Source organism: Genypterus blacodes, unplaced genomic scaffold (assembly GCF_046128005.1).
Source record: "Genypterus blacodes isolate CSIRO-AG114 ecotype Tasmania unplaced genomic scaffold, CSIRO-AGI_Gbla_v1 ptg000348l_1, whole genome shotgun sequence".
In the NCBI taxonomy this organism is placed as follows: Eukaryota; Metazoa; Chordata; class Actinopteri; order Ophidiiformes; family Ophidiidae; genus Genypterus; species Genypterus blacodes.
In genome coordinates, this window is record NW_027467132.1 from 1 (window position 1) to 482,686 (window position 482,686).

Consider the following 482,686-nt stretch of genomic DNA (forward strand, 5'->3'; position numbering starts at 1 on the left):
CACACACACTCCGTCCTGCCTCTCATTAGTAGCTCTTTGTTCCCAGCCCTGAATGCAGGCTGTGTGTTTCTCCCTCCCTCAGACCCGGTCTACCTGTATCGGTTACACCTGAGGCGGGAAGGTGGAGGGGCTCGGGTTGCAGAATGAGGGCGCCCCTTTGATGAGAGCACAGAGTGGCTGGGGGTGCGGGTGCAGGGGGTGCGGGGGGGGGGGGGGGGGGCTGGGGGTGCGGGTGCAGGGGGTGCGGTGGGGGGGGGGGTCAACGGCGAGATGGGGGCCGACCCCAAAGAAAGGCTTTATTTGTGTCTGGAGTCAGGCTGCTGAGGGAACCTTAGGGTGCACCTCCACCTCCTCCACCTCCACCTCGCCTGGGTCCTGTTTCATTAATGGCTGCCTGTTTCTGTGCGTGTGTGTGTACACAGAAAGAGAGAGAACTTTCCGTCTGTGTGTGACTGTTTAGACGTACGATGCTTATTTCCACCTCGGCCCTCATATTTCTTGTTTCTGTGTCGTTTCACTCCGCCGGGAATTTATCGTCCTGTTATTTGCGTCTTCAGAAGTCGGAGTGTAAAATACAGGCTTGCGTTTGACCTTTGCCCCTTGTTATTTCTGTGTGTTGTGCATAAATCAGAGCCTGACCCCCTCTAACCTCCCCGTGTGTGTGTGTGTTTGTGTTTCAGGTGGCAGTGTATGGAAGATGTCTGGAAGGCGTGACTGGACTCCATGGATGAAAAAGAGAAAAGCTCCGCTGCTTTGCGCTTTCGCCGCAGTACTGCTGTGCTGCCTGCAGAGCGGCGCCAGCGTCTCTGGTGAGTAGACGGACGTGTTTGCCTCGGTCAAACATCCAATAATACACACCGACTGCGTTAACTTTCACTCCATAGTCACAACGTTTGTCTGCGATGGATTGATGGTCTCCGCCGCAGTGTAAACAAAGTGTTGATGTGAATGTAAATGCTCCGCCTGAAGCCACATCCTGAGGAGGAACACGCCAAATTAAAATGAAAACGTTTCCATTTTGCCGCCGTGTCAGCGTGTAATTGTGCTGTCGGCCTCGGCGCGGCTCATGAATGCTGTTTCTGTACGTTATTGGTTCCAAACACCAGGTGCAGGAGAAGTATTCAAGCTCACAAAGGCCGAGGTGTGTTTCCATCTCTGCCAGCAGCAACAGCAGTTTGTTTGGACGGAGCGGAGGAGAGAGTGAAGCACATGTGTGAAGGGCGTGTCTGTGTGTTTACGCCCGCGTGTCTTCTTCTTCTTCTCCCCCCCCTCTGCAGACGAGGTGCCCACGTTCACGGAGGAGCCGGCGTCGGTGGTGCAGAAGCTGGGCGGCAGCGTGACGCTCCACTGCAGCGCCCGGCCCGCCTCCGCCAACATCACCTGGCGCATGGACGGCGCGGGGGAGGGGTCGGCGGGGATCGACCCGGGCTCGGTGGTGCTGGGGCCCGGCACGCTCTTCATCCCCGCCCTCTCCAACGCCACCGTGGGCAGGTACCGGTGTGTGGTCAGCACCGGGGCGGGGTCCCTGGCCAGCGTCGCCGCCAACGTCACCGCTGCCAGTGAGTCGCCATGACAAACAAACACACACACACACACACACACACACTCACAGCAGCTTTCCTGTTGGCATAATATCCAGAAAACACCTTCGACTTCATTTCTCTTTGAGCAAAACAACTTTTCCAGCCGTACTTTTCCACACCGGCTCTCTGCTCCTCCTTCAAACCTCCGGCTGCCATTCTGCCGTTTTGTTGCTCGCCATTAATTTCTGATAGAAACGCTTAGTCCGGCTTTATTTGCTCTGTAAAGCTCTCGTGTTCCGTCATAAAGCATAAAGGCGCGTGTGTGTGTGTGTGTGTGTGTGTGTGTGTGTGTGTGTGTGTGTGTGTGTGTGTGTGTGTGTGTGTGTGTGTGTGTGTGTGTGTGTGTGTGTGTGTGTGTGTGTGTGTGTGTGTGTGTGTGTGTGTGTGTGTGTGTGTGTGTGTGTGTGTGTGTGAATCCAAAAACTAAATTATTCTCCACGGCGGCGTTGTGAGTGCGGTGAGTGTGCGGTGTTATATTTGATATGCATCATGGGACTGAGAGCGGCCTGGAGCGCTGTAACCTGAGCTGGAGGAATGGCGGGGGACCTTAGGGGGGAGGTGGGGGTCAGTACGGTGAGAAGGGACCTGCCCCTCCTCCTCCTCCTCCTCCTCCTCCTCCTCCTCTCCTTTGGCCCCTCTGCTCCCCACAGCTCCACATTCCTCTCCACAGGGCCCCGACAGCAGGACTCGCCAGAAATTATGGCCCCGTAATTGGGTAGACGGCTGTTATATGTGAAAGAAAGGGGGTGTGAGGGTGGGGGGGTTGGTTTGTTGGATAGTATACATACGGGTGTGTGATTGACACGAGAGCTGCCACTGACTGTACACACACACACACTCGCAGAGACATTAGTTTGCATGTGGCGTGATGCATGAGGCTGCTGTAGGTTGAGAAACTGAGGCCAGTCGAGACAAGAACCTCACGCAAGATGAGACGTGATGTCACATTCTGTCTCCTCCAAGCCCCACACACACACACAACACACACACACACACACATTCTCTTCCTTCACATTTCTCACTCCTCAGCTTGTCACTCTCTCTCTCTCTCTCCTCCCCACCTCTCATTATCGTTCACTTTCTCTCTCTCTCTCTCCCTCTCTTTTGTCTCTCCGTCTGGCCTTTCCCCCCCGGTCTCTATGCGTCTTCAGCTGCGTGGTTGAACTCTTTTGCTTGTCCTCGCACAGAGTCCCATCGCGTGTCACTGATGGGACCATGTTGAGACTCTGTGCCCCCCCTGAAGCTCCTCTAATTTAATAAGTCTGCCTGTGGAACGGCTCCATGGGGAGTGTGTACGTGCCTGACTCCCCGTGTACGTCCTCTTAGATGTATGCACGTGTTTCCCTGCGTGTGTGTGTGCCTGTGTGCCTGTGTGTGTGTGTGTGTGTGTGTGTGTGCGCCTGTGTGTGTGTGTGTACGTTGTTTCCAGCCGCTCCTCACTATCTGACTCTGAGCGATCTGTTTTGGCATTAGTTAAAACTCCTCACTTGAATTCCTGTCGAGACGATCTGCAGAGACGGGAGAGACGTGTATCTGCACAACACGCTGCCTAAACATCTTCACACACACACACACACACACACACACACACACACACACACACACACACACACACACACACACACACACACACACACACACACACACACACGGGCGTCCTCCCTCCACACATAAAGATGATGAATGCAGCGTCTCTCTAGAATTATTGAAGCCGACCTTGCCAAGCAGCCCTGATGCGGGAGGTCTGCTTCACTTTATGAATACCATCAATCCTCCATCCTGCTCCCCACCCGGGACCAGCAGCACACACACACACACACACACCTGAGGCACCCATGTGGGGGTTGTTCCTGTGAAGAATGCGGGGTGGGTTGTGAAGGTGGGGGGGGGGGGGGGGTTAAAAGGTGTAACTGGAGGAATTTGGGAGAAGCAGGAGGAGGAGGAGGAGGGTGGAGTGGGCAGATATGAGGGGAGCAGGCAGGAGGTGGAGGTAGGGGAGGGGGAGGGTTGCTGTAAAAACAGCACCTGATTGATTTAGCAAATGGAGCGCCACACGGCCTCTCTTCAACCAACGCTCCCCCTCCTCCTCCTCCTCCTCCTCAAACACACAGAGAGTATGACATGTCCTGGGATTCTCATCTATCAGAACAGAGTTGTTGGAGTGCTGTGTGTGTGTGTGTGTGTGTGTGTGTGTGTGTGTGTGTGTGTGTGTGTGTGTGTGTGTGTGTGTGTGTGTGTGTGTGTGTGTGTGTGTGTGTGTGTGTGTGTGTGTGTGTGTGTGTGTGTGTGTGTGTGTGTGTGTGTGTGTGTGTGTGTGTGTGTGTGGGCCCCTATTTCTCCCATCAAAGCCAGACACACAGGTTCAAATCTTGTGTGTGTGCGGTGTGAAGCCATCAGAGGAGTCGGAGGTTTGTGTTTGCTCTGAGCTCTGAGTAGATCAGCGTCTCTATCAGTCGACACTGCGACCCCGGCTCAACTCGGCTGATTGAATTGGAGGCGTTTACAAAGCCGCCGCGTCAGCTGATGCCAAAGAGAGCCGGCGGTCCAAGAACAACACTCCAGCTGTATAGCACCTCTGGAAAAGAGAGAGAGAGAGAGAGGCCATGTTTGTTAAGAATAAATCAACACAGGCTGGTAGACGTTTAATTTCACAGTTTTATTTATCTTTGATTTCACTGTTGGACTCATTGGTGACACATCTCTCCAGTTCTTAACGTTCTCCTCTCCCCTCTCCCCTCTCCCTCCCTCTCTCTCCTGCGCCGCTCCATTCTCTTGTTTCCTTTTCTCCCGTTTCTTCTTCTTCTCCCATTTTAGCTGCTTTTTCTCTGTCCAGGTTGTATAAAATGGCAGCGGCGTCTCTCTCTCTCTCTCTCTCTCTCTCGCTCTCTCTGTCCCCTCGCCGCGTTTCCGTGTCGTCGCACCGCCGTTTCCTCCTCCCAATCCAAACTGGTTATCTTTTCCCTGAAACTCAATAGGATGGTCTCCTCTCACCTTTGACACGGCGGCCAGGCCTCCAGGCCTCCAGGCCCCTTATACGGGGAGGGGGGCGGTTTAGGGGGGTCAGAGGTCAGATGGGTGTCTGTGGCGTGCAGACTGTGTGTCTGCGGGGCCGAGGCCCAGCACATGGCCCCAGTAATCCTACTCCACGCTTCCCAGAAGAACCTCCAACCAGCTTCAGGCACATTTACTTCATGGACTTATTTACAAATGAGTACAGCAGCTTCAGAGACAAACGGGCTGAAACAAACAGAGATCAGTCAGATCTTCCTCTCTGCCGTGGTCGTAAGCGGGTCCAGCGTGATGCGATACGCTTCAGGAAACAGAATCGCTGCCCTACAGTTTATTATTGCTCCGAATCAAAGCGTCCGCTGCGGTTTGCTACATCTAAAAGCCGAGGACGGAGTGTGTACATGTAGGTTTAGGTGTGATTTATGCGGCGCATTAGGTCGCTGAAAGAGCCGCGCTGACTCCAGTCTCTGCGTGTGTGTGTGTGTGTGTTTCAGAGCTGCGGGACTTCGAGCCGGACGACCAGCAGGAAATCGAAGTGGACGAAGGAAACACAGCCGTGATCGAGTGTCACGTCCCCGAGAGCCAACCCAAGGCTCAGGTCCGCTACAGCGTCAAACAGGAATGGCTGGAGACGTCCAAAGGTACGGCGCCGTGACCCCTGACCCTTCACCTCCCCCTCCTTCCCTTTCTCTCTCTTCCCATTCTATCTTTATAATTTACCGGAATGCTGCAATCCCGCTATCTGCTCCATCATAAACGTGCTGATAAGGGAACTATCTCCAGTATGTTGAAGCGCGGGAATGCCATTTGTTTATTTTGCAACCATTTATTCCTAAATCGGTATGCTGATGATGCCTGCGAGCTGTAGGCACTGATATCTGCAGCTTATCTGCCAGGAAATGAATACCACATTGAGGAGCGGCCCCGGCGTGGCCCTGCTCAGACTCCAGGGCGCCGCCATGTGGTCACGGCCCACGGTGCAGTCAGTCGAGTCCACAACTGTGCTGCAGCTGCGTCTAATATTCAATTAACGATTCTGGACTGAAGTTAAATAGGGTTGAAATGTTCGTGATGGAAGTGACGTCTTGAATCTCAATCTCCCGTGTGTTTGCGTCCGCAGAGAACTACCTCATCATGCCGTCAGGGAACCTCCAGATCGCCAACGCCACGCAGAAGGACGAGGGGTCCTACAAGTGTGCAGCCTACAACCCCGTCACCCAGGAAGTCAAGACCTCCACGTCCACAGACCGCCTGCGTATACGCCGTGAGTCACAGCCTTCATTAGGTTCACTACAACACGTATGGAAATGTAGACGATCCTTCAGTTGGACTCAAAGTGTGACTGAGTGCACATATGGAACACATGTGGCTCAGTGTTGCCACTTAGTGCGACTTTAAATCATCTGATCTTGAAAGCAGCAGCCTTCACTAACAGGTGTGGAGGTGCAGGGTTCATTTTCACACACGTTGCTTTTGCAGCTTCAAAGTCACAGATGAAAGTGTTTAGGCTCATTTTGTTGCAAATTCTGGATGCAATCTGGACTCGATCCAGCCGCAACACACAAACAAGTAATGTAACTAAATGGAAAACAGGCAGGAAGTGAATCTAATGCAGGCGCAGATTTGTAAACAGCCCAGAGGAGACGAGGAGACGTTTTCTCATGGTTGTCCTCCTCTCTTCTCTCTCACAGGTTCCACGTCTGAAGCGGCTCGTATCATTTACCCGCCAGCCTCTCGCTCCATCATGGTGACCAAAGGCCAGCGGCTGGTGCTGGAGTGTGTAGCCAGCGGGATCCCCGCCCCGCAGGTCACGTGGGCCAAAGACGGGCGAGACCTGCGCTCCCACAACAACACGCGCTTCCTGCTCAGCAACCTGCTGATCGACGGCGTGGACGAGGGCGACTCCGGCACGTACGTGTGCCGGGCCGACAACGGCATCGGCGCCGCCAGCTCAGCCACGGTGCTATACGACGTGCAAGTGTTCGGTGAGCAAACTGCAAACTGTTTCAGCCTTTGTTGCCTCGTCTGGGTTGTGTGAGTTTGTTCCCTTGGCTCCCTGCACAGATCCTCTTTATGAGACGGGTTTTGTCTGTGTCATGGATTTAATAATTACACCGACTCCTGCGTGGGGAACAGAGAAGACAGGGGGCTGTGTGTGTGTGTGTGTGTGTCTGTGTGTGTGCTCCAACTTGTGTGTTTGTGTTTGTGACGAGCATGTAAGACTGAGTGGTGTTGTGTAAGAATGATTCTGTGGAGACAGAGCAGTCTGTTCTCTACCAGCACTTGATTGAGTGTGTCTAGGTTATGGATGACTGTTTTTACAGTGATTTTCTCTGTGTGTGTGTGTGTGTGTGTGTGTGTGTGTGTGTGTGTGTGTGTGTGTGTGTGTGTGTGTGTGTGTGTGTGTGTGTGTGTGTGTGTGTGTGTGTGTGTGTGTGTGTGTGTGTGTGTGTGTGTGTGTGTGTGTGTTGTGGGCTTGTCGCTGCAGCTGGCTCTAATTAAAGCCAGAGCCCTGCAGTAGCTGTAATGAGCTCTGTCTCTCCCTGATTCACAAGCAGCCAACCATCAACTAGCTGGCCTGGCCTCCCCTGCCTGACTCTCCCCCTCCCTCACCCCCCACACACTCCTCATACTGCCTGCACACACGTGTACTCCCGGGCCTGCTCACATGCACACGTGACTCTCTGGCAGCCTTGTAACCCTGCCTGCCTCTCTCCCTCCCTGGCTCCCCCTCAGAGCCTCCTCAGGTGCTGGTGGAGCTGCAGCAGCAGGAAGTCTCGTGGGGCGAGTCTGTGCGCTTCACCTGCCAGGTCCGGGGCAAACCCGCACCCTCTGTGATGTGGCTCCACAACGCCCGGCCCCTATCCCCGTCTCCTCGCCACCGCGTGGCGGCCCGGATGCTGAGGGTCCTGAACGTGGGCCCGCAGGACGACGGACTGTACCAGTGTATGGCTGAGAACGGCGTGGGAAGCTCACAAGCTGCAGCTCGCCTCATCACCGTGCCAACGGGTGAGCAACTAACTCAGATGAGAGATGATCAGTATTGTGTATTGAGTGAAACATTCCAGAGTATTTGACCTGTGATGTGTGTTGTCCAGGTATTCCATCTCGAGGGAAGCTGCCCTCCATCTTGCGGCCCCTCAGTCCAGACAAGGTACTGAGAGAGCAGCCGCCTGTGAGGCCCGGAGCGACGGGGGCCATGTTGCCTCTGGACTGCTCTGAACTCCCCACTCAGACCATCCCTGCTGAAGCTCCCATCATCCTCAGCCAGCCGCGCACCGGGAAAGCCGACTACTACGAACTCACATGGAGGCCGCGGCACGAGAGAGGCGCCCCTGTACTGGAGTACATGGTCAAGTACAGAAAGGTACGGCAACAACATTTACGTTTACTGTCCCAGGTGTCGTTTTGAGGAGGTGTGAATACAAACAGCTGCACACACACGTCCCTAACCCTTCCCCTGACTCTGTGGTCTCATCAGGTCGGGGTCCCTCAGGGGGAGTGGACCTCCAGCAGCATCTCCGGCTCCCTCCACAAGCTCACCCTGGCCAAGCTGCAGCCAGACAGCCTGTATGAGGTGGAGATGACCGCTAAGAACTGTGCGGGCCTGGGCCAGCCCGCCATGATGACCTTCAGAACCGGCAAACGTACGCCGCCGCCGCCAAAGATGCACACACACTATAAGAAAGTTAATCGTACTTTAGCAGGGTTTTAAATGAGAGCCTATTATGTGTTTTGTTCTCCAGGTCGTAAGGATCTAGGAGGGCAGATCGACCCCCCAAAGACTCCTGCTGTCCCCTCGCCCAGCCTCTCCCGTAAGGCCACCGCCCCGTATCACAGCCTCCCCTTATTAACAACACTAACCTGCAGCTGACTAAACAATGTACTGCAAGTCAACTTCTAACCATTCTCTGACTAACATGGATGTTTCTTATTCTCTTCTCCACTGTTTAACACAAGGATGAGCTCTCAGTAAGTTATTAACCTGTTATCTGCTTGATCTTCAGTTATCTGTGCATCATTTCTTTTGGATTACGACTCTAATGTTCCCACCTGACATCGTCCCCCTCTCTCTCTCCTCAGCTCCTGAAGCCCCCGACAAGCCCACCGTCTCCACGGCGACGGAAACCTCCGCCTACGTGACGTGGATCCCGCGCGGCAACCGCGGCTTTCCCATCCAGTCGTTCCGGGTGGAGTACAAGAAGGTGAAGAAGGCCGGGGAGGACTGGGTGACGGCGGTGGAGAACATCCCTCCGCAGCGGCTCTCCGTGGAGATCACAGACCTGGAGAAAGGTTCGCCGTCCCGTCTTCACACGCACAATAACCACAGTGTTATTACTCCGACATGTCTGGGGCGGGGCGGGCGGAGGATGTTGTTGCCGTATAATTACAGCGCTGATGTCCCGGCGTAATTACATTCACATGCCTGCTAAATGAATCTGCATAATGAGTGTTGTTACAGTCGTTTCAGTAATCACCGCCATCAGTCAAAGCCATAACCCGATCGCAATCAACATTTAATTCACAAGAAAAACATAAAGAAACCCGGAAAACAAACATCATTAGTCCTCCTCTCAGAACACAGAGCCTCATTCTGCAGCGGCAGTTATTAACCAGGCTCATGTTCATGCGTCCGTCTCTAGGTACGTCCTATAAGTTCAGAGTGGTGGCGGTGAACGTGATCGGCCCCAGTCCACCCAGCGCCCCCTCCAAGGCCTACACGGTGGTGGGAGGGAGGACCCATGAGCGGCCCGTGGATGGACCCTACATCACCTACAACGAGGCCATCAACGAGACCACCGTCATTCTCAAATGGACGGTAAGTGACCCTGTTCAGTTGGAGTGTAAAAGTCAAATGTGCACAGAAACGCAATCTAACCTGAGTTCCCCGCCCTCTCCTACAGTACACTCCTGTCAACAACACGCCCATCTACGGCTTCTACATCTACTACCGCCCGACGGACAGCGACAATGACAGCGACTACAAGAAGGACGTGGTGGAGGGAGATCGGTACTGGCACTCCATCACCGACCTGCAGCCCGAGACCGCCTACGACATCAAGATGCAGAGCTTCAACGAGAAGGGAGAGAGCGAGTTCGGCAACGTGGTGATCCTAGAGACGAAAGGTGAGAGGTCATTATGAGTGGATTTTGCCAGGGAATGCTTAATATTCAGCAACCTTTGAACTGAATCCGTCCCCTCAGCTGATTTCTGTCCTCCTCCATGTCTCCGTTATCCTCAGCTCGTCCTAATTTCAAGCGTCCTGATCCGTCGGAGATGCCGATCGAAGGACCGGATCACTCTGGCGGGCTCGTGCATCGGCCAGGCGACCTCCCCTACCTCATAGTTTTTATAGCCCTGGGAGCCCTTGTCTCCATCATCTTAGCCTTCATCCCTTTCTGCCTTTGGAGGGCCTGGGCCAAACAAAGTGAGTAATGGCTTTGGTCCCTTATCGCTGTGAGACGACTAGGACGTGGCAGTAATGGTTTTGTAATCGCGGTTCCATCTTGTTTCCCCCCTTTAGAACAAACGTCTGACCTGTGCTTCACCGCCGTGGCCGCCCCCGTGTCCTCCTGCCAGTACACCATGGTTCCTCTTCAGGGTCTGGCACTGGTGGGCCACTGCCCCCTAGACCCCCACATGACAGCTCAGCACGTCGTCTACCCCCCCAACGGAGAATACACACCAAACGGCAAAGCCCACCACCCCACACACTGTCTGCCAGGGCAGCAGCAGGTACGTCAGACTTCATACGTGCCTCTGTAGTTTACTTACACATAGATCTCGGTTGTTGTTGAGCTCATACCTGGCGTTGAGTGTTTACTAAGTCTCACTTGTGTCTTACAGGAGGAGATGGACTGTGATATGGAGTGTGACACATTGTTGCCACAGGCGGTTTCAAATGGACACCTGCCCGTCTATCACTACTCCAGGTGCGTCTCATGTGATGTCATGTTGTCCAGTATGCAGACTTTTGATGGGGTGAAGCGTTTATCTAAGTCGATTCTTCCTCTCGTCTTCCTCAGCAGCCCCGATCATCACGGACAAGGATGCTGCACCGCCGATGATTCCACCCTTCAGCTGCTCGACACTTCACATCAGCACATGGGCTCACACCAGGGGGGACGCCACAGCCCCTTGTTTGGTGGGAACCGAACACAGGATGACATCACACGAGGTACGTCTGGATTCTTTCCCTTATAAGCCACTGCACGTTTTGGAGGGAATGTGAGGTTATTGGTATTAACGTTTGGTGTCTCCTCCTGGTGTCTCCACAGAACCAGTCTCCTTCCCTCTCCTGTCTCTCGAAGACGAGGGAATCTTCACCATGTCGTCATCGTCGACAGCTTCGACGCCAGAGTCCCAAGATACACCGATACAGGAAGTGAACATCCTACCGAACGAAGCGTCCCTCGAGGAGCTGGGGACGGCCAACGCAACAGAAGCATAGGAGACAAACACAAACACACAAACAGAAGAAAGCAAGAGAAAGTATTTATTTTTGTATCAGAGAGATATTTATATATTTATGTTTTTGTACATAAGTCTCAATATAATGTATATAAGGTTATTTTCATATGGAAAGACTCTTTTATTCACGCGCCCCCTCCCCCTCGCTACGTCACGGACAAAGGAACTCTTTCCACGCTGGTGTCTGCGTTTCCTGAGGAGGGGAAATTAGTCTGAGACGCTTTTTTTGTTATGTGAAGCCCAGTCGGGGGGATCTTCAGTCTGCTGTGGGACTCCTCTTGTCCAGCACTTCATGTCGAGACCCCTCCCAGCCCCCCCACAGACCTCCACCTTTAGCGTTCGGACCTGAAGTACTTAGCTTTACGGCCACATTAAAGGGACCACGTGAACCAGACCCATGCTGTAACTGTGAGGTGCTTTAGCTGTGTTCTTAAAGGTACAAACGTCAGTCTGTTGTATAGCAATAACACAAATGTATTACGCGTTGTTCATCATTAACAAACTATTAACTAAATGTATGCAACATAAATCATTCTGTGTCGGTAGTGTACAAGAGATTATATATTGTATAGTTATTTATTTTTATGATTTCATGTTTTGTTTTTTTTTGTTTTGTAATCACTGAATGGGAGAGATTCTGGAAAGTCTTTAACTCAGTCATTGATAAGCTGATCTTTATACTAGACTGCAACCACTTCTGTTTACTGTTTGCTGGTTACCAAATAAGGGGCTGATGACAGGCGTGTCAGTATTATTGTTCCCTCACAGGTTGGTGCATAAGTATTAGTCTTCCTCTTGAGACATCTGCAATCAAAATGAAGGAGATCCCGAATCGACACTCCCATTAGGTGTAGCCTTTGTTTTGTGGTTACACATGCTGGAGCACTATTTGCATGTAAATAAAAGCTTATGAAAGTGAAGGACTTCCGGGTTGATTTGTGATCGAAAATCAATGTGTTTAAGTTTAGCAGTTGTCTCTTCAATGTTCACCGGCGTCGCAACAGTTGCACAAGTGAGATATCCGGTTTGTTTTGCGTTTACCTGCCTGTCACTTGCTGCCCCCTGTTGGCGAAAGCGAGTAATTGTTTGGTAAAAGCACATGCACGGCCGGAATGTGCGAGTTTACGAGACAAACATTTCCACCTTGAGCAGCAACACGGTTCGACATGTTCAACAGGTCTGTACCCTCCTCTTCCTCCACCTTCTTCGTTGAATATCATGGTTTTTATGAAGGTCACAGGTGAAATTAGTCCTCTGGCTGTTTTGTCTATTGTGCTTGGATTTGTTGAAGTCAAAGCTGTGATTACTGAAGATCGACACGTGGTTACTTATTTACGTCACCGTATGTCATTTAAATAGACGCTAACATTGTGCTAATAATGTGTGTAGCTTTGTAGTTAAATGCCATGTTGGGCCGTGTGTGTAGATCCAGTGTGTTTGCACATCAAGCTCCTGGTTTCCTTGTGTGTGTAATTTGTTTGGACACCAATCAATACAAGGCAGCCTGATAGGAACTGAGGCCACTATTGCTTTCCTGACACAACGTCAACAAAAACAGAAGTTTGCAAATGTAGGATTAGAGCGCGCGTGTGAAACTGGGTCATATTGGTGTTTCTAATGAAGTGGAAATTTCTGGAACAAATGTGAGTGACATCTCCTCTTACCATCTCGTGGCTCAAAGAACAATGACGACATTTCCAGATTGCAGAAAATTCAAAGGTATCCTTATAAACTTTATTAATCAATTTGGTATTTACAAATACGTACATCATGTAATAACTTTCATATGAAACATTAGTATTTACAAAATAGCTCTTGAAAAATGTCTCCTGTACAGAACAACCTGATAAATTACATTTCTAAGATAACTGTGCAGAGGTTAAATGACCCAGTGTTCAGTCAGTCAACCTTCTTAACTTAATTTTGTTTAATTAGCAGTCAGACAAATCAACATAGCAAACAAAGAGCTTTAAGGGATGAAGTATTCACGTCCCAAATCAAGATTTCAGAAATAATACAAAACATAGCCTCAGACATAAAGGGAAGCAAACATCCACTGCACGTGTGTGAGCATGTAAACGATCAAAATCACCAGACGGACATGATTTCAGAAACTCTTCATCAGTATATCGCTACAACTGACAGCGTGTCACCTTTTAAAAACAACAACGTCACACTGCTGAGCCTCTGTTCACACTGCAGAGCTGCCGTCGTGGCCCAGGATGTGGCTGATGTTGTGGGCCGGCCGGTTGGGCTGCTTGCCAGAATCGGCAGAAGACGTGTTGGCGAGAGACAGCAGGGGAGACATGGCTGAGCCGTCTGTGGGCATGGCTGTGATCTCGGGGAACAGAGACGTAAGGCTGAAGTTTGAGATGTGAGGGGTGATGCCGGAGGAGTTGGTGATGGGCATGGGGGGCATGTCTGGGAGCAACGGGAAGCTCGCCTGACCGAAGCCCACCGGCCGAGGGGGGGAGAGGATGGAGCCAAAGCGGTTGTTGAGCGGGGCGGCGCTGCCCTTGTCGGCTCCCGGGCTGGTAAAGATCTGGTTGGGAAAGTACTGGAGGGGGATTTCACTGGGGAGGCTGGGATGAGCAGCTGGAGAATAGGAAGGATAGAAGGAGGGTAAGGAGTTCTGGGGCTCCACAGGGAGAAGAGCCGGCGTGCGCTGGCTGCTGGGCTGACTGACCGGGGGGATGAATGTGGAGTTGGCGTTGATAGGAGGAGGAGGATTCATACCTCCCTCAGGGATGAAGGGGAACCCAAAGTTCTGTGCCAAGTGTTGGTCTGGAACCAAGTTGTTGTCACTGGTAACCTGAGCACTGTCTGCCATAAAGCGAACAATACTGCTGCGCCGGGCGTCTCCTCCAGACTGCGGTCTGCCCACGAGGACCCCTCCTCCAGAGGACAGAGGCAGGTGTCCGTCAGGCTCAAAGGGATTGCTGGATCTCACGGTGCCAGAGCGGGGCCGGTCGGCAGGTCTCAGTTTGGTGCTCTGGGTATCCTGGGCGATGTGGCGAGAACGCTGGCTGACAGCTGTGGGCGGGCGAGAGGCGGCTGAGGAGTGGCCCGACTCAGAGCTGCTGTGAGGGGTCGGAGGGTGAGGCAGACCCCCGCGCACGCCCGGGCCTGCATGCATGTTATTGACCTGAGAAATATGGCCCTTGTTGCCGTCTCCAAGTCTCATGGGCGGGGCTTTCTGTGTCTGAGCCACACTGGAGCTGGAGGTCTTGGCCTGCATCTCTCCTGAGGAGCCTCCAGGCACACAGCTGTACTCCATGGGGGGCACAGGGGGGCAACACTGCACTGCTCGCTGATGGTTGCTCTGCTCAGGATGGTGTGGGGAGAGGAGGCTTTGCATGAAGCTCTGATGACACCCCTCCTGCTCCCGGGGCAGCGCCGGGCCCACCTGGACTCCCTGTGAGCCAGGATGAGCTCCGCTGTAGCCGCCACGATTCCTGCCGTCTGCTAGAGGACCGACGCCCATCCTGAAGCCCCCCTGTTGCTGCCGCTGAGGTCCTCTCTGGGAGGGTGGTGCAGACTTGGGGGCCATGTCCGTCCCACGCAACACCTGAACCTCAAAGACCCCCAGCTGATGTCCTGCAGCTCCTCCTCCCCCCATGCTCTTGAACGGGGGGCACTCTGACACGCGCTGAACGTCAGCAGATCCTGGATGATCCGGAGGCAAGCGACTGTGTGCGATGTTGGCCTTACCCCGAGACGTGTCCAGGTAACCCCGGAGGTCCGGTTGCTCCTGTGCGGCGCTGCGGCCGGCCTGATGGTGCAGACCCATGCGCTGCTGCTGCTGCTGCTCACTGCTGGAGCTTTTACCGATGAGCGCCTCAGCAGAGTAGTTGGAGACACGGTGGCGTTCCTGCCGCGACGGTGGACAGCTGAGGTCAGACGACCGAGACACAGGGTTGCTGGGAGGAGGGATGAGCTGCTGCTCCCTCATCATCCTCTGCATGGCGCTGTGGTCCTGACCAGACTGAGGGAGAGAAACAACAGAGATGTCATTATTTCCAAAAAAGCAAAGATTCATTGAACAAGCTGGTGTGAAAACATATTTAGTGTGTAGTTTGACTTAATACGACCTCACACCGACCTTGTGGTGGTCCTGCTGGGCCATGTGGCTGCTGTGGTGGGCTCTGGCCCCGGCAGCTTGGGCCTCACAGCTCTTCTCCTGGTGTCTGAAGTGCTGCTGCTGCTGCTGCTGCTGCTGCTGGATCTGCTGCTGCAGGTGCTGCTGGTGTCTGGAGTGTGAGTTCTGCTGCTGTAGCTGCTGCTGTTGTTGTTGTTGTTGTTGATGTGTTTGTGGCTGTTGTTGTTGTTGATGTGTCTGCTGTTGGTGCTGCTGGGGATGAGACTGTTGGTGTTGCGTTGGCTGTTGATGCTGTTGTGACTGTTGGTGCGACTGTTGTGGTTGTTGGTGTGATTGTTGTGTCTGTTGTTGAGGATGCTGCTGTGTGTGTTGCTGATGTTGCTGATGTGGGTGCTGCTGCTGCTGCTGAACTCCAGACTTATCCAGGTGATGCTTCTGTGGCAGGCCTGCAGGTGAACCGGTCTGACTGCCTCGAACAAGTCCTCGCTTCTTCTGTACGTGTTGCTGCTGTTCCTGTTGCTGCTGCTGTTGTTGCTGTTGCTGCTGCTGTTGCTGCTGTTGTTGTTGTTGTTGTTGTTGTTGTAGCGCCCTCTGGTGCAGAGAGTGGAGCTGTGCAGGGTCAGGCTGAGTCAGGTGATGTTGCAGCTGATACAGGTGGTGCCTCTGTTGCTCTTGTTGCTGCTGCTTCATGTAGAGGTTCCCTCCCAGGTGCTGTCCAGGCTGGGTTGCAGCGTGCTGAGGGTGACCCTGGGGCAGGTGGAGCACCCCGGGCTGGTTCTGCTCAGGGGGGCCCTGGGGGGGGCAATGGATATCTGTGGGTCGAAGCGCCGGGTTCATGAAGGCGTTAGTGGAGAAGGGGGGGCCTCCACTGTCAGGGTTGAGTCTGGTCATGACGGAGGCGGAGCCGGGGGGCAGCTGGCCCACCATCATCTGGCTGTGGTCCGGTGCCTTCACCTCCATGCGGCCCACGCTGGAGGCTGTGGGAGCGCAGGCCTTGGGTCGTTTTCCGGCGTTCAGCATCGCTTCATCCTGGGCCTGTCGCTTAGAGATGTTCTTCACGTGTCGCTCGCCCACACCGACCCCTGCCTGGGCCCTCATCAGGGCGCTCTTCAGGGGCGTGTACTCGTTGAGCTGGGGCGCCCCTGAGCAGGGGGAGAGGGTGCTGTTTGAGGACTGAGCATTGACTGAGGTCCCTGCGGGGGATGGGACTGAGCTCTGCTGGCCCGTCAGACTAGGGGAGCTGGAATACGGTTGCTGGCTGGAGCTGGGCCTGATCAGATTGTTGACGCTGAGGCTGGCCACACTGCCGCTCTGGGACACGCCCTGAGACTGAACCTGAGGGAGAGGCTGAGGCTGAGAGTATGAGATGTTCTGTGGGTGTCTGTTTCCTGCCGGCCCACTGATGGACCCCTCTGAGACCTGACCTCTGACTGAAACCTGGACGGGGGGCTTAACCGTCACTGCATCTATGTGTTTAGCCATCTTAGCCTGAGGCCCGGCTGAGCCTCGATCTTTACTGTTAGGCATGTTGGAGGCTTTAGGAGGCTCCCAGGCGGCGGCGGCGGTGGGGTTGGTTGAAGCGTTGTTGTCCCCGGTGCAGCCCCCGTTCCTCCTCCCAGGGCTGTCCTGCTCCAGCATGGCCAGGGCCAGCATCTCCGCCTGCTCAGACGTGAAGGTAAACGTTCCAAAGGAGCCGGATGAAGCGTTGATGTTGTGACCCTGGGGGAGCATCGAGGCCACGGAGAACCCTCTACCTCCCCCGGCCCCTGTGGACAGAGGAGAGTCTGTCTGTCTGCTAGACGTTATGGGATGCTCCATCGCTTCACTGTGCAGGTTTGTGTACACCTGAGGTAGAGCACAGTCTTTTCTGGGCGGAGCCTCAGAAGAACTCGTTACAACCAAAGCCTCTTTCCCGATTGCCGTGTGGTGTCTCTCTTCCTGGGCCTCCTTGTCCCTTCCAGGACCTTGCGGGGGTTGTAGGACCTCAGCAGGATGGCAGACAGGAGGGTTGCTCATGCTCATGTCAGTCTGCTCCGCCTGGGCTCGAGTGACGCTGACCCTCTTCCTGAACTCTGCACTAACGGGCGCTGTGACGGAGCTGTGGGCGGAGGGAAAGGTGGAGGCGGCTGAAGACGGTGGAACAGTGGTGGAGACGGGGGAGGAGGAGGGGGGGTTGGGCTGAGACTCCACCTTGGTACGGAGCAGAGAGTCCTGGGTGCTGGTGACCTGTGGGTGACACACAGACGCAGCCTGTGCAGTCTGATGTTGAGTCACAGACACACTCGTAGCAGCGCTGCTTGTGCAGGCCGGACTCAAACACGTACTCGTCACGCTGGTGGAAGCGTAGCGTGTCTCAGTGGGAGCTGCGGCGCCGACGGCGGATTTGCTTTGTCTAGAAACGGCGGCTGTTGCAGCTGATTTAGTTTGTGTTGTGCTCGCCGATGTGCTGGCGACCGCTTTCACCCCTGGAGCTGAGAGTTTGGTGGCAGCGATGCTCTCAGCCGCTACAGAGGATTTACTCTCCGTAACCACGGCTGCAGTGACCGTCGGCTCCGCTGCTGTGATACTAACGGCTGTAACTGCACTTGCTGTACAGTGACTGGATGAAACCTCACTCTGTGCTGTACTGAGTTTAGTCATCGTCGTGTGTTTGGGGACAGTAGCTGTGCCTTTGTCCTGAGGGAGCGGTTGAGCGACTCTAGGTGACTCAGTGGATGAACTACAAGCGACTGTACTCAGTGTGCTTTGTGCAGAGGTTGCGTTGCTTGCTGTAGCTTCTCTACAGTCGGTGGTTGTTGCCGTGGCAGCGGTGGAGGCTGTGTTGATAACTTTTACACTGGACGGTGAAACTTGAGATGATGTCACTTGAACCTTCGCACTTTCTCCCGCATCAGTCAGCGACTTGGCTGCGATGGCCGCAGGAGGGCCTTTCTCTTTCACCTCCTTCTTCTTCGTTGGTTTGGTCCTTTTGGCTGTTGTCCTTTTTGTATTCAAAGCTGTGCGAATCCTCCTCACCGGAGGCTTTGAGACGTTAACCACCAGCCCCGATTTCAACGGGCTCCCACAGGGGATGTGTAGCTGGCGTACAGGGACGGTGAGTGTGTTAGCAGGCACGCTCACTGTAGCTGGAGGCTGCTGGACCACTGATGGAGGGACAGAAGAGAGCGGGATGGTGTTCTGGCTGGAGATGGTGAGAGGGAGGCCCTGAGAGATGCTCTGATTCAGACTGCTGAGTGCTCCTAAGCTGTTGAGAGCCACGTTGGTGGTGGGTTCCTCAGCGGTGGTGGGCTGGACCAGCTGCAGGGTGCTGGGCCCGCTCTGGGTGCTGGATTTGTCCAAGGTTTTAATGGGCTGCAGGGCGAACACCTGGCCGTTCAGAGTGATGGTGTGTGGAGTCGGCGGCCCCGGCGTGGAGGAGGAAGCCTGGCTGACTGGCAGGGGTGTGTTTATCTGAGGCTGAACAGGACGTGGCAGAATGTGCACCAGCTGTTTGGTGGTGGTGGCTGAACAGCTGGTCATTGTGATCTGATTGGACACAGCAGGCACCGCAGTGGGCAAGGCAGTCGGCACCATTCCATTCTGAGGGGCCGTCGCAGTCTGATTGGGCGCTTGGATGATTACGATGTGCTGACAGGGGGGATGATTGGTTATTTCCTCCCTTACCACCGACTGGGAAGGGCAAGCGTTGGACTGCTGCAGGATGACCACACTGGGGTTGTTAGTGTTCTGTGGCGTCGTTACGGCCGAGGCTGCTGCTCCGCTCGAGTTCACCTGGAGCACCTGCATGGTTTGGAGCAGCGGCAGCACAGTGGCCTGTGGCTGAGGGAGAGGCTGCGGCTGAGGGAGGATGGTCGTCGGGGGGTGAGGGACCAACGAGGCGGGCTGAAGTACAGTAGGCTGGGGCTGCGACACCACAGCATGGTGAGCAACCAGAGCTGGCTGGGGGAGAACGGCACACTGGGGCTGAGGGGCTAAGACGGGCTGAGACTGTGTCTGGGTCAGGATGGCTGGCTGCAGCTGTGGGGGCTTCTGAATAGGCTGAGCTTGGATGTGGGCGGTGATGGGCGCCTGCTGCACCGGCACGTGAGGTTGCATCCGTATTTGAATGGGCTGAACAGACGACTTGGTGCCTATGGGACACACAGTTAGCTGCTGCACAGCCTGCGTAGTGTTGGTGGTCTCTGGCATGGGGAGGCTCTGGCAGACCGGTTGCACGGTGTTCCCCGCCATCTGTAGCGTCGTCCAGGTAGTTTGTGTGCTGCTCGTGGCTCCGGCCCTCAGGAGGGTTGAGCTGTTGGGGATAGCTGTGTAACTCAACGTCCTGTTGGCGGTGTCCTGTGTGACCCAAGAGCACGCCTCTGAAGCTGTCGGATTGGATGCGGCTACAGTTTGGGGGAGCGCGGTGAGGCTGGGAACGGGTCGGCCGGGGCTCTCGGCGAGGAGCTGCGAGGTCGGAGCGGCTGCTACAGTCAGGCTCCGGGACGGGGTGGCAGGCTGAGGTTGCTGCGGCAGCGACGTGGTCACAGTCGGGATCTGGAGCGTGATGTAAGACACAGACGGTGGCAGAGTCGAGGTCGGAGCCGCCGCCGCCTCCACTGAATGCTGCTCCACCACTCTCAGGCCTGGCACGGACTGCGTGGTGGCGACCGACGTCCCGGGAAGCAGTGACGGCACCGAAGAGGCGACTCCATTTACCCGTAACCTCTCACCGACCCCGGAGGGAGCCTGAAGAATTAAAGCTTCAGAGGGCAGCTTGGCTGGACTCGTCTCCTTCCCTGCTGGACACGTCACGTTCCCATTGGAGTAAACGATGATCCCCTTCTGGAGTTGGTGAGTAGGTGTCACCTTGGCCACCTTGGCACAGCACTGGCTCCCGTAGAGCGCACTGGGGTCCTCCAGGATGTTGATGCCGTGGGCTTTGAGGAGCTCGATGTAGTGAGCACACTCCTTCCTCATCTCATCCAGCTGGTGCTGCAAACGACGGATTTCCTCAGCTGCAAAGAGACAAAAAGCCCAAATGAGGTTTTATTAAGGCGATGGACGACTTCAGAAACACTGCAACAGGAAGAGGCGAACTGTTTACCTTGAACTTTGTCTCCTCGTTCTAGCAGCATGGTATCGTTTTGTTTCTTCAACTCAGTGATGTAACGGAACGCCTGCTCCAAGATCATGTTCTTACTCTGGAGAGGAGAAGACAAAGGCAGCATTTACACACTGTAGTAACTCTGACACCTGTTGAAGAGGAACGCATACAACGATTAACGGCATATACAACAACAGCAGCTTGTCTGTTACCTGTTTTAATGCCAGGGAGCAGGGCAGAAGACTTCCTATACGGTTAATCCCAGCATTGATCTTCTCTTTTCTGTGTCTCTCAACTACACAAAAGCAGAGACAAAGTTAAAACCAAAAGCGAGACAGTATTCACTAAATAACATCAGTATAACAAGAGACATGACTTCACCTGCATTGTGGGATTCTTTGTTTTTCCTCTTTCTGTAAAGAGGACAACACTGTTAGCCCCTTGTTCTGTTTGAACCACACAAACCTTGCACATGACAACAAACAAACAAACACATGAGTCCTTACTTTGGTTTACGACCTGGCGTCTGAGTCTCAGTCATCTCTGGCATCCTAACAGCCTGTGTGATCAGGTACCGGTCAACACATTCACCAGCTCGACCAGAACCCCCTTTCCTACAACCAAAACACACACATCCAGACAGAATATGAATTATGCATAAACACACTGGGAACAGAAAAGGGCTGTGTTTGTTTACCTTAGAGTCTGCGATTTGGTCAACTGCCTGTCACACACTTTAGATCCGAGATTAGACATAAATAAGTCAAGCAGCCAATAACCTTGCTTAGCTACAGTGAGCTACAAACTACTAGCTACTAACAGGCTGCTGTGAAGTCAACCTAGCTGCGCAGGTAAATCTCGTCAATTTGCGTTTAAACTAGAAACCCTGTACGATTCAAAACGCGCACGGGCACTCCTCGGTTGTGATCCGCGTTGTTAAATTTGTCCCGTCACATTAAAAGCAGCAACCTGAGCCAGTTAGGTTACCCAGTCAGCTAGCTTCCTCAGTTAGCATGCTAACAGACAGCTAACATAGCGACATAATCATCAGCACAAAACAGCTTTTCTCCTCCCGTCCGCGCTGACATAAGAGCTCTAATAACGGAAGCGTTGTACTGACCTGTAGCTTCGGCATTTTAGAGACTGTTTGTCTCTGCGGGAACTTTGAGTTTGGAGTGCTAACTGTTAGCTAGCAGAGCTTTACTCTCATCTCTCAAAACAATCCAGGAACGTCTAACCCTGTGCGGAAAGGGGGCGCGTTCTGACCGAGTGACAGCCAATAGCATTTTAGACGGGTTAAGTTTCAGCCAATCGCGTTGTCGATCGTGCCGGGGTGGATTTGCATTGTGCGCACCAACACATCTCTGCTTTGTATCGAAACAAGAGGATTCCTTCGACTGGTAAACGATATAGAATGAGTCAAACTGTACACACTTAATGCAAATAGTAATTCCTTTATTTAGAGGTTAAAAAGTTACAATATAGAGCTCCAGAAAAGATAAAATTCTTCAAAGAAAAGGAAACACATGCTTATACTACAGTGGAGAGAACGCGGCTCTCCCAGCATGCAGAGGGATCAGAGCTTCCCCGGGGCGGAAGAGATGGAAAACCCAAAACTATCAGCCCGGCTTCAATACTCAAAAGGTCTCAACCAAACAGAAGCTGCCAGATCGAACATGATGCGTCCATGCGTTTAGAGAGAAAGCTTCCTAAAGAACTGCTCTTTGCTCAAAATTGTACTGAAACCAAAGCTTGAATTGAATCATGATTTGTTGTGTCATCTCATTTGTAGCGCTTTAAGTTTTGTCCCCGTCCTGCTGTAAACCCAGGAGAACCTCTGAGCCATTTGCCATTTCAAGAAGTAAAGGATAAAACAGAAACAGTTGAAGGGGGAAATTAAATTAACAGGCTGGAAAATAAAAGTTGTTCAGAAAGTATGAGTGGTGACCCGCGTCTTCCCACCACCGCAGAACCGTTCAACCCGTCGTTACGCCCGCACAGAGGGGGGCGGGGGGCGACTTCCTGCTCTCCCCTCTGGACGACTCATTTTCCCGTAAGTCCCAGGGTTCAGGTGGTGAGGGAGCGGAGTCGTGAGCGCTCTGCACAGCTCCATGCATCACTGCTGGGACCGTGTGTGTGTGTGTGTGTGTGTGTGTGGTAAACCATGGACTCTCAACACTTTTACAGCTTCAAACCACACTTCTTCTGCTCAAACAGCACATACACACATATGTCCTCATCAGCTTCATAAAAACAACTCAAACACAAACAATATTATTTGCAAGCACCACACCCCTCTCCCCCCCTTCACCTAACGTCTAAAACTGTTTTGAAGTTGGCAACTTTTGTCAATAGGAGCACGTTTGAAACTGTTATCGCCAATCATCCTTATGAAGAAAGGGGAGCAATAAAAAATGCTAAATCAAGGGACCATTTTCAAAATAAACGCAGCCATTTTTGTACTTTTTGTTTTCTCTTTTTTAGCGTCCGTTGAAGAAAGTGTTGAACGTGTCGACCCGGGGCGGGGGGGCGTTTTGTCACAGTTCTGTTTCTGCGCCCCCTATTCGGCTTTCTGGAGCTCCCCGGTGGGAGGGACACACGGGCTGCGCAGGCTCTTCTGCAGCACGTGGGCGTCTGCCGGCTCTATCCTCTTGTAGTAATTCTTTTTCGTCTCGATGATCTCGAATCCAAACTTCTGGTAAAAGTCGATGGCCGACTCGTTGCTGATCTGAACGTGACTGCGGAAAAGGAAAAGATGAGAAACTAATTATTAATCATTTTACAGACTAATATCAAGCAGAGTTACAGTTTTATGATCAGTTGCATGGATCAAATCATTACAGAATCAGACACTCACAGGTAAATGTTGTCAAAAGTGCCGTCCTTCTCACAGATGTTTAACACGTGATTCAGCATCTTCGTGCCTGAAAGGAAAAAAGCCCAAAACAAATGAACACAACAATCTAAAGTGCGATACAGTGTGAGGTATCGATCTAAGAGATGAAGTGTTCCTTACCAATTCCAAGTCTACGGTAGGGTGCTAGACAGCCCAGTGTCATGATGTAAAGCCTCTTCTGGTTCTGGGAGTGGTCCACTCTGCAGCACACAGCACCCACTGCAATGTCATTGAAGTACGCTGAAAGACAAAGAACAGGCAGTCAGGGAATCTAGAGTTTATCATCAAGTGTGCTCAATCCTTAAACCTTGTCAAAGATTAAACATTGGTCTGTAAATACGAGGGCAAGATAAGGGAGTCCAAGAATACTGAGAGGAATGAAAGTTTGAGAGAGAACAAACTTTGTACGTTGTACAAAATGCATTCTGTAAAAACAAAGACTTGGGGTTTGTGAGGAAACGTGAACGCGGCATCTTACCGAGCTTGGCGAGTTCTCCAACTTCCAGTACATCTTTGTAGAACTTGTCATTGTAGCTGACGGGGAAGATGACCTGGTTCAGGCGCTTCAGCTGCATGATGTTGTGGGGCGTAACATCCCCGAGCTCTATCCGGCTACTGGAACAAGAGCAGATCGGTCAAAACAGCTGATAACAGACACAATGGGATGTACAGACAGGACCAATCAGTGGCACACACACGTGTAGCTGAGGTAAATGTTGTACGATTGATGCTGAGACAATGATTACACCTCCATTTCTTTCACGTTCCTCTGGATTAAACCCTTAATCAGAGCTCTGACATCACCCTTGGCTGAGGGATCACTGTGGTATTTATAGGGCGCATCTTCCTCCAAAAAACAGCTGTTGGTTGTGTTGTGCTGCTCATTAGGATGTAAGGTTACCAAGGTGACAGTGCCAGCATCCATCCACATGTCGAACCCTGACATCTCTTGAAGTCCGAACCGCACAATTAAAACACAATCCTACAATTAATCGCCATGATGTCACCCGAGCATGGAGGATTCAGGTCAGAAGTGACAGCAGAAACGTGTGTTTGGTGTGTCGGTGTGTTGCCCTGACAGCTCACGTTACACCGAGCATGCTGCCGCTAATTCTGAACTCGGGTGTAATGTTGGCGACATATGAACCCAAAGCTGAGCGACGGTAGCGGACTGTCAAGGTTTTAACTTCTTTGTTGCTGACTGGTTAACATGGCTGTAGCTTATTTAAGTCGCCATCTACGCTGAGCACACTTTATACAATGTGCAGCTCCAGCCTACTTAGCTTAGCTTCAGTAGCAGAACTGACTCAGCTCAGTCAGGTAGCTACTCGGCTCAGACTGGAAGCGACTCGCACAACAAACCCCGGCGAGTGACTATATAAAAAGGAGGAAACCCGAGAAGAGGCTGCTTGAATAACGACTGGATTTAGCAGCCCGGTCCTACACCCGATTAAAAATAGCTTAGCACGCTAGCTAACTAGCCTCGCAGTCTCCTCCCCGCCTCCTCTTGTCAAAAAAAATCAGACACGAAAACTTTACTCCTGCCTTACTACTTAATCGTGACTCTAAATCTTGTACTCACCCTTTCATTGTTAATCGTTGTAATCCTTTATTTTCGGTGAGGGTAAAGTTTGGGGTTTTTACAGCCAGAAAGAGGGGATTTAGACGGAGTTAGGGTCGGGGATGCCTCCCGTGTTACCCTCCACATGTAGCTAGTTGCGTTGGTCGCAGTTAGCTTAGCCGCCGCACTCCTTCTCCACGACTGTGTGGACTGTAAACCCTGACCTCCATGCGTATCTACGCATGCGCTCACCAAGGCTGGTATTCACATTTTAGCCCTAAAATGTGCCTTACAGGACAAACAAGCGCCAACATTCTCGCTAGTTTTACAACATTCCCAGTGTAAAAGAGGCGCAATAGCATATATGTCCACAATCCTAGTGTTTTATTTTGTTTATGTCGTCTAATTTGGAAATGTAAGCAGCGATGGTTCGTGTAGTGGAGGATGTAAGAGCAAACCCTGTGAGACAAACACCGGAGTAAAACTGTCCCACTAAACAACTAGCGACTTCTTTCGTTTTTGTGTCCATTTCTATACTCAATTGGTTTAAGTAATTTAAAAAACATATATGCTATAATTATAATCAAAAATGAGTTAATAATATACATCAAAAATATGTTTATATTTGTTTTGATGACATGGTGAATTTTTAAGCCGGTATTGTTTTTTTATAAAGCAAATCTATGCTCGCGCCTCCATTTTGGCTCCGACGTCAGTGCAAAGATATCTGCTGTATAGCTAAAGAACTTTTTTAATTTTCCGAGGATAGATCATCAACGATAATATCAATCATGCACCTACATATTTTTTGAAAGCAAAAATTAAACAAATTGCCATAACCCAAAAAAAGTCACTTTACAGATTTAAAGGAATCGGAATTAATATGTACATAGTAAAATGGGACTTTATCTATATTCGGATTGTCAGCGTATATAAAATCTAAATTTTCATTGTATACTTGAAAACACTTTGCAATGGCAATATCGCACTGAAACGCGTAATTCTGCTATTAATGCCTGAAAACGAAAGTACAACAACGAGTTACTGAGCACCATCATCATTCAAGATCTTTGCGGGAGCCCTGGCCGGAACCAAAATGGCGTCCGTTGCAGGACCCCCGCAGTAAAAACGCGCAGCAGTGAATGAAGTCAGCTGATCTCAGTCTGCTGTCACGCATCGCAGCACCTCCAGCTTCTTCTCACTCTCTCTCTAGGCACGACAGCAAACCAACACTTCGTAACCAAAGGTAAGCATTATATTTGCGATTAACTGTAGCGTTTAAGAGTCACGCATGTGTTTACTGTAAGATCACCATGAAACACTGTCTATTTGCAGCAAAAATGGCAGAAACAGCAATTTTCTACCAGGCCGAGAAACCAATGTAGCTTCTTGTGTATATTTTTCATAATATGGAAGGATATTTGAAACTAGTCAGCGCGTCTTATGGGGAAATCACAGACGAATGAAGCGGAAATGCATCTTCTTAATACCCAGATGACTAGCTTGTGGTTTATTGGCTTTAATCTGATCTAAACGTGATGCTGTCTGTTATCATAAATCATTTCCATCATGTAATCCCTCGTCGTGATTATTAAATCAGTCCTGTTCTAATTATTAGGCCCTGATACGCAATTAACACCAGTGTGCTGCTATGTGTTCTTGGTTATCTCACTTACATGTCATATTTTTGACACCATAACTAACTGCAGTGTCCTCCTGCTCACATATTTAAAAATGATGAAATACTGAGAACACGATTGTGGATAGCGGATATTTTCCAGTTTAAACGTTTGAATTAAAGCATACGCTAAATTACCACTGTCATGTCTGGGTAACAAGATGAACAAGAATGAGATTTAACTATTGATTTTTGTTTTATATGCACAAGGTGTTGTATCTCCCCTTTATCCAAGTGTTTCCACACTCAGTTATAATTTGTACTTCCCAGTTTAACTTCATGCTCTTTTTCCACTTCCTTAAAGAGTCTCAGAGTGTGGCCAGCCTGTCATGTGAACGGGTCATATGATCAGATGTCAAGTATGATTTTCTGACTTGGGACATGATCTGGAAAGCATTTATACACGCTGTGGCCTCAAGTTTAATCTCATTATGTGATCTTTAAGCATGGAAGAAAACTGCTGCTAGAATTGAAACCTTAATTCAGTGATTATTAGCATTAATCAGGCACAGAGAGAAAGTTTGTGTGCAGTTTGTTTAGGCTAACCTGCTGTTTGCCTTTGAGCTAAATCACAGACATGGCCACCAGTTAAAACCCACAAGAATGTATTTTAACAGAGACATGCGAGTGATTTTATTTGTCTTATTATTTTCATTTAAAACACAACACAACGTGCAAGAGGAAGTGCAGTCTTTTTAGGCGTCATTGCTGCAGTTCCTGTATTGGCCCGCTGGGGGGAGCTCGTGTTTCCTGCACAGATGGCACAAGCAGCCTGGCGTAAACACAGGAAGATGTGTGCAGCAGTGAGAAGGGCAGAATAAGGGCATAGGAAGATGCAGCATGGGCAATATAAGCGCCGGATAGACCGAATATAAGCACCATAATCATTTAGGCTGGAGTTATGGTAGATAGTATTTGTTGAAGGATCTTGTTACCCCTGGATGTTTGCAGAGTGTCCGATTTGGCTGCCTGCAGGGGTGTGTGTGTGTGTGTGTAGTTCAGTGTCTGTTTTTCTGAAAAATGTGTAGTCATGAGCTATTATGTTGCAGAAGTTTTTGCCGGAGGTTTCCATGGTTACACCAGCGCAAAACAGTGGATCTATGATTTCTCTGTGGATCTTTTACTATAATGTTTTCAATAAAATAAAAATTGCCCCCAAGTTTTCAGAATGAGTTCATGATTCTGTATTGTCATTATTTTATAGGCTGAAAGGTTTATTAGAAAAGTGTATCAGCCATGAAAATATGTTTTAGTCCTGCTAACTTGATTGACATTTGCTTGTTTTTGCTTACTGCTCTTGTCATCAATAATTAAGACGTGTAATCACCGACTTCTATCGCTTCCATTACCTCTCCTTGTCCTCCTCACATTTGTCTTCTCCTCTCCTCCTCTCCTAGTCAGACTCAGTCCTGCCAGGATGGACTTGTCCAAGCTGCCCAAGATCAGGGATGAGGAGAGAGAGAGCCAGTTTGGATATGTTCACGGCGTCTCTGGACCAGGTTACCACCACACAGACGCACACAAACTCTTAATATTAGCACATTATCTGGGAGATAACAATCTGATTGGGTCAAACCAGTTAGAATTTGATTGAATTGTCGTTTGACTGACTCACGTTTGATCCGTTCCTGTAGTGGTGACGGCTACAGCCATGGCCGGAGCTGCCATGTATGAACTGGTTCGCGTTGGCCACAGTGAGCTGGTGGGAGAGATCATCAGGCTGGAGGGAGACATGGCCACCATCCAGGTCTACGAGGAAACATGTATCCTTTTGGTCCCAGCACCCATGTTGGTCCTTTATTGGATCTGACATTAAGTAAACCCTGTGATAGTGTCTCTTATATTTCCATCCAAACGTTGCTGTCTTCCTGAGCTCCAGCCCAGCCGGTGTGTCTGTAGGAGATCCTGTCCTGCGTACCGGGAAGCCTCTCTCTGTGGAGTTGGGCCCGGGAATCATGGGCTCCATCTTTGACGGTATCCAACGACCCCTAAAGGACATCAATGACATGACACAGAGCATCTACATCCCCAGAGGCGTCAACATCGGAGCCCTCAACCGCGACAGCAAATGGGAGTTTACTCCGAGCAAGAGCCTGCGGGTGTGTGTCTGTGTCGGGAGTAGAGAAACTCACAAACCCTCTGTTCTACATTTTTAGATCTGAGCGACTCCATGTTTCTCCTCCTTCTCTCACTCTTAGGTTGGCAGTCACATCACAGGAGGCGACTTCTATGGCTCTGTGCTTGAGAACTCCCTCATTAAGCACATGATCATGCTGCCTCCCAAAAACAGAGGCACGGTCACGTATGTGGCCCCCCCCGGGAGCTACGACATCTCCGTGAGTTCACTGCACCTCCAGCTACATCTGTGCCCTTTAAAGTGACAGCGTCCTCATTGCTTTGTGTTGATGTCGCCCCTTTGTCTCCGTGTCAGGATGTGGTGATGGAGCTTGAGTTTGAAGGGGTAAAGGAGAAGTTCACCATGGTGCAGGTGTGGCCTGTCAGACAGATCCGCCCCGTCACAGAGAAGCTGCCTGCCAATCACCCACTGCTGACTGGACAGAGGGTACTGGATGCCCTCTTCCCGTGAGTCTCTGATCACTCTTTAGTCCTTTTGAGTTCTGTACGTGCATTTCCTTCACTCTCTCCTTTCCTCCTTGTGAAGTTGTGTGCAGGGAGGAACCACAGCCATCCCAGGAGCCTTTGGCTGTGGCAAGACGGTCATCTCCCAGTCCCTGTCCAAGTACTCCAACAGTGATGTCATCATCTACGTAGGTTGCGGGGAGCGCGGTAACGAGATGTCAGAAGTACTCAGAGACTTCCCTGAGGTGGGTAACCATGGCAATGACACTGTGTCTTGTCTTCCTGGTTGGTGATTGATTGATGTTCAAGATGGCTGACAGTGTTGTCCGTCCAACAGCTGACCATGGAGGTGAATGGGAAGACGGAGAGCATCATGAAGAGAACGGCGTTGGTGGCCAACACCTCCAACATGCCTGTGGCTGCCAGAGAAGCCTCCATCTACACAGGTATCTGTCTGATCACTTACTTATGTCAATGTGATCAGTCACTCAGAGTAACGTTTACATGAACACTAATACAAATGTCCCAACAGGCATCACGCTGTCCGAGTACTTCAGAGATATGGGCTACAACGTGAGCATGATGGCCGACTCCACCTCCCGTTGGGCCGAGGCTCTCAGGGAGATTTCCGGGCGTCTGGCTGAGATGCCTGCTGGTAAGTTTGAACCGACTCAGGCTTCATATCCTCCACTGTAAAGTAACATACACCGGTGGGTTGCGTCGGTATTCTGACCGGTCCGATCTCACGCCGTGTGTGTGTGCCCACAGACAGCGGCTATCCTGCCTACCTGGGCGCCCGTCTGGCCTCCTTCTACGAGCGAGCCGGCAGGGTGAAGTGTCTGGGAAACCCTGAGCGAGAGGGCAGCGTCAGTATCGTGGGAGCGTGAGTGAAGCTTCTGTCAATAGAGGGAGACATTGCTCTCCACATGTTGGATGGACCATAATTATAACATAGATTGAGTTGAAATGCTTGTTTTCCACAGTGTGTCGCCCCCTGGTGGTGACTTCTCTGACCCTGTCACTTCAGCCACACTTGGTATTGTGCAGGTAAGTGATTGAATTCAGTTTAGAGTATCATTCTTACTAGATAGATTGAGCAAAGGTGATGAGTTCCTGACGTATGTGCCTGCATGTTTGTGTTGTAGGTGTTCTGGGGTCTGGATAAGAAGCTGGCTCAGAGGAAGCACTTCCCCTCTGTGAACTGGCTCATCAGCTACAGCAAATACACTCGCCCTCTGGACGAGTACTACGACAAGCACTTCCCCGAGTTTGTGCCCCTGCGCACCAAGGCCAAGGAGATCCTGCAGGAGGAGGAGGACCTGGCTGAGATCGTGCAGCTCGTCGGAAAGGTAGTTTGGCTGAGACTCCTGGTGTCCGTGCGTTGGCCGGCGCCCTGATTGTTGGATGAACTCCCAAACACTAAATCTTCATCATTCTAACAGGCATCGCTGGCAGAATCGGATAAGATCACTTTGGAGGTGGCCAAGATGATCAAAGACGACTTCCTGCAGCAGAATGGTTACACTCCTTATGACAGGTAGACTTAGCTCCGCCCACATGCTGTCACATCATCCCTCATAAAGGCTTAAATGTTTGAAATGAAGGGGATCAGTTCTGTTTGATCAAACGAATGTGTACGTAACCTTTTTGCACTCCTCTCCAGATTCTGTCCCTTCTATAAGACGGTAGGCATCCTCTCCAACATGATCTCCTTCTACGACATGGCTCGGCACGCGGTGGAGACCACGGCTCAGAGCGACAACAAGGTGACCTGGGCCATGATCAAGGAGCACATGGGCGACATCCTCTACAAGATCACCTCCATGAAGTTCAAGGTGTGTTCATGTATTTATTGTAATGGCTTCGATGCGTTAAACCCCACCGGTCAGGTTGTGCCCCGGCGCATTAAAACAAGCGTTTGCGGTGACTGTTGCTGTGTTGCTTTAGGACCCAGTGAAGGAGGGAGAGCCCAAGATCAAGGCTGAGTACGCCCAGCTGCTGGAGGACATGCAGAACGCCTTCCGTACGTTGGAGGAGTAGACTTCCTCTCCTCAAACCTCTCCCTCGTCTCATCTCTGACCCTCCGCTCGGAATCACATTCCACTCCACCTCCTTGTGCTCCCAAAACGTGTGTGTGTGTGTGCTCCACCGTGCTCACCTGTGAGTGATTGTGTGTGTGTGTGTGTGTGTGCGTGTGGAGGGAAAAGAGAAAGATGTACTGTATTCATTACAATTAGTTGTTGCCTCACATAGGCTTCCTCTGGATCCTGTTCATGGTCACTGATGGTGTGTGTGCAAGTGTGTGGGTTTAATCTGTGTGTGTGTGTGTGTGCAAGAGGGACCTCTTAAACCTGTTTCTTTGTTGCTCTGTTAACATGATTTCTGTCCGTAGCCATGTGGCTCCTCCTGAAGAGGATTGTTCTGTTGGTGTAATCGTAATCCATGATCCATCTGTACAGAAGAGTATTGAATATAAATTTAATAAGATCAGTCTATTTATTGCCAGCGTTTTGATGTGGAAGCTTTGTTGTTCCTTTTTGTTTTTACGGTTTTTGCGTTGCGTGCTGTGTTGTGTATTCGCCGTGCGGACGCGAAGGAGTCGGACTCTGACCCTCAGCTGTCCACTTCTCTCATCATGATACTCTCAAAGAATAAAAATATGGGAAAATAATGATGCGTTTGTCTGTGTGTGTGTGTGCGTGTCTGTCTAACCTAATTGTTCAGACACACCTGTTAAACTGGTCTCACTGCATGTCACACATTCTATTCCTGCCTGCCTGCCTGCCTGCCTGCCTGCCTGCCTGCCTGTCTTCACTCCCTGTTAGGATCAGCAGCTCACAAGTTTATTTTAAGCTTTGCAGTTCATAAAGGAAGCAAGAAAGAATGAACTGCAAACCCTTTAAGTATCTTATAGCTTAAAAACAACTCCTTTCTCACACTGACTCATATATTGCACTGGAGTGGTTTGACCCAGACTATCAAAGTACAGGGAAGCAACTAATTACACTTAAGTGTCGTTGTATTTCCATTGAATCAGACTTTCTATGTGACTGAGTGAAGTAAAGTGCTTTTTAATCCACCTTTGTCATTGTTGTTGCTGCTGCTAGCTTGTAACGTCAACTTTTCAGATATTAGGAAACAGACAAACAGCTTTATGACAACAGATTGTAGATGTTTTTCAGATATTGGAGCATGTGATCATTGACGCAGGATTCTAAAGGGTCACAAAGTCTCCAGTTCCCCATTTTTTGGGAAATTCCATATTTTCCATTTGAACATGCACAGGAGTGAAACTTTCACAAGATCCATTCCTCAACAATGACTTCTTGATTTCCTTATTTCCACTCAGTTCCGTGGATTTACCGGTTTGGTGTCCCTGCTGCTTCTACTTAACTGATTTGGGGCACGGAGTTGCGCTCTGGGTGAGGGTGAGGTCACTAATAGCTCTTTACCAATAAGCGTCACCCATGAAGTGACAACTCCCTGCAGGTATGTTCCTGAGGCCGGATGAGATGCAGCTTTCCGCCGGCTGACATGAGACCAGGACGCTCCTCTCTCCCCTTCTCTGTCTTCTTCTCAGTCGGAGCTGTGTGCGGTAAACCGGCGGCACCCTTACGTTTGTCTCCCAGAGGCTCCTTGAGGAATATACGTGCCTGGTAAGTACAAACTTAACATCTTATAGATTCCACGCGTTTTTGGACGCGTTGCGCAACGTCTTGTCATCTGACTTTGCAGATCTTGATCGCGACGTTTTATCAGCTTGGAAACGGGAGATTTGCAACTTGACAGCCATGTGCACAGATGGCGCCGATCAGTCAACGCGATCTTTCTGCGCGTTCTGGCTGAATTTAATCACTTTTTCCGCGAAAACGCTGTAAATCCGGACACAAAGTCTGTATCTTTTACTTTCTACTTGAAGGTTTTTCTATTTGTGCACAGGAAGTTTGTGGACTTGAGTGTAAATGTTGCTTGCTGCTGTTGCACCAGCGTGGCTCTCTCTGCTCGACAAACCTGTTCTGTTGCAGGATAATGACTTCCCCCTGTGGTGCTGCTGGATATGTTTGATAACATTCACCAAACAAAACATCTTGTACTTCAACTCCCAACAGACCCACTAGTGTTTTACATCTCCCAGTAAATCCGCTGGAGACGTTTGACTTTAATTACTGCTGCTCTTCATCCGTTTGCATTATGTTCTGGTTGATTAGTGTTTAAAACGGATTACTGAGGAACGATCAGTGTATTATCTCATCTCATCTCATCAGTGCAGCAGCCCGGATGGACAAGGTATCCCGCCGGTCAGGTGTGGGCAGTGATTACGTCACGGATGAGACAACATCACAGGTGGAGGTGGAGTGGACCTCGGCCGAAGATGAGGTAAACACAAAGATACATTACATACTTTAATCATCCATGTCGAATTGAAAGGATCTGACTTAATTCGACTGCCCTCGAGTGGTCCAGCTGTGAGGTTAACTATTACGCAATCAGCTCCTAGAATCCATTTCATCACGCTGAGGTGGGATTGTTGTTGTGATCATCTGCTCAAACACACTGTGGCTGTTTCCTCATCATGTTTCTCTTAATCCCAGTACTGGTTTGACACAATGACAATAAAGGAAATGTGTGACCAGGATTGTGTATTTGTAACACTATCATTGCTATCCTCATGTTTGAGTGTCACTGATGATGTCGCTCCATCCCACAGGACTCTGATGCTGTGGGTCAGTGTCTCGCTGCCCCCCAAGCCCCTCTGCCCTCCTATAAACAGAGGTTTGAAGAATTTAAGAAGTTATTCAGAGAACTGCCCGAGACAGAGAAGCTCATAATGGGTAAGTGACAGTGTGACAGTGAGACACACACACACACACAGATAGGATTATTTGCATTGTTATTGTTTTCTTGTCATATTTGCTCTTGTGGAAGTTTCAAAGTCTTCCATGATGTCTCCCTCAGACTACACGTGTGCCCTCCAGCGGGACATCCTCCTGCAGGGACGCCTCTACCTCACAGAGAACTGGCTCTGTTTCTACAGCAACGTGTTTCGGGGTACCAAGGTAACAAGGAGGCTGGATGGGTCCACGTAGATGTTATTGCGTCATGTCATTGCATTTTGTGTGGCAACAACTCATGTCATCAGCGGCAAAATACTGTATATGTATTGCGAGACTGTACTGTGTGAGTGTATACATGTTTTTGGCCCTTAGAATGTGTGTTAACTGTCACATATTAAGGTTTGTACTTTGATTTTGACCTGTGACCTCGTCCCGTGTCATTTGGCAGATCACGCTGATCCTTAAAGACATCGTAGCCGTGACCAGAGAGAAAACGGCCCGGCTGATCCCCAACGCCATCCAGGTCCACACCAGCACAGAGAAGGTATCAGCCCCCGAGAGCGAGCTGTCACTCAGAAATGATGTCATCACGAGTGAAGTCCAGATCGCTGACTGTGCTTTAATTCGCCCACCCCACAGTTGTTCTTCACGTCGTTCTCTGCCAGAGAGAAAAGCTACCAGGGCGTTTTCCGCATGTGGCAGAACACACTGATGGACAAGGTGAGGCCCTCCCACACTCCACTCACTAAAGACACTTACACACACAGATTCAGTCCCAGGGACACTGAACTACTGGTGTTCTCCGGTGGATCCCTGGACTCCTGTACGCCTCCACAGCTCCAGCCGGTCTGTGACCTCTCCTCAGTTCTCTCTCCAGTCCAGAGTTCACATCGCACACGCTGGGTCATAAACTGGCTCCCTTGTATGTTATCGATCTGGAGGACAGAGCTTTGCACAGAGCAGAAGTGCTACTCACGGGGAGGAGCGATCAATAGCTCTCTGTAGGCACCAGTTTAATGTCATGATGATATTCTGGTGTAATAAGCAGAAATCGTGTTTGCAGTTATAAATAAAACTTCGTGATCGCTGCCTTTTATTATTATAATGACGTGGTTATTATGACAAACAAAAGCAGGCAGCACCTCTAATTTAATCTCTAAATGCGCCTCTTCTTTCTGTGGCGGGGCTATAAACTGACTCAGGCTGAGCACCCATGGGCCCGCGGGTCTCTTAGGATCCAGAACACAAACACCTGCGTGAAAACATCGCCATCTAAAGTTCATTGACCTCTTCAGGTGTGGCTACGAGGCTTCATTTACATAATCACACGAAACCCACAGAGCGCCTGAGTCGCTTTGAGTCTCTCACTGCAACGGAGCCAAGCGGGGATCGAACCGGTGATCCTCTCCGCTGATCCTTTCCCCCCCCCCCACCGAACCGGATTTTCCAGAACTTCCAGGACGTGTTGGTGTGTATTTTGTCGTGTTTTTTTTTTAAATCGCGTGTGTGGATCAGGGCGGTGCGTCATTATTCGGCTCCACCACTTCCTGAATGGTGTGTGCGTGAATGGTGTGTGTGTGTGAGTCCGCCGCTGCCACAGTCTGACGCGTGGTGCACAAGCTGCCAGAGTCCAAACAACAAGTAAGTTGACGCAACCGGATCTTTCTGTTTGTCTTTGTTTGAAAAAGCGTTTAAATGACAACATGCTCGTCTTTTTGTAACGATTACGGTAATATCTGTTTCTCTCGAGTGCGTTTGTCTGTATGGGACCAAAATAACTCCCCTGATTACGTTTACAAAACTAAATTAGCCTTCATCTGTTCCGCTCTGTAACACATTGAACACCTGTCTGCACCATTTTCACCGTTTCAGAGCTAAAAATGAAAGAATCGCCTTTAGTTTGAGTTGTTTTGCTTCATAAACGGATTATAAACCGTTTAATTTGAATTCCCTCCAATCCAACATCAACCAACAAGCAGATTTCAAGGCTTTTACATTTTAATTGCAACTGAATTGTCTGGTTTGATGAGTGTATTGTTGTTATTTAATATTATAATTGAGCATTTGCAGACTACAAAGCTACATTTGTGGTCGTCAGGGGTTACGTCAGAAAACCGGTACTGGAGACTTAACAATCCAGTCTGTTTGCTGTTTCTCACCCTTGGAGATCTGGACAGCAGATTCTAGTATCATAGGTGCATTGTTTCCAGGTTACCTGCAGATAAGAGCAGTGTTTTGTTTAATGCAGCCGCCTGCACCGAGAGAAGCAAAGGGCCTGAACACTCAGAGGCCACTTCACACGACACACCTGTACAAGCCAGCGTCCTTGCTTTAAAACCTCCCTTTGTGAAGCTGATAATGTTCTGTTTTTGTTGGCTTTCTGAGATTTTGTCCTGCCTGATCCTATACATGAGGGGAGCAAAGTAATAGGCTCTATAGTTGTATTGTTTAGATGTATGGAGTGTTGATTGTTGACCCAGATTCCCACCGTTAACGTTTCATTTTCTCCTCCAGCCTCTGACCTGCTCGGAGTTGTGGCAGATGGTCAAACAGCACTATGGCAACGATTTGGGCCTGAGCCATGAAGAGATGGATAGCTTACTGATATCAGCAGACTCAAGCATGCAGAACAGGTAAGGACACACACACGCGCACACCCGCTACCAACTATGCTCACCTGCAGCCAAAATGCGCACACACACACGCACACAGACTGGTGATAGTTTGATACTGTCTCCAGCCTGACAGCGAGACCTGGTGCGGAGGACGGCCTGGGCCAACTGGAGCGCTCCCCCTCCTTTCGCCTCCCCGGGGCGGATCAGGGACCCTTTGAGACTTCCACACCTCTGACGGAGGACGTGCCGTCAGCCGGTGGATCACAGAGCGTCAACTCCCTCCAGCTGGACGATGCCCGGCACATCCTGTCTCAGCGCCGCAGTCCCGTTCCCTCCTATCTTCCGCTCGACAGCGTCCCGGAGAGCAACTCCAAGCCTTCCTCGCTGTCTCTCGACCTCAACGCCAACTTGGACGGCGTGTCGGAACAGAGCGGTTCGGAGAGCGCAGAGGAAGGTGAGACCCCACACACACACACACACCTTGGCCTTTGCTTTTCATATTTGTGTTCGGTGGATTCTGTGCTTAGCTTCTTCCTCTCAATCCGTCCTCTTGGCTCTCTCAGCGGAGGACAGGGTGGGACTGACCCAGGTGCAGGGACGACTCTACCTCAACAAAGTCTTCCACATCAGCGCTGAGAAAATGTTCGAGCTGCTCTTCACCGACTCCTACTTCATCCGCCGCTTCATGAACGTCAGGAAAATAACCAGTGAGTCTCAGTCCCACAAACACTTTGGATAAATGCACGTTTGGTAGTGTTTGTGTTTCACAGCTGTCCTTTGTCTGTCCAGATGCCAGCTTTGATTCTTGGCAGAGAGATTCCACGGGACACATGAAGAGGACTCTGAATTACACCATCACCATCAGCAACCCTCTGATTGGGAAATTCTCCACAGCGACTGAGAACCAGGTGTGTTTCCATGGGCGTGAGTGCTGCGGACGTGTCTGACCGGATGAATCATGAATATGTGCTGTGAATTCTGGTTCTCTACTTATCTGCGCCCCCGTTCATCTCTCAGACGCTGTACAAAGAATCCAGGGAGGGTCAGTATTACCTGGTGGACTCTGAGGTGTACACACACGACGTCCCCTACCACGATTACTTCTACACTCAGAACCGTTATTACATCATACGCAACTCCAAGAGAAAGTGTCGACTGAGGTACAGCAACACTCTTTGACGTTCAACTTCTCATTCTCAGTTTTTGAAGTCCCTGTGTGTGTTTAAAGCTGTCACTTTGCTTCAGGGTCTACACGGATGTGAAGTATAAGAAGCAGCCGTGGGGTCTCATCAAGTCCTTCATCACCAAGAACTCCTGGAGCGGCATAGAAGATTATTTCAGACAGCTGGGTGAGTAGACAGACTTGTTCTTCCACTGCTTCAGCCTTCAGCTTCAGTCGTACAGGCTGATCAGATATGTGCAGTCACCAGTCCAGTTTCTGTAGAATGTTGTCACATAGCAGTCATATTTTTTACATATTTTTGATCTGATTGGCCCTTTGAACGTCAATTGCATTTCTCCTGTGTCGCCTTATCTGACACTGTCACGCATTTGTCTGCGTCCAAATCTTTGCTATAGAAGCGGAGCTGATGGAAGAGGAGGCGGAGCTTAACCAACAGGGAGGAGAGCCCGGGAAGGTGGGCGGGCTCCGGCGGAGGAGGCGGACCTACAGCCGGACCATGCAGGAGCACATGAAGCCCATGAAGCAGTACGGGCCGGACTCTGAACCGCTCAGAGATGGAAGCATAGGTACGTCTCACTTCTACATGAGGTCATACTGCTGCTAAACACGCAGGATTGAAGGTGTGGTTGCTGAGAATGGGCCGAGACATCACACGTCACCTGCTAGACCGGGACCAGACGGGGCTGTTGCAAATGTCGCAAGTCATTGGGGAGGAAGTTGAATGCAACACAGCAAGAGCCGAATGATTAAACATGGAGTCAGTCACATAAGATATGTTTACCAGCTTTTCCCTTCTTGTGTTATAGGCTCTCTAGAACTGAACAGCCCGTACAGGTGGAACCTCACCACTATTATAGCTGGGATGAGTGTAATGTAAGTAACCTGCAAACACACCCCTGCCAAACCACTGTGTGTGTGTACATTGTGAAGAATGTTGTCACACACTCTTTGTTTTCCGCATCTCAGCTTGCTGATTCTGACGGCGCTCAATCTGTGCCTGTTCTTCAAGCTGTGGGCCATGGAGGACGTGGCCCACCGCATGGCCTTGAGCACCAAGCATCGACTGAGGGAGAGGACTGAGTCCAGGTGAGAGGCCCCCTCCCCGCCGCCATTTTGTATCAACAAAGAGTTCTGATATGTGTGAAGGAGCGGTTTGTCTTCCTCTTTCTTCTCTATCTGTAGCGTTGAAGCAGCACTCATGTTCTAATGTCCCGCAGTGTTGAAACCGTTTATCAGCCTCAGTAAATGTTCTTATGCAAGCGACATTCTTGCATTAGAGCGTCTCCACTCGTGTTCCCCCCTCCCCCTCCCTCTGTCTCTGCTTCTGTCTTTTACCGTTGTAAATATTATACTTTTACCGTTCCTGTTGTCTGGCAGCACGGCCCCTGATTACGGCCCCAGACAGGGACCTGCACCCAGGACGGGAGAGGAGATGCATCTGCTGAAAACAGTCCTCCAAGACTCCATCAACCTTTTAGAACAGGTCTGTTTAAGCTGACGACACGTCTCATTGAAAGCCTGCTTAGATTCCCAGCTCTCCCATTTGTTCTTCAATCATTAATCCTTAAATGTTTCCTCAATTTCACTGTGTCGCAATGTTATCGCTCCTCTTGTGACCTTACAACCACAGCAGCTGACGATGACTCAGCACCTGTATGAACGCTGGTCCAGCTGATAGTTTTCGGCCCTGGTTGAACAGTTTTCCCATGAGGTCGTTGGTCCTCTGATAATGTTAATACCTGTTTGTCTGAATCTGGAAGGAGAAATTGACACAGAGTTAATTAAGGAAACCCTTTTGGCCTCTACTGAACACCGTAGCACAACTTTATTTCTGCATAGCAACAGAGAAGTATCGTGCAACAGGTAGAATTAATTCAGTATTCCTTAATTGTGGTAAAATAAAAAGTAGGATACAGCAACATGAAACGTTTTGTTGCCATCAGAAAGAACATTTTCACATTTGTCCCCCTGAGAAATGTTAACGGTGGGGCTTTAAGATGAAGCTCCAGGTGTGCTGCTTGCTGACTGGCTTCCTGTCGTCCTCACAGCTCCGCACTTCTCTGGCGCTGCTGCAGAGGAACTTTGCGATGGCCAATCGAACGGCGCCGCCGCACTGACGCTTCCACGCCAGGTGACAACAGACAGTTCTCGCCTTGTGGAAAAGGACCGAAGCAGCGAGCCGCCTCGGGGGAAATCTGAGTATTCAGCGACGTGTCTGTCGACGTCCCTCGACCCCCTGCCATGTTGTGTGTTGCCAAGGGTTACGCGTCCCAAAGCCTTTGGCGAGGCATCAGCTGCCTGGATGTTTTTTTAAAACTCTGTACTGACTGCTGGGAGGATGAAGTTGCATCATAGCGAGGAGCACAAGGAGCACATGGAGCACCGGGTTCAAATGCTGGCTCACTTATTTTTCACTCGTCTTAAATAGTGGCATTGGATTTCCAAAATCCTCTTATCTCTCTCCAGATGTGCCTTCCTGCATCCATCAGGACCCCAGTGCCTCAGCAAAGAACAAGTGTATATAATTAGATTTTTGTTTTATTCTCAGGAAGTGACTCGGATTGAACTATTCTCTTAATTTTTTTGCACATAATTTTATTTTTGCACTTGTACCTTAGGGTTAGATTCATGTTTTTCCACTTCTATTTGTAGAATCACTAACTATTCATTTGTAATCATTTTTCTGTATTTAAACCAAATGAATGACTGCACTATTGCACAGGGAACTTCAAACATTAGATGGACATTCTCTGAGTTGTATAATATGTGTACATATATATATGAAATTTAATATTGATTCAGTTTTGGCTCTCTTTTGATTCAATTGAGCCAGAAATATTATGATTTTCTGTCATTTTAATACTGTTGGTGTTGGGGCAGGCAGATTTTTGAAATGTTTTCTCAGTGCTGAAGTCTCATGAGTGATTTCCAAACGGATAAAGACACTAGTAATTTTATTTTGTTTTTATTTTATATATGTATATTTTTTGAAAAGTGCATTTGATATAATTTTATATCAAATCATGAGCATTATTTAAATTGTCAGTCTGCTTTTTGTACATTTGTTAGGCATATTGTAATGGCCTGTTTTAATAAACTATTTCCTAACAGTTTCCCCCGTTTACGCTGTCCAGCTTTAACTTGAATACAGGTGCATGTTAAGAAGATAAGCTGCTGAATTTACAGGATGTTCTCATGTCAACCGTAAGGCAGAATCAGCTCATTATCCCAGTTGCATTTGTCTACTTTCCTTTTTTTTTTATTCTGGGAAATAACGATGTATCATCACAAAGCCATGCTGCCTTCTGACAAAGCAAACATGAGTTTAATGTTCCTTTTTTGGAATCTGACAAGACGAAAAATTGGAATTCAGAATTCTGATGTCAGCAGTGTATTTTTTTACGCTTTGTACACAAAATCTGGCAAGCGGTGCAGTTATGCTGCTGTTATGTTGAGAAATGGAGGCAGTAGAGAGTGTGTGCGTGCGTGTGCATGTGTGTGTCTGTCATGGTGAAATACAACACTAATCAGACTCATTCATTATTGAATTGTTGCTACAACTAATTAGATGTAGGTTTTTCCGCTTCTATAGTACTATACGTACATAATAATAAAATAATGATTGATAGTTTATCTGCTCAGGATCATTTCTATGAGGGACACAGTATTTTATGGGCTATGGCTGTCATGGTAATGTCTTTATAGGCACTTTAGTCTGTATCTATGTAGCAGATCTAAGGTCCCAGGGCAGTCAGGCAGCAAACAAGAAGCTGGGAGAGCAGATATGATTCCTGCTTGACCTGGGGAATGGGCCACAGCAACAGAATAACACCACCAACCAACAATAACAATTACATTTAAAAAATGTGTTTAGTTTATTGGACTACTAAACCGAGTTATCTGGAACTAGACCACAAGGGGGCGCTTCAGGCACCACCAGGGAACATGTTTCACACTTTGACATCTCTTATTTTAGGATTATGATGACTTTCTTTTATTTCCAGCTTGCATCCTGTCCTTCTGTCCTGTCCTGTCCTGTCCTGTCTGTCCTCCTGGGCGGGGACAAGTCCAGCCAGGCTCCAGCTCACGTTTGACGTCAAAAAGGAAACAGTGAGCGCGGCGTGTTTGATGAACTGAGACACAAGACGGCTCGAATTTACCGGCAAACCTGAACTAGTCTCGGTTCGGGGCTCCCACTGGACCCGGACCCTTAATCCGGGACTCTCCCCGCTCCTTCTCTGTTCCAGTGACTTCCGTGGTTGATCGCGGAAACGCCGGATACGATAGCGAGGAGACTTCCGCCGTGAATCCGGCCGAGGACACACAATTTCGGGTTGCCGTTTCGTGCAAAGTACCGGCATGTAACCGCTCCGTGTTCAGGTACGTTACCGGCCTGATCAAAGGTGGCCGAGCTCCAATAAGTGCATTGATTTTAAACAAGTCCTCGTATTGAAAGCGACGTTTACACACCAAGTGGATGGAGAAACTATTGGATTTTAAGATAGAACAGTGAGGAAATAAACAAACCGGATTATTGGTGTCTAAACCGCACAAATAAGTAGTAAATAAGTTTTCATCACTGAGAAAAGAAACGCATTTTAAGTGGAAGATGCTGCATTTATTATCTTAATTCGTTTGCTGAACACAGGTTTGGTTCGTTATTTTGACTAACTTCATATGAAAACATTGGGAGAGAAGTAAACTAACTAACTCCCATGGTGCATTGCGGTGAGACGTACACACTCATGGAACATGTAGTTTGTTGATCTAATGAGGATGAAGTAAAGGCCAGTAGTTTTACAATTTATACAGTTCTTATTTTACTGCCAAAATATAAATATACTATAATTATAATTATTTGATCTTCTGATTTGGCTGCCAGGCTGTCGGCACGATGAAGAAGCGACCGGCCAAGGCGGTGCAGGAGGACGGGACTCTGTGCTGCTGTGAGTACGTGAACAGACTGGGAGAGCGGAGCCATGTGGCCGCCTGCTGCTGTGACTGTGAGGACCTGGATGAAGTCTGTGACAGGTGAGGGAGAGGACCTGGAGCCGATCAATAGGCTGATAATGGATCGATCAGTTGGTAACCTGATGTCATCTTTTCCCAGATTTCTCAACAGGGAGTCTCAGAAAACCGACTCCCTGTCCCAGGTGGCTGCCGTGGTGACGGACCGCCTTCGCGTTCCCTGGTTCTGGGGCGGAGCTCGGAAAGTGGACCTGTCCGTGCTCCCTCCTCTCCTCCTCCTTCCTGTCCTGCTGCACCTGGCAGCTCTGCATTTCCTGTTGGGCCTGGTGGTTCTGACAGCTCTGCCGGTCCTGGTACTGTGGTACTACTACATCACCCACAGGAAGAAGGGGAGGACCTTGTTCTTCCTCAGCCTGGCCCTCTTCTCCCTGGGGTACATGTACTTCTTGTTCATCACTGAGGTGTTCCCCCGCGGGGACGTGGGCCCGATCCAGCTTGGAGCGGTGACTGCTGGGGTCTTCCTCACTCTGGTAGCTCTCATCCGCACCAAGACAGAACCTGGCATTGTGCGTCCGAACCAGGCTGAGGTCCACAGCACGGTGACGTATTACAGCCCTCTGGCAGACAGAGATCCTGCTGTCAGCGGGGGACGATACGACAAGGTGATGACCGCAACCAACCGGGCGGGACCGTCCGAGCAGGCGGGGGCGGAGCTGAAGGAAGAGAGCCGACGGAACTGGTGTGCGGCGTGCAAGGCGGCGCAGCCCCCCAGAGCGGGACACTGCAGGATCTGTGGCGTCTGCGTGCTGCGTCTGGATCACCACTGTGTCTGGTGGGAGACATCAAGGACTCCTTCCTTATCTGTACTCTGGGTCTCAGTAGTGTGTGTTGTCTAACTGTGTGTGTATGTGTGTGTTTGTCCCCTCCGTCATGGCTGGTTGTAGGATAAACAGCTGCGTGGGACAGGCCAATCACCGCAACTTCCTGCTGACGCTCGTCTTCTTCCTGTCCACGTCCCTGTATGGAATCAGCCTGGTGCTGCAGAGTGTGTGTCCAGGCCAACGCCTCCTCACCGCACTGGTCTACTGCCCTGAGGTCTACAACCAGTACAGGTACAGAGACGTGGGCGCACACACACTTCACACACATGGGAGTATATCCACGCAGCCTCCTAACGGAAGCTTTTATTGCAGCTGTTGTGTTGACGTCTGAAGCTTATGAACCTCTGACCTTTCAAAATGCAATCTTTGGCCAGAACCCAAAACGTAACAGAATGGCTCCATCCTTCCACCTCTGTTCCACCATGTGTCCACTCTTGAGGTTTGCAGTGAAGTTGTGTAATCAAATATAAATGCGTCGACCCTCTGAAGTCCAAATTAAAACTAAGCAATTAAATTTTAAATTAGTTTTCATCTTAAATCCATATTTAAATGCAACCTATTAAAATATGGAAATGTTTCCCTCTTATTAGCTGTCATGTGGATAATTGCCGTCTCTGAAGGCGCAGTAGAATGTTCCTGTCTCTTCTGTGATATTCTGTGGGCCTCCTTCAGTGAGCTAATGAATCACTCCAGTGCCTCGCAGGGTTCCCTGTTGAGCTGCGGCGCTCAGAGCGGCGGGAGAGCCAATGTGAAGACGCTTAAATGAGCCGTATTGGCATTTCTCAGCCAATTTGGTGAGCGTGTGCGTGCAGCTGCAGGTGCAACACACTTCAAAGAGGCCTCAAGTACAACCTGAACTGCCTCAACCTCAAAGTACTGAACTGTAAACGTCTGAATTGCTGTCATGTCTGGAATAAATTTGAAAGTTTCTCTCGATTCCTTGGAAAGATTTAACTCAATAGTTGACTGAACACACAAGAGAATCCATGCTTTGATGATTGATATGAACCTAAATAACCTCCTCGTGTGTGTGTATTGCAGCGCTGCCCTGTGCTTCACCTGTGCCTGGTACAGCAGCATAGTGAGCGCCGGGCTGCTGCACCTGCTGCTGCTTCAGCTCATCAATGTGAGCCACAATGTGACAGAGCGAGAGGCACGCATGGCTCTGAGGGACAAAACCGCTCGCAGCTCCTACTGCGGACTCGTCGTGGACACCGGTGTCTACTCTCAAGGTTTCCGGGGCAACTGGGCAGAGTTCATGAGCATGGCAGGCAAACTGAATCCTGCCGTGACAGACTTGGTCTAATGTTTACTCTACCTGATGAAAGAAATGTAACGTAAACCAGGTGAGCAGGTTTTCCTGACTCGGAGCTGAAAAGTGCGATGTTGCTGCAGGGAATCTGGATTAAAGGCGCCGTCAGGGATTTACACATCGCAGCACATGGATCTTATGTCAAGCTGAATTGAACACAAGTGGACAATGGTCTCTGGACCTGCAGTACTGTCTGTGTCCATTGGATGGCAGCATTGCTCCTCTTACTCTAACCCTCACGTCTGGCTCTCTGCTGTGCTGTAACGCCCCTGGGTGCTACCAGGAGTCTTATCAGCGACGAGGCCATTAAAATCTGACAACTGACATCTCTATGCACTTGAAGATGGATAAATGAAGACGCTCAGCACAGACAGACAATCTGCTTCATTTGTATTTCACAGTGTGTTGTTATATGAAGTCAAATAAATCACTGGGTAGCTCTGAATAAAAACTTTTACTTCTTTCAACTGAATCAAAGAGCTCTGGAGATATGAAACTTAAAAGCAAATAAATCAATACGTATATTAAAGTCAGCTACATTAAAGTCTGTGTGTGTTTTCAAACTCCTTTCATTAGTCTTAGAGGGGAATAGGAGAATTGAAAACAAGAGTAATGTCTATAACAGCATGGTGTTTATGTTCTACTTTTCCCAGAAGCTTCCCTGTGGAGAGAAGCGGAAATCGTGCAGAACGTCGGCCACTTTCTGTCTCAGGTTCTCCCGCCGCGCCTCCCTCTGTTTCTCCTCTCGCAGCCATTGGGGAAACTCTCTCCATGCCAGGAAACATCTGAGCATCAGCCGGCTGAAACGCAGCACACACACCGACAGCGAGTGAGTGACAAACAGAATGCTCTGGACCGAGAAGACTTAATGAGATGATTTCCCATGTTATTAGTCAGGACTCTTTTTTTTGTAGAGATGCTGTTAAAATAATGTAGCGCTGATGTTTGTTCAAGACTACAGATGTTATTACACACAATCAAAACTCTGTGTTTGTAGTTTGGTATCTATTAAAGTGTCCATGTATAATCTCAGGACTCTACTTTGACCTTAAAATGACCCCCCAGCGGGTCCACATGTTGGGTTCCGGGGCAGCTGACCTGTAATGGTGGTCCTGAGCCCGCTCCTGCCGGTCCCAGTCTGCCAGCCTCTCCTGGGTCACGAGCTCCAGCAGAGCCAGGAGGAACCTCCTCAGAGTGCGTCTGCGATAGAGAGCGTCGGCCTGCTCCTCCTGAATCAGGCGCAAGACCTTCAGCTGAAACAGGGAAAGAGGCAGATGTGGACATTTGAACAGGTGCTGGGCTCGTATCCAGGGCAACACATCATTCTTACATTAGTATTGTAAAGTTCAGGCCTCTTGATGCCTTAATGCTAATTGGCGTTCAACCTAATGTGACCAATCTGTGTAGGTGTGTTTGTTCAATGTGATTAGGAAGTCCACAAGTTGTTGAGATGAATTTAATTGAAAACTAGTCATAATAATACTAATAGCTTGAAGTGATGACGATGGCACAGAATTCCAATCGTTCAAAAGTTTGTTGGAAAGTTTTTATTTCTCAATTTTGAAGACAGGAAAACGTGTCCTTGTTGAAAAAAGGAAGATTAAGAAATGTGGTGTGAAACGATGTTTTCATTCACTGGCAGGGGATGTGGAGTCTGCAGTCTTGAGTGTGTGTATGTGTGTCTGTCTGTCTGTGTGTGTGTGTGTGTGGAGGGGGGGTTGTGTACTTACGCTTTCCCAGCAGCTTAAGCTCCTCCGAAGCAGAAAGTGCCGGTGCAGTCGGTCAGCAGACTCTTCTTTCTGAGTCACGGACTCTCGTGCTGATTGGTGCCAGGCCAGCGTGCAGCGCCTCAGGAGGAGGAGGCTGTGATGGCGTGCAGCCAGCTGGCGGGGAGTGAAAGGAAACGTGCCAATGCAGGCTGATGAATTCATCCAGACTGAACCAGCGGTGCCAGGTACAAACAGAGTGATTGATATGAACTGTGCACACACACTCTACCTCGTATCTAAATGAAAAGCTTCTATTTGTTGTGGAGTGTGTGTGTGCACCAGATTATGCGAGTGTGTGGATGTGATGCTGTGATGAAGATAGGACATTTTGGAGGGAATCTGGGATCAAATCCAGATACTTTTCAGGGAATGTGAGTGAATATTGTGCGGTATTATCAATGTGTGGGGGGGAACTAACAGGTAAGTGATGCAGTAAGGATGAAGTGATCAAGTTAAAAGACTTTTGCCACACACACACACACACACACACACACACACACACACACACACACACACACACACACACACACACACACACACACACACACACACACACACTTTATGACCATACCCTAACCGAGGCACTTGATAAAGTATATTTATGAGTTACAAAGTTTTAATCGAGAAAGAAACGGCACCTGTATACTTATGATGATCAGTAATCTATACGGACTCTTCCCGCCTGTGTGCCGATTGCCCTCGAGCGAATCTGCTGATGCATCCCCTCCCCTCTTTAATCAAGTCTTTTAATATTAATATTCCCTCTCTGTACGTGAAGAGCATGTAGGGTAACTCAACTCCTGAAGTGCTCCATCAACAGTTTTCACAAAAGCCTTTTAAGTTTGCTCTTCAAAGTTAAAGCTTTAATCAAGGCGGCCTTCGGCTCACAGGAACGGGGCTTATTGTGTTGAGTTAGAGGGCCGAGGGTGAGCCGAGTGTGGCCGTGTGTGTGTGTGTTGCTTTGGTTGGAATAGATGTGATGTACCTGCATGTTAGTTTGGCTGAGTTGAAGGAGGCGTTTCCATGGCGCTAGGCCTCGGCGTTGTATGAGCTTCTTGCGGTAGTGTTGACAGGCCAGCATCATGAGTTCCTTTTCCCTTTTCAGTTGCTTCTGTTTTTCCTCTTTCATCTAGGGACACACACACACACACACACACACACACACACACACACACACACACACACACACACACACACACACACACACAGCGTAACCATGTGACAGTACTATTCTGGAAGTTGTCCCCTAGAGCAGCAGTCCCTACTCACAGGAGAACACTGCTCCTTGTATATTGACTTTTGTCTTTCATCATCTCTGTGAACTCTCCAAAACTATGAGCCTCCTCTCACCTCTTTCTCCTTCCTCTTCTCCTCCCTCCTCTTTCCCGCCGCCCTGCGTTTCTCCTCCTCCTCCTCCCTCTGCCTGTCCTCTTCGGCGGCTTTCATCTCGGCCTGCAAAGAGTTTCATTGTCACAGATAATTATGCCCTCCCGTCATGAGCGCACACATCCAAGGACGCAACCCCACTGAAAAAAAAAAAAAAAAAAAACAGACAGACAGAAAGCCTCCAGAAAATGACTCCACCATTTCTCACCAGCTTCTCATCTTCTTTCCTTCTTTTGTGCTCCTCGACCTCTCTCCTTCGCTCTGCGCGCCGACGTGCTCGCTCCTCCATGGCTTTAGAGAGACGGAGAGGAGGAGAGGAGGAGAGTTAGGTCCAAACTATCCTCCTGAGTTCCCCAGACTGTCAGCGGTGTAGATGCTGATGTTTATGCACCGTCAGGAAAGTCAGAAATGTATTTCCCCGTCAGTGACAACACAAGCGTTGTGTTCTGTCACCGCTTGTTTGCCTGCTGTGAATGTTTCTATGGATGTGTTGTGAATGATTTATACCGACCTGAGAAGACAGAATGGGGGGCGGAGGTCTGGGCTTTGACAGCTTTCCTCGGCGGTGTCGAGTGGTTCCTGTTTTCTCTGGAACGGAAAATAATCAAAACCACAAACGCCTCAGCCCGTCACAGGTCGTTCCCCCAACTTCAGACAGCCGCTTCATTTTTAATTTATGGTGCTGAAGGTTTTGTTTGTGCTGATAAAAACTTTTTGGGAACTATTATTTTCAGTATCAAACTTATGAGGAGTGAAGTTACTGTCAGCAGAGAATATGTGAGGTTTAATAACGCGTCGTTCCCCTGAAATCACTGCCGCTGCAAATTACTGTCAGTCAACACAGAGGTGACAGCTCGGGAGCAAAGGCAACCCATTTCAATTTGAATTACTTTAAGGGCGAGTTTTACAGCTGAGGGAGGGAATTCTGAATCCGTTTATCACTCAGGTGGGCAGCGATGAGCTCACCTCACTGCTGGGGTTGCTGGTTGGGTGTGCGGTGCTGCGTTCTGTGCTTCGGGCTCTGATCCCATCGTGCTCTGCTCCACCTTCAGCCATGTGATTTGCTGCTGCTGCTCCTTCAGTAGCCTCCTCTGCTCCGTGATGATCTGCTGCTGGGCGGCGTGTCTGTGCTCAAAGCGGCTGCCCGGGGACGAAGCGATTTGCAGAGGGTTAAAGCGGTTGACATCTTCATCCTCGCCTCTCTGCTGGGCCTGGCGGAGCTCGGCGGCGGTTGGAGCTGCGTGGCATCGTCTCACCTGCCATGGCTGAGCGGGCTGAGCCACAGCTCCTATAGGGATCCTGACCTGATGTACTATGGACGAGGCAGAGGCTGCAGCGGCTAACCTGTGATATTCCTACAGGGAATAAAAACAAACAGGAGAAGAACATATAGCAGATCATAGGTTACACACATAACGAGCTCCTACAACATTCTCAGGCCGATTCATTCTGGACACGGATCAGTTCCAGGCATGTAGATACAGAGTGCTGAAGGCAAGTACAGCCTCCTCCCTTAACTCTGCCACGCACTCCCAACTTCATCTCTGTTCTCCTTTCTTTTGTCCCTCCAGCTCTTCTACGCTCTCCTCTACCTCACACTCCTCCTTCAGATTCTTTCCATCTGCTTTCTGTCTTCATAATGTATATGTACGCCACTCATTCTTTCACTTTCTCCACTCTTGCAGGAAAGTCTCCGTGGATTCTGAGGCGAGCTCGGGCCGGCCGGGATCTGGAAAACCTCCTGTTTATTAATAAGACTAGTGCCTATCTTATTTGTCGCCTGAGTAATGAGGCCTTTAACAGTGAAGGTCTGATGTTTTATTCATGGTTTAGTCAGTGTGTGTAACATCTGGGTGCTATTTTGACAATTGGATGTGACAGTTTGCTCCCAGTGGATACAATTAATAAAGAAGGTAAATATTGGCGTTTACATCTGTCTTTGTTTTGGAGAATATATAGACTTGTGAATGTGGCCCTCACCTTCTCAGTGGCCGTTGCCTCATGTGGAGCCGTCATGCTGCTCAAAGTTCTGGCCACTGTGGCTGTGAGTTTGCCCGTTGATGCGGCGTTGATCAAGGCGGCCATCTTTTTCCGCGTTTCCTGCTGCTGGTCCAAAAGTTCACGTTGTTCCCGTTCCACCCGACACCACAGCTGCCACTCATTTAGACATTGCCTTAGCAACCGCCTGCGGTCACTCTCCATGGCCATGCAGCTCTGTCTGGAGGAGTAAAATGAGTTAGAGAGTAGGAAAAGGTTAACAGGACCCGACAACATGACGTCTCTTGGGTTCTTGCCTGTTTTCAGCCCGCAGTTCCTCCTCTGTCTTCTTCACCTCTCGCTGCTTCTTTCCTTCCCACACTAACACTCGCCATGCCCGCCACACTCGTAGCAGCCTCCTCCAATCACACAGGGCCATGGCCTTACCAAGACGAATCCTTTGGTTCAACAGCACTGAGTACCATCCAGAGAAGTGCCTCTGCAGACACTGAGATATAAAGGTTAACTTGACTTCTATAGCACACTGCAGGTCAAATGTGGTTAACAGTTAAATACCCAGTCAGGTACCTACCTTGAGGTTGCGCATGTCGGCCATAGTTTGAACCCTCTCTTCTCTTTGTTGACGCTCTGTAATCCGCTGCTGCTGTTTGGTGGACAGTGCGGGGACCAGCTGGAGCTCCCTGGTTGACCTCTGCTCTTCTTCCTTCTCCCTGTCCCTGTGAGACATGCATGATGCAACATAACCTAATAAGTAATTAATTGAAGAACACTTAATGAACAATTTCTGTTTGCTTCCAGTGTAAACACCACACCTTAGTCTGTTCAGCCGTTCCAGGCCTCTCTTCTCCTTCATCTCGCGACGCAGTCTCACCATCTCCTGCTGCACCATCTCCTCCTGCCTACGAGCGTCCTGCTTGCTCCTCCTGTCCCCCTCTCGCTCCCTCCGTTTGGCCTCCTCTCTGGCACCCCGCTGGGCCTCCCGCTCTTCCTGCAGCAGCCGCCTCTCAGCCTCCCGCTGTGCCTTTTTCTCACGCACCTTCAGTAACCGTCAGTACCCATCATGAGTGTCACTCACTATACGGTGTGTCAGTGATTAGTCCTAATATACTCTACCTGCTGGTGTCGTGCTTCCATGGTGATGGTGGGGTCTTTACGCTTGTCATCTAGTGCCAGTTCGTCCATAATTCCAGAGACTTCTCGTTCCATTAGGTCTTGCAGGAAGCCGTTCACAGTGCTGTGCTCCTCTTCCTCAGCCAGGTGTTTGTATAGGTCTGAGTATTTTTATATAAAAGAGCATGACAAAGATACATTTCAAATTATTTGGCAACTGCATACTCGCATTGGGTATCACAAGGTATTTGGAAAAATGTGAGCGACATCATTCTAGGATTCTATCAGGGTGAGTTAATGACTGAATCTCACTGTTGGGGTGAAGCATTTCAAGGGAATTCTGCATCAATCTTTCACATTTGTAATTACTGTATCTCTATGCCCCCTGCAGTTGTCCCATTTTCCACCAGGGCTGAGCTTAAATGATATATTCCAGTTCCCATAATGCTAAGAGAACTTCCTTTGATCCACCCCAGATTAGTGCCATACATGATACAATTCCATCCTCCGTACCATCAAAGTTGTTGTAGTCCAGAGCATTAGGATGAGCGGCAGCAGGGCTGGTCCTCTCAGCACCGTTCATCGGGTCATCATCTTCCTCCATCGCCAGTTCCGTTCGCAATTTAGTAGTCATCCAATCACTCAGAAGAGCCTGAGCTGGAAGACCAAACAAGCCGCAATTCATGATTCATCCTGCTCCTGCTTATATCTAGAGACGTAGCACTCCTCCAGATATTACAGACTGACCTACCTTCACTGTAGGCTTCATCATGATGACGTAGTTGCTCGGTGCTTTGCAACGGCAACACAAGGCTCGTTATCCCTGCATTGGGCTTCTTATGGGAGAGAACTTCAGACACAGTGAACTCCGAGGCCATGTCCACTCGCTGGGGAGGAAATTGAGTAGAAATGGACAAAAACAAAATCACAAAAATATGAAATGACACATAGGCACAAACATATGAAGTTAAGGTGATCATGCTACCTTCATCCACTGATCGATATCCCCCTTCTCCAAAGACATCTGTTGTTAAAGAAAATAATTTTAAGTGTAAATTGATGTCCACAAAGTCCTTGAGCTATAGACACTGGTGACACATCTCGCCTTCTATTCAGCGTACATGTGTTGTGTCGCTTGGGTGAGCCTGGCAAACACCACTCGTCACACAGCACAACAACACTCGGTCACTTAACTTTAAATGTTTAATTACAAAACACAAAATAACAAAGTCAAATGTTCGGTCAGAACAGTGTGTTGCTGCCATTGTCACTTACAACAGTGTCAGACTCTAAAGCTACTTAAAGCAACAGTAATGATGTCATCAAAGTAAAGTGACAGCAATGGTGTCATACATGTGCGTTACTAGATCGAGCTCATCTTTGCCTCTGACATTTGGGTGACATCTTGTCCACCTTCACTTTCAACTCGAGTCTGGGGCATTATGATGTTCTAGAGTGGAGCTTCTATTGATTTGGCCTTCAGAAGAGCACAATGTTGTCTGGCCTTGTTTGCTTTCTAGCAAATAATAGACAGGACACAGAGGCATAACCGCACTCTGAGGCATGTGAAATGTGATGTAACCGTGCTATGGCGGCGCATCTGAAGTCAGACGCTGATCGGCATGCCTTTCGCCGATGCTCTCATTCCAATCATGTTGCTAGAGTGCAAGGGGGCCAGTTTCTGTAGCCAAGGTCACTGCATCATGATCTGTATCTACACTCCTCAGGCAGCCATCTACGTAGAAGTTGCTGTGGACTGTTGCTGTGGACAGCCTCTAGGAATGGGGATGCCTTTTTGGTCCTCGGCGGTTCTTTTTGCTGCATATGAGACGACGCTCCATGGTGAAGTGACCCAGAAGAGGTGCACTGTCATTCTAAAATCTTCTATAGGCTGATTCATCTTAAACAAACTGTGAAACACCCTGTTGTTGTCGCAGTTCAGCTGTTCTGCCAGTAACCCAGGTGTTCAAATTGAATGCTTCATGTCTGGATTATTTCATTTCATTATATGATACTTTAAGTATTACGGTTTAATTCTAGAAATTTCTTAATCCAGGCAAAAAGATTGGAAAGTGAAGCCAGACTGGAAAAATGCACGTTTTCATTTCGAGAGGATTAAGTGTTAAAGTGAGCAGTACAGTTTAATGACTGATGGTTGTTATCTATAATAGGCAGCTTATTTCCTTTTTAAAACCTGGTGCAGATAAAGTCTGAGCCAATCTTGAGCCGCTCGGTGCATAGCAGAAGCCGAACTCACCTTGTGTGCAGATGCTTTACTCCTCCAGTTAAACAGGTGAGGATTGTGCCCTGAGAACGTCATTAGTTCGGCTACATTTGAGCTTTAGCTGCCAAAATAAAGACCGCAATGTTAGTTTTCTTTCACCAACAATTCACAGGTCACAAGTGTAAAATAATTATCATTTCTGCTGTCAAAATGTGTTCATAAGTTCGTACAAAGAATCCTCGCAGAGTGAAAACACGGTACTTCATAAAGCCTAGGTTCTAGGTTACAGTGCATTCTGGGTAATGTAGTAAAATAACAGCTCTATACGAAAATAGTAAAACCAAATGTAACATTTAAGGACTACCTTTCCCGACACACCAGATGCGTCTCTACAGTTACCATAGAAACACTGCTTTCCTGTTTCAATAAACTGAAAAAGCACCTTAAACACAAGCTAATACTAATAAATAAAATCTAAGTCCATTAACAATACTTTACTAAACTAAGCAGAATGTTGTTTTGGTTAAAATAATGCACAACCCAATTCGTTGTGATAACTTTATTTAAACAGAGAAATTAAAACAGAAATAAAACAATAACAATATTTTTTTTATTAGTACAATCGACCTAAATGTACATTAAACACGCCAGAAAGGTAAAATAAACACCAGTGGGTCATTGTTTGTGAAATTCATGACCACTGCCGATGACAGCCGATTTCCGCGACTTGTAGTTCCTGTCAGCCGGTGTGTTTACGTGGGTAAGTGACATTAAGAGGTTATTACCGCAATAAATGGGCCATACTACAAATGAACAAATTTAGGACAGCGTTGGATCATTTAGATGCGTTGGTATGTTTGGAAACGTGTTAATTTAAATCGCTGAAAACGCTAATAAGTCACCGTATGGCGTAACACGTGAGTGCAGGCTAGCTAAGTGGCTAACACACTTAGCTCTTGAAGCTCGGTTCGTATGGTTGTGTATCGTACCATGTGACTTTGTAAACATTGTAATGAGCGCTTACAATGAGCGTTTGTGTGCGCTTATTGAAGCTCCTTGGCGGCAGGATGAAGCTGGAACTGTCCCGTGTGGTGCAGGGGGGTAGCCGGCTGGGTGTCCTGAAGGGGCTCGGCAGGACGGGGCAGCACTCTCTGGATGTCCCAGGCTGCCTGCTGTACACACGCTGCGGCTCAGCGCCCCACCTCACCCAGGACACCCTGCACACCCTGAGCACCCTCCCCTCTGTCACCCAGGTCACCCTGTCCACGATGTAAGCGGAACACACACGTATGGATCCATCACATAGTTAACTCAAATGGATGTCAACATAAGTTTACCCATGCAGGAGATCAATGGAAACAACTTTATTTACTTATTCTTTTTGCTACAGTGAATGTCTTTAGTTTACATTGTTCTTTATGTTTCCTCCCAGAGCAGAGCACCAGGAGGTGTTGGAGGAGTGTAAGGATGGATTCAAGAAGTTTGCAGGTACAGCCAAGCAACATAAATCAGTCATACATTGTGATGACACCCTATATTACTCATGTTATGGAAATGTATAGATTGTTGAAATATGTATTTGCAGTGAACTGAACATCAGGAAGTGTTGTGTTACAGTATAATTTCATTTATAACGTAATTAGAAGACAGGTGACGCTAGATGAAATGGTTCGGTATTGGTGTTATGTTGCATTCTAACTTAATCAATTGGGATCTTCCATATCTACTGCACGCTCTGTCCATACGTGGCGTGGCCATGACACCAGGGTGAGAGTTCATTCATGTTAAGTGCTGTGATTTAATAATTTAGCAGAGAAATTCCTTTATTTAATAAGGGAACAGCCTCCCATTAAATATCAAGTTGTTCAAATCCAGAGGGATTTACAGAGGTCAGGTCTGAGCTCAGCGCTGGGTTAGGATGGATGGATGTTAGTGGAAGGCGGATTCCTCCAGATATGAATGTGTTATTGTTGGATTTGAGTGTTTATTTTGAGGCTATTTGGTTCCATGCTTTATATTTATAGGATCTGATTCAAAGTTGTGCAGCATTTAAGCTCTGATGTGAGTGTGTGGACAGAACCTCACACAGAACCACAGCAGAGGAACACAGAATGAAACAAACATGATGTTTCTGAATGTACTGTATGTTTACTTCCTAATTTAAAAGCTGATTCACGCCTCATGTAGACCTGTTTCTGTTTTTAAAAACATTTTTAAAAAATTCCCCTAGAGGTGTGACCTCATTTATACTGTAACTCTATGGCACTGAGCTTCATTCTGCCACTGGCAACCAACATTTTAAATTAGAAATGTAATCACAGCAGCCGTTGCGTGCTCGGAGGGATCAGGGACAGAAAGGGAGAGCTCTGATTTGAATAATTAGAGAGGAAGAACATTTGCTCTTTTGATCTTGTGCTGCAGCTGGGTTGCTTGTTGATGAGACCACACCTGGTTCATCTGCTGACTCAGAGCTGTCAGATGAAGATGAAGTAACGACCCGTCTGCCTCCATCGCCCTGCTTCACCCACCATAACCCTCTCTGTCTTGTTTTGACCGTCAAACTGTGGTTTTGATTTTCCTGCCAGGGCTTCATGAAACAGTATTGTACTGCTCGCTCCACGACCCCGCCGCCCCGTGTCCCACAGGTCATACCACTAACAAGGTGAGAGGTTTGGCCGTTTGTCGAGGTAGCAAAGTTTTAGCTCCTGCTTGTGTGTGTTTTTAAATCAAAGCACCCTCCCTCTGTGACTAGACCGTGTCGGTGTGGGGCAGCGGCGGGCGGATCGAGCTGAGCGTGGCCAAGTTCATGGCCCTGCAGAGGGCGGTGCGGCCCGACTGGTACCAGAGCATGGCGGACGGCGAGACCTGGCAGGAGAACACCTCTCGCAAGAGGGTCCGCAAGTCAGTGGATCGGACTCTGGCCCACCTGGATGAGTGTCTCCTAGTGCACCACAACACACAGGTACACACACATCTAGCAGTCTCTGAACACTCAGAGATCGTACAATGTTACACCGTAGACAAAACATTTCTCCTGTGCTCAATTTTCTTAACTGTTGTGTTGTTCTGGACCTGCATTGTTCTGTAGGTGGTTTCATATTATGCTGTGTGCTCTTATGGGCCTTTCGGTGCCTTTATGTCTTTGCTTCATATAGATTTTATTTGTTCTGCTGTTATGTTATTGCCCGGCTGCAAACCAAATGCCCCCGGGTTTAATAAAGGCAACATATTGAACGATTTTAACTACAGAGTGCGGTTAATGCTCGACAACAGAATTGCGCTGTGCTGTTTGATTGCGACTGCCTCCCCACACACACACACACACACACACACACACACACACACACACACCACCCACTCTACCTGTCCTTCCACGTTACTGCTGTGAAGTCCTTGTACATTATTGCCGTACCAGAAATGGAAAAAAAACAAACCTTGGTTCACATGAGGCGAGGTGACGGCGCTCTGACGGCCTCGTCTCTAATGCGCCCTCATGAAAAGAGCCATGAGGCCGCCGCCATCATGTTTCTGTTCATCTTTGATGTTCCTCTCTGGGTATTTCGTTGTCTGTCTCTCTAGTCAAGGAAGTTCTTTCAACCTGTTTGTTTGTACGCCTCTCTGTGTCTACACCAGGAGCTGGAGGGCGTGGAGGTGTTCGGGGTGGTGGAGGGAGGAGACATCCTGGAGGAGAGGGTGCGCTCGGCCAGGGAGACGGCCAAGAGACCCGTGTCTGGATTCTGTCTGGACGGCCTCCAGACGGGCTCCATGAACCAGAGCCTGAGGACGCAACTCATCACCGCTGTCACCCAGGAGCTGCCAGAAGACAAACCCCGGTCAGCGCCGCATAACTGTACATACATCACACTGATGAAAGCGTCCTTTATCTGTACCATCAATCAGCGCTTATGCCTCCGTCCAACAATTTATCTTCAGATCTTGATTTATGAATAGAAACTGCTTGATGCAAACCTCGCACAATCTTCAGAAGGTGCTCTAAAGTTTGTGTGCAGTATTTTATTCGCCGTACTTGCTGATGGGAACGTGCAGTTTTAGATTTTTCGCTTAAACCTGGATGGAAGCTAGTGAGACAATCCAGGTGTACTTCCTGTACCATCCATTGGAGGGCAGTCACAACTCCCCAATCAGTGCCAAACGCTCCATCACGACACCCAGAACATCTCTGTCAAACAGTGAACCAATCAAAGATGTCAATCAAATGTCCCTCAGCCCTCACACACATTTATTGATTACCCAAAAAGCAATTTACTCAATATATTCTTTGACTAATGACATAATCACTTTTTGGTGTTGGGCATTAGCTGCTTCATTTATCTTCATTTAAATCCTGACTCCCCTCATCACTTTGCCTGATACAGTGACGCCCATCTGTTCTCTCCTCACTGCAAGAGCTATGTGACCCCAGCCAGGACTGACTGAGCCCCTGCGCGTGTGTGTGTGTGCGTTTGTGTGTGTGTGTGCGTGTGTGGCTGGCTTAATTAATGAGTTATCACCCTGGATTGATTGTGTGTGAGATCCCAGCATGTGTGGCATCCTGCCCAGTCCCCCTCACAGTCAGCAGACACGCCCAGCCTTAATGGATCATATCACCATCAGTTCTTCTATTCTTCTCTGCTTTCTAACCTCGTCTGACATTCCTCCAATAGCTTTGCGGCGCAGGGAGAGTGCGGCTGGATTCCTGCTAATTAACTCGTGGCCGGGTGGCAAAGCTGTGTGTTTTGTGTGTGTGTGTGTGTGTCAGATTCGTGACAGCAACAAGAACACAACACAATATTACACTGATTATAAAGCACCAAACTCAGACACAGGAAAATAGTAATAATAGAGACTTGATGCGCTCTTTGATGAACTTTTCTAACTCTGCCAGTGCTTGAACTTGTTTGCCAAACTTTAGAATAATAACTAAATGAATAACTAAAGCAAATTCTCTGAGGATGAAAGAGAGACGGCCTACGCAGAAGGACCAGAGTCACTTTACGTCCGTAGTCTTTGAGGGACTCGTCACTGGAGACTCACCCGCTTGACTGCACCTCACCTGGAGCGGCTCAGAGTGTGTGTGTGTGTGTGTGTGTGTGTGTGTGTGTGTGTGTGAGCGGGAGAGAGAGAGGGACTGTCAGGAGTAGGAGTGCGTATCCAGGAGCTCCCTGTGGGCTTTGCTGGTCTTGCCTCTGCACAGACTCATCATGGATGCTGTGGGTCAACATCCCTGTGGGTTAGATTGTGGCCGGTGTGGAGCTCCGTGTTCCCCCCGGAGCGAGTGGAGTGGAGTCATTATCGCATGCTAAATTTGGGTTTGACCTTGCACCCCGCAGCCTCCAGGTGGCCTAGCGGGGCGCCACTTACCTGAGAGCCATGCAGGGAAAACAGAACAGCGCTGCTTGTACATGTATTATTCAAGGACATTGATATCTGGCATTTTTGGGGGAATTACATTATGTTAAATGTTGAATGTTGCATTGATGTGTTTGAGTTCCTCCATCCGGTCCTGCTTAGCTCCTTGCTGTGTGTGTTTGTGTGTGTGTGTGTTGCTGACTGTCTCTTCTCCGCACGGCGCCCCAGGTTGCTGCAGGGCGTGGGACGGCCCGACGAGGTGCTGGCCTGCGTGGAGGCAGGGGTGGACCTGTTCGAGAGCTTCTTCCCCTTCCAGGTGACGGAGCGAGGATGCGCCCTTTGCTTCAGCCTGGACGTCTCGCCCGACCCGGAGCTGGCAGGTACAGCGCCCCCTGCAGGTGTGGTACATCGCTTGCATTTCATGTTCTCCTCAGACACTGTTGTTGTTTCATTACACCAAAAATAAGGTTTGCAAATGAGACCTTTTGGAATTTTGGCGAGACTTTTTACAAGTCTGCGCTCCTCCACACCAATGACCTTTCATTTAAAGCAACCTTGCCTGAAGCAGCAGAATGGAAAAAGTCCATAATGAGGGGGGGAAAATTAATAACACTGGTGTGCCTCACGATCTGCCTGCAAGCTCTCCAGAAACATCACATGTCCCCCTGCGTTCATCTGAGGTTTGAGGATCCCTCAACCAAACCCAGAGAAGTAACTATGAAAGAATCTTATTATGAGCACAGCAGGCAGATCATAACTCTTAATGGGATCGAGTCGAGTCGCTGTGGCAGAGATAAGAGTCCTGCATGTCAGAAAGATGTAATGGAGCCACTCATCTCACCGCAGAGGGGATTTCATCTAATTACAACGTGTTTAACCGGCCGTTTAGGGAGCGGGTAAAATAAGCTGATATCTGCTGCGTGAACGACTCTCGCCGGCCTTTAGAGCAATTTTTGAAAGAGTGTGTGTGTGTGTGAGTGTGAGAGTGAGAGAGTTGGTCCTAGCTTTCTCAAAACGAGGGGAGTTAAGGTTTTCGGTGAAATTACAGCCATGTCTAAAAATGAATGTGTGTGTTTGTGGGGGCACGTTCAGCAGATGGTGTGTGTGTGTGTGTGTGTGTGTGTGTTCCGTAGCCCCAGGACTGTTGAAATAATTGGGCAGAAAGAAATACAGCTGGCGAAATGAAATCAATGGCTGAACGCTGTAGCAGCTTCCATTAGTGAGGTGGGATGAGGTGAGGCAAGGGGGCGGAGTCACGCCGAGCGGCCTGACTGTTGTCCCGAGCGACCAGATACAATCATGTCGTGACGGACTTTCTTCTTCATTAAAAAAAGTTGCTCGACAACTTGTGTGAGCGTGGATCGGTGTGTCCGGCGGCGTGGAGAGTCGGACGGCACCGATCGATTCGTCACAGGGGGCGTAATGGAGTTCAGGGGAGGTGAGAGTCGCAGCAGTGCCTCCTGGGAAATGTGGACAGAAACGTTCAATTCCTCTCTGCGTTTTTCTGCCTTTGCTTCCCTGTGACACACATGCAAATACACACGCACACACGCACACACACACACACACACAAACACACACACACACACACACACACACACACACACACACCTCCTCAGTTCATGCTACCCCTCGACTATTGATCCTCCTTGGACATCCTCAGCTCCATACAGACTGTAACTTCCGTGTGTGTGTGTGTGTGTGTGTGTGTGTGTGTGTGTGTGTGTGTGTGTGTGTGTGTGTGTGTGTGTGTGTGTGTGTGTGTGTGTGTGTGTGTGTTGTTGTCATCAGCTCCCCAGACACAAAGTGCATGACAGTTAAGCGGTTTAAGTTGGTAATTAAAGTATAGCCGCTGGTCAGACATGAAGGTCACAATTTTGCCAGCGATAATTATTTTACAATGATTCCAAACGTAAACACTGCAGTGTCCTAGATTCCCCCCGAGTTCTGCGGTGTTTAACGTACGACTTAGTTTAGGGACAAAGTTGTGACGTGATCGGCTAGGAGTGCGTTGGATTCACCAGATTGTTTTGTTTCAGCAGTGCTGCGAGACGATGAAGAGCGGGACACAGCAGGGGAGACGCAAGAAAACGGAGATCTTAATCACAGCGATCAAACACAGATGACGTCCTTTGAGATTGACTTGAACGAGAAGAGGTTTGTCATGGCCGGTTCTGTTTGGCTCCTCCCGCTCTCTCATAAGCTCTCTGACAACTCAACTTCGGTTCTCGCAAACTCTGCGCAGGTACCACGACGACTTCAGGCCCCTGGTGGAAGGGTGTGGCTGCTACTGCTGCAGGAACCACCAGAGGGCGTACCTGCACCACCTGCTGGTGACCAACGAGCTCCTGGCCGGGGTCCTGCTGATGATCCACAACGCCGCCCACTACCACGCGTTCTTCGCCGCCTTGAGAGAAGCGCTGGCCGACGGGAAACTGGACCTGCTCAAGAGACGGCTGCTCGGAGAGAGACGGGCGGAGACGGGAACGAAGGACTGAGAGGGACACGAGGTTAAACAGACGGAGGGGTTGATGTGGAGAAATTGCAAATGGGATCCGAGTAGATAAAGACAACATTTAGCTTTTAGTGGCCAGGGTTTATCTCCAAGTTGCTCATCATGCCACGCCCTTAAGCTGTTCTATCGATCCGAGCAGATGCCTGGGAGACAGATTCAGGGTCGGTGACTGAAGAGGACGAACTGGGACGGGACATCAAGATAGTGTGTGTGTTGGGGGGGGGGGGGGGGGGGAGGGTTGTGTGAAAGCAGTGAGAGGATGGATGGGAGTGGACTATTGACTGGGCCTCTATTCCTGTGTGTCATGGTGCTATCGCAACTTAGCGGATGACTAATGTCCCCGAGACTCATTGATTTATAGCAGCGCAAACCAGAGGGAAAACCAATTAACTCCAATGACCAGTTATGGCAGCGGGAAATGAGAAACGTGACGTCTTTCTGAAATATGTACATTTCCTTATGGATCAGTCTTTGTCCTGTGTGTGTCCCCTGTGATGTCACCTCACCTCGACCATGTCAGGAACCGTGTGTGTGTTCTAAATGCTCCAGAAGTATTTTTCAGGTTTCGATTCTTTCTAATAAAATTGACTATCATGATGTAATGGAAGTCTGTCATTTTGCCGTCAGTACGTCTCGTCCGTGTGACTGTGTGCGTCACACACACACGACCACCTTCCTCGGCGCATGCAGATGTTGCCGGTTGTCGTCCCTGGGGTTTTTGGGGAGGTTAACTGAAGGTTTGAGTTGACAGCTCGGCTGCTCTCGCCCCGCTGAGGAGCGATAAAGAGCAGATAAAGATACGGGTCTCCACTGCCTCTCCTGCTGAGACGGAGGGAGGCTTTTTGAAGGTGAGGGGACGTAATTGACTGCTAGACTGCGCAGATGTCTGTGGGGGATAGAAACAGACTGGGGAGAGGAGAAAGTGTGACAATCTCCTACGACGGCGATGAGGGTTTTTTTGTTGTGGGTTATCTTAAAAACACCCATCAATTATAAAGGAGGAGGTGGGGGGATCGCCGCAGCTTGAGAAAGTAGGCAAAAGCGTTTAAAATACCAACTTTTTAATGTCTGTGGGGGAAAAGGTAAAAGGCAAAACAAGCAGTGACCTTTTGACTTCATATTAATGTTTAATAGGGCTGCTATTAACTAAAGGTTTGAGAGGTGAGAGCTGCTGTTTTTTTTATTGCAGCAAAATATAGAATGTGAGGTGAATAAATGTATGATAGAGGAAAATACTTTAAAGTTTGACTCTGCTGAAGTATCCCTTCCCTTCCCTTCAGGTCAGTCGGCCCCTCCAGCTGATGGTTTGTCATTTTGTCAACCCGGTGTCAGAACAAACAGTCAGGATTCAGCCTAAGGCCAGGAAGAGCATCAACTAACGTGCAACCCCAAGGAACAAGTCGCTGGATTTACCTCTCAGGGCAATAAATGTGCTTTGTAAGTATTTTGGACAAAGTTGTCAAAAAGAAAAGTTGACATTGTGCGGACAGATTTCCCTTTTAAGTGTTAGAAAATCATCATAAAGCATAAAATACCAAACTTACAGACGTTATGAGTGTGTATCCTTGTTGGAGTGTGAGGTTTGTGGTCGTGCGTGTGTGTGTGTGTGTGTGTGTGTTCTTGTGTTCCTCATTCAACGGCTGCAGCTGGGCATCATTCTATGTAAACGAGGTCTGAATGACGGTCAGCAGGTGGCCCTCATCGCTCGTTTCAACCAATTATACCAAGCGACGGAGCTAAAGTTCACGGCCTGGTCTTAAAGGGGCACGCCACTGATTCTGGCCATGGGGAGCACTATTCGGCAAGTGAAAACAGCTGTAAATACACTGAAGAAAGGGCGTTAATTCTGCTATTACCTTGTCTGCATGTTCAATGGAGCTCATTCTGGCCATCAGCATCACAGATATTACTCTATGTTGTTACTAACAGGAATGAATCTGGAACATTCACGTTTCATTTAGCTGTTTTGTGCTTTCTGGTTGGATTTTTGGACTAAATTGGGTCACACATCCAGGGTAGAGCAGACCTCCTGCTCTGTTAACCGCTCTGTTCATGCAGGCTGTGAAGGTCAATGTCTGGGTAAGGGCTGCTTGATCGTCTCTCCACCAGGGAGGGGGGGGAGGCGTCATTCATGCGAGGGACTTCCTCTGGGTAAGTACAGTAACTCTCCCCCTCCTATCCCCAGGTGCCTGTTGCTACAGCGCCACCCAGTGGACAGGACAGTTATGGTCTGCATTTGTTTTTAGTAGGAAAGAAACGGTTGTCGCTTATGATAGAACTTATCAATGTGTCCCCTCATAGTGTATTTGATTTTCTCAAGTTCAAGAAGAAACTGTGTGTCTTTCAGCCATTGTTAGCAAGCAGAGACGTGACGCTGATCATTTGTTTCGTGTGGTGTTTAGATGACGTGATTTGAGTGGAGTTCCAAACATGGCGATATGTGGAGAAGGTTGAAACTGCATTCCCAGGTTGGTGGACATTGTGTTAAAGTAACAAGACCAGTAATTGTGTAACCTGGGGCAGAAGAAAAACATGTGGCTGAGATTGCAGTGTGGGTTTCAAAGTGGATTGTGTGTATAACCTTAAACTGCCACAAGCACAGGGCGTGATAGTGTGCAGTTTGCGTATTACTTCCTCCCACCAGTCCGTGTCTCGTAGGAGTCTGAGCTCACTCTCCTATACGCCCCTTATTTTAGAGTTAGATTGGTCCTCTAGGTCCAGGATGCAGTGATAAATCTCTCTTAGTCGTGTCCTGAACGTGAGCAAGTCTTCCCACTTCAGTTGAGGAGGAGGGGAAGCGAAGTGTCTTATTTGGAGGTGCTTAAATATTTGGTTTTGAAGGCAATCTGTGTTTTGTCGACAGCCGAGAGAATCTGTGAAAACTGTTAAAACACCCACTGAGAAATGAGCAGAACAACATAAATCGACACAGTCTTGATTCTCTTGACAGTTCCTGACCTGACGCTCCATCCCCATGGTAACCCTTGACCGCCGGCTGCTAACCAGCTCCGGAGAAGCAGCCGAGGTTGCTAAGCGTGGCTGCGTGTGATTGCTGTCTAAAAAAAGGAGGCCGCCACGCGTTATTACCTCCCCTGGGGTATTTTCAGGATTCATTTGTAGACATAAATCATCAGCTGACAATGTTTTAAATCAGTCGGGACCTTCCGCCCCTGTTGGATACCCCCAGTGAATATTTGATCAGGGCCGTGACTCACTGTATCATAATGTAGAAGTGTCGGTTCAAGTGCTGTTGAAATATAGAGAGAAGGTCAGAACACATTAACGCTCCAGACTGGCTGGTTAACACACGCCGTGGCCTTTTTGGACCGGTGTCTTGCCAGTACATCTTAATGGGATGTGATAGGAAACCTCTACGGCGTACCAGCCTACCTCTCCGTCTGAGAAGGTGCGTGGACCGCTTCTCTTTGGCGAGTCTCATTACAATTTGTCTGCTTTAATCACATCCTGTAAAACGTTTGGATGTCAGTGAAACGCTGCGGGATTAGAACTTTCTTACAATGGGGACCCCTTTATTTTCTGCTGGTTTGACAGGTTCCCCATATGAAACAGGCTTCTATTTTTTAATTAAACTGAATAATAAAAGGTTATAAAGTTAGAAACATTTTTACACACTGCAGACTTAGAGTGCAGAGGACAGACACGGACGATGTCATCATCTAATCTAATAATTCTTGGAAAAAAACGAGTTTATCAAATGTTTATTGAGTTTAAGAGTTTGTATTTGAAGGACACTGAGGTTTTCAGTGGAAGGTCAGGTACCATATTCTCTGCTTTTTGTTTTTTTTTATTGCTCTGCCGCCCTAGAGGTCACAGGAAGTTGAAGGAAAGGTCAGCTGTGTTTGGTTTAGTAGGACAGCAGACGGATGAAAAGGCCACGTATGTCTCGACCTTTACTGATGAGAACCACAGGTTAGATCTCTGAATAGGGCCGGACCAGGGATCATTCGGCCTAATTTCAGACCTCAGCCTCGCTTGTTGAAGAAAGAAAACCACCAACAGCACGAATCCTCCACGCGTCGCCTGCATAGGAGAACAGCGTGAAGCTAATGTCATTTCCAAGGATACGCTACTATTCCTGGAAAGGCAGGAGTTTGAAAATGCTCTTACACAATGAGTAATGATTGGGGAAATGCAGTGCCGCCTGCATGATAAACACACGGCACACAATCTCCAGGGATTTGTTCAGGCGCCCATATGGATTTGTAGAGGGGATCATTTGCAATGCAACCACCAAGTAGTTATGTTTGATTGCCGCATCGCTGCACAGGTTAATGTTTTCAGCACTATTTTGAAAGAGTAAATAATGAGGAGGGCCCAAATTATTATTATTATTATATGTATTTACTCCCAGGGATTTCCAATGCAAATTCCATGTATTTATTCACAGGTTTGAAGCCATAAATAAGGTGTTCTGTGTTGGTTGTTTGACAATAATGCGCTATTTCCTTTTGTATATTCCTCCTATACATTCAAGTGGATTCAATTACAGACGATGGTTTCATTCTGTAATTTGCTGGATTCAAATAGGAGGAAAATTGAATATCAAGGCAACACAGGCAACACAGGTAATCAAGCGTCATTAGAGTTGATTGGATTCACCTGCTGTGGTTTGAGTTTGAACACCGTTTGGATCGTACCATCGGCACGGTGACAGGGAGGCCTTCGCTCGACGCAGAGACGGATTGTAACAGTCAAATCACGACGAGCCGGAGTCAAATCCATACATAATTGATGACTTTTTGAACAGAACTTCAATATTCAATTAAGTCACAACAATGTCTCGCGGAGGATGAGGGGGGCAAACGAACAATCTGGCTCAAAACACACCCATTCACACTTGGTGGAGTTGGTTGATTTTAACTAGCAGCAGCTGCCTCAGTGTGCACATGATTACACTCTGCTCCAAGGAAAACCCCCCAAAATAAAACACGTAGTGAGTTTGGAAGCTAGTGACATGAATACAGAAGACATGAACCTTCTTTCCAGCTGTAAACCTGCATTAATGCATATATTTTTCTAATGAACATTGATTCAAATGACGTGTGTGTAATGGCTTCTGTCACTTGCTTTCAGCATTTTACTGGAGAAGCACCGACATCTGCCAAGTCCAGACAACATGTGCATTGTTCTAATAACAATCTGGCCTGCAGAGACAGAAACAACGACGTAAACATCAGACCTCTCTGGATCAATCTCCTTAACTATTACAGATACAGACATCAAAATCGTTTCCGTGCTACTTTGGTGTCTCTGTGCAGCAACGGCGTCCTCTGCTTTATCTATAGCTGCTGCACTTAAAGCTGCTATCAGGTGTGCATCAGAAGTGAGGACATGGAAAGTAACACTCATCGTCACTGACAACCATGTGCCTTGTTTTCAATAAATGCAGAGTGTAAATAATCCTCATTAAGTATCTGGGAAAAACAGGCATTCACAAGCCTTCCTTTCTTCTTTGTGCACAGGGTGTCACATGTGTCGGTGCCCGGGGGAGGCTGGGCATCATGTGACAATCAAGCCCAAATCAATTGAGTTTTGCGTGTAATGACAGCCTAAAGGGCGCCAATCTGCAGTGTGACTCCTCGTCTTGATGGGCTTACATGCCGAGCTCTGATTAAATGCAGCTCGCCTTCTCAGGGGGGTTGAATGTTCCGCCCGTGATGAAGTGGAACATCGGTTGAGTTTGCGTACAGGGACGATTACCCAATGTTGCACTGGCCTGTTTGTGGCAGCGACTATGTGCACCCCCCCCTCTACCCCAACCACTTTTGTCAGACACGCCTGGGACGACGAGGAGGCAGGGAGACCAAAGAGGGGAAGAGTAAAGACAGCAGCCTTTGGAGATATGAGCGGCCACGGCAGAAAGTGAATTCATAAGCAGTGTGGAGCAAAATCACTCTGATCTCAAACATGAGGGTTCTGCTGTGTGTGTGTGTGGGGCTTTCAGAGCAGAACAAGGAGTTCAACCAAAGAGAAGGAACATCAATAGGGTGGTTTTATCACGTATGTGTCACGTATGTTTTACCATATAGGTGTTACATATGTGGTAAAAGCCTTCCTATGTTGCAGGGTGCTATGCAGAGAATTTAGAGAAGCAGTTCTTGCTCCTTTTCAGATAGACGTTGACATTCATTAAAGCTGAAGGTAATTCCATCGTCCCTGGATCATTTGGAATGGTTGCTCGGGCGTCACGCTATCCCCAACGTTCCCCATCTGGGAATACCCGCATTCATCTGCGTCTACGCTGCCGGAATGGCTGTCAGACACTTATGCGAAGACACAAATCTCCCTTGTCGTCCAGCGCTCTTCAGGTTGTGTGAGAGCCTCACTTCCTCCCCACTGGAGCATTTCGCAGAGCTATGATGACGGCTGTGTGATCAGCCAGGCGGAGGATTCTGCATATCAGCAAACGTGGAATATTTGCCTCTTATTTTCCAGGTACATCGGTTTACACAAGCAGATTCATTTGAAATGCATAAGGTGGGGCCTCCATATACCCACATCCAATCTATTCCATCCAACCGGCTGAGGCACAGAGGTGATGCCCTTGATTCTGCATTGAATGCTATAGAAATGCAGTTTTATGCTATAATATACTGATATATATATATATACTCAAAATATTGGTGACCTGCCACAACAAAATTGTGGAATAACTAAAACCAGATTCAGATTGTTCTGATTTATTGTCTAAGTGAGAGAAAGAAACACAAAAAAGAGGAATTAAGCACAAAATACAATCATTTAAGAATCACAACAAAGGAATTGTCTTGGATACAAAAGAGAGAGTGAATGGCAGAAGAAGACGAGTAAACTTCATGTGTAACTTAAATAAAATGCACCTTTGTTTGTGGAGACATTTACAATCAACCAAATGTGACTGTTCTCACACCACCGCTTTCTCTGCAACTGTGTGTGTGTGTGTGTGTGTTTGTGTGCGCGCGTGGTTGCGGATGATGCCGCTGCTCTTTGGCTGAGCCGGATGCACACTCGTGGCCAGCTGGGTCGTGTTGTTGTTATGGTTGTTGTCGTGTTGTTGCTGGAAATGTGGAGGTCAGACACAAAGTTAGCTAGAGGGGCAGAAGAACAGCTGGGCAGCTCTGGATACGCCTGCAGCTGAGCTAGAGCAGAATCAAGGCGCTCTGTGTCTGATTACTAAAGTGTACTTGTGCACATGTGTTCATGCATGTACTTGTCTTCATTAGTTTCTATCCCATTCTGCATGAAACCTCTCCTCCTATACGACTTGCCAATGATGTTGATCCAGCTTTTGGAATCAGACGACAGCCAGTGGTTGAGGGAAACCTCTTCACTTCCACATCTGATCCTCATTAAAATCCCGCACACACACTTTCCTCCCTCTGATTTAACCTACATATCAACTGCCACGCCGCTCAGGGCCCAGGGGGAAGTGAGATGCAGGAAAAATGCAGATGCTCTGGAGATAAGATGGCACAGCAGACAAATAGACTCGCACCGCCTGCCAGAGAAGCTAAAAGGGAGGAAATGTGACGTTAAGGAGTGAAGAGATTTGCGAGGAGCGAAAGATTGTTATGTTTGGTGATTGAAATTGTTTTTGTAACACGGCGATGGCCTCTTTGTTATTGAGAGCGCACGCACGCACGCACGCACGCACGCACGCACGCACGCACGCACGCACGCACGCACGCACGCACGCACGCACGCACGCACGCACACACACACACACACACACACACACACACACACACACACACACACACACACACACACACACACACACACACACACACACACACATTTTCAATTGGGCAACTTTTATTAGACGAATTGTCTGGAATGAAAGTCATGTATTTGTGCTCATTGATTAAACATTACTCCCCAGGGCCGTTCCCTCAATTTACAGATTTAATTAACAAGTAGCAAAGGACTAACAGGCACAGCAGCCCTCAGCTGGGCCAGACAGAGTGATGTTGGAAGGTGTGAGAGACAGAAAAACAATTGGCGTAAGGAATAAACCGGGAAGCCTAAGGGAATGGAAGAGAACAGTTACGGAGATAAACAGGTTGATTCGTGAGAATAGGAGAGCAAATACAGGACAGAGCAGCACATCAGTCTGACTGGGTTTCCAGAGATACACACACGCCGCGGCTGAAACGTTCAATCCAGTCCCGTCTTATTAGTGAGACAGAGTCTGTGTGCAGAGGAAACGTCGCCACATGTGCATCAAATCATGCAATCAATAAGCAACAGCTTCACACACACACACACACACACACACACACACACACACGGGGACAAAGCAAATATGACCGCGAGGTGAAATGAGGTGGAGATAACACAATTCCAATGTGTTGACACAGGACATGAGGGGGGGAAATCATGGTTGAAAGACAATTTTGGGTGTGTTTGGGTGGCTCTAAGTCTGGAGTTGGCTGAGTCACATGCACTGAGAGAGAGAGAGGGGAGAGGCACAGAAAAACTGAAAATAACAGGGAGTGACACTGTCAAAGGGAGCCGGTGTGTGTTTCTGCTGATTAAGGCGCCTGCTTCCATCCAGGTGCGTGTGGGCCTGTGATAACTAAAGTGTCGACTCTCTGAATATGTAAAAGGAGGAAGGTGGTGAAGTAAGAGGAGGAAGGTGGTACAGAGGAGTTTTTTAACCCTTCCTGTCATTAGGGAATTGTCCTTTGCCAACGCCTGCTTACCATAATCTAGAGTGACGTGTGTAATTGTAGAATAATTAGGGCTGTTTAGTAACTGTAAGGTAATTATGTAACATTTCATGCTGCACAGGCTTTGACCCCTATAGGAGGAAAATTCCATTAAAACCAAACCCCCCGTACCTGGGCTTTGTTCTGACGCATGAGTGCACACTTTTCTCTTGAACCCCTCGCACGGCGCCTCCCTCCCCGTCATCCTCCTGGCGAGGCGGTGAGGAGGTCTCGCTTTAATTGCCCAACAGATTGACAGAATCAGGGGAGCCCAGGTGCCGTGGGCACAGAGTGAGAAAGGTGTGACCGTGCACAGAATGCATTAGTTGCCTATGCAGCGTCGCCTGATAAAATATTGAACACGTGCGGCCGCTGCTATCTGAGGAGCACAGCTTATCTGCAATTAAGTGCAAATTTGCAAGATATGTCCTCTTGTGGTAAAACAATTATGTCACAGCTTGCAATTAATGATTTTGCCTGAATCAGGTTCTCAGGGGAGGGGGGAGTAAATAAGCTTGGGTAGGAGATCCTGACACCAGTGGATTGTTAAATCTGGGTCCAGATAAATCTTGATAGGTGTGCTAGAGCTTCTGTGCCTCATCTTCTGCTTCCTCTGTGCTCATTAACTCCAAAAGAAGCTGCCCGCTGGAGACCCGGCCTTTAGATGATAATCACAAACCTGCAGTGTGATGCTAATCCTCCGCACAGGGGTATTTGCTCTTTAATCTCTTCCGCCGGAGAGGATCTGAGGAAACACTGAAACGAAGCACTCATCCTCCCCGAGGAGTGAGAGTACACTGGCTACCATGCAAGTACTGTACCTGAAAATGCAATGCCACGTGTCCTAGTTTGTGCCTGCATTTGCATAAGTGTGTGTGTGTGTGTGTGTGTGTGTGTGTGTGTGTGTAAGGGTTTATCAGTGACTGGATAAGTTGGAATCAATAAAAGCCAAAGATCAGACTTGGTTTGCATTTATAAGAGAGTAGATTTCCATCTTCATGTTTTAGCCTCTAGAAATGTCAGAATGTCATGAATATGTTTACATGGACATTACTTGTGTAATTGCAAATTGCCATAAACGGAAGTGCGCCTAGTCTAGGGAGCAGAATTTAGATTATGTGATTGCATTTCCTCCACTGGCGAACTTTCCTCATAACGCGGTGGTGCAACACGATTATACCCAGACAATGGAAGCATCTTCAGAATTGGATGTCGTACTACCAAAGTCAACCACATTTCAATAGTTTAAAAGGTCTTTGTTGAGTCAAATCCAGGTTAGAACATGTCCCAGACGTGCGTGCGCCAGACGAACATTGGGTACTTCTAAGCTGCGGACTAAATTATAAAAGAGAGACTGGCTTCTGTCTTGCGTTGAGCCCTCGGCTTTACTCGCAGTATTCAAGGCGTTTAAACCCCGTGACAGATATTGATGGTAGTACAACAGGCTTTCTTGTTCCATTTTTGATTTTCATGGCATCTTGCGTCACTTTGAGAAGTCCTCTGTAATCTCGCCCCCATGCATTAGCAACCATCTAGAACTAATTATATCTAATCACGCGAGATACTCACCTCAACTCTCCGTGCTACTCGTGAATGTCACGGACAACATGAGGAGCGTTCCCCTCGTGAGGCCTCCACTCCTCTGCTTCTGAGCGCCTTATCACAGGAGCGAGAGGCACATCTGGGGACACATGAATGAGGTGTCGGGGGCAACGCGGGCCCTTTCTCGGGCTGATTTACAAAAGCGTGTTCGGGCATCGCCTGCAATTGAGCGAGTAAGGATTTGCATATGATCAGACCGAGTGCCTGGCTTTCTTCTAGGGATGACGGCCGAGGATAAAAAAAACAAACCCAGAGTCTGCTCACGTTTGTGCTCAACTACACGGGCGAATCAATGCACCCGGAATAGATCAGGGTTAGAAACGACAGTGGCTGCTAGATTCTCAGACAATATCAAAACCTCTGTGCATGTCTAAAGGGGGCTGTGATTGTATTCATGCTCACATCTCAGATCACGTCCTCCAGCAGGAACATGAAGGTGCCGAGACGACGTATATTCTCACGCTCCTTTGATACGCACTGAACATATCACACGGCAACATCTGACAGAGGAATACACAAAGCAAACAATTAAAATGGGGCCGGAAGCGAAAATAAACAGGTGGATTTATTGCTGCTTGTGTTGTTTCCAGTCCCCGGTCGACTTGTACACCAATATCACCGCCAAGCTCCAGGGCCTTTCTCTCCTCCTGAAGGTCCATTGTTGTTGGTGGCACTGTGTCTTCTTGAAGCCGTATGGATCGCTCAACCGATACCGCCATTGTGGCATCCGTTTCGTATTCGCACGTCAAGGGAGAGAGAGATGGTGGGGAGAGTGAGAGTGTGTGGTTATCACGTTGCTGTGAGACTGCGGGGAAGAGAGAAGTGGGAGGCATCGGTGGGTGAAGAAAGGGACAGTTTGAACGTCACTCAAGGCGCACAGCAACCTCTCTCTGTAATCAACATCTTTGCTCATCAACATTAGCCGCTGCAACCCACTGCAACTGTCCGTCACTTGTGTTTTTACCGCCCACGGAAACACACAAAACCTCTGGTATCCCTTAAGACAAAAGGGAACAGACAGGAGCATAACTGGAAACGGCGGCAGTTTGAGTCATCAACTTTATTTTTGTCCTCAGTCCTGCAGCAGATGCTTCCTAAAGCGAAGGACGGCTGGTTGCTTGAAGGACTCTGGCTGGCTGTGGCGTAATTAGACAGCGAGGTGACAACATTCCGCGGGAGGCTCCTCTTCCTCCTGAGACTCCCTGATAAAACACCGGCACACTGCATCACATTCATCTTTCACTTTGATCCAGTGTGTCATCTTCTACCTTCCTCTCATGGACGGACTCCTTCACCTCACACCTCCCGTCACACACACCACCTGAGCACACACAGACGGAGCTTTGTTTTTCAGCTCGCCCAGACTTACACACCAAAGACTCTAGCATGTTGTGCAGCAAATAATGTAATCCCCTAAATCCCACACGTATCCAGCCGTTTAAGCAAACACAACAATGCACATGTCAGTCATGCTTAGGATGAGGATGAGGGTAAACCAATTTGAAATTAATTTGCCTCCTATTGAGGTCGGTGCAATGGAGAGGTCCATTTGTGTCTCTGCCCCTCTGAGCAGCACAACGACGCCTGATGTCTGTTGATTCTATTGAGGTTCAGACTCGGGTGTCTCAAGAAAAAAACAGCCGGATTATCATGAAATGTAATATTGCTCTTCATGGTCCCCAGAGGATGAATCCAAAGGGTTAGACGAAGGTATGAGACACAAAGGCGACACAGTAGTGCTCGTAGTAAATGTATTTTGGCACAGGGAAAGCTGCCACCAGGCCGAGCCCAGGGACGTCATTAAATACGCCGACGCCAAATTCCAGGACACAGAAGCCCGCCCCCTCTCACCCCCCCCACCGCCATTGACCTGGCGTATCTGGTTTTGGCTTGAGGATGGTGGCTGCATCCCCAAGGGTTCCTCACTCCATCTGGTTCTTTGTCCCCACAGTGGGAATTAAACAGCGTCTGCTTATTAAAACGTCTCTGTACACCAAAGGCATTGTTCCCTCGTCCAATTCATCCCTCCTGTCCTGTTCCTGCACAAGTTGGGTCTACTTTTCATCTGCTTTTATTATCTCAGCGGGAATTCTGTCCGACAGATAAAAGTAAATGTTTTTGGGTGGAAGTAATCTAACTTCATGGGGTGTATTTGCACATCAGCTGCATGTGTTTGATCTCAGCGGTTCCAGAGGTACAGAAGGTTCTGGGAGACCAACCAGACGAAGAAACTAGGCCAGTGATCAACTCATCGCTGGCTCTTTGCCATTATTTTGCCTTTGAAGTATTTCAGCACCCACCTTCATCACCTGATTTATTTTTTCAATTCCCCCTCTTCCCAGGATTTGTTCCAAGATTATTTTGAGTCTAGTCAAGCCGAACAGACCAGAATGCATCTGTACATATTTGGTGAGGGTCAAGAAAGCTGAAATGTGGTGTCAAAGATGCAGTTTTATGCTGATTGTCTGCTTTTGTCTGATGACCTGTTCTTGGCCCCATCATCAATCCCTTTGACCAATGACCGGTAAATAATGATTCCTGCTTTCTCATCATCTGGTGACTCCTTGGCCTTTTCTTCTCGCGCCACCAATGGACCGCAAAGTCCATACCAACAAGAAAGATTAAAATGTCAGGAAAGTTACAGAGCACAGTCATGCTCCCCAGAGGATGAACCCTTTCCATTCTAGATCTGAGGGTATTTGTCCTTATAGAATCAATACCCGTCAGTTTTCATGCAAGATGTAATCTAAGAGGCAGATTGGCATAAACATTGCTGATTATCCTCACGCTCGCAAGTCGATAAAATCTTTAATACGACCCCATTGACCTTTGTCTCTCAACCATTGTCAGGAGAATCACACACACACCTGGTGCGTCATCTCACCATCATCTTAAGCACTCTCAGTGGAACGAGTCGGCACAATGGCACAGAGTGTCGTGGGAGCAGGTGTTTATGTGTTTATGGCTCTCAGAGAAATAAGAGCGCTCCAAATGTCCCCCCCTCCTCCCCCTCCCCCCCCCCCTCAATGATCCATCTACTTACGTGTCCTCCTCATCTTTGATCCACGTTCTCTCGCTTCAATTTGCTCCATTTGGTTTTTTCCTTCCTCAAAACTCTGCTCTCCCATCCTCCCTTATCTCCTTTTGTGTTCTTCCCCCTGCAGATCCCATCCCTCTATTCATCCTCCATCTGTCTCACTGTTGTTCCTCTTTGGAATCATTTCTTCTTTCTCTCACGCTCACAATGTCCTCTTCACTCAGCTGGGTTCCTCTTGTGTGCTTCTTCTAAAAACCATCTAGCACTCTTACTATTCAATAATGATCTGTAATCACAGGAGTCTATACTTAATATGCTAAAAATAACAAATGCTGTGCACGTGTGTGTTTGCGTGTGTGTGTGTGTGTGTGTGCAAATGTATAGATCATAGCCAGCCTGGAAACACTCCATTTCATTTTATTTACAACACGCTGTAGTAAATGTTCAGCCAATGACAGACCTGCCAAGATCACAATGAGCGTCAGAAGAGCCAACACGGAGCTCTAAGTTACACCACAGTTTGCCAATAAACCAACAAGTCTCCTATAAAAAAAAAAACACTGAAAAATGTTCCACTGTTCATCACATTAAAATCTCATACTTTAATTCACACCGAGTGCAATGCCTCCACAATCAATATATAAGACACGATCCCCATTATGATGCAAAATCCTGCCGAGGACCTGGACGACATTTTCCTGCACGCTTCAAGTGAACAGCATTGAACTGCGGTTTGGCCCCGAGAGCCGGCGAGGAGCTGATAATGGTTATGGTGATGACGATGGAGGTGTTGGTAGGTGGAGGAGGTGAATAAACATCAATAAATCCACATTGTGTGACGGCAGGCAGAAGTGGCTTGTACACATGGCTGGAACATCCATTTATTGGCCTCAAAGCTTCCTCTCGGCTTTAAATTGCTTCCAAACTTGCATTGATCAGAAGAATTGCGATGCCGCTTCACAGTGCACATACTGTATAATACATATCCACAAAGAAAGTCCTCATCTTGTGCTACCAGACGACTCTATGCGTGTGAGAATGGAAGAATTACACAGAGTTCTCAGAGTAATACTGTTTGGATGGAGCCCAAGCCCTGTTTGGAAACAGAATGTGTCTTTTTGTTTGTGTTGTGAGTTAATTGCACAGTGCTGTGGAAGTTCATTTGCATGCTTCAAATCGTCACCGCCGTCACTGTAAATCTCCCGCACGGCGCCCAGCAGATACGGTTGTCTTGTCGATGATCGGGGTCCGCGTGTGGTCACAGTTCGCTAAAACGAGCGTGCCGCCTCATTTCCATTTTAATTTCCTGGCTTTCCGTCTTCGCTCAGCAGGTGAGGATCTTGATGAAGGCCCGTCTGAACTCGATGTTGAAGGTTGTGTAGATAACAGGGTTGAGGGCACTGTTGACGTAGCCCAGCCAGGTGAAAGCGCTGTAAAGAGCAGGAGGTATGTAGCATGTCCTACAGTGGGTGTTCAGAATGTGAGTCACAAAGAACGGGAGCCAGCAGATGAGAAAGACCCCTGAAGCACCAAGGGAGCAGAGAGACACATAAAGGGAGGACGACGGGGAGACGGAGGGTGGAAGAGTTTAAAAAAAAGGCAAAGACAAAATGATGAGGCGGCCAGAGAGAACATGAAGGGAAATGTAGTTCAGGCGGGGGAGGAAGGTAGAGTGTGAAGACGGGGGAGAGACAGAGAGGGAGAGGAGAGAGAGAGAGAAAAAAAGGAGAGTTTATGTTAATCGTTCATAAATATAACATCAAACGCTGCGGTTCCTAAGTAACGTGGACTTTGCAAGGTGTTCATCTGCAATTCTTCAGGCCACATAATCCGTCCAGCAGAAGCAAAGAAGCTAAGAAGCTAAGAGGCAGATAGTTTCTGAAGGCGGTGGAAAGTGAGTCCGTTCATTTAATCAAACAGATGTGTTTCCACGGCGACTACTGCTGCTACTACTTCACAAAATGCCTATTTAGGAGATTTGGGAAATTAATAGCTGAAAAAATGAGCAATAAGAAACAAAAGGAGAGAACATTTACACCTGTTTTGTTTTTACTTGAATAATTCTGACGGATATGACTTTAACTTCTTGTTGCGTATGTTTCCATCGTGACTTTTCCTCTTTAAACTCACGGCTCACAGCATTGCAGCAAACACACAGTCAGCAGCCAGAGCACAGGTGGGCAGTGGGCTGCGATGACATCATCTGCTGTGTATTTTTTTTTTCTGCTGACAACAATAAAATGCAATTAGAGATTTTTGGCTGCGACATCTGTTGTGCTAACTGGACCAGACCTCACCAGAGTGTGTGAGACGAGTGTGAGGACGAAGCTAGGGGCTCAGGGGTTGCAGTCTGTGTGTACGTGTATATGTGTGTGTAAGGATTCTTGACATATGAGTTTGATTAATTGTGACTCTGCAAAACATGGAGCTAATGCATATTGAGTAAGAGAATGCAGCGGTTGGATCAGAGCCAGGCGAGCGTGCACGGGCGCTGCTGCTCTCCTGTCTTATCTATTTCTGGAACATGTGGCAGAAAATCAAACAGCTGATATCTGAAAATGTTTAGGGAATTGAAGCAGAAAGTAAAAGGCACTCAGAAGGGACTTGGAGGAAGTGTTGGCGTCACGTTCACATTTCCTCAGATTATCCGTGTAAGGAGTCTCTACTCACCGAGCACAATGGCCAACATCTGAGTGGCCTTCTTCTCGCGGGCGTGCATGCTCCTGAATCGTTGACTGCTGTTATAAGAGTGAGGGAGAGGACGCAGGGCCGTGTGTGTGCGTCCATTAGACAGCTCCTTCACCTCACAGCCCCTCCTCGCAGGAGGCTGATCGTTGTGGTTATTCTCCTCGGCCTCCTCTTCCTCCTCCCCTCGTTCCGCTTCCATCTCGGTGCGACCGCAGGAGGCGTGGCTAATGCTGCAGTAGTTCTGAATGTCCACCGCGGGCAGCGCCGAGTTCTCCACGGGTCCCGTCTTTGGGCGTTTTCGCCACAGGCAACCCGACAGCAGGTTGGGCTTGGTGGGCCCCGGCGGGTCCACACTCTCCTGTCGGGACAAACCAGAGAGAAGTGAAACCCTGATGATGACAGAGAATCTTTCTGAGATTGTGAGGTGAGGAAGCTCTGTTTTGATGATGATCCTCCCGCCTCACAAAGACTCTAGTGGGTACATGACATCCTCTGTGCGAGCGAGCAATGAGGTGCCAGAAGCTCTGGTTTGACAAATTAATGCAATATTCCAACACCATTAGTGCCAGACTCTTGACTCCACAGAGCGAACAGCCAGCCCGCCTCCCAATAGATACATAAAAAAGTCTCTTATGCTGCCGGTGGAGGAAAAACTGCTGCATATGAGTGGAACCTGAGCGGTGACAAAGGCTGAGAGAACACAAGGGATTTGGCATAACAGGGGTTAACATTTAAAAAAGAGATGTATATCATGATTGTATTTGTTTTTTGCTATTTGGTGCTGAATATCAATTCCGTCTGCTATTCTCTGTTATGTCTACCATTGCTGTAAGTGAGGAATAACAATTGGAAGAGGAAGGAGGACTGTAGGTTGGAGCAGTTAGAGGTGATATTGGAGTTCTGTTCAACAATCTGGCATTGCAAAAAAAAAAGTCCAACCGGAGCTGCTGCCTCTGCACTTTGCATTAAAATTCAGCTCCAGCTCCCATGAGCTCTGTAGAAACCCTCATAGTAGTTTAACTAATTATGTTTCCCAGGGCACAATAAGTGAGTAAGCATGAGTCATTTGTTATTTTGGGGTATTTATGTGTGATTTATAGCTTCTTTCAGTAAACCCACCCTATTTCTGTAGACATGTATCTTGGACACCCATCACAGGTTTGTTTTCCCAGTGGAATATTACAGCTTGAGCTCTGTGTGGATTATGCAGGTGGATGCTGGAGCGGCAAGAGAGCGATTTTGCTCTCCTTACAAGTTGCCAGGTGACGGCAAGAAATGCAGTCGAGGCTCACAGTGATGGGTTCTGTGTCTGTGTCTCTGAGACGATACAGTGGAGCAACACATCGAAGCTGCAAACGCATTCAGGGACCCACGGGAAAACTAAAAACCGGAGCGTGTAATATGCCAGCACGGCGTAACACACCAATCCATCAATGTGCTTCAGTTAGTCAAGCGTCACACACCTCTGTACGTACAGCATTAAATAAAGAGAGTTGCAGTTAAAAATAACACCTACCACTTTGATTCTGATGGGCGACAGGTCTTGCCTCGCCTTGGGAGTCTGTTCCTGCAGACAGGTCTCCTAATAGATGACAAAGCAGGCAGCAGAAAGCTTTACTATTCCTTTAGTAATACAACTGATTCATCTCTGTTGTTGGATTTATTAAAATTCTAACAAATCCCTTTGCAAGTGCCGTGACAAATAAATCAAGGGAATTGTGTATCTCTCATGTTTGCAGCCGTCCTCTCTGAGCCAGACGCTGCGTGAGTCTTTTTCCGTGGTGAGTTTTAATTAAGATATACAAATCTAAAACAAAGGGCGGGGGGGCGGGGGGAAGGAAGTGTCCCTCTTTATATCAGTCGGTCCCTCGGTTGAAGGAGTTCTATTATGTGATTTCTAAACACTTTCCCATTATAAGTCTCTGGGCCTGAACATCTCCAGGACTCTAATATGTGTCTCCACTCATGGATGAGATTCCAAAACTGGGGCTCAACCACAACCAATTATCTGTAAGCTGCTGTTAAGATGATGAAGGTGACTGTGAGCGATTGGCGTGAACGCAGCCACGCGGAAACGGAGCGACACCGAGTGTGTGTGTGCTGCCGGTCATGTTATGAGAAGCTTCTTGTTTAAAAGCCAGAACTTCAAAATAGGTTCTAAACAGATGCAGAGAATTTGTCCTTTGCATGACAGATGGAACTGGGACGGGTATTAGAGTGATGGATGTGATCAAAGCACTGACGGCTGGTTGAGAGCAAGAGTGAGACGTGGTCCGCTATGAGATACGCACAATTTCAAAACGATGTCACCTTCCATAAATAGTGATTGATGGCACTAAACCGGAAGAAAATGATAGAACGCTCTCTTTTTTTAAGGACTAGGTCGGATCCCAAACTGAGCACAGAAGAGCAACACAGCACTCTGTTTGTTCTGGTTCTCTCCTTCACTCATTCATTCAGAAAAATTAATAAATAAATCCGATTACAGCTTTGGTTTTACGATAACAGCGATGCCAGGATCTTACGTACTTTTCTTCAAAGACCTGTGATCACTGCAAAAGGTCACAGTGACACAAGCTGCATTTGCATAATCGTGTAAATACAGCTTTTCTCTTTTCTTTTGTGTTTAGAGAAATTTCGCCTTTCACACCGGCAACCTTCATTTTACGAGGCAAACATCTTCTACCGTGGTAATTTTAGCCTCGTCCCTTCTATCACCGTGATTACACATCATGTTTATTATAATGGAGCCAGGCCACGAGGCTGCGCTGGCGGCACGTGGCCTTGGATTTGGTTGGGAAAGAGTTTTTGCTATGGAAACCTGTAAGTGACGAGCGTCTGAGTGAAAGTGTCCAAGAGGAAACGGTCAATACAAAGGTGAAGTGTAATTTGCAACTCATTACCGCCGTGCATAATGTGGGTGAAGGTATGGGTGATGCTGTGAGGGAGGGGGAGGGAGGGAGAGAGAGAGAGAGAGAGAGAGAGACACTGAGATACAGAGAGAGGGCCTGAGAGACAGACTGAGAATGAAAGAGAGACTGAGAGAGGCTGAGAGAGATTGAGAGAGAGAGGGAGAGAGAGAGAGAGACTGAGATACGGAAAGAGGGGCTGAGAGACGGACTGAGAATGAGAGAGAGACTGAGAGAGGCTGAGAGAGAGAAAGGGAGAGAGAGTGAGCTACAGAGAGAGATTGAGAGTGAGACTAATAACGATACAGATATGTTGTCAAGTAAAAATGGGCCCTAACGACGGGGTGCAGAGCAGATGGATCTATTCTCATATCCATCAGTGAAGATACAAGCGTGTGTTGATGAAAGTCTCACCACAGACGGCGGGGTCGAGCCGGGCGGCACCTTCTCGCTGGCGTGGCTGAAGGTGATCCTCTTCCTCCTCATCCTGAGGAAGACGTAGATGCGGATGTAGACCAGCAACGTGACGATGAAAGGCAGATAGAAGGACACGACGGAGGAGTAGATGACAAAGTCGGGGTTGGAGATGGAGCACACCATCGGGTCCTCTGAGGTCAAAACAACAAAATGTTGTCAGGCATAAGAAGGGTCAAAGTCCCATTCTGTGCACGTCTGACTCCACCATAGGAATAACTTCAAATATGTCTCCTCTGTCTCATTCTCTTTGTATAGAATGTATAGAATGAGTGTGTGAGATGGAAGTTTGATTGATTTGACAATAATTGCCAGCTGTAAAGACCAGGATCAAGATAAAAGAGCATTTGACATAATAATAATGGGGTATGGACCAATTTTCTCAATCAAATTTCCATTTTATACATGATAAGAATGAGTATCGACCGCAGTAGGAATATGCATAATACATGTAAGTGCCACGTCTAAATTAAAGTGACTGTGCCTGGATGTGACATGTGGATCAATAACACATGCCTGAATGCACAGGGAGAGAGGGAACACACACACAAACACACACACACGTGTTCTCCAAACGTGCCTCCGTCCTCATTCACTATTCAAAAAGTTCTATCAGACGCTTGATATTGTTGTTTGTTTTTATCCTGCTGCTCTGTTTCAGTCTGAATCTTTTCCAGGATTCCACCACGTGTTCTTTTGCATTGATTGTAATTCGGCTCAAACAGAATCCTTATTGTGTACATGTGTGAATAGCTTTACATTCTCGTCGACTTATTCAATTCACTGGGCAAATGCTATAGAAATGAGAGCCGTCATTTTTTTCTGTACATTTGATTGTTTGGTTTGCAAAAATACAGCAAGCATGAAATCGCTGATGCATTTACTTTTCAATAAACATACATAAGAAGCGAAGGGGCCAAAGGTCAAGGTCTTTGTTGCTGCACATCAATTATACCTGCAGAAATCCATTGTAGGAGACATAATGTAGCAAAATAGTGGGTAAATACTTTGCATCCCAGCTTACTAAAACTGCTTTGACCCTGACTTTCACAATGACAGATACAACTCCAGGCCTCGCATTCCATTTTGAATCCCTCATTAAGCGGATCATCATTAGGATGCAAAAAGGCGTAAAGAATAAAGTAATAACGTGACGTGATGTGAAAGTGTTTATCAGACCTGTGGTGTTGAAGCCGAACAGCAGCGGGCAGGAGACGGCGAAGGCCAGGACCCACACGGACGAGATCATTATAAGAACTCTCTTCCTGGAGTGTTGGGTGGTATTATATAAAACAGGCATCACCACCGCTGTGTACCTGCACACACACACATACACGTACACACACTTTATTTACAGCTTTAAAGATTTAAAGGACAGTGGCAGGGTGGTGACATTTATAGGAAAGTGTTAAAGGAAGGAAAAGGAAAAGATTTGGGCTTTGGACACACACACACACACACACACACACACACGAAGAGAGGAGTTAATCAACACAATACATGCCAAGATGTATAATGAGCTTGGGAAAAGAGGTTCAGCAGCAGTTCAGAGGATCCAGCAATCACACCGGACCCCGACCCAACATGGATGTGACATAACATTGTTTGGAGCCAGATAACTGCCACGAGTGTTTATCCTCATCAGACTAATTACGCTCGTTCTTCTCTGGGCGAAATTCAGGGCAGATTGCAACACCAAACAGAGACGTTTCACTAAAAATACCCTTTCTCTCCGCCGCCGTCCTTTCTCTCCTCTGCCAAAAAAACACAGCAGGCGTCTATGATCTATAGATTCAATGCCGGTTTGTGTTTCTGATAAGCTGTGATTATCAAAGCAAATCCATCCGGTTGTCCCCTGTTGTTTCTACAGTCATTTCATTTCTTTTATAAATGCAAAAAGAGCTCAACGTTGAGGCGTCGATCTGTAGAATTAGCACGACGAGGCAATAAATAAGCAATGCATTGATAAATAGTAATGCAAGGTAGAAAGGAAAGCCTCTGGTGCTGGGCTTTAATTTAGATCTTCAAAAAAAAAAAGGGACAGAAAGCATGATTGCGTGTGATGTTGGGTTGTATTATCAATCACTCAGAACCACAGGGGGTCACGGAACATCATCGCTCAGAAGGAAATTATGTATTTAAACACAGGCGCTGCAGCGTGAACATCTACGCCAACAGGCACACAACTGCGTGCAATTAAAGACACAAAGGCGCTCAGAGTACACGAGCAAGGCAGCGTCACTGGAGGGCGTGAAAAGGGCTTTTTGGTGTACCGCTTGTCTGAAGAGTTTCCTGATGTGGGAGATTTTGAAGATCTTCATCAGTAAATCTTCAAGCGGATTCTCTTTTTCCTACGCTTGAACGTCTCACCAGATTATGGAACATTCCCCCCCCCCCCGGTTGTATCAGGGGGATTTTTATTTTTTGTGTTTTTCATCTCGGGCTGTCATGTATTTTTTAATCATCCAGCAGGAGTTCATGAAGGTTTCAGAAGCTTGTAGAACTTCCTCAAATCCTCCTCTCGCCTCCAGCTGGGATGAAATAAGAAGAATCTGAGCCTTGGAATTAGAAACCTTATAATAAACTCTAAATAATGACACGCCTCCTCCCCCCCCTGAGCCCTGAGCGACACCCCCAAACTCATCACCGTGTGCTGGACTTGATTCATCCTTTATACCTACAGTCTTAGAGCCTGAAGGTTGTAAGTTCAAAGTCCCTATAGAGAGATTAAATATTTACTGTGACATGAAGAAGAAAACTAAAGCAAATAAATAATGTAAACACGAGAAGCACGTCTATAGTAAAGACTGAACGAATGCAAACCAAAGTGCCATAAACACAAACAAATGTGCTGTAATCATGGACAAAAACTACACCAGTCCTCTCTCTCTCTCGCTCTCTCTCTCACATGCACACACATGGATACACAAAGACGACACACACACCTATCCAGGGGATGGGAGCGTGATGGGAGAACATTGGCTTTCTACAGGAAGTTTGAAATATCGATGAGGAGAGAGAAAGAAAAAGGCCTTGAAGCACGAAACCCTCACATGGATGACATTTATACCGGATTGCAACAGCTCACACACACACACACACACACACACACACAGACACACACACTGCACAAATAACGTCAGCTCAGGGAGTATGGAATATTGTCCTTCATGCATGCACACACACATGCGCAGACACACACACACACACACACACACACACACACACACACACACACACACACACAGACACACTCCACACTCACCTGTCAATACTGATGGCGCACAGGTTGAGGATACTGGCGGTGCACATCATCACATCCAGCGTGACAAATATGTTACAGTAGACGCGACTGAAGAGCCAGGCGCCGCCGACCACCTGCACAACACACACACACACACAGGCACAGCAACATCGCACATGTCGTCTTTTCATTTTCACCGTGAAGTGTGAAGCTCTCAGCCCACGTGACAGAACGGCAATAAGTCACACATCAAGCAAATAAGCTCCTTTATTAGGATTATATAGCGTTTATTTTCTCAAGGTTTGAATCTCAGCCGCAGCTCCTGGTTTCCCCCGTTGAAGTGTGAGGCCATTAAAAAACATGAGGAGAAGATAAATGTTGTCCAGCCCCCTTGAACATGCAGACGGCACAATGCAGAGCGCGTACACATTGACCTGTTTGGATCTCTGCCCCGGTAACAAAAGGAAAGTCGGGTCAAGAGACTGTGTCATACCCACGGTTCAATTATCCTCAAGGCAGCTTCCATTTCTCACAGAGCACATTTACCTCCAGCCGTTCCCTCTGACAAACACTCACACACACTGGCACACACACAAACAGCCTTTTATTTAGCCTCTTCACTTGCTGGTAATTAATGTCTTAGATGGGAAGCACGCACCGACATTGAGACACAGGCTCATTACAAACACGGATGATGTCACATATACTGATTATATGTACGGAAGCAGAATAAGGTAAATCATTCACTGATCCCATTGATTTCCAATGTGCGACACCTCCCAGTAACAGTCCCAACAGAATAGCCTCATAGCCTCATAGCCTCATAGCCTCATAGCCTCATAGCCTTCATCCTAATCCAAACTAAATCTCACCTAAAGCTAGACTTAATCAACCTTAACCTGAAACTAACCTGAACCCAAAGCTAAACAGGTGACAGGGGAAAGAATCTTACTCTGAAGTTTTTCTCATTTGTTCATTCATTCCAAAGTACAGGGACACACACACACACAGACACACACACACACACACACACACACACACACACACACACACACACACACAGAGCACATACTGATAAAACACAAACAGCTCAGTCATGTATATATTGTGTGCACACAGCAGGATTGTAATGGGCTTCAGAGTGACTCAGTGAGTCTCTGCGGGCACAAAGTGCTGAACATGAACAGTGAACCTTAGAATCATCAAAGCTCGGAGATATTTCTCTTTGCAAAGGTCAGAGAATTGAAATGTTGGCTTGAGAATTAAGTGTGTGTGCCCAGGCCTCAGACAGAGTTTGTTAGTAGTAGTAGAGGATGTGGCTAAGAAACCATGGAGACACTTTGATGACCTTCTGTTTGACAGTTTGACCACTAGAAGATCAAGACATAGAATCAATACCTGACATATATTTATAACTACAGACCCAATGTAGGCTTCACTTTACTATTTATAGATTAAATAGATAGAAAACCAAGCTAACTTTCATATTAAACTATGTGAAAACAGCTAAAACTTAAGGGTTCTGAAACGTAAACATGTTTCTAGAGTCATTGAGATGATTGACAGATGTAACGCAGATTGGAACACAGCAATGGGAAACATTAATGAGGTAGATTTGGTTGTTGACTGAAGTCGCTCATATTAAAAGATCTGTCAATCAATTCGGTTTCTTATTTTGGTGGAGGAGAAACTAGTTTACAGGAACTCATGACCCCTTCATAAAGTTATCAACCAGCCACGATTAATGACCTCATCTATAAGCACGACTACTGCATTATGGATTAGTTACATCTTGACTTTGTGAAGTTGTTTTATTACAAAGTTCCTCTTGTGCGATCTCGCCTGAGCGGGAATGAAACCTCCGCCTTGTTTGGTTTTTCAATCTCCCGTTTTTATTGCCAGATTGCTTTTGTTTTGGGTGTAATAAAGAAGTGTTGTGCTATAAATGGAGCCGTTTCTGTTCTGCCGTGCCGAGACCAGACGGACGTTTGCCGGCTGAGGATGAATTACGGGGAAGAGAACGTTCAGTCTTTACTGCCAATACAACCACTGTTTTCAAATACAGGTCATAGATCAACAGGGACGTCCTGGGGCAGGGGGATACAGTGCCTTGGGTAGGTGAAGGGCAGGTGAAGATGACAGTCCATTTCCCTCTGACTCTTTCCTCACATAGTTTAGTTTCGCTCTCAGTCTCTGTCAAAATGAATCATTTCCTTTTGGAGTCGTGCACTGGTTGAACCGGCCTTTCCTCACGGGATTAAACATCAGATGAAATTATTGAGCGATTGCTGCTCGTGGTTGTTGGTTCTTAACTACCAGGAGTCACATTTATTTAATGTAAAGTCGCCTAAGTGGAGCGAATGAGTTGTGCTGACAGTGAGCGAGCGGCAGAATCTGAAAGTTTGGCGAACAAATCCCCCTGCCGACTCGTCCTTGAGCAATGCACTCGACCTCTCTCCGCACTTATAGGATGATCTCCTATAGCCTTGGGTCTCCCTTTGGAGGGGCGTATGGGGGTGCATGCAGTATTACATTATTATTTATTCTCTACACATATAGGCCCGCTTGCTCTCTCCACACGTTTGCAGTGTGCAGTGTGTTTCTCTGAAGTCCATGGAGCGTTAAGGCCTGAAGGTCACGGGTTCAAATTAACTGTGACAAAAATCAGCAGACCAATTTGATGTACATATACTTTATAGCTTCTTGGAGACAGATGGAGTCATTATTTTCTGTTATTAGATGTATCCTGGGGCAATTATTTATAAGACACGTGAATAATTGCACAATTCCTAAAGTACCTTTCATCATCATTACTCTGTCTGGTTGTGTGTCGCCCGCACGGTTGACACAATGTAATGAGACACAAATGACCCTCATCCTTTTTCCCATTTTTCACTCCATTTGTCTCCTAAAAACAAAGCCGCTCCTTCCCTTTCTCGCCCTTCTCTCTCCTTTCTTGTCTCCTCTGCGATGTCGTCAAAGTTCACACGCTGCCACTCGCCGCCCGACCTTGTGAACTCTCTCAATCTCTCACGTCTTCTGATTCCTCTAACACTTTGCTTTCACTTCTTCCCAAAGGACATTTCCTCTGATGTTCCATTAAAACAGCCGGTTGGATTTTGGCCAAACTCCTCCCACTTCCTCTGTGGCCTCCGTCTCACGAGTGTCACCATTCAAGCTCCAAAAAACGTCAATACTTTTCCTCAAAAACTCAAACAAAGACATGACTCAGAGACCAGAAGGTGGCTGGGGAAACGGGGGGTTTAATCTTGGGGGTCACCTCTACTCTGCACCAGCAAGACGCAAAGCTTGCAAAGTGCAAACCTCTAAAATCAGCAGTTTTACAGAGTCTACCAGCTTTTTTTGAACTGTTTAAGGTTCTACTTCCAAGATACGAGGACTAAGGAAGAAGTTTGAGAAGGGACTTTATAATTTCAGAAACTTTAGAAACAATAAAGACCACTTAACACAACTTTAGAACCTCCTCCATCCTCCAAACATCTCACCTCCAGGTAGACGGCCCAGGGCATGACCAGGGAGGCCACCAGCAGGTCGGCCACTGCCAGGCTCACCACCAGGTAGTTGGTGGTGGTCTGGAGGGAACGCTCCCTCAGCACCGCCAGGCAGACCAGCACGTTCCCAAACACGATGGCCAGGATCAGCACAGAGTATATCATGGCGTAGTAGTTGTGCTCATCCTGCCCCAACACCTTGATGCTTTCGTTCCTGTCATCCCATCCGAGGCGGTCTGAGTCATTCCAGAGCTGCACTGTGCTGCTAAACATCGCCATGGAGACTTCCCCGTGACATGGGAGATGCAATTTATGGCAGACCTAGCAGAGGAAGACAACAGGGCTTAGTGTTTATCGCAGAAAAACAAAGAGACAGTTTATCACACGAAATATTAACCAGATGATTGTGGCATCATTTCATGATCTGGGTTGCGTGTCAGCAGGGAGGAATCTCCTGACTCCCAGCAGCAGCGGTTAGAGGAAAGCGATAGATAAAATGCCCAATGTTGATGTTGGCGGCACACAGACGCAGGATTCTACTGGATGACAGCAAGGCGAATGTTGACGGCGCCTCACACTGTAACCACATGACTCTGAGAGATGCAATCATCACCGCAGAGACTCAGCAGAAAATCAGCCTCTCTACAGCAAAGTTCATCCACAGCATAATGCATTTGTGATCGTTCCAGTTAGCTCTCCCAATACATCCACTCGCAGTAAATGCTTTTAAGACGACTACCAAAGTACAACACAAAGCACAAAACCGGTATTATAATGAGGAGCTGCTGGCACTGTGCCTTTGAGCAGTGGCAGTGATCAAGAGCAGGGCTAAGGAGTCTGAGCTGCTGCTGTTGCTGCTCTGACTGGTCCCACCGTCTCCTCTCTCTGCTCTTTATCCCGTGTCTGATTTATTCCCCAGTGTGGCTGGTCTCCGGCTGCAGTCCAGGTAACGGCACTGTGGAAAAGCACCTGTGACGAGTTAGAGAGCGGTAAACAAACGGATCCATCCCGTCTGGTCCTCTCTCCTTTGGAGGCAGAAGGCCACATGTGTCATTTTTAATTTTTGGATCAAATCAAGACGCTCAGTTCCCTCAATGGCGGCGGTATTGTATGATCATCCACAGGAAAACCTAAAGAGGCGAACAGATCCTCGACCACCCTCAAGTCCCTCGATGAAGCCCCTTGGTTGAATTATACAACACGGAGCTGGAAATTAGAGATGAGAGGTCCAAATGTATGCAAACGCTCCTGCAATCGAGCTGCTGTGAGGATGGAGGACCACGTCAGCACACACACACACACACACACACACACACACACACTAACACACACACACACACACCAAACACACACACAGGAGACACGGATGGAAACATAACGCTCACTGTTCCACTGCGTCCATGCACACACACACACACACACACACACACACACACACACACACACACACACACACACACACACAAACACCTAGACCAGCTTTGGGGCACCCATGATGTAACCCTTCGTTGTCACACCGGGAAGACGTATTAGGTGCAGGCTGTAATTAGAATGTGATAATGTCTCCTCTGTGCTAAGATCCATATGTTACCAATGAATAAGCTGCTTGAGTGAATAGTGATTATATGTGTGTGTGTGTGTATTATAGAATGAGTGCTAATTGAAGCTGATACCCATCTTGAACTCGTTTATTTAGTGGCTGCCCTCTTTATTAAACACCAACTCATCTTGCAGCATGAGAGTCAGTGACCTCTCATAACTGTGTGTGACGCTCATAATTACACCCTCACACACACACACACACACACATACACACACAGTATCTGCTCTGACTGATTAACTGTATGTCTGTCTTCGTGTCCCAAAGCCATTAGCTGTAAAAAGGCGTCAACTGGTGAGTGTGTGTGTGTGTACATGTGTGTGTGTGTGTATATGTATTTGTGTGTGTGTGTGTGGATTTCTTGTCTATATTAGCTCCAACAGTTATAATTATAATTAACAGCAGACCAATTAAAAGAGGTAATTAGAGGTGACAACTTTATCTCTAAATTGATCAGAGCTGACAGGTGAAGCTTCATTTCCGGTTCCACGCTACCTTAATCGGACCTTCATCATAAATTCCTAATCATAAGATCACAATTCTGCGTAATTTAATAAAAAAGCGCCTTATCACGCTTTGGGATGAAATTGGGGTCAAATGTGGCACAGAAACGTAGAAGAAGAAGAAGACTGAGAGCAAATGATCACCAAGCAGGAGAATGAATATTGAATCAAACTGTTCTTAAACAGTTTAACACCACAGAGGAAGGATGGAAGGATGGAAACATGACAACATTCCCACGCAACATTCCCACTGGCGTCCCTCTCCACGCGGCCGGATCCACGTACCTGTCAGTGTTTCCCGGTGGAGGATTCATCAGATGCCGCCGTGAGAAGCGTCATTCCGCGAGAGAGTGGAAACTTGTCCGGGTTTCGTATCCAGAGCTGCTCGGAGCGGAGCAGCGCCGCTCTGTTCCCATTGCGCACAGACGCACGCACACACACGCACACACACACATATAAACTCACACACACTCAGACACACGCAGACAGGAGTGTTTGGACTGACTCGCTCGCTCTCGCTTACTTCACTTCTCTTCTCTGACACGTTTCACATTTCATTATTTTCCCACCTTCCTCCTCCTCCTCCTCCTCTTCTTCAGTGGAGGGGGCGCGTGTCTCTGTGTGTGTGTGTGTGTGTGTGTGGAGACGTCAGGTGTCTCCAGACGCGCCCGGGCGAATAAAAAAAAAAGAAAGGAGCGCAAAATAACCACCAGCACAAAAAACAAAGACTCCGTTGTTGCTTTAAAACAACGCTTCCTCTGATATCAGCTGCCACATCTTTAATCGGGATCAAATTCGGTACACACTTATATATGAAGCTTATATTCACACAAGTAGGTCACTGGTTTGTCGAGAGAATTCCTTTCCATGAATACAAATGGCCAGGATCCACATTGTGACCCTGGGCCAGTCGGGGGTCACGCTTTGCTGGGAGAGACGTTCAAAAATAGACAAATGTTGACCCAATAACGTGGAACCTACTCAGAGGGAATGAGGTCAGTTTGGGCCCCAGCATGGATCTATAGAGACGGACATATAGAACCTGTGTGAAGGTACCCAGAGCTTATGTGTGGACTAGATAAAGGCCGTTTAATTTGATTTAAAGCAGCTGTTGCATGAGATCCTATCTTAGATATGCAGGTGTAGAGGAATGGAAGGGACTGATGATGGATTTAAGGTGTTTAACCCCTCGGATGCCAAACACACTGCGGTGATAACACTGTGGGAATAAGTATGTGACTTTACTGAGCTATTATCAAATAAAGTGAGAGTGAAACTGACCTCTACTCCACACTACAAACAAACCAGAGATGTTGTTGTTGTTAAGGCGAAAAGCATTCAATAGATGGGAATGATATGATAATGCTCTTGTATTGTTATAAGGAGGCGAATAAAAGCAATACGGCTCCTATTTCCAATACAAGCACCCGTTGTAGATTGTATAACATAGTCCCTTTTTCAGGAGGCAGTGTGTGAAGTGTGGAGGCTGATGGGAGCTGCTCAGTGTAACCGTAACAACCTGTACTCATCATTTCTCACCGACGACCTGCATCACTTGTTTTAACTAATGTAAGTGTCCAAATGTCCTCGATTGGAAGTTTGACCCATTTTTCCTGCCGGCAAGCATTTGTCTTCAGTGCGGTGCAGAGCAGAGATGAATCCAAATGTGTGTGAGTGTGTGTGTGTGTGTGTGTGTGTGTGTGTGTGTGTGGATGCATATTATACACGTGGAATGTTTTTATGTATGATAGAACGGAAGCTGGTGCTGAACCCTGTCTTTAGAGAAAATCCCATTCACACACACACACACACACACACACACACACACACACACACAAACACACACACCTCCTGTACAGTTACTGTTTTAAAAATAGCTCTCTTGAGATGAAAGACAAAGCGATGAAGGGTGAAGTGGATCCTTCTTTCTTGCGATGTGAGGGATGTTTGGCCCTTGTGGGTATCGTGCTCTTGATGGCTGCGAGTAGAGCTAAGCTGTTACTCATAGGATCCGCGAGCTGTCTGGACTAATATCTGTGTGTGAAGGTCACGGCTGCAGGCATCACAACAATAATGATGATAATGGCCGGGGAAAAATAAGCTTTTTGGTTTACATTCTGCTGTCATCTACTGGCCAAAAGTTTCCTCTACGCTTGGAAAGTATCAGTAAAGTCCACCGTATACACACAGGTACAGTCAGAAACATTGACTTATTACATCACAGCTTTAAGAATCATGAAATATGAGAGAGAGAGGAGGCGTGTGTTGTTGTTGTGTAACATTCTGTTGTTTGTTTGTGTTCTAGGTTGATTGGAGATGTGTGTAACTAGACTCCAACTGGATTTTAGGCTGCAGATTCATTCTCCTTCTGACTCTGAATCCCCAGCGTTTCCATCCAGCCGGGTTGTTTATTCAGAAAAATAAATCTTTGATCTAACTGCATCTTATAAATTCATTACACTGTCCTATCAGGAACAATTTCCTCTATCTAAAACTCTTATCTCTTATCTTTTAATTGCTGTTCCAGGTTTTACACTCCACCCAACACACACTGGAGTCTTGAATCTGACCTATTTTGCAATCATCTCCCATGTCGATGACCATCCTGCTATGATTTATCCTCTTTCTGGGCTTTACAGTAAGAAACATCATTGCATGCTGCTGTTTCTTTGGCAGCTTCTCCGGCTTTGGCGTTGTACCGGTCAGTGCAAGCGGCTTTTCTATCATCACACAGTTTCAAATGGAGGACTATTGCATGCAGCTTCTCAGGAGGGGAGTTCTTTCCCATCTGCATTCCTTCCACTCTTCAGCTATTGTGGGGAAATACATTTGCTGCGCCCTTATTATGCTAAACTCAATCTTTTTCAGCACTCACTCTAATGACCCCAAACTGAACAAACTGCATCTACAGCCTGCACATTTTTTGCACATGCAGAGCTTTGGAATTGCTTCACACTCTTGCCATACAAAGTAGTATCAATCAAATTTGTTCTTCTTTCACACAAACACTATATTGCTTTCCCCTGAGTTTTCTCTGAACTGCTCCAGTGGAAGATTGACTAAACTACAAGCACGAGTGTTAGCATCATCTCTGATCTGATTAATCACATCACATCAAGTTAAGCGCCACAAATATGTGTGTGGAAATGAGTGTGTCGTTTCATCTGCTTCTCACTAATGATGTCTACCTTCTGGTTACTGATATCCGACCAATAGCAGACAGCTGCCAGCAGATGTCCTCATTGTGTTCCATATGGTTATTGTCTTACATAATCTACTGGTAATGTTCCCAAGTTGCAGGTTCTGCTTTGGATATAGAACGTTTACTAAATAGCTGGCCAACAGTTACTACTTTAATGTCGTTGCTGTTTTTGAGGCTGTCATTCCTTCATCTCTGACACACGCACACACACTCTGACACTCACACTCCTTTCAGACAACACCTCACCGACGCTGATAGCTTTTTAATTCTGTGGAGTATTGTTTGTAGGAGGGCTTTAGATTGGATCGTGGATCTGGCTGCTTCTGTGGTGTCTCTATGCCAATGTGGCACACACACACACACACACACACACACACACACACACGCACACACACACAATTCATTTCATTCCTTCACAGTTGGAAAACCAGGTTGTTTCGTGGGACCCGTACAGGTTCCAGACCGGGAAATTGAATGGCTGGATTAAATTGAACAATCAATAGATGAGCACATATAGGGCTATGACCCACATGTCAGGACCGATACAGGGCTGGGATTTAATGAACAGCTGGGATGAATGAAGGAGTGGAATTTTGGGAAAAGGCAGAAGGAGTCAATTTATCCATATTAGATTATTTTTGTCATTGTGTGAGATTCTTAACTGAAAGCCATAATAAGGTTGGTTGACTGTGACTGCTGCCCGTGCTGTGATATGGTGGAGAGGAAAGAGAGAATGTATTGAGAAAAGAAAGTCCTCACTGAAGATTGCATGAGATTGCAATCAGTTCAGTGGACATTCTGTATTGTCGATGTTATTTTGTAACCACAATAATGTCGTAGTTCTGTAAATGACCAGTAGATGACAGCAACGCATACAGTCAACGATGCCCATGAAAAATGGACACATACTGTACCCAAGGGCCCAGAAGCTCAAGTGCAAAGGCTTTGATTTACATATCAACAACAAAGGTGAGCAAATGATCTTTCTGTAAATGCAACTCATGGGTTTTGTTGAGGTCAGCAGACACCAACAGGATCAATAAGGAAGACTGGGTTCATCCTGGGGGTTAATCTTGATTCCTTTGAGCTGGTGACAGAGAGAAGGAGGAGGAGGAGGAGGAGGAGGAGGAGGAGGAGGAAAAGGATGCATAATTGACAATGACTCGCTCAGTGACCTCTGCCCTCAGCCCTGTTGTACAAGAATAAGATCTTAACAATAAGATCTTATCTCTTATCTTATCTTATCTGCATTTGTTTTTAAAAGGGAAAAGAGGTTTGTGGATGAGAAAAGTATACTTCACATGTATACTTCACATAATTATAGAATGATTTGAGGGCCACTCCATTTGTTCTGCAAATGTATCCTGTAAATCTTGCTGTAATGTTGACTTCCTGTCCTGTTTCCAGCTGTAACATTTTACAGCTATGTTGGCCTCCTTTTCCTCTGTTCTGGTGAATGATTCTCCAAATATTTGTAACAGCAGGGCAGATACATGAAAAGAAAAAATTGGACTCCTAAGCAAATTGTAACCAGTTCATGGTGTGACTCTGACTCATGTCTGGAACCTTCCCACATGGATGAAGAAATCTACAAAATCTCCGTGGAAAGTGATTCATGTCTCAGGGGAGTCATGTGACATACCGAAACAAATAAAAAGGCACTGAACTTCCGCGACTCACACAGTCTTTCTATCGTTGTCTCTGAACGTCTAAAGAAAGCATCAACATGTCAGAAAGCCCCCCCATGATGTGTGGCGGAACCCGTGCGCCAGAACCGGCGAACAAGGAAGTTCAGGACATCTGTGATGAGGTGGGTGGAATCATGGAATACTACTGCGCTTATCACATCATGTTCTTTCTGAGTGTGTTTCAGTTAGATTTACTGTCATCTCATTCACTCTCAGATGAAACCCAAAGTAGAAGACAGAACCGGCAAGACCTACAATGTTTTCAAAGCCAAGATCTACACCTCACAAGTTGTGGCTGGGACTAACTTCTTCATCAAGGTGAGACTGGAGAGATGCAACAACAACAATCAGATGTGAGCCACAGCTTGAACTTGGATGTCTAACTGTCTCATCTCTCCTCTCTTCACCCTGCAGGTCCATGTTGGTGGAGAAGATCACGTCCACCTGCGAGTCTTCAGAGCTCTCCCCTGTTACGGATCAGCTTTTGAACTGCATGGTGTGCTGGAGGGCATGAGCCGGGATGATCCGATCGTATACTTCGATCAGCAGCATGTCGCGTGCTGTGACAAATATCCAGTTTCCTAAACAGAAAGGGTAACCATGGTGAAGCATATGATCATTTGCACTGAATCAAGTGTTTTGGTGTGTTTTGTCCATCAGTAAATTCATTTTTCTTACTACGTCCATTCCTAAAACAGCTGCAGGTGTGGAAGGACTTCATCCTGTAATTATTTGAAAAAGAATCTAATTTGTATGTATTTGACAGAACAATTCTGAGCTTAACTAATAAAGTACCAGATGATTGCCTCCACCCGCGTGTCTTCAAAGGGCCGGATGGAGAATGTGTGGACCTGGACGGTGTGCTGGAAGGCAAGAAACTGGCTGACAAGCTTGAATGCTTTGATGCCACCAAAAACACAATGTACGATGAGGATGACTATGTACCAGCTGATGATGATCCCTGAAGCTTATGCTCAACTTACTCGGCCCTAAACAGAAATGGTTACCATGGTGACGCATATGATCATTTGCATTGAATTAAGTGTTTGGGTTTGATACTACTGTTGATTCAATCAAGAATAATCTCAATTGTATGTAGTTGATTGAAAAATTCTGATCTTACCTAATAAAGTCCCAATGGATACCTAAGATATGAATGGTGGCGAGGTCATTATTTGGGTAATTATAGAATTGATTAAGTGACATGGATGTGTAAAAGCAGACAGGTGTTAGCTGTAGGACTGGTTGTACAGGGTGATGGCACTGGGTGAGGGCCCAGGACAACACAGAGCACAGAGTTCAGCTTCCAGGATGATGGTATAGTTCTGTTCTAGTCTGTCCAGCTCAGCCATTATAACTTTGATGTTCCTGAAGCACTCAAAGCTTTGAGAGCTGGACGTGTTTCAGGTAGTGATGATGTTTGGGAATATGTATCAAGTCGCGTCATGTTTGGAACCTTCCCACATGTCTCACGCCCACGATGTCTCAGCGCCAAAATAACATTTGTATTTGTGAGAAAACTTCAGATTTCACTTTTTAATATACTCTTTTAAGATGCTTTTTTGTTTGAATTTTAACTTGTGTCGACAGGCATGAACTCGCCCACAGTCGCGCCTCAGACTGACCAAACTATCCCTATATTGAGGGGTGATGGCGGAGCAGTCTCACAATTAAATGTGTTTATCTACCTTTGTATTACTTTGTGAGATTGATAGTCAGGAATTGTTACATTTAGGACGCGTATTTGGGTCAGCGCCGACTTAATTTGTTGTTTTTACTGGATTGCTCCATAATTTGACGAAGACACCACCCCCCTGCCTTTCATTATGGTACGCTCCAAAACAGAGTCATGTGACATACCGAAACAAATAATAATGCACTGAACTTCCGCGACTCGCACAGTCTTTCTATCGTTGTCTCTGAGCGTCGCAAGAAAGCATCAACATGTCAGAAAGCCCCCCCATGATGTGTGGCGGAATCCGTGCGCCAGAACCGGCGAACAAGGAAGTTCAGGACATCTGTGATGAGGTGGGTGGAATCATGGAATACTACTGCTCTTATCACGTCATGTTCTTTCTGAGTGTGTTTCAGTTAGATTCACTGTCATCTCATTCACTCTCAGATGAAACCCAAAGTAGAGGACGAAACCGGCAAGACCTACAATGTTTTCAAAGCCAAGACCTACGCCTCACAGACTGTGGCTGGGACTAACTACTTCATCAAGGTGACACTGGAGAGATGCAACAACAACAATCAGATGTGAGCCACAGCTTGAACTTGGATGTCTAACTGTCTCATCTCTCCTCTCTTCACCCTGCAGGTCCATGTTGGTGGAGAAGATCACGTCCACCTGCGTGTCTACAGACCTCTCCCCCATCAAGGATCAGCTGTGAAACTGGTTGGTGTGCTGGAGGGCATGAGCCTCGATTCGCTGATCACATACTTTTAAAAGCAGCATGTTGCGTGCTGTAACTTAACACTGTGTCAACGTCCAGTTTCCTAAACAGAAATGGTAACCATGGTGAAGCATATGATCATTTGGGAGGCAGTGGCTCAGTGGGTAGTGCTTCCGCTTGGGAACCGGAGGGTCGCCGGTTCGAGCCCCTGCCGAGGTGCCCCTGGCACTGAACCCTCAATTGCTCCCCCCTCTGCGAAGGGTGGTAATGTAATGTAATTTGCACTGAATCAAGTGTTTTGGTGTGTTTTGGCCATCAGTAAATCCATTTTTTTTTACTACCGTCCATTCCTAAAACAGCTGCAGGTGTGGGAAGACTTCATCCTGTAATTATTTGAAAAAGAATCTAATTTGTATGTAGTGGACAGAACAATTCTGAGCTTAACTAATAAAGTACCAACGGATCACTAAGATTTGTATGGTGGTGATGTCATTACTATGGAAATCATTTGTTATAGCTGCAATCACGTCGTCGGGGTGGGTGGTGAGTGAGTTCATTGGTGAGTGCAACGGTGAGTGCATTGGTGAGTGTGCCGCTGAGTGCGCCGGCACACTATCGGCGCACCTGCCAGCAAATGGCAAGTGCCCAATAGTGTGAGTGATGGAAGGTCAAGTGGCTGGTGGGGGGGGGGGGCACTAGGGCGGCCAGCGATCCCTGCAGGTCCATGTTGGTGAAGATGATTACCTCCACCCGCGTGTCTTCAAAGGGCCGGATGGAGAATGTGTGGACCTGGACGGTGTGCTGGAAGGCAAGAAACTGGCTGACAAGCTTGAATGCTTTGATGCCACCAAAAACATCATGTACGATGAGGATGACTATGTACCAGCTGATGATGATCCCTGAAGCTTATGCTCAACTTACTCGGCCCTAAACAGAAATGGTTACCATGGTGACGCATATGATCATTTGCATTGAATTAAGTGTTTGGGTTTGATACTACTGTTGATTCAATCAAGAATAATCTCAATTGTATGTAGTTGATTGAAAAATTCTGATCTTACCTAATAAAGTCCCAATGGATACCTAAGATATGAATGGTGGCGAGGTCATTATTTGGGTAATTATAGAATTGATTAAGTGACATGGATGTGTAAAAGCAGACAGGTGTTAGTTGTAGGACTGGTTGTACAGGGTGATGGCACTGGGTGAGGGCCCAGGACAACACAGAGCACAGAGTTCAGCTTCCAGGATGATGGTATAGTTCTGTTCTAGTCTGTCCAGCTCAGCCATTATAACTTTGATGTTCCTGAAGCACTCAAAGCTTTGAGAGCTGGACGTGTTTCAGGTAGTGATGATGTTTGGGAATATGTATCAAGTCGCGTCATGTTTGGAACCTTCCCACATGTCTCACGCCCACGATGTCTCAGCGCCAAAATAACATTTGTATTTGTGAGAAAACTTCAGATTTCACTTTTTAATATACTCTTTTAAGATGCTTTTTTGTTTGAATTTTAACTTGTGTCGACAGGCATGAACTCGCCCACAGTCGCGCCTCAGACTGACCAAACTATCCCTATATTGAGGGGTGATGGCGGAGCAGTCTCACAATTAAATGTGTTTATCTACCTTTGTATTACTTTGTGAGATTGATAGTCAGGAATTGTTACATTTAGGACGCGTATTTGGGTCAGCGCCGACTTAATTTGTTGTTTTTACTGGATTGCTCCATAATTTGACGAAGACACCACCCCCCTGCCTTTCATTATGGTACGCTCCAAAACAGAGTCATGTGACATACCGAAACAAATAATAATGCACTGAACTTCCGCGACTCGCACAGTCTTTCTATCGTTGTCTCTGAGCGTCGCAAGAAAGCATCAACATGTCAGAAAGCCCCCCCATGATGTGTGGCGGAACCCGTGCGCCAGAACCGGCGAACAAGGAAGTTCAGGACATCTGTGATGAGGTGGGTGGAATCATGGAATACTACTGCGCTTATCACGTCATGTTCTTTCTGAGTGTGTTTCAGTTAGATTCACTGTCATCTCATTCACTCTATCAGATGAAACCCAAAGTAGAGGGCAGAACCGGCAAGACCTACAATGTTTTCAAAGCCAAGACCCACACCTCACAGGTTGTGGCTGGGACTAACTTCTTCATCAAGGTGACACTGGAGAGATGCAACAACAACAATCAGATGTGAGCCACAGCTTGAACTTGGATGTCTAACTGTCTCATCTCTCCTCTCTTCACCTTGCAGGTCCATGTTGGTGGAGAAGATCACGTCCACCTGCGAGTCTTCAGACCTCTCCCCCATCAAGGATCAGCTTTTGAACTGCATGGTGTGCTGGAGGGCATGAGCCGGGATGAGCCGATCGCATACTTCGATCAGCAGTATGTTGCGTGCTGTGACTTAACACAGTGTAAATATCCAGTTTCCTAAACAGAAAGGGTAACCATGGTGAAGCATATGATCATTTGCACTGAATCAAGTGTTTTGGTGTGTTTTGTCCATCAGTAAATCCATTTTTTTTACTACGTCCATTCCTAAAACAGCTGCAGGGAAGACTTCATCCTGTAATTATTTGAAAAAGAATCTAATTTGTATGTATTTGACAGAACAATTCTGAGCTTAACTAATAAAGTACCAATGGATAACTAAGATTTGTATGGTGGTGATGTCATTACTATGGAAATCATTTGTCATAGCTGCAATCATGTCCTGACAAACACAGGCAAAAGACTGCGTAAGCCACCGAAACTGGTTATGCAAGTGCCATAGATACTGACTGAGTGCAATAAACGCTACAAATAAAACAAAGATGCAATGTAGAAACACTTGATTAAGGGCCGTTTTTGTGTAAAAGCAGATAATTGTTACTTTTAGGACTGGTTGTTGAGGGTTATGGCACCGGGAATGACAGCTTTCCTGACGGTGGTTTAGCTCTGTGTTAGTTTGTTCAGCTCAGCCTTTGTAACTTAGAAGTTCCAGAGGTGCCCAAGCGTCTGACAGCTGGACAAAGCTGATTAATGAGGCAAATGAAGTGCATTGATTAAGTACTACTTGCTGATAGCTGTGGTTGTGTCATGGAGATGCTTCAGACTTGGACCTTTCCCCAAACAAACAACCAAAACGTCTTTAACTGTAACTTGTTTGGACGCTGATGAAGCTGACGTACCAGTTGTAGAGGACAGCCATTAAAAGGACTTCTGCACCCTTTTGTAATCCTGTGCCAACTGTCAATCAAAAGAAAAAAACAACTAGTTCTGTTCTAGTCTGTCCAGCTCAGCCATTATAACTTTGATGTTCCGGAAGCGCTCAAGGCTCTGAGAGCTTGATGTGTTTCAGGTAGTGATGATATTTGGGAATATGTATCACAAATGCACTGTATTTATAACACTTCAGGCAGGATTCACACTCAGCGTGAACGAGAACCAATCGCATCACCTTTTGATCTTGATAAACAGGAAATAATACATGGTGCCAAACTCACTGAACTCTCGCGACTCGCACAATCTTTCTATCGTTGTCTTTGAGTGTTGAAAGAAAGCATCAACATGTCTGGCTGGAGGGAGTATGGGGGAATCTCTGCGACAGAACCGGCGAACAAGGAAATTCAGGACATCTGTGATGAGGTGGGTGGAATCATGGAATACTACTGCTCTTATCACGTCATGTTCTTTCTGAGTGTGTTTCAGTTAGATTCACTGTCATCTCATTCACTCTCAGATGAAACCCAAAGTAGAGGACGAAACCGGCAAGACCTACAATGTTTTCAAAGCCAAGACCTACGCCTCACAGACTGTGGCTGGGACTAACTACTTCATCAAGGTGACACTGGAGAGATGCAACAACAACAATCAGATGTGAGCCACAGCTTGAACTTGGATGTCTAACTGTCTCATCTCTCCTCTCTTCACCCTGCAGGTCCATGTTGGTGGAGAAGATCACGTCCACCTGCGTGTCTACAGACCTCTCCCCCATCAAGGATCAGCTGTGAAACTGGTTGGTGTGCTGGAGGGCATGAGCCACGATGAGCCGATCACATACTTTTAAAAGCAGCAGGTCGCGTGCTGTAACTTAACACTGTGTCAACGTCCAGTTTCCTAAACAGAAATGGTAACCATGGTGAAGCATATGATCATTTGCACTGAATCAAGTGTTTTGGTGTGTTTTGGCCATCAGTAAATCCATTTTTTTTACTACCGTCCATTCCTAAAACAGCTGCAGGTGTGGAAGGACTTCATCCTGTAATTATTTGAAAAAGAATCTAATTTGTATGTAGTGGACAGAACAATTCTGAGCTTAACTAATAAAGTACCAACGGATCACTAAGATTTGTATGGTGGTGATGTCATTACTATGGAAATCATTTGTTATAGCTGCAATCACGTCGTCGGGGTGGGTGGTGAGTGAGTTCACTGGTGAGTGCAACGGTGAGCGCATCGCTGAGTGTGCCGCTGAGTGCGCCGGCACACTATCCGCGCACCCGCCAGCAAATGGCAAGTGCCCAATAGTGTGAGTGATGGAAGGTCAAGTGGCTGGTGGGGGGGGGGGGGGGGGGGGGGGGGGGCACTAGGGCGGCCAGCGATCCCTGCAGGTCCATGTTGGTGAAGATGATTACCTCCACCCGCGTGTCTTCAAAGGGCCGGATGGAGAATGTGTGGACCTGGACGGTGTGCTGGAAGGCAAGAAACTGGCTGACAAGCTTGAATGCTTTGATGCCACCAAAAACATCATGTACGATGAGGATGACTATGTACCAGCTGATGATGATCCCTGAAGCTTATGCTCAACTTACTCGGCCCTAAACAGAAATGGTTACCATGGTGACGCATATGATCATTTGCATTGAATTAAGTGTTTGGGTTTGATACTACTGTTGATTCAATCAAGAATAATCTCAATTGTATGTAGTTGATTGAAAAATTCTGATCTTACCTAATAAAGTCCCAATGGATACCTAAGATATGAATGGTGGCGAGGTCATTATTTGGGTAATTATAGAATTGATTAAGTGACATGGATGTGTAAAAGCAGACAGGTGTTAGTTGTAGGACTGGTTGTACAGGGTGATGGCACTGGGTGAGGGCCCAGGACAACACAGAGCACAGAGTTCAGCTTCCAGGATGATGGTATAGTTCTGTTCTAGTCTGTCCAGCTCAGCCATTATAACTTTGATGTTCCTGAAGCACTCAAAGCTTTGAGAGCTGGACGTGTTTCAGGTAGTGATGATGTTTGGGAATATGTATCAAGTCGCGCCATGTTTGGAACCTTCCCACATGGATGAAGAAATCTACAAAATCTCCCTGCAAAAGTGATTCATGTCTCATGCCCAAGATGTCTCAGCGCCAAAATAACATTTGTATTTGTGAGAAAACTTCAGATTTCACTTTTTAATATACTCTTTTAAGATGCTTTTTTGTTTGAATTTTGACTTGTGTCGACAGGCATGAACAGTCGCGCCTCAGATTGACCAAACTATCCCCATATTGAGGGGTGATGGCGGAACAGTCTCACAATTAAATGTGTTTATCTACCTTTGTATTACTTTGTGAGATTGATAGTCAGGAATTGTTACGTTTAGGACGCATATTTGGGTCAGCGCCGACTTAATTCGTTGTTTTTACTGGATTGTGGCATAATTTGAAGAAGAAACCACCCCCCTGCCTTTCTTGATGGTACGCTCCAAAACAGAGTCATGACATACAGAAACAAATAATAATGCACTGAACTTCCACGACTCGCACAGTCTTTCTATCGTTGTCTCTGAGCGTCGAAAGAAAGCATCAACATGTCAGAAAGCTCCCCCAGCATAATGTGTGGCGGAACCTGTGTGCCAGAACCGGCGAACAAGGAAATTCAGGACATCTGTGATGAGGTGGGTGGAATCATGGAATACTACTGCTCTTATCACGTCATGTTCTTTCTGAGTGTGTTTCAGTTAGATTCACTGTCATCTCATTCACTCTCAGATGAAACACACAGTAGAGGACAGAACCGGCAACACCTACAATGTTTTCACAGCCAAGATCTACACCTCACAGGTTGTGGCTGGGACTAACTTCTTCATCAAGGTCAGACTGGAGAGATGCAACAACAACAATCAGATGTGAGCCACAGCTTGAACTTGGATGTCTAACTGTCTCATCTCTCCTCTCTTCACCCTGCAGGTCCATGTTGGTGGAGAAGATCACGTCCACTTGAAAGTCTTCAGAACCCTCCCCCATCTAGGATCAGCTATGGTACTGGTTGGTGTGCTGGAGGGCATGAGCCTCGATTCGCTGATCACATACTTTTAAAAGCAGCAGGTCGCGTGCTGTAACTTAACACTGTGTCAACGTCCAGTTTCCTAAACAGAAATGGTAACCATGGTGATGCATATGATCATTTGCACTGAATCAAGTGTTTTGGTGTGTTTTGGCCATCAGTAAATCCATTTTTTTTACTACCGTCCATTCCTAAAACAGCTGCAGTTGTGGGAAGACTTCATCCTGTAATTATTTGACAAAGAGTCTAATTTGTGTGCAGTTGACAGAACGATACTGAGCTTAACTAATAAAGTACCAATGGATAAATAAGATTTGTATGGTGGTGATGTCATTACTATGGAAATCATTTGTTATAGCTGCAATCATGTCTTGACAAACACAGGCAAAAGACTGCGTAAGTCACAGAAACTGGTTATGCAAGTGCCATAGATACTGACTGAGTGCAATAAACGCTATAAAGATGCAATGTAGAAACACTTGATTAAGGGCCGTTTTTGTGTAAAAGCAGATAATTGTTACTTTTAGGACTGGTTGTCGAGGGTTATGTCACTGGGAATGACAGCTTTCCTGACGGTGGTTTAGCTCTGTGTTAGTTTGTTCAGCTCAGCCTTTGTAACTTAGAAGTTCCAGAGGTGCCCAAGCGTCTGACAGCTGGACAAAGCTGATTAATGAGGCAAATTAAGTGCATTGATTTAGTACTTGCTGGCTGATAGCTGTGATCGTGTCATGGAGATGCTTCAGACTTGGACCTTTCCCCAAACAAACAACCAAAACTTCTTTAACTGTAACTTGTTTGGACGCTGATGAATCTGACATACCAGCTGTATGTCAGAAGGCCACTAAAAAGACTTCTGCACCCATCTGCAATCCTTTGCCAACTTTCAATCAAAAGAAAAAAACAACCTGAAGTCGAATCTACGTATTCTTTTCCAATATTTGTTTTAATACTGACAATATTACTGCGACAGAACAAAGTCAAAGTACTTAATTTGTGTTGGATAAATGAAGAACACGACAGAAAGTAGGAGTCCTTGTGATTCTGGAAGCTACAGGCAGAGTCTTCAGCTAGGGAAGATGAAGGTAGAATAAATAAACAATGTCTCTAAGCCTAGATTACATTTATATTCGTGAGGAAAGATAGGAAACTAAAGACTTAACTTTTTAAGATACTCTTTCAAGATACTTATCTTATCTCTAGTTATCTCAAGGCACTTTACATTCATTACATTTGTAGCAGCAGAAGTATAAGAGCACATCATTCTTAGTCGCGGTGTTTTTAATGAATTTGCTTGTATAATGCAAACCGCAGAACAACGCCCCCCTCAGTGAGACAGAGGTACTGTCTTCCTCACCTTTCTGTCAGTGCAGGTTTCCGTCAGATCAGTACGACGAAATATGTCCCACACACACATACACGTGAAAAACCAAACCTAGATTATGGAGAGAGAAGGCATAAATAATGAATAAAGGTGTCTACAAACATTATATTGGTGACATACAGAGAGGTAGCAACAGGCACGCGCTCGATCCAGTTTGTGAGGGATTGCGCAATCGAGGTGAGCTCATTTGGTCGCTGCCTCACATTGGATTTGGACAAGAAATACGGAACTTCAACGATTTTGACCGGAAAACAATTGGAATCCTGCAGAAATCACATTTATAACACATATCAGTGGACAACTAGTTATATTATTTTATTTTATTATTATTATTATTTTTTTTAAATAATTAATTAGGGTTTTAATTGTCGACCCCTCGCCGCACGACCCTGATTATCGCACTGTCCCCACATTGGTTGATTCACATATAATCATGCGATTGCTCTATTATAAGTGAATCAAATACGGTTATTTACCTTTAAACTACTTTGTGAGATTGAAATTGGAACATATTTTAGACAGCGCCACATTAATTAGTTTATTTGGCAAAGAACCATCTCCCCTTTGCTTGATGGTACGCTCCAAACCAGAGTCATATTACGTCCTGGAGCATCTATTTGATTACCTGAACTTCCGTGACTCGCACATTGTTTCTACGAGTGTGTAACTTTGAGTGTATGTGACGTAAAAATGCTAGGTGAAGAAGAGTATGTGGCGAGTTGCGGGGAAATTTCCGCGACAGAGGATGCAACCGAGGAAACCAAAAACATCTGTGAAGAGGTGGATGGAAGAATGGAATGCTGCTGCTCTTCTTTCTTATGTTCCTTCTGAGTTGATTTGTGTTTCAGTAACTCATCTCATTCACATTCAGGTAAGACCCAGCGCAGAGGGCACAACAGGTAAATCCTATGAGGTTTTCACTGCCAAGAGCCAAGCAAATCAGCAAACTTCATTCGGAACATACCTCTACATCCAGGTAAGACAGGAAAGATGCAACCAAACAGATCTGAGTCACATTTTGAACTTGGATTTCTAGCTCCTGTCTGATCCCTGCAGGTCCAGGTTGGTGCAGATGATTTCCTCCACCTGCGTGTCTTCAAAGGGCCGGATGGAGAATGTGTGGACCTGGACGGTGTGCTGGAAGGCAAGAAAGTGGCTGACAAGCTTGAATGCTTTGATGCCACCAAAAACATCATGTACGATGAGGATGACTATGTTCCAGGTGATGATGATCCCTGAAGCTCTGCTGTTTTATACTCAACTTACTCGACCCTAAACAGAAATGGTAACCACGGTGACGCATATGATCATTTGCATTGAATTAAGTGTTTGGGTGTGTTACTACTGTTGATTCGTTCAATAGCTGTAAGTCTTAAGAATAATCTAAATTGTATGTAGTTGATTGAAAAATTCTGATCTTACCTAATAAAGTCTCAATGGATACCTAAGATATGAATGGTGGTGAGGTCATTATTTGGGTAATTATAGAATGGATTAAGTGACATGGATGTGTAAAAGCAGACAGGTGTTAGTTGTAGGACCGGTTGTACAGGGTGATGACACTGGGAATGACAGGTGTTCTGTTGGACGTTCTTCCCTCCACCGCATTCTCCAGAGGGCCCAGGACAACACAGAGCACAGAGTTCAGCTTCCTGTATGATGGTATAGTTCTGTTCTAGTCTGTCCAGCTCAGCCATTATAACTTTGATGTTCCAGAAGCGCTCAAGGCTCTGAGAGCTGGACGTGTTTCAGGTAGTGGTGATGTTTGGGAATATGTATCACAAATGCATCACTGTATTTGTGCATGTATTAGGCAAAACACTTCAGGCAGGATTCACACTCTGCGAGAGCGAAGCCAATCACATCACCGTTTGATCTTGATAAACAGGAAATATTACATGGCGCCAATCGTTTTACTTTATTGAGCGTTGTCGTCGAATTTTCAAACTGCCGATCTGAAATGAGAAGATGCTGCAGGCGGTGTGTGTGTTTGTGTGTGTGTGTGTCTGTGTGAGGCCGATCGATTGCTTCATTTACAGGCTCACCAAAGTCCTGCAGGTACTGGTTGGTGACGTGGATTCTCGTTGAGTTTGAGTTGACAGGGAGAAGAAGGAACCACCCAAGGGCCCCCTATCAGTGAATCGCCATGGTGATATTCTACATTCAGTGTGGTTTGTATGGGGTGGAGTTCTTTGTTTAACACGAATCCCAACTTTCTCTTTATTGTTTCATGTGATATTCCATCACGTTGTCATGATCATGTGTTGGTGTCAGCTGTATTCACTTCCTGTTTTATTCTGTAATCGTTTCCCGTTGTGTTTCGTGTGCCTGGACTTCCTGCCCTTGCGTTCCTTGATTGTCTCATTGGTTTCACCTGTGTCTGTTTACTTCCCCTTTATTCCATCTTCCCCTCACCTAATCCTCATTTCCTCCTCACTCCAGGTGTATTTATACTCCTTGTTTCTCAGCGCCCTGCTTGTCAGTCTGTGATGTTGCCCTGCCTGTTCCATGTCTCGTGTTCCCTGGTTCCCTTTTTGGTCACGTACTCCTTGTGACTGTGGTCCCGGTTGTGGTTTGTGTACGTGATCTATGTCACTATGTCTCTTTCACGCCCTGGTCTTGTCTGTGCCGTTTGTGTTCTCTGGTTATTCTAGTCAATTCAGCTGTTGTCACTATGGTGTTGATCTGTTTGTTCTGTTCTGTTTTTTTGTTCTTTTGCTGTTATCTTAACTGCCTTTGTTGGCTCCTGTGTGCCCCTCGCTGACACCAGTTTTACATTTTGTCCATTTGCTCTGGTCTTTAGTTTCCCCCTCATTTTTCCTCTTATTACCCTGAATCCTAATCTTGTTCCTGTATTTAGTTATCCCATCTTCTGTCCCATGACTGGTATGTTTGCGTTTCACAGATGGGTGTGGCCTGTCTGTTCTAGTCTCCTCCTGTGTGTTCTGTCATTTAACCAATAGTCAGTTATCTAGGTGTGACCCTTCTTGTTTTCATAGCGATCTGTCGGTACCTGTGGTGTTTTGAGTATTGCGTTGACATTGCATATCTACATACAGTCCAAAAGAGCATGTTTAAGCTCCATCTCATCAGCTGGCTGACTTTGCTCCTTTCTGTCAGTAACCCCATTATGATTACTATTGGATTCTTCTCTCCTGAACAAGTTGCTGATAAAGACGTGCAGAAGCTCTGTGATCAGGTAAGTGAGCAGAATAGACTTTTGGCAGTAGCTCAGTCTGCCGGGTGGACAGCTGGGAATCGGAGGGTCGCCGGTTCAAGTCCCCGGTGTGGACCAAGTAAGCAGACTGGTAGCTGGTGAGTTGTCAGTTTGCCTCCAGAGCACTGCCGAGGTGCACGTGAGCAAGGCACCGAACCCCCAACTGCTGCCCCCCTCTGTAATGTTTGTGTGTGTGTGTGATATGAGGGGGTGCAAGTTAAATGACAATTGCATGGGATTTGCTGTGAATTGCAAATCGCATGCATTGCAAAGTTACCTACTTTTCCATTTTCCCAGGTGAAGGCATCTGCAGAGCAAATAGCTGGAAGGTCCTATAAGGTTTTCACTGCCAAAAGCTTCAGGATTCAGACTGTGAATGGAACACTGCTCTTTATTAAGGTAATGTCTTCATGGAAGATGGAACGCAGATCCTTCTGAGCCAACAAGACCTTCAACATTCCATTTAAATCCATCTGTGCTCAAACGTTCCTCTTTATTCCTTGCAGGTCCATGTAGGAGGAAGACATTATGTTCATCTGTCTGTCTATAAAACGATGAGAGGACATGCGTTTCTGAGAGGTCTGAAAGAATCCATGAGCCGCGACGACCCCATTATGTTGTTCTAATGTAATACTCTGCTTCTATTCATACAACAGCCAATACATTATGATAAATCAATTCTTGACAAGATGAATTAAAACATGTATCCAATTTCACTTTTCCAGGTGTCATTCTTGTTCAGTGGGACTTGATTTTTAAAACGCAAAAGCCGTGAAAACAAACAAGTCTTCTTTGCTACCGTCAGATGACGAGCTCAAGGATCAGGATTGATTTTTGTGGAGGTTCAGATAACAAATACGTCTAAGATAGATTTGTGCCTATTGTACAGTAAGACATCCAGTCGCTCACTCGGTGTCCAACTCCTGAACTCTTTCACCTGATGACATCACTTTAAGTCAACAGACAAACTCAAGTGGGGTTTACCCTTAAACCCATAACACCCACAATGTCACTCTAAGGTGTTCAAGTGTAGTACAAAGTGAATTCATGTTTACCCAAACTTAATCATGCTTTTTGAATTAAAGAACACGGTAGATAATCACTTAATAACTTCCCTAAGCTTTGAAGAATGTTTTTTTCCTTCAAAAGCCCTCAGGCCATAATACCGTTGAACTCTTGCCCTGCAGCCATGCTGGAGGCCTGAGACTTCAGAATATTGACTGCTTTTGTAATTGCTGAGCATGTGACCTGAAACAAACTTGAATGTTGATAGGTGAAACTTGGCACTCGGTGTGATTGCAGAATGATTAACAGTTTTTTGACAAACATGCCTGTGTCTTCTTCTCTGCTGGTGCTTCAGATGTCAGGGTGCAGCTGAACCACAGACACACTGTTCATCAGGAGCTACAAGCAGTTTTGCATTATTTTCTATCCAGAAATGAGACCTGATGCTGAAGAAGCTTCCTCCCATCGTGGGTCTATATATATACATAATTATAATAACTGCACATTTCAATTAGAATAATTGTAAGCTAAGTATGCACGTTTGCTCTTCCACAGAACCACACCTTCACCTTTTGCACTGGCAGTGTATCAGGTGTTTGTGCCTACATGTGGTACAACATTCTGGTTCAACAGGTTTAGTTCACAAGCTGGATAATGATGACCAAGATTCTTAAGAAAATATACTAGTAAGCTCATGTTTTGTACGGTTTAGCTTGTGTGTGGTGCTCCTGTAGTTAAAAACAGAATCCAGGCAGAGAGTTGAAGTGGTGTTGTAGTTTCTGACTGTGCCAAACCATACTTGTTCATTCTTAAATGTAGTACAGAAACAGAAAAGCACACTGGCAGACAGAACTGAACTCTTCCTGGCTCTTAAGTACAGAAAGCTCAACTCACTGCAAACCTCAGCGACAAAGAGAGGTGAGCAGTGAACTCTGACCTCTCTGCTTGTCTTGCCTGTTCGTCTCACTGTCTTTGACGCCTTCTAGTGTTAAAACCGAACATTACCTTGGTCTGCACCTTCCTGAACCTTGCACGTTCACAATGTTCAGAGGAGGAATCAATTCTTGTTAAAAGTTTGGAAAGTTGCTGCTGCCGATTTCCAACCAGGAAACACCTTCTTGTCAACACTCGCCATCATCAGACTTCAGACTTGACGATCAATAACCAATCAAGACCTGAGACACTGATGGTTTGCCGGTTGAACTTGACCCTGTTGACCCGGTTATACACACGTGAGTTCTCCGATGCGGTGGATTAACCAGCGTGGCTCATATTGATTTACTTTGAATTCAAGTCGCAGCCAGTTGACTTTTATTTGAAAACATTTAATTGTATAGTTAAAAAATCCATTTTGTACATTTGTTTGTCATGAAAGAATCACACAAGTGTCTGGTTAACAAAGGTGGTAATGCATCATAATGGTCACAATGGAATCATGACGGCTTCAAGCTTCATTGGTGGCGAAGGATCGGCAGGTCACAGTTTCAGCTCCAGTCTGGATCTGGGCCCTCGGGTGGCGGCGTGGCCCCCCCGTCCCTCCCTCACTTCACCTTAGGGGGCGTGTAGTGGATCCTGCACCTTTCACTGAACACCTGAGCAGAGGGAGAAAGTAGAATAAGTGACGTAGACGCGGCGGCAGAGGCGACAACACGCTGAAAGTCGGCGTCGTACCTTCAGACTTCTATCGTTGACGACTTCTTCAACGTTCAACTCCGACTGCATGAGCTTTAGCTGGAAACAAGAACACAACGCAGCATTAAAGACTTTAAACTGAAGACCAAACATCAAGAAATCATTTTGTGCCGCATCATCATCATCTGGTATTAAACATTACATCATTACATTGGTCTGCTGCTTCCTGAGCTGTTTGATAAGCGCCAGATTGTCTCCGTCTTTCGCTCTTTCCTCCCGCAGACATCCCACCGCCGACGACGTTTGGGCTATGCAGGCCTTGATGGCTTTATCCCTGCTTAGGTGGGCCTCCATCATCTGGGCTCACGAGGAGAAGCGGAGAGAAGGTTTGTGAGTACACATGACAGGTTGTGTTGCTTTCAGTGGCTGCGTTTGGGGGTGGTGACACTCACTGACTCGTACAGCTGTTTGCATGTCTGTGTGGCGTCCACTTTGCCTGAGAAGGAGACAGTGGGCACGGTGGTGTTGAGGGAGTGAACGATGCGGTCATCTATGGTGCGCATCGCCTTCAGAACCTCCTGGGAAACCAACCAGAACCAGAACCAAAACACTTATACTTCTCCATACAAGAAAACAAGGCACATTTAACATTTGAGAGCTGAGAATTCTGGTGAAATGTGAGTGTTCTTGAAGGTCTCATCTGTTTCTAAACGTTTAAGTTTGTTGTCATGTGAATCCTTGTGAGTTATGTCAAGCTGATTGTTATCCAATCAGAGACGAGCTGTTCATTCGGAAGGTTACATGGAAGAAAAGCGGCGCATTCTGCTCCGGAAACGGGCTTGGGCTCCGTTTTTTCCGCTCCCGCACGTCCAGTGTCGCGTCAACGCCATTTACGTTACATTTACCTGAAACATTGAGAAGTCCTCACAGTTTAAAGTTCCACCGGTCGCCGCCATATTGGCTTGCGGGGTCCTCTACAGGGCAGGCAGGCAAGCAGGCAGGAGGTGACAGGTTAAGAGAGCGCCTGAGTGAAATGCTTTAATAATGATTTCAACCCCCACCCCTTGTCTTCCTGACGTGAAAGTCCCTCAAAATAAACGCTGCATTTGTCTATTTCTACTTTAATGTTCGTACTAGAAAAGGGGAGTTTTACTACTTGACAATAAGCAATTAAATGCAGAGCTACTATACAACTTAGTGGGGCAACGGGCAGGACAGTAATTTACTAATTGAAGTAGTTAATGGATGAAGGAGTGACCTGAGATGAGGCAATCTGTTCTGTATCGAAATTCCCCAAAACATATTTAAAAGAAAATCGATTATTATTGTTATTAGATAATGACAAAATGCCTCGAAAAACCTCAAAAAGCGAAACTGTAACATATCGATTCAATTTTGACGAGTAGTATAGTGATACGTGACTTAACAAGTCAGATATCTAACAATTTATTTCTTCGCTGTATTTTGATCAGGCACATCGTGCAACCTACTATGGTTACGCGACGGGTCCTGACAGGAACAGTTTAGCAGCCGCACACATTGTACCGCTGCAGCTTGTTGACTTTCACAGTTGACGGTGATTTGTGGTGTTGACTCGCCTTCACGATCCGATGAGAACAAAACATTAATTATCACCGATTTCATCTCCCAACATGAATTTCGTCAGATGTCGCGTTGGCAACTTAATAGGTTCGTATCGTACGTGTGTGTGTGAGTGAGTGTGTGGCTGTAGGTGACACCTGCTTGTTTACAGAATTTAGTGTCGCAAAAATGATTTAACCTGCAGTGCAAACAAGTGGCACAATCCGTTTAATTGTAACAAAAAGATGTGAAGGTTGTATGTAAAGTTTGTTCTCTCTGTTGTTGTTAACCAAATGTCAAAGAAAGAGTCCGAATCGAAACTAATCTTGTGTTCAGAGACAAAAAAATATCGTTTTTCCGTCTAAAAATAAGAAAATCTGGTTTGGCCCTTTTTTAAAACCTAATTGTTAAGTGAAACCAGTTATTTTGAACTGATCTGAAACATTTATACATCATATTGGCATCAAGGTGTGGTGGGAAGTTCTAAGTTTTATAGTCGAAGCTAAGTTAGAGCTCCACTTTTGATTATGAAAAGGACATATACCATCAATACTTAAGAAATGTGCGATAAGAAAAGTGTTCACGTGTTAGAAAACATTCTGCATGTGAGTCGAAACTAAAATGAGAAAGTTTGAGCAACCGTTTCTCTCACGAAAAGGCAGGAAGCAACATCTGAGATGACCTCAAGAACTTTGATTTCACTTTTTTATTATAGGATCATTTATGCTTTGTAAACCGGACACACCCTTGTGTTTCACTCAAAGCTGCTTTATGATGGTGTCACTGTGATGTGTATCCGTGTCTGTGCAGCTGAGTTTTGTCTCCACGTTTGGTAGCTGTGAGTTAAGTGTGAAGGATCTGTGGCCATTAAGGTGTGTGTTTACTTTTCATATCTGTGCAGGCCAGGTTCGCCGACAGGTCACACACGCACAGACCTGCAGGACCCTGTGCAGCAAACCACAGGAGGCCAAAGCAGAACCACAGCCCAGAGCTCCAGCACCGGGTAGAGTCTCTCACACACGACACGACACGACAGGACACAGCACTTAACTTGATATAATTTAGTTTAGATGATGCTTTTGTGAACCTCTTACAAGATAATTAACCAAAACAATTGACAAGGAATTCTGTAAGGTTGCAGGGTGCTCGTTGCCCTGGAAACAGTTCAGTCCCTAAGGAAAGAGGGACACAGGAAGTGGGGGGGTTCAAAGCATAGGGTGACAAAGTTAACTAAGGGGTCATGTGAAATCCAGCACATCTCTCCAAACCTTGTTTTTCTTGGAGACGCTTGTGTCTCTTTTCTGCTGTGCTTGGCCGTTTCCCATCACGCACGCTCTGTTGTTTGATGCAGCTCCTCACCTCGGGTTCAAACTCCCAGGCCACAGGCCATCGGACATGGATAAGAAGATACTGGTGTGGTCGGGACGCTATAAGACGGCAGAGGAGATACCAGAGCTCGTGTCGTAAGCATCCTCTTCCTGTTTATTCCACAACCTTCCTGCACGCTGGGTTACATTAACCAGTGGCGCTCCTGCAGGTAGATTTGTTTCAAACACAGCAGCAGTTCAAACAAGCGTCTGTTTGTCGCTCGGAAGTAATTGCTGACATGAGGAGGTTGGATTTGATCTGCTGTCTTGATGAGAGGCTGTGATTGTCACGCATACAAACTGCAGATCCTCCACCTCCTAAATCTACAGCAGCACGCCAACAAGGGCTGATAATTCATAACATGGAGCGTCTGGTTATACTGGTGTCTGTGCTCCTATGGCAGGTTTGAGAAGATTGATGCTGCCAGAGACAAAATGCGAGTGAAGATCTGCGTAATTATGATGGGGCTCTCAATAGCTGCCTGTATATTCATGGTCTTCCTTGGCAAAAAGGTGAGTCACAGAAGCTGAAGGCGTTTTGTTTGTGTGCATTATTCTGTATGATCAGCTTATTTACCTCAGCTGTCTTTAGAATATCACACAATTATAATGTTAGTATGTTTAAGCAGGTCATAGAAAGTGGAATCATATATGTTTGTCTGACACACCTGTCGTCTGTTATTTGTCTCCTCTTCAGGCTGCAGGCAGGCACGAGTCCCTGACCGGAATAAACATGGAGAAGAAAGCCAGATGGATGGAGGAAGTTCAAAGAGACAAGGAAGCTGCCGCTGCTGCCCTGGCTGCCAAGACCCAGTGACCAGGAACAAGTAAATGGTCACACACACCCCCTCCTCTGTGTGTCACGCATATTAAGCTCCTGGGGCGTTACCAAAACATTTAATACACATTATATTTTTAATGGATGGTTTCATTATTAAAGACTTATAAGAACAATCCAATCTACAGAACGTCCTTTTGAATCCTAGTTTTTAAAGTTGCAGGGTGTCTGCATGTCACACTGCAGCTTCAATGACCAGAACAATCAGATTTTCAAACAATTTTTTTCCCTTTTCTTTTGTTGCAGACTAAGTTTTGGTGACCCCATGCAGTAACTTTGCTCCACTTCCATGTTCTGTGGAAACCCCTCGTGTAAAAGGAGAGCGAGGCCTTTGGTCGTACGTCCCACATCGCCACTTTGTCGCCTAATATGTAATTAGAGTTTATCGCTATTTAAATTTTTGCTCAAACTCAAATGAATGCTATGGAGGAATCTGTCAGTGTTTATAGAATCAGTAAACTTTCAACATAAACCTCTCTCACATCTCTGTGTCAGTCACAACAATAAAGGAACACATCTTACTTCAAATAATGTCATCACATATTCCTTAATGTTTCCCATAAGGATGCATTCCAACACCAACATTATCTATGTATTCCACCTGTACAGAACTTCAATAAAAGTGATTCAGTGGCCACAGAGTTCATGAAACAGCATTTATGCAAATGGCATAACAGGACAGTTACAAACTCAATACAATAGCAGTAATGGACATGGATAGCTGGTCATCTCTTGCAGAGATTTTGACATAAGTAAGAAATGTAAGAGAACTTGGTAAACGAACATGAAGTCTTGCTAACTAAAGGTAATCACCAGTACTTTCAAGTTTAATCTGGATTTCTGATTTTGTTAACTGGAAGGATTTCTGAATAAGGATTTATGGCACCATCAGCAAAATGACAGATGCTACCCCCCCAATATAAACTTTCAATGGGTTAAAAACAAAGAATAATAAAAAGACCCAAGTTTTTCAAACTCTTGACCCAAACGTTGGTGTGTGAGTGAATGATTTGGCATGAGCAAACTAGAAAATACAACCTGAACATACATTGGTAAGCCAATGTTTTAGATTGCTCACAGCCGAATAGACAATTTTCTAAAGAGTCTCACTGGTGGAACATTTGTCAGGATACAATTCTCCGAGCTTTGCTGAGGCAGCAGGATCTACTGATTGTAATTAGTGTGCTAACAGTTTCAGTCCACAATGCGCTTGAGTCCAATGGTGGCAAGGGTAAACAGTGAGGTACCAAGTCATCCTCATCATACCTAAAGGGGGACTGAGGATCCAGACCTTTACGCCTCACTTCCTGAGGGGGGGAAGAGCCGTGTAGTCACCCATCGAATAGTTCAAACTACGGTATAGTCTCAAAGAGCGGGCATCAGTCCTCAACTAAAGTGCTGTAAATGAAATGTACTTATGGTAAGAAAAAAAAATTCCGTCGGTCTGCTGCTAGACAGACGCCAGGGTTAAATAGTCTGTTTTGTCTCGTCCAAGTCTGTCCAATTAGCTCAGTGTGAGGGAAGACTCCAGTTCCCATGATTCCATGGGGTTATGCACGTCACACCAGAGGCAGGAGGCAGCCGGGACTCTCGAGGATGGAGCTTGCGGTTGGAAAGCCCCATTGCTGGATGAAGGAATGCGTGATACTGGATCCAGGAGGGAACGCAAGCGGCCTGGGGTCTCACCGACAAGCTCCATCCCTCGGCAACCCTGTCAAGTTCCTATTTTGTCCATTTGTGGTCACGTGTTGATGGCGACCATTCAATGGCCGGAGAGCGGAGGTAAGGGAGGTCACCTCCATTTTTGAATCATTAAGTGCCTTCAGCAGAGGTCTGTTGAGTCCTCGGGGTGAGACTGGCCGTACGATGCCACTGTGGGCAATTCAGTCCAGTAACCACAGTCATTCATGTGGTCAAAGTGTCGTGGTCAGTCCAGTGTTTAGGTTAAATCATTCTCTAGAGGTGGGGCTTGGTATCACGTCCATGATCACCTGTCTCGTGAGTCATTAATGCTAATCACAGACAAAAGTGCGGTCCTATTAAATCCCACTAAGACAAAAAGGGATGAGGGGAGGGGGGGGGGGGTCTAAAAAAACTTGTCTGGGGCGGTTGGGGGGTTGAGTTAGAGGGGCGCAATCTGCTAGGTGCCTTCTGGGAAGCAGCAGGAGACGTTGGGGTGTGAGCAGGTGGGTGGGTTTAAGATGCTGAGGCGAGGGGGGAGGGGCTGAACTCAGAGCAGAGTGATGAGTGAAACCTTCAGAAACTGGCTGACAACACAGCAGGATTTGACCCACACTGGACGTACGCACACATGTGCTCCTGTAATATTACATTTGTATTAATCGTGATGATTAAATCGATCTCTCTGACAATGGCAAGGGAAAGAAAGGAATCTTAGGTTGTCTTCACCCTTTGTCATGTAGCGGGCAGAGAGAGAAATGACAGACTGGCTGAGGTGACGATGACGGTTCGGCATGGGAAAGGGAGGATTTAGCATTATAGCTGGAAGCCCTCCATCGGGGCCTCGCACTGCTGGAAGAGGAACTGCTGCTGCTGCAGGTCAACAGCCGGAGCCAGAGACGGGTCCTCGTCTTCGGGGCTGAAGTAGCGCTCGATCAGGTCAAAGGCCTTCTGGTAAATATCCTGGTTCTCATGGCCCTGCAAGTACTCCAGCTTGTCTAAACCTGGGGAGAAGAGACGTGGCGAGACAAATCAGACAATATGATCACTCTGACTCTGTGGATTGTTTGGGTGGAATTGGAAATCTGCCCGGTGAACGAACCATAAGCCTCCTCGATGAGTGCACAGTAAGGGTTGATTCCTCCTCCCCCTCTCTTGGCCTCCACCTCTCCCAGACGCAGGATGTTCTCCAGGCCATTTAGAGCCACCTGCACAATTTTGGAGTCCATAAGTGTGAGCAGGTCACACAGAGGCTTTATGCAGCCCAGCTCCACCAGGTGTCTGCAGGGGACAAAGACAAAACATCAGCACCTGATGCACGATGTATCCATTATGATGCATCTACAGTGTGTGTGTTTGTATGCACATCAGAGGCCTGACCTGATCTGCTCAGCTGAACCCCCAGAGGTGGCGTTTGTGATGGCCCAGGCTGCCTCCTTCCGTGTGCGGAACTCTGCCACTTGCAGGATGGTGATGAGAGGAGGCAGCAGACCTGCGTCTATCACCATCTACCAACAAAGAGAAACGTATGTAAAAATGATCCTATTGACTTCATATCAACGGGTTAACCCTTAAAGAAGAAGTAGCACCGCGTCACACACACACCTGTATTTGTGCCCGATTCCCTGCTGTGATGTTGGAGATGGTCCAGCAGGCTTCCTTCTTGATAGACTCCTTGGGGCTGCTGAGAAGGTGGAGTAGGGACTGCAGTGCTAAACAGTTCAGGATCACCTAGGCAACAAGCCACACCAAGTCAGAAATGTGGAGGTACACAATGTCACACAGTCTTTTCTCTAAACAACTAGTGTGTCTGAGTAGCAGCAGGACTGTTTTGGTCAAATTTCAAGAATGAAAGTATCAACAACGTGACTGTAAAACACCCTGTATAACATACAGGCTGGTTTACTGTGTGTGTGTGTGTGTGTGTGTGTGTGTGTGTGTGTGTGTGTGTGTGTGTGTGTGTGTGTGTGTGTGTGTGTGTGTGTGTGTGTGTGTGTGTGTGTGTGTGTGTGTGTGTGTGTGTGTGTGTGTGTGTGTGTGTGTGTGTGTGTGTGTGTGTGTGTGTGTGTGTCCATTACCTGTGTCTGTAGGTCATCTCCAGTGACGATGTTCCCCACAGCCCGTAGTGCAGGGGACACGACCTTATAATCAGAGTGCCTGAAACAACGCAGTAATCGGAGTATGTCACCACGCTGATGCTCTTTATAAAGCCTGAATCCACTTTATATGTCTCTCCAACAATACATTCAGAGTGTCGTATGTGTATATCTCTAAGGTCTTACATCAGCAGCTCTACCAGCCGGCGGCAGACTCCTGAATCAATGACGGCCTGGATTTTGTCATTGGGGCCGTCGGATAAGTACGAGAGCGCCCAGCATGCGTCTGCCAGAATATCCGTGTCATTGACAAACAGCAGCCAAGAGAGCACACTGAGGCACGGGGACACCTGGACAGGAGAGGACGCAGAGTGAGAAGGTTAGACAGGGAGCATGTGTGTCCTCTGGTTGATGTTCAGATCAGTGGGATCACATTTGTTATCCTGTTTTTAATATGAGACCTTGATATAGACAGTGACCCTGATGGACAGGATGTGATGTACTTCAGTAATGTGACTAATAGAACGTTGCCATAGCAATGGTGTTTATCTCTGTAAATTACTTTGCTGAAGTCTGGAGGAGGGTTCTTTCCTCTGCACAGGTTTGAGAGCGCCCACACAGCATTCCTCATCATCGTCAGACGGTTCTGTTTCGCCAATAACCTGTAAGAGGAGCGGAGCACAGCTCAGCATCGACACAGATCCACAGAGTGGGAGCTTCAACCATCTCTTAGCGCTTTTCAAGCATCAGCGACAGAAACAGTTGAGTGAATGCGAATTCCTACTTACTGGACCAGGGACGGCAGAATGTTGCAGTCTATGACAAAGTCTCTGCATTCTGTGCTGTCACCTGCTATGTTTCCCAAAGCCCAGACCGCCTGAGGAGGAAATACAGCGTGAAAACATTGACGAGCAACAGGGAAAACACCCTAGAGATTAATTTATTTGGCAGTCAAGAGTAGAGAATTGAGTCTTCTTACCTGTTCCTGTACGTCTTCAAAATCAGAGCTGAGCATCTCTATGAAAATGGGCACAGCGCCCGCCTGGATGACCACTCGCGTCTGATGGGACGTACCCGACGCAATGTTGGTCAACACCCACGCAGCCTCAAACTGAAACAGCGATACATTAAAGTTACAAATGTATTTAGTTACTTATACAAACATTTGAAGCTTGAAGAAAACCCTCTTAAAAAGGATAAACAGTACATATACAATGTGAGCTTCTAAGCGACTCATTGTTCTTGAGTCTGTAGATTGCCATGTTGCATTGTGTCCATCCTTGTACCAGCATAATTCAGTAAACGTACCTGCAGTGTGCAGTTTTCTCTCCGCTTTAGGAACTCCACAAAGCGCTCCACCACCCCTGCTGTAGCAATGACCTCATCGATGGGTGGGTTGGGTTCTGTTTGAGAGACGGAGGATATTCAGCTGAATCAAGCATGCAGACCGGCTGACTCGTTATGAATGAAGGCGGGTGGGTTGAGCTACGGCGCCCGTACCTTTAGACAAGAGCTTCCTAAAACGCTGAGTGCCTATCAGCTGCTGCTCAGGAGAACTGGAGAAAATCATCTGAGTCATGTCTTCAGAGATCACCGCACCCTGTATGACAGAGATTTCACAGAAAGAAGACTGCATGTAGAAAGCAGAATCTCTTGTTTACTGTATTAACTGTTGTTTTCCCTTTCCTCTCACCATGGTGGGGTCCATGTTATTAGCCTGGGACTCCAGGTATCCACTATCGGCCATTCCATCATCATCTGGGACGCCATCATCCTCCACTGTGGCAACATTCCTTCTCTTAAACAGCTGAAATAGAAAAGCATTCATATATATTAGGTAAGTTGTGTTATAGCATCACCCACATTGACATTTCACTGCAGGAACGCTGCTTTAAACATGTGGGTTAAACCAATGAGGTAGAAGTTTGTGTTGTTCTTTATAGGGGTCTTCGCCACAATCTTCATGAAATCCTTGTTATTTTGTTTTAGATGACACTGAATGCAGTAGACCCGTTAAAATCACTTATAATAGTGTATTTCCCTTCAGCAACAATTAATAGCAGGTTAACTTGGACCAATTAAGGTTTTAGACCATAAAATGATCTCCAGACACAGAAGAGTTAATCCATTCTCGTAACCCTTGAGGAAAGCTTGCCGTAAACACTCACCTGTTCATCCTTCTTCTGTTTGCGGAGCTGTAAGCCTTCCTCTTCCCTCCTCCTCCGCATCTCATCTGTGTTGAGGGACTTGTTCTTGTAGCTCTTGAGTCGTGCATTGTCCTTACCTTGACTCATTGTTTAGCCTGCGGTGAATTGAAGTAAACAAACACCATCACGCATCTACCATCACAACCTGCTACCTTAACATGACCTGTAATGGCGTCACCAGTGTGGAAGGCACTTTGACCAATTTGAGGGGGGAGTGCATTATATAGGATTTTCGTAATATTCACAAACTAATACTATACTCGCAGTATTGTTATCGAGCATAATACTGTAGTTAACACAAACGGGAGACACTTCAGTGCTCGAAGGGACCAGAGGGGGCATCTAAGGATACTAGCTAGCCTGTTAGCTTTGCGTATTGACATTTCTAATTTACCAAAAACAGGAATGTCTAACGTCAAGTGCTGCTCAGTTTTTGTCAGCAATCCGAAAACGCACAACATGTCCGCTGTACGGTCTCAGTACGCTACAATGTCAACGTTATTACCGGGTTAGTGCCAAAAACCGAGCTAGCTGGCTAACAGTGACTAGCTCCTCCGCTAGCTGACTTAGCTAAGCTTAGCTCTGAAATGCACCGACAGCAGCAAAACGGCCAAGTATTTCCCCCAACACGACAGGCGCCGAGAAGCAGACGGCCTCGGGGAATATATAATGTTACTATAAAGAAAATAAGAAATGAACTTAATTCAACCTGACCTGTCAAATTGGGCTCAGTAATCCCCTTATTCTCTAGGCCACCGTTCGTACAGCCAGCGCCGGTAAATAGTGCGCATGCGTAGTACAGAACTCTCCCCACTATTTACACCCCACCCAACACGACGGGACTGCGTAGTAAATACATTGAAAATATGCTGTTAACGTGTTAGAAATATGCCATTTTGTAAGCATTACGACACATTTGAAGTTTATAAACAGTTCGATACAGGCCTTTTTCGTTATTACACAGAGGAAATATGTTACGTACTTACATAAATTGCATGTATAAGGGGTTAAAAGGAAGCACGGATGTCGACCCAGTGTAACCTCGAGCGGTGTTTACATCCGTCGGTTCAGTTCTGTGAAGGAAGGAGAGCAGGTGTGTAATGAAGGTTAAAAGAGCCCGGATGCAGGTTTGAAGTTGATTAAAGCCCGATGGCAGGCGCCAGTGGACACGTGGGTCGTCTGAAAAGCGGCACTCCTCCAGACAACAACACACACGCACACACAAATGCAACAACCATGAACTAAACACACATCAGTGATGCAATAAAGACGAGGACAACAACAACAACAACAATAATGAAACAGTCAAAATCATAAACATTTTCGTAATCTTTGTCCCCATTGCCATCTCCATCAAGCATAGACTTACAAACGTGTCAGCAAAGGCAAAACATCAAAACAATGTCAAGGTTACTGTAGCTATAATATGTTAAAGCATTGATTCATCAATACACAAAAACTTTCAAAAATTAGGATTTGCTTCGGTTTTCTCTTTTATATTGAATCAAATAGGAGTTTCTGATCGCTATTAATGCTTTTCTATTGGTATGAAATTTAAATAGAACAATGTAGAAATGATGGGTTCAGGTGAGGGAGATCAGAGAGAGAGAGAGAGAGGTGATTTGCAATTACTGTCTGATGATAGTCTCCTTTAGACCTTGAAGTACAAACAGGTGTATCGTGACCTGTGTATAGAGAGAGACACCTTGTGGCCAGGCCTTGTGCAGTTTTCTTGATTTTGTAGTTGTTTTCTGTCACTGATGCTCTTTAAATTAGGACCAGAAGGGGATATAACCTAAATATCATCTATCAAAAATTATTGCAATTTAAATTTACTACTTTTTTATCCCCATACTCATAGATTACTGTTATGAATTTGAGTGTCTGTGCATGTTGACAAGTTACACAGTTTGTCTCAGTATTTGTATTGGATTCTAGATTTGATTTTACAAAATCTACCATTGTCCACAAAAGTAATACAACTTCAGTCATCATTGCCCCAAAGCAGCCAAACTGTCTGTGAGGTTTAGGAGATGATGAGCCTTAGAGATGAAAGACATCACCTGAAGTGTGCCAGGCTGGAATAATTAACACCTGAAAGCTGAAAGGACAACTGACGACTATCTGTCAAGCGCCGTTACACCTAAGCCATCGTCACAATCCTATAAGTATGAGACGCTCCAACAAAACCCGTAGACATCTCCAAAAGGACCACTATGCAGAGACACATCAAGCTCCAGCGCGCCCTGCTCAGAGACACGGACTTCTTTGACATGTGGCACGACTACATGAACCTGGGCGAGCTGGTGCAACAGCTGGGCGGGATGCGGGAGCAAGACACCGGACATGGCGAGTGGAGCCCGAGCCCGAGCCGGAGCCGCCCACCCCCGAGCGAGGACAGCGCAGAGTCCGGTTCAGTCAGCGGTACTTCTGACACCAGCAGTGGGAGTAAGGCCGACTACTGCCGCTTCTGCAAGCAAAACGGGGAATCCGTGGCGGTTTACGGCTCACACAAGCTGAAATCTGACGAGGGGAAAGTGCTGTGCCCCGTCCTGTGGAACTACACTTGCCCCATCTGCGAGGCCACCGGGGATGACGCGCACACACGCAGGTACTGTCCACAGGCGCAGCGTCAGCAGGAGGCGAATGGGACGCTGCTGCCCAAGACGCGCTTCTGGTAGGCTGACAACAACAAACGGTACATAACGAACCTAATAACCTGACAAGTTTGAGTCATGCGTTTTCTATTTACATTGCTCATTTAAAGATGTTAATAGTTAAAAAGTGACATGTTTAAAGTGTCACGTATGACTTTAAATGCCCTTTAATGACTTTGAAATGTTGCATTTTAAGCGTTGGACCTGTCATTAATGTTTTCTGACAGTAAAATAGTAATTCATCAGTAAAAACGAGATGCTACAACACGTTCTTGTAAGCAGATAAAAGTGAGTTCTCTCTTTGCAGCTCTTAATAAAAATGATTGCAAATCTTAATGTGTCTGTCTGCGTCATACCTTCATTTCCTGTTTGATTGCTAAACTCTTACTATGCGTGCATTTCTGAGCAGGTTCTTTTTTTTTCTATTGACCTCCCATAAAACACATTTTTGAACTGAATAACATTCCGTGCGAACTATTTAATTAATGACAGAATGTTGACGTTGACATCATAAGCGTAGAAATGCTTCAGACATACACGTGTAGCCATAACACTTCACGCTCACAATGAAGTGACGTCAGCATGAGAGCACCCCCCCACAATACTGCTTGTATCATAACACTCCCACTTGCTCTCATAATGTGCAACATGTGTGACCACCTGTAGTACAATTCCTGTTGTGGTTCATGTGTCATAACCTCTTTACTTTTGAGTTGATGTATTATCAAGTAAGCTGTCTGGGACAAAGTCTGCACCTTGTAATTGTTTACATCACAAATGCATTGTTGGACCTTATGTGTTGGTCCATGCGGCAACAATCATAGTTTTTTGTTTTTATTCTCCAATCACCCATTCAGATGACATGGGGGTCAGAGATGAAGCTCTAAAGGGGAAACATCTAAGTTGGGTTGTGTGAGTTTAAAATGTGTACACGTGCTGACATGCCATAAAGCCAAGCTGTTGCGCAACCACCTGTTTTTATAAAACATAAAGCCCCTCCTATACACAGTGTGTATAGTCTCTGTATTGCCCTTTACCCTGCACTGCTTTATAGAACTCTCAACAAATGCTACGATCAAGTTAGTTTATCACAGGATCATAAAAATGAGGCATTTCAAAATCTGGTGAGCACATTGATGACTTTAAAAAAAATCATAATTGCTGTAACATTCCTTCTCTATCTTATCCTCCCACTGTGTACCTTCATCGCCCTAGAAACTGCACTCCTCTCTCCTCTACTCTCCTCCTCTCTTTCCTAACTACCCCTCCCCCTTCCATTCACCAAGGACACTATGGCTTGTGTTATGTCCCCTCCCCCTCTTACCCTCATGACTAGACAGGCTCAAACTCTGTGTTAGTTTGGAAGAATCCAGACTCTGCATGCTGGTTGTTCCTCTCTGAGATCTTTCTTCTCCCATAAACAAGCACATCTGCGTAAGTCAAACTCTACCCCTGGTTTTAGATTTGCCTTTTTAAGAGTAAAATGGCAAAACATCAAATTAGCCTTGTGGTAGCCATTGTGGTGTCAGTGCTTGTGTTTGTCGGTGCGTTGGTCTTCAATGCGCTGGCTGGTCGTGGAACATGTAAGTCCCATGTTTCTCTTTTCTGTTTCCACCGAATGTCCAAATCATTCCACTATGTGTTTGTGTTATCTTGTTTCTTCTTATCCTATCTTCTGCTGTGATTTTTGTATTTTCTCCCACAGATCCATTTTTGGAGAGCACAGGTAACATTTCAAAGGCTTTCGAGACCCAGATCACTCCAGCGGGATGGACCTTTACCATCTGGTCTGTCATCTACATCTGGTTGATTGCGTTGCTGGTCTACATACTCTCTGGCCTGTGTAGGAAGTATGAACATGTCAAAATAGATGTTGATTTTGTGTTAATGCACATTGGCTGTTGTTCTTGAGATCTGGTGTGCTGACATGTTTTCCTCTTCTTCTTCTTCCTAGAAATGCATACGGCTATGTGTACTGCAGCCCTCCTGTTTTGCCACATGGGTTTTTTCTTATCTGGTGCTTCAATTTTGGTGTCAATGTGGGATGGTTGTTCCTTTGGGACAGAAGGTGAGGTGGCAGCATTTGCTTTATATTTATAATGCTTTATATTTTATTATATAGATGCATAGAGGAATAGAAGGATTTAGAGGCTGTTGGTCTGCCTGTTTTTACAGTGGGAGGAAGGTGAAGGACTCAAAATCTAGATAATGAAAACAGAAACAATGATATTCATGGTGGAATATAATTTGTGTGATTTGTTTTCCCTATCAAAGGTCGATGGCTGCCGCGTTGTCTCTCCTACTTCTCATCACCTTCCTTAACTATGCCATGATATCCTTCTCTTGCCATGGACTCCATATTTATGGAGCCTGGCTCAACAAATACCACAAAGTCGACCTGTGGCTCCACCGTGTTCTGGTTAGTATGACCTCCGTTAGCATTCCTGCGTGAGCTTGATTCTCAGAAGTCAAACCAGGCTGTGTGCTTGATTGTTTGATACGTTGTCCATCACAGATTCAGAATGGTTTGGCCATATACGCAACATGGACAACCATCGCGTCTCTCATCAACCTGACCATCGAATTGACCCTCGATGCAAACATGTCCCAAACAAACGCTGCCACTGTGGCACTGGGGGTTTTGGTTGCAGTTTTGTTTGTGTGGTAAGTGCAGAGGAGCAAACATCTTTATATGCAAACTTTAGATATGTTCACTGTTAAATAGAATTGTATACATTATGCTAGTTTCTGCATCAAATGTGTTGAATCTCTCTCAGGTTCATGCTGGAAAACACCGTCTTTGATAGACATGTGAGGTACATCCTCACTATCTACCCTGTGGTGATCTGGGCCCTGTGTGGGATCTTCACGAAAAACTACAATGCTGCAGCTCCTAGTCGCAACGACATCTGTACCGGTAAGGATCTTATCTCTCTCAACTGGATTCCTATAGATATTGCATCCACTATAATTCATTGAATAGATTTATGACTCCATGAGAGATGTGCAGTAAACAGAAATGCTTTACTCTGCTGTTTTCTCTCCACAATAGCGGCGCTGTTGGCTTTCGCCTGTGCCTTGTGTGTCGCACGGTTTGTTTTGTCCATTTGCCGGCATGTGACACGACCACTTTACCAAGATGTCAGCGCGGAACTCATGGAACCTTTAGAAATCAGTCAACACCAGAGGAAGATATTTAAGTGAGGACAATCGTGAATACTTTTCATCATATTGCTCTAAACTGCTCTGCATAGTGGAAAACTGATGCAGTGAAGTATATGAACGCCACTTTAAATTGAAATAATCTGCTCCATTCCTGAAATTGTACAAATATTGATAAATCTGATGCTTTTTTTTTGCTGTTGCGAGTGCTTTTTGATATGTGGATGTGTTTTATCACCAATAAATTGTTGTTGTTCTTGAGTGTTGTGTTTTTGTGCACTATTTGCTTTGGCGTTGTTCATGAGAAAACAAATATGAGCAGAGGCATAACGGTTACAATAAGGTGTTAAAACAAACCAGCTCGAGCTTGACAGTAGAAATGTGAGGCGTTAGAAGCACAAATGAGACTTTAACACCTGCAGCCCCCTTATATTGGCCCTGATTACCGATTTACATAACCCCAGATTATTGCACAAGTCATAACTTTGTCATTTAACCCAACATCATCGCCTTTTCCTTCTCTGCTTCTCTTGATGTTTAGCTTTTTTTAAACTGATTCTATTTTTTACGAATACCTATAGATTCCATTCTTTTCTTTTCTCTTCTGCCTTCTCTGTTTGCTTTCCCTATCTGGACACCATTTATTCACCTGAAGAAGCTTAAAAAAAGGTTTGTTCAAGTCCTTGGTTTAAAGGTCACCGAGGAGTCGTGGACATGAATCTGACCGAATCAATGATTCTGATGACCTTTGCAATCAGTTCTGCCTCCAGTAACACCCATCAATAACACACACATCCTCTGTGTATCAGAGGCCTTATTGTTACACCTTGTGCTTTGGCGTCAGTGAGATGTTGTCTTTTCTTCATCTAAATACACCTGTATGAAATCAACACACTAATCTTCTGCTCTTTCTTCCATTTTAGAGCTTTCGCGGACACATATCAACAACGGCGGACTTTGAATATCACCAGTAATCTTATCTCTTTAAAGCATTTCACCTATTTCAAGTCTAATCCATGTGTATTTATATTACATTTTGATAAAAATGGCTGCACAGTGTAATACAGTTACACAAAATATACTAACTTCATTTAAAGAGGCGACAGAATGAGTTATGTACTCATTCTGTAGTTGTAGAGCAGGTGTCAGGGTTGTTTGCATTGTATGACAAGGCGAGGTATGTAAATGTACATATGAGTTCCACGTGACGTGTTTGGTGTCCATAAACGTCATTGCATAACAAGCTGTTGTATAAGGTAAGCCGTCCCCACAGGGAGCACACATGCTGCTGCGCTTCATTCTGTTGACTGGACTCAGACGTGGAGGAGCACACAAAGGTAAAGGCTTATTCTGACAAGCTGCTACCACATTGTTTCGGGAGAAGAGTCAACATGCAGTTCCGGCATGTTATAGAACTTACTACTAACTAACTAACTAACTAACTAACTAACTAACTTGTTGTCAACCTTGGATAGATTGTGATAGGAATTATCAAAGGAATAGGAATCACAATTATTGGCTTGTAGATGTATGTATTATTAATTGGAGGCATAGAATTCAGAGTCATAGAAAAGCTGGAAGGTGACTGTTTAGGTTTTCATGGCAACTATCAGAAAAGAAAGCAGGAGAAATGTTCTGATTATAGCAGAAATGTGTATGTGTTGCATCATGACACTTAGATTGTTTGTTATCACTTGCCCTCCTCCACAGGGAGGTCAGAGGCTTAACTCCGGGTCACCATCTCCAGAGTTGGAGGTGATTAAATGTGTTGCTCAAGGACACTTCAGCACAACACATGAGGCCAAAGAACTAGTCAATAAAGAGAGAGGAGGCGTGTCTTTAGTTCTAATTCTTTCATTTGTCTTTCTAGCTTTTTTGAACACTTAAATTGACTAAATGAAATCTTTTTTATTGCAGCTGATCACGATGGGAGATCACGATTCTGGACGTCTCGCTGCGATCGTGGTGTCTGTACTCGGCTTTGTAATAAGTTTAATCTTCAACGGTCTATCTGTGGTTGGACTTGGTACGTGAAATATTTTAGCTTTTTGCTGGAATGTTTGGATTCCTGTTTAATATCTATAGGTTAATTCTCATTCACATTCCTCTCACTTCTATATCTTGACTGGTTGTTTGCATTGGAACTCCTTAGGTCCTTATTCCACCACCACAGCCAACGTGTCAGCTGAGTTTGACACACAGATCACACCTTCAGGATGGACCTTCAACATCTGGAGCGTCATCTACGTCTGGCTTACTGCCATGGTTGTCTACATCCTGAGTTTGCTTTGCAGAAAGTGAGGGGCTACTTTTTATTATTTACATTTTAAGGCAGTACATGGATATACGGTTGCTTAGTGTCCCTCTAGTGGAGACTGTACATACTGCCTGTGTATGTCCAGAATGTACCAGTAGCTCAGTGCACCTGGATTACCTGTATGATTCAAGTCAAGTTTCTAATCCACTGTGCTTCTTTTCCTCGTAGGAACGGCTATGGTTATGTTTACTGCAGCCCCTCAGTGCTGCCTTATGGATTCTTCATTTGTTGGTGCATCAATCTGTGCTTCAACATTGGATGGCTGCTGGTTTGGGACAGAGGGTGAGAGCAATTTAACTGCCTCATGCTTCTTTTTTCCCTAATGCAGCACGCAATAGGATATGGTACTGTCTCTGTTTCTGTAATAAAATCTGTGTTTGCTGTTTTGTGCCCCATCCTTTAAAGGCTGATGATCCCTGCACTGGTTTTCCTCATTCTGGTCATCTGCACAAACTACGCCATGATAGCCTTCACCTGCCATGGACTCCATATTTACGGACCCTGGCTGGAGAAATACCACAAAGCAGAGCTGTGGCTAATCCGTGTGCTGGTCAGTTATGCTCCTGACGTTGAATGTATTCAACTTCAGCTTTGAATAGATCTCAAAATTGAAACCAATATGAAATATGGATGTCAGTATTTAATGCCCCTTTTAACTTATTTGCAGGTTCAGAATGGTGTGACGATATACGCAACATGGACGACCATTGCAACTCTAATCAACCTGACCATTGTGTTGACTTACAATGCAAACATGTCTCCAACGGATGCTGCAACAATCGCCTACTCTGTGTTGTCTGTTGTGTTGCTGGTGTGGTAAGTGCTTCAATACACCCAAAGCTTTTCATGTAGAGAAAAAAGTGTATACCAGGAAGGTTCTCAAGCAGTGTGTCTTTACTCCTTCACAGGTTTATGCTGGAAAACTCTGTCCTTGACAAACATGTGCGGTACATCCTCACTGTCTACCCTGTTGTGATCTGGGCATTGACTGGAAACCTGGACAAAAACTTTGATGCTGAATCTCCCAGTCGCAACGGCATCTTCATCGGTAAGACACAGAAGAAAACTACATCATGACATCGCTGCCATAATGTAGTTCATATTTCAAATAAAATCCGTACTAACTGTATTTCTTCCCTCAGTTGCGCTGTTGGCTGTGGCCTCTTTGCTGTTTGTTGCACGGATCTTTCTCGTGATCTGGCGTCACATCAAACTGCCGCTCTACAAAGATGTCAATCCTGACGCCTTGGAACCTATGGAGACTGCTGCCAAGCAGAAAAAGTTATTTAGCTAAATGTTCTGCTCAATACTTTAAGTGATGTAACTACAATACTAAATTACAATACCTCATACTAGATTGAAGGAAATTATGTTATTTAATGCAGATTGTTTATTGAGAGAATTTGGTGTACATATTTGCTTTTGTATATTGTTTATACATTTTTGATCCCATTGTAATTAAAATGAATACAAATATTTAACTTCAGCTTTGTCTAACTCTGACCTGGGATTTCTTGTGGCTCTTCCAAAATGTAAATTGCACAGTTTGGTTGTCGATCAATGTTCAATTTAAGCGTAAAATTAAGATTTGATTTAGATAACTATGTTGCTTTTATTCTTCAAATTCACATGTGTACCTGTCACTAACCTCAGTAGTTACACCATATGTTTAAATTGTGGTACGTTTTTTTTTTTAAATTTGGCTTATTTGTTTTTTTTTAAATATTAGTTTGCTGTCGTGTTTTCTTTCACGCGCATTCTGATTATTAATGCTTACATCTGATCTCTAGAGGGCAGCAACGCACAGACGTAGCTGTAGATGCGAACTGCGATAACATAAGGTTGTAGAAGAAGAATCACAACTCAGTGAGACAATCATATGCCCTGAGTTTGGTCTTTCAGGATAAGTACGTTTATTCGCAATGACGATTATTGCACTTTTGAAGCCATTAGCAATCAAATGACTCGGGGTATGTTAAGGCTTAGCTTAAAGAGGCCAGTGTTTGCATTGAGAGCTGTCATTGGTACGGGCGGAAATGGATTTTCAAACAGCCACGGAAGTAGTGCTGCCTGGCAGGCTAAATTCGGGGACGATCAGCCACAATTTTTGAGCGTGCGCGGGCTATTTGCTATACGTCCACAGCCCATTTGTTTTGCTAACGCTAACATTGATCACCAATTATCAAATGAGCGACAAACCCGTTCCCCCGGGTGTTACATTGCCTTTCCCTTTTTTGTGCTCGTTAGGTTATTACACAGCGTGTTCATATAAATGCACAGCGAGGGCTAACTAAATACTTTTATTTATTAATGCTAGCGTTAGCTGCGCAAACCACGGCCCGCGGTCTGTCGGTAAACAAAGCTAACCGAGGGGACAAATGGACAGAGACTACCCCACTCTGGTGAGCCAATGTTCACATTTTTAACGCATATTTTTTTCTCTCTGACAACGGGGCGATAAATCCTGTTGGAGTAGAAGATATCTAGTCCGAAATCCATAGTAAACACATGGCTAACACTTGCTAACCGGCTTGTTTACAGAAGAGACCACAGAGGAAGCTTTGCTACGTAACAAACAATGAAAGGTTGGTGTGCTTCTTGGATAAACATGAAAAAGACGTTCGGTTTAATCCCTCTGATCGGACGCTTTCGTTCAGATGAGTATTTTGTTTGTTTCTCTTAGTCATAGTAGATTTGTTATTGCACCCTTAGAGCTCTTTAAGTGTCTCAGATCTGTTAGAGTTCTGATGTTTATGACATGATTTGTCTGTTTTCAGCTCAAAAAAGCGATGGGCCGGTGAACTTTCTCTGCAAGATGTTGATAAGATATTTGATGACTTGGGTGAGTGTGTGTGTGTGTGTTTATTGTTATTTTTATGTATTTACTTCCTTCTCCACAGCGTTAATAATGCTTATCTGTTCAGATTCAGGCTCAGATGGCGATGAACTACAGCCTTTAGGTAATACAGAGAATAAAGAAAGAGAGGTGTCGTTTCCCCCACAACAAAGCTGCCGAACAGAAAAACCTCCAGAACATCAAATGGTAACAAACTTTATAAAATAGCATTGTGACTTATATTGATAACAATTAAGTTGGAGGGAAACTTTGATGCTGCATTCTTAAAATACAGGAAGTTTCTGTTTGTAAAGCCCAACTTTCACGAGATTTTTATTTATTATGCTTTATTTTTTGTGCTTTTTGAGGACAAGCTTCCTAAAAGGAAACTCCCGCTTCCAGAAATCCCACCTGCCTGTCCAGAAAAGGAAATAGGTGAGAGACGGCCAGATATACCGCCTGTTATTATACTGCAGAAGGTTATTTTGTTGTTGATAGGTGTTGCTTTTCCTCACGGTAGTCATGGATACCCCCTTTAAAGGCCACAGACCGCTGAAGACATCCAGCCCCATTGAGGGAACCGTGGCTGTACAGGAGGCGACTGCATCTCCGATTGTGTTTGACAGCGACGAAGATGGGAAAGAAGCAGAGCTGGAACCTCAGCGTGTTCAGAAACCCAACGTAGAGACGTAAGAAACTCTTTGATTGTGTCGGATAAATGTCTCTCTGTGAGTTAAAGACGTTGTGTAACATTGATTTAGAAAATTTCTACAATTCTTAAACATTTCCCTCAAAATGATCAACTCATTTCTTTACTGCTTTCCTTTCCAAAGCAGAGACTCTATGTTGGATTCTCCTCCAAACCTTTTGTCCCTCAGAAAAGCCAAGATACCGGATCACAACATCAAAGTGGATCCATCCTGGTAAGAGCTTTTAAAGGCTTCATTTGATTCTATATCAAAAGTCTGTGTTCTAAATTTACTCTGAAGAATGTTTTACCTCCTTTTACTTACTACATTTTGTTTATGTTCTCCGTCTTCTGCAGCAAAGACGCTCCACCGCTCGCAGACAAAATACCTCAGAAACCTCAGCCAGCCGCCTCGGATTCCAAAACAGAAACGTCAAAGTAAGAAGTGACCATTATCTTTTCTTTCATTATTGATTCAGACAATTGAAGTGTTTGTGCTTGTTGGTAATTGCTAGGGAGGAGAACACAGACGCATCAGAGAGGCAGCAGCCTAAACACACGTCTCCTCCTGAGAGAGAAGCAGAACGTGTGCACAGGCAGCCAGAGGTGGAGACCGGCGGGCATGTGGGGAAATGCGTTCCTTCTTTCCTACAGAAGCTTAGAGAGGCCGGGCAGCCCAAACCTGCATGGTGAGATGAGATAACGCTGCTGTGATGTCTTCCTGATGAAAAGCAGCCACAGATGGAGGAACCACAGTGAATTAATCCGTCGATCCTTTTCTCTTTTAAGCTACAGGAAGTTCCCGTCACCGGCCAAAGCAGCCACGCCTCCACCTGAACCAGCCGACGACTTCCTGATTATGGAGGACGCCTCGCCTGTTTGGCTCTCCATCCCAAGAAAAGCCACCACCAGTAAGAGACGGAACAAAGACTCCAGCGCCGACAAAGAAAGTTCATCAGACAAGGAGACGAATGAGAGGCAACCGGAGACGGCAACCAAACCACAGACAAGCAGCAAAGCAGGAGCAGGAGGTCAGACTGGCAATCAGAAAACAAAGAAGAAGAAAGGGAAAGGGGACGATGCCAGCATTCCTCCTGAAACATCCACAGTTCAGAAGGAAACAGAGAGGATGAAAGTGGATGGACTTGGGAAAGATAAAGATGCAGACTTATTGTCGAAGCAAGACGTCTGTCCTGCAGGCGACACGAAGGAGGCAGAAAAAAAGAAAAAAGTCAAACAGCAGAAGCTGCAGAAGATCCCGTCTAAAGACTGCAAAGCTGTGGAGGAGCTGGAGGAGCTGGAGGAGCGGCCTGTAGGGGGCAGCAGCAGCATCGCTGACTCTGACAGAGAACAAGTGACAGAAAAGAAAAGTTTGAAGACCTCACAAGCAAAGAGATTAAAGTCTGATAAAGGAGATAAAAATGCCGACAAGTCGCAGCCGTTAAAGGGGAGGAGAGGAAGGAAGAAGAAGGAGATTCCAAAAGAGCAGAGCGATGAAGAGCACAGAGTGACTGAAGATCCATGTTCTCCTCAGCAGCAAGCGGAGGAGGATCCCCATGCAGGTAAAGACTTCCTAAAGTTCAATATTTTCCTTGTTTTAACATGGCAATGCAAAGTCCTCTCAGGCTTTCCGATCAAAATCAACACTATTCCTCCTCTCACCAATGTTTTTTTTTGTCTGTTGCACAGCCGAAGACGTCCTGACACCTGAGGCACGGAGACACGAGGCATCAAACGGAAAGGAGCAGCAGAAAGAAGTGTTAGGTTCTGATAAGGGAAGTTCATCTGAAGACTCCCAGCTGAAGAGGAAGAGGAAACAGACGGGGCAGTGGTGGCTCTCCTCCCCTGAACGTGCAGAGAAACCTGAGACCACACACCAGCAGCCTGTTATCAAGAAGTCCAGAGTGTCGCGCACCAAGCCCAGAGCAGCAGCAGCCACTTCACCTGCAAAGGCTAAGAATGTTGGAGATTTAAAGAAGAAGCAGAAGCCGTCTACGCCGCCACCGCCGCCACCGCCCAGGCAGACAGCAAAGCATAAAGCTAAAGAGAAGAAGAGCAAAAACAAACTAAAGGGTGCGGACGCCCCAGGAACAGATCTGGATCCGATGCTGCAGGACCCGGGTCTGGACTCTGGGCCGTGCAGCCCATTGGCTTTCCCACAAAGAGATGCTGGTGTTGGCTTGGGGATAAGTGAGTACAGATACTCTTCCTTTCTGCAAACATTCACAGGTAAGGCTTCAAACTAAGACGCTCTGTGTGATGTTTTACAGGGGACCAGGTTTTCCCCAAAGTTTACAATCCGGCCCATAATGGGACGCCCAGCAGGTCAGCTCTCCCTCACAGGGGAGCCGAGGAGCAGCCAAACCCGTCTGAAGCCGACAAACGCAAGAGGAAGCCTCCCAGTGCCTGGTGGCGGGTGGAGGACACACCCAAGCGTCCAGCCGCCGCCGCCGCCGCCTCGCTGCAGCCTCAGCAGTTCGACCCCAAGTGCCCCAAGGGAAGAAGGACGCCGCCTAAACAAAGCCGATCCCCCGCACTCGGGCCTCCGAAGAACGGCAATGTGGCGGTCCTGCCCAAACGACCCGAGCCCCTCCTGAAGGGGAAACTATTGTCGGCTCCAAGGACGGTGAAACGCTCTCTGGCCAAGTTTGATGACATCTTCACCTCAGAGAGCCCCTTTGCTCCCAGCAGACCAGGGACATCTCAGAATAACAAACACAACGTGGCCGTGGCTCCTGCTGAAGCCTTGGCCACATTCAGTGTGGATGCCGCTGAAGCCAGCAAGGAGCAGAACCATCAGTCCACCGGAGAAGTCCAACAGGAAAGCAGATGTTACTCAGAGAGCACGTAAGGAAACAAACGGGAAACTACACTTCTCTTCTTGCTGTCTCTGGATGAGTTGTGTTGTGATGTTCTCAGTGTTGTTCCGCAGGTCAACCTTCCTCCAAAGCGGGCCGCTGTACACCATCGATCTGGAGCAACATGAGGAAAACGAGGACGTGGGTAAGCGGCAGAACTCGCTTTAGTCGTCTTTCCTTGTCCCCAGCAGAGTGGAGAGACGAGCCTCCTTAAAGGGCAAACAGCACCATCTTGTGGACAATCATTACATCTTCTGTCAAATCCTTCCAGGTCTCCCGTCGTCCAGAGTGGCCTCGGTCCCGTCCCTGTCGGTGCTGTCCGTGTCCGAGCTGTGCGCCCCTCCTCTCCGGCCCTTCGTCTTAGAGGAGAAGGATAAAACCAATCTGACAAAGTGGCTGAAGAGTTTCTGGTCGGCCACCGGCGACAGTAAGAAACAGAGAAACGCAGCACAAACAAACAAACAAACATACTTAAACAAACTGATCTTTGCCCAACCACACTGTTCCTCCCTAACACAGTGTAACGAATGAATCGCCCCTCGTAGGTAAAGTGGACGTGACCTCAGACCATTACGACTGGTACTTCTACCAAGGACGAGCCATCGGCTTCCAGGAGGATCTTCAGGCTTCCTCCTTCTGCAGCGGCAAAATCCTGCTGGGCTCCTACATGAAGAAGCCTCTGTGGGTGGATCACAGCGCCACCACAGTGAGTAACAACGCCGCCACTCTTTTAACCTTTGACCCCACGCGTGTTTGGTTGACCGAGCCGAGGTTGATTTCCCTCTCTCTCTCTGTTTTAAAGGGTTTTCTAGTATTAACCAGCTCCGTGACCGTAACTATCAACGGCAGCGAGTCACAGTACAACCCCGGACAAGCCTTCATGGTGCAGTGCGGTAAGATTACAGGATGATAGAATGAAACATAACACTCCAATACTACAGCCAGTGCCTTTGTTTACGTTACAATTCTAACGCCCGTTTGTCTGTGGTGTTGCGTCACAGGACACGCCTACAGCATCCAGAACCGCACGGCCCACCCGGCAGTCCTGTCCTTTTACAGAATGCTGGCGGAAAGTTCAGACTGAGGCGGGGCCGCTCCGCTTTGCCTCGGGAACCATAAGAGTAGAGAAAAGAAAAGAATAGAAAAGAGAAGCTAGACTGGAGTTGTCGGATGTTCTTCTCTTTATTTGTGAAATTGTAAAGTGTAAATAGGTTGTACATTTTTTTTAACGCTATTTGGTCCCAGGATGAGCTTAAAATTGTGGATCAGATCCTGAAGAAACACAATAAAAATGATTTGTAAATTAAGTTTTTAGTGTGTTTTACCTTTTTTTTTTTTCAACGATTGGACGCCGTTCCCTGTCCCGCCTCTTGAGAGCAGTATAGAGCCGAGTGCAAACATGAAGAAATATCAATATAAACATCATCAAGAATATCTTCCAGCCACAGATTTACCGAGGCGGTGGAAGTTAATCCAAAGTGTTTGAACAATGGGGAAGCGTGTGTTTACTCCGTCCAGATTACATATTTGAGCGGCTGCATTGTTAAACCTCAGAGGGAGACGCGTCAGTCGTAACTCACACGTCGTAATCAGGGCGCATTAATTACACCGCATGCGGAGGCCGGCCCAGGTTTGCACGCCAGGAATTCATTCGATCCACACAAAGGCTATACAAGATCTCAGTAATCAGTCTGTGTTGGGCTCTCGCTGCAGATTTGCGAGCATTCACCACGATTTCCTCCTATTGTTGAGTTTAAACGTCGAAGCGTTTGTTTGAGGCCACACTCGTGCTAACTGGAACAAAAACTGCAGCGTCAACACCGTCGTACAATGAATGTGTTTAGCGTTTTGTGGCGCGGCGCTCTGTGAGTTATCCTCCAGTCGGCCGGGCGCTTGTTCAGGTTCCCCGGGAAATAACAGGAAATTTCAGTTTCTGTGATTACTTCCATTTTTGTTTACAAAATGATTTAAGAGGGGAATGGTTGACCTTCCGTGACTCCAGGGGGGCCGTAGGAATTCTATCGGAATGTCGACTGTAGCCCGGGTTTGCGTGTCAATTCATTGATGAGTTATTCTGATGATGTCATTAGCATGTAGACGGCTGATACAATATCATTCAGTCTGCTGGTCAAAGCAAATACATGATTGAGTTATTAACTTGATCTGTGACTTTGTTGACTACGAGACTATGAAATGGAACAGATTAGTTTAACCCTTTGTGCCACCTCAATTTCGATATTATGACAATTTACATTTACAACCTTTCCAGTATGGAATTTGAAATACAATATCGCTCAAATGAACCTCCGTCTCTGTTACCTTTTTATAGAAACGTCAGTATGATCCAAGAACCTCTCTGTGGTTTGTTATTAATCCATATCCATGCACGTTTCACCTCCTGACTCCTAGCAGCCTCACTTCTTAACCACCGACCTCAGCTTTGATCCCAGACATCCGCCCACCGTCCTCCCTGCTCGCTCTCTATTGGCCCTCTGATCCTCTGGTTCTTCTGATTACGCAGCAGAAATGCACACACACACGCACACATTTATGCATTTTTGCTGACCTGAGTTTACTTTAGACTTTATCGTCCCCGCAGGAGGAATTCTTTTCCACTGCACTGTCCATTACGAATCAGCCTTACACTTTATAGAACAATAACAAACAGTATTATGACATTAAGTACAACAAAATGGCAAATAACAACAGGCAAAGCAACACGACGCTGTGAGTGTGTGACATTATCTTCAATATTGGGGATTTCAAAATGAGAACCTGGCTGTAAACGTCTCCTATCTGCCACTTTACAATGACTGAATGAGAATAAAGATCAATAAATACAGCCCAAAAATGAGAAAAAGTAATGGTAGCGACCCAGTCCAAGTTAGATGTAAGATACAAGGTGTTTACTGGACAAAAGGAGGAGGTTAATAAAGTAGAGAAGCAGGTTTTTCCCACAGAAAACAAGTAAGAAACTCCCTCGGTTGCAGTTCACTACATTACCAAGATTACATTCATGCTCACACAGTTTCATTTAAGTCTGTCTGCCTTCTGCATGAATATAAACTCTACACATGCTCTCACCTCAGATAAAGGGAAACAAATTCAATTTCGATCGGCTCCCTGTCGGTAATTTACATTTCCTCCCTCCCTGCTCCCGGTTCAGACTTCTAATCTCATTCCCTCGTCCCTCTGTGGCTTCAACACCGCCGCCCCAATATCAACAAACTTTTCTCCACGCTCCCTCCGAGTCAAACCACAACGTTCCAGAAGCGTGTGTTTTATGACAGCATAGAGACAGAGAGTTCGATCTGTTTTGCGGCAGAGGGAGAAAGAGGGTCAACAGATTTAGAGCTTTGGACAGAATCGCTAAAGGTTCAGGGCCAGAAGCTTCACATCTCTCTGCAGCTGTGAAATACTGTATATTAGAAGTCCAACCTGGGTTACTAATCACAGAGAATAGTTAGTTTGGCTTGAATCAGGAGTAGATCTAACCTAGAGAGAGAGAGAGAGAGAGAGAGAGCAGCAGATCCACCGGAGGGCCCAGGGGAGAGCGGCTGACTCATCCCTTTGTGGAACGCCATGCATATTCTCCACAATGGATCCAAGGCCAGAACAGCAGCTATCCAAGGAATGCGTGCCCAAATAAGTGAATGACCGTCGTGTTTAATGAATCCCTTGATCGCCTCCATTCAGCCCTTTCATTCAACTGCTCTTCATCATTCAGTCTTCACTTTGTGTTGGATTCAGTGACATTGTACTTCAACGTCCCTGAAGCTATTTGGGATTCTTTCAGCCTCTAATATTGAATGATCACATCCACACACACACGTCATTGGATTTTTGGATACGACTCAACCAAATGTTTTACTCCTCTCCCCTGCAGTGTCACGTAGCACTTAATGTCTGGCAGGCGGCCCCCCTGTGGAGAGCGGCTCCGTCAGGAGGCTGTTAAAGGATGACCGTCTGTCCGCCCTAGCCGTTCATTTAGAGACTCGACCAATTAATGTAAGAGCTCCCCAGATCCTTGTGACTGTGACATTCCAGGACAGGTATAATGACGCTGAAAGAGCAGCAAATTGCCAGTTCTGTAATCTGTCGGCGGCCTGAGCGTGAGTATTAATCTGCCGAGTATTAATCTGCTGACTCAGCACGCTCGGGAGGCGTCGGAGTCCCGTCTATGCTTTCAAAACCCTGCATGTCGTGCAGATTTTATGGGTTTTTTCGCACTGATCCACTTCTGCTGTCCCTTTGCCGCAGCACCACGATGCACACTGAGTCAAAACAAGAGGGAATTTGGGGCAGGCTCCTTAATGCCATGTAGGTTCAGGTGTTTGTCTTAAGGATGGAGTAACACGAAGCCAAACATGTCCACTTTGAGGCTTTATCGATCATAAACAGAACAATTAATGCATTAAAGATAAAGAAGTTACATATTTACATTAAATCATTGGGATGTCCTGAGTGTCTGAAGCGTGTTGGTGCCTTGGTTACATGTCAGTCACATGTTCAGAGTGTTTCAAGTGCTTTTATATGATTTCCTGCTGCAATTTAGTCCCTGTTTCCCTCAATTGCGTCTTTCCTACATAAAATGACCTTTGACAGACTCCAATAAACGATGTCATCTTGTTGCCGTCAGCTGCATGCGACTGTTGCTTGTGATAACATCAGATAGCAACTGTTAATACTTCTTATCACTGAAAATACATCTCTCACAGGCAGGTGTGTGAGAACGGTAGGAGGTAAATGATACCGGCCATTACTGACTGAACCATGTGATCACTCATCTGTCATTCACTCACTGCCGCTCCTGTGTGTGTGGCGTAAGAGGTAAATGACTCTCTCAGCGGCGAGTGTGTGGGATTGTGCCCCTCTGGTGGCGTGTAGAGGGACAATAGAGGGACGAGCTGCTGCTGCTGCTGCTGCCTCGTCTTCCTCCTCTGTGTGTTGTTGCTATGGCATGATGTCATATTGTCTCCATTGTCTGTCCCAATTGCCGTCTTATCATCGGCGTCATCGAGCTTTTGTTGCTTGCTCCAATCCTCCAATAATTGTTTTAGGTATTTAACGATGCCACGCACAGATTAGAGCTCCCTGCTGGTTCTCTGCAGGGGGTCCAGGTGCTGCTCTCTGTGTGACTATCAGCTCTGATCACATGACTTTACATTGATCCCTGTCACATTGATTCTTGTTACCCTTTTGACCTTTATTTGGTGGTGTGGCACGCTGGCATTTAAGCTCTAATCATTCATTATGTAGGTGTTTTTCATCTTACAGCCGCTTTTGAGTCGGAGTCTCTTTGGGAGAAGGTTCAAGATTTTGGCGTCGTGAATGATTAGAGTTGAGTTAAATTCCATTAAAGGGAGACATTACATTCCTGCTTCACTGCTTCAACTCCTCTCCATGCATAGATTGAGAGCTCAGACTAACACTTCCAAAGAGAGAAACCAAACATGAGTGTGGGTAAATGTTGGAGTTGTGAGGAAAGGATTTCCCTCTTTAGTCTGCAAAAATACCTAATTAATGATTGACTCTACTGTCTACAAGTAGCTTGCCGATAGCATTGATTGAGGCCAGGCCACTTCAAATCTTTGCTTCCCCCACTTCAGCACCAATGATGAGGAAACACAAACGAGCTCAGCAGACAGGAGACTCTCTGTGTGCGCCGGTGTTCAGATTAGAGACGCAGACGATCAAAGTCTGGCAGCAGCAGCAGATTGTTGGTGTTGTCCCTCTGCAATGCTGAGGAAGCACAAGGACACACTGAGCTCTGTTGTAGATGAAGATGGACTTGTTGTCATAGCAATTAACAGTGCAAGGAACTGTGAAGTTACATGGACTGTTGTCAGGGCGATTGAAGTGACGAGTTGTTGGAGCCTATCGCCCTCCGGTTCAGCCCGTTAGCTCTCATCTGACCTACCAAAGTGTGTGTGTGTGTGTGTGTGTGTGTGTGTGTGTGTGTGTGTGTGTGTGTGTGTGTGTGTGTGTGTGTGTGTGTGTGTGTGTGCGTGTGCGCGCGCGCGCCTGTGTGTGTTTGTTCTTTACAGAGATGCGTCTTGTTTGAGATGCTGATTCTTGTCTTGTTCTCCAAGCAGGAGGTTGTCAATATCAGTTTGATGGAATTCATCTGGCAGCCTTTAAGATGCCGAACAGACTCTCAAGTTTCTATCCACACCCAACTCTGGATTTGATTGATAGCTGCCTCCTCGATGGCGCCGCTCATTCACATTCTGCGGCGCTCTGTCAATCTGTAAAAGTAATTAATGGAGATGGGGACAGTTAGCATTTTCATTTGAATAGAAGCTGTCACACATACAGTGTGTCCCCCTGCAGGCTTTAGGCTCATCTGCAGCACGATGCATATGTCTGTGTTGTGTTTAATTAGGGCTTTAATTGGAAACTAGATCCCTCTTTCCCTCGTTGTGGTCACATGCTGGCTCTTCCTCACCTGCTCCCCCCCTTCCCCGCCCCCCTCCTCTCCCCCTCCTTCTGAAGGAAAAGAACGAGCGGGTTGGAATCTCTCTCCTCTGAATTTCAATCAAATTAATTTGGCAGGCGGGGATGTGATGGAACTCTGAAAGGTCTGCTGGACGAAAACCAAATAGCAGACGAACCGCCCGGAGAATTCAAATGGATGCAACGTAATTAAAGAGTGCAATTGGAAAAAAATGAATAAAGAACGGCGCCGCTGCATGTGGAGAGAAAATCACCAACACAGTCAACAGCGTTTCTGTGTTTGGATCAAACCCAGCAGGGGGGGAGGGGAGGGGGTTGGATATTCAGGCAACTATTGATGGCGACGTAATTGGGATTAACACAATGTGTGATCAAATGGAGGAGCGACGTGTGCGATGACTAAAGCAAGATATGGCCACGTGTTTCATTCAGACGCTGTAATTAAGCTCTCACGTCTTGTTGATACAGTCGGTCACACGGCTCACAAAGTCTTAATGAAATCCACTTCACTGATATTAAAACTCTGACTTCATTAAAAGAATGTTACTCCTCTAATTGGTTAACTTCAGCAAAGTTTGTCCCAAATCCCGTGGAGCCAAATTTCAACCAATATCAGTTTCATGAATCTGAAACTGGCAGCAATTATATGAAGTGAAGGAACGCAGAATAGATCAACCAAACAAGTAGAAGCATATAAAGTAAAGGGACTCGTTTCAGAATGATGGAGACGGAGTGAAGGAAGTGCAAAGGGAAGAAAATAATGAGAGAAAACAATAATGGAAAGAAAGAAAGAAAGAAAGAAGGAGAGAAGGCAGGAAATGAGAATGTGCAGGGGGAAAGGGGAGAAGAAAAGGAGGAAGGAGAGAGGGAAAGAATTGAGGAGGGAATAGAGGAAGCCAATAAAGATAAATGGTTCTTATCTCATCCGAAATATAGAAGTAAGTGTAAGTTTGTTGACCGGACAAGTTTGTTATTCCTCCAAGTTGCAGTGAAACACTTGACTCTGATCCTGAAGCACTCAGGCCCACCAGAGCAGTGATGTCATTACCAAAACAGAGAAGAAGAATATGATGTGGTATAATGTAACACGCTCACACTCGCTGCTGCACTTATCAATGCGGATCTGACAGAAGCAGCAGTAATTCACTGTGCAGACGTCCTGTGTCCTCGCCGCCGCCACTCTCGTCCACCGCTTCGCCCACAACGCCATCCGTCTTTCATTACACAGTGGACGCCGACGCCTGCGGAGTCGGGAGACCGACGGGAAAACAAGAAACGGCGAGAGTTTTTAAGTAGCTGAGGATTGTGGTGCATTTTAATCGTATTTTTAAGGATTTAAGAATAAAGAACCGAATCGTCGACGGTGCAATTTGTAGCTGTTACATAATTAATACTACTTAATGTTCCGCGCCATATCGCCTCGACAACAAAGGCGCTCAGTCGTAGACGAGCTGAAATAGGCCGACGCCGATCGATGGAGACGTTCTGAAATCAGGCCGCTTCCTTTGTCTCTGAGATTTATGGCCCAAGTTCAGCGATAACCCTTTAAGTTTATAGTTTATGCTCGCTCTCTCTCCGCTCATTTGTCATTTCACAGCTCTGTCGACTCGCTTCTGTGTCATAGAGTCCATTTACCAGCTGCCAGATTTCATAACTGTGTATCCGGAACAATATCTGACCGTAACAAGTTTTGCGTTCTATTTCCGAACGCGCGGACACAGAAACATGTCGACCTTTGACCCCCCCTGGAGGAAAGCTGTCACTATTGATCTTTATTATGCAGTAAGCGATTCGGGGGCTGTTTAAGTTTCTAATTCATTCTGGGCTTTGGCAGGTGGCAGCTGGTCAAACGCTGCTCTCACAGATGTGACATAACGGGACTTTTTGGACAATAAGGGCACAATTTTACCTGTCAGGACCCAGAGCTGATTAGTGCTGTGAAAAAAATCGAAAAGTTGTTGAACAAAGACTCTGAAGTGGAGCATTCTCATGTCCCTGTTCCACTCTCAGCTCCGTCTGAACAAGTGAGAGCCATGGAGGTGCCATGTGTGAGGACTGTTTACGCTCATCCTGCATGGAGGTGCCATACAGGACAATTGGAGAATGGGACATAGTTACATATAGACTATAAAGTATCTTAGGCCTTAAGAGTCTTTGTGTCTCCTAAGGGGTTTTCTGGCACCTGTACACATGTGATCCCACCTCACTGGAGAAGTTCAATCAACAGTCAGAAGTTGTGGGTGTGATTTCCTGTCTGATTTTCAAGCTGCAGCAATTATTCCTGTTGTCAGCCCGGCCACCAACCACCTTACCTTCATCTCCTCTGGCTCTTATTTCCTGACATGAGCTCACTCCGGCTGCATTACTTTCACTTTAGGCCTCGTCACTGCCAACCGCTTTTGTCCGGCGTACTTTGATGCCAGTCGGCGTGAAACCTGAGGTCCTTTGAATGCATTGAATGGCTGTAACCCACTTTGCACTCCAGAATGTCATCTGTTCACTCCGGGTCTGAAAGGTGATGAAGGTCTCGGCGTAAAATGGGCATTTTGGGCAAACCAATTCCTCTCTGGTGGGTCAGAGTGGGACGCCGCTTTCACTTCACATACCTGGAGGCACGGAGGAGGTTTGGTGGAAGCGGATACAGTCACACTGACTTTCCAACAGTCACTTTGCTCTCCGTGAGCGGGTCACACACACTGTTAAGACTCAGTGCTCACCATCAGAAATCACAAAAAGGACGACGCGTTGATGGGAACCCCTACGCTGATTGCGAATCAATCTGTTGGTGTGTTTCTGAAGAGTCACTCCTGATGTCATACCTCCTTCTTTCCAGCCTCAGCAGTCTGCGTGTCATGGATGTATGAATGCCAAGCGCTGAACTGTGCACGCTTAGGCCAAATAAGAGATTAAAGGAGACATTGTGTTTGTCTTTGATGCAACACTGGGGGTGGGATGCAGTCCTCCCTCCAGCCAGGCTCAAATTGCTCATCAGTGGCCGCTGATTGTGCGTGCGTGCCTGTGTGTTTCTGACTTTTCTCGTCAAAGATGAGTCATGCCTGAAGCTTTGATGGGTTTGAGTCATGCCTGAAGCTTTGATGGGTTGGACAGGCAGCAGAGGGAGAAGTTGACAGGCAGACAGACGTAGATCAGAATATATGTATATATGTACGTGCGGTGATTAAAGGGGCTGAAGCACAGCTGGTGGGATCTTCCTCCTCATCTTGGTTAATCAAGTTGACTGTCAGTGTGACCGCCACTAAGCCACCGTTCCCTGCACACGTACGATCAGGCTGCAGAGCATGTTGAGTCCCCTCTGTGTCTGCAGCCACAGCAGCCAACCCAACCTGCAGTCCTCCATTGGAGCACAGAGAGCTTATCCTCAGCCACCAGGCCAGGCTGAGGGCTGGAGATTGAGCTTTGGCACCCGCTCATAAACACACAATGCCGTTACAGACACATAAAATGGTCTCTTTGGGTTAATAATTCAAATCATTCAGTTAGGCGCCCTGGCCAACGCTGCCGACATGGAAAACTCTGTGCCTTATTAAGTCAACAAAAGCTGAGAGGAGGAACAAAGATCATTCCTCACACCGGCATGATGGCTTTGCAATGGCCTAAGCGCGTTAGTGCAGCATCCCATAATGCACCAGGATGCTTCTTCTGACCATAAGCCTCACCCCGGGGGGGCATCATGGTCAGCGGAGCAAAATTACAGCCTCCTCTGCAAACCGCTGTGTAAATTGCTGTCATCATGTAAGTTTGCCTGAAGACGGCCTTTGGCTTGATCACTGACTGCAGGGGCCAGAGAATGCTGTATTGATTTAACACTTTCTGAGTAGGAAAAACGCTGAAGTTTTGATGAGGTGGAAAGAGCCTCACGAGATTCACGACCTCCAAATGTCACCGCCGCTCCAACTCTGATAGCTCTGCTACCGAGGAATAACAAACTCTTTCTTTAGACGTTTTATTCTTATATTCATTTTAACTTTAATTTAAAAAAAACAATTAGCTATCGCGTGTTTGATCTGCAGTGCCGACGCCTCACTCATCACGTCCGATTGTTCGCCGCTAATAAAGGGACGCAGCTAATGTGAAACATCTTTGTGTCGGCCCCAGAACGCAGGTGTAGAAATTCAATTTCCTCTCCTCTCTATTCACTCAGGCTCAGCTGGATTACAGCCCGTCTGCATTCTCTGTCTCTCTGTGTGTGTGTGTGTTTGTGTGTGAATTGCTGTCTGACAATGGACAATGACACATACACACACTCCTAATCCTCTGCCTTCATCAGAGGTCAAAGTTGTCCCCCCCTACATGAATGCAGGGCTGAAATGGAGCTTGATGCTTCACTAACAAGCAACTACACGGTGGGCGGACTGCAGGAAAGGTATTGTGTGTGTGTGTGTGTGTGTGTGTGTGTGTGTGTGTGTGTGTGTGTGTGTGTGTGTGTGTGTGTGTGTGTGTGTGTGTGTGTGTGTGTGTGTGTGTGTGTGTGTGTGTGTGTGTGTGTGTGTGGCCATAACAGTTGGGGTCATGGTGATCAGACTCATATAATGTGAATATGCTTTGATTAGATTACAAACCAGCAGCAGTGTTCGTTACGTCGCTACGCTTAGAAATCTCAAACGTCCTATGCAGAGCAAATATTTCTACAAGCTTGTGCTGTCTGTATTGTTTGCGTCTCGCCCTCTGTCTCTTATTAGCACCGGCTCTAATGGTCCCACTCCTGACCTTGCTGAGGTGTTGAATGCTTGAGGATCCTTGAGGAGTTTTCAGTCCCGGCGCAACCAGATAAGAAAAAAAGGATCTTTGTCATCTCACTTGAATTTTAATTGACTTTATGCTGCTTTTGCCTGAATTGCATGTGGATTCGTTTTTCTTCCCAGCTGATGCCACCGTTCACATGACAACCCGATCAATAATGGACATTTATTTGCTCTTTATTTGAGTATTTAGGTGCGAAAATATAGAATATTGGCTCTAGTTTGCCCTTTGACCTTACTTATCTCCATTCCTAAACCTCAAATCATCTTATTCAAGTCCCTTCAGTATCTATAAACACATTTCAAAGTGTGACAATGACAGTAAGCAATGACAATGTGCTTTATTGCCAATCTGAGGCCTGTGGCGACCCCTAATGTGGTTATCTGTCCCTCTACGTAATAACTTTGGCAGATCAGATGAGCAGATAACACAATTACATCCAATATCATCTGGTTAACCTGACTTCATTATGGTTTAACATATTCTAACCGAGGCTGGAATAATAATAAGAGCCGTTCCTCACCGTCAGGGTTGTAGAATTCATTGCATTCAAATGTCTTACTTACTACGGCTTATTTACAGAGCCCTTAGCTTACGTTTGGTAGGTTAGATCTCCGTATTTGCATTGGAGATTCTTCATGCTGTGCCCTTGATTCTCCATGCATTTAATCACGCTTCATGTCTGCACATACATACAATCTTCATTATAGTGGAAGCGGTCTGAAGTGGTGCTTCACGTGGATACAGAGCTGAACAGGAGAACAGGTGAGACAAAGAAACAAATCTGACGGCGTGCGAGTTGTGTGCGTCCTCTTTTATTATGTTGATGTACAGGGAAGCATGTGTTCTATCAATATGAATAGGTGGACTCGGACAAAAGGCCTGGCGGTGGTGAATTGAAGCTCTCGAGCTGTCGGCGGGGCAGAACACGCAGCGTGAAGACGGACCGGGCCGGCGGAGCAGCAGGGGGGGACGACGACGGCGGCGGCGTGACGTGATTGGGCGGCGTGACTCCAACGTGGCTGTGATGTGAGATTCATTTTCTTATCTTTATCTCATCTTATCTCGCGCCGAGACCGACTCACAATCTGGAAGCTTCTTTTCATGATTTATATAGACTTCCTGTTGACATTTAGCTTGTGATTACTCCTCTCCTGTCTGATTATAAAAGCGTACAGCCGCGCAATTTGGGTAATGGACTGTTAATCACGGAAAGCAAGCAGCTGCTGAGTTTCATCTCTCCATATTTCTTGCAGCTGGGCCAAGATGTCTCACCTTCTGTCCGCCTCTGAGTGTCATCGTCTCCGTATCTCCATAACGATGCACCTGTTTCAATTTCACCGTTCGGAGCTTTTTAGTAAAAAAGGTTCTGTGACATTTGTAAAGGAACTTCTCTGTTCGTCCTTACAATCAGAAGTGCAGTAAGCCGCGATCCAAGTCAGCAGAAACCAATCACGGCAATCATCAGCCTCCGGATGTGTCAGCCGAGGGTCGGACCGCCGCCTGGCCCACCCCTGACCCCCAACAGGGTCATTGTGTTACAGAGAATGGATGGACAAATAATGAACAAAAAGCTTAATTATATTTAATTGCAGGGACACCGGGAAACACGAGCTTCACCTTTCTTTTGTGTGGAGAACATCGATGTCAAACTTTGCTTATTTCAACTTTACCAGAACACACTTTTGTCACTGTACGGCTCCCTTGGCCCCTGTGTGTGTGTGTGTGTGTGTGTGTGTGTGTGTGTGTGTGTGTGTGTGTGTGTGTGTGTGTGTGTATGGCTTGTGAAGTGTCAATCAAGTTTGTTTGGTCTCACACCATCAGCTGCCACACAGAGACCCCATTATTGTCTCTTTGCCGCCCATGATTGTGTGCCTGACAGTTTGAGAACCACCACTTAAACTGATTTGTGTACGATTTGTGGAATTGAAAGGAGCGATTGATTGACGTCCTCCTCCTTTTACCTGCCGAACCCCGCCCCCACAACTCCTCCCACCTGAGAACAGGAGGACATGATGGACATGCGAGGCAGGGCTCCCTCCTGTGGTACATTGTGGTATTTATAGGACTTCATAGCGATTTAATGAGGAATTTAGCAATTTCTAGAAGCTACACACCAAAGTTTTAAGACATTTTAAGAATTGAATTGAACATTAGACTTGATACTTGACTTTATTTACACTTTACTGTAGGAATGAATGCTTGTGACACATTTGTGGGACCCTGCTAATCTGGGAATGGGTCAGTGACATGAACAAACAGTGAAGAAGCATTGGTGGGTTCAGTTCAAGCGCATCAGCGTCCAAAGTGCCTCCTGGGACAAACAGTGTGAGTTGTGATGGTGAAATGGGCGGATCGCTGCTGGAGAGACGCGCAGAGAAAAGCGCAGTCCGATGGAGCTGCAGCAGCGTTTCCCTTCACACACACACACACACACACACCTGAAGACACTCACACACTCACACTCACAGCTGCCTCTGCACGCGTATAGACGCTTTAAAACGGACGAGTTTTAGGAGAAACTTCCCCAAACTGAAGCATGATGATCGCCTCCCAGCTGCTTCTCCTTCTCCTGCTCCTCTGCCGGTGTCCTCCTGAAGTAAGTGTCTCTCACTCTGTCTCTGTCTCTGTCTCTGCACTTTAACGCGTCTTAAACAAGACATGAACGCGCCAGGTTTGCTTGCTCTCAGAATCGCGAGGAAACGGACACAAATGTGCATTTACGCGTGGAAGATCTTGCAGGATTGCGACCAAATAGACTTTGAGTTTAGAAGATTAATATGCTTGTTAGCGGCGCTGATGGTTGGTGTGTGTTTGCTGGTTTGTCATTCGTTGATTTTTGAGGACGACTTTCGTCTCTCCAAAAGAAAGAAAAGCTTTGGATTTGTCCTTGAACGCATCTATCTATCTATCTATCTGTCTATCTATCTATCTGTCTATCTGTCTATCTGTCTATCTGTCTGTCTATCTGTCTATCTATCTTTCTTAACTTGTGAAGTGTGTCAGATCAGCAGGACCTGTGTGTGTTGTGTTGTGTTGTGTTGTGTGTGTGTGTGTGTGTGTTGTGGAGGTGAAGCATTATAAAGCCCCATACTGCTGCAGTGAAAGTGAGCCACTGGTGTGACTCACAGTGGTTGAGCTCTTCCACAGTGTGTGTGTGTCTTGTCTTTCACACACCTCAAACTGCTGGGCGCTCGGTCTTTGAAGGCAGCAGAGGTGCGTTTAGGAGTTGTTGTTTGAGGGAACAACACAAATCCGGGGGAGGAGAGGGAGCGCTGAGTCTGCTGTGGTGGATAGAGTGACTGTATATGATTGAAGCTGGACTCTGACTTCTCTCTCACAGCACCTGGGGCTTCAATCTGTTCCATTTAAAGCCAGAAGTCCACCCTTTATAAGTGAGCAGGCTAAAACCACTCTAAAGGTACAAAACAACTTTAAAACATCTTCAGATTCAGACGGTGCATCACTGGTAGAATGTGTTTTTCACCCCAAGGAGTTTCATTTCTGTATTTTGAGCTTCCTGTTCCTGTTGTCCTATTCAAATAATTTATAGCATTTAGCGCTCATGCTGTTATTGGAGAATCGTTCTGATGTTCTTCTGCGTGTTCGTTTGTGGTGAATCAAGAGGAAAAGATGAGGCAAAGATGAACTGGAATCTTCAGAAGAGCTTTACTGGAATGAGACCTTGGACAGCGCTGGTTCCAACTCTCGCTTTCCTCCTCTAAGAAGTGACGCCGCTCAATCAAGCTGCATCCATGCTGTCATCACAACGCCTATTGATTAATTGATGTTTTTCATTCGGCCACTAGTATTGTGCTTTTAATACGGTCACTATCTGGAGGCGGCACGCTCCAATCTGTGCCAAATGATTACAAATCTGTCACTCATCATGCAGGAGGGATGAATAAAATAGAAGATTTCTCTGAGGAAAAGGACCGGAATGCAAATATGAAGCTTTATGATTATAAGGACCTCAATCGCCACCATGTAAGAGTCCATTTAAAGAGGAAGGAAGATGTTCAAGGGAGCTGGTATTTGTGTGAAGATGAAGGACGATGCTGCTGGGTAGATTATGTCATTACATCTGCTGATCTTCATCGTCATCATCATCGTCTGTCCTTCACAATTACTCACAAAGTTATTCTGCATTTTTGAAACATAGTAAAAAAAACTCGATATGTTAGTCCTTTCATGGTTACAGTGGTTCGTTTTCACTCGGCGTGCACGGTGGCGCTACAGCAGGGGAAAGTAGAAACGGATCAGCTCTGTCACATTAAATCCTAAAGCTTTGCCCGTGATGTCTCACTGCAGCGGCACAGCGGGTTTCCTCCGGGGGATTCTGTTGCCGCGGCGTCGGGATGCAGCCTCTCTCTCTCATCTGTAACCTTTCACTAACTCATAATTACTCTCTGCAAGTGTCCTGGGACTGAAATCATTTTTAAAGGCGCTTCAGTGCCCACAGACAGCTCAGGACTGCCAGATGAGTCGGCCTCCTCCCTCCCTCCCTCCCTCCCTCCCTCCCCTTCAACGACTCCAGCTCCTGCCTCTGATTTGTTTGGCTTTGGCTTGGAGTTGTTAGTTTTCTTCAGTACAGTTACACATCAACATCCACTTCCTCCCTCTCAGGGCTGACAGCTCTCAGATGTTTGGACCCACCGTGAGGCTGTGGCTCGTCCGCCCCATACGTCCTTTGCTTGACATGTTTTACGGGCTCTTGTAGGCACTTGTGTGGAGCCGCTGGGAGCTTTGCGTCCTTCCCGCCCTCCTCGCCGTCTCCTTACAATAACACAATCTGACGTGTTTCATCACGGTGTCGAGCGAGGACGTGCTGTTGAGAGAAAAGTCCTTTAAGTTGTTAAAAAGTGTGTGTGTGTGTGTCTTAGCAGCTGGATGTCATCTGTGTTACACAGTGCAGATGGAGGAGGAAGAGGACGGGGGGAATATTGAGGATGATGAGGATTTCTGCTTCCTTCCTATTGAAACCCAAAGCAACGTTCAAAGAGTAAATTAGAATTATACATATTATACATGCATGTAGGAGGAAGTCATGCTACTTTTTATATATATACAGTATTTTATATCACTTTCTTGCAAGTGTGTGTGTGTGTGTGTGTGTGTGTGTGTGTGTGTGTGTGTGTGTGTGTGTGTGTGTGTGTGTGTGTGTGTGTGTGTGTGTGTGTGTGTGTGTGTGTGTGTGTGTGTGTGTGTGTGTGTGTGTGTGTGTGTGTGTGTGTGTGTGTGAACAGTTTTGTGTACATTGTGACCCGAATACTCTCCTGCTCCAGTGCACTTTGCTTATTGGCTACTCGGCGCAAACGGCAACAACGTGAGCTGATTCATAGATAAGTTCTGTCCTGTGAATTGTGGGGCATACATAAACAAGATACGACCACACACAGACACACACACGTGCGTCAGCTTCTCTTTCCACTTCCCCGTCATGTCTCCTCATTTTTATTTGATCGTTATCTAACATTCACTCCCGGCGAGACCGCCGGCTGTTTGGAATGACGATAATCAGTTAAAACTTAAAGCAACAGTCTGGCAGCCTTTTGTAATGAATGATGTGCTAACCTCAGAGACACTGTTTGTGGAGTGTGTGTGCGTGTGTATCCCTCCTCTCTTATCATCTCTATACTCTGAGGTTGACATTTTGATCCATGATTGCACGTAACAATCACTGCGTCGTTACAGGAGCGATTTCAGCATCTGTGTGATGTCATGGTTCGTCTCAGTCTGTGTACTCTGGCTCTATTCACAACACACAAGCTTGTATGCAACCTAATAAAGTACCTCGGGGAAATAAGGGAACTTTGATCTCCTCCATGCAAACATTCCTTTATAAACAAACATTCCTGTTTTCCTCCTGATGTGGGGATTTGTTGCTTGTTTTAGTAGCTTTAGTGCCGTTTGGGAAGCTTCACGTTCAGCTTCACGGTTCCATCTTCCATCTTCTCCGCTCCCTTTTTGTTATACGGTGGAGCTTTTAAAGGTGTGTTGTGCGTTTGCATGTAGTCGTACTGGAGCTGCAGCAGGAAGCCATGATGTATTTTTGCAGGATTTCATCATTAAAAGCTTTTATTGCTCCTCTATTGGCAAATATGGCGCAGGTTCCACATGTTAAAGTGTCTGTACGGGATGTTGTTGCGTGTTCAGCTTCACAGTGAGCAGGTGTTGCCTTTGCCTACCTGAGGGGATTTGGGACTCAAATCCTCTTCCCAAGTCCCAACAATCAATTTCTTGCCTGTCAGAAATGAGGTCACAGAAAATCCAGATTTCTCCACGAAAAGATAACGCTAGTCGATTCATCTCTCGCCTCCAAGCCAATCACGTACTGGTTATTCTTATTTCAGGATGTGTTGGATTCTGCGCCTTAATCGGTCGTGGCAAAGTTCTGCTTTGCTTCTGATCGCATCACCTTGTACACCAGAGGGGAGAGGGGGGAGGGGAGGGGGGGATGCAGAGGTAAACAAGGTGGAAGGTTGACATGGATGCTTGGCTATGTCTGTGTCACAACTTCTGCTAATGCTGTTTACAGAGCCACTAAAGCACCTTATAGGTTACATAATGCACAATATGGCCCTTAATGCGTCACTATGGCGATGCTCATATGTCAACACAAACTCCCTTAGTGATTAATAAACTCAAGAGCCAGTTTGTTGTTCACCTGCCTGATTCCGCTGCCAGCTATTGTTTTTACTCATTCTCCCCCCCCCACGCACACACACACACCTGTCCACCAGCTGTCCCCTGGCCTCCCGCCTCTGCGTGTCACTTGACCCTCTCACCTGCTCCCCATCTCATCCATCTGATCATCACGGGGGCCCCTCTGTGTCCGCTCTGTAGCCGCTCTGTAGCAGCCTGGTTTCCCTCTGGTGTCAGTTTGAGTCGCTCCTTCCTGTCTCGTTCGTTGACCTTTCGCCTGCCGTTCTGTTGCCGTTTGCCCTTTGGATTTGTTTGTCCGTTACGCCGGCGTGAACGTTGCCGACTGCCAGACTGCTTGCCCCTGTCCTGTCTGCTCTCGTCTCCAGTCTTGGTCAAAGTTAAAGTAAAAGTCCTTTTTAAAGCTCCGGTCAAGTGATTTATTCATTTCTCATTATGTTTACAAAATGATTCGATTAAATGCAGGTAGTAAACTAGTAAACTGACATCGTCGTCTCCTCATCGGTGTCCTGTTATGTCCAATTATGATGAGGCCTCAGTATGAGTTTTATTACATCATTTGTTGACTCTCTGCTGAAATGGAGCTGAGTTGCCGATTCGCTATTCTGGGCTCATAACTTGTCAATCAATCACTCTAGACTTTAAGCATGTTTTCCTAACGGCGTCGTACCTGTTGTTGCCTGCAGATAGATGATCACAACACAACTCTTATCACAAAGCACAGCAGGTGCGGCCATATTGTGTCCCCGCCGCTTGTTAACGTGACGAATTCAAAACACTCTGCCTCATTCCATCCAGCCGTCTCTCTGCAACGGAGACGCCGAGAGGAAAAGCTGTGAAAAGTTATTTAGTTCCCTTTGGAGTTTGTTTTGTGGCGCTACACCTTCCCGGGAATGATCCTGGACTGATGAGGAGCGCTGCATGTTTGACAAGACGTTTCTGAGGACGTCGTAATCGGAGTGCGTGAGCTGTGCGCAGTTTGCACACACACACACACACACACACACACACACACACACACACACACACACACACACACACACACACACACACACACACACACACACACACACACACACACACACACACACACACACACACACACACACACACACACACACACACACACACACACCTATCTCTGTGACCTTTTACGGCTGTGTGTAGCTTCGGCAGCTCGGAGAATCTGGAGAAACCCAGTTCATCGTCCCGGAGTCCATCTCTCTCTCTCTCCCTCCCTCCGCCTGACCCTCTCTCGCCCGCGCTGCCCCTCTTACACATTGTCATTGACCCGCCGGCTCGCTGCCATGCGGCTGTCAGCTTGCATTTGTCAGCCTTTGTTTGTTGACGCAGATGAACAGTCGCAGCCAGATTACTCAGCCGCCCCCCCCCCCCACACACACACACACCCACGTCTCTACTTCCTTATCCATTTGCATGATAGCATCCATTTACAGGGCCAGTGGGATTTCACACATGCACAAGTATTCCTGGAATGTACTTTATCCGTCGGGTTGTAGTAATGGAGAAACCATAATGAGGGAGGTGATGAAGTGAAATGTAAACCAGAATAGGATGAAGCTCTCGGATTTCATGCCTTAACTGCCAGATGCGTTTCTCCCCTCTGCTCCAGGTGTTATCCATGCAGATGTGCGACGTGGTGAACGAGATCGAGCTGGAGAAGGAGCGCTGCGAGAACAGCACCAGCGGGAACGTCACCTCAGGTTATTATCAAGAATATATTTACCTGTCCGGCTCACACACACTGTTTGGAGAAAACGGGCAAACTTCTCCAAATCAATTACGTGATATTACAATTCCCTGTGTGTGTGTGTGTGTGTGTGTGTGTGTGTGTGTGTGTGTGTGTGTGTGTGTGTGTGTGTGTGTGTGTGTGTGTGTGTGTGTGTGTGTGTGTGTGTCTCAGTGCTGAGCAGTTTCGTCTCTCTCAGTTTCTAGGAACCAGAGATCAAAATGTTCTGAACCCCTTTTTTTCATGTCTGGCAGTGAAAGTCCCTTTCCCATTAGTGCTCTTATCACGCTCCACAGTGCAGGTCAGTGGCGTGCACACACACCTCTTGACACCTGATTGAAGCTTCAGGGGAGTGTGAAATGGCAAAGAACACAACCCACTAAATAAAGCAGTGCAGAGTGAATACATCTGAGGCACAAGGATGTCTCTCTCTCTGTGAACGCAAAACATCAACACCGCAAACGGTTCATACAAAATCCACAGATCAAGCCGGGGCGAATTTTTTAAAAATCTCTGTGTAGATGTCGTGTTTGTAAGCTGGCGGACCTGTCGAAAGTTGCACAACCGCTCGGCTGCTCGCGTACACACACACACACACACACACACACACACACACACACACACACACACACACACACACACACACACACACACACACACACACACACACACACACACACACACACACACACACATATTGCTAATTCATTTATTAGAGATGTGACCTTGGAAGGCATCGCGCTGTACCTTCCTGTGGAGGAAGCAGATAGGAAACTGGAGAAATGAGGGTGGCAAGGGAGATAAGGAGCAGCAGGCTGGTTATGTACGTATATATTCACTTCATGCACTATGTATGAATGTATGGTGGATGGTGTCAGTAGTGTCTCCTGTTCTTGGGTGGGAGTTGTTGTGTTGTGGAGTCTTCAGTCTTTTTCCGTTTCCAGAATCTGACAAAAATATTGGCAAATGCTTCCGACATAGCTAAATTAAATTCCAGTTCTAATCCATTCATCCTCCATCAAAACTTCTCCCCTCCCTCAGATCTACTCCTCACTAATGCCGTTACAGACGTCTCCTCTCCGGCGAGGTGGAGTGGAGTCGTTGAAAACATTGCAATAATGGATCAAATGAATATTCAGAAGGTTTTTCAGGGACAAAACCCTTTAGAAAGGCGGCAGGTTTTATGTTTTTGCAACATCAAAGCATCGCAAAGGTCTCCGGTTTGACCCTGACACTGGGAAAAGAATTGGAACGCCACTACAGCCCTCACCTTCATTGATCGAACCTCGCAATTATCACACACACACACTTAGACCCACGTCACCGCATTGATCGTGCCGTGTTGAGTATATTCAGTCATTTAGTTTATCAGAGGTGTGTGTGTGTGTGTGTGTGTGTGGGTGTGTGTTGCTGTGGTAATGGTGCGTTCCTCTCCCCGGCAGGTTGCCAGGGCATGTGGGACATCATCGCCTGTTGGCCTTCAGCCGCCGTGGGCCAGGTGGTGACAATAACCTGCCCCAATTACTTCAGCTATTTCAGTGACCAACATAAAGGTAAAACACACACACACATACACACGCACACACGCGCCATGCATGACAAATAGCTTCACTGCTGTGTGTTCACTCCTGATGTCTTTTTCTCCTGCTGTCACATTTCAGTCGATCGTATTTCTTAACCGGAGAAGAAGAAAAGCCTCGTCGTCGCATTTTTTCCAAAACTAATTCAAATCCATATGATTGTGTAGAATTGTTGTTATCCCAAATTGAATGTTCTTCTATTTACATACAATCAGGCCTGTGGGGGGAGACGAAGCGTGTTTGTGTGCGAAGGACGTTTCAACAAGAGGACAATGATTGGAAAACGCCGGCGAGAGTCCATAGCAACCAGCTGCCGGAGTCTCTCAGCTTGCAGTGATCCGGGTTCACGAGCCTCGTCAAAGGCCTCGCCGCAATCAGTCGGCGACGTTTGAAAACGCTCATATCGCTTCGAGTTCAGCGTTTCTGTCTCTGTAAGCAGCTTTGACTGCGTTGTAGTTTGGTGTAAAAATCCCCCGTCAGCAGGAATTTGTGGCATCAAAGCCGTGAGAGTTTATTCAGTCTTTCTAATCTCTTTCACGCCGCGGTTGGCGCTGAAGGTTTCACCTTCTCTCCCCGATAATATACAGGATCAGACAGAAAAGGTCCCTGATGAATTTTAATCTCCAGCGAGCAGCGTGCATCCATCAATCTGCAACCGCCGTGACAGCAATCCTCAGCTTCGTTTGTGCAGCGACGTCTATTTATATATTTAAATATGTCCCGACTGAACTTCATCCACAGTGGAACACAACCTCGCACGCCTGGGAAACAGAATGCAATGAATGTTTCATGCAATACTTTATCTTGGAACTGTTTCATACTCGGCCTGGAGGACGAGCTGATTGGCCCGTGTGTGTGTGTGTGTGTGTGTGTGTGTGTGTGTGTGTTTTCTTCCTCCAGTTCTGTTGGTTTCCACCGTGAGGCCAAAGAACTCAGCCGAATCTCTTAACTGCTTATAACCAAAGCTGCCAAACTGATGAATGTGTCGGGCCCCGCGGTGACGGCGTCGTGACTACGGCGGCACAGTGGGGCTTACTGCTATTTAACTTCATGTGAGAGTGCAAATGTGAGATGGATGATGGGAGCCTACGCCGGTGTTAGTCACTCATAAAAGCTTGCATAGGCAACGGTGGTGACGTTGTACTTAGGAAGAAACAAATGCTACGGTTTGCACTTTTTGGCGTGTTTGCAATCCATTACTGCTATTATTCTGGATGTAAAGCTGGGATTCTCTCCTCTGGTTTCCGTTACATGACCTATATGCCTGTAACTCAATATGTGTATCCTGTGTAATCAATTCACTCTTATTCTTTGGACCATCTTCTATTCGGCTTCTCAGGGTCCTTGGTACGTTTCTCTTTGAATCGCACAATAGCTGGATTTTCTATTTGCGTTCCGGGAAATGTTAGCCAGTCTTAAGGGATGACCATTGTGTCTAATGTGTTTCTGCTCTTCACTTCCTTTTGCTTTTTGCAATCTTGTGTCCTTGTTGGTCTCTCTCTCTCTCTCTCAGTGCATTAACCCCTTCACTGTGTTCAAATGTGTTCATAATAGACGCTGAAGATATGGAACACTAAACAAACACTGACTGATATCTGGTTTGGTATCTGGCGCCTTCCCGGTCGATAATGTCACAGTGATGAAAACACCAGCTGTGGCATCATCCATGTCAGGGTGTCTTGATTGGAGACCAAAGGTGCACGTACCTGCGTCTCTCCTCTGAGACGTCCCAAATCATACACACACCTCTGTGCATATCTCTTAAATCGAGTGAAATTTAATTCTACTTAGGAAGCAAAACCTCCACTGACCTCCCGCCCGGGCAAGTTCAATTGTTTCTGGCGTACATAGATGTCCCACCTTTTCCTTCTTTGGCTATTCAGGGACATAATGACTTGGCATGAATCCCTGATCTTCATCAAGCTGTTACGTGTGTGTGTGTGTGTCTGCTGACGTCACTGCGGGAGTTCTTTGCCTGGGGCTGTCTGTCTCGGTCCCCATCAGCCTCAGAAAAAAGCCCAATTACAGTCAAACTCAAGTCTCTCTCTTGTCTCTTGGCACAATCCATGTCTAAGGTAGGATGCTGGAAATGTCGCACTTTGCCAACGGCTACCTTCCTCCGACTGGGATCATATTTTGGACAGGTTTCTAATTAGGGTCCTGTTGAAAGGGACTAATGAGGCGCTCTTCACTGAGGCTTGTGTTGACCTTTGTGGATCTTTTGAACACTACAGGGAATAGATTGTTGGCGTCTGCAATGTGCTGCTGCTGCTTTATACAATGAGTGCTGCACAATATTGTCATTTCTTTGGATGTTGTCGCATGATAAGATCGCAATTGATGGAAAAGCTGTCATGTCGTATCCACCGAGTGATTTGCGATGCTTGGAAATGCTCTTCCTTTACTTTTTTCCTCTCCCGGTCGTTTGCATATCTGCGTTCGCTCGAGAGACAATGTTCGAGAGAGTGTTTCGTTCCCAGCGCAAAATATCCCATTAATTCTCCATCTCTCCCTGCTTTCATTCCCCCGCAGCTGTTGATATTGTTATTTCCCCCCAAATGTTGGTTATTGCAGTTTCCCCATTTCCATTCATTTCACTTTAGCCTTCCATCAAAAACAAAGCTGTAAAAATGGAAACCTGCATTTTTGTTTGGAATAATCTTAAATCTCCTGGAGTTATTGCTTCTCTGGTATATATTGATTGATTTATTGGTAGTATAAGAGATATATCCAGTCACTTTTCATGTTATTTATGGCAAAGTTTCTGAAGATGGCGTCCTCTTCCCCCACCTCCACTCCACTTCAGCCTTTTAACATGTTGTGACATTACCCCTGGAGTCCTTTATGCACGCTAAAGTGCAAAGTTTATTTTCCCTGGGAGCATCGCAGTGACAGGAGCACTCATCCAGGCATTTAGCACCTCAGAGAGTCGAGAAGCAAATTAATTTCGCCAGGGAAAAGTGACACTTCATAGGTGGAGGAGGATGCACTTTTAGACCCAGACGGGTTTGGCTGGAAGCAAAGAGGCTCGCTCTGGTTTAAAGTAGGACAAAAATCAAGTTATGCTGTGTGTGATAAAGGCTCATCATCATATATATTGTCTTCTTGGGGCCACTAATGTGCATTACTGCTAATTAAACTGCATATTCCCCCATTTCCAATTAAAATATTTAACATTATTTCTTCTGGAACCCTCGTCTCCTCCTTGGCCATTTGAACTATGGATGCAATTAACATTTCCACCCCAAGATGTTGTTTTCTTTTTGCATGAATGTTCAGTTTTGCTTCAATTAGACGCGGTCATTAGAGAGGTAGAGGTATTTTGTATGTATTTGGGAACAATGATGGCACAAAACAGTCCAAACTTTATTGAAATAATTTGTTGCCCTGAGAATGAAGACTTTTTCTTCATCACATCTACATAGAAGCCTTGACTTTGACTTTATTTTGCATAATTTCATGTCGAGTTATGCAATAATGGAGATTTCACAAGTCGAATTTAAAGGAATCATTTTTTAAGGGACACGTTTGCTGCATTTAGTTGATTGATAACATCATAAATGACTCAGCTGTCAGAGAGCCGTGCTTTGAATAAATAAATGATTACAACACATATCCTGTATAGAGCAAGAGGTGGCGTCTCTCTGAGGGAAGGTGGTTAAGCCCCAATGTGCAGCCTCGTAAGGAGAGAATGGTTGAAGTACCTGAGCCTGACGTGGGCCCCTGTGACTTATCGTCCACTATTTCCACGGGCTTCAACCAATATGAATCTATCCATCATTTGAATTTCATCCATAAAACCTTTGATTGATTTGAAACCCCAGCCTCCACGCGCTGCACATCCTGTTCCAGTTGTTCTCAAAGGCGCAGTAGCTCCTTAAGAAATTCCACTTTTACTCCCGTTAATTCTGCATTTCTGAAATAGCAAATCACAAAAATGGCCGTATTTTATTCATTGGAGCCAAAGTCAGTTTAGAGGGAATGAATAATGTAATGAAATATGTCTCTCCCCGGGGATTAGAGGCCAGCTGCCACAGAGCAGCAACCCTGCCTGGCCAGATTATCACAACCGCTGCAGCTCAGGAGGCTTCTTCCACGCCACTGATTCACTCAGCCAGCCGCCCACACACACACACACACACACACACACACACACACACGCACACGCACACGCACACACTGAACAGAGATGGGAGGGCAGGAGGGTTCGCACCTTTCATTCAAGCACAAAGATTCTCATCTAGAGTGACATATTTTGTGATGGACCCCCTTCTTTGTTCACATATGATGTCCTTGGCTGCATTCCATGTCAACAAATTGCAAAAAACGTACCAATTCACAACATTTCCTCAGTGCCGTACAACCAAAAGATACTGTATTTGTGTCCAGTACATCGGATGTGTATCTTTGATTCTTCCTATTCATGTTTCATGTGGCTGGAGTTGACCTTTTTCTTTGCCGTGGCTGCTTTGTGTCAGGCCGCTTCAATGAGCAGATACACAGCGAGTTCATCTTTCATTCTGAGAGCCGATCTCGGATCTAATACAAATGCCCGTGTAGCTTTCAGGGCATTCATGCCAGAGGAAGGGTCCTGGAAAGAAGAAATCATTAATGATGTAATCTCCTCTTCACTCTGGTTCTCATTATTTTGTAATGAAATATAAAATAGCACATTGGAACAACAGAGATGAGTCACCAGCTTTCATAAAGTTTGCTTTTAAAGGCTCAGCTGCAGGAGGGAAGATGCTATTTGCCACAGGTCGCCCTATTTTTGCTGCCTGCATTGCATATAGCGAAAGCCTCTCAAGTGATTCGGCTGAAATTGTCTTTATAAGTTGTGGAGTTTTCATTTAAAGTCAAATATTGGGGACGCTGGAAGAAGCTTTGGTTGACGTGCTTCCTCTCTGTGCACGCATGAGGACTCCAGGCCTAGAGGAGTTTGTTAAAGGGCACTGGAACTGTGAGACGGCACAATAAACCCAAACACACTGTGTGGACCTAAATGGAGCTGAAGACGGGAATCGATCAGAGCAATGAAGCGACTGGTTTTATGATATGATGTCATCTAATGGCAGCGGCGTTGTCAAGAATGAACCCTCAATACCTTCAAATGTCAAGGATAAGAAAGAGGAGGAGGAGGAGGAGGAGGAGGAGAAGACGTGAACTTCAGGCAGTAACGCAGACATGAACTTACTGAGTTCCTGTTGTTCAGGCGTGGAAAAGTAACGGTTCAAAAGCAAACGCTCCCCTCCCGTTTGCTCTGTCTGTCTCTGTCCTTGGTCCTACCTAATCCGGCCCTCTCCCGTCTCATCTGGTCCTCTCCTCCCGTTCCTTTCCCGGTCGTCCATTGTCCTCTCTCATCCGGGTCCTCCTCTCTCTCTCTTCGTCTAGTTTGAAATCTGGAATGTCTCGATCCCGCCGTCGCTCTGTGATATTGGCTGTATTTTTCTTTCTGAAGATGTGAAAAGATGTCATCATCATCTGAGGTGACCACGACCCAGCTTTGGTGGTTTCACATCAGGACGAGCTGTGCATGGGAAAGAAATGTCCGTCCCGCATGAGAATTCACAGCTCCCGGCTTGTTAAAGGCGATTAAAGGCTACCAGCTTCTCCTCCTACAGACCATTTACATGAAATCAGCCTGTGAGAGCAACAATCTGCTTGCCTTTTGCTCTTTTACTGTTGAAACAAGTCGCCCTCAAAGATAAGATCCTACTTTATTTATCCCGGGGGAAATTCTTGAGAAGCTAAACAAGCTGAAGGCGTCGAGTTCCCGGCCGTCTGTTTTGAGATGAGCAGTCGATGCTGTTTCGTGTTTGGACTGTTATGAATGTAATAAGTAATAAACACGGCAGGTTTTGGTCACTTGACACTCCTAGTAAATGGATAGCGTGAAGTGGAAGGCACCATGAGAGCCGCTGACCAATTTTCATCACGCAAAGGAAAGTTAAATTGATTTCCTCATCCTGCAATCATGACTCGAGGATATGGAATCTCTCTCTCTCTCTCTCTATCTCTCTCTCTCGCTCAGTTGTTCTCGTTTCATCGCTGCTTGTTTGGCTTAAAAATCAATCTGGAATCATTAGACCTTATCAGCCAAACCTAGTCAATTGTTTCTCAATACGAGGTCTTTTTCTCTTGCAGATTGTCTCTCTTGATTTAAGATTATAGTTACAGACGGCGGTCGGTGGTTTTTGTCAGGTTGTTATTGCAGTAAAAATCTACTCCAATGTGAAAAGCAAAAGTAGTCATTTTTGAGGAGGTGTGATTCTGTCGTGTTGGTGTGACCTGGAGTTAAACGGGAAATTGTATCAAACAGGGAAGATGATGACACGCCTGGCCTGGACGCTCCCGTGCTATTCTGGAAATAAAGCGGTTCCATATTTGTGCTTGAAAGGGCCAATTTAACATTATACAATCGGTGTAAAATTGGTAGTTGTCGCAAAATCCCGGCAAGATTGAGTCCATTTGAAACCCACTTTGGGAAAAAAGGTGACTTTTGATTTCTGGCGCTTTTATCTCGTTCCTGTTCCCGTGTCTGGTACCGTCCATTCTCATATGAACACGCCGTGCTTTAGTGCAGCAATCAATGTGTCTGAGGGTGAACACAAAGACTCCTCACACACATGCAGCCTTTCAATCCAGAATGCTCCAAAAGTTTCTTGACAAAAAAGGAAGAAGTTTTGTGTGTGTGTGTGTGTGTATAAAGGTCACACTCCTGATATTCAAAGTTGGCCACAGTACGTTTGACTAACACAGGAAGTTGTATTATGTTATGCTTTTATTTCGGAAACCTTACTACCCATCCTATCTCTCGCTCCGTGAATTAGATTTCCGGTTGGGTGTTTTTATTGATGCTGCCACCTGATCTCAATCAGCTGTTGATTAGCTTGTTAGGTTGTACCAACTGATGAGGAGAGATAGGGGGGGAGGAGGAGTTCATTCTGCAGTGAGCTTAACCTTTATGAGTCATTAAACACTTTAGTATTGATTAATATTGTTGAGGATAATAAGTAAATGTGTGGCTGAGATTGCATCATAAGTTTGCACCTCCCCCCTTCCCTGGAGAATGGCTTTAGTAAATCACACATGTTGTTTGAATAGGTAACTAAATGTATGGAAGAATCTGAAACCTGAACCCAGCTTGACACTAAAACACAGTTTAACAACAATGTAAAACCTGATGTGTCAATCACCTAAAGTGTGTGTGTGTGTCAGTGCAGTAAGAGGCTCCATTAAGAACCATGGAGTGATGGCCATCTGCCACATTTGGGGTACCTTACGAAATACATGATGTAAACAAGATTGACTTATAGCGTAAACATGGTCCTCTGTGATCAGCGTTTGTCATTTCAATGTGACAACTCCTACTTTATTTCCATTAAAGGGGAAAAGAAAGAAAGACAGGAAACTGCAATGTTCTTGACGTGGTTGGCGATCGAGCAAACAATAATCATTTCCCTCAGGGTTGATGTATTTTTTTTTCCATAATGCAATGGAAGGAAAGAAGGGAAAGGAAGACAAAGGTTCAAATCCCTTACTAACATAAATAATGTTGATGGTAACCAGGAGCTGCTACGTTCACATTCTAGGGCTTGAATTGTGTACACACACACACACACACACTTGTATTTGCTGCATCAACTTCCTTCCCCGACCCTGTCGCCTCAGATGAGGAGAGGTTTAAGACGAGGCGCTTTGCCCCTAATGCCTATTTCTTTGAGCGCGATGAACGTCAATAGCTGTGCCGTCCATGGTCTGGACACACTGATAATACACACATCAATAATGACACGTTAGTGGCTCAAACAGCGGCTGCAGCTTCTGATGTCTGGAGTATTGATTGCATTAAGGTCTGAGTCTATTCCTCTGTCTTCTTCTTCTTCTACAGGTAACCTTTCCAAAACCTGCACGGCAGACGGCTGGACCGAGATGCATCCCGTCGACATCGCCGTGAACTGCGGTTACAATCTCAACAGCACTAATGACGAAGTGAGTAAACCACCACCGCCGCCGCCGCCGCCACCCTGTGACAATCAACAATTCCCCCACAGCAGGGGGGCGGGGCAGGGCGGGGGGCATCCTGAAAACCAGGAGCTAGAACATCTCTTCTCTTCTCGGCGGGGTGGCTGTTGGATCCACCAGGATATCACTCAAATGTCTGTGGCGTCACGACTCCAGCGTTCGCTCCCCAGTGTGTTCCTCCACATGTTCACTCAGTCCTCTCCGTGCTGCGTTCACTGCTTACTTACAGCTAATGCAAGTGAACAAATACTACAAATGCGCTGTTAAACTGATTTTCCGGGACTTGTACCTCATTAACCGCGACGCAGGAAGTAAATTGTTTGTCCTTTGGTGGCATGAAACTCCACAGATTTCATATTTCCACAAATATCTCTTGTGCCCCTGTTGTGTTCTTAAGCTCTTATGAAACATTAATGAATACATCCAAAGCATCCGTCCTTGTTTTCCCCCGTCTTCCAAGCACAACACATTAGATTCTTTTATTGACAAGGCCGGGGGGTCACTTAGTCGGATTAGCCGCCGTCATCAGGGATTCCGGGGTCATTCGAATACGCTCGCCTTGTCCTCGGAGGGTGAGGATGGGTTATTAAACGGAAGGGTTGTTTGTTCTACTCCGGCTTGTGAGTTTAGTTTTAATACACGGGAGGCTTTCACGGCGCTCAGGGCTAATCTCCGCCGCACTGGTGGATGTAGAGTTGTGTAAACGGCGGGATGTGCACACAGAGCGGTAAAAGCTTTCTCGGTGGGCGCTCTCTCCCTCGCCGGCGGCTTCATTAGTATGCCACATATACGACTCAGAAGAGACCGGGAATGGAAAACTACTCCAAATGGAATGCAGTGTCCTTTTTTGTTGCATTTTTTTTGTACTCAGATGTGCCACGGGATTCAGTTTCTAATCTCCACGGCAACATAAATCTTCATAAAAGACACATAAGCCTGCTGAAACTGCTGCTGTCTCTTCATTTATCAATTTGTTTCCCACTTAACTCCCATTTGGGCGTCAATATGTGCAGCAATGCGACCGTGTCAATGAAGCCCCTGCAGAGAGACTTAGAGGAGATTAACATATTTACAGATTCCTTTCATTTACACAAAGAGTCGAATCTATTTATTACCGACAAGCAATTACAAACTGAAGCACAGCAGCAGCAGCAGACATTGTACACACTTTCTTTCTCTCTTTCTACCATCCAAACTCATTTCTCCTTTTGTGTATCAGCTGAAATTAACTTTCCTTTTCTCTCTCTCTCTCGTAGGAAAGGTTCTTTTCTCAAGTGATGATCGGCTACACCATCGGCCACAGCGTCTCCCTGGTGTCTCTGACCACAGCCATCGTGATCCTCTGCATCTTCAGGTAAGTGTACAACAAGAACTTTAAGAGGCGCGCGCGCACACACACACACACACACACACACACACACACACACACACACACACACACACACACACACACACACACACACACACACACACACACACACACACACACACACACACACACACACACGGACTCTTTGTTGACTAAAAAAAGAGAGGACTTAGAATAGACAATTTATGATTAAGGCCATGGAGCTTAAGGTCGATCTGATCTCTGCAGGATGTCAGTTTTATATCCCATTACATGTTTTGAAGGGTAAAGTCTGGAGCGTGATGTGTTTCCAATCAGTTCAGACACAGAGAGGGAATACGTTTGTGACGAGAGATGAAAGAGAAATTGTTTTTAAATCAAAGAAATTGTCGCTCAAACTAAACTCGAACCCCCTTTCATGCTGATCCTGACGCTGATGTCGTCATGTTACGCTCCACTGCAGCACATGGACGGACTCAGTGTGTGTGTGGATCATCTTTACATTCACCCATAAAGTATAACCTCACGTTTCTTCTCGTCCGTCTCTCGTCTTCGCCGGCTAATTGAGGCTCAAGGTCGCGACGTCTGGACTCCAGATTATTTCCTCTTTCTGTGGATTTGTTTTGCTTCCCCGCGTCACATCAGAACGCCGCGCAACAGGGGGGTGGGGGCGGAGCTCTGAAACACAGTAGCCTATCAAGCAAAGGGCGCTGAACCAGAAGGAGTGTTGTGACAGGGCAGTGTGGGCGCGCAGGGGGGCGAGGGAGGTCACGGCGAGGGGTGTTAGTGGGGGGGTCACACGGAGAGAGATGGAGAGAGGGACAGACCACACACCGGGTACAGAATACACTCACTGCCTTCAACCAGGAACTGAGAGGCTCAATTTACAGCAGCAAGGTAGTGAGGAAAGCAAGCATGCAGGTAATGAGATGAAGAGAGCAGGTAAGGAAGGAAGTGTAGAAGAAATGGAGCGCAGATTCTGTACCAACCTGTGGTTTAACCAGCTGTGACAGAATGTTAACAAGGTGGTCCGGCTGTGCGGGGAAACTTCAACCAATTAGATGGAGTCCATGCATCACAGCTGAGCGTTCTCCAGATTGGAGCTAAAGGCTGCAGATGTTTTCTTTTAACTCCTTTCACTCCCTCATGTTTAGATTTTTCTCCCGAGCTGAATGATGTAAGGTTGCAGAAGAAGAAGAAGAAGAAGCAGCAGCACTAATGAATGCTTTACACACTTTTAGGATTGGCCATTAGACTCGTCTTGGTTGCTGAGGAGCGAGCCAAAAAGTGTTGAATGTGCTCTGATCCCCTGTGACAAACTAGAGAACAAGAGAGCTCCATTAAGAGTTAATCCACTCTGTGTTTTGCTGCCATTTTTACCTATTAAGTCAAAGAACATTGGATAATTAGCACAGTGGCCCTTTATTAAATTTAAGTGTGTGTGTGTGTGTGGTTGCTCTGGCTGTTTGTCTTAATTTGTATTCTTGTATCTCTTCTCGTGTGTGTGTGTGTCCCAGGAAGCTCCACTGCACGAGAAACTACATCCACATGCATCTCTTTGTGTCGTTTATCCTGAAGGCCATCGCCGTCTTCATCAAGGACGTGGTTCTCTACGAGGTCGGCGAGGTGGACAACTGCTCGCCGGGATCCGTAGGTTCAATGTCCGTCTACGGTGTTTCAAAAACAAACTCCGCGTTGAGCTCAGCGGTGCCGACGTGACTCTGATCTGTATCAAAGCTGTTGATTATGTCACTCTGTGTGTGTGTGTGTGTGTGTGTGTGTGTGTGTGTGTGTGTGTGTGTGTCAGTCAGCACCCTCTCCTCCTGCTGTTTCTCCAGGAGCAAAGTATCCCATCGCTCTTCCACACGCCACGGATGGCAGCACTTTAAAAATGTAGTTCCGGCGGGCACTTTGTAGAGATTTACACACATTAAGAAGTAGCAGCAGAGAGGTGCGGGCGGCTCGTCCGGGTCCATTTGGTCTCCCCGCCGTGCCAAGAGGGAATCAATCGGCGACGTCGTCTACCCTATCTCTGTCACCACCTCACTGCCAGTTGCTCAGTGAGCCGTCTGAAACTTAACGTCCGTACACGAGGAGAAGTCATTCCCAAAGGCGAAGTCGGCGGGAGAAGTTACTTCGACTCACACACACACACACACACGCAACGCACACGTGACCTTCTGATGTTCTGTGCACACACGCTGGTGATTAATGAACACCTGTGTGTAAACTTTCCCAGCTTGTCTGTGATTTATGGCGTTTGGTAGTCTGGTAGTATGGCGGCGGCGGCGAGGGGGGGGGCGGGGTTTCCTCATCCTCCACTTTGCTGCAAAGTTCCCCAGCATCCCTAACACGCTCTTGGCCATTTTGAATCCCACGTTTTCAGCCTCTTTCACCCCCTCTTCCCAATGCAGCGATAACGCCCCAACATCTGGTACATCTACTAAAGTGCTGGCAGCGTTTCGTCTCCCCGGGTCGCGATTAAATGAGCACAATGCATTGTGGTTCCTTGGCTCGGCGCTGGCCTCCCCGCACATTTCCACGGAAGCTTCAGCACCAAATTGGCTCGCTGCTCGTGGGAGTGTGTATCTCTCGCCGCCTCCGGTGTGTGCGAATGTGTGTGTTCTCCATGAATCGAGCCGCCCGTGAAAGGGATGCACGGCACGCGTCGACTCAGAACACCCACACCATTAGGAGAATGAACTTTTTATGCACGTCATTGTTGTTCCAAGGTCAGCAACGGCAGCAGCAGCCTGTCCTCCGCTCAGCTTCACTCCAGAGTTCTGCATTAATCCTCTCATCCTGATGGAAATGATACGCTCCGGCTCTGTCAGCCAAGCAAAATGCAGCTCATCTTGTTGTCTGGCACGGTCGCTTAACATCTTGATGCTTCCACTCTTTTCTTCTGCCGTCTGACTGAAACATCAATCAAATTATTACTGCACTCTTCTGGCTGATCTGTCTCTTAGAGTGTTCCTCTAAGAGACAGATGCTTACATCTGCCCTCCTGTATGATATCTACATACGGAATCTATGGGAGTGTGTGTAGAAGGACACACGTTGTATGAATGGAAATGATTTTCTATACTGCTGTATTCCTCCCGACGCCTCCAGCTTCAGACCCGTGTGGCGGCGTCACTGTCTTTGTCCACACACAGACGAGTGTAAGACGGCTGATATCATACTCATCCATCTCTGCTCTGTTTAATTGATACCTTGGTGAGATGCTGAAGGAACCTGAGCCGCTCAGTTGCTCTGTAATTTACCACATTGGTGCTTTAATGTTGCAAACTAACCCGTGATTGGTTTTGATGAATTTAGTGTAGAGAGGCAAGTTGAATTGAATTAACCCGCTAACAAAATTAACCCGTCACCCTTTTCCTTAACTTCCTGTGAGCTGATGCAGTTGGCCAATCAGAACACAGCAACCATCAAGAGTCAGTCACTGGTTGTTTTCACTCACCTGTTTTCACTCAGTGTGCACAACAGCCTTTAGAAGTGAATGGAAGGGGCAGGTTCATTTTCAAAACTCAGTATTTACAGCATTATAGTCGAACTACGAAACAGTGTGTTTACAGTAACCTAGTGTGTATTTATGTGTGTATATCAGTGTGTGAGTCCGCTGGTGTGTTTCTGTCCTCTGCCAGCTGGGCTGTAAAGCAGTGATGGTGTTCTTCCAGTACTGTATAATGGCCAGTTTCTTCTGGCTCCTGGTTGAAGGCCTCTACCTTCACGCACTGTTAGCCGTCTCTTTCTTCTCGGAGAGGAAGTACTTCTGGGCTTACATTCTGATCGGCTGGGGTGAGGATGTCTTTCTTTTCATGCAGTTTTCATGTATTTATGCCTTTTATGTAAAGCGTTTTGCATGGACCTTGTGTCTGCACGGTGCTATGCACTGTGAGATACATGGCTTTGCCTTTACACGTCTGCTGGAGTGAGACTTCACACGCTGTCAGTTTGAGACGAATGATGCGTCCTGATGGGAGCTGACGCCTTTTTACGTTGTTTGCCTGCAGGAGGTCCCACACTCTTCATCACAGCTTGGACCGTTGCTAAATCGTACTACAATGACGTTGGGTAAGAGAGAAGAAAGACACCAACAAATGTGATCGTCCATCTGTTCAACAAAGCATTGATACAGTTCCGTGTCTTCACCAGGTGCTGGGACATCATTGAGAACACTGACATGTTCTGGTGGATCATCAAAACCCCCATTTTGGCATCAATCCTGGTACGTTTACGCATCCTTTTTCCTCACTCAGACGTCCTTACATCAACATTAAAACACCTCCAGCTGCTTTTCCAAATCCCCGATGTCACCATTATTTGTCAGCTCTTGTCGGTTCTCCTAACACGAGTCGATACAACCGGTTAGTCTGACCTCAGAGTTCCTATCTCACTCTGAGAAATTGTCTTATTAGTTCCCCAAAAGACTTTCACTGGAATCTATGTTTAAAAGTGTGTATTACTGCACTTTGGAGAGTAGAAAGGGTATCTCTCTGGAAGTGTGTGTGTGTGTGTGTGTGTGTGTGTGTGTGTGTGTGTGTGTGTGTGTGTGTGTGTGTGTGTGTGTGTGTGTGTGTGTGTGTGTGTGTGTGTGTGTGTGTGTGTGTGTGTGTGTGTGTGTGTGTGTGTGTGTGTGTGTGTGTGTGTGTGTGTGTGTGTGTGTGTGTGTGTGTGTGTGTGTCAGGTGTGAGATGTCAATATAAAAAAGGTACAAAAAATATACAAAAGGTGCGACACGTCAGCCGCCGCTCTCGCCCAAGGGCTCCACTGAGTGAGAGAACAACAATCTCAGTCGGCAGCAGACTTGTGTGTGTGTGTGTGTGCGTGCGTGTGGGGCGACAGAAATGACGATGTTCAGAGAGGTGTGAAAAAGAGAAGATAAAGTAAAGTTCAACAAGCATGGCTGGAAGAGAAAATACCTCGGGCGTATTTTCATGTGTTTGATGGAGAGGAAATTTGCTTATCAAGAGGGCAAATCCAACATTTCTGTCTACTTTCAACAGCCTGATATTTATCTCGTCTTTACCAAGGCCTGCTTCTGTCTCGCTCCGTCTATCTTTAATCATGACTCGGCAGCCGTTATGTACAAAGCTGTCTGATTTCATGTCAGCAGCATCTGGATCATCAAGGCAGCTTATGATTCCTGTAATAATTAGAATAAGAATAAGAATCATTAAACAGCAAGAATGTTTACATCAATATGAAATCGCCTATCTATAAACCGGGGTTTAACACACCCAGGAGTCACTAATATCCTCCTGGCATTACTCAAAGGAAGACTCTCCTTTAAATTCTACAGATGAACTTCATTCTCTTCATCTGCATCATTCGAATACTGCGCCAGAAGATCAACTGCCCGGATATTGGAAGGAACGAGTCCAACCAGTACTCGTGAGTATGAAGTAATGCATCATTTATGAGCGGAGACAGGACAAGATAAAATGCCTTTAATCCCCTTAAGAGCATCGGGGTGGAGCTGCAGTCTCCTGAGCCACATTTGTCACCGGTTGTGTTAAATGAAAGGCATTCATCAGGGTGCAGAGTTCAGCAAATCTGAAATGAGACAAGAAAGCATTTTTAAGTTCAAATGTTTAATACTGGGATGAAGATTTCCCCCCCTTTGTTGCCCGGATCTCAATTGTTAAAATGAAACCGCGGTGGAGTCGCGGTTTCCTCATTATAGTCAAAGATTGAACATTGTTGCTGTTTTTGTTGTGGTGTTTCCAGGAGACTGGCCAAATCAACGCTGCTCCTGATTCCTCTATTTGGGATCAATTACATCGTGTTCGCCTTCATCCCCGAGCAAGTGAAGACGGAGCTCCGCCTCATTTTTGATTTGATTCTGGGGTCGTTTCAGGTAGGACGTGCATAACAACGACGCCGCATCGTGAATAATCTGATGCAACCTTTCCTCTCCACCTGTGTTGTTATTTTTTCTAATTGAAGTTCATCCAAGGTCCAACGTTGAAATCATTCAACACCCACTGTCGGCTTTTAATGTGCCAATGTTTCTATTTGAGGAAACACGGTGGCAAGTTTCCAGGCACTTTAGACCCGGGTGTTACTTCAGTTCATCACATAATGAGGAATGATGGAGAAAGCAGCCAGACGGCACAGCTGCATTACAAACAGCCTGGAAACCATGGAACCCTTTCACCTCATCATTCTTTTCAGCCTCCTTTCTTATTAGTGTGAGGGAATTAGCCGTTTCGCTTTGTATTTTACATTGTGTGTGTGTATATACTGCATATACACAGCACTGTATGTCAGTCTGGCACTTGTGTAAGTCATCTGAATGGGAATGACCTCATGTGACGCTCACATGAACATCGCCAGCCTTTGTTTAAGCAAGTTAAACAAAGATTTAACAGCAGATTGGACTTTGACAATGACACAAACTATGATCTCGCTCTCTAAACTGTGTCTTTTCCCTGTAGGGCTTCGTGGTGGCGGTCCTCTACTGCTTCCTCAACGGCGAGGTGGGTGCTGCCCCGCCCGATGTAAACACTCCGTCTATAAACACACAATTCAAACATCTACGTTTCCAGATGGGGCACGGTGCTCTGGTGATCCTCAGACAAGCAGTTAATCTGTAGTTTGTCTGGTGCGCACACACACACACACACACACACACACACACACACACACACACACACACACACACACACACACACACACACACACACACACACACACACACACACACACACACACACACACACAGTCCGGAGTGTGTGTGCATGAGTCACCAGCGATGGGCATTCCAGTCTCTCTCCTCCTCCTTTGTGCCTCGTCTCTTCACATTCCCTGCGCTCTGCCTGGAGGGTGGGATACTCTGCGGGCAGCTTAGTGATGCTCTCACCGCAACGATGTGCTGTCATACTGCTCAGACTCGGGGCTATGCAAGCTGAATTTAAAGCGTAGATTTTACATTTTAGTTGCTTGGTGCTCAGCTTTTGGCTCGGTGATGAAACTCTTAGCTTTATGATCGACTCATCCACTCTTAGTGTCAAAGAGAAAATGCTCTTATATTGATAAAATGTAAACGTAGCGAATAAAACTAAACCATTCCAGTCATGGTGAGAGAGTTCAGGACAATTATGATCGATCACTTAGCCAGAGTGGCCAAACTTTAAAGCTTACAAGTTGTTATTCCTGAAATCATGTCCCATCAGTAGGAGGCGCTACAGAGGCATGATCGTTTGCCTCCTCCATGTTTGGATTCTTAGCGTTTAAAACCTGCAGAACTTAATAAATACATTTTTTTTCATCCCAACTTGATACAGATATTATAAATAAATATAATATTTCTCACCCTGTGAAATAAAAAAACCTTGACTCTCCAATTAAGTTCCATTGAAAGATTGAATTCTCTTCTACAAAAGAGTGAAGTCGTCATTCTGGTCATGTAGCTTGTCTGTGTTGCCTCTCTTATCTCTTCACCGCCTGCTGCCGTGCTTGGTGGCCATGCCAACCACCTAGTTCTTCTTCTGCTCAATGTTAAATGCATCACCTCACCTGCCCCGGGGAATTGTTCCTGGAACACACTGACCTCCCCGTCCCACGTCGTTTGAAACAGCGAGTGGCAAAGCGTTGTTGAACCCGTCGTGACTCACATCGTTACGGTGATTCACAGGTCGCCAGCTAACGTTTTGTTTTCATAAACCTGTCAGAGATTCTTCTACTTCAACCTGTTTCTTATATTGTATCTCAGGTCCAAGGGGAGATCAAGAGGAAGTGGCGGCGGTGGCACCTGCAGAGATACATGGGCTCCGACACCAAATACCAGCACCCGTCCATGGCCAGCAGCAGCAACAACTTCAGCACCCAGATCTCCATGCTGACGCGGTGCAGCCCCAAAACACGCAGAGGCTCTTCCTCCTGCAATGACGACTTGTCTTCCATTTGACAGTGAAATGCACAAACACACTCTCATGCGAATAATCGGGCAAAAAAAAATCACAGCGTATGTAAGCTCACATAAGGAAGGAAGGTGCTGGAGTGCGACACGGAGAGAGAGATCCAAGCGGAAATCCTCTTCGGGAATGAAATGATTCCATTAGATACCACATCTCCACGCTTTAGTAGGCAACCAGCACATCAGTGAAAAAGATGCACGTTCTTTCACAAGCTCATTTTCTCCAGCTGACCGTGATTCAGTGCACATTTACAGGTAAATTTGTGAGCGGCGGTGCAGTCATGGATCATTTGGTGGATGGATTATGGCTCATTTGGTCAATAGCCGGGTCTTTGGTCTCTGCTCAGACCCAAGGCAACACAAAATGTCACTTAATAACGCGAGAGACCGGGACGAAGCGAAATGCACCATCAGCTCGTGCAAATTGATGTAATTCTAAATGGATTAAAAATCACTTAGTGGATTCCTGAGGCTCCAAATGAACAATGCCGCCGCAAAGACACGGCCATTAAAAGAGAAGGAGCAGGAAATCCTTTAATTTGATCGGTGACATCAGAGAAGTACAAGAAATGCATCATGGGAGATTGTTTAAAGAACATTTGTAACCTACAGGAAATCTTGTTTCTATAAATGCCAAATGGATGCGGCTTCCGCAATCGGGTTCACAGTTCCAGGTTTGAAGTACAATTGCCCTTCTCTGCACTATCACTCTCCTAAGAGACCCGGACCCCACACACACACACACACACACACACACACACACACACACACACACACACACACACACACACACACACACACACACACACACACACACACACACACACACACACACACACACACACACACACACACACACACACACACACACACACACACACACACACACACCTTTTCCTTTCTGCAGCACAGCCGTTCCCTCTTGTTGTTGTGTGCTTTTGGGTTTGATGTTTATAATTTGGTGTGTGTGACTGCAGAGCTCCTGGTTGCAGCAGTCTGACCCTCACAGGCTGCCAGGCTCCACAGAGGCTGTGGGGAGGAAACGCCTCTGAGCAATTCAATCCCTCAGTGTTTACATTTACTCCACAGGACATTGTACAGACTGGTATACAGTGGATAAAACTGTATGATTCCATCCATCATTGTGCCATACTGATTGCACTAAGCGTAAATTTTGTAACTGTGCTGTGTGACTGTGCAGTGTTTGTTGGACTTATTGCTGTAGTTGTGATGTGAAGCCGCTGCTGCAGCAGCAACAGAAGTCTCTGGTGCAGACTAGTTTATCATATAGCAGTGTGATATAATGTTCAGCTCCAGGCCTGCATTACACGTGAGAGTAAATCATTATACATGCAGTAAAAAGAACAACATTTTGGGTTGCCAGATAGTGAGAATTCCCTCCGGCTGGCGTTTCTCCTCCCCCAGCGCAGCCTGCTTTAACTTTGTCCGGCCACAGTTTGACCCTCTGATCCGGCTCATAAACTATTTTCCCAAACTGTTTGTCTGAGTCATCCAGGTAGTAAGATAACTGGATCTATGATGACATCACCCTGTCTTCAATCAGAATGAGCCACTGGACCTATTGGAGAGCACGGCCGCCTCACAATGACTTAAACCAGTACTGTACCACACTCTACTTTGGGACTAAAGGCGTACCGGCTGTGTCACAATGATGCCTTCATCTGGCTTTCCAGCGTTTATATTTTCATTCAGACTTCAAAGTCACGTGTTGCAGAGAGAACACAGCGAGGGTTCAGCTTTGGTTCCCCTTCATCTCAATCCGCTGCTGATTGTTTGACGGGTGAGATGCCCCGAACACACCAGGCTAAGGTTGCACACGAGCTGATGGAGGTGAGGAAGAGTTAAAGGTGTCACGCCGAATGTTTGCCTCCGGGAGTTCAGTCCCCTCTCACTGTGTGTTATGGTCAGTAATGTGTGATGTAATCGTGAATCTGCCAAAGTACCTCTCATATTGCGTCACGATGGGAAATAGTTTTGTGTATAGAAACTATCTGTACTTCTGATGTCTTATTATTTTGTATATTTCAGTGATGTGCACTGTTTGTTGTGTATCAGTGAGGAGACAACAATCATTAACTGTCACTCAATCTATCTAGCATGCAGTTATGTGTAATATTGATTATTTGCAATATTCAACAGATGTTCAAACTGGATATTGTGTTATAAAGCAACTGTGACTGTGTACTGTGTTTGTTTGTTTGTTTTGCAATGCATTGTGGGGCTACAAATGTATTTTAACTTTATCACCTCAGCTTCACGTCCCTGTGCACATGAATCCACTTTTCCACTTCTGTCATATGTGTAAATTTGTGACATATACAGCTATTTGACTATGTGCCACGTAAACTGTATAAAATAAATTATTAAGAAATACCACAGAATGAAGGATGGAGCAGTTTTGTGTTTGAAGTGTGTGTGAATATTCAGAACATGGCTCGTTTCAGACACAAAGTCCTAGTTTGCTCATTTGGTGCTATGAATATGTAAATCCCCTTTGGTGTCACTATTAAGTAAAGTTATCTTTTCATTTTAATATTCATAGCTCCCGATCGGTGTCTTCTGAAATAACTCCTGTTCATGTTGAGGTTCTTGTTCAAATTTTCAGCCGTTTCTTAGTTTCTGAGTCAGAATAGTATAAAATTACAGTTTCAGTTCCAAAAATCTGATGAATCCAATAAATCCTTGGACATTATTTGTGTGCAAGCTTGACGTTGCAGCTCAGAGATCTCCTACAAAAAATGTAGCATCTTCTCTTTCCAAGCTCCAGATTGACAAATAGCCCTTTCACCAACAAAACTCAATAGAACCAATTTATATCTTTAGAGCTTTTCTTCTCTTAAAGTCCACACAGGAGTCAAGGCAGCTCTTTCAGTTTTACTTCACTTACACTTATTTGACAGCCATGACCGACCGCCTGACTTTGCCCGGCTGTGATTAACTGCAGCTGTTCGGGTTCATACGTGTGTACTGAACACTGGGGACGTCTCGCTGTGCTCGGCGCTGTCAGGAAGATAGATTTGAGCTGAGGCGAGGCGGTGGGCGCCATAAGATGATTAACAAACACACGCTTCCATGACGGCTTGACACAATCAGCGGTGTGTGGGTCTAATGTTTGACTAGCTGTCTGCAGGGGTGGGAATGAGGATGCATATAATACGATTAACTATTCAGAGGAATTCTAATGACTGTAAATAGAGGGATTTTAAAGGCGTAAAGAGTCTGGATGAAACTGTTAGGTATTAAAAAGTTCACTCCTCCAGGGCAAATACAGCATCATACACAATATTGACATTTCCTGCTGGACTGGCTGTAAACATAGGCGGTTGGGTGGCACACAAGGGACTAGTTGTTATTTTCAGAATCTTTGCGAAACTTTAAATGTGAGCCAGGTGTCTTGCCTTTAAGCGTGTTTCAATATTCATGGCAGTGGTTAAGAATTAATGTCGTGAAGATTGCAAAGCTGGCAGAGGCAAGATGATGACCAAACAAGAGCTGAGCTGCGGACAGGCATGTTTGATCATCGCTGCCGTACCCGAACCCAGCCCCTTGATTCAAACTGACGCTATCTGTCACATGGGATGATTTGTGGCCAATCAGGAGGGTTCCCGAGCTGTAGGAAGACATGATCATGTGTCACCGTGTTCTGGATGTGGCTTCCCTGAGGAGCAGATGAAGGTTGGGCTGTTTTTACCAGGTTGAACAGACGGTTTAATTCATTCATTCTTATCTAGGCGAAGCTCGGAGGGGAAACCTTGGCTCACCTGCTCTGATCTCTTTTTTAAAATGGAACACAGAATACAGAAACTGACGCTGCTGCCTTAAAGCATAAGAATGACTTCACAGAGCGTTATGCCAAACACTGCTGACACCAGGGGGGCCGACTGGCATTAGAAAATGGCCCCAGACTGATCTCACAAAGCTTAATAGTGTATAAATGATGCTATACCCCAATGCTACATTTGCCGATGCACGTGCAGAGAAACCCTTTTGCCCTTTTGTTCCTGCTGCTGCTTCTGAGTTCATAAAATGTCAAACTCACCTCATGACTACGGCGCTAAACCCCCAGACTGTTCATCAGCGAGCCGTAACATTTTCACTTACATGCAGAACGCAGCGTAATCCGTCAAGCGTTGACGCCGAGGCTGTTCCGAAACTATGCTCTTTGATTCATGTTTAACCAGGGTGTAAACAGGCTTAGGAAATAGTTCCACACATTAACACAAAGACAGGATGCTTGATCTCACTTTTGACATAAATACATAATTCACAGCCAACAGTTCTTTTCACTAAGGGAAAATGTGACTCATGCAGTATTTCAAGCATGCCGCCTTGTCTGAGTGAAGTGTTTGCATTGTGTTTAGGTCTGGTGTGCTTTGGCTGTGTGAGCGTGGGGGCGCTGGTGTGTATTACAGCAGTGTGGATACTGTCACATTACAGCCTTAAAGCCACAATGCTGGATATTTTTGATCCTGTCCACTTCAACTCACTTCACAGGCGTAATCGGAAAATTAGTTCTGATAATGGTTACATACACACGCCTGTTGTTTCTGATCATTGCTGAAATCAAACCTCCAACCCTGTCTGTGTATTGAAAGGTCTGACAATCTTTCCTTTATAAATCAATTACATTTGTGGGTTGTATCTTTTAATAAGGAGCTTGTTGTGTGCCAATTTGACTTTTTCAGCTGCTCTTCCTTCTTCTACTGTGGCAGTTCGGCATCTAGCATTGAGTTCTTATTCAATCAATATTACATCGCAGGTCAGAAGTGTTCACCCGCAGAACAACACACCATGGCTAGAACATAGTTAATTGCAAAAGAAATGTTGTATTATATATTCGGGGGTTCTGAAACTGGCGGTGGCGTGGCTCTTACTGTGATAAATTATTCAAGCATAAAATGAGTTTCCTTAGTCATACATTGTCTCAAAGTTCAGGCAAAGGTGGGAAGCGAAGAAAAGCACACAGGAAATGTTTCTCTCCTTTAGTTTGAGCAAAGTCAAACAAAAAGAACCATTATGTGTGATTTAACAGCTATTCATTGTGTGTTAAGCTCTTTCTGCTAATTGGAAATGAAGAAATTGATCCTTTTAAACTTCTAAGGGGAAGAAATATGACAGTGAATGATCACACTGATGTGATTTATGAAAAGAGCCTTGACTTTGCTTTGGGCTGATGGCGTCTGTAATATTCCTGTGCAGCAGCTTTATAGATCACTCTCACCGGAATGCTCAGCGGCCGGCTGATAGGAGACTCAATTCCAGGCTGCAGTATCTGTGTGGGTGTGTGTGTGAGTGTGTGCGGAATGAATACAAGTCCTGGAAACTCAATGATGGAAGTATTATTTTTACAGGGAACATTACGGATGGTAAACAGAGCAGAGAAATGAAATGACACAGTTGCAGAAAGCATAATGTTTTATGGAATATGTATTCATGCAGGTGCAGCACACCAAATACAACATATCTAAGTGAAAGAGTGGACAAAATCAACTTTATATATCATTATATTATACATTCTCAACAGCATAGACACCCCATTCATTTATTTAGGAAAATATCAAGTACTTTGTAGGTTTGAGCCTGTGGACGCCTCGTGTGTCTTCAGCCGTTTGCCTTTGCAGCTACAGGGTTAAGGTTGAATTACTAAGGGCCATGTTTAGCATTGGATTACTGGGCAGCCACGGAAAAAATTCATGAGGCCCCTTGCTTACAAATCCCCCTCGTCTCCTGGGTGGACAGGGAAGAAACTTCAGCTTCAGCAAAGAAATAAACAAATTCAAACTTACTTTGTGTCCTAAGGGGATTCTTTAATCCGGATAGTTTGTGGCATGGCTCTTATCCGATTTCATCAGATAAAGTTAAATAGTTTTTTGAGCCCTTTTGTCTTTCTGTGCATTGGTGTGATTGAGCCGTTAAGAATGAGGATAAACAGGAGAAAGGGACAAAAGCTCAAGATCTGGGAGTTCTTGAATAGACAGACAGAGACAGTTGCTCCTTTGATTGCTGAGTTTTAGCTGGAGGTGGTAGGAGAGAAAGCATTTTCTGATACGCAGCGGCAGTGCCAGGAAGATGAATGGAAGATGAATGAAAGATGAATGACGCTTTTGGAATGAGTGCGGGCGGGCCGGCGTGTGGGCCTGCAGGGGCACTGAACCTGAGGCGAAGACTGAACAGATATGAGTGGCCTGACGGTGCCACACTGACTCACCTTGACTGAATCCACCTCAGCTGCAGATGATCCCAATCCACAGAAGACTCACCGCCATTATGATGATACATCACCTGGCTTTGACCTCCTGAATATGCGTGGCTGGCGTGTGTGGTTTTGGCTCCAGGTGGTCATATTCAGGCGGGTGTGACCTCTTATTGTCATTGCATAGTAGCTTCAGCGAGAGTCATAAGTCAGCTTTACTGGCAGATGCCTCCCTGTGTGACAGACGGGCTGGAAGTGAACATGTCTGCCTGTCAGTCAGCATTGGTGGCGACGTCAACAAAGGCCTGTAAACTCTGCACTCTGCATAGTTACAGCTCTGAGCTCATCCTTCTGTTCTATTCGTCCATTTTGGGAGAGTTTCTATTTATATTCCACATTCACAGTGGTGGTGATTCTTTCTTATTTATCTCCCCCTTTTTTTCTTCCCTATTTCCTCCCTTGCTTTCTGGTCAAGCTTCATTTCCTCCTTCCTGCATCTTTCCTTCCTTCCTGTCTTCTTTGATTCTTTATATCTATTTCCTTCCTTCCTTCCATTTTTGCTTCTATATAATTTCTTCCTTTAATTTCTTCCTTCCATCTGTCATTCCCTATTTATTTTGTCATCCTTTCCTTATCAACCATTACTCCTTTCTTTACTCACGTCTTCTTTCCGCTAAGAATTTGAGTACATCCTCCACTACTGATGCTTTGAAAACTGTTTGTTGTTATGACTTCCCATGGCTGATAAGACAATTTATGAATAACATCAGCGATTCATAGCAGAGAAGGCGAGAAATGAGAGCCTTTAAGTCGGGATAGGACCACCAGCAGGACCACCCAAGCTGCTCAGCTAATTTGTTACAGGGGAGAAAGTAGCTTCCAAACAGCAGGAGCTTCTGCCAATTAGGATAATAGAAGTTAATCCCTGTAAATGAGGGACGAAGCTGAGGCTGAGCCCAATTTGTACCAGACTGATGCAAGTGCGACTTAATAATGAGCTTGGAAACAGGAACTGCAATTGGTTCAACCTCAAAGTCTCATTCAGTCAAACTGCAGACACAACACTTTGAATGCCTTGTAGAAAATAATAAAATGAAGTCAGTATCTGTGAGGTAATGGCGTTTGACAATGACTAATTAAGATTCAGCAGAAAGCCGGACTGCAGTTAGCGGCGCAAGAGCTCCACCTTGTGTCCGAATGGAAAATTACAGCTTTGAATTCCCATTTGAGATCCAGCTTCCTCATCTTTGATTGATTGAATCTGTGATCCGTATCGTCTTATCCCTGCTGAGTGACTGTAACACCAATGTACTCCAGACACACAGCAAAGATCTCCAAAAGGCTTTATTAATGAAATGTCAGTTTATCCACCACAGAAACAAAAAGCCCTGTAATCAGTATTTGGCAGTCACGTGTATCACAAAGTTACATTATATTTCCACTGAATCAACCTCATGTGACAAATGACCTCCTTCCTCCGACTGAACTAAAACGGACACGCCAGGTGAAATTGTTCAGGTTGACCTTCTGACCCTGAATGATCTCCAAACTCCTTCAGTAGAAACTTAAAGAGTTTAGATCCTGATAAAACTGAAGATGTGAATATTGATTACAGTGACATTCTACTCTATAATAAACCAGGTCAACATCCTTTATATGGCCTTAAGTCTTCATATCCCCTCCATTACATTTGGTTCTTCATCTATAGAGCATTAATGGCAACATTTACTTTTCGTTTGGTCGACAACATAATGATGCATTTCCTTGTACAGTGGTTACAGTCAGTTTGTCAAATCCCCTTTGTATCAAAAATATTAGAGCATCAAAGTCCATCGTCCTGATACAGGCAGAGTATCATGCAGCAGAAAAAAATCACTATTTTTATCTGAACAATTGTGAAATCACCCGTTTTAGGATTTAAGTGAACCCCTGTCACCACAAACCTCATTTAGACAAGATTCCATTCTCAGCAGTATGGATGAAAGCATAAACTGTGTAAGGTTTAAACTGACTGAGAGGAAAATAATGTTGACTGTGTCAGCAGATGTACTAGATGTGTGTTTTTGTTGTGTCAGTTGAAGTCCTATTCTTCCAATTATTTGCTACATTGCAACGTTGTTTGCCTATTATCACTAATGTCACGGTAAAGACAATTTACTATTCAATTCCAGTGGAAAACTGTGTAAACTACAGGCCAAAGGTGGATTTCTGAACATGCAGTGCCTTATAGTGAAGGATGTGTCTAACGTCTGGATTGTCTCATGAGATGGAGTCGCCTCATAAACAAATCCTTTACCTTTCTCTATAGAATAAGGGAATAGTTTGACCCCGCTGTTCTCTCCCATTTAAATGATATCCCACTCCTGCAATCAATCAAGTGCAACAATAACTTCATATTAAAGCAGCAAACTACACAATGTAAACTAAATTTCGCTTAAAGCTAAGATATTTAGCAGCACTATTGTGTGGATGTAGGGTATATTCAAGCATGGATTATAATAACCATCTGATTTATACGATCTGGAATCTATAATAAACCAATAGCAGGTTTAACATACAAATCACTCAAGCTGGGCCTGATATGTCCATATTCAACAACACTTGCAATACCCAAAACAAAAACATTCCAGGGCCAACAGTAGTGCAGTTATTCGAGGCGTTTCCTATTAATTACAACAAATCAGTGCTTCCATACGTTTAGCCACAGGATAAAGTCTGACAGTGCCCAGAATCAGTAGCAAACAAATGTAAAAAATAAATGTAAATACCTGCATCAAACATCAAGGCTTAAGAATTATAAAATGAACAAAAATCACTCTGGAAAAATAGCAAATGCTTAAAGATAATTACAAAACAAAGCTTAAGATGATGGAGCTGCTGGATTTGTGGTTATACTGTGTGTGAGACGATATCGTTACGCAATCAACTACTGTATATCTGCGTTGTCAACAAACTTGGCGACTACTTGACTGGCCTCCAATCAAAATGCCTCTAACTAGGATCAATACATACGTATCACCAATGAGCCACCGAGGATCAACTACCTAATCATCATCTAATCAGGGAAGTCCGTCTATTTTAAAAGTAGGATTCAGATTACAAACCCTAACCCAAACACTATCAAATCTACTTTATACAATCAGTGCTTGTAAAAAAAATAACACTGAGTTCAATGAGACAAATTCTTCTACCTTATAAAATAGTTCTTCAGAAATAATTTTCCTACATGAGAAACTTTGGTCAAGTTTGATCGTAAACAAAAAAATCCTTCAGCTTAATAAACAATTTTTTTTAATTGGACGGTAAAGTTTTTTTTCTCTGGGCCCTGATGAAATAAATGAAAATGACATTTAAATAATAACCTGACTGAGACGGATGAGTTTAAATACTTAAATAATAACCTTTGACCCTCACTCCAAACTACTCTACTACCAAATTTGCTTGTGTCAATTCAGTTTCCATGAAAACTCACGAAACTCCTCAATGTCTTTCATTTGAATCCTCAGGTTTTCTTCATGAAGCTTCCATTTGCTTCCCTTGTTGTTCGTACCTGCTCTGAAGACCACACATCCTCTCCTGTCTTCCTCAAACCCCGCAGTCATTTGTTCTGTCCTGGAGTTTCCGAGTGAGGATGAGGAAGGTGGAGAGGGAGGCAACAAAGATATGGAACATCAGCTGCCACACGTTCCTCAAACCGAACAGGTAGGAGTTGCATAGAAAGATCGCACTCAACAGAGTCAAGGACTTCAGCTTCTTGGAAGATGAATGGAACAGATAGAGGTGGCACTGTGGACAGACAGAGAGCAGGGTGAGATAAGAGATGTGTGTGTGTGTGTGTGTGTGTTTGTGTGTGTGTGTGTGTGTGTGTGTGCACGTGCTGTACCTGAGTCACACAGCAGACAAAGGCCAGAAGAAATGCCACAACGTTCCAAACTCCGTCATAATCATCCTGTGTACAGAGAAGAGTGTGTCAAATGTAGGATATGTCTAATGTAGTGAAGTCATGTCCGATTCTATACCATACCTGAAATGTGTACTCAATGAGGTGCACGCCGCGGATGACATTCAAAGCTGCACACATGATGTTAAGGACCAGAGAGAGGATCCCCGGTGCTGTCACTGGTTCCAGTCTCACATTCTGACCTTTTAAACAAAAGCACACATAGAACCAAAGTAATAAAAACACTGTTGACCTTCACCGTTTCTGCACTTCAGTATGAATCACTCAACCTACAGATACAAATCCAGCTATTGCTGTTTATGGTTGTTTATGTCCGACCTTACCAGAGCCAGGGTTCTGCTCCACGTGCCCATTGGCCATCCCATTGGTGAGCTCCATCTCCTCTAATGTGATTACTTTAGGGGGATGCCTTCTCAGATCCTCCTGCACCTCTGCCAACGTGACCTCCAGGGCCGGACCCCCACTCTGATTGTACTGCTGCTTCAACTTCTGAATGGTGCCATCTATCAATAGGCAGCAAGGAAATGTGTCGTTTACTGTATTGCAATGTGATTTACTGCAGTATTCCTACAAAAAACACATATATCAGTAAAACCAATTCTCTCTTATTTCTCTCCTTACTCACCAAATTCCAAAAATGGATACGGCCTGGCTGCCAGGGCGATGACCGTGCTATTGAAGCATGCTGTGAATTCCCAGCGCAGATCTTCCAGGAAGCAGAAGGCCTTAGCCGCAGGAAGGCTGCAGTGGCACACGGTCATGTAGGATACACCCTCCGACGAGATGAAGCTGAACAGGTGAGAGGAGAGAAGGTGTTTAGTAAACAAACAGTCGGACGCAGCTTGACCGCTGATCAAAGGGAGAGCATTCTGTTCATCCTCTGCATCGGAAATCTGTCACCACACACACATTAATGTGATATCAAAAGTACAAAATAGGTGTTTGTGCTGCTACTTGTTTACTGAATCCTTACTGAATGTTGAGCTCCTGGCCCTGGACTGTCCCTCTCTGGGGGAAGAGGGCCAGAGCCTTGCTGATGGTCCTGAGCTGCTGCTTCCTCTCCTGGAGCTCCTTCTTGTGTTCAAAGTCTGTGGAGGCTGACAGAGGGAGTCCATCCCTGACCCGGACCACAAAGGCAAACAGGATCAGAGACATGATCCACTGGGCCCATGGAGAACACACTGCCTAGAATAAGTCAAGAAACAACATTAGAAAGTGGATATCTATCAATCAGGATTTGTACTCTTGAAAACAGTGTGGCTGATGATTTCTCTTAGTGAGTGGGTGATCTTGTATATTACCAGTAATAATAAAATAATAACCCACAACATAGTTTATTACCTCATAATTATGCTTTTCATGCTGCCACTGTTTGGAACAACTTAGCTCCTCCAGGCTAACCAACAGACAACAGCATCATATTTAATAAACACAGTCCAGCGGGTAGCTAACGGCAACTTCTGATGCTAAGCACAGATGCGAAATATATACTTTCTAATGTTAACGATATATGCTGCAGATTAACTATACAGCCATCAGTAACGTTCGCGTTAGTTCAACATATGGATTAGCCCAAGCAGCTAACTTCCAATACTCTTCCTGGTACTACAAAACACAACAAATCCCGTACGGCAAGACGAGAGGGACAAAGGTTTCGTCAACGTACGAAGCAAGCGCTCCATCTCTCACGCTTGCTAAAAAGTGAGCTACTCGTCTGCCGCCAGTGATTAAGCTCATTTCGGGCTCCTGCAAAAACGTGAGTTGTGGCATTTATAACTTTTAATAACTTGAATTAAGATGACGTCATTGGTGGTTGAAAGTGTTTTGCGTTTCCGTGACATATTTGAATGTAATGGAGCTAGCTAGTTTACGTGCTAGCTCGACCATTTTGGGGAGCTAAAGCTAGATTCTGTCCTTTTTAGCTTTAAATATGTCTGCGGAATGTGTTTAAATCATTTAGTTAAGTTTATCAAGACTAAACTGAGCCTAGCGAGTTGATTGTGTTGCATGTTATTGTCCGTGCATGAAGATATTTCCTGGGTCAGTCCTAATCTCAGTCCCAGCTGAACATATTGACAACTTTTAATCACGAAATAATTCAGATTAATATTAAGGAAATGGCGTCTGCGTTGCTTTTAGTACTGCACGCAGCTATAACCCGACATGTCGCCTTTTAAACATCCAGCTTTTGTCATGAGTCGTAAGCATGCAGCCGGTTTGTTGTGATCTATGTTTAGAAGCTTTTTACAGTTTTTACAGGCTGACAATGTCAAACCAAAGTACAGTGAAGGTTTGTAATGTGATATGAGTTAGACAGAGCTGTCCTCACATGATGGGGCTCATAAACTGCACCTGACAGTTATTCAAGCAGTTTAGATTGTCTTTAAACTCTGTCAAACATGGTGGATAATGTCCTGGTTTCAAAAGCACAACAGTATTGTCATTTATGTCCACATGATGATATTAATGGAGGCTGTATCATCAAATATTAATAGCAGATTTATAAAATACTATAATAAAATGTAAGTAGATGTAGATGTAGGACTTCCCCGGTATAGCAAAATGTGTTAGATTACATTAAAAAAGCAGCAAATTGGTTAAATAAACTACATGTTCAATAGCTCAGATGATGACCTTCTTAAATCTCAACCCTAGACCGTAACTCCAAGAATCCCAAGATTGTAAAGCGGTAGTAAAGACCTGTGTCGTGTGTGTGTGTGTGTGTGTGTGTGTGTGTGTGTGTGTGTGTGTGTGTGTGTGTGTGTGTGTGTGTGTGTGTGTGTGTGTGTGTGTGTGTGTGTGTGTGTGTGTGTGCCACAGAGGGTGATCTGTGTGAGGAGCAGGGCGAGCTGTTCCGTAGCAGGTGCACACTGACAGCTGTTACTTAGATTTGCCTGAATCAACATAGTGGTTGTAGTCGTTCCACACGGCCTCACAGCTTACAAATATACATAAGTTAACCTTGTAAGTAATTAAATCATGAAATCCAACCCTGTGTGTCCTTTTGTTTTGTTTTTGTAGTATAATTGCTTATGTAATGCTAAGGTATCAACTCTAACATGTCAGCACAGGGAGCAGCATAGAACGTGAGGTAATAAAATGCCTTTCCTGATCTGGAATTTGATAAGAATCACTTTCATAACAACCCCCTGGCTCATTCTCATCTATTATGTCGTCAATGCCAAACTCAATTTGAGTGGTTTGCAGTTTGTGACCTTTCTGTCAGACACGATATCTCTTAAGTGGAGAGGAAGGAGAGTGAAACGTGCAGCAAAGAGGCTGTGGCAGTGCCCGGGCTCGGATTTGCATAGTCGGTATTTCCCCATGGACTATTTTCTCTCCTCCCCCCTCATTCTCTCTCTCTCTCTCTCCTCCCTCGCTGTCCTTTAGTCAGTGTTTTCCCAAGTCGCTCTCTTCCTAATATGCTCTTCCATGTCGGCATACGTTAAAGGGAACATAAAACAGGAATTGAACAGGGTTGGTTGGCACTGAAGAGACGACACAGACAGACAGAAGTTACCCTGCTTTGCTCAGTTTGTACTCTTCCTCTTCCTCTTCCTCTACCTTTTTAGAGTCACAGACTTTAGGATCAGGATGGGGGTGAAAGACGGCCCCCAGTGTTACTTTGATGTAGAGCTCAACCGGGATCCAGGTAAGAGATTTGGAGATAAGAACAACATTCCAACGTATACAGCTGTGCTTTAAACTCGAAACAAAAACATAAACAAAAACCCGTGCAGAACTTTGTGACTGTAGACTTTGAATGGCTTTCTTTTGCCTCCGTATAAATTAAAGTTAAAGTTGCACACACAGTTGCACAATGATTTAGTACTCTGCTTTAGCTGTTGTGAAATATTGTATTTGTGTTGTCATCCAGCCAAGAGAGGGCACTGATATCTGGCATTAACCCTTTACAGCTCATAGACCTCGTTGACAGCCGGGGCTACTTTTGTGGTTTCAAGTAAAAAAAAAACAAGTAATTACTTTATATTATGCAGGAAGAGATTACATGAAGCCCTCCGCTCGTTCCCAACACCTTTTCTGATTGGCTACTGGCTAAAGGTTTTATATGTCTGGGTTTCACCATAGGGTTCTTTTAATTATGTGTTGGAAAGCAGTTAATGGTCTGTGTGGGTGTGTGTGTGTAGAATAATAACATCAGCATTAGAGCAACTGGCATGTACTCGTCTTTAACTCTTAGTTGCATCCTTGACCTATCCACTCAAATGTACGTCTTTAGTCAATTTTGCTGATATTTGTTTGTTTCTTTTCTTCTTCTTCTTGCAGTTGGGCGAATAGTCTTTCAGCTTTTCTCGGATGTTTGTCCAAAGACGAGCAAAAACTTCCTCTGTCTGTGCACTGGTGAGTAAGAAGTCGTGTCTCTCTACACGTACACTAACAGCTGAGAGGTGTTTATGTCTTTATGAAAGCAAAACTGTTGGACATGTCCTTGGAGCTCACATGGCCCAAGTACGTAGCTAGATAACCTTATCGTGTTCTTAGGTATCAATCCTGCCTGGACACCTGGATACATTTCACATTCCTCTCTCTCTCTCTAATCCTTGGTGGGTCTTTCCTGTGAATTAAGAAAAGGGGGGAGAGAGTCTTCAGTTTAATGAAGTATATAAGAGCTGGAGCGGATCCTCTGTAGTGTAAAGGTCTGCTGACAGATGGAGTCCCTGGATAGATAGAGGATCCTGCCCCGTCTCCTCTAGCTCATTGCATTGGGCAGAACAGAGTGTCCTGTTAAAGGCGGTGGTTGGCCCAGGAAGACTCGTAAATCTGCGACCGGACAGCAAATCGATCCTCCTTCTCATTTTTCGCCCCACCTGGCTGATGAGAACGTGTCGCCTGCAAGGGCAGACACGGGAGCCGTCTGATTGATCTCTACCTCTTCATAAACATACACAAACGTACAGACGGAGACGCACAACATAACCTAACGCATACGGCATTCACCTGAGCGGCCCCGCAGTGGCTTCATCAAAGCTTCTAATGTGTTCTTCTGGGACGTGCTGGGCTCAGACCGTGGGGAAACCAAATCCTGCACAATGCTGGGGCCAGTGAAGCAAAACACGAGAAGATTAGCAACCTAAGACGCCCAGTTGCACAGCCCGTCCTCTGTCCTCTGAAAGCAGCCGGACACACAGCCACACATCGCATGAGATTCCACTTCTCACACACATATCTCAGGGTATCAGAGAGACGGAGGAACCCAGGTGGACACGACTCACTTACATGCGGTGGATCGGAATGTCGTGTATGTAGAGAAGGAAAGAGAGAGAAAGAGAGAGAGATTTGTAATCTGTAACCGTGTCATGAGCAGCATCAAAATATGCATTGTGATACACACACAGACACACACACACACACACACACACACACACACACACACACACACACACACACACACACACACACACACACACAGGCCCTTAAGTTCCGTTGCACCGACATGTAGAGGCAGTATATGTGTATGATGCCATGTTGTGTTGCCATGTTGTGTGTCACGCTGAGGTAACATGCTTGTGTTTGCAGGCGAAAGGGGCTCTGGCAAAATCACAGGGAAAAAACTTTGCTTCAAAGGCTCCACGTTTCACAGAGTGGTAAAGAACTTTATGATCCAGGGAGGCGACTTCACTGAAGGTAATCATGTCTCTGTCACTGTGAGTTTACTCTCTTCAGTCCAGTCAGTCAGTGTTCGCCTGAGTTTAAAAGTGTTTCACCAGAGACGGCTGATTTCCATCTTAGCAGTGTTGACGACGAAGATCAAGTGAAGAGAACATTCCTGTAATGATAGTTTGGCTTGTATTCCATAGTTTTGATGAGACACACACTTTCTACTTTTTCCAAACTGCTGGTCGTCTCTTTACTTGAATGCCAGCAGCGAGGGGCAACAGCAACATCAGCAGGCTTAGGAAACGTGCTGCACCTGCTGTGCTTCTAGGTGGAACAAAAATGCTCCTTTCAGCGGAAAATGAGTTGTTTTTTTTTCCACACACGGTGACTTCACAACGTGCAGCCAGGCAACAGTTAATAACAATGAGAATCTCCATAAGAATAGAAATGGGGGGGAAAGTTCTAACTAACTCACTTCTATTTCTGCATTCCTCAACTTGTTTCTGCAGAAGTAGTGACGAGGCAATGTTGTCGTGCAATCAAAACACTCTTTTCAGTCGTTTGTCCTCATTAACCTCTACAGGAAATGGACGAGGAGGAGAGTCCATTTACGGTGGCTACTTTGAAGGTAACTGGGAAATCCCATTCTCTTAATCCACAGTCAATAGTTAACGTCTCATTAAAGTATACCTGAGTACTTATGATCCTGCAGCTTTAGCTACTTTTGCATGACTGTAACATCGCATGTGCCTATTGTGGTTGTGTTGTGAATTGACTTGACGTATGACTCGGCTGACCTTCACTCTCCTATTTGATAGTCCTTGTCTTTCTTATTTAGTCACAGTAGTGGGCTTTTATCAAATCAGCATGGAGAGAGTAGGCTTTCTCTTTATTGAAACCCTCCAATCTTCCTGCCTAAAATTTTCAACATATTCTTTTATTTATAGAGTGGTCTTTTGCAAAATGAGAAGGTAAGAGATGTACACAGCTCAGTAACACCATGTCAACACTGTCCCCACAACCCTCCTCAGTCTGTTTCCCTCCAAAACAACAACAAAGAAACGGTGTGAATGTTTGCAAAGGTGCAGATGAATATTTTGGGGATTTTACAGGATTTTTTTCCCTTGGTTGGCCCGCCTGCCTGCCCGCCCGCCCGGTTAGATCCTTCCAGAAGCCCCCCGGGGCGTCTCATATTACTTTGTATGTTTTCTGTATGTTATTTATAGCTGCAGTATGCTTACATGACATGTGGGACATACTGTGGCACTTTCACACCTCGGTTTGAAGACTGCCTCGAGGGTCGGTGTGAAAATGGAAATATTTAGCCAAGTCACATGACCAGTTTGATACGGCTTCCACGTAAATCTCACCGCAGAACAGATTTGGGGATTTAGGAGCGTTTTCTTTATCGCGTTGAGGAATTTTGAGGTCTAATTTTCAGTGCATGACTCAAATCGGTTTAGATTGACCTTTTTTGTTTTGTTTATTTTAGTGTCTGAAGTATTTAAATGCATTATAATGTAGTTTGCTTTCTGTCTGATTGAAACATTTAAATCATCTTTCCTGTGATTTTGCACAATAGAGCTTTAACTAAAAATCACTTTGAAGCCGTAACTACAAAACAGAACGTTGAATGTTTGCAGTTAAATCCATCAAAGTTGCAAAGTTAAGCTTCAATTGATTTTCTATTTGAATGAAGTTTGATCTATTTTATACAGTCTAATCTCAAATGCGTGTGATTTGTAGTTAATGGCCTTAAAGATGCAAAACCACACGTCTGTTGCTATTCAAAGTGGACTAAAACAAAAATTGTAACCAAACAATCTTCACAAAAACATCGTGGTTGGATTGGCGAGGCGTTGGCGGCATTTTTTCCTTTCCTTGTCCACACCTGAACAATTTCCGTTTGCCGCTCACCAGAGGAGTCGCTCTGACGCTGCGCCCGCTCTCCCTCTGCCCCCCCGCAGACGAAAACTTCACTCTCAAGCACGACAAAGCCTTCCTGCTGTCGATGGCCAATCGCGGGAAGGACACCAACGGTTCGCAGTTCTTCATGTGAGTGAAATCAAAGCGCCCTCTGCACCGTCACCTTGCACTGTCCAACGCTTCACTCCAAAGCTCACCTGCATTCATTCTGTGTACTTATCTGCATGAGAGTCGATATCTGAAGGTTTGTTTTGTTGCTTTTTGTCCCGTTCTCTCTGTTCTTAACCTGTGTAGTAGCATTGACGGCTCACTGTGGGCGTCAGGAAGCCAAACCCTCTCTCTCTGTGTGTGCAGTTACATTTCAAAGTGCAGAGAAACTTGGATTCGTTCTTTTTTTACCTACAAATGTGTTACTTTCTTCTCTTGCCGTTTTTGTGTAAAATTTACAGAAACTCTAGCATCCTGCTCTTCCAAGGTAAAGTGTCTCCAAGGCTGTGTCTCTCTCTGTCTCTCTCTCTCTCTCTCTCTCTCTCTCTCTCTCTCTCCCCCCCTCCCCTCCTCTTTTCTTTATCATTCAGTGGTTTGGCAGATGATGGTGATTTATTATGGAGGAATGAACTTGATAGACTTCTTTTAGACACCTATCAGTCTAAGAATAGAAACATTGATAGATCCAGGCCCTTTTTATAATCCAGGGATGATGATGTAATCGCCCGTTGCCTGTTGTTGTTGTTGTTTGAAGGGATTCCCTGTTTGCTGCTGTATTTAATTATACATCAACAGTCAATTTCAAGTCTTTTAATGGGTTAGGTAATCATGTATGAGTGTGAATGGCGGCCTTACAGTTTCCCCTCTGCCTGTCTGGTAACGCCTGTCTGCTTATTCTCATTCTTTTCCTCCCTTTCTTCTGTTTCATGTCCCTCACCCTTGCCCTCGTTTGGATCCTTTCTCCTTTGGCTGATTTCTGGATTTTCCACAAACAGCACAACCAAGATGGCACCTCATCTGGACGGGTCAGTGGGCACAGATGACGCACCGACTGCTTGTCACAGTTGATCCCTGCTGACAGCCTTTCCCCCTCAATCCCTCAAATTGTTCTCCGCAGCGTCCATGTTGTCTTTGGTCTGGTCACATCCGGCTTCGAAGTCATAAAGAAGATCGAGGGGCTGAAGGCGGACTCGGCCAGCAGACCGTACGCTGACGTGAGGGTGGTGGACTGCGGGCAGCTCTTCACCAAGTCTGCAAATGACGGCAAGTTACATCAAGAAACGCCTCTACCTGTCCAAATCATTTAACTTCTACTGCCTCCCATAGATGTCTGTCCTTTTTCTGTATCCTCTCCTTTATTCTGGCCCCATGTGCGGGAGAACATGCCGGCTGTAACTGGGTCAGTTTTGTGTTCATTTTGGTAAGAGGTTGACATTTGGATGCCAGCGCCCCCCCCCCTGCTGGAATAGGACGGGGGCTTGTAACCTGATCTGTGGTTTAACCAGGATCAGCAATGCGATCTGTGTCAAGTTCAGTCGGCATCTGCCCGTCTGACTGTGCCAGGCTGGCTTTAATCGCCCCAAAATACCAAGAAGAGAACAAAACAAAGAGTTTGTCACAGCTATATAAGGGCAGGAAGCATTGGAACCTTATTTTATCTCTTACTTACGCTGCCTTCATCAGTATGGAGATCAATCATTTCTCTCTGACACCATGGGATGAGTGAGAATTCAGACAATCTGGGATAGAACAAATTCAGAAAGACATGAAATTTCACATCTTTGTTTTTCTGTTTCAGTGCTGGAAGGCAAGAGGAAGAGAACCTCACACTCTGCAGACTCCTCTCTCAATTCTCAAGAGTCCTTCTTCTCCTCTTCAATGGAATCCCAGAGTGAATCTGATCAAAAGGAGAAACATCGTACGCAGAGGAGACGGGCCAAAAGCAAACGCTCCAAAAAGAGGAGGAGGGAATCAAAGCGGGAGAAGAAGGCCGACGTTCTCCCTGACAACCAAAGGTGACTTCTTCTCTTCTGTAAATCTTCACGCTTACTCAAATGTGTGTGATCCCAGTGGCCTCGGTCCATTAAGTAGCAAAGTAACGTCCTCCATTGTGTTGTCGTTGCTGCTCTCACAGTCCGGTCAAACAAGAGAAGGTGGAGGGCGATGAGGACGTAGAGAAGGAGCAGGGCGGGAAGAGGGAGAAGCCTGTGGTGAGGCCGGAGGAGATCCCACCCGTGCCGGAGAACCGCTTCCTCCTGCGACGGGACGTACCATCGCAGGAAGATCAAACAGACATGTAAGAGCCGCGGTTCTGCTGCGGACACTTTCCTCATCACCAGCCGAGGATCGATGTCATGCCGTTGCTTATGTTGGGCTACATGCTCTTACGCCTTAACTAAGATGACGTTTTGTCTCTTCAGGGCTGAGAAAGAGGAATCAGCCGACCTGAAACCAGCAGTCACCAAGTCTGGAAGGAAAATGAAAGGCAGAGGAACGATGGTATGTAAAGATCTGTGCATAGGGACTTTGTGTTTATGTGAATCATAATAAGAACATTTAAACGTGTTTCTTCCCGTTCCCACAGAGATACCACACTCCCACTCGCTCTAAATCCCGCTCTGCGTCGCTGGAGCGCGGTAGCAGTGAAACCCCCCCGCACTGGAAAGAAGAGATGAAGAGAACCAAAGTCTATCAGCCTCCAAATGTAGAGAGATGGAGCAAAGGAGACAAGTAGGACCCATAGTTCCCCCCTCCTCACTTTGCATTCTAGATTTCTTTATTTCCTTCATGCGTCTTTTGACTTAACAGATTGAATGACCGTTCTTCAAGCAGATGGGAGGACAGAAGCGACTCGGCGTGGTCCCGTTCGGCGGAGCGCTCTTCCGACCGGAGCCCCGAGAGGTCGGGCCATCATCAGGAAGAGAAGAAAGAGAAGAAGAAAGCCAAACACAAGAAGAAGGCCAAAAAGCGCAAACACAGCAAGAAGAAGAGCTCCAAGAACAAGCAGCCGCCGCCGCCGCCGCCAGAGCCTTTGAAGTCAGATGCTGAAAGGTCACCGTCTGCAGGGAGAAGGTCCAAGTATAGAAGGTCCCATTCCCCATCACATTCCTCTTCCAGTCAGCGGTATTCCTCATCTAGGAAGAGGCAGCAGTCCTCACTGTCCTTCAGAGACTCGCGCTCCTACTCTAGATCCTACACGTCCACTCGCTCCAGATCCAGAGGGAGGTCCAGGTCTTATTCAGGTTCCAGGAGCCTGTCTAGGTCTCGAAGTCTGTCCGTGTCCAGGTCCAGATCTCGCTCCTTCTCTCGGTCCAGGTCTCGTTCCAGATCGAGAACAAGATCCAGGTACAGATCCAGGTCTTCGTCTAGAAAGAGGAGTTTGTCCAGATCCCCGAGGAAGAGACGAGTTGACAAGCTGAAGACAGAAACCTCCGTCCATATGCCAGAGAAAGTTCCAGACAACAAAGTCGTACCTCCTTTACACAGAGTCCCCGTTGCCCCGGTACCTGAGAGCGTCCCTGTGATCCCGCTCAGCGACAGCCCGCCGCCCTCACGCTGGAAGCCCGGACAGAAGCCCTGGAAGCCCTCGTACGTTCATATACAGGAAGTCAAGACAAAAGTAACTCCCAGCACGCTTTCCTCCGCTGGTCAAGCAGTCGATGCGGTCACAGAGAAGAATAAGACCTCGGCTACGGCAAAGTCTTTACAGGAAGACTCGGAAAGGGACAAAACTGACAAAACCCTCAAACCGTCACTTCGCTCCTGCAGTGTTTCCTCCAGGAGCAAGTCTGACAGTCGCTCCTACAGCCGATCCAGGAGCAGAAGCCTGACGAGGTCCAGATCCAGATCGCCTCATCAGTACCGCAGCAGGTCCTCCTCCTGTAGCAGGTCAGGTTCTGAAAGGCCCCCCAATAAAGGCAACAAGGAGAAGAACTCCTTTGGAAAGGAGTGGAAAGCGTATTATCGTTCTCTAAGGAGGATCAAAGATTTAGATAAGTACATCTCAGATCAAACCGCCGCTCTGGAATCAAAAGACAGTGCGGGCAGCGAGCCGAGTCCCGATGTCAGCGGCTCTCCCAGAAGTGGCTCCTGGGAGAAAATGAAAGAGAAGAGCGTCTCTCAGGATCAAGAGGAGATAAAGCCCAGGTCGGGGCCTGCGGAGGACTTCAACAGCAAGTCTGAGTGGGACAGTGACAGTGACAAAGTGAGCCTGAGCAAGAGGGCCGAGAACAAACCCCAAGCAGCCGCTCAGTCCTGTGAAGTCCTAGACAAGAGGTCAACCGGATGGAATTCCGAAAGCGATTGTGAAAAGGTGCCAGCCAGGACTTTGACCGTGTCTGAAAAAGAGGAAGGCGAGGCGAGTTCAGAATCGGATAACGACAGGGGCCGGAAGACATCGGAGGCGGTGAGTGCGCGGGCGCACAGGAGAGACGCCGCCGGTCACACTGAGGGCGATCCTGAGAAGTCCACTGAGCCGCAAGAGAGAGAGAAGCACAAGAGCAAGAAGAAGGCCAAACGGAAGCACAAACGTAAGAGGAGAGGTGAAACTAAAAGCAGCTCGCATCAAAGCAAGGACAAGGGGAAGAGATCTAAGAGGAAACATCAGAAGCTGAAGGAGACGTTCCACTGGCAGCCTCCTTTGGAGTTCGGGGAAGAGGAAGATGAAGACGAATCGAAAAAGGAGAGACGAATGGAACAGAAGCAAAGCCCTGCAGTTAAAGACAAACCGAACGCAAGGGACCACAAAGTATCCTCATCCAATAAGAATCCTCCAGAGCCTCCTAGGGGTAAAGGACACATAAGCAGTCGACACTCGATGGCGTGTGAGCCGCCGCGTCGGTCGCCCCACAACAACAACAACAGCAACATTGGTCAGGAGTCTTTAGACGATATGGACATCTGTACTCCAGAACACGAGGGAGGAACCATTGTCGATTCTGTCGTCACGCAGGATCCTCAGAACAAAGCACCAGAGTTAACCCTTAAAACTACCTCAGCTCCTTCAGGCGGGGGCGCGACGCCTCAGCTTCAGAGCAAAGAACAACCGTCTGCATTCTCGCTCGCCGCTGCCAAAACATCCTGCGAGCTGCGAGACGAAGGCGTCGGCGTCTCTACCAGCTCTGTAATTAATTTAAAATGGAAGCCTCTGAAAGGAATGTTGGCGGCCCAGAATGCTAATCTGCCACCTGTGACTACAAAGAACGTACAGGTGGAAGAGATCCCGGCCCCCAGCTCCCAGGCGGTGAGGATGGAGATCAAGAGCAAGAGCCGGGTCCGACCGGGTTCTCTGTTCGACGAGGTCCGCAAGACGGCGCGACTCAACCAGAGGCCGAGGAACCAGGACAGCAGCTCCAGTGAGGAAGAGTCAGAGACCAGGTCGCCCAAGAAGTCCCGCTCCGTGTCCAGCCACCGCTCGCACTCCAGAGGCTGGTCCCACTCCTCCAGCAGGTCCAGGAGTCGATCTCGCAGCTCCAGCTACTCGTCCAGGTGAGACAGACAGACACACAGACACACAGACAGACAGACAGCACTCTGATTGAAGGCGGAGGTTCGAGGTCACAGCCGCCGCGTCCTCCTGAAAGTTTGATAGGTTTCTGGGACGTAGATCAGGTTTGTTGTGTGCGGTGATAAAGTTGATGGATGCCAAAGCGTTTTAGTGCAGAAGCTAAATCTGTCCGTTTGATCCTGACCTTTGCTTTAGTGGAGTAGAATGCAATTTATAACCCGACGTAATTCTTTTAGGAGCCGCGGCAGGAGTCGGCGGAGACGCGGCAGAGGACGGTCACGCTCCCGTAGCAGCACATACCGCAGCTACAGGAGTCACAGGTACGGCCCCAAACATTGATTTAATTATCTGCTAGCACACTTAATTGATCCCAGCGGGGAATTGTTTTCAGATGATGGCAAGATCGCTCTCATAGATCAGAGCCGGCAGCTCGCAGGGATTCAGCATCTCAGCCAGGCAGAGGAGTGAGAGCAAAGGGGGCGGAGGCTGATAAACGTTAATCACAGTAGAACACCTTGACGTCCTGTAGAAAGTCTTAAGGCTGTGTGACTGTGGTGTGAGCGGTGTCAGAGGTGTGTCAGAGTCGTGACCCGGGCTTCTTGTTTTCCTCCATCAGTCGGACGTACAGCAGAAGCCATTCCAGAAGTCACTCGTACGATCGACGCAGGAGGTCCAGGTCTGTGAGCCTCATTAGAGTGGGATCATCCACAGCATCATTCAGAATAAAACTGATTCTGTGTAATTATCATAAGCTGGATTTTCTTTACTATAAAATCTGATCCCTCTTGTCCTCTGGCTGCTCGGTGCTACAGGTCAGACTCCTATGACAGCTATTCCAGCCGGAGTGTGAGCAGAAGACGCGGGCGAAGGAGAAGCCACAGCCACAGGAGCTCCGACCGTAGATCCAGGTAAGAGCTGAACCCAGCAGACCACAATAAGGGGACGGCGCCGGGCTCAGCACTCGCCTTCACTCCGCCGCAAGTCGGCTCAAACCCAGATTTAGGTCCCAAATACCTAAAAAGTCCCAATATGATCCCTCTGCAGGTCTTACCGCTCCTCCAGTCGCAGCACCTCCAGGCACAGGAGTCACAGCCGCAGCAGTCGGTACAGCTGAGAGAGGGAACACAACCGCAGTCTGCTGGTAAACAACGACGGTGCGTTCAAGGGACATCAGCAGGGTGCACACATCAGAGAGAAGCAGCTAGAACTCACAGGGGAAGGTGGCATTCCATCTTATATTTATCTTTAATATACAAACGCTCACAGGCTCATGTACACGAGTTACTGATTCAAAGAATGTTCCAGAATGTAACCACAACTTTCTAAACACAGAAAACTTAACAGGAATCACTCAGATGCTCCTGATGTAAATATTGTATGTTATATATTTGCGTTCAATTTCTTTTTTACTCCCTTTTTTATACACTGAAACCACTCGCCGCTTAATTGTTCCGAGTTGACGGACAGGTGGGTTAGAGTTTGTATTATGGCCACATCTGGATGTGAGCTGATGTCATGCAGGCCGGTTTGTTAAAGTGTCAACAGAATGATATAGAAAATAAGCTTTTGTCAGTTTATGTCGCTGTTTTAAGCAACAAAAACGATCTGATATCTTTCTTTCTTACTACATCATGAATGTTTAAAAGACTTTACAAAATATATTATGTTGAATTTAGATGTTATGAATGTCTAAACTTAATAAAAGCCACCTCATCTGAAGCACGCCTCGTTGCTGTTTCACATTAATAGGATTCTTTTATTAGTGTCACCATCTACCTTTCACCTCTAAACTGCACTTAAAGAGTGTGTGTGTGCTGTGTGTGTGTGTGTGTGTGTGTTGGTGAGGTCATGTGCTGTACATTCTTCATCTCCAGAGAGCTGCAGGGCTTTGCGTTCCTTCCTGACAGATGTGGGCGTATGTGTTTGTGACAAACGGCATAATTTGTTACACCGGTCAAAGAGTGAGTTTCAGTGTGTGATTAAATGATCGGCTGTTCATTTTCCTTATTAGTTTTCAGGCGTTAATCAATCATATTAATGCATGGCTATAATTCCACTCCCTGAGCTGGGGCACTTCATTACAATAAGAAAAGAGTGAGAGAACTCTGCTAAATTATTAATTGTACTTGGATCTAATTGAAAATTTGATTCTCTTCTTGCCAATATTTGCATACACTTAAAGTCTGTGCTGCTGTGTGGAGATTCCGTCTCTTGCGGTAGCTTTTCTGGGTTAAAAATTCAGCCACAGAGCATTTTATCTGTCTGAACACACGCACGGAGAATAAATCTACTGCACAGGGGCGACTTTATGTGGTCGGCTTCCAATACAAATCAACACACAGGGAGTCTGGGTGTGCAGGACTTCATAGCAGCAAAACTGGAAGGGAAACATAGCAACACGTGCAGCTTTGCACCTAAACGCATCACAGCCCACGCAAATGACAGCGTCCCCTCAAAGACACACTTGATTATAGTGAGAGGAGAGAGAGGGAAGTATGTCTGAGTGGAGAACCATCCTGTGGGCTTTGACACCACTCATCTCCTGCAAACAATGATGTGTGACTCATGACTCGTGACTGGTGTGACCCCAGACGTCTCCTGGTCCGAGGTGCAAATCACTCCAGGAGAGGAAAAGCCTGTTTATCATCGCCGTCTCTGCTTGGGTGAGTGGGGAAACATCTTCAAGACTCAAAGGTACGGACACCCTGCACTTTACTCCTGTTACATTAAAACAATATTGAACCAGCAGCCAGTCCGTCTTCTTGTTTTCATCTCAGCAGTTGTTTTCCTTGGAGCAGGATGGGATCTTTATGAAGCAGGATGAATGTCAGGATGTTCTCCTAAGGTTCACTTCGTTTGAGGTTTCATGAGGTAAAATCATCAGTCTGGAGGGTTCACGTTTCACTTGAGCCTCTGCTTCTCCTGTTTCTCTTCATTGTCTCACACTTTCTATCTTGTCTATCGAAAGACCTGAGCTGTGCTTGTCGGCCCGTTTACACTGCAGCACCTCATAACTTATTTGTTTGCGATTTCACCGTACTTCCTTCCTCTGTTAGTTTGTTATTGAGGGAAATGCAGATGTGAGCAATAGCAGCGGTTTCCAAGTTGAGGTCTGGAGGCCCCAATGGGCACTTGAGGGGCTACAGGAGGGTCACACAGGAAAATGATAGAGTGGTGCTTTTATTTTGTTGAGGAACAGGCCAGTGAGTAAATAGTTTCACCAAAGTTAACACCAATTAACGGATTTAAGATTTTTTTCCGTTAGAAAACAATTGAGAAAGAAACCGGATATGTTGAAAAAGGTGTAAAAGAATTAGTCTTACTTTTTTTATTGAACTATTGATACAAAATCAGGTAATTTTACATTGTTTCATTAAAAAAAAAAGAACAAGTGAGTGTTTTACAGTAAAAACAAGTAGGTGCCAGAATTCTGTATATTAAGGTGAAAAAATATGAATAATATTCTGTATATTAAGGCAGTTGTACAGATCCACGTATTTATCAGGATAAAGCGCGCTTCCTTTTGTTTTATTTGGGATATTTACGCGTCGGGCCTGGAATAACGAACCCCATGACCTCGCCTGTGACGTCACACTCTCTCCGGAGCGCACTGGTGGGACGAAGCGCACCCACTATTGCGCCGTGAGCTCGGGGGTCGCATAAAAAAACCACAACAACAAAAAAGAAATCCCCCCCCCAACTACAACACAAAGAAGAAGAAAAAAATCCCACCGAGTCACAAGTCCGAGTGAAACAGCAGCGTGTCCCTTTAAAGCGTCTGACAAAAAGCCCATATGATCCCTGAGCTCCAATCACCAAATCCTCCCGCAAAAGCAGCCTCTGCATTTTTGTCTGTCTGAACGCGGCTGTAACACGCTGGAAGCTCCGAGCCGAGGATCCGCTCAGGGGGGGGAGGTTGGACAAAAACTGAAGAAATGTGAGAGAATCCAACGCTCCTTTACATGGCGAGGGGGGAACAGATGCGAAAGGAGTTGATCCTGGACTCCTCCGAGCCTCGGACCGCGGGATCAAAATGGTAGGCTGCAGAGGAGCGCTGCATTTTGTTGTTTATTTTCCTCTCCTCTTCTTCATCTCTTGCAATTTTTTTTTCTGGGAAGCTACTTAAAAAAAACCCACAGGCCGATCAAACTTAGCCGCACACTTCTGCCCCTCGCCGGCCCCCGTCTCTTTGTGTTTCTTCTTTTTTTTTTGCTGCATGTGATTCCGCAGTTTAGTTTTTTAGTTTGTAACTTGCAACGCGGGGCACAAGTTGGGGGGGAAATTGGAAGCTGCTGGAAGAATGCAGAGGCTACAATAGCGACATTGATGCGGAGGAAGGAGTTAAAAAAAATCAATCTCTCTCTCCTGTCACGGTTCGGTTCGGTTCAGGTTCGTGACGGGTCCGGAGAGAGGGGCTCTGACCTGCCTGACCTCCCGCCCCTCCCCGCTTTAGCTGTCAGACAGGCGGGTTGTGCTTTGACATTCACGCGGGGATGAGAGGAGGAGGAGGCGGCCGCTGTCACTCCTCTGTGCCCCTGGAAGTTCACCTGTGTGTGTGTGTGTGTGTGTGTGTGTGTGTGTGTGTGTGTGTGGAGGAGTGACACACACTTGAGGTCACCGGCCCCCCTGCTGAGGTGTGGAAGTGTGTGTCACTGGTGTCACACACTTGCTCCTCTGTCCTTTGATGACTTCACTGGGACAAGCTCGTGTCTGGGTTGTGATGATGTCTTGATTGATAAGTTCCAAGCCCCTGCTGTCATTTGCTTCTGGAATGAATGGAAAGTTAAAGAATTCCGGAGATGCTTCTGCACGTCGGGGGGGCGGTGAGTTGTGCAAGATGTACAAACCGGGCAGGCGAGCCTCCTGGAGGACGGACGAGCATGGAAGAGGTCGATCGCCCGCATCCTGGAAGCGAGGCGATCCTATGGATGCTCAGAGCTGTGTGAGATGTGTTTCTCCTCTTCTGCTTAGAGGTCGGGTTACGGAGCATGTAGACGCTCATATTGGTACAAAACCGAAAAAAGGAAGGTGATATTTTGCTGTCATGTGATACCAACTGACCAATCAGAGCCTTCTTGTTGGAATACAGGGGGGTGGGCTTGTTGTCACCCTTGACTTTGAATGACTTCGGCGTCCGATTTTGCCCCCTCAGATTTTCATCTCATCCCAAACATGACTTCGCCTTGCCGGAGCTCGTCTTGTCTCCGGCCATGATGTCATTCACTGTGAAGTTATCCTATATAATGTGTGTTCCTACAAAATGAAACCCCCTCCAGCATTATTGTCAGAAATAGGTCAAACTGGAAAGAGGGCGGTCTATGCCGGGCTCAGAACTTCTCAATCACCCTTGATGCTGGCTGTGGTGTTTGATAAGGGAGCGGATGTTGCGTGGAGGAGTTTGGGGCGATGGCCGCAGACAGTCCGGGGTCGTATCAGGCTGCCTCATTAGGGAAGCGCGTGGAGGCCGATGCAGCGTTGGAGTAATCCGGCCCAGCGTTCACATCTGGAGGCTGGGGTTAGTATCTGGGTCAGGTCAGAGGGGTCAGCCCGGGTGCCTGCCTGCCTGCCGGGCGGCTTCTGGCAGCAGCAGAGAGCCAAAAGATGTTTGGGCATTGCTTTTTGTGGCGCACACGCGAGGGTAAGCCGCCGTAAACAAAGTGTGTTTGGCTCGTCTACAGAGAGAGGAACGGGCCAGTAGACATGACGGGAGAGAGCAGAGCCCGACTGACCCAGATCAGTCCTTCAGTTTTGTGAATATTTACGTGTTCATTCCTGTATTTTGCATTTTGACGTAACAGCGTTGCTTCTCCTCTCAGTCCTCCGTCCTCCTGCCTCTCCCCGGCTCTGAATCCTCACAGGGTGCTGCCACTTTTTACGTAACTGCCTATTCGGGACATTCCGGCCCACCCTTGACTTCTTCCGGGCTTCGTCAGTCTAGAAAAGCGTCTTTAGTTTCTTGTGACAGACGCAGCCGTTCCAGAGCCCAGCAACAAACTCCGGGCACACATCTTTCTTTCCAGCCCCCCGGTAGGAGTCGGCACTCCTTGGAAACTAAGACCATAGGTGCTGCTAATTTATGCCCCCGAGATTAAAAAACATCAGACGGGGCCGAGCAGACAGCAAGGTCAGCCTCTGCGGGCTTATGTAAGGATTCTTTCTGCTTGGTTTGAAGTGACCCCTGAGGTTTTTTTTTTTTTAGAAACTTAATGCACTGAGAAATTCAATTATTTCTTGCAGTCTAGCAACAGCAGTGGCAACAGTGGTGAATGTTCGTCTGGGAAAAAGAGTGAAATTTAACCCCTGTGGCGCTTTGTACAAATGACTCCGTTATCAAACAGGCCAAACTGCTTTCTGCTCTTTTACGAGTTTGGATCTTTGGAAGATTGGTTGTGTTCCTTCTTTCACGCTCCGATTCGTCCCCGAAATATGAAGAGTTTATACACAGGATGAGGAATTCTGACAGATTTTGAACAGAATTTGGGCCCGAGGCAGAGATTTAAAGCAGATTTCATGCAATTTCATCACAATTATTTCCAGTATTTGATATTTCACCCTCATTATTTTAGATTTATAATGGAATAATAACATTTCTTCATAATAAACACATAGAAATTCCCATCTCAAAGCCTCATCCTGATGTCTCCTATACCTCAAACTAATACATTCCTGCTGTAGTTTTCCTACATCCCTGCTGTTTGTGCTGTATAGTTTTAAGGTCATTGATTGGTCAGAGGAGTGTGGCTGTAGAGAGCCGACGCTCCTCCTTTCAGCCGCTCCTCTCTGTCCTCTCTGACCTTCTCATCAAACATATCATCTGGCTGCACACACAGTATTGCCACACACACACACACACACACACACAGAGCGATTCCCTGTGATAAGGAGGCTCTTCTGCAGCCTTGTGTTACCCTCTTCGCTCTTTGTGTCATGCTATGAAAGGGATAATGAAGATATCACAGTTTCATCCCGTGTAATACCCCCCGGGTCCGTCTGCGTCTGCACCTCCTCGCTGCACATCACAATTTTCTTTTGTCTCAAAGACCTGGTGTCTGCAGTTCACTCATTGAGCCCCGCATGAATGAGATTTTGTCACTTTCCCCACTCGTTTTGACACTAAAGTGACACTGTAGATGCGTTCCCGGTGATGTTTGCATGGTACAAATAGAGAAAAATCTTTATTTGCACAACCGGTTTGGTGCTTGTAGGCTTTTTTTTGGTGCCACAGGTATTTGGCTTCGCGTCCCCGTGTTTACTGATATTCGCATGCATGCACAGTAGGCGAGTGTGTGTCAGCGTCGGCGCACATGGGTGTAGCGCTCTGGCTCGGGAACACTGTGTTATGACTCCAGCAGAGCGGTGGTGTGTGAAGCGTTGTAGAGCGTGTGTGTGCGAGGAGGAGATGCCAGCACCACAGGCCCCTCTCTTGGCCCGGGCCTCCTGACTCAGCGCTTCCTCTCGCGGCTCATTGGCCCAGACGCAAACTTCCTGGCAGCGCCTCGGTGCGGACGCTCTGACCTCATCGCTGCCCCGCCAGGCAGCACCTTTGATTATCCAACCGCTTGTCAAAGTCACCTCAGGTCCAGGGCGACTGTTGATGTCTTCTTTCAACATCGTGTCTTGCTGGGACACACACACACCCCCACACACACACACATGCCGCCCCCAACTTTGTGCAAAGGACAAGCCGGCTCAAGCAAAGTCCTGCTTACACTGTCAGATTTGGATATACTGTACATCAGCCATGCCGGATGCCGCTCATGCTGTGTTCTCATCCTTATTTTTGTTTGTGCATCCCAATTTCATGCTCGGGTAAACACGTATCAGGTTAAATTGGCTTGTCACCTGTGGCTGCATTAACATATAGATGGAAATGTGTTTTAAGCCTCATGATGAAGCAGCAGCAGCAGCAGGAGGAGAAGGAGCAGGAGCAGGTCCGACCCCTCAGACCGCCAGAAAACAGCCCTCAACTTTGCCATAAATTAGGCCGATGGAGTGTGTTGGATTAGAGGAGGCGCTAATATGCTAATAAGTGCTAATATGCTGATCATATTGTCTTTATTATGCGTCGTGTTTGAACAAGCTGATGATCAAATATTTAGTTTGAAAGAGAAAACTTAATAACCGGCGGCGTCTACTTGGAAACCTTTGCAACGTTTTACTGTCCCTCGCAGCAGCACTGTGCACACTGAGTGAAATTGGAACATATTCTTTATCTTCAAAGAGCGCTGTGTCTGATTGGCCAGGTTTGTTGTGCCTTGGCTGGCAACAGAAGTCAGTTTCAGCATGTGAAGCTCAAACTCAAGCTGGTTGAATCGTTATGTCACAGTTATTAATTCATCAAAGGTGCAACTCTCCGCCTCCAAACTGATTTTAAAAAGTGAGAACAAAGCTGTGAATGTGGATTTCTCTGTCGCTGTGCCGTGTTTGACCTCAGTGGTGAGCACGCTGCCACCCACAGCTCCCTTTGACTCATCGAACATTGATTCTTATCAGCTTATTTTGCTATGGCAGCGCTCTAATGATCAGCATAGCGCTTGTTAAAAATCAGCCGCCGAAATCCTGTTGATCTGTCTTACAGGAGCAACACGTCTGCTGCCAGAACAAAGAGAGTCCTCACATGTTTAGATCCTCTCTTTCATCTGAGCCTCTGTGATTTGCACATTCTGTACCGTTTCTTTATCCTCCATCTGCAAATCAACGACTCTAATGCGGCTATGCTTGCATATGCATGTGTCTCTGTGTGTGTGTGTGTGTTCAGGCTTGCAGGTGCCTTTGAGTGCAAGTATGTGTGTGTGGGTGTGCTCTTGCATCTGCTACTGTATATGCTTCCTCTACCTCAAGGTCAATGCTGGGTCTCTGTGCTGATTGGATTTGGAGGAGAGGAGGGAGTGCAGACTGCAGACGGAGGAGAATTCTTCCGCTAGACACAAACACAGAGGGGAAGGGGGGAGACAACTTAGCAGACCGCTCCTCTCTCCGTTCCAGTCTGAGCCCAGCCCCGTATCCCAGGATAAACAGATCTGCCACTCTCGCCCCCTCCACACCCCTAAAGATCCAGAATCTACTTCCCTGACTCGGCATCTCGGGGACTAAACCTGTGTGTCGTTAAGCGGCGGCGGTGGCAGCGAAGGTCTAGTGATCGCTTGGCGGACACAGCGTCTGTCATTACCCTGATGACTTTTTAATGGCCCTCTGATTGGACTCTGCCTGAAATGACATGCCCGTGTCCCGTTGCAGATCCGTGTCCCCACAGTGTAAGAGGGCCCTGGTGTTAAAGAGACAGCCTGGTCCTGTCCGTCATATTTATGTGTTTGATCATATTTATCTGTTTCTTTGACTTTCAGCAGGATAAGTTGCATGATCGGGCTTGACCCTTTACATTTAGGTACAGATCGGCCTGATGGTGGCGCTGTAATCACCACTTTTACATTTTGAATCGTAAGTCATTGAATCCTGATTTGGTCTATCCGCTTCCATTCCTCATAGGCCACGCCCATTTTCACCTTACGCCGCTTTCTGCCACTTTGAACTTGCAGAGTCTTAATCAGCAGACTGTTCAACCTCGGCGAGGTATGAGGTATGTGCTTCCTCGTTCCCTTCCTGTGATGAGTCAGGGGTGTGTGTGTGTGTGTTTGTATGCCAGTGCGTGTGTGTATGTGGTGGAGATGGGCGCTGTGCGGTGCTGCATGCCAGTGAGTGAGATGAGGGCTGACACCGTGCCCACTCTCCTTCCTCGGTATGTCAGTCAGCGAGACCTCTGCCGGGCCCCTGGTCAGGGGGGCCGCACAGACCCTCACAGGGGACCAGGGCCTGTGCTCTTCACTGTCTCAGATGAAGAGGTGGAAGTGGCCTTGGCCGTGTGGCAAAAAGGGGCCGGGGGCACGAGCATGTAGACGGTGTGAGGGGTTAATGTCATAGTGACGTCATACAAAGCCAAAGATATGAGCGTTGATGCAGGATGACGTTCAGAGCACCGAAGTCCATCTCCCCCTGAACGCAGCACGGACCCCCACGCTCTGGTGTGTGTGTGTGTGTGTGTGTGTGTGTGTGTGTGTGTGTGTGTGTGTGTGTGTGTGTGTGTGTGTGTGTGTGTGTGTGTGTGTGTGTGTGTGTGTGTGTGTGTGTGTGTGTGTGTGTGTGTGTGTGTGTGTGTGTGTGTGGGGGCTCTGACACTGGCCCCTGCTAATGGCTCAGTCTGTTCCCTGGTCAGACATGACAGTTAGGATACTGTAGATGTTCCCTCGCTCTGCGCTCATAAATCTGCCGTGATACCAGGTGTGAACCAAAACAGCAGCTGACTCCCTTTTTTTAATAGAAACAACATATGGTCAACTTTATTTGATCTTCCCAGCAATGTGTCAATGTCAAACCCTAAGTGAGTGTACGCTGCATACTAACCAGGAGTATTTACGTGTGTTTTCACCCGGATTTGCTGGGATACAGATTAGATTAGAAGTGGGATGAAAGGATTCCAAAATATTCTGCTTATAACTCTCCTGTGCTTCCTCAAAGGGGCCCTGAGAGATAAAGCGTCCGTTAGATTCCACAGAACAGACACAGTAACGTTTAAAATGGCAGCTTTGCAGAGTTCACGCCCCCCTCAGTCCCCCTTCCCTGTCTAACAGTGTGTGGCGGCGCTGTCCTGCCATAGAAACGCAGACTTTACACAGTAGTAAATCTGCTCCTTCAGTCTGGGGCGAAGGTGTGGGAGAGAACGGGCATTTTCACCAGTGAAAGTCAAATTAGAAGAGAGATTTCATTCTTGCGTCTGGCTGGATTCACTCTGACTCGGGCTCTCGCCTGGCTCGTCTCCAGGAGTCGGGGGCCTCTGCCAAGTGCATACCAGCGGCCCGGGCACGGCTGAACTGTGCGAGGATTCACCAATTAACTGTGCTCGTAGGATCTACTGTTACAACTGTAGCGCTGACATCTTGACTCTGAGCCCGGCTTCTTCCTCCACTGGGTCCGATCCTTCACTTACACATAAAGAAAAGTGCAAACTATCCAACAACAATAAGTATAATAACAGTGAGACATGAATGATGCAGACTTTCCTCACTAAGCAATCAGGAAAGAGTTAAATGCCTGGATGTGATTGCAGCAAACTGTCATCCTCATCATTCTGTGCTGTCGGCTCCCCACTGGACCGGTTAAGGCGATTCTAATTATACGGATTTGTACTTTTTCTGTCAGCTGGGCTTACGCTGCGACAGTTTAAAGCTTTTAAAGGGGACATGTTGTGCTTTTTATTCTTCCTCTTGTTTTATAATGTTAGATAATTGCGTGTTTGTCTTGAATATTGTCAAATTTGTGGTGATCTCTACATCCGGGCCTCATGTTCTTAGTCCTGGCTGACCAATCGGCTTTGTTGAACCCTTAAATGATCTGTTCTCACTCAGTGTGCATGGCGTGAATGGCACTCAAGCGAGGAGGAGTGGATGTGAATCAACGGTGCTTAAAAAATGACTTCTCCAATCAATGTATTTACATGAAAACATGATCGCAGCACCTCCATCAGGCCAATTAGTGTCATTTATAAACGGAGTAGCTGCTTCATCCCTCAGTAGTCGTCAATTGGAGTAATTAGCGACACCACTGTGAAGATGTTACCTTTAATTACAGCTTTCAGCGACGTTTACACTGCGGTACTTGAACGCACCGATCCTGTGCCAAAGTGTTCAGTTATGTCCTTAAACACATAAACACAGACTCTGGGCCAAATGAAATTAAAATGGACAACAATGATAACAAAGCGATTTAAAAGGAGGATGATCTGGATTAAATGTCAGCGGATCAAAATAGGGAAAGGTGAAGAAAGTGTAAAGGTCCTCTGAGGTCAGGCCGATACCCTCACACACCGTGCTTGGCAGCAGATGAGATGATCCGGCTGGAAAGGGTGTGCAGAGCTGCGGATGTGATTGAAGTCTGTTTAAATGACTCCTCTTGTCGGGTGCGTCAGTAATCCCCCCGCTGTGTGTTTGTCATGGGTCAGGCCGGGCATGAATAATGTATCGGGAGACATCTGACTGAGAGACTGGTTAAAGGTGGCCGCTCCCTCTAATGACAGCAAACAAGCCCTCCGCCTGACATTTCCAAGGAGGGAGTGTGGGAGATAATGACAGGCAGGCAGGCGGGCGGGCATGCGGGAGGGCGAGCGAGATGAGGGCCTTTCACTCCGTTTGTTAGGCTTGGGTGTGCGATGAAATGTGACAAGATGCGTCTCCTCTTGATTCCAATTGCATATTGGGACAGACGGGATCGCTGTGCGCCCGTGAAATGAAATCGTCCTCCAGCGCCGGTGTGGAGGGAGATAATGCCATCACTCACCGATGGAATCATTTTGTCATTTGAGTGTGAGTTTGCTGCAGGAGAAGCACAATGTCCCATAAATACATTATATACTGTATATTATGATATCTGTGCCCCTCCAAACTCACACAACAACACACTTTAAGCATCACTTTAATCACATATGGAGCATTTTACTGTAAATACTTGAAATCTGATATCGTTCAGAATCACTCTTCTACATTTTTGAACAAGCCTCTGCGTGTACTTGTTTGTTCTCTGGATGTTGTGGATTCATGCCCCACCGAAACAATATGAAAATTCCCAACTGTCGCTTTAAATTTCCCACTTCCAGGACTGAAACTTCCAGTCAAAGCGGTTGTGTTGACGTTTTGTTGGTATCTAAGCTGGATACTGGCGAGTCGGAGTCGATCAGTATCGCTAAAGGAACATCACTTCCAGACTGCAACCTGGGCTTGATCTGATTATGGTCGTAGGATTTCGCCCTTGGGTGTGTGTGTGTGTGTGTGTGTGTGTGTGTGTGTGTGTGTGACGTCTGCGGCCTTGCACAGGGCGATAAACCGATCGGCGCTCCTCTCCGGCTCAGAGTGCAAATCAAGAAGCGGCCAAGTTATGAATAAATCTAATGCCGGATAATTGAATTCTTCAGACCCGGCGCCGGATTTTCAAGGTTACGGCCAAATGTAAATCCATCAACAATTAGAACAATTAAAGGTCGTTTTCATTGAACTTAATAAGATCATTTGTTGTGCAGGAGTCAGAGCTGAAGTGCTCGCTTGCGTTTGCTTGTCCTTTAAAGTCAAACTCATACAATTAAAACACATAATTAAAAGTCTTTGTGCTGTGATTCATCCTCATATTGGAGCCTCTGCTGTGTAGATGAGCGGAACGTCGACGCTCCCAAAAATAGCTGGATTATTATTTTTAATCTCTCATCCCCTTTGTCTTTTGTTATTCCTTCAATATTTCTCCCTCTAAACAGAACACTCAGGAAGAAGACATGCGGCAGATGCAGTTACGGCCTCCGTCTGCAACACGAGACCGATGTCAGCCGGGGGGAAAATCAATATTCTTTGTATTTTGTCCTCAACGTAGAGCCCCGGAATGATAAATTCCAATAATTGTTTGGAGGGTTACTTAGTATTTATTCTGCATGGTTTCTCTAATTATTTCTCCGGACGTGTTTTGTCTTGTGCATAATTCGCTGCTCCTCGGGGACGGCGTGTAGCGAGTGGGTGTGCTGAGAGAGCCGGCTAATGGGGGGGAGATGGTACAGAATACCAATGCACACACACACCAGTCGGTCCTTGTGTGTGTGTGTGTGTGTGTGTGTAGAGAGAGAGAGAGAGAGAGAGAGGCAGCGAGAGAGAGAAAGAGAGATGCTGTGTTTGTGTTTGTTCTCTAAGTTGTGTATCTGCATTTTTTGTGCATGGATGCACATCACATACGCTTGTGTGTGTGGGTGGGTGTGTGTGTGTGTGTGTGTTTGCTGCTCTGTCCCCACTCACATCCCGTCTGGATCGAAACCCTGCCCTTCCTGTGCTAAAATAAACCCACCTTGGGAAGTTGAGGACCTTGCACGGTGCGCTCAGCGTTATACTTTTGATTTCTCTGTGACTTCCACTGTGCAGCAGCACGTAAGCACACTGTGACTTTGTGCAGAACACTTAAGATTATTTATACATCATCGTTCAAAATCTGTTTATTCAGCAATTATTTCTCTGGAGGTCATATTTGAGTATCACTATATTTCATGACGGTGTCTAATGGAAATTGAATTGAATTCGACTGTGCATATTGATTAACTCCTCTGTCTCTGTCTTTGTCTCTGTTTCTCTCTGTCTCTGTCTCTGTCTCTCTCTCTCTCTCTCTCTGTCTCCAGCTCATAGTGGAGAAGACCACAGACTTCCCCTCTGCTGAGTTCTCTCTGGTGGAGGATGTGGCTCTGCACTTCACCTGTTTAATGGACAGGCTGAACGAACAGCGCCTCTTCCAGCCTGACCTGTGTGACGTTGACATTGTGCTGGTGCGTCAGCGCAGCACCTTTCCGGCCCACAAGGGTGTGCTGGCGGCCTACAGCCCCTTCTTCCACTCCCTTTTTGCCCAAAGCAAGCAGCTGCGACGGGTGGACCTGTCCCTGGAAGCTCTGACCTCTCAGGGTCTGCAGCAAATCCTCAACTTCATTTACACCTCCAAGCTGCTGGTGAGCAGCCGCACCGTCCGCGACGTGCTGAATGCCGCCACCCTGCTTCAGATGAATGACATTGCGGCCTCCTGCCGCGACCTCATCAGCAGCCACTCGCTGAGGACCTCCTCCGCCGCCATGGCCAATCAGGAAGGAATCGACAGCGACGACCCAGCTGTTGGCGTGATGCCCCCCAGCCAGCTGTACCGGGAGATCAAACAGGAGTCAGAGTTGGGGAGGGTGTACACGCGGGAGGGGAGCAGCCCGTTCTCCGTTCGGGTGGAGGAGGGCCCGGGCAAGATGGCCTCCACGCCGAAGCAGTACTACCAGAAGGAGGAGGGGTCAGGGCACGGTGCTGGCACAGGTGTGGCCTCTTTGTGCAAAGTGGAGGGCAGTGGGGAGGAGTCAAAGACCTCAGATGGCCACGCCTCCTTTAACAGAGACCAGATCATCGTGGAAGTCAACCTGAACAACCAGACCCTCAATGTGTCCAAGGGATCAGAGGGCAAATCTGCAATGGCTACAGAGACGGCTGCTATGTTTGGCCGCTGCCATGACAACGGGAGGGATTCAGAAGACGACGACGAGAGAGACGAGAATGACGGTTTGGAAGATGATGAGGACGACCTGAAACGTGAGGAAATGCTGATGCAGAGCAGCGAGGATGAGGAAGAAGACGAGGAAGAGGAGGAGGAGAACACACTAAACATTCCGGGCTTGGACGAACCGGCCATGATGGACCGGCCTCGTCGCGGCACCAGAGCTTTGACCATCGCTGCCGCCGCCGCCTCCATGCGGCAAACCCTCACCGAGGCCACGGTGACCAACCTGGGTCACGGCCGCAAGAGGACGCTGGACCCCGAAGGCCTGGGCCAGAAGGTGAGACTGGAGGAGAAGCAACACTTCCCCTGCAAGAAATGTCCTCGCATCTTCAACAACCGCTGGTACCTGGAGAAGCACATGAACGTCACACACAACCGCATGCAGATCTGCAACAACTGCGGGAAACGCTTCCTGCTGGAGAGCGAACTGCTGCTGCACCAACAGACCGACTGTGAGAAGAGCATCCAGGTAGGGATCAGACATGAGGAGGAGGAAGAGGAGGAGGAGGAGGAGGAGGAGATGATGATTTCTTTCTTTTAATAGATATTTTTGCACATTTTGTTAATTGGATCAGCTGCAGCCCTTCATTCAGCTCAGCAGAGACAGCATTTGTTAGACACGTGCATTTATCTGTAATTTAAACTATTTTCTTCGTATGATGGACGATTTCAGTAAGAACCGTCCCAGAAGCAGAGGCCGTTCCCTGGCACGCTTTTATTATGAAATGTCTGGAAGAAGTGTTACATTTTACATCAATTTTTAAATCGGCAAGTAGAAGCACTTTGAACTGGATAGTTGGCGGCCAGAAGTGTGATTCTGTTCAAGTAGAATCTCACATCATGAATGTGTTGCCGTGCCGACGTGCAGCACGCTCACGTCTCTCTCTGCGGCCCTGTCTGCACTTCAAACTGGACATTTCCAGTAAAGAGCGTTGACTTAAATTGATCACTGAGGTATTTAGTCACCTGGCAGTCAGACACACACACACACACACACACACACACACACACACACACACACACACACACACACACACACACACACACACACACACACACACACACACACACACACACACACACACACACACACACACATTAGTCCAGCGCCGGTGTGCAGTGAGCAGCTGGACCCCCGCTGAGGCTCTGAAGATCATTTGCTGCTTTAATCTGCTGACTCTAATTGCTTTTTTGGTACAGTGCATGTTTAAGTGTCTGTGTCAGCACACACACCTGGATTTTCATGGATATCTGTTAGAACTGTTCCACACACTGAACTAACAAATTGGCTTTCTCAACAGCACTCACACACACACACACACACAGACACACACAGAGAGAGAGAGAGAGAGACAGACAGCAGCAGTTTGTGCCTTTTTTCTTTGTCCCCCCCCCCCCCCTGCAGTGTGTCACGTGTGGGAAGGCGTTCAAGAAGCTTTGGTCTTTACACGAGCACAACAAGATCGTCCACGGTTACGCTGAGAAAAAGTTCTCCTGCGAGATCTGTGAGAAGAAATTCTACACCATGGCTCATGTCCGGAAGCACATGGTCGGTGAGTGACGTCATAGGGAGGGGGAGGGGGGCGGAGGGGTGGTTGTGTTGATGAAAGCTTCCTTTTCTACGTCCCACTGATTGTCATGTGCGGTTTGGTTTGGGCGTTTCTTTCCCCTTCCGCTTTTTGGGCAGATAAGCATCTTATTTCCCACACACATCTCAACAGTGTTTGTGTGTGTGTGTGTGTGTGTGTGTGTGTGTGTGTGTGTGTGTGTGTGTGATACTCCACTTATGCTCCATGGTGGGCAAAAGCAATCGGATACAAAGTTTTAATCTGCATGTAAACATACTGAGTGGGAATAATCACATAGCTCCAATTTAACAGTGGAAGTTCCAGAATGTCTTTATGAAAATCTGCCAAAAACTGAACTTTAATTCAGTTTTATTGTGCAAATATGATTGTAAGGAGGCAGTTTGCTTATTTGTCCTTTCTTGTTGTCCTGGTCTGTGTGTGTGTGTGTGTGTGTCTGTGTTCTGTGTGTGTGTGTAGCCCATACGAAGGACATGCCGTTCACCTGCGAGACGTGTGGGAAGTCGTTCAAGCGCAGCATGTCCCTGAAGGTTCACTCCCTGCAGCACTCGGGAGAGAAGCCCTTCAAGTGTGAGGTGTGTATGCATGTGTGTGTGTAAGGTGTGTGTGTGTGTGTGAACTCGACTCATCTCTTCTTCACAAAATGACTTCACAGAGAGAAGAAACAGAGTTTATCCGCAGAGCTCGGCTGCTCATCCGCTGTTCTTCTCTCACATTCTCTCACATTCTTCACACCTAAATGCAGTTATAATAAGCCGTGGTAAAGGTTGTCTTAATTATCACACCCTGGCAAAGTTACAGAGAAAGTCACGGAGTAGTTTCCAGAATTGAATTGCAAATTGAGTGAAGAAATCCTGCTCAGATGAATTGGACTCAAACTGATCTCGTCCTCCTCCTGCTGCCAGCGATGCGTGTACTTTGTGTACTTTGTGTAATGCTGTGATTTGTTGTGCACCTCAGAACTGCAGTGAGCGTTTCCAGTATAAGTACCAGCTGCGTTCCCACATGAGCATCCACATTGGGCACAAGCAGTTCATGTGCCAGTGGTGCGGAAAGGATTTCAATATGAAGCAGTACTTTGACGAACACATGAAGACACACACTGGTGAGTCGCGCTCGGATCAGTCTCAGGTGGTTGTGTATTGTCGGTGGCGTAACGAGGAGTGTGTGTGTGTTTTCTACTGTCGCCTCTGTGTTTCCCCGCCTGCAGGAGAGAAGCCATACATCTGCGAGATCTGCGGGAAAAGCTTCACGAGTCGGCCCAACATGAAGCGCCACCGCCGCACACACACGGGGGAGAAGCCGTACCCGTGCGAGGTGTGCGGCCAGCGCTTTCGCTTCTCCAACATGCTCAAGGCCCACAAGGAGAAGTGCTTCCGCGTCAGCAACCCCATGGTCGCCGATGGCAGCGACCCCCTGGGCCTGGACCGTCCTCTGGCCCCGCCCTCCGTGGACTCTACAGGTCAGGTGCAGCTGGGAGCGGCGACGCCCCCCGATTCGTCCGCCACCCCGCCCTCCTCCAACCCCCAGCCCCTCCCCCTCGCCCTCCACGGCTCTCAGCTCTCCCTCCCCATGCTGCACTCCATGGGGGGGCTGCCCCCCGCCTCACATTTACCCCCGCCGCCGCCCCTGTTCTCTGCCGGCAGGATGAACTCCAACAACTAACAAATCTCTGTAGCGTTGAAAAGCACTTTGTTCCGTTTTTTCGTTTTCCTTCGAGTTTGGTGAAGACTGGAGAAGGGATGATGCACCTCAGTGACATTTTGCACGGAGGGATCAGCTGCCGGGCGACGGCGGTCTCCGCTTGTGACATCTCCACACGTGCACCCACCACAATAACAAATAGTAATTTTCTACTCTGTTCAATACAATAGCAAACCTCAGAGTCCAGACGGACGCGTCACCGCCATCCTCATCACTTCCTCGTCTCTTCTGCTTTCATTTGGGATTCTCCAACGCCACACACACGTCGACAGAGAACCTTGCACAGTGCGTTGATTGTAGCATCTCTTCACAAGATAGCCGCGGATGAACGCTTTCCCCCTAAGATTGGGGGGAAGAACGGGAGCTGCTTTTGAGAACCGTGATTTCCTTTTTGATCGATTCTCTGCCCGAGATGTAGCGAGTGGTTCTGACGCGACCCAGCAATAACCAAATGCTGATTTTTGTCTTTGAGCATATATCTGTATATGGCATCGCCAATAACCAAATCTGTCCTGTTAGCTCACCTGCTATAGTTAGGAAACGTTATACAGCATTTATCTTCACTCCTGCACCTTACATTTAACCCTCCTGATATTTACAGATGTACTCCTGATTGTCTTCATTTCTACAGTCGTGATCGTGTGTAATTTTCGTGGCACGTTGCGTTACATTTGTGAGGACGTAGGCGAAGTTCAGAGTCAGCGGCGTGTGTGTGTGTGTGAGACGTGAAGCTGAGGAGAGTTATCGGAGAGGCACTCGGCCAATCACCGCTCGAAATTCCCTAAATCGGGAGACGGATTTATTGGTCAAAGCTCATCTGTTGCTTACATTAAGCACTTTTCGCTCCTGTAGTTCCAATATGGCACTTTTCCTGTGACGTAACGTATTCATGCCTATATTTGTAGGTTTAAATCCTAAATTTAGGGATACTTGTTGATCTTGCTCTAGTGTTACTCGATTACAGCTCATTGCCAACTAAAATCAAGAAGCCTGATCTGCACAATTAGCCTGCAGAGTAAGAGGATGTAGGGATATAGAATATGTGTTTATACCTGCTTGCGTAGCCGTGGTAACGTGCACATTTCATTACGACGTGACCCATCATGTTAAAGGATAATCACTACATAATCCTCTCTTATTGAATAGCACTGACGATGACGACTGTTGGCCGCGCCGCGAGCTCAACCGCCAAACCGGCGGCTTTGATGCTGAAAGTTTGGGGGGGACAAACGTAAACGTCCCCCGTCCAGAACATCCATCGTTGTCCTTACGTGCACTTTTGATCGACCAGAATAATAATCTCTCGAATCGGTTTCTTATCCAAAAAGAGTCTCCGTGCACTATCGACGCACTCCCGCTCACTTTATCTCTAGCTAGCCTACTTCTAGTGTAGCATTAACTTGTATATATTGTAAGATGTGTTCCCTGTGACTAATTCCTCATGTTTACATCTGGAGAGTCGGATTGAATGTCCCCCCCCCCACGCCCCCACACACACCGTGATGTGTGTCTCGGCCGGTACAAATGGTGGATAAGCTCTTGTAAATGTGATAAGCTGTTTTCATTTATTTAAACTAGCATAAAATTGAAGCACCTTAGTGTTGCCCGCGTCTTAGCTCACGCACCCGCAGCTGGCGTCCCCCCACCCCCCAGCGGCTGCCGTGGTTACATCCTGATAACGGTACAGGTTTATTTCGTCTTTCTTCACGGTGTCAAACACCTTTTTTTTTTTTGTTTTTGTACGTTTTTGATTTTGCTGCTTTTTGTACCGGGTCCAGTTTGATTCTGGCCTGTTGGAAAGTCCAGAGCTGAAGAAACTGTTCAATAAGCTCCATTGGTTAAATTCCCTATAAGCTCGTAAACTCTAACAGTTAAAGACGTTTTGGTGGATGTGAGGAAGGAAGCTGCCGACATCTCGAGGCCATTTAAGGCGTAATGAAGTGTTTGGCACACTGAGCGTTGACACAAGGTCAATGTCGTACAGGATGTGAAGCAGATACGAAGGTTCTGCTGCGCCCTTGTGGCAGCTTGGTGAAGTACACTCTCTTTGTAGTAATTCTAAAACAAGAGGAAAGGCGTGAAAACGACACGTGTGTGTGTCTCAGGGGAAACTGTGACCTCTATGACATCACCAGGGTTATATAATGACCTTTATGATGTCATTGGCGTTTCCCTGAATTTGCACTTTGCTTCTTATACGTTTGTTTTCACGTATTGAACAGGGCTGAATTCAATAGAAGAAACCCACAGTGCTTTATAATCAAATAAATAACCCATTTTGAGACACTTTGTAGTATTTGCCCAACTTAAAGCACTTAAACAAAAGAGGATATTGAGATACTGTGGTGTTTATTTGAGACGTAATTGTATTTGCCTTATAGTCGAAGAGGGAGACGGCAGGTTGTGGAGGTCTGATGTGGATCGTGATGATGGAGAAGGGAAAGTAGTTAATTGTACTGATATATGCACTTTGAATTTGTTTGCATACAAGGTGAACGGAGAACTTTGATGCCGGTTGCAGCAGTTTCTCTCTTTTCTTTTGGACACGGTTTGTGTTTACGTGTTCTCGTAGACGGATCCCCAACGGAGCGGCTTGATATGCGACTGTTAGCGTTTTCTGCTGTGAGAGAATGACAAGCAGGTGTCACAGCTGTTGCCAAATTGATAAAGATATCAACTAATGCAAGCACTTTATATTGCAAGTCACCCGTTTGGGGTTTGGAAGGCTGAAATCTGTTGGTTTAGAAATTTGGTTTGAAGCCGTCGACCCTGGAAATGAATCAAACACCTGCCTGGAATATTCTGTTCAAACAGGAGGTGAACAACTGACTGATCTGATGTTTTAGAAACCAAAATATCTCTCATATTCCACTTTATTTAGACGTTTCTATCCTGTCATGACAACGTGTTTAGAGGAAGCGTCAGCCTGCTAACAAAAAAGACTCAATCCACCCCAGAAAACAGAATTTGTGCGTTGATCCTCAGCAAACAAGTCTTCCTTCAATCAGATCCTGAGACGATGTAAGTGTGACTTAACTAAACGGACTGTTAAATCTGCAGTAAAGCTCAGATTCTAATGACTGAGAAGGGAAATTTTTGCACAGTGTGTGTTAGATGTCCTGTCGTCGAGGCAGGTAGGCTTTCCTGTCGTGTTTGAATCAGCCAAATTCTCCTTTTATTGAGGCTAGCAGCCAAAGGCGTGTAATAGAAGAGGAAAGGTGGACCCGCCCTTGTCCTTAAACCAGGGTTTTGTCAGTTATGAAGTGGGCGATTAGCCACCGTAGTGACTGTGCATTCTGCGTTGCACCTTAGGCGAACGTTCGATAATGACGCTTTGAGAATAGAAGTCCGTTCAAAGCCGGAGCACTCACGGGATTTCCAGGCCTGATTCCCCCCACACCCATCCCACCCAAGCTGGGATTTGGGAGTGTGTGAATCTGAAAAGGGCAGAAATCTGAGGCCTTCAGCTTCCAGAAAAGTGTTTGGAATGTCAACATTGCAGTCTTATTTTAGTAACGATTACTAATGTTCCACGAAGATTATGGTGAAAACACGACGTGGGCGTGCGTGTTTGTCAAGTGTTTCAAGAAATGCGTCGCTCTTTCACGAGTAAGATTTTGTTTTTTTTATAACGGAGGAGTCTGTTTGTTTTGTTTTTGTTTTGTAATCTGCCCTTATTTCAGGTGCAAATTAGAATAATAAGAAGTTGGAAAAATCGTTTTGGTTCTTTTGCATGTGAACGTTTCGGTTAACCGGTCTAACAATTTGTTCCCTTTATGGGCGAAGACGTATGTGGTGGTAACCCTAGGCAACAGACGCCACAGTCGATACAAAGACGTATTAGAATGATCCATATACCCTCTACGTTTGCCATACTTACTCATATTGCAGATGTGTTAACGAAATCATAACGTGTACTGTTACTTGCTGATTCTCTACTTTATAATGTAAACACTATGTCTTAGTTAACTCTGGTGTACAAAGACCATGTGTAGACAGTAGTCGTCAAGTTCAGCTATATTAAAATACTAAAACAATACAAGGACAATAGTGTCTAGAGGTGCTAATAACATTAGACTGTATTTTCTGTCTTTGACTGTATTATTGACTAGTTTACTGTCTGTAACACAGCAGAGCGTATTGAAATCATTTCAATATTAAACAGTATAGATATATTATTGCAAAGGGAGTTGTGTGCTGTGATTTTGTTTCTATTTTTAGGATTTTACAAGCTGTTTTTGTGACGTCATCCCCTCTGAGGGCGACTGTGTCATGATTGTGCTGCCACATATTGAGGAAATGCATGAATTCCTGTACATTCTGCATGATTATCCTGAGAAAAAACTGGATTTATTCCACACGGTGCAAAAAAAGGGCAGCAGACTTTTACATTCAGAAAAACACACATGTATATATATAAAAATTCCACCAATCCAGAAAATGTTTGTTGTCCACTGCAGCATCAAACACACCAGGCTCTTCCTTGAAGCCAATGGAGTGTGTGTAGGGGGGGGGAGGGGGGGCGTTTGCTTTACACGTTGTTACATCTTGGTGAGACGAAGCGTGTTGAGGCGGACCCCCAACACAGTGGCCCCCGCCGCGTACTGGATCTCTCTGAGGACCCCGTTCCACTTCTTCTCCTTCTCGTTGTACCTGAGGAGGTGAGCAGGAAATGTCAAACCGGGACGTTCAATCGTTCCAGCACTCGGCTTGTTCTAAACTATTGGTTTAAACGCAGTGGAGGATTGAGCGTGACAGTGACTTACCTCCACACGTCGTTCATCTCCTTGGGGAGCATCTCCTCGCTGTCCTCCAGAGGCATCATGGCGAAACCCCCCACGGCGAACAGCGAGCCCGCCAAGGACACCAAACTCACAGAGCTACGCTCCTGAAGGAACGCCACAAAGTCCGACCACCTTCAACGCACACAAACACACCGAGTTCCAACACATCACCTATCAAGAAGTAATTTTTTACATTGATTCCCTTATTGAGAGGAACTCACGTGTCGGTGGCGATGTCGTAGACCTCCACCGAGTCTGTCAGGCCAGAGTCCGTCACTCCTGCCATCACGTAGATCTTGTCCTCATGCACCGTGGCGCCACATAAAGAACGTGCCAGCTTCATAGGCGCAAGCTCCTCCCATTCGAAACGCTTGGCGTCGAACGCGCACACCGTCCTCAGGCAGCTCCTTCACACAGGAGACACGCCACATCAACGTCTGCTCTCTTAGATACGAAGGCCCTGCTCACACCGTATATACTGTATACTCACTTGTCGTCTGCCTTCCCTCCGATCACATACACGACCCCATTGTGGGACACAGTTGCATGTCCGTAGACTGGGTAGGGAAGCGGGGCTGATTCAGTCCATGTTTCAGCTCTATGAAGGAGACAAGTGACATCAAATGTGGCTCACCGTCTTTGAAAAGCTTCCACATCATTGCAGCGTGCAGGATTTAAACGTAAGCAGCTGAGAATGTGTTTGATTACTCATCAGTCTGTACTCACAGTCTGTCATACACCAAAACTGAATCCAGCGTCCTTTCCTGCTCCTTCAGTTCTTTCCCTCCCACTACAAAGATGGCGCTCTCTGCATCAGCCAGCCCAAACAGGAAGCGGGGCGACGGGATCGGCGGCATACCCACCCAGTCCGAGCTCGCCGGGTCGTACTGAAGTCACAGGGGGGAAACGTCCATTTCAATCACTTGTGTAATATTTGCGATGCTTTGCTTTGTTTTGAACCTGACCTACCTGCAGGAAGTAGGAGCACAGTGGATCCTCCTTGTTCTGCTCATCAAAGAACAGTCCCCCGGCAACAAAGATCTGGTTCTCCTTGGTGACCAGGCTGACGTGGTTCTTGGGAATCTGTGTGGAGAGTGAAGCTGCAAAGCAGTCGTTTCCTGAGGGGTCATAGGCCATCGCCCCCGAGTCGCTCACCATCAGCATCAAGTCCCTGGCGAACATGCCAAATCTCAGGTTGTCGTTCAGGATGCCTGGGAAAAGAGCTTCTTCCTCTTCCTCCTCCTCCTCTTTAACCTCATTTGCTCCATCTTTCTCTGCTCCACCTCCCTCCTCTGTCTTGCTTTTGGGTTTTTTCACCTCCGGTAATTTCCCTTCATAAGCGTCCCTGACGAGCTGGAGCTTCTGCTGAATGTCTGGATTATACGAGATGAGTTTGTGCGTCTCCACTTTATCTTTAAAATAATCCTCCGTGACCAGACGCAAGCGAACACAATCCAGCAGACCAGGCAGCTCCTGCTCTCTGCCCTCCGTGTCCTGGGACACCCAGTTCATCAAAGCCTCAAACACCATCTCCTCTGTGTCTACATTGAGATTGTCGTTTGCTAAAATGGCTGCCAGCTCACTGGGGAGCAAATGGAGGAAGTCGTGATCTCTGGAGATCAGCTGGAAGCGCTCGCAGGCGTAGTTTCTGGCAGAAATGGCCAACCTGGGACAGTCCAGCATCAGCCCCAGCCTGAAGACAGCCAGGCAGTTACTAAGGCTGAGGCGCTTCTGGAGGAAGGAGACACAGACGGTGAAAATGGAGGGGATCTGATACATGTTGGCCACAGCAAAGATATCTTGAACATTCTGCTCTGTCACGTTAATTTTGGAGGTGTACAGGTACTTAAGGATCAGGCCCATGACATCTGGCTCCACATCCTCTAAGATGATCTCCTTCTTTTTGCTCTCCTCCAGGTCAGACAGGAGGATGGTACGAAAATAGGAGCTGCAGGCGCACAGGACCAACCGGTGGCAGGGAAACTCCTTATCTTTGATTTTCAGCACACAATCCACCAGCTTGTCGTTCTCCAGCAGATCGTACAGGCCGTCCTGGAGCAGCGTCTGCTGGTAAACCCTGGGCTCGTCCATCGGGTTCATAGGTTGAGCCATTGTTCCTGGCGAAGGGGAGGGAGGCTGCGGTCACGACGCAACGTTTGAAGAGCCTTCCTGGAGCAGCGGGGAGTTCTCTGGTCCCTTTCAATCCTCCCTGCAGCAGAGTTCAGCTTGTATGAGACTGTAGCCTGCAGAGAAGAGGCAGAGGTGGAGTCTGTCTGCTATTAGCCCACACCAGCTGGACGCCCCTCAGCTGTCCTCAGCCTTCAACTGAGCTCCAACTGGTTGGTTATTTATAGGCCCGGGTGCTTGGTGAAGAGCTGTGGACTTTATTCTGGAACATGAAATGCAATCCCTGCCCCTCATCCCCTCTCCCTGCCTCTGTCTACCCACTCACTGACAGCTGACAGGGTGCTCCATGGGAAATCTGTCCTTCCTGAGTCATGACGGGCTCAGGTTGGGACAGTGCCCCCTTGGGGTCTTTGTGACTGAGTCATCATACCAAAGAGAAGCAGTGTCAAATCAACTAAAGATAATAATTAATTCAAAATATTTTCTGCTTACACACACACACACACACACACACACACACACACACACTTGTTGTCAATGAGTTCAGAGCTTTTTATGGCACTGATTCTCCACAGCCAGAAGTGTTCAGTGTGAAAGCTTCACACAGGAATTCATTTTTATTCCATGACAAGACACAAGATATTTATAGAGTAAAAAGCTCCTCATCCACACACAAATGTATCATCATTCACTCACCAAATACTCAAAGCAGCAGTAATGCAGGTATGATAAGCCACTGTGATACTTGTGTGTGTGTGTGTTATGATGAGAACTAATAACACAGAGAACACAACATTCAAACTGCCGTTTATTTTGACATTAACAATAGTTTTGACATCCCAGCGCAGTTGAAGAGGAACTTTAGGGTTTGGATTGCAAATTTTCGTTGAATTTCACTTCTACTTAGTTTAGTAAGTAAAGCTGCGATCGGCGATCACAAGGTTGTGAGTTTGAGGCCTGATGTTGCTGTAACATAGGTAAGTCTTGTCGTTTTTCATATCGACAGCCTTCAAACATCAAGTAATGACTCTCTAGTAATGCCGGTATGATAAGCTAATGTGATACTTGTGTGTATTTTATTATGCATTAGACAGAGAACAAAGCATTCAACTGCAGTTTATGTTTGCATTCACAGTATTTTTGACATCCCAGTGCAGTTGAAGAGGAACTTCAGGGTTTTGATTGTATCAAAGCCTCCTCTACAGATATAAATAAAATGAAATGGTGTAAAGCTTATTTACAGTTAAATCTGTTCATCAGTGTGTGGACAGCAGCCCTGGACATGCTTTGATCTTGTGCCGTGAACATCAAAACTCTACTCTGCTTTTTCCTTGCCAGGCTCTGCCACTGGCTGAGCAGGAGAGCTGTCCGGGCTGCTCACAGCAGCAGCAGGAGCAGCAGGAGCAGCAGGAGGAGCAACAGGAGCAGGGGGAGCAGGGGGGAGAGGATCAGGATCATCGATTAAGGCCTGCCTCCTTTCTCTCTCCTTTATCACTTGAATCAAACAGTAGGTAACAAACATGACGGTGATGGTTGTTATAGGGAAGCCTGGGCAAGGAGGGATACAAGCAAACGTCAGCGTTAATGTGGATCAGAAACAACTGTCCATTCTGTTCAAAATGATAAACTCCTCACCTTTGAGAAGGAGACGTTTGGCGACCAATTTGGCAAAGTCCAAACTGTTCAAGGCCACAACGTTGTACAACACAATCATCCAGAAGTTGAAAGTGTTGAAGATTCCTCTGATGCGTCGGGACATCGCCTGTGACATTTCACCCTGTAAAAAGAAAAAAACAACCCAGAAAATCAACAAAAAGCATTTCATGTCAATGCATAAAGGTGACTTCCTCTAACAAACCTCCAAAGATAGAAATGGCTCCATGGAGAACAACTTGGCTATCCACAGCTCCATGTTGAGGCCAAACCAGTTCAAGAAAGCCCAGACCAGCACCACCGGGCAGGGCCCCAGCCAGAGGGCGGTGATGCCAAATGTGCACAGTGAAGCCACCAGCTCCTTCAATACGTTCGCATGTGTTCCACCCAGGTGATTGTACACATACCTGTGGGACAAACAAACACGGTTCAGTGATGAAAACTATCCAAGTCTATCAGGATTATTCAGATGCCAGTTTAATGTTGTGGCTCACCTGCACAGCCAGTCATTGATCCCTCTGTCGAAATGGCTGTAAGAGGAGACAAAGTACAGATTTAGGTTTTAAGAATTTCACCATGATTACATAATAATATCACACTGTGTCGGTTAACTCACGTTTCGGAAAACATATAGAGCATAGTCATGCATTTTGGTGGCTTAGGTGGGTCCAGATGATCCAATCTGGCCACTATGCTGATGACTCCAAACATGACCGCAGCTTTTACCCAATCATAGATGAGGTTAAAGTAGGCGAGACCCACTGTGAGGAGCAACCACAACAGATACAGCGTGCAGTTCAAATGTGATCATAATAGCGATGCAATACTTTTCTGTTAATGTTCAACGCTTGAGGGAAGGAGGCACAGACCCAGAGCCCAGTCGGAGAGACGCCTCAGCAGCTTCATGTCGGTGGCGATGGTGTGGATGTACATGAAATGAAACAGGATGTCCACTACGACGATGACTCCCAGGTGGATCAGACCCTCCATGCTGATGTTCCACATTTCTTTCTCTTTCCTGGTCAAGTCTGATTTGTTTGCCTGCAGGGGTCGACAGACAACATTTATAAATAGTTTTCATCCTCGTCCTATAAATTTGAAGGTTTACAGATTAGCTCACTTGGACGTAGAATTGATCAAAGGTCATGATGGGTCCAAAGTAGAAGAAGGGGAGGTAGAAGTTGTACTTGAGCAGCTCCAGGATGCTGTAGTTTCCCTCTTTCCTCTCACAGTTTTCCAGGGCAAAACTCATGCAGCGCATAATGGTGAAGCCACAACCTCCATAGAAGAGAACCTGCCGCAGATCAAAGTCGCCCTCCACAAAACCAGCCTGAGGAGACAACAAGCAACCAATCAGGTGTTCTGTTCGTAGCAAAAATGTTGTCCATTAGATGAGACAAATGGTGACCCTGCTGACAAAATCACTATCGCTCCAGCACATAAATACTGACACATCATGTACATAATATTAGACTGTCTACTGTTTGAATTGGTCAATTTCTGCAGGCATAAAGTTTCATACCAACACTGTCATTCGATCACTTCATCTCTCTGATGCTGTGCTTTTGTTCGCTGACGCTTCCAAATGGACCGGAGCCATCATTGATTCACATCTGAGCTTCTATTTTCAGTGAGAAGCTTTGCGCAGAAACAATTGCAAAGCCAATTTTACGTAGAGAATTAACGTATAAGAGGGAGATTATAAGAAAAAGGAATTTACACTTAGGATGTCTGAACAAGGTAAGTTTTTCTGCTTCTGCTGGTTACAGACCTGTTTATTGATAGATTTCTGCTGTTCTGTACCTGTACAGTTGATCTGTTTCAGCTTGATTAGGCCTCTATGCATCTTTACGCACAGAAACGACCTGGCAATCCAGACCACATTTAAGTATTCAAATTTAATATATTAAATAAAAAAAAATTATATTAAATTAATATATAATAATAATAGTTCTGATAATTTTGTATCACTTTAGAACTGTTTCTTGTTCAGAAAAGAAACCCATTAATCTCATGACAGCGCTGACGTATATTTTAATTGTCACGGTATTATTCGAGTATCATTCGATGGGAATGTTTTATTTTAGTGGGGCGGAACGTTTAGCTCGTTTAGTTGCTTCGGGGAAGACGGACCGTTTCCTGACTCTTCCTGTTCACCTGCGTAATACAGGTCGGTAAATAGTCAATTTACTATGACAAATAACCTTATAAAGTAACGCCTTATTAATGTGACAGTCGGTTAAATGTTTTTAATGTTGTGAATGTTATGTTACTGGTTGACATGTGTGCGTGGAACCGACGTAAAGTGGGTTTGCTTGGTTCGTATTTTCGCGGGTTGCCGTCCATTTTGTTACTCCGACCCTAAACGGAAGCGGTGTTTCTAAAGCCTCCTGTACCCTGGAATTATTTTTATGTGAGGTGTAAATAATTCAAATGTGTTTGTAAAGTGATGGCTTAAAAAGTAAAACAAGTACTAATTATTAGTTTACTTTTAAGTCTGGTTCGGTATATTATAGTTCAAAGACTGTAACTTTCTAGTTAAAACCATGATTGAGAAAGTGGAAATACTGATATTAGTGCGGTACTCTAGTGAAATAAATGACTGAAATGTAAAGCAAATGTGTGATAAGGTGATTTGACTTGTCTATTTAAATGAGACGAGATTGATTTCTGACATACAAACCCATGTGTCTAGGACACAAAGACAGATAGATGGATAGATATGGAGGCTGCTTGTTACCTGCCAGGACAGGAAGGGTTCACACTTGAAAGTAGCGAGAGTACAAAGACCAGTAACGAAGCAAAGCCAGCGTGTCTTCACTAAGGCGATGCTGTAGAGGAGAATACAGTGGGACAGCATGAGGGTGACGTAGGTCCAGCCCATACTGGTCCATACAGCCAGAACCCCGTACACCAGGTTCACCAAGGACCTGTGCTGTGGGACAGAACAGTCCTGTCAGTCAACACAAATAGTAGTTTATACAAGAAGTAGTTATATCAATACAATTCCAGCAATTTACTCTACAGTCTTGCATAGTTGGGGCGGTCTGTATTGCTTCATCCAAACAAGATTTATATACAACAGCACAAGGATAAACTTCCAGTCTCACTAATTGTAATAAAGCAATAACTGATCTTGTCAAATATTTGTTTTTCGTTTACCGTCCCTCCTTCTCCCTTTCATTTGACCTCCCTAAAGTCTTTCTTTTCGCCTGATCTCATTCATCATTTTCTGTTTAGTTAATATCAAAAAGCCGCAGTGCGATGTCGTAAAAAATAAATTGCGGCGCAGAGGATTTAGAAGTATTCATAATAACACGCTGTGACATTTTCTCAGGGGAAAATCATCATAGCACTTACGTCACACTTCAGTAACGTATTTGACTGTGGTGCACCATTCAGCTCAGATCATTAAATCTAATCACAACAGCCCCCCCTGCGTGCATCCTGGGTTCACCTGTGGAGCCAGCATGGTGCAGAGCTTTGCAAACAGCACGTGACCAGAGAGAGCAAACATGATGTGTGCTCTGAATGTGGAAAACCACATCACCCACTCAAAATCTGCTGTGTCCTACGGATGAATACACAGAGACAAGATTTAGAAGCAGCATATGTGTGAATTGGTGGCAGAAGTCTCAGTGAAATCCCAGGCCGCCTCACCATTTTCTTCCCAAAATAGTGCCATCCTGGCGTCACACTGGACCTGAACGTCTTTCTTTCCGTATTGGCTGGAAAAGATAAAAGACAAAGAGATGAATGGGTTGTGGCTGAAAAATATATTCTCCTCAATGGAAAATGGGAATCTGCAGTTCAAGGGTGCGTTGTTAGGCATATAGTGGCTCATTGGCAAAGTACTGTTAAAGTAGTATGTTTAAGCCTTGATGTGTGTATGTGTGCGCGCGCGGCGTTTGGAGTACCGGATTTTACTGTCTACGGCGTAATGCTAAATCTCTCCAGCAGATGACAATGTAGGTACACTAAACTAAAGTGCAATCATGAGTCTCTCCAGCAGGCGCTGACCCTTTGTTCCACAGTGCATGACTTTAAACTCAGACATCATAATGAAAAGTACTGAAAAGGAAGCTAGTATGAATCTCAAAGTACTGATATTGACACAATAATTAAAAGTTTTGAGTGACACCTAGCTGGTGGTTTATTTAACATAATATTGCCTCGTGCTCTTGTTCTTCTCGAGTGCAGAAGGAAATGTCTTTTGTTTCTGGCAGTCACAATAAATAGAGGAGCAACTCGTGCTCCTATTTTCTCCCTCTGCTCTGTGATATTAATACAGACACCTGATCTCCTCTGCGTGGTCTGCATAGCTCCCAGTCTTTAACCTCACACAGTGCACCCCCCCACCCCCTAGCCCAAGACAATACTACATAGTATCTATATGTACAGCACATTGAGTTGTGTATGTGTGAAGTGTGATGTCTCCGCTCTTAAACTAATGCACTGTTGAGTCAAAGATATTTTGGTAATGAAATAGAAATCCAACGTGTGTGTGTGTGTGTGTGTGTGTGTGTGTGTGTGTGTGTGTGTGTGTGTGTGTGTGTGTGTGTGTGTGTGTGTGTGTGTGTGTGTGTGTGTGTGTGTGTCGTACTCACAACTGGAAACCTGAAAGATCCAGCTGGTGGCCCACACCATGGCCAGACACAGCATCGTGTTGTAGAAATACAGCTCATATCTCGGAAGGGCAGCTTTGATCCCCATGGTAACACAGACGGGGAGTTCAGAGGCACCTGAACAGACGGACAGACACAGACGAGTCAAACTTGTCCAACAGCTACAACAGCATCTGCGTGCCTGAAATAAGAAACATAATCCTGGCGGCTCACACCTCTTCACTCATCTAACTCTCATCACATGATGAGAGCGAGACGTTCCTCGCACTCAATATGTGTGTGTGATCAGTTCCCGATCAGATCCTGACTTCCCACACACTCACACACACACATTATAAAAAGAGAGAAACACTTTGTGATTCTCTACACAAATCAGCTGTAAGAGGATGTGTAATATTGGCAAGCATGTACTCTTTTGTCAGAAGTGGGAAGTAATGAAGTATTTTCCCCTTTGTAGTTAAGATGCACATTTATCTGACAGCTGTGTGTGTTTGTGTGTGAGAAGCTCATAGAATGTGTCACTTTGCGATGGATTAAACTACACAACCGAATATGGAACAAGAGCATGGACCAACTAATTCATAATATCACTAATAAAAATCATTAATACAATGCAAATCTATCTAATCACATTCAAGTGATCAAGGACAGAACAATGGAGGACAAAGGGGCAACATTGATTAGAATTCAAAGTGCAGCTGTTTGCTATTTTTAACCAAACAACTTCTCTCCGTTGACTTCCAGTGTGTACAAAACTCACACAAACAAAGCGGTATTCCCTCGTAATGTAGAAACCAACGTCTAACCAGTGTCTAGAGCAGACAGCACTTATAAGTGAAATAGGTTATCAGTGGTTTATTTGTTTAAACAAGGTGCAGGCTGCTGAAATGCCACCCGGCCGTGCGCTTCATTTCGTCCTCTGCACCACCTGTTGTGATACTGACCTTGAACGCAGCAGTTGGGAGCCCCGCAGAAGCTGTCAAACAAACCCAGTCAGTTAGTCCAGAAAGGGAGGAAACGGATCATTGGCCTGTCATGAAACACAGCAGGCAGGGGGAATGCAGTCCGGTGCGTCTGCTGGCTGCGTGAGGACAAAGTGCAGGTTCCCACTGTCTCCCTGAGTGGGAACTGCCAGCACTTAAAGGTGACAAGATGTATTTCTACCGAGACTACTGACACTCAGGGGGTGGGACAGCTCAAATTGGGTAACAGCCTTTAAGCCATGCAAAGTTCGCCGTCTTTTATAGCCTTATACTGCAGCATACCAGAAACAAAATGGGATTATCTGATAATTCCACTGTAAAGTTTGTGTGCAGACGAGAAGAAAAGTCTCATTTATCTTTCTGAAAGTATATTTAGAAAGATAAATGAAATGAAAGATTAGTAATTGTTAGTTATGTGAAAAATCCAGTAGACGTGATGAATCAGACCTGTGATTCTTCATCTCTCATTGATTTCTCTCCTGGCATTGTCCCTTTGTGTCGGCTACTTTCCATCGACCCAAACTGGTTTTAGTCTTCTGACAAGTTTGCTCTCCTTTGTTTGTCTTTTCGTTGAATACACAACAGTTTACGTCTTGTTTTGACAGGGGAGTGGGACATCCTGGAAGCACAGTGCTACTTTCCACAGATGGGACCTCACATTGGACCCTGTTGTGCATATCTGCTCACCTATTGTCACCATTTTGCCCACATAAACCCTTAATATTCGAAATGAATCAATGTGTTCTCTCTCTCTCTCTCTCGCTGCCCTATCCCCCCAATCATGGTTGCCAGATCTGTTTTCGGAAGGTCCAAGCCAAATGTCCGTGCCTCACATTCTGTGATGTAAACTGAGCTGTGGAAGAACATACCAGCGCCAACTAGGGACAGTACAAGGCAATACAAAAGCAGTGAAGCAGTGGCATCAACATCTGGAAACATCAAATAGTCAAACCAGCTCAGATAAAAAAGAAGAGACGGCTTTATTTGACAAGCTCAACCAAAACAAATAGGAGACGAGATGTTGCATGACAGCCAAACAGATCTGAACATACAGAACACTCCTTTATAAGGCCTGTATGTGCAGTATGTGTGTGTTTATCAGCTACACTACATATCCACTGGGAGTTGTTCAAGTTCTTTCTCTGAATATTATAAAAAATATCTAAAATGACCATGAGAGGAAGGCCGGATGCCTGGAATGTCTGGAGTGTCTGCAGTCATAAAAAAACTTTTTGAATTGCAGGACATAGCTTATTCTGTCAAGTCATTTTTTTAAATCCTATGGAAATTACAAATTGTATTGATCGGAGTGTTTAAATGAAACATCTTGTCCTCTTTGCTCATTCCTTCTTGGTGTTCTCCTGCCCTTCAAAGATGGGGTACTTCTCTTCCACCTCAGCCCAGGTCAAAGTGCCGTTGGCCAGATCTCGAACCACCGTTGGCAGCTCATCGACCTGCAGGGAGCATTTATTTTGAGTTTCAAGAAGGACGACAGTAATTGAACACAGCACACGCTTGCAGTGGACCTGGATGTTCTACCTGGGCCCTGATCTGCCTCATGGAGTCCCGGTCCCTCAGGGTCGCCGTGGGAGGGGTCTTCTTCGCCGTGTCAAAGTCCACGGTGATGCCGAAGGCCACGCCGATCTCATCCATCCTGGCGTAACGCCGCCCGATGGATCCCGAGGAGTCGTCCACTTTGTGCGACACACCGTTCTTTGTCATGGCCTCGGCTTCATGAGGAGGATAAGAAGGAGTCAGTTTGTAGAGCGGATCCCTGGAATGTCACGACCATAAACTTTACATAGAATGATCCAGGAGCTACTCACATAACTGACGGACAAATGGTGTAAACTCCTGATTTGGGCTCAAGGGTAGGATGGAGCATTTGTATGGAGCTACGGTGGCAGGGAAGCTGAAATACTGGAAAAGAGATCAATCATCCTCAATCAAAAAGAAACGGTGATTGCAGACATTTTGCAGAACATGAAGGATGAACAATAAGCTCTGATTGCTGTAAGTGTGTTGTCCTACCGTCCTCTGTTCATCACCCTGCCGGGCGTGGAAGGAATGCTCGAAGATGGAGTACATGATTCTGCCGATGCCAAAGGACGGCTCGATGACGTTGGGGACGATCTCCTCCACTGTGTGAAAACAGAGAGTCAAGCTTTCCCCCAAAACAACAACCCGGTGTGTGTTCACGTAGACGGTTTGGCGTCGCCTCTTACCATGCAGCGTTTTCTGGAACCTCTTCACGGTGACCATGTCTTTGGTGAGTTTGAAGGTTTTGCCGTCTGTTTGAATGCTGACCTCCCTGGGGAGAAGAAGCACCAACCCTGAATGAATGAACCCTGCGTACAGCTTCAAACAGACATCATGGATCTCATTGTTCTGGGTCTGTATTTACCCATTTTCATTGAGAAGCTTCTCCTGATCAGTAATGTAGCATTCATCACAGTTGGCCAGGAACTCCAGGGCCAGCTTGGCATCTTTCTTGTACGCTTGACCTATGGCTCCTTTGTTGGGCTCAAACTGGACAACATTCACAAGTTTGTGCAAAGGAATTAAGGTAAACAACAGAAGTACACAATAATAAGCTTCGAGACATCATCTTCAATGAGGTTGGAGAAGTGGTTCAATAGAAGGATATGGGTTCTTTCAGGGGCTTTTCGGCCACTAGAGGGACCTTGGTGGCTCTGCTGTGACATGAGAGATCATAGCAGGCACGATCGGCACAACCCACAATCTCAATCCAGCCCTGACGAGATGGAACAAACGTCAACATCGAGCAGGATTTAAGGGGCGGAGTTACCTTGGCTGTTCCAGACTGAGTCTTTAATACTGACATAGGAGGTTTTGGACTCTGCATCCCAGCAGTCGCAGGCGTAGTGAGCCATTTCGTTTTCCATGTGCTGACGGAAGCGCACTTTATCTTTGGACAGCCCCACCTTGGTCAGGTACAGGTAAATTCTTCCGATGAAGTAACCAAGCACCGAGTTGTTGATGACTCCCTGCAAGCAAAAACATGATTTAAAGACCTCACTGTCCAGCAATGATGTAATAACTTTTAACCTTTGAATGTACTGTATTATCTCTTACCTGCTCCACAGCATCTCCCAGCCTCACGATCTGTGCCGACTGGCCGCTGGTCTGAGCCTTAGAGGAGTACAGCAAGATCTCCAAATCAGCCACATTGGAGAATTTAGGATGAACCTTCTCATTTGGGTCGACGAAGTGCTCGATCTCAGCCATGGTGAACTCTCTGCAATAGAAAGAGTTGGGAGCGTCACAAATTCACAGCTGGGAAGAGAAGTTGAAGATGTAGACGTTCAAACTACCTAACACGGATGAGTCCAGAGCGAGGAGAGATCTCGTTCCTGAAGGAGTTTCCAATCTGAGCAGCACCAAAAGGAAGCTTCCCCTGGTTGAACTCCAACAGACGCTTGAAGTTGAGGAACATCCCCTGTGCGGTTTCAGGCCTCAGGTACCTGCGAGCCGAGGGACACTGCTTTCAGTACAACAAACGTTCTCCTTCTCCATATGAAACCCGTGTACACATGTATTGCGCTGATCTGTACCCAGGCATGTTTCCTGCAGGCCCGATGGAGGTCTGAAACATCAGGTTGAAGGAGACGGGAGGTGTGAGGTCATTTCCTGTGGGGGGCGACTTGACGCTGTATTTCACAAACAGATTGGCCAGCTCCTGCTGAGCGTAGTTGTCCATCTGAAACGGCGAGCACCACATGAGTACCAGGATGAGACTCCGGCCAACAGTATTTTGCTTGTGTGTGTTCATGTTTACCAAGCACACACCTGAGTGATCACATCGTCCATCTCAGCAGCCTTCTCCGCTGAGCATTTCTCATCAGACATCAGCTTCTTTAAGTGGGCTGTAAAGAAACAAGAGTCGTTGTTCCATCATTACATAACGTCTTCCTCTGCAGCAGCGTGGTTACAGCCTGAGGATGCTTTAGATCTGCTGAAGAATGTGTGACCTGAAAAACGAGTCACCTTTCACTCCTGAACTCCAGCCCCACCCTCGCCTAACCCCACGCTGCAGCACATGCAGCACACTGCAGGTAAATACTCGCCTGTAGACAGTCTCTATGTCACTCTGTAGAAACCTGCTCTGCACAAAGCCTGAGGTAAGACTGAACTAGAGGCTTTCATTTGAATTCTTTAAGTGACATAATGGAAAGTCACCTTTAAGGAGATGATCTGCTCTGAAACATTCTCCAGTTTGGGCATCTTTCACCATGTAGTCTGCAAACTTATCCACGTGCCCCGATGTCCTGAGAGGAGCAAACGGATTGAAGCAGAAGTTCATGAGCGGTTGGCTTCTAAGGTTAGTTCATATGTTTTGTTGTATGTTGATGACATTTACTTGAGGACAGGCTCAGGGGTCAGCATGGTGCAGTCGATCTCCAGGATCTGCTCCTCGTGGATGAAGTGCTGCCTCCACACCTGAAGGATGTTGTTCTTCAGCGCACAGCCCACAGGACCGAAGTCGTACAGGCCGCTCACACCTGAGGGTCAAGAGGTCACCAGGCATCATCGCTCTACTATGGGATTCTGACACATTTCTGCATATCTTCTACTCTGAGCAATAACTTTGATATTTTACCTCCATAAATAGCAAAAGCCTGATCATAGAAGAATCTCCTCTTTAAGGTATCCTCCATCTTTACTCTGTCCACCGTGTCATTCTTGGATTGCAAAGCCAGCTCCTGCAAGTGAGGACACATGATGGCTTTAAACCACAGAGCAGCTTTACCTGAGCAGCTTTACAGTAAACGTTCTGATAAGGAATCGTCAGGAAACGATGAAGCAAACACGTGTGGGCTCCTGACCTTTGCTTCAAGAATCTTCTTCCGGGCTTTCAGCTCTGCCACAGCTTTGCTCAGATCCTGGTCTGCAGCTCCCTGCTCCTTCATCTGGCGCACCACGTCACCCTGCCAAGAAACATGTCATCTTCTTCTTCTTCACACACACATGCCCTTTTGATCAATTTCCCTATGAATAATACAATTTGTCCAAATTTGACCAAAATAGTAAATGTATGTGTTTCCATACAAGTGAGTGTATTAATAAGTGTGTATTGATTAGTGTCTGGCCTATTGATCACAGACTTGTTGGACTTCATTTGCCTTTTCTATTTTGGAGCAGTTTAGAGCTACAGGGAGCGCAGTTAGCAGTTTGACGCACCTCATCTACAAACTGCACGCAAATGTACAGATTTGGCGCAAACTGCACCCGAAAGGTAAGATCCGTTTTAATTTGATCACTGCATTCTTTTTTCATGTCAAACTATTTGTTTAAAAGGTTCTTCATGATTTCAACATTTGTGCAAAAATACGAGTTTGCACTTCCTAAGCAGGAGTTTATGATTGTAAAGTGAAAGCGTCCCTATTGTCTCCACAAATCCAAGTCCACGTATTGACTCAGTCTGGCGTCTCCACCGCCACATCAGCTCCTTGACGGTGCGTGTCCAGGTTGTACGTGTGTGTGAGGCTCACCTGTACTCTCACAGCTTCCCTCAGCGGAGCGAGCACCTCTTCCATGTTGACGCGCGTTTAAATCCCAAACTGTGCACAGAGATCCGGGCAGCTCCAGCTGTGTGTTCGGTCTGGGCTGCTCTCGCCTTTTCTCCGTGCAGATGTCGGAGGGGAGGCGCCTCGGCTCACTTTACTACTCCACTACTTTGTGAAACCAGCGCTGCTGTTGCATCAGCCAGGAAGCTCAGGGCGCTCCCCTCCTTTCACGAGAGAGGGAGAGAATTCCCAACTCGATTTACAGGTGAAAGAGCAAACACTGATGCCGCAGAGCAGCTGGTCACCTTGGTCCCACCTGTGTGTGTATGTTTAGTTGCAGTTGTTTAGTCCAGTGATGACTGAGCATTACGTGGCTTCAGTACAGTAATACAGAGAACTGATGTGTGTAGTTAGTAATCAGGGTTCCTATGGAAGGACTTTGACAGGGGGAGAACCTCTGAGCCGTTATCATTAGTGTAATAGTAATGGCGTGTTGGTGTTGCTGTGTGTTCATGGAGCTTAAGATCAAAGAGCAGCTGTCATGTAGCCTTTTCATCAGGACACAGTAATTAACAATGATATCATTGCAATCCCTCCACATTTCCTTTTAATGAGGCAGGTAATTATGATTCATGCTCGAATGACAATTTAACCCTTGACGCACAGTTCATAGTCTCTTGCTTGTTAACATGATCATATCCGTGGAGTCGTTTGGAGACTGAGCTTATACATTAATCATTGAACTAACGTCACAATATGTTTACAGTCTTTGTTCACGGCCAAGATGCATTACACAGAACCACAGGAAGCTGGTGTGCTGGCATTTCAGACGCTGGTTTCCATGCTTGAAAACATGCCCCTGTCCAGTGACTGTTGGTTGCTTTCATGGATTTGAACCTGATTTTTTTGCCCAAAAAACTGGAATGGTGGTCGCCTCGTTCCACTGAAGTTACCTCCCTTTTAAAAACCTCATTAAGTGGATGAAATGTGTCTCTTCGGTGGAGTGCCGATCCTTTGTAAGGTTTCCCGAATTGAGATACGATAAAATACATTATTCAATTGGAGCTGAATTTGAGCGCTGTAGAACACGGGGAGGTGTCGCTGCACCACTGTAGCTTATCACATTACAGTTGCATTATTCTTCCTGGTGATGCGTGTGCAACAAGTCTGTGAGATTCCGCGGCGTGACTGACAGACGGGTGAGCTGACAGACAGGTGAGCTTTACTCTTCCACCCTCTTGCTGGTCTCCTGCCCTTCAAAGATGGGGTACTTGCTCTCCACCTCCGCCCACGTCAGTGTGCCGTTAGCCAAGTCCCGGATGATCACAGGCAACTCACTCACCTGGGGAGAGAAGAGATTGAAAACTGAATCGTTGCGGCCAAAGAGTGAGTAAGGTGACCCTAACCCAAAGATGGAGGAGAGGCTGAGTGTGTTCCGTACCTCGGCCCTGATCTGCCTCATGGAGTCACGATCTCTCAGAGTCGCCGTGTGTGGCGTCTTGTTGACTGTGTCGAAGTCGATGGTGATGCCAAAGGCCACTCCGATTTCATCCGTCCTGGCATAGCGCCTCCCGATGGATCCTGAAGAGTCGTCCACCTTGTGGGAGACGGCGTTTTTGGTCATCGCCTCAGCTGAGACAGAATGAGACAAAAACAGTTTGAGCAAAGACAAAAAGGACAACATTTCTACGCTGAAAACAAAAACAGGAAATGTGTGTTATCATTTGGTGGACACTCACATAGTTCCCTCACAAAGGGCACAAATTCCTGGTTTTGGCTTAGAGGAAGGATGGAGCATTTGTAAGGAGCTACAGTAGCAGGGAAGCTGAAGAACTGTGGAGAAGAAAATGGATCAAAACAAATCCAAGAACCTGAAAGTGCAGCATTTCCATAAAACAAGTGGGTGACAAAGCCCTTGGTGTGCCGATCAGAAACGTACCGTTCTTTGTTCGTCACCTTCTCTAACTTGGAATGTGTGCTCAAAGATGGTGTACATGATTCTGCCGATGCCAAAGGACGGCTCGATTACATTAGGAACAACTTCTTCCACTGCAGATAAAGAAGAAGAAATGTGTTACAGGAGTTCTCATGCCCGTTATTCTGTGGATATCTTTGTCCCTCTCCAGTGAATCTCACCGTGCTCAGTCTTCTGGAATCGCTTCACGCTCACCATGTCCTTTGTGAGTTTGAACGTCTTGCCTTCTGTCTTGATGGTGAACTCTCTGTGGAGGAAGAACGCAGATGGTGACTGTGCTGTACATTACACTCGCCGAGACGTTTCCCAGGTGCTTTTGCTGCGCCCTGTACTCGCCCCTCACCCGGTCTCGCTGAGCAGATCTCCCATCTCTGAGATGAAGCTTTCGTCACACACAGCCAGGTACTCCATGGCCAGCTTGGCATCCTTCTTGTACGCCTTTCCAATAGCTCCCTTATTGGGCTCAAACTGGACCACATTCACTACTCTGTGAGAAGAAGTTAAGGAGGACGACTGAGGAATAACAGGTCACAAAGTCACTATTCAGGATCTCTTTGTATAATGGATCAAGCTTGTAGGTAGCAGTGGAAGGATATGGGTTCTTTCAGAGGCTTCTCAGCCACCAGAGGGACCTTGGTTGCCCGTGAGTGGCATTTCAGATCAAAGCAAGAACGGTCAGCGCACCCAACAATCTCTATCCAACCCTGTAAAAGGGACAAAAGCACAGTGAGTAACACAAACAAACACACTCGAGACAGCAAAGCATCTGAGGTCACACAAAGGAACATACGTAGGAGGTTTTGGTTTCAGCGTCCCAGCAGTCGCAGGCATAATGAGCCATTTCGTTGTCCATGTGCTGTCGGAAGCGCAACTTTTCTTTGGCGATACCAACTTTAGTAAGGTAGAGGTAGATCCTCCCGATGAAATATCCCAGGACGGAGTTATTGATCACTCCCTAAGGAGGACAGAGAGGGAGAATCTGGTCTGAGCACTCATTCATTTAGGATAACAGTTATAAATGTACAGGCTTTCAGTGAGAGTTGTGTTGTAGTCTTACCTGCTCCACTGCATCCCCCAGCCTCATGATGTGGGCAGACTGCCCGCTGGTCTGAGCCTTGGAGGAATACAGAATGATGTCTAGATCAGCCACGCTAGAGAATTTAGGGTGGACCTTCTCACTCGGGTCCACAAAGTGCTCAATCTCTGCCATGGTGAACTCTCTGTGGGGGAAAACGCAGCCGGGTTAAATCTCTGTACAAACTCTCAAACCCAGCTACCGTTAAAGAAGACGAGATCCTAGCAGTGGAGAAGGCAGAGGAGCACTTGCCTAACACGGATGAGTCCAGAGCGAGGAGAGATTTCATTCCTGAAGGAGTTTCCTATCTGAGCAGCAGCGAAGGGCAGTTTGCCCTGGTTGAACTCCAGCAAACGCTTGAAGTTTAGAAAGATTCCCTGAGCAGTTTCAGGCCTCAGATAGCTGCAAAGTCAGAGCGGTTCAACTCAGAGGAGGTTGGCAACGAGAAAATACATCAAGTATAACATTTTTTGCTTAACTCTTACCCTGTCATGTTGCCCCCTGGTCCAATCGATGTCTGAAACATCAGGTTGAAGGAGATGGGAGGTGTGAGGTCATTTCCTGTAACAGGCGACTTGACGTTGTATTTTACAAAGAGATCAGCCAGTTCCTGCTGAGTAAAGTTGTCCATCTGGGAACAAACAGACAAAACATTTAGATCATTTACAGCCTGGATAAACAACCCAAAGTCTGATTTCCTCTCAACAGCACTGACCTGAGTGATGACCTCCTCCATCTCTGCCTTCTTCTCTGCAGGACACTTCTTCTCCGACATCAGCTTCTGGAGATGGGCTACAGGATACAGAGAGACAAAGAAAACAAAGGGTTTTTCTTTGCTGGTCCGCCCACCTTTACGCTGAGACTGACTGATCTTCAAAGCCTGCATGTTTACTCCTATGGTAAGATTCTTCTGCTTACCTTTGAGGAGGTGGTCGGCTCTGAAGCATTCACCATTCTTAACATCTTTCACCATGTAGTCTGCAAACTTGTCCACATGGCCTGATGTCCTTAGGAGTAAAGAATAAAAATCAGTCTAAGCTCAGCTCCTAAATGATGTTGTTGATGTTTGATCTAACTTTAACTATCATGTCTCTGCAACCGGGCTATGGAACGCTGCAATGTTGACAGCTTCCATGCATAGAATCGCAGAATTAATGTTTGCCTGTCTATTAAAACCCCGAGTTCAGCACTGAGGAGCTGACACTAGGAACCACCAGGCAACGCTTCTCCCTCTGACATCTCCCCTCAGCTGTCCCCACGAGCAGGAGGACCAGTGCACCTACTTGAGGACGGACTCGGGCGTCAGCATGGTGCAGTCGATCTCCAGGATCTGCTCCTCCTGGATGAAGTGCTGCCTCCAGGCCTGCACGATGTTGTTCTTCAGAGCACAGCCCACAGGGCCGAAGTCGTACAGGCCGCTCACACCTGAGGAGCATTACTGCATGTTAACAGAATGCTTCAAAGCCATGTGTGCAGCGGCTTTAAGGACCAACCAGAATCTATGCTCGCTAACATCAACAGTGTAAGTCTTACCTCCATAGATGGCAAAGGCCTGATCGTAGAAGAACCTCCTCTTGAGGGTATCTTCCATCTTGGTTCTGTCAACTATGTCATCTTTGGGTTGTAAAGACAGTTCCTGCATTGAGGGTTATAGGCAAGTTGCTGTGTTAAAACAATTGTTAATCGTTCAAATCTCAAACAAATCTTATGTCAGCGATAATGAGAATCTAATCTTATGTGAGGTTAAACTGGATTTAAAGTCCTCACCTTGGCCTCCAGGGTTCTCTTCCGTGCTTTGAGTTCAGCCACAGCTTTGGTAACGTCCACGTCCGGGGCGCCTTCTTGCTTCATTTGCCGAACAAGATCCCCCTAAAACACAAAGATGCGGGTTCATGACGGCAGACGGGCCTCTCGTAGTAACCCCACCCTGATCACACGTGTCTGCAGCATCAGCACGCCGAAACGTGGCAGCGGATCCCCGCACAGAGGCCGGCCGGCCGGCGAGGCGCTGACGTGACCGTCTAAAAAAAAAGTTAGCCGCTAACAGGCTAGCATGGCTTCCTCATCCACTGGCAAACACAAAACCAGCCGGGGGAGTTAGCCGGCTAGCACGGCGAGCTAACGCGTTTAATACTGTGCACGTTACAGAGATGATATATTTAGTCTGGAGATGATGAGACGGAGCAGAGACTTAGCCACGTTACCTGCTCTTTGACTGCAACCCTCAAAGGGGCGAGAATCTCCTCAAAGTTGCCGTCCATGGTTTGCCCTTCCGCGACCAGCAGCCAAGCACTCTTCTGCTTCTTCTTTTGCAGGCAGAGCGACGTTGAAAGCGGCCTGTCGTGATGCGGGGAACGGGGCGACGGGCGCACAAACGGGAGCCGCGACAACGCACAGACGGTGGAAATCTCTGCGCTGGTCCTGAGCAGTGCGGCGGCGCTGCGAAGCATCGAGGAGAGCAGAATGATGAAATCTCCAGGAACAAGTAAACAGCGCAGCCGCCCCGCACACGCACTTTCGCTACGTCCCTTACCGGCACTTAAATAACGGTCGACAGATTCGTCAAACCTCTCTTTCTAGATATCTATCAACTTTAAGACCATTTGAAACGTACCAAAAAATACACAAAAACTTTGTCTCTTTTAAAATAGATGAATCTTATTTGTATGCATTTTAAGTACTATTCTAATAAACCGGCGCCCATATTCCGTAAGGTTTTGTTTGACTCCGCAGCAGCAACTACGAAAGCAACAGCAGCAATAAACAATGCCAATTTGTATTAATATTTAGTCTACAGACTTTAGAGAATTAATTTACACTCTGATTACTTGCACTCCGTTTTTTAGCCACAGTGTGACTGCCTCATTCATCAAACATCAACATGACAAGTGTGGTGACGAGAGGGTTCAGCTGCTGCAATTCAGACTTCTGACAGTAGATGTCAACGTTGAGCCAGATATATCAATACGTAAAATAGTATTGAAAGTGTGGAAACGTTTCAAAGCCTCGAAATTGCCTCTCAACTGAGGGTGCTGTATAATTTCATCACCAACAATATTTGTTACACATGTAGTAAGTGCTAATTTGCTAAATACAGAAAATAAATTAAATGGATGAGCAACAAGGGACGTTCCCTCTCATGTCCAAAGCGGCTCTGCACTACGCAGCCGCAGTCACCCAAACGTCACCCGGAAACACTCCCCCCTGCGTTACTATTGGCTGCTTGCCCTGTCAGTCATGTACATACGGGTTAGGCAAAACTTCAAATCCATCAAACTAGCTCGTAAAAACTGACTTCTAGCTCGTAGTAATTGAAAATGTTTTACACAAACCAATTAAGTTGATTGACACGTTTAGATGCGTCACAGATGTTCAAAAGGTGTGTTCCTTATTATTTACTTCACATTAGTTGTTGTGGTAACACATATTAGTTTTTAAAGGAGTGGGAACTGCCCATTTTTAAATAGTACAAATGAAATGACTCTTAATTTTGGAAAAGTCCACAATATGATGGAAACGTACGTCTTTCCTTCTTTGCTTCAATCAGTCAAAGGCCTTTTATTGCATATTTAGTAGTCGAGGCTACCATCTTCCCCTTTCTGTACTGATCTGTCTATTTGTGTTTGTGTCAGAAGGAATTTGTTTCCTTGACAACTTATGGAAACATTAGTGATATTATTGCATTAGACGAGTACAAATAAGGCCACATCTTACAAACTAATGAATTATTTCTTCATTCTGGATTAATTTGGTCTCCACCTCCTTCCTGTTTCCCTTTAAAGGAACTATTCTCCTTATCTTTGTAATGTAATCATGCTGCTTTACACACAGATTCTGTGTGGTCGGATTTCGTGTGGCCATTCTTGACAGGCGGGGAAATCTGACACGGGCTGTCAAGTGACCAGACCAGATTGTAAAGTGGCTCAGAGACACTGGAGCTGTGTTGTGGTGTGGATTGTACGTACCTTAATGCACACTAACACACACTGAGAGCGCCGCTTAGGCCTGTAGATCACATGCTAATTATGATAAGCATCGATACATCGCAGCTTGTGTTTGGTTCCATCCCATATGCCACAGGACACTCGTCCCTCTGGTGGGGTCGCGTAGGGATGCTTGGGAATCATGTCCATTAACGTGACAGCTAAGGTGAAAAGGGACGACCATTCAGACTTCTCACTGCTGGCGTCAGGCCAGAAAACCACTCTATCCTGCCTGTTGTTATTTTACAATCCACTGGGATAGCATGAATAATGTGTGTTTCTCAGTCCAGGTGTGGAGGCGAGGGCTGTAGCTGAATAAATCAATGCTCGCAATTGCCTTAGACTGTCTGAGATACCATAAACTATAAACAACACACACCGTCTCTACCATCATCTCACTCCTATCCAACCTTAAATGTGGATACCATGTCATGTTCATGTATACTGGAGCAATTTAAAGAAACAGAATCAGCCTTTCATGTGTTTATCATCAGTGTAGAGGTTCCATCAGGTTTAAGTGGTTTGATTCCAAGCCTTTGTTTTGTGCCTCACACACACCTCACATTTGGTAGATCTCACATGTAAACAACCTTTGAACTCCTCAGGTACTGTAAATTATGATACACTTAATATTTCACAGCACATTAACATAATTATATGTAGAATGAAATACAGACCCACAAGCTTGTATAATAATAATAATAATGAAAAACTGTATTTCCAGTGTCCAAAATAATATAACAGTTTAACAATTTATAACAGTTTTGCATGCCTTGGAGCAGATTCAGAGATTTACTGTGTGTGGTGCGAATGATTGTAAATACATTTTGTGTTGTATGTGTGAACAGAATAGAAGAAGAAGAAGAAGAAGAAGAATGGACGCCGACAATCAGAGTGACTGATTCTTGTGCCGGCGAGTCTGTGGCAGCGGGGCGATCGCCATCTCTGGGTAAACACTGTAACCGTATCCCGCAACCGTGTGTGTGTGCGTGTGTGTTCGTGTGTGTGTGTACAGTAGCAGAAGGCGGGGGCTGTGCTGCTGCCTGCACCAGCCACAGCGGACGCGGACACACACACACGGCGTCAATGCAGGACTGACGCTTTGTTTGTCTCCCACACACACACTCGGACTCGGAGACGGACTCGGACTCTGTCACTTCACATGTTGGACCCGCTGCGCCCTTCCTCCTCTCCTCCTCCTCCTCTTCCTCCTCCTCCTCCTCTTCTCGTCTGTAACCTCCAGATGATCGGGGCTGCACGCTTGGACTAAAATGGGCTTCTAATGGTGCAAACAGCGGACGCTCTCGCCTGCGCACCGCCGGGGGACGCTTGGTTATGTTTGCCAGGGAATAAAACTGTGTAGCCGAAGGCGCAAGAAGACCGTTTCCATGGACAACACGTCCATAATAACACAGGTTGCAAATCCCAAAGAGGAGGAAAGTATCGCTTCAGACCAAGATAACAAAGGTAAGAGCTTCAGAGAGAGATATCCTGCATGTTTGCTCCTCTCGGTGTTTATTATTATTATTATTTATGTTGCACGGCGCGTATCGGATCTGCAGAGAGGAGGATAGTGGATCAAAGCGGAGGGGATCGACGGAAAACCTCCATTGTTTAGCTGAAGCAGAGAAACAAGAGCCGGATCCTCTGGTAGTCAGTGTGTTTCTGCATCATGTCGAGCTCAACTTTCTTGTCCAGATTCCTCTCATTCGGTAGCAGATTCTTTATTTGTCTTTACGCATCGGAGCATAAGATGTTCGCCAGTGTAAACGTGATATTTGGAGTGTTCTGGTTTACTACAGGGGGCGGGTACTCTCTCTCTCTCTCTCTCTCTCTCTCTCTCTCTCTCTCTCTCACACTCCTTCTCCCCCGGACTGCCGACATCCCTGTTTGCATCACATACACGTTGTAAGATGCCTGCTGGGTGACACAATAACCACAGATCAGCTCCAGATAAGCAAATGGACGAAATTGTAATATAAATTTTGTAGATATTTACTGCTGTTTTGTCCAAGGGTCTCTGCTTTGAGGAGTGAGGAGTGTTTCAGTTTTGATTCGATAACTTTAGGACGAGTTACATCGAAACATTCAAAGTTCTAAACGTGAGGAGCCTCTCTGTCCACACCACATGGAGTCCTGTGTGAGTGTGTGAGTCCTACATGTGGGGTACCAAGTGCATTTGGGAGATCACAGGCAGGAGGACATGGTTCATTGAGGGGGTCTTGACCTTCCTCCTTCTGAGCCACAGGGTGCCTGGAGGCCAGAGGGAGCAGAAGCACCCTTGTGGAAAAGGTCACCTGCCTGCTTCATCCTCTGCTGAGCACGACTGACTGACACTATATGATCTTAAAATGAAGCCAGACTTCAACAAAAACCTTTTATTGTTAATTAGAAGGTTGTGTCCCCCGAGGTGAGCCTGACCTCTGCTCTTGTAGCCTCTTAAGGAACGACCTGCACCATCATGGCCACCAGATCAATCGTGATTCATGTGGCACTTTGAATTTCATTAGATGTTTTCTTTATAGGACACTGTTTCCCCTTAGTTCTAAGTCTGTTAAAGCAGGCTGAGAAACAGGGCTAGAGCTTCTCTTTGACCTGCACCCAGGCCACCAATGATCACACACACACACCACACCACACCACCACACACACATTGAATATTTCAGTGCATGGTTAGGCTATTTTCAGAGTCCTATCAGTTTCATTCTAAGCAAAGTCATAGTAATTTGTTGGAGCCAAGTGTTTTGGACATGTGGGGAGGTGGAGTTGTATCTTTATGCATTATGGATTATGTTAAATGAGGTTGGGATTATGCTATGGGTTGACATATAATAGCTGCTGGCTCAAACTCAACACTGTCAGAACTTTGGAAGATATAAAAGCTATATCTGAATGTGTACCTCACTATGCAGATGTGTGTGTGTGTGCACCCATGGATACTGAATGCAGTATCATGTTATAGTTTTAGATTCAGATATTAAAAGACTCCTGTACTGATAAAAGACTTAATGTTTCACTGGAATCAGCCAGAAAACACTACAGTGATTTACATGCAAGGAACTGATACAGTGAAATGTCAAACAAACACACAGGACACACACACAGACCGGGCAGCTTCAGTCTATCCTCAGGAAGTCACTTAGCATTTGCTCTGATAACTTCTCAGTCAGGCAGGTATCACTGGGTGAGCTGCTCACTTTAATCAGATTAGGTCAAATCTGAGTTTAGTGCTTCTCTCCTGCTGGCTGAGTGACGGCAGCCACTTAGACCTGCACACACTCTTTCATCCGCAGGAAGAAGTGCAAGTGTTCTTAAGAATCCTTTCCCTTTTTTTTCTGTATTGTGAGATCGCTTGTTGCCTGTTTAACTTCAGCACGACCCGGCTTCTCCCACATTAGTCCACATTAGTTTATAGCAACGATTTCTAATTCGCAGTGCACTTCTAAGTAAGTGGTTTTCACAGCCTCGCTAGATCGCTCATCCTCATTAAGGAAGCCTCAGTCTGATGGAGTGTTGCACAGGGTCGATGCAAGCATGTGTTTGTGTGTGAAGTATCCTTTCAATGCCGCTCACGCCGCATTTGTCGTACACTAAACACCGTATCGTCTCTTTGACTGGTTTGTGTGTAAGTGTGTGTGTTCTCCTGTGTGTCTCCCCGAGTCCTCCCGGGATGTTCCGACTTAATTGGGAAGATGGAGTCGTGACAGAATGTTTGTTCAAGAGGCTTTGGACCGAACAACAAGGAGGTTGTTCTCACAGCAATGTCACAGGCAGGAAGTCTGCGTTCTCCTAAAGCCTTCGCCGCTCAGAACGACGATGACTTCCAGGGGACATTTGTGTGCCCTCCACTTGTAATAACGATATTTCCAATATGACTTGAAGGCACCATTTTTTCCTCTGTCGTTTCTCCCGTGTCAGCTCAAGGCTGTGGCAGGACAGGTCGGCACTAAATTTCCCACAGAGCCCATTAACTTTGAGCCTCATTCAACTGTCTGGTCAAGGAGCTTTACTTCACATAAACGTCTGTCGCAGTCATCAGATATATAATTTGAGAAGAGGACGAAGGGGCCACACTGGGATTTATAAATACATCCACACGTTGGAAAATCTTGATACCCTTCAGGCCTCCGTGAGAAAAGCTTCTTCCCGTCCCCTCCAAAGACAGAAAAACACAAAATCTGTCTACTTTTGTCCAAGGAAAGGTCTCTGAGTTAATGTGAATGTAGCTTCTGTGATTGTTCTTGGAACCCAGCGTTGGACAAAGTGTTTATGAAGTGTGGACCACACCTGCAGCACAGTTAGCTACTGTGAATTTTGGCTGCCGCGGAGTCCCTGGCACAACTCCGGACTCCCGGCTTCAGTAACACACTGCTGTCGTTACGGCCATCAACAAGCTCTCGGTACAGGAAGATGGCACTCTGTCAACCGGTTATACTCTGAAATCCCTTTGGTGTGGATGGTGTATGTCATGCTTTGGCCTTTTGCAGGACTGTGAGGGTTGAAGTCAATATTCTGTGCTCCATTTTGACAGAGAGAGGGAGAGAGAAAGAACGAGGGAGAGAGAGAGAGAAAGCTGAACTCGTTGCTCCGAAGCGCGAGTCCCTTTTACAGATTTATGAGCCTATTTCAGCTAAAGCTGCTCAGAAAAGCTGATTATCTGCACCTCTGGGGACGTGTTGGAGTGTTAGATGTTCCCCTGGACATGTTCCCTACTCCGGTCCAATCCCACATCGGTCAGCTGATTGGGAGCAGATGAAGGTTTTCATTCGAGTGTGAGCTTGTTGACTGATGAGCTTGTTAGCGGCGTGTGTGTGGGACCGGCCTGGTCTCATCACATCATTTGGGACCAACACGTTGTCTAAAGTGGAAATTGGTGTTTTGTGTGAATTTATGCATTCTAATAATTCACACGGTCCCTAAACAGACAGGCTTTTTTTTTAATGCGAGTAAGTAGCAAACAAAGGCGTTTTGTGTAGTTAGTTTGTGCTCTTGTTGCTCCGCTGTGGGTTTGTTTGGCATTGTGAGTAGCCACAGTGGAGTTATTGTTGCCAGCCCGAATTTCACATTATGTATGAGCCCATAAACAGTCAATCACAGATAGTGGCTCCCGTTGGTATTGTTGTAGCATCAATCACTTGCTTTCACTTACAAATGATCTCCAAAAAAATAATAAGGCACACACACACACACACACTCACACAGTCTATGTACATATCTCCCTGATGATGTCAGTTATGTGTTGGAGGGCAGAAAAAGCTTTGGCTGCTATCAATTATTCAATCATTCATCCATCCAAATGACTAGAAGTTGGATCTAAAACATTAGAATTTAAAGCTAAAGATTGTTGCTTTACATTTGAGCTCATTAGGTTCTCAAAATCCTTCAATTTTTTATATATAACTTGCATCCAACATATGGTACTTGAATGCATCATATTGAGCTTTGACACAGGAGTTATTTCTTTGCTATAAAAGTGAAAAATAGTCCAGCAAATGATTCAATTAATTTAATAAATGACAAATTAAGTTAACAAAATTTTCACGCGGACCATTTTTTTTCTTCTGTAGTAGCGGCTCAGGAACAACAAGGCCACTTTCCCACACGCGTTCCCCTTCTTTCCTCACCGTGGAAAGATAAGAGAGAAGTTAAACAGCTGTGAAGTGGCTGTTCATTATGAGGCGGCGTGTACATCTCTCCCCGACTTGTGAGACATTTTCAAGGAGTTGCAATCGCGCCGCAATCCGTCCTCGGGAGAAAGGCCACAGGGGGAAAACAGTGTGGGTTGACTCTTTCTTTCACTCCTACACTGGCTGCCTGTGAACGCTTCAGCCTTCACACAGGACGCAGCAGAGAAAGACAAGAGCTCACAATCTCTCCCGAGTGCCAGCTTTGACAATACACATCGCTTTAATCTGCTCACAGACTATATTGTTGATACCCTGCCAGAAATACTGCGTGTTCCCTTCTGACTCCGCATCTCAATGAACCCAAAATCCGTATTGTCCTGCCAGATACTGAACTTCTGGGGTTCTGGGACTCTTCTTTAATGTCTATAAGCTTCAGAGATGTGTACTGGACGACACTGTGGCATGTTTCAGATTTACATTTGGCCTCAAGCGTACCTCAGTGTGTTGTGGCTTCTTGTTTTGGGGCGAACGCTATTTCAGAATGGTTTGGCGTTGTCTTTGAAGAGGCATTTGCAGTTGTAGTTACAGTTGCTTGCACTTGAATTTGATAGCTTACACTGACTAGAATGGGGAATATATAAATAAAATGGTAGGAATTCCATCTGCACTCCATTCCAATTCATCTCAGTTGAAGACTTTGACCTTTAACTTTAACTTTAGTGCAGCTATCTGTGACTTTCAAGCTTTTCAGACTTCTTTCTCCTCATAGAAGCCAGAAGAAAAGGAACAAACGCTCCGCTTCTTCTCGTGCATGCTTGTCATGCTTCAGTTTAAATGCACAGTATTGTTGCTGGATTACATCACTTCTCCTTTCCCTGCCCATGTCCACACTTTGGCATTTGCTGGCTGTGAACGAACGAGCGAGCGAACGACCATTAATAATGCTCACTGAAGCCCCAATCCCCTCTGGAGCGACGGGCCGCCTGTGAGCTGCCGCTGCTCTGCAAAGTCCGTTTCTAATGGGACAGTGAAGCGTGGAGACCGACAGGCCAGAAGACGGGATTCATCCAGCATCCATTCAGCCCAACACACTGTGTCAAAGCAGATCGATACCCCTGAGAGCGAGGAGGGGGTCAAGGAAGAGTGGGGAGCAGGTGAGGTGTGGATGTGTGTGTGTGTGTTAGGAGACAGCCGTTGTGTGCAGCCTGGCCTTTCTGCACACCCTGGCCTGCGCTGAATGCCAGCGTTGACATTCATCAGCAGTAATTGGCTAACAGGGAGATGGTGTTTTGTCCAAAATGATTTTCCCTCATCGCTTCCAAACTGTTGGAGTGCCAGTTTGCAAACGTATCGGCCTGAGAGGTATGAAGTGTTTCTGCATATTTAAACAGATCACCAGGAATGCACAAATACATGGATATTAAGTTCCATTCAGGCTGTGTGGAGGATACAGAGAGGGATTACACACACACACACACACACACACCCTCTCTCTCTCTCTTTCTCTCTGGAGGTGTAGAAAGGTGAACAATTTAAGTGTGAATCCCAAGGGGCTCTAAGTAGGACATGCTGTGTGTGTTTAGAGATGAGAGCTGTGCTCTCACAGAGCAGACGCATGGGAAACTGTAGCAGCCATGCATCAGGCAGGGCACACACACACACACACACACACACACACACAGTATGACCTACTTGTTTGCTTCCTTTTCATTCATAGCGAGCTGCGATCTAAGGAGCGGGAATGGGACTTAGGTGCTGGTTGTTGTTGTTGTTGTTTTTCGAGGCGCCTGGCTGCTTCCGTCAAAGTCAAACTCCTCTGCAGACCGTGTGTTGAAGTCCAACAACCAATCAGTGACGTCAAGGCTCGATGTTCCAGCTGTTTGGACAGATGCTGGAGCTTTTGGGTCACACGTCCGCCTTGTTACTTAAGACTGAAGCTTAAACAGAGATCTGTGATCTAACGTGACAGTAATGCTTCATTTTCTTCCCAGTCAGTCACCGAGTCTCTGACTTTAACTGGCCTGTAAATCAGACTATAAAAGGTTGGAAACACATTTATTTATCTAATAAACACACACACACTCACTCTTAAAGGAACTTGTAGTTTACATGAGTATTTCTATTTTCTGCCGGTTTTTCTTATTATTCAAGTATAGAGGGAGATGTTTTCTGTTACATTGATCTGAAGGAAGTCTCATCACTTTTGCAGGGTAAAAACCTTCAAACCTTCTAAAAATACTTTACAAACCGTTACATCTGACAGCTTTGTATGACGTTAAGATCATGGATGTTCTGTATCGATCTAAATAAAGGATCTGAGAGCTTCAGTCAGCAGGGTCCATAAGTCGTGTGGGCCGTGTTGCTGCGTGTTGCGTAACTCCAGCAGAATATTCACATCTCCCTCATTATCTCTCCTCTGAGCTCTCAGTGGGTTAATTCCCTGCGCTTGTCATCCCCTTCATTTCGACGAGTGCACGAGAAGCAGCGCCTTCATCCCTGTGAGGAGGAGGGGGGGGGGGGTAGAAGAGAAGCCGGGGACGGACCCACCCACCCACGGCTCCATGTTAGGGTCCACAGCAGCAACAACATGGGTGCCAACAGAGTGATTTATTTGATCTAATCCCAGCGAGCCGTGCTGCCACTCATTCAAATATAACTGGGCTGTTAAGTGAATGTCATTTACATAAGGTCATGCTGTGTGTGTGTGTGTGTGTGTGTGTGTGTGTGTGTGTGTGTGTGTGTGTGTGTGTGTGTGTGTGTGTGTGTGTGTGTGTGTGTGTGTGTGTGTGTATGGTGTGTGTATGGTGTGTGTATGGTGTGTGTGTGTGTGTGTGTGTGTACAGTATAAAGCCTGGATAAATAGGGATAAGAAGCAAGAAGGGCAGCTGAGGGTCAGTGAGTGTGACTGAAGGCATCTGCTGGGACCGAGTGTACGACCCGGCCTGTGCCTCTCACCCGCCCGGGCCGCAGCTGTGTGTGTGTGGCAGCAGGGAGGCTTAATGGGAGTTTATTTCATCGTACCGAGCTATTATTGACACCGCGTCCTGACACTTAAACCCACCGAGGGCCTCGTCACGGCGAACACACACACAGACTGACTGTCAGCCTCGGCTCATCGGACACTGACTAACCCCGCGCAGCTGTTTGGGTTTTACCGTGTGTGTTGAAGCGGACACACACGAGTGGGAGAAGCCTTTTGGAAGCTGATCTAATTATCTGTTCTCTCTCGGTGGAAGACACACATCCTCTCAGAACAAAGCTTCTTCTTTTGTTAGTGTTGATGTCTGATGGAGTCGTTGTTGATTCTCTCGTCATGGCGGCTGAGGTTAGGAGTGAGATCAAAACATCTCCTCTCCTTTGCCAGGCTTGTGAGTGTGTGTGTGTCACAGCTGGTTGTGTTCTGTACTACAGCAGGGATCCCTTCCTCCGTGTCATTCTGCTGACACCACACACATCAGGTGGAGTTCCCTTCCCTTCCCCGCTCAGTCTCCGGAGCTGCAGGTGATAGTTGAGGACAGAAGCGGCCTCAGGTGGCAGGCGAAGAGTGGATTACGTGTGTGAGTGTGTGTGTGTGTGTGTGTGTGTGTGTGTGAGCGCGCCTGTGTGTTCCGTTCAGTTTGACTGCATCTGAAGCGTTTTATTTATAACTCGCAAACAGCTGATCACCCAGGATCTAATAGCTCAGGCAGTGATCTATAAACTGGGCACCGCTGCTGCCGTGTCTCTGTGGGACGTGAGCCCAGGGTGTCTCTTTACCATGACGTCACCGTTGTACAGTAACACGTCATCAGAGATGGAAACCGGCGCCGAATCCCACCAGCGACATCTGGCTTGAACCCGCCGCCGCCTCTGTTTTATGTTTGGGCTGTGTTAAGCACATGTCCTGCCATTTAATACCAAACCTGTTTTCCGTCTGAATTATTAAAGCTGCTGCTCCACGTGGACTGTTGTCACGGTTACCTGCATGCCTCCCAGACGCTTTAGCTGCCTGGCTGGTCAACTAACAGCTGAAGGCCCTCATCCGTGAACGCACTCTATATGGCTTCAAACAGGAATAAACTGTTCAATTTAAGCCTTAAGATCACATAAAACAAGAGATCTGGCCCCTTTTTGGCTCAGTGTGCATAGCAGTGCTGGCAGTGAGGGAGGGTAGAGGGCTATTGGGATGTTGTTTTTTTGCATATGTAGGCATTTCTAGTCTCTAATAGACCATCAAATGAAAATTAGAGCATGAAAATCTGCATGAAGTAACAACATCCTGCCGCGCCTTTAACTATCCATTGTTGCTTCCACAGCCAGTGAGCAGGGCATTCATTCATTCAGTCTGTAATTAATAAATTTGACATTCTGGAAGTTTCCTGGACCAATGTTGATCTCGCTGCGTTGATATTTTGTTTCTTTCTCACTCGTTTAGCTTAAATACAAACCCAAACATCACATTCTCTCCACCTTTTCCCGCTTTTCAGACTCGCTTCAAAGCTGAAACGCAGAGAAAGGAAGCGGTGATTTTGGGCCCTGCTGGATCCGTCTGGAGCGATGCGCGTCCTGAAGTAAACCCCGGCGAGCTTAATGCACCATAGAGGGAGGAGCCGGAGCTAAATTTAAACCTGCCGTCACATTATTGGAAATGTGGCATGTTGTGCTTTTGGACTGGTCTGCATAGTTTCTACTCTTTCCAAAGCTACAGTAACGGAGGCCGCCTCCCAAAAAAAAAACAACTCCAGCTAAGCCCCTCCGGATCATATTCCCTCTCGGAGCGCCTGGCATAATACCTCCCTGTGGGTCATGGGGTGATTATCTCTTCCTGTCAGGAATGTTGAGAATTTCCTGCGTTTTTCCCTCTCTTCCGGCCTTGTTAGTGGTCGTGCCTGTGAGCATTTGACCTCAGCCCGGCTCTGATTGACTAGCGAGGCTTCTTTTCAGCGTTTCTCCCGGTCCGCCGCTGCCTTAAAAGGGCCATTTTCACACTCAGGCGGTTTGGATTTGGGAGAATATGCTGAACAGAACTGCGACGTACCGCCTCGCCGGGGTAAATAGAGGGCACCTGCTCCGAGGAGGCCACAGCTTGGGCCTCATATCTCTCTCCAGGGAGCTTTTGTTGCATGCACCACCCTTCACCTAGATTTAATCGGGGTGTATCCTTTACTCCCACTAACGGCCCACTGCCAGCAGGTCTTTTTCCAGCCTCTGATCCGACTTAAACTCTTTAACCTTGTGGTTGATACTTTGTTGTGCAGTCGGAGTTAAAAGGGAAGAATGTTGCACTTTAACCTTTTTCTTAGAGATGTGTTGTGATCGGACAGAGGGGCTTGATTACATCGCCGGCTCCAGTCGCATTCCAGAGCGGGGACAGTGGAGGGGAAGAGTTGTCTCATGCGGTCATTGTACACGTGCATCCAAATATGTGAACATATGCTGCAAGATTGTGTGTGTGTGTGTGTGTGTGTGTTTGTGTGCGTGCGCAGTCGATGCTCAGCTATGTTGTTTGTGTCAGAGGCAGAGGGGGGGAAGCTGTGTTTGTGCAGGGTGGCGGCGGTGGCGTGGAGGGGGCGGAGTAAGGATCAGACCCGAGTATAGGCTCTAGGTCTCGCCACACACACACTCTCCCCACCCGTCTCCACTCTCTACTTGCCCCCTCTCTTCCCCTCTCTCTCTCTCTCTCTCTGTCTCTCCGTCTCTCGTGTGCCCACCTGGTCGACGTTGTCAAAATGGAGGTGTGTGTGTGTGTGTGTGTGGAGGACGGGTGCTGGGTTCAAACGGGGGGAAACTTTCCATGTAAAATGTCTCCCATTGCTGATTTTCTCTCAAACCTGAGGCGTAATTAAGCTTTTTTTCCTCTCAGTTCAGACCACACACACTTTGTCAGCTCTGTGTTTGTGTGTTTCTGTTTGCGTACGTGACTCTTATGCGGATAATGCTTTCCTACGTGTCGCTTTCCTTTTTCTCCAAGGAGATAAATCACAATCTGACTTCATCATCATGCTTCAACCATGAATGTGTCTCATTGATCACAGTTGTAATCCGACTTGGCTCATATGAGGTGAGGTGAGTTTGATAGGTTTGGGGGTCAGGACCTTCGCCTCATAGAGACACAGTGTAGCTTCTCGGGGATGAGGAAGAGCAACGGCAAGCTCTGAGACTACAAAGAAGGCGACAGGAAAGAGGAGAAGGTGCCCGCAGCCTGTCGTCTTCCCTCAGAGTCACCTCAGGATGCTTCCCGGGCGTCGCTGCCGAGCTAACTGGGCTGCCTGAGTCACACGGCTGTATGAACACATTAACAAGACGCTGTGACAGCTGCTCTGAGCAACAACAACAAAAGATTCCAGCAGAGACGCTCTGTTGATTGGGACAAAATCCTGAAAAACTTGGGGGATTCCAAACCCTAAAAACCACGCTGGAAGCCTCTAAACTGGCTGAAGCTGCTGTGTTCTTTATTTAAATCCACTCATCCTCGCCACAAAATCACAATCTGGGATGCAGCGTTCACAGAGGCTTAAAGAGCATTCCAGCCTGTTTGCTTCTCCACTGCTGTCAGAGTGAAAGTAGGCCAAGTTGTTCAGAGACAGTAAAGGAGGAATGATGTAACCACGGGACCTACATATACAGTATGTATATGTGTGTGTGTGTGTGTACGTGTGTTTACTCTGTGGAGCTCTGCAGCACTCGGCGATCCACAAATCGCCCGTGAGCTCCGGCTGCAGAATCTACTTTTATAATCTTTACAATTCTCACGCCTCTCTGCCAGCAATCAATGATTCATGAATATATGGAATGAAACTGAATATATTTTGAATGAAAGCTCCGCAGCAGAACCTCCCTCCTCCTCTCGTGTGTGTGTGTGTGTTTGCGACTGACTGCGCTTTAGTTTCCGCATGTTTAAACCGTCGTTTCCCTTTAGGTGGATGTTTATCCTTCATCTCTCCTCACAATCAGTCAGGAACACTAAACCAGCCACCATTCATTCCAAAAGAGAGACGCCGACTTGAAAAGGAGTTACAGATCATTTATAGTGTTTTTTGTGACATTAATCTGTCCAATCTGGCTCTGGCTTGATGTTAATTAACTGGACCACCTTCCCAGAGGGGCTCTGCCATGGCGACTATTTCTGTCCCTGCGCTCCCTTGCGTGAACCAACAGCCTGACTGTCCTGCATACACACACACATCTGAGGAAGTCCCAGAGAACACTCACACTTCCTTCATCCGTCTAGCAGAGGGTGAACGCATGGATCGGTGGTCTGATAGTACAGAATATTCTAACAGGAGTTAGGGTTCTCTTGTTTGCAGCGATGAAGCTGTAGCAGATGTGGAAATGAGCTGTGACATGATCATCATCGTCACTGCACTTGAAGTATGAAGGTGATCTGAGTCTGTGGGGGACAAAGAAGATGTTGAAATCCTAACCTCTGTCCCTCTATGTCTGTCTCTTTCTCTCTCTCTCTCTCTCTGTCTGTCTCTCTCTCTCTCTCTCTCTCTCTCTCTCTCTCCGTGTCTCTGCCCCTCTTTGTCTCTCTCTCTCTCCCTCTCCGTCCCTCTTTCTGTCTCTTTCTGTCTCTTTCTGTCTCTGTCCCTCTTTCTCCCCCTGTCTCCCGCTCTCTCTCTGTCTGTCCCCCTCACTCTCTTTCCCTCCCTCTCTCTCCCTCCCTGTCTCTGTCCCTCTCTCTCCCTCCCTGTCTCTCTGTCTGTCTCTCTCCTCTTCCAGTCTCTCAGTCCAACAGCAGCCTGAAGAAGAGCCGCAGCCGGAGCATATTCAGTCCCTTCTTCTGCTGCTTCCGTAACTACAATGACTACAACGCCGAGCCGCCGTCCGCCAACAACAAGACCCTCTCTCTGCCCGCGCCGCCGGAGGAGAACGGCAGCCCGCCCAAGGTGAGAGAGAGCTCATTTCACCTGGCCTCACCGGGCCCGCTGTCCGGATCTCAACCCCATTTCATCCACGGTGCCGAGTGAAAACCGCTGCTGGATGTTTGTTAATATTTTATGACAGGAATCGTACTTTGGCTGGAGAACTCCTGTAACGAGGAACACTTGTTTGGTTTTGTTGCAGACAGCTTGTTAGGGTTCGCCTCCTCCTGCAGAGCGCCGAGGCCCAGCCGAGCTCCCTCCGCAAATTTTTCCAGCTGCCTCAAACCCGCTGAACCCAGAGGTTGTTTACCATCCGCTCGCTGCTCGAAAACACGGGCTCACTTCCCATCTCACATTCCTCGATATCTGCCTACGCAAAAGCAGCACATGCGGACCACACACGCCAAAAACACACACACAGGCGCTCTGAGCAGCTCAGAAGAAACACACAAACACACCAGATTGCGCAAGTTCTTGACGCGCACCCATGACAACACACACACACACACACACACACACACACACACACACACACACACACACACACACACTAATACTGCCCGGCCTTTAATCCCCATGAAGTGGACCTTGTGTGTGTCCAGTGTGATGGATTGCCTGGCACCCACGCCTCCCCCTCTCCTCACACACAAACACACACACATACACACTCTGACCAGTGTAGTGAGGGTGTGTGAAGCGAAACATTCTGGCTCGTGGTGGAAAAAGGCGCCGAGCCCAAAGCCTCTCTACAAACACGGCGCTCGGCTGCCAAGGCAGGTACACGCCGCTAAAAAGGGAGCAGGAGTCGTATCGCGTTTCCACTCGTGTTTACCTGTAAGTGGCTCTGGACCTGGTGGGGAGGGGGGGAGGAATGTGTGTACCCCCCCTCCCTTCCTCCCCCCGTACAGATGCTGCACATGTGGTCAGCTGCTCTAACCTTCCGCGGACGTTCCTCCCCTAACAAACGAGTTCCCGTTAATTCAGGCTGAACCGAGTGAACCGGGCCATAAAAAGCTTTGTTTTTGAGGCCCTGGATCTGGATCAGGATCAGGCTCTGGATCCGGGCCCACAGTCCCTCCCTGAGCTGCGGCTCTCGCTGGATTTCTGGCCAGTCGTTATTTGTTACTATGGCAGCTCTGTTTGTTTTTTTTTTTCGGGCGAGTTGTTCTCACTTTCTGTCACCATGCTGTACTATACCTTCACCCCCCTCTTCCTCCTCCACTCTCTCCTTCTCTCTCTCTCTCTCTTTCTCTCGCTCTCTCTCTCTCTCTCTCTCTCTCTCTCTCTCTCTCTCTCTCTCTCTCTCTCTCTCTCTCTCTGATTACAGTATTGATGTTGTCGATTTCTTCTTGTTTTCCCGTCGCTTTCCGTCTTCTCCCTCTCACTCCCCCCCTCTTTTCTTTTATGTTCTCCAGTGTGACCAGGTCCAGGTCATCCCCGTTCCCAGTGTATGTATCATTATTACTCTCCTCTCTCTCTCTACCTCCCTCTCTCTCTCTCTGTCATTTGTCCCCCACAACCCCTCCTCCTCCTTCTTCTTCCTCTGCTTTTGCTGCGCTGCATGCTTGACCGTGAATGTCGATCCAGAGGTGATCCATCCCGCGACGCCCCCTCCCATCTGATAGCCGTAAAGCTTTCAAGGCATCGCTCCGTCCTTCTTTATCCTCCGCTCACACAATTGGTTGTCACGTAAAGGGGAAATGGTTTCAGCTCCACTTTCTGTTTAGACCACCAATCAATTTATTATCTTATTATTATAGTATTGTTTGTATTTTATTATTTATTTATCTTATGCAGATGATTGTGCTGCTGCAGTTTGAATCAGCAGATGCATGACTTTGCTCTTTAAAGACTTTACAGACTAATGTTTCCCCTAACATATTCCCATAATGCACTGAGAGATTCCTGATGTCTCTGAAGCTGCTGATTCCTCTCGTCATGTTGGAATCTGCTGCTTGCGTGTGGCTTTACTGTAATTTAAGTTGTTCACACTCGCAGCGTCATCTCTCGCAGCCAAGCTCTAAACTACGGCGCACAGCAGACACTTCTCCTTCGCCACAGGAAGTGCATGCGGCATTGAGGTCTGCTCACTCCACTCCCAGCCCTGAAACCCACTCAAGGACTCTGAGAGGCCGCTTTTAATAAAGACTCGACCTGAACGCCTCTCATCCAGTCACAGTTTGCTCTAACAGGACATTGAAAGCAGCGTCGGCTCACGTTTCCTAATCGTACTGCAGCTTTACAGCAACATCTATCATCACAGCACAAAGTGGAGCCAACAGGCAGACGTGTTGTTCCACATCTGTTTGCAGGCTCCGCGTGCGTCACGGTGATCAGGTGGAATTATTTCCTAATCAGTCTTTCAGAGAGCAGGGTGCCTCTGTGATTAGGTTCTGCAGGAGAGCGCCCCCTGGCTACTGCTCAGTGTGAAGGGCTTTTTATTGCTTTGCAGCTCTGTGTGTGTGTGTGTGTGTGTGTGTGTGTGTGTGTGTGTGTGTGTGTGTGTGTGTGTGTGTGTGTGTGTGTGTGTGTGTGTGTGTGTGTGTGTGTGTGTGTGTGTGTGTGTGTGTGTGTGTGTGTGTGTGTGTGTGTGTGTGTGTAAAGGTCAAGGGCCTGCTTGGGTTTTCTTTGCCCAAACTGCATGTGCAACTCGCATTCATCAAACCCCGTCAGGATGTCATTCTGTGTCCTTGATCGCGGGGAATTCTTCCCATGATGCATCAGCATGCAGTCCCATGATAAGACATGATAAATGCTGTCAGCCGGGCCAAAACACACAAAACAGCTACGAGCAGAAAAAAGGCTTTGATAGTAAGCAGAACAATTGTGTGTAAGAGCGTGTGTGTGTTTGCGTGTGTGCGTGTGTGTGTGCCCCCTACGGCTTCACCATCTGCACCGTGCCTGTCTGCCTCTCCAGGCCTGTTGGCAGAGGACACGAGCGTTTCTCCTCTTTTCTCCTCGGACCCTGGAGACAGTGAAGGCAGCACAGTCGCACACCTCAGCCAACACCAGGAGGAAGATCAGCCCAGCTTCATACAATCAAACGCACAACCACAAATAGATGAAGCAGATCAGAAGTGCTGCACTCTGGATATGTGATCTCCATGTTTGGCATATTTTACTGTTGAACGCAACGAGTCAGCGCCAAACAAATCCAGTGAATAGTGCAGAGATGATCCGGGCGACAATGACAGCTGCATAGTGTGTGTGTGTGTTTGTGTGTGTGTGTGTGTGTGTGTGTGTGTGTGTGTGTGTTTGATTCACTGCTTTAGTTTCAGTGATGGGACCATTCATGCCTCCTCCAAGTGTGTAAAACTGAGACCCAGAGAGGAAGACTGAGCGATTAGAGAGGGTCGTTGTTCAGACAAATACATATTTCACTGTAATTTAGCTTCTAAAGGTGAAATCTCGGATGGAAATGTAAACAAAAAGCATCTACAGGTTAAATATCACTATACTTAACTCAAATTAACTCCTGCTCAGTATTTGTGGTGATTCAGTGTGTATGTGCCCGAGTGTTCTGTATTTCTGTGTTTATAAGTGTGTGTGTGTGTGTGTGTGTGTCCGCAGCCTCCGGCAAAGTTCCTCCTGCCTGAGGTCAGCATATCAGACTACGGCAAGAACTGTGTGGTGATCGACTTGGACGAAACGCTCGTTCACAGCTCCTTCAAGGTATGTCGCTACACACACACACACACAGGTGCGCCATCACTGATAGGAACACACACTGAAACACTGCGTCCTGCTCATCGCTTCATCTGCGTTGTTCTTGTATTCCGTTGCCCTTGATGACATAATGCCGTTATACAACAGTAATTCACAAAGGTGTGTGTGTGTGTGTGTGAGGACAACGTAGCGTCAGCCTGAGTGGTGTGTAAGGATGAAGTTGCTCCAAACACAGCCTGTGACTGATCCACTGTTTTGCAACCGATTTCTCACAATCTGACAGCCGCAGCAACACACACACACACACACACACACACACACACACACGCCTACGGACCCGCACAGATGTTTGACACGTTTTCCACCGGCGCTGTGTTTTCCCGGCTGGGATCCATTGAGCGTTCGTTGCAACACTTGACATGCGTCACACTTGATTTAAGGCTGCAGGAGGCGTTACGCAACACAAGTGTGTATTCACAAAATGAAGAGTATCACAGTGTGACAACGGCTGTACATCACCTCGCCTTTTACTGCCATACCTGACACACACACACACACAGCTCGTTGTGTGTGTGTGTGTGTGTGTGTGTGTGTGTGTGTGTGTGTATTTGCGCCCCCAGCATGACTGCGGGCTCGAATTAGAATGTGAGAGAGGTGTGCAAACTATCTCAAGGTCACAGCAGAGAGTCTCTTTTATCTGTCAACAAAGGAAAAGTATTTGTAGTTTCACATCATCATAACAATGATAATGATAAAAAATATTCAGAGGTACATTTATTTATTTATAACGAGGTGTTCATTGATATTCTGTTGTGGAATATGAACACTCATTACTCACACACACACCCAGATACATGGCATAAGCACAGGGTGCCTCTCTCTCTCTCTCTCTCTCTCTCTCTCTCTCTCTCTCTCTCTCTGTTTTGATGCACAGGATGCTTAGTTCATCAAAATTCAGCCGAATAGTATGAAATGAACTCAGGAAGAGATGCAATAAATGAAACTGTCTCGGGAGAGGAAGAGATTGAAGCAGAAAGACACACACACTCACACACACACACACACACAGCATTTTCAGTTCCTTTTCGAGCGTTGCCGGATTTCCTGTGGAATATTTCTCTGTAAATGTGATGTTTAGATTTAGTATCAGGACAGAAACAAACACGGAACTGACTAAGCTCAGACCTGTAACATGTCACACTACAGACACACACACTGCGGAACACACACTTCATTCCAATTCAACCAATAATAATTTGGTCTCCTGGGAGTTTGGCTTCTGCAGCTCTTCACATTTCTCCTCTAGAGATCCATGAAGACGAGCAGGCGACCATTTCAGCCCCGAATCCTCCTGCTCCTTCTGTCACGTTCCTCCTCTCGCCCACCGCCTCCGTGTCGCCGTCTCTCTCGCTCGCCCGCCTCAGATCCGGGGCCCATTAGTTGAGCAGAGCGGCCAGCAGCTGTTCAGTGTTCAATCGTTACAAGACGGCGCTGATTCCGGTGGACGAGGATGAGACAGAAGCCTCTGATTTTGCATCTCTGCCTCCATCTGTGTCGCTCCTTCTGTTTCTCCCCTTTGTGAAAGTTTCCCATCTCTCTCTCTCCCTCCTCGTCACCCATTAGGCTTATTAGCGTCGTTTCTGTGGTCGAACTTGTGACATTAATTAGAATAAGGAGCTGAATCTGTCTTTAGGGCAACGGGAGAAATTCCAATCTCACTTTTGTGTCACATTAAGAGAGCAAACGAGTCAGACAGCTCCTCTCTGTCCTCAACCAGATGATGGGTGACATGTGGAAGGTCACAGGCTGGGATTCGTACAGCAAACACCCCCCCTGCTGGACGCCACCGAGCTGTACCAGATCCAACGCTCCAACTGAGGCCACTCGCTGTTTTTGACTTTGCACATCCGGAGCCGCAATAAGTGGAAGTGGCCAGGTTTATGTTCAAGGGCGTCGGGATGAGACTTCATTTAGAAAAATGTCCAAGCGGGTTTTATGGAAACGGCAACGTGTCCTTTTACCGACTTAAAGACGAGCGTCCATTAAAGGAGGCGGTTTAATTAACTTAAAAGCAGGAGACTTACAAATCTTACAAAGTATTTTACACCTTTAAAAAGGAAGTGAAAGTAGACGTTTGTGAGTGTAATGACTTTACATCCACAGAATGTATGGAGGCAAGGACCTGAGCACTCTGCGGAGGAATCTAATGAATAACTCAAGCACACACAAGTATCCACAGATGTTTCATTATACCCTAATCACGCTGTACTGTATGGATGTGTGTGTGTGTGTGTGTGTGTGTGTGGTCTATAGAGTCACTGCGACATTCACATCCTCCTATTCATGAGTGATGATTCATGGTGAGCTTTGAATTCCGTTTTTTCTTTGGCTTCTCCTGCTCGTCTCTCGCCAAAGAAGATGACTCAGAAACCTATCGATTCACCCGCTTTGCATGCAGATCAAGGTCAGCGTCCTTTATGGTGCCCATTGTTCCACTCCAGTTGAAGAAAAGTGCGTAGAAACTCTAAAACTCTAAAATTCCAGGTTGGAATATTCGAATATTCGTCTTTTTGAAATCGGGAATCAGTTCTCATGCGAGCTTCAGGAACCAGGATGTGACGCCAACAAGGAACTCCAACCCCCCCCTCCCCGATCACGACAAGGACACTAATGCATGAGGTCACACCTGCTGATAACGGATTAGAGTTTGGAGTTATGGAAACAAATCTGGATTCTGTCAGTGCAGAAGGACAAACAGCTGACAGGCAGGAAGAAGAAGAAGAAGAAGAAACCTCCTTTGACTCTGTAAATGCAGAAAAACTTTCTTCCTCCTGTCTCGTCTCACCGTGTCACTCATCTCCTCCCTCCCTCCCTCCCTCCCTGCCTCCTTGCCGTGCCTCCTCCTCACTGCTTTCATCCTCCTCTCGCCTTCCAAAGCCCCTCCAGCCTCCATCTCTCACTCCGCCCCCGCCGCGTCCTTTCCCCTCTCCTCTTGAAAAAAAGATGACACGAGTCGTGGCGTGAATGTGGCATCCTTCCGCCCGGGCCGCCTGCGCCCGCCTGTCATCTGCTTCCACTCACACACTTTCCTCCCCCTTGAGTCTCGCCTCTGGTTCTTATTCATCCCTGTGATAGAAAGCGAGAGGGAAACACCTCTCAACCAGTCACTTACTCTAAAGCCTTCGCCGTTTGGCCCGAGGCCTCTTCCTCTTCCTCTGCGTCTCGTGGTTAAGCTGTTACATCCTACAAAAGTTCTGAATCTGCTCCCTTTGTTTGTTTCCCCGCAGCCCATCAACAATGCAGACTTCATCGTTCCGGTGGAGATTGACGGGACGGTTCATCAGGTATCTATGCGTCGTTCATATGGAGGAATTCTGGGAAAGCACCAGAGGGGATTGTGGGTAACTGCGACCCCGTCAAGAGAGTGGCAGTAGAGTTCATGAATAAAGAATGTTTTATTAATTTCTAAGGCATCTGTTTGGAGGGGAGTCGTGTCGTTTCATTTCCATTGTGATGTTTTATTCTCTGTTATCCTACAGCTCCATTTCTCCTCCCGGGCTTTAAACGCTTTCTCTTTTATCCTTTGGGGGAAAATGGCAACGTGACACCAAGTAAACAAATGTCAAAAGGTGCTTTGAGAGAGCAGCGGCTGGCACGGAGGGGTGTGTTTGTGCGTGTGTGTGTGTGTGAGGGAGAGAGAGCGACAGAGGCAACAATAGGAAGAGACGGAGGCCATGTTTGCTCCCGTCCACATTGTGATGATATTGTCCGCCGGTGTTTGCACGGTGGAAGACTTCCCTTTGTCCTCCCCAGACTGTAGCTGTAACCTGGTTCAAGTAATCCAGGATAGGCTTTATGCCTCTGCCTCGGCCTATGCTTGATTACTTGCACTAGGGGGCAGCGATGAGTCCTCGGAAACAGAAGAAGACGACGTGCAGCTGTGACCATTCAAGTCTTTATGTATGAAAACATGTGATGTATTGAAATGCAATAATAAAGGGCAGATACGCTCAAAATATGCAGATATACGATATTTATGTCAGCAAATGTCTTAGTACTACTGCCTCTTGCCACACACACACACACACACACGCTGTCAGGTCCAGATCATCCGGATCAAGTTCTCCACATGTTGAAGTTTGTTTGTCGTCGTCACTCTCACCAATCATTAATATGTTTAACCAGTTAACCTCTAGCACAGAACAAAGCAGAAGTGCTGTTGCTATGGTTACCTTCAGTTTAATATACCGGCAGCTTGGGTTTGGAACAGGGGTCACATGTCCTGATGACATATTGGCTTCTAGTTTGATGAAGCCTTTTCCTATACACCTCTCTGTGTGTGTGTTTGTGTGTGTGTGTGTGTGTGTGTGTGTGTGTGTAGGTGTACGTTCTGAAGAGGCCCCATGTCGATGAGTTCCTGCAGAAGATGGGGGAGCTGTTTGAATGTGTCCTCTTCACAGCGAGCTTAGCCAAGGTTTGTCTGGGTGCTGTAGTGTAACGTAAGGCGGTCGCAGTAACGTGTAACTCTGCCGTGTGTAACAGCTGCCATGTGTTTCAGTACGCCGACCCCGTGGCCGACCTGCTGGACCAGTGGGGGGTCTTCCGAGCCCGGCTATTCAGGGAATCCTGCGTTTTCCACAGAGGGAACTACGTCAAAGACCTCAGCCGGCTGGGTCGAGAACTGAGCAAAGTCATCATTATAGACAACTCACCTGCCTCCTACATCTTCCACCCGGAGAACGCAGTGAGTGAACCTGCAGGGTGAAGCTCAGGCCGGCCTGGAAAAGGTTCAGATTAGAAAAAGAGCAAGAACATCTCAGAGTAACACAGATGAGTTTGATTTATAGACTTCAAAACTACTCAAAATTATGATTCAATGACAAAGTTTTAGGATTTCTAAATCAGAATTTTGAGATACTGAGCAAAGTTCACTATCTCATCGTTTTTTTTGCTCAAGTTTGGCTCAGTAAGTTATTTTTTTACTCTAGTATAAAATATACATGCAAAATATGTAATTTATTCATAGATTTGTAATCATCTTCTGCAGGTTCTGAGCCTTCATCATAAGGAAGCGTTCCTTAAGGTTTCAGGGGTTAAAGGGTCCACACACTCTGCTGTTCTGCTTTTAATGCCCTAAATACTGACTGAATGGATTCAAACACACATTCAGAAGAGCTGAAGTTGTAATGACTGTATCTGCAAGATCAGCGTTTTTTTCTGCAGCACAGTTTGAGAAACAGCCTGCAGAATCTCTGATGCTGTTTTCTCATCAATTATTTACACAAAACTCGTAAAAGTTGCTGACCCTTAATGAAGAACTTTAGCACCGCGGCTGAGTTGAACTCTCCGTCTGTCTCTCTCTCTGTGTGTCCCCCTCTCTCCGTCCCCCAGGTCCCGGTTCAGTCCTGGTTTGACGACATGGCGGACACGGAGCTGCTGGACCTGATTCCTCTGTTTGAGGGCTTCAGTAAGGAGGAGGACGTTTACAGTCTCCTACAGAGTCTGAGGAACAGGTAGCAGGCGGCGGCTCCGGCTCCGGCTCTGCCCCGGAGGCCCCTCCCCCTCCCTGCCTCGGCCCCGCTGCTGCACAGGGGTCCTCGCCTCGGTGCCACGAGGTCCCGCGGGCCCCGCTTCCGGCCCTCCGACCGCAGCAGAGGACTTCAGGCAAACTGTCAAGGTCATAATCAAAGCTAGAGAGGAATCTGGGACTCCCACTTTGTACAGGACTTCAGAAACACACCAGTGTACATACTATAGGTTTCTAAGAGGCCAAACGTACACAAAGTAATTTTTCTATCAGAGAAGGAGGTTTTACTATTCTACCGAGTGATATTTTAGTTACAAAATAATCAAACACGCAGAGTGAATAGACCTCTTGGTTTTGTGTTGAGCTGTGCTATGCAGGCTGCTGTCAGACCTTCTGTTCATACAACTGTGATCTATCTTACAGGATGAAGTGCCTTCATTACTGTGTTGGTTTTGCTTTGTTGGGTATGGGGGAGCACATTTACTGAAATCTCCGACAGTACAACAACTAAAAACTACAACCACAAGAGGAAACAAGTCTTTTAAATGTTGTTTAATCTGAGTACAACCCGGAGAATCGTATCTAGGAATCTCTTGAATCAGCCTGTTTAGATCCGGATGATTGTTTGCTTTTCAGTTTGGTAACGTTGGATTGTTCCCCTTCAGTGTGATTCGTGAGTGTAAACCAGTGATTCCTTTCAAGATGCCGGACAAAAATCCCGCTTTGTTATTGAAAAATCGATCTTAAAACCTTTGTGATGACATCATCGTCCACCAATAAATGTTCAAAGTTTTGAGGAAAATATAAAGATTAGCTTAGATTATATCAGATACTATTTATTGGGGGAACTGGGATTGGGGTGCATTGTAAAAGAACGCTGTTGAAATCGTACTGTACAACGTTATTAAAGTTGCAAATTTGCACACTGTCCTGATTTGTACCATGTTGTGATGAGGTTGAAGTATTCAGAAGTGTAAGTATTTAAAAATTCTGCAATATTGTGAGATTAGATGCTTTTCATTTACAGCTGTCAATCAAATCAATCTGCCATATTGATCCTGTGATAGTTTCAGTTTGATCCTGATCTGGATTCATTACGATCCACTGAAATCATGAGGAAAACACAAATCTGAGGTCAAACGTTATCATTTTCTTTCTGCTGCCTCAGACATTAGAGCAGGATAAGATGAAGGATTGTGTTTGAACTATTTAGGTGGATTCCATCTTGCAGAGATTCATTACGTCACATTGTAATCATTTATTAACTCTGTGTTCAGGCAGGATTCCTCTCCAGCAGGTACATTAATATGATGGATATAAACTGGTTAATGTGCAACTAAAGAGCAGCTTGAGATCATGTGATGTCTTCATGTGAACCTTCAGCTTCCGCTTACATTGCGGCCACCGCTTTAACTGCAGCAGTGGATTAGGCATTACTCAGGCTTTGGTCCAAACGTGGAGCATTCATGGATTTACCCACCTAACTTTTCCACATTTCTTCTCAGATATGAGGAGTCTGGAGTTCACTGCTCTAGTGACGTGATCATATTTTGAGGATGCAGTCAAGGATTGAAAGTAAAAATGAAAAGCCGTGGGCAAAGGTAAGACAAAGTTCAGTTTGTTACTTCAGGCTGGGAGTTAACGAGTAGGAACAGGGTCGGTTACAGAACAGGCTGCTCTTGGGAATCCCTTTGAGGGTTGAGGGTGGACAAAGAGGAGCACAATAAATGTCTGCCTGAATAGAAAACACAACAGGGAGCCTGTAAACATTTATCCATGATTCATGCCCCTACTGTTTGGGGTCCAGCAGGGCAAATTCTCAGGCTGTCTATGACCACAGCAGAGGGAGAGGTAATCAAACCATGACTTACTCGTGTTAAAGAAGAATTCAGGAGGGAACCTGACCTCTATGACATCACTGCAGCTTCCTGTCAGAGTGTAAACATTATGAAAATGTACAAAACTGGAGAATAATGAAGAAAATTATGCAAATTGATGCAACAGCAACATGTTATGATCTTAATCTGAAGGTTTTCCCATCAGATTCATTTAGAAAAGTACAATATTTCCCTTAGGAGTAACATTACAAAGTACAAGCACATCCAAACATTAGTGGTGTAAGATCCACGTCACCTGAAGCAACAAATCAGCTCCTGTACAAACAACAACAAAACTGTGCAAATCACTTTAGACACAGTGTGTTAATCCATCTCCATATTTAGCAAACACGTGTAAACACAAGCTGCCAGCGCTCTCCCCCCCCCTCCCCCAACAAAACATCAAAGCCCTGAGCTGCAAACATTCAATTTCACTGTGTGTGTGTGTGTGTGTGTGTGTGTGTGTGTGTGTGTGTGTGTTTGTGTGTGTGTATGTGTGTGTGTGTGTGTGTGTGTGTGTGTGTGTGTGTGTGTGAGTGAGAGAGAGAGAGAGAGAGAGAGACACACACACACAGAATGATGGATATAGCCACGGAAGCCCTCTGATTCCTTTCCAATAGCACTCTGAGCTCCTTCAGTCCAATTCCCCGTTTGGTAATTATATCATTTGGGAGATGAATAATTGGAGTCAAGTGTCTCTGTGATGCCTGCTGAGGGCCGCGTCAGATATAAACAAGGTTCAGTGTGGATACACAAAGTGCCATCTGGAGCTCGGCTGAGGCTGGAGTCCGTCTCAGCCCAACAACTGGACTTTGACTGGGTGATGCATTCAGGAATCGCTCTCCTCCTGGGAAATTTTCAACTTCATGCAGCCTGGAGCTTGAAGCAAACTCTCTAAAGTAATACAACGGAAAGAAACTAATGACGTCCTGTGTAATTTGGCTTTAATTCACCCCCTAAACTGCACAGTGACATCGTCTATGAGACAGGATGAGAGTGTTCCCCTTGGAAAATCTCATTATTTCTGCCTAACCTGCTCTTTTTCAGATTGCTCCTAGTCCTGATTAGAGAAAGAAATGATTTAATAAGGAAAGAAAGAAATGAGGAAATGGAGAGGTTGTTAGAAATGAGTGTCATCTTGTCTGATTTTACTGGGCAGAGTCCACAAAATCTGCACATTTCCAATTTTGGAGACTGTGGAACAAAATTGCAAAACGCTGGACTAAATAATAGAAACTAGATAGAAAAGCAAAAGTTTATTTTATTGTATGACATTTCACTAATCAGCATAGTTTCCACTTTAGGCAGTAACAGATTTAAGCAGAATTCTCAATTTAAATGGACATATAAGGCATTTCCATGACATCAGCCACTTTGAACTAACTCCTGCAAATCTGCAAAGTAACTCGTGTGAAGGCAAAATCAGAGGAGATATTAGTATTATATTTCCCTCTGAATACAGTGGAGTAGAATTACAAATCATACTTCCAAATAGAACTTCACGTATGTCATGCGAGTACTCGTCGCCTCCCACCGCAGCGCCTGTGAGGAGGAAACCTGATAAAAGCCACAGTGAGGTCGTGCTTTTGTAAAATGGAGACAGGAAATTGCAGGTGTGTTCCAACCTGGGTGTGGAGTCAAATACACCCAACCCTCTCTGACACACACACATACACACTCACTGCTGCTTATGGTTTATGACATAAAGGCTTCATCTCACTAATCCGCCTCCATAACTTGCAGGAGACATCGAGACCTTCAGTCCGTCACTCAGGACAACACAAGGTAAGATCCACACTGATATCACTTTATGGCGACAGATTGGAGTTGATGACTTTATTAACCATCTGTTTCATCGTTTGTGGACTTTTGAATGAATCTCTGCAGGTTATTAATTATGATAAATGCTGCAAAAGTATCTTCAGGTCGGTTTTTAAAGGATTTAACTTCATATTTGTTGGAGAAAAGTGTGTGAGGACATATTACATCTATTAAACATCACATATCAAACATAATAAAGCTCCTTGTGTGTGTGGTGACAGGGGACACCGCAGTGTAATTGGGTTGAAACCAGTCTGTCCTGTCCCAGTAATGGAAGCAATTCTGTCACCGATTCATCCGCTGCAGAGAAATGATTTGCCCAAGTTCTCTTTCATAGAATTCAGCAGGGATCAGATTGCAGAACACACTGATTCACACACACAGAGAGTCACGCCAGGGAGTTACCACCACAGGACTCTATGCAGCAAGTTGACAACTCCAGTAACGTGTTTAGGTGTTTTGCTGTACAGCAGACTGATCCTCCTCATCTTCATCTTCATCCGAGTGTTCCAGTCCAAATCAGTTCTTAATCTGATCCTGATTTGTCATTTGCAGTGATTTCAGCATCAGTAAATGTGTTGTTCTAATCATTTATCGGCCTAATATGAGGACAAACCTGACAATTCTCAATCCTCTTTTCATAGAAAAAGAAAGAAACAGTAAATGAAAATGTTTTTGATTCTTGAAAGTTGCTTGAAAAAGAGAATTGTCCCCATTGAAGCGATGAGATGCTTGTTTTGTCATTGTGTGTATGACTTATGAAGAAACTGGCACATTTTCATTTGTGTGATAAAGGTTCTGCTATTGTTCTTCCTCTCACACACACACACACGCTGTAAGATTTGGTTTTATTCCAATACTGAGTATTTAGTGTATTTGCTCTGTGTGTGTCTGCTCGTTATCTTGATTCTAACCGAGTGCCAGGGCATTGATAATGTTGAAGAAGGGTGTGGTTTACATCCTGGTTACAATGCAGCTGACCTCATTTCATTCACCTCACACCACCCACACATCATCATCAATCGCCTGCTGTGGCATTTCATCTCTATACATGAAGCTCAGAAAGAGCAGACCTCATTCTTTCCTCCTGTGGTGAATCATCAGAGCCACCGTCTCTCCCTCATGGCGTGTATAGATCCTGTGAGTCATGTCACCGCGGCCCACTGTGTGTGTTTTGCACGGCGCTACAGCGTGTTTGCTTATCAGTGCCGTTGTATCTGATAACCGATTCAAGACGCAGCCAAGCGCCTCTGATTGCACAACTTGTGTGTTGCCATGGTGGCAGGCTGACACTCATTTGTAGGATCTGAGGTGTCTCTCTGTCTTTTCAAACGGTTCAATGGTAGCCGAGCCATCTGTTTCTGTTTCCACTGACTCACCACCATGAGTGATGAGGAGGATCTGTGGAGGATTCGACTCTTCATCCACTTTGGAGGAGTTGATATTTAATATGTTTTCTACACGTATGTTGTGAACGATTAGTGACCTTTGACCCAGAGGTGACAGAAGCACTGAAATCCTGCTCTTAAGTAAAAGAAGCAATGCCAGAATAACATGTTTTATTAAAGGTTTCAAGGTAGAGAAGGAGGAAATGTAGAGAATGAGAAGTGAAGGAAGAAAGGAAGGTAGATAGGATGGACAGAAGGAAGGAAAAGATGAACAAAAGATGATTAAGGGAGAAGGAATGCACAAGGGAAGCAGGAAGAAGGAAATAAAGAAGAAGACATAATAGAAAAGAGGCAAATAAATATAGTATTAAAATAAATATATTAAAACTATTATTGATATTTGAGCTTTTGGAAATTTGACATTTTCATCACATATGGAATATCAAACCTGAAACCAATAACCACCGGTGAGTCAAAGCTGTAAACTTAAGCACTTGAGTCATGTTCTTACCTTGTGACTCAGTCCTGATGTATGTGTGTGTGATGTGTGCATGTTTACATGTTAAGTGCTTTCCTCACCGTCTCTGTTGTTGTTTGTTATTCAGCTCTTCTACCTTGAATGTAGAAGAGGATCGTTAATCAGAGAAACAAAATGTCACGCTGTCCTGTCACATCCTGTCTTTTATACGTATGTGTGTGTGTGTGTGTGTGTGTGTGTTTCAGTTCACCAGGATGATGAACGACGACAGCAAAGACGCATTTAGGAGCGTCAGCCGAAAACCCGGCCTGCAGATATGGACCATCAACGTGAGTTAGCTGCTAAAGCAAACACCATGAAAACGCCATTACTGCGTGTGTGAACAGTTTAACGGCTCACACACACACACTCGGGTATTATTTGTGTAAGATTTCCACTCAGATGTGTTTGTTTGCTTGTATTTAGAACATGGAGATGGTGCCTGTTCCCTCTCAGGCCTTTGGGAACTTCTTCGAGGGCGACTGCTACATTGTTCTGCATGTGAGTACGAGCCTGATTGATTTCCCAGGGGGCCGTGCTGGTGCTGGCGCCGAGGCTCAAAATGAACAAAGGCGTGTGATGTATGCGCATTCGTATGTTTACTGTTTGCCTGCAAGTGCTGGAAGTTGTTGACGTGTGTTTGTGTGTCTTCATTCTCACCTCCAGATAAGTCTGAACAAGAACTCTGGCCAGTCCTCTGACATCCATTACTGGATCGGGAACGCCTCCTCTCAGGACGAACAGGGAGCGGCGGCCATCTACGTCACGCAGCTGGACGAGCACCTGGGCGGGAGTCCGGTGCAGCACAGGGAGGTGCAGGGCAGCGAGTCGGCCCGCTTCAGGGGATACTTCAAAAACGGGATTATGTGAGTCCAAGAAAGAGAATTAGAGAGAGAGAGAGAGAGAGAAAAAAAGCAAACCCACTCACTCAGTTGCAGACTACCACTGTAATCCCACTGAGACACGACTTACTCCACTAATCCCTCCGTGCGGCATCATTATGACACAAACTCCACTTGTTTTCCTGAGTTTCTCGAGGCTTAGCAAAGGAAAATACTATTTTCTCACACTCTGGTCACTAACCCTCCACTTTTCATCGCCATGGTTACGCAACCTCGAGGCGGATTTCAATGCTGAGTTGATATTCGTCTGGCGTATTTATTTTATTTATCCCACTTGAACTTTGGCTCCCTACAGCTTCAAGAAGGGCGGAGTGGCGTCGGGTTTCCACCACGTCGATACAAACGCCTACAACATTTTGCGATTGCTGCACGTCAAAGGGAGGAAGCACGTCACCGCCACAGAGGTACGCAAGCCGTCAATCAATGGTGCTGTAAGAGGAAGTGGATCAATGTGGTTTCTTTGCATATTAAAGCTTACAATCAGTGTGTTTCTATCACTGCCCGGAATGCTGAAGGTGTGTTTGTGTCCAGGTGGAGGTCTCCTGGAACAGTTTTAACGCCGGGGATATTTTCTTGTTGGATATGGGAAAAGCCATCGTGCAGTGGAACGGCCCGCAGAGCAACAGGAGGGAAAAGCTGAAGGTAAACGCTGAACTCTGATTGGTTACAAAATGGACCAAACCATTAGAAGACTGCAAAAACAATCCTCAACCTCTCCTTCTCCTTCTCCTTCTCCTTGTCCTTGTCCTTCTCCCTCTCCCTCTCCCTCTCCTCTCCTCTCCTCTCCTCTCCTCTCACCCCCCTCTGCAGGCAGTTTTGTTGGCTCAGGACATCCGTGACAGAGAGAGAGGCGGCCGCGCTCAGATCGGGGTGGTAGAGGGAGGAGCTGAGAAAGACTCGCCGGAGCTGATGAAGATCATGACAGCCGTGCTCGGCCAGAGGACCGGGCAGCTGAATGAGGCCGTCCCTGATGACAAACCTGACCCGGTGCAAAACGGCAACGTCAGGCTCTATCAGTAAGTGACTTTACGATAAAAACACTTAGACTTTTTAACAACATCATTTATATGCATGTGTGTCTAATCTTGTTTTTTTCTGGTTCTTCTCTTCAGTGTCTTTGAAAATAGCGGGAATCTTGTGGTTCAGGAAGTTGCCACTCAGCCTCTGACTCAAGACCTGCTGTCCTCCTCTGTAATTTGCTCCTATCACTGCAGAATTTACATTTCCGTTTCATAATTGAACTTCTACTTCAGCGGTCCTCTGCTCTTTGTCTCTGGCTGTCAGGATTGCTACATTGTGGACAACAGAGGCTCTGCTGTGATGGTGTGGAAAGGCAAGAAGGCCTCAAAGGAAGAGCGGCATGCTGCTCTGAACAGGGCGGTGGTGAGTGACGATGATGATGCCAGACCAAATCAGAGAAATTAAGATGAAAATTGTCATTGATGCCTTATTTTGAGTTGGTCTTGTATTGGATTTCATGAAATGTATAAACTTGGAACAGTTCCTCACCACCATCCGTGTCTGCTCGTCTTCTCTGCCAGGGTTTCATCAAAGCCAAGAACTACCCACCCAGCACCAGCGTGGAGGTGATGGGCGAAGGAGGAGAGTCAGCAATGTTCAAGCACCTGTTCAAGTCCTGGAGGGAGAAAGGGCAAACACAGGGTCTGGGCTCCACCTACAGCCCGGGGAAGATAGGTGACCTTTACACAAGACTTCATCAATTCACATCCTGGCAGCTTTAAATGGATTGCCACTTGAGTTACTTGAGTTAATGTGGTGTTAAACTCTCTGTGCTCGCCTCCAGCTAAGGTGGACCAAGTGAAGTTTGATGTGATGGAACTCCACGCCCGGCCTGAAGTGGCGGCACAGCAGCGCATGGTGGACGACGCCACCGGAGATGTGAAGGTGAGGAACTAACACATATCAGCAGTCCAAAGATATGAACGGAATGTGTCTAAGTGTCTCTAAGTGTCTCTAAATGTGTCTGAAGGTGTGGCGCATTGAGGACCTGGAGCTGGCTGAAGTAAAACCAAGTACTTACGGGCAGTTCTATGGAGGAGACTGCTACTTGGTGCTGTACTCGTATCAAAGAGTGAATAAGCAGCAGTACATACTCTACATGTGGCAGGTACATGACTCTACAACTCCAAAGAAGAGTTCATCCACCTTGGTTTGATTGGAAGAGAAGAGAAGATAAGATAAGATGGAAGTTTATTATCCCGAGAGAAATTACTGAGCGGGTGTCTTCTTCCAGGGCCGCCATTCTACTGCAGATGAGATCACCGCCTGTGCCTACCAGGCGGTCAATGTGGATAACAAATACAACGGAGCCCCGGTCCAGGTCAGGGTGATCATGGGGAAGGAGCCTCGCCATTTCCTGGCTATTTTCAAAGGCAAACTCATCATCTTTGAGGTACGATTCATCCCACATCAGACACTCTCAAGTGTGTGAACTTTGACTTACAACTAAAAGAGAAGGAAACTGAAGAAAGTGCCCGAAACAACCTGTTTACACTCAGTGTGCACAGAAACATGGGTGAATTTAATTGGATGTGTGTTTTGGATATCAAAGAATTGCAAAGGATCAAATTAGATCCCTGAAATGAAAAGATGTGTCTGTGTGTGCGTGTGCGTGTGTGTGTGTGTGTGTGTGTGTGTGTGTGTGTGTGTGTGTGTGTGTCTGTCTGTCTGTCTGTCTGTCTGTCTGTCTGTCTGTCTGTCTGTCTGTCTGTCTGTCTGTCTGTCTGTCTGTCTGTCTGTCTGTGTGTGTGTGTGTGTGTGTGTGTGTGTGTGTGTGTGTGTGTGTGTGTACTCGTAGGGTGGCACAGGTCGAGCCGGGGTGGTGAACCCTGAGAGTGGCGCCCGGCTCTTCCAGGTCAGAGGCACCACTGAGCTGAACACAAAGGCCACTGAGGTCATGGCGAGGTCCTCGTCTCTCAACACCAACGACGTCTTCCTGCTAAAAACTGACCGCATGTGCTACCTGTGGTATGGAAAGGTAGGAGAAACAGCTGCAAAGATCTGAGCTGGACTGCTTTTGAGGAGTGAAAAGCTTTGTAAGTGTGTTTCCTGTCTGTTGCTGTCAGGGCTGCAGCGGGGATGAGAGGGTGGTGGGCAGAGCCGTGTCTGATGTGCTCTCCAGACAGGACAAGCAGGTGGTGATGGAGGGACAGGAGCCCGCTGAATTCTGGGTAGCGCTGGGAGGAAAGGCACCCTACGCCTGTGAGAAGAGGTAAACACATCTGGAGCTGGTTGGAACGTAGAAGTGAACAATTCTGCAGCCAGATGTTTTCTCAACCCAAGTCTTCCTCTTCTGTTCTCCGCCCTGCTCAGTCATGCTTCATATCATTGTTACTCTCCTCCTTCCCCTTTGTCTCCATCATACTTAAACAAACCGCTCCCTCTTTGGTTGACCATATGTTGACTCATCTCATATTTGTGTCAGGCTGCAGAAGGAGGAGCCTCCTCACAGTCCGCGGCTGTTTGAATGCTCCAATCAGACGGGTCGGTTTCGGATGACAGAGGTGGACGACTTTGCCCAGAGCGACCTGGATGAGGAGGATGTGATGCTGCTGGACACCTGGGAGGAGGTGAGAGGTCAAAGGGCACAATCAGCCAGATTTAGGACTTCATAATGTCTCATTCTTGTTCCAAATCCCCTCAGGTTTTCTTGTGGATTGGAAATTTAGCCAACCAGTATGAGACCAAGGAGGCCTGGAATTGTGCCATGGAATACCTGAGGACCCACCCAGCAGGCCGGGACCCTGACACACCCCTCATCTGTGTCAAAGAGGGCTACGAACCACCAACCTTCACCGGCTGGTTCAACGCCTGGGATCCCCATAAGTGGAGTGTGAGTTTAGGCGTGACGTTCAAATCGGCACGGTCAAAACAAAATCATCATTCGTAGTCGTCCGTGTTAATCGCCTGAGTAATGATGATGATGATGTGATGATGATTTCAATTGTAAACAGTGGAATGTTGCATGATTGTCTTTGCTGTCATTTTGGATTTTGCATGCTCACTAATTTTCAGATCTGACTTACAACAGGGAGGAAACTCTTATGAGGAGATGATAAAAAAGCTGGGTGATGCAGCCAGTCTGTCTGACATCACTTTAGTAAGTGATTGACCACTAATTCTACAAATAATTGACTAAACGCACTGATGTGACCAATAACTACAAATATCTGTAATCATTCAGTGTTTAAAATATTTCCTCTTGCCTCCACCAAAACATGACTTCACATCTCTGACTTTAGGATCTGAACAAGACTAATCTGAAAAAGAGTCCCGTTGTGACGGATGGCGGTGGTTATGGCGGTGGTTATGGCGCCCCCGGTGGCCCTGTGAGCTCCCCTCCTGTCTACAGGATCCATGGAGGTGATCCGTCCCAGAAGCCCACTTCTCCCCCCAGCCAGAGGCCTCGGTCCTCTGTGTCCACGACCCCCTCCCCTTCCTTTGGGGTCACTCTTTCCCCCAGAACCAGTGGCGTTGTGTCGCCCTCTGCTGGAGGCTCCGGGTCGCCCTCTGCTGGAGGCTCCGGGTCGCCCTCTGCTGGAGGCTCCGGGTCGCCCTCTGCTGGAGGCTCCGGGCCCTTTATCGACCCACAGCTCCTCCTCCACAAGACTCCCAGTGAGCTGCCCCAGGGAGTGGACCCTAGCCTGAGAGAGGTGGGTGCAGGAGTATGAATCAGGCACAGTGAGATGTGTGTGAGTGCTGGAGAGGCGGCTGTGATTGAGCCGGGGGGTGAGATGTACAGCGATGAAGCACATTCACACATCCAGATCAGGATGTTCTGTATCTCCTGAGGTAATAGTGCTGCATGTCCAGAAGAGGTCAGTGTAACTGTCTCTCCTCCTCTCTGCCCACTTTCAGGACTTCCTGTCTGATGTGGAATTTGAGAACCTGCTCGGCACAAACCGTGCAGACTTCAAGCGTCTGCCCAAGTGGAGGCAGAGCGACCTGAAGAAAAAAGCCGGACTGTTCTAAGAAAACTGTCAGGGAAATGAAATCTATCAAACTACTGCCACCAAACAAACTCAGCGATATTTACACTCTATTGATGAAACTGCCGCCTTTAATTATGATCACAAATGACGAATATAGATTAAGTTTATTTTCACTTGCTATGCTTTATATTTTTATCTGTTTGATACAATAATCATGCTTTAAACACATCATTTTAAATGCTTATATTATAAATAAAGACAGAAAAGCTTCCATTTGGATTGTTTTATTTGAGCTCTGATGCAAAATCATGTAAGAGACACGACCTCCACATTATTGCTGTAGTACATCTACTTGACAATACTAGTGTGATTTAGAATCATTATTTCTTTGACATCACATACTTACAAGATCAGACATTATATATTGCTTGGTATGCAGCTGACATCAAAAGTCAACATGTGAGTTATTTCAGTTTTAAAGGCTTATTAATGCACTCAAAGCAAACAGACACAGATGTCCTGTAGTTCTTCTGTAAGTCTGTAGTGATCAACAATGTTATGGAGTCAAACAATTCTCCAAATACAATTACAAAACATTACAAAGTTATGCTTGTTTTAGTTCAAAATACTTGAATAAAATCATATAATAATAAAACTCATATAGCACATTATGAAGCTTTCCATCACAAAAACCTTTTCGATCCTGATGTGAAAAGTGACGGGAAACCTGGAAAGATAAATACTCAGGAAGTCTTAAGGTGGAATTCACACTTCATTCTGTCTCCCCGAGATAGTAAATGTGAATTTAAACAATAAAATAAATTAAAAGGGCGCTCATAGGAGCTAAAACGTCTGCAACGGATAAACACAATTGTTCTAATGTTCTGACATCAACAACGCAACTTTTGGAGTAATTCTGTAAAAAAAAAACACAACAATCAAAATAAAAAATCTGTTCATTCACATTCTCTCATCTGTTGCCGGGTTACCGTTCAGGATCTCATAGCTCTTTTTTCTAAAAGGCTGAAAAAATAAAATGACAGGAAAAGTGGGTCATTAGGTTCAACTTGGCGGATGTCAAAAGGTTTTTCCATTAAAAAAAAAAAGCTTATTTTAAATTTGGTCAGAGTAATTTTACAAAAACGCAAAAATGCTGTTTTTGGAGATGAAGGTTTTCCACAGGCGGCGTCTGCTCGTGGTTCACTAGGCGTCCAGCAGCATCAGGTGCACAAACAGTCCGGCCGAGCAGATGACGTCGCCTCTCTTGGTGAGCAGAGGGACGTGGCGATATCCTGCAGAGAAAGGAAACCAGATTTCAGTGTCAGCGAAACCGGAGTGAAAAGGAAAAAGCTGAGGTCACATGCAGACATCAGCAACTTTGGAAGAGTAGGAATCTGAAGTGTGGGAGCTGAAAATAACGGGAAACTGGGTACAACCAGTGTGTGTGGTTCTCTATTTGCATGAACAGAGCCGTGTTTGAACATCGACCTGTCCCAAACTGATGAACCTGGTCCAGCTCCAGACTCGGAAGCAGTGACGAGTCAGATTTGTGACTTCTGCAACGTGGTGATTGCTGGAGTTCCTCACCGTTCTGCATGCTGGTGAGTGGGAGACAGTACTGTCCCACGAGGTCGTTCTGTGAAGTCGAGTCGTAATCCTCCACCACAAATCGCACCAAGGCCAGATCTGGGACTTGGATGTCAAATTGGAAGTTCTCATTCCACATGGGGTTGAAACCTGCACGGATGAATGATCGGTCAGATGATGATTGGCAATTTTTGCTCACCTTCACCCTCTTTTTTTGCTGTGTGTGTGTGTGTGTGTCGTACTCACCGTTGTTCTCAATGGAGTGCGTCTCCTTGCTCGCCATGTCAGCAGAGACGCCGTGAATCTCCACTCGCACCAGGGGATCCACGATGGATTTATTTTTGTCCTTGTTCAGTTTGGGTAACTGCTGGGCTGAGATCACCTGTTTGTATAAAGACACAAAAAGCACCAAGATCAGAGTCGGTGGGCCACATTCACATCATGTACTTGTTGAATTTGAATGATCTTCTCCAGTTTGAGCTCTGAAAGGTCTCACCATCACATGTAAGGTCTTCTTCTTCAGCCAGGGTCCATTGGTGAGCGTGTTGGGATCAAACTGGGAGGACAAACCTCTCTGGAACTCGGGTTTAAGGACGTAGCCGCTGAAGCCGTTTGGCAGGAAGCGTCCCTGATTGAGGTGCATCTCCTTGTGTGGCGTCTGGAAGTTCAGGGCCACTGAGAAGAGTGAGAGAAGGGAATCAAACCATTTTGTTCTTGTTTTTGTCTCTTTTTTTCGACTCAAGAATGTCTTTGAATGTCTTTGGTGTTTACCGATCTGACAGCCGGCGTTCCACATGGGCACAGGGTTGTAGTTGGAGGAGTCGGTTCTGGAGCCGGCTGGGTAGATCCTGCTGAGTTTGTCCATGTTATGATGAATGAAGGCAATAGCTATAAGAAAACATTAGATTAAGTTCCTAAACTAACCACACAATTATGTAAAAGAGAAGCAATGAAGGACTGAAGACTGTTGCTGTATTTTCTACCTGCGGTGTCGGCCAGGTTGAAGGCTTTGCTCTCCTTCAAAGAAGACATCTCATAGAAGGCCTGGTTGTCTTTGGCGTGTTCAAAGCCGCTGAAATGGACGCTCTTGCAGTAGATGACCAGGTTGGACAGTTCTTTGGCCAGCTTGATCTTTGACTTCTGTGAGAGGGTTTAGCACAGTTTTGTTTTTTTCTGCACTAGAGGTTAGATCTTGGCTAAAATCGGTACTGAACATGTGCACACACACACCTTGGCTTTGGCTTTCTGCCCGTTCTCCTTCTCTCCGTCTGCAGCCTCGTCCTCCTCAGACACACTGTCCTCCTCTAATGTGGGGCTGCCTGTGAAGACGGCGTTCAGTTTGTTCAGTCGCTTTCCCTTGATGAGGAATCGGCCTTTCAGCGCCTACACACACACACAAATACACAGATAAAGTGTGTTTACTTGTTGTTATGCAAATCACAAACACAGGAGTGACGCAGTGTGAAATCAGGCCGGTAAAGGCGTTGGAGATTTGTCTTATTTTGCAACAGAATGAAAACAATGTGAAGCGGTCACACCCTCTCTGCAGCCTGAGACAGAAAGGAAAATATTGTGTCATGCATAATTATGTTCCTCTCTGAGGCCTACGACACCACAGGCATCCATCCCACTGCCCAGCGGAGCCTTGGTCTCCCACAGGAAGACCATTTGATTGTACGGTGGCCTGGTGCTTGTAAAAAATTGTGATTTCTGTGAGAGTCGGTCAGCCATGGAGACCACAATTTCAGTGTGGCGCACTGCTGGATATTTCAAACAATGGGAATGGATGTGCGGCCATGGTAACGCAAACAAGCCGTAAATTATTGGGCGAGCAAACAGGCAGAGTAGGAAGAGGACGGGTGACCAACTGCAAACCATCGCAACCAAAAGACCTGCCAGAACACACACACACACACACACACACACACAAACACACACACACAGTTGTTCTCAGACGACCACATCCGTGTCCGTGTCTGTGCCGTGTTGCAAAAGAAGGAGAGGAAGTTAAAGAAAGAACATAAAGCCCTTTAGCTCTTGCAGGCGGCACCGCGAAGAAGATCTATTCCATGACGACAGCGATGAAGACATTCTATACCGCTGAGGGGGGAAGAATGAGCAGCAGATTTATTAAATGAGCACCAGCTGTAGCATTCCCTGCATGCTTGGCCTAAACAACGGCCTCAGCTCTGTGAAAAAAACGAGTTGTTGCCCCAACACACTGCACAGCCTCACAGGCCGATCATGGAGCAGCTTGTTCCTCCCTGAATGTGTCCCAGATCCAAGCCGGGAAAATCCAAACCAGAGCGCTAGTTGCTCGCTTGTTTAGATCGAGGAGGAGCAGTGTCTAAAGATTGATGAGGTTTTGATTGCCTGACAGTTTGTTTATTTGGACCTCAGTTTGATCTCATCAACTTCCTTTTCCCAGACAAATCTCGTTACCAGGTAAAGTCAACAGGAAATTACAAAATTTGGCACAGTTCATTAACTAGAGCTGCAATTTTTGGGATGGGTCTTCCTTTGCAATCTAGTTAATATGGGGCGGTTACATAAAAAGCCCCACACACAGATCAACATGCAGCATGTGTGTGTGAATGAGCTCAGGTGAAGTCTGACCTACCTCAGGGGAGGGGAAGTTGGTGGGCATGGCTTCCTCCAGAGGCTGGACGAGCAAAGCACCACCCAGGATGGAGATCATGTGGTGGGCCATGAGTTTCTGCTGCTCCACGCTGCAGTGGTTCTCCAGGGAGAGGATCACCGGGTACTCAGACGTCTGAGGAAAAAAAAACAAACAGTCTTGATAGTTCAGGTGGAACTCAAAACCCGAGTGTGATCAGGTGATAGAGAGCAGGAACATCTCAGGTACCTTGAAGGCGTACTCCTTGATGGCTTTGATGACGTCTCTGAAGAGGACTTTAGATGTGAACGTGTATCCGTGGTAGATCACCGGTTCTCCGTTGGCCCCGTCCCAACAGTCCAGCTCCACACAGCGGCAGCTCTTCATCAGAGCTCTGCAAAGAAACACCACCAAAGCTTATAGATTTGTTTTTGACTCATTCACAGCAAGGAATATTTGTGTTTCTTCTGTGTGGATGTTCTTGCCGTATGTAGGCCTCGATGCTGCTGGGCCCTTTGAGTTGGTCCTCCATCAGGTAGGTGTTGTGAGAGGAGGAGATGTAGTAGTGGTTGAGCGGCTGGCTCATGTCCTGATACACCTGCCTGTGGGCCGGGTTGAGAACAGAACCCTCCTCGTGGTTCAGGTACATCAGGAAGCCGTCTTTGGTCATGTGCTGCTTCTGCTTGGCTGAGGAGGGACGGGGAGACGGACATGAGACAGACAAGTGTGAAAGTGGATTCGTGGACTGGACAGAACTTAGATCAGATCAGTTCTCGGAAGTTATGTACCTGTTTCGTCCAGTTCGTATTTCTCGATCAGTTTGAGAGCCCTGTCCACGCTCGCATTCTCCCTCTGCTCGTTCAACAGGAAGGACTGCAGTTCCGGAACACTCATCTGACCCCCCGTCTGGGCATACTTAGCGTAGATCACGTCCACCTCCTCGCGGTGTGTCAGCAGGTCGTAGAAGTGCTTGATCTCCGAGCCTTCCAAAGAGCCCGAACGGGACTTGTCACATTTCTACAGCACATGATAATGAGAAGACATTAAATCTTAAACCTGACATGCTGCAGTACCGCTCAAACGATTCTATGGCTCGTGTTGATTGAGTCGTAGGATGAGACTCACGTTGAAAAGCTCCTCTGCGTAAGTGTCGTCCACGTCCACGTTTATCTGTCGCAGGAAGTGTTTCAGCTCCTTCAGGGTCATCTTGTTGTCCTCGTTCTTGTCTGCTTTCCTCATGCAGTTGATGATCCAGCTTTGATTTTCACATGTAAGGTTTTCCTTTACGGGGAGTGAATGACTCAAGCCAAACAAACATTACAAACATTACAAGCTAAAAGACAATCTTATCTTCTGTGCTTATCATTGTTTCCTCTCAGGACAAACCCCCCCCCCCCCTCTCCCTGTGTCTGAGGATACTGCTCGCTCTTCTGCTGGTAGTTGAGGTTGCGCATGTTGCCAATGATCTTCTCCAGGGCGCTCACCCATCGAGACGCATCCTCTGAAGTGGGTGCCATCAGGTCCAGGTTCTTCTTGCGACCTTTGAAGATGATGGAGAAGCATTGGTCTTCAACGCTTTGGTCCGTGTATTTGGTGAGACCCTCGGACTGACGACCTTTACGGACTGAATTGATGTCGTCGATGGAGACTGTTGGGAGAGAGGAGGGAGTGTGTTAGAAGTTCGGGCCATTGAGCGGTCCAGTATGGGTCCTGTAATATGGACTAAGCCCCTAAAACACATTTCTTGGTATATTTCCTTATTTCTTCTAGCTGGCAGCTCTTTTTCAGGACGCTGTGTGTATCTACTGGCAGCAGCTTGGTCGGAAAAGCCAAACAGGACCACAGGGGAGATATGGTGAGACAGGAACTGTTTTTTTACAACTTATCAACAGGAAAACCTTGTTTCTGTGTGGCAGCTGGCTTCTGTGGCCTTCAGCAGATACAGAAACGGGGAATTTCAAAGTGCCTGATATTCTAAAACGTTCTGGTGATGTTCCCCATGGATGTCTGTTTACCAAACTGCCTCAGCGTCTCTGCCTTTCTCATTTTGTTTCTGTCTACTAAACAGTTGAATTCTTTGGCAAACCAAACACATTCCTTCCAGATTTGATAACTGCACTTCGCAACAGTTTGATGCAATCTGACCTCCCCTGGTTCCCTCTCGCTCATAACTAACTCAGTGACGCACGAGGGCAACACGTGCCCTCCTCGTATTCGTCAGGCCGACGCATTCGCAGGCTCAGGCTCCCGTTTAAAGGCCGCACACACTCGCGTCACTTTAGCGAGGCGCTGCAGGTCGGCTCTATTGTTGCGCAGCTTAATGTACGGAAGGGCCCAGGGCAAACCTCGCCTGCAACAAAACACCAGAGATTAGCAGCTTAGCGAGCAGGCCTACACGCTGCGCCTGGGACGCCATCGCAATGTTTACACGCTTTACATTCACCGCCTCGCGATTCTGACCAAGAACCAAACATTGTTCCTGTGGGAATCCGAGAATGAATGTAAAGGTCAAGGGAAAAACACAACACTGTGGGGGCGGCGGCCAAGGCTGGGGTCATCTGATTCGCCGATGAACAGAATACCTTGGAAGCGTCAGGCAGAAGGGGAGAGGGGTTGTGTTGGTCCAATCCCTTCCTGATCCTCACCAAGCAGTCACACAGCGCTGCAGAGGAGCTGCTGGGTGATTGCAAACCTGGACCGATTTCAAAGAATTCAATCTGGAGAGAGACGGACCACAATGTCCAAGTCATCTCATCCGTGTCACGCAGACATTACTGAAATGCCACACGAACGTCTGGCACAAAGACGCCATTGTGCCCCGACTGATCTCTCCTCCAAACGGGCGGCAACGTTCATCAGCGGAGAGGAGATTTGCTCCCGAGGTGGAAGGTTATGTAGCCGTATGAAAACTTCCCCTCCGGGTTCATGTTGGAGCGGGAGGGCGATGGCGATAGCGGGTTCGGGGGGGAAACACACACACACACCCCAGGAGCTAAAATGAGCGAGATAGTGAGTGACGCCATGCGGAAGAAACAACACGCCTACTTCTCCTATCAGATTGAATACAAAAGGCTCTGACATCAACCTCCTATGACCCAAGCAGGTTGTACGTGAATGTGTGTGTGTGTGTGTGTGTGTGTGTGTGTGTGTGTGTGTGTGTGTGTGTGTGTGTGTGTGTGTGTGTGTGTGTGTGTGTGTGTGTGTGTGTGTGTGTGTGTGTGTGTGTGTGTGTGTGCGTGCGCGCGTGTATCCGCCCCCTGAGAAAGCCGGTGACAGCTGAGTGTGAGAATTGTAAACACACACACAGAAAAAGAGAGAGCAGTAGTTTATCTCTCAGGGTTTACAGGTGCAGCTTGTCAGATCTGATGTTTACTCACTGCCATAATAAGCCCAGTTCATATTTTAATAGCTTTTATAATAAGTTTTGCTTCAGTGGCTGTAAAACTCCATATCAGGGGAATCTAACGCTACATACCTGCGACACCTTTGAGCTGATTGACATTTGTGGTTCTCTAAAGCTCACAGGAAAGCAGGGTAATTTCCGTGAACAACAAAAAGCCCACAAAGTTTCTAGTTGTGTGTGGTCTACGCCTCTGCAGCCCCAGGTTAATGGATGCATTGCTTGGCCTCAGTTGCACGAGTGTGTGTGCATTGTGTGTGTTGTGGAAAGTGACGTCTGGGGGAATCGTGGGCCCGTCGCTCTGCCTCAGTGTTGTTCAAGGCTCAGAGGTTATCAGGCCCTGGGCAGGCAGACGTCGCTGGGCTGCGAGAGGAGAGCGCCGCTGCCAGCTGTGGCTCGGCCCCGAGGACACACACTCACACCTTGACAGTGGATCAGTGCCCAGACATGAGTTACCTCTTTCTCACACAAACAAATAGGAATCACACTGCAGTATCAAAGCGAGGGGATGCTTTTGTTTCCATTCCGCTGAGCTCAGGGTGAACTGAAGGGTTGTGTTGTTGTTGTGTATTTTTTGACAGCTGAGAGTAGAGGAGGCTTTAGCAGAAGTAGGATGAAGGAGCGAATCTCAACCTCCGCCCTGCTCATCCACATATAAATTTCAATGTATGCAAACACACACAGCGGCGGCGGCACACGACACTCACAGGTCTTGTGTTTCCTGAACAGTTTGTGGGACTCGTGCCATAAGGTCTTGCAGTCCTCCTCCAACTTGTAGAAGCGGTTCTTCTTCCAGGTGTCTGAGCGGACCTTGATCAGCTTGCTGCCCGCCAGCAGGAAGTGTAGGTCCGCGTCGCCCTCCAAGCCTAAGAGAGAGAGAGAGAGAGAGAGGGAGAGAGTTAATGAGATTGTTGGTGAAGCAAAAGCAGCTTCTCGTCTTTTACTAGAACAGGGTCACTCATTCCTCATTACCAGCTTGTACCTCCACCAAGGCCGACCAAGCCTAGAAGAAACTTGTCTTATTCTAATCATTCTGACCCAAAGAGAAACAAGTACAATAACAGAACGTAACTGCTTCATTTGTCTTGTTACAGTTTGAGTTTGACGGCGTGACATTCCACATCTGACTCGATCGCACAGTGCAGAGTTTAATGCAGCGCGTTTTACGACGGACGAACGCAGCGGTGGGCAGCTTATCGTTCAGGTGAAGCAACGGGCCGATTACGGCGTTCAGAGGAGGGTGTGCGACGTCTGCTGAGATGATTCATAATCCATGTGGTGCAGTGTGAGGACACGATCAAAGGCCACAGCTGGGCCCTGTGTGTAAAATATGACACAAGGCTACACTGGCCATTAAATGAAACAGAGGACAGCTGTGTAACTGCTGGGATCACTAAGTTAACGGCCACTCTGTCGTCAAAGGAGCATTTGAGGATGCTTACTTTTGCTACAACTCAGTCGGGGCTGTTGGCAGAGTGGGCAGGACCACAACATTACTCACATTTTTAGCAGATCTCACTAAAGGGCTCACAGAGGCTGTTTATGTTTCCCCCCCTCTGGCCACGCTGCAGGCAGGGAGGGGGGGAAGCCCGAGAGCGTCAGAGCCGCCTCTGCTTGGTGTCGCCGCCCCCCCAACTCCGAGTTTCAAGTGCGCCACGGAAATGGGAACAGCCTCAAAACCAAAGCTTGTTCCAGTTCCCCTTTACAACCCATGAGCTCATGAGCGTCCATTCCTGTTTAATGCTTAGAAATGAGTTTGAGCTCCGTGCCTGGATAAGAACGGAACCCTTGGGTCAAACAGATACAAACTGACAGCAGCTCATGAGACAAGCTTGGGCAGGATGAGGGACAAATCACGCCAAGGAGCTAATTATAAGGATCCACATACTTCCAGGCTGAGAGGGAGGGCGGTGTGTCGTCTATCCAGGCTGTAAAGCTGCATCGTGTTCTGCTTTGAGACACTTTTGTCTTTAATGTAACATCATGAGAGCCGTTTGATATCAGATAAGGCCCAGACAATCCTGCATAGTTACTGAGCAACAAGCTAGGGAGAAACAGGAATGGCTTGCGTTAGTTAATTGTTAACCAATCGTTCCTAAATGATCATATTGAAATGATCCTTACACCTTGGACTCACCAGTCTTTAATGATTAGCTCCCAGATGTCTATGAGTTTCGGTTCCGGCTTAAAAATGTAACAGTAGTTTGTAATATTATTTTATGTTTCCTGAAGTAAAGTAGTGTCTCATCAACATCATCCCACCTGATGTCACATACAAATGGCATGTATGGTGATGTCATCGTGGGTGTAAGGGAGTCCTAGTAGATTCTTAGGCAGCAATGATTACTTATCAAGTACTTATCGTTTGTTAGGCAGGAAGTACTCAGAGTCACAGAATCACGTCAAACTTTCCATTCCATACTGGCTCAATGACACAGGAACTAACAATCTGTACCTCCTGTCATTTAACATGATCATCTATAATCTATATGCTCATTGATCAGACTCACACACAAACAGATCATCATTGCTGCTTCATCAATCGTTTGCTGATTCTCCTTGTTATTGCAGCAGCACTCAACATGTACAAAAGTGAAGTCAAGTACAGTGACAGTGTATGTCAGCTGAAAGTCTAAATAAGAGCGCGAGGGGGTTTAAAAACAGGACGGGACAGGTAGCAAAACACACACCCCTGTCCCGAGAGAGGGAATACACTGCCGCAGGCGATGAGGAAGCCTCTGTGTAAACACAGTAGAATCCCATATGTGATGTATCCTGAGTGGGTAGATATGATCATGTTCCCCTGATGAACTGATTACGTTATGACAATGTGTGTGTGTGAAATGTGTGTGTGTGTGTTTTGGCAGAAGAATCACAGCTCAGTCAGTTCTGCTCCTGACTGACTGATCGTGCTCGTTCGCACCTGGACTGGCGAACTTACCCAGTCGTCTTCCATTCTCCTGCGCTACTCTCCTCACGTTCTCCTGAAACGCCAGCTCCTGTGACGGGCTCCTCTTCGGACGCTTACGTAAACAACTCATGTTGCATCAAACATATCTATATATATTTTTTTTTTTTACGTAAAACAGATCCTCGTCTGCTGAGACTGGAGGAGAGACAGACTCCACGTAGCTCTCCTCATGGGGCGGGTCTAGAGTGTGGAAAGTGCTGCCCTCCGTTATACAGTCAGACCTGTGTGTGTGTGTGTGTGTGTGTGTGTGTGTGTGTGTGTGTGTGTGTGTGTGCATGTGTGTGTCTCCACAGGCGCACCAGGAAATCAGCTCATCACGAGCTATTACTTAAATCATTTATCACTAAATGTTTGCGTTTAAAAAGTGTTTAAAAGTGTTTAAAACGACCTTAAATTACCTTAAAACTAAATTCAATAGGATTGGGACATTTGATAGATAAATTCTGAGCCTGACGCACAAGGAATTATTGTTTTTTTTGTTACATTTAGTGTATTTATTTGGCCTTTTTATCAGTAAAAGTGGTAGTGGTTTAGTAGTTTTGCTTGGTTCTGGTGTGTTTCATGCAATAATTTTGAAATTAAAAATGTTCCTGTCATAAAACGATGTTCCTTGGAGTTGTTTTGGCTTGGAAACGTTGATTGAGAAGTTCTGAGCCAACTGCTTTTTATTCTATTTATACCCTAGAATTATTTCAGATGTTTTAACTAGGAGAGCGTACAGTGATTATTTCTGAATCATTACTGAAATACTTGCCAGGCTCAGAACTTATCGATCAATTGCCCCTTGTTTGAACAGCAATTCTGAGATCCCACGTATGTTCCCATTTTGCAGCACTGGGCAGATCACAGCGAGCTCATTCAGATTCCAGCTCTGCAGACTTGTTGGGACATGGCAACATTTCACAGAAGAGAAATCCTTTCTCCTCCCACAATGCAACACGCAGTACAGTAATGTGGCGCGACTGTAGCACTTTATCTTCAACCTGCACTTTGATCGCGACTTCAAACGCAAAATCTCAAGTTGTACCTTTGAGTTTGTACCGTGCTAACGGAGGTATGATATAGAAAGATGACCGTGAATGACCCGTTGTCATTCCAAATAACCCTCATTTAACAGTCACAACATTAAAATGTAAGTCTTAAAAACTCCACAAACCCGCATGTTAACAACAACAATAATAATAAAGATGGTTGTCATAGTGACACTCTGACACCTGCATGCCTTTCCTCGTCATTCTGCTGTGTGAAACTGGATCTTGCCTTGTTGCTGGCAACAAAAATGTCAAACTATCTTCTCACAGTAGAGTAGTAAAGGCAAATAATAAGCAATTAACAAGGCCAATGAGTGCAGAGAAGGACGTGAAGGCACCCCAAGGCAGCATAAGAACACAGATCACCGGAGGACAATTGCCAGGACTACTTCATTTGAGACTTTACTTTTAAATCTTCCGCATTGTTGCTATTATTGTACAAGCGTGCGCACTCGAGAACTCGGTTTTGTTGTCTATCCCCGACTGCCAAACACTAAACCATGTGTGTGATGTTGGAAATTTAACTCACCGTGTTTACCAGCTGTGCCGTTTTGCTCCATTCTGCTCTCGCCCAGAATGAATCACCATACGCGGGCTACGAAATTCGTCAGATGGGTGGATGGATGGAAGAATGGGAACTTTCACTACCATTCAAGTCTTCCTGCTGGTCCCATTCAGGGAGAAATCCAAGCTGCGTGCCCCTCTGAGTCGACCCACACTGTGCGCTCTGAGTGCCAGCCCATCACGCTCTTATTGAGCCCGCAGTCCACACCCACGCAACACCGGTCAGACGAGTTCCTTGGAGTAATCAATGCTCTGTGTTAGGTAACTCCACCTCAAGATGGAATTTAATATAGACTATGTATGGAAACTTGAATCATATCTTATAAAGAGTTAAAGAAAGTTAGAGAAAAATTGAAAATACTCCTAATGTGCGTATTGTATTAATAGAATGCTTGTGCTTCCTGTGTTTTACAAAGTTTCCACCACTAATCTTTCCACGTGTCTTAGTTAATGTTTGTAGTATCATCAATCCACACAGCAAAGGGCCTATATGTCAGTGTTGTCATACAGTAAAGCTCCCAGTGTCTTTACAGCACTGACAGTAAAAATAAAGCCCCAGTCATTTCAACACAATGCTGAGATGAAGTGTTGACTCAAACACTAAAGTATGCACTTACACAACATTTCATAACTAAACAGACAAGGTGTGTGTAGAGACAGAGAATGCTTTTCCTCAACACTGGCAAATTAATGCAGATCATGAACTTTTTCCACGAGTTTCACTAATGTTTTTATTTTTGCGATGACAATGGCTGTTCAGCAGAGTCTGTGTATTGTGCCCAGAGGTTCCTGCTGTGTATTACAATGCAGTGTATGGAAGACTGGGACAGATCTGTCTTTGTGCCATGTATTATCTGTTCCAGTTCTGTCCTATGAACTTTGTTGCTTAAGAAGGCAGCTCTGTCTGGCGAAAGCATAAGGAGCTGCACAGAGATCTCAACAATTGCCTCTTTGAGTCCCACTGGAGCATGTGAGCGAGTCAGCAGAGTCAGGGATTTCCTTCCAAATACCTTTCCCATCCTGATTTACCAAACAAGGTGCAAACTCATTGACTTCCCTAGGTATTGCTGCTACTTGGGACAATTGGTTAAATCTACATAAATAGTTCCTATAGCTTCAGGTGACGATGTGGAGATTGACTCATAACTAAAAAAATTTAAATTTCCATGATCCTCATCCATTTATTATACTTTTTTATTTTTATCAGAACACTTTAAAAACCATAAATCGTCTTCATTGGAAAGATAGCGTACAGTGTCCCCCCAAAACTAAAATAACTATTGTGATTTGTGTCTTTCAGAGTATGGAGGGAGCGCCTGTACCTTTAAGAGGCCGCTCCTATGGTTACGACATGTAAACAAAGATGGCGGACGCGCAGCAAACAGGTGAGAATTCCGCCTACACTTAGTTAAATTTACACGTTTAACAACTTAAATTCAATAAGCACACATTAACACATTGGGCCAAACAGCGAACATGCCAGTTTTTTTTTATACCTACATTAAGTTACATTTACACGTTTAATAACTCCAATTCAATAAACTTATATATAAACATTTACACATGGCTACGCGGTCCGGACCCCGGTGACCTCACAGTATGACATATTACTATTAAAGTAGAGATAATGACCTCATACGACAAGGATATTTATGTGTGCATTTTGTTTTTAATCTGCTTCCTTTCTAAAAACGTTTGGTTTCTGTGTTAGAAATGCAGGAAGAATGCGAGGCGAGACGGACAATTCGATTCGACTTGTCCACGAACAGTCACAGACCTTCTTCAGCAAAATCACAGGTTAATAACAAAACAAACAACAGCAGACTTTTATTCCCCCAAAAAACATAATAAATCACTTTTAAAAGATCAAACTGACTCATACGAGGCTCCATTATCAATGACTAATGTAATGACGAATAGACAGACATTCTACCGTGTTATTGTTTGTTATGGCCCTTTGAAAATCGATCCTACACTGAATAAATGAAGGTTTGGTCACCACAGTTGGAAACTTTAAATCTTTGTCATTATTGGATTAATGTTTCCATTTGGAGTGGGAGCGTTGTTGGAAAATGGGGGAAAGAAATCCTCTTTCACTCCACAGTCAAATTCCAAGTGAAATTCCTGAAGCTGGTGAATAAGATGCAGGCTCTTCCTCTTCTTGCTCGTCTTCTTTCAATTTTAGGAAATTTCTCACATGTTATCCAGCCTTTTCAAGGATATCTACACAAGAGACAGCATCGGAAAAGACACTTTGTCCAATCTCAGCAAAACAAATAAAGGACGAAGCAGCTACCACGCTAAATATGTCAAAGAGCTTCAAGAGGTATTTCAAAATTACTTCCCCTTTAACACCAATGAGAAAATACTGTGATATATAAACAATACTGTGCTGCTTCTCTAGCTTCAGTTTCAGTGTGTGAATGTTCTTATAGTTTGTTGTTTGTGTGTATAGATTCACTCAGAGTACAGCCAGCGTACTAAAGAGACAGACATGCTGGAGTCTCATAATATGCGAGCCAGAGCTCAGGCTGAGGCTTGTGAGAGAATGCTGGCGGAGATGGAAGGTGAACACCACCAGGACCTCCATTCAGGTGACCAGGTTACAACTTCTTATACTTAATACCGTAATTCTGTGTTGACACGCTGTAATGAACTATACTGAGATAGGCTGAGCAGGACAGCTTTGTTGTATTCTTCTTTAATCATTGTCCTCTGTCTGTCTGTCCAGTCAGATCAGACAATATGTGGTGTGTGGACAAGGATTTTCTCAAAAGGAACAACCTGATTTGCCTGCAGGACTGTTTGCCCACAAAACATCCACTCATGAAAGCCCCAGCAGAAGGTATAATGTTTACATAGTGACATAAAGTGATTAATCATGCATTGTTTTGGTCTTTATGCTTTGACTCGCTGCTCCTCTCTTGTCAGTGAAGCCAAACGTTAACAGACCAACCATCGCCTCCAACATGCGTGTGTCAGGACAGGAGTGGGATATTGTCATCCCAGACATCCAAAGCAAGAAGCAAACACACTGTGGGGTGAGCATGTGGAGGGCAAAATACAAAAACTGCAATACTCGTATGACTCTACTAATACAGCCGTGTCAAAACAGTAATATTGCTGTCAGTCATAGCAATGGCGTTTTGTATGATCATAAAAGCATAAATAAATAATAAAATGATACCAATATATCAAAGCTGAGCTATTCTTGGAGCCCAGAGGTTAGGCTGGTTAATCTAATGAACCATAAATCTGACATTGTGTGTTTCAGAAGCCGAAGAAGGCCAAAACCAGACCAAAGTGGATGGATGAGCCGAGAGCGGAGGATCGATCTGAGGGCATGGCCAAACTTCAGATGCTGAGAGAGCCGCACAACTTCCTGCGTAATCCACGATTTATTCCCCCAGATGCACCTCAGGGGGTCAAATCCCTCATTCGGCCTCAGACCAAAGCTGGGAAGCCTGCGTCCAGGAAGAGAAGGACCAAGGGGCAACGGTACTCTTTGCTGTCCGTGTGACGGTTGCTTCATCCCGTGTTGTCATTATAATGCAGGATAATGATGTTGGTCATATATGAATAGAGAGTATAGAGTCAATCAAACACAATAGATTTGTAAACATGACCTCAGCACAAACAGCCGCTCACCTACTGTGCAAGGGACAGATGTGTAACCTGATCTGGCCGGTGTTGATGTCATTTCTATTTCATGAATCCAGCCAGGTTATGATAGCTTTGCTCATAATAATGCTTGCCTGTCAGGACTTATTGTGCAGTGGAGTAGAAATGATTTGTGCCACGCCTTGTGTAAGACTCAGACATAACAAACAGCGTGGCCTGGATTACGCCGCTCTAATGCAGTGTGACGCAGTGCTGATGCAGAGTGTGAAGTTGTAAACACAGATTATTTTAAGACTCAACAAGACACACCCTGTAGTGACACCTAATGTCTTTAAAAGGTCGGACTGACACATCTTGGCGGTAAATACAGACAACATCGGTTCCAGCTAACTGCGGGATGACAAACTATACATTTCCTGTTTTGGCAGTAAGATAGCCAGATCTCATTTCCAAGGTGGTTATGTCTGCATGTCCATAGGTGGGACTTGGGTCAAGGAACATTATGTGGCAGGTTCAGACAGGGATGCATATTTATTTAAGTCAACAGGTGCATTTGAGCCCAAATCCAGATTAACCTGAAGCCAAATATTGATATGGATCCAGATATTGCAGCAGCAGCATAAAACGGTTCAGGTGTCAGGGCCGTGACAGTTTAATGTATCCTCTGAATGTCCACTATTTTGCAATGGCATCCAAGAATAATGAGCTATTTCTTGTGACTGTTGCCCCCTTGACAGCCCCACTGATGTTGGTCCTGTCCCTATCTTCCTCCCTAATCCCTCAGTGGTGTTCTTCACTACTTACAGCGTGGGACATGTGTATGAGGTATGATACAGAAAGTTAATATGTCACCAGATTGTTTTGTGATTTTGTTTACTCAGAATAATCTCTAGAGAATTATGTGTTTAATTCAAAGCTCCCAAAAAAGCATCATGTCCCTCTTAAAACAAACTCTTATCAACTTTCCATTTGCTTCCAGACTACACTGGAACTTAAGAATGTGACTTCCTCCTGCCAACACGTCCGAGTCATCCCTCCTACCACTTCCTATTTTTCTATTGGCCTGGGTGAGCGTCTTTTTATTACTGAAACAATGTGTCAGCAGAGTGTTTTGGATTTGGAGAACAAAGTCCTTGGTTGGTGCTGGCAGAATTGTGTGAATACTGGCACCACCTGCTGGAACGAATGCTATACAAGCTGGAGACACAAATGAACAGGGAGTCGGTGTAAGAAGTCATTTAGATGGGATTTGATTTAACAGGGAGATTTCCCGGTGAAGGCGGCAGCGTCGCTCCGGGGATGGGTTGCAAGTACACCGTGCGCTTTGCTCCAGACTCCCTGGCAGACTATGCAGACTTCCTAGTGGTGGAGACGCTGGCTGAGCAACCTCTGGTGGTGCCCATCGAGGCCCGGAGACCCCCGCCGATACTCTCCTGTGAGTCTCAATGTCTATTACAACACCTTTTACTTCTCTCCTCTTATGTTGTATGGACAACTGTGTAATGCTTGATTGATCCCCCCCATGACTGATCAGTACCCAGACTTCTGGACTGTGGCTACTGTCTGGTGGGAGGAGTAAAGTTTGTTGAGATCCTGTGTCGAAATGTGGGCCTCAGCGTTGGAACCTTCTGCATCATCCCTAAGAACCAGTGGCCGGCTTCAAACCTCAGGGTAAAAACTGAGTCAACGCATTGCTTTGATTTCTCACCAGGAGAAGTTTGAGCATAACATTTAGTTTTTCTGATTTAGAAGAACAAGATTAATTGCAAACCTCTGTTTTTCTGTTTGTATAGTCTGCGTTGACGACTTGCTTTACAGAGCAGCCACCCTTTGCAGTGAGTCCCTCTTTCTTTGTGCTGCAGCCTGGAGAGACCACCGTCATGGAGGTGAGGAATGCACATCGTCATTGGTCAGAACTTTATCTTACACTTTACCACATGTTTGGACTTTTCAAATGCACACCATGAGTTCATTGCCAGTAAATAACAGAGACATTAGGTTTCATGTGTATCAAACATTTGTCATTTAACCGGCTGGTTGTGTTTTTGCAGGTGGTTTTCTTTCCCATCGCTGCTGACAGGAGCTGGCAGGTTTTCACTATTGTGTCTGACAACTGCCAGGTCAAAGACATCACCGTTAAAGGTGAACCATTACAGTTTCCAATAGCACTAGCTTTGCTCCATTGTACTGCAGGGACTCATATGTGTCTTTGGATGTTAACCCCTCTCTGTTAAAGGGGTCAAACACACAATAATTACGTCGGATGTGTGTGTGTGTCTTGTGTGTGTCCCAGGTGAGGGCCAGAGGATTGCTCTGGACTTTGTGTCCGTGTCTGGGGAGATGGAGCCTCCTGCTGTTGGGGAGGTGCATGACCTCACTGCAGAGCACTTTATCCGTTTCAGCCCATGTAACCCTTCCTCTACGCAACAGAAGACGATTGTCATTAGAAACAACGTGTAAGCTTCCATTATAAACAACTTTACAGAAATGACAGAAAACATCATTCTGCATTTCTGTTGCTGAAGAGGTTCAGTTCTTCAGGGACCACTGAGTATCACCTCACACTCTTTCTCTGCTTCTCTTTCTGGGGCTGAAGTCACTTGGAGCTGCCTTTCCACTGGCAGATCATGCATCCCAACCTGCTGCCTCTGCTTCCAGGTGAAGACCCTCTGCCCTCACATATCCAGTTCCACCTGGCCACAGATGAGGGCTTCTCTATCAGCCCCCTGTCAGGCACCCTGGCCCCCTGCCAGGACCAGGAATTCCTCCTCACCTTTTCTCCTAAGGAGGTGACGAGGACTCACACACACTGCGAGGATTCTGCATTCTCAGATATCTTACATGCCATGCCTGACTGACATTATGTTGTCTTAGTTAAAGGATTACCACAGCGTGTGTCACTTAGTCCTGAACGACGTCCCTCAGCTGCCACCAGAGCAGAGTGACAACGGGTAAACTTCAAATGACTTGTCATATGGACATTAGTGGATGTGTTCTTCACCATTACATCACAATCTGCACCTGCATCATTTTTCTGATGTTTGGGTTATGGTCTCTCTCTGTCTCTGTCTCTGTCTCTGTCTCTCTCTCTCTCTCTCTCTCTCTTTCTCTCTCTCTCTCTCTCTCTCTCTCGCTCTCTCTGTCTCTGTCTCTCTCTCTCTCTCTCTCTCTCTCTCTCTCTCGCTCTCTCTTTCTCTCTCTCTCTCTCTCTCTCTCTCTCTCTCTCTCTCTCTCTCTCTCTCTCTTTAGTGCCCCCCAGCCTCTGCGCTCAGCCTCCAAACTGACTGACATCATCACCATGGAAATAGAGGTTAAGGGGTCAACAGAGCCCTACCAGGTCCTGCTTGAACCCTATGCCATCATAATCCCCGGCGAGGTTCTGATGTGCACAACCATCCACAGACAGTTCAAGGTTCTTTCAGTCGCTCACTGAGTTTAGCGCCAAAACATACAGACAGGAATAATGATTGATGATTAATGAGGCTCTGTGTGTTTTTGTGTATGGAAGATGTGGAACCACAGCAAATCCTGTATCTGCTTTCAATGGGAGAGGTTGGACAGCAGACATCACATCATAGAGGTGGAGCCCTCTACGGGTAAAGTAGGTGTGTCCTAGTTCCTCTCTCCTCATTAAATGTATCTGAACCTGAGTTGATACAAAGATTTCTGGATATTCGATTGTTTACTTGTGTTTTGTGTGTGTGTTTGCAGAGGAGAATGAATGTTTGGACTTCGACTTGGTGGTGACAGGAGGCAAACCAGAGCGGGTGGCGACTACTCTCACATGCCGCATAGAAAACCACCACAAGCCCATCAGTCTGGCTGTGGAAGTCTCCTTCAGGGTAAGGAGGAGGAAGGAACCACGTGACGCTCTTTGTTTATAGCTGTTCAATCTCATCATACACTATATTTGGGCCGGTGGGGTTTTAGGGTCCTGTAGTGATCCTCAGCAAGCCCAACGTGGACTTTGGGCTCCTGAGACCCGGGGATCAGACCCAGACGTCGCTGCTCCTAACCAACACCACCCACCTGGAGGCCTGCTGGATGCTGGAGGAGAGGCTCAACAGCCAGCAGGACCCCCAACTCACACAGGTCCATCCATCTTCATTTCAAGCCTTTCATTCTCATCATTTGCCTCAGCCGACGCACTGCCGCTCTGTCATGCTCAGGATGGGGGAGTACAGCTGTCACATGAACCTGTCTTGCCTCTTAGATCTTTGCGGAGCCATGCAGAGGCGTGCTGCCCCCCATGGCCACCTGCAATGTGGATCTGCACTTCAGGCCACATACCTCTCAGCACCTGGAAACGGTGCTGGAGCTGACAGTGGAGGATGGAAGAGGATGGTGAGGATCCTAATGTCTCTGAAAACCTTCCTCACCTAACAAACCTCCCATAAAGGTGTCGCAGTCCAAACTGTTGTTGATGTTTTCCTATAATGGAAATGGGGTCAGATTAATGTAGCTACACAGTATTCTCTAAAAAATCTAAAGAATCTCTGCCAGCTGTTGGGTCAGTGAACGCATCTTAACACCCCCCCCCCCCCCGTGTGTGTTCAGTCACCTGTCTGTGCAGGCGCATGTTCAGACTCCTCAGGTGTGTCTGCTCAGCTGTCAGCTGCTCCTCTCTGATCTCTTCCTCGGAGTTCCTGCCCAATCTTCCGTCACCCTGTTCAACCAGACCCTGCTGTCCACCCACTTCAGCTGGACGGTACTTCTTCAGCTGTCTAGTGCCGCTCCTCTGATTCAAACCTTTACCTGGGCCTGTTGAAGCCCTATGACACATTGTATGTTGACCTGATTTAACATGTTTACCTCCCCAGGCTGAGCTTCTGGGTAAACAGGCTGAGCTGTGTTCTGCCAGTTTTGAGCCCTCATCTGGAACTGTGGGTCCTAATGCCAGCATGGAGGTCACGGTTACCTTCACCTCTCACACAGATGTAAGGAACAGCTCAGCACAGTGCAAAGCCATTCAAATGCCTGAAGCTGTATGACTTTTAAACACACAGGCAGGCAGATCTGACATGATTCCTGTTCTAACTGTCCTCCTGTCTGCCCTCCTGTCTGTCCTCCTGTCTGTCCAGATGGAGCTGACTGAGGTTGCAGCTGTCTGTGAGGTGCAGGGAATGGAGACTCCCCTCGTTCTTGGCATTGTGACTCGCGGGGCCAGCAAACTCTACGTGTCCTACTCCCTTCTCAGCGTCTGGTAGTAAACTTCCTGCATCACCTGTCGTGTTTAGTTCATCACCCTCACACCTCCACTCACACCTCTGCTCTCCTTCTCCTCTCCAGCTCTGCCTCAGGGGATAAAAGCTCCTCGTCGTCGCTGGTACTCGACTTTGGAGACGTGGTCGTGATGAAGACAGCGGTCACCAAGCAGTTAGAGATCACCAATCAAACTGCAATCACCGCCCCATTCACCATCGGGGCAGGGTACTTCACTGGCCTCGTTCCAGATCCAGATGACCAATCACAGACAAGGTACGAGGTGGAAACCATGCAGCAGGACTGTCTTTACTGTACAGCAGATGTGACATGAGCTGCTGCACCTTCATTCCAGATCCACCTATGTGAGGAAGCCACTTCACCCTGCACAAGCTGAGAAATTAGAGGAAAAAGCACGTCAGGGTGAGTTTGATGGAGAATGAGTCAGTACCGACCGCAGACGCTCCTAATTCTAAGATTCTCTGCGTTTCTTCCGTTGGCAGAGTTTGCGAGCAGCCTGCTGGCTCATGGAAAAGGAGCCGCGTTCTTTGTCCTGCCAGAAACGGGAACGCTGGGACCGTTTGAGACACAGACTGTGGACATCACCGCCTACGCAGACATGTGGGGGAAATACAGAGATCGGCTCATATGCAAAGTATGTTCTAAAGAATCTAACATCTCATTTTGCAGTAATCATTAGTTTGGACTTGTGAGGGAGAAATGACCGAGTGATGCTTTCTTTCCTCCTCTAAGGTGGGGGACCTTGAGCCCAGACTCATCCCCATACAGATGACGGTGACAGGCTGTCCACTCTACTTCCAGATGTCAGGTCCACATCCACATGACCAGACCCAAGGACCCACCGTGCGGTCCGTATCATGGCCTTCATCTCTCTTCATCTTAACAAGTAGATTTGACACAATCAAATAACAGACTTTCCTTTGTACCTCATTAGGTTCAGCTCTCACGTATCCGGGGGCGACACGGTGTCTCGTTCTGTTCGCATCAACAATCCCAGTCCGTGCGGTGAGTTTGATTGCACGACAAAACACCACACACTCACCTGGTTGGAGGTCAAACATCCTGTCTGACTTTCTTACCTGCTGGCAGATATCCGTCTGGACTGGGAGACGTACAACGTGGAGCCGGACGATGACCAGCTGCTGGACGTCGTGGTGATATACGGAGATGCTTTCCCGCTGAAGGACGCTGACGGGAATGTGGTGCTGGACGGAGCGGCGAGGCTTTCAGATGGAGCGACCTGGGACAGCAGTCACACCCCCACCCCTGAGAGAACCAGCTTCTCCCGCCAAAGCCCCACAGTGAGTACAAATACATTTAACAGAACGTTCACGCAGGCACGATGTCATCCAAATGTCTTTTTTACTTTCAGGACACCGACGAGGAGCAATACAGGACAGAGGACGAGTGTGAGGAAGAGGGAACCTGCATTTATCCTCATCACGAAGCAAAGAAACTCATCACCGTCCACCCCAGACCTCATAGGGGCAACCTCTCAGATTACCCATACTGCATCACACCACAGCAAGTAGTAGGTCAACACACCATTTCCACATTCTCTACTACATAACACACAACTTAAACACTGCTTTGAGGTGTGTGAATATGTCTCCAGGTGATTCCAGCTCGGGGCAGCGGCAGCATCCATGTCTCCTTCACCCCCTTGACTCTCTCCGGGGCCACATATGAGGCCAGCTGTGTGGGCGTGGCCCTGGGCTTCATGAGTCTGGACGACGAGGTAACAAAACAAACACATATTTCACTGTCAAGTCCTGGTGTCTGACCTATTTACAATGTATATCATCTCTGTATGAATTCTGTTTTAGTGCTGGCGTGTGTGTGTGTGTTTGTGTTTCACAGATGGCCGTGTGTGTCCCTGGTAAAGTTGGAAGGGTACAGGGTTTGGATTTGGAGCCTATCAGAGTGGATCTCCAGGCAGCTGTGAAACCTGCAGTGTAAGCGATCGCATTCCTAATATTTACGTCCCCCAGAAAATGTTCAATTGGATTTATGCTTCCAAATAAAATCAGCTGAGGGAGGGAGAGGCCGCCTCTGAGGCGGGCTGATGAAGTTGCTTTCTTTCTTCATGGTTCCCTCCCGCTGCAGCCTGGTGGTGAAGATGGAGGACGACGAGGGAGTGCTGGAGTTCCACGCCTCGGCCGGTGATTTACTGAGGGGAGAGCCGGAGGAGGTCAGACTGAAAAGCACTAATCAACGCTGCTGTGACTTGTTATATTTCACAGCGTGCAGTATTTCCGCCCAGTCGCGCTCATTTGTTGTTCTTTCTCAGCTGGATCTGCAAGATTTTGACGTGGCGCACTCCTTTCATCTGAAGAACACCACTGAGGTGCCCTTACACTTCAGGCTGGGCTCTCGCCCTCCATTCTCTGTGCTCCAGCCTCAGCCGCAGCCCCGAGCTCACACTGGCGCCTCCAGCAATCCCCCCACCAGTGAGGCTCAGCTCCTGGTGCTCCAGCCTCATCGCAGCATGCAGGTCTGACCAGGAAGCAGAGGAAACGCTTGCACACAGTCAGTGCTCACGTTTCCTCTTCACAGTAACCATTACTCCTCTTCCCGGTCTATCCCAGGTCAAGGTGGCCTTCCACTGCTCCATGTCCCTCCTGTACTACGTGGACCTGTCAGACGATGAGGTCCCACCTGGTATCAGCTTGGTCCAGACTAACAGTGGGCGGAGGAAGCTGCGGTTTCAACAGAACCTCGTGATTCACTACAGCAACAACACACAGCAGGTCAGAGACTGCAGTGACTCTCAGTGGCTGAAATAACAACTTACAGCACTGACCTCAGCTTGTGTTTCATTGGTTGCCTCCAGACAGTTCCTCTCTGTGCACATCTGGAAATTGCTAATGTCCATCTGTCCACTGAGTTCCTGGACTTTGGGACCTGCTACGTGGGCGACGAGAAGGTCCTAGAAGTAAACCTCTGTGGCCAGGGGGCACACACACACTGGACCGCAGCTATTGGTAACCACTGAGCCATCAACAATGTAGTCTGGAGTTTCTTGTTGCAGATTGACATCATAGCATCGCCCTGTGTTGTATATTAACGTAGATTTTGGCAGGGAAGCGGTGCAAACTTTGAGCCCTGTGACGTCACACTCTTATTGGTCTGAGCTGACTTTATGTGTTTCACTGTGTGTGTGTGTGTGTGTGTGTGTGTGTGTGTGTGTGTGTGTGTGTGTGTGTGTGTGTGTGTGTGTGTGTGTGTGTGTGTGTGTGTGTGTGTGTGTGTGTGTGTGTGTGTGTGTGTGTGTGTGTGTGTGTGTATAGAGGCCGACGTGAGAGACTCCCTCGTGTTCAGAGTGACACCTAGAAGTGGTCTCCTCAGGTCCACGGAGCCTCACGTGTTCAAGTTCAGACAGCTTCTACACGTCGGCTTCACTGCCAGGTAACAATGCAGGGACACACACACACACACACTACTAACGTATCTAGAACACACACAACACACTCAGATGTTTCCGCCCGGTGTGTTTCAGTGAGGACAGGGAGTTCATGGCCCTGCTCATAATCCAGCCGCTCCTGGTGAAGACGCCTCTCACTCTGCTGCTCCGGGGGCGAGGATCCTTTGATGAAGCGTACGACTCAAACTACCTCAAGTCATCGCCTCACTATTATTAATTATTACATCAATCTACTGAGCCGTTGTATTTTTCATCAAACAGAAACAGATATGGACATGGAGAGGTGTAAATGTAAATAAATAAATAGATGAATGTGTCAGGTTAAGGTTGCTTTATTGTGCAAAACAGTGAATTATGAGCTCATTAGTGGTTCTCTTATTTTGAAAATCCTTATCAAAGTTCTACTTCACAGCCAGTTTAGGAAAGATTAGAGCTATTAGAGCATCTGTAGCTGTCAGATGATGACAGGTCTCATCTCGCCTTGGTCCCCTGATCCTGTGACATGAAACATCATCAACCGATCAATCAAACTCCACATTTCTCCACATTCACACAGATTAGACATCAAAGCTGGGTGAGGCGCCACACGGAGGCCAAGGCACTTAATCACCTGCTGTTTGAAATGTAGAACCCCTAATCGTTCTTGCCACTCAAGGAACAGCAGCATTAGCTCAGAGGCACATCGAGAGAAAGATTAAACGCAGGAATTTAACACTGTTTCTCTGCAAATCGTTATCAACCGTTAAATCACTTCAGTTGCTTTAAAGTGCTTTGGAATCGATCTCTGTAATCACAAACAGCCGCTCTCTGTTCCTCCTCTCCTACGGCCCCGGGTATTCAAAGACGGCAGCGGCTCCCATTCCGGTTCCGATGCACATGGAGACGACACCGTAACCCCTGGAGACCACAGGTCACACGTGTGTTAGATCGTTCACTTTGCTCCAGGGTTTTATAAACAAACCGCTTTTGTATTTCACTACCAAATGAGTGCGACGGCGTTCAACAGTTCACACAAACCTCCTGCCTCTGCGTTTGAGCTCGTTGAGCAGAGTGACGACCTGCCGCGCCCCCGTGCAGCCCAGCGGGTGTCCCAGAGCGATGGCTCCTCCGTTAGGGTTCACCTTCTCCATCGGGATTCCCAGCTTCTCCACACAGTAAACAGCCTGGAGGAACAACAAAGGATTAAACAGGAAATAGGTCACAATTTATAGGTAGTTTGATCGGTTGAAGTCTCACCTGACTGGCAAAGGCCTCATTGATTTCAAAGACGTCGATATCAGCAACAGTTAAACCTGAGGAGGAAAGGTTTATGTTCTCAGAAGACCCAGAGAAGGAAGAACACAAGTTTTAGACAACGTTTTCTTCCGCACAAACACATCTTACCGGCTTGCTCAAGTGCTGCAGGGATGGCGAAGGCTGGACCGATCCCCATCACGTCTGGAGGAACCCCCACTACTGCACTGCCACGGAGGACCCCCAAGACCGGCAGACCAAGAGACTCCACGGTAGACCTGCGACCGACTAGCACCGCCGCCGCTCCATCACTCACCTGGCTGGAATTCCCTACAACACAATGGGTGTGTGTGTGTGTGTGTGTAAGCTGCTGAGACTCAATTATCTTTCATATCCCGAGGGCATGGCTGCAGGAGACTCACCTGCTGTGGTTGTGCCGTCGGGCTTGAACGCCGGACGGAGGCGACTCAGGCCTGCCAGAGTCGTGCCGGGTCTGATCCCATCGTCCTTGGTGACCGTCACCACGCGCTCTTTACCGTCATCGTCCACCAGCTTGGTGGTGACCGGAACAATCTCCTGAGCGAACAGCCCGGAGCTCTGAGCGCTGCTCGCCCTGCAGGGAGGCAAATATGGCAGACGGCGTAAACAAAAACACTTTGAAGCAGATACACACCACTGGATTCAATATTCAGGCTAATTAATGTGCTAATAAGATGTAAACAAACTAAATTCACATCTAACACACATGGACAAACATTTAACCAGAATGTTGATGCACCCAAAAACAGCTTGATTACTTTAGTTGAGAGCTGAGAGCGAAGGCGTCTTGCTTCTCTCTGGACACCCCGTATCTCTCTGCCACATTCTCTGAGGTGATGCTGCAAAGAGGAACACACACACACACACAAACACACACACACACACGCACACACACACACACACACACACACACACACACACACACACACACACACACACACACACACAGACAGTTATTGCTGCCCCGCTGTGTTCATCTATGACACAGTTCAGTGGCTCAGATATGTAGCAGCCTCGCAAATCCACAGAGAGATGCAAATGTCCAATTGATATTCGTGGCGGTGGAGCCGTGTTGTGCGAAGCGAGCGCGTGTCCGACCACAACCAAGCACGAATCTGTGGAGAGCAAATCCGGAGCCAAGGTCGCACGTGCATTTGTTATGGTGTTTGGTGGAGGAACACGCTGAGAAGAGGAGGAGGAGGAGGAGGAGGAGGAGGTTTGTGCCCCTGATCAATAATCATCACCTGTATGAAGGTTTGGCAGGCGGTGCAGAATACAGTGCAGACGTGTGGCGACTCCTGATTCATTTCATTCCATCCAGATTGTATTTAGCAAATTTGCATGGAGGAAAGAGTCTCACCCCATTGGAATGATGCAGTCTCTGGCCTTCTCGTTGTCCATCAGCCTGGAGCTCAAGTCTCCCGGGTTGCCCACTGAACGTAACGACATGCTCTCCACGCTGTCTCACACACACACACACACACACACACAGACACACACACAGGGACACGGTCACTGGGATCTTACTTGTTTTGCAGTTATTACACATTTACTGCTGTACTCACCCACAGGCGAGGCCCAGATCAATGGAGCCGCTTCTAATGGCTCCTGCAGACACAGAAAACAGGTTGAATACTTTTCCATCTACTTTGAATCACTTGTCATCACTTAACCATGCAGCTTTTCTTCTACCTGCTATGTTAAACAGCGCCTGTAGCCCAGAGGAGCACTGCCTGTTGACCGTATAGACGGGCACAGATTCAGGAAAGCCGCTGAAATGGAGACAGAGCGGTCAGAAACGCTGTGTTTGAGGTGAAGTCTTTGAGCGTCGGACATATTTAGAGCTCTAACCTGAGAAAGTGAGACACCCTGGCCATGAGAGCTCCTGCACCGGGCTGCAGTACGTTACCTACAAGACACAGCAGAGGGGATTGAACTATTCATACATTATACACAACATGGGACCTATTAGGAAATGCATTACTAGCCTTTTTAATGTTATTTATTTACACTCATTAGTACAATAAGCACTATAAAGTTACAACACCCTTTAGTCAAACTGTTGCTTGTTTCCAAACTGGTTTATCATCTGACTTAACTACTTATGTGTCTTTATTCCCTGTTGCGTAATTTCCCATCTTTCTTTTCATTCATTGGTTGCCATTAGTAACGAACTCCTGTGAGCTGAGGTAAGTGTGTGATGTGATGGCGTGATGGGGTGACAGATGAAGGCCTCCTCTCACCCACACACACGTCTCCCAGCTTGTCGGGTGACAGTCCCGCGTCTGTCAGCACCGCAGCCATCACGGCGCTCAGCAGCTCATCAGGCGCGGTGTCCTGCCAGCAGAGGAGCACCGATCACATCAACCTGTCACTCCAGTAGAGGCGTCACATGCTTTTATTCGATCGGGCAAACATTGAACCCTCTGTACCTTAAACGAGCCTCTCTTAGCTTTGCCGATGGCTGTCCTCCGCCCGTGAACGATCACGACGTCATCTGGGTTCTTCGCGTCTGCAGCCGCTGCGCACTCATTTATGAACAAATCGCGTTTGGGTACAAATGTACTCGAAGGCGACAAATGGCCAAAGATTACTTTTACTCTCTGCATTTTGGTTTACGCAACAATGTTTGTAACTTGCAGAGACGTTAAGGTTCCTTGTTGTGACTGTAAGGACGGCAAGTGTAGTGGGACAAATCTGTTTAAGCGATTGGTAAATGTTTGATTTTCACTCTCCTGTTCTTGAAGGCCCTCTAGTGGTGGAAATGAGATCGTCCACAATGTATTTACACAATAAGAGATTTGATCGAAACAATTGAGATTTATTTGTCTAAACTTTACCAACAACCCTTAAGAATTGTGTCGGATGTTGTCTAGTAATTAATACAGGTGAGATAAAGTCACAAGTAAGCGTAACGTTTTTTGTTTTATGTTTTCTGACGTCACAAAATCACATTCAGGCAGTTATCATGGACACCAGGCCCAAAACACCGAACCATTCTGTTTTTCAAATATCTAAAGGTATAATACGTGAGTCTATCACCACGTGGAGAGACTAAATCATATTTATAGAGCCTTAACTGCCTCTGCCACTGAGTCGAGGATCTTCTAAACAGACTCTGAACTTCACAATGGATACAGTTGGAGCCGCTGCTGTAGTTACACCACGTCTCCACATAGGGGCGGTATATCCCGCCCTTGCAACGCAGCGGCGGAGCGTCAGCTCTTCCTGAAACTGACGTTGGTGCTTGTTTGGGGCTCCAGGGAAAAGTCGCAGCTCCTCACCGACCGTGGAGCTCAGTCAGAGGCGTGCAAAGCGCAGCGGTAAACAGCCGAGAGAGAGAGAACAAACTTTACTGCCAAACACTTCGATCACTGCAGGAAATACGACCTCTGGATTATGCACCTGAGATGACAGAATAGATCGCGTATTTGGTCATTTTGTGCTCTTCATTCCTGAGCGCAGTTTCCGGATATTAGCGCACTGTTTTTGGGGGAAGCTTTGCCTCTCTGGGATTTTTTTTCTCCTTCTCCGCTCTTCCTCTCGTTTATCTCCAAGCTAAGAAATCCATGAGCAGAAATTGCGCAGCCATAACGAGTTCCTGAAGAATGAAGACACTTAGATAACAAGGTAAGACTCCCGTAAACGCCTCATCCACTTGTTTTATTGCAGTTATTGAGCTCACAGCCGTTCATCTTTGTTTTTGTTTATTCACAGCAAAAGATAAATAGCAGCAGAATATACGTATGTTGTGCAAATAATGTTAATTTATGTGTTTTAGATTCAAAATGTCCAGATGATACATTCAGGTGCAGCATGTTTACCGTTAAATTGTTACTTGGCTATTCTTATATGTTTTTGATTTGATGTTTAATTCTCTACAATCTCAGTTTCAGTGCAGTTTCAAGTATCAAAAGTTGTTAAACTGCAACCCAACAGTAAACACACTTTCATAGCAGCTCGTGTTTTGTTGTTTGAGGATCTGCTTTGTTGATGGCTCCATGTTTTGTGTATTGTCACTGGATGCAAATCAGGTCTTACTGGGCCTCTTGGTGGTTTTGCATGGACCGAGTGATGGAGTGTGCTTCAGTTTTCGTCAGTTAAATTTAAATTACGTACCCAGAGATGTGACCGATTGCTGGAAATTCATGGTCATCCCTTCTCTTGACTCATACTTGCTCCGTGAGAGAAACTCTCCCATTCTTCTCTGCTCTAACTCCTCCAGACCTCTAATTCAGAGCCTGTGGTCCATCAAAACCACTGTTTTCACAGGGAGAAGGAGTCCCCAGCTCCACTCCAGATGACTCCATTACGGGTTTAATTCTTTCCCCACTGGAAGCAGTCTTTTGTTAGTATTACTGATAAGCACAGAGGCCTTTTTTTTAGTGAAAAAGAGACTGGGATGGTGATAAACTTTACTCAAAGCTTATTCCTGCGACGGCACACCTCTGAGACGATCCCACCAAATTAGATTTTAATGAGGCCATCATGTTCATCAAATCAAATCAGCGTGAACTGCACTCGCAGGAGCCTGGCAGCGCACTGACAGATGAGTTTATCAGCACATTGGTGCATCCTGGGGTCTTAAAGTGAGAGTCAAGCTGTCAGGTGGAAGCCGCCCACAGATACGGCCGGCGTGCCTCAAAGTAAAACAACCCACCGCACTGATAACGCCGCCGAATCCCACAGCAAACACCAACCAGAGACGGAAGCAGAGGTTTCTAATTCTGTTTTGATTAGTTTGAAGAGAAAAAAAAGGGGGTCTGGAATCTTGACTTTCTAGTTGGGAATACTGGACATGGCCGGGATCCCAGGTATCTGTGGTTGAGGGAAAGTCGTGTTTGAAAGTCTGTCATGTTGCTGCGGCGTGAGGATGTTTCCTGGCACCGCACGTTATTAGCCCACACACACGACAAAGTGATGTTCATCTAATAACTCTCTTAAACACCCCGCTGTCAACTCTCTGCACTGTTTCACGTTGCCTTTCCGTGCAAGTTATTAGCCGAGTGTGTGATTTAGAGGGAACACGGCCTCCTCTTCTCCGTGCCGTCCGCTCCGCGAGGAAGGAGAAACCGAGAGAGGAGGGGGGTGGGGGGTAATCTTAAGGAGATGGTATCTATGGTAACAGCATTAGTCTCATGCTTGGTTTTTTTTTGTGTGCCGGATTTGCAGAAAGCAGACCGTTCAGTTTTTTGCCAGACGCCTACTTAGCAGAGGGCTGTGGGTCAAAGGTCACGGTGACTCATGTAGTAACACTGACTATCTTCTCTCACAGGCCTGTTTGAGAAGTTGCCTGGTTACTGTAGAAAACACATCAGTGTTGTCATTCAGTGTGAGAAAATGTGAAACCTTCCTGAAGAGATTTACACACAAGCGGAGACGTTACAGAGGTCGGAACGCACGCGGAACCCTTGACCCTGGACACGTTTTGTTCAGGCGTGTACATTCCTGGCAAGTTCCTTCATCGATAAACGGGTTTCCTTAACGATTTATGAAGCGATTAATCGTTAACAGCCCGCATAGTACAGTAGAGAGGAAGAGGAGGGGAAGTTAAAGACATGTTGAGTTTATGTGCGGAGTGTAATCGGCGCCTTTGCTGTGACGCCAAGTTGACCCCAGAGTGTCGTGATCCCTCTTCCTTCCTCTCGTCGTCCCACGAACGTCTGGTCAACGCGAGCCGAGCCCATCTGTGGCAGCTTCCCCGAAACATGCTTTAGAAAAACACACACACGGCCTATCACACACACACACACACACACACCAATTATGTTCAAGGAATCCTCCGTAGATAGACTCTGGCGTAGCGGCTCCGAGCCAGACGCCGGTATAAGAAATTGCTAAAGCGCTGGAAGTTGACAGGAACACGCTGTGCTCTGTTAGCGGGTAATGCTCCAAGACGTTTGGTGCAAATTGGAATCTTCCCAGAGCGAGTGTGCGTCTGGCCCGACTCCATAACAAAGCCAGAAAGTCGGGGAGGTGACCCAGAACCGGCAGAACTTCAGAGGTGACCTGCGGAGATACAGGAACCTCCTAGAAGGTTTGTCGTCTCCGTAGCGATGCTTCTCTTGTAGCGGGAACTAAGAAGGTACTGGGTTTTGAATCTGACTGAATCCTTTGTGTGTGGAGTGTGTGTGTGTGTGTGTGTGTGTGTGTGTGTGTGTGTGTGTGTGTGTGCAGTCAGGTTAAGTAGAAGCTGTGTGAATCCGCCTCGGTGACCTTTCGAATCCCAATCTCTCCCCCAAGGACCGCCGGCTATAGAGAACGGACGGAGGAATGAAATTGTCATCTTTTGTCAAAATTGTCTCTCAGAATAAAATCTGTGTTTTATAGCCCAACAAAATGGCTCTGAAGGCATTTCTAGGTTGCCTGTGTTTATCTGTCTGCGCCCTTGTGTGTGTGTGTGTGTGTGTGAGGCGAGATCCAGCCCCTCCTTTTCCACCAAGAAATAGGAAGCGGTCCTGATTGAGCTTTGTCTGCGCGGCTCGTCTGACCCCCGAGCACAATGCCATCGGCCGGCGGCGGCGGCGGCGGCGGCGGCAGGGCCAGAGGTTGAGATGGAGGGCAGGCAGAGCAGACAGAAGGAAGAGGCCAAGGAAAGTAGAGTTAGAGCTCAAGAATCCTGTTTTTCGGGGGGGTTATAAATAAAGAACCAAGGCTGTTGTGTGTACCAGAGACGCCCGTCACTGAGACACACACTTCACGGATAAACGGCTGGGTGGCAAAGCGAATACAAAACTCTCTCTCTCTCTCTCTCTCTCTCTCCCTGCTTCTCCTTCCCCAACCACACAGCTGTTTGACATTCTGCCTCGCGAAAAGAACGTGTTTGCATCCACGGGGCCGCCTCTGCATGGCTGCGTTTGGGTGGAGAAACACAATGAATGAATGTGCTTGTAATAGCATGTCGCCGCATAATGGAAAAGACAGCTTACTCTACAGATGGTGCTTAGATTCCTATCGGAGGGAAATATGCTCGCGTTGAGCCAGGGGGTTGATTTATCGCGGACAGCGGGGGGAATCGCTCCTTCTTTGCCTATTTTTAGTGAGCCTGGTTGCTGGTTGGAGGTAATGGCAGGCAGATCTACTTATCTGTGAGCTATAGAACCGTCGCTTCCACTCAAGAAGATCCTCTTACGCTGGAGTCGTCCCCCGGTTGTTGGGAGTAGATTGAGTTAACGTCGCTTATCTCTCTCTCTCTCTCTCTCCCCGCTCCGGCTCCGGCTCCCCCAACGGCTCTCAAACTGAAGCACCGGGAGCCTATAGAAGGTGCAAACATGTCCTAGCCTAACCTTCATTTCCTTTATTTGTGAATAAAGGCTAGATTGAGTGCGGCGTGCAGAGGAAGAACCCTCTTGTGGTGTTTAGTCAGAAGGTGCAGCTTGTGGTCGGGCGGCTTCTCTGTCATGCCTCCTGTGAGACGAAGCACAGGGGGGGAAGAGAGGCAAGGTTATGACAGATGAACGCTCAAAAGGCCCCGCGTGGGTTTGACGTCCTTCTGCCCACGACCATCTTCAAGTGATAGCGCCCCCCTGTGTAGCCCCGCCCCTCCCCCCGTCTCTCCACCCTCCCACCCACAGCAGACTGGCAGCGGAGGACATATTGTCTCACTTCCCAGAATCAGACTAAGTCTAACACTTCTGACTCATGCGGGGTGGCCTCAGCGGGGGCTTGGCGAGCGTTCAGCGGACAGGACGCCCGCCGCCGCCGCCGCCGATGACCTTTCTAATGGAGTAAGTCACCTAAATAGCCGCGGCACGCGAGATCACGCTCCGCTTCCTGTCCACGTTGCCGTTCAAGCAGCCGCCCGGGGTATTGTGACCAAGCTCGGCGTCTCCCTGCGATGACATCATCTGCCCTGTGATACATTACAGCACAGGAACGAAGAGCTGTGACCTTTGGATGGCGTGATCTTCGATTAATGATGATTATGTCAGCTATCAATCTGTGTTTATACTCTGAGGATGTGTCCAATCAGGGAGCAGGAGGAGTGTGTTAGTGTGAGCGGCTCTTACAGCCACACACACACACACACACATGCTTAATGAGCTGTTCTAATTCAAATCAATCATTCAGTATTTCTGCATTAAAACTCCATTAAAAGCTGAAAACGTTGATACTGATCTCATTCAGACAAACGAGTCTCATGTTTGTAAACACAGGCATCGGATTGAAATTGACGCAAATTGAAGTTTGTGTGTGTAAATGAGCTATAAGATTGAATTTGATGTCAGATTCCAGCTTCACTTGATGAACAGCACTTCAGTAAACATGTAGTAATGTAGTGTAGCCCTACATTCTGCTGCCTCAGTACTTATGAGCCTGAGCAGGAGCCGAACACCACATCACAGCTAACTGGACTTCAAACGGCTGAATGTGTTCACTTATCTACTTTAACTCCAGCGAGGGTTTATTAGATCCACGCTCTGTCTCCGCCTCTCAAAGTGCTGCAGCTCCTTACCCCCACTTTTATTTCTGGAACCCCGGCTGCCTAAAATAACCCCACCCACTTTGCGTCCCTATTGGTCGGAAGGAACCCTCGCACCCTTGTGGTCGGTGACGCAGCACCGTTGCTGTGATCCTTGGCGAGTCTTTCTGTCAATACGGCGCTTTGACTCACCCCGATCAAGCGCACAGCTGTCCTGTCGTCTCCACCTTACTGCTCTCTCTCTGTCTCTTTTGGCGTTGGGCGGACGGTGTTGGAGAATGGAAACTTCGCCGGGCTTCCAACAAGTAACGTTGCAGAACTTTAGAATCCTGACCCCCTGGAATAATGACTTCTTCAGGGCTCCGCTAGAGTGATGTCAAGCATGAGGTCATCTACTGTAACTCTGAGCCGAGAGGCAGCTGGGGAGCGTCCCTCCTCTTCTCCAGTCTGGCCCGGGAAGAGGGGGAATTACCCTGCGAGGCCTTCAGCCAGCATCGCACTGTTTACTTCACGGGAGAGTGATGTAAGAAGGGCCGAGAGAAGTTTGTGTATACAGTGTGCGTGCGTGTAACTGTGCGTGTAACTGTACGTGCTCGCTGCCCGCCCGCACAGTCCCGGCTCTGATAACTAATCTCGGTAAAAACTTGAAGGCACTGTGAGATCAGAGAGCACAAAGGCTGAGTGCTCCTTCAGTTAGTGTGTGTCTGTCAGCGGGGGGCATTTAACAGGTGGGTGAGCGAGTCCGTAAGTGTTTGTATCCTGCAGCCATCGGGTCAGGAGAGGTTGTCCACCCAGTTTGGCTACAGCAGACCGGATCATTGAGGAGTAACAGCACTTCTAATATGGATAAGCCACGCCCACTCAGCTTTGACTGATGGAGGCCAATCCGTCCCCACAGCGCCACCATCGGGCTGACTTGAACCAAACTTGAATGGATTCTTCTCTGGATGGAAGTTAGAAATTTGAGACATCCTGCTAACAAACAAACAACCAACCAAACAGAACCACATCATGGTCTCTTCCAGTAATGAAATGGCCGACTCTCGCTCTGTTTGCCTCATGACATCCCCTGTGACCCATGTTGTGAAATCCCATCCTCCTCTGCTCTGTTTTAACTCTCCTCCTCTGCCTTCAAAGGAGGAGCCTGCTGGTCCAAGTGGTGATGTCCATGTTTGACAGTAAAGTGCGTCACAGAGCTTGAAGTGCTTCAGGCTTCTCGTCCTCTTATACGTCCCACCTGCAGGGAAACAGTCCCACAAGAACGCAGGGCCTTTCTCTCCCTCGGAGGACGTGGCAGCATGGACGGCGGTGATTAGCATTTGATCTTCAACAGGCAGAGCTCTCCCTTTGCCCACCTGTCAAGAAATGTGTGCTGAGATCTGGGCTGGCGATCAGTGGGCATCAGCAGCCCGGCCTCACGCTGGGCTGGGGGGCTAAACAGATGGACCATCTGCCCACATAGCTGGCATAAGACAGGGGCTTGTGTGTGTGTGTGTGTGTGTGTGTGAGACATGGTGTTAGAGGACCACCTGTCCTTTATGTGTGGTCAGCAGCCTGATTCAGATTCTTCCTGTGCCACATATTAATTCTCACCAGGGCCGGCCCCAAACATTTCAGGGCCCTTAAGCAGATTTTGACATTGGCCCCCCCTGAAAGGACGACATCATTGTTACAGGCTATCTGGTAACATTGGATTAGACATTAGATTGGACAGACACACATACAAAAAGTGTTCCTACTGAGAGATGGAGTTTGTTTACATTGTTTACATCACAACAATAACACACAGATCTTGCGATTCATTCCAAACTGTTTCAGTACAGACCTGTGTTTGGAATTCTGAGGCTTATTCACCCTGACTAGCATGGGGTGTGTGTGTGTGTGTGTAACATTCACATTATGTATCTGGCACATTGAGTTTCTTCTTCTTCTCCTCCTGCACTCATTCTGTGACTTATTGAGGACGTTCTTATAAAGCGCTCACCAGCTGAACGCCGCGGCCCTGGACCGCATTGTAATTTGAATTTTAACTTTCCGTTCCTTTCCGATCTTGTGACTGGAGCTGTTAACAGTCGCGCGCTGTGTGTTCCCGTGTTTCCAAACTGTCGGCGCTCGCCGTCTCGGCCCCGCCGGCTGTAAATTGCTCTCTCGGCCTTCTTCTTTATTGCCTTTTATGAAAAGTTTTCTGGCTGAGACTAAGAGCTGAGAGCTAAGAGCTGAGAGCTAAGAGCTGAGAGCTAAGACCTAAGAGCGAGTCTCTTGTTGTCTCTGTAGACAGGCTGGAGTGTTTGTCTGTGCTGAGTGTTTGGGGGTAGAATACACACTGATGCAAGCTTTAAGAACACATCCACAGCAGAGACGGAAACCAAAAGCAAATGACACAAACTCTCTGGGAAGCATTCATCTCTCTGCAAAGACCTCAGTGCATCGCTCCAGAGTGCAACCACCCTCAACAGAATTCTGATTAAACCTTTATTATTGGCTTAACATTGGATGTTTGCCTTGTTGTTGACCTCCATTACTTCCCCCCGTACAGTTAGAAGAAGAGGAAGCCATTATTGTCTCTATACAACTCACCTCCCATCACCTCAGAGTTGTGATTACACCTTTTGAGCGGAGTTTAAAGAGGGAGCTTATTATTATTGAAGCCGATCCAGCGTGTAGTCGGAGCCACAAACATGTTTTCATGCTCTCATTGTTCCTCGCACCCTTTATTCATAGGGATCAGGAGTAGTTGTACAATATGCAAAACATAGCCTTCTTGTTTTCAGAGCGGCTGCTATTCGTAGCCTGGAACAGACTGGTGTCCCTGAATGATTTCCTCTGGTTTCTCTCGCACTTCCTGTTTATTGCTACCTCACTTTTGCAGATAGGCTGATTTGTGTGTTTGGTCTCCCGCCGTGTTTCTTGTTATTTTTCGAATTCCAAATGCAGTGAAGCTCCTCTGTGGCCTTATGTGACTCGGCGGCGGTCGTACGGCCTTGGTAACCCTGCGGCGTATTTAAAATGCTACCTCATGCTGCAGCTATTCCTCTAGTTCCTGTTTCCCTTTTTGCTTCGCCTTTATTCGGAGAACAAAACAATTGTTTGCCTGAGTAATCTATGACAGGATGTAACCAGCATCTTTATGAAAAGTCAACATCGGTCAATAGCCTGGGCTGCAGATTGTTTGGCTGAGATGCATTTGGAGTGTGTGTGTGTGTGTGTGTGTGTGTGTGTGTGTGTGTGTGTGTGTGTTTGTGTGTGTGTGTGTGTGTGTGTGTGTGAGGGGGGGGGGGGGGGGGGGTTAAATAATGTGAAATAGCTGCATTTTGTCTTCCAGTATTTACTCTCTGTCGTCAGTAGAACAAAAAAAACGCTGTCATTTCTGCTTTTGTGTGCCAGAAGTGGAAAGCTGTCTTCCGGATTGCTTCAGTTTTGGATGCTGCAAGCTTGTCTGTGCATAAGAAAACGCTCACAGTTTGGCTCTGGCTCTTTACCTGAGGCAGGCGAACGCCCACGCTGCCTCACAGCTGCGGCGTGGATGCAGAGGACGTGGAGTTGCATGTCTCTCACTGAATCATAACAGGGGGAGGACAAGGGGGTTAGCTCGAGTTTACCACCTGCACATGTTGCTGCGGTTCTCTGTTTTGCGTGTGTTTGTTTGCGTGTGTAAATTACGGGCCCCTGCCACTTTGTCCAGGACTGTGATACGTCAGGATACGTCAGGCTCGAGAGACGATCATAGTTAAATAAATAGCCGAAGCGGTGGCACTGTTGCAGGGGGGAAATCTGTGTTGAAACTACCACCTGCGTCCTGTTTTGTCACTGTTTTTGAGCAATCGCACAAATATTATGCACACCACACTGGAGGAAAATGGCTCAGGACTTGTTGGATGTTGTAACGTGATTGTTTTTTTTGCTTCTGCTCTCAGGGTGAAGGCTTTCATAGGAGAGAGAAGTTGAGCTCTGCGCTCGAGTTCAACAGGGCCACTTCCTGATGATGACAGTAAACATGGGTAAGTAGCATGAAGAGGCAGATTTCCGTGCAAGCGTTCAGTTTAGATGCAAGCTTGCTGGTAAACACACACTCCCACACACACACACACACACACACACACACACACACACCTACACACACACACCTCTCACACTTCCTCCGGCAGGAACAGCGTGCCGGCACGGCGCAGGAGTTGCTGAGAAAAATAACACTGCAAGCGGGGAAAAGTGTGAGCGAGCTGCTAACAACTGCAGATGGGCCTTTTGCTGCACACTTGTTTTGGTGTGTCTGTCTTTGTTTTGGCCTCATTTGTGTCAGATTCACATTCAAAAACTCGATTATTTACATTCACAAAGCACTCACTCCCCCCCAAACACACACACAGTTCTGCCACACGGTTCAGGTCCTGATACCTCCCAAACAATAGCCTCACCACATTACACTGACACATACACAGGAAGAATAATATTGGATCGATATCTTTGGTCCATTACAACAACACGGTCGGTGCCGTCTGTCTGAGCCGTGTCCTCTTGTCTCCCCAGATGAACCCGGTTTCCAAAATGGACCCGGCCAGCACAGGAACTCACAAGGTAAACCATGAGTGTGTCACATTAACCCTTTAGCGTCAGTGTGTCAGGCGAAACCTGACCATAGCCGCGTTTCCTTCCTATTCTAATGCCGATAACAACAGACTGAATGTTTGCAGACATTCTCCCAATGGGCGACTTTCATCACAGACCTTTTGCAAACATTGATTGTGCAACTGCAATCGCACACCCATACACCCTGGATTACATCACAGCCTTTATTGTTAGTGAAAGATTAATGTCCGAGGTTTAAACATTACACCCATTTGCTGCTAAATTAGCGCTGCCACAGTTTCGGTCGAGGAACAAGGTGTGTAGGGACGAGAGCTCGGAGTGTGTGCTTGTGTTTGCGTGCGTGCGTGCGTGCGTGTGTGTGCGTGCCGTGCGTCAGAGCCGTGGCAGCGAGCTTGGCCTGTGCGCCGCTGCTCGTGCTGTTGCAGTGTGAGAACACGTTTGGCTCCAGCTGCTAATCCAGCCGGATGCCTTTGCCATGATGCGTCTCTCGGCACCAGGAAATCCCCTCAATGTCTTCATTCAGGCCGGCCGCCTCTCACACAGTCGCTGCCTCTCCCCCGGCCCTCATACACACACACACGCACACAGACAAAGCACTCACACTTCACAGCTCTGGCCTCTTAAAGCCAGAGATAGCCTTTAAACGCTCCAGGGGCTGTAGCATGTGAGGCGTCAGCACCTCCCGCTCCGGTCCGGCCCAAAGGGACTCCAGAGTTCCAGTCCAGATTTCCAGCAACAACAGTAAATTCCCACCGAGCAAACTTTGAAAGGGAGCAGCTTCCAGACACTCTGAGGTGGTCCAAACTTTCGCCCTCTTCTCTCGGCCGGTGCCAAGCTAAAACTGGTTACAGGTCGTCAAAGTTGTTTTGGAGAATTTGTTTTTGGAAGTTGCGCTACCCGAGTTCCATTTGGGATAGATGCTGGAAACTCAAACTCCAGGCCAGTTTAACGGGACGCCTCACGAGATTTCGCGTCATTACCGTCTGCGTACGATCCCAGATGGTGCTGCAGCTGCACAGGATTGCTGCGTCCTCTGCTGCCTGTGGTGGTCAGAAAGCGACATTGCACGCCCTCGACGTTTCTGACATCAGTTACCGTGGAATTTAACCGACAACCACCTGAGGCCTTTCACTTCTTCGTTAAAGGAAAAATTTTAGCGTAAGATCATCAATGGTGCGACTTCCTCAGAAACGTCTTCAGGATCGTAGAGTAAACATGACCCTTCAAAATAAAGGTAGCAGAAGTGATTTTATACACAAAATTTGACCCAGAGGTGTCGTAGAGGGAAATTGTTGTGCCATATTCCAAAAGTCATACACTGAAAGGACTCATAAAGGCCTTTTTTTTGGGGTCAAGTGACGGCATCAGGCCCACAGGTGAGGATCGGACCATTTCTCAGACTAGTTAAGCAGGATTTTTGCTGGCTGACACTTTCACGCCGCCAGTGATTGCTGGGGGAGAAAAAAAGAAGAAGATGCAGAGTGATGATGCAACACTCAGCAATCACCCTCCATTGTGTAACGTTGCTCACTCTGCTCGCCTTCCTGGAACTCCCCCTTTTTCTTATGCCGGTCATATTTGACCCGAGGCACCGAGCAAAGGAAGGAGGTGAGACAGCGGCGTCCCAACCTGAATGTCCAGAATGTACACACACCATATGCCACCGCTTTACTCCATACGCTTTACATTGACGCCATCTCCCTTAAGTTTGGCTGTTTTTAGGCGAGCTGCTGCGCTGACGTTGCTGAGTGACTGTTGTGTGACTGTTGTGTACTGTAAGCTGGTTGGTTTCCACGGCGCTGGCGGTTAGGCCCCGGCTGGCCTCGACCCCGGTAACTACTGCCCCGGCCGGGCGCAGGCAGGCAGGGTGATGTCATACCTTAAATTACAAGCGTCCGTCACAGTCGAATCCTCGCACCACGCATTTCTCACAGTCAACCCCCCTCTCCCCCTCCCTCTCCTCATCCCTCCCTTTCTCCTTCCCGCCCTCCCTACCAACCGCCCACACACTCTCTTCCCTTTTTCCTAATATACATAGGTTACAGTGCATACATCAGACTCTCTCTTTTTCTCTTTGTCTCTCTCTCTCCCTCACACACACACACACACACACACACACACACACACAGAATGAGGCCTCTGTTGTTTGTTTTGTATCCTTGACTGCGAGTGCACATGGCAGTCCGGGGCTCTGGGCCTGTAGAGGCAGAGACTGAAACAACACTTGTCTCCAGACGGAGAGAGAGGCAGCAGTAAAGATGGAGAGAGTTGTTTGCACGTGTTGTTCTTGGCCTCGACCGTCTGATAACTTTAATGCAATCAGATTAAAGACGGACCAGATGACAGCGAGTGTGCGTACCATTCTTGGTGTGGCCTCAGACGGGCTGCGGAGACACGCTGCCTCCCCTAGTGTCCATACTTGACCCGTTCAATCAAAAAGCCATTAGTTTGTCCTGATGTGGAATAACGCTGTGTGCCCGAACGCCGTACACAAAGCAGAGACACTGACTCACTTCCTTCCTTTTTCGAGTGGTCAGGCCTGGTTCAACAGTTAGTCATCCGCCGCCGTTGACAGCTTATAACTAGCAGTCCTACTCTCCTACACTCTGTCTCCCAAAGGGGGAATTTCCCAGCGTGTTCTCTTACCTGCCCGCATGCAGGAATGCAGTAAATAAGTAACCGCAGCGCTAAGCGATAAGGACCTCTGTGGGGTTTCACCTGAGCGGGTATGCCACTGCTTCCCTTTCCCCGCCCGTACGCGGCGGTTTACTTTGAAGTGACTTTCTCGAACTTTCCCTCAGTCGTACCTGCATGTGAGGAGGCGTGCCCGGGGCCCCGCCCTCGTCAGAAAACATGACATCATATGTGGTTAGAGTCGATATAAAGGAAGGTGCTCATCCTCAGCCTGTCATCGTGTTTGATATGACATACTACTACATGTAATTAGACCTCATTCTCCCACATTTAGTAGTTTGTAAACAGATTTATTGTCATTAAGTTGTCTCTCTCTCTCTGTGTTTGTACTCTGGGGTGATATATCGTGGGTGTGACCGTCGTTGTCGCTTAGCTGCCCTCGTCGCTTGTGTGTGTGTGGGTGTGTGCTGTCAGGTGAGAAGGAGTAGCTCCCCCCCGTCACTCCCCGCTGCTTGATGGGGTCTGTCAGCGGAGTCGTTCAGCTCCTTTAGAAGACGTTGGCGTCGGTGTGTTTGTCAGGGGTGAAACTGTGTGGCTGCCAGGAGAGAGAGAGCTTGAATGAGTAAGTTTCCTTTGTACAGAAAACAAACAGCGCCGGGTCAAAAGCGGGATGTTGATAAAGGCTAAACCAGGATAAGTTCTGGAGTCGTGTCGGATATAAAGGAGAGACGGGGCGACGGGCCTTTCTGGGTTCATCCAGCTGTTTGCTCGTTCCATGTAGCGTCATCACTCTCAGACTAAAACAAACTGTAAGACATGTTTGCGTTTGTGAGGATTGATTTGCAGCTGAAGTCTCGCTGGAGCCTCACAGTTTGGCAAGATTCTCTAGATGGTTGTTGCAGGAATTGAAGTAGAATCAGACGGACTGTGCGGGCGTGCGGAGCGGGAAATATGCTTACATGTCTGAGAGTGTGAGCCAGGATGGAGACTGGTGTGTGTTTGTTTATACTTGTCTACGAGTGTGTGTGTGTGTGTGTGTGTGTGTGTGTGTGTGTGTGTGTGTGTGTGTGTGTGTGTGTGTGTGTGTGTGTGTGTGTGTGTGTGTGTGTGTGTGTGGTGAACCCTGGTTGAACTGAGTTGACGGGCCTGCAGTGGGTGAACAGCTGGCCACAAGAGCCAAACGGTGGAAACAAGATCAAATGGCATCACAGCCCCCATCTGCTCACACACACACACACACACACACACACACACACACAGATGCAGACACTATAGAGCCAGTTGCCGTGTAAAGGCCCTGTGGTCGTTGACAGACAGGGCCTGTGCGTGCAGCTGCTATTTGTAGTGAGCAGCACACACACACACACACACACACACACACACACACACACACACACACACACACACACACACACACACACACACACACACACACCTGGCCTGATTCCCTGCTGTACAGTGAGTAATTGAATAGAGGCAGGAGCTGAGGTCAACAGCCCTCTTCTTTATATTGTTATCGCAGTGCTCTGATAATTGGTGCTATTAACGTTTCTTGACTTGCGATTGCGTGACGCGCTCGTGTGTGTGATTGCCCTACTTACACGCCAGAGTATGAGTGTGTGTGTGTGTGTGTGTGTGTGTGGCAGAAAGTGTGAAGGGAAGTGAGAAATGCAGAAGGTTAGCTCCAGTTTCCTGAATGTAAAAATAAAAGCTAGAGGCCTAAAATTGTCTCACGTCCGTCCTCCCCTTCTGCAGCTCTGCTGTGCAAGCTGAGTGAAAACAAATATGTACGTTTTAGTTACTGTCTCTATGACTTTGATGACAGTGTTATGATTGGTACACCTAGATTCATTCTGTCAGTGGATACTCTACAGCTGGAACAGGAAGTAGAAGTCAGGATTGACATCAGATGATCTCCCGGCGCAGACACACACACCTCTCAAACGCCACACACCTGATAGACAGTCTGCCATTGTGTTTCTTAATTAGCACCTTGTCAGGATCGTCTGCGACACTCCCCGCGTCTGTGAATGACACCGGCGCGGGACGTTTCGTTTGACGGCGGTGGCGGTGCTTTCATGAGTAACTCTACTCTGCTTTCCTCCTCAGACGACGAGGAGGCGCTGAACTCCATCATGAAGGACCTGGCAGCTCTGGGACGCTGCTACACTCAGAACAACAGCCACAAGCCCAAGAGTAGAACTTTACTCTACAAACAGGTACACACACACACACACACACTCTACAAACAGGTACACACGCCACGTCCAGTCGTCACGCTTCCCCTTCAGATTAGGAACCACCGCCCTCAAAGCTGCACTTCCACCTTCGCTTCACCGCAGCTTTACTCCCTTTTCCAGTGTTTTGCTGAATTGACAGTTTTTGGGTGAGAAGGTGTTACATTCGTCCAAAATCAGGGTCGGGTGGAGACTTCTCTCGCCTGAATCATGGCGTTTAGCCTCAGGAGACCTCTTTTAGTATGAAGTGAACTTAAAGGGTCACTCTTCTTTACGCTCTCTGTCACCTTGCGTCTCATCTCAGTCATTTCCTCCTGCGTTCCTCCTCCTCGTCTGTGGAATGATAATTGTCAGCTCATCTCAAAGTAACAATGTTGAAGTTGAGACATAAACAAGTTGGGGCACTCGCCGAGGAGAGTTTCCCCCTCGGAGTCACGCTTCCTGTGATTTGCAGTTCCCCCCTCCCCTCGTGTTTTCACCGCTGATCCATGATGTCAGCGTTTGGCTTATCAGCACGACCTCATGCAGACTGACAGGCTCCTCCAGATTCCTCCTTTCTCGTCGTCTTCACGCGTCTTCTCTAGGCCCTGTTGTCTTTTTTACCCGTGTCAACACAGAACATGTCGCCCCCCGATCCTGTTATGACTTAAGTTCACACACTCGCCCGTCCGTAAACCCAAACACCAGCGCGAATCATTTCAACTTTCCACGGCTCTAACTCCTCTCTGTTGTGTTTCTTTCCCTCTCAACAGGATTTAAGAGTCAAGCTGGAGCATGAGAGAGAGAAACGGTATGTTGGAAGCTCCGTATTGTTTTTTCTACTCCTCTTTCCGAAGCCCCCCAAACTCCTCTGTCCGTTCGGATCCTTTCTGTTTTGCTTTGCCGTGCCTGGGATTCTGTCTCGGGAGGAAATCACAGCGACGTGCCAGAGTAACATGAAAAGGAGGAGGAAAATTCCTGCGTTGACATTTAGCCGAGGCCTCGCGTTTCAGGACTCGGGGATGAGAGAGGGAAAGAGAGAAAGAGCGCCAATGTTTCAGATCACACCCCCGCGTTAACCGCACCGTCTTCCTCTTTTCCGTCCTCTACCTCCGTCCCCGGCAGCCCCCGTCTGTCCTCTGGTCTTTTTTTGCACTCGCATCAAATTCCCAGACGAGACCGCGTCCGTCGTTATTCCCTCGTTTGACAACCCAGACAGGCACTGACTGGACGCCGCAACGCTGGAAGATGACAAACACTGAGCACTCCCTCGCAGTGGAAACACACCAGAGACAGACCAGACTGACCAGAAGCCTTTTTACTTTTACGAGAATAATTGCCTCGGAATCGCGGGGAAAGCCGAGCGAGGCCGCGATTAGAGAAGCGCAGGCTAGTAGGAGTGAGAACGGCGAGGAGGAGGAGGAGGAGGAGACGCGGCGAGCTTCCCGGCTTCACACTGAGCTTCTCCACTTCTCTCACAGCCCTAATTGGCGACTGCCGAGGAGGAGAGGAGTTTCTCGTGTTCCTGTCTCACTGCGTCTCTGCCTCCCTCTGGTCCTCTGTCTCATCGTCTCTCGCCGTCTCACCTTTGAAAGCAGCTTTTTTCTTTGGTTCCCCTTTTTTCCCTTCAGTCAGAACATTCCGAGATTCCGCGGCTGTGAATCGATTGATGACACCTCGGCACGTGTGAGGAGCTGTGATTAGAGAACGCGTCACACACACAGAATCCTGATTAGTTTACTGCTTCATGGTCTTTGTACTTCAGTCGCAGTAAAGCCGATGGAATATGACACAGTTTGATTTAGTAACCAGGAGGGGAATCACTTGTTTGTCATGTTAAATATTTGACTAATAGGCACAGAATTACAAGAGATACGAGTCCCTGAGTCAGGAGAACCGTCTCGTCTGTCCACAGTGGAATCTATTTGGCTGCGCTGTCTTTTCATTGGCAACCGTTGGATGTTTGAGGCAGGAAATTGGAGCCCTCTCTCTCTCTCTCTCTCTCTCTCTCTCTCTCTCTCTCTCTCTCTCTCTCTCTCTCTCTCTCTCTCTCTCTCTCTCTCTCTCTCCCTCCCTCTCTCTCCGCCCCTCTCTCTCTCCCCTCTGGCCCTGCGTCAGGGTCTCACACCAGAGAGAGTGGAGGAACAGAGCCAGAGATATTTCAGTGCGTGTGTGTGTGTGTGTGCGTTATTGCAATTGCGTCCGTGCGCATGAGAGCGAATGAGCCAGAGGGGGATGTGTGAAAGCATTCTCACACTGCAAAGCTAAGCGTGTGTGTGTGTGTGTGTGTGTGTGAGACAGACTGAGCGTGTGTCCACATGCTTGTGCAGAGGAAGGAAAGCCGTATCTTTTAGAGCAGCATCCTCATACATCCCCCCCCCCTTATCAGCCACATCATCACAGAGTATAAACAGAGACAGAGAGCGTTTAGCCGCGCTGCTGCTCGCCCTCTGATCTTGCAGCCTCCCCTCCCTCGTCCCCCTTTCCCAGAAACCTCTTCTCAAATGGGGGGGAGCCAATGAGAAGTCATTAAGATAGGCGACTTGGTCTCTGATGAGGAAAGGAGCGGATGAAAAACAAGCTCTTTTATCAGGATACTATAAAGAGATAGCTGGCTGCTGATTCTTCAAAAGCACAGCCAGGGCGGCTGCCGGGACGCCGGGATGTGTCGGCAGAAAAAGGGGAGAAGAAGAATTATTTGCCTGGCTCTCTCTCTCTCTCTCCCTCTCTCTCTCTCTCTCTCTCTCCCTCTCCCTCTCCCTCTCCCTCTCTGTCTCCTTCATTTTCTCCCTCAGTCCGTAAATATGCCGGCGTCTCTCTGTATCTTTCCCTCTGTCACTCTGTAAGGAGAGGAGGGAAAGACACACTTCCTGCTGCTTTTTCGCCGCTGTGTTCCAGATCCCCCCCCAGCCCCCCCTCCCCCTTTCCTCTCAGGAAGTTTCCCATCTGCCTTTGTGCTGGCTTCGCTGAGAGGCCCAGTGGTGTTGAAACAGTGGCCGATGCACACACTGATTGGGAAGCACGCTCACGCATGTGCGGCTTTACAGCTACGCACATACACACACTACAAACTCAGGCTGATAAGCTGAGATGCAGACAGACAGGGTGCACACACATACAGTACACACACACACACACATACACACTGGGTCATACACGTACACATGCAGAGATAAGCCCCAGCATACGTTTACATCTGGTGCCTCCTTTCCTCGCATTGATTAATGCCCGCCTCTGGCATCGTGGCGACTCAGCTCGCTCCTCTCCTCTCCTTGACCCGGCTGACCTGTACCATATGCACCTCGTTGCCATAGAAACGCTCTGAGGGAAGTGTTTTAGGCAGAGATTTAAAACCACGCGTGAAGGTCACATTGGTAACATCCGATGCCATGGCAACCCACTAGATTTGAAAAATTAATGAAATTCCAAAAACAATTCAATTGGAAAACTTCATATCATTATAACATAAATAAGCCTTCAACAACACCTGGAAGTAAACGGTTCTGTAATTGAGCCTAATCTGCATGGAATTAAATTAGTTTTGTTACAAAGCAAGAACATCTGCAAAACCAATGTATAGTTTCTGTTATCTGGGTTAGTTTGATTAAAGCCCAAAGATGTGGCCCCAATCTTCCTGTTGGTGGCGCTTTAGCTCCCGTATAAATGTGATTTACAGCTCTGTCCTCCATGACCTCTGACCCTCTTGGTGACCTCTGCTTCCCAGGATCATCCCGTTCCAGCGGCCCCTGAAGATCAAGGAGCTGCTGCTGAAGGTGACTGAGGCCTTTGGCCAGCAGATGGACATGTTCTATATGGAAAAGGAGGTAAGAGGACAACTAACACACACACACACACACACACACACACACACACACACACACACACACACACACACACACACACACACACACACACACACACACACACACACACACACACACACACACACACACACACACTTCAGCCCTATCTGTCAAAGCCTCTACCTGCTGTTGTGGCTCTGGCGGAGAACGTCTCATTAATCATTCTCCAGTCCAGCAGCATGTTTTTATTTTGACTTTTTCCATGAAAACGACCAAAGTTACAGTGATAATATTTTCACGTGCCAGCAGTTTCCAAGTCACACGTGTGCTGATGTACACAGAGTCACAGTGGAAGGATGTGGAGCAAAGGTTCATGTATGTTTCCTCGTCCCTTCAGTTGCTGGTGCCTCTGAAGACCCAGGAGGACCTGGACCAGGCGGTGCTGGTGCTGGGCTGCAGCTCGGGGACCAACGGGCTGCTCAGGATCCTGCTCAAAACCCCCAAGAACAACCATGTGAGCCCCCAACACACACACACACACACACACACACACACACACACACACACACAGACACACTGCTGGAAGAGCTGAAATCAATTAGTGAAGCAATTTTATGGCCGAGTAATGTTCTGCTGTGTCATGTTCTTTCTGCCACATTTACACACACACACACACGCACACACGCACAATGTACAATGGGGGTAATTTCAAAAACATGATCGCAAGGAGGCAGAGAGGAATTCTGATCTGTGAATCGTAACACCAACACCTTTACACCGTCAAGAAATCCAATTGGCCGAATTCATTGAGCTGTTTTCTGACCCGGATCTCTGTCCCCCCTCCATGTAGTACCTACAGGTGAACAGCAGGGACAAACAGACGGAGATGAGGTCGTCCCGGTCACTTGGCGACCTGAAGGGCTCGCTGCTCAAAGGCTCGGAGAGGGTCCGCAAACACTCCACAGGTGAGTCGATGTGTATTTTGTCCGATAAGTATTTTTGTCGTACAGTGTGAAGTGAATCTGGCTATCTGCAAACTTTAGACATCTTTCCAGCGCCCTTAAACTGTAGGAAGCTTGAAGAATTACACATCACAGTGTTATGGAGATGTCTTTACACATCCCGCATCTCTTCCCGTATCCTTTTCTGTCCGCACATGCCTTAAACGGCGGTAAGAGAGAGGATGCGGAAAAGCAAAAGGCCCAGAGTTTACAGTCGGGACGCTGCTGACATCAAGGTTTTGCGTCCAGGTGGGAAATCGCCCGCTAAGGCCTCAAGGGTGGCTTGTCAGTGTCAATTTACAACGCGGAGGGAGCGCTGCCATAGCCGTAGGAATGTTAATAACAGGATGAGGGACATGCCTCCTCCTCCGAAAGGGGAAAAAAAATGCAAATGGGGAGAACGTCCGAGGTGAAAGTGACAGCTTTAACAACGAGAGATGTTCGGTCAGAGCAAGGACGAGTTTCTGCTCTCATACCAAACAGCTCCCGGCCCCAACATCATCACCTTGATTGGTTAGAAGTGTGAGGAACTCTTAACGCTCCTATAAATCTCACTGGTGGATGTGTGTGTGTGTGTGTGTGTGTGTAGAGGTCTTTGTACGCGTTGGAAGTGTATAAACATGAGATGAATTCACAGAAAAGGTGATTTGGCGGTGGCACACTCGGGTCCCTGCCTCCCTCCCCCGGCCTGCCCGGTAACACAGCGTGAGGGTTTATTGTGCTCTCTGCTCCTTTCATCGCCCTTCTATCAGGCCCCAGCAGAAAGGTCAACGTTTCACTCGTCGCAGCGCCTCAGACACACAGAAATCCATCCAGCACGCACACTCGCCCTCGCCTCCGCCTCGGAAATTTGCATTTTTACGCGGAGCAGCTGAAAACACTTTATGATCGCTGTCAGCACCGATCTCGCTCACACGGCTCCATCAGCGCCAGTCACTGTCCACAGTCATATAACTTGTATAGAATTACCGGGCCTCTATATCAATTCCCCCGAGGAAGAAGAAGGAGGACGAGGGGCGAATGGAGCGGTGGCAGATGAGAGGTGACAGGGGAGCGGCGGCTGCGGCGACGACGGGGCGGTCGAGCGAAGATGAAGACGGCACCCGGGCCTCAGCCATGCGTAGCGGCGTGGGGGAGGGGGGCGGGGGGGGTGGGGGTGGGGAGACAGTAGAGAGGGATGAGAGTGCAGATAGAGTTTGAGCTTTCACTTTCACAAAAACGACACGCTCGGCTTTGATGCGTGTGCCGCTCCGTCCTCCATGTCCCTGTCAACACAGCAAAAGTCAGACGCTCAGTCCCAGACAGAGCGACTTCCCTCCGTGTCAAGGACGAACACACTCTCTCTCTCTCCCCCCCTCTCTCTCCCTCTCTCTCCCCCTCTCTCTCTCCCTCCCCGTCGCTTCTCAGCCGAGGGAGCGTTTGTCACAGTAATTGAGGTTAGAGGTGGCGGCGGCGCGCTTTACTAAATCATTTCTTGCAGACCTGGCACCATTGAACTTGTACCCATGAATAACACTGTGACGCCATTTTCTCCCCTCTGCCCCTCGTTGTCATCTCTTCATCCTCCCTCCCCCCTCCTCCTCCTCATTTTCTCCTTTTGTTTCATCCCCTGCTTCACAACTCTGCCTCCCAAATTTTGCTCTTCCATTACCCTCTGTCACTCCTCCTCCTCCTCCTCCTCCTCCTCCTCCTCCTCCTCCTCCTCCTCCACTCCGCCCCCCCTCTCTCCTCCTTCGCCAGGTTCCCTCCACACCGGCAGGACGTCTCCGCCTCCGGGCAGCGTGCCGGAGGAGCAGCAGCAAATCGCCCGCCAAGGCTCCTACACCAGCATCCACAGCGAAGGGGAGTTCATCCCCGAGACCCTGGACCAGAATGTAAGAGCCCGCCTGAGGGAACCAGACCGTATTTTGACCTCCATGTTTGCTTGGACTATTAAATAACCCGCTACACCACAGTCTGGGTAAACACTCTGGAACTGGAGGTTTATGGTGTATAACTCCACAGTTACTCTTCAGATCTGCTCGGCACATACACACTCTTCCTTTATGTCGCACTCAAACACACACACACACACACACACTCCCCTTACATCTGTGTTATCTGCACTGCACTCCGTGTGACTCTGTGTTATTCTATCTGTCAGATGCTGGAGCCCTTTGGGAGCGCGGACAACTCCCTGTCGAGCAGCTGTCAATCGATAGATCAAGCGTTGGACAGGTGAGACGTCATCCTACATGTGTGATTTATGAGCCTGCAGTGGGTTTAGATTCACACTAGAGGAACACGTTTAATACTGTTGGTTGTTGTTACTGGATGTTAACTCGTATGTTGCAAACACGGCGGGAGCAGCAGAGCCACCAGAGGCCGTCAAGTGTGTTTGTAAACAATGTTCCAGGGCAGCGTCGGCCCCTGACCCTTCCCGCCGCTGCCGACGAGGAAACCGAATCAGGTCACTTTGTTGTTACCATGGCAACTAAAAGTCTTATCTGGACGCCTGGATTCTGCCGTTATCACGAGAGAGAGGGAGAGAGAGGGAGAGAGAGAGAGAGAGAGAGAGACCTGAGAGAAATATTAAAATAGAGAATGAGAACTGGATAAGGAGCGAGAGCGAAAGTAGGAAAGGTGAAGAGTGAGTATAAATGGAAGGATCAGAGAGGAAGTGAAAGAGCGAGAGTGCGATAGAGAGCCAGCAAGAGAGAGAGGGAGAGAGCGAGAGAGCGAGAGAGCGAGAGAGGGACGGAAACTGCTCTACCTGCACGAGGCTTATCTGGGCTCCAGGCTGCAGAACAATGGCAGGAAACGAGTGCATGGAACTTTTCCCCCGCGAGCGGGCATGCGTGCCCCTTATCCAGGGTCTCGTGGCCCCGCGCCGCCCTGTGGTCAACAGAGACGTCACTCTCCGTGGGGTCATGGGGCAGGGCTGGCCAACGCACAAGCAGGGGAGGGCGGGGGGTGGAGGGAACAGACACACACACACACACACACACATTATTAAAGGAAAGATCATTAAAGCAGTTCAGCCATTCAGCCGCACCACACACACACACACATTGCACTTTCACTTTCTCACTGTTAAAGGAGTCAGAGAGTTTTAACAGGCGTCCCCACCCAGCTTGTCCTCTCTTATTCAGGACATTATAGAAGACAAAACGTTGCTGAAGTCATTCTGAAGCCTTTTGCGCTGCTTTATGGGGCCATTCTGCAGTTTTTTGGTCAGCAGCTTCTGTCTGCAGATAAGGGAATTACCTCCTGAAATAGCAAATCATTCTCACCTCCTTTGCTCTTCTTCTTGTCATTTCAGTCCTCCTTTCTCCCAGAACAACCGGGACAATAATTACCTGAACCTCACTTATGAATACAAAGGTAAGACAGGAGGAAGTGTGCGCTGCCCAGACGGCTCATTTGTCTCCTCTGCATGTTTAAGCTTCTTCCTGTTTGGGAATTCAAGGCAGCTATTGGCCTGAATTGATTCCCTCAAGAAAGATAGAGCCGCACAAAAGCCTGTCCATTAGTCAAACGCTCTGGCTTTTCAGGCGGTTTTTATTCCACGGTAATTGTCAAAAAGTGCTCAGTTACCGCACAGAAGAGAGTCTAAGTAAGTGGCAAATGTGTGTGTTTAGCAAACGCACCCTGGAGGTCACTAATGGGGGGAGAGATGATGGTGTTTAATGCTTTCACAGGGGGGTAATGTGCTTCAAATGAGGAATGTGTAATTGTGAGGACGTCTAATATCTGGTTTGTATTTCCTGTGGAGCCGAGCACCTCGAGCTGACGGGAGGATGGAGTGCGATCGTATCATCGCTCTCCCTCCTCTGTCTGTCTGTCCGTCCGTCCCTTTTGTCTCCAGACTAGATCCGTTTCCTTAAAGACATTGCTCTTTTCCTGTCTTTTTTAACGATGGGCCTCATCCTCGCTCGTCTCTGCCTACAGCGTTCCCCTTCTCCTCCCCGTCTGGTCTTTATTCCCCTGGGCTCCCTGTCTGTCCCTCTGTCTTTGTTGTCCGCTCTCTTTAGAAGACAGGATGACAGATAATGCCAAACTAATTCCCTAAGAACAGAGGGAACCGCCGCAGCTCTCCACAATCTGCTGATGTCTCGTTCTGTCGTGCCTGCGCTGTAAATTAGACGGAGAACGCTGCAGAATTGGCGCTGTACTTGAAGAATCATTCTCTCATGCACACACACACACACACGGACACACACACACGCTCTCCCTCCCTGATGTGGAGCTGTGTGGCCCTTCCTGCTGAGGGCTACAGTATTTGTTTACCATTCCCTGTGAGTAGATTTTTCCTCTCCATCCCGCTCTGCCAAACACAAAAAATAACTGGCGTCTCCATGGGATACGGCCACAAAAACAGTGCGAGGGGAGGCAGTCATCTGACACAACAGCTGCTTTCAATTGCAAGTGGCTCCGCTTCCCTCCATTTGGTGTGTTTGCATGTGTGTGTGTGTGTGTGTGTGTGTGTGTCTGTGTGTGTGTGTGTGTGAGAGAGTGTCAGCTCCTTGCCTGCGTCAGCACTGCTCCCCACCTGCCTTTAGTTACTGCTCCGCTGGGTCCGCGGCTAAAGGCTAAGCTAACGCACGTGAGCCGCCGTCAACTCTCTAAGGCCGCAGTAAAGCCTGGGGAGACTCCGCGGCTCCGTTGAGCGCACGGAAAAAAGCCGTCTTCCATTAGGCCGCGTTTGAACTTCTCCTTTCATTTGACACGGCACGGAGAGCTGAAGCAATGTGGAGTGAGCCAGATGTGAGCGGATAAAACACGCGAGGAAGCTAATGTTTTTCGCGGGGACCTAAAGTTAATCGAGTCCCTTTATAAGTTCTGTTTTTGTCGTCAAATGAACCCCCAGAGGTGAACCGGGGCTGAATAGACGAGGTGTAAAGGAGAAAATATGGAATTGATGTTTTTGGTCTGTTATAAACTGTATTTTACATTTGCTGTCCTGTTTTAATCACTGTGCCTCCCTGCGCCCCCTTCAGGTCGACACGGGAAGGGCGGGACTTTCCCTCGTCAGTTCCAGTTGCCCAATCGGAGCAAGGATTACGGAGACCGTAAGAAACCGGCTTTTCTTGAGCGATGACAAGCAGCACTGACACATAAAGCCGCAGATTAAACAGATATGTTACCATGGTTCTGCAGCACAACACACACACACACACACACACACACACACACACACACACACACACACACACACACACACACACACACACACACACACACACACACACACTCATACACACACACACACAGCACAAGCAGCCACTCCCAGCTGGTTAGCTTGGATACAGTTAGCTTTAGGTGGCTGATAGGATGCCTTGTTTACTCTACAGGGCTTCCTCCTCCTCCTCTTTCTCCTCACTTCTCTGCCTCAGATTGTTGACTGCTTTGGCGATTTGCCCTCCAAACACATCTCCAGTACATTACACCCCGGCTCGCTGTTCTGCCAGTAGTTGCTTACTCAGGCTAACCTTGGCTAGCAGTGATTTACGTCTCCCCTGTGCCAAACCCCAACTTGCTTAAAAACACAGCGCCTCGCTTCCTGTCTAAGAGGAAGCGGGACGGAATGGCAAGAGGCACTCTCCGCTCTGGCCGGCCCCCGTAATCTGGGCCGAGACCTCGCTTGTTGCCCAGCGCCTGTAAAGTAACTGTAAATCACCTGAGAACTGTAAAAACGCATCCGCAGCGTAAACACAAGTCTTCGGCTGGTAATCGCCCGTTTTTCTTCCCCCCCCCCCCCCCCCCCCCCCCCCCCCCCCCCCTGCACGTGTGCCCTCAGGTCGCAGGACGCTGCCAAGGAGCTTCATGCCACAAGAGAACCTGTTTCAGCTAGTTCCTTCCAGTCGGACCCGCAGCTACAACGGAGACAACAGCACTCTGCAGTACAGCGACCTGCGCACGCTGGGCCGCGCCGCTGACAAAGGCTGCACTCGTGGGACAGCCAAGTGTAAGTGAGAGACAGAGAGAGACACTCTAATGGAAAGAGATCCATTATTCCTGGTTCCTCTGTCCATCCCCAAACCCCAGATGTTGAGTTTTAAACCATTATAGATAGTTGACATTGGATTTTGTTTCTAGTAGCAGATAAAAGGAGCCAGTAGATGTAACGTAAAGTAATCTCAGTTTGTCACAGTTCACTAATCACAGTCATCTCTATGTCGCATTGCCCAGAAATTGCCTTTGTCGTCGAAATGAAAACCCAGCTTAACCGCCTGTGGTGGACGTGACGGCCTCCCGTGTTCTGCTCGCCCACGCACGACAAATCCATGTAGCCCGGCCACAAATAAACCCTGTCAAGTCCGGGACAGAGTCTCCCGGTCTGAGCCAGTGCGGATTAAAGTTACTTTGCGCCGAGATGATCCGTCTAGGTTTTGACAACTTTCTGTTCGCTTACGTTGTACAATCTGCCTCAGATGTCTTTTGTTTTGATGTGAGAGCGTCTGCGGTGGGAGTTATTCCAGGGCCATGCATTGGATTTGATGTGTGGTCTCGGGGAAGTTACAGAGCGAGTCGGAGTCTGGGTTCTGCTGTGGTTTCTGATGCATGCTTCAGGGTTTATATTGCTGAAATCAGTATATGACAGCGTGCTCGCTCTGCCTCTGGGGGCTCTGGGACAAAATCAATTACTAGTGGGTTTTCATCATGTGGTGTTATGTTTCTACAGCTCCGAGGGCGCCAGTGAACTGGCGACAGGGAAAGCTCTTGGGGCGCGGGGCGTTCGGGGAGGTCTACCTCTGCTATGACGCAGACACGGGCCGCGAGCTCGCCGCCAAGCAGGTGCCCTTTGATCCCGACTGTCAGGACACGAGCAAGGTGAGGGGATGAGGGACGAGCAAGGGAAACCTCACAACAGTTTGGAATCTTTTCCTAATTTACAGTTCTTTACTTTTCTCTCTTTGCCTGTAGGAAGTGAACGCTCTGGAGTGTGAGATTCAGCTGTTGAAGAATCTCCGCCACGACCGTATCGTTCAGTACTACGGCTGTCTGCGGGACCTGGAACAGAGGAGACTCACCATCTTTGTTGAGTTTATGCCTGGGGTGAGTATCTTGCATATGTCCGTATGTAGGGATTTTCGTACGGCTGCTAAATCTGAGTAGACCTCCAAGTCCCACCAGTCATTCAAGCAACAAATACATTTTCATGTCTGGTCACAAAGTCTGGACCGACATTGTATCGGTTCTCCCTTGGATCCAGACACAAACATGATGAAACCTCCATGGTGGAGGCACTTATTGCTCATATTCATGGTTGGTGTGGGAAGGTTTGGCAGCAGAGATGGTTACACAGAAAGATTTAAAGACCAACGTGAAATCAAGTCCATACTGGCCACATCTGCAGAAAAACAATATTGAAATATCACCAGCTGTCAACAAACATGTCCTCAGCCGTTGATGTCAGCAGAGTGGCTCAGTTTACGGGATTGTTTTCTCTCTAAATGAGCGCCTTAATGAGCTGCTGTCGCCCATCGGACCGCGTCTCCTCGGCCTGGTTTCAATATTTCCGGAGCTGTTTGTGAGTGTGAGTGGTGTTGAGTGTCTTAGTTACACATTGTCTGGAAATTGGAAATTGTTTGTTTTTTGGCTGGAAGTTGGCTGAGAGGACTGACTGGCATGGTGAGCTGGGATCGAGCCACAGCTGCACCACTGTGGCTGACCGATAACGCTTTAATGGCCGTGAGTGGGTGGGTGGGAGTGGAGGCCGCGGGGGGAGAGGAGGGGGGGCTAATGTCTTACCGAGAACCAGAGAACAGTGGAGGTGTCTTGTCGAGAGCTGGAAGTGTGGAGGGAGAAGTGGGATGGGCGGGTTTTGTTTGCTTTATGTGAATCCCAAAGTGCGTCACAGGTGTTACTGAGTCAGGTCTCTGCTGCTGCCATATCCTCACAAGGAACTGAGAACAGGAAATGAAAGGAAATGCAGCACGTTGGAGGTGTTTGGACGCCAAAATCTGACAGATTTGCCTGTTTAGACAGAATAATGGTTTAATATTTAGTTCTTGGCTCAGATGTGGACTGTTAAAGTTGTTCCTTTACAGTTAGAGCAAAACACCACATTTTCCTTATTTTTATTATTATTACTATTTTCCCTATTACGTAATCGGACATTTTAACATTTTTATTTCCATTACACACCTCATTTCAAAGCAGATCAATCTGTCATGAACTATTCAGTGTTCCAGGCTTGCAGAATCTTGGAAAATAATACAGATTCCTTTGTTATTGTGCTTGGTTCATTGGAGCGATTAACTATTTATAGGCTATAATTAGTTTAGAACACCACAATGGAAGTTTCAGTTTGGAAGTGTGGTTTAAAGTCATGGAAATTAACTGGTTAAATCTGTGCGTTGTCTCCCCAGGGCTCAATAAAAGACCAGCTGAAAGCCTACGGGGCCCTGACAGAGAAGGTGACGCGGCGCTACACCAGACAGATCCTCCAAGGAGTCTCCTACCTGCACAGCAACATGATCGTACACAGAGACATCAAAGGTAACACCAGACCTCCAACTCAAACACGGAACCTGTGTACAGCCACTGTGGCCTTAACTGACCAGCGTGTGTGTGTGTGTGTGTGTGTGTGTGGGAGAGACTTGTTGCTGCGTCAGACACAACTTCAGGCCCATTTATTTCACTCCAGTTGACATTTCCTCTTTGAGTCACCCGTCGTCTACAGCAGACTGGAAAAATGTGCTATTTAGAGCTCCAATTGGCTTCGGCGTGTATATTAGGCTTCACGCCGTCGAAATCACCAGGTCTAAAAATGTTCAGCACCGGATGTGAAGGCTTTGGTTTGGCCGCCCGCTGCTTTGGGACTCGTTTTACCGCGGCAAAGAAGCGGGAAATGTACCGTCTGGTGGGGAAAAAAGATAGTAGGTCTCACAGGACACAGGCGGCTCTGTAAGAGTATTTGTGGGTGGGATTTTCCATGTAATGTACCGTGCATGCTTATCCCCTGGTACAAGTCTTCTTCTGTACACCTTAAAAGAACTGTCAGCACATTTAGTATTCCATGACATGAGACCATTCCGTGTGTGAGATTGTAGGTGTGATTTATTCAAAGAGTCGTTCCCTTCCTCGGTGGGTGTGGAGGGCAAGTGGCTGGCGTGGATTAGTCACTGATCAAACAAGTGAACGGCCTCAAGGAAATAGGATAGAATCTGCTGCAAGATGGAAAATTACCAAGAAAGAAGGAGATGAGATGTATGGGGTCTATCTATCCCACGACACGGCCCCCTGGGGAAGAGTGTGTTTACTCTATGTTTCATTTTCTGTCATATGTTAGCCATGGAGGATGTTTCCCTAATGTAAATAGAGTGAAAACTACATGTCAGTGTTGGTAGAGTGCTTTATGTAAGAAGTCCTACAAGCTATACGTTGACATTTTGAAAGTCACTTAAGCGTATGATCTTCTCTCACGTCATAGAGAAAGTTTATACCTTTGCCCTTAGGTTGCTCAGTCATTCAAAGTGCTGGCACAGGCATTTTGCACCCAGATTGTAAGTGCTGACTAGATAAATTGCACCCCTGAAGCGCTGAATTATCCGTTTAAAGATACTAAAAGTCCTCGGGAGGCTCGTAAACAATTCTGAGCCCTGTTTCACTTCTTGCCACCAGGTGCTAACATCCTCAGAGACTCCTCGGGGAACGTCAAGCTGGGAGATTTTGGAGCCAGCAAACGGATCCAGACCATCTGCATGTCTGGTACAGGAATCAAGTCTGTCACTGGCACCCCCTACTGGATGAGCCCGGAAGTGATCAACGGGGAGGGCTACGGCAGGAAAGCTGATGTATGGTAAGAAGGAGATAAAACTAGAATGAGTCCCACCAGGTGGAGGAGTGTTGGAGGAGTGTTGTTGCAGCACAAAATGAACATTAGAGGCATAAATGGGGAAGTAAATGGGGTTTGTGCTGAAAATCCTATAAAGCACTTTAATTTTTATGTTTTCAAGGTTTTAGAAATGCTTAATTTTTGAATAAAGTGTCTGAAACAGCTTGAAATTAAATCTTAATTGCTTCCTATGTACGTACACAATATATGCATAAGCAATACAACTTTTAACAAAATATAACATAAATTCTATTATGTAATTCAATAATATATTTCACACAACTTCTTGTACGAACCCCAAAGCAATAAACTCTTGATAGATGTGTAGTAAAATAGAAAGTAAACACTGTGGCAGTATATCTAAAACAATGATAAAACAAATAAAACAATCCATTCGAACAGCCTGCAATACATTAAAGCATTGTGTGTAGATATGCAACAGTTGAACCACACAGTAAGTCATTTATGAAGCAAATATAATTCATTGATCTCTCCTGGATCTTTGTTTACAGGAGTGTTGCCTGCACTGTTGTGGAAATGCTGACTCAGAAACCCCCCTGGGCCGAATACGAGGCCATGGCAGCCATTTTTAAGATTGCCACGCAGCCCACCAAGCCCACGCTTCCCGAGGGCGTGTCCGACGCGTGCAGGGACTACCTGCGGCAGGTGTTTGTGGAGGAGAAGTGGCGGCCCACAGCAGAAGTTTTGCTCAGCCACCCATTTGTCCAAGGGTGCTTCTGAGGCCACCGGACCCCCGCCCCTCCCCTGCCTGTGAGGCCTCCGCGGCCCTAGCGCCTCCCCCCCCCCCCCCTCCCCCCACCCCCCATCACCAGGCTCCAGGGCTCAGCACCACTCCAAGTTCTGATCCTGTCATCCATCACAAGTGTCTGCCTTGGCAGGACGGAAGCCCCTGCATCTCTCCTCCACTAGCTCAACCCTGATTGTTCATCAGGGAGCCAGGTTGACTGCTTTCAGACCTCCAGAGTTCTTTAAAGCACTGTAGTGTATTTTCACAGGAGGAGACACCCAAGAAAGCACTTTGCAGTCCTTCAAGTGAGACTGAGTGCAGGTTACGTGACCCAAGCTAGAGGGAGTAATGGGTCTCACTTTAACACTCATCTACTGCCACAGAATAGAGTCTAGGATTAGACAGACAAGAAGAATTGTGATTGTCAAGCTGAGATTGCTCACGTCTGATAGAACTGTGAGCTACTCATCAGACCAAGTTAGCGATTAGTGGTAAAGTATTTTTATATGTCAGACAATATCAGGCACCAAGTCCTCTGACATGATGGCTTTTCTATTTCACCTGAAATACAGTATGTACATGTATTTTGTCAACGCCTTACAATAAGATTTGTAAGTAAGAATGTCTTTTTTAAACATCTTGGAGGGTTGTCATCGCCCTACTTTCTTAGCACTCAGCCCCATTTGGAAGGAGTTTATTGTCAAACCATTGCACTTATGATATCATGCATTGGAAACATTTCTGACATGCAGGATAATCAATTGAGGAGATATTTTTCTATTCATTTTTTCCACTAATTTCATAAGAAGAACTGTGTTGTTTGTTCCGATGTAAAGGAAAAAAAAGTACCAAACTGTTTTGAAGTAGTAGTGTGCAATGTTGATAATATCTGTTAAGCAATACCAACACCAAGTTGGACGGAGTCTGTCACATCCATTCCAGTGCCGTGTTTAAGCTTCCCAAGCAGCGAGCCTTGATCCATTCAGAAGTGGCCAAAGAGGAATTCAATGGGTTTGAATAAAAGAAGACGCAGAGATAGAAACTTTCCACAATTGTAGGCGCGGTTTAATGAAAGTGTTCCTCTGGTGTCGGGTGCTTGCGTCACCTCAAAGCCCTGTAGCCTTTTCTATTTTAATGGCAGCTTTGTGCAGACCAAATCAGATGCGTTGACGTCGAAACTTTGTTGCTACGGAAAGCATCGCAAGAGATTAGATGGAAGGAAATGTTGTTTTTTTTTGTTTTTTTCTTGTTGTAGCTTCAATATGACTCCAATCACCCCATTGCCTTTACTTGGCTTTGCTTTCCACACTTATATGAACGGCTCACTTAGTGACCACTCGACAGCACACCTCACTCTCTAAAAAAGGTCAAGGCAAGTTCGAGCTAAAACATAATCTGTCAGCGGCTGGAGGGTCATGTTATAGAGACGGGGGGCCAGATGCTGTATCCGAAGAAGCGGAGAGGAGGAAGGATGAAACTTTTAATGATCCGTGTTGGGAAAAAAGTGGAGATTGGTGACGGACGGAGCTGCGGCGTCGAGCTGTAACGTTGTGGCACTTAAAGGAGGAATGATCAAATGTTTTCGACCCTTGCCAGTGCCTTATCTGATTCTGCTTGCAAACACTTAACGTTCACCGCCAAAGTGGAAAGCGTTTTAATAAGGTGAACAGCTGTTTGGTAGAAAGCACACAGGATTTGCTGAACTTCTTTTATATTGCAAAAAAAAAAAAGTTTATGCTGTAAATACATATTGTTCTGCACTTTTTGTATGAAATTTCTCTACATTATATACAAATCTATTTGATGAAATGTCTATGTTATACAGTAGACTGTACTGTGATTTAGACAGGTGATTGATTGTCTCTTTGAGAGCTGATGGGCAGGATGAGAAGGCTGGCAGGCTTTTGATTGGGACAGAGAGATGGCTTTGTCTTTATGACAGAGCCTTGAAATATTAAATGTATCAAGTTGTTGATCTTTTGTACATTTAACTTAATAAATCAAAGGTCTAAGACTACTTTTTGTGTTTTTCATTGTGTTGTTTTGTGGTCTAAGCACATAACACCCTGGTTTTTGTCGCTGTTTTCTCCAACTTCATCTTTTCATTGAGTCCATGAGTGTGTTTAGCAATAAAATTAATAAAACAAAACAATTTAATACATTAAATACATAGTCTTCACAAAGAGGAGTGTGATGTTTTTCATTTTATACATCTAGCTTCCACGAATAACAGTTAGGAAGAATATCCTTGTGATCGATGTTATCATTGTTATCCTTAGTTACTCTATTGTATTTTTTGCAATGTTTATTTTACACACATTCCTCAATCAGCCTCTCGTGTTTGCTCTGTGTGATCATCCTGCGGGAGTTCAGACGCGTTATAAAACCGGCTGTTTTGTAACTTCCAGTCAGCTGTTACCAAACACGACAGAGCCGCAGAAGGGAAGGAGAGAAGAAAGGAGAAGCGATACACCGGAGTACGGACACGTGTGTTTACGTTTTAGTTACAAATATCTGCTGCATCGACCGAACAGTATGTCTGCCTCACGCACCGTGATCTGTCTACTAAGGAACGATTTGCGTCTCCACGACAATGAGGTAAGAAATCGAATCTACTTGCAAAACATGCAAATTTGATCAGCTAAAGATCGAGGGTGTAAATGGATCAGTAAAGAGTCTACAGACGTCAAACCACTTAAAATGTATCTGCTGTATCTATATCGTTGCTACATCGTATTTGGACAAGTAATTGCGTGTTTCTTGCCACGAGTATCGCGTTTACTTTGTCAACACACCGGTGCAGGGTGGCTTGTTACGCATTTCAGAATAAAATACACACTGCCTGAAATTTAATGTTACAGTACGAGCAATGAGAATGTGATTGTGGAAGAAAACTGTAGTACATAACTGTTCATCGACTACAGGTGAAAATATCATAGAAAACTTACAACTTAATTGATTTTGTAACCTAGGCTACCTCTAATCTATCAGCGGAAGTACAGTGTGGTTGCCATGTTTGTAGTTTTACGGTCTGCTCATTGTCCAGCTTAGAACTAAGCAATCGACCCATGTACATGTGTGTTAGTGTTTAAAGCAAAGTGTCAGAAAGCTGCTTTGCACACCATCATCCTCCTCTTCCTCCTCATTGTGTTTGTGTGCAGGTTTTCCACTGGGCTCAGAAAAATGCCGAACACATCGTCCCACTGTTCTGCTTTGACCCCAGACACTACAAGGGGACTTATCACTACAACATACCAAAGACTGGAGCCTTCCGCCTGAACTTCTTACGGCAGAGTGTCGGGGACCTCAGGGACACACTGCTCAGCAAGGGCAGGTAACTTAACACACTCTCTCATCTCACTGACCCAGCTGATCAATGAGATCTTTAATTTCCTGCCTTAGTTTCATTGAAATATGTCTTAAAGCTTAAGATTTCCTGCTGGGACACAATTAAATAAACCATAAAGTGTCAGTTTGCAGTGCAGAGAAACAGTACAAAGTGTGCGATACTGTGTGTTACAAGCTGAATGTAATCGGGGCACATCTCTTGTCTTCTGCTCTTGAAGAAGGATTTAATTGATGGAGTTCCTATAATAACACACACAGGATCAGGACACACCTGGACCTTACACGGGTCGTGTATGCAGTGACTTCACTCCTGTCCCTGCAGTCTAGTCTGGTCACTGTGGGGGGGAAACAGCTGGACTCTCTAACCCTCTACCCAGGATGCAGCTTGCCTGGCGTGGTGTAAACGTCTACTTTCTCTCTCTCCCTCTCTCTCTGTCTGTCTGTGTGTGTGTGTGTGTGTGTGTGTGTGTGTGCATAGCACCCTTGTGGTGAGACAGGGTAAGCCTGAGGATGTGGTCGCGGGCCTCATCAAGCAATTGGGCACTGTCAGCGCTGTGGTGTTCCATGAAGAGGTACTTTAAAATAACCCGTTTCTTTATTGGTTGTCATGTTTCTGTGTACTTTTGTGATTCATGTCCTTCACATGCTCTCATCTCCAGGTCACTGCGGAGGAGCTGCATGTGGAGAAAGGGGTGAAGGATATTTGTGCACAGATGAAAGTCAAAGTTCACACCTGCTGGGGATCTACGCTGTACCACAGAGACGATCTTCCATTTCACCACATATCCAGGTGAGAGAGAGAAAGAGGATCAGTCATGTTAGAGATATTAACAAAAAACTACTACTAACTTTACTTTCCTCTTGGGACTGCTAGGCTGCCTGATGTGTACACTCAGTTCAGGAAGTTAGTGGAGAGCAAGAGCAGGGTCAGGCCTGTGTTCCCCACCCCCGAGCAGCTGAAGCCCGTCCCCTCAGGGCTGGAGGAAGGAGCCATTCCCACTGCAGAGGACCTGCAACAGACAGGTGAACATGTCAGCCGCTCACTTTGTGCTAAGTGTGCAGTAAAGGCTTGATACTTGTCAACGTGCCACTCATGACTATAAAGAATATGTACAAATGGCTCTGATACTGACATGTTTGCTTTTGTCTTTTTAATAGAGCCTGTGACTGATCCTCGCTCAGCCTTCCCCTGCAGCGGCGGAGAGAGTCAGGCTCTACACAGAATCAAACATTATTTCTGGGACACTGTGAGTACAGATTCTCTTAAGCACCAGAAACCTCACATGGCAAGACCACATCACCTTTGTAAACAAGATAAAGACACAGTGTTCATAATTTGGTCTCTTTCAGAATGCAGTTGCTACATATAAGGAGACTCGTAATGGCTTGATTGGTGCCGACTATTCCACTAAACTTTCCCCTTGGTGAGTCCTGCAGCATGATTTCTTTCTTCTGCTCTGAGTCTGAATGTTTTTTGTAAGTTATTGCGTTGAATATGTCCCTAATGATGCGTCTCCGTTCTGCAGGTTGGCGATGGGCAGCATCTCACCGAGGTATATTTATCATCAGATCAAGCAGTATGAAACGCAGCGGACAGCCAATCAGAGCACATACTGGTGAGCCACTGAACAAGTACGCTATACATACTATATGTACGGATATAGGTTGAATAAAACTATAGTGTCTAACATCATTATTTAGTTACTATAAATCATTCTTCTCTTCTTTCTTTCAGGGTGATTTTTGAGCTTTTGTGGAGGGATTACTTCAAGTTTGTCTGTCTCAAGTATGGAAACCAGGTGTTCGATATCAAAGGTAGCTTTTAATTTAATTTTAATGTCTTTATTACGGTGAATAAATGTGAAACTCATGTTTTGGTGATTTTCCCCCATTAGGACTTCAAGACAAATCAATTCCTTGGAAAGTGGACAAAAAGCTTTTCAATGCATGGAAAGGTGTGTATCACAATGTTCTTACTGTGAAATTAATTAATGTGTGTATGTGGAAGTCTTCTGATGTCTCATTTGTAATCATAGAGGGGCAGACTGGAGTTCCTTTTGTGGACGCCAACATGAGAGAGTTGGCCGCAACAGGCTTCATGTCCAATAGGGGGCGGCAAAATGTTGCTAGTTTCCTCACTAAAGACCTGTGCCTGGACTGGAGGATGGGAGCGGAGTGGTTTGAATCCCTTCTGGTAAGTCATCCAAGTCATCTAAGTCATCTAAGTCAGAGTTTGGGTGCAGTTTGAGAGATCTGAAAAGTAAAATAGTAACAGAAATTGACTTTTCCTCCAAAGATTGACCACGATGTTACCAGCAACTATGGCAACTGGCTATACAGCGCGGGTATAGGAAACGACCCCAGAGAGGACAGGAAGTTCAACATGATCAAACAAGGGCTGGACTATGACAGTGATGTATGTTTGACGGGCACAAGTTGTCAGCTTCCATTTTCTTTTAGTGATTTCTTTGGTATAAGATGTCTGAGTCGCTCTCTGACCTGTGCCTCTGCTCCAGGGCGACTATGTAAGACGGTGGGTCCCGGAGCTTCAGGGAATCAAGGGAGGTGACGTGCACGCGCCCTGGACCCTCAGCAGCGCGTCTCTGTCGCATGCTCACGTCTCTTTGGGTGAGAGCTACCCCGCCCCCATTGTCACAGCGCCTGAGTGGAGCAGACACTTGAACAAGAAACCGGTGGGTGTAAAACAGAAAAGGGAAGTAGGCAGACGTTCTGTTAAGCCCACATGACAGTCACATTCTAACTGCTTTATGTTGATTTCAGAGGGCCGCAGGACCCCCAGGGAGAGGAAGGAGAGGCCCGTCTCACACTCCCAAACAGCACGGAGACAGAGGCATTGACTTCTACTTCTCCAGAAGCAAAAACCTGTGATTTACTTGGAGACACAGAGGGCGAAAGCTCCAGTGACATTAAATAGGAACTGTTGCTTTTAAAACCACTGTTATCTCTTTTAGAGGGAAGTTGTCTGATGCTGTTTTGAGTAAATGCATGTTCATTCTTACACCGGAATACTTGAAATGGACTGTGGTAAAACTGTTGGCTCTGCAGGAAACACTGCCTTATTACCACACTGTGCTTTTGTTTTGATTTTTGGATCAGTCACAGGGATCCTTCAGTAATATACACATGGGTCCTGTTTAAACTGCTGCTCATTGCTTGTTTTATTTTTTATTTGCAGTGCTTTTATGACTATTTAAATACGGCTTCTGCCAATTTGTGGGAATAAAAAATGCAAAATGGTTGATGTGGTGTATCAGTGTGGTGACATTAGATACATACATTAAACTCCAACTTTGCAGCATTTGCCTGAAGGTTGATCCATGTTTGTTCTCAGTGCATTTATGGGAATGATGCTCAGAAAAGAAAAGGGAACAGAAACAAACCCATCCTACATTTTTGTGGCAACAAGATTTTTTTTTTGTAGTCCCTAAGGCGCTAAACGGGTTGATAAAGCTACTTAATTAGCCATTAAACGCTTTAAATTGTGTTTTGCACATGGAACTTCAGCGCTTAATTTCACTTCAGTATGGAAATTGCACAACACTATTGTCCCATACACAATGACCTCGTGGATTAAAAGTCCTGGGGATTTTAATCTAACACTGACCGTGTGTGGAGTTTCCATGTCCTGCCTGGGTTTTCTCAAGTTACTGCCCCTGCCATCGCAAGGCACTAGGCTGTTCAATAAAAGGTATAACTGTTATTCCCCCCAAATTAACGATTGATACTTCAAAGGCCAGCAGCTGAACGACTTTTAGTGAAGTATTTTATTTCCTAATCTGTAACTTCCGTTTATATAGCAGCAGGTTTTGAATAAATATCTTTTGTTACTCAAGTATGGCTTCAGGTACCCAATTCACCACAGCTTTGACTTCTGTAGATACATTCAAAACGTAAAAACTGAAGAATAGAATCATAGTTTAATGCAATCGGTAAAGTGTATTACTTTTGATTGTTTTTAGATAGTTAAGGCAGCATAATGTGTGAGTAATGTTGGAAAACATGACAAGTTTACAGAGTGAGATCATATTCAAGTGAGGTTTTGTCCATAAAGATTCTTATCTCCTCCCACGTGTGACGCAGTGGCTTTCTTTCTAACGTCACTTCCTCATTCCGGCCAAGAAGTCGCGGCGATTGCGATGTTTGTTCCGCTGACATCCAGCAGAAAGAAAACAACTCCCTCGTCGTGTCCATAGGGGGCTGCTTGTCACTATTCTTCCCGTCATGGCTGGTTGTCCAAATCCCGAGGTGGAGCTGAGCGAGATCCCGCTGACGGCACTGAACATGAAGGTGAGGAAGGAGCTGGGACTCTACCTGAACCCAAAGAACATGGTCGCGGCGGACTGGATGACTGTGGCGGAGGTGATGGGATTCACTTATTTGGAAATCAAAAATTACGAAATGTGCGAAAATGCCACGAGAAAGATCCTGGAGGACTGGCAGGCTCGATGTCCAGAGGCCACGGTGGGGAAGTTGTTGTCCATCCTGGAGGAGGTGGACAGAAGAGACATCGTGGAGGATCTGCGTCCCTTCATTGGTGCGTTCACGGCAGGTTCATGATCCGAGCAAATGATTCGCTTGGCTGAACTTTGTATTGACAAATACACATTTCTTTATTATATGGGATGTGGACTGTAAACATACAAAATGTTTGTTTCCTCTGTTGATTGGGCTGAAACTAATAAGTATTCTTGTTACACTTGCTTTTTGGTTTATAAATTAAATTATTAATAATTAATTAAAAGGTGACATCACAAGTTCCTATGAATCAGATTGTTTATTTTGTCTATTGACCCCATATGATCGAGATAATCTAATAACATCAATTTACAGCGAATACCAAACAGAAGCAACAAGTTGCATTAAACCTGTAATTGCATATGTGAATTGATTATCGATTATATAAAGTTATCAAGCTGCATAATGTATCAGCACATATATATTTAAAAATATATATATACTCAAAACATCCCCCAAACCTCATATGCTGTATGTCTGGTTGGACATTTCCATTGAATGTTTTTTATTTCTTCTTTAGATAAAGATGTCAAAAAGTATCGTGACAGTCTGAAGAAGCAGGCTGAGCCTCCAGTGCAGGTAGCAGAGATCGACAGCTGCTTGTCTCGCACTTTAGAGCAGTCGAACCTCACTACAAAGGACCTTGAAGGTCAGTACAGTCCACTCTGCTACACCGCTACATTTTTCAGCTCATACTTGTCAATTATGACATCTTTACATGATGTGTATGACACTGTTACCACTAATATGTCAGAGCCCAGAAACTCTGTCATAAACATTATGACTGCTTTTTGTTCCAGCAGCATTGGGATGCGCCATCACTTTGTGTTGTTCAGCGCTGCACAGGAAAAGCTGCAGTTGATCTCTTAATCACTGATCTGAAACCATCTGAAGCTGAAGCCATCACATGTCTGCAGTATCCGGCATCCTCTTGTGGTTTACTTAACCTGCGTTTCTGTCGTTTCTGTGTTAAATAGGCACCCCGGAGATGTTTGACGCTTTCATCAGCTACTGCCAGAGTGACATAGAGTTTGTCCATGAGATGATCCAGAAGTTGGAACAGACGGATCACAACCTGAAACTCTGTGTGTTTGACAGAGACGTCCTCCCCGGATCCTGTGTGTGTTCGATCACCAGTGAACTCATTGAGAAGAGGTGGGAAACACGGGCAGATGAACTAAGCTCTGCACTATCTGTCTCTAAATGAGGCCAAAGGGTTCAAAAACTCAGAGGAACCCCAGTACAAACATTCATATTTTTAATGCAATAGCTTTCCTGCAACTCTCCAAGCTGTCATAGCAATACAATAACCTGAAGATCTCACCAGTAGTTGTTTAGGTTTAAATTTACACCTAGAAAGTAAAGAAAAAGCAGGAACTAAATCTGTTTTCTGTTAGATGAGCCACACATTTCCCCATTTTCAAACTCTATAGTAATATGTGTTCTTCTATGCAGGTGCAAGAGGATGGTGGCGGTGATCTCTGATGAATATCTCGACAGTGATGCCTGTGACTTTCAGACCAAATTCGCCCTCAGCCTCTGTCCGGGTAATGTAGACAAATCTTTTTATCTATTTTGATTGCATTTTCTCTCCAGAAGGCTTCCCACTAACCTCTCCTCCGGTTACCATTACAGGAGCTCAAAGGAAGCGGCTCATCCCGGTGAAGTACAAGGCGATGACGAGGGAATTCCCCAGCATCTTACGCTTCCTCACCCCGTGCGACTACACCCGACCCTTGACTTCATCCTGGTTCTGGATTCGGCTGGCCAAAGTTCTCAAATTGCCGTAATCTAGGACCAACCAGTTGTTATTGCTTGTACACATCTTTTTATATCAAAATGATTGAAAGCTAACCGGTGAAAGGAAAGGAGTCCAAATAATAGCGAGCTCTCTCTGCACACAACGTATTTGATATTTCTGTGGGTTAAATCTGTGCAGAGAATCTGCTACGTATTAAGTGCAGCATGTGAATTGCCTTATGAGATATCTGATTCTTTAGCCACTTCCTGTTACTGTTTGTGCCAGATTCTGTAGGAGATTGAAGCTGGGAGGATGAGTTATGGTGATTGTTTACTGCCCTCCTCTGGTTCACTTTACTGACTTCTCACACATGCCTTTCTCTTTGAAATCTCAACTCCATTTGTATATTTTGATTTTATATATTTTGATACTGTATTTTAAGAGATATTTGTAACTGGGAATGAAAATATAATGGGATTTGTTTCGGTCTTGAATTGTAATAAACGACCTGAATGTAATTCTCACCATACTTTATATCGTCTTGTTTTAATTAATGTATGTTCTCGGTTTTTCCACTGTGTGTCATGATTGCGCAAGGGCCTGCATACGTAGAGTACTTACTCGCTGGCGGCGCTCTGTTGAAAGCGGAATTAGGAGGATTTCCGTTTCGCAATTGATGTTGGATCATCCATTCATAACGCACGTAACACGACTTATCAAATCAGCGTCACGCCTCCCGAAACTGTCAAACACGCTATACCTCTGCTGCCCTGGGTTTTGTCTTGCAAATAGAGTTCCAAGGCTGTGTAATCACAACGATAACCTTAAAATCAGCCGAGCAAATATCCTCAATTGCTGGTTATATTATGTATTATTATTTATTGGATATTGTTTGTTATAATAATAAAAAGCAAAAGTCTTTGGTTTAAGGCATTGAATTGTGTGAGCGCCAGTCAATCTCGCCAAAAGAGGCGGGAGGTCTGCGCAGGCTGAGCGGATGTGCTTCCTCCCGACAGACTTTACACTGGGCATAATAACATACATAAAGAGTTGCGCGCCATTAAAGGTGTGGCGGAAATCAATGGTTGGTGTTGTATTAAAGTTTTAGCAATGTCTTTGTTTGGGATTGTGTAGCTGAAAATAGAATATATTTTGGTATAACTTGTTAAAGCTGTATCCTGTCTGGGTGTACGTTCTGTTCGTTTGACGTATCCAGTCTGCTAGTGCGAACAATTTCCCCTTTTCGTGGCCGCAGAGACTCAACACTAGTACGAGTTTGACGTTCCACATCCAACATGGCTGCCGGAGAGGTCCAGTGAACTGAGGAGGAATGCGGTAGGCGGGGCTGCTAGGCTAGTGTCAAACTTTGGGAATGACAGGAGTGCTGCAGGATTCGTAAAGAAGGGGAAGTGTCGCCCTTGTTGGTCCTGCTGGGATTATTTGACTCATTTTACGCCCCGTTTTTGGATTCAACACCCTTCTTCCATAGTACGGCTCACACAAATTCCTCAGTCATGTCGGAGGACCTGAGCTCCCAAACCTGGTCCATCAACAAAGATGATTACGAGCTCCACGAGGTGATTGGTAAGTGATCCATTGCTCGTTAGCTCTCATTTATTTGTTAACACACCGCAGTTATCTTAATAACACAGCTAACTTGACTTGTTATGTATGTATGAAGTATTATTTGAGTAGTAGAATGCATCTTCTCTCTCTTTCGCTCGGCAAGTTCTTCGCGTTAGGAACAGGGTAATCCTAGCCGGGCGGTGTTTTGACTTGGAGTTAGAGAAATGGTCCCGGCGAAAGCGACGACTCCGTCCAATCGGACAATGCTGGAGTAGTAAACGAACGACATGACGTTTAGAGCTAGGCAGGCTCGGGCTATTTGCTGGATAGCGGAATTTCATTGAACAGTGGTAATTGGCTTCAACAGCTAGCTTGATACTTTCTGAAATGTACTCAGACTAAATGAAGTCACTGCAGAATCATACCGTATTTATGTTAACCAGTGTTGGTAGGTTAAGTAGGATGCAGTCTAGTCTCTTAAACAGTACTAGCGTTACAAATGGCAAATTCACAAAGTTGCTTTATGTTTGAGGGAAACACATAGGTGGATAATGTCAGCTTTAAAACCTTACAGGGCATCAGACAGGAACCGTGTTAAGATTGACACTTTATCTCTTAATTGTAAATGAGATGCATCCATATGCCTCAGCTCCAGACTCATGAAATGTTAATTGTTGATTTGAAAAAGGGCAGAGTGGAACAGTTTACTGCAGGGGTTATGTGATCAGTGGTTGGAGAGGTTTAATCACATTATTCACAGTTCACTGCAAAAGTCAACATGTATATGGGTAACACCAACAGATACTTGGGCTACTTGGGGATTGAATTTACCAGCATGTTTTCTACACACACATAATTCAGGTTGCATCAATTATCAACAAGTTCTGCATCTATCCTTCCACCTTTCGTGTGCCGGATCAGGCCTTACTGAGACCTGAAGATGCACAGAGTCGCTGCACTGAGGAGGGAAAGCTTTTAGTTTGGGAAGTTCAGATATATCCCGCCTTGCAAATAGCTGACCCTACTGTCAGGAGGGTTGTGTTATGTATAAGCTAAGTGTTGCTCTCTCAAATAACCATGTATGAGGCCTGGGTTTTACTTTACCCCAATTGGTAGGTGCTTTTCTCTGCGGGGGGATCTGTGTGTTTACATATGGCTCATTCTGAAAGCCACAAAGTCGCCTTTTTGTGTATTTTGTTTGGACTTCTATAGCAATTTACCTGTTCAGTGCATTTCACCTCAGTTTCTTGGAAAGCCTGGAGCCACGCCACAAGTTAGGTTTCGCTCTTCAACAAGCGCTGAATGAAGATGAAGCTCCTCTTGTGAAGAAACCAGTTGTGTGGCATTTTCCTCTGCAGTGTATCAAACAATTTGTCAGCATAGGGTTGAAACTGGGAAAGTTATTCCAAGGTTGGGCTGCAGCATGCTTTAGTTGTGGTTAGGTGTGGGGATTTTAACGATCGGCTTTTTGTCCCGTAAATGAATTCTGCAAGTTTTCCGCCTGAGATGCCTTTTTAGAGATTTCCTAAAGCTGATTACCAAACATGTGTGTTAATACCAAAGGAGGCAGTCTTTGCTGTAAGACATCTAAATTGGCAGAACTTTCTGTGTTGCCAGGCTACCTGTGAACAGAAGTTAAACAAGGAACTCCAGCTGCTGTCTCTGTATTGGCATCTGTTTCTATGCATATGAAAACCTGCCAATAGTGGTGCAGAACTCTCTCTCTCCCTCTCTTTCACTCTTTCTGATCTCAGATTAGCTTTGCTTGATTACCAGAAACAGAACTTTGGAGAAGTTGAACTTACGGTCTGGGTTGCTTTAGTTGTTTCCTCTTTCATCTTGCTACTTGATCAGACACTGGCCAAAATCTGTTTCTAATCCATTTTAACTAACTGAAATACTAGAGAAATAAACGTTTAAAACCTAAATGAAAACACTAAACAGCAGCGCCTGTTCTTTGATCACACTGAATTGACGTCACTCCTCTGACAACGTTTTGCTCAGGTTACCGTGATGACATTTGCCCAAAGGTCTTCTCCCAATCCATTGCCGGGTCTCAAAACATAGTAAGGAATGTAGAGTCTCTGAGGGAAGTCATGCAAAAGAAGCCTCAAGATGGAGGATTTCCTAGCTTGCCTTACTAGAGGAAATGGCTTGAGCTTTAAAGTCTCAAGTATGGATTCATTTTTGGATGGTATATGCTCATGGTTGCACAGTCCCGTAGGCTGTGGTGGAGTTGTATAGTGTGTATTTGGGGTGGGTAAATGGCAGTATTGAGTTCAGCAAATTCCTAAATAACTATTTTAAATGAGAATTTTGATGGTTTGTGTACCACGTCACATTTGTTCTCCCAACGTTACCTCTAGTGACACCGCTGTTTACCTGCTTGTGGCACCACGCAATGCAAAGGGCGGTTTGTCTAAGATCAGCTTGGTTGTGATTGCAAGAAACCCTGTAAAAGCCAACAGGTGGCTGTAGTCGGTAAGACCAGGACCAGGATCAAGCCAGGGTCCCAGAACCAGAACCAACCCTGCTCCCCAAATTCACTGTCGCTCTTGGGGAGATCCTGTGAGAGTCGTTTCATTTTAGACTGATGCTGCCTCCAGCTTCCCGGCTCAGCTGGACAGTGTTCTGAGGATGGACGTGAATTCCCAGCATGCACTGCAGAGCTATTGTTTTGGTAACTTCCCCAGAGAAATAGGATTTGTTATTACATGGTTCACACCCACTCTTTTCACCTCGCTGAGCATTAGATCACACTGGACAGGGCCATGGCGGAACAAGTACAGCTCTCACTCTTAATCTGGACCAGGCTGTGGATCAGTCCTGTTGGCAAGACTGGGCTGGAAACTTTCTACACCCAATGTTTATAACTGTTTTCTCCCTGTTGCTTGTTTTATCCTTCATGAATTTAGAAATGTTCAGTCTGATCAAATTCTAAAGGACATCATACCATAAAACCATGTAACTGTTATATCCAAGCATGTCAATTTATAAGCCACATTAATTTGGACTTCATCAAAATACTACACCCTGGGATTTTGTGGGCTAGGGCTCGTCGATCTTTTACCTTTCCTTCATGTGGAATGTCAGCAAGGTATGTATACGACATACAAGAACACAGCTGACGCCCGTCAGGTTGCAAACCAGTTTAAGGCTGGAGAGGCAACACACAGAGCTACAGTCACAGCTCTTGGGGGGTCCTGGAGGGGCAGTGACATGGCACCCACAGTGTGACCTGCTCTTTTACGCAGCTAGTGAAGAATTTAATTTTGAACATTTCCTCCTTCAAGTACCTTTCAACTTGTAATATTGAATATATTTTCAGGCCTCCACATCTGATGAGTCACAACCTGTACTTGCTGTTAAATGAAACCCGGTGTGAACTCTGAGATTCTGAACCACTGCATTTAATTTAATTAACCTCAACAGTTTTGTCCTTGCTGTGGGTCAACCCATTATTCAGTTTTTGATTCATTCAAACATTGACTTCAGAGAAATGCACCAGAATGTGACAATGCAAACATTCCATGGTGAGGTGTCGTCTCCCCAAAGAGCAAACATGGTTACCTGTAGCGTAACGGCAAGCTGTCACTAGACTGCAGAGGCAATAACACTTAAATCCACCGTGAGGAAGAAGCTCTAGACTGTCCTGTCCCATTCACACATTAGCGCTCCTACAGCTCAAATGCTTGAACAGCGACTGAAGGCTTCCTGTGCTGAGCGCGACCTGTTTAGAGGAAACATGAGCTTGTGTGCTTACAGAAAACATTGTCTCATTATGAAATGATCATGATTGTTTTGTCAATGCTTCTCTCACAATTGTGATCACGTCATTTAACACTCGGGAGGAGACCTGCTGATGCAGATGGAACCGTTTATGGCATATTACAATAATCTGGCACACGAGGAAAAGGTTTAAAAGTAAATATAAATTAGATAAAGCCTTGATATTTGTGACCCTTAGCAGGAATCACACTGGCCCGTGCCTAATCACTGGCTTAATTCTGGGTGTATCATATGCCGTACAGAATATGTATCATCTGAGAAAGATTATTTTTGTGGGTTGTTGTTGAATTGAAATGGTGTTGTCACCATTGCTGTTGCCATAGAGATCCTTATCTAGACTAAAAGAAGTAAATGAATAGAACAAGCCGACGAGCTGTCGAGCTATCCCTTTGCTATGTCAGGGGCCCATTTTCAGCTGGAAGCTCAACCATCATTTAATTTTGCCTAATGTGGTAACTCAATATGTTGATTTGATTTAACTTGCACTTACAAAATAAGTTAAAGTGTTTTTGTGTTCCAGTTGAGATGGAGAATATCAACAGATGTTTACCTAAATTGAAGTGTTCACATATTTCCATAGTTTAAGTTTAAATACAAATAAGAACAGTAATCTTTCATAACCTCCTCACAAACCCCTCTCACCATATCCAATACACACTGCAGAGAGCCTTGTCCATGCCCTGCTTACTCCTTTTGACTTTGATAGGGAAAAGATGCTGTAATCACCATAGTTATGTGATTGACCTGATGATAGGGCACCAACACATCTCGGTGTAGGAGTATAAACTGTGGCCCTGCCAGCTTGATATTTATCCTGTATGTACCCTGTGTGTTGTCACACTGGTGAGGAGATTAGATAGTGTGTGGAGTTTCTACAAAGCCCTGGCACCGTTGCAGTTCTTGACTTTGTGTTCGTCCTCCCATTCTGATTCAAACCGGCGATGATGACGTCGGTGACTGTAGGAGTCGGCAGAGATGTGAGGATTTGTGGATTATCTCATTTGCTCACTTGTCATCCAGAAGCAATCACAAGATGCTGGTTTATAAGATCAGAAGTTGTTTGTTGCTTACTTTGCTTGAAAAATAGGGTTAAGGTTGAAGAACTGGTCTGCATTTAACTTGTGTACAATGTAGGGGGATGACTTGATCTCCCACCATTTAGAACCCCAATGGCCTAAAAAGTATGGAATAAACAGTAACATTTCTTCAACCTAACTAAAAAAGGTTTCACTCACTCTAGTTGAATGTCATGTTGATGTAATTGAGTTTTTGTGAAACGATAGCAAACACCAGCTTACCAAAAATAGAAAACTACTGAGCACTAGTTCGAAGAAGTACCCGTTCCTTACCTAGTAGAGACACTGATACTGCAAAAACAATCTTGGGCAAAGGTTGCGAGTAAATAACAAACGGCATCGGGTCCAAATTAACTCCAGGTTCCGACTGGCTATTAGTGTGCCTTTCACAGCTTAAATGGCTCGGGGAGGCTTGTTATGAATGTTGAATATGCCCTTTGACCTTGCCTACTACACAGCCCATCTCCCCCTTTTCCATTCACGCACACACACTGTTGCACACATGCTCTCCAGCTTGTCCAGCCACCCCTGACGACTGCCTGTTTGTTTGTGGGTAGGAATTTTCACTCCTCTGTGTACAGAGCAGTTGGCCCCCAGTGGTCCAGCAAATGCAGTTCTGCATCACTGGCCCCCCTCCAGAGGTTTGCTTGGTATTGGTGAGGGTGGTACCGTTAGGGGGGTGGAGTATGTATTTACGGCACTGTTCAGATCTCTAGGGTTTGCGGAACGGAGGCTCAGACATCACCAAAGGTTAAGAGTCAGTCGTCAGCACCCAGTACAGCTGCGTAAAGTCGTATTTCACATGGGTTCACTGTGACCCTGACTCTATGGAAGTTACAGGAAATGACAAGGAAATTTGAATATAGCAAAAGGAAATGTAGGATTATCAGGAAGTGCAGAGGTTCATCATTAATCTCAGGCTTTGCTGTAGTAACTTGGTTGATTATGTATTAGTCTGTGCGTCTCTGAAGCCTGAAGACATAATCATTGTGAATAAAAGCAGCTGGATCAAAAGCGGTCACATCTTTAGGGACCGCACTGGATTTTAATTAAAAACCCTGGAACAGTTTTTTTTTTTTTTTTTTTAAACATAGACCCCCTTTTTTAACCACGCTCACCAGGCGCTTAATAAAAACGCCACACAATGAGCACTTTGTGAATATTTGGGCATGGCTTAAAGATGAGGGCATGCAAGGTTGGGAAAGAGTTTACTGTAGGTTGGACCAACTGGACCCCCCCCCCCCCCCCGCTTCTTCCCTGCACTGTAACTCACTCTTCCACTCAGCCAAAGCGGTAGAATGTGCTCCTGGAGCTGCTCAGTGTCACGTATACACCAGAGATCTTGTGGAAACAGCCATGTGTGAGCGTGCATAGCGGTGAATGGGAACATTTGGCTGTCAGCTTTGATGGGTCACTGCGATGACCTCACACAATGCTTGTGTTTCCAATGTTCCCGTGTACCTCTCTGCCTGCCTACCTCTGTTACCGTTCCTCTGCATATTCTGCGTTAACCAATGTAACAACGACACCGTGTTTGTAGGATTTATGATGCGGATGTTTCCCAATACTGCTGTGTAATACTTGTATACCCATGGACTGTACATTATCTGAACTGACCAAAATAGTCAAATGGAGCTGACGATGTAAGTTCTTGACGAAGGGAATCAATTGCAGTACATATGTGTGAAAACCCTGCATCAATACGGCATCCCTGTGTCGTCTATGTTCTGTGTCCATTGATTATCCATCTCATGACCCATCAGAATCTTTGAGCCTCTTTGATCTCCTACTAAATCCTTCAGGCTCCATAGCTGGGTCATCTCTGCAGGATGGCCTGGACTTACAGACAGACCTGCTTCAACAGACTGGGTTTTTGAAAGTCACTTTATAACTGAAGAACAAACACTCAAGCTGTTGAAAGGAGAAATTGGACAAACTTGAGCCTTCTTGCCCTGTGATGTTTTGATAAAGAGTTTATTTATTTGCTGACCGTCGCCATTGAAGGGGCCTGGGAAAGTCCAAGGATGTGAATAAAACTGAACTGCAGGTCTGTGTGCTCTTGAAAGGAGTTGTGTTCTACAGCAAACACACCCTCGTCTAAATGATGCCCTGTTTTCCCCAAAGCTAAATGTGTTTTGTTTTCTGTCTGTTTCAGGGAGTGGAGCCACGGCAGTGGTTCAAGCAGCCTACTGTGTACCCCGTAAGGAGAAGGTGGCCATCAAACGCATCAACTTAGAGAAGTGCCAGACTAGTATGGATGAGCTCCTGGTAAGATACACACAGCACCAACTGTTTCTCCTCTGAGCATGTGTGTGTGATCATATCTGAGATGAATGTTGCCATAGACCATGACTTCATTTAGGGGTTGGTCTCTTTGATCAGAGCATGTGCATGGAGTTAGTTCCATTTCTGCTTTTCATTACTAGTCTTCTCCTCGCCCTCCTCCAATCATCTCCATCACTTGTAACATAATTCAGGCTGTTCTCTGACAGAGGATCCACTTACTGCCAGGAAACTATTAGACCACCATGGGACATCTTCCTGAAGTCTCTACTGTGTCTTTATGCCCTTAACTTCATCTTGTGCTGCTGCTCAGAACATCATTTACAACATGCAGTTTATGATTTACCTCAAGAGATGCTGGGATTATTTCATTTGTTTCCCTGCAGATGGATATGACCAGAAGCCCATTTGTAGCTTGACACAGACCTTCCCCCCCTTTCTAACGCACAGTATCATGGCTTAATCTCATTTTGTCAAACCAGCTCCTTTATTTGTGGATTTGTGGTCCACAGTCACTACCTTTTTGCTGACTAGCTTCCTCGTTACATGAATAGCTTACAAATTAGACTGTTTTGAGTTAAAGCTTAAACTAGGCTATGATGAAGCTGTAAATGGGGCCCTAATGTCTCACTAATTGGACTAGCAAAGTTTAGAATTTGGATGTGTGTTAGTGTCAGGAAGCTTTAACTACCAGCTGCCCCTTTGATCCTAAACATTCAGTGGCGGCAGATTCCATGTTTTGGTTAGCACTGGGAAATGATCAGTCATTAACTCAGTCAATCATCTGTTAAGTTGCATGTTAGAAATACCAGAGATGTCTTTCAGACGTTTGTGTATGGAAGATGATGTTTGGAGATGATTGGTGGATTTCTCACTATTCAACCGACACAACTGAACTGAGGAGGAACTCCACCCCCACCCGAGTTCTGGAGGATGAATCAGGGGAATGTTGCTTGTGGATTCTCAGAGCCAGTGGTCACATGGAAAACAGCGAGGTCAGGTTTCCTGCTTGTGGTTTTCCCCCCAATTCCATAGCTCGCTGGGTACCCGGTTAAATGGCGAGGAAGCATTAAATTGAACCCAGATTGCCTCTCTCTCTCTCTCTCTCTCTCTCTCTCTCTCTCTCTCTCTCTCTCTCTCTCTCTCTCTCTCTCTCTCTCTCTCTCTCTCTCTCTCTCTCTCTCTCTCTCTCTCTCTCTCTCTCTCTCTCTCTCTCTCTCTCTCTCTCTCTCTCTCTCTCTCTCTCTCTCTCTCTCTCTCTCTCTCTCTCTCTCTCTCTCTCTCTCTCTCTCTCTTTCCCCCCCCTCTCTCTGAAGAGTCGGCTTCAAAAGTAGATGCTGCAAGTTTTAAAGAAGTCCTTAGTTCTCTTCCTCAATCACAACAGAGGGATTCTTTGCTGCAGTGAAACGGCACAGTCTTTCATTTCCTCTTCTCCATATGCTGCGGTATGTGGTAGTTATTCTTGGCACCGCGTGTGCGACGGACAGACGTATCGGAGTAACACAGGCCAAATGCCCACGTGTTCCTACCAATGTGAAAATGGTATGACTTTCTATAGCGTGATAAATGCTCAGATAAAGTACTGCTCATGCTTCAGTCACACGCTTGAGGTTGCAATGACCCAATGATGTCTCCAGAGACTCCTGAGGTGAAAATAGTTATTTCTGGCCCAGCAGGTGTGATGTTTAAGTGACTCAAGCCAGCAGGTGATGCAGAGGTATAATTTCATCCATGGCAATGAAATTCCGTTTTCCATCAATTGCAGCTCGGCAGTGGCGGAGCCTTTAATTCAGAATCTGAGCGTCTGTGTATGCGCACTGTAGACTGAGACTGGGTCACAGTGAGTGTGTGTTCGGCTCTGACTAAGTGATAGTGACGCAACATTGCCTCTATAGTGGCGCCTCTGTGTGTCTGACATCAGTGTGATTCTGTGGCACCAGTTTGTGACCCAGCACTGCAATCGGATTGTGACAATAGGTCATTTATTTATGTTTTGCTCAGTTTCAAGGTCCTCAGACGCACCGAATACAGCAAAGGCCAAGCATAACAGAGAGAAATACAACAGGCTTAGCCTGATCTATATCCTGCAATGAACTGTAGGCAGCTACATAAATTTTACAAACCTTCCCAAAATGTCTGTTTCTTTCTGCAGACTGTCACTTTACATTTATAGACAAATCACAAGATTTTCTCTATACGACATATCGGCATGAGATGGCATTTAAAGAGCAATCGGCTTGACTCATTTTTTAGGTAGAAGAAGCATTTCTTAATGTTATAAGTAGGGCTGTCAATCGATTAAAAAAAATTAACTAATTAATCGCACAAATTTCTGTAATTAATCGCGATTAATCTATCAAGAAATTAATTGCATTTTTCTACTTAAGACTAAAGCTTATAATGAATATCTTTTAATGTAAAATCATCAAATGAATGTAGAATAAACACAAAGAAAGTACATTTAAATTCAAAAAACATTTTAATGAACAGTGTAAATTCAAAAAAGAAAGCTCTCATCTCTCATCCTCATACAACGTGTGTATTCTTGACACGATGGTTCCTCTCAAGGGTAAATTATAAGAGGTATCTCCCGATGCAACACGAAGTACTTCTCTCAGTCCATCATCCTCTACTGTGCTAACTGGGCGGCAGTTTTTAACAATCCAAGTAACCAAAGAATTGGTTAACCTTTCACTCACGGGTTTCGTCATTCGCCCACGAGTGCCACACTCCTGTAGAGTAGCCTGGCGAGGTCCTGTGGAGGTACTTGCAGCGGGGTGTTTTGCTCTCAGGTGATACGCCAAAGAGGTGGTACTTCTGTGGTAGTTGAATTCGGCTTTGCTTTTGTTTTATCCAAAGAGCCGTCGGACAACTTTTTATACAGAAACTTTCCCCCTAAAAGTCCGTCGTTCGCCATCTTTCTGCCAATGACTCTCTTTTAATAAGAAAAGATGGTTGCCCGCGCAAGTGACCAAAGGTTATGGGTCAGCCACCACCGGAAGTAAACAAAACCGCGTTAATTGCGTAAAATTTTTTTAACGCATTAAAAGTTTAAAATTAATCGCCAAAATTAACGTGTTAACTTTGACAGCACTAGTTATAAGTCTATGATACATGGTTGTGGGGATCAGATTTGATCAGACTATTTTGCCTACTGGTATAGCAACAGAAATATACCACAACCTTTTAGATATTCCTTGTTACATACAGCATGTGTATGTATTGAAATCACTAAAAGATGACAAGTGTGACAAAGTACTGAATAATATTCCCAATATTTGCTTCTTCTTAGGCTTGCTTATGTCCAGACAGATTAATTAGGGATAAATAATGGAATGCTGATAGAGTGAATGTAGTACAGATGGTCATTATCACAATGCCCTTGACAGTGATAACCTACAAGGTTTCCTATAAGCACTCCTGCCAGTGACTTCACTGTGAGCGGATTATTAAATCACATGAGTTGGCCACATGTTGATCTCACAGCATCTCCAGCGCTGCTTCCCCTCAAGCAGTTAGGCTTTGGGAAAATGCTGTGCCTTTTGTGTTTTAGGTGGATGTGTGTTTGATGACAGGGAGGTGCGTCCGTTTTGGTGAGCAGGTTGCACGCACCAACGGCTCACAACCACATACAATAGCCATTTGGGCCACCAAAGAAAGATGGCAGGAAAGAGCCACTTCCCTCCGGCTGTCCATGGTTAGATCCACGTTTGAATGATCTGCAGAGTTGTAAGGGTGGAGAGTTTAATTCATCGTTGATTAATGGTTTCATTGATTAGTTGCTAACTAATAAAGCTGAGAAAGTATTTTAGTCCCATGCCTGTACTGCTGGCCAGTATAAAACATGTAGGTCGGTCAGGGTTAAATGATCTAACTTGAAATAAGTGGATTAAGCCACAGTATTCTCCGACATGTCTGGTGACTGATGGTGATGAGCAGCACAGTGAAATGGCAACTCCAGGAGCAATATTTACTTTTTTTGCTGCAACGGCAAAAAGAAAAGGACATCTTATATTTACACCTGCACAGCTAGGCGTGCACACACACAAATTGGTTGTAGTATGATTGGGTTTGTTATGGGCATATTTCCAATATCTTTGTTGCTGCAGGTTTTGAGTGACCTAATCCTTACAAAACGCCTCTCTGATCCTCGCATTGTCTGCTGAAGAAGAGAGGAAAACCTGCCAGAGCATGATATCCTCCCTGTTCTGCCATTGTCTCTGTGTTCTGGGGTTACCCTGCCCTACAGAGCTGATGACCTACCTCTTCCACACGACTGTGGAAACAGGCTGTATCATTATTATTCTCTCTTAGCCTGTAGCATCCAGGGAGGGACGTGCGGGGCTGCTAATCTGCCCAGATGGACCAAAAGTTATTAGATGGCTTGATTGAATCAAAAACAGCTTTAGATTAGATGTGGAATTGTATGTTGGCTCAGTAATACTTTGAATATCAAAACCTGTGAGGACGGGTGTGGGGACGGGAAATTAATTTGCGTTTATGCAGTAATTCAGAAATTTAAATAACCCCTAAAAGACAACTTCGGTAAAAAAAAAAGGCTTAAAAAGAGAATCACTTTCCTTTGTGACTTAAAGGCGCTGAAATTGTTTAAAGTATCCACATGTCTGAACCACGTCACACTGACTCTGAACAGTTTGCTCATAGTAGATCATTTGGACATACATTTCCTGACAATCATGACATTTTGTAATCACCAATGTATCAGTTCCATTTTGAATGCTTTCTAGTTGTGATAAACTGATATTGTCAGTTTGCCTGACATTGTGTTGCCTTTTGTGAGTGTATGGAATGCAGGGTTGGGCAATGCATCCACCTTTTGCATGGAGAGGCTCTTCTTTATTTTGACTGTCTCTTCACCATACTGTTGTCTTGGTTGTTGTAGTACTGATGTATGTTCATTTGAACATGTCTGTACCTGTCACGGTCCAGTGGTTTGTTTCATCGCCAGCCTGGTTCCACCCTTGTTATGATTCAGAGCAGGTGCTTTCCACTCCCTTTTGTTAAGTCCTTTCTAATGGCATTAAGAAATGACCTCCTTGCCCCGGTCTATGTGTTGTTCATCACTCGTTCTCCTGGCAGAGGCACACTTCTCACGAAGGCCACAGGCTTAATAGTGATGACGCCGCAGCAGAAGGATACTGCTGGTAATGCACATTTTGTACACTAAGCATTTATGCTAATGGAACAGCGGGCTTCGATTGCTCACCACGCGACCCACAAGCATCTATTGATTGATCACTTTAGGCTTAACTAATGTGTTCAGCTGCAGTGTTAAGGTTTCTCATGACATTGGCTTGTGGTGGTCTGAGACTGCATGGACTGAGAACCCGTATGTGAATCTGCTCAAGTTAATGGGAAGATGGGTACATTGGTCTGGCAGAAACAAAAGCCAAATGTCTGTGAATCAGTTGTCCTGCCTCTGAAGTCGGCTCGATTCTTCTGTCTTCAGTCAAATGTCTGTGAAAGTGGTGCCGAAGTGATGGATTAGACCTTTGTGCCAGCATTACCTCAGCTCGCCTGCTTCCCAAGCGACTGGGATCCAGTAAACACACACACACACACACAGAGGGAGGGAGGGAAAGAGTGCTCTGCAGCTGTATATCGGGCCGAGTACTGGCTGTTTCTGCTTTTGCATACATGTGCACTATATTGACCTACCTTATTTTCTCTTGACGTCAGAAGCGGAAGAGCCTCAGGATCTTGGAGAAATTTAAGAATAGCAACATCAAAGATATCGGAATTCATCTTTAACAGCTTTTACACACAATGCCTTGTAGTCGGTGTCAAATGAGAATACTTATCGACCAGGTTCGAGGTGATGAAAGCAATCCTGAATTTTTTAACCGTAATCGTAACAAAATAACACTAATCTATAGTGCCTAACCTGTAGGACCTGGCCCATTTGACCTATAGTACTGGATTCTCATTCCCTGAAGTCAAGTGCTAAGAGCTATCTAGGCAAGCTTTTAGAGGCTGATTGCAAAAAGAAAGTATGAACTGCTGTCTTTGTCTCCCCTCCAAGTGGTTTGTATAATTCAGATTTTCTGGAACCGCTCTCTCTCTCTCTCCTCTTGCCCACAGAAAGAGATCCAGGCCATGAGTCAGTGCCACCACCCCAATATTGTGTCTTACTACACCTCGTTTGTGGTGAAGGATGAGCTGTGGTTGGTCATGAAGCTGCTCAGTGGTGGTAAGTATCCCTTTCTTTATCACACACATGCAGGCATTCTTTGTGTCTTTAAAACCTTCCATCCCCCCATCATCGCTCCACTCTTTGATTCCACAACCCCCAACTTCAGCTTCTCAGTCTGATTGTCAAGACACTGAACAGACCAATGAATATTTTCTGCCTGATCACATTATGAATAGATTTACAACCCCGTACCCTAAGGCGTATGTTGGAGATGACTGATATATTTTCCATGCTTTTGTGTGTGTGGAGGAAGTGACCTACCTGTATTGGCCTATATTGGCAAAATAAAATTGAGGTGGTAGAGGTTAAGTGGATATACTTTCAGCATAGAATCAACAGTAGTTTGACAGACACTGCAAATTCAATAGTTAGGTTCCATAATTCCTTGCTGTGCCCCTGTTGATGAGAGAGTGGCAGGAGGCAGAGCAGGGCTACTTGCAGCCAATAATGTGATGTTGTGATTGTAGGGAATGTGGCAGCAGTGATCCTCATTGTGTCGTGTGTGAGCAGCAGCTCTTTCCAGGCTCTTGCTCTGCACTAGCTAATGACAGAGCCGAGGTAATAACAGCCCACAGGCTGGTGTCATAGCATCCCTCTGGCAGCACTGCAATTAACTAGTAAGAGGTTAAAGATAAAAAAAATGGAGGCATCTACTGCCAGGCTACCATAGGGACAAAGAAACTCAAAATACAGACTACAGCTGGTGTCACAGCTAAACATGAATGATAACAGCTTTCTTCCTTCACCAGCAGTATATTTATATAAAGAGTCAACAGCATACGTATACGTTCCTAATTGCTTCAGCCTGTGAGGTTGCTTTTGAACTCAGTCATTTGGGCTAACATAGCAGAGCCGTGAGCAAATAGCATGGAGATGAAGACTTCCTGTTCCAAATGTTTGAGTTAGATGAGGTCACTGCTTTTTGTTTGTCAAAGATGAAATAATGTGCACTGTGCTGTACACTGAGTAGTTGGTATTGTGAAACAAAAACTGCACGGTGAAGGTTCTGCTGCTTCTCTGTAATGAATAATAAGTCATTGACATTCACCATTCTTTATACCTTATTTAATCTGACACCTTGCTTTTGATTTCCAATGTAACATATTATTGTAAATAATAGAACAGATAAAATGGTCTGGACAAAATTATTGGAGAAGTGATGATTCCTAATTAAAATATTTCAAGCAGGCTATTTTCCTGAATTAGTACCACACGAGTCTGTGTCTTCAATTTGATAATCATTCATTCAGCCTCTTATTCTTGACATGATGGTACACACACTAAACATTTACACCCTGTTCCTCTTAGGTCACCTGTGTACACAGTGTCCCACTGTAATGGATAGTGCCCATGTGGCATGCCTGGCTCACTAGACGCACTCAAACCATGAGTCGCTTGGCAGCTGCCTTGCATCTGGGTTCAGGGCACAGTGCCCGCCAAATGATGTTTGAGAAGGCAGTCGGCCTCACAGCAGGGGGCAGACACCACTCAAGATGGCCTCTTTCGTTCCCCTTAGCCTAGTAAATCGGAGGCCCTTGATGTTGAGTTTTATTGTGTAGAGTAATTAAATGATGGCTGTGGCGACGTCAGCCATGGAGACAGAGCTGAAATGAGCTCTGGTTTATAGACAATCACACCACAGGTCGGAGCATAACAGCCCCACGGGAAGCCAGCTCCTGTCTGGTCTTCTGGTTTGCTGGAGCATAAGAACCCCCCCACCCCACCCCACCCTACTGACTTCTATCCAGCATTGTGCTTTCAGTTATTGAAAGATTGGTGACAGCTCAACACTTGACCTGCCAAAGCCCTGACATATTTTCATACTTGCTTGAAACCACAGATTGCATTTCTAAATGTGTGACTCAAGTATGGAAGAATGAGAATGCCATCAGACTACTGGTAGTACTAAGAGGTTTGAGGTAGGCAGGAAGGCACAGGGCCTCTCAGGGGAACTCCTGCTCAGGGTACAATGTGTGAAACTGAAAATCGTAGACATTCACTGACACCCTTAGGGACAGAGTATGAGTAATGCCAAAGCAAGCAGGGAAATGTGTGATGAGATTAATACGAAGCCTTCGCCGACCTACAATCACTGCTGCTGAGCTCAAATGAATGCCAGTCAAAGTGAAATGCAGCTAGAATAATCCCAGGGAGCTTTGATGGTAACTTTGTTCACAGAATTAAGACTTCCAGGTTACTTTTAGACTCTGCAACCCTCTTCTAGACCAGCATGTCCCTCTCCTCTTCCTCATCTTGGCCTGGCATTCTCCATCAATCTTTGTCACAGCTGGTACCTGCTGTCTTCATCTACTCCTCACTCCATTTTACACATTCCCCCTCTCCCTTAATCTCAAAAAATGTTAAAATCGGGATTTATCTAAGCGCATTTAATTCTGTAACTTAGCCACAGAGAAAGAGAGAGATTTGTATATATATCAAGTGTATAACTCTGAATGATGGGCTGACATTTCCAGAGAATTTGCATGTTTTACAGTCAAGACGCGATATCTTCTTTGAGTGCTGGGGCATGTAGCGCACAAACCAGGCTAACAGGTATCGTTTGCCTTAGGGCTTCTTAGGGACATACTTTTCTTCATACAAAACAAACTCTTGAATTGTGAACCTGTCAGTCGGTTGAAGCGGACTAATGAGGCATGAAGAGTTCAATCAGCTGAATCTGAGGCGAGTTGACAAGGCTGGCATTTGAGTCCATCGTGTGTGTGTGTGTGTGTGTGTGTGTGTGTGTGTGTGTGTGTGTGTGTGTGTGTGTGTGTGTGTGTGTGTGTGTGTGTGTGTGTGTGTGTGTGTGTGTGTGTGTGTGTGTGTGTGTGTGTGTGTGTGTGTGTGTGTGTGTGTGTGTGTGTGTGTGTGTGTGTGTGTGTGTGTGTGTGTGTGTGTGTGTGTGTGTGTGTGTGTTCAGTGCCCCCTCGGTTTTAAAGAAGACTTTCCCTATCTTCATCATCTTACTTTCACTTTGCCAACCTAATCTATAATTTTACGCCCACTGTATCCTCTCTATTGAAATTGGGAAGCATTCACTCTTCTCCTTTTCATCCACACTTAAGTGAGAAGTGAATCACATCCCACATGAACTGCTGGCTCACACCTTCACTTACTTGTTTCCATGCCGCCCACCCCTTACTTGGATGTGACTTTATTCACTTAAACTCCAGTTTCCTTTCTGGCGTACACATTCAGTCTACCTGCCACTTCTTGTCACTTCCTTCCCTCCCTGCAGCCGCTTCAGAGAAGTCGGTGAACATCAGACGGAGCACAGAATCTTTTTAAAGAGCGGGAAGCCTATGTTAGAGAACAGAAGGCATCACTGGGTAGTCACATCACAGAAGCAAGGCTCCACTATTGCTCCACTATTTCTACACTCTGCTTTTTCTTGCTAATTCATTCAAATTGGTTTGTCTCTCTTCCTTCCTTTTTCCCAGCTTTCTAAGTGCAACACTTCCAGGATTTCTTTCAACTCGTACTCCTCCACCTCTTGCGTTTGCTGCATCATAGTGTCTTTGCAGTAACAGTGTGTAGTCTCGGGTGGTGGTGTTGACCCCACAAGGCAACGAGTCCTCCACTGAGTGCTGGAGGCGAGGACATCTTGAGGTGATTGAGCAAATAAATCTCCTGCATCCTGTAGCCTGCTGCTGTTTCCACAGCACAATTACTTTGGGTCTGGATTCGTGTCATGGACACGAGACCATGGACCTTGGAAAGGCCATTTCCAGCCTTTGTTTGTGTTTGTGGGTAAGGGTGTGTGTAAGTCAGGGCGGGTCAGACATATTGTGTGTGTGTGTAATGGTTGTGTTTGTGTATACTACAGTGCGACAATGTATTGCTTGTCAGCCTAGTTCTATTCCTTTTGCCTGTGTCTGCTCTGAGAGTCAGACTGACAGAAGCACCATGACCTGGTCATTTGGGTCCTAACCAGGTAAGGTCATTGAATGGAGCTGTATTATTTCCCCATTCAGCCTGAGCAGCTCAGGGCAAAGACGAACGCTTGACTGAACCACAGATATCTTCCCAAAGCGGCTCACTTCTCACACATGTTTCAGTGTATTCACATTTCCCGTAAAAACAGATCCGTTAAATTGAACTTACATGTCAAATTCTGTGTATAGCTTTTTACATCTTAACGTGAGCAAGCTAAACTGAATAGTAGAGAGAGAGACAGGCAGTAATGACAAGATTGTCAGAAGACAGATCCTGGAGCTGTACTATAGACAATGAATAATGGCACAACTACAAAGGCATGACTGTGACTGCAGCTTTGAGGGCCTGCATGTATTTTTTACTTAGATTGAGATGAGACTCTTTTGGGTGGAAACATGAAACAGACATTCTGGGAGCCCAGACAGTGTGTCACTAATTCAACCTCCAAAAATATCCCTCAGTGGACTCATAAATTCAAATTTTAATGTTCTGTTCTGGGAGTCTGCTCACTCTTTGTCAGCGCTTTCTCTCTAAAATCATGGGAATATAAATGATAATGATAATATACATAATAAACATAATCCCTGTCCTCCCACCATTGGTTTGTTTCGCCATGCCGAATTTAAAATGTCATGGTTATATTTACAGTTAACCATCTCTCTCCTCTTAACAATGCTGACAGCTCACTTCTCCATCCATCCTCTTAGAAAAAATAGATCTTTGGTAAACTCAATATCATTTATCTTAACATTTGAAGATTATCTTGATTGAATGTTTGCCAATATCTAGGAACCTTGTGTTCTTACCACAATATCCTGGTTAAGAGCCGGCTATGGTTGTGTGTTAAGTGACTCTTCATCATGACTGCCTACACTGTTTTTGCTTGACCGTGTCTTTAATCCTGTCCTGTGTTTGTTTGCTAGGCTCGGTGCTGGATGTGATCAAACATATCATCTCACGAGGCGAGCACAAGACGGGCGTGGTGGACGAGCCCAGCATAGCCACGGTGTTGAGAGATGTGCTGGAGGGCCTGGAGTACCTACATAAGAACGGACAGATCCACAGGTAACAACACTCCTGCCCTTTCTCTCTGGCACCATAATAAACCTGACACAGGACTTTTCAACACCATCATGTTTAAGGGCTTTATAAGACTTCACCTTGAGGGTTTTGTGGAATACACGTAGTGACTTTCTCTGTGTTGCTCCCATAATAAAGAGTCATATTGATGTCATGTCCTGCCAACTATGTGGGACCATTTTGTGAACACTCAGATTACTCAGAAAGTGTATAGGATGATGATGTAGATGGCTGATTCTCTTATGCATTCTATTACATCGAATAATAGATTTGTTTTTTGATTGAATTTGAACTTTGATGAGGAATAACACATTTTAAATTATGTTTCATGATGAATATTTCGTTGGGATCATCGTTGGGACAAAGATGTAACACAGAGCCTTAAGAGGGCCTAAAGAAATGCTCTCTAAATAATAGAGCAGTGATGTGCACAAACCTTGCCAGCACATGTTGTTCCTGTATGAATATGAAGAAGGTGTTAACAGCAAAATATGTCGATAACAGATTTGTACACTACAGGAAACTTTGATCTTGAAAGCTCTCCCCTAAGCCGGTTCAAGACCTAACTAAGTCCTTGCACTAAGCTGTGACACTGTGTTGACACACTAGCCCTAGAAGCCATCAGGCTGCCTCATCCTTATTTAATATTCATTACTCACGTTTTCATAAGTCTCCTCCTGTTTTTCCAACCGGTACAGGAGTAAATAATGCAGAGCTTTTTTAGCTTGGTTAAGTGCCTCACAGCTTTCACTGCTGCATGCCAATGAAAGAAAGAAAGAAATACTCTGTTGAAAACAAGATAGCATCTGTGTGCTTGGATGAATGTATTCAACTTGGCCGTGCATATAGAGGTAACAGACAAGGTTATCATCCAGTCATGAAGAAACCCCTTTCAGGTAGATTTGTGGGTTATGTCTGGTTTACATACAGGAGGACATCTGCCTTTCACTCTGAGTAAAGAGTCTAGAGTAGTAAATCATTTAATCATCACACCTTACCAACCCCAGGCTGTGACTTGTGAAACTCAATATGAAGTAACCTCACAGTACTGAAAATGGACGACGTGCTGAGAGGAGTGAAGTCTTGACTTTATGCTCCATGTGTGCGGTGGAAAAGCTCAGTCAGTTGATCGGCGTGTGGTGATGTAACGGCGCGTATATCGCTGTGCGTGTTCTCCCCCGTGTAAGCCAGATCATATGAGTTGGAGCCTCAGGGCAGGGGTGACAAAGGGAGTCAAGGGTGAGGCTGTATAGAGAGGGAGAAAATGTCACATGATACACTCCATCCAGACCAGGGACAGCAGAATGCAATTAGAGTCTCGCGGCCTGGGCTGTGGGCTCACCCAGAGACATTTACCACAAGATGGTGAACTTCTCCACCTCCCCATTGACACCAGCTTGGCAAGTTGGAGACTCAAAGATGCCACTTGTCCTCGAAGTTGAGCTCACTACCCATTCACCGAGGAGGCTTCATGTATACGCCAAGAAAGAGATGAATACCACTAAGCCCTGAAACCAGTTCGCCAGCACTTACCAAACATACCCCTCTCCCCTGGTGTTGCTCTGTATTCATACTCGAGGACAGGCTAGATTTTGTCGTTGGAGTCCTAGACGCTTATTCGAGTGTGAACAAGGCGGTGTTGAGTTTAACGTTGTCGTGAGCGCTCTGCCTAGGTGACCATCATTGCTCATTTCTGATGTCTTGGTGGGGCCTATGGGAAGATTTATGGTAATGATCCAGCAGGGGCGACCTGAAAGCAACATGTGTTTTTGCTAATGAGAGGAAATAATAAGAGAAAAGTGTCAAAAAAATATGAAGATGCAGACTAATTTGTAATTAGAGGAAAAAGGAGAGAGGAGCTTGTGTGGCTTAAAGAGCTTAGGCGACCCTCAATGACTTCTCATAAAGCCTCTCTTAATGCCCTGATAGGGGCACCGGGGTCCTGGCACCAGGATCGGATGCTACAGGAGGTGACCCTGTGGAACGCCAGATGAGAAGGATAAATCTTTTTGACAGTTTCATACCGTGGCTGTTCCCACCTGGCTACTGCCCAGCTAATGTTTTAATAGGCTATAAATATGAGCGGCCCGTAAGTATAGGGTTCGGCCTTCAATCCTTTGAATTGGCATAATTACCTGCGATTCCTCTGGGTCATTTTTTTAACGTATGTGTTAAGGTATGGAAATAAAGGATGTGGAGTTTTGGATTTGAGTTGCTTTAGCGTAGCCTCACTTAGCGCTGCATTGACATTAACAGCAGGTTTGCCTTTTTCACAAGAGTTTTTCTCTTTTCTTTGAACTTGCATGGTGCATTGTGTCGCCACCTCCTCCCTCCTCCTCTTCCTCTCCTGTGAATGTTAATGACTGTCTGCAGCCTTTTCTCCGAGCATTATAGTCTGCTGCAGTGAACCTTTAGTCTTTATGGTTCCTTCCCACTGGAAAGGAATCAGACGGCTTTGATCACTCCTTCTAATGAAGTGGCATCACCACTCGGAGCAGATTCTATTGAAAACACTTTAAAATGGAATAAACATGCATCTTGGATTTGATTATTTCCCTTCGCTGAACAGCAGAGTGTTAAGACTGAAGTAGAGATGATGTCATCTAAGCACAAATACTGGAGCTGTGTTGTAATAGTGATCAACTCCTAGGGCGCTGTCAGCACTCACAACTCTTTACCTTACATACTATGGGCAAACTATATGTTCCATACAGTGAGACGCAACTCGCAAGACTGTAATGTTTCAGTCTACGTCTCTGTTAGCCAGATGGACAAACTAGAACATTTTTTTTTGTCTTATCTTTCAAGTCTTGCTGTTTAGAATCCCAGGTTAGGAGGTTAGGTTAGTTTCTTTATCTGAAATCACTTGAATGGCTTTGTATAAATGATGTTTAAGGGTGTGTTTGTCCCTTCAAGAAGACAACTTATGGTCAACTTTCTGACATACTTTATATAGATGTAGAAGCAGAGAAATTCATCCATAGCATACACTAAACCTTGAACATACATAAGAGGCCTTACTAGGAGAGGCATACTTGTTGTGTAATGAGGGAAGGGGAGGAAAGTATTTTAGGATAACCCTGATCTTGCTTCAGGTGATCCCCTCTTCACCTCCCCTCTCATCCCTAAGAAGCATCATCTCAAATTACCACACACAAATCATCCCCGTTGAATGCAGTAATGCGCGGGGTGAAATTGGAGTATGTGAAGTCGAGTATGCGCTCAATATGTCATGTGAGGTGCCAGGATGTGGGCGATAACGTCCTGATGTCTCCCAGCTGTTCATATCAGAGCAGCTGAAAAGTTTATTGACCAACTGGAGTGGAGAGCACAGATGTCTGGAGAGCAGCAGACTGTTGGATCATCTGTTGGAGGTGTCTTGGAGCCCACCAGCTAACACTGTCACATTCACTCATCTTCCCCTTGTGCTTCATTCCTGTGCGATGGTTATACAACCAAACTTGTCCCAGCTCATCAAGCTCCACATCATGTAGCATAGAGACAGACCTTTCTGTCACCCGATGACTGGAATTGGACGGTTTACTGACTAATGTGCTGACACTTATACTGTCAGCTTCTGCCCTGCAAGTTGTAGTATCGCTCTCTGATTCTCTGGCATGTGTTTCATTATCCCATCACTATGTCACACATGCTGCATTCCTCCCTCTGTGCCTCCGTGTTTACCACTCCCTGGCTTGTCACGATAAGATCCATGATTATGTGGTGTTTTATTGGAGCGCTGTTGGGCGAAAGAAGCCTCTGCTGCTCAGCATTCAGCAGAATTTCAACAAAGATCTTAACTGGTGACCTGTGAACTATGGAGCGCCGTCAGCACACTGTGTTTCAGAGGAGGCTGCTTGTAAAGCTTGTGCATACAGGTTGTGGTGGAGTAATGGGGTCCTGCTCCGCCGTCAATCCTACCCAGAGTTTAGAGGAACCTCGCTCATGGGCTCAAACACTGAGAGAAGAGAGTCAGGGACACTCTCAGGCCCTACATGAACCGGACAGTAGTCCACACTTCACAGACAAGTGAGCCTTTGTTCTTTGGCAGATGTGTCATATCTCATCTCCATAGCAGTACTCCAAAGACCAGTCTATTTTTACATTCATTCAGACCTGTTTGTGTGCTGTGATGATGCAAGAGCATTTTTCTCTCAGCCGAAGCTGCAAGCATTTTACTTCAGCGCCCCCACCTGGTCGTATGGTGAACAGCTCAGTTGTTGACACCTTATTATTGGATGAATTCTCTTCAATTTGTCTGCCAGACATTAAAGTTTAGGGATCAGTCGCAGGGTAATTTGGGTAGATGGAAGTCGTTCAAGGCAATGTAAAGGCAGTGGGTGTTCTGGGATTGCACCACTTTGGAGTTGTGAGTCCTGTTAAAGGTCTGTTTTAAATGTGCGTTCCCATTGTGTAAGCCTCACCTCAGTAGACGGCAGATAGAGCTCCTCTGTGCCGCTCCTGCTGCCATTACTCTTTATTTCCTCGCCTTTCACTTGACCATCAGACTTTATCTGTGGCAAGTCTGTTGCCATGACAACTGTCTGGCTGGTGAGGTGGCAGCATTCATTGTGTGTGTGTGCCTGTCTGTACAATTTTGTGTGTGAGTGTGCACGGGTGCAGACAGTCAGACAGCTGTCCCTGCTGGAGCCTCTTATCGCCACCAGGGGAGGCTGACCAGGGAAGAGCAAATTAACTTCAGGCTGCTCAGACTGTTAATAATGTCTCTAAAAATAAGCCTTCCTCATGTCTCTGTTGTGTTGTAATAAGATGTAAATAAGAACCCAAAATGTAATCAGGAGTTATCAGTATGCAGTTAAGTCTAGAGGAGAGAGACTTGCTTTGAATTGGTGGCAGCTGGAAATGAAAGAAATGAAAGTAATCTGTATCTGTGAGCCAAAGACAGTCGGTGTGCCCGGGCACCGCTTCTCATGCAGCTTTATGTGATTTTACAAATCCTTGTCTTTTCTTTGACAGAGATCTGAAAGCTGGAAATATTCTCCTCGGGGATGATGGCTCAGTGCAAATTGCAGGTATTTCACAACTGCACCTTTCAGCACTTGTGACCCAGATCAGATATGAAAACGTAGATTAAACTTAACTTTAACATTCTCCCTCCCCTGCACACATTATTCATCGCTGTCACACAGTTGGCTTTGTGTGTGGCGCTGCGTTTTCATGTCCCTCTCTGTTCCCTTTCCATCAGACTTTGGCGTCAGTGCCTTCCTAGCCACAGGCGGGGACATGACTCGTAACAAAGTGCGCAAGACGTTTGTGGGAACGCCATGCTGGATGGCCCCAGAGGTCATGGAGCAGGTTGGTCCACACCACACACAATTTCATCTCATCAGGCAACAACAGACAAGAACAGCACACTGACAGGACAAATGCTTTATACACTGGAAGTAGTCTGTGCAATTTAAACAATTGGCTCTGAATTAGTGTCCATCTTCTGAACCGACTGGCTGTTTGTGGCCATGCTGCAACAAAAACAACAACTGAGAACACACAGCATGTCTAAGAAATGTGAACTCTACTCCATTAGTGTGAGATGAATACACTGATCTGTATAAAACAAGGATGATTTCTGATTCCTGCAGGTGAGGGGTTATGATTTCAAAGCAGACATTTGGAGTTTTGGGATTACAGCCATTGAGCTCGCCACAGGGGCTGCACCCTATCACAAATACCCCCCGATGAAGGTAAGACTACAGAGGAAGGATCTAACCTGACTTGAGCCTGTGTGTATGGCAAACTGCAGTTCCTTTAACTTCTCCCCCTGGTACAGTCCATCTGAAGTCAGAGCCCTGTGTTTGCGTCTGTAAATGCATTTCTGCTTTTGCCGTCTTCAGGTGTTGATGCTGACTCTGCAGAACGACCCACCTGCCCTGGAGACGGGCATCACAGACAAGGAGATGGTAAAGAAATATGGCAAATCCTTCAGGAAGATGATCTCCATGTGTCTACAGAAGGACCCTGAGAAAAGGTGTCCATTGTAATGTCTTTATAGTCTTTCACAACACATATTGTTTTATACTGGCTGTGTGTCCTGCAGTTGTTCTATCAGCAATCTACAGTACATAACAACAAAGACAACTGATGTATATAACATTTATTCTTTCTTGTCTATTTCAGGCCAACATCATCGGAGTTGTTGAAGCATAAATTCTTCCAGAAAGCAAAGGTAAGTGGTTGTTTCCCCTCTGCCTCTCACACTGGTTCAGTCTGTTGGTGAGTCAGCACCGTCTGTTTCAGGCACGGGCAGGGCTTACTGATGACTAAAGGTCTGTGCCTGCATAAGGGATTGGATCTGAATGATCCTAGTTTAGCCTTTGTGTAGAACCATATGAACCCAGAGATGTTATTAATTCATTTTGTTAATGTGAAGGTTTGAATTGGCTGTGGTTTTTGTGTAAAGCGTGCTGCTCACTTGGCTGCGGCTCAGTGTGTCTGACCTAAGCTGAGGTCATTCAGCATTCAGCTATTATTCACCATGCAGTGCTGCTTTTAACAAAAGCAGAGATATTCAGTCTAACTCCAGCCTCTGGCCAGCTGCCCTAGGAACTGGAACAATGAGAGAGCTTGCTCAGCATGTCACACAGCCCAAACTTGGTTTGCAGGACATAACCCATGTCAGCAGCAAGACCTGCAGTACTGTATATTTGCACTAGAGGGCATGTGTGTCATTGTTTTAGTTTGAATCACCTGTTGCCCCATTCAGCACATCACACACATGATTACTGAGTTTCTGTCCAGCACCGTCTCATGTGAGAACATCGGTCATCCATGTATTTTACATTTTAATGTAAAAGCAAAGTTGTCTATTTGAAGGTGATGTGCTTGTTGAATGAAGTGAAGCATGTTGTGTATTTCCATTCACCATTAATGTCTTCCCTCTCATGACAGACCCACGAGTATTTAAATGAGAAGTTACTTCAAAGAGCACCAACAATAACAGAGAGGTCGAAAAGGGTAAGAGACACAACAAGGCTTCATTTTACTCATCACATAGTTTTAGTTGAATACACATAAAGTCTGTATGCGTGTGTGTGTGTTAGGTGCGTCGTGTTCCAGGTTCCAGTGGCCGGCTGCATAAAACAGAGGATGGTGAATGGGAATGGAGCGATGATGAGCTGGATGAAGAAAGTGAAGAGGGCAAAGCAGCTGTGGCTGCATTAAGGGTGAGATGAGACACGTTGTTTCTCGTACGTAAGCACAATTAATGCACTCTGTTGTTTTACTGTACATGTCTGCTCTTTTAATCTCACTATCCGTTGACTTGTCATGTCTGTGCAATAGCATGTTGGACTGTTGTTTCTCCACTGAGTCTCCTATATGTTCTGTCTGATGGCGAAGGAGCAGCAGGTGAAGCCTGTTAGCAACCAGAGGCGACAAGTGCGCTTCTCCTACCCACTCGAGCTGCCTGCGTCCAGGGTTGTCCTTTTGCCACCATAATACAGATGGCGTTCCCCTAACAAGGAAGGGCTCTCTACACAGAATAGCTAGGAAGCGAGAGTGACAGTAAAGGAAGAGGAAAGAGTAGATGACCTTTGTTGGTAATGTCAGGGTGTTGTGTAGATAATGAAGTTTATGTTCTGTTCTCTTCATTTATCTGGTATCGGTTTAGAGGTCCAGAGTCTTGTGAGGGCAGATAAGCAGCTTCCGTCTCAGATAGTGGTCATATAGTGGAGACTTTGATGTTTCATTATAATATTTACGTCAGACAATCACCGGCCATCTAAATTACACAACGGGTCGACTGAACGCAACGACCCACAGCCAATTTGATGTCAGACTTAAGTTTAAGCTCCATCATTTTAGCAGAATTCTACTTTCAAGTTGGGACACAAGCATCTTTTATAAACAGGGAGATACTTCATAGCCAGATAAGCAACTATGCAATCTACAGAGTAAACACAGTGAGGGTCACCTTTCCTGGAAGCCATCTGTATTTCCATTTCTCTTTCTAAGTCACTTTTAAAAAAATTGTACTCACCAAATCATAATCAACACAAGGCAGATTACTTATCAATCATTGGCGTGAACATCAATTAGAGCACTAATATCCAGTGAGAAATTCCAGTTTATCTCAGCTGCTGCCACGCTGCTTTGTTATTTGCTGCTTTTCCTCTGACAAACTGAACTTAAAACACCAAGGAGACTGAAGGAGTTGTTTTGGCCCAACACCCCATGAACACTCTCATTCGGATAATTCGGTTTGTTTTTTGGCTTCAATATCCAACAATAAAAGACTCCACTAGAGGATGGACCCAGGCTTTTTAGCTGTATAGTATTGTTGCTCTCCTGTAAAGGCGAGTCTGACCATGCAGTAGCCTTATCGGACCCAAACACTGGATTCCTGGGCTGATGTGATTTCAAACATCAGCCCAGATGCCACATGATCCTCCCGTCAAGTCAGTTTGTCCTCCTGTCGGACCGCGGGCGTCTGCCTGGCCTCCCTGCTGCTGGGAGTCGGTGTGAACTTTCCTTTGCAGCCAAACAGTTTGACCATGTAACAGTGTGACTTCTCTCTGATTTTATATTCACTGATTCTGCTTTTCAGCTTTACAAATCTAAACCCCCCCCAACAAAAAACCTGCAACGTTACAGTGAATATTTTCACTCGTTTATGACTCAGTTATCAGCGCCTGGTCACAAAAGGCTAATTTGTTCTCCATTCAGCTTAAGCTTTGTTATTGTAGAAGATTTTTGTATTCCTCTTCTATTAATAATTCATCTGAAAGGCGATGATAAATTCAGCGGACGGATAAATGAGGAAAGTAAACGAGTGAGCCTTCTAAACTACTTCCTTTACACTCTGTGTGTTCTATTCATCTGTGAGTGCAGTTTGTCTCGCTGCAGGCATCATATGGATACTCCTCTCTGAGCATTCCTCACTTTGATCTGCTTTTCACAGTCACCAAGAGTGAAGGAGGGATCGCACAACTCAGAGGTGAGGTTCAAAACCAGATCTGATCACTGATACACTCGTATGAAGGATGAGCATGAGTTACAGATTCCATCGGGTTTTCCCTTAGGTGTTCCAGGCTCCGGAGCAGTCAGGTAGTCATCTCCAGCCCACGGCCGCTGCTCACGCAGAGCTACCTCAGGCTGTAGGCCAGGCTCCACTGCAGCCCACACCAGTCAACACTCAATCCGCTGGCCAGGCTACGTCTCCCACGCCAGGCACACCCACCGCTGCTGTCCTCTCACAGGTCAGGTTTGCCTTCATTGTAGTCAAACAGCTCCAGCTTAGGTGGGAGATCATGGTGTGTTTAAATGGTCAACATGGTCTCGGCTGCATTCAACCTTTGTATCATGGTGTTTATCTGTTTCCTTAGGTTCCAACTGGTGCAGCTGATACTTCCAATGCTCCCATTAGTTTGGTATTAAGGTTAAGGTGAGTTTCATAAACAATTACCGTCTCACACACTGAAAAATGTGATTTCCAAACAAATTATTATTCCACATTTTATACTTCTGATCTGGTGTAACTTTCCATCTTCTCTATAGGAATTCAAAGAAGGAGCTAAACGACATCCGCTTTGAATTCATGCCAGGGAGAGGCAAGTGGGATTTTATGATTAGCCATCAGTTTTGTTGTCTTGTCAGGCGTGTGAATGTCAGGCGGACCCAGTAGTTCCCTAGATAAGATAAGGCTTACCTGGTCCCCTCTTTGGCTAATCAGTATGAGAACTCAGCTGATTCGACATAAGAATTCATTAATCATTAGACCGTGGTTACGATCTGCTTCTTAATAATTGATTTGTTTATCTAAGCTAAAATTGTCTCTGTTTTCACCTATGTGTTCTTTTCTCTCTCTCTCTCCCCTCAGACACAGCAGACGGTGTCTCCCAGGAGCTTGTGTCTGCAGGCTTGGTGGACGGGAGGGACTTAGTTATAGGTCAGTGATGACCACACTTCATACACACATTATTCTATATATGAGGAGGTCGTATGCTTGACCGGCCCCAATTTTCTTTGAGAACTCACGCGGCAATAATTTGCAATTATATGAATCTCAATTTTTCTTTTCAGTTGCTGCAAATTTGCAGAAAATAGTCGACGAGCCTCAAGCCAATAAAAACGTCACTTTCAAACTGGTGAGTGTAACCATCTGCACTCAGGTCTCTCTTGGCAAACAGATGAGATGTTAAAGGGGTGTAGAAGAAGATCCATGAAATCAATGATGTAAACATGTGGTTTAGTACTTCACAGTTAAAATTAAATGTGCGTTCTGTTCTACACAGGCTTCTGGAATCGAGGGATCTGAAATACCAGACGACGGCAAATTGATGGGCTTTGCTCAGCTCAGCATTAGTTAAAATGTTATTCTACCTGGGACCGTGACTTGCCTAAAAAATGTGAAAATAAAAAAAAAATAGTTTAATGCATTTTTCCTTTCTATGGCTGTAAAGAAACCACTACTGCCAAAGAAAACAGTACCGTTTTTGTCACCCATAGGATAATACAACACCACCTGGTTGAATTGGGTGGCTTGCTGAAGTATCAGAACGTATAGTATAAGAATCACTCAAAGAAGTTTACAGTGTATATGTAGAAGGATGCAAGTATCTGCAACAAACAGTTTTGGTCTCCTTTTCGTTTTTGTTCTCTAATATATGATGCATTTGCACAATCTGAACTAACGCCCTTGAATCCCGGTAAGTGTAATTAATGCCTTATATTCATCATAACTACTGAATGCACGTTTTGGGTTCACCCCCAGTTACCATATGTTGTCTGAAATGTACAAATGTGGTTTCAGTTACGGAAGTTTAAGTTTTTACTTTTGAGAAAAATGTTGATATGATGTGAGATGCAGATTGGTGAGAGTTCTGGAAAAAATGTCCCATTAGACTTTGAACGATTTCACGTCGAAGAATGCTGATAAAACCTCTGCAAATGTACATGCACAGCAATAGCAGCAGTGTCGGACTTTAGCCGCTTAAAAAACAAACTTTTATCTCAAAGAAATTCTGAGTAAATGTCAAAAGCTATTTCTGAATTAAACCCATCATATTTGGATGCAATTTGCCACAATAGAAGAACTTCAATAGCTTTGATCGCCTGGTGTACCACCGGTGTTAGCGCTCCACAGCTTGAGAACTCGCCGCTCCAACGTCATTACGCAACAAAACAATTCCCGCTGTTCCACATCCAAATGGTTGTAAGGTAAAAAGTTTTACAACGGCTTGAACTGAAACCACAAGTGTTGTATGCGCAAATGTCTGTCTGTGGGTATTACTTTGTGTTTGTTTGGAATCCGTTTCTCAACTTCTTAAACAGAAAAAATTAAGTGCATATTTGTTTATGTGGATGGAAAACTTAAGTACTTGATTTAACCTCTAGTGTGTAAATATAACATTTGGCTTTGATTTGTTTTTATACTGGTTGTTTCACTCTTGGCCTTTGTCTGTCCTATGACACGATGGTGGAATGTTGTGCCGCGCGAAAGAAGAAACACATTTGGCTTTGAATTTCCGCCTTCTGTCTCGTACGAGGCTCATTTACATGCCGCTCATGAAAACAAATTTAACTTTTCACTTTTTGCCTTTTGAAAGGTTTGAGTATATTTTACAGTGGAGCCACAACTGTCCTGACACACTGCTGAATGCTTGTCCAATGTTAACTCCCCCCAAAAATGTGTATCTCATTCTTAATAATACCAAAAGCAGGCTGTAGCTTTATGTCACTCACTTCTGAAGTCATACAGCCGCTGCTTCGTGTGTTCTCCATTTTGTCGTAAATGAAAGGGGGATTTTGTGAAATGCTCATCTGCAATTGTTGTAAAAGATCAGTAATGTATTTTTGTTTGGATTAGAAAAAAAAAAGCACAGCAGTACCGATGTCACAAACACTCTAGATGTTTAGTTTAAATGAATGTGCATTATTGATATAGTTTAGAGATGAGTGTGCATCATTAATTATTGACAGCAGTGGTAAGTTCACTCAAACTCCTGCTGTAACAGTTCCAACTCAGATGCCAGCAGGTTTTTACCATTTATTTTTCTCGTGTAAACATGTCATAACCTTCTGAAGGCCATTCTGAATGAAATGCAGTCAATCCCTGCAGATAAACCTGAACGAATTTTACGGTAGCCTTAAATTCAAAACGACCAAGTCTCTTTGTCGACGCTCGTCAAGGTTTTGATTCAGATAGTTGTGTCTTTGAAATGTAGTTCCTGTTACATGTGAGGAGATCTGAACTCAAACTAAACGGGTGCGTCTGTCATGCGTTCTCCTCAAAGGGGAGCAACATGGTCACCAGTCCGATGTTACTCCAATTTTCAGAATTGCAGTATTTGGTGCCATTTTCCTGGTGTAGTCTGCATCTGTGGACAAGTACAGGATAGGTGTGTGTGTGTGTGTGTAGAAGTGTCTGTGGGCGTGTGTGCGTGCGCATGTGTGTATGTGTGTTGATTGAGCCCTGCTTCTAACCAGGTTGAAGATTTAATGACTGTATTCTGTTCCCCTCTCCACCATCTCTCCTGTCTTGCTTGTGTGTATCATAATTTAACGATGCTGTAGCAGACGAACAGATGACCCTGAGAACCAGTTTTGTCGAGGCAATAACTCAAGGCTGTAATATATTTCAATTTTCCACCTGTTTTTCATTCTTTCATTTGCTCTGTTTTGGATCATTTTGGAGTTCAAGGCATGTCTCTTGATTATTTTTAATCAATAAAGAAATGAGCATATCAGCCTATTACTCTTTCCACTTATTGTATTTGTCACTGGATTTTAAATGCATTTCTCTGATGATTTGGTTCACTAGCACTACAGTATGTGTCTGCTCACCCTACTGTTGATCATGTCCTTTTTCTTTACCTCCACCAAAGGAGGTTATGCTCCGTCTTGTGTGTCTGTTGGACATCAGGTTGGACCTCAATCCAGGGAAGAAACCATCAGGTGGCCTGATGATGGTGCCCATACCTCTTGTTGTTGTTCCATTTTTTTTATAACCATTGCCTGACCACACACATCAAACATCCAAGATCAAAGATGTGTTGGAAAGCAGTATGGTGTGACTTTTTGCCCCATTACAACACTTTGTGCTTCGGGACCATTTTGACCACAGGAGCAAAGAAGTTATAATATAAAATAAAACACACCCAAAGTTCAATCAAATGACTTCAAATGTCTTCTAATCATGAAGATCATCGTATCAAACAACCCCTATCAATTTCAGACCATTTGATGAAAACACATTTTATCAACTTTTTTAGTATTGTGTTGTCAATACGAGGCTCACTGCACGTGTGCAGTCACTGGTTGAGCAGTTTAAACATTAACATCAGATTAGCTGAAGATGTCTCTACTTGTACCAACAAGTAGTGACATATGCACAACTGCAGTGCTTGTGTCAGGGGAGAAACCAGTATGAGCGGCTTTGCACAGATCCTAAAGGAGATCGGAGAGTTTGGTTTGTTTCAGAAACGCTTATTGTTTGTAATATGCTGCCCTATGATTTTTGCAGCTTTTGATGGAATTGGTCAGGTATTTACAGGTTTAAATTACCCACATCACTGTAACACCGACTGGATATTGGCTCTTGGCCCCAATCTGACGTATGAGAAACAGAGGAATCTCACCATCCCTGTGAACAAGGATGGAAAGTTTGAAAGCTGTGAGATGTTCACACCTGTGGATTTGGACTTGGAAACGATAGAAGCATATGGGATCAACAGCACCACAAATTGCATAGATGGATGGGATTATGAGACACCAACAGGTGCCTCCAGCATTGTGACAGAGGTATGTAAGTGACTATTTGTTTGGCGGTGATGAAGAGTAACATAGTAAGGATCGTAGTTAATGCTGTTTTTGGCCACTTTGTTGCTTCAAAAGTTTATTGACTTAACTTTGATAAATTGATTTTACATTATACAGTCATGTAGCAAAACACCACAGATAGTCTCTTGGTTTCAGTGATCATCATTACATTACATTACATTACGATCATTTGGCAGACGCTTTTATCCAAAGCGACTTACATTATATTACCACCCTTCGCAGAGGGGGGAGCAATTGAGGGTTCGGTGCCTTGCTCAGGGGCACCTCGGCAGGGACTCGAACCGGCAATCACAAAGGCAATCACACACTCATAATTATCATGCAATGATTCTTGGCTTTATGGTTTGAGAGAAAACTGTTCACATTTATAAATTCATAGAACTTTAGTTTCTGATGGAGGGGTTATTTCTTTGGAAAATAAGCACCTGTTATCTATAGAAACGTGTAGACATTTGAAAGATTAATTTTTGCTTTAAACCAAAGTTTTCCTTTTGATTTCTTCCTTTCTGTTCCTCTGCTCTTTTCATCCTCACTCCTCAGTTTAATCTGGTGTGTGACAGGAGAGGTTTGGTTGAGACATCACAGTCCATCTTTATGGCAGGGTTTCTTGTTGGAGTACTGGTGTTCGGGGCAATGGCTGACAGGTATGGACCCATAACACAGTAACAAGGTATGATATCTGTAATGAACTGAAAACTTTTCATAGTTCTTCTGTCCTCTTTACAGGTTTGGTCGGCTCCTCATGGTCCTGATTTCAACCTTTTTCTCGCTGTTATCTGCAGTGAGTACTGCTTTCTCACCCCACATCTATGTCTACACGGCTCTGAAATTTGCATCTGGGGTTGCAACTGGTGGAAATAGTGTAAATTTATTCGTGATAGGTAGGTACACTGTTGAAGAGCCGAACACTATAAATAAGCACAGCTACATTTCAATTCAGATTTTTGTTCTATTGCTATTTTTTAGTTGCTCTAAGTGGTCATATGAGCCCTAGTTACTGTGCATGTTAGGACACATGCTGGTACAGAGGTAGCCATATGGTTTCTTCCCTTTATTAATAAGACAATTGAATCTGAAAAGAGCTGTGACAGTTTCCATAAAAGTTTGTACACTTTCAAGGAAAGGCGTGAGCCTTTTTTCTTGAAACTCATACTGGGTAGGACCTGCCTTTACTCTAAAAACAAAACATGTTGGATACATTCTCAAGATGATATGAATGATATAATTCTCTAACTACATTTGACGAACAACCATGGATATTGTGGGACATCTGGAGAGAAACCATGCAGGCCACCTGAACATCCTTGTACGTTGTGCCTATGCCACTAGATACAAGGGCCCCTAAGAAAATTTGTGCTTTGGTGCAAAACTTCTCTCGCGTTGACATTCCAGAGGGGATCTTGACAGGGATGATGTAACAGAGATCTCTGCCAAAGCCGGCGATAGCTGAGGTCTAGGGCATAACGCACATCAACTGTTCCTGTTCAAATTTCTGTTGTTGGCTAACAGGAGTGGAATCCAATGTGGTATTCTGTCTCTGTAGTTGATCCTCAGGGTACGAGGTGCTGTCTTTGAGGCTCTTCTGCTCACCACGGTTGTAAAGAATGGTTATATGAGTTACCATAGCCTTCCTGTCGCTAATTTCCTGTGACCTCTACGCGGCATTTCTGACTGAATGTATTTGTGATTACTGTCTGAATCCTTTGAAGCTGGAGAGTGGAGCGCTTCCTCTAAGCTTGCCTTTTGCACCATCACCTACGTCGCGTTTTTCCCTGTTGGACTGATGTTGTTGGCGGGTGTTGCCTATTCCATTAGCAACTGGAGGATTCTGCAGCTGGTTTTCTCCAGCCCGCACCTCCTGCTCCTGGGCATCCTCTACTGGTTAGTTGTCACTTTATTTTCAAGATGCTTTTCTCCAACACCTTTGCTAGGAAAACATACATTTTCTATGAGACTTGATGATTCCGGATGATTGAAATAGGTTTCTCCCAGAGTCGGCCCGCTGGCTCATGACTCAAGGCAGGAAGGAGGATGTGCGAAAGGAGGTCCAGAGGGCAGCAAAGGTCAACAGTAAGAAAGGTCCCAGATGATCTACTAGACATGGTGAGCAGAATCCTTCTCTAATCTACAATTACTCTAAATATTAATTACATGATCTAAAACTGACAATGTTGTTGTTTAGCTGGAGGATCATGCTCCATGCAGAAGAGGAAACATGTTGGACCTCTTCAGGTTATCATATCTGAGAAAACGTACTCTCATTATGGGCTACGTCTGGTAAGTTTGTCATTTCTTCATTACCCAAATTGATACAATCCAAATGTCACTTTCTTTCTCATCCAATGGTGCAGTACCCTGTCCAAATATATAGGATAGGCTGTCACTGATCCTCATAGGTCCCTGTATTCATGTGTGACTAAACCACACCCAAGAGCCATTAATACAGTATTAGAATGTACCGAAAATATCTCATCCACTCTGTTGATAGGTTTGGGACAAGTATGGTATACTATGGACTGAGCCTAAATGTTGGCGGTTTTGGCCTGAACATCTACGTCACACAGTTTGTCTTTGGTGTCACAGAACTACCTGCACATCTGCTCACCTTTTTTCTTATTGAGCGCATGGGGAGGAGAATATGTCAAGGAGTGTTCATATTCTTTGCTGGTGCTGCTTGTCTCGTGACTCTCGCTATTCCGACAGGTAAATTGCAACTATAGAAATCTTTTGTAACCTGCGACACACAGCCATGTGTGTCTCAGGTTCCAAAAGATACCCATGATTATGTGATGTCTGTGTGCTTCATTTATTAGACCTCCCTGTAGTGATAACAGCCTTAGCTGTGCTCGGGAAATGTGCTGCCACCGCTTCGTTCTCCTTAGTCTATGTATACACTGCAGAACTCTACCCAACCATTTTAAGGTAATGTCTGTGTTTTGTTTATTTACTGGTATTTATTTACCTATTAGATTTTTGATAAATCTGTGTTTGTTGTAATTGCGTGCTATGTCTTTGGCAGACAGAGCGGTGTAGGTGTAAACTCCATGTGTGCTCGTCTGGGGGGCATCCTGGCTCCACTCATCAGGCTCCTCAATATTTACCATCCCTCCATCCCCATGCTGATATATGGTATTGTCCCCGTTACTGGTACGGCTTTGTGCATGCTGTTGCCTGAGACCCTCAACATGGAACTTCAAGATTACACAGAAACCATGTGAGTTGATAAGACCTCTCATCAGTGTGTAAATCAAATCAACAATATTTATTCTTCCTATTGTTTTGAATTCCAGAAAACCTGCAAATGGGACCAATGATGAAGAGGAAAAGTCAATTAAGAGCACGAAATTGTAAATATTTTTTTTACAGAGATAAGTCCAATGCAACTGCACAAAACAAAAGGAGTTTAAAATTCACAATTTTCTGTAAGAAATTGTGTTATTTGAAGAAAATGCAAGTGTGCCAATACTTTTGGCCAGGACATTAAAACGTTTCTTGATCAAAGACAATTGTTGTGAAATCTTATGCCTTTCAATTTCAAGAGGTCAATCCTTGTAACCAATTATATAGATGCTATATATATACTACGGCCGAACAATGTATCACATGTTTATTGTAATAATATAATTATTACAGAAATAAAGAAAGACAGACGGAAATAAATGTAGCTTTACAAACTTGAACCAACGTCTTTTCTTGAAATTTATTGTTTTCCTTTTAAAGAGCTCTTTTTTAAGTATCATTTCTTTATTTTCAACTCCAGGGACACAGCACAAGTTGTGTAACAGCTGGGGCAAAGTCATCTGGCTTCTGCAAGCCCCAAGTAATGTAGGTCACTGATTCTTGAGAGTCGGGACAAAACACTTCTTGAAAAACATTTTTTGAAAATGTACACTATATTGATTAGAGTTATATATTCATGTAGATTAAGATCTGTGCTATTTAACCATGTAAAGGTGCAGGCTGGAGGTTAAAACACATTTTTAATAAATTCACATGTTTACCTTAAAAACTTGATTTGTGTCAACTACATCAGACACACTAAAAGTATATAATTATATAATTATTATAGCCCAACAAGAATCTTAAGTTCTGATGTATGTTGTAATAGTGTTTAGTTACTCTTATACGCAATAAAATATAATATATAAACTAACGGCTTAATTTCACACTGTTATGAATACACAGATTTCTAAAAAATTGCATTTTCAAACTTTATCTTTTATTTTGCCACTAAAGAAAAAAAATCCTTAAGGGAATAAGACACAAGAGGGTGTCGATCTGATGATCCTTTATTACTTTAACAACAAAAACTGAAGAAAGAATTACAAAAACATAAATCTGAGGTTGCTGATGAAGATCTGACGGTGTTGACAGGAAACTGAAGGAGTTGACAAAATTGTATTTGGATTTCTAATTAATGAACAAATGCTTTTTTAAACAGATGGAAGTGACAATAGATTAATAAATAACAACTCCTTGTCTTATACTGAACATATTTTTCATTAAACTGAAATAAACAAACTGTAAATACAGCGTTTCAAACTATAACAAATTGCACCGTTTCCAACTATTATAAACTATAAGTGAAGAAATGTAATTAAGCTAACAATCAGCCATAGGTGCTGCTGCAAAACATGGCATACTTCAAAACTAGGAAAAAGAAGAGAGCAGGAACACACGTGTTGAGGAGGTGCTTACATTGAAAAAACACACTATGCTTTAAAGCATGAATGCAGTCACACAAGGGACTTATGCCTTGAGCAGCAGGCGTCGGACATGCTCACGCTCTATGAAGTCCATCACATCAGGGGCAATACTGTAGATAACTCTTGTTCTTGATTGGACTGGTGATGCAATTCCCATTAATTTCACTATGATGTCTTGAACTGGGCAGAAACAGACATCCTTCTTGCCACACTTGGGCTTAACCTTTGCTGTTGGACCATGGGGATGCAGAAATTCCACTTTCACATCTTGATGCTCAGTATCCACAGCAATGGTCTTGGAATCAGATGTTTATTTACTTAACATGACTGATTGATTGATTGGTTGATTGACTGATTGACTGATTGACTGATTGATTGATTGATTGATTGATGTAAAATCTTAAAGGTGCAGTGTGTGTTCCTACAACCAGATGTTGAAAACATACACTGGCTTGTGCAGACAAAATCAATGTCCAGTGGAAGTAGTGGGAGATAAGACACAGCCATTACAACATTCTATTCCTTTACTATGTTCGAAAATAGTATAATATTGGCACATTAAGCGGTTATTGGTGGATTTGTCAACTCCGTCAGCTTTACATGTCAACTCCGTCAGACATAAAACCTGACGGAGTTGACTCTGACGGAGTTGACGAAATGGCATGTTTTTTCCCTCTGCAGAAAAAAACACTGCAGCTAGCTAGCTAGTTTTTTGGCTATTGCTAGCTGTCTCCATAATCTCAATAAAATACTTTCATTGAATCCGATATGGTTTATTAAAAGGTATCATAACAGAGAGATGGTGTTGACATGCTCCAGCTGTGACCATAGGAAAATTGACATTGTTCATCTAAAATATCAAAAAATGTCAAACATACCAGACAATGTGTGGCATTGATGTATTCACCACAGCCAGGGGAATGAAAAGGGACCCTCAGGGATATAGCTGACCATGCTATTGCCCGATTTAATGAGGTTTATGACAAAATCTGACGGAGTTGACGGAAACAGAGGACAACTTTGATAGGCAGATTTCTATGGAAAATATTTTTAGATGTTCATGGCATGCATTGTTTTATACATTCATAACCCTTATGTTTGATTTGATGTAAATGTTTTCACAATTGTAGAGGTTTTTAAAGATTTTGGGGGCTGGTGAATATTGTGACCTCTTGCTGAGGACAAGAGAAATAACATGGGCCGTCTAACCACTGGTCATACATTTAAACAAATATCCCTCAAAAAAGTAATTATCTATGCTAAAACAGAACATCAGTATTCACAATTCCTTTAGATCTAACTTTGTGAGTATGTCAATCATTATTAATTTATTTATTTTTGATATAAATAAGACTTGTCTATGTGGGACATGTTTTGTCCCGACTCTCAAGAATCAGTGAGGTACTTTATGTAATCGTGTTATAGCTTATCAGAGTAAGTGCTTTAAACTGGTCAAAGGTTTACATGCTACAAGTCTCTTCTCAGACAAAAAGACCAACACAATAAAAAGAAATAATCACAAGCGGCTTTCGCTGTACAGCAGCAAACCTGGTGCAATACAAAACATCACAGCCTATGGATATACTGAATTTTGCTGAGGCAACAAGTTGACAAGTTACTGGAAGAGTTTAAACATTAGCTGGATCACTGTGACTACACCTAGCTGGATTTTTATCCCCCACACTGCACTTTGAGGAGGTATCAGTATGAGCAGCTTTGGACATTAACCTACATGTCACCCTCCTTCCTGTAATCAGTTTGATCTGGTGTGTGACAGCAGAAGTTTGATTGAAGCATCACAGTCCATATACATGGCAGGGCTTCTGGTTGGGGCGCTAGTGTTGGGGACAATGGCAGACAGGTAATGACCCAAAACACATCCACTGCCATCTACAGTGACACTTAAAATGTACTGAACCTTAACCTATCAATCAAATGCTATAGAGATATTTGAAGAAATATCACATTTTCAAATAAAACTAATTTGAACTGTTCTCCTTTCCTCTTGATAGGTTTGGTCGGCGCTTTGTAGTCCTGCTTTCAATCTTTCTCTTACTGTTGTTTGGTGTGAGTGCTGCTTTCTCACCCAACGTTTATGTCTACATGGCTCTGAAGTTTTCAGGTGGCTTTTCAGTTTCTGGGATCATTGCCAACTTGTATGTCATAGGTTAGTAGTACAGTGTTCAAGACACACACTCACTGCTGAAGTTACTGAGTGTTTATATTAGGATATATTGTGTAATGACAGTCTGACTCTTTTGAAGGTGGAGAATGGACTGATTCCTCTAAGTTTGCTCTCTGCACCATTGTCTGCCACTCCTTCTCCTCTGTTGGACTGATGTTGTTGTCCGGTCTTGCATATTGCATTCGCAACTGGAGGATCTTGCAGCTGGTTCTCTTCAGCCCTCTTCTCCTTGTCCTGATAGTCCTCTACTGGTCAGCAACTTTGCAAAATTTTCTAGATGCTAATCTCCAACACCTCTGCCAGGGCATCTGTGCCCAATTTAACCGGTTCTTTGTGATCTTGGACGTATATTTGCAATAGGATTCTCCCAGAGTCAGCTCGTTGGCTAATGACCCAGGGCAGGAAGGAGGATGTGCAAAAGGAGGTCAGGAAGGCAGCCAGGGTCAATGGGAGGAAGGCCCCAGAGGATCTACTAGACATGGTGAGCATAATTATCATCAATTACATGATCTACAACTTTGACATCAACCACAACGGCTGGAAGTCACATGTACATTGTTTAACAATGACATCTCAATTGTTTAGCTGGAGGTTGACAGTTCATCCAGAAGACGTAACATGTTGGACATCTTCCAGTTAGCATATCTAAGAAAACGCGCTCTAATTATGGGCTACATCTGGTGAGTCTGTCTTTCTTCATGGATCACGTGTTCTCATCCAGTTCATCAGTACATTCTATGGATACACAGTGAAACTCAACAAGATAGTTGAGTTTATACAGAGATTAAATCCGGTGAATCTCCACCAGTCAGTCAGGACTGAAGAAGCGGCTCGGATGAGGAGCGAGAGTCTTTACTACCAAGTCCAGTTACCTAGGAATCAACTTTCTTTTTCTTGGTGTCAACTTATTAAACAGAAAATTGTGGATGTTATGTTGTCATTTTAAGGGTACCAACACTTTTTTTTGCCACATCTGTAGGTGATCCAAACCCCAAATTCTGTAAAATTCTGTGTTTAATTGTTAACTTAAAAGCTTGATTCTGTTCATTTTATAGGACCCTACAAGCGCTTCCAATATTACAGTACATTTGTAGAGACAGTGAAGATATCTCTTCTACTCTGTTAATAGGTTTGGAACAAGTATGGTATAATATGGACTGAGCCTGAATGTTGGCGGTTTTGGCCTGAACATCTACCTCACACAGTTCATCTTCAGTGCTGCAGAACTTCCTGCACGTCTGGGCACCTTGCCTCTCATCCAGCGCTTTGGTAGAGGAATATGTCAAGCAGCGGCCCTATTTCTTGGTGGTTCTGCTTGTCTCCTCCTCCTGGCTATTCCTAAAGGTAATTTATAACAATAGAGCTCCTTTATAGGCTGGTATACATAATTATATTTTACACAGTAGATTTACCTATGTTTATGTGATCTTTCAAAAACATTCATCTATCAGACCTCCCTGTAGTGGTAACAGCCTTGGCTGTCGTGGGGAAATTTGCTGCCACCGCTTCGTTCTCCGTAGTCTTTGTATACACTGCAGAACTCTACCCAACCATTCTAAGGTAATGTCTCTGTGGTATTTATTTATTGATATTTATTTACTTATTAGAGTTTTTGTAATGCCATGTTGATAGTTATTGCCTGCTTTGTCCCTGACAGACAGAACGGTATAGGTCTAAACTCCATGTGTGCAGACACAAATGTGTTTTAATTGTCTTTATCACAGAGATAAGACCAAGGTAACTGATAGAGGGTATAACTGGTTGTTAAAGACAACATGTGTCTGTAGATTCTTTCGATATCAAAGGGTTTCACATTTCACATTGGACCAGTTTAGATTCTGTAGGTGAAGAATCAATGGAATTTTTCCCCCTCAAGTCCTGGTTAAATCAATTACTTTATCAGATTTGGGATGATGAACATTTCCAAACATTTTTGCACATACCAATCCAGTATGTGTTTCATTTTTATGTCTGTGTAATAAACTATGCTACACACAGCTCTTCAAATAGACTGATGTACACACACACACACACATACACACACACACACACACACACACACACACACACACACACACACACACACACACACACACACACACACACAAATGCACTATGTATTTCAGTTAGCTTGTTAGAAACAAAAAGTTTCACCAATCAGCTAAAGATTCTGGGCTGCACGTATTTTTTGACAATCAGAAAAGTCTATAGTGGGTCTTTAATAAATAAGCACAAAGTATAAGAGGTCCTTATCGAATAACATTGTATTGATTTGTTGCCAAGAGATCAAGTTCACTGCTGGGACAGTTTAAACATTAGCAGGATCTGTCACGTTGGATGTCTTGATATACATTTGGACTCATCAGTCTCCCACACTGGACTCTAAAGCGATACCAGTATGAGCAACTTTGCACAGATCCTGAGAGAGATTGGGGAGTTTGGTTTGTATCAGAAATGTGTAGTTTTTTTAACATGCTTTCCAGCTATGTTTGTAGCTTTGGCTTCCATTGTCCAGGCATTTACAGGTTTAAATTATCCACATCACTGTAACACTGGCTGGATATTGGCTCTTGGCCCCAATCTGACATATGAGAAACAGAGGACTCTCACCATCCCTGTGAACAAGTATGGACTATTTGAAAGCTGTGAGATGTTCACACCTGTGGATTTGGACTTGGAAACGATAGAAGCATATGGGATTAACAGCACCACAAGGTGCATAGATGGATGGGATTATGAGACACCAACAGGTGCCTCCAGCACTGTGACAGAGGTATGTAAGGGACTGAAAAGTATTATTTTTTTGGAGTTCATGGCCTTTGTGTTGCTCCAAAGGGTTTCTGACTTAACTTTGTTAAATTACTTCCATAGTTGTTTTGTGTTTGTTCTCTTAGTGCTGGCATCGTACTATCCTCAAAGCTTTCAATGACTATCTACAGCAGCTAAAACTAAACTTCATCGTACAAATGTGGATTATAAAACCAATCAGTGAACCAAGAGAAAGTTTGGTAAAAAAATTTCAGGCAATTTTATTCAAGCAAACCTACAGGTTACAAATTGATTTAATTCAGTGCCAGTAGATTAATTGTTAATTATTTAAAGTGTATTAAATGAATTGACAAAGTCAGTCTCTTGATTTCATTGATCATCATATCATAATTCTGGGACTTGGGCTCTGTGGTTTGAGGTAAAATTGTTTCTAAATTCTGTCATTGATATTTATTTATCAACTCTAGCAAAAACACAAGTGCACATTATTTCCTTTGTGAAGTCGCATTTGTATCAGATGTGAGTGCTTATTTCTTTGGAAAATAAGCAACTGTCACCTGTGGAAACAAGTTATAATAGTTAAAAGATTAAGTGAGATGATGAATACACCACTCCCTTCCCCTTTTGGTTCTGTCTCGGTTTTGTAAACACATAAAACAGAGTTTGGGATTTTTTTGGTTTGAAACTGAAGTATTCCCTTTGATTTGTTTCTTTCCATTCCTCTGCTCTTTTCATCCTCACCCATCATCAGTTTAATCTGGTGTGTGACAGGAGAGGTTTGGTTGAGACATCACAGTCCATCTATATGGCCGGGTATCTTGTTGGAGCATTGGTCTTTGGGGCAATGGCTGACAGGTATGGACCCATAACACAGTAACAGGGTATGATATCTGTAATGAACTGAAAACTCTTCATAGTTCTTCTGTCCCCTGTACAGGTTTGGTCGGCGATTTGTGGTCCTGATTACAACCTTTATCTTGCTGTTATCTGCAGTGAGTTCTGCTTTCTCGCCCCACATCTATGTCTACATGGCTCTGAATTGTGTCTCTGGGGCTGCAGTTGCTGGACTTTATGTTAATTCATTTGTGTTAGGTAGGTACAGAGTTAAAGGGTTAACTGCTTTTAATAAGCACCACTGCATTAAAGTTAGTGGTTTCATTGTATTCATTGAATTGTATTCTCTTGTCAACAAGGCATTTCTGACTGTCTGATTCCTTTGTAGCGGGAGAGTGGAGTGCTTCATCTAAGCTTGCTGTCTGCAACATCGCCTTCTTCTCATTTTACTCCACTGGACTGATGTTGTTGGCGGGTATTGCCTATTCCATTGACAACTGGAGGATCCAACAGCTGGTTCTCTTCAGTCCTCTTCTCCTGCTCCTGGGAGTCTATTTCTGGTCAGCGTCTACTTAATTTTCTTGATGCTAATCTCCACCACCTTTTCCAAAAATAGATGACTAGAACATTTACATGAGGCTTGATGATTCTGGATGATTGAAATAGGATTCTCCCAGAGTCACCTCGCTGGCTCATGACTCAAGGCAGGAAGGAGGATGTGCGAAAGGAGATCCAGAGGGCAGCAAAGGTCAACAGGAAGAAGGTCCCAGAGGATCTACTAGACATGGTGAGCAGAATCCTTTTCTAATCTACAATTACTCTAAATATGAGTTTCCTGATCTAAAACTGTCAATGTTATTGTTTAGCTGGAGGCTCATGCTCCATCCAGAAGAGGAAACATGTTGGACCTCTTCAGGTTATCATATCTGAGAAAACGTACTCTCATTATGGGCTACATCTGGTAAGTTTGTCATTTCTTTATTACCCAAATGGATTCAATCCAAATGCCACTTTCCTTCTCATCCAATGGTGCAGTATCCTGTCTAAATTTAAAGGATTGAAAGGCTTTAAAGGCTGTCACTGATTCTCTCAACTCTTCCACTGATGATAGGTTTGGGACAAGTATGGTATACTATGGACTGAGCCTAGATGTTGGCGGTTTTGGCCTGAACATCTACCTCACACAGTTCATCTTTGGATTCATAGAACTCCCTTCACACCTGCTCACTTTTTTTCTTGTCCAGCGCATCGGTAGGAGAATATGTCAAGTATTGGTCTTATTCTTTGCCGGTGCTGCTTGTCTTGTGAATCTCGCTATTCCGACAGGTAAATTGCAACTATAGAAATCTTGTGTAATTTTGTACACACAGTCCTTTAATGCGCAGTAGATGTACCCATGTTTATGTGATGTCTGTGTGCTTCATTTATCAGACCTCCCTGTAGTGATAACATCCTTAGCTGTGGTGGGGAAATTTGCTGCCACCTGTTCTTTCGCCACAATCTATCTTTACACTGCAGAACTCTACCCAACCACTCTAAGGTAATTTCTCTCTGGTATTTGATTACTGATATTTTTTCAAAGCCATGTTTGTTGTAATTGCCTGCTATGTCCCTGGCAGACAGACCGGTATGGGTCTAAGTGGCATGTGTGCTGGTGTGGCGGGCATCCTGGCTCCACTCATCAGGCTCCTCAATATTTTCCATCACTCCATCCCCATGCTGATATATGGTATTGTCCCTGTTACTGGTGCGGCTTTGTGCATGCTGTTGCCTGAGACCCTCAACATGGAACTTCAAGATCACACTGAAATCACGTGAGTTGATAAGACCTCTCATCAGGTGTGTAAATCAACTGTTGAAAGAATATTTATTTTTCCTATTGTTTTAAATTCCAGAAAACCTGCAAATGGGACCAATGATGACAAGGAAAAGTCAATTAAGAGGACAGATTTGTAATTCATTTTTTTACAGAGATAAGCTCAAGACAACTGCACATACCGAAAGGTGTTTTTATTTCACAATTTTCTGAACAAAATTTTGCATTATCTGGAGAAAATGCTAATATATTTCGCCATGACATTAAAAAGTTTCTTGATCATAGCCAATTGTTGTAAAATGTAATGCTATACCTATGCCACAGCTGAACAACACATCACATTTGTATCGTAGGAAGTAATTTGTGCCATGTGTCTATCATAGAATGCTGTGATATAATTACTTAAATAGAGACAGACATAAATAAATGTGGCTTTACAAACCAGATCCTTAGTTTAATTTGTGAAATGTATTTTTTTTTATTATAAAGAGCTCTTTTTTAAATTTCATTTCTTAGGGACACAGCACAAGTTGTGAAACATCTGGTGCAAAGTCGTTTGGCTTCTGCAGGCCATAAGTAATGTACTTTGTGCAATCGTGTATTTCAGTTAGATTGAGTTAGAGTTAGGCTGAGGCCGAGGGTGGCCGTTGCCGGCGCACTTGCCGGTGTCGGCTAACTTTTAACGATAGGCTAACTTTTTATTTCATTTCATTTTTTTTGGAATGCCATTGTCGATCGCGATCGACGTATTGGGCACCCCTGAATTACATGATCTAAAACTGTTTAGCTGGAGGATCATGCTCCATCCAGGAGAGGAAACATGTTGGACCTCTTCAGGTTATCATATCTGAGAAAACGTACTCTCATTATGGGCTACATCTGGTAAGTTTGTCATTTCTTTATTTCCCAAATGTGACTGATCCCTGATGTCCCTGTATTCAAGTGTGACTGAACCACACCCAACAGCCATCAATACCACAGTATTTTTGTAGTGACAGTGAAAATATCTCTTCCACTAAGTTGATAGGGTTGGGACAAGTATGGTATACAATGGACTGAGCCTAAATGTTGGCGGTTTTGGCCTGAACACCTACCTCGGACAGTTCATCTTTGGACTCACAGAATTACCTGCACATCTGAACACCTTTTTGTATTGGTAGGAGAATATGTCAAGTAGTGGTTGTATTCTTTGCCGGTGCTGCTTGTCTTGTGACTCTATCTATTCCGACAGGTAAATTGCCAGTATAGAAATCTTTTGTAAGCTGAGACACACAGTCTTTTAATGCGCAGTAGATTAACCCATGTTTATGGGTTAGGGTCTGTCTGTGTGCTTGATTTATCAGACCTCCCTGTAGTGATAACATCCTTAGCTGTGCTGGGGAAATTTGCTGCCGCCTGTTCTTTCTCCTTAATCTATGTATACACTGCAGAACTTTACCCAACCATTGTAAGGTAATGTCTCTGTGGTATTTATTTATTGATATTTATCTAGTTATTGGAGTTTTTGTGAAGCCGTGTTTGTTGTTATTGCGTGCTATGTCCCTGGCAGACAGAACTGTATGCGTCTAAACTCCATGTGTGCTCGTGTGGCGGGCATCCTGGCTCAACTCATCAGGCTCCTCAATATCTACAATCACTCCATCCCCATGCTTATACATCACAAGTTGTGAACAGCTGTTGCTTTAAACTGATCAAAGATTTACATGCTGCCACTCTCTTCTCAGTCAGAGAAACCAACAAAATATAAGGAAATAATCAATCTGAATTTTGCTGAGGCAACAAGTTGGAAGTTCACCACTAAAAGAGATTAATCATTCGCAGGATCACCCTGACTACACCTGGCTGGATTTTTTTGCCCCACACTGCACTTTGAGGAGGTATCAGTATGAGCAGCTTCGGACAGATCCTGAAGGAGATTGGGGAGTTTGGTCTGTTTCAGAAACGCTTAGTGTTTGCATCATGCTTCCCTACTATTTTTACAGCTTTTGATGTAATTGGTCAGGTATTTACTGGTTTAAGCTTCCCACATCACTGTAACACCGACTGGATATTGGCTCTTGGCCCCAACTTGACTCATGAGAATCAGAAGAATCTCACCATCCCTGTGGACAAGGATGGAAAGTTTGAAAGCTGTGAGATGTTCACACCTGTGGATTTGGACTTGGAAACTATAGAGGCATATGGGATCAACAGCACCACAAAATGCATAGATGGGTGGGATTATGAGACACCAGCGGGTGCCTCCAGCATTGTGACAGAGGTAAGTGACTCAAAAGCATTACTTGTCTGGAGATGAAGGACCAAAGTTAACCAGCTGTACTGTGCCATACATTATAATGCCATTTCTGTGTTACATGGCCACAATGCAGTACTACAAGCAAATGTATAAACACTTACTTTACATTAACCTACATGTCACCCTCCTTCCTGTAATCAGTTTGATCTGGTGTGTGACAGCAGAAGTTTGATTGAAGCATCACAGTCCATATACATGGCAGGGCTTCTGGTTGGGGCGCTAGTGTGGGGGACAATGGCAGACAGGTAATGACCCAAAACACATCCACTGCCATATGATAGAGATATTTGAAGAAATATCAAAGTTTTAAATTAAACTAATTTTAACCGTTCTCCTTTCCTCTTGATAGGTTTGGTCGGCGCTTTGTAGTCCTGCTTTCAATCTTTCTCTTACTGTTGTTTGGTGTGAGTGCTGCTTTCTCACCCAACGTTTATGTCTACATGGCTCTGAAGTTTTCAGGTGGCTTTTCAGTTTCTGGGATCATTGCCAACTTATTTGTGATAGGTTAGTAGTACACTGTTCAAGACACACACACACACCAGTGTTTATATTAGGATATATTGTGTAATGACAGTCTGACTCTTTTGAAGGTGGAGAATGGACTGATTCCTCTAAGTTTGCTCTCTGCACCATTGTCTGCCACTCATTCTACCCTGTTGGACTGATGTTGTTGTCCGGTCTTGCATATGGCATTCGCAACTGGAGGATCTTGCAGCTGGTTCTCTTCAGCCCTCTTCTCCTTGTCCTGATAGTCCTCTACTGGTCAGCAACTTCTTAATTTTCTAGATGCTAATCTCCAACACCTCTGCCAGGGCATCTGTGCCCAATTGAAACGGTTCTTTGTGATCCTCGACGTATATATGAAAAAGGATTCTCCCAGAGTCAGCTCGTTGGCTAATGACTCAGGGCAGGAAGGAGGATGTGCAAAAGGAGGTCAGGAAGGCAGCCAGGGTCAATGGGAGGAAGGCCCCAGAGGATCTACTAGACATGGTGAGCATAATTATCATCAATTACATGATCTACAACTTTGACATCAACCATTACAGCTGGAAGTCACATGTACATTGCTTAACACTGACATCTCAATTGTTTAGCTGGAGGTTGACAGTTCATCCAGAAGACGAAACATGTTGGACATCTTCCGGTTAGCATATCTAAGAAAACGCGCTCTAATTATGGGCTACATCTGGTGAGTCTGTCTTTCTTCATGGATCACGTGTTCTCATCCAGTTCATCAGTACATTCTATGGATACACAGTGATACTCAACAAGATAGTTGAGTTTATACAGAGATTAAATCCGGTGAATCTCCACCAGTCAGTCAGGACTGAAGAAGCGGCTCGGATGAGGAGCGAGAGTCTTTACTACCAAGTCCAGTTACCTAGGAATCAACTTTCTTTTTCTTGGTGTCAACTTATTAAACAGAAAATTGTGGATGTTATGTTGTCATTTTAAGGGTACCAACACTTTTTTTTGCCACATCTGTAGGTGACCTAAACCCCAAATTCTGTAAATTCTGTGTTTAATTGTTAACTTAACAGCTGGATTCTGATAATTTTAAAGGACCCTACAAGCGCTTCCAATATTACAATACATTTGTAGAGACAGTGAAGATATCTGTTCTGCTCTGTTAATAGGTTTGGAACAAGTATGGTATACTATGGACTGAGCCTGAATGTTGGCAGTTTTGGCCTGAACATCTACCTCACACAGTTCATCTTCAGTGCTGCAGAACTCCCTGCACGTCTGGGCACCTTGCCTCTCATCCAGCGCTTTGGCAGGAGAATATGTCAAGCAGCGGCCCTATTTCTTGCCGGCTCTGCTTGTCTCCTCCTCCTGGCTATTCCTAAAGGTAATTCACAAGAATAGAGCCCCTTTATAATCTGTTATACACAATTATTTTTTACATCGTAGATTTACCTATGTTTATGTGATCTTTCATAAACATTTATTTATCAGACCTACCTGTAGTGATAACAGCCTTGGCTGTCCTGGGGAAATTTGCTGCCACCGCTTCGTTCACCTTAGTCTATGTATACACTGCAGAACTCTACCCAACCATTCTAAGGTAATGTCTCTGTGGTATTTATTTATTTATTTATTTATTTACTTACTTACTTACTTACTTACTTACTTACTTACTTACTTATTCAAGTTTTTGTTATGCCATGTTGATCGTTATTGCCTGCTATGTCCCCGACAGACAGAACGGTATAGGTCTAAGCGGCATGTGTGCTCGTGTGGCGGGCATCCTGGCTCCACTCATCGGGCTCCTCAATGTTTACCATCACTCCATCCCCATGCTGATATATGGTATCGTTCCCATTACTGGTGCGGTTTTGTGCATGCTGCTGCCTGAGACCCTCAATGTGGAACTTCAAGATCACACTGAACTCACGTAAGTTGATAAGACCTCTCAACAGTGTTTAAATACTAGTTTAAATGAATAACTGTTTAAGCAATGGTATTTCATTTTCTTCTTGTTTTGAATTACAGAATACCTGCAAATGTGACCAATGATGAAGAGGAAAAATCAACACAGAGCACAAAATTGTAATTATTAAAAACACAATATATCCCCATTTGTTTTAAATTAGGAAGGAAGACTGAAAACTCATGTGTGTGTGAATTTGTTGCTCAGTTGAGGAGCCTGAGATCTCTTTTAGTGGATTTGTATTTGTACTGCACAACTTTTGTTTTGATAACTGAATTATACAAAAAGCTGTATATGTATACTTAATACTACTGTGAATTTATGTGACATTACTTAAACAAACAAAAAAATAAATCTGTTTTGATTGTCTTTATCACAGAGATAAGCCCAAGGTAACTGATTGTGGTTCTGGTTGTAAAAGACGACACACACACTCACATTTCACATTGGACCAGTTTAGATTCTAGAGGTTAAGAATCAATGGATTTTTTCCCCCCTCAAGTCCTGGTTAAATCAGTTACCTTATCAAATTTGGGATGATGGACATTTGCATACATTTTTGAACATACCAATCCAGTATGTGTTTCATTGTTATGTCTGTGTAATAAACTATGCTACATACAGCTCTTCAAATAGCCTGATGTACACACACACACACACACACACACACACACACACACACACACACACACACACACACACACACACACACACACACACAATGTATTTCAGTTAGCTTGTTAGAAACACAAAGATTCTGGGCTGCACGTATTTTTTGACAATCAGAAAAGTCTATAGTCGGATTGTAATAAATAAGCACAAAGTATAAGAGGCCCTTATCGCATAACATTGTATTGATTTGTTGCCAAGAGATCAAGTTCACTGCTGGGACAGTTTAAACATTAGCAGGATCTGTCACGTTGGATGTCTTGATATACATTTGGACTGATCTGTCTCCCACACTGGACTCTAAAGCGATACCAGTATGAGCAACTTTGCACAGATCCTGAGAGAGATTGGGGAGTTTGGTTTGTATCAGAAATGTGTAGTTTTTTTTATCATGCTTTCAAGCTATGTTTGTAGCTTTGGCTTCCATTGTCCAGGCATTTACAGGTTTAAATTACCCACATCACTGCAACACCGACTGGATATTGGCTCTTGGCCCCAATTGGATATATGAGAAACAGAGGAATCTCACCATCCCCGTGAACAAGGATGGAAAGTTTGAAAGCTGTGAGATGTTCACACCTGTGGATTTGAACTTGGAAACGATAGAAGTTCATGGCCTTTGTGTTGCTCCAAAGGTTTCTGACTTAACTTTGTTAAATTATACATAATAAGCTCAAGACAACTGCACATACCAAATGGTGTTTTGAGATCACAATTTTCTGAAGGAAATTATCCATTAGGTGGAGAAAATGCAATATTTTTGGCCATGACATTATAAAGTTTCTTGATCAAAGCCAATTGTTGTAAAATGTAATGTTATACCTATGCCACAGCTGAACAACACATCACATTTGTGTTGTAAGAAGTAATTTTTGCCATGTGCCTATTATAGAATGCTGTGATATAAATACTTAAATAGAGACAGACATAAATAAATGTGGCTTTACAAACCAGATGCTTAGTTTTATTCGTGAAATGTATTTTTTTATTATAAAGAGCTCTTAAATTTCATTTCTTAGGGACACAGCACAAGTTGTGAAACAGCTGGTGCAAAGTCGTCTGGCTTCTGCAGGCCCCAAGTAATGTACCTTATATAATCGTGTATTTCAGTTAGATTGATATGTCTGGTAAGTTTGTCATTTCTTCATTACCCAAATAGATTCAATCCAAATGTCACTTTCTTTCTCATCCAATGGTGCAGTACCCTGTCCAAATATGTATGATAGGCTGTCACTGATCCCTGAGGTCCCTGTATTCAAGTGTGACTGAACCACACCCATCAATACCACAGTATGTATATATCTCTTCCACTAAGTTGATGGATTGGGACAAGTATGGTATACAATGGACTGAGCCTAAATAATGGCGGTTTTGGCCTGAACACCTACCTCACACAGTTTGTCTTTGGACTCACAGAATTACCTGCACATCTGAACACATTTTTGTATTGGTAGGAGAATATGTCAAGTAGCGGTCGTATTCTTTGCTGGTGCTGCTTGTCTTGTGACTCTATCTATTCCGACAGGTAAATTGCCAGTATAGAAATCTTTTGTAAGCTAAGACACACAGTCTTTTAATGCACAGTAGATGAACCCATGTTTATGTGTTAGGGTCTGTCTGTGTGCTTCATTTATCAGACCTCCCTGGGGAAAGTGCTGGGCAAATTTGCTGCCGCCTGTTCTTTCTCCTTAGCCTATGTAAACACTGCAGAACTCTACCCAACCATTGTAAGGTAATGTCTCTGTGGTATTTATTTATTGATTCAATTATTCAATTATTGATTCAATTTATTTATTTAGTTATTAGAGTTTTTGTGAAGCCGTATTTGTTGTTATTGCGTGCTATGTCCCTGACAGACAGAACTGTATGGGTCTAAACTCCATGTGTGCTCGTGTGGCGGGCATCCTGGCTCCACTCATCAGGCTCCCTAATATTTACCATCACTCCATCCCCATGCTGATACAGCACAAGTTGTGAACAGCTGTTGCTTTAAACTGATCAAAGATTTACATGCTGCTACTCTCTTCTCAGTCAGATAAACCAACAAAATATAAGGAACTAATCAATCTGAATTTTGCTGAGGCAACAAGTTGGAAGTTCACCACTAAAAGAGATTAATCATTCGCAGGATCACCCTGACTACACCTGGCTGGATTTTTCTGCCTCACACTGCACTTTGAGGAGGTATCAGTATGAGCAGCTTTGGACAGATCCTGAAGGAGATTGGGGAGTTTGGTCTGTTTCAGAAACGCTTAGTGTTTGCATTATGCTTCCCTACTATTTTTACAGCTTTTGATGTAATTGGTCAGGTATTTACTGGTTTAAGCTTCCCACATCACTGTAACACCGACTGGATATTGGCTCTTGGCCCCAACTTGACTCATGAGAATCAGAAGAATCTCACCATCCCTGTGGACAAGGATGGAAAGTTTGAAAGCTGTGAGATGTTCACACCTGTGGATTTGGACTTGGAAACTATAGAGGCATATGGGATCAACAGCACCACAAAATGCATAGATGGGTGGGATTATGAGACACCAGCGGGTGCCTCCAGCATTGTGACAGAGGTAAGTGACTCAAAAGCATTACTTGTCTGGAGATGAAGGACCAAAGTCAACCAGCTGTACTGTGCCATACATTATAATGCCATTTCTGTGTTACATGGCCACAATGCAGTACTACAAGCAAATGTATAAACACTTACTTTACATTAACCTACATGTCACCCTCCTTCCTGTAATCAGTTTGATCTGGTGTGTGACAGCAGAAGTTTGATTGAAGCATCACAGTCCATATACATGGCAGGGCTTCTGGTTGGGGCGCTAGTGTGGGGGACAATGGCAGACAGGTAATGACCCAAAACACATCCACTGCCATATGATAGAGATATTTGAAGAAATATCAAAGTTTTAAATTAAACTAATTTTAACCGTTCTCCTTTCCTCTTGATAGGTTTGGTCGGCGCTTTGTAGTCCTGCTTTCAATCTTTCTCTTACTGTTGTTTGGTGTGAGTGCTGCTTTCTCACCCAACGTTTATGTCTACATGGCTCTGAAGTTTTCAGGTGGCTTTTCAGTTTCTGGGATCATTGCCAACTTATTTGTGATAGGTTAGTAGTACACTGTTCAAGACACACACACACCAGTGTTTATATTAGGATATATTGTGTAATGACAGTCTGACTCTTTTGAAGGTGGAGAATGGACTGATTCCTCTAAGTTTGCTCTCTGCACCATTGTCTGCCACTCATTCTACCCTGTTGGACTGATGTTGTTGTCCGGTCTTGCATATGGCATTCGCAACTGGAGGATCTTGCAGCTGGTTCTCTTCAGCCCTCTTCTCCTTGTCCTGATAGTCCTCTACTGGTCAGCAACTTCTTAATTTTCTAGATGCTAATCTCCAACACCTCTGACAGGGCTTCTGTGCCCAATTGAAACGGTTCTTTGTGATCCTCGACGTATATATGAAAAAGGATTCTCCCAGAGTCAGCTCGTTGGCTAATGACTCAGGGCAGGAAGGAGGATGTGCAAAAGGAGGTCAGGAAGGCAGCCAGGGTCAATGGGAGGAAGGCCCCAGAGGATCTACTAGACATGGTGAGCATAATTATCATCAATTACATGATCTACAACTTTGACATCAACCATTACAGCTGGAAGTCACATGTACATTGCTTAACAATGACATCTCAATTGTTTAGCTGGAGGTTGACAGTTCATCCAGAAGACGAAACATGTTGGACATCTTCCGGTTAGCATATCTAAGAAAACGCGCTCTAATTATGGGCTACATCTGGTGAGTCTGTCTTTCTTCATGGATCACGTGTTCTCATCCAGTTCATCAGTACATTCTATGGATACACAGTGATACTCAACAAGATAGTTGAGTTTATACAGAGATTAAATCCGGTGAATCTCCACCAGTCAGTCAGGACTGAAGAAGCGGCTCGGATGAGGAGCGAGAGTCTTTACTACCAAGTCCAGTTACCTAGGAATCAGCTTTCTTTTTCTTGGTGTCAACTTATTAAACAGAAAATTGTGGATGTTATGTTGTCATTTTAAGGGTACCAACACTTTTTTTTGCCACATCTGTAGGTGATCCAAACCCCAAATTCTGTAAATTCTGTGTTTAATTGTTAACTTAACAGCTGGATTCTGATAATTTTAAAGGACCCTACAAGCGCTTCCAATATTACAGTACATTTGTAGAGACAGTGAAGATATCTGTTCTGCTCTGTTAATAGGTTTGGAACAAGTATGGTATACTATGGACTGAGCCTGAATGTTGGCAGTTTTGGCCTGAACATCTACCTCACACAGTTCATCTTCAGTGCTGCAGAACTCCCTGCATATCTGGGCACATTGCCTCTCATCCAGCGCTTTGGCAGGAGAATATGTCAAGCAGCGGCCCTATTTCTTGCCGGCTCTGCTTGTCTCCTCCTCCTGGCTATTCCTAAAGGTGATTCACAAGAATAGAGCCCCTTTATAATCTGTTATACACAATTATTTTTTTCATCGTAGATTTACCTGTGTTTATGTGATCTTTCATAAACATTTATTTATCAGACCTACCTGTAGTGATAACAGCCTTGGCTGTCCTGGGGAAATTTGCTGCCACCGCTTCGTTCTCCGTAGTCTATGTATACACTGCAGAACTCTACCCGACCATTCTAAGGTAATGTCTCTGTGGTATTTATTTATTTATTTATTTATTTACTAACTTACTTACTTACTTATTCAAGTTTTTGTTATGCCATGTTGATCGTTATTGCCTGCTATGTCCCCGACAGACAGAACGGTATAGGTCTAAGCGGCATGTGTGCTCGTGTGGCGGGCTTCCTGGCTCCACTCATCGGGCTCCTCAATGTTTACCATCACTCCATCCCCATGCTGATATATGGTATCGGTCCCATTACTGGTGCGGTTTTGTGCATGCTGCTGCCTGAGACCCTCAATGTGGAACTTCAAGATCACACTGAACTCACGTAAGTTGATAAGACCTCTCAACAGTGTTTAAATACTAGTTTAAATGAATAACTGTTGAAGCAATGGTATTTCATTTTCTTCTTGTTTTGAATTACAGAAAACCTGCAAATGTGACCAATGATGAAGAGGAAAAATCAACACAGAGCACAAAATTGTAATTATTAAAAACACAATATATCCCCATTTGTTTTAAATTAGGAAGGAAGACTGAAAACTCATGTGTGTGTGAATTTGTTGCTCAGTTGAGGAGCCTGAGATCTCTTTTAGTGGATTTGTATTTGTACTGCACAACTTTTGTTTTGATAACTGAATTATACAAAAAGCTGTATATGTATACTTAATACTACTGTGAATTTATGTGACATTACTTAAACAAACAAAAAAATAAATCTGTTTTGATTGTCTTTATCACAGAGATAAGCCCAAGGTAACTGATTGTGGTTCTGGTTGTAAAAGACGACACACACACTCACATTTCACATTGGACCAGTTTAGATTCTAGAGGTTAAGAATCAATGGATTTTTTCCCCCCCTCAAGTCCTGGTTAAATCAGTTACCTTATCAAATTTGGGATGATGGACATTTGCATACATTTTTGAACATACCAATCCAGTATGTGTTTCATTGTTATGTCTGTGTAATAAACTATGCTACATACAGCTCTTCAAATAGCCTGATGTACACACACACACACACACACACACACACACACACACACACACACACACACACACACACACACACACACACACACACTATGTATTTCAGTTAGCTTGTTAGAAACAAAAAGTTTCACCAATCAGCTAAAGATTCTGGGCTGCACGTATTTTTTGACAATCAGAAAAGTCTATAGTGGGTCTTTAATAAATAAGCACAAAGTATAAGAGGCCCTTATCGCATAACATTGTATTGATTTGTTGCCAAGAGATCAAGTTCACTGCTGGGACAGTTTAAACATTAGCAGGATCGGTCACGTTGGATGTCTTGATATACATTTGGACTCATCAGTCTCCCACACTGGACTCTAAAGCGATACCAGTATGAGCAACTTTGCACAGATCCTGAGAGAGATTGGGGAGTTTGGTTTGTATCAGAAATGTGTAGTTTTTTTTATCATGCTTTCAAGCTATGTTTGTAGCTTTGGCTTCCATTGTCCAGGCATTTACAGGTTTAAATTACCCACATCACTGCAACACCGACTGGATATTGGCTCTTGGCCCCAATTGGATATATGAGAAACAGAGGAATCTCACCATCCCCGTGAACAAGGATGGAAAGTTTGAAAGCTGTGAGATGTTCACACCTGTGGATTTGGACTTGGAAACGATAGAAGTTCATGGCCTTTGTGTTGCTCCAAAGGTTTCTGACTTAACTTTGTTAAATTATACATAATAAGCTCAAGACAACTGCACATACCAAATGGTGTTTTGAGATCACAATTTTCTGAAGGAAATTATCCATTAGGTGGAGAAAATGCAATATTTTTGGCCATGACATTATAAAGTTTCTTGATCAAAGCCAATTGTTGTAAAATGTAATGTTATACCTATGCCACAGCTGAACAACACATCACATTTGTGTTGTAAGAAGTAATTTTTGCCATGTGCCTATTATAGAATGCTGTGATATAATTACTTAAATAGAGACAGACATAAATAAATGTGGCTTTACAAACCAGATGCTTAGTTTTATTCGTGAAATGTATTTTTTTATTATAAAGAGCTCTTAAATTTCATTTCTTAGGGACACAGCACAAGTTGTGAAACAGCTGGTGCAAAGTCGTCTGGCTTCTGCAGGCCCCAAGTAATGTACCTTATATAATCGTGTATTTCAGTTAGATTGATATGTCTGGTAAGTTTGTCATTTCTTCATTACCCAAATAGATTCAATCCAAATGTCACTTTCTTTCTCATCCAATGGTGCAGTACCCTGTCCAAATATGTATGATAGGCTGTCACTGATCCCTGAGGTCCCTGTATTCAAGTGTGACTGAACCACACCCATCAATACCACAGTATGTATATATCTCTTCCACTAAGTTGATAGGTTTGGGACAAGTATGGTATACAATGGACTGAGCCTAAATAATGGCGGTTTTGGCCTGAACACCTACCTCAAACAGTTTGTCTTTGGACTCACAGAATTACCTGCACATCTGAACACATTTTTGTATTGGTAGGAGAATATGTCAAGTAGCGGTCGTATTCTTTGCTGGTGCTGCTTGTCTTGTGACTCTATCTATTCCGACAGGTAAATTGCCAGTATAGAAATCTTTTGTAAGCTAAGACACACAGTCTTTTAATGCACAGTAGATGAACCCATGTTTATGTGTTAGGGTCTGTCTGTGTGCTTCATTTATCAGACCTCCCTGGGGAAAGTGCTGGGCAAATTTGCTGCCGCCTGTTCTTTCTCCTTAGCCTATGTAAACACTGCAGAACTCTACCCAACCATTGTAAGGTAATGTCTCTGTGGTATTTATTTATTGATTCAATTATTCAATTATTGATTCAATTGATTTATTTAGTTATTAGAGTTTTTGTGAAGCCGTATTTGTTGTTATTGCGTGCTATGTCCCTGACAGACAGAACTGTATGGGTCTAAACTCCATGTGTGCTCGTGTGGCGGGCATCCTGGCTCCACTCATCAGGCTCCCTAATATTTACCATCACTCCATCCCCATGCTGATACAGCACAAGTTGTGAACAGCTGTTGCTTTAAACTGATCAAAGATTTACATGCTGCTACTCTCTTCTCAGTCAGATAAACCAACAAAATATAAGGAACTAATCAATCTGAATTTTGCTGAGGCAACAATTTAATTTAATTTAATCTATTTTTTTAATCTACAGTCATTTAGCGGACTCTTTTATCCAAAGCAACTTACAATTAAGATACTTTATTACTCATCATTTTTCATGCAATTCAAGGCAAATCGCATGCAACTGAAACTTATCTTGCACCCCCTCATATCACACACACACACACACAAACACATGCATTACAGAGGGGGTGCAGGTAGGGTGACCATTTCCATAACACCAAAAAGGAGGACATTATGCGGCATATCAATAAATTACCATGGTGTACATAGGACTCTGGTATACTCTCATTTACAATACAATTTTGTGTGGTTTGAAGATGTTTGTGTAGCTGAATAGGAAGAAATTTTAATGGAAAGTCAAAAAGTGTTTGTTCACAGTATTTGAATTTATTTAATACATTGTGGTGTTCAAAAACTGACCACTGAGATGAATCTTTTGTGCCACAAAGCATAACATGTGTGGACTCAAATGTAAAAAACAAATAACAGGTAACATATATAATAATAAAAAAATGCTTTTTTGAAAAGCATAAATATCCTTTTATGTTAACAACAAAGGAGATTGTAAAGAAAACAACATTTACATTTAACTGCTCAAAAAGTATAGCATTTCTAAAGTGCTTCAGTCATTTGGGGACTTGTCTTCAGTGTCTTCATCTGTATGTATGAGTGTGTGTGTGTGTGTGTGTGTGTGTGTGTGTGTGTGTGTGTGTGTGTGTGTGTGTGTGTGTGTGTGTGTGTGTGTCAGTATTTGGGTCTCTTCACATGTAGCAGCTCAGGAGACAACATCACCTCTGTCATCATAGCTTCCAAGCCCCCACTGCCCCTCAGCCTGTTTATATCCTGCAGGGACTGGTACAAATAACAACATAGCAAGAATACTGTCATCAACCTTCAAAAATCTGTATTGTTTTCAACCCAATAAATATGAATATTTCATGTAGCCCCTCAGTGAAATCATAAGACTAGTGTACTCACCAAAATAGTTGATTGTCTATCTGCAATACTTCTGTTCTTTCCTGGCTGCATCCAAGAGTTTTTTCTGTTTCCAAAGAACTTCTTGTACACCTCTGTGCAGTAATAAGTGAAATTGACACACACTTGCGGAGCCTTGTTTACGTTTTTAACCAATGATATAGCGGATATTTATCTGACACCGCTCTTAGCCAATCAGCCAGCGATACCTTCTTTTTGCTGTATGGGTAGTGCCTAAAAAAGGAGAACATATACGTGTCCGGCTTGCTACGTCTGGCCACCCTAGGTGCAGGGCAGCCATTATATGGCGCCCATGGAGCAGTTGGGGGTTCGGTGCCTTGCTCACGTGCACCTCGGCAGTGCTCTGGAGGCAAACTGGCAACTCACCAGCTACCAGTCTGCTTACTTGGTCCATACGGGACTTGAACCAGCGACCCTCCGGTTCCCAAGCTGAATCCCTATGGACTGAGCCACTGCCGCCCCAAGTTGGAAAATTCACCACTAGAAGAGTTTAAACATTAGCAGGATCACCCTGACTACACCTGGCTGGATTTTTCTGCCCCACACTGCACTTTGAGGAGATATCAGTATGAGCAGCTTTGGACAGATCCTGAAGGAGATTGGGGAGTTTGGTCTGTTTCAGAAACGCTTAGTGTTTGCATTATGCTTCCCTACTATTTTTGCAGCTTTTGATGTAATTGGTCAGGTATTTACAGGTTTAAGCTTCCCACATCACTGTAACACCGACTGGATATTGGCTCTTGGCCCCAACTTGACTCATGAGAATCAGAAGAATCTCACCATCCCTGTGGACAAGGATGGAAAGTTTGAAAGCTGTGAGATGTTCACAGCTGTGGATTTGGACTTGGAAACTATAAAAGCATATGGGATCAACAGCACCACAAAATGCATAGATGGATGGGATTATGAGACACCAAGGGGGGCTACCAGCATTGTGACAGAGGTAAGTGACTCAAAAGCATTGTCTGGAGATGAAGACCCATAGTTAACCAGCTGTACTGTGCCATACATTATAATGCCATTTCTGTGTTACATGGCCACAATGCAGTACTACAAGCAAATGTATAAACACTTACTTTACATTAACCTACATTTTACCCTCCTTCCTATAATCAGTTTGATCTGGTGTGTGACAGCAGAAGTTTGATTGAAGCATCACAGTCCATATACATGGCAGGGCTTCTGGTTGGGGCGCTAGTGTTGGGGACAATGGCAGACAGGTAATGACCCAAAACACATCCACTGCCATCTACAGCGACACTTAAAATGTACTGAACCTTAACCTATGAATCAAATGCTATGATAGAGTAATTTGAGGAAATGTCAAATTTTTAAATAAAACTAATTTGAACTGTTCTCCTTTCCTCTTTATAGGTTTGGTCGGCGCTTTGTCGGCCTGCTTTCAATCTTTCTCTTACTGTTGTTTGGTGTGAGTGCTGCTTTCTCACCCAACGTTTATGTCTACATGGCTCTGAAGTTTTTAGGTGGCTTTTCAGTTTCTGGGATCATTGCCAACTTATTTGTGATAGGTTAGTAGTACAGTGTTCAAGACACACTCACTGCTGAAGTTACTGAATATGTTTATATTAGGATATATTGTGTAATGACTGACTCTGACTCTGACTCTTTTGAAGGTGGAGAATGGACTGATTCCTCTAAGTTTGCTCTCTGCACCATTGTCTGCCACTCATTCCACTCTGTTGGACTGATGTTGTTGTCCGGTCTTGCCTATTGCATTCGCAACTGGAGGATCTTACAGCTGGTTCTCTTCAGCCCTCTTCTTCTTGTCCTGGTAGTCCTCTACTGGTCAGCAACTTCGTAATTTTCTAGATTCTATCGTAATTTTCTAGATGCTAATCTCCAACACCTTTGCCAGAACATCTGTGTCCAATTGAATCGGTTCTTTGTGATCCTGCACGTATATTTGCAATAGGATTCTCCCAGAGTCAGCTCGTTGGCTAATGACTCAGGGCAGGAAGGAGGATGTGCAAAAGGAGGTCAGGAAGGCAGCCAGGGTCAATGGGAGGAAGGCCCCAGAGGATCTACTAGACCTGGTGAGAATAATTATCATCAATTACATGATCAACAACTTTGACATCAACCACAACAGCTGGAAGTCACATGTACATTATTTAACGATGACATCTCAATTGTTTAGCTGGAGGTTGACAGTTCATCCAGAAGACGAAACATGTTGGACATCTTCCGGTTAGCATATTTAAGAAAACGCACTCTAATTATGGGCTACATCTGGTGAGTCTGTCTTTCTTCATGGATCACGTGTTCTCATCCAGTTCATCAGTACATTCTATGGATACACAGAAAAACTCAACAAGATAGTTGAGTTTATACAGAGATTAAATCCAGTGAATCTCCACCAGTCAGTCAGGACTGAAGAAGCGGCTCGGATGAGGAGCGAGAGTCTTTACTACCGAGTCCAGTTACCTAGGAATCAACTTTCTTTTTCTCTGTGTCAAGTTATTACACAGAAAATTATGGATGTTATGTTATCATTCTAAGGGTATCAACACTTTTTGCCACATCTGTATATAATCCAAACCCCAAATTCTGTAAAATTCTGTGTTTAATTGTCAACTTAAAAGCTTGATTCTGTTCATTTTATAGGACCCTACAAGCGCTTCCAATATTACAGTACATTTGTAGAGACAGTGAAGATATCTCTTCTACTCTGTTAATAGGTTTGGAACAAGTATGGTATACTATGGACTGAGCCTGAATGTTGGCGGTTTTGGCCTGAACATCTACCTCACACAGTTCATCTTCAGTGCTACAGAATTCTCTGCACGTCTGGGCACCTTGCCTCTCATCCAGCGCTTTGGTAGGAGACTATGTCAAGCAGCGGCCCTATTTTTTGGCGGTTCTGCTTGTCTTCTCATCCTGGCTATTCCTAAAGGTAATTCACAAGAATAGAGCCCCTTTATAATCTGTTATACACAATTATTTTTTACATAGTGGATTTACCTGTGTCTATGTGATTTCTCATTTATTTATCAGACCTCCCTGTAGTGATAACAGCCTTGGCTGTGCTGGGGAAATTTGCTGCCACCGTTTCGTTCTCCGTAGTCTATGTTTACACTGCAGAACTCTACCCAACCATTCTAAGGTAATGTCTCTGTGGTATTTATTTATTGATATTTATTTACTTATTAGAGATTTTGTCATGCCATGTTGATAGTTATTGCCTGCTTTGTCCCTGACAGACAGAATGGTATAGGTCTAAACGCCATGTCTGCTCGTGTGGCGGGCATTCTGGCTCCACTCATCAGGCTCCTCAATGTTTACCATCACTCTATCCCCATGCTGATATATGGTATCGTTCCCATTACTGGTGCGGTTTTGTGCATGCTGCTGCCTGAGACCCTCAATATGGAACTTCAAGATCACACTGAACTCACGTAAGTTGATAAGACCTCTCAACAGTGTTTAAATTCTAGCTTAAATGAATGACAGTCGAAACAATGGTGTCACATTTTCTCTTTGTTTTGAATTACAGAAAACCTGCAAATGTGACCAATGATGAAGAGGAAAAATCAACACAGAGCACAAAATTGTAATTATTAAAAACACAATATTTCACCATTTGTTTTAAATTAGGAAGGAAGACTGAAAACTCATGTGTGTGTGAATGTGTTGCTCAGTTGAGGAGCCTGAGATCTCTTTTAGTGGATTTGTATTTGTACTGCACAACTTTTGTTTTAAAGAGGAAAACTCAACACAGAGCACAAAATTGTAATAAATAAAAACACAATATTCCACATTTGTTTTGAATTACATAGGATGACTAAAATTTGCTTTGCGTGTGTGTGTTTCTCAGTTGATGAGTCTGAGATGTCTTTTAGTGGATTTGTTTCTGTTTTGATGTTTGGATTGTGTATATAAAAATCTGAATATGTATACTCGCCTGTCTAATTTACATGAACTCATTGACATTACTTAAACAGTTCCAAAAATAAAGAATAATAAAAACTACAAAACAAGCAGATGCAAATCTGTTTAACTGTCTTTATCACAGAGATAAGCCCAAGGGAACTGATAGAGGGTATAACTGGTTGTAAAGGACGACATGTGTCTGTAGATTCTTTAGAAATCAAAGGGTTTCACATTTCACATTGGACCAGTTTCGATTCTAGAAGTTAAGAATCAATGGAAGCTTGCATTTTTTTTCTTCCCCCCCCCCCCTCAAATCAGTTTTCACTTTATCAGATTTGATGGACATTTGCAAACATTTTGCACAAGCCAATCCAGTATGTGTTTCATTGTTATGTCTGTGTAATAATCTATGTTACACACAGCTCTTCAAATAGACTCTGATGTACGTACACACACACACACACACATGACAGGCATCATTATAGATGAATTCCTTTCTGATGTATCATATGTTTGCTCATGTGGGATCCCACAATCTGCATGGGAACTTTTACTGCTACCAGTTAATGTATTTCAGTTAGCTTTTTAGAAACACAAAGTTTCCTCAATCAGCTAAAGATTCTGGGCTCCACATAATTTTTGACAATCAGAAAGGTTTATAGTCAAACTGTAATAAATAAGCACAAAGTATAATAGGCCCTTATCGCATAACATTGTATTGATTCGTTGCCAAGAGATCAAGTCCACTGCTGGGACAGTTTAAACATTAGCAGGATCGGTCACGTTGGATGTGCTGACATACATTCTGACTCATCAGTCTCCCACACTGCACTCTGAAGCGACACCAGTATGAGCAACTTTGCACAGATCCTGAGAGAGATTGGGGAGTTTGGTTTGTATCAGAAGTGTGTAGTTTTTTTAACATGCTTTCCAGCTATGTTTGCGGCTTGGGCTTCCATTGTCCAGGCATTTACAGGTTTAAATTACCCACATCACTGTAACACTGACTGGATATTGGCTCTTGGCCCTAATCTGACATATGAGAAACAGAGGAATCTCACCATCCCTTGGAACAAGGATGGAAAGTTTGAAAGCTGTGAGATGTTCACACCTGTGGATTTGGACTTGGAAACGATAGAAGCATATGGGATTAACAGCACCACAAGGTGCACAGATGGATGGGATTATGAGACACCAACAGGTGCCTCCAGCACTGTGACGGAGGTATGTAAGGAACTGAAAAGTGTTATTTTGTTGCAGGTGATGAAGAGTAACATGATCATAGTTAATGCTGTAGTTTTTGACTTAACTTTGTTAAATTGCTTCTATATTTGTTTTGTGTTTGCTGATTTCATTGATCATCATATCATAATTCTGGGACTTGGGCTCTGTGGTTTGAGGTAAAATTGTTTCTAAATTCTGTCATTGATATTTATTTATCAACTCTAGCAAAAACATTATTTCCTTTTGTGAAGTCGCATTTGTTTCAGATGTGAGTGGTTATTTCTTTGGAAAGCAAGCACCTGTCACCTGTAGAAACCAGTTATTACAGTTGAAAGATTATGTGAGATGATGAATACACCACTCGTACACGATTGTTTGGCTTTAAACTGAAGCATTCTCCTTCTGTTCATCCTCACCCATCATCAGTTTAATCTGGTGTGTGACAGGAGAGGTTTGGTTGAGACATCACAGTCCATCTATATGGCAGGGTTTCTTGTTGGATCACTGGTGTTCGGGGCAATGGCTGACAGGTATGGACCCATAACACAGTAACAAGGTATGAAATCTGTAATGAACTGAAAACTCTTCATAGTTCTTCTGTCCCCTGTACAGGTTTGGTCGGCGATTTGTGGTCCTGATTACAACCTTTATCTTGCTGTTATCTGCAGTGAGTTCTGCTTTCTCGCCCCACATCTATGTCTACATGGCTCTGAATTGTGTCTCTGGGGCTGCAGTTGCTGGTCTTTATGTTAATTCATACGTGTTAGGTAGGTACAGAGTTAAAGGGTCAACTGCTTTTAATAAGCACCACTGCATTGAAATTCAGATCTTTTTAAAATTGTTCTTAGTGGTTGAATGCATTGTATTCTCTTGTCAACAAGGCATTTCTGACTGTCTGATTCCTTTGTAGCTGGAGAGTGGAGTGCTTCATCTAAGCTTGCTGTCTGCAACATCGTCTTCTGCTCATTTTATTCCATTGGACTGATGTTGTTGGCGGGTATTGCCTATTTCATTGACAACTGGAGGATCCAACAGCTGGTTCTCTTCAGTCCTCTTCTCCTGCTCCTGGGAGTCTACTTCTGGTCAGCGTCTTCTTAATTTTCTTGATGCTAATCTCCACCACCTTTTCCAAAAATAAATTGACTAGAACATTTACATGAGACTTGATGATTCTGGATGATTGAAATAGGATTCTCCCAGAGTCGCCTCGCTGGCTCATGACTCAAGGCAGGAAGGAGGATGTGCGAAAGGAGGTCCAGAGGGCAGCAAAGGTCAACAGGAAGAAGGTTCCAGAGGATCTACTAGACATGGTGAGCAGAATCAAAATCATCCACATTTACTCTAAATATTAATTTCATGATCTAAAACTGACAATGTTGTTGTTTAGCTGGAGGATCATGCTCCATCCAGAAGAGGAAACATGTTGGACCTCTTCAGGTTATCATATCTGAGAAAACGTATTGTCATTATGGGCTACATCTGGTAAGTTTGTCATTTCTTTATTACCCAAATGAATTAAATCCAAATGCCACTTTCCTTCTCATCCAACGGAGCAGTTTCCTGTCCAAATTTATAGGATAGGCTGTCACAGATCCTCATAGGTCCCTGTATTCAAGTGTGACTGAACCACACCCAAGAGCCATCAATACCACAGTACTTTTGTAGTGACAGTGAAAATATATCTTCCACTCTGTTGATAGGTTTGGGACAAGTATGGTATACTATGGACTGAGCCTAAATGTTGGCGGTTTTGGCCTGAACATCTACCTCACACAGTTCATCTTTGGATTCATAGAACTCCCTTCACACCTGCTCACCTTTTTTCTTGTCCAGCGCATCGGTAGGAGAATATGTCAAGTATTGTTCTTATTTTTTGCCGGTGCTGCTTGTCTTGTGAATCTCGCTATTCCGACAGGTAAATTGCAACTATAGAAATCTTATGTAATTTTAAACACTACGTCTTTTACTGTGCAGTAGATGTACCTATGTTTATGTGATGTCTGTGTGCTTCATTAATCAGACCTCCCTGTAGCGATAACATCCTTAGCTGTGGTGGGGAAATTTGCTGCCACCTGTTCTTTCGCCACAATCTATCTATACTCTGTAGAACTCATCCCAACCGTTGTAAGGTAATGTCTCTGTTGTGTTTAATTACTGATATTTATTTACTTATTGGAGTTTTTGTGAAGCCGTGTTTGTTGATAATGCGTACTATGTCCCTGGCAGACAGAATGGTATGGGTCTAAACTCCATGTGTGCTCGTGTGGCGGGCATCCTGGCTCCACTCATCAGGCTCCTCAATATTTACCATCAGTCCATCCCCATGCTGATATATGGTATTGTCCCTGTTACTGGTGCGGCTCTGTGCATGCTGCTGCCTGAGACCCTCAATACGGAACTTCAAGATCACACTGAACTCACGTAAGACCTTTCACCAGTGTTTAAATAGTGGCATAAAAGAACAACCATTTAAACAGTGCATCTATCTATATGTTACAGAAAACCTACAAATGGGACCAATGATGAAGAGGGAAAGTCAATCAAGAGCACAAAATTGTAATAAATTGTATTTTTCACAGGTAGGAAGATTGTCAACTGCTGTGTGTGTTTCTCAGTTGATGTAGTGGAAACAGGAATTTATCAATCTACACACAAAATACAGCGCTTCAACTGAGACAGTGGCTCAGTGGGTAGTGCTTCCGCTTGGGAACTGGAGGGTAGCCGGTTCGAGCCCCTGCCGAGGTGCCCCTGAGCAAGGCTCCGAACCCTCAATTTCTCCCCCCTCTGCGAAGGGTGGTAATGTAATGTAAGTCGCTTTGGATAGAAGCATCTGCCAAATGATCGTAATGTAATGAGACTTCTTGTAAATGATTATTTAGGATCACTTTTGTACCATTGTCTCTCTATTGCCTACGCTTTGTGTTGATAACTGTAAAATGTATTGAATTGAATTGTAATAAAGATTTCTGTCTTTATGGATGTTATTGTGGGTATGGCGGTTTTCTTCATACTATGTTGCTGCTTACCACGTTCATGCATGTGGCTTCCTCAGATTTGATCTATTACTTGGAGACCAGTCGCTCTCTCGGATGTTCCTTCATCCCTTCAGGAGGAACATATGCAGCTTTGATTGATGTGTGGGGACATCTCTAAATTGAGTATTCTTAAGAAAACAACTGACTGTTTTAAGAAATAATAATAATATATAATAATATTAATCTCTATTGCACCTTTCATACAATGAAAATCAAGGCTAAAACAAAATGCATGCATATACACAGAGAGACATTCTTTAAAATTTAATTGATAAAATCATAAATGACTAATCAAGTTAACTGTCTAATAAAAAGCCAGCTAATCTGTGTCTTCAGTTTTTTATTAAATTCACATGATCAAGAATCGTGTGAAAGGTTATGGACATCAGGAGGGTAAAATTGAGGATCATTAATGTATATTACCACCAATATATCATTGTAAAACTTTGTGAGCCTAAGATAACCGAATTGCAATTTTTTTTATTTCCCCATCAAAGCTGTATCTTATCTGTAACAGCAGACATCTTGAACTCAATCTAGACTGTGTTATTGTGAGATTGTGTTGGGTTAAACATTGAACTGCTCTGATATGCATGGCACACATAGCTGGTCACTTTATTGTGCCACACTGAACCTGAGGTGGAGTCATTGCACATTCAGCCAGACATTGAAATGAACAACTTTGCAGACATCTTAAAGGAGATTGGGGAATTCGACTTATTCCAAAAATGCTTATTGTTGGCGTTATGCATCCCAAGCATTTTTGCAGCTTTCAGTGTCATTGGTCAGGTATTTATAAGCTTAAGCTTCCGACATCAATGCAACACCGACTGGATATTGGCTCTTAGCCACAACCTGACATACCAGAAACAGAGAAATCTCACCATCCCTATGGACAAGGATGGGAAGTTTGAAAGCTGTGAAATGTTCACACCTGTGGATTTGGATTTAGAAACTATTGAAGCATATGGGATTAACGGCACCACAGGATGCATAAATGGCTGGGATTACGAGAGAACAATAGGTGTTTCCAGCACTGTGACCGAGGTAAGAAATGGAGGACTTGATTGCTTGTCTGCTATTTTTAGTATTGGTTTAAGACATGTAGCAGTTTTGGTAGTCATAAGGATAAATAATATATACTGTATGTTCAAATAGAATCATTATTGTGTTGGGACCAAACAAACCTACAAGGGTCTCTCTCTGTTTTCAGTTTGATCTGGTGTGTGACAAGAGGAGTTTACATAAGATATCCCAGGCCATCTACATGGGAGGTTTTCTAATTGGAGCCCTGGTGTTTGGATCCGTTGCTGACAGGTATGACACCTCTACTATCCTACTTTGTGTGATTTTGGATTCATAGTGATGGCCATTGTCAGGGAAGTTTAGGGGCATCACCAACATGTGTTAAGGTTTTTTTTTTTTTTTAAATGATGATGGCACAGGCAAACACTGGAGGGAGGCTTTATTGGGGGAACATCTTAATGTGGATCATTCATTCAACTCACTCTGATACTTTACCTGTCCAGTATGTAAGAGTCACCTTTTCCCTCTTTCATATAGCATAATAAAGGTATACAATGCTTCCGTGATTTGTACTCAGATGGCATTTTTAACAGCTTTACCAACCTGTTATCACTACAGGGATTGCCTGCAAAGTTGCTTTGCCTTTTCTGTATCAAATTATTTGTTTTCTCTTTTCTATAGGTTTGGTCGACGCTTTGCCGTCCTACTGGCCATTCTTCTCCTCGTACTGTTTAGTGTTGGCAATGCCTTCTCACCCAACATCTACATTTTTATGGTTCTAAACTTTTTCTGTGGCTTTTCCTGTTCTGGTATTCTTCCAAGCACAACTGTGATCGGTATGTACGTTAGTTCATTCAACGCTATTATTGTTCTCCAAAGAGCCACACTCCCAGCAAATTGTCTGAAAAAATGTCCACCTTACTCTATTTAAAGGGGTAGAGTGGACCAATCAAGCCAAGTCTGCCATTTTCACCACTGTCATCCTCATCTTTACCTCGGTTGGACTGATGTTGTTGTCTGGCATTGCCTATTTGATCCAGGATTGGAGGATCCTGCAGATTGTTCTCTTCAGCCCCCTTCTCCTCCTTTTGGGAATCTACTACTGGTCAGCAACAGTTTTTATATAAAGGTGTTGGTGGTTTCAAAACAGGCATGGCACATCAAAATGATACAAAATATTTTTGCTGTATAACTGTATAACAGCAAATATCAGTTTTCTCCCAGAGTCAGTTCGGTGGCTCATGACTCATGGCAAAAAGGAGGAGGTGCAAAGAGAGGTACGGAGGGCAGCAAGGATGAATGGTAGGACTGTCCCAGAAGATCTCCTGGACAAGGTAAGCATCCTCAGATCAAATTTGGCTTCACATAAGCATGATGTGAAAATTACATTTTGTTTGTCTAGCTTGAGATGGAAGGTACATCCAGAAAAGGAAACATGTTGGACATCTTACGAAGATCAGATTTGAGAAAACGCACTCTCATAATGGGCTTTAACTGGTTTGTCTTTATTACTTCTTAATTGTAATGAAACTGCATATATCATTATACTTTAACAGTCGCATTTATCCAATGCATATAATAACTGAAATATGTGCTCTTTGATTCTAGGTTTGCTATAGGTCTGCTGTATTATGGACTAAGCCTGAATGTCGAAAGTTTTGGCCAGAATATCTACCTCACACAGTTCCTCTTCAGCATAGTGGAAGTTCCTGCGGATCTGGTCTCTTTGTTTGTGATTCAGCACTTTGGGAGGAGGAGAGGTCAAGCATGGTTCCTGCTCTGTGGCGGGGCTGCTTGCCTTGCGATCATTGCTATTCCAGATGGTATCTTCCAAATCATGAACGCAAAAACATAGATTGTCTCACTGTTTCACTTCAATTTTACCAAATTTGTAACTGGTTTATCATTTGCCCCTCAGACCTCCCTGTAGTCACAACGGTCATTGCTGTTTTGGGGAAATTTGCTGCCGGTGGCGCTTTCTCCATTGCCTACATTTACACCCCAGAACTATATCCAACCGTTGTAAGGTAATGTCCCAGCGTTACAACATATTCTGATGTATTTCAGTCTCTACTGAGGGTGACATTAATTCGTTAACAAAGATGAATGCCATCTATGCTAAAATAGTGTTCATGTGTCCATGCATTGTTCATACTGGCCCTGGCAGACAGAACGGTCTTGGTCTGAACTCCATGTGCTGCCGTGTGGCGGGTATCCTGTCCCCGCTGCTCAGAATCCTTGAAGTCTACCATGACGCCATCCCCTTGCTGATATGTGGCATCGTCCCCATTGCTGCTGGGGGTTTAGGCTTTCTGCTGCCTGAGACCCACAACGTTGAACTTCTGGACCACTTGGAATTGCGTGAGTGTGTTTTTCAAAATACACTGAGAATATCAAATGGAATAAATGACCGTGATGAACAGCTGTTTGCCTGATTTTATATACAGAGAATACTAATTGCAGAAATTCAAGACAATTCTGTTTTCATTCTGTTTTGTTTTTTTTTACAGAAAAAATGGATTCTCTGATACAGAAGACAAATAGAAAAACGACAATAAGACAAGAAGACAATAAAGATCTCAAGTGTGAGTGTGAGTGAGTGCATTATATTATTATGTAAAATAACAATAAAAAGATTAGATTTCTAGATTTCTCTGTAATTTAAGTTGAAACTGACCGAAGTAATTGGCATCCACTATTCTTTGTAATATATTCAAAAAAACTCAGCCCTTTGAAATTAAAATAATAAATCAAATGAAAATGGTCTCGGCAAACAGATTAATACCCCTTAGAAGTGATAAGTTTGACCCCTTAGTAGTATTTAAAGATAGTTTGATTATCACTATCACATGGTGGCTCAAACAGGTTTTAGAGGACTTGTCTGTTGTCATGGTCACCATCCTGTCACCTGAGAACAGAAAGAGACAATGTAAAGATGAACAGAAGCTTCTACTGTATATTAAAGTAAGAGACTGAGTCATGATTATCAGTGATGTCTTGCCTACTTATACGCACCACTGCTGTAGTCGTTGAAGGACTTTCTATGCCTCAGATTCACTGTTCTCCATGTCAGCAGTATTCCTCAGGTTCCATCGGTTTTTGTGCTGAGTGTGTCCAAAGCCCTCATCATAATTCCCTTTCCTTCTGAACAGTTGTTGGTAGTGAAATATGCAGTAGAATTCTCCATGTAAAGGTGCATAATTGTGCATGCTACAATAGAGCACAATTCAGTTAGAGCACCAATTAATTAAAATGACTTTAATATGTTAAATTTCAGATCACCCTGTTAACTAATTAATCAGAATCATCACAAGTAAAGATCATGGATCAGTAGATTGTTTTTCAATCAATCAATCAATCTGCCTCTATAATATTAACAATTAGATATGCATCTAAGGCAAGAATGTAATCAAGTAAGGACAATCTGATTATCAAAATTAAAGATAACTATTCCCTTTTGAATATGTGAATATCTCACCTTAATTTCGTCTTGCACTGTTTACAGCAGAAGCATGTTTTGTGAAACATGTATTTGTCTGCAGTAATTTTTTCCATTGGATAAACTGGTTTCAAACAGGATGAACACATCTCTCTGTGTGTTGGCTGGAACTGATGGGGGAAGCAAGACGGTTTGTAATACTAACAATGATAATAACAAAAAAGACAGGAATAAGGATTAAATAATAACAAACCCAAACGTGTAATTGAAAATCAAAATCAGCGTTTAATTTCCAGTACAGAATACAAAGTAAATAAATCTTCAAAAATCTACAGAAAAATCTGAACGCAATGATAACTATATATAAATAATCAATAACATAAATGGTAAACATTGCCACTACATAGATATAATCGAACATTTACTGTTTGTCTCAGTAAAAACAAAGCATCTTGTTAATGTTTCCGATTGACTGGTAGTTGAACCTCTGGGTATGTTGTGACCTGATACGTGGCTGGACTGCTCAAGGTTTGACCTATGGATGACATCCCGGTTTCTGGCTGAGTAGTGACAACAGTGGAGGTTTGGGTGGAATAAAAGCGGTTGCCATGGTTATCGGTCCTCTCGTAGTTCTCTGTGATCATTTTGGTGCCTATAACACTTTTCCCATCAGGGTCAGTCTGCACCTGAAGTACGCTGAGCTCTCTTTTAGGATCAGGTGGACAGTGTGAGGTTTGCTTCTCACCTTCTTTTCTATGGTCTTTCTTCTTGCCTTCGTGGTTGCATTTCAAGGTCTTTGACGTCCGGAATTTCTCCTTAGTCTTTGGGTTCTGCTTACAAGTTGGACAGGTTTTTGTCTCTGCTATTCCCATCTTACGAGCTGCTGACTCGATGGAGATGAAGGCTGGCGAAGATGGAGGACTTGCTCGTGGTTTTTCCGAAGCTACGTCGTGGCTGGAGGGCAAACCTGTGTCTCTCTGTGTGGTTGGGATTTCATGTGCTTGCTGTGTTATACTTTTGCTTGAGCCAATACTAATTTTGCTAATAGTGCCAGAGGATGGGGATCCTTGCGCCGTCCCTAAGGATTCCTTGAACAGGCAGGACAAACCAGCGATGTCTGAATCAGATTTCAACGCCGAGACAGAATATAGAGCCTTTTTTATGGCTTCTTCTATGTCTACAAGTCTGGCTAAGGTCTGCTCTTTCAAGGTCATGATTTCCTCACTGGCTCTCTCGAGATCTCCAAACACATGTGCCATTGAGGACATGCTTTCAGTGTTGTCTTTGCACAATTGTGTCCTCTCAACTCTGTGCTCCGCTTTTGCCTTTTTCAGCAACTTCTCTTTAGAGCTGACAACCCAGGTAGGGACGTCCTCAAATATCCTCCTCAGAGATGTAACATCAACGTCGCTTGTGTCCTGTTCAATTACTTCTACTCTGTTGAGGATATTCTGCAGTTCCTCCTGTTTTTGCAATTTGTCAAATATTTCCATGGCGGCTGTTATGTTCCCTCTCATGATCTCATCCATGTGAACTGACAGCCGCTGTCTGCGTTCGTCTTCGGTTTCAGTTTTCACTTTCTTTTCCCTCATACGAACTTGGCTTTCATGCCTTATTTCTGTCTTTGGGTTATTGGATGATGGATCCACCAGATTTTGTTGTGGCTCTCCATTGGCATGTGTGAGAATAGTTGAATTTTGATCTTTAGGCATATGTTCAGGGTTTTTGCTGTCACACTGTGCAATTTTAAGTCTTTTTGGCTTTACAGGTGGATTTTTCACAGAAAATGTCTTTTTGCCTCCGAATTTCTGACATGCTCCATAAAAATCTACATGAGACTCATCTGTCTCATTCTTGTCCTCGTTGCCAGGGAACTCCTGTGGACGTTTCTCCTCTCCTATGGCCTTCAGTTCCTCTGATTGAACAAGGTTACCAGTACAGGTAGAAATGTCACTCTTTTCGTTTCCCAGGATGATGAGTGAGCTGTGGACACAATGGCTGACCTGATCTTGTGTGATCTCTGTTGGCAAAGGTTTCGTTTCACTTCTCATCTTATTGGTTTCCAGTGTCTCAAGATTCTCTTTGTTGGGTAACTGATTATTCTTGTGTTTCATTGTCAAATGCTCGGGTTTAGGAGGAATCGCTGGTTTTGGACCAAAGGCCTTTATTCTTTTCTCTGGTTTTACACTTACAGCTGGTTTATTTGGGTTTTGACAGTGGTTGATTGGCTCTAGAGTTGCATTAGTCTCTGCCTCAGTGTCAACCCCTTTTCTTTGTGATAACGTAGATTTTGTTTCATTCTCAGGGAGATCTTCGTCCTTAGTGGGCTGTTGAACAGAATCCACAACATGTGATCTCTCTTTGTGAGATTTGGAAGAGTTTCTGTATATCATAGCTGCTCGGAAATCTCCTCTAGTGACATTGATTTTGGATCTCTCCAAGGAATCCAAGGCTGCTTGCACAGTACCATGAAAAACAACTTCCTCATCTTCATTCTGTGCAGGTTCTGTCACTGGTGAAGACTCCATAGCTTCCTTTGCCTCTTCTTGTTGATATGCACCTTTGGTATCATGTATTTCTTCAAACTCTCTGCTTTCACATATTGGTGTTCTTGTCTCGTTACGGTTTTCTGAGGTGATGTTGGTGTCTATAGATGCTTCACACATTTGCTCGGTGGACACATTCTCCATTTTCTCTGGAGGTAATTCTGCTTCTATTCTTGGGTTTTCGGCTGTAGAAGTTGAAGCTAGGACTCCTGCTGAATATCCTTGACTTGGTAACTTAATATTTTCTTGTGAAGAATAATAAAGGACTTTGGCCTCCATTGTGGCCTCTTCAAGGCAATGAGTAACACTTTGGAGGTTAGAGATTTCATCATTTTCATCTACCACCTCCACTAATTCAGCTTGGTGGACGATATTGATGTCCTGTGTGTCAAGATTTAGACTTGATCCCTGTCGTTCAGCATCAGAGGGAGAAGCTTTCTGTAGTTCTGTGCTGCCACACTCCCTGAAGTTACTCTTCACCTTCTCATTGGAGGATGCCATAACATCAGACTCTGCTGAAGGTTCCCCCTTTCCAAGGAGCACCTTTTGCCCTCTGGAAGCAGTGTTCAAAGATTTGGTGGCAACATTGCATTGCTTTTGTTGTATTTGTGTTTGATCTCCTGAAAATATGTTTTTCAGTCTCTTGACATCGACTGGGGCCCACTCTGAAGTACTCCCCTCTTCCTGTTGACCTCCCTGCTCATGACAAAGCTCTGTGCTGTATCCAGTCTGGTTAGGAGAGACTTCTTGCTCTGGCACTGCCGACTCAGCCTGAAGACTTCTCAAATACTCCAGGTCTCCCTTTTCAATGCAGCTTTTGAACAATTTGACATTACCCTTCACTGTGATTTCGGGCCTAATCAATGCTGGCAATGCTTGAGAAGTTACTTGATGATCTCTTTTGGAGTCTGGTTCATTAGTCTCCTTGTTGTATCCTTTTGGAATAATGTAGCTTTTCACATCTCCCTCAGCGTAGTTGTACAGAGAGTAAACGATGACTTCGGCACATCTGTTCACGTCTTCCTGAATGATCACTCCTTTCCTCAGGGAGTTGTCTTGATTGAGAATATCCTCAATGAGCTGAAGCACATTGGCAGTTCTAAACTCTGTATCTTGGTTGTTAGCAAATTGGCGCTGCTGCATAGGCACATTCACCACAGTGGTCTTCATACGTCCTTGATTGTCCTCCTTTAGGTAAGTGATCTGTGGCTTAAGGTTTGACCGTGGTAGCAATTGGAGAATGAAGTTCTGGGCACCACCTTCAGCCACGTCATTGTAGTTGATCATTGGCCCGCTCTCAGATAGAATGAATTTAGCCTTTTTTGCGATCATTGTCTCATTCACTTCAATGATTGATCCATTTGAATAAATGGTGTGAGAGCGAAAGAGAGAATTTAACGTTTGATTTATGTTCTCCACCATTGTCTCAACTTCTTCGTTGTTGTGCTGCCTAATTTTATCAAATGGCATTGAGTTAAACAGGTGGGCTCTGTTCTTGACATTGGCAGTGATGTAATCCTCAGCTGAGACGGTCTTTCCCACGAAGGAATTTCTCTCTACATTTGTTGAGATAAAAGGGTTGTTTTGGAAAAGACAGGAGGTCGTTTCGATTCTCTCCCCAACACCTTCCGAGTTAGGAAGGTCGTCGGCAATGGCTGCTTCACCCATACTAACCTCTTTACCTCCGTACTGCTCTCCAGATAACTCACAGTCATTACTTTGACTTGCAACATCAACACATGGCCTTTGTTTGTGGGGCTCCTTTGTCAAGTCAAGACGTTTGATGCCTTTGCTGCTTTTGTTGTCACTGTGTAGATTCTCTTTGTTACACGTCTCCCACTGTTTGTGGACTGCTGCCGTCTCGTCTTCATTAATGCAAACCTGTTGCTTATTATCTGGATTTTGGCTTACGGTCGATGCAGACTGGTTCTCAAACATTCGTCTGGTAGCCTGAACATCTATTCTATTCATTTCCTCCTCGTATTCTTTGTTAGAATCTGAATTGGAACTTGGCCTCTCCCCTGGCTCCTCTAAAGCAGCTGATGTTTTACTGACGTTGCCCCTTTCCACTGTTCCCGCCGCCATGTGCATTACGGGGGCGTGGGGAAACACTTTGTTACCAAGAGCACAGTTCTCAAATATCAAACATCTTGACAAGACCTCTCCCTCATATCCGGTTTCACCAGCTGTTGACTCACACTCTGAGCTTAACACTTCAGCAAGCTCCTCATCAACAGCATCATCCAACATTTTCAGCTCAGGGTTGGTGTGCTTTAGGAGCCTTCTTATCTCGCATTTCTGTCGTTGTTGGTACAGCGTTCCTTTAGATAGGTGCGGAGGCAAGGAGTGTTGCATGGCACGTGCCTCAGACGAGTCTTTTAGCTGAAATTTGGCTGAAGGAGGGGGGCCGTCCATCATCTGTTGTGAGTTTTCTGCCATCTTATGTGAAGAGCAGAGTAATTCTCTCATCACAAAGGCCTTTGTCAAAATTAACTATCAAATGGAAGCGTGCAACGTGCTTACTTGTGTACCAAATGTGAACCACAATGACTGACATGTCATCCACATGCCGAGTGTCACTGGGTTAGCCGAACTCCAAAACAAGCAGCAATTGTTAAAACAACTATAAGGATCAATACAAATTCCTATAAAAACAACAAAATGACAACCAGGTGCACAGCAAACACGGAACACGTCACGGAACCACACATCATGCACAAATGTAGTTAAATTCTTCCTTACCTTGGTTATTTTTGCTCTTTTCCCAGATTCAGGTGACAGATCTTGTGCCTGGATGGAAATAATACAGATTGATAACATTATTACAGTGCAAATAATTTTCTTTGTTTGGCTGCGATTACTATTTATTGTCTTAATTTCAATAATCTGCTATGGAATACTAAAGTTCCATGATTCAACATCTTTAATTTGACACAATATTCCTAGCTCACATTCCGCTCCAGGCTTCCTCACGCTGTTCCCGCCCAATGCCAATGTATGCAGCGCTGAACCAATTAGCCACGTAAAGTAAAGAGCGAGGCCAATGTTTACCTGTTTGCCAGCCGCCGGTGCCACCTTAGACAGATAGAGAGCAGATATGGCTCTGACCGAGACACACGGTTTGTCCTTGGCTTGGACGTAGGAGCTGTCTCTGAAGTCTCCAATCGACTTCCTTTTATCGTCTGTTGACACGTTGGACACAAAAATTGGTGATGCTACAAGTTTATGACACAAGATCTACTTTTAAACCTTTACGCTTTGAAACCTGGATCTCAGCACAACTCATTCAAATTCCACACAGATGATGGTATATGATATATTCTGCCACCACATGGGATTAGATTCAATGTTCTCGCCAATGTTCTTGCCTTTCACACCATCATCCATCATGAATGTATGAAAATATCCTTAAACTCACTAAACTTTCTCATAAGTTAGCAACTTTAAAACACACAAATCTGCCCCAAGCTGCTATTTACCAGCTGCCACGTGCACTAAAGTTCTAAATGTAGCACTTGTGGTGAAGTGGCACAGACACCTGACTCCACTGACACACATACACTGCTTTAAAAAGACACGCACGTCACTTCAGCTACAGTTGACTAAGCACAGAAGAAAACAAACCATTTCACTGTTGACAGGAGAAGTAGTGATTCACTTTGAAACGTCTATCAATAATCATAGACAAAGTGTCAGATGAGCTTGTGAGTGTTTGTCATTGACTTATACAACTGCCTCATATCTCAGGAAAGTATTCATCCTTTTACATCAACGCATTGTGAAGCCCTGTTGATACTAAAAGAGTTGGTAGTGCGAGCAAATGCAGGTAAATGTGAGTTCTCAACGGTATCTACACTTCTTTGTGACAAAATTGAGACCGATAAACACAAATCAGTACTCACAGAAAGTAACAGCTCCAGTCCCCTCGTCTCTGTCTGTCCTTAAGTCCCACACTGAGCCTCTTTCTGTCTCTCTCCCTCCCTCTCTCTGCCTATCTGCTTGTCATCCCTGCTCTCATGACAGCTGACCCCTTCACCGCCGCTCTGACTCACGCACGGTTCAGAGCGCGTTGCCTATTTCTGTCCAGGTCTGGAGTGGCCCCTTCGCGCCCACACCGGCTTGAGTCAATCACGTCTCCATGCAGAGTCACCCTGCTGATATTTTTGTGCTCGTGTTTCTCCTCCCTTCTCATTCATACGCTCCACAGCTGAGACCTTAGTCATAACACTCTGAGCCCCCCTCCCTCCCTCCCTCCCTCCCTCCATGCATTATGACTACAATGCTGAATTTTAAAGACGTATCTCAGTGATTTTCTATTTATTATCCAACATACAGCATGTGATTTATACAGCAGGTGTTCTCATGATATCCTATCTTTTTACGGCATGTTTAAACTCATTTTATGTTCTATTTGTTGTCGTCATAAATCAAACCTGCCGTGCGCCACAGGGATCTCTTCTGCCACTCCTGCTCTCTGTGTACACACTCCCTCCCTCCCTCTACAACATCATTTGTTATGTCGGCTTCTGCTGTCATTGTGGTCCCGATACAGGCTCCCATTCAATCACACTGACTCAACCTATTCTGACTCTTGCTTCTTTCTTTTTGCAAATAATAAATATTTGTGAGTAAATGACAAAAGCAGGACATAGATCACACATTAGTTCATACTTTTACTTAAGACTATGAATCTGTGGCAGCCCAGGCCAATCAAAAACCCACAACTAATGCTGACCTCAGCTCTCAGCACTAGAAGTTGCAAGTAGTCAGCTCAGGTTGTTCGCTTGTTCAAAGGTCATGGCTGTAAATGTGTGATCTACCTTTTACTTCATCTTACATCAAACATTGCCAAGTACAGATTCTCTTGTTACCCAGGACAACACTGTTTCCATTTGTATCAACTTTGAACCTTATTCTATTCACCCCTTATTCCCTGGAGGCAGATTGTCATGGTGGTCCAGTGGCAAAGCCGGCTTGTAACTTATGAGGAACATTTATAATTCAGTACGACGCTAAAGTTGTTTTGTACTCACCAGCATGAGAAGCTGAGATTGTTTCAAAATCATTTCCCCCGATTGTTTTCCTCCTCTGTATCCGGCTCTGATTCACCGCCTAAAGAGAGACGACACATTCTTTAATTAACAAACTGTAACAGATCGATGTGTAGATTTGTTTCTGTTATTGAAAATAAATAGAACCGAACGAATAAACAACATCCTCATTCCTCTTTAATGGCTTGATCTGTGGTCTGGATGTAAATAAAGGGCAGGTCTCTATAACACAGGTATAAATCACAGATAACTGGTTGCAGATTTTACATAAATCCTAAAACCCGTTCAAATCTGAAACATGAGTTGAAGATAAAGGAGCTGTGCTTGGATTTACCCCCAAAGAGACTGTAGATGGCGCTGTTGAGACTTTCAGCAGTTGAGTTCATCAGCCCAAAACTTCCAACCATCCAATCATCAATTTTATTGTTCCAATTAAGCCTTTAGTTTCTCCCATAGGCAAAATTATGATCACTTTATATTTAAATCTCCCTCTAATCCATGCGTTTCTATTAAGAGATGTGATAATTAGTAAAATCTACCTTTTGAGTGACATCATCGTCTTTTGCATGAGCCTTCCTGTGATTGGCCTGGACATCAGCGGGGGGGATTTTGCTTGTCTTCTCCACTTGAGGCTTTTTCACCTCCTCACCTTCTCCATCAGCTTCCTGGGCGAGTGACACGCTGCTCGCAGGCCTGAAGCTCCTCCTCACGGCGCACGGCTCAGCGTCAGACCTGGACTCAAACCGGGCCCTCAGGGCCTCGATGGCCCCGGTGCCATTCTGGAGGCTGGTCATTGACTTGCTGCGGCTCAAGCTGGTTTTGAAATGAGATCGCTCCTTCTCATCGTTCCTGATTATCATAGACTCCAGCTGTCTCTCCTCACTCTCCAAATGGCCTCTCTCCTGTCGCTGAGGTATGATGTGAAGGTATGAAGAGTGCACAGTTATCTAACACACATTGGTACTACCTTATGTTCACCACGAGTACAAAATATCATCACATTTTACCTCTTTCAGGACCTTGTTTAACTTTGCCTCATTGTTTTTGGCCGTTACTTGAATGGTTGTGCTTACTGCCACAGTGGTCTGATACCTGTTACATGCACAGAAGCCACATTAGACATTAACGATCATTATAAATCATTACAAACTGCACGTGAAGAAAGAGCGATGCAGGATTGTTAGAGACAGACGCGTCGTTCACCTGCTGACTAGCTGGGACACGGACACTTTCCTGTCCAGACGGCCTGAATCTGCCCAGCTGGGTTTGTCACATGACGATGGGAGCGTCCTCAGTGACTGGGTCCGCCTCAGGTTGCTCTTCCATTCCATCGTCATGGCAGCTCTGAATGTGAGATTAACCCAATGGTTCCTGAAATGTTATAAAGTATTATCAGTTACAATCCATGTTTCCTCTGAGCTCACAGCAACATAAAGCTCCTAACAGCAACAAAGCACAGATAAAATCCATAATGAATAGATTTGTTACCTTGCAGGTGTGTGTGTGTGTGTCTGTCCCCTGTGACAATCGGAAGCTTCTTTAACGCATCACAAGACTCGCTCACGATGTGAACGCACTCGCGAGCAAAGTCCTTTTTCTTCCTCATTACCACCGACTGTGAAAATGTCCAATACCAAGCAAGCCCGGCCAATAACAGAGCATAAATCTTTAACAACATCCAGTAACACAAAGTTGCACAAATCTAGAATCTCCGCCGTCTAAAATACAGCGATGTATTCTGTAACCAACAAGAATCCTTTGTCTCTTTTGTGTTTTAGGTGTTGAGGAGGTTTTAAAATGAATCCTCATGTTGTTTGATGTCAGATTAGATCTAACATGTGATTACTTGATCGCATTGCAGCAACAGATTGGCCACATTAAGACGAAATGAGATTAAGTTTAGCGTTACTGAGGGAAACATTAACTACTAAACATCTGTAAATGATCACATGGAAGTGGACTTGAGAAAGGAGACGTAAATTCAACTGTGGTTCCTGATTTCAGTTGAGGTTTTGTAATAATTTTGCAACATTCTTTTGATTTCTTCAGGATAACGTTCCCTAAAGGTGAAGAGGGGGAAATGAGGGAATTGTCCGCCATTCATCTGACGCACAAACAGCTTCCTCTGCGTCCATTAAAAGGTGAGCTTACTTCTTGCACATCATCACACTGCATTAACTCCAAAATGTAACAGAAACCAAAAGTGGATTAGTGGTATTTGCTTGAAATCTGCAGTGTGCTCTTGTTCTAATCCCAAATGTCATGTTCAGGGCCATTCTTGCGCCTCATCTTGGACACCCCAAAATAGAAACAACCAGAGCAGTGACTTTTACAGCTCGTCTCACAGGTTCTCACTGCTTAAATTAGATTTCCACTGGTTTAGTTTCAGAAGTCCTCGACAGCTTGTGTGAGGAGCAAGTGTTGTGGAAATCCGTCTCCACCCAGGAATTCTGAGAACCTGCTTGACCTTCAGGGGTCAAATGAGAGCAGGAGGAAGCTCTGGGTCCTGTTTGATCTCGCTGACAAGCTTGACACCAACACTGACCCCATGTGGACTCATGTAGCACATGCTGCAGGAGAAACTGGGTCGAATTGGTGATGTCGTGTAGAATACTGTAAGCTACTGTACAGAGTGTTCCTAAAGGTACAATCTGTGATCTGAAGGGAAACAAACTAAAACAACAACACTGGAAAATGCAGTTAACCTCAAATTATAATTGACAGAATTAATTACAGACACTTCTTGATTTAGAAAAAATAAAATAAAATTTGACTGTAGAAAATTGAACAAAAAACTAAAAGAGTAGAAAAATGTATTACCTAAAACAAAAGCTACAAAATATAAAAAATAATCTAAAAAGCCTTCTCCTAATATGGAATAAAATGAGATTATGATAATGAGTCCTCCCTGTGGTAAAACACCTTTACTACAGTGCAGATGCCTGGTTGATTATGCACTACAGTGGCACAATTAATAAAAAATCTCAATTCTATCATTGGAGGTTATTAAACCGATTGTTGTCTTGTAAACCAGTTTTACAAACTATAATACAGGCCACTAAACGCAGAACAAGCTGTGTCATGTAAGAGTATCGGGCTTTTTCGCTCTTTTCCACCCTGTAAAATGCAGTTTAGTTTTCAGACAATGGGGCCTTTTGTCGGAGCACAATTCATACGGCGTCTCTTTGGTCTTGCTTTGTGTTAATCGGTCCTCAGACAGAGACAAAGCATTGGGAGCAGCTCACCTCCCCGAGGCTAAAAATGAGAGATTCAGCCTCTCTGTCTCCCTCCTCCTCCTCCTCCTCTTCCGACGACATCCCCTCCCTTCGAAAACCCACTCGTGTCTCGGTCTCACGGGCGCTGCAGAGATGAAAGAGAATGTTCAATTTGCTGCCTTTGACTGTGAACTCTACAGTGGTATTAGGGGAAGTTTACCGGCCTTGTCTGCCTGTTAAACACACTCCCTTGCTCTCCCCAGCTGTTTGGAAGCAGGATCTGTGGAGGGAGGTTTACATACCTGCAGGTAACTCCCTGACTCACACACACACACACATCGATGTCTGAGAGCTGCTGATACACTCACAGACACGGGGAGCCTGGCTATCCACCATGTCCGCCTCTCTGTTAGTGTGCACTCTTTGTTGAAATGAGGAACAACCGTGACCTATATTGCCAACCATCCAGAAGGGGGCGACAGAAACCACGGGAAGGCAAAGCTTTGTCTCGTTCTCGTATCAGGGGGGCCATTCCAGGCCAGGCTGGTTTACTTCAGTGAACCAAAATGACCCAGAAAGTGCAGCAGTGGGAACAGAAGGTACTTTAAGGAGATAAGGTCACTGCCAGATCATCATGTTTGATCAGACGCATCATTTTTACAGCGAATAATGAGAACAAATGGCACGGTGTGTCAAGAATTGTAATTGTATCACAACTCATTAAAATTCCACAACATCATCATTTGTGCCTTAAAACGGAGATTCAAAATCTTTCTAATCAGTTTTAGTACGAGTATTGTGTTGTTTATTGTTTGTAGATCAATATTGTTACCATTGATTGATTTATGTGGACGTGTTCTTACAAGTTCAATAGTGAATCTGTCTGTTGGATCTCTAATGTAGTTAAGGAGGATTAACACAAGACAAATGGAGTTTTTTGAAAGTTTTTATTCATGGGTAGTTGATCAGTACAGAATTCAATAACAGCTAAGGAAGAACATTAGTCTGATCATACAAATACCAATGTATAACTTACATAAGGAAGTACTATACTGTATTCTTGTTCACACAGGCTGGTCTCTATCATGTAAAGGTCAGTGTGGGTTCTGTGGTGGTGTACATACACACACACTCACACGTACACACACATAAGGCCAGGAGTCATGAGGTTGTCTGCAGTAGATAATATGCATGCATCGTGACACGGGGCAGGCCGTGTGTGTGATTCACCAGAGCTGTGTGTGTACGTGTGTGTCCGTGTGTGTATGCATATCTGTGAGTGTGATTCATGATGTTCCCATTCCCGGTCATGTAATGCAGGTAGTGGCAAGTTGTTCATTCACAGTCATGTGAGAGATACACACACTCATCATTTGTGGGTGCAATGACACACACACTGCAACAATAACCTGACTGATACATTTTTAAATAGACTTGTAAATACAACCATGAGTTGAATATACTGCAGTAAAAGTATGTTTCCCTTTAAATGCAGAAGGTCTCCCATAATGAAAATACAGCAGTGTAGCAAAGTAGCAGTTCATTCAAAGTGTAGAACATTAGTCTGTTTACATTTAATAGAGAACCTGAGGGGACTATGTTCACACATCACCATGTTTCTATTTTTATCTAGGGTCTATTTTGAAACATTTTCCACGCTTTAATGTGAAAGAAATCCCTTGTTGAAGCAGCGCCATGCACACAGAGTGAAAACAAGCACTGTCTCTTGAAGGCGACCCTCCAGAAATCTTGCTGTTGGTGTTCGGCCCGACCAGGCACCAAAACATGGACGCTGGTCAAATATCCGCTCTTGCTTTGATTGTGTGAGCTATAAAAGTTTGAGGGGATAACTTCTTTATTTTAACTCCTTATATCAACAAGATCCCTGAGCTCTCTGCAGTGAGGGAAGACCGCAGCAGAGTAATAACACACGAGAGAGGTCTGTGCTCGGCTCGTTGGTTGGTTGGTGGAATTCATTGGGGTGGAGTAACGTGCTGCTGGACAGCGTGAGAGTGAATGGAGAGGTGGAGTGATTCTATTAGGGTGATTTTAACAAACAAAGGCAAAAGTATTCCTCTGTCACCGTTAGCCTTCAGTCAACTCAGGAGGAATCTGTGTGCCTGCAGGGAAGAATCCCGACACATGGTTATGATTTGCTGGAACATCCACCCTCCCCTCATTCCAGTGGAGAACACGAGAAGCGGGTGGAGGTACATTGTGTGTGTGTGTGTGTGTGTGTGTGTGTGTGTGTGTGTGTGTTTGTATATGTGTGTGTATGTGTCCTGCTTGTTTTTCTGCAGGTGTGTGCAGTGTGAAGCAACGTGCTTCAGTACAGCTGAGTGGGAGGGGCTACATCCTGAGCCCGCCCCTTTCCACAAGCTAAAACCGTGTCACTGTGGCTGCAGACAGCGAGGCCCCGGCCTGTTTACATGTGTGTGTATGTATGTGTCGGTATGTGTGTGTTGGCACGTTTCACACGTGTGAGCACCGTGGAGGCGACCGCGGCTCTAAGCTGCTTTGCGAGGCTTTAAGAAGGGCAGAGTTGTGGGAGGAGGGGAGGGAGGGAGGGGAGGGTGACGGCATAGCTGAGCGCCGGAGTGCAGAGCCCGGGGGTCCTGCAGAACAATGGCGGGTCAGGGGGGGGCTGCACACAGAGGAGCGACACTGAGCTGTACACACTCACAAACACACTGACAGTTTGAATCAGTCAATAGAACTGACTGTGTGCTCAACCAGGTGACACGTGCAGTTTATTAACGTAGTTATATCCTTTGTTTACCTCCGACATGTGCTGCAGAGGTCTGTGTGTGAGTGTGAAGCAGCTGGGCTGAGATGAGGGTCATGCTGGGTGGATGCAGAATTCTGGGTAAAGACAAAAACAAGTTCATGCATTCATAACAATAAATATGTCAGGAGTGTTTTTAATGACAAAGTCACGTCAATCAAACACTACACATCTTCCTCTTGTATGAAGCTGTTGACCCAAAGCTTTCACCTCAAATGTTTTCCTCTGACTTGAAAGTAAAAGAAGAAAATCACACAAATCTATTCAATACCTTAAACTTGTATTTAGCTGCTTACTATTTAAACCTTGTGTACCTTTTGTCCCATGTTGTGCTCCGATCTGATAACTACCTCTGTGTGAAAGCAGGTTAAACTCTGCACTGACACACTTTCACAGCTTACTTTAGCAGAGGATGATTAATAGTCCTGCAAAAAAAAAAAAAAAAAAGCATACACATTCACAAAAATACACACTCAGACACATACACACACACACACTCCCACACGCACGCACGCACACGCACGTGCAGCGCCTGCAAAGAGCGTGTCCTGCAGGACTTTATGTTCAGTGCTGTTGATATCACACACAAGCACACTCTCCCTCCCTCCCTCCCTCCAGACTGAGTCCATGTTGAGAGCTGGAATATCAGGTTTCCTGTCTGTGTGCACAGTGTGTACTCACAGCTTCACCTTTGTTCCCCCTCTGTCAGCAGACAGCAGCACTGCATCAGGGCTCTCTGAGGAAACAAACCACCAGCAAACTCTGTCACCAGTGGAGCCCGAGTCACTCCTGTTGCCAAGAGATAATTATCACAGGGACTTTAAACAGACCCCGTCTATGCATTTGGATAATTGGTAGCTTTTGCATAACAACGTGTCGGTAAAGTGCAGAGTGCCATTTGTTTTTTGGTGGCTGCCCGGCTTTTGCTGCCCGGCGATGTTTCCCCGCTCTGTGTGTGGCTCATTCATGGTTTTGTTCTATAAAAATGTAAGATTGTTGTTTCTGCGCATTCCCCTCTGCTGTGGAACCCCAGATGACCCTGCTGTGGCGCCAGCAGAGGAGGGGCACTGTGAGAGGAGGAAGAGGAGGTGGAGGAGGAGGAGGAAAGGGAGGAGGGCACAGAGGGAGCAATATGGCCATTTTGTTGTAAATTAATGAAAGTGAATGGAAAAATCTAGATTGTGATACTGTGTCCTAGAGAGAGAGAGGGAGGAAGAGAGAGACAGAGAGAGAGAGAGAGAGGGAGGAAGAGAGAGATAGAGAGAGAGAGGGAGAAAGAGAGTGAGAGAGAGATCATTTGTCCAGTTTCCTTCTATGCAGATGAATGCACTCTTGTATTTATGCTTTACGTGTGTCCTGCGTGGGTTTCGATTGCTTGGAAGTCATCAGCTGCAGCAGGAGTGTGTGCGGTTTGACTGCGGGCCAGTGCAGCCGTGCCTTCTGAAATGTGATCCTGAGCGTGAGACGTCACAGAGGACAACTCCTGGAATGTCTTGCGTGGAGACAGAACAAACTTATCTTAAAGGCCAAACTTAATCTCTTATCTGCGACGGTGACGCTTTGTGCTGCAATACTGTCAAATCGGCACATAGCTGCACCGAGAGGACCCACAACACTCACAGCTCTTTAATGAGGACAACTATCTTTGTTTTTGTGATCTTGTGATGTGTAATAATCGCTCAGTTTAATTTCATTCTTGATCATTTTACAGCATTTTGCACAAGAAATGTACAAACTCACTGCAGCATCACTAACAAAGTAGCATTAGCAGCGTTGTGTTATTTAGTCCAGCCTCTGTAGTTGGGTCAGTGCTGTCATTGGGAGCTATTTTGGTTATACTGACCCTCGCCACTGGGGGCAGCGCCTCCCAGATTCTTGGCAGCCAGTGTGTGTGCATGAAGGGCACAAAGATACAGTAGAGCACATGATGCAACCATGTAGAATAAAGTAACACTCTTGCAATCATTCTCCTTTGCTGTGCACCATTCAGTGATCAAAAGTAGAATGATCTTGGTCTTTCTGGAGGCTGCATGCTTCGCCCGCACACACACACAGACGGACGGTGCACAAAAATGATAATTGGAATAATTGTCCAAAAGATTTCCTGATAAACGCTCACGTAGAGACTTTGACATTTGGACCTCGAGGCAACGAGCTGGCGCATGTGACGTTGTGTAGTTGCCAGTGCAGAAACCTCCCTCTCTCTGTGTGTGTGTGTGTGTGTGTGTGTGTGTGTGTGTGTGTGTGTGTGTGTGTGCGTGTGTGTGTGTTTTGGATGGTGAGTTGTGATGGGGTGTGCACATGACCAGCACAGAAATGATGAATTACTCTAGCTTGAAAAGACTCTGGGATAGAAAATGGATTGTATTTGCACATCTGTGTGTGTTTTACCTTCAGCGGCACCAAATCCCCTGCACACACTCACCAACCTACTTTATACCACACAGAGGATTGTTCATGCATTTATTCTTATTGGGGATTGTTAGTAAATCTTCCTCCCTTCTCCTCTGTGTCGTCTTTAAACCACTGCTGTCTCACAGCTGAGGCTGATCTGGAGTTCTGTTCTCTCTCATGGCCGATTAGCAAAGTGCACCTGGGATGTAATCACCCTGTAATGTAATTCTTGTCCTGTAATAGCCAGAAACAAACTGTGACCCCTTGTTTACACTTTGCATGACGATAAAGACAGATAGGTCGCTCCTGACTCGCAGGGTTTATGACATCTCCTTGCATAATAGAGTCTTTGTTTGGAGTGCTGTGGCTCCAGGGTGCAGATACGGCACAAAGCAATCAGGGTGAAAAGGTAAAGTGACTCACATCGCTTCCCCTCTAAGCCCAACTCAACTGTGTGTACAGATTGTGGAGGGACGTCAGAGGGGGAGACACAAAGAGATCTTTTGTTGGAGGTTGGAGGGAGACTGACACACTGCTGGTTGTGCGTGAGGGAGTCCTGCTGAGCCACGCGGACACCTCCACATCACACACTCCCTCTCCCTGAAGCACCAATCTGGTCGCCGTGGATATTAATACACGGCTCTGCCACTGAGTGCGCTCAGCACAGGAGTGAAAATATCTGACAGGCACTATTTATAGCCCCCGCAGGCGGACAGGCGGAATCCACGGCAACACGATCCAGCCTATTCTGGAGTCGTGTTCCACGGAGAACGCCTCGGCGGAAGGAGCTGCTGCAGAGCCGAAGGGGGCCGGAGCAGAACTTGGCCGTGCGATGGAGAGTTTTTTATAGAACGCTGGTGGCAATCATGGGAGGGGAACACTGTTGTGTGTGTGCAGATGAAAGAGACGCACATGTGACCACTAAAGCAAAAACACATGGCATGCAATATTCATGCAGGTGTGCAGTTTTGCTTCGGTGTCACTCTGCTGCACACACACACATACACACACTCACACACACACACACACACACACACATAGCCAGGGTGTGTGTGCGACGTGCTAACACAGTGATGAACTCTCACAGGAATGCGTGCTTTGCCTTTCTTGTTACGTGGTCACGCTTTTTAATCAAGTGCACGTTTAGATTTTTCCTAAGCTTGCAGGACATGAATAAAAGATGACTCACACAGCAGCGGCGTGAGAGCGTGAGAGAGCGTCAGGGGGGCGGGGCAGCCGGCTGGCGTACAGTATGAAGCCAGGCTGACCTTCGTTCGGCTCAGGCGTCGCCTCGTGTCGGAGGAGCACTCGGGTACAAACACAGGAAGGGACGGAGGGCGGCGATGCGATGAAAAATGGCATCCGAGGCTTTGCGCTGACCTCTGTCGCCGCCACGGTTACGCAAAGATCCCCGTACAGTGTCTCCTCAGGTCTACAGTGGAGACCCTGAGCTCGTCCAGCCTCATTCATCACGCTGACATTTTAATTAGCGGGGCCTGTGATGGACCCGGGGGCCGGTTACCGCCTCAACCAAAACAATTTGATCTGGCAAATTGGAAATGTTTGCTCCCCAACCAAAACACGCAGGAGACGCACGGCTGCCAGACAGAACGGAGCGTTTTATTAGGGGAGAGTGTGTTTGGCAGCGTGCATGGATGAACATATAAGAGTCTGAGACCTGGTTTTGGTGAATTTGGTGTAAAGATGTGGAAGTTAGATGTGTCAGGGAATTGTTTACTCAAAGTTTATCCGTGGCCTTTAGTGACCCTTCTCTTGTAATCGGCCTTATTTGAAATGTAGATGAATTGAAGTGGTAGATGCTGGCTGTGTAATTAGTGAGTTAGTGCGTTAGTGAGTTGTGTTTGTCAATCAAACACGCTGGCCAAAGTGAAATTCAGGATTCAGGATTCATTAACGTGAAGTCTTACAAGAACAATGACAGGAGGAGGTTCTCACTCGGATGCTTTTACTTTGGAATATGATGGAACTCTCCCTCCCTCAGCCCCCCTCCTCCCTCCCTCCCTCCCTGGTATCTCTGACTATCTGCTGCTCTCCCTCTCCTCTCCCTCCTCCTCCTCCTCCTGCTGCTGTAGCAGTACTGGACTTGATGTTCAGTAGTTATGACACATCTCAGTTGCCCCCCTCCAGGCCAGCCTCCTCCTCCCCCTCCTCCTCCTCCTCCTCTACTGCACTCTACGATACAGTGTGTTTCTGTGTGTGTGTGTGTGTGTGCGAGCGTCTCCGTGCACATGTGACAGACACAGAGGGAAGCAGACAGACAGGCTGGCAGACTGGTCATCTGCTCGGCTCGCTGGCTCGCAAAACCAAACCAAACCATTCTGTAACTGTGCAGTCCTACTTTGTACTTGCAAGTTAGTGGCGAGGGAGCGAGTTCGCCTCCTGTTCTCTGAGAGTGTGCGTGCGTGCGTGCGTGCGTGCGTGCGTGCGTGCGTGCGTGCGTGCGTGCGTGTGTGCATGTGCGTGCGTGTGTGCATGTGTGTGTGCGCGCGTTCCGATCTGCCCGAGCATGTGGAGGGAGTCACATGTTCGCGCTGTGCTTTCCGAGCCTCGTCTGCTCACCTGGTGGTTGCCATGGGAACAGCCAGACAGCGGCAGACTTTGCACCAGCCTCCTCGGGGGAATTGTGAGAACAGAGCGGAGGTTTGAGGGGCGAGGAATCTCTCCGGGAGCCACCTCCAAAGGGCCGGCTTGAGCTAGTTAAGGATTTCAGTGCTATTAGCTCCACAACATCTCATGTGTGTTTGTTTATAAGGCCTCTTTGTTCTCTTCTGTTCAACCGTGAAGTTTTTAAACACCCTTTAACTCACAATTAAGCTGACTTTTTATGAACAGCCTGCTGTGAGGCGTAGCTGCAGAGGAGTTGAAGCTTTGGCGCGACGCTGGCACGCGCTGGTGTGTCCGACCTGCTTCTGTGATCGTGGCACATTAGAGATTCAAACCCGTGCTCTGCAGCCTGTTCGCCATCATTTGAGGGGGAACAGAACAGAAAAGCCTCTGTTGTCCTTTTTCTCCCATGTCCCGGAAGCAGGAGGGTGGGGGGGTGGGGAAGGGGGGGAGGGGGGGGGGGGGGGGGGGGGGGCATGTTGCAGCGTGGACGTGATTCTGTGGTTAGGTGGGGAATTTTTGTATTTTTTTCTTCCTAATTGCGCCTCCAGTTTATTATGCTGACGCTTCAATAGCAAGATGTTCTCAGCTTTATCGCACCAGTTGCACACTTCTCTCCTTTGTGTTTTGCCAGCTGCCCAGGGAGAAGGATGGGAGAGGGGGGGGGGATAGAGGGCTTTAGCCTGTGAGGTCGCATGTGTGTGGTGTGTCAGCGTGCATACGTGAGTGAAGCGGTGAGACATTCTTTATGTAGTAAAGTACATCTCTGCTGCTTGTTTGCATTTTTGGCCCCAATAGATAGAATAGATAGAAGTTGGCACCTTCCTCTCACTCTCACTCTGCCTGTCCCAGCTGCGAGCCCTCAGGGGAGTGTGGGTGTGTGTGTGTGTGTGTGTGGGGGGGGGGGAGTGGGGGTGAAGCAGGGTGAAGCAGGTGGACCGGTGGAGAGAGCGACAGGAGGGATCGAGGACACAGAGTTGTGCAGAGAAACGACCACAACGTAAACATGTGAGCAACTGTGGACAGGCAGAAATTCCGTAAAGCAGGTCCCGTTCTGGGCTGTGTGCACTCTCACATGGGGAAGCATGTGAGACGGGCTGCTGCCACCGCACTCGCTCTCTCCCACCCCTTTGTCTCTCTCTCTCTGTCTTTCTCTCTCTCTGGACTCCACAGTGAGGCGAGCATGCAGGCATCCAGGCAAACGTGCAGAGGCGAAAGGTGAGCTGACCTCGCCTCCCTTCCAACAAAACTCTAGACCCCGCCTCCCCTCCATTCCCCTGGTTTTGGCGTTTGTGTGTCTGTCTCCGCTGACCTGTGCACGCCCGCCGGCTTCTGGTCATTGCACCCTCCCCCTCGCCGCCCCTGGGCCTCACATAGGATGGCCGGAGGTCAGTGAGTGATGTGCAGCTGTGGGGAGAGCAGCAGCAGCAGGAGGAGGAGGAGGAGGAAGAGGAGGAGGAGGGGTAAAAAAGAGCTGACTGCGTTGGAACAGCCGCCCTGCATGACGTCACGGTCACAGCATTGTGTCTGTGCCAGACTCCCTTGCTGCCTGTGTGTGTGTGTGAGCAGACCCACAGTCACGACTGAACGCCTGGAAGGTGTTGGGTATCGAGGAGGCAGAAACATGACGTGAATCCGTCCACTCAACTTTTTATAATACAGAATTGGAATCCAAACGCTGCTCTTGGAAGGACTTTGGCAACCTGCCGCGGTTTAACTTGGCAGCTGCGGTTGAACCACGAGCTCATGGGCGCCCATCGTAACAGAGGACTTTGTATATAGAATGAGTCCTGGTGTTTATTTGCATGAAGAAACCATGGAACATCTTAATGCATTTTGGCCACGAATCGACAAAATCATTGGTGTTCCATCCATTTGTCTGTTTTTCTTTGTGATGCTATACATTTTGTGCCACAGACATGGGTTTATACACCAGATCCTTGGTGTGACAGCGGCGCCCTGTAACAAGCAGCACTAGCAGCACATCCAGGCTGAATGAGTCCTCTGTTCTCGCTGCATTGCCTCCTGTCACCTGTAGAGAAACCACGCTGTCGCCCTCATTCTCCCTTCTTGCAGCGAGAGAGAAGAAAAAGCTCCCTCAGACTGTTTTCTGTCTGTACACATATTCTGGGCTCGCTTCCCGGTCGGCAGAATGCCTTTGGCACCGGCAGACGTAGTGAGCTCCGATTCCTTCCCGTCCTTTACCTTCTCTCCCGCTGCTCCACTCCAGTCTGCCACCGCCGGCCTGCAGCCTCCCAGGCAAACAGACACGGCACACACACACTGAACTAGACGGATTATCTTTGTCGAGGGAAGAGATCGAGACAGATTATCGCATAATAGTCCCCACCATCAGTATTTCACTCCCAGCAGGGAGCCAAACAAAAGTCTCTGACTTATGCAGATTATTATCAGCAGAATATGATGGTGAGCTCATTTGGTTGCTCGCAGGAAATGTGCCTCAACAAAAGGGGGTTTATCGCAGACATCCTATTTAGATGTTGTACACTAAGGATCAGCCACTGAGCTCCCACAGATAAATTTAAGACATATCACGCTGATAATCTAATTTCTGGTTGTCGGACGTAAATCGCTGGAACGGGACAAAGCCATGAATAGTTAATGAGGAAGAGCAAATTAAAGCATCAACATTCTCCCCGGCTCTGAAAACAATCGGCGCATGTGTAGACTTTCTGATCTCCTGAGTGTCGGCATTGTTGCGGATGTGAGCTCTGTCAGCAGTTTGGCCGCTCCCGAACATGCCATTTCACATGTGCCTCGCAGGGGAAACACTCCTCCATTGTAGCTGCGGTTATTGCCGTGTGTTTGCAGATACTCTCCGGGAGTAAGTGCACTCACTGCCCCCGGGGTGGCCAAAGCTAAGAGGTCGTGACCCCTTCAGGCTGGCTTGTGAGGGTGCTGTGCTGACAGGAGGGTTACTGTTGTCACGTGATTGTAATTGTTTGAGGCGTGCAGAAGTGTAAACTGCTCCTCCTGTTACAGGTTAAGCACATTTTTAATAGAATAAAAGACAGTGACACTAAATATCATCAATATTTGGAGTCAAAGCTGGCTGTAATGGCGCTGACCTCATCTAAACATAGAGCGATCCCACAGCTTTATGGCTGATTTGGCAGGAGGAGCAGCGGGTGAGATTACCACCATTCCTGCCTTTTGGCAGTGGCAGCAGCAGATTTATGTTTCTGGCATTAATGCAGCTCTTTTTCATAGGTGGATTATCTTCTGATGGTTGACGCTGGGACTCCATTCAGGAGCTCTGTAGCTGTCTGGAGACGAGCACAGCCGTATATGTGGAGTCTGTGCTCGCCTGTGACTGATTACATATTCGCATTGGTCCTTGCAGGCTGCATTGTGTGTAAATTCACCCTGATTTACTGTCATCATTTGGGTTTGATGTTTTTTGTAGCATTGTATTTTCAGTATTTTTATATTCTGTATTAATTGTTAATAATGAAAGTGTATTTATTATATTTTAGTATTTATAAGAATGGAATCTCTGGTAAAGGTAACAATTTACTATTCGTAATATAATAAAATATAATAAAATAAATTGTGATATAATATAATATAATATAATATAATATAATATAATATAATATAATATAATATAATATAATATAATATAATCCCCAGTATGACATCAGTGTGAATACTGTAGATGATTTACAGTGGTGAAGAGTCATGGTGTGTTATCATATGGTTGCCACGGCGACCATGACATCAATGCAGACATAGTGATGCATGAAAATTCTAAAAGCAGGGGACTGGTTGCTAGGCGACCTGAACCTGGGATGTCATGGGGCAGACAGCCAAAGATTTGTGAACTTTGGGGGCTCGTCTGTGTGACGGAGGCTTCGCTTCCTCCTGAGATTCTAACGTGAAAAAACACAGAAACTCCTCGAATTCCTGCATTAAAACAATCACGTAAAATATTAAAATATAACTGCAACAATTGAGTGGCGTGGCAGCTCCTGTTAAAGCAGCGTCGGTGTCATTTCAGGTGACAGCGGACTTGTACGGCTATTTTTGGTGCTGAGTTTGACCTTAATTTCTGTAATTTATCTCCAGTAATAAAATCTATCCGGCGAGTTTGGGTGACTGAATATAATTTAAAGCTGTCTTTTGACCCAGTTTGTATTTCTCTTTTACTTTCAACCCCCGCGTGAATTATACGCTCATGCCAGCGCAGGAACACAATGCCACACTTTGTCCGCCTACAGCAACGTCCAAGAGTTGTGATTATTCAAATTGAAAAACGTATAAATCCTTGAAACATGTCTGTGTAGTGGAGTCTGCAAATCAACGGGTCGTTACGATTCCCATCCAGTGGGGTCAGAGGTCGTGTTAAGATCCCACTCAGACGGATACAAGGCACACATCCAGACGCACACACAGATGCAGATGCACATAAACAAGGCAGGATGTTGAATTAATAACTTGTAGATGAGCATTAAAGTGTCAACACAGCAATGTTATGACTCAGATCATCAGCACAGTGGTTGAGCTGCTCTCTCTCTCTCTCTCTCTCTCTCTCTCTCTCTCTCTCATATGAGTCATACTATACAGGATGAAGCCAGTCACAACCCTTAACTACTATCAGCCTAATTAGGAAGAAGAATCGTGCTCACAAAGCCAGACGATGATGACGCTTCGACTTGGGCGATGATGAAAGTGTGAGTCATGGCAATCAAACAGCACGACTCTTTTCTTTTTATTATTTTTTCAAAAAGGCCAGCTGATGCAAACAGGTGCTTGAGGACGCGCTGACGTGTTAAACAACGATCACAACAAGCCAATCCCTCAGCTCCAGACATTTCTTGCACGTAACATCACATTTCCTTTTGTGACGCCGTCCCTTTGATACACAAACGCTCTCCTTGTTTCACATCACCATCGTGACCTTGAGCTGTGATATTGGCCGCTGAGCTATTTGTATCAGGACAGGAGCTCCTACTTCCCCCTTATGTGGTGATGGACAAACAGAGAGAAGTTAAATAAGGAAACAAGCGCGTCCACAGTGTTAGATTGAGGTACTAATGTCACGTCTATGGACTCAGCTGAGTCTATTTATAGTACGTGTTGCCTTTTATATCCGTGGCATCAACAGTGGCTTTTTATCCTTCACAGACGGCGTGTAGCATTAGCTGCCGCGCGGCGATGTTGACTCACATGCGTGTGGTGTGGATGACCACAAAGACATGAGCCTGAAATAGAAGAGAGCAGAATGAGGGCGGGGTGGAATTAATGTCACCGCTTTGTACAGAGTTTTATGGAGATGTCTGCTTTTTAAAACCTGCATAGTTTACATCTTTGCACAGTTAGAATTCTTTATAAGACAATATAATATAGATAGTAAGTGCAGATAAACATATTTGATCTGTTTAAATGATTTACTTAACATAATAGAGTTTGAGTTTAGGCTGATGAAAAATAAATAAAAAAACATCTCATAAAAGAATCTTGATTTAATTTAGTTTAATTCAATTTATGGAAAACTAAATTCAGTTACATACTCTACATTATATACAGCTGCAAGTATTCATACATTTTTTTCACCATTCTTTTATAAATCAATGATTCAAGCTTGATAAATGTACATAAAAGAACTTTAAACACATCCTTGCAGCTTATTACATCACTGTGTGTTATAGCATTATGAAAGGTAGATGGAGGATTAAATGGGTTTTCATTGTTTGTTTGTGTTGGAGGAAAAGCAGCAGAACAGGAATGTGTTTAAGTGTGAGTTATGTTTTGATGTTATGACAGCAGGAGCGGGAACAAGGAATCAAATCACTCCAAAACAATTCTTAAAAACCTCCTCTGACTTCTCAGAAGGATTCTCTCAAAACAACGCCTCTGGGTGCCGAGCCCTTCGCTAAATGAAAGCTTTTGCGACGGGTGATTTAGTTGGCCGCAGCCCGCTCGGGTTGTTTTTGCTCTGAAACACGATAGGCCCCTTGGGACGCGGCGCTCAGTCTTCACCACCTAGGGACTTCTCAGGAACAGAGGGTTGCATCTGCAGAACAAACAGCGTGTCGCCCTCTCTGTCTCGCTACCGTCCTGCCAAACTGCCCTCTCTGCTGGTTTCCATGACAGCGCGGGGAAAACTCCTGCAACCAAAACATCTCGCCAACTCCAAAACACTTTGTCAGAATCCACACACAGACACACAAAGTCAACGTAAAAGTAAATATTAACCTAAACATCCATTCCTGCATTTTAATAGATATAAGCTAAACAAGTAATGTTCATCTTTCTCTCCTCCTGTCCTTAAAGGCACCAGCTGGGACCATAAGGTGTGGGGGTGGGAGGAGGGGGGGGGGGGGGGGGGGGGCTCTAACCTGTAATAACACACAAAAGGCTCAGCTGCTCCTGAACCCCCCCCCCCCAACACACGCACACAGACACACACACAGACACACAAACCCCTCACCTACATCCAAACCCCCCACCCCTCCTCATCCTATCAGCAGAGAGTTGCACAACGGCGCCTGGCTGTTGCAGCGTCAGTCGCCATGGTGATAGAATATACTCTGAAAAATATTGTTGGGGGGACTGCGCAAGGCTTCTACAGATTGGCGGCAGTTTATTGTGAGGAAAAGCCTTGACACAGATTGGCACAGGGAGACTCAGAGTCTCGCCAAATGTAGGACACAGATCAAGTGGAGGTTTTTTTTTCCCCCCAGTTTATTTTGCAGATCAGCGTGTGCTTCTTCTTCTTCTTCTCCTTCTTCTTCTGTAAGATTACAGATAAGGAAGGTGGGGGAGGATCTGTGTGCTTCTATCAAACCGTGTCACACTGGCTCTCACTCAGCTCAGGGTTTATTCCAGGTTCAGACTCAGACACAGACTGTCACCGACCCAGGACTGATTATCCTTTGTCTCTGTCTCTGGTGTCTCTGGTGTCTCTCTCCTCCCCGTCGTGACTCATGCGAGCCTCTGCACGCCCAGGCAGCCTCGTATTCATGACGCGGTGATTTCTGTGCCGTGCCGTGAGTCAGCCTCAGCGCACGCCTCCTCCGTGGTGGCGTAGGCTCAGCCACGCTTTTCTGGGCTGACCACCTCTGTGCTTTAGTCATACACACTCACTGGGCTTAGGCTCACGTGTGCTGAGTCCACTTCAAAACCAAAGAATTAAGGACTATATACAGTATGATGAAGAAATAATAATCAAGTTTCCTTATGCTGCTGAGACTAAGTGTGTTTTCTGATTGTGCTCCTCTTGTTTGTGGCTTCCAGCTGGTTTGTGTCGCCTCTCGGCCGCTTTATTCGTCAGTTACAAAGGTTACAGATCTCAGTTTGGATGATTCGCTGCGTCTCTTCATGTAGGTTGTTGAACTCCAGCTCATGTTTGGTGATTCACGTGCGATAAAAGCCAAAATAACAAGATCAGAACGCTGTGGACAGTTTGTTACCATGGATAACACGCTGCTTGTTTTAAAGATTGGATGATTCATCGTATTTGGCCTCCGCGGTCGCGTCTTGTCTTCCCTGAACTAGATTGTGAAACCCAAACAAGTCACTGATCATATTATCTTAAGTATGTGGTCAGTGACCGGGTTGTTGTTGTTTGGGAGGAGAGATACAGGAGCCTGCAGGTTTACTGTGACCTCAATCCTCACAGCAGACAAACCGATCTGATCAAGGCTTGTACTTCTGACTGACATATTTACATATTTATCATATTTGGTGTCATGTTTTGTGCTGCTTCTGTTAAAATGTTTGTTGTTGCTTATTTGTATTATTAAAGTTGTTATTTGTCACTGTTTCATTGCTGAGGGGACGAGCAAGACTGGCAATTAGCTTCAGATGTAATATTTAAATCGACACAGACTGAGCCTACTTCAGCTTTTCACTGGGGATTTTAGGCAACAAGGAGAAAATAATTACACAATATTAGATAATTAACAATATTCAAAGTGCTTAATTAATATCTTCATTTAAAGATGTTACACAGTGGACATTGTGCATGATGTAAGAGCTGGAGTGGCTCATTTATCTGTGTGTGTTTGCTTGTATGTGTCTTGTGTGTGTTTGTGTGTGAACTATGTGCCTTACGTGACAGAGACTGAGAGGTCAGAGGTCGGCAGGCCTGCGCTGTCAGGCTACTAGCAGGACAGGCCGCATGATGCACACATCTGCACACTGGAATCCACGGCTCCACTCTGCACGCTGAGCTCAGGGTCGACTAGTTAATGAGTGTCAAAGCCAACTGCTGCCTGTTTGACTTACAAGCCATTCAGCTCAGTTTATCTTAAACACACACATAGCTGATCATCGGGAGCATTTACGTGTGTGTTTGTGTGTCACCGTGTGCACGCTCGCGCGCGCGTGTGTGTGTGTGTGTGAGAGTGCGTGTGTGTGTGTGTGTGTGTGTGTGTGTATGTGTGCGTGCGCGTGCGTGTGCGTGCGTGCGTGTGTGTGTGTTTTCAAGGTCCCACTCCTCTCAGATTGCTGTTTGCTGACGGAAGCAGAAAGGCACAAATCTGGTGGAGCTGCATGTTGCATATGCACGTGACGTAACACATCAGATTATATAACATGCATGTATCCAAACAAAGGTAATGCTAAAGAGTAAAATGTTAAATGAGAGAATACTGCTTTGCCAAATTATCACAAATGACTACTCCATAAATCTTTGTTTTATTATTAATATTTTCTTGTGCAACCGGTCGCCCAGTTTCAAGTAATCCATATTTCTTTGTTATTTCTGTCCACATTTCCACAGATGCCCCACATTCAGTCACAGCTCAGACCTCTACATGTTCCCACAGTTTGATCACCGGGCCTGAATGTCTGAATTCGCAGCCGGAAACAGACAGAACTTTGCCTCCGAGTCATAAAGGCTTAAAGGTGACGTACGTTTTACTTTGCTCAAGTAAAATCTGAAGTGTGTGAATATGAATGTTCATAATCATGAATGAGAGGAGATAAATAAGACGGGTCATTAAGCAGGATCAGTCCAGATCATAACCGGCGGGCTGTAAAAGTGAAATCGCAGAGGAAGCTTTGGCGACATTTGTGTGATTCTCCCTAAACGGCTCCATCTAAGATCTTAACGCCTCAAATTTACCGTCGGTTACGTCTCCAACAAAGGTCGCTGATTTCATAATCATCCCCTAAGTGAAAACTGTGGGAGGCTGTTGCAAAACTTTGATTGCGCAAGACTTCCCTCAGGTTGCCAGCATTAAATCAGGCCTCCCTGAGCTGGAGTGAAATATTAGTGTACCATTAACCAAATGGTGCCGTTACCTCAATGAGGCGCGAGAAGTGCAGAACCCGTATTTATGAGACGGGCAGGCGCTACAGACCAACCCCGATGTTGCAAATAAAATAACTTTATGGTTGCCTGTAGATGGGCTCATCAAATATGGCGTACGTGTATTATTCATAAGATAACTGCTTGTGAAAGGTATTGCAATCTCGTGCATCATAAATCTGCACCGACCGTCTGGATGCTGATGACTGGCCCGTTTAGAGCCATGAGTTTTATTGACTCATCATGTGCACTGTTTGGCAGTACACTTGCCTGGGGTATTCTGATGGCTGTTCCTTTTAGATTTTATGCATTGAATAACTGGCATTCCACAGGCTTCTCTTGCTTTCTTTCCCCCTGTTGACGCACAAAGGCGCCATTCCATCCTCCTCCTCAAGCGCCAGGCTCCTTCCCTAGCGGGGTTTGTCTTTGTCCCGGTAGCTTTCTTCTTCCCAAAGAGCTTTTAGGCTCCTCTAATGCTCCCTCTGCCAATTAGCTGATCACAGAGACGCAGGTCAGAGGTCGGGCTCCAAGGGAAAGGTCATCCATCTCCACCCGGGGCCATTCCACCTTTTCACTAACCCCTATCGCACGGGAAAGAGGCCGGTTCCCCTGTAAATAGATTATTCAATGATAGATAACTGACTTCATTTAGACATTTAGACATAATCAGCTGGTCATTGGATGTAACGGTACAGGGTAAACACAGATCATGACGTGGCCGAGGCGTGGCATGGCGGTGTGTACAAACAGCCACAACAAGCTTATTGTGGTGGTTACTCCATCTCCCCGGAGCATCTCTGGTATTTAAACCAAGGTGCTGCACCGCTGTGGAAATGTGCTCATCATGACCTCTGTCTAAGCCTGTGGAATGTGTGAATCACAAAAGCACACTCAAGTGAAGACACACACACATACACACCCAGGGACACAGGGAAAAGGTTTTCCAACAAAAGTAACATTATTTATTATTTATTATTTATTTATTATTTTTTAAGTGTGTAAATGAGTTTCAGTGGAAAATAGTAATAAGTACAGACAGGCCTCAGACAAATCAGCAATAATCACAATATTATCCTTTGAAATGTAGCAGAGTAAGCTATTAAAGACTCGCAAAATGGAAATACTCAAGTACAAATACCACACATTTGCACTAAGTAGAGCTCTTGAGGAAGTGTACTTGTTTACTTTCCCTTTTGTCTTTTGGAAAACGCGGATATCCACATTTGAATGAACCGGTTGTCGTCTCCTCTTTTGACTCAAACATTTCTCGCCCGTCCTGTTTTAGCTCTGAGCTGCACCTGAGGATCGCACGTCGTCAGCGGAGGCCTGCGGTAACCACGCACCACAAAGCAGTAAACAACTAATGCTGCACAGATGTTCATCAGCCGGGCGAAATGAGACGAAGGCCTCCCGCGCGGCCGCTGCTCTCGCTGTGGCTTTAGCTGCATTAAGGCGCCGCTCCACTTTCTTCGCTAGCAGTGGGATAAAATCAAACCGTAACAAGGTAAACGGTCATGACCTAAATTCAGCGACTGGCTTCCGTAGCTGGGTGATAGTTTTTGTGCGTATGACACAGTTTTCTAAAACGGGGTGATTGATGTGTGGGTGTGTTGGAGATATTAGCGCAACAGCCACCGCTACTGTTTTCTAGGTCTGCGATTTGACTGATATCTGCTCTCGGGGTAGCAACCATCCTGTAACCTAGAAAAGAGACGGAGGAGGACTGGGGGAGTTTCTGCACAGATGGGCCATGTGGGAGGAAGAGGTGCAGCAGATTACAGCAGAGACGGGAAAAAGAGAACGTTTGACAGCAACTTCTGTTTTCCTTTTCTCGCTGTAATGTTGGCAGGAATTTAGCATGAGGGTCAGACAAGCTGGAATCCTTTATCCTGCTGGACAGAGCCTGTATTAGCATATCATTAGCATTTTGCACAGGGGATATGATTTATCAAACCATACAGCAATCAGGGAAGAGGAGAGAGGAAACCTTAATCAGCTAGGGGAGAGGAAGACATATGGCTGGCTGATTAGACCAGTATTCACCTGCTGACTGAGATCCACATCCTGAATTAAGATGCCTGGCTCTCAGCGGGAGATTGGTCGGCATCCAGAGCTGCTAAATGCAACCGTTAGACATGCATCTCCTTTGCAAGATCAACTTCCTGCTTAGAATTCAGGGTCATGCGAAGGAGGCTACAGCTTCAAAGACAAAAGCAAATACAGGATTCTGGGATTTTGTCTACACAGGCAGACAGCAAGGAAGCGTGTTTACAGCCTTTGTTGGGGATTTGTTTGCAGACGAGGGCTTTAAAATCGTAAAATATTGCTGTTATTGTGGCGGAGCTCTACATAAAGTGATCAGACTTTACTGTAGAGGAGCATCTGAGCCTTTAACTGACCTGAAAGCATGAAAGGTCACGAAACAAATACGGGTTCTAAAGGATCTTATGGTGTTCTGGCTTTAATGTGTGATATCAGGGTCTGGATAACGAATCCAGATGACAAGAATGTGTGTTAATGTAGCGTGTAAACTGACACGTTCCCCTTTTAATGCGTGTCTTTGGGTCTTTTTCCGTGTTTATATACTTGTAAAGACGCCCCCCCAGGCCCCCCGCCCCTCTTTCTGATTGTCTGCACGTTTTATGGAACAGACTCGTCACTGCGTGTTTATATAAATGTCCCGGGCTCTGTGGATCAGCAGAGCTAATCCTGTATGTTTAGAACGTCTGTCTGATCCACGGCCATTCCACTGACTTAGCGCAGGTCTGAGGTGAGCCTGTCACCGCGGCGTGAAGTCCTACTCGTACTTTCCACCGTAACCTTCCCCTGCTTGTTTGTAGAACGCGGTGGTTCGCGTTGTATCCTCGCCCGCCGGCAGCCATGTTGTTGATATACAGTGTGCCTACGTACTGTGTGTGCGTTTAGTGCTCTGCATCTGTTTTGCTTTGGCAGATTGATTCCCCTGTGTTCCCGCTGAGTGCCAAGTCCGCAGCTTCCCCCCCCCACCACCAACCCTTCCACACTGACCCTTCTCCCTCTCACAGGGCCTCGTATTTACAGTTACATTCCCTTAAGAGGACATGCCATCACTACTTATTACACACGGGGCAAAGCGGGGCAAAATAAGTAGGCCACGCTAGCATTATCTGTTTTCCCCTGATGTGAAGTCGGGCTGGAGTGAAGCTGACAAGGGCGGCGTGTCCAGCGGGGGATGTCAGAGGTGGTAAATGGACAGAGACGTCTTAATGTTTACTGAGCTGAGGGGTGTGACCGTCTGGACCGCAGGTTCTGCTCCGCTCAAGTGGGATTGTCTGAGAATATCACGAGCCAGTACGTTTATGGAGATACTCCGCATTCCATTCTTGACCTGGAAGACTGGAAGAACTCAAATCCTTCCAGTAAATGTACTACGACCAAAAACCAAAAATGTTTTACAAGGGAGAGTTTCTCCTTTAGTAAAAGTAAAGAAATACTGAGGAGTGATTCTGTTAATGACCCGAATCTGGAAGTGCAAGTCTGAAGCTTACAGGTCACAAGTACACAAATAACTAACTGCTGTAAATGAACTCGAGTGTTCAGTGTGATCCCTGATGCATTGACGTGATTCTGGTCCATCTCACTGTCAAGGAAATCACTTCAACTCACTCTTCAATATTTGACACAGGGTTTTTTTTATAGGATTTTATTGGAGTATAAGTACAAAGTAAAGCTCAACGTTTCACAGCTAAATGTACTGAGTTGCTCTCCAACTTTGCACTCACGCATTGTTTCCCTTTAAATTTATGTTAATTACACTCCTTTGAGGTTTATTTTTATCAGTATATTTAAAATTCTGACAGCCATCAGCTCCTTAATTTTGCCTCTCTGGAGTGAATTAATGTTGAGCGGCTCAGTCTGTGGAAGTCTTCAGCCCGCCGGTGTTCAGGTATGGGGAGAGCTGTCCAAGATAACAATCAGTCAGCAGATGGTCCGCTGACCTCCCCATATGTGATCCGGCCTTTTAGCAGAGACTCTCAGAAGATCTCTCATTTACTGCTTATTATACCATCGGCGGCCGGCTGTATTAGAGTGATAGGCACTGGCACAGATTCCTTCCTGCTGCATGACGCAGTGCACGCATCTGTTCCCCCGTCCACGTCTGAGCAGAAGCAAGAGCCTGCAGCCAAACAAAGGAAAACTGGGAAATCTGTTCTTCCCGTGGAAACAGGCCTGACAGTGAAGTTGTCATTCAATTAATTTTTAAAACATCGGGGTGAGTTTCTAACAGGAAAGGGACGGCTTCCTTTTGTCTCATAATCCTGATAATCTTTGTGAAATCCCTCAGCATGGACTGGGATTAATCATATTCAGTTGAAGATCCAACTGGCCGTTATTAAATGTTAAAGGGTGTAAGCCTAATTAGGCGAAGAAGTCCACTCCTCCTGGGACGGCCTGGGTGAGACGCCTCCCTGCTGGCGGCTGCCGACCACCAAGCAGGAACAGTGCAGCTCCTGCTTAACTCCGGCTCCCTTAACCTCTTCAATTATTTACCAGCACCAATTTGCTTTTGAGACCCTGAATCTCAACTTTGGCTGTGAGCTGAATTACACGTATATTATCTCTGGTTGAATCCGGTAGAATGCATGACTCAATCTAGCAAGTACAGACATTTGTCACCCTTAAGTGCCAGTGTTTTTTTCAGACTGGCAGAAGAGGGTTAAATGAGCAAATGAGTGTGTGTCTGTCACGTGTGGGCCGGCCACAGCCTCCCTGTGACTGAGGTCATTCACAGCCAGCAGAACAAAGCAGGGAGCGAGCGAGGAAGAGAGATAGACGCCCCCTCTCTCTCTCTCTCTCTCTCTCTCTCTCTCCTCTCTCTCTCTCTCTCTCTCTCTCTCTCTCTCTCTCTCTCTCTCGCTCTCTCTCTCTCTCGCTCTCTCTCTCTCTCTCTCTCGCTCGCTGCTGTCTCACAGTCTGGCTGTCGGAGTGTAGCTGTCTAATGGGGCACCGCAGCCGTTCTCTGCGTGATCTGAAATCCTCTCACATCCCTTGTTTCCAGGGAGAACTCCCGGACAAGGGCGAGAGAGTGATAACAGGCAAAAAAAAAAAAACTTCACACAATCGGCCTTTTTTCCCCCCATCATAACATAGATACAATGGTGCATTCATCAGGCTACACTCAGTGCTAATTTCCCTGTAGGCAACGTGCTCCATTTCACTCTCTGTGTCTGCCTTTAAAAAGCCAAACCCCCACCTCCCCACCTCCCTGCCCCCTCCTCCATCTCCTCCACTTCCTCCTCTTCAGCAAAATGCTGATATGTGCGTAAGAGTGCTTATTTTTCTCATCCATTACCAGATTAATTAAAGTGTGGCTCTTGCCAATGCCCAGACGGATCCTCAATACTTCAAATGAGCTTAATCACCATGCACTCCCTAATCTCGCGCTAATTTAAAGAATTGCTCGGAAACATACTGATGACTGGACTCCCCCACTTTTCCATCAGAAAGCTTTATCTGGAGAATACTCTCTGCACTACAGCTCCGCTCTGGCACCATCAGCCGCTCTAACTGTATTTCATGTGGAAGGAAGTGGAGCTCTTTGACAGGGCTTTGGTTTGGATACGGCGCTTAAAGATTCCACTGTGTTGTGTGACACGTAATGCTCCCTGTGCGTGGGGGAGAAGGGCTTGTGTTCTGCAGAGATAGCGGCATGGCTTCTAAGAGCAGCTCGATGTGTGTTCGTGCACGCTAAAGACGGCATTCTTGTAGCTCTTTGTTGTCCACATGTCATGATGGATTTGGTCACTGCCGCCACAGAGTGAGACTGACACGAGAGCGTGCAGCGCGCCTCCAGGAGAACACCAGCTCAGCCCCCTGTGCCCGCCTCACCACACTCTAATGTGCCGCCGGCTCACTTTAGAGGAAAGCAGAATAAAAACCTGCATGCTTAAATCACCTTGCGACTCCGGTGACACACTGTTGTCGCCCCCCCTTCACTCAATTGATTAATCTGTATTTTTCCTCCCCATTAATTGTTTACCATTGCGTGTTATTTTAGTATTCCCAGGACCAAATCATCTAAATGGCTGCTTATTCAAATGCAAATAATGCTTCTAGGCCAATTTATCAGCTAATTGCAGAGAGTGGCACATATGCCAAACAGATATATCATAAGATAACGGCCCAAATAAATTATTTATGAGTAAAGGAATTCTGATTAAAGATAAGCTGTGAAAGGTTTTTGTGTACATTGAACAGATTGTGTGCATTTGTATCCAGGTGTCGGAGGCGTTGGCGCGTGTCCCCGTGACGTCTTACCTGGGAAACGGCAGCTGATGCTTTCAGCGCCCAGGGGGTCTCTGCGCTCTGACCTACAATCCTCTGCTACAGTGCTCCACAACGTCCACAGGGAGATCTATTAATCCCCTTCACACTCCCAAATCAGACAGCTCATATTTGCATAAAGATATCAAAGAGACTTGAGGGGAGCAGCGGAGGGGCTCAGGCTAATCGCTGCAGTGCGCCGCTCCTCTCTACCTGCTTAACATTTTCACTTTTCTCACCTGTTTCTCCTTCTATCCTCATTTTGGGTTCAGTTTCCAAACACGCCGGGTCCCTTGAGGACTTTTTGGTTGAGTGCTCGAACAGCGGAGCGAGAATAGATTTGTTTAAAGTGGCAAATCGCCTGATTCATCAGCAAGGACAAAACCCCTATTGATGCCATCCATCTCTGACAATTGGAAAGCCCCCCTGAATAAATCATTCATCCCGCTGTCCGTTAATGTAACGTGCAAAGAACACACATGCACAAGACGCCTAATGGATCCTGGATGGGGGGGAAATAGCCGGGATCGACCCGCCCTCGCAGCACTTGTGCACGGGAGCGGCTTTGTGCGTTTTCCCCTCCGAGCGTGGCATCGGCCGCGTCTTTGGTTTCTGCGTGGCTGATCATGCTGAGGCCTAAGGGCAGCATGAGAGAGAGTGGGGTCACATTCTGCTGCTGCTGGGTGGAAGCCCGCTGGATTGCCCCTGCCGCAATCCAAACACCCCTAAGGCCCAGGCAGGAGGAGAGGGGTCTGCGTGCAGGCTCTGCCCCAAGCACCATCTGCTACCCCACCACTGAGCCACCCAGGATGGTGCCTGAGGAGGGGCAGCTGGGGGAGCCAAAGGGGGTAGAAGGACTTAACGCTTTCATATTCTGCACTGTATTCAGGTTGCGCTCCGACTAAGACCAGATAGCAGTATTGGACATTGGATCCCGATTAACAGGATGTGGAAAATGTAATGGGCTGACTCGACTCCCGCTGAGATCAGGATAGAATTACTGAGGAAGGGCCAACACATTGTAATCCTGCTTTCACAATAGAGCCGTGCACTGGTCCTTTACAACAGCCACCGGGGGAGGCCCTGATGATTGTTCATTAGCAAACTCAGTGTGAGCTTGCACTCGACCAGCCTACTGAAGATTCCGGATTAGATTCTGCTCTTGCCTGCAGCAGGAGTCTGGTCCTGAAACCAGAGCCTCTGCATCAACGTGACGCTGAGATGTGAAAGGGAAATAAAGCGGCTCTTCTATTGTTTGTAAACAAAGGAATATTTATTTCATGGGGTACAAGCAGTGTTGTGTTGGAGTGTCTTACACTGTAGCATGTGCGAGTGTGTCTGTGAGCACACACGGCTCATGAGCAGAGCCTAAAGTCATTAATGTTAATGTGTGTGTGCATCCCTCTCTATTCCCTCTGTGCCTCTATATATAGGGCTGTAATGATAGCCAGCTCGGGGAGATGAGAGAAGTGAATTAATAAGCCTTGGTAGAAGATCTCTGCACCGTCTCTAGACAATGCTGAGGCTCTCTGTGGAAAAGCAGCAGAGATGAGATGTTAAGAGAGGTTTTTTTTTCCTTTCTGATTCATCTCCTGTGCTGCTCTTCCATGTGCTGAAAAATGAATTGATTTCTGGTGAAGCACAAATGATTCCATTTCAGTGAGAAATTCATTTCTGCCTCAGACCCCGGCTCCAAATTCTGAAGCAAATGTCTGATTTATTGATGAGCCTGGGGAGCAGTCACATTATGTTAAACAGGGGTTAGAGTGTTAAATTAAGGATTAAGTCCTATGATCATCCGCAGTAAAAGAGTAATAACTATCTGCTAAATCAGAGCCAAACACAAGCAACAATGGCGATTAAAGAAGGTCAACAACTTTATTATCCTGATCTATTATTCCCATAAATAACAAAAGAGCAGGAGCCAAACACAGTGAAGAGGTGTACAGGTATTCTATCCATATTTAATGAGCTTAATTAGAGAGCGTCGTCAATGAAATGACAGCAGTTATTCAGCAGCCTGGAGCTTCATTTAAGGTCCATACAATATTTTCTGTCGCACCCCAAGTGTTGCTTTGAATCGATGTGATTTCAGGACAGAACAGGACCCCCCCCCTCTCTCTCTCACACACACACACACACACACACACACACACACACACACACACACACACACCTCACTTCACCCCCGTGATGATAAGCCAGTTGAGCCAATGTCCAACCAGGGGAGGGTGAGCTGAGGACGAGGCGCCCCAGTTGCTGAGAGCGATCGACTGTCTGCGTCTCCCGTGAGAGTGTATTTGTGTGTGAAGTGAGGACAAGGCGCTGCCCCTCTGGAGCTTTATGACACACACACACATGCACACCCTGAGCTGCAGCCAGCCACAGTCCGGCTTCCTGTGATCTGGCAACTGGGTGGCAAATGTTTCGCCTGCCTGTTAGCAACATCATATCCCCCAGTGATGTGTATGTGGGTGGAGGAATGCTTGACAGTGGCGTATATCTTCTTTTTTTGTTTTTTTTTGTACAAATACCACTATAACAGCTGACGTGTTGAAGCACAATGGTGGTAAGCTGTGGGAGGATTGACCCTGATTAGCTCCGTGTACGTGCTCACAGGTCACACGTTGGTCTGTAGTCTGTGTAAGACACGAGACCCAACCGTGTTTACATGAGCTGGGTTCATAAATAGACTAGTTATAATCCCGTTTAGGTGTAGAATCCACTGGACTGGACTCACCTCTTCCTCATCCCCCAGTCTGAACATTAACATTACGTTTACATAGCTAAGGAGTCCTGTTTACTTAACGTACGGAATTAGAAATGAGTTAAATCATCATTCTGGTATCTGGTTACGTTGTTGTAATGTGAACGGCTTTCAAATGAGATCATCAGATTCCCACCTGCTCGCTACATGACAACATATGAGCCGGCGGTTTAGGCAAATATATCATGTTTGCCTAAAGTCAGGTTGGTTAGATTTAGGTTTTGACTGCGGCTGGAGTAGGAAAAGGTTTGATGGAGCCGTCATCCTTCACTTACAGGACCACATCCTGACAGCAGTGGGCCGCCGGGTTTAAGGTTGTGGAAATAAAAGGAAACGTATACGCCTCGGTCTCGTCCACCTCATACTCTATATACATTTAGATAGGCTGCCCGTTTTTACAAGGCATACGTCTAAGGTCGTGACCCCTGTCCTGTTCACCAGCAAAAGCCATTTGGTGACTCCAGCTCCTTAATCCAGACAAACTGGAGCGCTGTTTCATTTTGTACCCGCTGCCTCTCCAGGCGTCTGCTCATCGCTATTAACATTCAACCGAGCAAAGTCACATTCAGACGCTAATCAATCGATCAATATTTGCTCCTCTGTTGCATTTACTGCAAAGTGAGCCTAACCATGTAAATGCAGCTGACTGCCGAGTTGAGCTCCCTGGCTGCGCACACTTTGTCCAAGTTAGTAATGTGTGATGTTCTTTTTGGGCTTATTTATGTTGGAACCTTGCAAGATGCAGAACAGGTTCTTATGTTCCTGTTAGAGATTATGTTAGCGCCGTGTGCCTGAGGACGACAACAGGCCGGGCCAGGACGCACCGTCCTCACCTGTTTGCTTTGTGGCGGCCATCTGTCAGAAGGACAGGTTTCTACCGTGCTGGCTACTGATAGCAGGATTAGCATTAGGAATCTGTTGTTGACAGCCATAAAGTGAATGGCTGAGACTAGAGCTCATTCGCTGACGCTGGCACACACACTGAATGACAAAACTATGCTTGGAGCTGAATGTTTGTGTTCATAGTCACAACTCTGCATTCTGCAAAACCAGTCTGCGTTACTAGCATGATATCAGTCCTCACTACACTGTTATGATATCTGAATCCTGGTTGTTAGTGTGTATGTGTTCATGCAGTAGACTTGTGTGTGTGTTTTAAGATAAATAGGAGCCCAGAATTTGCAGAAAATAGCCGACCTGGAAGCACTGTGGGTGAGGAGACGCTTTCTCCAGGTTTAAACCGATTTACATGCTTGATCAAGTCACTGACGCAAAATTACAACTGTTCCACCTGATTGCGGCGTTCACCTGACACACACAAAGCTTGATTTAATGCCGCGGCTGACAGAGATGCATTGAAACGCTGCTCGAAATGGACCAGCGCTCTCCCGTATGCAGCGGCGGCGGCTAGTTCCATAAGCCTCCGGTTCTCTTTCCGGCTTCACATGAATGACTTATTCTGCACGGTGCACCTTGGGTAATGTAGCTTAATTAGTGCGTAACCGTGATTCATTGCTTCTTGCACTCTTCATTTGCGGTGTTTTGATGAGGTGAGCTGTCACGGTCGCAGCCTCGCTGATGTGTTTAACCAACTCCGACCCAAATGAACACGCGGGCGGCAGAACGGTTCTGCAGATCCTTCATTTTGGATGTCTGGAGCAGGAGCTGATGATTTATTCGAGCTCATTCACTTCCAAATCCCCACATGCTGGCAATTGAGAGATTCCACTTCACCTAACCTGCGTGTGGTTGGCCTCACCGGAGCACCCAGAGGACCACCAAATATGGAAACAGTCCGCTTCACCACTTCTCCTCTTGTTTCTTTCCCCTTCTTTCCTTCCACGTTGCCACAGTTTTGCACAAAGCCCCCGTGCAAGGTTGACGTAAGCTCAGCAGACCGCAAACAATGATGATGACGTATGATCTGACGCACCTGAGTGAAAGTTCAACCCCCAAAAATCAGTCTTGCTGTTAGCGATCTAAATCAAATCCCGCGCTGTGTTTTACTGTTTCATTCTCCTTGTTTGCGGCGACTTGACAACAGAGGCGACTTGCAAACGAGCAGAAACCTGAGCGGGAGACCAAAGCGCTGCCACGCGGTCCGTCCTCTGCCAGGTATTTAAGCCTCATTCTTCTCCTGCCACTGGAGCCTTTTATTCTTGGCCTCCCGCAGACTGCAGCCACACCAGCTCTTAGTTTTTCAAAGGGACCTTAATCATTTTAATATGAAAGCTGCTAAGTACCCCCAATAATCACTTTGATGAAATGGAGGACATTTTAAGCAACACCCCCCTCTTCCCGCCCTCCCCTCCTCATTTCAGCTTCTCACCCCTGCCTTTCATCATTCTTTTCATCATTTTAGCCTGGTTGACTAATGCTGGATCCTGCATGCCGTCTAATTTACAGCCTTTTAGTGTAACTTCATCTCAGTTCATCTCTGGCTTTAGCTTTGTCTAACGTTTTCTAATCAGGGTGACCGATCTCCGCCGCGCTCTCGCTTGTGGGCCTGTTGCCACAACACAATGAAGAGGATGTAATGAAAAGGTGGCATCTACCCGGTGAGACTTTAGAGTGAGTTGGACGCGCTCGCCGCTCCTCTCTTTGTCAGGTCGGTGTGCAAATGTTTGTCAGTGAACGTCGCCGCCCTGGCGACTACTGGCGAGCTGCTCATTGCACAGAATTTGCCTAAATAAAGGAGCAAAGCAGCAGCGCAGACATTCTGGCGTCATGTCGCCTTCATCATGTTCACTAAAGATCACATTTGGATGTGGGGATCTCTCAAGAAGCACAGGTGGATTGTAGTTGAGACTTTTTGCTTCGGACAAACCTGAGCAGAACCTGGGACCTGGGTAACTGGAGCACTGGAGTGGCACTGGCAGAGTTGGAATATTGTCTGATATCCTGCTGCAAAATTGAAAATCTGATTGCTTAAGATGAAGAGTTCAGTACTGTTATTATTAATTGTTATTGCAATTTCGCCACACCATCATATTGATACACGTACAGAGGTGTGTCCTCTGCAGCTCACAGTGAGGATCCAGGGCAGTGGGGGGAGCTTTAAGCAAATACATGTTTTGATGGTTCACAGGATCCAAGCCTGCAGGATCCACCCGTTAGCTTTTTGCTGCTACGTACAACTTCCCAGGGTTAAACAAGGATCTGTGAGTTATACAAGATGGACAAACTAGGCCGGCATGCAGTGATTATGTATTTGCTGTCTGAGGTGTCCAACTAGTTCAGCTTCCGCCGTGCTCACCTGCTTTGGCCCCCTCAGACTTTCACCTCGTCGCTAACATGAAAAGGGCATTAGCCAGAGCCTGTTTGGCCTCAGATGACGGTGGCCTGTCAGCAGGAAAAGGGTAAAAACTCAATTGACCTGGAAGTGAATCTTAGAGCGAATGTTTCCAACTATGTAAAGTAAGCAAAGAGTTCATGTCATTTAAATCCTCCAGCATGTGCAGATGCATGGGAGCGCTGTGAAAACAAGCGCCGTCTAAAAACAACAAACCACTCATAGTCACGCTTGTGCTGCCCCAATGCAAACCCAACCAAGCAACGAAAACACAGGCATCACTGACTCCACCTACGTATAATGTACTGTATATACTCTAACAGCTTTAGTTTGTCTGGATTCACAGGTGAATATCAAACCCAGGCTGCACTCTGATGCCTCAAAGTCTGTTTTTAGGATCGTCTCTGTTTCTCAAATGCACTTTGTGATGTGACTTCTTTGATCTCTCTGGTGTGTATTTGAAAGTGACCTGGAGGCAATCGTGATGTTTCATGTGTGACTACCTTCAAGATATATGTCAAAAGAATACAGCTGAGCGTCTATCTGGAGGTTCTCTAAGAGCTCCACACTGATATGTGGCATATCTGCAGCTCAGTCTGAACTTTGAGCCTTGCATCGCTAACATTACATTTATATTTAATTGAGATTTAAAGGCAATAGTCTAGAGAATCTAGTCAGGAGAGAACGATGAGACAAAGAGGGAGATTTTTAATATGGAGCGGAATTGCAGATTGTTGCTTTAAATTTGTGTTGATTGTTGTTGATTTCAAATAATATTGTTGTTGTTTCAAGGAACTACATGGCTTATTGGCAACTGTAACCTTTACATTGCAAATGGGAACAACCTTAACCCCTGCTTTTCAATAATGTCAATATAGATGTTAAAGGCTAACAGAGACACGCTGAAGAGCAACAGCAGGTCATATTACATTCAACAATCCTGTGCTTAAGAGGAGCACAACAGTTTTTGATCCGAAAGCTTTTTACGCATCAAATAAACACACTTGCAATCTCTCAAGTCTAATTGAAACCGGTGCCACACTGACAGTGATGGAACCCAAGCAGTGCAAACGAGTCTTTGTTGACTTATTTATCGCCTCTTGTGTGTTACCTTGGTATCTCTCTCCGCCTTTTGGCAGTTGCACTGCCTTGTGGTTTATTTATACCACATCTCATCATTTATTAAAAAGTCAGTCAGTGGGGCAGGCGAAAGAGCATTAGGGAGTAAAGTCGACAGGCTGCTTGGGAATCATCCTTCCGCTGTGCCAAGTGGGGCTCGTCCTGCCCGAGGACGCACAGAGACAAAGGGGGGCCGGTCCAGAGTGCTTGAGAGTGTTGATCATCAAAGACAGGCTCCCGTCTGATGTTAGAGGAAAAAAGGGTTTTAGGAGTCTGGCTCCAAACTGCATTCATTAGCAAGAATGTTTTTCCTGGTGAATTGCACAGTGATATTAGCTCAAAGCGTCTCTCTCTATATGAGGCAGACGTAAGACTTGATCTGATATGGTAAGAATGTGAAAACGGCTTTAGATTCCCTGTGGTCCTCTTCAGCACAAGTGGACTCTTATTATATAGAGAAGCTCATATTTTCTGAGGTTTGAAAAAAGTTCTAAAGAGCAAACTGAAGTATTATAATTATTCCTACTTCAGTGATTTTCTCTCCTGTTAAAGGCGTTCCAGGTTTTGTAATTCACCCACACACGGTACTTGAAGGACTGTCTAAAAAAAAATCAATGTAGGCTCCTATCAAGGTTGTAGACTTGGAGCAGTCATAAAAATTAACAGCCTCTGGTGTCTCTTCTTACAAACTGCCTGAGCACAGTTGAGCTCCACAGATCTTCTCCCGGAGCAGCTGCCTATTGTCATTACCACAGGAAAACTAACAAACTGCAATGGAACTACCGGAAAAAAATAATTCCCGAACATGAATGGGAAAGGAAAGACCCTGTGATAACCCCTCTGAGGAATGTCACAGCAGTGTCAGACGCCGCTGAACAGACAACAGGAGAGCGGGACCACCCAAAGTTGGAGAGTGCCACAGATGCCAGGAGTGAAGTACAGAAGGGAAACCTGGGAAGTGCAACAGCGGGAAGGGAAGACGCTCTGGTGTGTCTATTTACATGCAAGAGCAACCTGGAGGAGCGTGCCATGAATTTTGCAATGCAAACGTTTTACTATGGACTCGATGCAAACAGCTGGTTGTGCGCGACAAGAAGACACCCGGCTTTGGCTTTGGTGTCTCGAGTTTTTGGTTGGCTCACTGTGGTGCAGTTACACTATCGCCATAGAGACAGAGTGTCCTGAGGTTTGGCTCTGGTTCTCCTCGTGTACATGTTATCTCAGAGGTTACGTGGGTTTCCTTTGGGTGCTTCAGTTTCCTCCCACAGTCCAAAGACATGCATAATGTGTGTGTGGGCGTGTGTGAGTGTGTGTGTGTGTGTGTGTGTAGTCCCGCGACAGACTGGCGACCTGTTCAAACCTCTAACCTTACATTACAAGAAATACATTACATACAGGAAGTCATTAGAGTGCAAACCTCTGCCAAGGCCTTCAGTCCTCCAGCTTTGACTAGCAGCTGTTGCTGTTATAGCGCCACCATCAGGTCCATTGATGCTTCTTTTATTTGAGCTGACTGTACATGTCCACCAGGTTTGGTTACAATACAATCATTAATTCATGAGACGTTTCAATGCACTTTTTAATGAATGAGCCACAAGATAAAACCTTTGGAGGAGAAGCAAAGAAAATGTTTGGGAGGAATTGGTGGAAAATGTATTAATGTACTTTTGAATCTATGACTTTTGGTTCAAATGATGGGCCAGAATGTAAAAGGTTATCACAGCGCCACTGTGTTGAACTGACTGCTGCTCAGTAGATTAAAACCTCTTTTGGCTGAGTGGGACATTTAAAAGCAGGTTGAAAGGTGATGTCGCTCAAGAGTTTATTAAAATAACTAACCTGGTTATGTATTCATGTTGCAGACAGCGTGTGGAGGTGCTTGTTTGGTCCTAATGTATGGATGTTGAGGGTTCTCTTCGCTTTGATCCGTGTGAATAGAAAGGCATCAAAGGAAACAGTGTGTGTGTGAGCGTGTGGGCGAGACAGGGAGGGAGGGGGGGCTGGGAATTTTATGTGTGTGTGTGTAAATGGATGGGGTGTAATCTCATCGTAACAAAATAATTTAACTTTGTCGTTGTACAGTGTGATGGATTTTGGCGCTCTATGTGAGAATTGCCACTGTAACATTTCAATAATGGGCAGTTACAGTCGTTAAGGTAGTCATTACCACTGATCTTGAATGTCACACTATTTCAACGCCGCGTTCGCAACAGCGCTGAAATGGGATCTGATTGAACCAGGCAGCCGGCGCTTTCTCTGCACGCCCAGCGCTGACATTCTCATTTCCTTCTCAGAAATCCAGAACACTCCTCGTGTCACTATTTACATGTCTAATGTTAGCGAGCGGGTTTGTCCTTGAGTGCTGAGGTGCTTTCACTTTCATCACCATGCCGGTCTCACAGGGACTCACAGGGAAACATATTTACACTCAGGATACAATACATCAACACAGACAAACAACATTGCTGCTTTGAAGTGAGTTAGAATTTCAGTGTTTTGTAGAGAATTTTCCATAAATTTCCAGCAGCTGTCTTGGACTTCCAGTCATTTGCTTTCCACCCTTCCACCCATTTCCTTTTTGCATTGCATTGTGGGACAGCGGCGTCTATCTGGAGTAGACGCACCCATTTAGTGTAGATACTGGAATCTTTTCATACACTAACTGTATATTTGTCTTTTTTGTTGTTTTTATGTCAAATCTTATCCTGTAATTCATTTGGACAATGTCACTGGATGATGATGATGAGTTATTTATGGTGAAGCACATTATTCAGAATCACTTTCTGGTGTATTTCAGCCACATTAGTGATGTTGTTTGTCTGGCGCCATGGTAACTGCTCAAACATTCGATGTGTAAGAGCGATTGCCTTCTGGCCCCGGTCGTGAGGTTTGATTGACCAGGTGTCAAAAGATAGAATCGGGACATGGGTTATGGCTGATGAGGTGCTGCCGCCCTGAGCTACAGACTGCTGGTTTCCTTCCCCCGGCCCGGCTGCCAAGTTACCTAGTAGCAGGCGGGGAGGGAAAACAAAACACATTCCTTTTCCCTGTCCTCAGTTTCTGACTTCTTTGAAGTTTCCACGCCATCAGCAGAATTGGGGGGGGCGAGTAGGGAGGGGGGGTGACAGGGACATGGGAGTGATCGTGGGGGGAAACCCCACCCTCCCCTTGTCATGTTGTTGACTTCAACTACTTTTAAAGGCTTGGTCTCGTTTTTTCCAGTCTATGGTTTTACCCTCCGTTTACCCGCTGACATCATACATTCCTTTTGTGAAAATCACCTCCTGGAGCAGACATACTTGCTTATGTGTGTGTGTGTGTGTGTGTGTGTGTGTGTGTGTGTGTGTGTGTGTGTTTGTGCGTGTGTGAGGTGTGTAAAGAGTGTAATTATGAGCAATTGACTGGTATATGAGATGGCAAAGCTCATCACTGGGATCAGTAATGGGTGTGAGTGTGTGTCGGAGCCTTTGAGGACCTTACTTGACCTCACTCAGTCGTGTATCTGCTGCAGGTCTTCTGGTGTTCCCTCATGCACCCTGCTTGGACATTGTGTTCTGATGCATCTGTTGTATTGCTTTTGATATCACAGCTGAAAGAGCCCGACTAATGCCAGCAATAACTTGGGCAAGATTGAAGGGATAACATCGGAAAAGCCATCCAGTGCGTCTTTATTGCCAGGAGGGAAAGAAAGCCTTAGAATAACAGGCTTAAGATTAAGAAGGAAATATTCCAGAATCTGCAGAGGGAAAATGTTTAATGTGTTTGATCGTGATGAGTAAGAGAGGAGATTTGCACACAGTCACAGTGCAGCCATCTGTCATTAGGAGGTGAACTTTGAGGGAGGAGAAGGGAACTCTGTGTGCTCAACTTGAGAGGAGAACATCCTGAACTGTAGAGATCTTAGGAGAAGAAGCGAAAACGCTTTATATCTTCACCTGTATCTGCATTTCTAAGGGTTTCTGTAGAAATGAGATCAGAGATTTTGGTTGTGCTTTGCTTCTACGCTGCCTTTTCCCCTGACACACACACATATAGAACTGCATCCTTTAAGTCAAACCCATTGGTGCTAAGCGCTTTGTTCTTGATTCATCCTGTAGTTCCCTAACACGTCGATGTCATCATCTATCGTGGGTATTCCATTAAGCTGATGCTGTTTTCCTGGTGGGATAGGAGACCGGAGGGCAGGAAGCTCCAACACATGCAGGTTAGGAGAACTGGAATGTAAATTTCACGAATGTATGAACGATCTCATAATCGGAACCTTTACCTCCAGCTTAACCACCAGAGACGTCACCCCGCCTGGATGTCTACTCAGAGAGGATGAGCACTGACGGTGTTCCGCGTGTAATTCCGCCCCCGTCTGTAACCCCGGCTGGGATCCGAGGTAAACACATGAACAACCTGTTGACTTGTCTGTATGTTGTGGGATGTCGGTTGAATACCAGACAGTGAACCAACTGGATAGCCCACACAATCTCACTGCTGGATGTGTTGAATTCTTTATGTCAAGATTTTGGCAACACGGCAACATCTGTGCTGGAAAACATTTGCCTTGAAAAAGAGGTCGCAGCAAGTTTGAAGGAAAAGCCTGATCGCATTTTCATTTTATTCCTTCACGGAAAACATGTCGCCAGCAGCATATGTGGGAGTTGGGTCGTGTCACTTTGCCATCATCATCATCATCTTCATCATCATCAGCTTGATTCAAATAACATACAGAGCTGAAAACCCCAATTACAGAGCAAAGCCGTCATGTCAGCGTGCACTAAAACTGTCACGCTAATCACAAGCTGGCGAATTAGGAACGCTCTCTCTGAAGTATGTCCGTCTCCATCCCAGCCATTCCGTCCTCTTTTTCCGAGACTTTGCTACCACTTTGATCATTTCCTGACCCCGATCTTGAACAAATCCGCTTCAAAACTGTTGGGTTTTATTCTGGGACTTTCAGAGAGACGTTCCCAGGAGCTGAGCCGACGCAGACCCCCTGCTGAGCTGGTGTACGGTGGCGCTGACTTTACGTTCAGTCTGCTCACTCTCCCAGGACTTGGCTCAGAGAGGTAAAATAGACTTTGTTGCATTCTTTTGCCTCTCTGTGTAACCTGGCGGCAAGCTCAGGCACGCAGGATGGATTTATGGATTTTTCTGTTTTTTGAGGGCTGTGGAGAATCACATTTTCTCAGTGCCGAGTGTTCGATAGAGACGCTGAATTGAATGTTGTAGTGGATTTTAGAGGTGCTGTCCAAATGTCCACTAACTCAAAAGGGTGGTGCACAGAGTCTGAGGCTGGGGTCGCTACCAAATTGACTGTTGCTTCACAGACAAACACCAGAGTTACAGTCCCACATTTAACACTACATAGAAACTACAAAGAACACTTACAATGAATTTTGAAATGCATGGTATGAGAAATGGTAACATATGGGACAGATAGAGTAAGATACACTAGAATACAGTCATTTTATCTCATTTGTTTTACTATAAACTAGTCTGCTGCTGTTCCTCAGATTCATTTTTGTCACATTTTAACAAGAAATTGATCTGATGAGCACAATTTCTAATCACAGCAATTCAATGAAAATCACCTAAATTCACCATTTCACCATGAATGCATCAGACGCATAACTCTTACTTATTAATGTTATCTAATTATGTTTAGGTTTGTCTATATAGGAATATGTAAAGAGTAAAAATGTTCATTTATAATCAATCAATTTCAGAAAGACATAAACCTGTCTCCAACCCTATTTGTTTGGATGAAATATTGCTGCTGTGCTTTGCAAACATTCCCTCCACCTGATGTCAATATGTTTCTATGAATGGTGATGTCATCTGAAAAATAAAGGGCCGGGCAAGCCTCGCCAAAGACGACCGTCTAGGCTCCAGACATTAGCATAGAGGCTAGACAGGTCCATTTTCAAAGCCAGTCACCCAAGCTCTCGTCTTTCAGCCTCTGCTGCTTGTTGCTTCAAGCTCCTGCCAGGCTCAGGCTGGAAATAACTCCCAAATAATATTCAAAGAAATGTCTGCTGTACTCCGTAAAGATATTTCCCCCCTCGGAGCTCATCTCTCTGCCTCGCTGTAATTGGGGCGTGACCTAAATATGTGACTGAAGCTGCGTTGGAGCGAGTCTGCAGCCTCATTGACCTACATATGGGGAGAAGATTGGTAAAGCTTTTGCAAAAATCAATACAGCACCTTGTCCTTGCACTTGGGGACACAGGTTCTGCTTTTGAGACAAAGACGATGTGGGCAGATAATTTGAGGCTCTTTGTTAGATTATCATAAAGACACAGGATCAAATTCTTTTCCCTAACATGTCCAGCGGGGATTTTAAATGAAATTTCTAGAAATAAATAATTTTAAGTGGGAAACAAAGCTTGTTCTCTGTCGTTAATGTTCAGAGGAGCTTTTACGTCGGCTCCTGCTGGTGTTTCTCCACACTGAGTCACCATGAATAGATTCCCTCTGTCAGCTGGACTCGCCATTCAGAGAAACAATGAGCTTCAACAAGCCTCTCAAGTTTACTTTGGACCTGCTGTAGCCACAATGTCCCAACTTTCAAGTGCTCTTAGCCCCGCCCCTCTTTAAAGACACACATGGAGGAGAATGAAGATGAGCCTCCACGGATAACATCTCACTCAGAGAGCCAGAGCCACAGATAGCATCTAATGTGCCTGCAGAGAAGCACTGATGACTGACAACAAAAATGGTGAGAGTGGACCAATGGACCAATTAATGGAGTGAGTGCCTCTAAACACACCGCTTACACACAAACACACACAGAGAGACAGACAGACACATTCACACACCTCGCTTGGCACAACTACTACATGCGAAGCTGGTGAGTGAGTATTTGGCCAGCTTTTGTGTTTTGCAGCATTTTGGTAAGAGCCCTTAAAGGGACAGGAGCTGGTAATGGCCTAGTTACACTCATTGTGCATGTGGGTGCTGGGTGAAGGAAGAGCAGATCGGATGGATGGGTTTTGCACATTAAAAGTATTGCAAAGCTGTCAATACAGATCACAAATTGAACTAAGCAACACAATGTGCTCTTTAACAGGCTTTAGCATGTAATGAAGTGATTTAATACAGATCAATTGAATGAATCATTAATCATCCTATTCGAAATGAAATTATAAGTAAATGTGCCAATTTTTAAAGGCTTTTCAATTAAATATGTCATCATTTAACTTACTAGTGAGTCATCCAGTCCTATTTCATCTCACATTTTACAATACAAATGTATCAAAACCTAATTAATCGCTGTATTTGTTTGTATCAGCACATAAACAGTCCTTTGTCTTGATGATTACACTTTACTGCAGGACTCCCATAGATACAATATCTGAATTAGATGAGAAACAAAGACCTTGATGTCTGCGTGTAATAACTGCAGCTTCGCGTTTTAAATGAATACGAGCAGAGACGAAGGCACTAATCAGAATTCATCAGCTCTTTTCCCTGTGGGTTTGTAATTGATCGTGACAGATCCACCTCCTGTTGATGACAGCCTCTTTCCTACTGTGAGCCCTCAGTGAGTGGGATTGATTTAGGGTTTCCTCCACAGCTCCTCTCCTCAGCTCCCTGGCAACAACAATACAAGCGGCTCCGGCCTGATGTTGCCGTGTTCTTTGCCCCTCCAGGGGTAACCAGGCTTGGTTTACACGCGCCCTGTAATTAGGAACATCCTCTGGGTCTTGTAATGTCCATGAATTAGGCTTCATTCTGTGAGGAGATGACCAGCAGCAGTGCGTGGCAGCATAAAGTCAGAGCCGTCGTACAGATAAATGTTTGCTTTACAGCACGCCGGTTGTAGCCTTTCTAAGGTTTTAATTACAAGGCTGTCGCTATATGATTGTTTGTCATGGGTGACAACTGAAGGTCAAGGTAATTAGAGGCTTGGCACCTTGTGGCGGCTTATTAGTAATGAATATGTTTGGTTCGATGTGCGGCGCTAGATTTTACACAAACCTGTCACCTACAAATTATGTTTATACGCAGCGAAAATGAGCTCTAGTTTCCATTTCATGAAAGGTAATTCCTCCTACATTCAAAATTGTATTCATCGCAGCTGTAAAAACACAATAAAACAGAATGGCAGCAGCTGCTCAGATGCGTAGAAGGAGACGGGCAAAATAAAGACATTTACACATTCTCCTAATGTCAAACTATGAAGTACTGCAGAGTGAGTTTTTAAGATTTCTATGTGCCTGTTTTCATTTAAAACATTTGACAATTGAATTTGCAAAACCCACAGCTAATGCAGTCTGTCCTGCTATTTCCCTGCACACACTGAGTGAAAACAGTGTTGAATTACCGTTTCTGTAAATGTCCTTTTGTGGTCTTTGCTGTTATAAAACCAGAGGCCATTTTGAATGTTTGAGTGTGTGTGTGTCTGCTGTTCCACCTCATTTGCAAAAACTACACCAGACCTTTTACAGGGATCTGGCATTCCGGTGATGTGTGTGCACCCTCAGGGAATTCCTTTTATTGATTGGTTATGGATCATACAAAGGAAGGAAAGTCAATAATTATGTTCGCACACACAAATAACATGGTCGTAAATAGAAATGTTTTGTGCGCTCAGTGCTGCACCTCTGCCCTGGAAATGCAGATCCAGTCGTGATAAATACTTCATTTTATCTCGACTTTGGGAGTGATACTGTTGGTGGATATTGTCGCCATGGGGACGAGCTGGTTATTGCAGTGTAGTGTTATTTATGGCCACTTAATTTTTTGCTGAAACTGCTGACTGAAACCTCCTCAGTCACTTTCAGCGATTATTTCCTCTTCTGTTACATAACATCTCTCTCTCTCTCTCTCTCTCTCTCTCCCTCTCTCTCTCTCTCTCTCTCTCTCTCTCCCTCTCTCTCTCTCTCTCTCTCTCTCTCTCTCTCTCTCTCTCTCTCTCTCTCTCTCTCTCTCTCTCTCTGTCGCATTGTGAAATATGTTTATTTACACGCCGTCTCAGCAGTGCATGTACTGTCAGGGCTTCTTCGGCGTTAGGAAGTGCCTTTTCTCTGACCAGCAGCCTGGATTGCAGGCAGGAAATTGAGAGCAGAATCAGTGCCAGAGGGTGTGTGTATGTGTGTGTGCATGTGAGTGTGTGTTTGTAACGAGGGTGTTTTGTGGAGACAGCAAGTTGGATTGTGGATCCCGTCCCCCGCTCGGCGCCATGAGGCCCACGCACAGGAAGCTTCTCCTGCTAAATACAGCTGCCCTCCCCTCCTCCCTCCCTCCCTCCCTCTCTCCCTCCCTTCCCCCCTCCCTCCCTTCCCCCCTCCCCCTCCCCTCCTCCTCAGGTCTGCACACTGAGAGCTGAACACGACTCAGTGAAAGTCGCCGCCTCCCCCCATTCCATCACGCTGCAGCTGTGAATGCTGGGAGTTTTTTTGAATGAGCTCTCCCACAAGTTTTTGTCTCTGCTCAAATTCAAGATCGCGCGTTTTCTCGCTCGAATCTAAATGCCCGTGACCGCGGTGTGACCCCCACCCACCGCCCCACCCCCGCCTCACCGCTCAATAATCGCACAGGACACAGACACACAGCTCCACTGGAGACCCCACTGACCCCGCGCAGACACAGACCCTGTAAAACGGGAGACACGGTCTGCGGCGTTGTTGGAAACAGGATTCTTTACGACCTGCCTTTTGCTTTCATGGCTCGCCGGCACAGTTACACCCTTTCTTGGCCTATTTGGATCCCAACCCAAGCTTGCAGTGTCGCGAATCAGCTTTCACCCCCAGACGGGGAAGGGGAACATGAACCCCGAGTCCATCTTTGTCCCCCCAAACCCTGGTTATTAGTTTCATTTTTAATCCCTAAACACCAGAACAAACCGGGAGAAGAAGTAAATGTAATCCCAGCAGAGCGCCGCCCAACTGGCTGAGCGTCAATCTCACCTTCTTTTGAATCAATGAAAACAGTGTGCATCAGCGTCTGCAACTGGGGAGTCATTTGTCGGCGTGAAATTTTGGATTTAGCGCCGGACAATCTGGGGGTGTTTTTGCTGATCCTAGCCAATAAGACCACCTGTGTGCACACATTACAGATTACAGAGGACTCTTATTCCAGCAAAATCATCACTGCTCCGTCCAGGTATATCTGACAGGGAGGGATTTGTGGAGGGAATCCAGCATGTGATGCCTTCTTATGGCAAACGCCTGCATGGCAGTCGGTGTTTGTTCAATGCAAAGGAAAGCTGGGAGATTAAAATGTGTCAGATTGAAACACAACCCCACCCCTCTGATGGATTTACAGTGCCGACAAACAGCGCTTAGAGTGATCAACACAGACTTGAACGCCTCACACCCCAACTAACATTCCACTGCAGCGGTTACACACATACCTGAAGCAGTAACATCACCACTGTACGCACACACACTCCCATTGCACGCACAAGAATGCCACCTCATTGTTTCTGTTGGAGTGTCAGATAAATACAAACACAAGTATTTACCTCAGATTTTTGAGATTTTAAATTATTAATCCCTTGGAAAAATCAAGGATTATTGTTTGAAATTGTCACAAAAATAGCGTTTTAACAGCTTTGGTGCTCATACGACATGTAACCTTTAAAGTAAGTAGTAAAGAAAAGGTAATTAAAGTAAATGTAGTTTATGTATGTTTTGCCGAGGGCCCTGAGACAGGCAGCTCCTCCGTGAGAGACGACCGGCGTCTTGTCTTAACGGGCTCCAAGGGTCTGATGGGAGCTCAGGGAGAGTGGGGCGTGAGACTCTTAATGTGATTAGAGCTCTTTGAACCCTCACAGGGCAGAGGGCAGCATTCACTTATGTAACCTGCTCCGGTAAGCCTCCAGCGCATGTGAGATACACGCTGGGACGGGGGATCGCTGTCCAGACTTCCCGCCGCTGTGGTTGACCTTTTCTTTTTAGTCTGAAGGACATTTATCCTGTGCCTTGCCGGTCGTCACACACTCATTCAACAAACGGTACACAGTATTAACTGCTTAGGTGCTTTAATAAAGTGTTGTTGAGATGGGAGCCTTTGTTCACAAGAGATTTTCTTATTCAATATAACAATTTGGAACAGCTGAGAATGAAAGTTTGCGATTGAAATTGAGGATTAGATGTGGATTGTGCGAAACAGGGCTGCAATCCAATCACTCTGTTTACACACACGCTATGCTCAGATTTCTGCACTCAGTTGGAACGAAATGTGTATCAACGGACGGAATTAATATGGAAAATTGGAAATGCAAAAAGTGCAGGGAGAGGATTGTGAGGCGATGCTGTGTTGATGGTGATCGTCATGGTGATGGTGTGTTCACCGGAGCAAATCGGTTCACAGTTGCATGATCTGAGTCTGTCCACTTGCAGTATGCCAGCATGCAGTTATGATGATGATGGTGTTTATGTGAATAAGAAGCAAGGTTTCTAATTCCGACAGATTAAATGTGAAGATGTCTCTCCTAATTTGTGCATTCAGTGAATTCCCCTCCTCATTTTTTCACTGTCAGCGGGTATAATTGACCCCTGACACAACAGTGGAACATTCATAACCAAACATGGACGCAGTGGGCTCAGCTGTTTAAGGTACTCATCTGCTGCTGTGTATTAATGGGGCTTTGGAGAGCTCCGGAGCTCTGCGGACTCCTTATCCCCATCACTGTTGTGTAAAGAGAGGGAGTCTAATCCTATCTGGCCTGCAAATCCTCCTCTGGGGCCCAGACTGTGTGGAAACAGGCAACCCGGTGCACAGGCGCCTGACTGGCCCTCTCTCTGTCTTTGAAACACAGACAGACACACACAGATACACACACACAGTCACACACACAGTCACACACGCACAAACACATACGCCACTGGAGAGCTGCCAGAGCCACTGCAGTCACAGGTGAGCGCTGTAGTTTACTGCAAACAAAGGAAGGGATTGTCCCGCAGTTTGGAGTAAATGAGATCGGGAAAGTACAAACTGTTGCCTCATGTGTGTGTATAAGCAAAGGGACGACTTATGAAGAAGAAGAGAAGAGGACAGCAACAGAGTCCAGCAGAAAAACAGCTACAAACCTGAATCTCTTATTTCACGCCACATTTGTCAGGAAAGGGGAAATCCATATTTATAATCTTACTCTTCATCATTTTCCATTATTTTTTAGTTTTAAATCTGTTCCCACTTTTCTTCTATTGCCTTCTTGTCTATTGTATCCATATATCCCTGGCATAGTTACTTATATCTTTAATTTACTTATTCATTTCATGTTATAATTTAATAACTTTTGACTTTTACTGGATTTTTCCAAACAGTAGATCTCTGTAGAAACTCCATTTTATTTTATTTGGCCTTTCTTGTATCTACGCATTGCATCACCAGTCTCTCTGTGGTCTTTGTCCTTTTATTCTAACCAACAATCCAGTTTTTATGTCAATCAAATCTCTTCCAGATGGACGTTAGGCAGTAAAAGTGCCATGCAAATGCGGTGCGATTGATTGAGAATGCAGAGGTGGAGTGAGGGGCGTGCGTCTCTCACCTCTCTGGCCTCATTTACAGCAATACGGTTGATTATTACACCGCCGCCAAGAAAATCCCACCAATAGAAATCTCTCGGCGTCCCCTGGTCTCATTTCTCAGGCTCTTCACCAGCTGGAGAGAAACGTCTCTCTAATTGTTGCTTTGCCGCTCCGCTGTCTGTTTCCAGCCATCTACATTATCCCTAAATGACAAACGCACTGTGTTATTTTGGGGCCATCCACAAAACTGCAGGAGTCAGTAGGAGTCTGCATTCAAACGCACACAAATGATAGCGTGCCAGGTCGGGGACACAAATCATCCCTGAGAAATATGCAGCCTGTATCTAAAGTGTCAGTGTGCTGAGACAGAATGGTTTCTTTTGTGTCTAAATAAGATCCAAAAAATCTATGTTTTGATTTTAAATTGTGGGTGATTATGCTGGAAACATTTTGTTCAGTGTTTATCCGCTCTCTGTGGTGCTTTTTGGGAGATAATTTGTTTATTTTGAACCTTAATTTTCCACTTTTCTTCCCATCATCACACTTCACCTAATCCAAATGCAATTGCTTAAGTTTGCAGACAGTATTGCTCTCTAATAGGAACTTGTTAGGGTTGATTTTAAAGGGGATACATTGTGCTTTTGTGTTGTTATTCAGCAGGGAAGAGGTGCAAAACTGCCTTGAACACTTTAACTGCTTCATCCTTTCGCTTTGTGTTATATCAAATTTATGCAGAAGTTCAAGTTTAACAAGTGTTTGCTCATAGTGACGCGACCTACATTGACCTGTTTTCACTGGGCGTGCACGACTGTGCTGCAGCCAGGTAGAGCAAGAAGAGAAAGTGTATCAGTGTGTCCTGAGCGTCTATTCCTGCATGTGCCATTTAAAATGTTTATGACTCACTCAGGAAAATCAACTTTAAATATTCTAATTCCCAATGACCCCCAGCGAAATCATTAACCAGGGTCCATTTGACAGAAGTGCTTTGAAAAGGTCAATTGAAACAGGAAGTAGCCGGGGAAAGGGGATTCCTCTGCATAGAAGATCAGATCAATGCTCACTCTGTCTCCATTTGACTGACAAATGACCACAGCCAAATATCGTGTTGCTTTTGACCTGACTGAAAGCGTACACCTGCTAAACCACCACCAAAGACTCTGCTTAACTCAGGTGTAAAGAAACACAGACCATCAATCAGGTCTATTGTGGTATAGTTTAGGCAAATCTTATACAAGGAGTTTCCCATTGCGCCCATTTACATTTGATGTAAATGGGCAGAAAGGGAAAATGCACGTCTGGAAAAACGGGTATGAAAAATGCAAAAACATGTTTTTATAAAGGACGAACATGCGAGCAACTGAAGAAATCATTCCATCACATCGCTCTAAATTAGCATTTTTATTAATCCCAAATCGCAGCCCTGAATTGGAATTAGTTCTCACAGATTAGCACTCCTCTTGATTCCTCTGAGGCTTATACTCCTATAGTCAATCTATCTCAGCGCTGCAGAGCCCATAAATTGCGGCTAAAGAGGGTAGACAAACACAGTGGGCTGGCGGTGTGGGAATCAGGCGATTTAATCCTTTGTCATTATCTGGCAGGCCCTGGCAGCAGACATCTGCTTGTGAATGCAGTTTCAGGGAACACTGGAGGAAACTGGTGTTACTTAGGTTAGAGGGGGAGAGACACACCCTGGTCCCTTTATGCTGCCTTCATACACCACATTAGGGTGTTTGTCTTTTCACAGGAAGAAGACACGGCCGCGCTTTAGAGACAGACAGGCAGACAGACAGACATCCATCACAAACATTCAGACTGGAAAAAAAATAGAACTTCCTGTAACTTGCTGCGACGTATTCGGCAAGACAGATGAGTCAGGTTAATAATGGAGAAATGTTGAGTCACGCTCGAAAACAAGAGCGCACAGAGCGAGAACACACGCAGCGCCGGGGAGTCTTTCCTTTGATTTACCATCCTGACAAGCGCCGAGGGCAACGCGGCTGAGCGGCGTACAACATTTCAATATGTACAGACGAGACCCAGCGGTCAGAACGCTCGCATCCAAAACAGAGAGGAGGTGAAAAACAATCATGTCTGCGTGGAGAAAACAGGGGAAAGCCGATTCCTGTTTGTTTCTTTAAAAGGACCATTAGATGGGCATGTGGCAAACAGAGGGAAACAGAGTCTGTGGAAAGGATACTAATCTAGACCTAATCCCCCCAGCATCTGTCACTGATGCATTAATCAGACAGAGAGGAAACATGTTATTCTGTAATGCCTCCTCTTTATCTAAAGCCACTGTTATTGAATTGTGCGGTCTGGGCGAAGGTCACGCCACCAAACCCTCACCTTCGCCAAACCGCTTCTTCCCTCACCTCCCAAAGCTTCCTCAGAGTATTCAGTTATAACAACGCTTAGATTGAAGACAACACGTATAAATGGTTTGTAAAGGATTTCCAAACTGCGAGTAATTAGATTATAAAAGATTTACAGGCTGCATATTTCATGGCCCTGTCCACTTAAAGAGCCCTTATTAAATTGGCTGCATCTGCCAATGTAAATGTGCAACACCGTTAACTCTGTGGCACTGCGGCGGGGTTGGAATGCTACACACACATTTGATTGTGTTTGGAAACAAACACAGAGGCAGAATTGACACGTTGCTTGCTCTTGAGGGCTCGGCGGTGCTCAGGTGTCGGGTTCCGTCGGTGTCTTGTGTTGCTCTGCACAGCTGGGGGACGCACCACCAGGAGTCTGAGTCTAATTCTGGGCCCCCCGGTTTTTTGAGCCGAGGCGACCGGATCTCAGTCTGGGCAGAATCGATGATTGTCTCAGAGTTGCAACTCCACCCGTCGGGTTTCAGCAAAGACCAGACGGAGCCCTGGAATATGAGACTGAAAAACAGCCAATCGCAGCTCAGGAGCACAAACTGTATCGAGGAACAGGAAGTAGTAGATGTAGCTGCTGGTAAACAAAAGGAAGAGCAGAGGAAGATGTTGCGCCATGATTGACTTCCTGCTAACAGGGATTGTTTACATGCAAACTATGCTCCTGATTATTTGCCAGTGGTGCAGTTAAAATGAAACTGTGAGTGAGAGTTGTGGCTTTAAACACAGTTTTCAGGAGGAACATGGCACAGCGTCTAACTGCAGCATGTTGATGAAAGGCATTTGGAAGTGTTTAACTCATTTTACAAACGCATATTTTAGACAAAGTAAGCATAATTAGATTTTTATCTGAGTATAATTGAAGTTCTACCCTGCATGTTTGAGTGCTGATTGTTTACTATCTTTGCTTCTGCGCAATTTTAATCTCGCGTTGTCATTTCTGAAACATCCCTCGGGTACACCTTTTAAGCTAACACCTCTAATTAACAATAATCACCAAACACCAGGCGTGTGTGGTGTGAACCGCCTCATTCTGGATGTCTCCGTGTTTATCCTCACCTGCAAACTCTCCTCTGATCTGCTGAAGAATCTGTGGAGTCACGCTAGCTATAAATAAACAGATAGTGTTTGTCTTCACAAGAGCAATTAATTAGAGTGTCGGGGCACCGTTAGCACATCAATGTAGATCATTCAACTCTCAAATTAGCAGCCATTACACCTATTCTCACAGAACAAACACTTGTCAGCAGCGGTATCACAGTCGTTACTACAAATGGCCCCACACTGCTGATATCAAGGCGGATAGATTCATGGCTGATTGCCTGTGCATATGGATCCATTGTGAGTGCGACGGAGGCAGGGTATTGTTGGGATGATTAACAGCACCTGGAGGTGTGAGCGAGCCGATGCCCGGTCACTGATGGGCTCCGCGCTCGCTCGGCGTTTAATCATCATGAAACACTCGCTGTCACTCCACGTCCCTGAGCTCCCCGTCAGTTAACAAGGGAGGGGGCTCACGCTGTGCCAGTCCCAGCAGGCTCTGCACCGTTGGGGATAAATGTAGGGCGACACGGGCCTACAGGCGGCGGAGCTTCCTTGGATGTTTGTACAGATGTAGACTACATGCATACAGTGTGATGTCATGTGAGGGCAGAGATGATTAAAGTAACCTTAATGCCTATAAATCTCAAGACTTAATCTCTATGCAAACGCCCCCAAAACAAGCTTCCCCTCCTCCTCCTCCTCCTCCTCAGCCTCCTCCTCTTCATCCTCCAAATCAGCAAGGAGCGAGCCTGCTCAGCACTGATTGGGAATCATTTTGTTGTGTGTTTCTTTAATCTGTCGCCTCAGAACAAACACACACACAATCAGAAGCTTCGGCAATCACTCTAAACAGCTTCCTTGAGTAAAAAAAAAGATCTGTATCATCCCGATAAACACATTGATTATGCAACAAAACATAATTAGTGTAACGATTCAGCCTGCAGCATGTGTCACCACAGTTATTTGTGCGTGTGTGTGTGTGTGTGTGTGTGCTCCAGACGATACAGTGAGCCCGTTAGCTCAGAATAACCTCTGATTCACATCTTGCCTTTGCTTCAATCATGCAAACCTTCATCCAGATTATGTGGAAGATCTAAACTGAATGTTCATGCGAGGTGTGATTCCACTTCAGAATCAGGAGTTGCATGATGTGTGGATCCCATCACGGTGCAGGTAATGCATCTGGATCCAGTGCAGGCATTCTAATTGACGCCTAAGCGACATAGCGAAACAACAAACAAACAACACTGTAAATAATAGAGTAAGTCAAAGGAAACAATTGAAGCGAATCTCTTTAGTTTCTATGGTTACCGCCCTTTTCCACTTTTTTTGTCACTTTGGAATGCCTGCCTGCCACCGTCACGCGGTTCATCCTGAAGTTAGTTTGCCGGCTTGCACATGCATGCAGAGTGGCGTCCGTATCATGCATGAGCTGCATGGCTCTGACTAATGGAGTCGTGTGTCTGCATGTGACACACAACTCCCTCTCCATTTCACCCCCACGACCTTCCTCCTGGTACACAAATATTGCTTATTACATGGGGGTTTATGTGCTCGATATAGCCATTGACCCTCAGCCTGCCTCTGGCTCCTTCCTCTCCCCGCTCGCTCGCTCTCCTCTCGCCCGCTCTTCCTCATCTCCCTCCCAGTCGATGACTTGTTACCGATGGGGCAGTAAATTACAAAGGCTCGGGTGGGATTAGGCGTGAGGAAGAGGAGGGGGGGGGGCGTCTGAGGGAGCGGCAGAGCAGGGGAGGACACACACACACGCTCGCACACACATGGATGATTGTCTCTTCGTATGCCAGACAGCTCTGCATTTTACTCGTCTTCCTCCTCCTTCCTCCTGCACCTGCAGATTGGACTATCAATCAATCCAATTTCCTATTCGCTTTGTACTCTTTATGTCTACGCATACACACACACATTTCAGGAGACGTCTGGACCGGAACGCATCTCAATTAGATTAAATGAAATCAAATTACAGGTTTTTTGACACTAACCCATCTGTTTCATCCTACCTTGATTTCCTGAGTGTAATTTTTCACTTACTTTGCAAAAAACAACAACAGCCATGGTAACAACATACCTGCATGTGGAGGGGGGGAGGGCTGTTAAGGTCAATACGTTTTTTTGCAGCGTGTGTGGTGGGTAAGAGGAGCCTGTAGTCTTAATATAGGGGATGACCTCAGCAGTGTCCTTTCCTCGGCTCCTACTATAGACGGGCTGTGCACACATGGACTCACGCTTAAGGCAGCCGATGGAAATAGAATTGCTGCAGGGATTTCTCCACCAAATGACCTGGAAAACACGGCCTGCTTGACTTGTGGGATAATACGTGTATCTCCCTGCACGTCTCTGCGTCCGTATCTAATTACTGGTGACGTGCGAGTCATCTTGAGCTTCCTCGCCTCGTCTGCTTTATCAAATCAGACGCCAGTTTGTGAAGCAAAGAAATTAAATGAGAAATCCGAACATGAAGTCATCGTAGCGGCTCGCTCAGGGCGTTTAAACTCCCTATGTAGGATTGTCGTAGGAGCAAATTTGCTCGGTGAGTAAATGCTGGAGTGATTCAAACTGCTCTCCTGGTGTGACTCCAAACCGTTTGGCATTCCTTTCTCTCTTCTCTCTGCCCAACCCTGCCAAAACATTTTAGAAATAATTACGTGTACCTCTGTGAATACGCTTAAGATTCTCCCTCCCTCTCTACCCCCTCTCTCTCTCTCTCTCTCTCTCTCCCTCTCTCACATGTTCGAGCTGATGTGCAAGTATTCATTATGTGTGTATGTGTGTGTGTGTGTGTGTGTGTGCATTGTGTGGAGTCGGCGTGTGGGGTCTTTGTGTCCAGGAGAGAGAGACCTGCTCCAGTGATTAATGGGGTTCCTGTGTGAGGCACCGCAAGGCGCCGTACACAATCACTGGGCCAGACCGCAGCCCCGCCAGGCTTGTCCTTCACACGAGGAGGAGAGAATGGCGGGAAGGAGGGAGGGTGGAGGGGGGGGGAACATTCTCTTGTTGTCCTTTCCTCTCTCTTTCCTCCACTCTGCCCATCCATCCTCCTCTTCTCTGCTAAATATCTACTTTTACAACTACTCCCACTCTTTCTCCTTCCATGGTATTGCTTTCCCTCTCTTTCCACTGGCCTCCACTTTCCTTTACGTGCACACACACAGACACACACACATTCGGCCTCAGAGAATCTTAAAACAACACAGCCACGACGTCGATCGGTGGGGGAAAAAAATGTGCAAGTGTCAAGCGAGAGACGGACAAGGGCCTTGAAGAGACGCTGAGGGAGCCTGCTGCGAATCCCTCTCCCCTTCCCCCTCCCTCCTCCCCTGCGGTTCGGGTATGCGGCCCCTCTTCTCAGTGTTAAACAAGCTTTTTAAACTGGCTTTAACCTGGGCCCTCCCTCAATGGGGCCTTTGTGGGAACGGATGTGTGGACAGTAGTGCTCAGTAAACACTGCTACTTGTCCCTTTCTCGCATTCTGAGGCCGTTGTGAATCAACTCGCCCGGAGGTGGACGCTGTGGTTTCTCTGTGTGTGTGTGTGTGTGTGTGTGTGTGTGTGTGTGTGTGTGTGTGTGTGTGTGTGTGTGTGTGTGTGTGTGTGTCAGACAGAATGAGACAATACAATAATAGAACGAGGCAGAAGTGCAAGACCACAATAGAAAAAGTCATGCATGCAATCTTAAGTGAGAGCAAGTGTGTCAAAAGCATTAGCAGTTCATTTGTAGGGTTTTCCGCATTCTATACTTGCATGAATTAAGGAAAGGAAATAAAGGTCATAAAATACAATACAATACATTTTTAACCCAATTCAGGAATGTGATATATGCTTTTATCATGTGGACTTTAGAATGAAGACTATGCCCCAATTAAGAGGTGATAGGCTGAAGGAGAACGATGCTCTTGAAATGTTTTGCAGTCAATTCTCAGAAGCCTCTTTGAGTTAAATGCAAAGGAGCTTAAAGCTCAGAGGAAATGTTGATTGTGTGGCGAGTCGGTGGAAAATGTCACGTTGGCTCCGGCGCTGCACGCTGAGTCACACTCATTCCAACAGACCTCTCAGTTCATTAAGTGAAATGAGCGGGCGAGGGGGTCTTTGGCCACTTTCCTCCCAGCTTGCCTCGACATGCATCCGCTCATCCTTTTTGTTTCCTCTAAGTGACTGTGGACCCGTTTAGTTAACCCACTTCAGTCCGCTGCTAGATTTCATTATCGCTCCTCTCCCGGGGTCTCTAATTGGGCCTCGTTGTCGCCGACCCCCGGCACCTGCGGGTTGGCCTGCGTGTCACTGTAGCCGTGGTAACAGCAGCATGCTGTGATGCTGATTCTCAGACTGCACCCCACCGCACCCCCCCCCCCGTGTAAGATTTTACACGTGTATTGTGTTTGACTGAGACAAACTGCTGCAGCACCCGAAGCTTAGGTTTGGTAACTGGTTACAGGAAACAGCCGGCAAGTCAGACGAAAATAACCTGATTCCTGTGAATTCCCAGATGAAGCTTATAGTTCCGTTTATGCAGTTATACCAAGACGTCACTTTAAGATGATTAAGCCTTTGTTTCTCTTCTGTGGAGTGTAATCTTAACAAACATCACATGCATGAGATCATCAAACTAGTTTTGACAGAATTGGTACATTTTGAGCGAGAGTTGATTACAGACAAGTATGAAAACTGGAACATTGTGACTTTGCTTATTTTAGATTTCAGATTTGTTTGGTAAGAAGTTAGTGAGTCTGTTCCAAGATGTACAAGATTGCTTCAGTCTGTTTCCAGGTGGCGTAAGTTCAGTTTAACTCTGAAAATGAGCTGAAAGAAAAGACAAATAATCCAGTTTTAAGCATTTTTTAACCTGAAGAAAGTTCCATACGATGCTTTACAAGTTTAAATCAAACATGTATTGGACATTTTATATGTATTATAATGTCACTTTGACCACACTGGCAGGTGTAGCAGAGGGGTTTTCTGTGTTTGATTGTTGACAGGAAGTTTGTGGCCTTTGCTGCGCATGCTGCAGAATTATTCTACAGATTAATAAGTAAGCCAGCTCTGTTAAGTGGGTTATGTTTTTACAAATGTACACGGCAGATAACAGGGTCAGGGTGCAGGGCAGGCGCAGATATCAAACTATTGGATTTGTTGTTGTGATAGCTGAATTATTTGGAGGCACGTGTGTTTTGGTGCTTCTCTTTAAGCAAAGTCAGCACGTGTTTAATGTCATTCTGACTCATTTGACATGAAACAGCATCTATCAGCATGTGTTTAGAAGATAAAGTCCCATCAAAACATCATCATCTTCCCCCTCGACTGGAATTTTTTAATAACTAGCTCGGTTTTCCCGTTTACGGACTGACAGCTGATATTCTGTGTACTTTGAAATGTTATGCAGACAATGAAAACAAAAAAAGGAGGAAGTGTTCAGTTTGTTACGGGAAACTTGGCAGTGTGTGGTTTCCTTCTCCATATCAGTGAGAGTATGACACGTTAAGAGAATTGCTCCTTTTGAGAGCAACAACCTCACAATTACAGTAAGGAGCTTTACTCATGACACCGATGTAAACAACAGGGTCATAAAGTTATGAAGCAGGAATAAGAATGCCGTCTACCCAAAACCTGACAGAAGGGGGTGACTGAATAGTTTTTTAAGCATGTATACCATGATCAAAATGTACATACAGTATATGCATCCCTGTGTACATATCACACAGTGGTGAACACGTGACTTCATTGTTTTGGTCTTCTTATCAGATGAGTCTCTTGCAGCAGAGCTTCCTGTACTTCAGAAACCCTCTGTCTTTTCTTTGAAAGCACGTGTGCCGCATGTAAACACATCGACGAGGAAGTGCCGCAGTCAAAGAAAACGAGCAGATGAGGACCTTCAGTCTTGCTGTCTGGAGCTAATATCGCCGCTTGCGTCTCTCACTACATCTTCTCAGCCGTTATGTCGCCATAAAGCACAGTTTGCCACGTATTGATTTCTGGGGCCGATGCAGTGGAGCCGTCAGGAGCTGTAAATTCTGTCAGACATGTGTCCCAACAACGGTGCTTGCCCAAGCGCTGACAGTAGCCTCACAGCGATTGTAGAGAGTGTGATGGCAGTTTAGAGGTGTGGAACGATCGCGGCGTCTCCGGATGAGCTGTGATGAAGAGGCTGAGATGAAGGCCAATTGAATGGACGTCCAGGGTGGATGTAAGGTCTGAGCTCAGTCATGTGGAACCCTGAGTGCCAGTTGAGTCATGTGATTGGATGGGCCGCATTCTCTCTAATAGCCCTGTCACTCATCATTAACCCCTTCCACACCAGATTTATACACCTTATTTTCACTGGCGAGGGTGTCACCTCTTTGCTCTGCAAAGCATTCGGGGGCCCAGCGAGGGGTGTTGACCTCATCGCTGCAGTGAGAGGGACAGAGGGAGTTCTGTTTGCTCACCTGACCTCTAGATCCAAGACTACATTTGGAACTACTTTACCCAGACGGATCAGGAGTGTCAACATAATTGTGCAAAGTGTCGGTGCAAAGACTTCACATCTGCACTAAACAACCACAGGACTTTTTTCTCTGCACAGCCTTGCATTATGAAGAACTCAACGTTCCATTAAATGCTGTGAGATCCTTTTTCATTCCATGCGGATGAGTCATCACGTTACCATCCAGAGTAGCAACTAGGAGTTCCTTACTTGTTCCCTGCTCAGATTCCCACTGTGCTTCAAGTACTGTGAAGATTAAGGACTTCTCCTCCTATCAGAGCCACTTCAACTTTGTGCGATCTTTGCGATTCTTATCAGTCCTGATCCAAATTAAATCATTAGTTTGAGTTCCCATGGACAGAGTGTGATCTTCTGTAATACTTTCATTTTGCATGGCCGTCTCAAAGCCTCTCTGGAGTTTGTACTTGTACACTAAATGTCTTGTAACCTCACTGTTGCTGTTGTTGTTATGCAAAAACAAGATCAACAGGAGTATTTAAACATGTTGATTATCCGCCTGATTGAGCAGGGGAAAGCTTGAGTCTGACCAATCGGCAACGATCAGGCTTTGAATCTTGCCCTAGAAATTCTGGAGAGTACCTACCTTGGAGTAGGAACTAAAAAACTGAAATGGAATGGCTCAGAAACTACAGTTCTGCTCCCAAATGGCACCAAAAGCTCTATTTTCCAGCACTCACTCTTCACTTTTCCATCAAATTATATCTAATAGTGGAGGTACTTCAAACTCCAGAAGCCTTGAGTGAGGTCATTCTTTTGATAGTCTATTAGGCAATCAATAATATTATGTCAGCGTGAAGTCTATAGCACATCACACCGATGAATAAAACATTGAACAAATGTCCTGGGAGAGACAATCCAGAATGCATTAGTCAGACAGCATTGTGACGTTGCCAAGTAAACAAAACACTAACTGGCAGCTTCTCTCCCCCTAAAGCAAAAGACTTGTATGGAGAACCAATAAGAAAAACACACATAAGCACAGAGGGCAGCCCAAACATAGCACTTGTTTGTTAGGGAATGAATGGAACCATTGAAAACTCCCAACATTTCTTGTCTCAGTAATGCGACAAAGGAAAACAGCAGCCCAAGTTGTTTAATTTATGAATTGTGCCTGTGTCAAAGCTGAACAATGATATGTTATGAATATTCATGAAGGCACAGACTCACTGAGGTATCCGAGTCAAGAAAAGGGTTTGTTTTGGAAGATAAAAATGGGAATAAACTACTAGTCACTTCATATAAACGAGGAGAAGCTGGAAGAGGGGGACAAACACGCCTTTGTTCCTCATGTGTTCTTGGAAAACGGCCTCACGCTTCCTCACACGTCTTTAAAGGTGGAGAAAAGAGAGGGAGAGAGGGACGTGACCTCTCCTTTAATGGGCAGCTGATGATGTCATATCACTACACAGATTCTTTGGTCTCCAAGTAAACCAGCTCTCCTGCGTGCCGATTGGCTGGACCGCCTGCGAGAGGGGGAGGGTGTTTTTTCTCTCTCGCTTGTGGATTTTAATCCCTGTGCCTGAGTGAGCTCATCTCGTCTCTGCTCTCCTCTCAACTCATGTCAAAACAACAATTAAACTCTTCTCACTTTGGTCTCGACTCGGTAAAGCTGCACAGTGCTGCAAAGAAGATAGTTTACAGCACTCTGTCCTCATTAGACGGGAGGTGTTAAGTAAACGGCTGTAATTGTATCAGTGGAATACATATTTAAATCCTTTAAAGGGTGAAAAGTGTTAATACCACAGTGGAAACACACACACACACTCCACTGCAAGCAAAGGTCCTGTGTTCAGCTTTAAAAGTAAAGAAGTAGATGGGAAAAAAGTGATTTAAAAAGTACTTGATCTTGGGTAAAAAGTCAAAAGTTTTATATTGAATACTCAGCTGTATGTGTCATATTTTCAATTTTTGTTTTTAATTGCAGTATACTCAAAAATGAGAGTATTGTTGTCTGAATACATGAACGTGAACAACCTTGTAACTCCAGTGTGAAAATTCTGGAATACTTAATAAAAAATACCCCGAAAATCAAAGTTTTGCATTCAAAAAAGAGATA

The 482,686-nt window shown here is 45.8% G+C and overlaps 45 protein-coding genes, 2 long non-coding RNA genes, 1 other non-coding gene and 1 pseudogene across 74 annotated transcripts; 34 read left to right on the plus strand and 15 right to left on the minus strand.

The window, feature by feature from the left end:
• The first annotated feature begins 685 nt into the window (after positions 1 to 685).
• On the plus strand, positions 686 to 11,984 carry boc (BOC cell adhesion associated, oncogene regulated). 2 transcript variants are annotated; one of them, XM_076138162.1, is made up of 17 exons: positions 686 to 809; positions 1,278 to 1,559; positions 5,087 to 5,233; positions 5,713 to 5,856; positions 6,284 to 6,577; positions 7,329 to 7,601; positions 7,691 to 7,959; positions 8,074 to 8,239; positions 8,339 to 8,407; positions 8,676 to 8,885; positions 9,236 to 9,411; positions 9,497 to 9,719; positions 9,836 to 10,021; positions 10,118 to 10,329; positions 10,441 to 10,526; positions 10,620 to 10,771; positions 10,872 to 11,984. In XM_076138162.1, exons 1-17 carry the CDS (start codon positions 698 to 700, stop codon positions 11,042 to 11,044), a joined length of 3,174 nt encoding a protein of 1,057 aa, XP_075994277.1. In that variant the 5' UTR covers positions 686 to 697; the 3' UTR covers positions 11,045 to 11,984. The 2 variants fall into 2 exon arrangements, with proteins under 2 accessions (XP_075994277.1, XP_075994279.1); XM_076138164.1 differs by having other exon boundaries at positions 10,623 to 10,771.
• A 172-nt stretch (positions 11,985 to 12,156) lies between these two features.
• Positions 12,157 to 31,632, plus strand: atp6v1ab (ATPase H+ transporting V1 subunit Ab). Its single transcript, XM_076138136.1, has 15 exons — positions 12,157 to 12,241; positions 27,779 to 27,880; positions 28,016 to 28,144; positions 28,266 to 28,480; positions 28,580 to 28,717; positions 28,813 to 28,964; positions 29,044 to 29,206; positions 29,299 to 29,407; positions 29,494 to 29,616; positions 29,730 to 29,844; positions 29,945 to 30,008; positions 30,107 to 30,310; positions 30,404 to 30,498; positions 30,625 to 30,796; positions 30,909 to 31,632. The coding sequence occupies exons 2-15, from the start codon at positions 27,799 to 27,801 to the stop codon at positions 30,999 to 31,001; spliced, it is 1,854 nt and encodes a 617-aa protein (XP_075994251.1). The 5' UTR covers positions 12,157 to 12,241; positions 27,779 to 27,798; the 3' UTR covers positions 31,002 to 31,632.
• On the minus strand, positions 12,787 to 21,479 carry usf3 (upstream transcription factor family member 3). The gene is made up of 7 exons (XM_076138135.1): positions 21,367 to 21,479; positions 20,753 to 20,860; positions 20,628 to 20,659; positions 20,459 to 20,541; positions 20,247 to 20,343; positions 15,167 to 20,157; positions 12,787 to 15,049 (listed from the first exon to the last, which is right to left on the minus strand). Exons 2-7 carry the CDS (start codon positions 20,794 to 20,796, stop codon positions 13,256 to 13,258), a joined length of 7,041 nt encoding a protein of 2,346 aa, XP_075994250.1. The 5' UTR covers positions 20,797 to 20,860; positions 21,367 to 21,479; the 3' UTR covers positions 12,787 to 13,255.
• naa50 (N-alpha-acetyltransferase 50, NatE catalytic subunit) lies at positions 21,685 to 24,936 on the minus strand. Of its 2 annotated transcripts, none has more exons than XM_076138138.1 (5): positions 24,725 to 24,936; positions 23,621 to 23,754; positions 23,263 to 23,382; positions 23,104 to 23,170; positions 21,685 to 22,984 (listed from the first exon to the last, which is right to left on the minus strand). In XM_076138138.1, the coding sequence occupies exons 1-5, from the start codon at positions 24,730 to 24,732 to the stop codon at positions 22,807 to 22,809; spliced, it is 507 nt and encodes a 168-aa protein (XP_075994253.1). In that variant the 5' UTR covers positions 24,733 to 24,936; the 3' UTR covers positions 21,685 to 22,806. The 2 variants fall into 2 exon arrangements, with proteins under 2 accessions (XP_075994253.1, XP_075994252.1); XM_076138137.1 differs by having other exon boundaries at positions 23,621 to 23,757; positions 24,725 to 24,934.
• Positions 31,633 to 32,331: 699 nt separating the features above from the next.
• Positions 32,332 to 40,515, plus strand: gramd1c (GRAM domain containing 1c). Of its 2 annotated transcripts, none has more exons than XM_076138087.1 (17): positions 32,332 to 32,617; positions 33,227 to 33,338; positions 33,670 to 33,793; positions 33,918 to 34,018; positions 34,245 to 34,340; positions 34,436 to 34,516; positions 36,311 to 36,429; positions 36,537 to 36,865; positions 36,975 to 37,118; positions 37,201 to 37,319; positions 37,429 to 37,571; positions 37,657 to 37,760; positions 37,990 to 38,160; positions 38,401 to 38,467; positions 38,561 to 38,680; positions 38,972 to 39,077; positions 39,643 to 40,515. In XM_076138087.1, exons 1-17 carry the CDS (start codon positions 32,469 to 32,471, stop codon positions 39,709 to 39,711), a joined length of 2,154 nt encoding a protein of 717 aa, XP_075994202.1. In that variant the 5' UTR covers positions 32,332 to 32,468; the 3' UTR covers positions 39,712 to 40,515. The 2 variants fall into 2 exon arrangements, with proteins under 2 accessions (XP_075994202.1, XP_075994203.1); XM_076138088.1 differs by having other exon boundaries at positions 32,341 to 32,617; positions 33,232 to 33,338.
• A 1,035-nt stretch (positions 40,516 to 41,550) lies between these two features.
• On the plus strand, positions 41,551 to 45,053 carry zdhhc23b (zDHHC palmitoyltransferase 23b). The gene is made up of 5 exons (XM_076138178.1): positions 41,551 to 41,974; positions 42,477 to 42,625; positions 42,705 to 43,394; positions 43,507 to 43,674; positions 44,485 to 45,053. Exons 2-5 carry the CDS (start codon positions 42,489 to 42,491, stop codon positions 44,747 to 44,749), a joined length of 1,260 nt encoding a protein of 419 aa, XP_075994293.1. The 5' UTR covers positions 41,551 to 41,974; positions 42,477 to 42,488; the 3' UTR covers positions 44,750 to 45,053.
• Positions 45,054 to 45,336: 283 nt separating this feature from the next.
• On the minus strand, positions 45,337 to 53,338 carry ccdc191 (coiled-coil domain containing 191). The gene is made up of 17 exons (XM_076138177.1): positions 53,276 to 53,338; positions 52,004 to 52,042; positions 51,770 to 51,905; positions 51,532 to 51,675; positions 51,022 to 51,179; positions 50,721 to 50,944; positions 50,480 to 50,624; positions 50,175 to 50,395; positions 49,891 to 50,128; positions 48,877 to 49,265; positions 48,422 to 48,498; positions 48,119 to 48,201; positions 47,875 to 47,976; positions 47,510 to 47,653; positions 46,486 to 46,638; positions 45,854 to 46,008; positions 45,337 to 45,555 (listed from the first exon to the last, which is right to left on the minus strand). Exons 1-17 carry the CDS (start codon positions 53,336 to 53,338, stop codon positions 45,396 to 45,398), a joined length of 2,631 nt encoding a protein of 876 aa, XP_075994292.1. The 3' UTR covers positions 45,337 to 45,395.
• A 612-nt stretch (positions 53,339 to 53,950) lies between these two features.
• On the plus strand, positions 53,951 to 61,690 carry qtrt2 (queuine tRNA-ribosyltransferase accessory subunit 2). 4 transcript variants are annotated; one of them, XM_076138169.1, is made up of 9 exons: positions 53,951 to 54,002; positions 54,295 to 54,512; positions 54,675 to 54,730; positions 55,828 to 55,904; positions 55,995 to 56,204; positions 56,876 to 57,075; positions 58,820 to 58,989; positions 60,631 to 60,748; positions 60,837 to 61,690. In XM_076138169.1, the coding sequence occupies exons 2-9, from the start codon at positions 54,310 to 54,312 to the stop codon at positions 61,087 to 61,089; spliced, it is 1,287 nt and encodes a 428-aa protein (XP_075994284.1). In that variant the 5' UTR covers positions 53,951 to 54,002; positions 54,295 to 54,309; the 3' UTR covers positions 61,090 to 61,690. The 4 variants fall into 4 exon arrangements, with proteins under 4 accessions (XP_075994284.1, XP_075994285.1, XP_075994287.1 ...); XM_076138170.1 differs by having other exon boundaries at positions 60,634 to 60,748; XM_076138172.1 differs by having other exon boundaries at positions 58,820 to 58,971.
• A 13,723-nt stretch (positions 61,691 to 75,413) lies between these two features.
• On the minus strand, positions 75,414 to 89,877 carry drd3 (dopamine receptor D3). The gene is made up of 8 exons (XM_076138105.1): positions 89,672 to 89,877; positions 87,278 to 87,604; positions 83,793 to 83,905; positions 81,707 to 81,843; positions 80,468 to 80,661; positions 78,661 to 78,726; positions 77,127 to 77,502; positions 75,414 to 75,977 (listed from the first exon to the last, which is right to left on the minus strand). Exons 2-8 carry the CDS (start codon positions 87,560 to 87,562, stop codon positions 75,781 to 75,783), a joined length of 1,368 nt encoding a protein of 455 aa, XP_075994220.1. The 5' UTR covers positions 87,563 to 87,604; positions 89,672 to 89,877; the 3' UTR covers positions 75,414 to 75,780.
• A 4,369-nt stretch (positions 89,878 to 94,246) lies between these two features.
• LOC142988753 (cystatin-B-like) lies at positions 94,247 to 95,427 on the plus strand. The gene is made up of 3 exons (XM_076137990.1): positions 94,247 to 94,398; positions 94,493 to 94,594; positions 94,691 to 95,427. Exons 1-3 carry the CDS (start codon positions 94,315 to 94,317, stop codon positions 94,859 to 94,861), a joined length of 357 nt encoding a protein of 118 aa, XP_075994105.1. The 5' UTR covers positions 94,247 to 94,314; the 3' UTR covers positions 94,862 to 95,427.
• Positions 95,428 to 96,144: 717 nt separating this feature from the next.
• On the plus strand, positions 96,145 to 97,761 carry LOC142988752 (cystatin-B-like). Its single transcript, XM_076137989.1, has 3 exons — positions 96,145 to 96,304; positions 96,399 to 96,500; positions 96,597 to 97,761. The coding sequence occupies exons 1-3, from the start codon at positions 96,221 to 96,223 to the stop codon at positions 96,723 to 96,725; spliced, it is 315 nt and encodes a 104-aa protein (XP_075994104.1). The 5' UTR covers positions 96,145 to 96,220; the 3' UTR covers positions 96,726 to 97,761.
• A 705-nt stretch (positions 97,762 to 98,466) lies between these two features.
• LOC142988814 (cystatin-B-like) lies at positions 98,467 to 103,251 on the plus strand. 5 transcript variants are annotated; one of them, XM_076138096.1, is made up of 3 exons: positions 98,467 to 98,638; positions 102,649 to 102,750; positions 102,847 to 103,153. In XM_076138096.1, the coding sequence occupies exons 1-3, from the start codon at positions 98,555 to 98,557 to the stop codon at positions 102,973 to 102,975; spliced, it is 315 nt and encodes a 104-aa protein (XP_075994211.1). In that variant the 5' UTR covers positions 98,467 to 98,554; the 3' UTR covers positions 102,976 to 103,153. The 5 variants fall into 5 exon arrangements, with proteins under 5 accessions (XP_075994211.1, XP_075994209.1, XP_075994207.1 ...); XM_076138094.1 differs by lacking the exons at positions 102,649 to 102,750; positions 102,847 to 103,153 and adding exons at positions 100,403 to 100,504; positions 100,601 to 101,002 and having other exon boundaries at positions 98,469 to 98,638; XM_076138092.1 differs by lacking the exons at positions 102,649 to 102,750; positions 102,847 to 103,153 and adding exons at positions 98,735 to 98,836; positions 98,933 to 99,334 and having other exon boundaries at positions 98,479 to 98,638.
• A 1,684-nt stretch (positions 103,252 to 104,935) lies between these two features.
• Positions 104,936 to 105,774, plus strand: LOC142988813 (cystatin-B-like). The gene is made up of 3 exons (XM_076138091.1): positions 104,936 to 105,104; positions 105,196 to 105,300; positions 105,381 to 105,774. Exons 1-3 carry the CDS (start codon positions 105,015 to 105,017, stop codon positions 105,561 to 105,563), a joined length of 378 nt encoding a protein of 125 aa, XP_075994206.1. The 5' UTR covers positions 104,936 to 105,014; the 3' UTR covers positions 105,564 to 105,774.
• A 4,060-nt stretch (positions 105,775 to 109,834) lies between these two features.
• mix23 (mitochondrial matrix import factor 23) lies at positions 109,835 to 111,180 on the minus strand. Its single transcript, XM_076138104.1, has 5 exons — positions 111,084 to 111,180; positions 110,631 to 110,756; positions 110,389 to 110,535; positions 110,218 to 110,277; positions 109,835 to 110,138 (listed from the first exon to the last, which is right to left on the minus strand). The coding sequence occupies exons 1-5, from the start codon at positions 111,132 to 111,134 to the stop codon at positions 110,088 to 110,090; spliced, it is 435 nt and encodes a 144-aa protein (XP_075994219.1). The 5' UTR covers positions 111,135 to 111,180; the 3' UTR covers positions 109,835 to 110,087.
• Positions 111,181 to 111,683: 503 nt separating this feature from the next.
• Positions 111,684 to 114,603, plus strand: fam162a (family with sequence similarity 162 member A). The gene is made up of 6 exons (XM_076138050.1): positions 111,684 to 111,867; positions 112,661 to 112,762; positions 113,111 to 113,222; positions 113,531 to 113,639; positions 113,824 to 113,953; positions 114,211 to 114,603. Exons 1-5 carry the CDS (start codon positions 111,831 to 111,833, stop codon positions 113,941 to 113,943), a joined length of 480 nt encoding a protein of 159 aa, XP_075994165.1. The 5' UTR covers positions 111,684 to 111,830; the 3' UTR covers positions 113,944 to 113,953; positions 114,211 to 114,603.
• On the minus strand, positions 114,377 to 121,088 carry kpna1 (karyopherin alpha 1 (importin alpha 5)). Of its 2 annotated transcripts, none has more exons than XM_076138047.1 (14): positions 120,934 to 121,088; positions 119,909 to 120,042; positions 119,434 to 119,547; positions 119,241 to 119,340; positions 119,049 to 119,143; positions 118,720 to 118,851; positions 118,529 to 118,617; positions 118,303 to 118,402; positions 117,927 to 118,090; positions 117,723 to 117,801; positions 117,250 to 117,375; positions 117,025 to 117,152; positions 116,747 to 116,925; positions 114,377 to 116,648 (listed from the first exon to the last, which is right to left on the minus strand). In XM_076138047.1, exons 2-14 carry the CDS (start codon positions 120,032 to 120,034, stop codon positions 116,461 to 116,463), a joined length of 1,620 nt encoding a protein of 539 aa, XP_075994162.1. In that variant the 5' UTR covers positions 120,035 to 120,042; positions 120,934 to 121,088; the 3' UTR covers positions 114,377 to 116,460. The 2 variants fall into 2 exon arrangements, with proteins under 2 accessions (XP_075994162.1, XP_075994161.1); XM_076138046.1 differs by lacking the exon at positions 120,934 to 121,088 and adding an exon at positions 120,662 to 120,752.
• A 436-nt stretch (positions 121,089 to 121,524) lies between these two features.
• On the plus strand, positions 121,525 to 122,628 carry LOC142988864 (nanos homolog 2-like). The gene is made up of 2 exons (XM_076138174.1): positions 121,525 to 121,534; positions 122,144 to 122,628. Exons 1-2 carry the CDS (start codon positions 121,525 to 121,527, stop codon positions 122,626 to 122,628), a joined length of 495 nt encoding a protein of 164 aa, XP_075994289.1.
• A 1,307-nt stretch (positions 122,629 to 123,935) lies between these two features.
• On the plus strand, positions 123,936 to 126,027 carry LOC142988787 (uncharacterized). The gene is made up of 7 exons (XM_076138049.1): positions 123,936 to 124,187; positions 124,310 to 124,454; positions 124,559 to 124,672; positions 124,879 to 125,023; positions 125,120 to 125,268; positions 125,382 to 125,521; positions 125,657 to 126,027. The coding sequence occupies exons 1-7, from the start codon at positions 124,088 to 124,090 to the stop codon at positions 125,806 to 125,808; spliced, it is 945 nt and encodes a 314-aa protein (XP_075994164.1). The 5' UTR covers positions 123,936 to 124,087; the 3' UTR covers positions 125,809 to 126,027.
• A 1,665-nt stretch (positions 126,028 to 127,692) lies between these two features.
• Positions 127,693 to 129,377, plus strand: LOC142988768 (uncharacterized). Its single transcript, XM_076138022.1, has 7 exons — positions 127,693 to 127,792; positions 127,919 to 128,063; positions 128,252 to 128,365; positions 128,489 to 128,633; positions 128,751 to 128,899; positions 128,992 to 129,131; positions 129,226 to 129,377. Exons 1-7 carry the CDS (start codon positions 127,693 to 127,695, stop codon positions 129,375 to 129,377), a joined length of 945 nt encoding a protein of 314 aa, XP_075994137.1.
• A 592-nt stretch (positions 129,378 to 129,969) lies between these two features.
• LOC142988858 (uncharacterized) lies at positions 129,970 to 135,768 on the plus strand. 3 transcript variants are annotated; one of them, XM_076138159.1, is made up of 18 exons: positions 129,970 to 130,053; positions 130,401 to 130,485; positions 130,625 to 130,668; positions 130,861 to 130,925; positions 131,008 to 131,126; positions 131,288 to 131,354; positions 131,440 to 131,608; positions 131,753 to 131,842; positions 131,965 to 132,045; positions 132,123 to 132,296; positions 132,397 to 133,169; positions 133,297 to 133,797; positions 133,878 to 134,454; positions 134,540 to 134,610; positions 134,737 to 134,892; positions 135,011 to 135,171; positions 135,268 to 135,358; positions 135,467 to 135,768. In XM_076138159.1, the coding sequence occupies exons 2-18, from the start codon at positions 130,462 to 130,464 to the stop codon at positions 135,547 to 135,549; spliced, it is 3,246 nt and encodes a 1,081-aa protein (XP_075994274.1). In that variant the 5' UTR covers positions 129,970 to 130,053; positions 130,401 to 130,461; the 3' UTR covers positions 135,550 to 135,768. The 3 variants fall into 3 exon arrangements, with proteins under 3 accessions (XP_075994274.1, XP_075994275.1, XP_075994276.1); XM_076138160.1 differs by lacking the exon at positions 129,970 to 130,053 and having other exon boundaries at positions 130,094 to 130,485; positions 131,756 to 131,842; XM_076138161.1 differs by lacking the exon at positions 129,970 to 130,053 and having other exon boundaries at positions 130,094 to 130,485; positions 131,461 to 131,608.
• Positions 135,769 to 148,020: 12,252 nt separating this feature from the next.
• On the plus strand, positions 148,021 to 175,339 carry vipr1b (vasoactive intestinal peptide receptor 1b). Its single transcript, XM_076138165.1, has 13 exons — positions 148,021 to 148,281; positions 153,979 to 154,069; positions 155,538 to 155,648; positions 163,567 to 163,667; positions 164,957 to 165,054; positions 166,566 to 166,698; positions 168,696 to 168,849; positions 169,065 to 169,125; positions 169,207 to 169,279; positions 170,354 to 170,445; positions 170,782 to 170,911; positions 171,492 to 171,533; positions 172,769 to 175,339. The coding sequence occupies exons 1-13, from the start codon at positions 148,222 to 148,224 to the stop codon at positions 172,961 to 172,963; spliced, it is 1,341 nt and encodes a 446-aa protein (XP_075994280.1). The 5' UTR covers positions 148,021 to 148,221; the 3' UTR covers positions 172,964 to 175,339.
• Positions 175,340 to 180,512: 5,173 nt separating this feature from the next.
• On the minus strand, positions 180,513 to 184,752 carry sec22c (SEC22 homolog C, vesicle trafficking protein). The gene is made up of 7 exons (XM_076138150.1): positions 184,489 to 184,752; positions 184,121 to 184,332; positions 183,773 to 183,936; positions 183,471 to 183,650; positions 183,211 to 183,329; positions 183,070 to 183,135; positions 180,513 to 182,972 (listed from the first exon to the last, which is right to left on the minus strand). Exons 2-7 carry the CDS (start codon positions 184,300 to 184,302, stop codon positions 182,772 to 182,774), a joined length of 912 nt encoding a protein of 303 aa, XP_075994265.1. The 5' UTR covers positions 184,303 to 184,332; positions 184,489 to 184,752; the 3' UTR covers positions 180,513 to 182,771.
• A 63-nt stretch (positions 184,753 to 184,815) lies between these two features.
• nktr (natural killer cell triggering receptor) lies at positions 184,816 to 197,905 on the plus strand. 7 transcript variants are annotated; one of them, XM_076138144.1, is made up of 18 exons: positions 184,816 to 184,903; positions 185,968 to 186,111; positions 186,722 to 186,799; positions 187,435 to 187,509; positions 188,686 to 188,793; positions 189,350 to 189,394; positions 190,734 to 190,821; positions 191,676 to 191,705; positions 191,798 to 191,943; positions 192,479 to 192,695; positions 192,815 to 192,976; positions 193,101 to 193,179; positions 193,265 to 193,410; positions 193,489 to 196,167; positions 196,423 to 196,506; positions 196,803 to 196,862; positions 196,999 to 197,094; positions 197,231 to 197,905. In XM_076138144.1, the coding sequence occupies exons 3-18, from the start codon at positions 186,742 to 186,744 to the stop codon at positions 197,298 to 197,300; spliced, it is 4,143 nt and encodes a 1,380-aa protein (XP_075994259.1). In that variant the 5' UTR covers positions 184,816 to 184,903; positions 185,968 to 186,111; positions 186,722 to 186,741; the 3' UTR covers positions 197,301 to 197,905. The 7 variants fall into 7 exon arrangements, with proteins under 7 accessions (XP_075994259.1, XP_075994258.1, XP_075994260.1 ...); XM_076138143.1 differs by lacking the exon at positions 185,968 to 186,111 and having other exon boundaries at positions 184,824 to 184,903; XM_076138145.1 differs by lacking the exon at positions 185,968 to 186,111 and having other exon boundaries at positions 184,824 to 184,903; positions 193,510 to 196,167.
• Positions 197,906 to 199,557: 1,652 nt separating this feature from the next.
• On the plus strand, positions 199,558 to 218,748 carry zbtb47b (zinc finger and BTB domain containing 47b). The gene is made up of 6 exons (XM_076138124.1): positions 199,558 to 200,222; positions 210,378 to 211,751; positions 212,688 to 212,835; positions 213,328 to 213,443; positions 213,829 to 213,973; positions 214,079 to 218,748. Exons 1-6 carry the CDS (start codon positions 200,220 to 200,222, stop codon positions 214,531 to 214,533), a joined length of 2,241 nt encoding a protein of 746 aa, XP_075994239.1. The 5' UTR covers positions 199,558 to 200,219; the 3' UTR covers positions 214,534 to 218,748.
• A 278-nt stretch (positions 218,749 to 219,026) lies between these two features.
• klhl40b (kelch-like family member 40b) lies at positions 219,027 to 221,618 on the minus strand. The gene is made up of 6 exons (XM_076138113.1): positions 220,326 to 221,618; positions 220,083 to 220,243; positions 219,847 to 219,954; positions 219,578 to 219,763; positions 219,339 to 219,488; positions 219,027 to 219,225 (listed from the first exon to the last, which is right to left on the minus strand). Exons 1-6 carry the CDS (start codon positions 221,466 to 221,468, stop codon positions 219,114 to 219,116), a joined length of 1,860 nt encoding a protein of 619 aa, XP_075994228.1. The 5' UTR covers positions 221,469 to 221,618; the 3' UTR covers positions 219,027 to 219,113.
• A 699-nt stretch (positions 221,619 to 222,317) lies between these two features.
• On the minus strand, positions 222,318 to 228,791 carry hhatlb (hedgehog acyltransferase like, b). 2 transcript variants are annotated; one of them, XM_076138116.1, is made up of 12 exons: positions 228,706 to 228,791; positions 227,744 to 227,878; positions 226,797 to 226,864; positions 226,594 to 226,707; positions 225,877 to 226,071; positions 224,257 to 224,466; positions 224,006 to 224,177; positions 223,753 to 223,897; positions 223,631 to 223,666; positions 223,342 to 223,543; positions 223,119 to 223,260; positions 222,318 to 223,031 (listed from the first exon to the last, which is right to left on the minus strand). In XM_076138116.1, exons 2-12 carry the CDS (start codon positions 227,847 to 227,849, stop codon positions 222,799 to 222,801), a joined length of 1,623 nt encoding a protein of 540 aa, XP_075994231.1. In that variant the 5' UTR covers positions 227,850 to 227,878; positions 228,706 to 228,791; the 3' UTR covers positions 222,318 to 222,798. The 2 variants fall into 2 exon arrangements, with proteins under 2 accessions (XP_075994231.1, XP_075994232.1); XM_076138117.1 differs by lacking the exon at positions 228,706 to 228,791 and adding an exon at positions 227,977 to 228,063.
• Positions 228,792 to 229,705: 914 nt separating this feature from the next.
• On the minus strand, positions 229,706 to 234,585 carry LOC142988751 (glycine--tRNA ligase-like). The gene is made up of 17 exons (XM_076137988.1): positions 234,258 to 234,585; positions 233,592 to 233,693; positions 233,366 to 233,468; positions 233,126 to 233,267; positions 232,945 to 233,033; positions 232,555 to 232,631; positions 232,320 to 232,465; positions 232,080 to 232,229; positions 231,841 to 232,003; positions 231,588 to 231,752; positions 231,379 to 231,499; positions 231,149 to 231,290; positions 230,970 to 231,055; positions 230,776 to 230,885; positions 230,571 to 230,664; positions 230,284 to 230,474; positions 229,706 to 230,198 (listed from the first exon to the last, which is right to left on the minus strand). The coding sequence occupies exons 1-17, from the start codon at positions 234,300 to 234,302 to the stop codon at positions 230,085 to 230,087; spliced, it is 2,040 nt and encodes a 679-aa protein (XP_075994103.1). The 5' UTR covers positions 234,303 to 234,585; the 3' UTR covers positions 229,706 to 230,084.
• Positions 234,586 to 235,189: 604 nt separating this feature from the next.
• Positions 235,190 to 239,791, minus strand: LOC142988833 (glycine--tRNA ligase-like). The gene is made up of 17 exons (XM_076138120.1): positions 239,527 to 239,791; positions 239,090 to 239,191; positions 238,856 to 238,958; positions 238,606 to 238,747; positions 238,241 to 238,329; positions 238,038 to 238,114; positions 237,808 to 237,953; positions 237,575 to 237,724; positions 237,305 to 237,467; positions 237,038 to 237,202; positions 236,843 to 236,951; positions 236,591 to 236,735; positions 236,409 to 236,494; positions 236,212 to 236,321; positions 236,012 to 236,105; positions 235,714 to 235,904; positions 235,190 to 235,614 (listed from the first exon to the last, which is right to left on the minus strand). Exons 1-17 carry the CDS (start codon positions 239,770 to 239,772, stop codon positions 235,495 to 235,497), a joined length of 2,238 nt encoding a protein of 745 aa, XP_075994235.1. The 5' UTR covers positions 239,773 to 239,791; the 3' UTR covers positions 235,190 to 235,494.
• On the minus strand, positions 238,407 to 238,541 carry LOC142988874 (small nucleolar RNA SNORA84). The gene has a single exon (XR_012960631.1). It is a non-coding gene; the product is annotated as a small nucleolar RNA SNORA84 (small nucleolar RNA).
• Positions 239,792 to 242,175: 2,384 nt separating the features above from the next.
• On the plus strand, positions 242,176 to 264,690 carry ctdspla (CTD (carboxy-terminal domain, RNA polymerase II, polypeptide A) small phosphatase-like a). Of its 2 annotated transcripts, XM_076138175.1 has the most exons (8): positions 242,176 to 242,772; positions 254,634 to 254,800; positions 256,192 to 256,224; positions 258,347 to 258,448; positions 261,730 to 261,786; positions 262,824 to 262,916; positions 263,001 to 263,186; positions 263,834 to 264,690. In XM_076138175.1, the coding sequence occupies exons 1-8, from the start codon at positions 242,694 to 242,696 to the stop codon at positions 263,957 to 263,959; spliced, it is 843 nt and encodes a 280-aa protein (XP_075994290.1). In that variant the 5' UTR covers positions 242,176 to 242,693; the 3' UTR covers positions 263,960 to 264,690. The 2 variants fall into 2 exon arrangements, with proteins under 2 accessions (XP_075994290.1, XP_075994291.1); XM_076138176.1 differs by lacking the exon at positions 256,192 to 256,224 and having other exon boundaries at positions 242,181 to 242,772.
• A 735-nt stretch (positions 264,691 to 265,425) lies between these two features.
• Positions 265,426 to 275,697, plus strand: vill (villin-like). Its single transcript, XM_076138067.1, has 21 exons — positions 265,426 to 265,570; positions 267,590 to 267,631; positions 269,779 to 269,862; positions 269,999 to 270,073; positions 270,239 to 270,438; positions 270,770 to 270,878; positions 271,006 to 271,116; positions 271,285 to 271,490; positions 271,587 to 271,665; positions 271,759 to 271,857; positions 272,016 to 272,169; positions 272,279 to 272,379; positions 272,465 to 272,602; positions 272,729 to 272,887; positions 273,293 to 273,472; positions 273,561 to 273,706; positions 273,920 to 274,064; positions 274,139 to 274,327; positions 274,526 to 274,594; positions 274,737 to 275,147; positions 275,353 to 275,697. The coding sequence occupies exons 1-21, from the start codon at positions 265,526 to 265,528 to the stop codon at positions 275,464 to 275,466; spliced, it is 2,856 nt and encodes a 951-aa protein (XP_075994182.1). The 5' UTR covers positions 265,426 to 265,525; the 3' UTR covers positions 275,467 to 275,697.
• plcd1a (phospholipase C, delta 1a) lies at positions 275,695 to 287,777 on the minus strand. 2 transcript variants are annotated; one of them, XM_076138068.1, is made up of 15 exons: positions 285,972 to 286,177; positions 283,738 to 283,896; positions 281,050 to 281,278; positions 280,756 to 280,885; positions 280,419 to 280,647; positions 280,116 to 280,317; positions 279,880 to 280,024; positions 279,634 to 279,786; positions 278,244 to 278,396; positions 277,997 to 278,153; positions 277,785 to 277,901; positions 277,510 to 277,688; positions 277,260 to 277,395; positions 277,014 to 277,163; positions 275,695 to 276,718 (listed from the first exon to the last, which is right to left on the minus strand). In XM_076138068.1, exons 1-15 carry the CDS (start codon positions 286,069 to 286,071, stop codon positions 276,630 to 276,632), a joined length of 2,328 nt encoding a protein of 775 aa, XP_075994183.1. In that variant the 5' UTR covers positions 286,072 to 286,177; the 3' UTR covers positions 275,695 to 276,629. The 2 variants fall into 2 exon arrangements, with proteins under 2 accessions (XP_075994183.1, XP_075994184.1); XM_076138069.1 differs by lacking the exon at positions 285,972 to 286,177 and adding an exon at positions 287,562 to 287,777 and having other exon boundaries at positions 276,598 to 276,718.
• Positions 287,778 to 288,959: 1,182 nt separating this feature from the next.
• On the plus strand, positions 288,960 to 300,096 carry dlec1 (DLEC1 cilia and flagella associated protein). Its single transcript, XM_076138023.1, has 39 exons — positions 288,960 to 288,981; positions 289,308 to 289,393; positions 289,782 to 289,922; positions 290,052 to 290,163; positions 290,328 to 290,441; positions 290,528 to 290,637; positions 290,871 to 291,094; positions 291,955 to 292,042; positions 292,197 to 292,284; positions 292,479 to 292,652; positions 292,752 to 292,888; positions 293,011 to 293,103; positions 293,269 to 293,359; positions 293,511 to 293,673; positions 293,814 to 294,006; positions 294,092 to 294,168; positions 294,467 to 294,629; positions 294,726 to 294,822; positions 294,929 to 295,059; positions 295,148 to 295,309; positions 295,431 to 295,561; positions 295,775 to 295,925; positions 296,038 to 296,154; positions 296,299 to 296,420; positions 296,507 to 296,695; positions 296,775 to 296,842; positions 296,923 to 297,074; positions 297,173 to 297,288; positions 297,375 to 297,445; positions 297,530 to 297,741; positions 297,813 to 297,971; positions 298,056 to 298,178; positions 298,301 to 298,395; positions 298,547 to 298,631; positions 298,731 to 298,934; positions 299,029 to 299,190; positions 299,274 to 299,424; positions 299,731 to 299,848; positions 299,940 to 300,096. Exons 1-39 carry the CDS (start codon positions 288,960 to 288,962, stop codon positions 300,079 to 300,081), a joined length of 5,034 nt encoding a protein of 1,677 aa, XP_075994138.1. The 3' UTR covers positions 300,082 to 300,096.
• Positions 300,097 to 300,181: 85 nt separating this feature from the next.
• On the minus strand, positions 300,182 to 303,835 carry acaa1 (acetyl-CoA acyltransferase 1). The gene is made up of 12 exons (XM_076138142.1): positions 303,569 to 303,835; positions 303,380 to 303,473; positions 302,988 to 303,045; positions 302,829 to 302,908; positions 302,702 to 302,744; positions 302,497 to 302,595; positions 301,895 to 301,975; positions 301,520 to 301,710; positions 301,248 to 301,427; positions 301,101 to 301,156; positions 300,882 to 301,027; positions 300,182 to 300,761 (listed from the first exon to the last, which is right to left on the minus strand). The coding sequence occupies exons 1-12, from the start codon at positions 303,743 to 303,745 to the stop codon at positions 300,686 to 300,688; spliced, it is 1,281 nt and encodes a 426-aa protein (XP_075994257.1). The 5' UTR covers positions 303,746 to 303,835; the 3' UTR covers positions 300,182 to 300,685.
• Positions 303,836 to 304,365: 530 nt separating this feature from the next.
• map3k22 (mitogen-activated protein kinase kinase kinase 22) lies at positions 304,366 to 336,384 on the plus strand. 2 transcript variants are annotated; one of them, XM_076138051.1, is made up of 18 exons: positions 304,366 to 304,766; positions 313,473 to 313,556; positions 314,083 to 314,130; positions 318,886 to 318,995; positions 319,766 to 319,803; positions 322,717 to 322,816; positions 323,193 to 323,309; positions 323,646 to 323,760; positions 325,537 to 325,670; positions 325,940 to 326,013; positions 327,098 to 327,159; positions 328,776 to 328,847; positions 329,576 to 329,743; positions 330,461 to 330,609; positions 330,703 to 330,834; positions 332,151 to 332,280; positions 333,406 to 333,583; positions 334,132 to 336,384. In XM_076138051.1, the coding sequence occupies exons 2-18, from the start codon at positions 313,538 to 313,540 to the stop codon at positions 334,358 to 334,360; spliced, it is 1,875 nt and encodes a 624-aa protein (XP_075994166.1). In that variant the 5' UTR covers positions 304,366 to 304,766; positions 313,473 to 313,537; the 3' UTR covers positions 334,361 to 336,384. The 2 variants fall into 2 exon arrangements, with proteins under 2 accessions (XP_075994166.1, XP_075994167.1); XM_076138052.1 differs by lacking the exon at positions 304,366 to 304,766 and adding an exon at positions 312,450 to 312,542.
• Positions 336,385 to 336,770: 386 nt separating this feature from the next.
• On the plus strand, positions 336,771 to 341,333 carry cry-dash (cryptochrome DASH). Its single transcript, XM_076138098.1, has 14 exons — positions 336,771 to 336,965; positions 337,529 to 337,701; positions 338,194 to 338,287; positions 338,375 to 338,505; positions 338,590 to 338,738; positions 338,874 to 338,962; positions 339,066 to 339,139; positions 339,242 to 339,331; positions 339,451 to 339,530; positions 339,611 to 339,670; positions 339,752 to 339,909; positions 340,012 to 340,131; positions 340,232 to 340,408; positions 340,497 to 341,333. Exons 1-14 carry the CDS (start codon positions 336,903 to 336,905, stop codon positions 340,602 to 340,604), a joined length of 1,566 nt encoding a protein of 521 aa, XP_075994213.1. The 5' UTR covers positions 336,771 to 336,902; the 3' UTR covers positions 340,605 to 341,333.
• A 495-nt stretch (positions 341,334 to 341,828) lies between these two features.
• On the plus strand, positions 341,829 to 344,516 carry myd88 (MYD88 innate immune signal transduction adaptor). The gene is made up of 5 exons (XM_076138134.1): positions 341,829 to 342,270; positions 342,772 to 342,900; positions 343,229 to 343,406; positions 343,707 to 343,798; positions 343,887 to 344,516. Exons 1-5 carry the CDS (start codon positions 341,958 to 341,960, stop codon positions 344,039 to 344,041), a joined length of 867 nt encoding a protein of 288 aa, XP_075994249.1. The 5' UTR covers positions 341,829 to 341,957; the 3' UTR covers positions 344,042 to 344,516.
• Positions 344,517 to 345,057: 541 nt separating this feature from the next.
• oxsr1b (oxidative stress responsive kinase 1b) lies at positions 345,058 to 376,645 on the plus strand. 4 transcript variants are annotated; one of them, XM_076138063.1, is made up of 19 exons: positions 345,058 to 345,576; positions 352,579 to 352,691; positions 358,809 to 358,917; positions 363,780 to 363,921; positions 368,914 to 368,969; positions 369,143 to 369,252; positions 369,537 to 369,638; positions 369,789 to 369,922; positions 370,072 to 370,120; positions 370,843 to 370,908; positions 370,995 to 371,117; positions 371,293 to 371,370; positions 372,854 to 372,889; positions 372,975 to 373,151; positions 373,278 to 373,336; positions 373,450 to 373,502; positions 373,772 to 373,840; positions 373,975 to 374,039; positions 374,187 to 376,645. In XM_076138063.1, the coding sequence occupies exons 1-19, from the start codon at positions 345,507 to 345,509 to the stop codon at positions 374,259 to 374,261; spliced, it is 1,686 nt and encodes a 561-aa protein (XP_075994178.1). In that variant the 5' UTR covers positions 345,058 to 345,506; the 3' UTR covers positions 374,262 to 376,645. The 4 variants fall into 4 exon arrangements, with proteins under 4 accessions (XP_075994178.1, XP_075994179.1, XP_075994181.1 ...); XM_076138064.1 differs by having other exon boundaries at positions 372,984 to 373,151; XM_076138066.1 differs by lacking the exon at positions 371,293 to 371,370 and having other exon boundaries at positions 345,059 to 345,576; positions 372,984 to 373,151.
• LOC142988829 (uncharacterized) lies at positions 354,995 to 355,726 on the plus strand. Its single transcript, XR_012960629.1, has 2 exons — positions 354,995 to 355,525; positions 355,568 to 355,726. It is a non-coding gene; the product is annotated as an uncharacterized LOC142988829 (long non-coding RNA).
• A 514-nt stretch (positions 376,646 to 377,159) lies between the features above and the next one.
• On the plus strand, positions 377,160 to 381,359 carry LOC142988872 (solute carrier family 22 member 13-like; annotated as a pseudogene).
• Positions 381,360 to 384,190: 2,831 nt separating this feature from the next.
• Positions 384,191 to 386,333, plus strand: LOC142988770 (solute carrier family 22 member 13-like; the record flags this gene model as incomplete). Its single annotated transcript, XM_076138025.1, is given in 8 exon segments — positions 384,191 to 384,300; positions 384,452 to 384,606; positions 384,704 to 384,875; positions 384,985 to 385,105; positions 385,210 to 385,304; positions 385,754 to 385,968; positions 386,076 to 386,184; positions 386,282 to 386,333. Coding segments are annotated over 8 exon segments (1,029 nt in total), but the record flags the coding sequence as incomplete, so codon positions are not given.
• A 689-nt stretch (positions 386,334 to 387,022) lies between these two features.
• On the plus strand, positions 387,023 to 390,448 carry LOC142988873 (solute carrier family 22 member 13-like). The gene is made up of 10 exons (XM_076138185.1): positions 387,023 to 387,397; positions 388,145 to 388,248; positions 388,331 to 388,485; positions 388,616 to 388,787; positions 388,894 to 389,014; positions 389,094 to 389,188; positions 389,339 to 389,553; positions 389,659 to 389,767; positions 389,847 to 390,041; positions 390,123 to 390,448. The coding sequence occupies exons 1-10, from the start codon at positions 387,023 to 387,025 to the stop codon at positions 390,181 to 390,183; spliced, it is 1,602 nt and encodes a 533-aa protein (XP_075994300.1). The 3' UTR covers positions 390,184 to 390,448.
• A 1,480-nt stretch (positions 390,449 to 391,928) lies between these two features.
• Positions 391,929 to 394,741, plus strand: LOC142988842 (solute carrier family 22 member 13-like). Its single transcript, XM_076138131.1, has 9 exons — positions 391,929 to 392,303; positions 392,481 to 392,584; positions 392,689 to 392,843; positions 392,930 to 393,101; positions 393,209 to 393,329; positions 393,434 to 393,528; positions 393,977 to 394,191; positions 394,299 to 394,407; positions 394,543 to 394,741. Exons 1-9 carry the CDS (start codon positions 391,929 to 391,931, stop codon positions 394,739 to 394,741), a joined length of 1,545 nt encoding a protein of 514 aa, XP_075994246.1.
• Positions 394,742 to 397,634: 2,893 nt separating this feature from the next.
• On the plus strand, positions 397,635 to 400,632 carry LOC142988816 (solute carrier family 22 member 13-like). The gene is made up of 10 exons (XM_076138099.1): positions 397,635 to 398,009; positions 398,187 to 398,290; positions 398,395 to 398,549; positions 398,634 to 398,805; positions 398,913 to 399,033; positions 399,138 to 399,232; positions 399,681 to 399,895; positions 400,003 to 400,111; positions 400,227 to 400,421; positions 400,520 to 400,632. Exons 1-10 carry the CDS (start codon positions 397,635 to 397,637, stop codon positions 400,578 to 400,580), a joined length of 1,602 nt encoding a protein of 533 aa, XP_075994214.1. The 3' UTR covers positions 400,581 to 400,632.
• A 4,175-nt stretch (positions 400,633 to 404,807) lies between these two features.
• Positions 404,808 to 411,991, plus strand: LOC142988817 (solute carrier family 22 member 13-like). The gene is made up of 10 exons (XM_076138100.1): positions 404,808 to 405,182; positions 405,356 to 405,459; positions 405,614 to 405,768; positions 405,874 to 406,045; positions 406,173 to 406,293; positions 406,398 to 406,492; positions 406,939 to 407,153; positions 407,255 to 407,363; positions 407,461 to 407,655; positions 411,854 to 411,991. The coding sequence occupies exons 1-10, from the start codon at positions 404,808 to 404,810 to the stop codon at positions 411,912 to 411,914; spliced, it is 1,602 nt and encodes a 533-aa protein (XP_075994215.1). The 3' UTR covers positions 411,915 to 411,991.
• Positions 408,980 to 411,779, plus strand: LOC142988818 (solute carrier family 22 member 13-like). Its single transcript, XM_076138101.1, has 9 exons — positions 408,980 to 409,354; positions 409,781 to 409,884; positions 409,967 to 410,121; positions 410,265 to 410,436; positions 410,544 to 410,664; positions 410,742 to 410,836; positions 411,055 to 411,269; positions 411,375 to 411,483; positions 411,581 to 411,779. The coding sequence occupies exons 1-9, from the start codon at positions 408,980 to 408,982 to the stop codon at positions 411,777 to 411,779; spliced, it is 1,545 nt and encodes a 514-aa protein (XP_075994216.1).
• Positions 411,992 to 413,061: 1,070 nt separating the features above from the next.
• On the plus strand, positions 413,062 to 416,014 carry LOC142988771 (solute carrier family 22 member 13-like). The gene is made up of 10 exons (XM_076138026.1): positions 413,062 to 413,436; positions 413,603 to 413,706; positions 414,097 to 414,251; positions 414,349 to 414,520; positions 414,629 to 414,749; positions 414,818 to 414,912; positions 415,024 to 415,238; positions 415,334 to 415,442; positions 415,583 to 415,776; positions 415,926 to 416,014. Exons 1-10 carry the CDS (start codon positions 413,062 to 413,064, stop codon positions 416,012 to 416,014), a joined length of 1,629 nt encoding a protein of 542 aa, XP_075994141.1.
• Positions 416,015 to 417,309: 1,295 nt separating this feature from the next.
• LOC142988772 (xin actin-binding repeat-containing protein 1-like) lies at positions 417,310 to 425,788 on the minus strand. Its single transcript, XM_076138027.1, has 5 exons — positions 425,655 to 425,788; positions 425,459 to 425,543; positions 425,101 to 425,359; positions 422,452 to 422,582; positions 417,310 to 421,839 (listed from the first exon to the last, which is right to left on the minus strand). Exons 1-5 carry the CDS (start codon positions 425,786 to 425,788, stop codon positions 417,310 to 417,312), a joined length of 5,139 nt encoding a protein of 1,712 aa, XP_075994142.1.
• A 34,840-nt stretch (positions 425,789 to 460,628) lies between these two features.
• On the plus strand, positions 460,629 to 462,586 carry LOC142988796 (uncharacterized). Its single transcript, XR_012960627.1, has 3 exons — positions 460,629 to 460,706; positions 462,329 to 462,435; positions 462,505 to 462,586. It is a non-coding gene; the product is annotated as an uncharacterized LOC142988796 (long non-coding RNA).
• The last annotated feature ends 20,100 nt before the right edge of the window (positions 462,587 to 482,686 follow it).

Excerpts from the sequence above, each read along its gene's own strand:
- vill (XM_076138067.1), top strand. The coding sequence starts at position 265,526 with ATGCAGTCAAGGATTGAAAGTAAAAATGAAAAGCCGTGGGCAAAG. Across the intron at positions 267,632-269,778 it reads GTCACTCAGGACAACACAAG|TTCACCAGGATGATGAACGA; the intron begins GTAAGATCCACA and ends TGTGTGTTTCAG. Across the intron at positions 270,879-271,005 it reads AGCACGTCACCGCCACAGAG|GTGGAGGTCTCCTGGAACAG; the intron begins GTACGCAAGCCG and ends GTTTGTGTCCAG.
- LOC142988842 (XM_076138131.1), top strand. The coding sequence starts at position 391,929 with ATGAGCAGCTTCGGACAGATCCTGAAGGAGATTGGGGAGTTTGGTCTG. Across the intron at positions 392,304-392,480 it reads CCTCCAGCATTGTGACAGAG|TTTGATCTGGTGTGTGACAG; the intron begins GTAAGTGACTCA and ends TCCTGTAATCAG. Across the intron at positions 393,330-393,433 it reads CAGAGGATCTACTAGACATG|CTGGAGGTTGACAGTTCATC; the intron begins GTGAGCATAATT and ends TCAATTGTTTAG.
- map3k22 (XM_076138051.1), top strand. Across the intron at positions 318,996-319,765 it reads GAACTTTACTCTACAAACAG|GATTTAAGAGTCAAGCTGGA; the intron begins GTACACACACAC and ends CCCTCTCAACAG. Across the intron at positions 330,610-330,702 it reads ACTGTCAGGACACGAGCAAG|GAAGTGAACGCTCTGGAGTG; the intron begins GTGAGGGGATGA and ends CTTTGCCTGTAG.
- LOC142988814 (XM_076138092.1), top strand. The coding sequence starts at position 98,555 with ATGTCAGAAAGCCCCCCCATGATGTGTGGCGGAACCCGTGCGCCAGAA. Across the intron at positions 98,639-98,734 it reads TTCAGGACATCTGTGATGAG|ATGAAACCCAAAGTAGAGGG; the intron begins GTGGGTGGAATC and ends TCACTCTATCAG. Across the intron at positions 98,837-98,932 it reads GGACTAACTTCTTCATCAAG|GTCCATGTTGGTGGAGAAGA; the intron begins GTGACACTGGAG and ends TTCACCTTGCAG.
- qtrt2 (XM_076138169.1), top strand. The coding sequence starts at position 54,310 with ATGAAGCTGGAACTGTCCCGTGTGGTGCAGGGGGGTAGCCGGCTGGGT. Across the intron at positions 54,731-55,827 it reads TGGATTCAAGAAGTTTGCAG|GGCTTCATGAAACAGTATTG; the intron begins GTACAGCCAAGC and ends TTTTCCTGCCAG. Across the intron at positions 60,749-60,836 it reads ATTGACTTGAACGAGAAGAG|GTACCACGACGACTTCAGGC; the intron begins GTTTGTCATGGC and ends AACTCTGCGCAG.
- LOC142988787 (XM_076138049.1), top strand. The coding sequence starts at position 124,088 with ATGGCAAAACATCAAATTAGCCTTGTGGTAGCCATTGTGGTGTCAGTG. Across the intron at positions 124,188-124,309 it reads GCTGGCTGGTCGTGGAACAT|ATCCATTTTTGGAGAGCACA; the intron begins GTAAGTCCCATG and ends TTTCTCCCACAG. Across the intron at positions 125,269-125,381 it reads GTTGCAGTTTTGTTTGTGTG|GTTCATGCTGGAAAACACCG; the intron begins GTAAGTGCAGAG and ends AATCTCTCTCAG.
- oxsr1b (XM_076138063.1), top strand. The coding sequence starts at position 345,507 with ATGTCGGAGGACCTGAGCTCCCAAACCTGGTCCATCAACAAAGATGAT. Across the intron at positions 345,577-352,578 it reads CGAGCTCCACGAGGTGATTG|GGAGTGGAGCCACGGCAGTG; the intron begins GTAAGTGATCCA and ends TGTCTGTTTCAG. Across the intron at positions 373,337-373,449 it reads AGTTTGGTATTAAGGTTAAG|GAATTCAAAGAAGGAGCTAA; the intron begins GTGAGTTTCATA and ends TCTTCTCTATAG.
- hhatlb (XM_076138116.1), bottom strand. The coding sequence starts at position 227,849 with ATGGGGATCAAAGCTGCCCTTCCGAGATATGAGCTGTATTTCTACAAC. Across the intron at positions 226,072-226,593 it reads GCACCATGCTGGCTCCACAG|CACAGGTCCTTGGTGAACCT; the intron begins GTGAACCCAGGA and ends TCTGTCCCACAG. Across the intron at positions 223,667-223,752 it reads CTCTATATGTTTTCCGAAAC|CCATTTCGACAGAGGGATCA; the intron begins GTGAGTTAACCG and ends CTCCTCTTACAG.
- nktr (XM_076138144.1), top strand. The coding sequence starts at position 186,742 with ATGGGGGTGAAAGACGGCCCCCAGTGTTACTTTGATGTAGAGCTCAAC. Across the intron at positions 191,706-191,797 it reads ATGGCACCTCATCTGGACGG|CGTCCATGTTGTCTTTGGTC; the intron begins GTCAGTGGGCAC and ends TGTTCTCCGCAG. Across the intron at positions 193,180-193,264 it reads TGAAAGGCAGAGGAACGATG|AGATACCACACTCCCACTCG; the intron begins GTATGTAAAGAT and ends CCGTTCCCACAG.
- naa50 (XM_076138137.1), bottom strand. Across the intron at positions 23,383-23,620 it reads TGGAGAACTCGCCAAGCTCG|CGTACTTCAATGACATTGCA; the intron begins GTAAGATGCCGC and ends TTTGTCTTTCAG. Across the intron at positions 22,985-23,103 it reads ACTTTTGACAACATTTACCT|TCACGTTCAGATCAGCAACG; the intron begins GTGAGTGTCTGA and ends CCTTTTCCGCAG.
- ccdc191 (XM_076138177.1), bottom strand. The coding sequence starts at position 53,338 with ATGACGTTCTCAGGGCACAATCCTCACCTGTTTAACTGGAGGAGTAAA. Across the intron at positions 51,906-52,003 it reads ATATCGATCAGTGGATGAAG|CGAGTGGACATGGCCTCGGA; the intron begins GTAGCATGATCA and ends TTTCCTCCCCAG. Across the intron at positions 47,977-48,118 it reads GGAAAGAAGATGAGAAGCTG|GCCGAGATGAAAGCCGCCGA; the intron begins GTGAGAAATGGT and ends AACTCTTTGCAG.
- myd88 (XM_076138134.1), top strand. The coding sequence starts at position 341,958 with ATGGCTGGTTGTCCAAATCCCGAGGTGGAGCTGAGCGAGATCCCGCTG. Across the intron at positions 342,271-342,771 it reads GGATCTGCGTCCCTTCATTG|ATAAAGATGTCAAAAAGTAT; the intron begins GTGCGTTCACGG and ends TTTCTTCTTTAG. Across the intron at positions 343,799-343,886 it reads CGCCCTCAGCCTCTGTCCGG|GAGCTCAAAGGAAGCGGCTC; the intron begins GTAATGTAGACA and ends TTACCATTACAG.
- LOC142988813 (XM_076138091.1), top strand. The coding sequence starts at position 105,015 with ATGCTAGGTGAAGAAGAGTATGTGGCGAGTTGCGGGGAAATTTCCGCG. Across the intron at positions 105,105-105,195 it reads CCAAAAACATCTGTGAAGAG|GTAAGACCCAGCGCAGAGGG; the intron begins GTGGATGGAAGA and ends ATTCACATTCAG. Across the intron at positions 105,301-105,380 it reads GAACATACCTCTACATCCAG|GTCCAGGTTGGTGCAGATGA; the intron begins GTAAGACAGGAA and ends TGATCCCTGCAG.
- LOC142988768 (XM_076138022.1), top strand. The coding sequence starts at position 127,693 with ATGGGAGATCACGATTCTGGACGTCTCGCTGCGATCGTGGTGTCTGTA. Across the intron at positions 128,366-128,488 it reads CTGCTGGTTTGGGACAGAGG|GCTGATGATCCCTGCACTGG; the intron begins GTGAGAGCAATT and ends CATCCTTTAAAG. Across the intron at positions 128,634-128,750 it reads TGTGGCTAATCCGTGTGCTG|GTTCAGAATGGTGTGACGAT; the intron begins GTCAGTTATGCT and ends ACTTATTTGCAG.
- plcd1a (XM_076138068.1), bottom strand. The coding sequence starts at position 286,071 with ATGAGTTGTTTACGTAAGCGTCCGAAGAGGAGCCCGTCACAGGAGCTG. Across the intron at positions 280,318-280,418 it reads ATACGAACTGGACGAAACAG|CCAAGCAGAAGCAGCACATG; the intron begins GTACATAACTTC and ends GTCCCTCCTCAG. Across the intron at positions 277,396-277,509 it reads AGAAGACCTTACATGTGATG|GTGATCTCAGCCCAGCAGTT; the intron begins GTGAGACCTTTC and ends TTATACAAACAG.
- atp6v1ab (XM_076138136.1), top strand. The coding sequence starts at position 27,799 with ATGGACTTGTCCAAGCTGCCCAAGATCAGGGATGAGGAGAGAGAGAGC. Across the intron at positions 29,207-29,298 it reads TACTCAGAGACTTCCCTGAG|CTGACCATGGAGGTGAATGG; the intron begins GTGGGTAACCAT and ends TCCGTCCAACAG. Across the intron at positions 30,311-30,403 it reads TCGTGCAGCTCGTCGGAAAG|GCATCGCTGGCAGAATCGGA; the intron begins GTAGTTTGGCTG and ends TCATTCTAACAG.
- drd3 (XM_076138105.1), bottom strand. The coding sequence starts at position 87,562 with ATGGCGATGTTTAGCAGCACAGTGCAGCTCTGGAATGACTCAGACCGC. Across the intron at positions 80,662-81,706 it reads GTTCGGCTTCAACACCACAG|AGGACCCGATGGTGTGCTCC; the intron begins GTCTGATAAACA and ends TTTTGACCTCAG. Across the intron at positions 77,503-78,660 it reads CGCCCATCAGAATCAAAGTG|GAGAGTGTGGACCCGCCGGG; the intron begins GTAGGTGTTATT and ends TTGTCCCGACAG.
- LOC142988816 (XM_076138099.1), top strand. The coding sequence starts at position 397,635 with ATGAGCAGCTTTGGACAGATCCTGAAGGAGATTGGGGAGTTTGGTCTG. Across the intron at positions 398,010-398,186 it reads CCTCCAGCATTGTGACAGAG|TTTGATCTGGTGTGTGACAG; the intron begins GTAAGTGACTCA and ends TCCTGTAATCAG. Across the intron at positions 398,550-398,633 it reads TGCCAACTTATTTGTGATAG|GTGGAGAATGGACTGATTCC; the intron begins GTTAGTAGTACA and ends ACTCTTTTGAAG.
- LOC142988873 (XM_076138185.1), top strand. The coding sequence starts at position 387,023 with ATGAGCAACTTTGCACAGATCCTGAGAGAGATTGGGGAGTTTGGTTTG. Across the intron at positions 387,398-388,144 it reads CCTCCAGCACTGTGACAGAG|TTTAATCTGGTGTGTGACAG; the intron begins GTATGTAAGGGA and ends ACCCATCATCAG. Across the intron at positions 388,486-388,615 it reads TGTTAATTCATTTGTGTTAG|CGGGAGAGTGGAGTGCTTCA; the intron begins GTAGGTACAGAG and ends ATTCCTTTGTAG.
- LOC142988751 (XM_076137988.1), bottom strand. The coding sequence starts at position 234,302 with ATGGAAGAGGTGCTCGCTCCGCTGAGGGAAGCTGTGAGAGTACAG. Across the intron at positions 233,694-234,257 it reads GGGAAGCTGTGAGAGTACAG|GGTGACGTGGTGCGCCAGAT; the intron begins GTGAGCCTCACA and ends GTTTCTTGGCAG. Across the intron at positions 231,056-231,148 it reads AAGCTTCTCAATGAAAATGG|GGAGGTCAGCATTCAAACAG; the intron begins GTAAATACAGAC and ends TCTTCTCCCCAG.
- LOC142988817 (XM_076138100.1), top strand. The coding sequence starts at position 404,808 with ATGAGCAGCTTTGGACAGATCCTGAAGGAGATTGGGGAGTTTGGTCTG. Across the intron at positions 405,769-405,873 it reads TGCCAACTTATTTGTGATAG|GTGGAGAATGGACTGATTCC; the intron begins GTTAGTAGTACA and ends ACTCTTTTGAAG. Across the intron at positions 406,493-406,938 it reads CTAATTATGGGCTACATCTG|GTTTGGAACAAGTATGGTAT; the intron begins GTGAGTCTGTCT and ends CTCTGTTAATAG.
- mix23 (XM_076138104.1), bottom strand. The coding sequence starts at position 111,134 with ATGGCGGCGACCGGTGGAACTTTAAACTGTGAGGACTTCTCAATGTTT. Across the intron at positions 110,536-110,630 it reads GCAAACAGCTGTACGAGTCA|ATGATGGAGGCCCACCTAAG; the intron begins GTGAGTGTCACC and ends TCGTGAGCCCAG. Across the intron at positions 110,278-110,388 it reads TCAGGAAGCAGCAGACCAAT|CTAAAGCTCATGCAGTCGGA; the intron begins GTAATGATGTAA and ends TCTTGTTTCCAG.
- sec22c (XM_076138150.1), bottom strand. The coding sequence starts at position 184,302 with ATGTCTCTGATCCTGTTTGCCTTTGTGGTCCGGGTCAGGGATGGACTC. Across the intron at positions 183,937-184,120 it reads GGCCAGGAGCTCAACATTCA|CTTCATCTCGTCGGAGGGTG; the intron begins GTAAGGATTCAG and ends TCACCTGTTCAG. Across the intron at positions 183,651-183,772 it reads GTATCCATTTTTGGAATTTG|ATGGCACCATTCAGAAGTTG; the intron begins GTGAGTAAGGAG and ends GCCTATTGATAG.
- LOC142988753 (XM_076137990.1), top strand. The coding sequence starts at position 94,315 with ATGTCAGAAAGCCCCCCCATGATGTGTGGCGGAACCCGTGCGCCAGAA. Across the intron at positions 94,399-94,492 it reads TTCAGGACATCTGTGATGAG|ATGAAACCCAAAGTAGAAGA; the intron begins GTGGGTGGAATC and ends ATTCACTCTCAG. Across the intron at positions 94,595-94,690 it reads GGACTAACTTCTTCATCAAG|GTCCATGTTGGTGGAGAAGA; the intron begins GTGAGACTGGAG and ends TTCACCCTGCAG.
- klhl40b (XM_076138113.1), bottom strand. The coding sequence starts at position 221,468 with ATGGCTCAACCTATGAACCCGATGGACGAGCCCAGGGTTTACCAGCAG. Across the intron at positions 220,244-220,325 it reads TGTGCTCCTACTTCCTGCAG|TACGACCCGGCGAGCTCGGA; the intron begins GTAGGTCAGGTT and ends CTGTGACTTCAG. Across the intron at positions 219,764-219,846 it reads GGAGGGAAGGCAGACGACAA|GAGCTGCCTGAGGACGGTGT; the intron begins GTGAGTATACAG and ends TCCTGTGTGAAG.
- LOC142988833 (XM_076138120.1), bottom strand. The coding sequence starts at position 239,772 with ATGCTTCGCAGCGCCGCCGCACTGCTCAGGACCAGCGCAGAGATTTCC. Across the intron at positions 237,954-238,037 it reads TGGAGGAGGTCATCACTCAG|ATGGACAACTTTACTCAGCA; the intron begins GTCAGTGCTGTT and ends GTTTGTTCCCAG. Across the intron at positions 235,905-236,011 it reads GCCCTTTGTGAGGGAACTAT|CTGAGGCGATGACCAAAAAC; the intron begins GTGAGTGTCCAC and ends ATTCTGTCTCAG.
- dlec1 (XM_076138023.1), top strand. The coding sequence starts at position 288,960 with ATGGCGGACGCGCAGCAAACAG. Across the intron at positions 292,043-292,196 it reads GCGTGGGACATGTGTATGAG|ACTACACTGGAACTTAAGAA; the intron begins GTATGATACAGA and ends ATTTGCTTCCAG. Across the intron at positions 295,310-295,430 it reads AGGACCCCCAACTCACACAG|ATCTTTGCGGAGCCATGCAG; the intron begins GTCCATCCATCT and ends CTTGCCTCTTAG.
- vipr1b (XM_076138165.1), top strand. The coding sequence starts at position 148,222 with ATGATGATCGCCTCCCAGCTGCTTCTCCTTCTCCTGCTCCTCTGCCGG. Across the intron at positions 154,070-155,537 it reads CAGCGGGAACGTCACCTCAG|GTTGCCAGGGCATGTGGGAC; the intron begins GTTATTATCAAG and ends TCTCCCCGGCAG. Across the intron at positions 170,912-171,491 it reads TGATTCTGGGGTCGTTTCAG|GGCTTCGTGGTGGCGGTCCT; the intron begins GTAGGACGTGCA and ends TTTTCCCTGTAG.
- LOC142988752 (XM_076137989.1), top strand. The coding sequence starts at position 96,221 with ATGTCAGAAAGCCCCCCCATGATGTGTGGCGGAATCCGTGCGCCAGAA. Across the intron at positions 96,305-96,398 it reads TTCAGGACATCTGTGATGAG|ATGAAACCCAAAGTAGAGGA; the intron begins GTGGGTGGAATC and ends ATTCACTCTCAG. Across the intron at positions 96,501-96,596 it reads GGACTAACTACTTCATCAAG|GTCCATGTTGGTGGAGAAGA; the intron begins GTGACACTGGAG and ends TTCACCCTGCAG.
- ctdspla (XM_076138175.1), top strand. The coding sequence starts at position 242,694 with ATGGACAACACGTCCATAATAACACAGGTTGCAAATCCCAAAGAGGAG. Across the intron at positions 242,773-254,633 it reads TTCAGACCAAGATAACAAAG|TCTCTCAGTCCAACAGCAGC; the intron begins GTAAGAGCTTCA and ends CTCCTCTTCCAG. Across the intron at positions 254,801-256,191 it reads AGAACGGCAGCCCGCCCAAG|TGTGACCAGGTCCAGGTCAT; the intron begins GTGAGAGAGAGC and ends TATGTTCTCCAG.
- LOC142988858 (XM_076138159.1), top strand. The coding sequence starts at position 130,462 with ATGGACAGAGACTACCCCACTCTG. Across the intron at positions 131,609-131,752 it reads CAGAAACCCAACGTAGAGAC|CAGAGACTCTATGTTGGATT; the intron begins GTAAGAAACTCT and ends TCCTTTCCAAAG. Across the intron at positions 135,172-135,267 it reads TGGATCACAGCGCCACCACA|GGTTTTCTAGTATTAACCAG; the intron begins GTGAGTAACAAC and ends TCTGTTTTAAAG.
- usf3 (XM_076138135.1), bottom strand. The coding sequence starts at position 20,796 with ATGCCAGAGATGACTGAGACTCAGACGCCAGGTCGTAAACCAAA. Across the intron at positions 20,542-20,627 it reads CAAAGAATCCCACAATGCAG|TTGAGAGACACAGAAAAGAG; the intron begins GTGAAGTCATGT and ends GCTTTTGTGTAG. Across the intron at positions 20,158-20,246 it reads ACGAGGAGACAAAGTTCAAG|CTGAGGAAATCCGTCGTTTG; the intron begins GTAAACAGTTCG and ends GTCTCTTTGCAG.
- kpna1 (XM_076138047.1), bottom strand. The coding sequence starts at position 120,034 with ATGAGTCAAGGTAAGGACAATGCACGACTCAAGAGCTACAAGAACAAG. Across the intron at positions 117,153-117,249 it reads GGAATCGGGCACAAATACAG|ATGGTGATAGACGCAGGTCT; the intron begins GTGTGTGTGTGA and ends CTTTGTTGGTAG. Across the intron at positions 116,649-116,746 it reads ACTCATCGAGGAGGCTTATG|GTTTAGACAAGCTGGAGTAC; the intron begins GTTCGTTCACCG and ends TCTTCTCCCCAG.
- zdhhc23b (XM_076138178.1), top strand. The coding sequence starts at position 42,489 with ATGAAGAAGCGACCGGCCAAGGCGGTGCAGGAGGACGGGACTCTGTGC. Across the intron at positions 43,395-43,506 it reads CTGGATCACCACTGTGTCTG|GATAAACAGCTGCGTGGGAC; the intron begins GTGGGAGACATC and ends GGCTGGTTGTAG. Across the intron at positions 43,675-44,484 it reads GAGGTCTACAACCAGTACAG|CGCTGCCCTGTGCTTCACCT; the intron begins GTACAGAGACGT and ends TGTGTATTGCAG.
- gramd1c (XM_076138087.1), top strand. The coding sequence starts at position 32,469 with ATGAGATGCAGCTTTCCGCCGGCTGACATGAGACCAGGACGCTCCTCT. Across the intron at positions 34,341-34,435 it reads TCCACACCAGCACAGAGAAG|TTGTTCTTCACGTCGTTCTC; the intron begins GTATCAGCCCCC and ends CCCACCCCACAG. Across the intron at positions 38,468-38,560 it reads ATAGCTGGGATGAGTGTAAT|CTTGCTGATTCTGACGGCGC; the intron begins GTAAGTAACCTG and ends TCCGCATCTCAG.
- zbtb47b (XM_076138124.1), top strand. Across the intron at positions 211,752-212,687 it reads ACTGTGAGAAGAGCATCCAG|TGTGTCACGTGTGGGAAGGC; the intron begins GTAGGGATCAGA and ends CCCCCCCTGCAG. Across the intron at positions 213,974-214,078 it reads ACACATGAAGACACACACTG|GAGAGAAGCCATACATCTGC; the intron begins GTGAGTCGCGCT and ends CCCCGCCTGCAG.
- boc (XM_076138162.1), top strand. The coding sequence starts at position 698 with ATGTCTGGAAGGCGTGACTGGACTCCATGGATGAAAAAGAGAAAAGCT. Across the intron at positions 5,857-6,283 it reads AGACCGCCTGCGTATACGCC|GTTCCACGTCTGAAGCGGCT; the intron begins GTGAGTCACAGC and ends TCTCTCTCACAG. Across the intron at positions 9,412-9,496 it reads CCGTCATTCTCAAATGGACG|TACACTCCTGTCAACAACAC; the intron begins GTAAGTGACCCT and ends CCTCTCCTACAG.
- fam162a (XM_076138050.1), top strand. The coding sequence starts at position 111,831 with ATGAATTTCGTCAGATGTCGCGTTGGCAACTTAATAG. Across the intron at positions 112,763-113,110 it reads GCCCAGAGCTCCAGCACCGG|CTCCTCACCTCGGGTTCAAA; the intron begins GTAGAGTCTCTC and ends TGTTTGATGCAG. Across the intron at positions 113,640-113,823 it reads TGGTCTTCCTTGGCAAAAAG|GCTGCAGGCAGGCACGAGTC; the intron begins GTGAGTCACAGA and ends TCTCCTCTTCAG.
- acaa1 (XM_076138142.1), bottom strand. The coding sequence starts at position 303,745 with ATGCAGAGAGTAAAAGTAATCTTTGGCCATTTGTCGCCTTCGAGTACA. Across the intron at positions 303,046-303,379 it reads GCTGGGAGACGTGTGTGTGG|GTAACGTACTGCAGCCCGGT; the intron begins GTGAGAGGAGGC and ends TGTGTCTTGTAG. Across the intron at positions 301,028-301,100 it reads ATGAGGCCTTTGCCAGTCAG|GCTGTTTACTGTGTGGAGAA; the intron begins GTGAGACTTCAA and ends TTGTTCCTCCAG.
- LOC142988771 (XM_076138026.1), top strand. The coding sequence starts at position 413,062 with ATGAACAACTTTGCAGACATCTTAAAGGAGATTGGGGAATTCGACTTA. Across the intron at positions 413,437-413,602 it reads TTTCCAGCACTGTGACCGAG|TTTGATCTGGTGTGTGACAA; the intron begins GTAAGAAATGGA and ends CTCTGTTTTCAG. Across the intron at positions 414,521-414,628 it reads CTTTTGGGAATCTACTACTG|TTTTCTCCCAGAGTCAGTTC; the intron begins GTCAGCAACAGT and ends AGCAAATATCAG.
- LOC142988772 (XM_076138027.1), bottom strand. The coding sequence starts at position 425,788 with ATGACGATGGAATGGAAGAGCAACCTGAGGCGGACCCAGTCACTGAGG. Across the intron at positions 425,544-425,654 it reads GTGTCCCAGCTAGTCAGCAG|GTATCAGACCACTGTGGCAG; the intron begins GTGAACGACGCG and ends TGCATGTAACAG. Across the intron at positions 425,360-425,458 it reads TAAACAAGGTCCTGAAAGAG|CGACAGGAGAGAGGCCATTT; the intron begins GTAAAATGTGAT and ends ATCATACCTCAG.
- LOC142988818 (XM_076138101.1), top strand. The coding sequence starts at position 408,980 with ATGAGCAACTTTGCACAGATCCTGAGAGAGATTGGGGAGTTTGGTTTG. Across the intron at positions 410,122-410,264 it reads TGTTAATTCATACGTGTTAG|CTGGAGAGTGGAGTGCTTCA; the intron begins GTAGGTACAGAG and ends ATTCCTTTGTAG. Across the intron at positions 410,437-410,543 it reads CTCCTGGGAGTCTACTTCTG|GATTCTCCCAGAGTCGCCTC; the intron begins GTCAGCGTCTTC and ends TGATTGAAATAG.
- cry-dash (XM_076138098.1), top strand. The coding sequence starts at position 336,903 with ATGTCTGCCTCACGCACCGTGATCTGTCTACTAAGGAACGATTTGCGT. Across the intron at positions 336,966-337,528 it reads TGCGTCTCCACGACAATGAG|GTTTTCCACTGGGCTCAGAA; the intron begins GTAAGAAATCGA and ends GTTTGTGTGCAG. Across the intron at positions 338,739-338,873 it reads AGAGGACCTGCAACAGACAG|AGCCTGTGACTGATCCTCGC; the intron begins GTGAACATGTCA and ends TCTTTTTAATAG.